General features: G+C 37.1%; 1 protein-coding gene across 1 annotated transcript; it reads left to right on the forward strand.

The window, feature by feature from the left end:
• The first annotated feature begins 31740 nt into the window (after window positions 1-31740).
• LOC131041666 (pentatricopeptide repeat-containing protein At4g21880, mitochondrial) lies at window positions 31741-275616 on the forward strand. The gene is made up of 16 exons (XM_057974816.2): window positions 31741-32044; window positions 32124-32813; window positions 52336-52515; window positions 69540-69604; window positions 109419-109526; window positions 141090-141203; window positions 179115-179210; window positions 179882-179980; window positions 198394-198513; window positions 227870-227974; window positions 251279-251440; window positions 251661-251788; window positions 251927-251996; window positions 252177-252394; window positions 274929-275116; window positions 275346-275616. The coding sequence occupies exons 1-15, from the start codon at window positions 31954-31956 to the stop codon at window positions 275083-275085; spliced, it is 2403 nt and encodes an 800-aa protein (XP_057830799.2). The 5' UTR covers window positions 31741-31953; the 3' UTR covers window positions 275086-275116; window positions 275346-275616.
• The last annotated feature ends 301100 nt before the right edge of the window (window positions 275617-576716 follow it).

The raw sequence follows: 576716 nt of genomic DNA on the forward strand, positions 1-576716 counted from the left end.
TTTTGGATCAAATTAGTCATTGATCCCTTGTCAATTATCATTCATCAATTTGGTCCCTATATCATCTTTGATCAATTCGTCATCGATCTTTGTCAATCAATGCTAGATCCTTGTCATTTATCCTTTTGATTGTGATCATCATCATATATTTATTACTTCAATTGTGTCATGACCTAATTCATTTCTAGTTCATCTCCTAGGGTTTTAATAATTCTTTAATTATTAAAGTCCTATTAACATTCCTTTAGGTTAAATAAATTGATTTCATTTGTCCTAAGCGTCTCATGTCACAATTAAATTAATTGTTTAATTGGATAATTAAGTCCCTTTTGTGAGAGTAATTAATAAATGTATTTTATTAATTTCTCCCACCTTTTTTTCTCCTAGCATTTTCCCCTAATTTCTCCTCTTTTGTGCTCAATTTTGTCATAATTATGAGCTACTTTTGGGGCTAATTTGTCATAACCTTGCATAGAAATATGTCATGAAATTTGCATAAGAATTTGTCATAGAATTGACATAAAAATTTATCATAATTCTTGACATATAATTTGTCATATCTTGTCCCCCCAATCATGCTAATTTCAAATGAAATTGCCCCTTTCAATTTCTCATTCCAAATTAATATCCTCATTTATTTCTCTATAAATTGAGAACCTTTCTCGTCATTGGAAACCACGCTTCTAGTATCCTTATGTTATTGCTTTTCAATATATCTTTTGCAATCAACTTGCTTTCAATCACTTGCATTTGTAGGTGACATCCACACAATTTGAAGGAGAAAGAAGAACAATGAAGGTCAATGAAGGGAACATCTGCATGTGGTTTGCGTTATTTTGAATGTTTTGTCTTCATTCATTTATTGAATGTGTTAGGACTTAATTTCATTGCATTTTAGGTTTTGTGCTTTCCTAATTTGATGTTTTAATGCTTTACCTAATTTCCTACCTCATAGGTATCACTAGGGAAGTAGCAATGATATCATCCTTGCACTAAATTATCCTCTTGGGTGAGGTACATTTTAGGACAAGGGTCAACCTCATTCCTCAAAGCCTCATCCATAGTCCAGGGAGATATTTTGAAAGCAGTTTTAATAATCTCTTCTTGCACCTAAAATTCCTCGTGGGTGGGACCAATTTTGGGAGAGGGAAAAGCATGATTCGTCAATCATTTATCCTTAGACGACAGACCATTAATGAAAGTGCTAGTGTAATCATCCTCTTGCCTTAAAATATCCTTATGGACAAGAGGATCTTTAGGAGAGGGATGAAGGGACATAAGAAGAACTAAAAAATTATCACATCCATGAAATAACTTCATTGAAAAATCAACTATATAAGAATGCAATTAGACATTCAAAAAGAAAAAAAATCTAAATAATAACAATGAGATGGAAATGATGTGAAGTGCAACCATATAAAAAATATTTATAATAAATGAGTGTATCTAAATCTTAAAAAATTATGCAAAAAAATAGATCTAAAAAAAATCAGAAAATATGCAAGTGTAAAACATGTAAGGTTAACATAAATGAAATGTAGGGATATGGAGTCTACCTTGAGAATGAAAAGTAGGAACTATTTCCAAACACTTTCATTGTGGAACAACCAATTGTGAGCAACTTCAATTCTATAGAAGAGTTAATCTATATGACTGATTGATCCATTTTTACATGTTGATGATTGGATATGATCAAATAGTAGAATACAAGAAACTAGGCAAAATGATGCAAAATTAACAATAATCGACATAACAATTAGATACAAAATTGAAAATCAACTAAGATGTATAGATCTAGAAATGAGATATAGAAAGGAACTTATTTTAAAATATGGGCCCAAAAGTGTCAGACTATGTAGTTAGGTGCCAAAGTCCATATTGGTGTCCTAGTGCAAATAGGTGTCAAATTTGGTCTTAAAAGCCTTCAAACTACCTTCCCTCTAAATTTCAAGTCAAAATGGTAGTACTATGGAGCTAGGCACCATAGTTCAAGACTTTTTGGCTAAAATTTTCTAGTAATCTTTTCGTGTTAGTCTTCTCTCTACAAATCTACAATTGTCTTCTATTGGATATGTAATCTTGTTGGCACAATCGGTTCATCAGTTAATATTGTCATTGATGACTAACACTTACCAGTGAATAATGTCGAGCTCATAGGCAAGGAGGTGTGGTAAACCTCAATGGTTTACTCATGGCTGCAATCAGTATGGAGGATTCAGTGCTTCCCTAATATGCATTATTGACACACTTAAGCAGTGTGTTGGTCAAAGACTAATCGGTTGAAGGATAAATAGAGTAGTTGACCAGTCAATCAAGCATCCAATAGGTATTGAGATCAGTTTCTTAAATTGGGAGTTGAAATGATGATGCGGTCATAGGAGGTGACTTAAATTGCATTTTAGTAGTCTTATGTATGATCGGAACACTCTGGATAGACAAGTGATCAATCTGATTGATGATCAGTGACCGATGGTAAAAGATGAAGAATTGCACCAGTGAACCGGTGATACAAGTTGAAGGATGATATCCATCGAGAATCTCAGAGTAGTGATCAGTAAGTTGGATGTGATGACCAAAGGTGAGTCAGTTAGGATGAGATATCATCAAACAAACTAATAAACTACTAGTGAAGTCTACAACAGTTAACAACCAGTTAAGGCGAGATTTGTGTGGATTTTCGGGTTCGCATTAAAAAGGCAAAACACGACCCAAAATTTGCTAAGATTATGAGTTGCGGTGGCAGATAAGGATGAGTTGTTGGCGAGAATGATGGAGAGAACACAGAGAAAGTGCGAGAAGATTTGAATTTCAAATCTATTGGGTTTTAGGTGTAAACTCATTTAGGAAACAACATATATGTGTTAGCAAAACATGGTATAAAGGTTTCTGGTGAAAACCAAAAAGTTTGATCGTAAAATTGCTAAGTGAAATTTTGAAGAGAGGTGATCCAACAAGGTGAGAAGAGTGCATAACTATTGAGTGAATAGTAGAGTGGTGAAGAGAGTGTACAGAGCTCAGATAGTGTGAAGAGTAGACAAAGAATGCAGAGCACCAGTAGAGTGCAGAGGAAGTGTAACTGATGGTAAAATCAAAGAGCTTCAATTGGATCTGATTAAGCTAAGAGTAGCTGTTATAGCATATTATTCTCTCTGTTGTTTTCTAATAACTACAATAGTAAAATCCCTTAACCGGGTGGACTTTAACAGGTCCCTTTGTAAAATCCCTTAACTGGGTGACATCTTAATTGATGATCCTAAGTCCTTTAACAAGGCTACCTCTAACAGGGTAAAGGTTCTAACAGGCCTTGAAGAAAATCCCTTAACCAGGTGGCACCTGACAATGTCTTTGTAATCTCCTAACAGGAATGGCTCCTCACCAGGCGTACTCCACAAGAGTGCAGATTTTGTGAGTTTCTACTCACACTGTGGTTTTATCCCATTTGGGTTTCCACGTGATAAACCTTGTTGTTCATGTGTGATTGATTTTATGTGTGCATGCTTCTTATTAATGTTGCCTATGTTGATAAGTGTTAAGTTTGAGTAGAAACTTTGATTAAGGTTAAATCTAGTAAAACCAGTATAGTGTTGATTCACCCCTCCCCTCTCAGCACTGGTGGAGTATAACAAATATACACACATAAAACAAGGAAAATCTTGTGTTCTATAGGATTTTGCCTAGTCAAACCCTAGGAAGAGATTAACCTCCACTACATTTATATTGATTGCAAAAGAGACCTTACCCCTAGTAGGGCAAAGGCTAAATATGAAGTAAAATGTTGAATTGACAAGATTATACCTCAAGATTGTTAATGGTGGTGATGCAATGCTCTTTGGATAATTCCTCCAAGTGTTTATGCAATAACATGATAAATCATAACAAATTTTGTCATGGAAACATACTTGAAGATAGCTTGATGTAGCTTGATGCTCCTTGTACTTAGATCTGCTCTTCAATGAAGGAATTAGGAATTAAAATGGAATTGCTTGATGTAGAAAGATGTTCAAATGAATTAGATATGATGCCTTTATAGGGTTCTCAAGGTATTCCTACTTTTAGGCCAACTTCCAACAGTCATATCATTTTATTGAAGTGAATCACAAATGATAGGAATTGGCACTCTAACAAATTTGATTTTGGGCCCTTTTGGGAGGGACTATGGAAATAGGTGTCCTAGTCAACTAGGACTATGACACTAGGTTCAAGAGTGCACAAGCCCAATACATTGCACCAGGTCACCTCATGAGCATATGGTGACAGTTTGGATAAGATAATGCCAAAATAGGCTAAAAATGACCTAGAAGGAGGCACACTAAAGACATGGCCCAAAAAGGAGTGTGGAATTGTAAGGAGATACAATTTAAAATAATAGACTAAGTATTCCTCCATAATTAAATAAAATTAAATAACTTTATTTAATTCACTTTCATAAATATATTTCTTCTAAAAATAAATAAAATTAATGTTTTATCTATTTTTCTATCATGCGCATTGAATTAAATAATTTATTTGTTTAATTCTATTAACATCTTAATGTACCTTTACTTAACGAGTTTAACTCATACTTGCTTCTAGCCTACTCATTAATTATTCCTTCATGCATCCACTTCACTAAATCAAGCAATTAGTTAACTCCCTAAATTTATCCCTAATGTCCTCTCAACTATTTCTATCTATTTATCTATCCAATAAAATCCCAATCATTGATCAATATCAAATGGTAGCTATAAATCTACCATATTACATCCCATTTGATCATCTATAATCATTATTATCATTCTATACTTGTGATCATTGCACTATCATAAGGTTATTGTGATTGTAGAACAATCCACATTTAAACTGCTTCAAATTCAACAATGGTGCAAAGCAATGTGTTTGTATGAAGGTTTAATTGTTGATTTTATTATTTGTTTTATACATTCATCTTATACTTCATTGAGTGGTTTGATTTATTTTGAATTGGGTTTCATTGAATTTCCAATTTTGATTGTTCATAATTTTTCTAATCCATATTTTTGCATGCTCAGTTTGACCCAAATATTGAATTACTAACATTTTAGTGATAAATTGATGGTTTTGGAGCTACAAGTATAAATATGTACTTTTGTTTATGGGTGTTGTACTTTTTTCAAATACTATTATGTTTTTTCATAACCAAATGATGATTTTGTTAAATTTTATTGTCCCTATGCGTGAGATTTTGCCAAGATCAAGAGCTCAATGAAAAGTACAATAGAGAGACAAAATAGATGAATGAATAAACTATATTCTATCAAGATGAAAATACTGATCAACTGGATCATCAAAAGTTACATACAATGTAGATGAACCTGCATATATAGGCAAGGCTATATGGATATGTGAGCAAACAAACATGACATGTGGCTCAATAAGAAACAAGGGTAGGTAGGAAATAGGTGTGGTAGGTAGGAGAAACAATATAATATTCCACGTGAGGTGGACCACCCACCGAATGTGGAATGGAACAACAAGATAAGACCACAAAAGGTGGAAATTCTCCTACACACACTATCTAAATGTGGCACAAACACCCAAGTGTCTCATACCCAAACTACTATGATATGCATTATCCTAAGTAAACTTAAGTAAGGTGTAATAATATCCAACATGAATAATTAATTACACCAACACTATGTTCTCTGACTATTTGTTTTGTAGGATATAGATTTTAGTTACAATCTTTTGTCAATTTTCTTTCATACATTCTATTAAGTATATATAATTGTTTTAGTAGAGAAATAACTCTCAAAATGATAAAATCTAGTGTTTTCTAGGATTTGTTTTTAGCATAAATCTCACATTTAGAGCAAAACTATGCTTTTGCACAATCTTGTCACATTTTTGTGCAATTCTACCATGCTTTTGCATAGTTATGTTATGTTTTTGTATAGTTTTTTATGCATATATTATGTATAGCTATGCTTTTGTCAAGTCTTGTTGCACTTTTTGTTAGGTATTGGTGTGATTTTTTTTATGTTTATGTACTTCTATTCTCCTTTTACACTATTGATCTCTATTTTTTAAATTTAATGTCTTTATTTTTGACAAACCAAACTTGAAGTGTAGACTACTAATTTAATTTGTGCAATTTGGCATTTGTTGGGAGAATATGAGGTGAAAGGAAAACTACTAACATATCTATTATAGGCTTTATTTCTTTTTATTTCTATATTAACTCACACTTCAATTTATTAAGGGTAAAGAACCTTGTTTACTATGTCTGGTAGGCTTCTAACTGCATACTCTCTCCCCTTGCATCTACTACAAGCTTGGGGATTAAAGGAACATTTTAGCTTACAATTTGTTATTTTTACAAAAGGAGTGCTAGTTTTGTGTGCTCTCCCCTTCTATTTTTATGTAAGCCTAGAAATCACAAATACTAGTATCTTCTTCTTTTTAGTTTCAGTTGGAAGCCTTCTTGGGGATTTCATCACCCCAAGGGTGACCTCAACCACATTTTTTTGATGGGGCATAAAAAGTGGGGAACAAAATTTGCACCTAAAAGTGTGACCAATGTCATATGAGCTAAGTTACAAGACCCTCAATCCATTGAGACCTATTAGATAAGGAGAAAAGGGAAGACCCCCTAACCTCAAGCATTATAAGATGGGCTCACTATTTACAGATCCACTAAACACCTTGTTTTAAGAGACTTTAAGGCCTCCAATCATTTTCATAGTGTGGTGCAAGGTCAATTATCATGCCTAAAGATACCCAACATGTACCATCCTAAATAAGGTCGAAATCCTTTGGTCTAAAGGATTTAAGCATCCCAAGTTAGGGAAAGGGTGAGCCCTTGTGCCATTGGACCCCTACCTACTGGCTCTTAAGAGTATAACATGCATGCACAATTCTACGATATTATTTCCTTGGGCCTACACTATCAAAAACACTTCTACTTGAATAATATAGGTTGTTATCATGCTTAGCATGTCTTTATTGTGAATACGATTGACACAATCTAGCCTTACTATCCTATAAATTATCAAATGACCATTTTTTTATTCTATGATCTCTTTCCAAACAAGAACATAAACATTATAGAAACCCACTTTTGAAAAATTATTGTTCTATAAAAATGAAAAACTAAGGATAACTAAAATTGTATTTGTGCTTCATAAATTTATGTGTCTATTTTAAGAAAGTATGCTTCTGTAGTAAAAAATTATACATATATTTTTAAAAACTATACCTTTTCTTCATTAAATTATACTTTTATCCTGAGACATTTTGGTCTTGAAAAACTATGCCTAATTAACCTAATTTTACATCCATCTTATAGGACCATGTGTTTATACATTAGTAGCTATCAACCATTGATATATTCTACTATGACATTCACACTGTCTTGGTTTTACAGATCTAAACATTAAAATTGGGAAACTTGGCCAACATGACTGATTTAAACAAATTTTGATAGATTTGATCATTATTCTATGCTTTTGTCAAATAATTTTGTACTTTTGTCAAATATTTCTGCACTTTTATCAGTTAAATTGGCAGTTTTGTCACATATTGTTGTGTTTATGTTTTATTCTATTGGGATTTTGATCATTGTCTTTTCAATTTTAAATAGTTGTATTGTGCTTGTGACCAATATGAAAATAATTTGAGATTCAAAACTTTGATGTGTCTAAGACTACAAACCTTTAGAGAATCAAACTTGAAAGAGATCACATCCATCCAACCATTATCCCTCAAACACTCTAAAAATTCATCTCTTGTATTGGAATTAGAGCTAACTAGGCTTTTATGAACTTATCAACCATCCATAAATAGTAAAATATCAATGAACCAAAATTCTTCGCAAGTTATCTAGATCTTATATCGGTTTATCTCTATTTTGTCTTTTTTCTTGGAGGCTTTCCTATCCCAAGTACAAATTCAAATTATCTCAAGATCATTTGTGTATAGATCATCTTAGGAGATTAGGATACTCTTGAGTTGATATAGTTACTACTAACCATTTTATTGGGTACATTAGTATAGTCTAAGTATAACACATCATAATCTTGATTCCCAATATCATAAGATCTAGAGCTTACTTTGACCATTTTGGTTTTACCCAACATCATAACCTATCTATTTAAAGTATCAAAAATAGAAAGTGTTAGTGATTGTTGGAAGAATAAGCTTGTATGGTTGTCATTCATGTCAAACCTAGTTATCCAGATGGATGTTGGTCTAGATACGCTCTCAGTTGTTACATAATTATGTTTTGTGTTGCAATTAATGTTTTTGGTGTTCATTATGTCATCTTGTATTTAGCATGGTTCAAAAAGCTTATGGTGCCCTCCATATATGTTGTTGATTGTGTTGCAGTTTAGTGGATCATATTGTTTTGGTCTACATATGTATTGGAAGATGTGTTGAGACGTTTTGGATCTCACCACATGTGGCGTGTGGAGATCAACATGGAGTTATTTACATCAAAAGAGGTTATGTGGCTAACTGGTTGTTATTTCTACACATTACACTTGGTAACCGCTTTGGAGAATGTGTTAGCATGTGTGGATTGTTGGATCAATCATGGAAGGATATATTGTAATATGTTTTGGTTCCCTAATTTAAGTATTGTAGGTTTGGGTGGCCTATTTTGTGTAATATTGCTTATTCTATTTTGCCCAACCCTTAATTCTAATTTCAATGTTGTATCTAATATTTAAGATGTGTGAATGGATTAATTGTAGTGTGATGAAAAGTGGACTATGTGAGAAGTATATACGAATGATTTGCAAGCAGATTTGAGTTTGTAATTGTGTGAAAGTCACTTTAAGAAGTGCTTTGAAGTTGATATATTTTGTAAGACAGTGTGCTATGATAGTGAAGATTATCGGAGATGTTTGCCATGATGTTGGTCGCTTGATCTAGTTGTTCAAAGATAATTTCATGTTCAAGAGAATCCTTCACAATTTCAATTTAGCTATTTCATTTGTTGTTGACTGATAGTGAGTCCTTCGACAATAATTTGTATCTTGCCCTGAAGAAGTGACCTTCAGTTGAGCAAGTCCTCTTTGTATCTTGTCTAAGGTTGTGCACCTTAGTTCTGCAAGTCCTTCAGGTGTTGGTGCTCCATGGCAGTAAGCCTAAAACATTTCTAATTATTTTTATTTGTATTGTGAGTTAGATTCTCACCGTGGTTTTTCCCTATTTGGGTTTTCCATGTAAATATGGTGTTCATGTGAAAATGATTGATGCTCATGTGTTATTGCGAAGTAAGTTAATATTATTTATTAATAATCTATTTTGAAGTTCTATACCGATTCACCCCCGCCCCCCCCTTAGTACTATCGGGTGTTCAACTATTGGTATCAAAGCGTTGATTCCTCTTTGGAAATCTTAACCGCTTGAGGTAGATCTAGAAATGGTGCAAGAACTTCATGTTAAATAACCAATGTTTGATGAAATAAACTTTACTTGTTGGAAGGAAAGAATAGAATCTTACTTGGAATCATTGCATAATAGAATGTAGGAGATTATTCAAACAAGTTATCAACGACCTCAGAATGGACTATCGACTCTGAATGAAATTAAGGCTCGAGAGACAAATGAAAAAGCTAGAACAATACGTAGCAGTTGTCTAAGTGATGAAATATTTGGCAAGGTTAAAATATTAAAGGAAACTACATAAATCGGAACAATTTATGCTATGCATATGAAGGTGATTCGAAGACCCAACAAGCAAGACTTATGAACCTGAAGAAAAAATTTGCAAGTTTCAGAATGGTTGATGAAGAAAGTGTTGAGAGCTACATACACAAAGTAAACAATACCACAGAGGCTATCTGATTTGTTGGTGTAGTGCTAGATGAAAGTGATGTCATCAAAAAGATCATGTTTACATTTACCAAACCCTACATACCAAAGAAGTATGTTGTTGAAAAATGTCATGAATTGAATATCTACTCAATTGATCAGCTTATCAGAATATTATTTGCCTGTGAAATTGGAGAGATGGAAGATATAAAATCCTATTGGAGAGAAGTTGCATTTAATGTTTCAAGGATATGAGGAGATGAACCAAAACAAGTGAGAACTTGGATGAGATTGAAACAAACTTTGTAAGAAGACTGAAAAGAGGAACTAGAAAGTACAAAGGTAAGTTGCCCTTTAAATGCTTTAATTATGGAAGAATTGCTTATTATACTTCTAAATATATATATATAAGGAAGACTACAAAAAATCTAATGATGATGAAAAAAAAACTAGATATAGAAGAAATAATTTTAAGAATAGAACATATGATAGAGATAAAGGGAAGAAGAGTTTTTTCTCTATGGAGTCATATTCATGTGAAGAAGAAGATGTTGAAGACTTGAATGAAGAATCTTTATTCCTAGATAGGTGTAAAAGATTGGAAGAGAAGACTGCAATGCATGCTAAAGTTGAACCAAGATCATGGATCATTGATTCGGGATGCTCAAATCACATGATTAGAGACAAAGACAAGTTTATCAATCTCAATAAATATGATGGTGGAATAATAAAATTTGTAGGAGAGGAAGTTGCACTAATTTGTTGAATAGGAAGTATTTCGATTAATGGTAAGCATAAAACTATCGATGCTTATTATGTAGAAGGTTTGATACATATCTTGTTGAGTATTAGTTATATGTGCAATAGAGGTTATGAAGTTGTGTTCACAAATACCAGATGTATGATCAACAAAGGAAAAACTGAAAAGTTGGTAGCAAAAGAAATTGGAACAAGTGAAAATGTTTATTGCATAAAAGACAGAAGTGGAAACAAATGTTATCTGAGTTAGAGCAATGAATGATGGTTATGGCATAAGAGGATGGAACATGTTAACTTTGATAACATGATGAAGATTAGTAACTCTAAGGCATTGATAGATTTACCAAAGATTATCAAGCCCATTGACGCTATGTGTAGAAAATGTCACTTAGGGAAGTAGACAAAGAGAAATTTCAAGAACAAGGAGTATTCTACATCATATCCATTAGAGATGATTCATATGGATATTTTTGGTCCTTAAAGGACAAGAAAAGTTAATGGAGAAAGGTATTTTATGTTACTTATTGATAATTATTCTAGGATGACATGAGTTACATTTTTTAGAGAAAATCTGCATCTTTTGAAAGATTAAAAGTTTTCAAGTCAATGGTATAAAATCGAGTTGATGCTAGAATCAAGCGTTTGTGATATAATAGAAGTAGAAAATTTACTTCAAATGAATTTGGCAATTTTTGTGAGTAATATGGTATATTAGGAGACATCTTTTTGACCCAAGAACTCCTCAACAAAATGGTGTGGTGGAAAGGAGTAATAGGATTGTTATTGAGATGGATAGAACTATGATGAAGGATGCTAACTTGGCTAAAGCGTATTGGAAAGAAGTTGTGCATAATGTTGTTTACATAGTTAATATGGTTCAAATAAGAGTAAATCATACTAAGATACCTTATGAGTTGTGGAATGGAAGACCTCCTATTGAAAAAATGTTTTAGAATCTTTGGCAGTATGTGTTATATTAGAATATATAAGAATGACCTTGAAAAGTTTGATACCAGAGCAGATGAAAAAATATTCTTGGCATATGTTATGAATAGCAAGGCTTATTGATGTTACAATAAGAGACTAAACAAGATAATGGAGAGTACAAATGTGAAAGTATTTGAGGTATGAGATTAGACTGCCCCTAAAACTGTTCAAGAGATTGAAATTGAGATCATTCCCGTTGTTGTAGAGGAAAAGGCAGATCCAAAAGGTGTTGGGAAAATGGTGTCTCAACCTTGCATTTACATAAGGTTACTATGTATAGTAACTTTTTATTTCAGCACAAAATGGTGCAAAATTCTCCCTGAAGCTTATGGTTGGCTAGATAAGCATCCCGGTAAATTTACATCGCAAGATCATAGCTAGCTTTGAAGATATTATTTTTTTTGTTTTGGAGGGGTCCAATGAAAGGTTTAAATTTGATTTTTATGACTTTAGATGCCCCAAAATGCCCTGAAAAGTGGGCATAAATGACTTATCTTTTTATGAGGCAATAAAGCACTTCACAAGCTTTTTGACGCTTCAAACGTTTCATCAATCGAACACACGGTTCACAAGCTATGGCCTTTGGAAGTTTGTACTCCTGAAATAGGAAATATAATTTGTATCATACACAAAAATGAGCTATAAAAGGGAGGGACACATGTTGACGTGTGTTGTAACATGCCATAGGGAATATAGAAGGGAGATAGGGTTAGCTACACCTTATTGGATGGTTTTAGCTCATAGTTTTGTAATACTGTTTGACGGTTTCTTGTATTGTATCTCTTATATATGAGGTACGTAAGATAAATGTTGTGTGTAAGAGTCTTATGGCTATTGAGTTACCTTTGAATCTCTGATTAGTGGTACTCCTACAAAAATATTGCTCTGCAAGTATATTATAATTTGTTTTGATTGCTGAATAATATATTGGGCAGCTTTTGGAGTGTGGGGTTTTTCTTCGAAGAGGGTTTTCCCCACGCAAATCACTGTGTTATGGTTTGCATGTTATTATATATATTTCTGTTTTATGTAATTATTGTGACGATCTGTAAAAAAATTTACATTACCCTCCTCTCAAGGTTAGTGTAGGAAGTTGTTCCACTACTTAACTTCCTTATAAGTGGTACCAAAGCTTGATCACCTTTGGTTTCAGTTGTGGGTTGTTGGGTTTTTTGAACTAATCCAGCTTTGAGTGGGAGCTTGTGCAGAAGACACTTTTTGATCTTGTTGCAGGAATTTTTAGATGACAAGTTTGTTAGGGAAAATAAAAGTGGAGAAATTTAATGGTACAAATTTTGAGATGTGGAAGCTCAAGATGGAAGATCGGCTAATAGATCAAGAAGCCAAGGGTCTGATCAGACTGTGCCTAGCAGACTCTGTTTTGATCAATGTCCACGAAGAAAACACTGCAAAGAAACTATGGGATAAGCTTGGTGAAATGTATCAAGCAAAATCTTTATTAAATTAGATTTTCCAAAGGAAGAAATTGTATTCCTTGAAGATGGAAGAGGGTGGATGAGTTGCAAACCACCTGGAAGCATTTAATATGTTGGTGGCTCAATTAGTATTTGTCGGTATTAAGGTGAACGAAGAGGAAAAATAACAGATCTTGCTTTGTTCTTTGTCTGATTCATGGGATTCTCTTGTTATGGCTATCGATACTACTTTTATTATTTTGAAGTCTGAAGATGTGGTGGGTGCCCTACTTGGTGAAGAGATGTGAAGGAAGGTATCTCATAGTTCGAAGGAATCCCTAACTGTTCGTGGAAGACCTAAGGAGAAAGGCAAGAAGAATGAGAAGAGAGATAAGTCCAAATCAAAAGAGAGATAGAAATATCCTGGAAAATCCAAAGTCATTTGTTGGAATTGTGGTAAACCAGGTCACATCCGTAAGGACTGCAAAGAAGAAAAGAATATGAAAAAGAAGAAGAATGATTCTGATTCTGATTTTGAGTTCGAGAATGAAGATGGTGATGCATTCATTGCAGCTTTGGTGACTCATGCAGGTAATGATGCCTGGTTAATTGAATCAGGTGCATCTTTTCATATGACTGCCAATAGAGATTGGTTTTCTGAATATGAAGAATTTAATGGAGGTAAGGTGTACTTGGGTGATGATTCACATTTAAAATTTGTTGGTTGAGGTAAAGTTAGAATCAAGTTTTCTGATGGTAGAATAAAAAGGATTAATGGTGTGCTGCATATCCTAGGTTTAAAATGAAATCTATTATCTATGAGCAAACTGATAGATGTGGGTGTGTAGGTAGTCTTTTCTGAAGCAGGATGTAAGATGATTAAGGGTGCTATGGTATTTTCTAGAGGTGTCAGGTTCCACACTTTGTATAAGATAGACGCATACACTGTTGAGTGTAATAGCACTTCTATAAAAAGTAAATCTATGGAAGATTTTAGGGTTTCACCTTCAATAGATAGAAATAGCTTTTGGGTACCTAAGGGTGCTCTTTCTTCGGAAGCAAAGTTACCTCCAGTTAGGACTATATTATGGCACCAGAGGCTTGGCCACATTGGAGAAAAGGGTCTAAGGACCTTGAAAAATAAAAACCTTGTTGAAGGTTTGAATGATTGTAATCTTGACTTTGATTTTTGTGAGCATTAAATTTATGGAAAAAAAAACTGAGTTTAGTTTTACTCGAGTTCTCATAAAACTTGTGTTTTGGATCTTATTCATTCTGATGTGTTTGGTCCTGTAGATGTTCCTTCAATTGGAAAATCCACATATTAGGTTTCATTTATTGATGATTTTACTAGGACATGGGTATATTTTCTAAAGAGTAAATCTGAAGTTTTCAGTCGATTTAAAGAATTTAAAGCAATGGTTGAGTTGCAGACTAGAAAGAGAATTAGAATTTTGAGGACTAATAATGGCGGTGAATTTTGCTCTAATAATTTTGATAGATTCTGTAAAGACCATGGCATTAAGAGATAGAAGAGAACTCTGTATTCTCCACAAAAGAATGGAGTTATAGAAATAATGAACATGACACTGATGGATAAGGCTAGGAGTATGCTAAGTGGTGTTGATCTAGAACAAAAGTTTTGGGCTAAAGTTGTTGCCACTACTTGCTACTTGATTAAGAGGTCTCCTACATCAGCCCTTGTTGATAAAATGCCTATGGAAGCACGGTCGGGTCACAAAAATTCATTGAGACATCTTAGAGTTTTGGTTGTGAGGCATATGTACATGTGCCAAAGGAGAAGTAGATAAATTTGGATAACAAGGCTATGAAATGTATCTTCATCGGGTACAATTATGGTGTGAAAGGATACAAGCTTTGGGACCCTGTTGCACAAAAGGTAATTCATAGTAGAAGTGTTATTTTTTGAGAAATTAAGTCTCCTTTTGTTACATTGCAGCAATAATAGACTAAAAAGAAAGATGTGATTCAATTTCCTTCTACACTTGCAAAATTTGAATCAAGACCCCTAAATAGGCAAGAAGTTGAGGAGAGCTCGTCTAGCTCTGAATCTTCAGAAGAGGAGGAAGAACCTCCAACTCAACTTGTTCGAAGGTCTACAAAATATAGACAACCACCTAAAAGGTATTCACATAATGATTGGAGATGTATTTTTGCTTTGAATACTAAAGATGAATCGAAATTTGTAGAAGAGGAATTAGGTATGAATGATGCAAAATCATGGAAGATTTCTATGGAAGAAGAAATGATAGCTTTGAAAAAGAATGATACATGGGATCTTGTACCATTAACTGAAGGATAGAAGCGTGTTGGTTGCAAATGAGTGTTCAAGAAAAATATTGGTTCAGATGGAAGCATTGAGAAGTATAAAGCAAGGTTGGTTGCAAAAGGCTACTCTCGGGTTGAGGGTGTTGATTATGGTGAGATATTTTCTCTTGTTGCCAAAATGACATCCATTAGATTTTTGCTTTCTATTATTGTTGCTTATGCTTTAGAAGTTGAGCAGATGGATGTCAAAACTGCTTTCCTTCATGGTGATTTAGGAGGATATTTATATGGCACAACTGGAGCACTATGTGGTGAAAGGTAAAAGTAATTTGGTCTGTAAATTAAAGAAATCCCTATATGGCCTCAAATAGAGTCCTAGGATGTGGTACCAGAAATTTAATACATATGTGTTGAGTTTGGGATTTGAGAGTTCTAAATCAGATCACTGTGTTTATTATAAAACTGATGGTGATCATTTCCTATGCGTTGCATTGTATATTGATTATATGTTATTCATTGGTAAAGGGAAAGGTATGATTTCATAACTAAAGTCTCAGCTCACTGCTAAATTTGAAATGAAAGATCTTGGTGCAACGAAACAGATTATTGGGATGGAAATTAGAAGAGATAGAGTAAATAGAAAGCTATGGCTAGGGCAGAGTAACTATGTGAATTCAATGTTACGGAGGTTTAACATGCAGGGTTGTAGACCATTGTGTGTTCCTTTTACAGTTGGAACAAAATTACCTGCTACAGATTGTCCTACATCCCCATCAGAGATGGAAGACATGATCAGAGTGCATTACCAAAGTGTAGTTGGAAGTTTAATGTATGTTATGGTCTGTACTAGACCAAACATTGCCCAAGTAGTGGGAGTTTTGTCCAGATATATGTCTAATATTGGTAGAGTTCATTGGGATGCAGTCAAAAGAGTCTTCAGATATTTGAAGGGTACCTCAGATTAATCTTTGTGTTATCATGGTAATCTAGTTTGAGACGTGATTTCCCTTGATATTCATGGTTATGTGGATTCAAACTGGGTAGGTGATATTGATAGCAGAAGATCCACCAGTGCTTATGTGTTTACTTTATTTGGTGGTGCAATTAGTTGGATTAGTAAGCGACAGGTTGTGGTTGCTTTGTCCACTACTGAAGTAGAGTATATGGCAACTACTCATGCTTGTAAAGAAGCCATTTGGCTTAAGAGACTGTGTTTAGATATTGGAATAAAACAAGGAGCCGTGATAGTTTATTGTGATAGTCAGAGTGCGATATGCCTAGCTAAGAACCCAAAATTTCATGCCCGAACCAAGCACATTAATGTTCAGTATCATTTCGTCAAAAATATGGTCGAAGTTGGTAGGGTGAAGTTGGTTAAGGTAGAAACCTTGATGAATGTTGCAGATTCTTTAACTAAGGTTGTAAGCATAGAGAAGTTCAGATGGTGTTCAGAGTCTATGGGCCTCATGGCCCCTAGCAATTGATTCATTGTATTGATACTCCCTTTGCTCTTGCAAGGTGTTCGACAAGTGGGAGATTTGTTGTGAAATAGTGTCTCAACCTTGCATTTACATAAGGTTACAATTTATAGTAAGTTTTCATTTCAGCACAAAATGGTGTGAAATTCTCCCCAAAGCTTCCGGTTGGCTAGATAAGCATTCTGGTAAAGCTACGTCGCAAGATCACAACTAGTTTTGAAGATATTAAATTTTCCGTTTTGGAGGGGTCCAATGAAAGGTTTAAATTTGATTTTCAGGACTTTAGATGCCCCAAATGCCCTAAAATGTGGGCATAAACAATATATTTGTTTATGAGGAAATAAAGAACTTCGCAATCTTTCCAATGCTTCAAACGTTTCATCAATCGGACACACAGTTCACAAGTTATGGCCTTCAAAAGTTTGTACTCCTGAAATAGGAAATATAATTTGTATCAAACACATAAATGAATTGTAAAAGGGAGGGACACGTGTTGATGTGTGTTGTAACACATCATAGGGCATCTAGAAGTGAGATAAGATCGGCTACTCCTTATTGGATGGTTTTAGCCCGTGGTTCTGTAATATTGTTTGACGGTTTCTTGTATTGTATCTCCTATATATGAGGTGTGTGAGATAGAGGTTGTGTGTAAGAGTCTTATGGCTACTGAGTTACCTCTAAATCTCTGATTAGTGTTACTCCTATGAAGAGCTTGCTTTGCAAGTATATTATAATCTGTTTTGATTGCTTAATAATATATTAGGCGACTTTTGGAGTGTGGGGTTTTTCTCCCGAAAGGGTTTTCCCCACATAAATCATTGTGTCATGGTTTGAATATTATTATATTAGTTTCTATTTTCTGTAGTTGTTGTGACGATCTGTAAAAAAATTTGCATTATCCTCCTCTCAAGGTTAGTGTAGGAAATTGTTCCACTACTTAACTTCCTTACAAAATGAAATGATGAGGAAAAATCAGATGAAACTGAAGAAGATAAAGAAGAATTGAAGCAAGTAATCAAGACCCCAAATATGTGCAGAGGAATCATTTAGAAGATTAGATAATCAAAGACAAGAGTAAAGGAGTTTGGACAAGAAGAAGTGATAGAGATAAATGAGAAAACTAATTGTTGTTTTATTTCACTCATTGAACCTAAATCATATGAAGAAGTAAGCAAAGAATAAAATCGGGTTAAAGCAATGGAAGAAGAATTGAATCAAATACAAGAGAATTAGACTTGGAAGCTAGTTCCTAGATGATGGACAGATGGAAAAATTATGATAGGAACTAAGTGGGTGTTCTAGAACAAATTTAATGAATAAGGACAAGTCACAAGGAGCAAGGCAAGATTGTTATGTAAAGACTATTCTCAAGTAGAAGGTATTGATTATGAGGAAAAAAATTCTCCAATTGCTAGGATGAAAGTTGTGTACTTTATTTTGTACACCCATGTTTTGAAAAGGTTGTCTCGCGCCATGTATTGGCACGACGCACGTTCCTAGCGCCTTTTTCTTGGCCTTGTTGATTAAGTCGCACACTCCTGATGCATGGCATTTTGTTTTGCAAAACCGAAGGGGTCGGAACCACAAATTTTCAAGGAGGATGTTGTGATGCGTGGTAGCTCCCCAAGAATTCTTGAGGTTGCAGTTTGAAGAGCCCAACCCTCTTTCCCTCCTGTTGCCACATGTCTTCCATAGCAATGGCCCAAAAGGTTTTGTGTTTTTAGTTGCAAGTGAACTATCAAGGGATATTTTTTTATCCAAATAACTAAACAATAGATATAGTTTTGATAGAATCCTAGAGTGGTTTCATTTGTAGGATTTTGGATGTTGCCACAAATGCGAAGGAAGTGCCAGCGGTGTCTTTTGAGGATGCTTTTTTATTTTCCCAGCTCTAGGTTGTTAGGTCCTGGTCTATAAGAATAGTGATTTTTGTCTTGCAAAGGGTTCAAAACTTTTATTTGAAAAAGATATAGACAAGTATTCTAAATAGGAATTTGGGATTAAATCTGTGTTTGCATTTTTGAAGAAAAGATAATCGAACTGTGCCTGCATCCTTTATGATTACTGTTGTTCGCTATGCATTGATAGTTTTTTGTGCATCCTTGAAATTTTGACATAACTTTAGAAATATATGCTTAATACTTTGCCGATTAAACTATGTTTTTTCACTTGTTATCTGGTGGATGCATGGTGTATATTGCTTTATGTTAAAAGGGTTTTATTATATCTTGATCAATGTTCTAGGCATGTAGATTGTTGAATGGGCCTCGGAATGACATGTATGTGAAGTTTTGTGTGCTCCTTAGTGCATTAAAATCAATTCAGTGCATCGCTTTAAAATAGTTTTTTACTTATATGTTTTTTCCTTCCCTTTTTCTCCCCCTCAATGAACAAAGAGCCGACTTCTAAAATCCTAGAGGTCACTCAGTGAAAACGCGCAGGTCCCCCATCCCTAAGTTTCCCATAAGGTTGTTTTCCTAAAAGCAATTTTAGTGATCAACAGTTCTTTTTCTGGCACGCCCAATGGGATCCATATTTGCTTGTTTTGAAAAGGTGTATGAGTCATATACCAGTTAATAGGAGCCAAACTGCATCAAATACAATTTTATTGTTACCACCCCTAGTAGCAGTCCAAACAGTATCAAGAGTTGGAGTGCAATTCCCAGTCTAGGCAGCCCTCATACTGATGGCAGCCCAGCCTCAGAGAAATTTCGTCACTTGGAATAGTGGGAGCCCCCTTATCCCACCCGTCCCTCCTGCTCAGTGGGATGTTATCCCTACCTCCTCATTAAAATCATTGCTGAAATTCACCGAAGACTATTGTAAAACCTCTGAGGAACACTTACAAGATGTAGTTGACGTATGCACTATGCATAATGCCACACAACAAAATGTGGCATTAAATTGCTCACAACTTTTTTTAAAGGAAAAGCCCAAGATTGGTATAGATCCCTCATGCCAAATTCAATAGGAGGCTGAGACCAGCTGGGAGATTGTTTCTTTGAACGATTTAATGAAAAGGGAGATAAATAATCTCTGGTGCAACAACCGATAATGATAAAAAGGGCCCCCTAGGAGGCTGTAACCGATTTCAATTCTAGATTCCATAAGACATGGCAAAGAATACCCATATCTGCTCGACCTCCTGTAGATATGGCCTTTGTGTTCTACCTAAAGGCTTTCAACTCTGACATATCTATTATGATCCAATCTTTGGGAGGTAACACTCTTCTGGATGCTTATGAGTTGACGGTCTGAGCAGAGAACAACCTAAACGATATTGGGAATCTTCTCCCAAGACCACCCATACTGGTTTTTCCAGGGTTGACAAGCCAAGCGCCTGCACCATCATCCCCAAGCACATCCACCCCTCAATCTATGAATGTTTACCCAAATTCTCAGCAAGCAAGCCCTTTTGCTCCTTACACTCTAGCTGCTAAGGTAAATGATATGAAAAATTTGCTCAGAACCTTTTCAAATGAAATTATAAACTTTAAGAGGCAACAAGCGGTGCCTGCTAGACCTCCTTTTCAAAAATACTAAGGAGGGAGGACCCCTTATCAGCAAAATCAATATCAAGGTGGTGCGAAAGCTAACAAGGTCAACCAAATAACTACCTTGTACCCGTGCCCACCCCTTTGCAAACTATACCTCCCAATCACAACAAATAATTGGTTTGGCCAGAGTAACTTAGTTGATGACACCAATTTGTGGTGCTTCCCGAGTAATGACGCCCATATGCCACAAAATTGTCCAAGATGAAACTTGCAACAAAAAGTGGCTGAGCAAAGGAGCAAAGGAATAAGCCCTGATGCTGGCGTATATGCTTCTCTAGGGATGGATAACGCTACACTTATGGCCCAAATGCAGAGCATGTCCATGGAACAAGATGCCAAGATCGTTCCAAATCACGCTCTCTTTTCATGGATGGAGGAAGAGGAGACTGTTCTTACAAATGATGCTTCTACATCATCTACCAAGATGCCTCAAGTGCAGTTTGATTATAACCTTCGATCTAAGCGTTGGTTTCCAAGAGAGCCTATGATACAACAACTGAAAGCAAGTATAGAGAAGCCGATGGAACAACCCATTATGATTTCCAGTTCTCAAAAAGCTAAATATTTTATACCTTACAAGGCTAGGGATTCAAAAGTCCCCATTCCTAAAATTCTTGACATAGTAGAACAATTGAAGAAAGCTCTCGTGAATGTATCCTTATGGGAGATCCTCACCATTCTAGAACAAAAAGACCATTTATGGGAGGTGCTTGGTGAAGCAGAAAAGTTTTCAACCACTCCAACAATAGATGTATCACGCGCAAAAAGAAACGGACCTAAGTCAGGGGACCAGTCATGAGCATCGGTAGTACTTACCAATGAAAGCCTCAAAGCTACTACTATTATGAAGGAAGGTAAGTTGAAACCAAATCCTTTCTTTTTGACTCTTATCGTAGGGGATAAGTTACTCCACAAATCCATGATTGATTCTAGTGCTGGCACCATTGTTATGCCCAAGTAAATAGCGGAGGTTCTGAATTTGAAATATGAGCCCGTGAATAGGGGAGTCATGTAGTTAAATGGTAATAGAGTCCAGATTGTGGGTATAATAAAAAGTCTTCCGCTCACCTTATTCGCTTGTCCTAGTATCACAATAACCCAAGAGGTAGAAGTCATTGATATTTCCCCTATGTTTCAACCTTTGTTTGTCCCAAAATTTCACTGCAAAAGTCGGGGGATATCTCTCTTTAGATTGGTCTCATCTTATCCTCAGAAGTAAGCATAGGGCTAAGTTTTTAATATTTTCTAAACCTCCTCATTAAAAACACATAGCTAATAAAGCTATGATTTATTTTGAACCTACCCATACATCTATTTTGGGAGACAAAATAAGATATGTAGAATTATTAGAAGATGAAGAAATAACCAGAGACTGATCCTCAGACCAAGAGGTTTTCCTAAATGAATTCATGGATGCAAACCCCTATTGGAATTATCACACCATTGGAATTCGAGTGTACATGATCTTTGATTAAGACCAAATGATTCCTAAAGTGTTGAAAGATTTGCAAGATAGGGAAAAGCAAAAGGAAGACTTGGCCTCTAAGCTTTGAACCTTACACTTTGATGGGGCAAGATGCAAAACCAGATCTAGAGCAGGCATTTGCCTCACTTCCCCTTCCAGAGAGTAGACCCTAAGGTCTTTCTGTTTCCAATTCACCTATTCTAACAATGAAGTAGAGTACGAGGGTTTAGTTAATGGTTTGAGTCTTGCAAAATGCCTAGGAGTCAAATAGTTGAGAGTCTTGGGGGATTCAGAATTAGTGATTCACCAAGTCTGGGGAATATCAGCTGCAAAACATGTTAGCATGCGTTCATACTGCCATAGAGTTTGGGACTTGATTGAGAGCTTTGAGGCTTTTATCATTTAGAGAATACCTTAGAAGAAAAATGATGTTGTTGATCGTATGGCCACAATAGGATCCCAGTTTGACCCCACTTCAGAATTGTTAGAGAATAAGTATTTAGATCGAGTGATTATCGGACCCGTTGTACCAGAGAAAGACGTACATTGGAAAGTCTTTGAAATTGATGAACATATAGACCATGTTCATCCAATCGTCTGAGAAATTTGCTAATCAATTACAACCCAAGCTTGTCGAGGCATACGACAACCAGGTGATCCAACAGAAGACAAATAAACTCCCAAAAGGTTTGATTACACTAGAAAAAAATTTAATTGTGAAGATTCCATAAATGACAAAAGGAAATTTACAACAGATATAGGGGATTACACCGAACTTCAAGTCGGAGATAGTCATAAGCTCAAGATGTCCCTCAACATGATAGAGATAGGCTAGTTCATTTTTGTGACGAATAAATGGGTGTAATTGCATGGTCATATGACGAGCTCAAAGGATATAACCTGAAGATAATCCAACATATAATTGAACTAATTGAAGGGGAAAAACTTGTCTGGCAGAAGGTTAATCCAAATATTGAATCCTTGATGTCACAGGAGCTGCAAAAATTGATAGACTATTGGATCATCTATCCGATTAAGCATAGAACCTAGGTTTCTAACGTGGTACCGGTTAAAAAAAAAGAATGGATACAATCACCTCTATGTGGATTTTCGAGACCTGAATAGAGCATCCTTGAAGGACCATTATCCTTTGCCTCCAATGGAGTAGACCCTACATACAATAGTTGGGTTTGAGATGTTCTCTATGCTTGATGGCTTCTCTAGATATAACCAAATCCTTCTCAAATTGGAGGACCAACATAAAACCACGTTCACCACCAAATGAGGGATGTTCGCCTATCAAAAGATGTCATTCAGATTGTCTAATGTCGGTGCTACCTTACAAAGAGCCATGGATATTGCCTTTCGGGAGTTGATTAACAAGATTATTCTTATTTACCTGGATGACTTAACAGTGTTTTTGAAACATAAAGAAGATCATTTTGATTAATTAAAGATAGTTTTCCAGAAATGCCTAGAGTTCAGTGTCTCTTTGAACCCCAAGAAATGTATATTTAGAGTGCCTCAAGGGAAGTTATTGGGGCACGTAGTGTCTAAAGAGAGAGTTTCAATTGGTCTAGACCGCGTAAAAGCTATCACAGAGCTTCCCTTGTCGGTAAACAAGAAAGGTGTCCAATCCTTCCTAGGAAAGATCAATTTTGTCAGTCGATTCATTTATGATTTCACTCGAATGGTAAGACCTGTCACTCTTATGCTAAAAAAGGATCCGCATTTCAAATGGACTCTGGAGGCCAAAGAAGATTTCAAAAAGATTAAAGAGGCCATCTCATATGCTCCTGTCTTAACTAACCTAGATGTCCAGAGATTTCTTAACGTACGTTTATGCCAGTAATTTCAGTATTGTTGTCATGTTAACTCAGAAAGATGTAGAACCTAAAGGTGAACACCCAATTGCCTTTTATTCAAAAACGCTAAAGGAGTACGAAGTCAAGTACAACTTTGTTGAAAAATAAGCATTCACCATAGTAAAAGGCCTAAAGATGTTCAGGCATTTCATTACCTATAAAAGACAATTGTCTACGTGGCTCACCCCGCGGTCCGTGAATACATAATGGAAGGAGAAATCACAAAGAAGAAAGCTAATTGTATTACCAAGATTCTTGAATATGACATTGATGTCAAACCTACCAAGGTAATTTGAGGGAAGGGTCTTTGTGAATACATAGCTCAGGAGCCTGAGACTCTGGAGGTGACATAGGATGAAATAGTGTTGACTCATGCAGACATAGACGAGAGGAGTAGGATCATTGACTGGAAGCACTTCATGCAAACTGAAGGTTTCCCTCCAGACCTTCCCCCTGAAAAGAAAAGATTTTATAGACTATAAAACAACAGATACCGATTGCTCAAAGGAGTCTTATTCAAGAGAAATTTTGATAGAGTTCTACTCTGTTGTGTAGACAAGCAACAGGCTAAGAGGATTCTGCATTAATTCCATAGTGGCTCTGTGGGAGATCACTTCTCTACTCTGGCGACCACCATTAAAATCACTAGCGCAGGGTACTACTAGCCTTCATTATTTAAGGACGTGCATGATCTTATTTGGAAATGCAAGGAGTGCCAGTTCTATGTGGGAAAATGTAGAAATGTAGCTATGTCACTCAAGCCTATAGTAGTGGACGAGCCTTTTGCTCAATGGTGGTTATATTTCATAGGAATGATCAACCCACTGTCCTCAACTGGCCATAAATGGATCCTTACTGCAACAAATTATTTCACATGCTGGACGGAGGCAATTCCACTAAAGAATGCAACTGAAGCTTAGATATTGAGTTCCCTAGAGGAATTGGTTTCAAGGTTTGATTCATCAAAGACTATAATATCAATTAATGCTAGAGCATTTACAGGTTCCAGGGTCACCCAGTTCGCCCTCAACCATGAAATTTATCTAAAAACTTCCTCAAACTATTACCCACAAGGAAATGATTTGGCCGAGTCTACCAATAAAAATTTGATTTGTCTCATTACAAGAATTAGGGCAGAATATAAAAGAGAATGGTACTTCCATTTGAAGAGCACACTCTAGGCGGATCGAGTGACTCCCAGATAGGCGCTAAAGAATTCTCTATATGAGCTCGTGTATGGAAAGGAGGTGTATTTCCCAGTCTCGTTAGAGATTCCAGCCTTGTAGCTTCTGAAATCCCTAGAGTTAAAGGAAAATGAACCCATGGAGGTGAGATTGGCAGAACTACTGGAGTTACAAGAAGAAAGGGAAACGAATTTTGAGTCTCTCCAAAATTGCCAACAAATTGTCAAAACGTGGTTCGACAAGGAGAGCTCAGAGCTTGGTTTTCAGTGCAGAGATCTTGTCTAGAGATACAATGAATGTGGTGCTAAGCCAAGACAACACACAAAGTTTGATACTTCGTGGGAGGGCCCATTCTGCATTTTTGAATGTAAGGGATTTAATGCTTTTGTGCTGGAAAACTCACAAGGTGAACTATTGGAGATCCTAGTCAATGGGATCCATCTTAAACTCTTCAATTAAGACTTAGTTGCTTAGTTTTGTGTAAATATTGTAAATAGTTTGTTCCTTATTTTTCAGAGGCGTTTTTGCCCTAAGTCTAGAATTCTTTGACCCCTTAGAATTTTAAGTGAAAACTTTGAGCCAAGCAGAAACAAGTAAGAATAACAAGCACAACTTTCAGAAACAGAAGAGCCATAGTTCACGAAAGAAAAATATCATAATCTATTATGTACTATTGCCTTTACATAATTACAAGAAAAAGAGGCTCTTAGTCTATTTTTTAGTATTTTACGGAAAGAAAAAGAGATAATAGCAGACAACAACTTTTCTCGGTCGTCGTCATCCTCTTCCTCGTACTCTTTTGTTTTAGTTTCATCCTCAATCAAGTAGTCAAATTTGGAATCAGATAGAAGTGCAACTGTTACCAGCTGGGGAGGCTCGTCGAGAGTCGTAATTCTCAGTAATATGTAGTCCCAAAAGTCAGTATACCAAGTAGTTCTTGTCGAGGGTACAAGGAGGTGTAAGCGAAGCAGGAAATTAGCTACACATTTGACACAATAGTGGTGTTGAGATAGGGTCATAGTTTTGAAGCCAGAGACAATGGGTTCCATTGAACCCTTTTGTTGAGATCAATGAAGCGCCTCAAATCTGAGACCATGGGAAGTCTCACAAGAAACATAATGAAGTGGATCACTTCATCCAACCTGCCTAAGTATGTTTCAAGGAAGATTGCCTCAGTAAGATGGGTGGTGAGTTTCCCATCTATGCCAATGTCTAACAAGGAATCTACAAAGCACGAGAATATGTCCATGTTGACGCGATATCTATCTTTTGCGCCAACAAATTCTTCCCCTAAGACCCACTTTATAGCAGCAATGAATACATGATTAACCCTCCCAGTCATGCATTGAAGGCATCTGTCTGAGATATTTCCTGGAAAATCTACTTGCGACCTATTGTTAACTAGCCTAACGGGAGTGTCCATCCTCCTAGTATGTTGCAGATCAAGCCAAATGTTAAGACAATGATGAGTATGTGTCATGGTCATATTTATAGACATGACAGGACTTCAAGCCATAAAAGGAAAGCCACGGTTTCATAAATGAGTGCAAGTTGAGACCTCACATGAATTCATTTCGCAACGAGTAAAGATATGAAGTCGGATCATAATCGAGTTGTTTCAGGTTTTAGGAGAGTGTGCAAGGTACAAGAATGCACCACACGTCTCGCCGTATGTACTTTTCAAAATCAAGGTAAATCATCACTAGCTTTTGGCTTCTGTTGACATAGCTGGCCATATTAATTGCAATAAATAAAGGGGCACATGTTCCAAGATAACTGTTTGAATGTTTGAAATGGCGATGTAAGTTGGAGAGTGGCTTCTCAGTACAATCGAGGTGGTAGTTAATACGGTGTCCCACAAAATTAATTCTGCATGAAAGGCATAGGTGGCACATGTACGAAGCAAAACACATAATTAACATGTTGTTTGAGCACAAAAATCGAGGCATGGAGCCTGTTAGAGAAGAAAAGCTTTTAAGGGTAGCATGCAACATTTTGTTCTCCAAAGAATTATATCCCAACTCTAGAGAGAGTTTAAAAAGCAGAAAGCAAAAGAAAATTGGCTTGTAGAAATGGATGTTCCAACTGAGACGTCGGGTTCCTTAGAGCTTGAATCTTGGGTTGATGCTTTTGGGGATTTCTCCTATGCTTCTCACCCCATGCCTCCAAAACCCGATTACCCAAGAACTTTGCCAAAGACAAAAGGTATGGCCAAAAATCCTACTCTGGTTTCAGACAAATATGAAGAGGTTATTGATCCCAAATTACATAAGTATCCCAAGGGTCTTCGAGAAGCCGCCTATGCTAGGATGCTCAACCACAAAGGAGATTGGAAGTCCACATCGGTCAAGCTCTGGAATTGTGGTCTTTCACATTATGTCATCCTGATGGTCCCTCATTGCCCTGAATTCATTGAGACATGCTTGTGATATTTCAGTCTAGACCTCCCTACTATTCAGGGAACTTCGTCACTGATGCCCAGATCCTGATCAAGTGGTTGTATACCACTTTCAAGGAGGAATTGTTGGTCGTAGAGGTAAATGATCATAAGTAGCTAGTTAGAAAGGCTAATAGTTTTATAAGTCACCATCGAGCAGCAACGCAGGGCACGTCCACTTTAAGCTCACTCAAATCCTTGATATTGCATGTCAAATAATGTTTTGAACATTTTGTAAGTCTCAACTTACCCTCTCCTTTTCCCCATGATGGTTCAGTTTTGAAGGTTGAGCAGATCTTGAACTTGATTGAGCAACGACAACAAGAGCAGACTTTCCTCCAAGATCTAAGTGTTCCTACTGCTGCCATCGAGGTCAAAGAATTGTTGCATCCTTTGGCTTGGCTCTATACTCTGCTTGGATTGGTTAATAATGAGTTAGGCAATCATGAGATTATTTGCCTTGATCAGAGTTATCAAATCCTCAAATCTCAAGAACAACTCTCGGAGAATGATTGGGTCCCTTTACAATAGTTCCTCAACCGACTTTACCCTACATATGCATAAATCTGGTTTGAAACCATAATTTTTGGGTATCGACACCTTGCAAACAAGATTATCCTAGAAGTCGCCAAAAAAGTTGTGTAATTTATTTTGTCCACGTCGTGTTTTGAAAAGGTTGGCTTGCACCCACCACGTGTTGGCATGATGCATGTTCCTAGTGGCCCTTTCTTTGCCTTGTTGATTAAGTTGTGCACTCCTAATGCATGGACTTTTGTTTTTTGGTGTTTTGTTTTGTAAAATTGAAGGGGTTGGGCCCACAAATTTTCAAGGAGGACATCGCAATGCATGGCAGCTCCCTGGGAAGTCCTGAGGTCGTAGTTTGCAAAGCCCAACCCTCTTTCCCTCCTATTGCCACGTGTCTTCCATAGCAGTGGCCCAAAAGGTTTCATGTTTTTAGTTGCAAGTGAACCGCAGAGGGATCCTTTTTTATCCGAATAACCGAACAACAGATGCAATTTCGCTAGAAGGCGAGAAAGGTTTCATTTGCAGGTTTTTGGATGTTGCCACAAATGTGGAGGAAGTGCCATCAATGTCTTTTGAGGATGCTTTTCTATTTTCCCAGCTTTGGGTTGTTAGGTCCTAGTCAATAAGAATAGCGATTTTTGTCTTGCAAAGGGTTCAAAACTTTTATTTGAAAAAAGATATAGACAAGTATTCTAAATAAGATTTTAGCCTTTAATTTGTGTTTGTATTTCTAAAAGAATAGATAATCAAATTTTACCTGCAACCTCTATGATTATTGTTGTTCAGTGTGCATTGATAGTTTTCTATGCATCTTTGAAATTTCAACATAACTTTAGAAATATATGTTGAATACTATGCCGATTAAACTATGTTTTTGCACTTGTTATTTGGTGGATGCATGGTGTATATTGCTTTATGTTAAAAGGATTTTTTATTATATCTTGATCAATGTTATAGGCATGTAGATTGTTGAATGGGCCTCAGAATGACATGTATGTGAAGTTCTATGTGCTCCTTAGTGCATTAAAATCAATTCAGCACATTGCTTTAAAATTGGTTTTTACTTTTATGTTTTTTCCTTCCCCTTTTATTCCCCTGAATGAACAAAGAGTCGACTTCTAAAATCCCAGAGGTCACTCAGTGAAAACGTGCAGGTCCCCCATCACTGAGTTTCCCATAAGGGCTGTATTCCTGAAACCAATTTTAGTGATCAACTTAAGCTATTAGATATGCATTGATCATGTGTATAATACTGTATTTGTAGTTCATTATGCCCAATGGATATACACTAATCATATGTACAATACCGTACCTATAGTTCATTCTACCCAATGGATAGACACTGATCATGTTTCTTGTGTTGCATATCACTAAAATCAATGAGGATACTTTTTCATTTTAATCTTTTATTTTTAGTTTTCAATTTTAGAATTAGGATTACATGTTCTCAAGGTTTTCAGAGCTCATTAGTTAGGGACATAGCTACACCCATTCAAATTATACACTTTCAGATTGTTCAAAGATTTGAGAACATATCTATTGTTGTGCTTAAAGACAATGAATCAGGATCAATAAGTATTGATGTAAGGTTTACCCACCTAGTTTTAATAGAGTTTGAAGTGTACAGGGCAATGGTTAATACTAGGAGTTAATCAAGAGGTTATGGGTGTTTGTAATTGAGGAAATTGTAGCTGTTTCATATGTTGTATTGTATTTGTAGTTCATTTTGCCCAATGGATAGGCACTGGTCATGTTTCTTGTGATATCAACTTCCGCACATCACTAAAATCAAACAAAATACTTTTTCATGTTAATCTTTATTTGAGTTTTCACTTTTAGAATAAGGATTGCCTGTTCTCAAGGTTTTCAATGCTCATTAGTTAGGGAGATAGCTACACCCATTCAAATTATACATGCTCTGATTATCCAAAGATTTGAGAACATATCCATTGTAGTGCTTCAACACAATGAATTAGGATCAATAAGTATTTCTGTAAGGTCTACCCACCTAGGTTTAACAGAGCGTGAAATGTAGAGACTTTGACTAGCTCCTTATCCCTAGTCACTATCCTGTCAATTGGCCTCTAATCCAAGTCCTTATAGATTGAAGTTGGCTACTCATAGAGGATACTTGGGTACATCAGTTGGAAAAACCAACGGTTTCATCAATTGATTTATTTGTATTACCTCTAGGGCATTTAACCTCCTCAACAAGGGTTTAAAAGAGTTTTTACAATGGTTTTGACATTTGATAGGGTTTTGGAAGCTTAAACACCGAATAAGGGTTCTACTCACTCCTGCTAATATCACCATAAAAATAATGAGCATGACAACTTTTACCATAAATAATCTTGACAAATGGGAAATTTGACATTGATACACTATAAATCTTGAGCTTAGAGTGTCTCTTACTATCATTAAAAGGTTCTCATATGGTCACGAAAGGTTTCTACATAGAGACAACAATACCCTGCCCTCTCTGATGTCCTTTTCACTTGCATACCTTAATATGATTATGCATAGCCAAGATCATTAATACAATTTTGCATGGCCAAGATCAAACTTATTTCTAGGAACTCGATAAACATTTCTATACATCTTGACTTATGATAAACATGATCATACCTTAAAACCATTGTAACAACCTTCATAAGCATTGGAAGAGAAAACCACAACGTATAGATACTTGGCAATCATTTCTCCCTTATTTTCTAAACTGAAATCACACAAGACAATGCAATCCTTACTTGTAGGGCTTCATTAAGACTTGCAAGTAGTTTTGGCAATCATGAAGGGCTGCAACCGATCGAGAAGATTTTCAGACGAACATGAGTCTAATAAGAAAAAAAAGCCTTTTTATAAACACTTTGATAATAATAATATATTTGAAGACCTTTTTACATGCTCAAAATCCCTCTAAAAGGTAAACAATATTATTTAAAGACTGTATTGTGAACAAATAAGAGACTGACCTCATATAAGACTCTCAAACCAACATAAACAACTTGCTTAAGGACTATTTGAATCAAAGGAGTGAAATAGTCCAACAATTCTATGCTAACTGGGATTTGAACCTTGATGGTGGTTTCACCAAGCAAGTGTTTTAACCGCTATTCTACATGGGTCACCCCCAAACTACTCTACTTTTCACACTAACTCTTTGTTCTTTCTCAAGATTTTCTTTTTTCTAGGCATCAACGCTAATGCGATTGATATGTTATTTAAAGAAGGTTGAAAATATAGATAATCATCGTTGGCCTAAAATGGTGGTGAAGGAAACAACAGATTGGAGGAAGAAAATCTAGATGAAGCAGAACAACAATTGGATGAACAAGTGGGGCATTAATTTACAGAAGTGTCCTAACACCAATGGTGAAATAAAAAAGTTTGTGATTTTAAAAATTTGAATTGCCACATGGACAAAGTAGATTGGATGGAAAAAATCATACTACATCAAAGAGTTTGACCCAACTAAGGACCATGGTCAGAAAACATATTTAGGGGCAGCTATCAAAGGGAAAGCGAGGCTGCTAGTTGCTCAATTGACAACGAGATCACATCATCTTAGGTGTGAGACCGGTAGGTGGAAGATAACCAAGGAAACGTGGGAAGAAAGAGCTTGCATATTCTGCAATAGGGGGGTGGTGGAAATAGAACGACACTTCATCATGGAGTGCACGACTTATAAGGATATTTGTACTTAATATGAAGACGGTTTGAAGGTTGACAACATGCATCAGTTATTTGAAGAAGATAGGATTAACCAGACGATCAGCCTCATAATCAAAATTAGGAGCAAAAGATCCTACATCAAAAAAAATCTGAAGAAACTATTGATGATGATCTCGGTCCATAGACTATTTAATCTCGTGTACATCATCAAAATCTTAAAATCTTTTTTCTTTCTAGATTTCAAAGTATTCCAAATGTGTTTGAAACTTACCACTTATCCATCTCCAAAGGTGCCGTCCTCTCCATATTCCACACGTGTTTGAAACTTGCCATTTATACACACTCATTAAAATGCTCGCTTCTCCCAAATATTGAAAGCAGGACAATCTCATTAATCTGGAAGTCCTCAATATATGTTTGAATCTCCACTGCAGAGTAGCCAACGAATGATAAATTAAAGTTCCACTGCATTGCAACCTGTAAACGATAAATGGAGGAACAAATGTTGCTGAGCAGGATATCATGTGAAGGAGGGAAAATTAAATGAGAGCTGTGTTGCCCCGTTTGCTTCTCGTTAGGAGGGCGTCCCTCTCACTACCCAAGCATTTCGCTGTCGTCTTCTCCTACTCCACAGGTATCCATTTTCAAATATCTGATTTTATTTTCGTACTTATTTTAAGCCTGTTTTGATCACTCTCTCGCGATTTTTATAGTGAGCAATGCCGTGGAGGGGCAAGAAGAATCTATTGCTTCAGAACAAGTTTCCCAAGATTCTGCTTTGGACAGTCTTCTGAACATACCATGGTTTCCTTTACCAATCAAACATTTACCAGAGGATTATCACAAAACATACTCCCCCCCCTACAGAATACCATCGGACACCACATCATCTCGGCGCAAGGAGCTTTCGAGGGAGAGGAAGAAGAAAAGGGTCATAAAAACTATGCAGAAATACCGGTTTGGGGAACTGATAAAGACTTATGGAAAGATGATAGGTGGAGAGGTTAACCTTGACATACTGGGAGAACTGGGCAGGGAAAGCGGTTTGAGAGAATACAATGCCATGATAGAAGTTTGTGTCAACAAGGCCAAAGAGACCGCAGACGAAAAGGGTTCATTGAAGCAACTAAATACAGCCTCTACGGTCTTTGAGAGGATAAGGGAACAGGGGATGCAACCAGACAAATTCAGCTACAGACCCCTATTTGCTTATGTTGCAAATAAGGGGATGGCGGAAGAGTTTTATTGCCTTGTTCAGCAGATGGAAGAGGACGGTGTGAATATTTCGGATATTGGTTACTTTGAAATGGTGTTGTGGATTAAGGATGGAAATAAAGATGAGGTTGTGGGTCTTTGCGATCAAGTTTTGCGTTCTGAGAGTGATAAGGGATCTGCTTTGGCTGGTAGGTACTTAACTGAAATGATAAGCTCATTTTGTTTCCGTTTAGTTTATTGTACCCATTTAGTTTTCTTTTCCTTTTCTAGGCATATTGGTTATTTTCAAATAAAGGACAGTTACATTCGTTTTTTTAACTTCCTCTGCAATCCTAAAATTCATTTCACGTTTCAGAAATAGCCACAAGGTTCTGAAGCACGAACTTTCTGGGTAAGCCCTTCCTACTTGACCAAGCCTGGCAGCTTCTGGTCAAAACATGAACTGTAATTCAACCTTGTGTTGCTACCTAAACATTGTTTTCAAGTCTAACTCATAGTTAGTCCGAGTACTTAGAAAATCATGATGAACATATGGATAACTGGAGCAAATGGCAAAGAAGGTAAAGGTTATACGTCAGGTCCTGGTCTAGCTAGCACAACAACCTGGCATATGATACTCCCTCGTGGGAACGGGAGGAATTTTTCATTTGACTTCATATATATATATATTTGAAATTTTATTCCCTTGGCTTTTGGCCTTGTGACCAAGCTTAGGAATAAACTGGGCTTTGCCGAGCCACTTAGATCAAGAGTATTAATGCAAATCCATTGGACAAGGATGTTGGCACTAATGCTGTTAATGATAGCGAAGTAGATCATGTTGCAAGCTTTGATTTTGAATATTTTTATATTTTCCTATGAAAACCAGAGGTCCTCTGGTCTAGACCACAGAAACAATATAGTTGACACCAATCACTAAATGATATGCTATAATATAGTATATTGTTTAAAAGACTTGATGAGTTATTTGCAGGTTCCCAAGCCAAAAGTGCTTAGTGAATTACTTGTCAGGACTCAGAATTTAATGGTGCTCTGAGTTGAGACTTGTTGGACCAACTTTTTTCTGCAATATTCTTCACTAAGATAGTTCTCAAATTGTCCAATGTTCGGAAGACAAGCTTCAAAGCCAAGGAAGGTCTGTTTGAATGTTTGGTTATGCCCTTCAGCTTGATCAATGCTCCTAGGACATTCATGTGTATGATGATTGGCATCATTCGGTTGTTAACTACTTGATTTGTTGTCTATCTTGATGACATTATCATTTTAGACAAAAAATGGAAAGAACATATGCCCTATATTCAACAAATGCTCAATTCTTTGTGGCAACACAAGTTGTATGCAACAAAGAGAATCACTCTTTTCCATTAAGGGGATACAATATTTTGTGAATTGGCTAGGATCAATGTCATTCATGATTGGTCTACACAAAAGGGCATCATAAAACATCATAACTTCTCGGGGATGGAAAATATCTATAGGAAATTTGTACTTGGTTATGATCACTTAGAAGTATGGACTTGATTATAAAGGCATTGCCGCTCTTGATTGACAAAGGTCACTTGTCTGTAAGGGCATGAGCGACTTCAAGTTGAAATCGATAGACTTGACCAACCTAACAGGAGAGGACTTTCCCACGGACAATAGGAGAGGACTCCACCATGGACAAGCTCCTCTCACCCCATGGCCTCTTGACATTTTCATGAGTGCCTAAATTGTTTCCTATGTTGTTATAGGGAAATGATTAAATAAAGGTTGAGCAGTTCATTGTTGCTCATACCTTGCCCTCCTTTAGTTGTCTAGGTTCCTAAAGGGACTGTTGTCTGTTGAGTGCGTGAAGCTCAGTGGCTGCTGCAACATTCTTCAATTTCATAGCTAGTGAGTATCCCACACATGACCAATACCTTATGCCATGATGCAGGCATGTAAGTAATGCGACATATTGTAAAGAGGTCATATTGCACACAAATTACAAGCAGTTGCAGTTCTTGTAGATGCAGAACAAACTTTAGCAAGAGCAGCAACATGGATGTTCTTCATATTTTTAGTAATTCCAATTGAACAACAAACACAAGAAGGGAAGTGCCATCTAACAGCAGTAGACCTGAAAGATCCCCAGCCAATTTTGATGCAAATTTTCTGAATTTTAATGCTGCTGTTTTGAGGTTCTAGGATAGTTTTCAAGTGGTTTTGATGTGTTTTAAGATGCCAATGATAGAACAACTCTTGGAATGGAATTATACACCAGATATATAATCCTTTGGAATTCAATTTGTGGAAATATAAAGTTTTTATTTTTATTTTCTGAATTCTGATTTCTAAAACAGATGGGTAGCAACTTTCTAGAATTAATTTGAAACAAGACAAGATTGCATACTAGGAGTCCAACGCTCAACCAGGGTAGTATTATTGAAATTCTCAAATAGATCACAGTACATGAGCGTCCAGGGAAGTTCAATGACTAAACAAGTTTATTGGCATCAACCATAATTAAATAAAACAAATGTACTGAAACTGCTAAGAATTGTGCCTGGCCTGCAAGCAAAATTATTGAAATAACCAAGTTTTCCTCAATGAATCACTGATCTGGTCCACATATGCCTCCCGCAGCCTGAAGTAATTATCAGATTCATGCTGATAGGTGTGGACAATGGAGATAGGAGCAAATTCAAACCCTTTCTTGTGTTGTATGGCTGTTCAAGATAATATGGGGTCTGTAGGATGGTACGGCCTGCTATGGGAGGGTACGGCTGCTGCAAATGAAGGTATGGCTGCCTTCTAAGTCTCCAAACCCTCTCCAATCTGCAATTAATCCTCTGAAACTGCCTTAACAAGTCTGAATTGAAGCACAATTAGGAAGTCTAAATGAATCCCTCCATTCTATGAACTGAGGTATCATCCAAATCCACCTGTCTTCAAAGAGTTTTCGTTCCTTAAAGTTGGTATGCTGCTGAAATAAATTGCAGAGCACAATTCCCAAAAATATGATTGTAAAAATGATCGAAAGATAATCAAATGGCTGCCTCCAATGTTCCTTTATTGCCTCAAACCCTAATTGTGGCTTCAAGGGTTTATTTTATTTTATTAAGTTGCTAACTAAATAAATTTTATTAAATAAAATACTTCCCTGGCAAATTTGCCCAACTTGAGGGTCTAATTCTTCATTGACTTTGCCCACCTTTTAAAACATCATTATGCCTATGGGTGCGTGCCTTGGGGTGCTTTTTAAAATGTTTTAAATCAACTTTGCACTTTTACATTATAAAGTCACTTTAATTAATCTTTTCTATTTTTTAGAAAAAGTGACTTTATATTAAAATAACATTATATTCTCAATTAATAACACTTCCTAGCACCCAAGTGTCAAGTATAGGACCCTACATGTCAGCCTTGTCAACTCTTATTCATTGAATTCACCCGCGGAGATGGATAACAGGTGAATCACATCTTCTAAGTGATTGCCTAGGAAAATGGGGACATTATAGTCCTCCCTTCTTGGGATTGCTTGCCCTCAAGGAATACATCACTATACCACCAGGATCCCACACTAACCATAGGTAGAATACTGTATGTTTCCGCTGCTCTATCCTGATATAAATGCTATATAGCCTCAATACTTGAAGCAACTCATCATGATCTTGAAGTGTCAATGCATCATCGAAACCAATTACCGGATCCCAAACCAAAATATTAAACCTGTTGAATGAGATGAAGTAGAAATATCTCAGCCAAACACCATGAAACAACCACCCATGGGGGTGGACCAACAAGAAAATGTGAGACTGAACTCACACAATCCAATAAACCAACACAATTGGCCACCTAGCATCACTGTTGTAACTCAGATCAGCAATCTGGATGATATCATAGGTGTCATCATACCAATGCAAACCATGGAGACCCATCTCATACTCCATGTCCATCCAATAAACATACTTCCATACACTCCCAAGTAACCGAATAGTTGATGTAAACCATGGAAATTCAAGAAGTGCAACATAATTCCAACTAGGACAACCACTATCCCATGTAGAATCTATGAAAAATAAATCACCAATCAACAAGTAGATCGCTGCAATATTATAAGAAATCGGTGACATAACCAAAGATGAGTTATGGATGTTTTCAATGCTCAAATAACTCTTGAGTGGCTGGTCCCCTAGGAGTTTTATCAATAAAATCATCATTACCATCAAGTAAACGATCAACATCTGAATCTTCTGAATTTTCTGAATTAACCAATCTTTGCTCATCATCATGTAAAGAGTGGTGAATGTCACGAATGTGTTGAAGATGGAGCGTGGCTTGACAGGTCAATAACTTGGTTTGCTTTGCCCTTTCTAACCAACCATCATTCAACTTTTGAGACTGCTTTATATCAGCTGCTCCAAAATGTTTAAAATCAGTCCCATAATGAGATGCATCATAAATTTTACCATGCCCAATACTTGCATTTTGTATGCCAATCATAGTAGCGTCTACATCACTCATTTCCCTATGATTAGAGGTTGCAGTGTCATGGGAAATTAAGGATTTACCACTGCTGTTAAACATCAGAAGATTAGAGCTGATTTCTTCATTTTTTGTCCATGTTTTTTAAAAGCCTCCATGTTAAGGCAAGCAAGCATACTGTTAGCTGCTCTGTTCTTTGGTTCACTCATTAGTGCCTTAAGCACAATATGTTTACCCATATGAGTAAACTCCAACTCCATCTTGTTGAAATCTTGGACATACCTCCCAAGAGACTTTGACCATTGCATGCCAAGTACCACATCCGTCCCTCCTCCAATACCAACAACATAGTAATCATCTGTGAAAGAATAATTATCTAATGCAATAGATGATTGTGTTACCCCCCTTGTGCAACTCTTCTTGGAACCATCCGCTAGCATGACATGGAATCCATCAAACTCCTCTACCTCTAGCCCCTTATTGACTACAAAACTTTCATTGATGAAATTACGAGTAACACCACTATCAACCATGCATAACACTTGTTGTTCCTTGACAATTCCTTCCAACACGAAAGGCTAATACCTAGGAACATTGAAAAGAGTAGCAATAGTGCCATAAGCAACATTATGTATATTAGCAACTTCCTCATTGTTGCCCTCATAATCTGTATCTTGAACAAGATCATCATCCACATTTGAATGAACCTCAATGAGATGTGCCTTGCCTTTCCCAAGGCATCTGTGTCTAGGCTCCCAAGGCTCCTTACACGAGAAGCATAGCTTCTTCCTTCTCAACTCATTACGAGTCTCTTGATCCATCCTGGGAGGAGGTGGTGCACTTTGGTGCTGTGTGGAAGACCTCTGAAAAGGCTGGGAACCATCAGAAGATTTTTTATTCTTCTGATGAGAAGTGGGTGGTGGTGTAGTCTCAAGGTCCAGGGTAGTTTGAATCAAGGAAACAATAATCGTTTGGGGAATTAATCGGCAAAACAAAAGTATAAGATTTTTTCAAAAAATCGGGAAAAAATTCGGATATACAAAAAAACAAAAAAACGTAAAAAATTGCAGAAAAACAATCAAAAACTACTTTTTAAATATATTTTAGGGTATTTCCATAGCATAGAGATATTGTAGGCAAATAAAATAGACACTTGAACACATGAATTGCAGGAAATAGATTTTCGTTGTTTATATTCATATCACTGATTACGTTGCACAAAATATACTACACCATAAATAATATCTAGATGGTGATAGATGTCAAAATGTCAATTACAATATAGTTTGTGACTTTGAACAAAGTCAACCTGTATACTAAGTACAAAATTCCAAAATCTCAAATGTAGGCAATGACATGCGAGAGGGCAAGAGGCCCTGATGATGAAGCTCCTGGGTAAGAGCCTGTCCTAATTCCTTCAACCCATTCAGGATGAAAGTTGGCTTGCCTCATGATATCAAAATCTTCAGACACAAGCGGACGATCATCAACAACATAATCATCATCAGCATCATCAGCAGCAATCAACTCGCACTCTGGATATATCTCATCGAGGTCAATTGGCAAGCATTCCTCAATAGTTCCTGATTTTGCCCATGTAGAAATTAGTGTTTCCCTTACAAATGAAAAACCAATGAATAGTGAATACAATTCAAAAAATTGCAACTATATATTAATATTCTCACCTTGAGCTTTCCTTATCTTCAAGCGGAGGTTGTGATGAACAAATACCAAGTCATTCAGTCGTTGTTGTGATAGGCGGTTGCGTTTCTTGGAATGTATGTGTTCAAACACACTCCAATTACGCTCACAAGCTGATGAGCTACATGGTTGGCTCAAAATACGCACCACCATCCACCTTAAATTTGGTATTTCATCTCTAAAAGAAGCCCACCATGCAGCTGAAAAACACATTATATGGAGATGATATTGTAAGACTAAGAATATTTTATAATCTTAACAAACTTAATGGTTGGCAAAATAAAGAGATTGTCAAAAGTTTATAGAGTCTACCTGGTTGAATTGTCTTTCTGCTTTGTATAGCAGCCCTAGAAGAGAGAAAGCCCTTAGCATGCTTGTACATTTCCAGCTCTATCGTAGCCGCATCAAATTTTTCCAAGTCAGGAAACATTTTTTCCATGCACTTGAAGAAGCCTTGTTTGATCTCAGCATCAATTTCCAGAAAGTCAGTCTTATAGAATAACAGAGGATTGAGAAAGTATCCCGCAACATGGAGAGGAGTGTGCATTTGTCCATCCCATCTCCTATCAATTTTGTCCCACAACGGCATATACCTATCCCTGTTATTTTCCAGCTTACTCCTTATCACCTCCTTGGCCCTATCCATGGCCTCATATACATATCCCATGGGGGGTTTATCCCCATCCACTAGTCTCAAGACTTTTACTAAAGGCTTTGAAAATTCTACTATCTGTTCAATAGATTCCCAAAATGTGGTAGAATACATATACTCTGCCACTGCTATGCCATTTGCTTGAGTTGTGAAACCAGACTCCATCCACTTAGCTGAAACAAACATTCGCCTCAAATTACCTTTTTGTTCACATAATGTTTGTAATGCAAGGAAATATGTTGCAAATCTTGTCACTCCCGGTCGAACTAGCTCCTTGCCTCCTGTGAAAGAGTGCATTATAGCCAAAACCTTTGTGTGATTATAAACAAATTTGGTAACCTTGTGAGCTTTCTGAAATGCCGCCTTAACCCATTCAATTTTTCCAATGTCCTCTAGGGTTAGATCAAGGCAATGTGCTGCACATGGTGTAAAACACATGGAAGGATATTTATCTGTCAGAAGTCTCCTTGCAGCAACACAAGCAACAACATTGTCTGTGATAAATTGAACCACATTTTGTGGCCCTACATCCGTAACTACCACGTCATACATCTCAAACAATGCATTTGTGGATTTCATCATATTAGATGCATCCACAGATTTCAAAAAAACAGTGCCAATCTCACAAGAGACAAGGAAGTTAATGAGAGTTCGGTTCCTTCTATCTGTCCAACCATCTGACATGATGCTGCAACCAGTTCTAGCCCACTGCAATCGATGTTGTTTAACAACATCTTGAACATCCTCTACTGCATCTTTCAGCATACCAACCCTCAATGATTCACAAGATGGGGCTTGAAACCCAGGACCTACAGCTGCAATAGCATCTACCATGGGTTGCCAATATGGATTTCTGGAAGCATGGAATGCTGTGTGAGAGGAGTACCAATAATTAGCAATTGCCTTCTTTGCTTGTTCAGTGACAGTTTTCCTCCATCCTGTACTCTCCAAAGTGGTTTGTGATCCTGGTGTAGTACGAGGTTGGAAGAAAGCATTAGTGTTTCCTCCACCCGTGTTTGGTCCACCCGCTATAGAATTATTTGTCGACCCAGATTCCCTGAAACTCCCATCTTCACCATCCTCACCCAAATCGTGCATCCTAGGATTTGTAGAAGTAGAACCTAGTTCAACTCCAATTCTTGCCTTTTTGGCCTTATTCTCAGCAATCCCTTCAAGAGATTGCTTTGCTTGATATGAGACATCTGCAGGGCATTTTTTGCATATCTCAGTGTTATTTCCTCTTTCTTTTGATAAATGCCATTTGAAACGATAAATTCCACCACTGATCTCATCTTGACACCAATTGCACTTGACCTTCGTGCTACCAGGAATTGCTGTGCAATGTGTCCATGCAAAGACTTTTTAGCGTGGCATTGTGATCAAGAATCAGTTCTGCAAAAGCATTACACTTAGTTTTTAAATTTTGAGGGATCTAGGGTTGGGTTTGTGTATATTAACGTTGGACATTCATCATGAAAACTGAACATTTATATTAAAATTTTCATTTTTTTTTGTATATTAAATGTTAATAACTTCAAAGAAAATGACATTATGAATCTATGATAGGCTGTATATATTAAATGAAAATGACATTTTCATATATTAAAAGCTAAGAATATTGAACAAAAAATGAATTTAATGTTACTGTAAATGAAAATGAAATACAAATTTTACTAATAATTAACAGTAACACACAATCAGATTACATATTTAACAGTAAATACTAAACAAAAATTAGTAAATATTTAACTGTTTAATTAAAAAAAAATCTAAAATTACTAATAATTGTATTTATGCTTATTTACATTTTATTGATAATATTTACAAACATTATTATTAGTAATATCTACATATATAATATTTATTGTCATAATATTTAATATGACTGTAAATAATTCATATGACTGTAAATATTTACATTTTAGCAATTACTAATAATTACAGTCATATTAATTATTTAATATGACTAAATATTATCAGTAAAATGTAAATATTAAGTATTACTAATTTTACTGATAATATTTACAGTCATTACTAAAAATCTAAAAATATTAATTATGATTGTAATTATTTAATATGACTGTCATTTTAAGCTTATTTAATATGATTGTAAATATTATGACTGTAAATATTTACATTTTAGCAATTACTAATATTTATTGTTAACAGTAAATATTTATTATTAACAGTAAATATTTACAGTCATCAAATATTTATGTTTATTTACACAGTAAATAAGCATAAATATTTAATATGACTGTAAATATTTACTGTTAATAATAAATATTAAAATTTGTATTTATTAATAGTAAATATAAATATAAACATAAAATTTTAACAGTAATATCTGACTGTAATTTTAACAGTAAATTACTATATGACTGTAACTTTCATCATACATATCCACTATATTATCTGACTGTAAATTTATAACAGTCAGATAATCTAGTTGATATGTATGATGAAGATCATGCAATGAACAAATAAAAAATAAAAGATACTCGCATAACACAGTATATAAATATTTACAGTATTTAAATATTTATGCTTAATGACTCTTAAAACATAATATAAAAATAAAATTTTAAAATTGCAAAAGATATGGAAAATACCTGAAGGAAGAATGAGAAGGAAACAAGGAAAGCCACTGCCGTGAAATCCCATAGTCACCCACCCGTGAAATCCCGCAGACACCCACACAGACATCCGTGAAATCCCGTAGACACCAACGCAGACACCCGTGAAATCTCGCACCCCTTGAAATCTCGCGCGATATGGCATGAAACCCTACCACGTCGCGCAGTTATAAAACATTTTTTTCGTTTATTTTGCGCCTTTTTTTGCGAGTTTAGGGTTTTTCGTGGGTTCGCGATTTTAATCTGATTAATCGCGTGATTAATCCGCGATTTTAATTGAATAAATCGTTGAAAATCGTGTTGAAAAAGTCAACGATTTTTTCCGCGATTTTTTGGAATAAATCGGCAGTTTTGCCGATCCCCGATTAATCGGGTATAATCGCGTTTTTTTCGCGATTGCTGTTTCTATGGTTTGAATAGCCTCATGAAGGATCCTAGACTTAAGAGCCTCGACCAATCCCCGTAACCTGTCATGTAGACCCTCAATAAATAACATCACCACATGTCTATTCGGCGTCTCAGGAACCATAATAGCAATACGTTGAAACTCATTAATGTAAGTTTCAACATGTCCAGTCTGTCGCAGCAGTGCAAGATCTTTGTGATATAGTTCAACATCCTTACGGTTGAATCTAGCAATCAACCACTCAGTGAACTTAGTGTAAGAATGTATAAGTCCATGGTTTTGGGTGACCAAACCATGTTGCCACTAGTCATAGGCCACGCCCTCCAAATGTAATACTGCGAACTGTATGGCCTCATCCTCAGACATCGACTTAAGTGATAGGTAAATATCTAGTTTGTGCACCCAAGCTCATGCACTGATCTTCCCATTGCCGTCAAAGGAAGATAAAGTAATCTTACTAGTAGCTCACTTGAGAACACTATTCTGTTGTTGTTGAGGCCACCTATCAGTATGGTTCCTCATATTGTCCCTGCACTGCATATAGTACAGGTGTAAAGGAAAGGCATCTCTAACATGCTCTGGGAGACGAGACCACTCATCACTGGCTACCATAACCATATCTTGAAACTCAATGCCCTCCTGTGGGATTGTTGGTGGTGGCTCATCCCTTGGAGGAAAATGAGGCTGCATAGGCCTATCAGCTGTTTGGGCATGAGCCTTGTCATGCCTAGGAGAAATAGACACATTGCCTAATGATGAAGGTGGCTTGGTACTGCTACGACTCCTAGCTACAGAAATAGTCCTACCATGACTGCCAAGCCTATCCCTGTGACGAGTCAAGTCTAACTTGTCCAGTGTATCCTGAAGTTTGTCTAGTGCTTGCACGATCCTAGGCTGAGTATTAGCCAAAGTTTTCATCACTTCATCTGGATCAGGAGGGTTCTGTCTCTCATCATGTCAAGGACTCCTATTATCCTTAGGTCTATCACCCATGTCAAAGTCCAAATGTCCCTATGTTCTTTTGTGTGTATAATATCTATAAGGTCCTGTTCGTCCAGGATGCATAGAAATGATCAGAGGACCCTTAGGCTGGCAGGATCATAGCTCTGATAGCATTGAAAGATCCCCAACCAATTTTGATGCAAATTTTCTGAATTTTAATGTTGCTGGTTTGAGGTTTTAGGATAGTTTTCAAGTGGTTTTGATGCGTTTTAGGATGCCAATGATAGAACAACCCTTGGAATGGAATTATACACCAGATATATAATACTTTGGAATTCAATTTGCGGAAATATAAAGTTCTGGTTTTTATTTTCTGAATTCTGATTTTTAAAACAGCAAGGTAGCAACTTTCTAGAATTAATTTGAAACAAGACAAGATTGCATACTAGGTGTCCAATGCTCAACTTGGGTAGTATTATTGAAATTCTCAAATAGATTACAGTACATGAGTGTCCAGGGAAGTTCAATGACTCCAAACAAGCTTATTGGCATCAATCATAATTAAATAAAACAAATATACTGAAATTGCTAAAAATTGTGCCTGGCCTGTCGGCAAGATTTTTGAAATAACCAAGTTTTCCTCAATGAATCTCTGATTTGGTCCACATATGCCTCTTGTAGCCTGAAGTAATTATCAGATTCATGCTGATAGGTGTGGACAATGGAGATAGGAGCAAATTCAAACCCTTTCCTGTGTTGTACGACTATTCTAGACAATATGGGGTCTGTAGGATGGTACGACCTGCTATGGGAGGGTACAACTGTTGCAAATGAAGGTATGGCGGCCTTCTAAAGTCTCCAAACCCTCTCCAATTTGCAATTAATCCTCTGAAACTGCTGTAACAAGTCTGAATTGAAGCACAATTAGGAATCCTAAATGAATTCCTACATTCTGTGAACTAGGGTATCGTCCAAATCCACCTGTCTTCAAGGAGTTTTCGTTCCTCAAAGTTGTTATGCTGCTGAAATAAATTGCAGAGCATAGTTCCCAAAAAGCTGATTGTAAAAATGATTGAAAGATAATCAAATGGCTGCCTCCAATGTTCTTTTATTGCCTCAAACCCTAATTGTGGCTTTTCGGGTTTCTTTTATTTTATTAAGTTGCAACTTAATAAATTTTATTAAATAAAATACTTCCCTAGCAAATTCACCCAACTTGAGGGTCTAATTCTTCATTGACTTTGCCCACCTTTTAAAACATCATTATTCTTAGGGGTGTGTGCCATGGGGTGCTTTTTAAAATGTTTTGATTCAACTTTGCACTTTTACATTATAAAGTCACTTTAATTAGTCTTTTCTATTTTTAGAAAAAGTGACTTTATATTAAAATAGCATTATATTCTCAATTAATAACACTTCCTAGTGCCCAAGTGTCAAGTATAGGACCCCACATGCCAGCACTGTCAACTCTTATTCACAAAATTCACTTGCGGAGATGGATAACAGGTGAATCACATCTTCTAAGTGATTGCCTAGGAAAATGGGGACATTACTAGACCCACAATCCAACCTCATCTCTAGGTGCTTAATGCACGTGGACATGAGACTAGAACTACGCCTTGTACAAATCTATCAAGCATTTTGTAGTGGTGATTAAATTCTAGATTTTGCTATGTGTAGGACATATTCATGCATACCTAGGACACTTGTGTGTACTGCACGAGGGATAGTTTTAGAAGTTGAGATTAGAGTCTCACTTCAGCAAGATAATAGGGCATTATAGAGTTGGAAAGGCACTTGTGATTTTGAAGAAATATTTCTTTAGGCCATAACTTAGATTAGATATTCGAAAATACATAAAGTCAAGTATTCGTAGTACTAATTGTGGCAATGATTGTTTGTAATAGTCGTAGGTTCTTGAAGGAGGCAATTCTTGTGCCATGGGAAAATAGTATCTCAGCTCTAGAACAACTCAATTGTACTTTGAAATTGTATGGGTTCCCTTTGGATTACCATCCACCACCATATCTAATAGGGACACAGGATTATTGAGCTATTTTTGGAAATCACTTTGGTCATTATTGAGCTTTTTTTGCAAATCAATTTGGTCAGAATTACAAATATATAAATGCTTATTTTTGTAACCTCCAAAAGGATGCCAAATATACTTGCACTAATGAATGCCAAAGATGCTAGACCAAGTCTAGATTCGAACAACTCTTGAAATGAGTGGTTAGAACCTTCAAATCTCTTGTTACAACAAACTAACCACATAAATCTTCACTTGAATAGCAATACCCTAAGTTGGCTAGATAAGAATGATCTGAATAAGAAATGAGGCACACACGGACACGAGAACACACATCTAGACCTGCACTAGCACGTACCCTTGCACACATGTGCACTTGTACCTATGCAGAAACATGTGCTTGCACACTTGTACACATATATACATCATCTATTGACATTTGACTCATATTAGGAAGGATTCAAACATGGAACTCTATCTCCATCCATGTTTTCTTTCACATTTGCAAGTTGTACAAAGTTTAATTGCTTGGACAATTAGCCTTGCATTCTACATCATTATTTTAACATAAAGGCTTTCTTCAATCATTTATTTTGGATATGGGATATTGGGCAATGAGGCCACTTGTTGATGTGTGTTTTGTGACACCCTACAACATAAAATAAAGTATTGAATATTCTATCCTCTCTTGAACAAAATCTTCCCAAATGCTGAGCTAAGTGATCACTTGAGATGAATCCAAGGTTTATACTGTCAGGTCTTGACGTGTGGATAGACTCAATGTTGATGTGATTGCTGGTAATCCAAGGGGACTTACATAATTGCTCTAGGAGATGATCACTTCAAAACAAGGAAGATGGCCTATGAGTCTGATTTCAAAGATTATGTTTTCGAATAATTTGCAATGCAGTTCTTTACTTACTACTACTAATGACTTATATAAAAAACGTGAAAAAGGAATAGGGCTTGAGAATCCTAATCTAATCCTAGAATGCAAGAGACGATAAATGACTTAGTGAAACTCAACCATGCTTTGTTTTGCCATGCAATGAACTACTAGGCAAAGTTGGTGCGATCTTCTAAGGAAAGCAAACGATGTTCAAATTATTACTAACTATCATCAACACGATTAAAGGTATGGATATCTTTGAGTGAGTAGCAATCGAAGTTAAGCTTATTTTAAGAGTTAAGGCCAACCACGCACTACAACTTATAATCAACAAATTTTAAATGGTATGAACATACGAGTTTCACAATGAATCATCCACAAAAACTTTCATTCAACTAAAACAACTTAAACAAATCTAAATTTACTTGAGAAGATAGAAAACCATGCAAATACTCCAAGATAGCATATAAAATCACCAAGCTTCAATGTCTTATATCAATTTGGGCAGCATTATAGCAGCAATTCTCCAAAGTCTCCTATGAGGTACAAATGAAATGAGCTAGCTTATATAGAGCTCTTATTACAAATTAAGGGCCCAAATTGATCTAGAATCAATGGCCAAGATTAAACCACCTGAACCCTAATTAGGGTTTACAAAAAATCAATAAATGCTATGCAATGAAAATGGAATATTCTCCTCATGACAAACCACGAGGGGCAAGAGCCAATGAGAAAATTAGATGACACCTTAATCATCAAACAACCTATCTTCTAGAATCTGATTCCCCTTATCTCTTTCCTTGATACCATATCCAATGAATCTAGTCATGATCAATTCAAGCTCTTCCATGGCAACACTTGGCAAGGCATCAAGTGTGAATCTTATGATGAGGATCAAATTTCGATCTAAGCTTGTATATGCCTAGTTGGTAAAATTGCAACTCCGTATTAGTTGTCTCGGTTGCTTGAGCTGTATGACATATTTCTGACATCTTGCCAACTGAGATAGGAAAGGATACACTGGGTCTATGCTTCTCCTTTTGAATGAAATCAAATTTGGATAATTGCCTTACCACCTCAAGTAACACCATCTTATCCATTGGGTATCTTGGAAGCTTCTATGGATGGTATGTGCACCCTTGGATCCTTTTGTATGTGAAAGTCGGAAACTAGATGAACCATGAACCATACTTTTCTATTAGCACCATAGCTTCCTTTGATAAACTCGTGTGTTCCTCCTTGTAGACGAGTGAGATACATTGAGAATATGTCGTTTACTCTTCTGTGGTGCTCCTTCTCATGCAGTTGCAAGTGGGGATAGCAATCATACACCTTAAGTTGACCTCTCTTATTTCCCACTTTACCTTTACATATCAACCTCTTATACCTTATGTTTCTGTCCAACATATATATCACATAAGAACTCATGTAGAATGTTCTTGTCCTTTCTAGGTTCCTCAATTGTACATCTAGGCTGTTGCTAATTAGCTTAGCCCAATTTATCATCTTCAAACCTAGAGAAATCTCTTCTACATAGTAGAACATCCACGTTTTAAACACTGCTCCTTGTGGATTCCCCATGATTCTATTAAGCATGAACACCATATCACTGTTTTCATCCTTGAAATCAGTGCACATGAGTTTCTTTGGTAGCTTACTTTGTGGTCTCTTTGGTCCGCTCATCCAGTCCTAAGTAACAAAACCCATACCTCTTCTAGGTGCCTTTTCAAATAATGCCATTGATTCTTGCCTTGTTCTATTCAACATCCCATCATAATGAGGAATATCAAATGTTTCTTTAATTGATTCTTTTGAGAGGAATGCAAGAACTACTCCGTTAGGTGCTACTATCGTCCTAGTTTGGGGATCATAATACCTTGCACATTCGGCCATCAACTTGTTGCATTGAATTGTTGGTGGGAAACCAACGGCTTGGTAGATTCCATTCTTAACCATGTTGCTTGCCAATATGGATGGCATTTGATCTCGAGTGCCGAACATTCTTCTTTTGAGCTTGTCTAGATCCAATTGTTCTAAGTTGGTATCTCCAAATTTCCTCCATCTTGATGAATCTAAGACTTCGGGAGGAAACCTCTAAGCATGGTCTTCATTTGAACTTTCCTTGCACTACCTCCGTTCCTTGCTCACGGCATGTTACTGTATGAAGCTTGAAGTCAAAACTTGGTTTGAAAAATGAATAATGATGTAATGTCCCCTTTTCTAGGTGACATGAGATGAGCAGGGGTTGACCTACCATTTGAGTTCCCGTAGGTCAATGACATGGTTAGGGGACTCATTCTGAGGGTCATGGAGCTTTGCAGGGGCTCTGTGAGCCATTTTGGACCTTCAGACGACAGTTCCTATTTTTTAGGGAGAACTGACAGTTGATTGAATGAACCACCTGGGGGACCAAGGAGTAGAGCAGGATCCTTTTGAGCAGTTACAGGTGTTTGGAGAGAGGTTCCTACTTTTTAGGGCGATTCCCTACTTTTTAGGAGATTGTGGTAGTTTCCATATTTGAGGTTCCACGGGACCATACCATGGTTTCAGTTTCAGGAAGATTGGGTGTGTTTCCTAGTTTCTAGGAGTATCCCTAGATTTTAGGGATGGGACTGCCAGTTGGCCCATCTTGTCCGGCATCAGTCACAGACAGGTGACGAAGTCAGATTCATGTTTGGTTGGTTATTTTGGGCTATTATTGGATCTATTAAAATATTTCCTAAGTTAGCGATTAAATAAATTAAAATAAGGCTATGTATATAGCCATTTCGGAGTAATAAGGGGTTTTTGTCTTCATCTGGTTTGATATACCTATGTGTTATAGCTCATTGGAAAGGTCTTGAACTTTGCTACATGATTCTCACCTCCCGGAGTCTTTTTGGATGCTTGAAGCTATTTATTCACAATAAAGTGATATTTTTCTATAGTTTGACGCCATAATTGGGAAAGTGTCACTTTAATTATAAAGCGCGAGCTTTATTATTCTTTAGGGTTCGACTTGCAAAGGGAAAGGAGTTATAAGGAGATGAAAACCTAATTGATAGCATCTTTGATCATTTTGAAACTTGCGAATTTGGGAATTGCTCTGGAAGAGTGATTTTGGTCTGGGACGTAAACCCCAGGTCTGAACTTGCTGGGACGTAGCCCTCAGCAGGAGTTGACAGTGGATTTATCCAGGATTGCACAGAGATTGTCAGAGGTAGAAGACACATCTTCTTGGCTTGAAGATTCAGCGTGCATATTGGGGGTTTCAACAAGGCGGCTGGTCTATTTCAGCTGGCATGTGATTTGCAGCAGCTTCCAAGCCTCCTTTGCAACCACGCCTTGTTTGTATATTGGCTTGAAGGGTTGTATTCAGCTTATTTGGTCTTCCTTGTTCGTTGCCAGTAATATTCCTCCATCTGGCATCAATCGAAATTGAGAACAACTCCAAATAAATGTATGGATTCTTGTTGAATACAAAACTAGGTTATTTGCCTGGTATGATTTGCAGTATTTTCAGATTGCTTAAGTGTTCTTACATATGAACATTGTTAACTGTTTTAGTTCATAGTTGTTGCTATTTATCAATTACTTTACTTATAACATCAAAACCCAAAAAGAAACAATCCCTTTCTGCAACTTCTGTCTATTCTATAAGATCACCGGAAAATTACAAAAATATAGTATGTTTAATTAAGAATTTACAGCAGCAACAGCAAAAGGATCCATTTGGGATCTTTCAAATGACTAAAAATGTTTCCAAGATACCAATTCCAGAATTATTTACGTTCTGATTTCTGCTTAGAAATCTTGAATTTAAATCCTAAAATCAGAATTGAATGCTTAAAATGATAATTTTAGGAATAGAATCTTGAATTTAAATCCTAAAATCAGAATTGAATGCTTAAAATGATAATTTTAGGAATAGAATCTTGAATTTTGCAATATTTGAATATGAAACTCACAAATTAAGCCAAAATTTGGCATCTTTTACTTGATAAGATCTGATTTCAAATCTGAATGCTGAATGTGTACCTCAAAATTCGATTGCTCTTCCTTGACAAAAAATGATTTAGGCTTTGATCTTCAATCAGCCTTCTCTAATTCTCTCCAACAATTTGATTTTTGCTTTCAACTTCGCCTTTAATGCTGGAAATATCTGATTTAAATTTCAATTTTACCCTTGCTGGCTGATTGCAATTTTGGGAAGACCTCCTTAATGCGAATTTGTTTTGATATGAATAGCGCAGTTCCTTTGTTTTATAGAGATTGCAACATAAGTCTCAATCCTTCCTCTTCCTCTTAAGCCAACTTTGGCTTAACATATTTTTTGTTTTGCAAACAAAATTCTCATTCTTTGCTTGATTGTCAAGTCGGCTAGCTTTCTTTCCTTCATGCGATATTTTGCAATTAAATAATCATTAATCAATGCCAAGCGCTCAGTTTTAAATTGCAAATGAAGGGTGGAAATTTGATACTTAGAAGGAAGATTTCGTTTTTTTTTTTAAATTCAATCTTAAAATCATCCTTCAATCTCCAAATTTGAGGAGTGGAAAAATGCATATGACAAGGAAAGAGTGGAAATTCACTATGCATGAGGAAGGTTTGCTCTTGAAAATTTCATCAAAAATTAGAGTGGAAATTTGCACCCTACAAGGAAGTGTGGAAAAGCACAAGGAAGAAGGAAGATTTCCTCTTCTCAAACTCAATGCTTGATTTAGAAGGACGAGTGGAAATCTGATCTCAACAAGGAAGATTCCATTTTTTGTTGCCTTAAAATTTTGCTTTCTTCTTTCCATCGCTCAACTTAGAGAAGGGTGGAAATTCGCCACGTAGAAGGAAGAGTGGAAAATTGACATGTAGAAGGAAGATTTGATTTCCTTGTTTTGTTGACCTCCTTTATTCCATTTTGACTTGCATTTTTCATCATTTGCTTGAAGAGTGGAAAATCATAAGGTAGAAGGAAGATTTTAATTTCCTTGTTTTTCAACCTTCTTTGTTCCAATTCACTAGCAAATTTTCGCCTAGAGTGGAAAATCGACCCCTAGAAGGAAGATTTTCACCTTCATTGCCCTTTTCTTCTTGATAATTCGCTCTATTTGCAAGGGGTGGAAAAATGACTAGCACAAGGAAGGAGTGGAAATTCGCACCCCACAAGGAAGTTTTTTTTTTTTACTTCCATGAAATTTTGCCTTGTAAATTTCCTTTAGAGTGGAAAATCGATCTTCACAAGGAAGATTTCCAACTTCTCTTTCACTTAGCACTCAATTTAGGTAGAAGGAAATTTCCAATTTTTAATTGTCTTGAAACAAACTCCATTGCTTAACACTAGGTTTCATCCACTCTCCAAAGGGTGAAAAAATGACCCTAAGAAGGAAATTCCAATTTTCACTCACCTTGACCTCTTTCCTGACAACCTTGCAACATAACAAATTTTTACAACTTTAGAACAAATCCACAAAATTGACAACATTTGACAAAATTGTCAATATTGTGCATTCGCTTCTACCTTTCAATTGTAAGGACCCTTCATCTAAGCTAGCTCAAAGTGAAAATTTCTGAAAGTGAATTGCTTCCGCAGATCAAAATTTACTGCTAAACTAACAAAACCCTAAAAAAGCAACTAGGCACCTAAGCGAAAATTGGGGGTCCCCATTTGCAATGGGGTGATGTGTGAAAAGGTCACAACACCATCATTGTATTTCATTATTCTAGTATGGTGGTTTTCTTCAATAGTTTAGTTTGGATATGGAATAGTGGATCAATAAAATAAAAAAATATATAAATGATTTTTAATAAATTCAAATTTATAATTGTTAATACCTTTAATACAACTTAGGTTGATCAAGCTATAACCTTTAATAGTTCAAGTTACGCCTATAACAAATATAGTATCCAAATGCATGTTTCACATTGTGAAAACATCCTATGTTGCATCACATTTCTTTGATTGGAGTTTTGACCTTAATTTTTGCAGTATGTGGTATAGGGTGTATCTGATGAAGTTTTTTGGTTCTTTTGCAGATGGTTTCCTATTGGCTTTGTCAGAAAATGATTGGACAGAGGAGGCTCTAGGACTATTAGAAAAGGTAGAAATAACCCAAGTTTCTGCTCTAGTGTGTTTGATAAGCATTTTTAAATGGTTAGGGAGGGCCAGATTGCAAGAGAGGGCAGAAAAATACATTCATGCATTGAAAACCAAAGGTAAACATTTTTCATTTACTCTTGATTTGTATACATATATAATTTGGGTCATATTATTGTGTATATGTTCATCCAAGTTGCATCTTTTACTAGACATGAATGATTATATTTTCAAAGTGAAGATGTCCTTAGTTTTCTGCAAATATTTTAGTGGATAACTAAGTTCTAGCTGCCTTAGTAAAATCAGAAAAATCATTGGTTTGCAATTTGTATGGTGGCTAACATGACATAATACCAAATAGAGAATGTACTATTAGATGCACTACAGCATAAGATTAAACATTTTTATTAATTTCTATCTCCATTTGTGTTTGGAGTGTAAATAATGATGAGACTTTATAAGAATTAGATAAATATGTGATGGATAAATCTAGGTTATTATTTGGCAGTTGCTTTGGAAAAAACTAAGAAATAAAAGATCTGTCTCAAATGTGTTATACTTTGAAGTTTTGTTGATGTGAAAATTCATGGAAAAAACATGCAAAGAGTAAAGTGAAATGTTGATATCAAACTTAAAGCAAGTCTTTTATGACATGATACTTTCTGATGACTTTTTCAAGACTTATTTGAGAATTTTGAAGCAACCTCACCAGTGTTACCTGTAATGTCCCCTACTGAGACTCAACCTAATCTGCCCTAAAATTCTTCAAAATGCTTGGAAATGGAAATTGTTATATCAGTATCCTGATGTAGGGCCTGCAACCAGGTTAGTATCACAAGATAAATAAACATATAAACCAATATTGAACAAATAGAATTCAGATTTACTATTGTAACATCCAAGATGTACGTATGAATTCCCTTTAAAGTTCTATCGAACCGACCCATCATCATTACGAAGCACCAGTTGGGAGACCATACAACGCGCTTCGAGCTGTTCCACCCAGCCCAGGAGCACAGAATGACAACCTCCATTCTCGTCTCCCAGCTCCACTTGGGGTGTGTGCTTGGCTTCCTAGCTGCTTGCAATCCTTTGTGTCATATTCCCATGTAGACAGCAGGCAATGATTAGAAACATTAAACAATACATGTACATAAATATATATATATATATATATATATATATATATATTCAATACATAAATTATTTTTACCACTTAAAATACATTTTATCTTAAATAGTAATGAAAGGATGCGTCCATTCCCAAGCCACCTCCGGAATAGACAGCATGTTTCAAAGGGAATCGCGTGGTTTCAAAGAGGTATAAAACCGCACCCCAAGGAAACACAAGAGAGGGAGTGACAAGGAGAGAAGGACAAGGAGAAGCATCCAACAGGTAACTTCGTTACTCAGTAGTAATATTTATTTCAGTTTTCATAATTTATGATGCCTAGACAACCATGAGGATTGCCCGGGGAATGCATCAGTTAGCAGACGATGTAAAAGGGCTAGATGCTGGTTCTTCCCAGCGATGAAGAACCAGCGCCTAGTAAGCATTCCTTCCCATCACCAGTAGGCTGGTACGTCCCCAGGCCAATCCGCTTAAATGTCGAAATGTTGAAGTATGTTTTGTGCCAGTTGTATTAAATCTGTTTTCATTCCTCAGATAACAGTAATTAATATAATTTAACTAGTGACCCAGATTAATTGCTAAATCGGTTCCATGCCTAAAAATGTCTTACCAAATGAACTAAGCACATCTATAATGTACAAAAGGGTAAAATGAACTTAATCTTCACGCTAGATAGGTAACCTGCAATATCAGGTTTAGAATGCTGCATTAAAATACACTTTAGTGATAGATAAAAGAATAAAAATAATTCATTCATTCTCAGACACAACTAATATGTAGAGAAAAGGAATACTAATTAATGATAGTCATGTTTTTGCAACTAGGCACAAATATAATGAATTAGTCCCTACAAATTTATATATAATGGATAAATGTTAACCAAGTAATATAGTCATGAATCTATGTTTTATGTATGCATTTGTTATCTTCCTGATATTCTCTGTTTGTTAGTACATTCAAGATAATCAGTGCAAGCTAGGGGGTATGCTGGGCCCATCCTCAGGTGGCCCTATTAGCCTTAAGAGACAGGATGGGTTTGGATGGGTAGCCCAGCCAACCTGGAAAATCCTCAAAATCTAGAATGGGTCGTGTATGTATTTTGTGCTGCAATAATTATGCCACCGATCTAATATTACTGCTGACATAAAATAAAATATCTAAATGTTGCAGGAAACCGTAATTTCCTTTTGTGGCCCTAAATCCAACCTTCGGTGGATAGATCAGGCCCTAATTATCAGAAAGGCAAGGCAGGTACAACAAAGGTTCATTACACTTTGTGTGTACCATGTCTCCCCTCCAAAACGAGATGGCCAATTGGATGTGACTTTAAAGGAATCTACATCATCATTAATTATTCATATATCTATTAGAAGCAATAGATTATCTGCAAACATTCCTACTTCCTATCCAATGGAAGACAAATAACAAACTAACCGAATCAGAATGTCATGCATAATGCATTGCACCAGTGACCTGAATCAGTTATAAGTCTGCAGTCTAGTTTATTGATTATGAAACTCCAAGTTTCTTCCTTTGATTGAATGCCTATTCTCACTTCTTCGATCATTATCATGTTGTATACATCAGGCATATATTGAACATATATTCATACATACCACAGATGGATAAGAGTACTATTTTCTGCAATAAATAATGATTTTTGATTCTGATCTGATTGCTAGTGTATAGTGTATTGATCTGCTCTCACTAATGCTATTCACTGCCTTTTCTCATGCCTCTGAATTACTGTTGTAATGCTTAATGACTGTAGAATTCGATCTGATTCCTTATATCAGATTTATCCTTCCACATGTCTCCCTTTTTTTCCCTTTTTCTTCTTGCGGCTCCCTCCATATATACCTCTTAATCATTTATGAAGTAAGGCATCCCTTTTACACAACTGCCTCTTCATAAATAAACACAACCTTTCATGAGTTGTGGCCCCTCACGATCGCTGCCTTTTTTTTCAACATTAATTTTTTATTATTTCAACTAATCGTTGGTTCTTTGTTATGCTAATATGATAATAATAATCGGTGTTATATTAACAGTAATCACTGCTTTAGTCATTGGTAATGATCAGTGATCGCTTTGAACAAAGATAATTACATTGTTGTCTAATAATCCGGTTGCTGCTCATTGGTTCTGATTTATGATAGCTATTCTAGGAAAAATTTTGAAGTCTTGAGGCAAGACAATTTTTCTTATTGATATCTCCATCATGGTGGGGACATGACATTATCAATTTCACTAGCTGCATGTTTCCAATTGCCTAGAAAGTCTGTCCTGGACTTGCTGATTTTGTAGAAAGGAAATAAAGAAGAATTATATTAATGGCACAAATGAGCATGATTAGGTCAAAGGAATCGGAACATAGCGGTTAACCTAAAAACCTACAACAGGTAACCTGGAAACAAGCAAAAGTAAAAATAGATGTGCTAAGGGAGGACCTGGAAAGCAATGGAAGTAGATGAAGACCACCCAGGTAGGGAACTTTTTTATTAGGTGTGTATTTTTGAATGTGTTAGAGGAGCCAACAATGTTAACATTAATCGCTATAGAAGTACAAATGTAGAGTTTGAGAATGCTCATTAGGGAAAGTCTAGGGCTAAGGGGGTTGGGCTTGATAATCTTGGGAGGCAATCGATTCTGCATAGAATATCCCTAGCACTGTAGGCCAAAGAACTATTTGTTCGAGAAAAGAAACTAAGAATGTGAGTTTTCCCTTCAGATTTGTGCAATGAGAGATGAGTGTTAGAGGGTCCTTGATGTCAAGAAGAGGTAGAGCAATAACTATTAAAACGAGCAACATGGTGTGAAGGAGTCTTAATTGTAGTAGATTGCAAGGTTGAATGATGCCTCGTACATTTGTCTCTATCAGTATGTGAATCAATAGTATTTAGAGGGTGTTTGAGTACTGAATTATTTTCACTAGTCTAGGTTCATGTTAGTTCACTAGGCCAGAATAATTACTGTTATAACAAAAGCTTGCACCCTTGCTGAGCTATCAACTCAGCAACCTTGTGAAACATGGAAACAACCTCGAAGTGTAAGTGTGGGACCTTGCGCAAAGGGGTTGAATCTCCGGAGAAGGCCGACTTCCTTCTCAATCCAAGGTGCAGGTGTTGAGTCAACTCAACACTTTAAAACTAACTCCTAAGCCTACCTTAACAACTTGTAGAGGTAAAGGAAAGAGAGAATGCTTGAAATGAAAGGAGGTGATGCACCAAGAAGAGATTGTTTCTCTCCCTACCGAAAATGGCACAAGCAATCAATTGAAATACCCAAGAGATGCACAAACTTCAGTTGTATGAGTGACCCAAACGCATGTATGGAGGTTAGAATTTGCTAAGGGTCAAGAGGGGAGAAGGATTCCCTTAAGTCACACTCAGAAAAACAAGTTAACACAACATATATAGAGAGAAGAAAACCACAAACATACACTTATAATGGAGGTAAGAACACATACACAACATGCATAAGTTGAAGTAAGGCAAGAATGGCAGTTTCAATTCATTCAAAGGCCAAAGGCCAAACTTACAGTTGCAGAAATGCAAAAATAATTACAAGTCTTCAAGAGAAGAGAAGAGCATAGGAAAGCTCAAGGCAGCAGGGAGAGAACTCTTTACAATGAGGCTTAGCAACCTTTATATAGAAAAATGGTTACAAGGGTGATCATGACCCCTGCATGTCAGTCTGGAAGTGCAGGGAAGTGCATGCACTTGACTTGTACATGCAAGCAACCTAGCCATATCCACAAAGGACAGTTCTGAGAAGGTGGATTGAATAACCTTTCAAAGTCAGGCATGACATAAGTCACCAAGCATGGCCTCGTACCTCCCTTGATGGAAATCTTGCCAAAAACATTAAATGCACCCCTGTGGCTCCACAAAAAAAGTGCATAAGTCACCAAAACTGTCAGAGCATTTAAAGCCTTGAGTGTCGATCACGCTATCTGGAAGTGTTGCAAGCCAGAAGCAAGATTGGAAGACTTCGGAGATCGGAGTCACCATAGTTGGGGAACTTCGGGGACCGGAGTTACCGTAGTTGGGGAACCTCGGGGACCGGAGTCACCGTAGTTGGGGAACTTGGGAACCTGGGGGTTCCGGAGTTCCGGGCTGGAAGGACAAGGAACTTGGGAACCTGGGGTTTCGGAGTTCCGGGGTTGAGGAACTAGGAACTTCGGAACTTGGGGGTTCCAGAGTTAAGGAACTAGGAACTTCGGAACCTGGGGGTTTCAGGGTAGAAGAAGAGGTGGCAAAGGGAAGGAACTTCGGAACCTCAAGGTTCCAGAATTCCGGAGGAGGAGAACAAAAGAAAAGCTAAGGGAAGGGAGGGAACTTCGGAACCTTGGAGTTCCGGAGTAGGAAAGAAAGCGGTTAAGGCAAAGAAACTCAGAACCTCGGGGTTCTGGAGTTCCGGAGAAGAGAAAGAGAGGGCCAAGGAATTTCTGACAAGGCAACACTTCAAACCATGATTTCACTGCTTTTCTCCTTGATCAACTGGGCAGCGCTGGTCCATGGAACATATCTCTGATCGGTTCTCACTCATGGACCAAGGGTGTCATAAATTGACAACAATTACCATCCATATTTTATTTATTCACTTTATTTAAGCACACTTAGGTAGTGTTGTGACCATTTCACACATCGCCCCATCAAAATGGGGACCCCTTCTCTTTTCTGGGTCTTGCTTTCTCTTTGTTTAGCTCTTCTTTGCTCGTTTGGTGTTTTGAGTGAGTTAGTGATGGCCTAGGTTAGGTAGGTTAGGGTTTCCTTCGTAGAGCTTGCCTAGGGTTTCTTTTAGGGCCAAATTTGACCTAAGCTTGGGGAAGTCATTTGTTCTATGCCTAGAACCTTGATGTACTTTTAGCAGGATTTGGCCTTAGAAAGTTGGAGGATGTATACTTTGCAAGGAAGTCTTGAGGAGTTTGAGTCAAGATGAGTCAAGGTTGTGAGTTGTTAGACCAGAGTCTTGTCTTCTGTAGAGTCTGAGTTGATATGATGAAGCAAGTGATCGAAGTCTAGGCACGAAAAACGAATGCTAGCATGGGCAAGCTTGGAAGGATGTAATTATAAGGAATTGGCTTGAAACTTTGAGAAAAAGTTAAGGATGTGAGCTCAAAGAAGAATTTCGCTCCCGACCCTTCCAAAGGGTCCAAAGCGAATTCTACTAAGAACCTCCCTTGGTCCTAACTTGGGATATAGCTTTTGCTCCCAGGCTTCAATTGAATGAAGAATGATTGATCCTTGCCATTGGAATGAGTTGCAACCATATTGGATAAGGAATTTGAGCCAAAAGGAGCAAATTCGCTCTTGACCCTTCCAAAGGGTCCAAAGCGAATTTCCTCATACCTTCTTTCTTAGTCCTAATTTGCATCACAAACCTTGCTCCCATGGCATCTTTGAAGGGGATAAATACACTTAAAACGAGAAGGGATGAATAAATTGAGTCTAAACATCAATTTCGCTCCAGACCCTTCCAAAGGGTCCAGAGCGAAATCCTTAGAAAAGACCTAATTTGTCATCAAAAGCATTGAATTGACATCACCTTGAAGGCAAATGGACTTGATTAAGATGAAGGAAGGACCCAAAAACCAAGTCTAAGAGCAAAGTTGAGGGGAAAATGAGAAAATTGAGCCTAAAACCTCAATTTCGCTCTGGACCCTTCCAAAGGGTCCACAGCAAATTTCCTTGTATCTCCCTTCCTGGTCCTAATTTGCATAAAAAGCCTCGTCCTTATAAAGTTATGAGGAGAGCATTGATGTCTGCAACAATGAGAAGTGATGAAAAGTAAGGAATTTGAGAGCAAATTTCGCTCCTGACCCATCCAAAGGGTCCAGAGTGAAATTCATCCAAGCTTCTAACCCTCTCAAAGGATCCAAAGCGAATTCCCTAAAGGACCTAATTCTTCACCAAAGTCATTGAATGGTTGGGCAAATTTGCAAGATTATGGAAGGAAAAGGATCAAGGATCAAGTTTAAGACAAACCCAAGTGAAAAAGGATGTGAATTGAGCCTAGAAGAGCAATTTCGCTCCTGACCCTTCGAAAGGGTCCAAAGCGAAATTCATACAAGCTCCTGACCCTCTCAAGGGGTCCAGAGTGAAATCCTTAGCTAGACTCTCAATTTCACCTAGTGCACTAAGACAACCTTGTTTTGATGGTAAATTGACTTGATCATGGTAAGAGGAGGTTTGATAAGACAAGTTTGAGGTGATTTAAGAGAAAAGGAAGTGTAAAATGAGCCTAAGGAAGAATTTCACTCCTGACCCTTTCAAAGGTACCAAAGCGAAATTTCTTAAACCTCTCTTTATTCCTTGTTTTAAGACCAAGATCTTTGTTCCTATGAAGTTGTGGAGAGAGGGTTGATATATAGTTGCCTTGAAGGTAATTTGGAGCAAAGGAAATGATAGAATTGAGACTAAATCACAAATTTCGCTCCCAACCCTTCCAAAGCGTCCAGAGCGAAATCCTCAAGACTCCCTATTTCCACCTTGTTTCGAGCTAGGATGGAGACTAGTTGCATAATCATGATGGAAGGAGGTTTGAAAGGTTAAGTTCAAGGCTGAGAAATGATGAAAGTGTGAGGTAAATTGAGCAAAATAGCTATTTCGCTCCTGATCCTTGGAGAGGATCCATAGCGAATTTTATTATAGGGCCTGTCCTTGGAGAGGATCCAAAGCGAATTTTCATAAAATCCTCCCTTTTGCTTCGAATTTGGACTAGTTTTATGCCTTGGAGCCTTAGCTAGGATGTTATGATGCCTTGGAAGCAATAGAGGGGTGAAAAGGTGAAGGATTTAGGTCTAAAAGAGCAAAATCGCTCCTGACCCTTCCAAAGGGTCCAAAGCGAAATCTTTGAGATAGCCTAATTTCTTGCCAAAACACTTTGAAATAGACATCACTTTGAGGGTAGATGAGCTTGATTGAGATGGAGGGAGGACCCAAAAGCCAAGACTAGGAGCAAAGCTCAAGGAAATAATGAAAGGTTGAGTGAAAATAGCTAATTTGCTCCTGACCCTTCCAAAGGGTCTAGAGCGAAATTTCCCAATAGGGCCTGTCCCTCCAAGGATACACAAACAAGTTTGCCCATAGTTGCCTTTGAACATTAAGATTTGCAAGGAGATCTTCAAGATGTCTTCCTAGCTAGCTTCAAGGGTAGATCAACATGGATGAAGGTGATGTAAAGTGTTTGATGCTTGTCCAAGCTTCATACCCCTAGTTCGCTCTTGTCCCTTTCAAAGGTACAAGAGCGAATTTCTTCAAAACACTTTATTCCTCACCCAAATTGCTCATCAAGCCTTATTTTGAGCAACTAAGGAAGCAAATTCGCCTAATTCAAGCACTTATTAAATTTAAAACTTCAAAAAATCTACCCTTTGGCACCAAAGTAATTTTAAAATTTTAGAACAAAGTCGGCCAGCTTGGAGAGGGAATTATAATTTTTTTTTTATATAAGCAAGGTCGGCCTTTATGGAAGAAAGGTGAAAGCGCCTATAAAGGAAAGTGGAGTTTAAATTATTAATCATTCAATCAAACATTCTTCCTTAGCGAATTTAAAGAGCAGACTTGGAGAAGCGAATTCCAGCAGATAGTAGGCGAATTTCAAGACTTAAGAAGGCTGGTCAAGGTGAATCTATCAGTCTTCAAACCTGGATTTAATTCTCCAAAGTGCGAATTCAAGGAGCAATGAATAAAATTCAGATTTAAGAAGGTGAATTAAGGGAATACCGATCCTTCTAGAGCCATTTTCCTTTGATTCTACGAAGTCAGGGCGAATCAAATAGCCCGATAAATAACCAAGTTCGATGGATGGAAACAAATAAAAGTTCCCTCCCAAACTCGATTCTATACGTAACATGCCAAAAATATTCGAGATACCTCTTGTTAGCCATCATAGTTGTTCTCGGTCGGGCTATTCTACTACTATCCCACCCATCCCGGGGTAGGGGTAGCCCCCCTACTATGTCGAAGGGCGCGTAGTCAATTAATCAGCCCTTGACAAGAACAAGGAGATTCTCACATATTTAGATTGCAGGTCTGAATCATTAAGGAGGCTATCTTGTGAAAGTATCACTTGGAAAGAAGGCGAATCCAACAGCAATATACCCTTTTACCCATCTTTTTCAGGTTGATAACTAAAAAATCGAGATTAAGGTATGTGCAATCTGATTTATTTGAAGGAGTTCTAATGAAGATCTGATTCAGCTCAATATCAATTATTTTTGAGACGTTAGGTCTTCTTATTTAGATAGATTTGTAATTTCAATTTGTAAATTTCAATGCTTATTCATTTAAGTTCAAATTGAAGTTCAATTGTTCTTTTTAAGGTCTTCAATCGCCTATCTTTGTGACTATACCCAAAACCTAACTTAAACCCTTTTTATAGGTAACAAATGGCGGCCTCCAAGGCAAGTGGATCCTCTACCCAACAAGCCCTCATTAAAGAAGATCAAAGCAGTGACGACTTGGAGACGAGGATCGTATCCAAATGGAGCAATATTGGAGACACCAATTTAGGAAACTTCAACGTGAAGAAGTTTCGAGAAGCACCCTACATCGGCAAGCCATCACCCATAGCCAAGAAGATAATTGAGAGGGGGATCATCAAGGCTGCAGGCTTCCCTCCCGCAGTCAGATGTCATGAGCTAATGATCGAATGTGCCAGGCACTATGATTCGCATTCAAGGACAATTCTAGCCAAAGATGGGCCATCCTCACCTATCTCTCAGAAGGAGCTATAAGTGAATCTTTTCATCTTTCAGAGCAGAGGGATATGATTTACAAGAGCCTAGAAGGAACGAAGTCTATCTACGAAGATGATCCTGATACTTGTCTAAATTTCATCAATAAGAATTGGTTGCTCAAGAGTAGGCTCCGCCTAAATAAAATACCCAATACACCTCACATAATTGATTTCCAAGAAGAATTCAGAGACTTGATAACCACGCTTAATCAAATTGTGGGTGCCTCTCAAGCCTTCTTTTTCGACAGGTGGATGTTCTTCTTTATACAAGTGATCGTTCAAGGAAAGGGAATGTTCCATTGGGCCAGGATTATCAGTAACAACCTAGATGTGCAGTTGAGGAGGCTAGTCCCTACTAAGTCATTCCACATGAGTTCATATGTTATATATTCTTTAGCTAGATGTTTTGAGTATGTAGGGCTACCACATAGAGGAGTTGTTGGGAGAGGGCTCGAAGAGCTAAGAGTATGTGTGATTCTTATGCTCAATTGCATCATCTACCTAAGAATTACTACAAGCTAGTCAATGATACTTTCACAATGCATATCACGAGGACACTACAAGAAGGAATTCACCAAAGATTGTCTCCAGAAGCACAAGAGCTCGTGAAGAAACATGGTGCGTGGTTCATTCAATTTCCTAAATTTACCTACGTCTGAATCCATGGATGTCCTTCACCTCCTTATATGTTGCCAAGGTATCCTACGGATAGGGTAGTACTACGTGAAGTAACTAGACAGCTGGCAGCTTGTGCTAAGGCATCAAGACATAAGCATGGTAATGGTATCCCTATACCTATTTCACTTGGAAATTCAATTGAAGCGTGTCCTAATTCTGAAGCAGCTTAAGATGTAGAAAGGAGCTATCTCTCTACTCATTCACATCTTTTGCCTCGAGATAAATTTTTGATCCTAATGGTCATATGGAAGAAACAGTTGGGAAGAAGTACAAGCATGTATTTCAAGTAGAGGACTTCTGGATGAATGTTCAGGATGATGTAGAGATAAAAAGAAAGAGGCACTCTCGATTACCCTTGGATCTTATTAGAAGATGCAAAGTTTATAGAGTAGCAGATCAAGCACAAGACAGTGGCAGATATCTTCAATCTTCCTATGAGAAAGAAGACAAAGAAATGAAGATTGATTGGGATGAGCAAGAGGTCGTAGACTTGAGAGCATTGATGGATCCAGTCTTGAGTTGTACTCGCATATGGGTGGATGTCCAGCATCAAAAGTTGAAGGAACAAAACACAGCTATGACATTCAGCTTAGAAACAAGAATGGAAGAAGGAGAGGCGAGTGCGAGTGAGAACACTTCTCATTCTAAGGGGTCAAAGAGAAAGGAGGGACTTGAAAAGAGAGAATCATTCAAGAAGAAACAAAGAGTAAATCCTGATCATCCCTCGAGTGCTTCTTCTAGACATGAAAAAGAGATAAGTCAAGTTGAGGATCAAAGAGAGAAGGTCTATGAGATAGATGAGTCCATGGAGTCCACGATATAGAATGATAAACAAGACAAAAGAAGGACACCTCAACACTCATCAAGTCAGTCTCTTCCTCTCCAAGTTGATGTTAATGAGCAACGAGGAGAAAGAAATGATGATGAAGCGACATCTCCTTTTAGAGGCGAGAGGCCATTGCTTGAGGAAGTGCAAGTAAGAGAAGGAAACTCTTCCATTCCAGATTGGCTTAGAGAAAGACTTACGAGGGTAGTTGTGGCTGAGGATGAGGAGCAAGTATTTGATTTGGAAAGCCTTCTAGGCAATTCTCAAGAGGATATTGAAAAGACGAAAGCTACAAAGATGTCTAAGGTAATGAGAGATGATACAGGATCCATAAAGATACAAATAGCTACACCAACAATAGACAAGTACGATGATGAGATCATGGCATAAGAATATGATTTAGAGACATTTGATCTTGGCCCACTTACCTTCGAGCAAGCCATGGAAGATGCGACTGATTCAGTGAGGGCAATCAATGATAAACTAAAAGAAGAAATAGAAAAGAATAAAAGGTTGGAAAAGGAGATTAATGCTTGGAGGAATTATTTTAGCCATCTTAATGAGCCATTAAGGCGACAGGATCCAATAGTCTCACCCTTGCAGGCACTCCCTCTTGAGTCAATAAATCAGGTAAAAAAGATGAAGAACTCAACCCGACTCATGGATACATGGATTGATAGATCCTACATGGTAGCCAAGAAATTTATAGGAAGAATGATGAAAACAGTCCACAGGGCCATCCAAGTCCTTGAGATCATTCATAATCTAGTGGTAACTGTCGATGCATTCACTCACACTAGAGATATTACCATCCCAGTATTGCAAGTGGTAAGGAGGACATCAAGACAGGTTTTAGCACAAGAAAAGATAATTGATGGAGGAACCCATAATCTCCTACAATGGTCAACTTTGCTCCAAATGAAGGAAGTTCTATTCAAGGACATCAATAGTAGGTGCAGCCGAGTTGAGGACACTATTAGGATAAGGTGTTTGATGTACTGTGTGCAATCCCTGATAGAAGGATAGAGATTGAAACAAATGTGGACATCCAAGAATTGGAGGACAAGATCAAGGTCATATTTTGTAGAGAAGATAGCATAATCACGAAGAGCAGCAAGATCATATGTATACTACTATGTTCCTGATTGAGAAAACAAAAGAGTTGGAGCACGGATGGGAGATGACTCTTCTTGCGGCCTTTGATGAGGTCCTTCACTTGGAAGAGCGAATTAAGAACATGCCTGAGATTCCCATTGCAGAGATTGAGGGGATTACGTCCAGACTCATTGAATATGCCAGAAAGGAATGGGGAAAAGGGAACAAAATTCTAGATGAAAAGTTGTTATGAAATGATGTTATCCCCATTGGATGATGCTTTCTCGTTATTTGTGCCAATTTCTATTGGCTATGTTATGATAATGCTTATCTAAATAGGGTTATTCCTGTAACAAACCCTAATTAGGGTTTAGGTGTCAAAATCTCAACCCTTGATCTTCTTTAATCTGGGCCATTCATTGTATTCGAGAATGCTATATCAGCTCTCACTCATTTCATTTTGGAAGGTTAAGAAGAAGAAGAAGAATAAGTTTATTAGCAGCAGAGAAGAAGAGTAGTTACTCATAGAGAAGACAAATTTGGTGAAGAGAGAAAGTTGAACAATTGTTGTTATATTTTGCTATGAGATCAATGAAATATTGAAGTTATGGTGTTTTATTGCAATCTTTGTGGCTTCTAACATGGTTGTTTATCTTCTTGAATCACTCTTATTGAAGATAGCATTTAGATGTTAGAGTTAGATTGAATGATAAAGGCTGTGCCTGATCTTTTAGTGAAGCTCATAGTCCAAAACACTAGCCTCTTATTGATTGTAAGTGTGCCCTGTGTGGTCAACTGGAGATATTGAAATTGTTTAGGGTTCAATCATTACTTGAATACTGATATGTATCTTATTGATAGTATCTATGTTCATTAATGATTCGAAAATCTTTAAATTCCCTTAGAAGATCGCGTCGATTCTAGTAGAGTTGTTGTTCTATGGCAATACTGAGATTGGTAGAGTTTCACTAAGATTGCCCTCCATTTAGTCATTCATAGGCGTAGTTTAGCATAGCCCTCTCTAATCGCTTATCTTTTGTCCTTTTTTTGAAACCTTGGTTAGTATTAGGAAAATCCAGTTCCTCATTGGTTAAGTAGTTGCAAGAACCAACTTTCATAGAAAGTACGTATGGCCCCTTGATGAAACAACAAACACAACAAACACTGGTGCTTATCCACACGTAGAGAACCTACATATTAGAACCTTGGAGTTGCCTCGATTGATCCTTAGGCGAAATCTTTAGCATTCGGGGAAGCTTTGTTCTAGAGAGCATAAGATACCTTTGGGTATTTTATTCTATGTTTGATCGTGTATAAAAGACACATCAACAGTTAGTTGTGTCAATCAGTTACATCCTTTGATTTATGCCCTTGATTGACACTTATCTAGTCTAAGTTGATTTACACTCCATCTATCATGCTACTTAGGGTGAGTTAACTTGCCTCCTAATTGGGAGCAATTAGGAGTTAAGCTCTTACCTCCTGGGCATGTCATGTCCTTGGTTCAATGATGCAAGAGGTTTATATATTTGTTCAGTCTTTGTAATTATGTTTCAATATTTATTGTAGAAATTCCTTATTCATTTTTTGGTTTTGTTATTAGCTCATAGACATTAGGTCCTAGGTATAATTATTGTTTATGACAGAATTCTAACATAGTAATACAGTCATGATGTAATGCTCGGGCCCCCAATATAAATTTTTTGCTTTTTCTGATTTTTTGGTGTTTTTCTGATATTTTGAACAAAGTCAAAGAGAACTGTAAACTGGAAAATGAAATTGGTTATTCCAAACCCTTAACTTTACAAACAACCTTCTTGATTAGATCTGAATCAGTGATTTGACTGTCCAAGGTACAGTTTACATGCTGTGATCAGACCTGAGGATGCAATTAAGCTCCAAAATGCAGCGATTTGTTGTGGATCTGCCATGATCAAACTTCACTATTTCCTGTAGTCTTTCCCTTGGGGTCGGTGACAACAATTCAACCTCCTTGTATTCTATGGTGCTGGTAAAAATCCTTGGCTGTTGTTGGGGCTTCATAGTATGTATCTTTACCTTCAATTTCAAGTGCCGGCAGGTCTGCGCTTAAACCTAAATAATAATGCAAAAACCTGTGATTAGATTTGGGGATGCAGCAAACCCTAGATCTGTTAAATGCTGCGATTAGCCTCACTGTGCTGGGATCTGCTAGTGTAAACTCATGATTAGGGTTGAACCCCTTTTATGATTGTTGTGACCTATTTATTTGTTGTCTGCAGCCAGTCCACAAGCTATTTTGGGTGGCTGAGTGGCTGATACAGCAGAAGGTGATGTTGGTACACCCAATGTAGTCTGGAATATGTGGATCTGCCACAAATAACCAATATATGATCACCTCCCAATGATGATCTTGTCCTAATTTAGGTAAAATATTGTGAAAACACTCCTAGTGGATGATGAGTGCTGCAGATGATCAATGGCTCACCAAGCTTGGAACTAGCAATGGCATCCTTAGTATTGGCCAGCAAATCAATTGCCCGACCGGAAACTTATCACGAAGACTCCAAAATTAGCTCCAATTCAGCCCCCGTGTGAAGATGCCCTTGAAGAAAATGAGGGTTTTCATCCCCAATTCCAACAATGAAGTCCAAGAGGGTTTTCATCCTCCCAAACCTCTGAACAGCCAAGGGTTTTCTTCCTCGATTGTGGATTTGAACACAAATGCCCCGAAGTGAAGAATGCCAAATGAAGCCAAGCACCACCTTTTCAGACCTTATCAAAATGGGTCCTTGGATTAAAATTTGCCTCTAAAGCATTTAAAATACTTTTTTATTTTTATTTTTAATATTTATAATTAAGTGACAAAAAACATTTTAAAAATTAATTATTATAATATTATTATGTTACCTCTTAAATACAAATTTACTGGGCCTAACTTTAAATAATATATTATTAGTTCTTTAGCTCTGGAAAGGGGACATGATACATGATGTGATAGGGCCAGTCCTTTTGGTAGCATTTAGATACAAGCTTTAGGCATATTTGGTGAGTAGTGGAGCTGTTTTTGAGCTCACTATTGTGTCTATAACAACTAAATTAGCTAGTATGCACTTTTTTTTTGTTTAAATCCAACAACTTGAAGCTAGCTAACTAGAGGGAGGGTTGGCTTTACATTTTTGCAAGAATATATTGCAAGGAGCAAATTGCTAAAAAATGGACCACTTGTTTCTGTCCAAAAGTGTGATATCCCTAGGGTTGAATGACTGATTTAACCAGCTTCAGGTCACTGAAGTATTGTTAAAACTAACATCATAATCAATCAGCTAAGAACAACAGCACTCCAGTACACTTCAATGAGTCAACAATATGTATAAGCAAATACTGCAGACACAAAATAAGTCCAGTGATAGAACAGTTTGCAGAAAACAGACTGATCGTCAAAAATTGCTGAAGTAAGGATAAAAGCTGAGTTTGATATTTTCTTACAACTTGCTGTTGTCTCGAACCTTGGATAGAAAGGGCACCAATAATGGTCCAGCTGATTGGGTGAGGTCAATTTGGGTATATACTGCTAATACTTTGTTGAAACCCTAACCTTTCACATCTACCCAGCGAGCAGGTCCTCAGTTGCATGGAAAAGTTTATGATCACTAGACTTTTGCCTTCCCAGATCTATAGATTGCCTTCACATCAATGTCTCCTTGTGGGCTGGAGGTGTAAAACCCTCAAACATGTGCTATTGGTGATGCCTGGTTTATCTCGGCGGAATACCTTATTACAGTTATCTGTTGCTTCAGGTTTGATTTGGGGATGAACGATGATTCTGGGCATTGGTATAGGAATGTTGCTGGCTCTCAGATCTGATCCAATGATGAACAACAATTCTGGGCGTTGGCGAAGGCTTGCTGCTGGCTTATAGATCTGAAATTGATGTGTAAACCATAATAATACTCTGTAGATGCTCTGGTAATGGTCACTTGCGACTAAAAATAAGGGGCAGCTCCTTGGAATGGAAGTTTTCCTTCACTTAGGATGCTGGTAGGCCTGTGATCAACTTCAACTAGTCACACATTACCTGATTGTATACTCCTTGGCACCTTGCAATCAAATCTCATAATAATAACGTAACGTGGCATCATGAATGAATGAATGCAATTCTGTTTTCAAGAACATCAACAATAAACATATTCAGAACTTGTTCATGAATCCCCTGGTTCAAATGCAATGAAATGTGGAACAACATACAGCAGCAACTTCACTATAATATTTCAGTATGATATGTTTGAATGAATGCATATGAAATGTTTGACAAAATCTCAGAACATTAGACAAAATTTTTATAGCAAGCAGAGTAGCATATGAGATATTATTCATTGTGGTATTCACTATGGATAGTGCAGGAAAAAGCTTGAATGAGTTCTTTATGAGATGTTTTTTAATAATTTGTTATATTCAGAATGATTATTCAAGAGAAATAAATGTGAAGAATCCCTGACATGGCACTGAACTAAGTGACTATATAGAGATGGTAAAGTCTCAATCCTAGAGGCAAAAGATTCACATCTTTGTAGAAATAGAGGCATCATTAAAAATCAAGTTAGCAGTAGGATGGCTTAATTCGTATTGCAGAAAACTGCCTTTCAATTCAATTAATAGCATATTCCTATTGCTTAAATGTTAAGCAGGTACTGAACAAGATAGTTTGTCAGATTTCATGTGCGAGTATGCCCTAAGCCTGATGGATATGGAGGTAAGAAATCATAGCACACTGAAAGTTACATCCTGCAAAAATAGGTCTTTGCCTTTGTATGGGTAGTGACAGCAAATCTACGCAGATCACTACATGCTTTAATTGCAGAGTGTATAATTGTTGATTTGTATTTGTATTTTACTCTTAAACCAGTCTTCAAACTTTGTGTTTCTAATCAGAGAAGGATACTTTCTCCACGTAGAAATTAGTTGTCAACTTCGGGGATGTCAATAGCAGCTGTATTGATTTAATTTTTTTTTACTAGAAAAAATGATGGAGATAATGCATCTCTTATCCATGGAATAAAGTAAAATTTGACCTATTAATTTGCCAAAAAGCAATTTGATCAGCTTGAAATATCATAGAGTACACTTTGGTTCATGCATAGTACTGCATACTGTTTTAAACTGAGAAAGAAAAAATACTATCAGGAACCAAACAGCCCATCCATCTTGGCCCATTGGTGTTTAGGTACAATAGTACCTACCTAGCATTTTATATTAACATAAACATAAAAGTTGAAAGCTGGGGGCTGCCTATTATATAATGGCCGCCTAGGCCTACAACTCTATACTTCAACTCTTCTCCTTGCTTGTAGGGGGAACAACAGTCTCAACCTATGCTCCATGGAGTCTCGAAATAGGGGGAGGAGGGGATTGTAATGACCCTTATAAGATTTGCTTTATCTCCACAGTCTAATGGGATGATGATGCTTAGGATTCTTAGGGTTCTGATTAGAAATATCTAATGGAATTATCTTATGTAATATCCAAATCGAGAAGGGCTTAATTTGTGAGATTTACATGAATATGGAATGAAATAATAGAACCTTCTTAACTGATATGAAATTCAATATGCAATGGATCTGCAAAATGTGCTAAGTTCATTTGAATTCTGATGGTATTATTGTCTATAAGAATACGGGATCAACATTTTAGTTGGTAAGATTTCTGTCCCTGACTTATTTCCTTGTGATCATGCGATTTGAACTGGTTATGAATCTGGTTGGAATTACAATTTCTGTTACCCCTCCTATTATGGCTTTGTGTTTGTCCACCCCTTACGCTGTCTCTGCTATGATCCCTCTTCGTGTATGCGTCCTTTACCTTGCATTCAGGTGGTTTCTCTCCCACCTCTTACTTGGTTGACTATTGGCTCGTGTGAGCACTGCAGTTATGAAGAAATATATATAACAAATATTCTGTGATGATCCCTGAATGGACGATGTGTTGTATATAAATATCTTCTTAAAGGGATGGAAGGTTATGTCTTTCCCATCGGTCATCTTCCTTCCAAGGGTGGCGTCTTTTATTTAAATGTGTTTACCTTTGATTTAACCATCTGAATGTCATTAACTCAATAAAATCATTTCCATGTGCTTATGTCTCTTTACCAATACCATGCGGTTATAGATTAATAAAGATCGCTGTTTTCTCTAAGGTTGAGATCACAGTTTTAACCAATAATGAGGTCAATGCCTTAATTGATAATAAGACCGTTCCTCATCTATATGCCTTGATCACTGTGCATGTACCATTCTTTGCATTTACGTAGGGTCAGACTGGTGCTTGGTTTGATTTGCCTTTCAGAAAATTGTTAAGTCTTGTTCCAAGACAATTTTCTCTAATTGACAAAGTTGCGTTTTAGGGGTGTCAAGGTGGGAACATGACAGTCCACCCTTCCCAAGATTGCTTGTCCTCAAGAAATGTAGGTTTCTATGAACTGAATTATGAAGGTTCCAGACTGATGTTTGGGGATTTGTATTCCTTTAATTTGTTTGGGCCAACATTTTGCATAATGCCCTGGATATCTTTCTACATTAAAGCAAGGGTGATCTTAACATATTTTATGATTAGGATTAGAAGCATGACACACATCTATGACCTTAAATGCATCTTGTATCTTTCTAGTTATTCATATATCGAGTATGAATCAAACACAGAGCATACACATGAAAACGCAAAGTATACACATGAATATATGAAGACACGGAGTATACACAATTACTTAAAATATGCATATGAATATATGCAAGCACGGAGTATACAACAAATACACGTTGCAAACCTTGTTTGAAATCCTGCAATAGGTTAGGAAACCAGTGGAACTAATAATATAAATCTCTACAGAAAGATAATTAAACATAAATTAACTTAATTAGGGTCTAGTCCAACTCTCTATAGGAGCTCAATCATAAGAAAGTGGGAGTAAGGGTAATGATGAGGTGTCCAAGAGACCCTCTACCCTAGGCTCAAGAGCGGAGTGAAAGCTAGAGCCCTCTTGGCCTCATGGGACCATTGGTCAAACTACCATGAGGTGGGCTACCTAGTGAGGTATCCTATCACCGTTCACGTTCATCACTTCCATCCTTATCCCCTTGTTAATAATCAATTATGATAGAGTTTGGAAAAATACAATTGGGTGTTTTGAATGTCCTTCCCCTCTAGGTCCAAGAGCGGTGGACTCCGTCTTACACCCCCTTGGCCTCATGGGACCATTGGTCAACTACTATGAGGTGGTCTACCTTGAGGAGGACCTCATCATCATTCTCCCTCTTTGTACTTCCTTATATTACTATGATGGCAGTTTGCTCACTAAATTCATTATGGATTACTTATACATTCATAGTTGTGTAATTTAAGACAAGGTTTCTCTCTTCCTTTCTTACTCATTGCTGTTGGAGCTAGTTAGGTGTATGTGTTTATGATCACTAAATTTGTTCTTCCACAAAACTCCATTTGTTTGTTGTTTCGTCCTCTTTTGGTTGAAGGAATTTAAGATTTCCTCCATTGTATCTTGTTTTTTTTTGCAGAGATTTTCCCCTTCCTTGATAGGTTTGCATTTACTATATTTCACAGGATGACAATAAAGATGCTTTGATACCACTTGTAATGTCCCTTATAAGATTTGTCCTATCTCCACAATCTAATCGGACGATAATACTTAGGATTCATAGGGTTTTGGTTAGAAATGTCTAATGGAATTATCTTATGTAATATCCAAATCGAGCAGGGCTTAATTTGTGAGATTTACATGAATATGGAATGAAATAACCTTCTTAACTAATATGAAATTCAATATGCAATGGAATTTCAAAATGTGCTAAGTTCATTTGAATTCTGATGGTATTATTGTCTATAAGAATACAGGTTCAGCATTTTAGTTGGTAAGATTTCTGTCCCTGACTTATTTCCTTATGATCATGCGATTTGAACTGGTTATGAATCTGGTCAGAATTACAATTTCTGTTACCCCTCCTGTTATGGCTTTGTGTTTGTCGACCCCTTACGCTGTCTCTGCTATGATCTCTCTTCGTGTATGCGTCCTTTACCTTGCAATCAGGTGGTTTCTCTCCCACCTCTTACTTGGTTGACTATTGGCTCGTGTGAGCACTGTAGTTATGAAGAAATATATAGAACAAACATTCCGTGATGATCCCTGAATGGACGATGTGTTGTATATAAATATCTTCCTAATGGGATGGAAGGTTATGTCTTTCCCGTCGGTCATCTTCCTTCCAAGGGTAGTGTCTTTTAGTTAAATGTTTTTACCTTTGATTTAACCATCTGAATGTCATTAACTCAAAAAATTCATCTCCCTGTACTTATGTCTCTTTACCAATATCATGCGGTTATAGATTAATAAAGATCGCTGTTTTCTCTAAGGTTGAGATCAGAGTTTTAACCAATAATGAGGTCGATGCCTTAATTGATAATAAGAACGTTCCTCATCGATATGCCTTGATCACTGTGCATGTACCATTCTTTGCATTTATGTAGTGTCAGACTGGTGGTTGGTTTGATTTGTCTTTCAGAAAATTGTGAAGTCTTGTTCCAAGACAATTTTCTCTAATTGACAAAGGTGCGTTTTAGGGGTGTCAGGGTGGGGACATGACAGGGGTGGTGATTTGTCGCAAGAATAGGGAGATCAAGGGTCTAGATTTGGGAATGGTAGGGGAATGGTGGTGCAAATATATAGTACTTAAAAAAAATAGCTATTAAAAATGTATAAGGAATAACAAATGAAACCTTGAAGTTTGAAATACTCAAACATATTGCCTTGAACAATGAAAATGCTGAATATCAATATATTTATATTATATTCCAAATAATAATTCTATTCAAGATTCAAATACAATTTGCCAATAGTCCAATGGCTCTTATCATCATTCATCATCAAAGTTCACTCCAAACTGTTTATTATTCAATTTGCTGGACTCCTAAAGGTTAAGCTTTTCCAAACCAATCCCAACCAACCCTATTTGTGTTGCATTATCAACAATTTGTGTTAGCTCCTTTGGTTTTACATTCTATTGGGTTGCTGGACTCTCCTTGTGCATAATGTGTGTTATGGGCTAAGTTATCGAGTATGCCCTTAAGGCCTTTTGCACTCGTGCAAGGTACGTATGGTATAGGTTTACCTGGGGGTACACATGGGTATGACTAGGGTATGTACTGGGCATACACAGGCATACCCAAAGGCGCTGAACACCAAATAGTAACAAAAAAGACATTATTTGACTTTTTTTTTGGCATGCAAAAACCCTATAATGCCCCTAAAAGCATCATTTCGTCCAAGACAATGATCATTTTGCTTTCTTCACTCTCTCTTTTCTCTTTTTTTGGGGGCATGGCCATCATTGCATTTTTCTCACATCTAACACCTTGTGCAGTTTATCATTGCTGCCCCTCAAACCCATTAGGGTCTCCAATCCCAAACTGTTAAATTTAGATAAGATTAGATAGACAAAGATTCACACACAATTACACAATTGATACCCTAGGAAAATCTTCCTCTTGAAGGTGAAAAACCCAGCAATGAATATGTCTTTATTATCTCAATTATGCTAAGAGACTTTACAAAGATTTTGCTTCACACTTGAAGCTACATATATATGTGGATGGCAACAAATCACTATAGAGAATATACGATCTGCTTATACAATTGATCTTCCTTAGTTGATTCTCAAACTGCTGTACATAGTCTTCTATCTGCTGTAGATGACCTTGATTAAGATACACAATTCTCACGATCTGCTGGAGCATAATTCGCTGAAGAGGAAATGCGAGTCTGCTGAAGATTCAATCTGCTTGTGATGAGTGAATTTGAATTGCTAAAGGAGATGGAGTGCTTCGAGCTAAATACCCCACCACGTTAAGATCAAGCAACACGACTTATGCCAAAAGTCAGCTTCTTACCAACCAACACGCCGCATTTAATAGACATCGGTTATGTTATAATTAACCTGACTTTTCACAAAAGATGGCGGGATTACATTAAGTTATAGTATTAAATGCAAAATCGGCAAGAGTGTATAAGTTTTAAATCGATACACATATAAATCGATCTAATAAAATGGCTAACGCTAATTAGACATTTAGTTTTGCACTGTTGGCTTAGAGAAGAATATTGATCGATGCTATAAACATCAACACTCCCGCCTAGCTAGGGAGGAATTCTTCTCGATATATGAGTCACGTAGTGACATCCACCATGGCTACTCCTAGAGGGTAGGTCCATCATGGCTACTCCCATGTATGGAAATGCAAGTGAACACAAGTGCCCATCACGGAGTCACTCAACGTGATGTTGTCATGTCATCATTACATTCACCATGGCTACTCACAGAGGGTGAATAAACACAAGTGCCAAGTCATGGAGTCTCTCACATGACATCCACCATACCTACTCGTAGAGGGTGGATCCACCATACCTACTCGCAGAAGGTGGAACAAGAGCTTACACCTGAAACTTCTCTCACAAAGAAGAATGCATTAACAAGGGCTTGCACCTCAAACTTCTCTCACAGAGAAGAATGCATTAACAAGGGCTTGCACCTCAAACTTCTCTCTCACAAAGAAGAATGCATTATAATACATATCAAGTAATCACCGAGACTCCCTCTCAGCAAGGGCTTCATTCTCCATAACTCCAAGCTTGTCTCGAAAATGCACAAACTTCACTTTGGCAAGAGGCTTGGTGAGAATGTCAGCCGTCTGCTCCTTAGTACAAATATATCTCAACTAAACAACATTCCTTTGTACCATATCTCTGATATAGTGGTACTAAATCTCAACATACTTTGTTCTGTCATGGAACACTGGATTGACTGAAAGCTTCACACAGCTTTGGTTATCACAATGAATGGTAGTAGGCTCCAATGATTGTCCAAACAATCATGCAAGGAGCTTTCGAAGCCACATTGCTTTGCGAGTTGCCACACATGCTACAATGTATTCTGCCTCTGCAGTGCTTAGTGCCATTGAAGACTGCTTCCTGTTACACCAGGAAATCATAGTAGATCCCAGACTGAAGCAATCCCAGACTAAAGCAACAACCAGAGGTGCTCTTCCAATCAGTAACACTCCCTGCCCAATCAGAATCCTAATAGCCTTCTAAATTCAGGGCCACACTGGAAGAGTATTTCAAGCCATATCCAATTGTGCCACGCAAGTATCTCAAGATATGCTTGGCTGCAACTAGATGTATTTGTCTCGGTTCACGCATGAATTGACTCAGTGCACTCACTGCATAACAAATATTTGGTCTAGTGTTGACAAGATACATCAAGGATCCAATCAACTGTCTCTACATAGTAGGATCCACAAGATCTGAACTAGTTGCAGCTTCCCTCAATTTCTTCAAGTTAGTTTCCATCGGCGTGGACATAGATTTGCAATCTATCATTACAAATCTCTTCAAGATATCAATGGTGTATTTCCCTTGACTTGGGATAATCTCATTGGGCCTTTGCCATACTTCCAAGCCTAGAAAGAAGTGCATGAGTCCTAAGTCCTTCATCTCGAATTTTGAAGTCAACTCCTTGCATTTATGGATGAGATGATCTTCCTCGGTGACAAATAGGTCATCAACATAAAGTACCAAGATCAACATTTCACCATTGAATACCTTGAAGTAGAGATTCAGATCAACATCATTCTTGCAGAAACTCAAGCCCACTAAGCATCTGTCAATTCTCTCATACCAAGCACGAGGTACCTGCTTAAGAACATATAAAACATGAGACTCTTTCCCATGAATCACGAACCCCTCAGGTTGCTCAATGTAGACCTCTTCCTCAATCACACCATTGAGAAAAGCTGTCTTCACATCCATCTGATGTAACTTCCATCCCTTAGCTGCTGCAATGGCAATGATGGTCTTGATGGAAGTGTAGCGAGCAACTTGAGCAAATGTTTCTTCATAGTCTATTCCCTCTTTCTGAGAGAAACCATGAGCCACAAATCTAGCCTTGTACTTTTCAGTGCTTCCATCAATTGCATGCTTAATCTTGTACAGCTACTTGGAAGATACAACTGCCTTCCCCTCAGGTCTAGGAACAATATCCCACACATCATTCTTGATAATGGATTGATACTTTTCATCTATTGCATCTTTCCATACTTGCTGTTTTGAAGCTTCATCAACACTGGAAGGTTCAGTTTCAATAAGATTACACATCAATGCAACATAGCTAGAGAATCTGTGTGGTCTTTTACTTTCTCTGAATGTGCCTCTAGGAGCTGCAAATTGTTTTGCCTTCTGCATAGTGTTTCTTGCCCAAAGAGGTCTCTTTCGAGTCACAACAATATCTCTAGGTCCATCAGTAGGATCCAAAGGTTCAATTGGATCATCATTCATTTCAGGTTCTGTAGACTCCCTCTGAATCTCAGGAGCATGATCAATATCCATGTCTTGAGGAGTCTCATGATTTTCATCATGTATCTCCATGCAAGAACCCTTTGATTTTCTGAATGCAACATCTTCCTCAAATGTGACATCCTTGCTTACTTCTATTTGCTTCTGACCAGGAATGTAAATACGATAGGCTTTGGAGGTTTCACTGTAGCCCACAAATATCCCTCTCTTGCCAGAGGGTTCCAACTTGGCCTTTTTGTCCTTGGGAATATGAACATACATAGAACAACAAAAGATTCTCAGGTGACTGATATCGATAGCAGGCTTAGTCCCTGAAAAGGCTTCTTTAGTAGTCACATTTTGCAGTATTTGGTGAGGACATCTGTTCTGAACATATACTGGTGTTCTTGAGGCTTCTACCCATAGATAAGTTTGAAGGTGTTGATCATGAATCATAGCTTTTGCAACTTCAACAATGGGTCTGTTCTTTCTTTTTGCAACCCCATTTTGTTGAGGGTTGTAAGGGACACAAAACTCCCTCTTAATCCCTGCCTCAATACAGAAATCACGAAAGCTACCTAAGGTGTACTCACCTCCATTATCAGACCATAAAACTTTAATTCTCTTTCCAGATAAATTTTCTACTTGAGCTTTAAACTCTTTAAACCTACCTAGGACTTCATCAGACTCTTTAGACCTTAATAAATAAATCCAAGTCTTCCTAGAGTAGTCATCTATGAAAGTTACATAATTACAAAAATCCACTTAGGGATGGAATTGACATTGGACCACATAAATCTAAATGTACAAGATCTAGAATTTCTTTAGAGCTACTTCCACCACTATGGAAAGGACTCTTAATATTTTTACCCATAGCACAACCTTTACAAGTACCATCATGTACATGATTAAGTTTAGGAATACCTTTTACCATCTTCTCCAGTGATGGAAGGGCCCTAAAATGAAGATGCCCAAGTCTTCTGTGCCAAAGTTCGCTGGAACTGGAAAAAATCATGAAGAGCTAGACTGGAAGAGTGGAGAGATTATACAAACTCTCATGTCGATTTCCTATCACATGAGCATTCTTGATGCTGGAGTTCTTTGGTAATGCTAGAACTCTTCCTTCAAAAAGTGCAATTTGATAGCCCTTATCTTCTAAGGCTGAAATAGACACAAGGTTTCTCTTGATGCCTGGCACAAACAAAACATCACTTAGGTGTAGTGAGACTCCAAATTCTAGGTTTAGAGATGTAGCACCAAATCCTCTTACTGAATAGCGTGCATCATCTCTAATGATCACTTGAAGATTAGACTCCTCCACCAAATCTGAAAGGTGCTCTCGATAGTCGGTGATGTGTCTAGAGGCTCCACTATCAATCAACCAGGTATCACTGTCCGCAGGAACATTGCTCGATAATGCTGATATGAAAAGAAAACCATTTGAGTTATCTTCTGCCTCCTTCTGAGATGAAACTTCATTGATGTTTGCCCCTTGATGCTTTGGTTTTGTCAAACAATCCCTTGCATAGTGACCAAACTTGTCGCATCTAAAGCACTGGATGCGGGAGAGATCATTCTTCTTTTTCTTAGAATTAGGTACGAAATCTGATTACTGATCTTTGTTCGTTTTGAAGTTGCCCTTCTTCCAATTCTTTCCTTTCTTGGTAGATTGAGCGACAAGAACATGAATATCTTCATTTTGAGAACATTTGACAATTCCCCTAGCCGCCAATCTTAATTCTTCTTGAATGCAATCCGCATGAAGTCGATCAAACTTAGGTAATTTGGATCTCCCACTTATGCTTTGGATAAATGGCTCCCATGAATGAGGAAGGCCATTCAAAGCTAGCATGACAAGGTGTAAGAACCTCAAAAGGCCCTCAACTCTGACAACTGAGGTTTAGTTGAACTTGTTGCGTTTTAAGTTTGTTCTTTGCTAATATTCGAACAAGAAGTATAATTTTGACTATTACAAGCTCAAAAAGCAACTATGAGAAATTGATAGCAATCAATTATAATTCGATAGTAAACTAACCAAACCCTTATTACATTCATTCAACATTCATTTGTCCTCAATACATAAACAACAATGCTAAAGAGGAAGTTGATAAATACCAAAAAATTCTGAAACCTCTTATTTCCTTCTTGCTGGCCATACACAGTCCATTATGACAGCACGCTGTAATTTATTCCAGACTGGCCTGAACAGCTTGCATGATAGCTCGATGGGAAAGTCAAGGCTAGGCGCACCTTCTACCTATTTTTAGTATTTTTTTGCAACCCTCCAGCATGCAGATCGCAGGCTCCTTAAGGTGAATGGCGCAACTCCCAAGCAACCGTACAAGTCTCCACAGTCACCCAATAATATCCTCTTTTTTCTGCCTTGTTCCCATCTCACTGCTGCAATCAAATCAATGAAGATTGACGATGACTCTCTGATTAATTAGCACAAACTTGGTCCCTGAATGAAACCAACTGAATAAGCAAGATCAACTGATATTTCACAGCCTCTGATGCTGATGTACGAGAATCCCACGTTTTTTCTGCACCGATACCTCTGATCACTGCAGAAGAAGCTTTTGTTGAAACCCTTGGCCAAAAACTCATCTCAGAGCTCAAATCCAAAATATCAAAACTCAGCATAATGAAAAGAAGACCTAAAATCTTCTTTTATCTTCTCCTCTTAGGGTTTGGTGCGATTTCCAAGAAAGGTGCGATTTGGCATTAAATGATGTTTTTAACTTTTATTATTTATTTTTGACTATTGAAGTATAAAAAATAAATCACTTCCAATTTAATATAAAAATTGGCCCCATCGGATGAGAAATAGACCCTCACTGAAGTTATAACTTAAAGTGACTTTTAAAACATTAAGTTCGCCATATTTAATTAAAGTAATTAAATATTAATATCTCTCTAAGTATCCATCAGAATTGCCTGCCGTCAGAACTGGAGACTGCCAAACCATACTATGCCCCTGCCCAACCCACTGGCTATAAATAGCAGGACTGCTAAAAATAGAAAGTATCTCAAATGGAGTCCTGGAGACCTCAAACGAAAGCCAATCCTGGAGTGCTCACTCTGAAGATGAAGAATCAAACTCTGGAGGACCCTCTAACCAACCTCATCAGCCTACGAGGGTCAATGATAGGCTAATCTACTTAGCTAACAGATGTCAACTAGAAGGGGACATCACACAAGGTCTTTATCTATCACTTGATCTCCAATTGGGCTTAGTTGATCCCTCAATTCTGAAATTTTCATGAAGAATGATATAATTGATTCTCCTTTTGCCATCTTTAATTGGTGGAGTTGTTGCCTCAAGGCAAGAGCCCTACTTTTGTTGTTAATCTCATATAAACCTTCCAAGGTCTTGAACATATCTCTCGCAGTTGTCATCTTGGAGATGAGAGGCACCAAGTGATCCCTCACACAATCAATTAATATCTTCTTTGCTTTGATGGCATTTTTCTTAAATTGAAGTTTCTCCTCATGATCTGCAGGTTTGGATAAATCCTTTTCCTCCACAAATTGAAGAAGATCATTTTCTTCAAGAGCAATGAGCACTCTAAACTCCCATGAGGTGAAGTTAGATGCACCTTCAAGTCTATCCTTGACTTGTATTCGAATTATTTTGGGCTGGACCCAAACATGTAACATGGAGGCAAATAAATATAACCTTGGGCCGGACCCAGACATGTAACGTAGAAGCAATTAAATGTAACTTTGGGCTGGACCCAAACATGTAACGTGAAGGCAATAAATGTAAATAAATCAATTAACTAAATGCAAGCCGACTTGAGGGTTTGATGCCAAAAGGTTGGATATAAATCTAACAACAAATGAAGTCATTACAAATTTTTTATCAAGCAAATATTATCTGCTCTCCAAACAGCGATCTCTCCTCCACCTATGCGAACTTGTCCTATCCTTTTGTGCGAATTCATCAAGGTTGTTTGTGTGGCGAAGTTGTCAAGATCTCCATGCAAACTTGATAAGGACTTCTCTTGTGCGAATCTGATCTTAGACATCTGCTGCTGATCCTCCTAGTCATCTACTGTTGATAAGGGCTGCAATCTTCATTGATATATTGGACAACAATCTGAGATAAGTTTATTGCCTTGCAATTGGCTTGCAATTGCCTAGATTTGAGATAATACATATTGTATTTTGAGGCTGGGTTTTTCACCTCCAAGAGGGAGGTTTCCCCGAGGTATTGGTGTCTCATGTCTTGTGTTTTCATTGTTGTTACTGTTTATTCACAGTTTGTTATAATCTGATTGCTTAAAATTAACATCTGATTGCTTAAAATTAACATGGTATCAAAGCTTTAGGTTCATTCTAAATAATCAGATTATTAGTTGTCCTTCACTTTCAGTTTACTGTTTTAGTTTTGCAAGATGGTTACAGGTTTGAAAGTAGAGGACAGACTTGAAGGTGCCCTCAATTTTACATCATGGAAGGTTCGTGTCCTCCTTGCCCTTGAAGAATTAGAGCTGTTACAGTTTGTGGAAGACAAAGATCTGATTGAACCTTCGGATCCGGAAGAGCTAAAGCAATTCAAGAAGAATGCTCTCAAGACAAAGAAGTTCCTTATTGATTCCGTGAAGGATCATCTTGTTCCAGTTATCTCCAAATTGAAGACAGCCCGAGAGATGTTTAAACATCTAGAAGAGATATATGAGATCAACAACATCAGCTAGACACTCACATTGAGACAGCAACTTCTTGAAGTCAAAATGAGCAAAGGAGATTCAGTCATGTCCTTCTTCATGAAAATTTCAGAATTGAAGGACCAACTCAGTGCCATTGGAAACGAAGTTGTGGACAAAGATATTGTCATGATTACTTTGAATGGTCTTCCTGACTCTTGGGATCCATTCATTCAAAGCATAAGTGGAAGAGCTGAATTCCCTTCCTTCGATCGCCTTTGGTCAGATTGCATTCAAGAAGAGTCACGCCTTGTTGCCAGAGGAATGCATAAAGGCACTCATGGAGGAGATCAACATGTGCTTGCATCTCAACATGTTAAAAGGAAGGGAGGTGGCATTGCAAAAATTACCACACCGGCCTACCCCTTTCTAGTACTCTTACATGTCCCTGTACTTGTACCAGCAACTTATGTTACATGCAATGATAAGCAAGATCCAATGTACAAATATAAGCTTCTTATAGGTGAGTTTGTTCCTCTTAAGAAATAAGTGAAACTATAAGTAGACCTGTTCCTGTCATTAGTAGAAGAACTAGAAAATTGGGATAGTGGACGAATGGCTAGTGTGTTTGTCATAGAATTAGGTCCATGCATAGCCCACCACAAATTGGATCCACTTATATGCCATAGTCTCCCTATCTACCTTGGCCTCTTTTGGATATTCCCTTAGAGTGACAAATATTGTCTACTTAGTCCTCATGAACCTTGCATTCACCTTAGTATCTTGTATAGGGGTAACTCTTTTAGGCCTATGCACATACCATGTCAAGTTCAATACATAGGCTATGTGCAAGGGAGTGTTGAGCTTCTCCCGTTGGTGATGAATGATTGGCTGAATATGCTCATTGTAGAACTACAATGTTGGGCCTTTCTCTTGTACAATGGCCTTCATTCAGACAAGCATATTGTCCATGTACTCATACACCTCCCCAAGGCTAGGTGCATTAGTGTCCACATATCTTTGACTTTAAAGACTAGAGTGGCAACAATGTATCTTGAATTAGCCTTAAAAGTGTCTCTTCACCACCTCCCTCACCCTCCTCCCTGTTGTGATGTTTTAACACATTGCCCCATCACAAATGGGCACCCCTCTTTTTGCTCTTAGTTTTAGGTTTTGTTAGGTTAGTTTGTTGAGTCTGATCCTTCGAGTGATTGAGTTTCAGGTTGATAAGATCATGTAGAGGCTTGAGAGTTGTCTATTTACATCTCTTTGACATAAATCAAGTGCGGATTTTGCTTGGACAGGGTATTGTCCCTTGGACCGATTACCTTTAGTTTGATTTGAAAGGATAACATAGGGCATTTCATTGCTCCCCCTATTGCTTGGAATGCATCTTTTGGACAATTTGTCCCTAGACCAAGGAAATCAGCGAAAAGGAGGCTCTAGTGTTCAAACAACTTCTACTCCTTGAGAGTTTTTGAAAGACAAACTTTCCTTGGCCAAGACCGATTACATCTCAGCCCATCCCTTGTCCTTGCAAAAGTGCGGCTTAAGCCTTAAATCCGTCCCTACCTAAGTCAGATCAGCGACTTAAGGAATTGGACTTGTCCCTACTCAAGGTAAAAGTGCGACATAAGCACATCAGTCCGTCCCTACCTAAGTCATATCAGCGACTTAAGCATTTCAAGATGTCCCTACCTAGGTCAGATCAGCAACTTAAGGATGCAAATCAGTGACTTAAGCCTTAAAAGCATCCCTACCTCTCATAGATCAGCGATTTAAGGATTCAAGGCGTCCTTACATCAATCAAATCGGCGACTTAAGGTTTCAAAGTGCTCTTGGTCAAGAAAGATGCAATGTTAAAGAATTCAGTCCGTTCCTTGACAAGGCAAATGTGCGACATAAGGAATCGAAGCTGTCCCTTGTCCAAGAAAATCGGTGACATAAGGATGAAGATGTCCTTTGATCAACCAAATCAGCAACTTAAGATTTGAAGATGCCCTTACCTCATGGAAATCAGTGACTTATGACATCAGCCCGTCCCTTGGCAATAGAAAAGTGTGACATAAGGATTTGGGACCTCCTTTGGCAAAGACAAGACATGTCTTAGACAATGCCACCTCCCATGACATGTGATTTGATGAAAATGACTTGCAAAAATTATTTTTGATTTTAGCGCTCCTTTGATTGGACCCTTGCAAACCAATGCGAATCAGGCCTAGGACACAAAATCAGATTTAAAATCAGATGTTTTTATGATCAGAAAATTCATTTCCAGATTTAGAGAAGGTAGTAGGAAGCATGATTAAGTACTTTTCGCAATGTTTTGATCCAAGTTATGTTTGTTTCCATGTAGTATCCCTTGCTAACTCTGATCCAAATTTGTTGATTAGAGGCTCAAGGAATATCGTCAAACACTTTGCACACAATGTCTGATTTTGCTGATTAGGACTTCGGTTTATCTTGCTATACGTTTGTATGCTGCAAAAGATGTTTTTTGAATGCTTCCAATGAAGCAAGATGAATTATCAATGTAATAGAAATGATGTGCTAACTGTTCTTGACCTTTCACATGCATATAAGCTAAGTCACCAGGTTTGGCCGAATTTTATCCTTGAAGTTCGAAATTCGCCGAACTTAAAAAAAAAAAAAAAAAAATTCGTTAAAATTCGCCGAACTTTAAAAAAATTTTTTTTTTAAAAAAAAATAAAAATAAATTTATGGCCTTCTTCTTCTGTTAATATTTTTTAAACACATCTTCTTTTCTTTGATTAAAACCCATTAACCCGTTTTTTCTTCAGGATATTTATGTCTGTTAGAACCCTCAATTAGGATGAAAAAAAAAATGCTAAAGATGATAATTGATTACCCAATCAGTGAGGTATTCCAGTATTTGGTGATTCTGTTATTCTCATAAGATGAGATAAAGATGTTACTTACAATAAACCTTATTAGCAATTCATATGGAACCATCCCCCATATGAAAGATTGGTTGTTTTATAGAATATATCTGGCATATTTATACATATGGCGAACTTAATTCGAATTTTATACATTTCGAATTTTTCCCTCATCGAACTTCATTCGAATTTCAAAGTTGTCGAACTTCGAATTCGAATTCGAACCTGGTGACTTAGCATATAAGTGACTGGAATTAACTTGTACAGCTTGTTGACATATTGTCAAACACTTACCATGCATCCTAAGATAGTCACCATGTACCCACAGCAACTAGGCATTAATGCAAACACTTGGCATGCAAACTTAGTTTCAATCCTTCTTATTCAAACTGAAATACTGATATGTAATGGACTGATTACAAGTTCTGAGAAATCAGATTACAATGCTCAAATTATTGACTGATCCTCATTGCATAGCCTCTCCTAACATGGCAAAGGACTGTCCTAATAGCTGCGACTAGCATCAAACTGAAAAGATTGCATAAGATATGAATTTATCATATTTAGAACCTAATAACAAGAGCTGTAAGGATTTGCTGGTGAAGATTCTACGCTCAGAAATGCATAAAAGCAGATTATTGCCCACTTGCTCATGAAATCAAACCCTTGTAAATCCTTATGATAAACTCCACTAAAATACCTTAGTACTGTAGCATTTACTGTAGCGCAACACCATTCGCGCCACTGTAGCAGCTGGCACATATTTTGATATGTAAATGATTAACTCTTTAATATTTTGATCTTCAATGAAACCCTTATAAATTTCTAAACTTTTTCACCAATAAAGCACAAACGCGACCTCTAAATAAAGCCAACAGTATTTGCACAATCGAAGAGAGGCTATGTTCTCCAAGATTGAATTTACAAAGAAACCCTAAGTTTCTTCTTCAAAGCCAAAGCTTCTTAGAAAAGACAAATGTTGAAATGACTCGAGAATGAATGAAATGAAATCCAAATCCCCTTTTATAATGTTTAATTTGCATTTGTCTTCATCTCCTTTAATTTACTTTAATTTCATTTCTTTTTTCCCTCCTTTTGGTGCACAACATTAAAATATAAAGTATACTTTATTAAACACTTATATCTCCCCTTTAAATAACACTTTATCACTTATTATAAAGTATACTTTTAAAACATTTAAATCTCCCTTTTAAATAAAGTCCACTTAATTTATCAATGTTATGCAGTTAATAATTAATTATTATTAAAGTAACTTTAATAATACTTAAATAATAATTATAACATTATTGTTAATGTAGATTATATTTGTTTGTAGATAAAATAGAGGTATCTTTTAATTTTATTATCTCACAAATGATGATCTCACTAACCTATGAATCTTGCAGGTTGCTGCAAGTATAAACGGAGATAGTATGCTCACAAAGTATGTTGATTTCCTAAGTTTTGATAATGCTTCAAGTGTTGCCGATTATATCACAAATATCGCTGTGTGAAGAAAGAAATCGATCTTCAAGGCTTGCACTAATAGATTGCGGTACTACCTTCATCGATCTGTTTGTGAATTATATATATCTAAATGGGGAGGCACATTGATGGATATAACACGTGGAGACATATCTCTCCACCGATATGTCTATCCATTTAATATAAACAAATAACGATTCTTAATCGGTGGCATTAACAAACCGTTTGTTATTATAAACAAATACTGATTCATAATCGGTGGCATTAACAAACCGTTTGACATTACAAACAAATACCAAACCGTTTGTTATTATAAACAAATACCGATTCATAATCGGTGGCATTAACAAATCGTTTGACATTACAAACAAATACCGATTCATAATCGGTGGTTAACTATTGAGTTAACACAACCGATTCACAATCGATATGTTAAACTGAAGAATCAGTTAATCGATATACATTATCGATTTCTGGTGAATCGAAAAAGATAGTCGATACTCTCTATCGACAGGGTATGTATCATGCATGATCACAGATTTACACTTGAAAGATGACGATCGATATATGATCAGCCATTAGATCATTTAATCAGATTTAATTTATTCATGAAGAGAATATGTATGTATATTGGTATACATATATGAATTATTCTAATGATGTAAGTCTCATTCATGATCATATTTATCTGACCGAAGCTATCATCTTTAACACTCCCTCTTAGCTAGGGAGGATAAAAACTATCCAAGAGTATAACACAATAGATCCATTAATTGTGAAGGAAGATATGGTATAACCAAGAATATCAAGTCACATGATATTTATCATATCTCACAAATATCCATATTTATGGTATGTGCACTTGACATCACGTCTCATGATGTCTACCATAATGAATATCAGATCATGGCATATCCACAGATATTAAGACTCATAATATCCACCATGATGATCTCTTGTAGAGTTATTATGGTTTATTTAATGACATCAAGCCTCATGATATCTACCATAATGTCTAAGAGATATTAACTATCATGATATGTCCACGGATATCAAGTCACATGATATCCATCATGATAGTGAAATTGATCATTGTAAAGTCGTCACCTTACAATATCAATTAGATACAAGTGTTCATTATTGAAAAGTCGTCACCTTTCAACAATGTCCACAGGGGGCCCTTGAAGTCATGGAGTCACACACATGACGATAAAAGAGTTACACATTAAACATCTTTAAATATTAGTACAAAAAATAATAATTAGAGACTCAATCTCAAATTTAATTTACATTTTCAACCATACCAAGTTTATCTCAAAAGTGTTCAACCTTTATCTTGGAGAGTGGCTTGGTGAGGATGTCTGCTGTTTGATCACTTGTACTAATATACTCCAACTGAATCACATTCCTTTCTACCATGTTTCTAACATAGTGATAAGGAATCTCAATGTGTTTTGATCTGTCATGAAACATTGGATTCATTGAAAGCTTGATGCAACTTTGGTTGTCACAATGGATGACGGTAGGATTCAAGGGCTGTCCAAACAGTCCTACAAGCAATTTCCTAAGCCACACTGCTTCTCTTGATCCCATGGAGGCTGCAATGTACTCAACTTCTGTAGAACTCTGTGCAACTGAGGATTGTTTTCTACTGATCCATGAGATCATTGCTGATCCTAAACTGAAGCAACATCTTGATGTGCTCTTTCTGTCAACCACACTTCCAGCCCAATCTGATTCAGTGTATCCATGTAGATCTAGGTCTACATGTTTGTATCTAAGACCATATCCAATTGAGCCTCGAAGGTATCTCAGAATGTGTTTTGCTGCAACAAGATGTATCTCCTTTGGTTCACACATAAACTGGCTAAGTGCATTTACTGCATAACAAATATCAGGTCTAGTGTTGACCAAATACATCAAGGATCCAATCATCTATCTGTAGAGAGTGGGATCTGCAAATTCTGAGTCTATTGTTGCTTCCTTCACTTTGTGCAAGTTTCTTTCCATAGGTGTAGACATGGGTTTACACTCCATCATTCCAAACCTGTTCAGAATGTCAATAGTATACTCTCCTTGATTCAGAGTGATGCCATCTGCCTGCTGCCAAACTTCTAATCCAAGGAAGTAATGTAGGATACCCAAATCCTTCATATCAAATTCTAAAGCTAAGTCTTTTTTACACTGGGTAATTAGGTGATCTTCTCCTGTGATTAACAGGTCATCAACATATAAAATAAGAATTAACATATCACCATCAATTACCTTAAAGTAGAGGTTTGGATCTGCATCATTCTTGGAAAACCCTAATCCCAAGAGGTAGTGATCAATCCATTCATACCAGGCTCTAGGGGCCTGTTTGAGTCCATACAAAGCCTTCTTCAATCTGCAAACATGTGATTCAGCCTTATGTATAACAAATCCTTTAGGTTGCTCTAGATAGACTTCCTCCTCAATCGTGCCATTTAGGAGTGCAGTCTTCACATCCATTTGATGGATCTTCTATTCCTTTGATGCTGCAATAGCAATTACGGCTCTAACTGAAGTGTATCGCGCAACAGGGGCAAAGTTCTCTTCATAATCAATTCCTTCTTTTTCAGAGAAACCTCTAGCAACAAACCGGGCTTTGTGTTTCTCAATGCTACCATCTGCAACATGTTTGATCTTGAAGAGCCATTTTGATGATACAACAAATTTTTCTTTAGGCCTTGGTACGATGTCCCTGACATCATTTTTTACAATGGATTGATACTCTTCTGACATAGAATCTTTCCACACTTGATGATTGAGAGCTTTTTTTACACAGGATGGTTTTGAATTTATGATCTCACTCATCAAGGCAACATAACTAGAGAATCTGTGAGGTCTCTTGCTTTCCTTGAAGGTTCCCTTTGGTGCTGTATAATTCTTGGCTTCCTGAATCATCTTCCTAGCCCAAAGTGGTCTCTTTCGGTTTGCATTATTGGGTTCATTTAAGGGAGCAATTTGATCTTCACTGTCAAGTTTTTCAGGAGTCTCCCTCTGAATCTCAGGAGCATGATCCTCTTCCATATTGTCAGGAGGATCTTGATCTTCTATCTCAAGAGAGCTTTTGGATTTCCTGAAGGCAATGTCTTCCTCAAAGATGACATCTCTGCTAAGTTCAATTAATCTTTGGCCAGATATGTATATCCTATAGGCATTAGATGTTTCACTATAGCCTACAAACATTCCTTTTTTGCCTGAGGGTTCTAACTTAGACCTCTTTTCTTTAGGTATATGTAAGTAGACCGGACAACCAAAGATTCTTAGATGACTTATATCAGGTTTGATGCCAGTGAATGCTTCTTCAGGTGTTTTGTTATCTAGAAGTGAATGAGGGCATCTATTTTGGATGTAGATAGCTGCTCTAGAGGCTTCAGCCCAAAACGAAGTTTCTATGTTTTGATCATACATCATAGCTCTAGCGGCTTCTACTATGTTCCTATTCTTTCTTTCTGCCACCCCATTTTGTTGGGGATTATAAGGTATAGTAAACTCCCTCCTAATCCCACTATTTACACAAAACTCCTTAAAAAAGTCTGAAGTATATTCCCCCCCATTGTCTGTCCTTAATGTTTTGATTTTCTTCCCTGACATGTTTTCTACAAGAGCTTTGAATTCCTTGAACCTCATAAGGATTTCTTCAGTTTCTTTACATTTAAGAAAATATATCCAAGTTTTCCTAGAGAAGTCATCTACAAATATTACATAGTACAAGAATCCTCCTATAGAGGTTACAGACATGGGTCCACATAAATCAGAATGAATTTGTTGTAATACATTTTTAGATTTGCTATCACTATTGTGGAAAGTTCCTTTTGTATTCTTTCCTAGGGCACAACCCTTGCAAGTTCCTTCATGATTTTGATTTAGCTTAGGCAAACCAATCACCATTTTCTCTATGGAGGGTAGAGCACGAAAATGGAGATGCCCTAATCTTTTGTGCCAAATCTCGTTTGAATTTGAAGTCTCATGAATTAGGGTTTGAGTGGAAGTAGTGCATAGTTTGTAAAGGCATCCATGTCTAACTCCTATAGTATGAACCTTCTTGACTATGGAGTTCTTTGGCCATGCTAGAACTTTGCCTTCCATAAAGGTTATCTTATACCCTTTGTCTTCAAGTGCAGAAATGGAGACTAGATTTCTTTTTATCCCTGGCACAAATAATACTTTTGTGAGCTGAAGGGATATGCCTGATTTTAGATTTATGGTATAGGTTCCAATCCCTTTGACTTGGTAGTTAGAATCGTCCCCAATGGTTACTTCCTCATCAACATTCTCCACCATAGTGTCTAGGTGTTCTATGAATCCGGTGATATGACGCGAGGCTCCACTATCAATTACCCAGGTGTTGAGGCTGGTTGATACTTGGCTTGATAAGTCTGAATAAAAGACAAACTTCTCGGGTTCATACTCCATGCTAGCCTTTTCAACTTCAACAATGGAGGCTTGTTGTTTTGGCCTATGCGGATACTTCATGGCATAGTGTCCATACTTATCACATCTGAAACACTGCACTTGAGACATGTCCCTCCTCTTTTTGGAAGAGCCTTTTCTATTTGGTGCCCATGTCCTTCTTCCTCTTGAAGTTCCTCTTCTTCCCTTTCTTGTGAGAGTGTGAGTTCAACACATGAATATCTTCATTGATGGTATTTTGGTCAATCCCCCTGGTGATCAATCTGGATTCTTCTTGAATGCAATCCGTCTTCAACTGATCGAACTTGGGGAGCTTTGAACGTGCACTTATTCCTTGAATAAATGATTTCCATGATGTTGGGAGTCCATTTCGAGCCATCAACGTTAACTCCTTGTTGTCAATTAGATGACCAATTGTGGAAAGTTGGTCCCTCAATTCAGTGATCCTCATAAAATATGATGTGACATTTTCTCCCTTATTCATCTTCACGTGATGGAGTTGTCTTTTCAATGTGAGAGCTCTGCTGGTATTGTTTATTTCATACATGTCTTCAAGTGATTTGAACATGCAATATGTTGTGTCATACTTTGAAATAATTGGAACTATATGGTCTCTAACTGCATCCACGATCACTTTCATGGCTTTTCCATTGTTCTTGTTCCATTGAATTTTCTCAACATCATCATTTGGTTCAGGTATGTTTCCCTTTATAAATGAATCTAGTTCATTCTCCTTCAAGGTAAGCATGATCCTAAACTTCCATGATACAAAGTTGGATGCTCCTTCAAGACGATCTTCGAATCTGACTTCGCTTGCCATTATGAAGAAAGGAATGTGATTTTTTCTATGAGCAAAATCATAGTCTAGATTAATCTACTATCTCAAATCTAATCGGATCTTCCTTGACCTTGCTCTGATACCATGTTAATGTAGATTAGATTTCTTTGTAGATAAAATAGAGGTATCTTTTAATTTTATTATCTCACAAATGATGATCTCACTAACCTATGAATCTTGCAGGTTGCTGAAAGTATAAAGGGAGATAGTATGTTCACAAAGTATGTTGATTTCCTAAGTTTTGATAATGCTTCAAGTGCTGCTGATTATTCACAAATATCGCTATGTGAAGAATGAGATCGATCTTCAAGGCTTGCACTAATAGATTGCGGTACTACCTTCATCGATCTGTTTGTGAATTACATATATCTAAATGGGGAGGCACATGATGGATGTAACATGTGGAGACATGTCTCTCCACTGATATGTCTCTCCATTTAATATGAACAAATACCGATTCATAATCGGTGGCATTAACAAACCGTTTGTTATTATAAACAAATACCGATTCATAATTAGTGGCATTAACAAACAGTTTGACATTACAAACAAATATTGATTCATAATTGGTGGTTAACTATTCAGTTAACACAACCGATTCACAATTGGTATGTTAAACTGAAGAATCAGTTAATCGATATACATTATCGATTAAGGTAAATCGATACACATTATCGATTTTTGGTGAATCGAAGAAGATAGTCGATACTCTCTATCGACAGGGTATGGATCATGCATGATCACAGATTTATACTTGAAAGATGACGATCGATATATGATCAGCCATTAGATCATTTAATCAGATTTAATTTATTCATGAAGAGAATATGTATGTATATTAATATACATAGTAATAATAAACTCAATGATTATTACTATGTATATTGGTATACATATATGAATTATTCTAATGATGTAAGTCTCATTCATGATCATATTTATCTGACCAAAGCTATCATCTTTAACAATTATAACTTCATCATTAATCATTATTTCTCAATTCCGCTTGAACTTGGGAGTTAACAATTGTATCCACTGTGCATCCAACTGCGTTTCTAAAAATAGTAAGGGTCCCTCTCCAACAACCACTGACTTACTATAAATAGTAAGTCCCTCGAAATGGAACCAAAAACCTCTGAATAGCCTAGCCTCAAAATATACCAACAATTTGGAGAGGAAAACACTGCCATTTGCCACCTGAAGAGCTCCATAACGCCCAAACTAGACCCTCTAATCCACCATACTAGCCTACGAGGGTCAAATGATAGACTAATCCTTCGAATTTTGATGCTCACGAATAAGGGGACATTACATTCCAGGTTTGATTTAAATAGGAGGAACATGCAAAGCGAGTCTTGAAGATCAACTCCAAGATGAAGGCTTATCAGCTCACATACAACCTCAAGATTTCACCACATAAGCAAAGCCAAGAGCCCAAGGGAGACTTGCACTTCAAGTCTCAAGCTGGTACAAGGCAGCCGATGAGATTGCCAAGCACAAGGCCCACAAGGCCCTACAATACAAAGGGGCAGGTCAAACTTCACAATCAGGATGCAGACGCATAAAGGAGTGCAACGTGATGAAGGCCATCACAACTGCCAAATAACAAAAGGATTCAAGATTAACATAAGGATGACAACGAAGGCAAAGAACATGATCAACATGATGATACGCTAGTACACATCAATTGCAATAGATGATAGGACATACATAGAAGGCTAGGATACAAGGAAGCTAAGGAAAGGATTTCACAAAAGGAGTAAGATCAATGCATTCAAGGCAAGATCAAGATCAACATCATGAAAAAGAAAAACACTTGTGATGAGTTACAAATATCAAGCTAATTGAGGTGGCGCCTAGTCATCACTTATCCAATCACATCATTTCATGCCAAGGCATCCAAATTCATTGTACCCGTCTCATCCATCAAAGGAGATAACTACTAGATGGGTGCAAAGTTCGATGTAGCTACCATCACCATCTATTGGTCGAATATTCAAGGAAGGACATGTGTCCCATCAAATGTAAATTTATCATTGGTCAAGCATTAAATGCTTTGCAATGGGTATAACAAACTCTAATTAGGGTTTCTATCTTTCGATCTTAGCCATTGATTGTGAATCAATCTGAGCCATGAAATTGTCATGAGAGCACTATAGAAGGCTCCACTCTTTCATTTGTAAAGGTTAATAGATAATAGATAGTATTTCAAGAGTAGAAAATAACAGATAGCAAGTAGTTAGAGTAGAGTAGGAAGAGAAGGCAAAGATTGTTGCCAAGACATTGTTGTGAGAAACATGTAAACTTCATTGAAGATATGGTGAAATTCATATGTTGATTCAACAATATGCATGGTCTCTACTTCTCATTTGTTTTAATGCTGGTTAATTGAATGAAAGATTTTGTGTATGTTCAATGGTGAAATTTGTACATTCATACTACTAACACCTTGCTGATTGTAAAGTGTCTTGCATAGTCAACTGGATCTATCTTAGCCAAGCTTAACTTCAATTTTCGCTCCTTCATTGACATGCATCAATTTGATGGTGTATATGCTTGTGGTGGTGATTTGAAAATCATAAAGCTATCCTTAGAAGATCGTACTAGCCTTGTGGAGGTGTTCAATGCATGACAAAGCAAAGCTTAGTTGAGTTTCACCAAAGATTGTGCATTGCTTTTACATTCTTAGGAGTAGATTAGATCTCTCTCAAATCCTATCCTTTTTCCTTTTTTTTTCAAATCAAGTTAATTTCCACGTTCCAGCGATATTCAAAGCATTCAAGCATTCAACGTAAGTCCACCTTGTGATTCCCACAATATCACATCATATACACCTGAGTCTATCCAAGAGCACGTCAAGACCTGACATACGAGAACCTTGGAGTCGTCCCACTTGATCATGCAGCTTAGCATTTGGGAGTCTTTGTTCTAGAGAGGATAGAATACTTGGTATTTTATTCTGTGTTGCATAGTGCGTAAAAACACCCTCAACACTCCCCTACTTAAAAGTAGAATTGGGCCATCAATTCCGCTTTGTAGTCGTGATCATTAGTAGCAACCTCTCTTGCAACTCAAGCATCCTATCCAAGAGAATTAAATACAATGCATATCTAGTCTCTACATGTTTCAAAAACTCCTTGGCAAAGGTCTTTAGAGTGCATGTGAAGTGTGGTGGTTTCATGTAAACATTTGCACATCTCTAGCATCATTGACTACCTCTTTGATCCAATTGATTGTTCCCATGTCCTTGAGTGCATCATTCATGGCATGCGCACAACAAGAGTCCACAAAATATGTTGTAGGCTGCCTCAATTAATTTCCCTATAGATTTGTGCACATGTTTCATCAATCACTACTTGCAAGACATTCTTTGGCCCAACCTACTGTAGCATTGTAAATTGTATCCTTATACAATTTTGTCCTCAGCTAGCCCTCACCTTGGTGTTTTGGCCTCTAGTGCTCAATGCTTGCTTTGATGCTGCTCATACCGAGAGACATTTGCATTTTCAGCACATGATCTAGCCTTTGTCCAATTTTAAGTCTTGATTGACAGGACCAAGACGCCCTAGGCCTGGCCCTGGCTCAAGACCAAGGCGGTTACCTTAACCGCCTTGGTCCTCCCAATCAGGATCCAAAATAGGACCTTACAATGGTCACTTCATGTGGGTGGCAAATTTGGCTCCGTGTTGGCCTTCTCCGAAAACTTAAATATTTAATAAACGGTCATGTATAAAAGGAAGCCTACCCCCCCTTCGTTTGGTAACTATAACTAAGAGAACTAGGAAATCATAAGTGAGCTCTCAATTGCACTGAAGCAAAATCAATTCAAGTCTATGTGAGCAAGCATTCAAGTATCCATCAAGAATTGAAGGAGGTCAAGTCAAGTTCAAGCATCCGTGGTCAAACCTTCTATTAAGACATTCTACATGGCATCCTAAACCTTTGCATGAGGATTCAAGCAAATTTCATCAAGGTATCAAGTTCAAGCATTTTTAGATCAGATCTAGTCTTTCCCTCAAAAAGAAAGCATTCTACTTCAATTCAATTCCATTTCAATTTCAAGGTTAATTCCTAAACCGGGTTTTGACCTAATGCAAACCCCCATCAACCAAACCTATTTCCTTCTTTCTATGTGTAGGGAATTGTCTCAGGAGTTGTGAGTGAGGAATCCGATAGAGTAGATGACGACAATTTTGACTAAGATTTTGAAGGTGCGAAAAGTAGAAGGCCAAGACTGGCTCCTCTCGGTTCCGGAAACTGTCGACATTCTGACAGTGGATTCTGTGTGTCATCATGATCTGGAAAACATCAAGTTTGTCTACCTCCAATATTCAGATGGCTAGGGTGACATGCACCCTTGGGTCCCGACAATTCTGCCTAAACTTTCTGTCACAAGTTTTGATTTATTTTTGGCATATATGATGGTCTACCTCTTGTTATTTTTGCTATAACCTCCGTAGAGTAAGGAGAGCAAGCCACATGGAATGGAATGCCATTGGCAAAGAAGAAATTGCCAATGGAATTGCCTGCCTCATCCTTATTTTGCACATTGACTAATTTTGCTTTGCAACATCAATACTAGTCATTGTACGTTTCTCCTTAGGTTCTATTTCCTCTAAACTAGGTGGAAAAGCATAATGAATTTGTGAATCTTGATAAGTCTTAGTATAGTAGGAGTAGGATGGTGACCTGTCAAATATAGAGTGGCAAGTACAAGTGTTTGGTCATCACGACAATCCCACAATCTATTTATTTTAACTCTATTTTAAAGTAACAATTACTTACATATGTTTGCACCTTTGCCTTGGACATGAAGGAGGTGTGCATTAATTGTTGTGATGTTGCCTTGAAATTCAAGTTTACAAAAATTTCATCTTCACATCCTAGTGCCTGTTGTTACCCTAAAATTTTCTTCTAATTTGGTTGCAAATTGTTGCAAACGTGACTTATCAACGAGACTCTTGACAAATTCTTCTAATAGCTTGGAAGGGAAATTAAAAGCAAAATTGTCAATCGAACTAGTTACTCATGTTTCATCCCGATTTGTAGTAAGAGTCTTAAAGTCAACCCCCAAAGGCTCTACCTCATGTTGACCCCTTTCATCACTCATGTAGAAGTTTCTGATTCAGAAAACAAGATCCCTTTTGTGATCTCTTCACTATCCAAATACCTTATAGCCCCTGCAGGGTCCTCCTTATTATTCCATATTTTGTTTTCAATTTCATTATTAGATATGTGTAAGACTAATTGCTGGGCCTTATTTTCCCGTCCAGAATTGGCATTAGGCAAGGAAACCAATTTGGGACTGTAATCATTATTTAGATTTGCACTATCCTCAATATTGTCCCATCCTTCATTATCATTGGCTTTAGCACCCTTCTATAGACCTTTGTCTAAGACCAACACGTGGGCACCTTTTTGCCCATATTTGGAATTAGGCAAAGATAGCATATCAGTACTGCATTCCATGTTATGCTCAAAGCTGGTTTTTTTTGTCTTTGGCAGATTATTTGAAATCTTCTATTTTCTAAGATCTATATCTTTAGCCTCAAACTCATGAGCAATATTCAACATTCATAACCTTGGAGGAAGCAATATTGATCATGTTGTGAGGGTTTTTTTCAACAGCCTTAAATGATTCATAACATACATTTTCATGGTCAATTTTACCTCGGGCTCCTCTATAGATGATGTCTCTACATCCCTTGCAAAATCCTCCATTTTGTTGTGATCTTTTTGTTCTTCTCATTTTTTTGTGTCTAACACTATCTCTTGGGCATTTTTTTATGCCCAAAGTTAGTGTTAGGCACAAATGACAAATTATTATCAAGCTCTGTATGGGGGCTTTTATCCCTAGGGAGTAAATGATTATCATCTCCCAACTTAGTGGCTATTGTTTCATTTTTTTGATTCCCCAATATTTCCAATATAGGTTACAGTCTTAGGGTTTAAAGTAAAGGTTTTCGTCTAGGTTGCCGGTGTTAATACATGATAGCTTCGGTAAGATAAATGATTGAATGAGAGATAAATGAAGTCTCTCATTCAATCATTTATCATATCGATAATTATGATGGAAACCTTCAAGCAATTAATTCTTCTTTGATAGCCATTCTACATTTGCATATAAATAACCTATTCAGTTCGATCAAATCCTTAACATTGATAATCATACTATATCATTTGTTTATGTTCATCGATTACTAAATCATGTTCATGCATTCCAATTTGTATAGATTAACATAATTGATAATAATAAATGATTAATCAAACACCGATTAATAGCGGGTTATATGTGCTCCGATAAATATCGTGTGGCATGATAAAGTTTACCGATAGTTAACGGTTGTTAAGTATACGCCGATAGTTATTGGCTGTTAAGTCTAAGCACATGCCGATAGTTATTGGCTGTTAGGATTATGCAAACACCGATAGTCATTGGGTTTTAAAGTATTTACATACCGGTTGACATTAGTAATGAACATGCATTGTTTGGTATTAACAAAGAGGCACCATCAAGTAATGTCTTGATCGGTCATGACCGATCAAGGCATTGCTTGATCGTACCCCACTTGTTATATACATATATTGAATGGCATTTGTGAGATAGGACATAGAAAATAACAAATGCTCTTGTCACCTGCCACAAATAAGGAGATAGTCAGATTCATATATTAATTCAGTAATACATAGAACAAGATCATTTAAATAGAATATAACTTGCATATTGAATGTAAATTGAACATCATTTACAGCCGGTTCGGGTTCGAAGAACTGGTACGTCGGTATGGCAAAATTTTGAAAAGGGGTTTGGGTTCGTTAGTACAAAATCATGTAAATTATATATATATGCAGCTTATAAGCATGAATTAAGATTAGCATGTCACATAGCATCATATAAACAACAAAACCAACATAAACTTGTAATCATAGCATCATGATCATACCATAACAGCATCATATACATCAAGTTTAATATCAAAATGATAAAATATTCAAGTATCATTGTTTCAACTTTCAACAATTTAAAGTTTGATCATCAAATGGATTCTCTAATTCGTCATCTTCATTCTCCTCCTCCTCATCATTGACATTGACATTAGATGAATCAATGCCAATGCCAATGACACTTGCACTTGCACTTTAAGTTTGCTCGCTATTTGAGTCATCAAATGCAACAAGCTGAGAAGTGAATTTATCCAAATCAGTTTGTTTTGGCTCCATATCCCACATCTTCGTTTCCGCTTGATTGTGTGAAATGAGCCAAGTTAATGTTTTAGAACTCACTTTTAGGGTCATTTTAATTTTTTATGTGATGGAATTCAAAAAAAATGAAATTTTGCAAAAAAAAAATCTATTTTTGGGCTGTCAGACCCCTAGGTTTGACTTGGGTCCTCTTGGGTTCGACCTGGGTCCTCCTGGGTTCGCCCTGGTTCGAACCAAGCCTATGAACCACGAACCCTGTCCGAACCACAGGCGAACCAGACCTGAACTCCGAACCAGGACCGTACCGGACCAGTACCAGGGGTTTAGGGGGGCCGAACCCGGTAACTCAGGTTTTTCGTTAATTCTTCCCGTGTTAACAAAAGCATCTTTATTGTTAGCAAAATCTAGCTTAAAACTACTAGGGTTTCCTTCATTTTCATCTTGTGTATCATTTTGCCTAATTTTCTTGACTTAGAATCATTGACAAACTTTTCAACCTCCTCTGTGTTACTCGGAACTCCTATGAGTGGGGATTGTTAAGTTCTCTCAAAATTCTGTGATCAAAATACAAGAGATGGAGATATGATCTGAAAGTTGTATTTAATCTGCTATAGCGTGTTTTGAAGATGCACAACATTATTAATTTCGGTGTGTCCATCCTCCTCAATGTAAGCATGCTATATAAGTGGATGAGGGGTTACGTAGTGAAGACATATGTCTTCCCATGTGGGAAGACACATCTCTTCCCTACGTACTTCTCACCACAGTATATAAACTAGTCACCATTTACTTACCCGATCGGAAGGAGTGCGACTTGTTTGAGAATCGCTTTACCACCCGATACCATGAACGGTGTAAAATTTAATATATATATATATCAGAAGCATGAAATAATACGACCGACGTTACAAAATTTAACACTCCCTCTTAACTAGGGAGGACACATTTCATGTTAGAGAAAACATCACAATTCATCCATTGATTGTGAAGAGAGGAGATATCACACCATAGTGATATTCAAAGATATGGTTCAACAATGAATATCAAGTCTCATGATACTCACCATAACTCATAGTTATCAAGTAAGGTATGTGCACTGGCATCAAGTCACATGATGCCTACCATACTGATAATGATTTCATGGCATGTCCACGAATATTATGTTCATAATATTCACCATGAAGATCTCTATCATAATTATGGTTTATTTAATGATAACAACCAATAGATATCTACCATAATGTCTTAGAGATATATATACTACCATGACATGTCCACAGATATGAAGTCACATGATATCCATCAAGATAGTTAAATTGATAATTGTAAAATCATCACCTTACAATATCAATTTTAAACAAGTGTTCATTATTGAAAAGTCGTCACGCTTCAATAACGTTCACAGAAGGCCCATGCAGTCATGGAGTCACACACATGACAAATAAAAGAGTTTACACACTAAACATCTTTAAATATATTAGTATATCAGAATAAATGAGACTCTATCTCAAAAATAAATAACATTTTCAACGATACCAAGTTTATCTCTAAAGTGTTCAATCTTGATCTTGGAGAGAGGCTTGGTAAGAATGTCTGCAATCTGATCACCTGTACCAATATAATTCAGTCGGATCACATTCCTTTCCACCATATCTCGAACATAGTGATAAGGAATCTCAATGTGTTAAGACCTGTCATGAAATACTGGATTCATTGAAAGCTTGATGCAATTCTGATTGTCACAATAGATGACAATAGGATTTAAGGGCTGACCAAACAGTCCTACAAGCAGTTTCCGAAGCCATACTGCTTCTCTTGCTCCCATGGAGGCTGCAATGTATTCAGCTTCTATAGAACTCTGAGCAACTGAAGACTGTTTTCTACATATCCATGAGATCATTCCTGATCCTAAACTGAAGCAACATCCTGATGTGCTTTTTCTGTCAACTACGCTTCCAGCCCAATCAGAATCAGTGAATCCATGTAGGTCAAGGTCTACATGTTTATACTTCAGACCAAAACCAATAGTTCCTCGAAGATATCTCAGAATATGTTTTGTAGCAACAAGATGTATTTCCCTAGGTTCACACATGAACTGACTTAGTGCATTAACAACATAACATATATCAGGTCTTGTGTTTACCAAATACATCAGAGATCCAATAATCTGTCTGTAGAGGGTAGGATCTGCAAACTCTGATTCTGCAGCTGCTTCCTTTAGTTTGTGCAGATTTGTCTCCATAGGTGTGGTCATGGATGTACAATCCATCATTCCAAATCTCTTGAGTATATCAATGGTGTATTTTCCTTGATTAAGGATTATACCATCTGCCTGCTGCCAAACTTCCAATCCAAGGAAGTAGTGAAAAATTCCTAAATCTTTCATATCAAACTCAGAGGCTAATTCTTTCTTACATCGAGAAATACAATTATCCTCTCCTCTGATTAGTAGATCATCAACATAAAGAATAAGAATTAATAATTCACCATTGATTATCTTGTAGTAGAGATTTGGATTTGCTTCATTCTTGGAAAACCCTAATTCCAAGAGATAGTGATCAATTCTTTCATACCATGCTCTGGGGGCCTGTTTCAGTCCATATAGAGCTTTCTTTAATCTGCAAACATGTGATTCAGCCTTATGAATCACAAAACCTTCAGGTTGCTCCAAATAAACATCTTCTTCAATCTTACCATTCAGAAAAGCAGTCTTAACATCCATTTGATGGACTTTCCATCCTTTAGATGCTGCAATAGACAAAATTGCTCAGACAAAAGTGTATCTGGCAACAGGAGCAAATGTCTCTTCATAGTCAATACCTTCTTTCTGTGAGAAACCTCTAGCAACAAACCTTGCTTTGTGCTTCTCAATGCTGCAATCTGCTGCATGTTTGATTTTGAAGAGCCATTTAGAAGATACCACGGTTTTGTCTTTAGGCCTAGGCATAATATCCAAACATCATTTTTCAGAATTGACTGATACACTTCTGACATGGCATCTTTCCAAACTTGATGCTTGAGCGCATCTCCAACATAGGATGGTTCTGCATCAATGATCTCACTGTTGATGTGTTTTTTATGCACATGCGAACACAGAATAAAATACCAAGGTATCTTATCCTCTCTTGAACAAAGTCTCTCATATGCTATGCTTCGCGATCAAATGAGACAACTCTAAGGTTACGAAATGTCAGGTCTTGACTTGTGGATAAGTTTAGTGGTTTGATGTGATAATGCTGGAATCACAAGGGTACTTACGTTGTACATGAAGGCTCAATCTTATGATGGATCAGGATAAGTATGCCGATAACTTAGGATTTGGCAATGAAGCTCCGGACTTGATTCTTACTAAAAAATGAGCAAAAGGAATAGGGTTCAGGAAATCTATTCTAAACCTAGGAATGTAGGAAATGATGAATGGATCTAGTGGAATCAAACCAGGCAAGGTCTAACAATCAGGTATTAACACAAGCTTAGTGTAATCGTCTAAGGTATACTTAAAGATTTTCAGGCTATCACCATCAAACGTTGACACCATCCAAGTTGATGCTTGTCAAAGGACGAGTAATAGTTGAAGTTAACCTTACTTAAAATTCCAGTTGACCACACAAGGCGAACTTACCAGTGGCAAGAGGCTAGTGGTATAAATTAAGGATTCCAAGTTGATGCTTGTCAAAGGACGAGTAATAGTTGAAGTTAAGCTTACTTAAAATTCCAGTTGACCACACAAGGCGAACTTACCAGCGGCAAGAGGCTAGTGGTATAAATTAAGGATTCCACACGAATAAATTCAACAAATCTTCCACTCAATCTAACATACATGAAAATAAATTATAATCTAACTTCTAATCTAACTTGGAGGAATTGAGAACCATGAATGCAAATACAACACTTGAAGAGCAAAATCACCAACAATTGAACAATGATTAGGATTCAAATAGCTGCAGCATATACCAACTATTCTACAAAAACTCTCCCTTACAAATCAAAGACAAGGAGGCATATATAGAGTCTCTTACAAGTTGGATGGCCAAGATTGATCCAAGAACAACGGCCGAGATTACAAGATAAAACCCTAATTAGGGTTTGTACAACCACCATTACATTGGCCAATAAGAAACGAGGGTAGGTAAGATAAATAATATTTGATGTAGCGCCATGTGTCACCTATTCCCTCCTTGAATGAATGTTGACTTGGTACCCTTTGATTGAACGAGTGGTGACTAGGATGCCACCACAACTTGCCTTATACACTTAACCAATTTGTCTTGTCTATTCTTTATCTTCACAATGTTTGGAATCCCTTATGATACTTTACATTCCATCCTTATGTTAAGGAATTCGATGAATTGTTCCCTCCTTATGTTCGGAAAATTTCCCAATCTTGGAATCCTGAAATATTTCCTTCCTTGACGCACTTTGATATTGAAATTCCTTGATGTAGTTCTGGATTTCTTGATGTAAAATCCTTTGTGTTCATTTCTTGAATTTGCTTTCCTTCATTTGTTCACCATCAAGGTGAAGTCTTCTTCATGATTGATCTAGTCCTCATCTTCACCTTCTGGAATCTCTATCCGGAAATCCCCATCCAATCTTTGAAGTATTGATCTTCCTTATCCTCATTGCGTGCATCTTCCTTCACTTCAAGCCTTGATCATCGTACATCCTTTCCTCGCAACAGTCCTGCAAAACGAATAAGCATTGATTCAAACACTAGTATGATAAACTTAACTTCAACCTTGGTGGGAAATTCATCCGCATATGGACTGATCATTCCTCAAAACCATCCGCATTATCCTTGTCCATTCTTCACTTGGTGGAAATTTGATGTCTATCTGGTCAACTTCCTTCCTTTGTAATTCTGCCCTGCAGTGGAAATCCGACCCTCATCTAGACTCTTGTCCTTGAAAATCTTGTGTTGACTGGATCACCATTCCATGGAATGGAAATCCGAGCACCATTAGGACTTTGTTCCTGACATTTGTCCCAACATGTGATAGGTAATCTTAGAAAATTGTAACACCAATTCTGGAAAATATGAAGGTCCGGATTAAAGTTTGAAAGATTTCCCTTATGAAAAACCGATTTTCAGACTTAGGATAAGTCTGATCATAATTGCTAAGTCTGAAGACACCCATGTAAACTCAGAAAATCAAGTATTTGGAGCCCAAAAATGAATGTCCATGTCTGGAAATATCACTTGGAGGTCTGAAAACATTCAGAAAGTGACTGATTTTTCATACCAAAGTTGTAATAAAAGTCTGATTTTCTGAGGACAAAGTCTGAATACGCCCTCCAATGTCTGAAAATACTCAGAAAATGGTGTATTGAAGTATGATTTTATGGTTCTTAAGTCTGAATACACCCTCTGAAAGTCTGAAAATGGCTCCAAAAAGTCTGAAGACACTCTGAAAATGATGAATATCAATGGCTGGAAGTGGTCACAGCCATGTCACATGCTTGCCTTTGAATTATTTTGACCTTCTAAACTTAGAAATGGTCACATCTGAGGACGACTACTTTGCTGAAAATGAGGTTTCAGTCTGAAGACAACCTGGTATACTAAGAAAAATGTCAAAAATGGTGCCCAAAAGTATACCACAATTCTGAAAATGCTTGGAAAAGGGTGTGGAAAAGTCTGATTTTTAGTTCTTAAAGTTTGAAGACACCCTTCCAAGGTCCAACAATGGCTGCCCAATGTCTTAAGACAACCTACAACTTCAATAAATCAGTCATTTAAACTTGTCGCAGTCGTAGGAAATACCTGTAGTTGATGGATTTCACCTTCCGAAAGTGAAGTTTGTCAAATCTGGGCACAAACAAAGGGGCTGGTAAAAAAATATCTAAGTCTGAAGACAAATCTGAAAATGGAGTTTCAGACTTGGATCAACAATGGAAGCTCCACCAAATGCCCAAAAAACTCATAAGAAATGACGCCCAAGTAAAATTTTCTAAGTTGGCAAGTGGCTGGAAATGAAAATCAGTCTGAAGACAACTTGCAACTATGGAGTTTCAGACTTTAACAACAATGGCAGCCCTTGAAAATGCATTGAAAACTCCTCCAAACAGCCCTTAACCAAAATCGCCTTAGTGTGGATGAGTTGGGCAATGAAGAGTAATTCTGAAAATGTGTTCCCAGCGAACAATGGAGGTCAAATCACTCTTAGCAATGGCGCCCAACAAGGTCTCAAAATAATGGCAGCCACCAAGCATGAAGAAAATCACCCGAAACAACGACACAAAGCATTCCCAAATAAAAACCAAAATTTTCCTTGCTATGGCGCCATTTCAAAATTCTGAAAATGTCTTCAATGGCAGCTCGGATCTGCAACAATGGAGGTTGGAATAACCAAGGTGGAAAAAATGGAGGAGGAAAGAATCCTCAACCCAACACTTCACTTCAACACTTTGCCAAAATTTGCCAATAAGGGAGAAAAATCACCTTTCATGGAGACACCTAGCAGATTGAATAATAAAATAATGTTGGAGACTCCTCTCATATACTTGCTTCAGCCCAAAATGAGGTTTCTATATTTTGGTCAAACAACATAGCCCTAGCAGCTTCTACTATAGTCCTATTCTTTCTTTCAGCCACCCCATTTTGTTGTGGGTTATAAGGTATAGTTAACTCCCTCTTAATCCCAGCATTTATACAATAATCTTTAAACATATCAGAAGTGTATTCCCCCCTGTTGTCTATTCTTAAGGTTATGGTTTTCTTACCTGTCACATTTTTTGCAAGAGCTTTGAATTCCTTAAATTTAGAAAGGATTTCTTCAAACTCTTTGTACCTCAGAAAATATATCCAGGTCTTCCTAGAATAATCATCTACAAATATTACATAATATAAAAATCCCCCTAATGAGGGTACAGACATGGGTCCACATAAATCAGAATGAACTAATTCTAATACATTTTTGGATTTACTATTGCTAGAATTAAAAGACCTTTTAGTATTCTTTCCCAAGGCACACCCTTTGCAAGCTCCTTCAGATTTTTGACTTAGCTTGGGTAAGCTGATCACCATCTTCTCTATCTTAGGTAGGGCATGGAAATGAAGGTGCCCTAATCTTCTGTGCCAAAGTTCATTCGAATCTGGAGTCTCATAAATCAAGACTAGAGGTGGAGTGGTGCAAAGTCTGTAGAGGCTCCCTTGTCTTACTCCAATGGTGTGGGCTTTCTTGATGGTGGAGTTCTTTGGCCAAGCAAGTACCTTTCCTTCCATAAAGGTTAATCTGTAACCCTTATCTTCAAGTGCAGAAACTGAGACAAGGTTTCTCTTTATACTATGTACAAATAGAACTCTAGTCAGCTGTAGGGATATGCCTGACTTTAGGTTGATATTGTAGGTTCCTATCCCCATATCTGGATAATTTGAGTCATCACCAATTGTCACTTGTTCATTTGAACTTTCCACAAGTGTATCTAGGTGCTCACGAAATCCAGTGATGTGTCGAGATGCTTCGCTGTCAATCACCCATGTGTTGAAATTGGAGGTGACTTGACTAGAGAGGGTCGAGTAGAAGACTAGCTTCTCGGATTTCTCCCTTTCTTAATTTCTGCCATTGAAGCTTGTTGTTTGATCCTGTCTGGACACTTCATTGCATAGTGCCCATATTGGTCACATCTGAAACATTGTACTTCAGAAATATCTCTCTTCTTCTTTGAAGAACTCTTCCCATTTGAGTTGTTGTCCCTCTTTCTCTTAAAGTTCTTCTTCTTTCCTTTCTTGTGGGAATTAGAGTTTAGAACTTGAATGTCTTCATTACCATTGTTTTGTTTTATTTGTCTTGTGACAAGCCGAGATTCCTCTTGAATGTAATCGGTTTTCAATCTATCAAACTTGGGAAATTTAGAACGAGCACTGATTTCTTGAATGAATGATTCCCATGAGGTAGGAAGTCCATTTAGGGCCATCATAGCAAGTTCTTTGTTGTCTACTAGATGTCCAATAGTGGATTGTTGATCCCTAAGCTCAGTGATCCTCAAGAAATAGGATGTAACTGTTTCTCCTTTATTCATCTTTATATGGTGTAGTTGATTCTTTAGGGTGAGAGCGCTGCTAGTGTTGTTGATTTCATAAATGTCAGCTAGTGCTTTGAACATCTGAAAGGCCGTCTCATATTTAGAAATAACTGGTACAATGTGGTCTCTTATTGAATCCACAATTATCTTAAGGGCCTTCTCACTATCCTTGCTCCACTGAATTTTCTCTGTATCATCAGAGGGTTTAGGAATTTCACTTTTGACATGGGAGTCAATTTTATTTTCTTTCAAAACAAGCATGATCTTGAATTTCCAAGATACAAAATTTGATGCTCCATCTAATCTATCTTCAAACCTAACTCCGGTTGCCATTAGATTTATGGGAATGTGATCTTAGTAAGAGCTTGGTGAAAGTTTATGAGATCGTTACAAAATTTTAATATAATCTTCCTTAACTTGGCTCTGATACCATGTTGAGACATGGACCGGCTAGGACTCGAACCTAGGACCTTCCATTAGCTGCTGGAGTGCTCTACCACTGAGCTACTGGCCCCTCTTGGACCAGTCCATTGTCAGTCCAGGTGTGGCTTAACACCAACACCCCCCCTTAAGCTACACCTCTCGTGTGCTTGGGGCTCCTAGCCTGGACCTAGCTCTGATACCATGTTCAGTTCTTTCAAAATTTTGTGATCAAAATAGAAGAGATGGAGATATGATCTGAAAGTTGTATTTTATCTGGTATAGCGTGTTTTGAAGATGCACAACACTTATTAATTTCGGTGTGTCCATCCTCCTGAATGTAAACATGCTATATAAGTGGATGAGGGGTTACATAGTGAAGAGATATGTCTTCCCACGTGGGAAGACACATCTCTTCCCTACGTACCTCTCACCACAGTATATAAACTAGTCACCATTTACTTACCTGATTGGAAGGAGTGCGACTTGTTTGAGAATCGCTTTACCACTCGATACCATGAACGGTGTAAAAATAAATAAATATATATATATATCGGAAACATGAAATAGTACGACCGACGTTACAAAATTTAATAGAAATTGCAGGGTTACCAAGGTCATACTCAGCAACAGGGGTTTTATATGATTTTCCATCTTCTCTACAGTATCATCATGAGCTAAAGAATTGTTAACTTGACTATGGTTTATAGTGGAGGTTTTTAACATACATTCCTCTGCGCTAGACAAAGCAACATTTCTGTTAGCAGACTAGGTTATTTCCACTAGGGCTTTCCTTGACCTCCACATGACTATTCTTATAGTTAACTGAAACATTATGTCTATGGTTAGAACCAGTGAAATTCTCAGCACCTACTCTCTCACATATGATTTTACAATTTAGCACTATGAAAGGACTGATGTTAATGCATCATCAAGATAAGTTGTATGCAATGTATATCACTGCTTTGGAATGGATGCATTGAGGTACCTATGGAAGCATGCTAATGGAGAAAATTATATTTCTTGAGAATGATTCTTTTTCTTTTTTCGTCTGCTTCTGTTATTGAGATAGCATGCTTGGATGTAATGACCTACAGGTAACATATATGTTTGATAAGAAAAAGTGAAGTCTTCTGATGCAAAGCAACAATTACAGTCCTATCGAGTAGTGTTGTGATGCATTATGTGTTTGTGATGGGAATCTAAATATTGAAAATGAATATTTACAAGGAACTTTTCATAACATGTATTAATAATGTGAACATAGTCCATTTAAAAAAATGTAAGTTTGTGCAACATCTTAAGCTAGGGTGATCTTTTGGGATTGGCCTACATTCATAACAATTAAATGTGATGTATGGTTTTGTCACTTTCCTGTCTAATTCTCCATAAGGTCATGTCAAGAATTTAAATTTTTGTCCACTAAAAATATTGTTACAACTTAACTAGTTGTTGGAGGATTTCCTTAGTAATTTACCTTTTTTGTTTAAAAGAGGGGAAAACACTTTTGACCTGGAGCCATGAACTAGTGAGGTCACAAATGGGGGACATCGTCCCCAACATACACTCAACAATAACAGCCCAACGGGGTCTGAACCTTGGTGGCTACCATCACATTTACAATACTAGCTCCTTAGTAACTTGTTTATAATAATTAATTTATATTTATTTTCAGAATACTGCGTTGAAATGTAATGAGAGATTTACTAGCAATATTAAGGTTTATGTCAAATCCATACAATCTATTTGGGTTTTTGAATGGGAGTTGTTTTTACTTTTTACATTTTGTAATTTGTCAATGTGCCAAATCACTTTTACTTAGAAAAAAAGAAAAAAAAAAACTATGGTAAGTTTCCCTCTTTTTATCCATTCATTGGCTTGACTTTTGACTAAGATGCCATGACTGACCCACTACTTGTACCTGAGATTGACTGGTGAGGAACAAAATGCCCAGACTTTGATTTGTTAGGTTACTTTGCTGTTTTAAAACTGTCCATTTTCAGAATGTCTTCTGGGGCTTTGAATTTTGGGTTGTTATGAAACCCTATTAAGTTGCCATTTAATTACATTGTAACTAATTGACATATTGCTTTGAATTTCCTATTGATGCCAATGGATTTTTTTTTCATTGTAGGGGTAATGGGTCTTGTCTTATTTAAGGTGACTAGCCTTATAGTAACTGGATATTCTCATGTATTGGCCCTTTCAATGTGTAGCTTGAGGAGATTATTTTGATTTTCAAGGGTATGCATGAACATCTTGGAGTACAACCATCCTCATCATCTTACAACAAGCTTATTGAGCATTACTGTGGGACTTTTAAGGTATGTTTATGGTCTTATTTTTTAATCTAGTTTCTGTCTTGAGGTTTTATAATTGAAGGGAAACTAGCTAAATCTCCCATTAGCTATGAGTAACAATTGATATATGAGAGGAATCTCATAATATTATTAGTGCCAATCACCTATACATTATTGAAATGTGCAATTCGTTTGAAGCATTCTGGGTAAAATTACATCTTCTTTTTTAGAATGAATCCATCAATTTATATGTATAGTTTTATCTTAATGAATTATTGCATAGTTTTGAATTTATCAAATGAAAAATACATGAATCTTGATTCAAGCGAATGAGAAAGGGAATGGGTTACAATGAATTTATAGAGTAAGATATCTTTGTTTAGAAGAGGAACAAGACAATAGTGTGGGTATACTAATGCAGAATTGAGTGATATGACATTTTTAGGTATTGAATATAAAGATTTCATATGTTATATGATTAATGATTTTGAACATATCTATGAAAGATCTTTTAATTTTTTAATGAAATGGGTGACCATAACATGTATCCAAATGACATTCTCTTTGATGTTCCTTTTTAGATCATCTAGGTAGAAGTTTGTTGGTGATTGTTTCTAGTACTATCCTTAAGAAATCGGAAATCCTTTATGAAGTTGTTTGAACTTCCAAACATTAGTTTCTAGTACTATCCTTAAAAAATACTCGATGAAGTTGTTTGAACTTCCAAACATTAGTTAGAGAGACTAATCCTAGCAGAATGTCAAGATTTTGGAATTTACACCTACCTTGAAAGATAGTGATGAGCAAGAGACACCTCTAGTTAACCATCTTGGGTATGATGATGACAATGCTGATGAAATAAATCTTACTTTCTTTTTACATTGTCAACTACACAAATCCAATATATATTGGCTTTTTCAAAGCCCTTTTTTCATGCTATTGCTTATCCAAACATGGACATGGACCATGTCATGTCCCCATCTTTTTGATGCAATTCCCACATTGCATTTGTTGAATAAAGAGACTTAAAAATTAATAAGGGAAAAAGTAACTTTATAAGCCTAAGTTTATTGTTTTAATAAAGGCTTATGTTTTAATAAAGTGACCCCTTTAATGTCAATGCCACCCCTTTGCTCAAATCACTTAAATGACATGGCATGGTGGGACCCTTGTCTTACTTTAAAAGCCTTTAAGCCTTTCAGCTACGTAGACCCAAAAGATGCCAAGGAAGATGCTTTTTTAGTTGGATATTCCATTTAGGGTTACACCACTCCTTGGAAAAGGTTATTAGACTTTTTGGAGGAGGGAATTGGCATTATGTTATTATTTTATTTTCTGATTTTCTCAGCTTTGCATTAGCAGCAGAAATTGCAGGTGTTTGGAGGATGTAAACCCTTAGATCTGCATTGGTAGTGGAGGTGTACCCACTAATTTGCCCACGTGGGACAAGGATGTGCCTTGTCTAGACCCAATGGGGGTCAATTTAGCAACAAAACCAGCCCAACAATCACCATTAGGTATGATATATCAGTTCTGAGTAGTTTGTCTTGAAATTAATTACAGCAAGTGTGGGTTTCGTAATTGCAGCCGTACCACTCTAGGCAATGTCGTACCATTCTAGAAGGCTGTGCATCAATTTAAAATTAAATGGAGGGTTCTAACTCCATTTCTTGTGCTTGATCTCATTGTTGGCATTAGAAAGGGTAGTGTGGAAGAAATCACAGTCAACTGACTAGATTTGTGATCAGGGTGAGCAAAACAGTGGGAAAAGAAGGTCAAAATTGTATAATTTTGCCTGGCAAAGGTTGGATTTCCAGCTGGTAATTGGGTTCTTGCCCAATTTGTTATTGGTAATTCATCTTATGGCAGAATAAGTAGATTGGATCCACTGATCTGCTCCTACACCATCCTTTTCAGCTTGTATCTATTTTCTGGATAGCAAACCAGCCTCAAACCCTAGCACTGGATCCTTGGTATGTTTTCTGCTTGTACATGTGAATGTTATTTCACTTCTAGATGATTGTAATCTGCTGTCATATAAAAAATCAGAAGCTGATCTCTTGGTTACATTTCATTTTTATGTTGTTTCTTGTCATATGTTGCAAACCCCATCACCAAAAAACAACACAAAAGAAACGAACTCTTCGGCATCTTTTGTCTAGTCTCTAAGAACACCAAAAAGGCTCCAAAATATAGTTTATTAAATTAAAATTTAAACAGGGCAGCAAAAGACCTATTTAGGGATCTTTCAGTGGTATTAGAGTTGAAGATCCTGCCAGCCTGGGGGTCATCAGAATAATTCTATGCAGCGGGGCAGATTTGGCACCTACAGATATTACACACGCAGGAGACCTAGAGTGGATTTAAATTTTGTCACAGAACCACCCTTTGAGACTAATATGGGTGATACACTTGAAGGACAGTGGAGCCCACCAAGACAGGAGAGACAAATTCCACTCAATCCTGATGAGATTATGAGGAGCTTGGCTGAAACACAACCAAGAATTGTTGAAGCAATCAACAGGTTACAGGGCACACTTGACAGAATGGATTTGGGAAATAATAGGGGAAGCCACAGGATCCGTAGCAGGACAGTATCAGCTGCAGGAAGTAGGGGCAGTAGTAGAAGTCCATCTTCCCCGAGTAATGCATCCATCTCAACACGGAGGGACAGGACCCATACTAGGACAGCGGATAGGCCTACGCTCCCACAGTTCATCCCTAGAGATGTACCACTGTTGGCTGAGCCTCATAATGGAATCACCTTCCAAGACATTGTCATGGCAGCCAGTGATGAGTGGGCACTTTTGCCGCAGCATGCTAGGGATGCCTTTCCCTTACATCAGTATTGTATGCAGCGCAGGATGCTAACTGAGGTCAGAATGACAGGTGGCCCTGACAACAATGGAATAATGATTCGAAGAGAGCTATTGGTAAGCTCTCTATGTCCACATTTGATGGTGTTGGTTCTACCAGTGCACGAGCTTGGGTCCACAAATTGGACATCTATTTATCCCTGAAGCCCATGATTGAGGATGAGGCTATACAGTTTGCTGTTTTACACTTGGAGGGAGTTGCATATGACTGGTGGCACCATGGTTTGGTTACGCAAAACCATACCCTTATTCACTCTTATACTAAGTTCACCGAGAGATTGATTGCCAGGTTTGACAGGAAGGATATAGAACTGTATTATAGGGACTTAGCTCTACTTAGGCAGTTAGGACATGTGGAAACTTATATTAATGAGTTTCAGCGGATAGCAGTGATGGTTCCTGAGATGCCTGATAGGAGAGTGGTTATGTTGTTTTTTGAGGGTCTACATGAGAGACTCAGGGGACTAGTTAAGGCTTTAAGGCCTGGGACAGTACAGGAGGCCATTCAGCTTACCTTAGATCTTGACACTCCTCCTCCCCCATCCACTTTCCAGCAAAACAAAAACTTCACCAGGAACTCTAAACCTTTCTGTGATAACCCCTAAGGTATCACATAATGTAAAAGTATTTACATAATGCCAATATATTTATAGATTAATTAAATAAGTTCCAAATAAACAAATGATTAAACTAATAAAATATATTTAAACATATAAATAATGTCAATCAAATATTTAATATATTTGAATATGACAAAAGAGAATTATTTAATATTTAATAAATCTTTTACCAAATAAAATAAAATAATAATAATAATAAGCAAAGCAAATAATAATAAATACACAAACAAGTTAAAACATTTAATGCCCCCCCCCCCCCCCCCGATTACCTCCGCACAAGAGGTGCGACGGTAATCACAGCCTAAGCTGTGATCACCGTCGCACCCCTCCATGCGGAAGGGCACCGTGAAGGGGTACAACCCCTCATGGGATGCTAATAAATACGGGGAAAGGAGAAGGCAAGGGGAGTAGCAACCGGCGTGGGAAGGAAGGAGACATTGGCTGCGCACAAACAGGTACGTGTAATGTGTTTCACGTAATGTTAATAAATGTTAATATCTAAATAACATTAATAATATGAGGGTCAGCATGCTATACAATTTGTTTTATTTTAATAATGAATATAAGTAATATGTGAATATCAAGAACGTAGGTAATTAGCATGTTAATATTATTTACTTCGTTAATGAATGCAATATATAGTTTAACACATTAGGGAATGAACATATTTGATTAATGAAATTAATAACAATATGTGATAGTTAGGCATATTTAAATATATGTTAACAAATACATATTAAGGAATGGTTAAGAATATGTGTTAATAATGTGAATTAAGAAATGGAAATAATAATTAAGTTGTCAAATGCAATATAAATATGATTAAATAATGAAGGCCATAGGGGGGGGACTCCCTTAAGCCTAATGGAGGGATACGCGAATCACTGGTTGGCAGTATATATATATATATATATATATATATATATATATATATATACTGATGATCTATATGCATATATGAATGGCTTGGTTGACAAGTTCATCCAAGAAGAGACGAATCTGGTCGGTCCCCTCTAATGGACTTGGGTGATGAGGAACATCACCCAAGGCAAGGAATTGACTTATGGTTTGCCTTGGATGGCTTGGGTGTAAGAAATTACACTCAAGACAAGGATCGAATTAACCTTCGATTTCCTAGATGCCTTGGGTGTAATAAATTACACCCAAGACAGGAATCAAATTAAAACCTTGGTTCCCGGATGACTTGGATGTAAGAAAAGTCAGGAATCGAATTCACCTTCGTTTTCCTGGATGGCTTGGGACCAAGAGTGGTTCCAAGAAGGCGAGCCTCACAGCCGCCTAAGGACATACTTTGTATGGCATCGTATCCTTTTTATAGATAAGAATTGTGATTAATGTTAATTAAGTAATCTTAAAATTAAATTGCAAGATGATGTAGTGACAAATTAGTGTATATGTTGTATTCTAACGATTTGTTTTGTAGGACAGTGATTCCTAACTTGTAGGGACATTACACTTTCCAAAAGACTTCTTAGTTTCAGCAAGGCAATACTTCTGCCCCAAAATTTGATTCGGAGTCTAGGAATGAGTTGAGAAGGAAGAAACTATGTTTTACTTGCAAGGAGCCTTGGGAACCTGGTCACCGATGCAGTGGAAAGGGAAAGGTCCATCTTATTGAGGTCCATTTAGATGGTGATGAGGACCATGTTGCTGATTCAGATCCAGATAATGAGTATGATGATTAGAAGACACCTCAGATTGAGTTAGATGTTCAAGAGGGTACTGATATGGTTGATGTTGTTGTGGCTACGCTTTCAAGATATCCTAAGTTTGATGCTTTCAGACTTAAGGGTACTATTCAGGGGCAGTGTGTTGTGTGTCTAGTTGATACTGGTGCTACACACAACTTCATCAGTGAAGAGTTGATTGACAGGTATGGTATTACCCCAAAGGAGTTTTCTAGTTTTGGAGTGAAGGTAGCGGATGGAGCTATCTTAGGTTTGCACTAAGAGAGTGCCACAGTTGCGGATACAGATGAAGGACTACACCCTGATTGATGACTTCCGTGTCTTACGGTTGGAGGACTATGATGTAGTTTTGGGTACACAGTTGCTGCAGGGTATTGGTAGGTACATTATTGATCATCGTAAGATGCAACTTGAGTTCATGAAGGGTGGTAAGAAGACCATTCTGAGGGCATGTTTAGATGGAGGTCCTAAGGTGGTTTCTTCTCATAGAATGGAAACTATCTTCAGACACCAGGATATTATTTGGGCTACTCAATGCTTTGTATCATCTAGGAAGTTACCAGTGAAGGATGAGAGGACTTTTCACATTGATATTCAAACTATCTTAGATGAGCATGTTGAGGTGTTTGGAGACATTCCATCTGGTGTACCCCCCAATAGAGGTTTTGAGCATGTCATTGAGCTTGAGGATGTGTTGACGTGTATTTTGTACACAATCATACACAGAATAAAATACCGGCAGGCATCTTATCCTCTCTTGAGAAAATAGTCTCTAACTGCTGAAGATCTGCAAAAAGGATCAGTTAGATGGACTCCAAGGTTCTTTTAGTGGGGTCTCCACGTGTGGACAAGCTTTTTAGTAGTATGATGTGATTTGCTGTTTCCTCCAAGGCGTCTTACGTATTCAAAGCTCGAAGATTTTACTAGTCTAAAAGGAACTTTCAAAAAAAATGGAAAAAGGACAGGGTTTAAGGAAGTCTAATCTAGCCTAACCCTATGAACGACTTAGCATGAATGAGATTTGGCAAGACTCAACTAACTTCAATTTTGCCATAAGATAACAACTCAATTGAAATTAGTGCGATCTTCTAAGGTAATAATGGTATTCAATGCATCAAAGACCAAGGACACTACTACGAAGGTACATATCCTAGATGCGAAAATGCTTGAAGGTTAAGGACTCAAAATGTTTTCCAGTCGACCACGCAAGGCGTTCCTACAATCAGCAAGAAGCTAGTGGTTTGGATTGCGAATCCTACCAAATATCCAATCTCACACTTAGCCTTTCGAATTAACAAACTACTTCGATTGAGCGTGATTCAAGTACATCCAACAACCATGAAGATAACTTAAGAAATTTGCAACAAAACACCATAACTTCAATATTTTATTGATTTCCAAGTCATCATATACAACAATTGCTTGAATTTCTCTCTTCAAGACTCAATCTTGCTACAAAATAAAAATTGCTTACAACTCTAATCTCTCTATTTCACTCTTAACTCTATTACAAATGAAATGAAAAATGGGGGTATAAATAGCATCCCCAGTTACAATGAAAGGTCCAGATTGAAAGTAAATCAATGGACAAGATCATGACACCTAAACCCTAATTAGGGTTTGTTACAAATGACCTCCTTTTTACTGAACAATATTAAATACATAGCCAAATATTAAATTTGGCACAAAAATCTAGGAGGTATCAACCAATGAGAAATAAGATGTCATGTCATCTGTAACAACCTTTCATCTAGAATCTTATTCCCTTTCCAATTCTCTTTCTTAGCATATGCAATGAATTTTGTCACGATTCCTTCGATTTCTGTGCTTGGAATCTCGGGAAGATTCTTGATACTCTCTTCTAAGTGGATAACCTGATCAAATGCATCTAGAAGAGCTGTGTCCCAAGTAGGTTCAAGTTCCTTTGTTCTATCAATCAGGAGCATGGTAGTATACATCTGATCATACTGCTCATCTGTAACATCTGCGTCCTTGCGAAAGATGATCTTGATTCTATCTTCAAATTCTTGTAAATCCACATCTGTCTCGACCTCGATCCTTCTGCCAAGAATGGTACGAAGTACCTCAAATACTCTGTCCTGGATCGGATTGATCACCTCCTCAACTTGGCCACATCTAACACTGATGTCCTCAAAAAGAACACTCTTTATATGGAGTAAGGTTGACCACTGAAACAAACTGTGAGAATCACCTTCTAAGATCCTCTCTTGTGCTAAAATTCTTCTGGATGTATGTCTTATAACTTTCAAGACAGGGATGACAACGTCCTTGGTATGGGCAAATGCAGCTACTGTTGCCATCAATCTGTGAATAATCTCAAGAACTTGGATAGCCTGATGGGTGATCTTCGACATCCTTGTAACAAACTCAATGGCCACCGTGTGAGATCTATCCATCCAACTACATGTACGCTGGACCATATTCCTGAATCTTTCTGCTTCATTGATTGATTGAAGGGGCAATGCCTGCAATGGTGATCTAATTGGGTCCTGACGTCCCAAAGGTTCATTGATGTGACTGAAATATGTCCTCCATGCACCGACCTCTTTCTCAAGCTTTCTATTCTTTTCTACTTCTTCTCTAAACTTGTCCTTCAATGCCTCAAATGTGTCGGTGGCATCATCTAAAGTCTGCTCTGCTGTGGATGGTCCTAACTCAATAGTCTGTATATGATAGTCCTCTGCTAGGATCTCACCCTCATATTTGTCTGCTGCCGGTGTAGCTATCTGCAGTTTTCTTGATCCAGTCTCATCTCGAATCATCTTGGACATCTTTGTAGCCTTCTTTTTCTCTGTTGTCATATGTGAGCGTCCAACAAGGCTCTCTAAATCAATTGCACTGTCCTCGTCCTCAATTACGATCACCTTAGTCAATCTTTCCTTCAACCAATCTGGGATATTTGATCTTGTCTCTTGAACTTGAATCTCTTTATGTACCATTTCTTCTTGTCTGGGAGGAGATGTTACTTCATTATCATTATCTAAATCATAGTCTTGGAGAGATCCATCGGATGAAACATGCTGTGCCTGTTCTTCTTCCTGTCTGTCATTCTGTACCATTGATTCCATGGATTCTTCCACTCGAACTGTTCTATCCCCTGGCCTGGAAGAAGTACCTGGTGTTTGATCTTTGTTAGCACCTTGCTTTTTCTTGGAAGGCTCTTTCTTTTCTGATCTTTCCTTTCTCTTCGAACCTCTCGAATGGAGATTGCCCTCACTGGCACATCGAAGGTTACCTTCACCTGAATTCCTAGGATTAGGATTGCCTTCACTAACACTGGCTCCACCTTCGGCTGGCTTTTCTTCCAAAGTAAAAGACATGGCTATGCCTTGTTCTCTCAACTTCTGATGCTGAACGTCTACCCATCTGCGAGTACAAGACAAGACTGGTGCCATCAAATCATCTAAATCCACGGCCTCGGGCTCATTCCAATTCAAACTTATTGTTTTGCTTTCTCTATCATATGAAGATTGGATGTGCCTGCCGTTGTCCTGAGCTTGGTCGGCTACTCTGTAAATCTTACATTTCCTGATGAAATCCAAAGGCAATCTAGAATGTATCTTTCGTTTTACTTCGAGATCATCTAGGAGATTCATCATAAAATCTTCAATCTGGTACTCATGTCTAAATCTTCTACCGACCGTCTCCTCTAAATGTCCATGGGGATCAAAACTATTCCTCCAAGCAAAAGATGAAAAAGGATACAAGGCTAACTCCTTCTCTGCGTCATCCATGGCTAAGACATTAGGACATACCTCAACTGAATTACCCAAAATAATAGGTACCTGAACTCCATTCTGATGTCTGTGTCTGAATGCCTTCACATATGCTGCCAACTGCCTTGTTACTTCAAGTAACACAATTCTGTCTGTCGGGTACCTCGGCAACATGTATGGAGGTAAAGGACATCCATACACTCTAATGTAAGTGAACTTGGGAAACTGAATGAACCAAGCACCGTACCTCTTGATGAATTCCTGGGCATCCTGAGATAATCTGTTGTGGATCCCTCCTTGCAACGTCCTTGTGATGTTCATCGTGAAAGTATCATTGATTAACTTGTAGTTCTTCCCTGGTGGATGATGCAAGTAGGTATAAGATTCACAAACTCTGACCTCGCCGGGTCCTCTTCCAATCACTCCTCTGTGAGGTAGTCCTGCGTACTCAACGCTCCTGATTAAGGCATAGATGACGTATGAACTCATGTGGAAGGACTTAGTAGCCCTGAGTCTTCTCAACTGTACGTCTAAGCAATGGCTAATTATCCTAGCCCAATGTATTGTACCCTTTCCTTGAACAATCACCTGGATGAAGTAAAACATCCATTTCTCAAAATAGAAGGCATGAGGTGCTCCTGTAACTCTGTTGAGCATGGTGATCAAATCTCTGTACTCCTCTTGGAAATCAATCCTGTGTGGTGTGTTCGGTACTTTGCTCAGACGGGGACGACTCTTGAGTAGCCAGTTCTTGTTGATTATGCTTAGGCAAGCATCTGGATCATCATCGTACACTGATATGGCTCCTTCAATGCTCTTGTATATCATGTCCCTGTGCTCTGGAAGATGGAAGGCTTCACTTATAGCTTCCTCTGAAAGGTACGCCAAAGTGTTTCCTTCGTTGGACACAATTGTCCTGGACTGTGGATTGTAATGACGGGCACACTCGATCATCAACTCGTGGCACTGAATGGCTGGAGGAAAACCGGCCGCCTTAATGATGCCACTCTCTATTATTCTCCGGGCGACAGGTGATGGCTTGCCGATGTAAGGGACCTCTCGGAACTTCTTCGTGCTAAAGTTCCCCAAGTTGGTATCTCCAATGTTGCTCCACTTGGACACGATCTTGGTCTCCACTTCTTCAGTCTTCTGATCTTCTTTCATGAGAGCCGAGCGACTGGTGGATGCTCCCGCCTTTGGGGTCGCCATACCTACACAACAATTCATTATAAGAAATAGATTTTTGCAATAAATAACGTAAATAAGAGAGATAAATTTTAGGAAACCTCATGATAAGTCTCTAGAGTCATCATTTCCTAAAATAGAACGATTGAGCCAAGAGAAATTCAAGATTCAAAATTTCAAAATTTGAAATATGATGACGAATGAATAAAACAATAACAATTAAATCGCCATACCTCGATAGAGAGCTAACTCTAGAATGCAAAAACAAAATTTGCCTAGGCAAAATTGAGGTATAAAGATAATCTTCAATATGATCCCCTCAAAATTGACTTCGCCACCTCTGGATAGAATGTGATCTTCACTTATCGCCTTGGACGTGGTCTCAAATGGATCTTCAAATTCGCACTAACAAACCTCCAAGTCCTTAGCAAATTTCCCTTTGGCGTGGTCTTAGATGGATCTTCAAATTTGCATCACCTTTTGATTGCTTACGCCACCTTGGATGGAATTTGCACCTCTCCAAACACACTTCGCATTCCACGCAAGATGATACTAGCGCCACCTTTGGTTTGAAATCGCACTACCTTTGGATGAATGAAACTCGCACTACATTCGCCTCTTCTCAATTCGCATGAAGGAAGGTAAAATAATGATGTAGAAAATGATAATTCTACCCCCCTTATATAGCGCATTCATTCTTCACCCCTTAGGCCGACTTAATAAAAATAAAACCATTTTAAACGATTTTTAAATGATTTGCAATAACATGACAAGGCCGACCTCCATATATGAGCGCTCCAATTGATTTTTTATTAATTAATTAATTAATTATTTAATGCCTTGCATTTTTTTTATTTTGAGAATTTCGATTTTAAATAAAGGCAAAATAATTAATAAATGTCTAACGCCATATTAAATGCCAATTTAAATAAGATTTTCAATTTTTAAATCGATTTAGCATTTAAGGAAATTCGAATTGTTTAATTTGGTGCCAAAAGAATATGAATATAAAGGGACGTACCTCATCGCTCTGGTCCCTTGGAGAGGGACAGGAGCGATCCATGATTTTGGTCTAGATTCTTGCGTTTTCAACGTTTAACTCCTTTACTTCCACGTCCCAAATTGATCATCTGGTGGTCCTTTCGAATTTGAATGCCTTTCTTGTGCGAGCAAATGCATCTCATGATCATTATCGCCCTGGTCCCTTGGAGAGGGACAGGAGCGATCTCCATGTCTTCATGTTCATCTTGTATCTTTGACCTTCGAAATATCAATGTTTGTGTTCTTTTGCGCTTATTCCCATTTGCTTTTATTATGTGTCTGGATGCATTAAAGGGACCATCGCCCTTGTCCCTTGGAGAGGGACAGGAGCGATCCATTATTTCTCCTTGATCTTGGCGATTTTTAAACTTCGATCTCCTTTGCAATGTCCTTCAAACGTCGTCCTTCGCACTTCCTAACCTCGCTTCGCCTTGATCTTTGAAGGAACGTGAGTGTTTTGGTAGTATCGCCTTGGTCCTTGTCCAAAGGACAGGAGCGATGTGGGGCCTTTACACCATTTGGCGATGTTTGGACGTTCAAAACTCTTGTTTATCACCTTGTTGTCATACCATGGACCCTCCAGAACATTGTAATATATTGTCCTTACGTGAATTTTGTATGAAATGATCAATACATCTAATATCGCTCTGGTCCCTTCCTGAGGGACAGGAGCGAAGTTCATCATTATGTGCTTGTTCTTGTTTGTACCAACTTGCAATCAACTTCATTGCGTGGAATGACGTCCTTTCGACCTTCTTGGTTGCTCGAAACTTGTTTGCCTTTTGAAATCTATGCCATTATGTAGATATCGCTCTGGTCCCTTCCTGAGGGACAGGAGCGATCTGGGTCTTTAGAGCGCAAATCCTTCCATGTGATGACCTTTACAACCTTGCGCTTGATGGAAAAGCCTTGAAATGTCTTCGCCACCCTTCGTCTTGACTTGGATCGGTCTTGAACCTTGGAGGGACGACCTTGAACTCGCGTAGAGAGTATTATCATCATCATCGCCCTGGTCCCTTGGAGAGGGACAGGAGCGATCCTTCCCTTGTGGCCACTATCTCACTTTGCCTGGTTCCAAGTTTATATTCAACGGACTCGTCCTTCTTCCCTCTATTCGTTCATGCCTTGACATCATTTGTAACTTTGCAAGAAAAGCAATTATATCAAAAATCGCTCTGGTCCCTTCCTGAGGGACAGGAGCGAACTAGGCATTTAGCACTGGTATGGACGTCCAAAAAATCTTCAAATTATATTCAATGCGTTCATCTCATGTTTTCCCTTGTTTTTGAACGTAAACTTGCCTTGACCCTTGTCTGGATTTTGCAAAATGGAGGAAATCGCTCTGGTCCCTGGGAGAGGGACGAGAGCTACAAGGTACCTCGCCCTGGTCCCTTGGAGAGGGACAGGAGCGATTTAGTCAATATAGGTCATTTTCCTTCGTTTTTGCATCTCAAATTATATTCATTTGGCAAAGCATCTTCCCTTGGACGTCCTCCAATTGCTAAGTCATTAAAATCTTGCAAGGACGAGGCGAAATTTGATTCGTAGCTCCGGTCCTTCACTGAGGGACAGGAGCGATTTTCCTTCTGGAGGCCTTTCTGTGCTCATGAAAATCTTCAATTTATATTCAATGGAAAGATCTCGTCGTTCTTCATCACTTCAAACGTAAAATTTGTCTGGACTCTGCAAGGATGATGAGATATTTGAAATTGAGCTCCCGTCCTTCACTGAGGGACAGGAGCGATTTTGCTCCTACAGGCCAAAATAACAAGATTTTTCACACTTTAACACTTCACGAGGTGAAAACAAATCAATTCCAATGCCCAGGATCAAAATTCAAAAAAGTCAAAATTTGGTCAAAATATTCAATCAGACAAAAATTCATATTGACGATCAACACTTAGACAAGTTTAAGTTCTGCATGAACATTCCAATTGAAAATTAGACCAATTTGGCGAATTCATTGCATTCAAAATTTGCATTCTAGAAAAGAAGCTCAAAAGCTCTCAAAAATGACTGGATTTTGGCTTGAAAAGGCAAAATTTAAAACCCTAAGGCTTGGCCCTAAATCCAGACGACCAACTAACTGACAAAACCCTAAAAACAAAAGCGAAAACGAGCGAAAAACAAGCAAAAAGAGGGGGTCCCCATTTGGTATGGGGCGATGTGTGAAATGGTCACAACAGGATGCTAAACCAGTTATGACCACACCGTATAGGTATCCCAAGGCTTATAAGGATGAGATTGAGAAGACCATCAGGGAACTTCTGGATATGGGGTTTATTAGACCCAGTTCTAGTCCATTTGCTTCTTCAGTTGTTCTTGTGAAGAAGAAAGATGGCACTCTGAGAATGTGCATTGACTACCATGCATTGAACAAGAAGACCATTAAAAACAGATACCCCATTCCTTGTATTACAGAGTTGTTAGATGAGTTACATGGGGCAGTGTACTTCTCGAAGATAGATCTTCGTTCAGGGTACCATCACATTAAGGTGAGAGAGTCAGACATTTAGAAGACTGCTTTCAGATGCCACTATGGTCATTACGAGTTCTTGGTGATGCCATTCGGCCTCACTAATGCTCCTGCCACTTTTCAGTCTTGTATGAACCATCCGTTCAACAGGCAGCTACGTAAGTTTGTTTTGGTGTTCTTTGAGGACATCTTGATTTACAGCAGTCTTGGGAAGAACACTTGTTACATCTTGAGGAGGTCTTGAGTATCATGGAATCACATCCACTGTATGCCAAATTGTCAAAGTGTGATTTTGGGTTATTTGAAATCTTATATTTGGGTCATGTGATTGGTGTAGATGGGGTTAAGGTGCACCAAGAGAAGATACAGGCCATTGTTGATTGGCCACCACCCAAGAACATATCTGAGTTACGTGGTTTCCTTGGTCTGTGTGCATACTACAAGAGATTTGTCAAAGGTTATTCACAGCTTGCAGCACCATTGACAAATCTTACAAGGAAAGGGGCTTTTGGTTGGTCTCCGGAAGCACAGGTGGTATTTGATAGGCTTAAGCAGGTGATGAGCTCGTCTCGTTTTAGCATTACCTGATTTCACTCAGCCCTTTGTAGTGGAATGTGATGCTTTGGGTGAAGGTTTGGGAGTTATATTGATGCAGGATGATCACCCCATTGTTTATGAGAGTAGGAAATTGAAACTCAATGAGAAACTTTATTCTACTTATGACAAGGAAATGCTTGCAATTATGCATGCATTGACTAAATTCAGACAATATCTAGTTGGCTGCAAATTTGTGGTGAGAACTGATCACAATAGTCTGAAATATTTCTTGGAGCAAAAGGATCTCAGTGAAAGGCAGCAAAAATGGGTTTCTAAGATCCAAGCGTATAATTTTGACATAGAAGGGAAGAATAATGTTGCTGCTGATGCATTATCTAGGAGACCTTCATCTGCTGTCCTATGTTCCTTATGTGAAGTCTCAGCTGATTGGAAATCTCAGCTGTTGGTAGAGTATTCCAAGAATCAGTTTGCATGTGGGGTCATGGATGGGATTATTCAGGATGAGAGATATTCGGTTGTTGATGATATCATTTACCATAAAGGAAGGATTTATTTAGTACCTAAATCCACACTTAAAAATCAGATTATGCATGCATTTCATGATTCTCCAACAGCAGGACATCAGGGATATGGAAAAACTTACAGACAAATCAGGGAGAGATTCTCATGGAATGGTCTTAAGAGTGATATTCTACAGCATGTACGTGAGTGTCTTACTTGCCAGCAAAATAAAATTGAAAACACATACCCTGCTGGTCTGCTGCAACCACTTCCCATCCCGGATCAAAAGTGGACTGGAATATCTATGGATTTCATTACTGGACTTCCCAAGGTCCAAGGGAAAGATTGCATTTATGTTGCGGTGGACAGATTGACTAAATATGCCTATTTCTTTCCCATAGGATCAGATTACACAACATCACAGGTTGCTGATTTGTTTTTCAGAGAGATCTTCCGATTACATGGTCTTCCGAAGACCATTGTGAGTGACTGTGACAGTAGGTTCATGAGTGCCTTTTGGTAAGAGTTGTTCAAACTCGTTGGTACGGAATTGACTCTCAGTACTAGTTACCACCCTCAGACGGATGGGCAAACAAAGATTGTCAACAAATGGATAGAGGGGTATCTACGTAACTATGTTTTTGGACAGCAACGTGCATGGGTTCGTTGTTTGTGTTTGGGGGAGTTCTGCTATAATACTGCATACCACATGTCCATTGAGATGATTCCATTTCATGCACTGTATGGTTATGATGCCATGACGTTCACTGACTTAGCTTTGGCCGATAATAGAGTGCCTTTGGCTTGGGATTAGTTACAGGAGAATCAAGATATATTAAAATCTCTCAAGAACAATATTCAACAAGCTCAGAATCAACAAAAAATGTAGGCAGGCAGGCATTGGGTTGAGAGATCTTTTGAGATTGGAGATATGGTCTTTTTATGTCTTCAACCTTATAGGCAAAGCTTGGTTAATACTTCCGGTTAGGCTTATAGGGCTTATCATGCTTATCATACCTATTTGTAAAAGATATAAGGTTATTATAATGGTAGCGCACATATTAATTTTAGAGTCTATTAATATTTCGATAATACCTAAGAACATGCAAATCAATAAATTAAACTATTATACCATTCACATTCCAAGTAGGGTTTGTTCTCCCTTCTCTCATATTATAAATAAATATTTATTTATTTAGTTAATTCATTAGCTTTTTCCTCTATGACATGTGCAACTTATCTCTTAATCCTCCTCTACCTACCCCCTTCATTATTTTATTATTTCTTCTACCTACCCTTTAATCCTAATGGTTGGGTCGTACGAGCCCTTCGACGGGATATGTTGAGAATGATAAAATGTCCCCTTAGCATTAGCATCTAAGATTCAAATGCAAAGGCAGTGGAGTCATTGCCTTCTAGCAACAAGATAGAGGTCGAGTTGGAGCCACAAACACAACCTTCAAAGATGAGCAAGGTGCTGCAAAAGAGTGCAAGGATTAGAAGTGAAGTGAGGAGTTTCCATGGTTTGGAAAAAAACACAGCCTCCAAAAGCATCCATAAAGGAAGATGGATACTTAAAGAATAATCAGGTGGAAGCAATAATCAATATTGGTTTTCCTAAATATTGATTTGAAGATGGATACTTAAAAGGTGGAAGCAATAATTAGTTGGCCTACACCTAAAACAACAAGTGAAGTGAGGAGTTTCCATGGTTTCGCACAGTTTTACAGGAAGTTCATCAAAGGGTTCAGTGAGATATGTGCACCTATGCTTGGATCAATGAGTGAATAAAGGACTATTAAAAGGTCCAAAAGTGTGTTTTAAGGTTATTTGTAGTTTGATTGTCTCTAGTGTTAACTTTTTTTCTCAGTTTTGGCCAATGTGCTTTTGTAAGCCTAAAATTGCACCATTTTAGCAAAATTGGATAAAACTCCTTGCAAGGCCTCATTAGGATTTTAGAAATGTTGGTTTGATGTTAGGGAACCATCCTAGGGGGTTTAGAGTGTGTAGATATGCACAAGTTGAAAAAATGCACTGTGAAGCAAAAGTTGTCATGTTTGCTTGACAACTTTTTGCAACAAAGTGAGCAATTTTTGGAAAATGCTCAAATAGGTGCTTAGAGCACCGATGGGTGGTTGGTTGTGAATGAGTAGGCATATATAAAGCCTTTCAAATCATTGTAAGGTGGTTGGAAGATCCAGACAATCAAATAAAGGACTATTAAAAGGTCCAAAATTGTGTTTTAAGGTTATTTGTAGTTTGATTGTCTCTAGTGTTAACTTTTTTTCTCAGTTTTGGCCAATGTGCCTTTGTAAGCCTAAAATGGCACCATTTTAGCAAAATTGGATAAAACTCCTTGCAAGGCCTCATTAGGATTTTAGAAACGTTGGTTTGATGTTAGGGAACCATCCTAGGGGGTTTAGAGTGTGTAGATATGTACAAGTTGAAAAAATGCACTGTGAAGCAAAAGTTGTCATGTTTGCTTGACAACATTTTGCAACAAAGTGAGCAATTTTTGAAAAATGCTCAAATCGAAGAACTCAATAGATAGCAATGATTCAGATGAGATCAACCACTCTTTACTTCGCCACTAGTAGACAACTACATAAAACAAGTGCTATCTTCAAAGGATGTGTTTGAAAGATTCCAAACCGTCGATGAACACCATCAAAGAACAATGTTCATCCAACAATTCAGGTTAAGCATACACATAAAAATAGCTCAGTCCAACCTTGCACTATTGATAGAAATCATCTACCAACAAAAGGTATGAGCATTCGATCTTCACCTTAAAACATTACAATCAACTTTGTTCATCTAACTCCTTGGAAAATAAATAGGCTGAAGTCTAGAGACACAACTTGCTGCCATAAAGCTGAGTTCGTGATACTTAACTAGATGTAACCTTGGACAAGGAGGTCAGAAGATCGATTTCAGCTTTAGAGGGAGCTTGACATTTCAGCTTCAGAGGAGGCCCTACATTTCAGCTTCAGAGGAAGCCACATCTTTTGGTTAATGCATTTTTCTCTGTGATGGAGAAATTTGAGGTGAAAGCCCTTGTTAATGAGTTCTTCTCTGTGAGAGTGAAGTTCGAGGTGCAATCCCTTGTTAATGAGTTATTCTCTGTGAGGGAGAAGTTCGAGGTGCAATCCCTTGTTAATGCATTCTTCTTTACGAGAGAATTTTGAAGTGAAAGCCGTTGTTCTGCCCTCTTCGAGTAGGCATGGTAGTAATGCACTCTTCTCTGGGAGAAGTTTGAGGTGAAATCCCTCTTCCACCCTCTGCGAGTAGGCATGATGGATGTCATGGAAGAAATTCCATGATTTAGCACTTGTGTTTGTTCACCCTCTGGGAGTAGCTATGGTGAATGTCATGATGACGACATCACGTCGAGGAGTTCGTGATGGGCACTTGTGTTCATTTCCATTCATGGGAGTAGCCATTGTGGACCCACCCTCTGGGAGTAGCCATGGTGATTGTGTTCATTTGTAATTCCATTCATGGGAGTAGCCATGATAGATCCACCCTTTGGTAGAAGCCATGGCGGTTGTGTTCATTTGCATTTCCACTCATGGGAGTAGCCAGGATGGACCCACCCTCTAGGAGTAGCCATGGTGGTTGTGTTCATTTGTATTTCTATTCATGGGAGTAGCCATGGTGGTTGTCACTGTGTGACTTGGATATTGAGATGGACCCCTCCCTAGCTAAGAGGGAGTGTTGATGTGTAGCTAGGTCGGATCCCTGTAAGGCCAACCTAGCACACCTAATGGCTAGTTGGCCTGTCAGGCTTAGCCGTGTTGATAATTCACTTGTCATATTTACCCTTGTTTGTGTCGGCCCTATTCGGGCAATTTATGTAACTTGTAATTATGTAATAGGTCAAGACCTATATATGTGTAACTTGTAAATCATTATGCAATTTATGATTCTTGCCGCCAAAAGATACAAGGCCGACTAGAGGTTTTGTGGAATCGTTGTCAAAAAAAGTTAATAATCCTTCATGTAGAGAACTGGTATTAACTATTATTGCTTTTTTGAGTTATGAATTCATTTTAGCTTAGTAGAAGCTACAATAAGGGACAAATGCAATAAAATATTTCTGCTAGCATCATATTGTTAAATAAATATCGCTATTCTCTCTTGTTTTTATCGATTTGTGAATGGAATGAATTATGTTCAATTCATCTATGCTATGAATTAAATTTTTTTTTAAACAACAATTCCACTAGAGGCCTCAAATTATTGTATAAATTATCAAGCACTTGAAGGAGGAATATTTTAGTGGTATCAGAGCCCAGTGATCCTGCCAGCCTGTGAGGGTTTCAGTTGCATGTTTGATTAATTCATTGCATGACAATTTAATATTACCTAGAATTGTTTCTATGAACCCTCGTGAGATTGGACCACATAGATATTATACCAGGCGCAGAGTAGAACAACAGGTAGAAACATTAGGAAAACAAGAACCCTTGTTTGAACCGGGCAATATGGCAGAATCACCGGAAGGGGGTGGAAATAGACAACCCAACATACAAGAGGTACTAGCTCAAATGGCTCAGCAACAACAATAGATGAAGTCACAACAACAACTTCTTATTAGACTGGTAATTTGAGGGTCCAGCCGTAGGCACAATGTCATGATGGTGAAAGAAGTGAGGTTGGGCATGAAAATTAAGGTAGAGCAGCCTCTTATGCTGTTAGGACAGTAAATACAAGGTCTGATCGGCCACTCAGTCCCACCTTTTTACCAAGAAGAGATGAAGAGGAAGGTTTTGTTGTGACATTTTCACACATCGCCCCATTGCAAATGTTGAACCCCTACTTTTTAGGCTCTCTCAGTCTTTTGGCTTTTATTTGTTTGGTCTCTTCCCGGCACTCTCGTCGGTCTCCTCATTTTGCTAGTGTTTGGGGGTCAATTTGATCAAGTCTGCAACTCGTTTGAGCAATTTTGGCCAAGTCTAGAGCATGTTTTGCCCGTTTTAGACTTTTGTCCTTCAAACCTAGATTTTAGGGCTTTCTTTTAGGGTTTTTGAAAAACTGAACGTTGCATTGGAATCAAGACCCTTCAAGGAATTTGCCCATGAAATTTGAGCGAATTGTGAGGAACTTTCTATTTTTAGAAAATTCCTATTTTTAGGGATTTCATTGCCTCCCGGATTGGTCTAATTTTTTCGAAAAATCAAACTTACTATAATTAGTAGTTTCTATTTTTAGTAAGTTTCTATTTTTACTAAGTGCTTTCCTGACCTGTTTTTTCCCTAACCATAACATTTTGAAAAACTTACTATTTGGGAAAGTCTATTTTTGGTAGGTTCTTCACATGCACACACTGAAGACTGAACATTCTTGAAGAATCGTCTAAATCCGGAAAGTTGGAAAAAGTAGGCTACCGATAAAAAATGGCTAAGTATGGAACTCCCATTCTTGAAGTGGAAAGCAAGGAAAATACTCAGAGTCTGGCAAAAATCTCTTCAATTCCAACGATGGTGTTTTAATCTAGCACTTGATCAAAATTACTAATTCTGGATGAAAAATCAGGCAAGAATCCTTGGCAAGGTAGAATGGCACTCCAAAGTGAGGGCGCCAAGTCAAGATTTTGGAGGAATTGTTCTCCAAGACAGGTTTTCCTTCACCAAATGGTTTGAGCACTCGAGAGGGAGCATGGGCGCTAAAGAGGGGTGGTGGAGGAATTTTCCTCTACCCCCATTTTCATTGACCATGCCCAAATAGTGTCCAAGGAGAATGGAGGGTGCTAAAACAAGGGTGTGGAGGAATTTTCCTCCACACCATGAATTCCTTGACCCTAGCTAATTTGCGCCCAAGGAGATACTCATGTGCCAAAATCAAGGTGCCATGGAAAAACATGAAAACAAAAAATTCCTCCTCTGCAGCAAAATGGCGCTCACGTTAGGTGATGGGCGCCAAAACCAAGATACCATGGAAAAGTGTGAAATTTCAAAATTCCTCCACCTTAGTGATTCAGTGCCCAGGTCAAGAGTAGGGTGCCAAACGAAGGAGGTCATGGATAAAGTGTTCAAGGATAAAATTCCTTCTTCATGCCTAAACAATGCCCATGAAGAATGAGGAGTTCTAGGTGGAGGAAGGAATGGAAAATGTGTTCAAAGGGAAGAATTCCTCCATTGCAATATTTTGGCACCCAAGGTTAAGGAAAAGTCGCCAAAGAGAGAAATTCCTCCATCAAGGTGAAATGGCGCCTAGGTCAAGGAAGGAGCGCTAATCCCAAGGCAACAAGGAAAAACCAAAAAGATAAAAATTCCACCACTGCAGTGAAATAGCGCCCAAGTCCTAGGTAGGGTGCCAAATAGGGGGGTCAAGGAAAATCCACGAACATTCAAAATTCCTTTATCATGCTTAATTAGTGCCCAAGGAGAGGTTATGGCGCCAAAATGAGGGTGCCTTGGAAAGGATGAAAACTTGGAAATTCTTGCAGGATAGGCAATTAGTGCCCATGTCAAGCATGGGGTGCCAAACAAAGATGAGCATGAAAAAGTAAAGTTTCCTTCACATGATGAAGTTTGCACCCAAGTTTGAGAAAAAATTCAAGGTAAGGAAATTGAAGGTCAAGGATGAATTGGAAGGAAAATTCACCCGGGAATTTTTTTTTAAAATTCTCTTTCAGGGATGAAAATTCACCCAAATTTCAAGGCGATGACAAAATTGGCCAAGGGAGATAATTTTCCCTCTCATGGACCCCAAAACTCAAATTTTGGAAATTCCTTCCTTCAGGATAGAATTCCAAGAAAAGTGAAAAATTGGCTGTGTTGGAAATTCCTTCCTTCAGGACAAAATTCCAGGCTAAGTGATAGAAATTCCTTCATTCACGATAGAATTCTTGGAAAAGGTGAGAATTTGGCTATGTGTTGGAAATTCCCTCCTTCAGGATGAAATTTTCAAGGCAAAGAGGAAATTCAGGGTCAAGGATGAACTGAACACAAAAAAATCCCCTTAGGAGAAATTTTGAAAATTCCATTTTTGGGCATCAAAACTCATCCAAATTTCAAAAAAAATTTCAGATCTAGATTCGTGAGAGGATTTTCTCTCTCCTGGACCTTGGAACCCTAATCTAGAAAAATCCCTAAAAAGGTTGTGCAAAATTGGTAGAAAAGCTTCCTTGGATCAAGGAAAAGTCAAAATTTCATGAAGATTCTTCATGAATAAAATTTTCTCTCCTGAAGTTTCCTCTCTCTAGGGGTTTCTCGCCAAGGGGCAGCCGGGTCAATGTATGGTGAATTAATGGAGCATCTCTTTGCATGCAGCTGCCACATTTATGACATTATGATACATTCTTTTGCATGCAACCGCTACACTTAGGAGAAATGGGCATTTATTGCACAATGGGCGATCTCTTGTATGAGGGTGCATTCATTGCATAGTGAGTACTTTTTGAATGTAATGGTTAATTAATGCTTTATGGCTGCCATTTTTGGCAGAATTGTAATTAATTGTATATGGGCATAATGGGCATTTATTGTTGATTCCCACCTTGTTGCATCATGTGTGGGGAATCTTTCAGGGAAAACCCTAATTAGGGTTTTGCATGTAATCTTGGCCCGAGGCCTATATAAAGGGGTGACCCCCTCATTTGTAAAGGAGGGATATTTGCATGAAATTGTTGCGATAAGTTTTTGAGATAATATTGGTGAAACATTGTTCTCTGATGGTGTCCACTTAAGTTATTTTTTCAAAACTTGCATGGTTTCACCTTCCTCACTTAGAGTAGAATTTTATTTTCTTAGTTGTTAGATAAAGTGCTTTTATTTCAATGAAGAATGTAATGGTGTTTGATGAATTTCCATGGTTCATACTTTTGGCATTTTGTTGATTATAAGATGTAGTGCAAAGTTAGCCTGAACCCCCAAATTTATGCTAAAGTTCGATTGTGAATAGCCGTTTGGATTGTGCCGTGTTGGGTATTCAAATGCATTTTCTCAATGTGAAAATCCTTCAACATCCTTAGAAGATTGCATCGGTTATTGCGGAGTTGTAGTTAATCTTGGCGATGCAGAGCTTGGTTTATTTGGAATTTGTCCACCAGAGCACTATCCATTGATATCGCTGCCCTTAGGAGTAGATCTAGATCCTCTTACCCTTTCCCCTTTATTTTCAGTTCATTTCAGTTTAGTTTGTTTGAAGCAGAAGCATCACAAAATCTGAAGTTCCAACCACATCAAAGAGGTGAAAGAATGATCCAAACCTAAGTCCCCTTGGATTACTAGCAATCACATCGGCCAATTGAGTCATATCCATCGCATATAGGAACCTTGGAGTCAATTGTTTGAACTTTCGGCAATCTTAGTTAACAATCACACTTTGATCAAGAGAGAGTAAGTTGACCATTGGTAACTTTATTCTGTGTTCGACGCTGTCATAAAAAACACATCAACAAGTCCTGAGGAAGAGAATGAAGAAACACATGCCATGGATGATGTCATGGCTGCTAATGATGATTATATGGCACTCCCAGAACAAGTCAAAGGACCAATTAAGCTGAATTAGTTTATAAATCAACGTAAAGATAAGGCTACTTTCATAATGGAAAGGCGAGACAAAGGACCTAGAAGGCAAGCTAGACAAGGAACTCAACTTGTGGAGTATAAGGATGCATTGAATAAGGTTTCTTTACCTACTTTTGATAGAAGCGGAAAGACCAGTGCTAGATCATGGGTGCACAAATTAGATATCTTCTTATCAGTGAGACCCACAGAGGAGGATAAGGCTATACAGTTTGTCACTATGCATTTGGAGGGAGTAACTTATGACTGGAGGCACCATGGATTAGTGTCACAAGATCATGCCATGATACACTTATGAAGAATCTGTTAATAAGCTGGTTGCCCGCTTTGACCAGAAAAATGTAGAGGTCTATTATAGGGATTTGGCTCAGCTTAAACAAGCTGGACATGTGGAATCATATATTAATGAATTCCAAAAGATTTCTGTCATGGTTCCAAATATGTCATAAAAGAGAGTCACTATGCTGTTTGTAGAAGGTTTGAGTGACATTAAGGGGATTGGTCAAGGGACGTAAGCCTAACACCTTGCATGATGCCATTGTGTTGGCTCTTGACCTTGAGACTACACCTTCTTCTCAGCCACAAAAGAAAGGTTTCAGCCCATGGAAATCGAATAAAAAGGGTTTTAATCAGTAGAATAGCATACCACCAAAAAATGATCAAGAGTCTAAGAATGAACTAAGAAGGAAGAAGTTATGCTTCAATTGTAAGGAACCCTGGGAGCCTGGACACCGTTGCCTTGGGAAAGGCAAAGTTCATTTGATTGAGGTTATGTTTGATGACGACGAACAAGACGAACAAGAGTCTTGTGTTGGAGGTGATAGTGATCATGAGGATCAACAATCGTAGGTAGAATTGGAGGATACTTCAACCAAAAAAATTCTGCACAACACTATTGCCACGTTATCTGGAGTTCCCAGAAGTTGCCCATTTTGGTTGAGAGGTGTTCTTAAGGGGCAATAGATGGTTTGTCTAGTGGATAGTGGAGCCATGCATAATTTTATAGATGAAGGACTAGTGGTGAAGTGTGGGCTATAGGTGGAAGAATTCTCAAGATTTATTGTCATTGTTGTTGATGGATTTACATTGAGTTGCACCAGAGTGATTCCCCAACTGAGGATTCAGATTGGAGATTACACCTTAACAGATGATTTCTATGTGCATATAGATGTCGTCTTGGGGCTCCAGTGGTTAGAGTCACTTGGGCGGTATGTTCAAGACTTCAACCAAATGCAGCTTGAATTTATGGTTGATGGCATGAAGATGATGCTTAAGGCCATGTCAGATGGCGGTCCTTAAATGATTTAGCAAGGAGGATGGAGGCCCTATTCAGGCATGGTGATGTGGATTGGTCAGGTTAGTGTTTTGTGTTTTCTAAACCAACCTACCACAGTGAGTTGCGGTATCAAGTTGATATCTAGACAGTATTGGATAAGCATAGTGCAGTGTTTGGAGATCTTCCCCCAAGTTGTCCTCCTAATCGTGAGTTTGAACATGTAATAGAGCTCAAGGGGGGTGCTATGCCAGTCACTATTATGCCCTATCAACACCCACGCCACTTTAAGGAAGAGATTGAGAAAATAATCAAGGAGTTGCTAAGTATGGGACACATCCGACCCAGTTCTAGTCCCTTTGCTTCGTCAGTTGTTTTGGTGAAGAAGGATGGCACTATGTGTATGTGCATAGACTACAAAGTGCTGAACAAGAAAACCATTAAAGATAGATATCCCATTCCTAGGATGGACGAGCTTCTTGATGAGTTGCATGGGGTTGTGTATTTCTCTAAGATTGATCTTCGTTCAGGCTATCACTAGATACGTGTTTGGGAAGAAGACATACATAAGACTGCATTCCAGTGTCACTACGAACACTTTGAGTTTCTTGTCATGCCATTCAAACTCATGAATGTGCTTGCAACATTCCAGTCTTGTATGAATCACACCTTCTGTGAGGAGTTGTGGAAATTTGTTTTGGTCTTCTTGGCGACATACTAATATATAGAAAGACATGGAGTGACCGATTGTAGCATTTGAATACATTGTTGAGTATCATGGAGGCTTAGTTGCTATGTGTGAAGGCTTTGAAATGTGAATTTGGGATGACGAAGATACTTTATCTTGGACATGTGATTGGAGTTGACGGTGTGAAAGTACACCGGGAGAAGATATAGGCTATTCTGGATTGGCTGCCATCGAAGAATATACCAAAATTGAGGGGCTTCTTGGGTCTATGTTGTTGCTACAGGAGATTTATGAGAGGCTTCTCATAGTTAGTGTCTCCTTCGATAGACTTGACTAAGAAGGGAGCATTTCATATGCTCGATAAGGCACAGGTGACATTTGACAAGCTCAAGGAGGTCATGAGATCATGTCTAGTGTTGGCATTACTAGATTACACTTAGCCGTTTGTTTTGGAGTGTGATGCATCAAGATAGGGAATTGGTGTAGTCTTGATGCAGAATAGACCTCTGATTGCATTTGAGAGGAGGAAATTGAGGGATACAAAAAAATTGTACTCCACTTATGATAAGGAGATGCTAGCCATCATGCATGCGCTAGCTAAATTTAGACAATATCTAGTGGGAACCAAATTTGTGGTCAAGACTAATCACAATAGTCTCAAGTATTTTCTGGAACATAAAGATTTAAATGAACGACAACAAAAGTGGGTGAGCAAGATTCAAGCTAACGACTTCAATGTGGACTATGTTAAAGTAAAAAAGAATATTGTTGGTGACGCTCTTTCTAGGAAACTTCCCCTCTGCTCTATCATTGAGATTTCAGCTCATTGGAAATCTCAATTGTTGACATAATATTTAAAGAATACTTTTGCCTGTGATTTGATTGATGGATGGGTACAAGATGACAAGTATTCTATAGTTGATGATATGATTTATTATAAGAATAGGTACATCTTGTACCATGATTTTAATTGAAGGTCAAGATTATGAGGGTGATGCATGATATACCTCTTGTAGGACATCTAGGATTCTTCAAAACATGTTGTTTGATACTAGAGTGGTTTACCTGGGTGGGTCTAAAAGACGATGTGTTGCACGTTATAGTGTGTTTGACTTGTCAATAGAACAAGTCAAAGCATACCTTTCTTGAAGGCCTACTTCATCCATCACCGATACCTGAACAAAAGTGGGAAGGAATATCCATGGATTTCAATACAGGACTTCCACGTGTTCAGGGAAGAGATTGCATATTTGTAGTAGTTGACAGATTAACAAAATATGCACATTTCTTTGCTATTCCTATAGGTTATTCAACACATCAAGTTGCAGACTTGTTCTTTAGAGAGGTTTTCAGATTGCATGGGCTCCTTGAGACCATTGTTAGTGATTAGGACAGCCGGTTTCTTAGCATGTTTTGGCAGGAGCTATTCCAATTGGCAGGTATAGAATTAACTCCGAGCACAAGCTGCCATCCTCAAATGGATGGACAAACAAAAATTGCAAATAAATGGATTGAGGGCTATGTTCGAAATTATGTTTCATGATAGCAATGTGCTTGGATTAGATGGCTTCACTTAGGTGAGTATTGTTATAATACCAACTTTCATATGTCGATTGGCATGTCTCCATTCGGGGCCATATATGGGTATGATGTACTATCATTCATGGATTTGGCCTTCAATGATAGCAAAGACCCTTGGCCAAAGGAAACAATGCAAAACTATCAGGATATCCTTAAGACATTGAAGGATAATATTCAGCACGCTCAGAATCAATAAAAAATACATGCAGATAGACATCGTGTTGAGAGATTTTTTGAGGTTGGGTACTTAGTCTTCCTGCACGTATTACCATATAGGCAATCTGCATTGAAGAAGAGTGGTGTGGAAATACTTAAGCTGCGTTTCTATGGGCCTTACAGGGTACTGAGAAGAATTGTAGACGTTGCATATGAACTGGAGCTTCCAGAAGGCAGTAAAATTTACGTGTTCCACGTTTCTTGCCTCAAAAAGGCATTGGGTCAGCATATAGTTTCATCTCCAGAACTTCCACCCCTTGATGAAGAAGGAAATTTGGTATTGGTTCTTGATAGCATTGTTGTTATGTGTGAGAGAAGATTTAGAAATAGGGTGATCCGTGAAAATCTTGTCAGATGGAGTGATTTACTAGTTGAGGATGCAACTTGGGAAGGTGAACAGATTCTTGAGCATCCCAATTTGCGATGCTAGAGGACCAACAATCTTGGGAAGGAAGAACTGTAATGCCCCTTTCCGCTTGATGATTAATTAGGAGAGAATTTTCTAGCCTTTCTTATTTCTGGAGGTTAGAAAATAAAATAAATAATAGAGGAATAAGATGAAAATTAAATATAAGGAGCAAAAAGCTATAGTTGCAGTTATTTGGTATTTAATTATTCACATGCAATTATGAAAAGGGGGGCAATTTAATTGAAGACTTCATCCTTTCCTAGGCGGACTTAGTATGGTGGGCAATTTAATCAATAGTTGGCAATTAATATTTTTTTTTGCCTAAATTGTTCTATCAAATAATTATATGGAATCGATAGCTTTTTGATGAAGGCTCTTTAAAAAATATCGATTGGTATCATGAAGGCTTCATAAGAAATTCAATGAGTCTTTCTCATTTATTCACGGCTATTCACTTTGGTTATCATGTGTCTCTGCATGTCGCTTCTATGAGCTTAGGACAAAACCCTTGAAGTCTGTTGAACACACAAATACACTAAGAAGGGGGGGGGGTGTTGAATCGGTGTATACTTTAATACTTCTAAAACCTCTTTTCAGTACTCACAAGTAATTAATCATATAATGTAGAGGAACATGAAGATCAGTAAACAAGTAATTAACCATATAATGTAGAGGAACATGAAGATCAGTAATGCAGCACACAACACTGGGATATACGTGGAAAATCCAAGATGGGAAAAAACCACGTTGAGAAAATGCTGTTTGGAGCTACTGTCCAAATCCAGCCTCACAAATGTATTAACTGATTACAATTAATTTGAAGGCACCAACCTTCAGGAGACACCAATCCCCCAAATTTTATGGACACGAATCTAAAGGAGCACCAACCCCTACAACAGTCCAAAGGAGCACCAACCTCTACAATGTATGGACACCAATCTAAAGGAGGATCAACCCCCTTACAATCACTTGATTTGAAGGCACCAACCTTCAGGAGACACCAATCCGCTACACTAACATATAATACTACAATCTTGATGTAATACAATGAATAAATATGAACCTCTGTAGTTCTGCTTGGCCTCTTCAGAAGTTTGGTTCACACTCTTTCAGCTCTGCAACTCACTCTCTTCTCAGTCCAACATCCACACTAACTATGCCAATTTACATCCTGTTTGTATGCTTTGTTTTCGCCTCTATAAGGTCGGCCAAGACATAGCTCATCATAGATCAAACAAAAAGTATTTTGTATCATTATCATACAACATGATTTGTACAACTTTCTATGCTGCATTAGGATCGTTTATTCAGTCGGTTTGCACTTTGTTCTAATCATCTCAGCATAGAGAATCTACCCCATTTTGTAATTGTCCAAATGCATTCAATATATAGCTGTTTAAGACAATTTGTGCAAGTTCCCAGAACGCTCTATTATCACGCCAAAACAAGTTCTTCCCAATCTTTAAATTTGGACTGTTGATCCTGATGATTTGATCAAAAAGTATTTGGTTGTTATTGTCATCGTTGTGGTTCCACGCACCACATCACATTACTCTCAACACAATCTCCCTGGGTCTTTACCTATCTCACTTTGTTAGGGACACGTGGCTATGGGCCGCAACATTGCGACATGACATCAACGTGCATCATCAAAACTTGCGAGGCAGTGCTTTCTTCACTTCTTTGAACATGTGGCGGCTGATCGCTTCATCGCAAGCCTTTCCCGGTGACATCACTTCTCCATGTGATATTGTGCTCTCTTCTATCCTTCTAGCTCTGTGGACCCCAGCACAACACGTGGTAGTCTCTCACCACATTGCAGGCTAACGCTCCACTGTTAGCTCCAAATCACAAGGATGTGGCTCAACTATTGCTGTGACAGTTTACAGTGGATCGCAACATCGTAGCCTCCTTTGGCAGTCAACCTAAACCGCTGCGATCATGCGCCTGGCAGTTCATCGCAGCATCGCAACCTTAGTCGGCGATCTATCCTGACCGTTGCGATCTTGCGCCTTCCACTTCATGTGAACTCCCACGGTTCCATTGCAACCTTCACCTGACGGTGTGTCTTGACCGCTGCGATCTTGTGCCTAACACTTCTTAACACCTCTATGTGCGTTCCAAGCTAAGGGAAAAAAGCATATGTGCCATTGCACAGTTAACTAGTACTCATCGGTCTACATAGATACTCGATATTGCCGCTGTACTACCAATGCGGGATAAATAGTCAAAACCATTACATGCATAGTCTGTTTCTTCTACACACAATCTGTCTGCTCTGCCCGAAGGTCTCAAAAACATCTCTGTCATGTTGACCCTTCTCAGTACTCATCCCTTCGTCTGTACATATTCTTTTGATATCATGTTTTCCTTCTCTGTCCAAATGCAACCTCCATTCTTTCTTCAACCTGCTATTAGACTCTTTGACATAAACACGAACATGGGTCTCATACACATCGACTCTATCAACTTAGACTGCATCATCTCTGTCAAGATGCACTTCATCTCTGTGATACATCTTTTCTATCAACAAGGCAATATGTTGACATCAATGACAATCCAATACCAACAAAGTCACTTGTTTTGGATGCAACCCCAGGGCAAAACAGAGGCAACTCCAATCTCCAAATCTTGCCGAATCAAGTCTTTCATTCCAGCGCCTAAGGTGGTGATACCATCTGCACACAAAGACTTTGAATTTTCAGTTGTAAGCTGAGGGTTTAGGGAAGGCGTGGCCTGCACCAAACATAGTTTTTGGCTCTTTTCCATATTCTGAACCAACCCAGGCATCTGGGAAAAGGGCGGTTTACATTGAATTGTATCGCTGCCTGTATTGTTCATCATTCCAGCCTGCGTGGAGTCCCAGGCAGTACATTTTAGCATTGCTGTTATTGCTTTTGTGGAATCGCTGTCAAATAAGTTAATAATCCTTCATGTAGAGCACGGGTATGAACTATTATTGCTTTTCTGAGTTATCAATTTTTGTTAGCTGATTAGAAGCTGCAATAAGGGACAAATACAATATAAATATTTCTGCTATATTGTTAAATAAATACAGATATTCCCTCTTGTTTTTGTTGACTTGTGAATGGAATGCATTATGTTCAATTCGTTTATGTTTTGAATCAAAAATTTGTTTAAACAACAATTCCATGGGAGACCCAAATTATTGTATAAATTATCCAACACTTGAAGGAGGGAATCAGTTTAGGCTTGGATTTCTTGACCTCATGGACAAATTCAATCACATCTCCTGAAGTCATGGAATTTGATCCCTTCAGCTCTTCCTTATCTTAATCATTAAAAACATCTTATTTGTGAATTTTGAAGCTTCAAGGATAAATTTGATTAGTGCAACTTTCACTCAACATAACGTCCAAGTCGTGGATTCCACCAAGGCATAGACAGAATGAAGACAATAAGCAAAAATCATGGGTTTCACCTACTTATGGATAGATTTGCACTTCACCTCTCATCCATTTTGAGCATTAAGGGCATTAAGTCGTGGATTTTGGAGGTTCAAGGATAAACTTGTTAGTGCAACTCTTACTTGATTTTGACCCTCAAGACCTACATCGCATCTCGTGTTGCATTTGCTTTTCTTTTATACTCTGTGTTTGCAGTGGACAATGCAGTTGTCTTCTAGTGCTTAAATGACCAAGTGACTAGCTGTGATCCCTGCTGGTACTTGAAACCAGAAGTAGTCTTCTATGTATCCACAGTACATAAAAAATATGTTTTTCGTTTTGCAACAAGTAATATATAAAAAACATTTTCTTTGTAAAGACATATACAAATGTAGACTTTAAATGGCAATTAGAAAAATTCTTCCTGATACTAAGCCAATATAATAGAAAATATAGATGCTTGATTGGCCTTACATAAGGTGAAAATGTGTAAAATTAATAAATGTTGGCCTGAAGACTTGATCCTTTTTTAATTAGCTATCAACTCCATAATATATCATTAACCGACTTTGCATGCTTCAATGTTTGCTATGGACTCCCCTGTATTGTATTCCTTTTAGTATTTTTCTATTCCCTTATAATTTTTGGTCAAGTTTTAATCTTAAAAGGTGCACATTAACAATAAGTCTACAGGATTTATACATGTAATTTTACTTTTTCATTTTATTTCCTCATAGTATGACTATGACATTTCATCTGTTTATATCTTGGTGCAGGTTCACATGGCTGTTGATTTAATTGAGGAAATGTGTAAAGCAGGTCTAAATGTTTCTGCAGAGACTTTCCATCCAATCTTGCATGCGTGTGAAAGGACAAATGAACTTGAACTGGTAATAAGATTGCATTATGAGTGCCTGCATAATGTTAAAACCAGTAGTTCTTATTGACAGGCAAATAACAGTCTGGAAAAGTAGAAACCGATGGTCAGCTTTTTCCTGCAGATGCATCTTGATCATCACCTATTAAAAGTCTACACTTTAGTTTTCTCGTTATTGAGAAAAGATGTTACAAAAGGGGATAGAAAAAATGTATGCACAAAATGCAGTATGAAATTTTTCATCTAACCCACACTCACACTTTATACACAGGCGCTTCAGCAGCTTTCATTGTTAGCAAAATTCATTAAAAATCTGATTAATTTATATAATGTAGGCTTGCCATATTTGGCCTAGGATCATGCATCTTCTCTATTGATATTATTAGGGTTAAATTCAATTTCTAAGGCATTCATGAATCCCAATTAGCATATTATTGTAGTGTTTTATATTTGGCTAAGATTTTTGCTTTTATTGAAACCAATGCATTTTAAATGAAAAAGAATGGTTTTCATTTGTGTAAGACTGCAGTTTTCATTTGTGTAAGACTGCCTCTGCTTCCAAGCAAATATTGGCATAGCTTTCACTTTAAAAAATTGGATCTGCTGTAGGAAAATGCATATCTGCACCAGATTTTACCAAATGTCAAGGAGTTTGGAGTAATGGAAGAATTTGTGTCAATATGGAGTGAGGAAAAGCACTATCCGATTGTGTTCTGATAATGAGAGGATTTGATCAACCAATTGATTTTATCAGAATATTTCTTTCAGATGTTGGATCTATCATGAACATAGTCATCTTGCCGGTATGTGTTCAACCTCAGTGATCAAAGGGCTGGACCAAGAGCAATCACAAGAACTTGTGGTCCATCACAACTTTTCATGCACCTACATTGGGATAACATTTGTAACAGCCAACCAAATGAGAATATATTGTCAACGACATAAAGATACAATATAAGTCATTTTCAAGTTACTTTTCTGCATCTCTAGCAAAACAGGAAGTTGAAAACATGGAAGATGACAGAAACATGAAGACAATAGCTCTTACCAAGCAAAGCGTACAACTGAAAGAAAAAACCAAATCAAAAGCTTAGCAATGTGCGACACTTCAGCTTGTGACACGTAGATTTTCAACACCCAAAAGCAAAAATAATTGTTTACCGCTATGGTGTCAGTTTAGATTAAAGACATGAATAGAATACAGCAAGTATATGCACAGTTTAACAGATAACATTCAGAGAATAATCACAGAACATGTAAGCATAACTAGAATTCACAATATCTGGCTGAATTATATATCTTTATTTCATCGGGTAAAACTGGATACAACAATCAGGATCACAATCATCATAATCACGTCCTTGTTCCCAGTACAACATAGTATATATATTACCTGGCGGTTGGCAGAGATACCAACCGTCGCCAACTGCCAACCAACTCCTATGGGAACGTTACCCGGCCATGTACTAACTAAACACAACAAGTTTTATTCTTATGTCGGCGAATTACTGGCAACAATAATTCACAAACAAGTAGAAGTCCCTGCAGATATAATCCTAAAACTCAGCTTGTAAGGGAGCTGAACAACAAAATGAACCCAAAGAAAAAGTGAAAATCATCCACCTAAAACATGGAATTAGAATAGGAACCAAATCTATCAAGAACAGTCACAATGCTCTTATAAATCTGGACATCAAGTATCAAATCAGTGGATAAACATTCGGGGGAAAAATCCTCAAGCCCAATGCAAATCTGAATAGAACAAATACCAAATTGAGATGAGCTTTAGAACATGATTTTGTAGCTGTGATTCTTTGTAGTTTAGTTACTCTCATGGAATATAAGAGGTGTAGGTATACCCAACAAACACCAGTACCTGCACAATAGCAAAAATAGGGAATAGACATGGTCCTTCCATGAGAAGACATGAGACCAAATTCCAAGCAAAATATACGCTATCAATGTGTAATGTCCCTACTATTTAGAGATCATTAACCTGCAAAACAGATTGTTAGAACATAACAAACATATATATATATATATATATATATATATATATATATTAGTAATCTAAATTGCAATTCTAACTTTAATGCTTGATTAACATAATCATAATTTTCATCTAATAAAAAAAGGATACAATGCCATACGAAAGTATGTCCTTAGGCGATCGTGAGGCTCGCCTTCTTGGAACCCCTTGGTCCCAAGCCCTCCAGGAAATCGAAGATGAGTTCGAATCCTGTCTTGGGTGTAACCTCTTACACCCAAGTCCTCCAAGGAAGACCCTTGTCTATTCCTTGCCTTGGGTGATGCCTTCATCATCCAAGTCCTTAGAGCGGATCGGCCCGACCTTGAGTCCTGTCTTGGGTATAACCTCTTATACCCAAGCCAGCCAAGGAAGTCCCTTGCCTTTCCTTGTCTTGGGTGATGCCTCCATCATCCAAGTCCTCAAGGGGAATTGACCAGATCTTTCTCTTCTTGGTTGAGTTTTAGTCAACCAAGCCATACATTTGCATAATAGTTTCAGTTCATAAACTATCCCTTGTGTTAACATGAATTCTTAATGTATTCTTACTTAACTTAGATATATATAATTTTCCATCTTTTACATGTGCATTACATTTCTTAAAATACCTTGTATTCATAATCTTTCTTAATATGCAAGCTTATGTATACAACAATTAACAAATTATATCTTTTACCTATTTTTAGTGATTAGTGAATATTATACATTAATATATGTATGAATATTCACTAGACTACAATTAACATCATCTCTTAATGAACCTTACCCATTACCCATTTCTTATTAACTAATATTAAATAATATTAATGAACCTTACAATTAACATAACCTAATGTTATTAGTAATAATAATATTTCAAATACTATACTTATATTATTTAATGTAAGTAGGAATTCTATTTCTTACCTTTCTTCCGCAGGCTGCTCCCCCCTTACCTTTCCTCTGCAGTCCGCTCTCCCTTACCCTTCCTCCACAGTCCCCTCTCCTCCTTTCTCCTGCCCTCCTTCCTTCCCCTTTAAACCCCATGAAGGGATGTGCCCCTCCACGGTCCCCTTCTGCATGAAGGGGTGTGAGGGTAACCGTCGCATCCCTTTGTGCGGGGGTGATCGTTGGGGGGGGGGGGGAGAAACTATTATATTTTAAATATTCGATCTTTTTGAATATACTAACTGTTATATATTTAAATATTGTCATTGTAAATATTAAATAATACTTTCTTAATATATATTAAATATATTTTCTTTATTATTTTTTTATATTGACATTTAATAATATATTTAATAATATTTATCTTTATTATTTTATATATTAAATACATTAATATTTTAATCATTTATTTACAATATTTAATGATTTATTTCTTCTTTAGGATATTAATAATTTTTAGATAATTTGTATCAAGTGATATCATGGGGGTTATCACACAATGAATTCGGGGCAGCAAGCAGATAAAAATTTGTCACCATATCTGTGTTTAATTTTTATGGAACTCATCATTGTTATGTGCCTTTCTCGGAATTAATTTAATTGGGAGAACCCATAGCATATTTCTTCTTTTCTCTTAGGCTAAGGGATTAATTTAGGGAAATTAAAAAATATTTTAAGTTGAGCATAGTAACTTTATTTTAAAAAAGACAACTTAAATATTATTATAATATTATTTTTATTCAAAAGTATTTTTAAATAGTTTTGGATAAAGTTGTAGGAGGGATAAGGAAATTCAAATTATGCGGCTCAAAAATAATTTATGAAAGGAGGGTGAATTGATCAAAGGGTGCATCCATTGCTATCATAGTCAAATCTTTTTCTGGAGCTTGAGCAGTTGTGTTCATTTTCTCATTCGAGGATAAAAACCTTTAGAGGAAAAGCACTATCAGATTGTGTTCAATTGAAATTGGAGGATGAAACTCCTAATATCCAAGTGGGGTGATATCATCTAGGGTTAACATTGGTGCTAAATATTGCAAGTTTAATTCTAGAGAAAATTTGCATGTTTGGAGTATTTTATTTGTACTGAGGAATTGCCACAAGTTTCAAATTTGTTTGTTGAGGGAAATTTGTCAAATATTGACAAATTTGTTGTTGTCTTGCTATTATGCAGCAGTCAAACCAGTTTTGTTGTGGCTGTAATATCTTTGCTGTGTCCATTCTTGTTGCTGCCACCGTTGTACCGTGCTTGCCAGCTCTGAACAGATTAAGATCAAACATTTATATAGTCCAATTTCTGCCCAATCCATCACCATTTTATTTGCCCAACATTCGTACAGTAGTATGACACTTGCAAGTGGATATCTTGGTTATTAAAATATTCTAAAATTATTGTATGAGGGTTTGTTAATTTAAATATTGAAAAAAATGTTTATAATTGTTGTCCGATTTGTTCCATTAGTAGGGGAGAGGGGCTAGTAGTCATGTGGGCTAACATCATGAGAATGTAGCAGTTGCCTGGAATATCATAGGACTTCCTTTTTTTTTGAAATGTGGACTGGGCTCTTATCTATGTATTACTAAGGTTTGGAGGTGTGATTCATCACACAACTTGCCAAATCAGCATGTCTAATGAGAAGTGTCCAAAATTTGATCTTTTAAAGATTCAACTGAAACTTAATCATGACATCCCAAGAGTTTAAACAAAAAAAATTATGTGTTGTTTGCAGAATATTATATTTTTATTTAAAATATAAGTTATATGCAACCTAAATGGACCAAATATTTATTGGTAACCATAAATCTTTGTTATCTTGAACTTCTTTATCCAACACAAATGGACCAATAGTTAAAACACAAAAAACTATTTGTTGTTATAAAAACAACACATTATTATTGAAGTGCAACTTATACAAACATATGAACCAATAGTTGAACACTACAACTATTTGACAATCCTTCATATTTCATGTTAAATTGCAAGGTATTTATTGTGCTCACCTTGTATATTTGTGATAGGACAAATTATTAATATGAAATACTTCAATGTATATACATTGCTACCCCAATAGCTGTGCACATAAGAATAATATTTTTTCACTATGACAAGGCTACTTGTTTAAATGTGAGCCTTATTTCATTAAATGAGCACCTTATTTAATAAATGACACTTGTAATGGATAGTTATAATATTTTATTTGAAACAAAGAATTAGTTATTTCACTTGTTAATGAATGCATTTATGCGTTTTTTAATATAACATTTATAAGTTTTCACGTGTTCAAGTACAGGTCCATATTTACCAACATTTGGTTGATTTTGATTTACATGTGGACTATTTATTATTTTATATACATTTGACAATATTTATAAATCTAAGCGTGGTATTTCCTTCAGCTACAATTTGCGTTTACACGTATGTGATCGATGTATACTTGTGTATGTGATCAAATTAGCTTCTATTTGGTCTTTAAGGTTTATTTAATAAAGGGTGCATGGAACAAGTTTTTAATCCTTAAAAATCTTTAAATTTGTTGGGGTTTTCACTTTGCTGAGTCTTTAGCTAATTTTGAGTCTGAGTTTGAGTCATGCCTTCCGAGTTTGAGTCTCATAACTTTGCCTAGAATACATCATTTCTTACAAGAAAATTAGGGAGATGATTTCCTGGGAAGAGCTTAAGGGAGATGTCCTCAAACGTATCAAAGAATGTATTACATGCCAACAAAAGAAAACTGAGAAGATGTTTCTAGTAGTTTTGTTGCACCCATTATTGCTTCTTAGTAAAAAATGTTAGAGCATCTTAATGGACTTCACTGACGACCTTCCAAGGGTTCAGGGTAAGGATTGTATATTTGTAGTTGACAGATTCATTAAATATGTTCATTTCTTTGTTACATCTTATGAGTTTAAGGCACTTCAAGCGGCTAGTTTCTTTTTTAAAGAGTTGTCCAGGTTTCATGGATTGCCTAAGAACATAGTGAGCAATAGAGATAATAGGTTCCTTGGTCTATATTTGTAGAAGCTTTTTTTCTAGGGAGAACTTAGTTGACATCTGGCACTAGTTATCATCCCCTAAAAGATGGGAAAACAGAGATTGTTAATAAGTGAGTTGAGGAGTATTAGGAATGATGTACTAGGGTAGCAAACAACATAGATCAAATGGCTGCATTGTGGAACATTGTTACAATTCACATCATCTATCCATTGATATGACTCCATTTAGAGATTTATATGGATATGATGCACTATTTTGTTGGTTTGGTTATGATGGATGGTAGATTGTTACAAACAAGGGGCTTGGTTAAACAAGGCCAAGAAATTTTGGAGTCACTAAAGAAAAATCACCAGGGAGCACAAAATCAACCAAAGATGTATACAGGTTGACATTGCACTAAGAGGACTTTTGAGGTTGGAGATATGATTTTCTTGAGGTTGCAGCCTTGTAGGCAATCTTCTCTCAAGAGAAGTGGAGTTGAGAAGATGGGAACCTCACTTGTATGTATTACTATAAGTAATGACACATAATGACTAGAAAGATATTCAATATTAACCAAGTAGCTAAAGTCTCCTGAAATAAGAGTTAGAAACGATTTATCCGATAAGGATAAAATCGACAAATAAGAAAAGCAGATAAAAACTAAAAGAATAAAGAATACTCCTAAAGTGTCTTCTAACAACTTAAGTTACCACTAAAACTAAATATTACAATATGATTTTGATATTATGGGCCTTACAAGATATTGCAAGGGATTGGGTATGTTTCTTATCAGTGTAAGTTGCTAGAACACAACATGATTCACAATGTATTTCATGTTATGTGACTCAAAAAGACACTTTGTTAACACGCTTCTCCAACAAAGTTGCTTTCTTTGGATGATGAAGATAAGTTTAGGTACCACAAGTCATTATGGACACTAAGGTAAGGAAATTGAGGAACAGGGTTATAACATAATATTTGGTGCATTGGAAGAGTTTCCTAGGTGAAGATGCTACATGGGAAGCTGCAAAGATACTTGAGAATCCAAGTCTACTATTGCTTGTGGGCAAGCAATTCTATGAACGATGGATTACCATGTTCCCTTTTCAAAACTAAATCAATTGGGAGAACACATAGTCTATTTTTTCATTCCCATAGGCTAAAGGATAAACTTAGGGAAATGATTAATAATAATATTTTAAGTTGGGTCTAGTTATTTTATTTTTAAAAGAACTACTTTAATGTTATTATTTTATTTAAAATGTTCTTTTTGAGAGAGTTTTAGGAGAAAAAACGAAATTCAAATTAAGGGGCCCAGAAGAAATTTTTAAGAGGAGGGTGAAATGATCAAAATAAGTATCCAATGTTTTTGTAATCAAACCTCTTTTGGAGCTTGAGCTCTTGTGTTTACCTTCTCATTCGATGATGAAAACCCTTGGTGTGTGGGAACTTGGAGAACAAAAACACTTTTCATTTCCAATTGGGATTGATGGACAAACCCCTCTTATCCAAATTAGGTGATTCCATCAAGGGATCACATTGTTGTTAAATATTGAAATATTAATTTCAGTTTTAGGCAAAAGGGATTGTTGACAAGTTTCAAAATTGTTTGCTGAGAGAAATTTGTCAAATATCAGTGGATTTGTTGTCATGGTGTTGTCACGTAGCAAGCAAACCAATTTTGGTGTCATTGTACCATTCTTGTCTCCATTGTTGCAATTGCTGCCACTGTACTGTTCTTGCAGTTTTCACACAACTTCACATCCAACAGTAGTAGTCTTATTTATGCCCCATTTGTCACCATTTTATCTGCCTAGCATCTGTATAACAGTACGACATCTGTGAGTAGATATTTTGGGCATTAAAATATTTTGAAATTATTGTATTAGGGTTTGCTGATTTGAATGCTTAAAAATTGTTTATAGTTGTTGTCTTATTCAGTATATCAACCATTGTAATCTTTTTCCAGTAGCTGTAAAAAGCAGATTTCATCATATAAGTTAATATTGTTGCCATTTTATATTCTTGTTTTTGCCCGATTGTTTAAAGGAAAGGAATGAAAAAAATCTCATAGTTGATAAAATATTGAAAGGGGATAGTGTTGTGACCATTTCACACATTGCCCCATTAGAATGGGGACCCCCTCTTTTTGCCTTGGGTTTTGTTTTCTCTTTGCTTGTTTTTCTCTCTGCTTTTAGGGTTTTGAGTGAGTGAGTGGTCTGCCTGGGTTGGCTAGATTAGGGCTAAACTTTGGAAGCTTGTTTTAGGGTTTCTTTCAAGCTAAGTCTAGGCTTGTTTGGGGAGGTTGTTAGTCGTCTGCCTGAAGCCTCAAGATTGCCAGAATGAAGCATGCCTTTCAGGAGAGTCAAGTTGGTTAGATCAAGAAGCAGGGAGAATAGGTCTCAGGTCAAGATAGGTCTAGATTGAGGGTTTTCTTGTCAGAGTCCTGCTCGTTTCCCTGTCTGAGTCAGTTGAGCAGAGTCAGTGAAGAAAAGGAGTAGGTTTGATCAAGTTTGATGGAGGATGAAGCAAATTAAGGTAAGACTTGGCCTGAAAGGGAAATTTCGCCCCTGACCCTTCCAGATGGTCCAGGGCGAAAATCATTGTAAAGCTCTTTTTCTCCTCATTTTTGACTAAGTGATACTTTCTAAGGCATGTTTGGAGGTGAATTGATATGTTTTGCCCAGAGATGGAATTAATGGATTTTTGAAGAGCAAGATGATGCCTAAAAGAGGATTTTCACTCCTGACCCTTCCAGAGGGTCCAGAGTGAATTTCATCCTAAAAACTCTTTCTTGCCTTAGATGGAATTGCAAACTTGTTCCTAGCTTGGAAAAGAACCTAACTTTGCCTTGTGAAGTAGTTTGAAACATGAAAAATGAGCAATTTGGCCTGGAATGGAGATTTCGCTCTTGACCCTTCCAGAGGGTCCAGAGCGAAAATCTTCTCAAAGCTTATTTCTTCCTAACTTTGGCTAAGTTCTGATGTGCAGGGTCTCTTGGAATGAAGATTGGGCGATATTTGATACCTTTGAAGATTTGGAAGCATTAAGAAATGAAGAATTCTGGCCAAGAAGGGTAATTTCGCTCCTGACCCTTCCAGAGGGTCCAGGGCGAAAATTTTCAAATCCTTATATTTTTCTTGCAAAAATCTAATCAAGCCTGGCATAGATGAAAGAGGAGTAGTGTCTTTTTCTTGAGAGGTGAAATCAACTTGAAATAATGATTGAATTGAGCCTAAATTGAGGAATTCGCTCCTGACCCTTCCAAAGGGTCCAGGGCGAAAATCTCTATAGGATACAATTCTTGCTTGGTTTGGTTGAATTGAAGTGTCAAAGGCATGATGAAAGGAAGAATGAGCATGTTGGAACCCTTGGGCATGTTTGGAAGTGATGAAAATGAAGGATTTTAGCCAAGAAAGGTGAATTTCGCTCCTGACCCTTCCAAAGGGTCTAGAGTGAAATTCCTTGCAAGCCTATTCTTTTAACCTTGTTTTGGCTTAAGACCTTATCCATTGGGTGAAGGATGTTGTTTAGTTACCTCTTGAGGTGATTTTGAGTTGGAAAAAGGAAGAATCAAGCCCAAATCATGATTTTCGCTCCTGACCCTTCCAAAGGGTCCAGAGCGAAAATCCTCCTAGACCTCATTTCCTTCCCTACTTGACCAAATTGTGATGCCCAAAGCATGTTGAAAAGAGGAATGGACATGATCTTGCTTTGAGAAGTGTTTGATAGCATTGAGGGATGGAGATTTTAGCCAAGAAAGGCAATTTTGCTCCTGACCCTTCCAAAGGGTCTAGAGCGAAATTCCTTGTAAACCCAATTTTAACCTTCTTGGACATGAAAACCTTGTTCCTAGGGCAATAAAAGATGAAATCCCACTAAGCAAAGAAGTTTTAAGGTGAAAAAATGAAGATTTTTGGTCAAGATTGCAAAAATCGCTCCTAACCCTTCCAGAGGGTCCAGAGCGAATTTTCTCAAAATCACCTTTTGCTATCAAATTTTGTTAAGCCAAGTATGGGATAAGGTCAAACACTGAAAGAATTGCCCCTAGGAGTGAATTGAGATTGCAAGAAATCATCAAAAAGTGAAGGAATTGAGCCAAATGGTGAATTTCGCTCCTGACCCTTCCAGAGGGTCCAGAGCGAAATTCCTAAAAGCACCTATTTCCTTGCAAGGTCAAAGCAACTTTTTAAGTTTTTAATGGCTTGGATGGGTGTGAGGAAGAGTGTTTTACATTTTGAAGATAATTGAAATTGTCAAGAAGAAGCAATCAAGCCTATAACATGATTTTCGCTCCTGACCCTTCCAGAGGGTCCAGGGCGAAAATCCTAAAACCTATCTTTTCTTCCAAAGATTGGACTAGACCAAGCTTAGACATGGGTGTGAGAAGACATTTGAATTGCCTTGAAGTGGAATTGGATTGCTAAGAATGCAAATTTTGAAGCCAAGAGGGAAATTCGTTCCTGACCCTTCCAGAGGGTCCAGGGCGAAATTTGCAAATCCTCCTATTTTCCTTGCAGTCCATGATTGGATTTTGGTGTTCAGGACTCAAAGAGAAGTAAGACGTGATGTTCTGTCACTTGGAAATGATTTGAAAGATGAAAGGATGAAGGAATTGCCCTAAAACCTAGAAATCGCTCCTGACCCTTCCAAAGGGTCCAGAGTGAAAAATCCAAAACCAGTGCATTCCTTTCAAGTTTGTGCTAAGACAAGGCTAAACCAAGCTAGAAAAGGCCTTTGAGACCACTTGTGAGTAGGTGTTTGTTTCAAAATTTGATGATTCTAGGTCAGAGAAGGAAAATCGCTCCTGACCCTTCCAAAGGGTCCAGGGCGAAAATCCTTCAAACACCTATTTTGCCTTGCAATAACAAACCAAGCATGTGTGAAGTGAATGAAGAGGATCATTGCCTAACCTTGTGAGGTGGATTGGAGTTAAAATGATGGAGGAGTAAGCCTAAGCAAGAAAAATCGCTCCTGACCCTTCCAGAGGGTCTAGGGCGAAAAACACTAAAGACACCTTTTCCTCCAAAATTCAAGTGAAACTAAGCTTGAACTACAGTAAAAGATGCCATTTGAAATGCCTTGGTGAGGTTTTGGACTTACAAAAATGAGAATTTTGAGCTCAGGAGAGAATTTCGCTCCTGACCCTTCCAAAGGGTCCAGAGCGAAATTCCCAAAAGGTGGCATTTCCTTCAAAACATTGATGAGCTAAACCAGTGATGGAGATAAATGAACCCTGGAGATTGCCTTGGAGAGGGTCAACGATCAAATTAAGGTGAATTTTGACCAAATAAGCAAAAATCACTCCTGACCCTTCCAAAGGGTCCAGGGCGAAATTTACATTTTCACCTAATTACTCATGAGAAATGATTAAAAATTGAAATGCAAGACCTTGATTAGGCCAAAACAAACATAAGCTTGCCTTCCGGGAGATTTTGGAGTGAAGGGAATGAGGTATTCAAGTCTTAAATTGAAAAATCGCTCTTGACCCTTCCAAAGGGTCCAGGGCGAAATCATCAAAAAACCTATCATTCAACCTTGATTGATTAAGTCTAAGGCAAATTGCAAAATTGTGAAGACAAAGTCATGGAAATTTGCAAAAATGTAGGTTGAGAAAATTTCAATTCGATCAAGTGAACAAGCTTGGATGGGTTCAAACAGGTCTTGAAGTGAACCTAGACCTTCATCACTGTTGAATATTTCAAAGCCTAAGGAGAAAGGAAGCTCCATTAAGCCTCAATCAAACCTCCATATTCCCAAATTTTCACCAAATTTGCTAAAATTAAGACATTTGGGGAGGTTAAATTAAGTTCGCATAATTTGAGGCCTTTGTAATTGAATTGATTAATTTTCCAGCCTTAAAATAAATCTAAAAATCCACCCTTAAAGCTTTGAAATTAATTCAAAAATGAAAAAATTAAGTTGAGCGCTCAATATTTGTTATTTTGCCTTTATTTGCCAAGTCGGCCATCCTTCAAAAAGGGGGTTTTATTTCATTTTATTTCCTTTTTGTCAAGTCGGCCTCAACAAGAATTAGGGTGAGCGCCCTATATAAGGAAGGAGTATTGTTTCAAAATTCAAATCATTCATTCATTCCTTCTTATGCAAATTTGAGGAGCACATTAGAGGAGCGAAATCTAGCAGATTGGAGGCAAATTTCTTACTAAATTGGAAGCTAAATTCCAGAATTTGCTAAGCCTTTGGAGGCTAGTGAAGGCGAAGTTCTTTTGAAGGCTAATTGAGGTGTAGTTCATCCAAAAGAAGGCCAGAAATTCAATTTTTTTTGTCCAGCAAAATCTGATCTTCTTTCTTCCATTTTCCAAGGTTCATAGTTAAGCATTCAAGGAGAAGGTATGAAGAATCCTTTTGAAGTTTCTATTCAAGACTTATTTTGATTTCATAGCAATCCTTTGAAAATCTAAGTCTTGTGCAATCTGATTTTCATTCATAATTCTTGAGTTATCATGTCATTTTCAAATTAATGTCTTGAACTATTCCCTTGAAAGGTCTTAAGTTCTATGCTTTAAGGTATGATACTTAAAGACTAATTTTAAATGTTTGTGTAGGCATCAAATGACGACCCCCAAAGCCGGAGGATCTACTAGTCGGCAGGCTCTCATCAAGGAAGATCAGAGGAGCGACGAATTGGAGACCAGGATCGTGTCCAAGTAGAATAATGTCAGAGACACCAACTTAGGAAACTTCAATGTGAAGAAGTTTCGAAAGGTCCCCTATATTGGCAAGCCATCACCTGTTGCAAGGAGGATAATCGAGAGTGGCATCATCAAGGCGGCAGGTTTCCCTCCCGTAGTCAAGTGTCATGAGTTGATGATCGAGTGTGCCCGCCACTATGACTCACTATCAAGGACGATCGTAACCAAAGATGGAAACATCTTAGCCTACCTTTCAGAGGAAGCTATAAACGAAGCTCTTCATCTTCCGGACGATAAAGACATGATTTACAAAAGCTTAGAAGGAGCAACGTCAATCTATGAAGATGATCCTGAGTCTTGTTTGAACTTCATCAATAAGAATTGGTTGCTCAAAAGTCGGCCTCGCCTGAACAAGATTCCCAATACACCACATAGGATTGACTTCCAGGAGGAATACAGAGACTTGATAACTTTGCTCAATCGAGTTACAGGTGCTTCTCAAGCCTTCTTCTTCGAAAAGTGGATGTTCTTCTTCATACAAGTGATAGTCCAAGGAAAGGGAATGCTTCATTGGGCCAGAATCATTAGCAATTGTCTGGACGTGCAGTTGAGAAGGCTAAGATCCACCAAATCATTCCACATGAGCTCATATGTTATATATGCCTTGATTAGGAGTTTTGAGTATGCAGGGCTACCTCACAGAGGAGTGATTGGAAGAGGACCCGGAGAAATAAGAGTTTGTGATTCTTATGTTCATTTGCATCATCCGCCTAGAAGTGACTACAAGTTAGTCAATGACACCTTCAAGATGAACATTACCAGGATATTGCAAGGAGGAATTCACAATCGACTGTTTCTGGATGCATAGGAGCTTGTGAAGAAGTACGGTGCATGGTTTATCCAGTTTCAAAAGTTCACATACATCAGAGTTCATGGGTGTCCTTCACCTCCCTACATGTTGCCAAGATATCCAACAAACAGGATAGTGCTACTTGAGGTGACTAGACAGTTGGCAGCTTATGCGAAGGCATCTAGACACAAGCATGGAAATGGGATTCCCGTGCTCATCATACTAGGGAATTCAGTTGAGGTGTGTCCTAATCCTCAAGCCGCGGAAGATGCAGAGAAGGAATTATCTTTATACTCATTCGCATCCTTTGCCTCGCGAGAGAATTTTGATCCTCATGGTTATATGGAGGAGACAGTCGGTAGGAAGCACAAGCATGAGTTTCAGGTGGAGGACTTTTGGATGAATCTCCCAGGTGATTTAGAGGTTAAAAGAAAGATGCATTCCAGGCTACCCTTAGATCTCATCAAGAAATGCAAAGTTTATAGAGTAGCCGATCAAGCCCAGGATAATGGTAGATACCTCCAGTCGTCCTATGAGAAAGAGGACAAAGAAGTGAAGATAGATTGGAATGAGCCCGAGGTTTTAGACTTGAGAGCTTTGATGGCTCCCGTTTTATCCTACACTCGCAGATGGGTGGATGTACAACATCAAAAGTTGAAGGAGTAGAATGTATCAATGACATTTACTTTGGAGGCAAGACCAGAAGAAGGAGAAGCAAGTGTGAGTGAGAATACTTCTCATTCCAAAGGCTCAAAGAGGAAAGAAGGACCTGAGAAGAAAGAACCTTCCAAGAAGAATCAGAAAACAAACCTTGATCACCCACCAAGCACATCTTCTAGGCATGAAAAGGAGGCGAGTCAAGGGGAAGATCAGAGGCAGATATATATGAAGTTGACGAGTCTATGGAATCCATGGTACAGAATGATAAACAAGAAAAAGGACAGACACCTCAGCATTCATCAAGTCAATCTCCCCAAGTTGATGCTAATGAGCAACACGAAGAAAAGAATGATGATGAAGCAACATCTCCTTTCTGGGTAGATAGGCCACTACCTAAAGAAATGCAAGTGAGGGAAACAAGATTTGCTATTCCCGATTGGTTGAAAGAAAGACTGACAAAGGTAGTTGTGGTTGAAGAGGAAGAAGATGTGTTTGACTTGGAAAGCCCTATAGGAAATTCTCATGAGGTAATGGAGAAGAAAAAGGCCACAAAGATGTCTAAGGTAATTAGAGATGAGACAGGATCCAGGAAAGTGCAGGTAGCTACACCAGTAGTGGACAAATATGAGGATGAGATTCTTGCAGAAGAGTATGACTTAGAAACATTTGAGCTTGGTCCACTTACCTCTGAGCAAGCGATGGAAGAAGCAACTGATTCATTTGAAGCACTTAAAGACAAACTTAAAGAAAAAATGGAAAAGAATAAAAAGCTTGAAAGGGAGGTCAGTGCTTGGAGGAACTATTTTAGTCACCTTAATCAGCCCTTTAGACGTCAGGATCCAGCAGTATCTCCTTTACAAGCACTCCCTCTTGAATCAGTAGGTGAGGCAGAAAGGGTGAAGAGCTTGGTTCAACTTATAAGTTCTTGGATTGATAGATCCCACACGGTAGCCGTTGAATTTACAACAAGAATGATGAAGACAGTTCATTGAGCTATCCAGGTCCTTGAGATTATCCATAATCTAATGATAACTGTAGCTGCATTCGCTCACACTAGAGATGTTATCATTCCTGTCTTACAAGTGATAAGACAAACACCAAGACGGATTCTGGAACAAGAAAAGATAATGGATGGAGGAACCCATAACCTCCTATAGTGGTCAGCTCTGCTCTAGATGAAAGAGGTCCTTTTTGAAGACATCAACACCAGATGCAGTCGAGTTGAAGGTATCATTCATCCAATTCAAGATAAGGTGTTTGAGGTGTTGTGTACCATTCTTGACAGGCGGATCAAGATCGAGACAGATGTGGACATCCAAGAGTTGGAGGATAGAATCAAGGTCATCTTTTGCAAAGAGGAGAACATCATCACAGATAGGCAACGAGATCAGATGTACACTACTATGTTCCTGATTGAGAAGACCAAAGAACTTGAACCTGGATGGGAGACAACTCTTCTCACTGCATTTGATCAAGTCCTTCACTTAGAAGAACGAATGAAGAATCTTCCTGAGATTCCCATTGCTGAGATTGAGGGAATTGTGTCCAGATTCATTGAATACGCTAAGAAAGAGCATAGGAAAGGGAACAAAATTCTAGATGAAAAGTTGTTATAGGATGATGTGGCAACTTAATTCCTATTGGTCTATATCTCCTCGGTTTTTGTGCCAATTCTTTATTGGCTATGGATTAGTGATGTTTATCTAAATGGGGACTTTTTTGTAACAAACCCTAATTAGGGTTTAGGTGTCAAAATCTCAGCCGTTGATCTTCTTTTGATCCAGGCCATTCATTGTATTTGAGGATGCTATATATACCCTCACTCATTTTCATTTCAAAAAAGAGAGAAAAGTTAGAGAAGAGAGAGAGCTTAAAGAGAAGAAAGTTAGAAAGTTATTGTTGTAGCAAGATTGAGTAGTGAAGAAAGAATTTTGAACAATTGTTGTCCATTTGGCTATGAGATCAATAAAATATTGAAGTTATGGTGTTTTATTGCAATACTTGTGGCTATCTTCATGATTGTTTATTTTCTTGAATCACTCTCAGTTGAAATAGCATTTAGATTTTAAGTTTGAAAGACGAAGTGTTGTGCTTGATCTTTGATAAGATTCATATTCCAAACCACTAGCTTCTTACTGATTGTAAGGACGCCTTGTGTGGTCAACTGGAAACCTTGAGATTGATTAAGAATCCAATCATTCTTGGAAGTATTGATATGTATCTCTATGATAGTATCTATATCCTTGATGATTTGAAAAACTATTGAATCCCCTTAGAAGATCGCATCAATTTCAGTAAAGTTGTAATTTCTTGGCGAAACTGAAATTGGTAGAATCTTATCAAGTCTGGTCTTCATTGAGTCATTCTTAGGAACAGTTCAAGTATTCCTTCTTTAAAACCCTTATCTTTTGATATTTTTTGAAAATCTGTTTGTGTTAGGGAAATCCTGTTCCTGCATTTGGAAAGAAACACGGACAAGCTTTGTCTGAAAGTACGTAAGGCCCCTTGAAGAAACAGCATTTACAACGACCACTGGTGCTTATCCACACGTAGAGATCCTACAACAAAGAACCTTGAAGTCATCCCGATTGATCCTTTTCGCAACATCTTCAGCATTCAGAGACTTTAATCAAGAGAGGATAAGGTACCTTTAGGTATTTTATTATGTGTTTGGTCGTGTACAAAATACACATCAATAGATAGTAGAGTCAAGGTATGCACAACAATCTATGAACAATTTTGGTTTATATACATTATTTTAATTCACAATTTTTTTAAGCTGAGTTTTTGTATTGCTAATATATTAATCCCTGTAGATGCTAACAATCCTATACTTCTAGAATAGATGTTTGTTTGGATGGAATACTGTGATATCCTCATATTGTCAAATAATAATAATAATTATTATCTAATATACTTATGCATCAATTATTTTAGTATTATATAATCAGATTCATAAACATAATAAACAGATTATTAGTCACATTCACATTAACATTACATATTCATTAAATATTACATAATATTAATATTCTTATTTACACAGTAATTATAAGGCAGAAATAATGTTAATAAGACAGAGATGATGTATGATAAAATATTAATAAACAATGATTTAGATTTGGGAGTAAACACATAGTGGCAGACCAGATCTGATGCAATGTCAGATCTGTCTGCCTTTACATCAATTACATAGATCATACATGAATTTAAAGACAGCGATCTGCTAACAAATTTGACAAAAGATAAGAAAACAAAGGAACTAGAAACTTGTGTCAAATAAAGAACACTCAGGTTGAAGCCACGCATTACAGATCAATCAGTTAATATGCTTTAGTAAACGATATTCATGATGACCAATGAACATTACTAAAATATTGACAATGATTACCATATTTATGCAGCAGTTATTTGTTATTAAGAGGCAAAACCTGGTGCAAGGAAAGAGTGTGATCTTGAAGATTAATATTAACAACTCCCAACATATGCGATTTGGTTATAGCTAGCTTTCTAAAAGGGGCGATTTAGAAGTAGTACCATTAACAAGTAGGAAGGTATGTCTTTTCAAATTAAGTGTCTATTCAAAAGAATGTGATCTTTCGATGTTTTATATATAAGAAAAAGAAAGGAATTCAATAAGGGGGGATACAAAATATGCATCCGCAGACTTCAGATCGATCTAGGGCAAATCTGGAATCACATTTCATTATGGAAAATCTGCATTAATATTGGCATTTGACATTCTTTACAGCAGTCTATCTCTGAACATAATTGTGGTATGCGTTATGGTTTATAAGTATAATTTAAATAAGAAGAATGATAAATAAATATAATTGCCCATTATATGGAGTAATAATAAATATAGATATATGTTATTTTATATAAATATATGTAGACATGAACATACATACATACATACATACATATATATATCATAACATATACATTTATAATACATGGAAGACTATTATAATGACCTAGCCTTAAACCTTTCATTAATGCTTTTAGGAAGGATAGGTTGGTTTGTGTAGGGAGAGGCGGAGTAATTCCATCCCAAAATAGGTGAGCCCCAAAAGGTGGTATTGACGGGTGCTCATGAAACCCTTGGGCCTATTTGTGGAGAGGGTTTCCAAGCACCCTATGGCAGTAAACCCCCATCCTCCATTAAGGTTTGGAAAGAAGTAAGGATAAGGTCTGAATATAATAATTATTGATTGTATAATGTACAATTAATTGTCTCTATCATAATAATCTGAATTAAGGCATAATAGTGCATAATAATGTATAATGTTGCATGTGAAACAGGCAGTTCCTACTAGGGGACATTACAAATACTCTAATGTTCACAATGTCATATTTGTTAGATACTTAATAAGGGTTAAAGAAGACTTTTAGAGAAGAAAGGGAGTAACTTATTCAACCATTGAAGAAAAGTGCTCTTACAATATTAAAAATGGACATCAATCTGGTGGATTTGGATTTCATTCTATATATGCAGTAATAGATGAAAAGATGACCAATAGTAGCTGGAAAAATATATAAAATATACATTATGACCAATTGATCACATCCAAAAAGTAAGTCTCTCACTGTAGTGAACATCCTGATTGGAGGATTATTAATTTAGGAGCATCCTAGGGGTTGATCATTCTTGCATTGTTTGATATACCTGACTTATCTAGTGAAGAGGCAAGTGACATGCGCCACTTCATCAAATATTGTTTATCTTACCTAACCTCATCTCTCATTGGTTCAAATTCAATATAGGACGTGTGCATAAAAAATGTAATATTCTCATTGGTCGAAGGGAAGTTAGTTGTAGCCACCCTAAGTAGGGCTTCATCATGTGATCTTGGCCATTGATTTGAGAATCAATCCTAGCCCTTCATTGTAATTGGGGATGTCTATATAAGTTAGTGAGTGAGTAGGAGATTGCAAGTATTAGCAGTTAGACCAGAGTAGGAGGAGAAGGCAGAAATTGTTGCCAAGGCATGTAAACAAACACACCTTTCATTGAATCTATGGTGAATAGTTGTGTTTCTTGTACATATTTCATGGTTTCTTGTTATATCCTCAAATTAGATGAAATTCATTGATTATGGAGTAATGTGTGGATGTTGATAATTCCTTTGATTTCTAATTGCAGTGCATAGTTAGCCTGAACCTCAAATTGTGCTAAGCTCGATTATGGATCTATGTTCAAGTTGCGGCACATTTGCGTATTTGAATGAATGTTCATGATATGAAAACCTTTCAATTCATTGGGAAATCACACTAGTTTTGTGGAGTTGTTCCTAGCATGGCGAAGCAAAACTTGGTTTAAGGAATGTTTTCATCCAGTAGGTTGGTGCCTATAATACATTAAGGGTATTGGTGTCTCTAGTAGGTTGGTGCCTACACAATCTATGTAATTGATTCATTATTTGTGAGGCTGGATTTGGGCAATACATCCAAGCAACTATTCTCATTGTGATTTTTCCCTTCCCGGGTTTCCATGTATATTTGGTGTTCTTTGTGTGAATGTGTGTGGATTTCCATGTTTTATTTGTTACATCATTGGGATACTTAATTTGATTTGAAGTTTGAGTTGATAAATTATTTGTTGAAATTAATGTTGAGCATTAAGTGAAAATTAGATATATTGATTCATCCCCCCTCCTCTTGGTATATTGTGTGCCTTTCAATATGTTCATATCTCTGATACATATTTTCTCTTATTCATCCTTATTTGTTCATTTCTATATTTATTTGTATGTCGTATGCTACAGTTTTTATTTCATTCATATATGCTACAATAGGCTAAAGACTTTATCTAGAGATGTGTCTCTTCTTAACCACTTGTCCATGTAGTACCACTTTATCCCTCTTTGTACCACACTTAAGTGAATCTTAATCCTTCTTGGTAGTATTGGTCTATTGGTCTTGGTGAATCTTGGTGTTTGCTTTGAAGTATATATGTTGCCAAGATTCTCCCAAGCCTAAAACATTATCTCATCATCAAAACAAGTCACTCATGCTTTGCATAAGATTTTGATCTTGTTTCATCAACATATTTGTTTTTGAGGTCACCACTTAGCTTGACTACTCCTTAATCAAGGATATGATTGAGAGTATAGGGACTTGACCACCCCATTTTCAATTTGCTAGTCTTCTTGAATTTGCTATCACATAATAATATCTTGTCACTTGATATTTTTTTAGGACATCTTGAATTAGACTAAAATACTGAGTTTTCTATTCTCTCTTGAACAAAGAAACCTCATATGCTAAATGATGTGATCAAATGAGACAACTCCAAGGTTTACAATGCAAACAATCGACTTTAAGTTCTCGATAGACTTAGTGTTGATCTGATATGCTAGTAATCACAAAGGGACTTACGCTTATGAACACAACTGGAATGTGGAATTGACAAACTTTGAAAATAAAGGACAAAAGGAAAAGGGTTTAGGAAACTAAGCTAATTTTAAGAATGTAAGAAATGATTGCTTACTCGATGAAACCAAACCAAGCTTTTCTTCGCCATGAGGAAACAACTGCACAAAGATGGTGCAATCTCCCAAGGATAAGCGAACGATTTTCATATCACTTATGCACACCAACAACATTAACAATGAGCATAGCGTAATTGAAGTTAAGATTTTAGATAAGTTCAGTCTAACCACGCACTGCAACTTGCAATCAACAAATTCCAAGTGGTATGAAAATTAGGCTTCACCATTCATCAACAATAAGATCTTCCATTCATCTAACACATCTAAAACTATGAGAAGTAGAGACCATGCAACATGTTGAAATAACACACAAAATCCACCATATTTTCAATGAAAGTAGCATGTTTATTCCATCAAGCCTTGGCAGCCATCTCCTTTCTCCTACTCTATTGCTAACTCTAACTACTACTAACTCTCTATTGATCAACTGTTAACTATTAACCTTTACAAATGAGAGGTTTGATCCTTATATAGAGGTCTCATTACAATTCAATGGCTTACATTGATTCAAGTTTAACAACCAAGATTACATGATAAAACCTTAATTAGGGTTAATTATAACTGACTTCCTTCTAGGCAATGAGAAAATTACATTCCTTGGACACTTGTCTATCTTTAAATTTGAACTAATGAGAAATGAGGTTATGTGCAATGAATAATATTTGTAGTGTCATGTGTCACTTGCTCCTTCACACAGGCCAAGTCTGAACACAGGCCAAGTCCAAACATTATGTGCAGGAATAGGCTCGAGGAAATTGTATGGGGCTAGGCAATATGAGAAGGAGAAGAGAAGTTGGAGGAAGCTGTACGAGAGTTGAGGTGAGTTGTACAGACGAGGGAAGGGAAGCATGTACATAAGCAACATCAAAATGTTGTATGAAGGGAAATCGTATGAGTTGAAGTTGTATGCCACAGATGTCCATAGGGTAACTTGCAATTAGTACAAAGAATGGCCGTACGGGATGGGCGAGGAATCATCAAGACAGTACGGTGGAAAAGTGTCAAGACCATACAAGAACATTACATTGCATGAGGAGCAGATTGGAAGGTCTTACGACAAGAAGAAAATAAAACCGTACAAGGGAGGAAGTTGTATGGACGACGATGAGTTGAGACTAGACCCTATGCTGGAGGGATCGAGCAACTTTCCAAACCTGCCAACTTGTACAAAGGGATACAAAAGTTTGAATCGATAGAAGTGTCAAACACTGCATGTAAGGAAGTCATACGGGAGAAGGTTATTGTACGGAGGGGTGACACCGTACGTAAGGAAAAGCTTTCAGCGGTACAACAACACCAACATGTCGTACGGATAGGAATATACCAAGCCATACGTGGAACCGAATGTGCTATGCCTACATCCTACTAAACTGTACGGAAGGCAGGAGGGTGGGAGAACCCGTACAAGATGAGTGGGTGGCTATACGTGAGCACCATCAACTTGTACATGAACATACTGTTGGTGTCTATTTTATCATCTACCAAACATTAGGATAGGATACCCGAAGGTATTCTATCCTCTCTTGAAAAATCACTACTGATTCCAAGGTCTATATGTGCAAACAAGCGACTTTAGTGGAATAGCTTCTTGGGTAGTGTATGCTGAAAATTTCAAGGGGGACTTACGTTTGACAAGTATCTTGAAATGCTGGACTTAGATGGATTTAGCAATTTTAGGCTCTTCTTTTCTTTTTTAGGATTTTCTGGGATTTAGACTTTCAAAAGAAAAGGAGAAAAGGATAGGGTTAAGAAGGCTAATCTAATCCTATGAACTATAGAGACGGTATCAATTGGGTGCTCTCGAGAAACCAAACTTCGCTTCGCCACACTAGGGACAACTACACAAAGCTGGTGCAATCTTCGATGGATAGTGGTTATGATTAAGATGTTGGGATGCACAGAGAATGGGCTCAGACTAACTTTACACGGTGGGATGGAAATCATCCATACACCAAAAGTATGAGCGGAGATACACCATTGATTGACACTTATCAAAATCCTTCATTCAAATTAGCAATAATGAAAGCAAATCTATATTAATTTTAACTAAGTGTTGAGGAATTTTGAAACCATTCAAATCATTCAAACAATAGGGATTACAAAGCAGCGCACATGCAATATATTATCTGAAAATGACCTTTCGCAACAATACATCAAAAAAACCTGACTCTCTCCAAATGAGAGGAGGTAGCCTTATATAATTTTTCAAAAATAAATAAACAACCGAGATCAAACAGTGATCAGGGGCTCAGATTGCAAGTTACAAACCCTAATTAGGGTTTCCTAAAACTCTACCAGTTGGAATGAGTAAGAAGAGGACATGTAGCATAGCTGCTAATTTCATTGAGGAGAATGTCCAGTTTCCTCTTTGGTAGATTCAACGTATCTGGACACGATTAGCCTAACTTCTTCCAGAGTGACACTTGGCAAGCTGCTAATCTGGAGATTGATGATGTCCACATCATCAGTACACGTGGCGAGGATGCTCTCCCACTCTACTGCTTGAGCCAGAAAATTCTCATCGATGAAGAGAAAGTTCGCAATCTTTGACAGATCACCCTTGTCAACCATTCCTGAGTCCCTAAAGAAGTTGGACTGGATCCTGACCCTCAGGTTTTCTGCCTGCAGGTGCTTCTCCCTTATACTCTCCTTTTTCCAGATTTCAGATGCTACATGGAACATCTTACTCAAAATTTCTCTAATGCTCTCCTCTGTCTCACAACACTTAGCCTTGGATCTTTTCAAAACCTCGATCCGAGTGACTAGTGCATAATACCAGGTACTGAAATCGTACCTGTCCCCAGCCTGTATGACGCCTGTATCCACTAAACTTCTCTTTGACAAGCCTCGGATTATTCTTAGATGTGGAAGTATCTCATCCTGAATCTCACCGATATCTTCTCAATTTATGGCCAAGTCCTGGATACGGCTGATCAATGAAGTAGCAGATTCATGAGCATACACCAGATTTTCGACCATTGTATCAGCTCGCATTGAAACATTTGAAATCCATTCCTTGGCTTGTGCGAATGTACCCTTCATGTCCTCATGTTCCTTCATTGATTCCCATTGAAGAGGCTGTGGAGGGGTGATGGGGATCTCGCGGTTGAGTGGCCTGGTAAGGTGAAGAACATATTTCTTCCACTGCTGGTTTTCTTCTTCAACCTTCCTCCTCTGTTCTTTTTCTTGGGCTAAACTAGTCTTGAGGGCGTCACAAGAATCATTGAAGTACTGGACCTCTTGATCCTGGGTAGGCTTACCTAGTTCTATGGTAGTGATCTTGTAATCATTAGGGGTAATGTTGCCTCTAGTTTTCCCTTCCTTGGGTACCGCTATTTGGACTGTCCTGAAGCCTGCATTGTCTCTCTGGATCAAGGAAAAATTCCTAGCTGGCTTGGGTGGTTTGATCATGACTGGCTGATTCACCTTCTCCAGAAAGGCTGCAGTGATTTCTTCGGAATGGGCTGCCTTGGGGACCTTTGCCCTTATCTTCTCTCTTAGCCAATCAGGGACGGTCGATTGCTCAATGGCATTCTGATCAAACATGTCATTTGCCTTCTCTGGTTCAGTATTTATATCATCCAAAAAGACTAATGATGGATTAGGCGTTTCAACTTCTACAGCTGCATCCTGCCTTCTACTTGAATTTTGGACAAATGTTTCCACTACTTCTTCGACTGAAGGAGAAGGCACTCTTGCTCCCTCATCAGCCATATACACCTCCATTCCTTGCTCTTCGACGACATTCTAATCAGGTATGGCGGATGCGGCACTTAGAATGGACTGACCTCCACTAGACTCTCGTCTTTCTCCTATGATCTTCTTCCCAACGGCCTTCCCCGGCTTCCAACTAGTTCTTTCCTCTTTCGGGATCTGACACTTTCTGGATTCCGAGCGTTGCTTGCAGAGGCACACGGGTTGGAAGGTAGGGAGTCATCTACTCCCATCAAATCATAGGTAAAAGTGACACCTTTAGCCTTTAATGGTTTCATCCTTTCTGAGGTCCACCATTTGGAATACTCAACCACCGTCCTCATGAGGTCCGCTAGATCTGACTTCTCCCCTTCTGTCCAATCTATCAAGGCCAATGGTTCATCCTTCACCTTATCGAAACCTGGTTGCTGAAGCTCAAGGCTGTCCTTCACCTAGTCAGCTACTTTGAATACTTCTGTCGCCCTTACCATGCTTAAAGGAATCCTTGACCAGAATCTTTTCCTGATCTTGAAGCTATCGGCTGCGTTAGCCCAATAATCTTCCAGATCTATTCTATGTTCAAAGGCCATCCCTTCGACTCTTCTTATGTTGTGGAACGGGTCGAAATTCTTTCTTGCCTTGTACTGGTAGAAGGGATACCAAGCCAATTCCTTCTCAGTCGTTGCAGCAGCCTGTGATGATGGACATGTCTCCAGCCCATTCCCAATTGTGAGAGAAGAGGTCCTTGCCTTTTTCTGCCTATGTCTCTGAATTGCCATATACCCTTCTAATTGTTTTACAACTTCGAGCAACACCACTCAATTGGTAGGGTAGGCGGGGAGTTTGTAAGGAGATCCTGTGAATCCTTGAATCCTGATATAAGTGAATTTCGGGTACTGAATATACTAGTATCCAAACCTACTGATGAAGTCCATGAATTCTCGAGAGTCTCTAGTGCATTCCACCCTGAAGTGTCCGAGTGATGTACATGAGAAAGGTATCATTTACTCTCTTGAAATGAAATTTCTCCTCCATGTGAAGCTGAGGATAGCAGTCATAGACTAGAAATTGGTTTTCTTTGTTCCCTACTTCCCCTCTGTAGGTGAGGCCCCTGTATCTGTAAGTCCTTGCTAAAGAGTAGAATAGGTATGAACTCATGAAGAAGGTTTTATTTGCTTCAAGGTTCCTCAGCTGGGTATCTAGATTGTCACTTATCATCTGAGCCCCAGTTTATCATTTTTACCCCATTTATTATTTTGTTGATGAAATAATACATCCAGGGCTCGAATGGAGCACCCTGAGGGTTTCCCATTATTCTGTTCAGCAGCACGATCATATCCTCGATGTCCTCTTTGAAGTATGCCCGTACTAGGCTCTTCCTTTGAAGTTTGGAGGCTCCCTTCCTTGGCTTGTCCAGCTAGGAATGATTAACGATGGCATCGTACTCCTCTAAGTGATTCTGATACATGCCATCAGCCTCGTCCTTAGTGACATATATTGTGTTATGATATTCTGGGATTCGGAAAGCCTCCTTGATGGCCTCCTCGCTGACATTCGCCAACACTCTTCCATCTGGTGCGACAATGTCCTTGCTGTGGGGGTTGTAGTGCCGTGCACACTCAACTACTTACTCAGTGCACTGCATGGTGGGGAGAAACCCTGCAGCATGTACAATGCCATTCCTCATCATCTTCCGTGCCGTGGTGGTGGGCACAAGGTTGTCTAGACCAAACATGTGTTTCTTAAACTCCCTCAGATTGATGTGTACAAGGTTGGTGTCGCCAATATTCTTCCATTTTGAGGTCATCCTTGACTCAGGAGGGGCATCTTTGTCCACCTAGAACTTCATAGTGTTTAGGACCTGCAAATGAAAAATGAAATTTTTAAGTTAGAAAATATTTTGCAAAATTTCGAAAAAATAACGGGGCTGTGAAATGGCTAAGTGTTGGAAAATTTTCCATTTTCATTCTCATACTTAGCCATAAAAAATGAATTTTCACCTCAAAAACTGTCCATCTTAAGGCTGGTTGTGGTTACCACCAAGTGTTAAAACATTCAAAAATTTTCATACTTAACCAAAAAAGAGATTTTCTTTCCCAAAATTTCGAAATTTTTTTTCTCAAATTCTGGAAAATATTCAGAAAAAAATCCATAAATCTGCATCATGAACTGGTTTCACCTTCGAATGGGTAGAAGTAGGACTGGAAATTCTCTCAAGAACACTCAGAAAATTCAGTCAAGATTAAATAATCCTTCCTCATACTGGTTGCCTTTCTCCAAAAATCTGTGAAACTTTGGTCACAAAGCTTATTCAACTTTCAGAAATGTCAAAAACTTTCTCCAGATGATCTTCGAACTGAAATAATTTACTAAGCTTTCCTTGGTAACTTCGAACTTGTTGGTGTAGAAATGAAGTTTGAAGTGAAGTATTTGTAAATAAAGTTAACTCTTCAATTGGGAACCCTTAAAATCTTCAACTCATACTTCTAATTTCATCTTCACTCTATTTGGAAAGTGTTGTCATGTTTCCAAGTTTGAAGAAAATATCTTCCAAAGTTTCCAATTTGGTTTATAAGTTGAAGTATTTACTAATCTTCCAATATTCTCTTTTGAAAACTTTCTGTTTTGGATTCAGGTTCGAAAATATCTACTAATCCTCAAACATTCCATTTGAAAACTTTCCATTTTGGTCTTAGGCTCGAAATCCTTACCAATCTTCCAATATTCCCCCCTTTTTAAAAAAAAACTTTCTATTTTGGTCTTTTTTAGTTCGAAATCCTTATGGATTTTCATGACATCACTCCAAACTTGTTGACTTTGTTTGACTCCAAGGCCTAAGGCGGAGTTTTGAAGCTCTCTTTCTGGCGGACTTCCTTCATGTTTGGCAAACTTTTGGGAGATCACCATCATCTTGCTTAGATAGGTCGGAGTTTCATGTCTTCTCCTCAAAGCATGGCGGAGTTTTGAGATCACCCTCAAAGCATGGCGGAGTTTTGATGGTACCTCTACTATCTTCTTTACCAATTTGGGCGAACTTCTATGGGCTCTCTTCATGGATGGCGGACTTTTGGTGGGTCTCTCCTAGGGCGGACTTTTTGAACATTTCCTAGGGCGGAGTTCCATGAAGGCTCCTACATAGGGCGGAGTTTGGAGGCTTCTCCATATAACATGTATGGCGGACTTTAGCGACACCTCCTAGGGCAGACTTTTGGTGAGTCCTCCAACATGGGCGGACTTTGATAGATCCTCTACCTTCTTCATGGCGGACTTTCAAGACATCTCCATCATTTTTGCTAGGGACACCAAGGGCTACTAAGGCATGGCGGAGTTTTGGTGGGTATCTCCAAGGCATGGCAGAGTTTAGACAAGGCTTCCATCACTTGAAGACCTTGGGCAGACTTTTGATGGGTCTCCACATGGTTATGGCGGAGTTTGAGACCTTACCGCATGGGCCTCCCAACCTAACCCACACATGGCGGAGTTTGGAGACCTCTATGGTGGAGTTTAGACAAGGCCCCCACAACTTGAAGACCTTGGGCGAACTTTTGATAGGTCTCCACATAGCCTATGGCGGAGTTTAGATTGTTGGCCTTCATGGCGATAGGATAGGGCGGAGTTTGAGGGGTCCTCCTTCATGACCTCCCACACATGGTGGACTTTTGAAGACAAGGCATAGGGCGGGCTTTGGTGGCATCTCCCCATACTATCCTATGGCGGAGTTTGAAGGGGTCCTTCTTCATGGCGGACCTTGAAGTGTTGGCCACCAAGGGTGCTAGGGTAGGGCGGAGTTTTACTAGGTTCCCACATGGCGAAGTTTGGAGAGTCCCAAGACATGGCAGACTTTTGATGGCATCTCCAACATGCACCCCACACGCACATGGCATACTTTAGAAGGGTCTTCTCTTCATGGCCTCCTACATCATGACATCATTTGAACCTGCAACCATACTTTAAAAACCTTCGTTAGCCAGACTTAGAAGAATTTCTTAGAAAATTTCAAAATTTCACAACTTAATCAAATTTAACCGGATTAACTTGAAATTTGAAATCCATGCCTAGGTGGATCATCTGAGGCATCACACCCCCTAAAATGTAGAGATTTGGCTCTTTGGGTCAAGACTTGGAATTTTCGGATCCCGGTCCAGGCAAGTCAGTGGCAGTAGTGCAAACCCTAAGTCCCCATTCCGAAAAAGTGAAAAAGTAGACTTTCTAAAAATAGAAAGAAAACTTTCTAAAAATAGCCATACCGGGGCTTGGGCCAGAAATGCCAAAAACGAAACTTCCTAAAAAATAGGAAAAAACAAAAAAAAAACTTTCTAAAAATAGAAAGTTGTCCAAATTCATCCGGATCGATTGCAATCTTTGTCCTTTGGCCTCTCTAAGTGCTTTGAAGGTGTCTTGACTCCAAAATCACTGGGTTTGCAAAAACTAACTTCCAATCTTAGGACCTGAAATGTTCGAAATCTAAGTCACCAGGTTCGGCTGAATTTCATCCTTGAAGTTCGAAATTCACTGAACATTAAAACATGCAATAAAAATCGTTGAAATTCGTTGAAGTTCAATTGGCCAAAATTTGTTTAAAATTCGCAGGAAACAGGCAGAGGTGTTTTTTTGCTGTTGGCAAATAACCAGTTCACTATTGCCGTCGGGAGGTACGAGGTTTGCGAGTCAATGGTCGACGCAATGCTTGCCGCTAGTAGGGTTTTAGACGGCCGCATCGAGAGAAAGAGGATATAGGTATAATGTTAAAATTAAAGAAACTTCATAAAGTTGCCCGATAAATGTGAACCTTTATTAAACATTTAATAATATTAAACATCTAATATAAGTTGTTGCGGATGTAATGGTGTTGCCAGATAAAATGTTAAATAATATTAAAATTTAATATAAATGTTAACTAATAATGTTGTTAATATATTAACGTTAAGTATAAAAGTTATCAGATTTAACATTTAATATATTAAAAATTAAATATTTTAAAATATTTAATTCAAATTTTTAATTATTCATATATAAAATTTGATAAATTTAAATTAAAATATATAAATTAAATATTGTTTATTTTTATATTTTTAAAAACTCAAATTTATATAAAGAGAATTTAATGACGTTTTTTTTCGAATTTCATTCGCGGTGAATTTTTGACAAAAGAACATCTTTGCAATCATGAAAGCATATGTTTCCAATGGTTTATATTTTATAAATATGTCATCTTTTTGTAATGATTTCAAATCTATTTATCAATGTTAAACTATTTAGGCAATTTTATAGATATATTACATATATTTATTAAAAAATTTAAAAAACTACATATGGGGAATTTAATTCAAATTTCCTTATCAAACTTCATTCGAATTTCAAAGCTGTCGAACTTTGAATTCGAATTCGAACCTGGTGACTTAGTTCGAAACTGAGTAAGGCTTTGGCAAAATTGGAGCGAAAGGTCACAGGATACTAACAAAAATCCTAGAAAGCATGAAAAAGAGAGGGTCCCCATTTGCAATGGGGCGATGTGTGAAAAAGGTCACAACATTTGGCGACTCCACGAGAGGAATGTTCCTGAATATTCCTAGGATAAAACCCATTCTGAACATCTAGAATCAAAATTAATTATAGCTAACTTACCTGCCGGCTCGGAAGGGCATTCAAAAAGGAAAGAGGAATCCTAAATTGTATCAAGATCTTTCATCCTTCAATTATAAGTGTGTGCAAATGTTTTCATTCCCGTCTCTTAAGATCATCGTGACTCTTTGGTTCCATCATGGCAAGTTGCATAATTTTTAAGTACTTTGTCTTAACTCCAAAAGCATCCTTGGATAGAGCCTCGCTACCAGCGAGCGTCCATAGCCCCGACGAGGTTATCTCTATAATCTCACAGAGATTGCTCTACTTCCGGCGATTTATACTTTGTTTTGAGGGATACACCTATAGAAATTTCCGCACACCCAAAAGCCAAGTATTTTGATTTTCTTTCTTTTCTTTCTTTATTGTTTCTTGATAATCCTTTTCTTTTCTTTTCACATATTTCCACACTTTGGCTTGTAAGCAACGAAGCTTACCATGGGCTTGAGCATTATAGTGGCGCTGAAGTAAGACTTTCGACGATTTTTCTTATGTTTTCTTGCCATAACTTCACTGTGGGAGACCAAAATGACTCAGAGGATTCTTTTAAGTGTGTAAGGTATAATGACTGAAAGACTCAGTGTCAAGATACAATAGATGATTCCCTTTCTAGTCAAATGCTCATCCTAACCTTGAGATACTTTAGAAACAATTAATCTAAAATTCAAAAGTTTTTCACGAATATTTATGAAAGGAATACCCCAAACACAACTTAGCAGGGTCAGACCAGTGTGTGCGTGTTAAGCAACATCACCTTCTTGCCAATGGGAATCCTCTTTTATTGCTAAACTAAAGCACGTGGGAGCAAGCGAAAGCAAAACAACTAAGCTAACAAAAGCAAACTAAACTAAGGAGACGAGAACGAAAGCAAACTACTCTAAGAAAAGAAAACCACACCTAAACTAAAACACACAACCAAAGCAAAACTACTCTAACTATGTACAACAAATTCCACCATGGAACTCAAGGCATGAAGTAATGTTTCAGGAACTGCCCGTTAACGGGCAAAGGAATGTCATCACCTGTCAAGGTCTTTAACCTGAAAGCGTTCTCTCCTAGTATCATGGCAATTTGGTATGGTCCTTTCCATAAGCAATTGAACTTGTCGTGATCTCCCTTTCGTTCATGGGGTTTATCCCAATACAGGACCAAATCCGAGATTCTGAAGGCCTTCGTGGTGGCTCATCTATCAAACCATCTTTTGACTATCCCTTGGTATTTGGAAAACTTCTCCAGGGCTTGATCTCTTTGTTCCTCTAGAAAAAGTAGTTGGGAGAGATGAATTTGGACTCTCTCTTCTGGATCCAAAAATTCTTGCATGAACTTCAGTGTTGGGATTCTCAACTGAATAGGGAAGACTGGGTCTTATCCGTAGACCAGATGGTATGGGGAAGTGCCCAAGGACTTCTTAGCTCTTGTTCTATCTGCCCATAGGGAAAACCTCATCTGTGTATGCCAATCTTTTGGGTTCTTATCAAGCAGCCTCTTGATCACACCAAGCAGATTTTTGTTGGTTGATTTTGCCAACCCGTTGCCCTGGGGGTAATAGTTGGAAGAGAATTTCAAAGTGATGCCATAGTCGAAATGCCTAGTTAGAAAACTTTACAGAAGTGAAGGCGGAGCCATTATCGCATACGAGAGCATGAGGACATCCAAACCTAGTGATAATGTTCTCTTCAAGGAACTTGATTACTATATCTGTTGTGCAGTTCTTGAATGCCTGGGCTTCAGACCACCGGGTGCAATAATCGGTTGCTGTCAAAATGTATTTGTGTTGTGTTGAAGATAGTGGATTTATTGGTCCAATAAAATCCAACCCCCACATGGCGAATGGTTTTACCTTCGTGATTGGTTGCAATGGCATTGCAGGGTTCTTCTCTCTGATGGCGACAACCTGACAAATGTGACATGTCCTTACATGTTCATAGGCATCCTTAAAAACAGTAGGCCAATAATATCATGCCCTTAGGATTTGAAAAGCAGTGGCTTGACTCCCTCCGTGGCTTGTTCCAAACTTAGAGTGGAAATGTTCCATTATTCTTTTGGCTTCATCATATCCGACACATCGAAGGTATATACCTTCATGATTCTTTCTGTAGAGTACTGAGCCTTGGAGCATGTAACGTTGGCACTTGAGTCTGAAGGCCCGTTTTTGTGCCGAATTCATGGAGGCGGGGTATTTGTGATCTGTTAAATACGACATGATATTGTAGTACCATTCCTTTTGAGAGACATCAGTCGAAACATATGTTTGTTGTATTAGTCCGGGCCCTTCAACAGCCATAGTTTGTGTTAGAGGTTGCCCTCGGACTAATTTCATTGGTTGTAATTCCACATCATACTCTTGGATGGTGGCGACCCACTTTCCTCGCCTCTCTCCTAGCTCGTTCTGCATCAGGAGCGTCTTCACAGCAACATCAAGCACGATGGCGAAGATCTTACTCCTTATAATATAATGCCTGAATTTCTTAATAGCTTTTACTAGGGCATAAGCCTGCTTTTCAATACTTGGATATCTTAACTATGCATCCTTGAGGGGTGAGCTCATAAAAGCTATAGGATGTTCTTCCTTTTCTTCTGTCCGCTGTGTGAGTATTGCGGCGCATGAATGCTCGGATGCAAAAGAATACAGGTAGAATGGTTTAGTGTAGTCTGGACTGACCAAAACCGGAGCACCGGCTATGACCAGCTTGATTTCTTCAAATGCTTTCTTTGATGACAGTGTCCATTCCATTTTTGCACCCTTTTTCAACATTTCATTTAAAGGCTTTACTATCTCGGCAAAATTGGTGATAAATTTTCTAGCAAAATTAATCTTTTTGAAGAAAGGCCTTAGCTCCTTTTGGCTAGATGGCAAATTGATCCTTGAAATAGCATCAATACGCTCAAGATTGATTAATATACCCTTTTCTGTAATCAGGTGTCCTAATAGCTTGCCTTCGGTGACCCCAAATATGCATTTCTTTGGATTTAAGGAAATCCCATACCTTTGGCACCTTTGGAATATTTTCCTTAGGTCTTTAACGTGACTCTCTCTTTCTTTTGAGAACACAATAAGGTCATCCATGTAGATGATTATACTCCTTCCAATCAGCTCTCTGAAGCGATATCCATAGCCCTCTGGAATGTGGCTCCGATGTTGATCAACCCGAAAGGCATCCTTTTGTAGGCAAATGTCCCCCACTTTGTGGTGAATGTAGTTTTCAATCTGTCTTCGTATTCCACGAGTACTTGATTGTAACCTGAGTATCCATCCAGAAAGGACATCATCTGTGAACCATTCACAATTTGCAACACCTCGTCGAGGGATGGTAGGGGGTAATTATCTTTCTCAGAGGCTTTATTCAAATTCCGGAAATCGACACAAAGTCTGATTTCCCCACTCTTCTTCCTGACTGGGACCAAGTTGGGGACCCACGTTGAATGGCGTACTGGGAATATGATTCCTGCTCTTAACAACTTTTTAACTTCTTGGTGTATGAGAGGTTCCAGTAATGGGTTGACTAACAAAAACCCTAGAAAGCATGAAAAAGAGAGGGTCCCCATTTGCAATGGGGCGATGTGTGAAAAAGGTCACAACACATACCCGTACGGACACAAATACGAGTGGAAGGTGGTCCATACATCGAAGCGATCAAGCCGTATAGAACCGTACGTGAGGAGCATCAAATCCTGTGAAGAGTGCATCTTGATTTGGCCGTACATAGTGACAAGCCTAGGTCGTATGGGTCAGCCATTGAACCCTACAAGCACATAGGTGTGCAGGCCATGCATGGCGAAGAACAAACCGTACTTGTTATGTTTCATACCATACATAATTTGTATCAAATCACACGTGATGCATATGAGGCCGTACTTGAGGTGAAGGGAGTTGTATGTGGTCAGAAGCATGTGGCAGGAGCGAAATCTCTATTTTTTGGCTTCATCAACAATGTTTCCAGTGTCTAAAAAAATCACGAAAATCATGCATTGCCCCTTGACCCCGCTGGGGCTGCTGTCCGCAAACCCTCGCAAGGGGCGTTGCCCCCAAACCCCCATTTGATTTGGTAGGTACACTACAAGTTGGGGTTGTCTAGTACAATTCATTGTCTACACTCTTATCATTAGTCTTTCCAGATATTACTTGATGTTTACTTGTCTGGAAGACGACTTTTTCTTTCAGGGGGGATGATGTAGTTGGCATAAAATGCCTATGGTTATATTTGATAATATTTTTTATCTTCCAAAGTATTAATTATTTGTATTAAGTGGGTTGTGACTCTTGGGTAGTTATGTGCTGGTTGGTTGACGGTTGTGTACCTCTTGGCAAATGTTGGATTCTTTAAATATATTGTGTATCGCCAAGGAAGATAGTACCGTATAGTCGGGTGAATTGTAATCCTTGGCCGACCATCTATGGTCTTTTTCTCTGTAATAATTGCATGTGCGAATAAAGATATATCTTACTGCCATGTTTGGTATGCATTATCATTTGTATTATTATTTCATGTACTTGTTAATTTCTGTTTACTTCTGGTAGTCTAAGAAACAACACTGTAGGGAGTAAACAATCGTGTCATCCATTTTTATTTATCGTTTTTTGAATGTAGTTATACGTGGCTAGAAGTCTTTTTGCATTGTGCTCTTCTAATTCTATCATTGTCTCCTTTTGAGTAATTCTTCTCTATTCAACTAATGTGTGACTACAAGTTTCAATTTTAACAATAGATATTGCATTTGTACTATTGCATCTAGTGCATAGACTAATTAGAGTGCGTAGTTAGTCTTTTATTAACTAATTGTTAATGCCCATAGAATGATTGGTATTTTGAGGTCCTAACGTGTTAAATTACTTTGCAAACTTTATTTAGCATGCACCCTAAGAATTTGTTAAATGCTTGACAAAACCTATGTCTTGCTGGTAATAATGAGTACTTTAATTATATGCTACTAGAAAATGCTTGAGTAATACTTTGACAATGTCATTTATGAATTGTTTGCGTCAATCACTAGTAATACTTAAGGGCTATCCAAATCTTGTGATGATGTTTACATAATTAAATTTTGTAATAGGTATTGGACTGCAACCCTTGGTTGGAATACTCTTTGCCCATTTTTTGAGGTATTCATTCATTGTCATAATAAACCTATCACAGGATTTCTTCTACGGCTTGATAGTCTAGTAAAATCTATGGCCCTTTTCTTGAATGACATTATTACCTATGTTGGTTGCAAGGGTATGCCATAACTAGTCATTGGTTTAGCTACGCTTTGACAAACATCACAACTTCTGATCTCTACGAGTGTGTCTCTAAAGATTGTGGGCCACCATAATCCTACTAGTAGCACTTTCCTAGTAGTTCCATCTTCTAGGTTATGTCAACTTGCTATACCTTCATGAGCTTCTCTTAATATGTATTTCTCTCTTTTGTTTTGTGTGCTTTTGTAATGTCCCCATTTTAGGGTTCCCTTGCATTGTAGTTGACTTTGACTTTCTCTGTTTTTATCAAGTCGCTCTGTTGGCTTTGTTTTTTATTCTTCTTCATCGGAATCACTCGTGTGATCAATTTTTTATTTCAATGCTTCTCAACAATTTTTGCAATTTGTTGCATTAATGGCTTATTTTTAATTATTTTACTCAAAGTTGTGAAAAATTGATTAAGTATTTTATTTGCACCTTAGTGTCATAGCTCGTTGAAATTGGGGCAAAAGACTTTAAATCTTAGACACATCAAACTAGGACCTTGTATGTAATTTTTATTTTATTTTAATGAAAAGGACTTTTTTGGAGCTAAAATGGAGTTTCAATCAAAAAGTGAATTTTAAATTGTACTTTTGGGAATTTTTGAGGTAAAAAGTATAAGAAGGCATTTGAGGGGCTCATTTGGACTTATGCAGATTATTGTTTTTTCTCTTTGGCTAAACCCTTGGGGTTTTGGGATTGGAACTTGGTTTAATTTAGCCTTCTCGAGGAAAACCTTTTTGAGGGAGATTGGCTAGGATGGTCAGAGATCCTCCCTAGTCGATTGCAGTGTGGTCCATTTATAGTTGCAGCTGTTGTGAATAGAAGATTGAGGTAGATGTTTGGTATTGAAGTTTGTGCAGCATTGTTGAGATTTTCAAAAATAGGGAGAGTTTGGTTTGAACAAACTTTCTAGGATGTTAATTTGACAGCAACATCTGTTGAAGTGACGTTGAATCTGAAACTTTGTTATTATATTAATCAAACTCAAAAAGAAAGAAGAAATTTTAGTCAATGTTAGCCATAACACTAAAAGAGTCGACTCCATCTTGAATCTTGATATACAAGCTCGACATAAAGAAGCCCTTCAGCATAAATTTAACAATTAACTCAATTTTTCATTATTCCGCTATGCAATCTCTGGTCTTTTTTCTGTTAACTTTTGGCCCTATGAACTGACAAATAATCGTAGCTTTGCCAAAGAGGCCAATATCGGTGCATGCTTCTTTGGATAGATTTATAGGTTGTATATGGGGATCCGCATAAGGAATATAGTCATCAGAAGTCTGACTCTGCTGTGACTGGTTTAATTTATTTTGTCTGTGCTCTGCGAATGTGCACTACCTATTTTTGCTCACCTTTTTTTCTAGAACTCGTGTTTTCTTATTTTATAAATACTATATTATATATTAACTTTATTACTTATTAATATTAACTTTGTTTTATTACAGAGTTAATACATATTATTATTACTATTATATATTAACATATCAACTTTATATATATATATATATATATATGTTACTAACAAACCCAAAACAAACCCACAATTTTTCTTTGGGTCAAATCTGCAAACCAAATTGGCGAACCCAAACCTGAACCAGCACCAAGACCAGTAACTTAGTAGTTGGTTGGATAACCTTGTGGCTCCATTCTCAACTCTAGCTCCGGTTCATGCTTTGGCTTTGATTTCCACTTAGGGTTTGACGATGAAATTGTATCGATGCGTTTTCTTCACATAGCCTTCTTTATTCTTATTGTTCAATTGGTCTTAGAGTTTGTCCAATCTCTTGATCAGTCCCTTGACCATGGTGTTGTCTCTTCTTGTTCGGGTCTAAGGGCATTAAGTTCATCAGTCTATAGTGTAGTCATCTATGGGTATTGATTGGTGATGGTTCATTTTTAGTTTGCCCTGACTTCATATAGGCAACAAGGCCAATTTTTACTCCTTTATCTAGTAAGACTAGTAATTGCAATAATGAACATTAAGTATAACTCATACTAGATTGAGCAATAGATTTTTAACAATAGAATCTTTATATAATTTGAGTTCTTTATAAATGGCTAGACTAGGGATCAGACACTTACCTTGTCTAGGAGAGTGGAATAGAAAGAGGTGCCAATGGTTGTTGGTAAAGTCCAAGTCGTTATGAACTGCTACATCTAAACACTAACAACTACCCATAGCTGACAAGTGAACTAACAAGATAGTTGGCTCTAACAAAACATAACAAATTAAGCTATACAAATCACACTGCAGAGATTTATTTCTAAGAAAGAAAAAGCTGGTCTTTTAAGTTAATTTAATTATGATTTTGAATTTTTCTTAATCAATTGTTTTATCAATATAACTCGTTATCACATTATACTAGCTATAGCGTTGGAGAAATTAGGTTTCCAAATTGAATAGTTATTTGTAAACAAAAAACTCTAGATAAACTCTAGAACTTTGATTTCCCAAAGATTCGTTTGTAGTTTTTACCTTGAAGGTTGTCTTTCATCAAAACTGCTATAACTAAGAAACTGTATTAATGTGTTATATCTGTATGTGGTGATGTCTATAGAAGTTCTGTGTTATGTATTAGGAAAGATTGGTTTCTTTGTGAAATTTCTATATCAACCTTTTCCAGTACTCAAAGGCTAGTGTGTATCATCTGTTGTTTGAGAAGAAAACTCTTTTCCAATGCGTTTTGGAAATAAAAATCTTACGTAAATAAGTTATTTGCCTTCTATCTCCATATGATAAAAGTTTTCTTTATATCTTGAATGACACTAAGACTTGTCCTCTTGTGTGAATAAAGGTGCCCCTTACATATGCAGTGATGCGCAACTATGGTTTGCAACCAACTGGGGAGACTGTCAAATATGTTGTCAATTCTTTTTTGAAGATGAAGAACGTAAGTTCCATTTGCAAAATATATACATGAATATGCTTTTTACTTTCCGAAAGAAATTTTGTCTCATTGTACTCTGTGTGATAAGTGTGGAAAGGAAGGAGAACATGACCCTGTGGTTATTTTCTGATTATAATATTATGCAGAATCTTGTCAGCAGCTGTATTTAATAGTTCTAGAAGCCACAAGTTATTAAGCAGAAAGTAGCCTTGTTAGTGGCGTCAGGGTAATTCTAATGGTATAACTGTATTGCATCGTATTTTGTTTAATAACTTAGGGTAGTGATTCACCTTATTTTTGGAATACATTTAATGTCTTCATCAAATGGCTGGAGACTCGTTTCTTATTGTAGCTTTTACACTATTGGATGAAAGCTGCATTTTACCATTTTGTCTGTTTATCTTAAGACAAATGAAACAGATCCTGTAAACAGTGTTTTATTATTGTAACAAAGTTCTGTTAAAGAAAGTCACTGGCAATATGTTGATAGTTGTCATCTTGTTTTCCAACTTTATGTGAATCTGCATTGAGCCTTCTTTAATGAAACTAAGGTTTAGCCTAGTTTTGCAGTCACACGTACCATCTACCTTTATTCCTTTTACTGTAATTCTTGGTCGATATACTACATACTGACCATATTTCACTTCAATTTCTTTATTTGTTTACAACTGCAGTTTAAGGCTGTTTACAATCTGTTGGAAGAAATGAGAGAGCTCAAAATACGGCCGACAGTCCATCTCTATAATTCGATAATGGCGGCATATTTTCGAGAGGTTTTACATTAGTGCTCTTGCTATTTCCCGTATACTGAATTCTCAACTCTATGCTGTTTTATAGGTCTCAAATACATTATCAATGATTGCATTTAATCAAATATGTATGCAGGAGTTCATTTCTAAATTTTTCTGTCTTGTAGATCAATGGTCCTAAGTTATATTTTTCAGAATATGATACACAAGATTGATCTTAAAGGTATTTTGTTCTTGTAAGCCATTGGATATGTGGTTCTATGGTAGAGTTTACAAGGCGCCTATAAGTAGAGTGAAATTGCGAAGAAGTTCACGGTTCAGAATCTTATTTCAAAGAGTCAATAGCTGCACTAAAGTACCCATCATATTCAACATGAATTTCCAAATCATAGGTTTTGTGAGATTCCATCTGTATAGGCTAAGATATTTATTATTACCACAGTCCATCAAGTTGGATATGTATATGTCAGGTCTAGGAATGGAATGCGAAAACAATTGACAAATAGATGCATGGGAATTAGACAATTGAAAAGTATTCAAGGAAAGCTTATTCAATTCAATCAAAATGTACATAGTTAACAATATGAAAATGACTGTTTAGTTCAATTTCTAGATGATTGTTCAACCTCTAGTATACTTAAAAATACAAAAATATAAAATATAATCCTACTAGGATTTTGTACATTATCTTCACATCTCACCTTTTTTCTTAGGGCAGTTGTAAACCCCCTGTTTCTCTTGCGCATTGTGTATTTTGTTCATGACACCTCATTTTCTTGATACAAATCTCCAATGTCTTGTGAAAGGTTTTGTTTGAGTGGTAGTTTGTTCCCTTCGTAATTTTCAAGAACTGAGATATGGACTCGGTAAAGACCTTAGTTTGTTTTCTCAAGTTGAGTCAACTTTCCCTAATGCTATATTCCATTTGGAGAGAATGCCACACTCCTTTGCTCTGAAAATCTCCTCTTTCTATTTAGAATGATGAATTTTATGAAAGAAGGTTGTTCAAGTTTTGCATGTGAAAATTGGAGAATCCAGGTTCTTTGTGCCCATGAGCAGTCCAAATGTGTGCCATTTACAAACTTAAACTGTGCTGATGCATGCATTGAATGACCTAACCTTTTGTCAAGTTCAGAACATGTGAACCACTTGTTGTCCACAATTTCGACACATATAAATCTGCTCTTGAGGGTAGAAGAAGTGCATAAAAATGAAGAAATATGATGATCTTGCTTGATGCATAGTTATCAAAAACCAAATCAAGTGTGAAATCTCAGGTGTTTGGGTGTGAGATAAACATTCCTTGCTGAGATGTTGCAATGATGAGTGGAATATGGTGCAATGATAAATTGTTAATTGATAATGTGAGCATTCTTCAAATACCATGCTTTAACATTTATGTTTCTTCAAGTATTATGCTTGAAAAACTCAAATCTGAATCTTTATGTTCCCCCCATAAGATGAGAGTGGGAGAGACTACAAAGCCCTCTGATAGAGAGAGCAACACATATGAACTTATATAGAGATGCACAACTCAATGATGCCTTCTTGGGTTTTCATCAGAAGTCTCCATAGACACCCTTTTGGGTTTTCAACTTACAAGTCAAGTGCATAAGTATAACAACAAAAGGCAATACTTACAGTGTCAAATAGTTTGTATTGAGTTGCATATTTGGCGGTTTCAATGTGTTCATTATCAATATCCCAATCAGAATAGGAAATCATAGGTGCATAAATTCATTGCTCCTGTTAACACCATAGAGATTGAGTGCAACTGTAATGGCCCCAAAATTAATTAAATAAATAAATATCTTTTATTTATTTATTTATCCCAATTTCCAATATTAATAAATAAGGGATAAATAATAATTAAAATATCAAATAAACTAATAAATAATTTATTATTTAGTGATTATATGGGAGGCTCATCTTGGATAACTAATTCCCTATATGACACTAAAGTTTTTATCTTGGTGGGGCCGCTTTAAGCCGTGAAGTTTGATATTACCTTGGCAACTATAGAGGCATTAAAAAATAATCGGTTCCAATTATCTGCTGAACTTTATCAGCTAGAAAAAATAATTGTGTGAGCCAATAAGAAGTTTTTGTTGATGGGACTTTAGCACAAGTTCAAATATTTCTTTCCTGAGCCAAATATTTCATTCCCAACTTTGGGAAAATTGGGAAATTGGTTTAATCGGCCAATGAGAGAGTCGGGCCATATTTCGGCGTCCTTGCGTGAGTGGAAGATTGGAGTCGAGTTGCAGTGGAAGCGTATTAAACAGCGGATTTCACCAGAATTTTGGCATTGATTTTGGATCGCAGAGTTGAGGTATAAGGGAGTCGAATGCAGAGGAAGATGGCATTTTTTTATTATTCACGATACTTTCTTCATTATTTATGAAGCTTTCCCGGTAGCAGCGAATATGAGCTACATTCAGCTCAGGACGAAATCCCTGGTAGCTTGTTGGTGATTTACACGGAGTTTGGATCACCTAACTGGTCGGATTCACCTCAGGATCCGAAGTTGCACACCATTGTTCAGTGTTGAAGTGATTCATTAGGGATTCTAAGCTCATTGTGTCTGCCTACGTTTTGGTTTTTTCCCCTCTGGTGGCACCTCATTCATGGCGTGATTTCTCAGACAACATACAGCTAGAGGTTCGACTGTTTGGGAAATTACTTGGGATGACAGTGTCTGATGAGAAGTCTACCCTCCTGTGATCCCTACAGCCAAGAAGAGCAGCACATCAAACCTTGATAAGGCAATAGAACACTGGTCACTTATTTTGCCTGAGATGGCAGATTTGGAGATCATACTGTCACAGCAAGGAGTCGCACATTCCAGGTGCAAGAATTGTTTATAAAAATCTCTGCCATTAAATACTGTTTCTACTACTTTGTATATTGTGCTGGTAATGAGTCATTATGAACTAGGAACATACCTTTGTATGGGAGTTCTATTACAGTTATGTATTTGACATTGGGTTGGATATTGCCTTACAAGTTGTCTGATATAGAAAGTAAATCTGAATGTTAGCAATTGAAATCTGGAAGTGATCTGCCAAGTGTATGACAAAATTGCTCTCAGAAATTCAGGTTATAGTCTGAAATTCTGAACATTTCATCCAAGTGTTGGCCCAAATGTCTACTGATGAACTTGTTGTCTTATGTGGAAATTCAGTACAGCATGCAAAATATTTGACGCAATGCTTTGTAGAGATCCGTGAAAAGTTTTGGATGTTTAAATCAGACCTGTAAATGAATGTACTCAGACCTGATATGAAGTAATGACACAGTCTTTCATTGACATAAGATGTTATTTATGCTTGTGCAATATTGTACTTTCACCTTGTATGCTTCTATCAACATTTGGCATCAAAATATAATCACTCAACCCATAAATCAGAGCTCAGAAAACAAAATCAGACTATGCACACAAACTGTTTGACAAAATACCTATGATACCAAATGGAATATTTAGGGACAGATTCGGAAGGGGATCTTTCAGCAATTCTACAATTTTATTAGTAGGTTGTCACTCAACATCTATAATGCTAATCTCATCATTAACTTGATTGACAACACCATCTGCATCATGAGTAGACAAGCTCAACAAGCTTTCGTATCAATGCTCAACAATATTTGTAAGTTAGAATTCATTATCAATCGGAGCAACATCATCTGCATTAAGAGTAGATGAGCCATCATCTAAAATAGTGGGTTGGTGTTGGACTCTCCTTTAGGATTTTGACAGAAGGCAAGCTTCAATTTGCCATTTGGAATGATCTACCAATTTGAAGTACATCTCCCCTATTGATTTGATAGGAAAATCGTCGACATACTGGTGTTTTGCAGAATGTGTGCTGATCACATAATAGACAAGGATGTAGATCAAAAGAATCATTGAGGTATTTCCTTGTCATCCACAATGACATGTTTGGATTTGATGGATTTTAGTGCAAGTTGATTTTATTGACATGTCAACTTGTCAATTTTGCATGGTTGACCAATAGGTGAAGTCTCTACTTGATTATTATTCTGAATATCTTTGGACACAAATTTGATAGGTTTTGAATATTTTGGTACATGAAAATTCCCAACACTTGTATACCTTACACAAATACGATGTTTCTTGGGTTTTAATGTCTTCAAGACTTGCATAGTAGGTGGAGGTTCAACAATGGGAGGACTGAAATGTATTGTATCATTGATGGAATTTGACAACATTGTTTTTGATTGAGAACCAACAACATTGGTTTATGATAGAGGAGGGGGCTAGCCACTTTTCTTTAAGGATTTTCTTTCTTTTTTTATATTCTAAGGTGTACTTCTTAAATAAGGAACATCAACATTTTCCTTCTTCACAACACTGTTTTGTGACATAGGAGGGGCTTAACAGTTCTCTTCAAGGACTTATTTTTCTTTACCAACCTTTCGAGTTGAATTGCTTGCAAAAGGGACATCATTGTTCAATGCATCTTTCTTATGTTGAGGCTTTTGGTGTTTGATCTTGTAAAGGTTTTTGCAACCTATTGACTTCTTTCCACTTGTCTTGGTTGGTAAATTGTATAAACAAAGGCTTGTATTGATGCCCACATTTTGATACTATGTTTGTTTCTTTTTTGATTCTAACATTAATTTGCAAAGATAATGTGCCTTCGGTGTGTAATGTGGACATGATTATTACACACCTAGGATAAATCGACCGATAATGCTCGAAGACAAAACAATTCACAATGCCTTATGACTTTCGTTGTCAAATGGAGATGGATTGGTTCCTTGTACTCCAATATGTTTCTTTTTCTATATTGCTAGATCGATATACCAAACCTTTCGATATGTTTTGTCTTCCAATATATGTATTAGTAGTAGTACATGGAAGAAATTTATTCGTTTGATATACCAATCGGTATGTGAAAGGGATGTTAAAGCATGTGAATGCAATGAGGTATGTGGCACATATGAAGCATGTGAACGCAATGAGGTACACAACACATATGAAGCATGGCAAAATGGCTAACATTTGGGGAATAAAATTCCACAATAGAGGCTGAAGGTTTTTTATGACAATCCACCTATGATAAGAGAGGGCTAGAATTTCATCAGTCATAGCCTCGGGCGATCATTTGAGGGCCCTGAATGTACATTTACCAATGGACCAATATTGTTTCTCGATGATTGCCGTCTGCGACTTATCATCATTAAAGAAAATGATAAGCAAACCTTTTCGAATCATTCTACATAATGAAAAATGAAACCCTAATTTTTATACCCAAATATTTTTTAGCCATTCATCAAAATATTTACGGCCAAGCAGTTAGCAATGTCTACGATTGCAAGAAAAACAATGTCCTTTAATCTAGATTTTTCATTATTTAGGGCATCAATCATTTCCGAATTGGGGGTGATAGAAAGGCTAGACAAAGAAAGTTTATTTTGCTTATCTCTTCCTCCCATGTCGCCGTTACCTTCAAACAAAGAAGAAACCCTAGCTTCGAATTTTGCCAAATCAAGCACAGAGAATGGAGAACTAACAAGAGCATCTTTAAACAACTTAACACTAGTTGAGGTGGCGATCTCTGAATAAATGACATGATCATCCAAATTAAATGCACCATCGTTCGGATCCTCATCCATCTTGACGCATTAAACACTCAAGGCACACAAACTGAAAAGTTAGGGCACAAGCACAAAGCAACATTAACACCACGGAAGAATCAAGCAGGGGAGGCAACTTACCTGTGTGGAGGAGGCCCTACGTCCTCTTGCGTGTTCTGGCTTGAAAGACCCCTCCACAAAGGCTTGAACCCTAGGAACATGTGCATAATTGGAGAGTGCTTGTCCAACCAAAGTATTTTTTACTTTAAAAAACTATAATTGATTTTTATTTAGAAAACAAATTATAATGAGGTGATTTAAGGAAAAATATGAAGTGAATGTTTATAAAATCTGATCTTCTATGCACAAGGAAGTTCATCTCTGTTGTTTATGAGCAAATATTGTGTATAATGTTGATAGATATTCTAGTTATATTAATTATGATTGGGGATTTGTCAAGTTGACATCCTATAATTTTTTCTGATCAAACCAATTTCCAATTTTTTTTTTCATCTCCAACAAAGACGTTCTTACTTATTCAATATATATACATACACATACATATACATATACATATACATATACATATACATATACATATTGTTAGGGGTAAATAACTTATGTTAGTAAGAATGATAGTTATAATTGTGTTTATGGTTATGTTGCGTCGCCGAGAGGTTTCTGTGGGGTAGTTGGGAGTTGGTGACGGTTGGCAACTTGACCAACCGTCGGGTCTATATATTGTTTGGTTGGAACCTTGGTAGGGGAGTTTATGTATGGATATATTTTGGATAATTCAATAAAGATATAACTCTTCCGGTCTAGTTGTTTATCATTACTACTTATGCTGTGGTATGTGAATGTTCTGTTACATGAATAACTGGTACGTGTGGAAAACACTGTGTTAATTGTGAGTGTTACCAACCTTACATTAAGGACTAAACATTTTGGCGCTGTTGCCTGAACGAACCTGGAGATAACTATGGCGGCAGGCGGAAGGAATTAATGGGCCAGCCATTCAACCAGCAATTAATTGTTGTGGACAGCGACACGCACGAAGAGAGTACCGCGGAAGAGGCATGAGAGGATCAAGTTGACGACAGACTTGGTAGAGTTGTGGGACGTGTCGGTCACACAATACGTGCAGAGAGAGGCTCGGGAGAGAGCCGTCTCGGAAGGAATGGTACGTGGTGAACTCACTGTCAGCACTCCTGTCTTTGACTTGCTCGGAAGTATTCCAAGGTTACTCGCCAGAAATTTGATTACACTTCAAGACCGAAGGGAGGAAACTGCACGAGAACTCCGTCGGCAACAAGGACTCCTAAGGTACGAGGAGTGGAGTCGTAGGGAGGAAGAGGAGAGAGAGGCTAATCGACGCCGTACCTCTGGCACTTGATGCCCCTACGACCAAACAAGGACAAACGTACCATTGCCACCGAAGGAGTCGACGAGGGAATGGTATGAAGATCTCTCCGCATAAAAGAACAGGCCGAAAGGAGATGGCGGCTAAGGGAGGTTGCTGACTCAAAGAGCCCAGAGAAACACAACAGAAGTCAGAGTGTGAGTCGGAGTCGTAGTCGGGAGAGACAAAGGCCGTGTACGTGGAAGGAGTTGGCCGAGGTCGCTAGGAAACCGCCACTTCCAGACGTAGCGAAGGAAGATCTCGCCGACCAGGCCCCACACTCGACGTCAAGTGAAGAGGACTCCGTAGTCGAGTCGCCGAGCAACCCGTCGGAATATTTTGAACAAGGAGAGGAGGCAGTACGAGACCTTCACGAAGAGATCGCCACTATTTCTGAAGCAACATTATCTGGCATCAGGAATTTGTCCTTGTCAGAGGGCATCAAAATAGGAGGGTCAGATCCAGAAACCCCGGGAAGGAGGGACTATAGGAGCGAGGGTGACCAAAGCCCTCCAGAGAAGGGCCCAACCAGACCAAGAGCGTACGGTACCTCCCGCATACATAATACCTTTCCGGCATATAGTCACTTCCAAGCGCTACATATAACCCTCCACGCAAGAACAATGGCACACACTCTGGAGAAACAAAAGCTTCCAAAATTCATGGGCGATGGGTCGGAGGACCCTGTACGATATTGTAAGACATGCATGACCATTTGGGAGGCAAATGGTCAGGACGACCAAGATTATTGGTTGAAGGCATTCCCAGCCACTCTACGAGGAATAGCCATTGACTAGTATACGGACTTGGATGCCCAGTATAAAATGTCCTGGAACAGACTGAAGAAGGCTTTCGAAGAGGAGTTCAAACTCCTACAGAACGACAATGAAATTGTGGCAGAGATTTACGATACGAAGTAGGGAAAAAGTGAAAGCGTGCGGGCATATAGTAGAAGGCTGAGGGAATTGCTCAATAAAATGCAGAACTAGCCGGCTGATGGCCTCAAGAAGAGATGGTTTGTTGAAGGATTGGTACCATCCCTCAGACGGAAGATGAAGGTGGTCCCCCCGCCCTCGTATGATGAAGCATACAATTGTGTGATGGATATTGAAAGCGAAAATAAGACATCTCGAGGGAAGCGCCGGGTGAGCGATGGTGATAGTACGGATGAAGACAGTGATGGGGAGTCCAAAACCGTGCAAGCACTCCGAAGGGATATGATGAGAATAATGAAAGAACTAAAGGCTGACAAAGAAGGTGGCAAGGAAGGAAAGGAGCTATGGTGCACCGACTGCAAGACGAAAGGACACACTAAGGGGAGTTGTCCCCACAAAGCCTTCTGTGACATCTGCCAAGTAATGGGACATTCCATTAAGGAATGCCCGTACAACTTGAAAACATGGAGCACACAAGTGCTCTACACCCAACCTGACCAAGTCACACCGCTAGCGACAACTTCGAAGCCAGCAACAAACTTTGACGCCTCTCCTGGAGGGCACAAAAACAATCAGCGGGGTAACAACAGGTCCAATAATAACACGTCAAGGAGTGAATTCAATATGACGCGAAGGGAGGACCCATGATTCAATTCAGAAAGTGCAACGAATGGGGTCACTTTGCGTGGGAATGTCAAAACGGGGGTGACGCAGGAAGTTTGCTGTGCAAATGGTGCGGTCCAGGGAATCATGAGGACATAGACTGTCCAAGGCAAAAAGGGGTGATTATGTTGGAGGTGTAAGGACCGAGGGAAGGCGTATTGGCAATCACAAGATTGCAAAACAAAAAAGCCATGTATCCTGTCCCTCGCACGAAGAAGGAAAGACTCTAGGAAGCCAGGGCAAATATCAAGCGGGCGATGGCAGAAGAGCGGAGGGGCTCGCACCTGGCTGCCAGTACACCACTCCGGTCAGGACTGGAGAAAACTATCATTAAGCAGATGTTACAGACCACAATACCCGTACGGGTATCCGAGCTTCTATAGACCATGCCACAGTTGAGGATGGCTCTGATGAATGCAGTTGGTGACACCACCGTCAGCCAGGAACACCGGATGATGACAAAACCACATAGTACGGCTCTGGTGAAGGAACTTGGTACGGACGCCATGGACACTATGCTACTCACGGTAAGCATTGGACGAAAACCTGTTGTGCTGGAGATGGACATAATGGGACAAAAGCTCACAAACACCATTGTGGATGGTGGGTCCGGAGTCAACGTACTACCGGAGGAAGCATGGAGAAGCCTTGGCAAGCCTACTCTCTGGCCACCAACATTCCATCTCATCGGTGCAGATCAACACGGTATCAAACCTCTCGGTACTCTCATGGCACAAAAGGTAGTGATCGGGACACAACAATTCATTTTGGATTTCGTAGTCATCGCACTGGAAAGAAAAGCGTACGACGCCCTCTTGGGAAGGGGGTGGCTGATCATGGCTAGAGCCAATCATAACTGGAAGAAGAATACACTCTCAATCGAGAGTGAAGGCCATAAGTATGTGATTGACCCGAGGAATCAGTTCGTCAGTGAAGAGCTTGCGTCGTCTGACTCTGACTCGGAGAACTCAAATAGATGGGAGTGGGGTTCCGAAGGAGATAGAGGAGGGAGGGAACCCAACAAAGAAGGAGTATTGGAACTGGATGGATGCTCCGAGGATGGAACTAGTTCGCTGGCCGGGCTCTTCCATTGGCAGATGGAGGACTACGAGGTCTTCCACCCGGAGTGCCACATGTTGCATGTATGTGTGATGAATGCTTGCTGGTTCAACTCTTGAACCTGCTGTAATTTGTAGATCTTCTTTGTAATTTTTAATTATTAAGATGGTCTTTCAGAAATAGAAAGAAGTTGCAGAAGAGGGTTTCTTTAATTTGCAACACATATTGAATAATACATGAATTTAATCAACTGAAACAATGAATTGGAGAATTTAGAAGCATACCTGTAGGTCCTTAGCCAATTTATTGAAAAGAAAGAATAAATCAGCAACTTACAAAGTTCTGATTTTTATTCTGGAACAACTCAGATCTGCTCTTATTTAAATATGAGGACACCCAAACAGTGAAAGATGGTGCCAATAAATGAGCAAGCTGTGTGTTTGGGAAAAGAAGCCTCCAAACCACAGAAGAATCAACAACAAAACAGTAAATAGGAAAACCCTACAACAAATCTGCCTTGTGAGAAGCCAAATCTGCCCCAATTCAATTCAATTTGGCTTTTGAATAAAGCCAACCAAGCTGCAACAATTCGATTGATCTTTCACAATCTCAAAGCTACTGAATTCTGAAGAATGCACGCTCTCCAAAACTGGTCCAAATGCTAGCCGCCATAGCCAAGTGTTCAGGAGAAAATGTCAAATGCTCAATATCAAGAATGAGGTTTAATTTCCATCTTGGCTGCCTAGATACCCAAAAGGTGCGATTTTTGGCAATTAGGGATTTAAAAATAATAACTTGCTTTTAGGGTTCCCAACTTAACTCTAAAAGCCACGCCTAGCTTAGGAGATGATAAATCTTCGCTTAAATAAATTTAAGTGATGCACTTTATGATTTTATATTAATATTTCATTAAAATATTAATTGCCTGTGGAACCACTAAAAAATTCATATCTCTCTCATTATTGCTCGGAAACTGAATCTGTCGGAAGCTAGGGTCAGAGTTTGCCATGCCAATGAAAATAGGACCATGTCTACTTTTAGCAATTTTTCCCTAAAAAATAGGAAATCCTCATAAAGTGTCAGAAACTGATGAAACGAAGACTAGAACTGAACTCAACACTGAACTAGAACAAATAGACAAACCACTCCTCAAGATACTGCATTACTGACCCCTTTATCCATACTCTGTTAGCCTACAAGGGTCCAAAAATAAGCTAACTCCTCAATCCCAAGTCCTTGACTAGGATGGGGACATTACAATATGCGAGATTGGGGAATCGAGTGGCACGATGGACAAACATTCATTTCTGCCAGAGTACAGTAGATACCAGGAGGAAAGGGGAGTGGAAAAACTTAATCTAGGCAAGGATGAGGACCTGCAGGTAATACTCGTAGGAGATGACTGGAGCCTCGTACTGAAGGTGATGACTTTCAGGATATTTTTGGAATACAAGGACGTCTTTGCCTTGACATACAAGGACTTGAAGGGGGTACCGTCGGAACTGTGCGTACATCGCATAACCCTTGTACTAGGAGCCCAACTGATACAGAGGAGACTGTACAGGATGAACAAAAACTACGCAGCCAAAGTAAACGAGGAAATCAACAAAATGTTGGAAGTAGGGATCATATTCAAAGTGGAAACTAGTGATTGGGTTTCCGCAATAGTCATCTCTCTTAAGAAGGAAGCTAATCAGATAAGGATATGCGTAGACTTCAGGTACCTAAACACAGTAACCATCAAAGAACCATTCTCAATTCCATTCACTGAGAACATCTTGGAGGAAGTAGCCGGGCACAAGATATACACATTCCTAAATGGGTTCTCGAGATACAACTAGATAAGTATTGCGGAAGAAGCAAACTGAAGACCACATTCATGGTGGAGGAAGGGGTGTACACCTATAATCGCATGCCCTTCAGACTATGTAATGCACCTGCAACCTTCCAGAGAATAATTCTACACATCTTTGACAAAATGTCCGTAGGAAACTTTAGGGCATTCCTGGATGATTGGTCGATTTTTAGTGACCAGGACACACATTTGAAGGCTCTCAGAGAATGTATGGAGAGGTGTCGAAAGGCTAGGCTAGCTCTGAACCCAAGGAAATGCAGGTTTATGGTACCACAAGGGACGCTTCTTGGCCACATTGTTTGTAAGGAAGGTTTGAAAACACACCCGGATAAGATAGCAGTGATTGTCAACATGGAGAGCCCAACGAATGTGACAGGGGTGAAATCATTTTTGGGCCACGTCGGCTACTACCGGAGATTCATCAAAGGCTTTGCACAAGTCTCTTGGCCCCTAGATAAGTTGACAAGGAAGGGAGAGTCGTTTGTGTGGGGTACAGAGCAGGAAGAAACCTTCAAGGAATTGAAAGATCGGCTGGTGAGTGCACCAATACTCGTATACCTAGATTGGAATAAGGAGTTTCATGTACACGTCGATGCCTCCAACTTTGCAATTGGTGCTACCCTCGCACAGGTAGGGACACAAGGGATGGACCATTCCGTGTTCTTCGCCAGCCGATTCCTGTCAAGGGCTGAACGGAACTACAACACAATAGAGCGGGAGGCACTAGGGATGGTGTATGTTGTACAAAAGTTCTGGCACTACCTGTTGGCTATGCCGTTCGCATTTTATGTGGACCATTAGGCACTAATGTACTTGGTAAATAAACCAATCATCCAAGGTAGGGTAAGTAGATGGCTACTAGTCCTGCAAGAGTTTACCTTCACCATTATTGTACGACCAGGAAAGTCCCATGTAATAGCTGACCAACTATCAAGGATTAGATCAGGGGAACCAGTCGAAGGGGTAAGCAAGGACTTTACAGATGCACATTTATTCCAGATTGATATACTACCATCCTGGTACGAAAAGATTGGCCGGTACCTCTCTACCTCCACATTCCCAAGGGAGATACCGCCAGGGGAACGAAGGAAGCTGGCACTGAAGAGTAAGACCTTCCAACTAATCAATGGGCTGCTATACAAAATGGGTCCCGACCCAATCTTGAGGAGATGTGTTATGGAGGAGGAAATTCCCGGTGTGTTGAAGGAAGCACACGACGGGTTAGCAGGCGGACATATGGGACCAGATGCGACGGCCAGGAAAGTACTTTTGGCTGGCCTATGGTGGCCAACTCTACACACTGACGCCCGAGAGTGGGTGATTGGGTGTGATGCTTGCCAGCGTGCGGGAAAACCACTGAAGAGGGATTTCATGCCCCTCTTTCCTTCGCAGCCGCAGGAGTTATTCGAACGTTGGGGTCTGGATTTTGTGGGACCGTTGAAGCTGAGTAGCATGCATAGGTGCAAATATATTGTAGTAGCTACGGAATACCTCACCAAGTGGGCAAAAGCGAGGGCCTTGCCGGATAACACGGCTCTGAGTACAACACGGTTCTTGTATGAACAGATCGTCACAAGGTACGGGATACCCCTTCAAATCACGAGTGACAGAGGAGTGCATTTTGTTAATCAAGTAATTCGTATCATGACCGTAGAATTCAAAATCTTTCACAATCTCTCTAGTCCGTACTACCCCCGAGCTAATGGGGAGGCAGAAGCGACCAACAAGGTGTTGGTGTCAATAAGTTACAAATCATGTGGAGTGGAGTAGGAAGACTGGGAGGAAAGGCTACCAGCCGTACTATGGGCTTACCGCACAACGTACAAAGTCACTACGGGGCATACCCCGTTCCAGCTCATGTATGGGCAGGAGGTAGTGGTACCATGCGAGTACACCGTACCTAGCTTGCGGGTGGCGGTGGATAATAGACTTGGCGATGAAGAGTGCTTGAGTGCAAGGCTTGGCAGCCTGATAAAACTGGATGAACGAAGAATAATGGCACAATGGGCAACGGAGGTGGCGCAACGTCGATGAAAGTGTTGGCATGACCAGCACCTACGACAGGTCAACTTCCGGCTGGGGTAGTTAGTTTTGAAGTATAACGGCCGGAACGAACTTCTACCAGGGAAATTTAAAGTCCGATGGCTCGGACCCTATAAGATCAGAGAGGTCGGGAAAAACGGGGCGGTGAAGCTCTCAACTTTGGACAACAATCCAATCAGGGACCCAGTGAATGGTTCCAAGCTGAAAATCTACAAAGAACGGAACAAACTTGCAATTGAGATTAACATGCTGGGATACGCTACCAAAGGGCACTGGACCATTGGCCAGAGCAAGGATGTCGAAGAAGACCCAGTGGTAAAAGGAGAACCCTACCAAAGAGATGAATATTGGGCGAAGCCTTTGGCGGCCATGGAAGAACGGCTTGTACCGAAAGGGGTGGAAGGTGTGGCGGTTCCCAGGATCCACAAGCACCTCACAAATGCGTATTTTGGGGACCCAGCTATGTGGGTGCGGGTTTTGGGACATTGGAAGAAGCGGGCTCCATACAAAGGACTTTGGGAAGGGTACGTAGCATATGATATTGATGAAGAAGCGGAAGCCCGGAGGAGAGCAGAAAATGCAAATAAAGAGAAGGAACTAGTAGATCTGGAGGAGCTTGACTTAGAGGTATATGTGGCAACCCTAGGTCCCTGTTTAAAAATGGTGCCCTCCAGCCAGGCGAAGCAGAAGCCGACCCAATTCATTGTATCGGGTGATCCCTAACCCCACGGGACCACCAGAGTTTGACGGAGAGAAAGTAAAATGGTACCAACAGTACGGGGGTCGCTACGTTGACGACTGATATAAGGGGGTGGGACCCGCTCCATTACTTGACAAGATATGGGACCTGGAGTACGTAGGGACATGTTGTGCACAAGAATGTTATAGGAAACTTCCACACATTTGTATGTGGTTGCACAATTCGGAGATAAAAATGAAGACTCAGAACGATCCCTCAGAACTTTCTCAAATAAACCTACAAATGAATCTACTAGGAGATAAAAATGAATCCATGACTTTCTCAAACTGGAACACATGACATTCTACATGTACCATCATGCCATCAACCTGTTCCTAGATGCTGTACGCCTGCAAGTACCACCAGAAATGTGGGGAACCTTCGAACCGCGCGGATGGGTGGAACCAAATAAACCTACCATGTACTACTATACCCACCTGGACACACTAGGTGACACCGCGCAGCCGACCAAAAAGAGAAGAAAAATGGACACATCCATAGAGGTCGAAGATGTCAGCAACGCAGAGGATTCGAAGGAGGAAGTGGAAGAGACTGAGGAGCAGGATAGTGGTGACAAGGGGTTCCATATGGCAGGACACACAGCTGCAGAGGATGAAGGGGAAGCAAAGTCGCAGCAGCAGGAAGAGGAGGAAGAGGAGGATCAACATGGAGGGTTACGGGCACAATGGAAGAGTACGAGGGTAAAGTTCACACCTCCGAAATTATCCTCGGCACACTTGGTACCGCAGAGAGCGCTTATGGTGGCCAGCCCCGTGGGAGACGTACGATTAGTAGGGGTGCTGTTCTGAAAAATCAACGAAGGGGAACCACCAGCATAGCGGCGGGTATCATTACCACAAATCAGCTTGGCTATACTTGCAACAAAAGCCACAGAGGGTACCAGTACGGTAGACCAAACAGTGGCAAGAGAGGCCATACCAGGAAAAGACATAACGACAGAGCAAGGAATTGGTACGATAGACTCAGGTTTTGGTACGATAGACATTGGTACAACATCAAGTACTGGTACGGTTCCAACAGGTACTGGTACGATACCAACATGTACGGGTACGATACCAACATGTACTGGTACAGTTCTAACAGGTACTGGTACGGTTCCAACAAGTACTGCTACAGTCCCAATAGGTACTGGTACACCTTCAATAGGGGCTGGTACGACTTCAACAACTACCAGTACGGCTTCAGTAGGTACTGGTACAGTCCCAACAGGTATTGGTACGACTCCAACAGTGAAGGAGGAGGCAGGGAATATATCGATGGCTGGGGATATCCTGGAGGCATTGGCAGCACTGGAGACACTCACAGATGAAGATATAGATGCCTTGCTAGACAGATGGCTGGGGCAGTTCGCACTCACTCCCCACCTTCCCCCTTCCCCTGCACCACACAACATGGCCATGGGGGCGCACCTGACACCAGATAGAACTATTACTATCACAGACCAGGACGTGGGGATGTCTGTTGATCGAGAGCATCAGGCCCTAGGAAGTGGCGGGCAAGACCAAAAGAGAAGCTATGATGGGGAAAGCGGGCAAAAGGATCACTGGCAGGGCTCCAACTCACTCCACCAAATCCGAGTGATCCAGCAGGCTCACTCCAGCGATTCCTTGGAGAGCTACATGGGCTCTCTGATGTTGCATGGGGAATGGCACAGTTGACTGGGCAGATGGAGACCGACAACTCTGTTGATGCTACGCAACTGTGTCACTTCATGACTACGGGGTGTGCAGATGAGTTTGCACGCCACTTCGAGCAGCAAGGGTGGCTAGACCGTAGTACACCAGAAATGGTTTAGGAATGGACTCATAGGCACCTGGTGGGAGGTAGGGGCACTTTGGGCACCACCTTCCGCAGCATGGAGGGGTCCTTCTGGGATGTGTACTTGCGGATGCGGCGGCACCAGATAGAGCAGGAGGCCCAGTGGCTGTATATAACAAAATTGGAGAAGGAAGGGGAGAAGCATGCACAATTGGCTGCAGTGGAAAGGAACCTACAAAATGAGTTGGAAATGAAGATGACCAGCTATGAGGCCCGTTGTAGCACGCAGAAGGAGGTGCAAGTACTGGCAGCCAAGGTGGAAGAGCTCACCTCACAGATAGAGAAAATAGATAAGAAACTGTTGGAAGCCGCCCACATGGTAAAGAAGGCACGGGAACAGTAGCTGCTGGTAGAAAAGAACCCAAGACTTCACACCGGACAACAACCTTCTTCTTCGGCCACTACAGGGACACCTCCTCCCTCTTCTCGGTCCTAGTTTATGTTTTGTATTTCAGTTCTTATTGTCTTAGTCGTCTGGAAGACGACTACTTTTTTGGGGGGGCTAATGTTAGGGGTAAATAACTTATGTTAGTAAGAATGATAGTTATAATTGTGTTTATGTTGTGTTTATGGTTATGTTGCGTCCCCGAGAGGTTCCCGTCGGGTAGTTGGGAGTTAGTGACGGTTGGCAACTTGGCCAACCGTTGGGTCTATATATTGTTTGGTTGGAACCTCGGCAGGGGATATTATGTATGGATATATTTTGGATAATTCAATAAATATATAACTCTTTTGGTCTAGTTGTTTATCATTACTACTTATGCTGTGGTATGTGAATGTTCTGTTACATGAATAGCTGGTACGTGTGGAAAACACTGTCTTAACTGTGAGTGTTACCAACCTTACATTAAGGACTAAACACATATACATATATATACGCATACATACATACATATATACATACATACTTACACACACACATATATATACATACATACATACATACATATATACATATAGATATACAAATGTATACATATATACATATATATGTATATGTATATGTATACATATATACATATATATGTATATGTATATGTATGTATGTGTATATATGTGTATATATGTATATGTATATGTATATGTGTATATATGTATATGTATACATACATTCATATATGTATGTGTGTATATATGTGTATATATGTATATGTATATATATATATGTGTGTATATATGTATATATATGTATATGTATATGTATGTATGTGTGTGTGTGTGTGTATACTCTGGTTTTTTTTTTTGAAATTTGAGACATAAAATGATTATTCTTGCCAATGGAATTGCATAATGGTATGCTCGAGCTTAGGACAACATTTTCAAATTCATTGCATATAGTTACGGAAACTATTCTTGGTCACATCTATATTGTTACTTTAAAGATTGAAGAAAAATAAATAATTAAATAACAAAGGCAAGAGGTAACTTGACCAGCAAGTTGGTTAACAATGGATTGATCCAAGTAGCTTCATTTCTAGTCACTTTTTGATCCTTAGGGTTGATAAGAGTATGTGCTCAACAGTATGAGCTGAGTTGATAATAACATTCTGCAAAAAATTGCATGAGTTGTTTTTTGCTCTGTTGGTGATTAAATTGCGAATTTTCTACAGAAATTTGCCCCAAGTTTTTTTGATTAATAAATCTAGAGTAGTTTTGTCTTGTGAGTATTCACAAGTCGGGCAATCTTTTTTGAGATTTTAATCTAAGCATAGAATATATATTTTTCTTTTTGGGGCTAGCAGTGAAAATGGAATCCCCAGACTTTGACATGTATAATCTAGGAATACAAAATATGCTCAATTTAAAATAAGATGATAAAACTAAAGGATGCAAACAGATGTGTTTATTAGTCACTCTTAATCCATGGATTTGGCTGAAAACTTGCCATATGGATTCCTTGTTTGTATATTTTTTCAGTCAAATCGTGTCAAACGCATATCTATGAGATTCCCTTCCATAGATAGCTGCCTTTCAAAATAGCTTGAATTGAAGTGTCCCCTAACGAGATATATGTTGTGTAAAAAGAAAAACATTTTCATCTGTCAAATATTAAGTTTCTGGTATTCCTATCTTTTCGTACAATAATTAAGAAGGTTAATGTATATGTAGATATTCGCTTTGTTTCTGCACTTTTAATTGATGCTTATGAACAGAGCTGGCTTTAGTTTTTCCATTGGCCCTGAAAGATTTGTTTTTAAAATAGGGCATGTTACCCTTTTAATACAGATTATTTATTTTTGATCGTTTTCTTTGAAGGCTTGGAGGGTTACATAAACTGACAATAGAAAGATATTTTTGCAGAATAATGACTCTCAGGCAATGGCTATTCTCAAAGAAATGGAGGATGCAGATTTGAAACCAGATGCAGAGACATATTCATGCTTAATATATCACTCTAAAAGTTTAAAGACAAGTGAAAAGGTATCCTTCATATTGCTTGTTTTGAGGACATTATGTGCATGTATATTACAGATTTGTGTAGGAGAGTAATTATTTTTGATACACACTCCTCCATCCATCTTATTCTGAACTACATTGTCACTATTATAGGAGATATGTTGACATTTCTTTTATAATATAATTATGTTGACTGATTTTGTTTTTCAAAACTATTGTCTCTCTAATCAATTGAACTTTCACTTCCTCTGAAAGATAATTATAATTTTAATACCATCTAATAAGTGAGTACATGGATTTTAGCTTCTAACTTACAGAACAAGGGCTTGAAATCCAAAGTCTGGTTACATTGGCAATCCATTATCCTTGTCTCATAGAGTGAATCGTAGACTGCAGACTGTGTATTGTATTGGTCAGCCCTGCTTCCATTGCAATTTTGCCTGAAATCTGATGGTTGTATCTCGTGTAACCTTAAGTACTGTTTTTCGCTTTGTTTATATATTGTTCCCAAATAAAGATTAGGTTATTGGCTATTCATAGCTTACTAGTATATTCCAAGGAGATAAATGGCCACCAAATTGTTGGGAAGATTGATAAGTAAAGCAGGAGGTATTAGTTGAAGCACTTTCAGTCACTTTTGTAGTTTAAACAGTATCACTTGAGCAATGTTTTGATATAATCCTTCTGGGGGAAGCAAATATTAGAGAGGCAAGATAATTAAAAAAAATTCTTTAGGCATTGTTAAAAGATTCAAACTCAACAAATAAACACCTAACAATTGAAGTTCCAAAAATTGTTTTTAGTGTTTTATCCTTTGTTGAATAAGATTAGCAGAATTACTAAAATGGGCTGTGAGATATCCTTTCCCAGCAAGTGCTTAGGGGTGCCTCTATTTATAGGTAAATGGAAAAAGCCCTTTGGAATGAACTGATTGACAAGCCTCAACCCAAGTTGGCATCCTGAAGATGTTGATCCAAAATGGGTCAATCTCAGGTTGATTTACATGAATTTGGACTAAGACACACTTGAGACACCTGAAATAAGACCAAGAACTCACCTTCAAGAGATGTAGATTTGATTAGAAGACTGAGTATGATGTAGCAGATAGAGATCGGTTTGGAATAAAGACTTAATGGAGCTTCTAATGGTTGTTTTGATACTTTGGACCATAGATGACACACTCGCCGAAAACTCGGCGAGTGACCAAAACTCGCCGAGTTTTTGGACCTGGCGAGTAGTAATGACTTCTACTCACTAGGAAAACTCGCTGAGTTTTTGGCAAAAACTCGCCAAGTTTTTTGAGAGTTTTTGCCAAAAACTCGCCCGCGTTCCCTTGTCAACCGAAAACGACATAAAATGCATTCATTTTTTGTTTTTCAATATGGTTTTGGGCTGAGAAGGGGGAAACTCATTTGGAAGGGCTTGCAAGGTGATTTGGAGTGATTATTAAGTGATTCCAAGTGGATTTGAAGGGAAAATCAGATTCCAGGTAAGTTTTTTATTTTTTTTCTATGCTTTTTTAAAACAATTTGTTTATTTTTTGTTGCATTTAGATTGATTACAAATGATTCCTAGGTAGTCTAAATCATTTCTAAATTATTTGCACAAGATTTAACACAAGTTTTGTTGAATTTTCACAATTTTTTTGAAGAATCTAGTTTTCAAAAAAAATTTCAAACCCTACTTTAAAAAAAAAAAAACTTCAAATGATGTCTAAATTTATTTAAACTAATGTAGATAGTTTGCTTAGTGCTAAATTGTTTAACTAAAATGTTAATTTTTTTTTTCACTTTGTATGTGTAGGTTAAGTAAGCATTAATCATGGCAAGGGAGCAATGGCCACTAGATCCATACCCATCTGGATATATAGGCACCCTTCCTAGAGATGCTAGAGATGGGGCATGGAGGTATGCCTATGAGGGACCCGATTCTGGGTCAATTATATGCATAAACTGTGAGAGAATACTTCATGGAGGCATCAACCGCCTCAAATATCACCTTGCAGGAATAGATAGGCATGATGCTAGAGCATGCCCTGGGACCAGTGAAGAAATAAAAAGACAAATGAATGCCCTACTTGCAGCTGGGGAAGAGAAGAAATTGCAAAGGGAGAGGGAAAAGCTAGCCATGAGATTAGCCATAGCTGAATCTCAAGGTGTTTCTATTGACCTTGAAGAGGAAGAAGAAGCACTTGAGGGCATAGTGGGCTCTCGACGTGGCCCACGTATCCGCAAACCCACCATCACCTCGGCCATTGCTTCTGCTTCCTCTAGTAGAGTATCTGGCATTGTTCCACTTCCATCATAACGATCAGGGTCGATAGGTGATTATTTTGTGCCCAGGAACACACCTGGAGCACAACCATCGTTAGAGGCCAGTGGATGGAATAAGGAGGTACATGAGAAAACTGACATTGCAGTTGCTGATTTTTGGTACTTCAGGAACATTGCATTCAATGTGGCGGAGAATGCTTATTGGCTGAATTTGGTGACCGCAATGACAGTTTCAGGAAAGGGGTACAAGGCCCCTTCTCGCAAGGATTTGAGTGGGAGGTTAGTAAATTACTACATAGTCCACTTGATTTCATTTTTAATTATTTTTTAGATTTCTTGTTTATTAAATCAAAATTGTGTACTAATACCTAATTTCAATTTGCACTTACAGGTTGCTCACAAATGCAGTTGCTAGGGCAAGAGAAGTGGTGGAGGATCAAAAAATTGAATGGGCAAATTATGGCTGCACCATTCTTTTTGATGGGTGGACAGATGCCAAGAACCACACCATCATCAATTTTTTGGTCGCTTGCAAGGACAATGTAGTGTTCTTGAAATCTGTTGATGCCTCCGACAAGGTGAAAAATGTAGAAACATCGGCTGGAATGTTGGAGCATGTCATCATGGAGGTGGGGGTAGAGAATGTGGTGCAAATCATCACAGATAATGCAGTAGCATATGTGTCTGCAGGTAGAATCCTTTTGAATTATCACCTTTAGGCATTAGCAATATTCTCATTTGTTGTGGGCTTTGTTTTACTTGGTTGCATATTTCTTAAGAATAAATTCTTCTTTTGTAGGAAGAATCCTCCAAGAGAGGCACCCCACTCTTTTTTGGACACCTTGTGCAGCACATGTCCTTGACCTTCTTTTGGAGGACATAGGAAAACTTGAGTGGGTGACTCCAGTTGTGGAAGATGCAAGGAGGATCACCAAATATATTTACAATCACCTTTGGGTCCTAAATTTGATGAGACAACACACGCAAGGGAAAGATTTGGTGAGAGCTAGTGTCACAAGGTTTGCAACGATTTTCTTGACGTTGCAAAGCATTCTTGCTGCATTGACTTCTTTGAAACAAATGTTTGTGAGTGGAGAATGGCTTAACTCATCTTATTCAAAGAAGTCTGAAGGAGAGGCTGTCGCATGCATAGTCTTCGACAACCAATTTGCACAAAGGGCTGCAGAGATTGTGAAGGTTGTTACTAACTTACTTCAAAACTTTAACTTTTAAATTTTAGTTATTCTTGATTCAGTCTCTCATTACTAATTTGTAACTTTATTATTTAAATTTTGATCTTTTTGTAATTTGTATTTTTCATTTGTAGGTGTGAGAGCCCTTGGTTCGAGTTCTTCGCTTGGTGGATGGGGATAAAACCCCAATGGGATATCTTTATGAGGCCATGGATAGGGCCAAGGAGTCTATCAAAAATTACTACAAGGGGGATAGGCTCAAATTTGATCCCATTTGGGAAATTGTTGATAAGAGGTGGAACAATCAGCTCCACCAACCCATTCATGCAGTAGGGTACTTCCTCAACCCTCGTTTTAGGTTCGGGGGTTTTTACTCAGATTCGAATGGAGAAGTCATGGAGGGCCTCAATACATGCATTGAGAGGATGGTACTTGATGTTGAGGAGAGAGACCTCATTGTGAGTGAGCTCCAAAATTATGAGGGAGGAAGGGGTAAGCTATTCTCTTCAGAGCTGGCTAGGAGAGGAAGAACCACTCAAACCCTAGGTATAACATTTGCCATTTGGATTTTGGGATCTAAAGACTAAAATGATTGATAAATTATGTTTTCTCTTTTCTCTTTGCTTTCTAACTTTTCCATTTTATTTATTTTGAACATGCTTGGTGGCAAAATTGGGGTGGAAACACCCATCTCAAAAAGTTTGACCTCATAGTCTTATGTCAACCTTGCAGTTTATCCAATTGTGAGCGCAATTGGAGCTTGTTTGAAGCAATCCACAGAAAGAAGAGGAGCAAGTTAACGCAGAAATGGCTCAATGACCTTGTCTACGTGCAATATAATCTTCGATTGCGCGTAAAGAAGGTAGAGGAAATAGAAGGTGGTCCAATTGACTTGGATGATATAGATCCTTACAGTGATTGGACATCACAAGAGCAGCCTCCATTGTTTTCCAACACTGACATCACTGATTTGGAGAGGCAGGCTATGGAGGAGGGGGGTGGATTTCGTTTCAGGCTGGATGACATTGAGGAGGATGAGGATGAGGATGAGGATTCATTGCCAGTGCTAGAGGCAGGTGGAGACGTAGCTTCACCCAGGATGGAGGATGAGTCTCAATCAACCATACCGAGTGAGGAGGCACATTCATGCCCAGTCCCACAGCAGACTTATACGACTAGACAGTCTAGACCCTCTAGTTCTACCTCTCCCCATGTTTTTGCTAGAGCTGGGAAGAGGAAGTTGTAATTGTAATTTGTAATGATGTATTTACTTTTGTTTTTACAAAAACTATTTAGTAATTTACTATTTTGTTTCCAGGCTTCCAGCCATCAGCATTCCTCATGAGGATGCGATTTTGTACACACTTTGCATTTAAATATATCTAGAATCAGCTTGTTTCTTTTGTGTTATCATTTATTGATTCATTGGATGCATCTTCTCATTAAATTTTGCAAAAAAAATGCATTTTTTTCTAAGTTTAAGCGTGTTTTTAAGTTGCCGAGTTTTTTGTCGAGTTTTTCTGAGTTTTTCTCGAGTTTTCGTCGAGTTTTTTTCCCAAGGGCTTGGCGAGTCGAGCCGAGTCGCGAGTAGTTCAACTATGCTTATGATTTCTTTGTTGCTTCCAACTTGTGAAAAGTCATATGAGGTATGTTAAGTGGCTGCTGAAATCATAATTTAGGAAAATTGACATAGGTAGATGTGGAAGCTGTTGAATGCTGTAATGTCTTTTTTTGGTCCATTCCAACATCGTTGGAAAACTCCAATTTTCTTGGATAGTACCAACATTATTGGGTAAGTGTTTTGACAATGGCAGAGAGTTCATACTGCCAAGATAATGGTAGCGCTTCACTCTTCTTGGAGAAGTTTGTTGACTTGGGAGAGTGCTAATTTTCATACAAATGGATATTGTATGCATTAAAGATATTGGTGGTGGTCAGAATTCACATATCTGGGATATTTTATTATTTTCCGTAGCATTGGTGATTGTATGGAAAATAATTAAATATTTAAGTTGTTGTGAAGTGGAAATTTAGAAGAGAACTTCTATTAACTATTTAGAAATAGTTTGTAGATGGAGACATAAAAGTAACTTTGTTTTTGGCCAAAAGTAAAATTGAATTAAAAGGAGAAGCCAAGTTTAGAAATGTCTTTAGTTGTGCAAATTGCTTGTCTAGCACAAAATGAGAAAGACATCTGGTACGTTGATAGTGGTTGTTCCAAGCATATGACTGGCGACAAGAGCAAATTTTTGACTCTTAGAAGAATGAATGGAGGTAAAGTCAGATTTGGAGGTAACTCTTCAACAAGAGTTGCTAGTATAGGTACTCGTCTTAAATGATGGAGAAATTAAAGTTGAAAATGTTATGTATGTTAAAAGGTTTAAAACACAACCTGCTGAGTGTCTGTCAGTTATGTGATCAAGGATATGATATTTTTTAATTCAAATTGTTGTGTCTTAAGTAAAAGTGGAAAGCTTATTGCTAATGCTATTATAGCAGCAAATAATCTTTACATTCTTGATGACACTAATGGTTAGAAATGTTGTTTAAGTCAGCTTAATGAAACTTGACTGTGGTATAGAAGACTTGGGCATATGAAATTTGATAATCTGATTCAAATCAGCAAGAAAGATGTCGTTAGTGACATGCCAAGGCTTGGAAAACCAGCAGATATTGTTTGCAAGGTTTGTTAGATGTGTAAGCAAACTAGAACAAGTTTTAAATCTAAAATCTTATCCAACACTAAACCACTTGAGTTAGTTCATATTGACTTATGTGGACCTACTAGGATAGCAAGTTTACAAGGTGAAAAATATTTTATGCTTTTGATAGATGATTTTTCACGCATGACTTGGGTGACTTTTTTGGAAGAGAAACCTGAAGCTCTTGAGAAATTTAAAGCATTTGAAGCTTTAGTTGAAACTGAAAAAAATTTGAAAAATCAAGTGTTTATGTTCTGATAATGGTGGTGAATTTACTTCTAACGAGTTTGTTAGTTTTTGTGAGAAAAATGGAATTAAGAGATAGGTTTTAGCACCTAGAACACCTCAACAAAATAGTGTTGTTGAGAGGAAAAATAGAACATTTAAAGAAATGGCTCAAAGAATGATGAATGAGGCCAAAATTAGTGATGTTTTTTGGAAAGAGGTTGTTCATACAACAGTTTATATTCAGAACAGAGGTTTGTTGAGAGCAAAGCATAACAAGACTCCTTGTGAGCTATGGAAAGGTAAGCCATCTACAATTAAGTATTTCAGAATTTTTGGTAGCCGTCGTTTTATAAAAAGAGATGATGACAATCTAGGTAAATTTGATCCTAGATCTGATGAAGACATCTTTTTGGGCCACTCTTCTAAAAGTAAAGCCTACAAATGCTTTAATAAAAGATTGCATAAAATTGTAGAAAGTGTTAATGTTAAAATCCATGAGATTACTAACACTTGTAATGAGGATGGAAATGGTGGAAATAATGCTCAAAAGGAGGAAGCAAAAGGTGCTGCCCAACCTTCTTTTAACATACAAGCTGGAACATCAAGTAATAATGTTCGAAACAACTCTAAAAATGTTCAATCAGAGGTAACCAGCACATCTCATTCTTCTAGTTTGTAGTTTGGGACAGTAGATATACATTCTGAAAATGAATCAAAAAATGATCATGGTAAGGCTACTTTTAAGACTCCTTTTGAGTTTGTGCAAAAATATCATCCTGTTGATCAAATGTTACCTGAAAATAGAACTAGAGCTACTAGAAGGAACTAGAGCTGAAAAAGGCATTGTATGACGTTAAACAAGCTCCCTGTGCACGGTATGATAGGTTGGATAAGTACTTGCAACAACAAGGTTTTAGAAAAGGAGTGGTAGATAGCAATTCTTATGTGAAAGAAGGAGGTAAACATATGCTGATTGTAGTGGTTTACATAGATGATCTAATCTTTTTGAGTGATTGTGTAGGTATGTGCAAAGAATTTGTAGCTAATATGAAGAAAGAGTTCAAAATGTCTATGCTAGGAGAGTTGTCTTTCTTTTTGGGATTGCAAATACATCAAACTGAAAGAGGTATCTTTATTTCCCAATATAAGAGAGATGCTGAAAACGTTCAAAATGGAAGATTGCCATCCTGTTAGTACACCTAAAGACCTGACATTATGCAGGCAGTTGGATATGTTGCAAGGTTCTAGGCTACACCTAAAGACACTCATGTGCAAGCAGTAAAGAGAATCTTTAAATATCTTAAGGGTACAATGAATTTTGGTTTATGGTATCCTAAATGTTTAGATTTTATACTAACCGCCTCTACTGATGTAGATTGGGGTGGTTTAGTAGTGTTGTGACCTTTTCACACATCGCCCCATTGCTAACGGGGACCCCCTTTTTTCTTGCTTTCTGCATTGTTAGGTTAGAGTTTTGGCTGCTTAGTGGGTAATTTTACGTTTCCCGTGCCCGAGTCTCGAATTTTTGATCATGCCTAGTGTCGTCTAGGGTTTTTGAAGTTATAGGATCAAGTTGCAAACATTGATATTTTAATGATCCTAAATTTTGTCTAAGTGTTGACCCTTTTGAGCATTAACGTGTTTTTAAACACGCGCATTAGTGATTTTAAAGTGCCAAGGTATTCCCAGACCTTTTGGAGTTGTTTTCTCGCTCCTAAGGTATTATTTAAATTGATTTCGCACTTTATCCCAATAATTTCGTAGCGTTTCGCTCAATTTTTTGGAAAATTTGCCTAAGTCCAGTCTAATTTTGAAGTTTCTATGTGATTTTGAGTGGTGAAAATGTCAAATTCCTAAGGGAAATCCATATTCCAAGGGTTAGAAGGTCAAATTCCATGCTAGAGGTGCTTTTCCCCTCATATTCCAGACTACCCACCCTTTTCCCCCACTTAAAATCCACACTACACATGGGTTTCCCCTAAAATCCATAGTGGCTATGATTTTCCACCACTGTTTATCCATACCTGGGTCGATTTTCCCCTGGATTTTTCCAGACTGCCATCGATTTTCCACCAGGAGTGCGGACTGGAGTGCAGACTATAGTGCAGACAAGTTGAGGATGATTCCATGCCTGGGTCGATTTTCCACTAGGATGTTTTATGACAAGTTAGTGTGGATTTTTGTGCAGACTCTCAGTCCAGACTTAAGTCGATTTTCCACTGAGAGTATTTTAATGAGTTTTGAGTCCGGATTTTCATCCCGACTGAGGTCGATTTTCCACCAAGGAGTACTTTTTGCAAGTAAAGTGAATTTGGAGTGTGGATTTTGTGTCCAGATTGCCATCGATTTTCCCCTAGAGTGTGTTATGTGCATTTTGATGAAATTTGGGCATGGATTTTAATCCAAGCTAGGATCGACTTTCCCTTGTGGGGAAATTTTTGACATTTTAATGATTTTTAAAAGGATTTTTTAATCCCAACTTAAGTAGATTTTCCCTTGGAGGCTCAATTTGGACTTAAATCAAAATATTTAATAAGTGTGCCCCATTTTAATTGTTTTTAAATGATGATTAACGATTATTTAAAATTTTAAAAGCAAAAATTAAATAACTTGCAATAAATATTTAATATTTTAAACCTTCTAGAAGCAAGTTAGTTTTTATCAAACAAGTATATATACAAGTGTTTTATCCCACATTGCTTGTGTGGTGAAAGTGAGAGGTAAAAACAAGTACAAGAGAGGAGTTTCCAACATTATTTTATTATTAAATTTGCTAGGTGTCTCCATGAAAGGCGATTTTTCTCCCTCATTGGCGAATTTTGGCAAAGTGCTGAAGTGAAGTGTTGGGTTGAGGATTCTTTCTTCCTCCATTTCTTCCAGCTTGGCTATTCATTCCCTTGCTGCCATTAAAGACCATTTCCAGATTTTCGATTTTCCTAAGTTTGGCGATTTTTCCAAACTTGGCGATTTTTGGTGAAGGTGGCGATTTTTGTGTTTGGAAAATTTGGCGATATTTTCCTCCATTTTTGGTTGCTGTTCCAACCTCCATTGGTTCAGATCTGAGTTGCCATCGAAGACATTTTCAGAATTTTGGAATGGCACCATAGTTGGGAAAATTTCGATTTTTATTTGGGAGTGCTTTGTGCCATTGTTTGGGGTGATTTTCTTCATGCTTGGTGGCTGCCATCATTCCCAACTCGCTGATTTGTTTTAGATCTGAGGTTTGCTTCAGATTTGACCTCCATTGTTGGCTGCACATTAATTTTCAGACTTCAATTTTCATTGCCTAGCCAATTCTAACTTAGGCGATTTGCATTTGGAGGTGTTTTGTGGAGTTTTTTAGTGCATTTTCAGACCATTTTATTGCTGTTGCAGGTCTGAAAACTCCATTATAGGCAGCTGTCTTAAGGAATTTTCATTTCCAGCCACCTAACCACTTTGGCGATTTTGCTTGGAGCTGATTCCTTAGCTATTTTCCATCGTTTTGAGGGATTTTTAACTATTTTGGAAGGTGCTGGTAAGTCTGAAGTAATTAATTTTCAGACTTGTCCTCGGAAATTTATTTTTTACCAGCCACACTTACATTCCTGAATATGATTGTTTCCATCATCAAAACTGATTTTTATCAAGTTATGCACATTTTTGAAGATTACAACATGTTTTAAAAGTCTGATTTTCAGGTTGTCTTCAGATTTTGACCTCCATTGTTGATTGCGGAAGGTGTCCTTAGACATACTTTGTGTGAAAACACAACCTTTCACACCTTTACTTAGTCACCATTGATCCGGTATACTCCTTTGCATTTTAGCTTGCATATTTTCTAAGCATAAGGAGGTATTAATGAATTTTATAGAGGGTTTCCATGCCCTAGCATTGTCATAGTTTGAATCTAATTGTCAAAACCTACAAAGAGTATGAATTATTTTCCTGACTTCATGCTCTAATTAGCTAAAATCTTTAGAAAGTCAGGAATTTTATTAAGAGCATTATTTATTTTCTAGAGTCTAACTTCAAGCTTCGTACAGGTATGATGTCGAAGTCCGGATTTAAGGAAAGGAAGGAACTATTGAAGATGCTGGAGACTGGATTCTATCCAGAGATCAAGATTTCATCCAGATGGAAGGAGATCACAGATACAGACATGCATTTCGTAGACTTCGACCAGATGCAACAACGGATGTTCGGAGTTGGAGATCAAGTTCCTTCCCCAGCATATGCGAACATTATGAAGAGTGGTATTTTTCATGCCGCTGGATTTCCACAGTCAATACAGTGCAGTGAGCTTATGTTGGAGTGTGCACAGTGTTATGATCCGCTCACGCGAATGATCAAGACTCCTAAGGGCGTTGTCATTGCCTACCTTGCTAAGGATGCTATTGCTGAGGTGTTCAGAATTCCACGCGGAACAGACATGAAGGATAGACCAAGGATGAATATGAAGAAAGATACGCGAAGAAGATGGTTGTATGCAAGAATTTGATAAACAAAGAGTGGATGATTGAGCCTAGGTGTCATCATTCCAAGGCTCCCAAGACACTCATGTGCGTAGACTTCAAGGAGGAGTATAGCGATTTAATATTCCTACTCAACAAAGTGATGGGGATGCTGCAGGGAGCAATATTCGATGGATGGATGTTCTACTTCATCCAGGATTGTCTTAGAGGAACATTAGTAAATTGGTCTAAGATTATAAGTGACAATCTGGACTTTCAATTGAGGAATGTTGAGCAATCCAAGTCATTCGCCATGACTCCTTACCTAGTATACGTGCTTGCACGGTTCGTTTCATAGAGAGGATTGATATGCAAAGGTGAAGTCGGGAATGGGCAAGGACAATTTAGGAGTCATGAATGCTACCCTCAGCTGAGCATGTATAAAATTGAAGACTCTAAGAGAGTGAATGATGCATTCACTATGTACATCACATAGATGCTGCAAGGCAGAATCCACAGAAGATTGTCCATGGAGGCAACAGAGTTAATAGAAAAATATGGATCATGGTATATTCAGTTTCCCACTTTCGCGTACCTTAGGATTCATGGGTTTCAATCCGAACCCTATAGACTTCCTAGGTATCCGATTGACAGAATGCTCTTGTTGGAAGTGGTGAGACGACTTCTAAAGTTCGATGTCATTCAAAGAGAGAAGCATAGGACAGGCATGACGTTCCCTATTTCAGTTGGGAAGACGTCAAAGGTTTGCCAGTCTGCCATAGCCGCTCGCACTGTGAGTGAGGAGCTTGCTTTCTATCGATTTGCTACATACAAGAAAAGAGAAAGATTTGATCCAGACAAGAAAGTTAGAAGGATCAGGGGAGAGAAGTTCATCCACAAAGTAGACATAGAGGATTATTGGGCTAACTTGATGGACGAGCAAGCAGTGAAGAGAAGAATGTGGTCCAAAATGTTAGTGGATTTTATGAGGAAGTGTGGACTTTTCCTCATTCCTGATCAAGTGTTAGATAACAAAGATCATACGCACCAACAGTATGAGAGTGAAATGAAGAAGACAATCCGTTTGCCTAATTGGTCAGAGTCAGAAGGGATTGGCCTGAATATATTGATGAGAGAGGTCTTGAGTTTCTCCCGTGCATGGGTAGATATACAGATGAATAAGTTAGTTGATATGGGTGTTCCCTTCACTTACGAAAGGATGAAGCCGAAAGAGTCTACTTCCGAGGATGATCAGAGGACTATCAGTGATGTCAGGATTCATGTAGACGAAGAGAGTCAAGCTCCCAAGAGAAGGAAGAACACGCCAGGAGAAGTCAAGGCCAAAGGGAAGAAGATTGAGGAGGTGAAGAAGAAATATAAGATTATCATTCCTCCAGCTATCATTCCTTCACCACCTCTCAGTGTCTGATCAATCAAAGTGATTGAAGTAATAGAGTAGAACAAGGAGACTCGACAGTGTTCCAACACAGTGATACTACCATGGAATCCTCAGGAGTTACATGCCACAACAACGTCTGCACCTCCTAATGAGAATGATGATCAATCGAGATCCCCTACTGTCCTTTTGGAAGTTAGTTTGGGAAATGAGGTATATGATTGGACCATGAATAATCCTGATGATGATGATGATGATGATGTTATCTTGGCATTGAGAGGACTTGATCGAGAAATATGTCTCGATGATGGTACGAAGATGGCTGCTATTCCTGATTGGTTGATGAGAAGTATGGAGAAAAGTAAACAAATGATAGAGGTACAACCTATTGACGACATTGATGACTACCTAGCTAGGAGTGCTAAGGAGAAAGAGGCCAAGAGAGTGGTGATTTTTTCGCACAGATGACAGAAAGAGCACAAGTGGTGGTGCTTTCTTTCTTGGTAGTTGTCTTGTTTCCTGGCTAAGAAAAAAGGAGGCTTCTATTTCTCTGTCTATAGTTGAAGCAGAGTACATTGTAGCTGTATCTTGTTGTACATAGGTTATTGGGATGAAACACACTTTGCAGGACTTCATGGTTGAGTATGCTGATCCTATTTCTATTTTCTGCGATAATACAAGTGCTAGCAATATTTCAAAAAATCCATTTTTGCATCCTCAAACTAAACATATTCCAATTAGGTATCATTTTTTGAGAGAGCAGGTTGATAAGTAGGTTGTTAAGTTAGAATATGTGTCTTCAAAAGAACAGGTTGTTGATGAATTTACTAAGCCGCTTCGAAAAGAAATGTTCGAATTTCTCAGGCAAAAGCTTGGAGTGATTTTACTTCACCACTGATTCATAGGTTGGACTTAGGGGGAGTTTTTTTTTTCACGATACACTTCATACCCTGGATCAGGTGTACCGTTTCGTTTCTTCATTGATGTCAAAGGGAAATAAGTCAACCAGGGGGAGTTCTTTTCGTTTCTTGGTTCAGTTTGCTGCAAAGATTTTGGGTTGCCATCAATGTCAAAAAGGGAGAGTTTGTTAACTGTTTTTGTCATTGATGTCAATGTTGGTCTTCTCTTATGGATTTAAGGTGAAGGTGTTTCTAGTTTGCCAGATGTTTCTAAGTTTCTCAATTGAGATGAATGTTCAGTGTGTTTTTTACTTGCTGAAGGTGTTTTGAGGCTTAAGTGTTTTATACACTTCAGTATAAAACAATGATCTTACTTTTGTAATTTTCTCAAAAATCCGGAAATTGTTCTTACTGAGCTGGTGCTCTACTTATAGGTTGGTGACTCTTTGTTTTGAGTTGATGCTCTGTATGTGAGTTGCAGCTCACTGTTGTGCTTGGGTTGGTGCCCATATGAATTTATGAAAGCTATTGTTGCTGTGGTTTTTTACCTGAAAGGGTTTTCCACGAGATAAACCTTGTGTTTTGGCTGAGTTCAGTGGGTTTGTTTTAATTTGTACTAAAAGTATCAAAATATTGATTCACCCTCCCCCCCCCCCCCTAGTATTGTTGTTTTGGTTTACAGCCCTTTCCCATTCCCAATCAGAAATGGGATTGCATCTCCATTGATTTCAAATTTGGGATGCCTAAGGTACAGGGTAAGAATTGCATATTTGTTGTAGTGGATAGGTTTTGCACATTTCTTTGCTGTGTCTGCAACATACACAACAATGCAAGTAGCTAATTTGTTCTTTAGGGAGATTTTCAAACTTCATGGGTTGCCTAGGAGCATAGTCCGCGACAAGGACAAAGTTTTTGAGCCTCTTCTGGCAGTAACTTTTTAGATTAACTGGTCTTGAGCTCACTCCCAATACTTGTTACTATCCATAGATAGATGGGCAGATGGAGGTAGTGAACAAATGGATTGAAGGGTATCTTATGAACTATATTTTAGGGTAGTAGAGAGCATGAGTGAACTGGTTGCACCTCGGAGAGTATTGCTATAATTCTACCTATCATATGTCAATTTGAATGTCACCATGCATTGCATTGTATGGGTATGAAGCACCTAATTTTGTTGATTTTCTCTTTGGGGATAGTAGAGTACCTAAGGCAAGTTATTTGCTTCACAAGACTGAAGATATTATGATATTATTGAAGGAAAACTTGTAATAGGCACAAAATCATCAACTAATCAACATTGTATAATGCATAGTTTTGAGGTGTGTGACATGGTTTACTTGAGGGTTCAAACACACAAATTGTGCACTCTCAAGAAGAGTGGGTTAGAGAAGCTTAAGTTTGGTCTGATGGTGCTTTTAGAGTCTCCAAAAGTATTGGAGAAGTTGCTTATGAGCTAGACTTGCTAGTGAGTAGCAGAGTGCACAATGGGTTTCATGTGTCTAGGCTAAAAGAGGCACTCAGGTTTAATGTTGTTCCTTCATCAAAGTTGCCACCATTAGATGATGAGGTGAACCTCATCTTGATTCCAAAAGCCATTATTGACTACAAGTAGTGTACTCTATGGAAGAGGATCATCAAATAATACTTGGTCAATTGAAATTTTTTTTCGATAGAGGATGCATGTAGTTGCCAATTTATGCCAAGTTGTTTATAAATAAATATTGTTAACCAAAATGTTAATTGTGTAAGTATTAGTCGGGTATGTTATGTAATGGTTTTTAATTGTTGCCGACGAGTAGTTGTGTTTGGCATTTGCTTGCAGTTGGTAATCTTAACCAACTGCAGCATACTATTTATGTACTAATTTTGTTGTTTCAAGAACCGATTCCTTATTGTACACATTGCATATTGAAATGAATGGTCTATCTTTCTGGAACTGTATTGTACTTGGCATTGTCATATGTTCCAAGTTTTGTAAGTGATATTTTTGTTTATTCTGTATGTTAAATAATATTACCCTACAAGAGTAAACATTTTGCGCTGTTGCTGATATGTTGTCGGGGAATTTTGTGATATCGTAATTAGAATGTTAAGTTTGTTAAGGGTTTGTGGTTATCTTACGGTTGCCGGCAGTTGGCACCGAGCAACCTGTATCGACACCCATATATATGTACTTGGGTTTCTATTTCAGTGTGTGGATATTGCTTAAGGAAACCTTGCTTTGAATGTACTAGCATTTTGGAATCAATGAATACAGACATACGAGCTCTTCTCACTTGCATCTTTGTGTACTGTTACATTTCTGTGTACTGTTATGCACTAAATGCACACACACTCCTCGGGGAAAAAACATCAGGCGTCATTGGCAAGTTAAACTTGGGAATGACGGGAGCATACTACATGACACGACGATAATGGGACAACCATTGAGCGAGGGGACAAGTACTAATCCTGAGGAAGAGCCGGAGGAGTTGTTCGAAGGAGAGAGGGCACTAACAAGGGACTTCACTTGCATCTTACAAGCATCAATTGAAACCTATGTACGAAGGGAAGCCACGGTGGAGGACGTCCCTTAGGGTGCCGTGTGGAGGGCCCTTGGCGTAACTCCAACGGTGAACCGGTTGATGAATAACTTGCCTAGCTTGTTGGCACAAGCATTTCTTGCCCTACAAACTCGCCGAGAGGAAACCTACCGTGAGAATCGTCGGCAACAAATTTTACAACAATTCGAAGAGAGGAGTCGACTGGAGGCGGAGGAACGTGACGAAGGCCGCCGAAGAACCTTACACTCAACGAAACGTAGGAATTGATGCCCGTGACACTGAACAAAGATAGAAATCTTGTAACGAAGGGACAGGAGGAAGACGGGCACGAGGCAGCAACGAGGGCACTAAGGTTGGAGCAACAAGCCGAATGAAGGAGACGGCTGAAGAAAATTTCCGAGTAAGGAAGTGGAAGGAATGGTAATGATGGCTCCACTGGCGAGGGCCAAGTTTCTGTATTGATAGAAACCACTAGGAGGTGGTTGGGGGACCTTTCCCTCACATTGGAGGAGATTGGTGACGGGAGTACGGTAGAGCCGTACACGCCATTTAGAGGTGACGAGACCAAGAGAAAAGGAGATCGAGACCGAGACCGAGAACAAAGAAGTGGGAGATACTGGTGCGGATGAAGGTGTCGAGAGGACACAAGGGCACGGTAGTAGAAGCAATCTGTTCGGTTCAAGATCATGAAACCATGGTAGTCAAAGCAACTTGGTGGGACCCAACTTACCAAGTTCCGGCGAACCAATTTCTAGAGGGCCAATTTCTGGAGGGTTGAGTTCTGGAGGGCAGACTGGGCCACAACCAATGAGCATAATGATGAACAGGCAAAAATTGCCTAAATTCACTAGAGACGGGAAGGAAGGTCCTCTACGACACTGTCGTACATGTGAGACAATTTGGTCGGCCAATGGAGTGAGCGAGAAAGCTAAATGGGTGGTGCAATTCCCCGCTACCCTACGCGGGGTAGCCATTGACGGGTACTTCGATACAAACAAAACGAAGGTAGGTACTTGGGACGAGTTACAGAAAGCCTTCGAGACAGAGTTTCGACTCCTTCGTGACGACAATGAAATCGTCGCCGAAATCTTATGCACAAAGCAGGGGAAGAACAAGACAGTACGAACATACAACCGGCGAGTTAAAGAATTGCTTGGAAAGATGGATAATCAACCCGCTGATGGATTGAAAAAGTGGTGGTTCGTGGAAGGACTGAGATCCTCCCTCAGAAAGAAGATGAAGATTGTCCCTCCTACCTTGTACGAGGACGCATACAATAGAGCCATGCACGTCGAGAGCGAAGGCAAGGCCTCGAAGAAGAAGAATGATAAATCATCGGGTGATGATGGTTCCTTTGAGAGTAGCAGTGATGAGGACTCAAGCAAGAAAGTTCACACTCTACAAAAGGACATGCATAGAATGATGAGAGAATTCAAAGCACTGAAGGGGAGCAACAATAAGAACAAAGAGGTCTTGATCGCAAGAGTTTGAAGGTGTGGTGATGTATGGCCATTGAGGTACCATCAAGCATGAGCATCCTTCTTAGACTTGTCAGGAAGAGCAGAAATACTTTGACCATTGGAGGCTACAAAATCAGCAAACTCACTTGGCATTAAATCCTCCATTTTAGAATCGGGGAAGAGTCTAGTAAGTGCTGTCCTACACCCTTCACTAACTTCTGAATCTCTATATGGTGGTACCTTGGATGGCTTAGCAAGTATTTCATCACTATAAAATTTGCGAGTCAATGCAAATACAAGAAGATGTAGTGGGGTGGTCATTTTGATTGAACCTGTTTGAAGAAAGTTTCTTTGGGATCTTGCTCTTTTGGATTGAAGATGACTTTCATTTTCTTAATCATTGAGGCAATGCCATCGTATACCTCTCCCAAACATGGGTGGTTCATGTTAGTATAACGGATCATACTCATGATGGGCTCAGTCAAACTCAAAAGATATTCCACTCGTTCCCACCAAGTGTCATCTAGGATCATGTGCTTTACATTTGTTGCCCTTTCAATATTGGATTGCCTCCATAGGGACCAACTTTGACTAATTACCATGCTAGCAAGTAGCTCCCACACCTTCAAAAGTCGCCTTAAGACGATTGTGTTGGATGCAAATCGAGTCTCAACAACCTATTAAAAAATAAAAAATAAAAATTAAAATACAAAGAAGACATGATCAAATTTAAAAAATAAGTTAGTGATTACAAAAGTGAATTGTAAATTTTAAAAATTGAAGTGTTTCAATTACCTTTAGAAACTCCAATTGTGAAAATGATCTGAAAATGCCATGTGACGTTATGTTTTGTGATGAACATTTGGATCTCTTTAGCCTTGTTGGTTCCCAAAACCACAGATTGGAAAACCAAAAGACTTGCCAAATCCTCAAGTAGTCCAACCAGCCTTGGCCAACGAACAGGGATAGTAAAGGACTAGATCCCTCTGCACTTTAGGCTCCATTGAACCTAGGTGGGTGTGCCTCTTCCTCTCAAGCACAAAAGAGGTTATTTATAGTGGATTTAAACCTTTTAGCAAGTTTACACAACTGGCAAATTATTGTTTTGCAACTATGCTTTATTATGTACTTTAACTGAATGCTTTGAAAAGAAGTGATTGTGATTGTATATTGAAAATGAGATTGCTTTCAGGACTTAAATGAAATCTGCATAGATGAGTTCATATAGGATTTGGGAAGAACGTTTCTCTACCAAGGACCTTGAATGCATACAGATCAAAACCTTACAAGATCAATAACAGACCAGTGCCTCTAGCCAGGGATATATATGACACTCTATGGACAAATTATCTTATCAACTCAAGAGACAATTTCTCATCAACTATGAACGTTCAGTATGCGTTACACAAACAATATGAACTCAATCTTTCACTTAATGCAACGGCATGTGATTCACATCATAGCAAATCTATAAACAGATTTATCAAGAGGACAAAGATAATCATCAACACAAAAGTGTACACAATATTTGGAAAAAGAAACAGCGAACCTTGTATATTAATCTTCAAGAAATAATTGCATACATAAGCTGCACTTGCAGATACTCCATTACAGATTGCTTGCACGAAATGATACTTCTTCTTCCTATAGACTTCCCTAATACAAAATGACATTCAATCCTTACAGCAGTATGTTCTTCTCATGATTCCTCCTTTTACATATAAGAATGACTCCCTATAAGTACATAAATCAAAAGGCATATATGAAAGGACACACCCTTTCATACATAGAAGGGAGTTACAGACAATTCCATTCCAAATGACACACCCTTTGGTTTAATAAATAATTTACAAATTAAAACCCTACAAATACTAAATGATGCTTCAATAATGTGTGCTTTATTCTCCGCCTTGATAAAATTCCTGAGCAAGTATTCATTATCTTCTCATTACTTTCTGGACACAAGATAAGCCAATCAAATTCCTTGATTTGAAAATAAAACGTATTCCACTTTAGATTTTAGTTTGAAAATACTTGTTTAAAATAATTCATTAAAACCGAAGTATTTCCCTTTAAAAATATTTTGCAAACATAGCATCCGTTCATATAAAATAATACCTTACCCTAAAATATATATTCAAGGAACTTTATTCAAGATAAATACACATAAAATTTATCTTTAATGCACTTTCAAATAATAACGTAAAGCAGAGAATATATTTCCCTTTTATGAAATTCACGAGTTAATGTTCCGGCCATACGATAAGAACCTATTTTCCCCTTGTAGTATGAGTTATACATTTAATTCTGATTTTTTATTTTGCACCCTGCCACGTGTTTGCTTCTGGTTCGATCGCGGATCACCTTGGGCAATACCCGGTTTTATCATCTCATCACCGCCGGACCCACCTCAACTTTAACTCTTCCTTGTTGTTGAACCGCGATGGATATTCATTATGCATCTCTGCATAGCGGATCAGCGACAACTGTTAGATCTTTTCCAACCTGCTCGCACGTTATCTCCTCCGAACTGCTTCCTTAGCTGGCCGCACCACTTGGTCGCCATGTCGTGGCGAATAAACATCGCACTTCTTCCGATCGCGGTATAGCGACCACCTTCAGATTGACTTGGTTGACCGTCCAATCTTCCTTATCTGCTCGACCTTTAACCTTGCCTGAGCGGCTCTCTCTTCTCTTTATCCATCCGTGCCGCATGTCACTATTTGGTTCGCTCGCGGATCCACCTACCCACCACTTAGACCTGGGTTCTTCTACGCTCCGCCACGTGGCATATCCTGATTGGCTCCGGAGTCCCTGCCCTGCCACCTTGGCATGGCCTCACTAATCGTTGGAATGAAGCTCTGCCTTGTCTCCAAGTCACGATGGATATTCATCGAGCGGTTTCCCATTGTGGTGTAGCGACAACTGTTGGATCTTTTCGCCGGATCATCAGATCTACCTGACTTGCTCGATCCTTAGCGTCCATCCTCGCTAGTTTGTCGTAAAACTCTGGTTGCCTCGAGATGCGCGTCCGCATGCGTGGGGTCCACTGAGTTCAGCCTTCTTCATGCCAAAAGCCATTTGTCTTTCAACAATTATCATACGGGCCGCTTTGGATTTAAGTGTTAAAAGAGCCTATTCCACAAACAATGTGGGATAAAGGCTTTCCCTCTTCTGACGCAGCTCCATGTTCTTCAGTTATGCTCTTGCAAAACGATTTACTAACATCCGATTGAAAAGCTCTGAATTTAGATTTGCCTTTAGAAAACATATCAAATAATCTCATATGAATCCGGAATTCGAAACGTAGGTTTAGATAGACATGAAATACAAAGGAATAGTTAATTGACCTAAAGTGTTGAGATGAAAAAGAATTATGGTTCGAAAAGGTATACCTGGCTTGATTCCAAAATTTGTGAAACATATACATAGCTCGAGCTGACCTCTGGATGGATGCATCAGACCTAGTCTCTGCAAATTAGAATTGAACGAACTTACTTGATTATAGATGTTACATATGATTGAGCTTAGAAATCTGCTTTTTGGCATAAATCTGGAACTCTAAAATTTGAAAATTTTAGGGTTCCAACAGTGGCTCTTTCTGGGATTGTATGCTCCATGTGAGCATAGCGAGATCTCAGTTATCTCTAGAAAAGCAAACCATTAGATAGCACCCCTTCTGTAGGTTCTCCTCTGAATAAAATTGGGTGGCCCGAGGCCCCCCAAAAAATGACAATATTCCCTTTCCTCTGTCAAATATCTGATTTTGCTCTTGTAATGACATGCACCTCCTGAAGATGTCATTACTCTTACTTGCCTTACTATCTGTACATTTTATTGTATCCATTTTATCATAGCATTTGTCACATAAATATCCCGGAAATATCACTTGGTTTGAATATAAATGATTGCATTAATATCCGTTTTCTTTATGATTTTTAATCCTGTACTTATACTGCCTTTTAACTTTACATTTCTTTGGAAGCCTTAATATTTTATCACATACCTCCTCTTTTGAAAAAGTCAAATCACAGTTATTATATGTAATCTTTACCTGAGTGTGATCATAATTCTGAATACTCCTTTGACTGTAAGACTGCATAATATTCCTTGGGTGAAAAATAGTTGATAAATATTTATCATAACCTATTTAGATATTTATCTCTCAGATCATAATATACAAATTGAGCTCCCCCATATTTTCATAATTACCTTTTGTGCCACATTGTATTTTTTCAATTATCATTACATCCCCATGTTCCCTACACATTTTATTTTCTCTGTATATCAACTTTGGGCATATATCATTTTTAGGAATACTTTGCAGGAGTACCTTATCCTCTTTAATCATATTACCACATATTATTTTTTTATCTCCCATAATTTTATTACATAGTGGTCCTGAAAATTTTTGATCATCTTTGGGAATACTTTTTTCTTTCTTTTTAGATAAGGTTTCCAAACATATATCACTTTCATAAAAGTCATATAAAAATATTTCATTCTTTTCTCTGTATGTAACATCTTTTTCCAATGTTGTGTTATATGATTTTTCTGAAAAACTATTCAAGGGTATATTTTCTTTATATCTTTCAAATAATGGGCTTGAAAACATATAAGATGTATGCATATTTTTCTGCAAACCCTCTTCTGGTTCATAACACAAAAGATTATAATACTGCATACCTTTATTGAAAGTATTCTCTTGATAATTGCTATCTGTCTCATTGATAGGAACAATATCTTCATAATTGCTATTTGCTGAAGTTTCTTCATGTCTGTATACTGAATGTAAATCCATTTTGCCTTCACTTCCTGGATAGTCAATAATTTCACAGGAGGGACTAAAAAATGATTCACAAAAAATCATTTCCTCACATTCATGTGGAGTTTCATGATACTGAGGATTTAAAAAATTTTCAAAAGGATTTTCAAGGACACATTTCCTATTACACTCCCCACTGTGTATGTATTTCCTTAATGTATTATTTTTTTGGGAATCATCATTTTCTTCATCAAATAGACCCTGAATGTGCCCTAATCCATTAGTTTGTTTATTCTGAAAAAAAATTGGATCATTCTTCTGAACATATCTTTCATATTCTTTATCTAACAAATACGAAATTTCTTCTGGACCGAGGAATGTTTTCTCTTTATTATTTATGTCTGTACCTACACATATGGATTCTTCCCTACTTAAATCCATAATTTCTTCTTTATCATCAGATTCTTCCTCTAACATGTTTTCATATAAAATCTCAAGTAGAAGCCTTACCTGAGGATCATGATAAATCCCCAACTCATGCATTTTTCTTGAAAACGGGGACTTGATGTTTGAAGGTATTTTTGTGTATATATTGAACGTCGTCATAAATAATTGTGCTGTAGATTCATCTTCCTGTTTTTTTATGTCAAGAAATTTATCCAAAGGAGACATACAAACTTCTGCTTCTATTATGTATTGTTGGTCCTGTTGGGGCTTCAAATTTACAAGTAATTTCAAGCACCCTACTATTGAAAATGGTGGTCACTTCATGGAAATGACACATAATGGATGATTAATGATTTGGACACCTAGAGTAAAGGAGGATATGAATAAATTAATTCCAATGGACCCCATGAAAGACTAGTGTTTTTGGTCTATAGAAAAGATGATATGAACAGAGAATTAAAATGAATGAAAAATGAAAATATAAGAAATACCCATTTCAGAAAATCAAGTTTCCAAGCTCCAGTAAAAATATTAGATCTGTATAATGTGTTTTTGGCTGTAGACCATACAAAAGACAGTAGAAGGCTGAAAAGCCTGTTATTTCGACCTGCATGAAAGAAGATGTCGACTTGGAATGAAAATGTATGCAAATGTCAAATCTGATGAAGACCCATTTTAGAAATGGATGTTTCCTACCACCACAAAAAATTTCAGATTGGTATCTAAAGTTTAAGGCTGTCGACCAAACGAAAACCCGAAGGATAGCTTAAAGCAAGGTTATTGACCAACTAGTTTGCATATTAATTTCAAAGGGTTTTGTTAATTTTAATGTAAAATGGTGACTTTTCACCCCAAAAGGGGTATGGTGCCCATTCAACCACATATATAAGTGGTTAAAAAATGTAGATATGAGGGAGAGAAAGAAGAGGAAATAGAAGAGAAATATGATATAAACTTTGGATTATACTATATTATTTTTGAACCATCAATTCAATTAGTTGTTTTCCTTCGCATATGTGCTGTGGATTATCTTATTTTCTGTAGGCAGTTGTTTGTGATATTATCTAAAGGAGATAAGGTTATTCGTATTCTTACAGTGAAGTCTATGTTCCTATGTTATAAATTTGGATTAAAAAGATCTACTCGTGGATTGTAATTGTTCCTTGTAGTTCTTCCTTGAATGGTCCCTTAAGGTTAGGGTTAAATTCATTCAGGCGGTTTATGATATAAACATTTAGCAGATCTCATAAGAAACAGTAACTTACAAATTTACCAAAGGCGGTAGGTTTAAAAACTGTCTCACAAATCATATATTAAGTCCTAGGGAAATATAAGACTCTGTAGCTCAAATAACAAGAAAGACACTGGTCATTCATAAACAAATACTTTTTACCATATCAATTACCTTTACTTTAAAGCAATAGGAATAGTTGAGTAGGATGTATATAGAATCAATTAGCAATAGTGTATACATATAAATTTCGAGTACAAATATCTAATAGCTTTCACAACAACAATTTTTGAACTCATCTAAAGGCCAACTAACCTAGGAACCTATGCCATTCTGAGATAGGGAAGAATTTAGATCAAGATACTCAATCTGCTATAAAAAGCATTAGTCATTGAAAGCCACTAGTGAATAGGTATACCCGCCTAGGTCTTGCAGAGCCTAAAGTGAGAGAGTTATTAACCAAATAGGTTCACTCTATAAGTTGGCCAAGTCAAATTGGATGGTTTGATCAATAGGAGTTGGCAATTCCTTAGAACCCATCCAATCTGCTGATTTGAAATCCAACAGATTGGCGACTCTGCTGGGGAAGAATAATTAAGACTCTGCTATGGGAGAGAACTCAAAAGAAAGAAATAATTTATGTCCTCTATGAAAGAGGTGGCGACTCTGTAAAAAAGGAAAATTAAATGAAAAAGATCAGTAGCATTCAATATGTTTCAATATCCATATTTTTATGGAGAAGCATCTTCAGAAAAATATGCACAGTGGCAACCACAGCCACAAAGAGGCAGGAATATTCCAAGAAGTTTTAAGCCATTGGATTTCGGTAACATCCTTGAGTATCCATATACATTTCCCTGTGAGTTGAAGATCTGTATGCCGAGGTTCCATGGAGATGAAAGGGAATCACCAATTGGGCATCTAAAATCATTTTATTTTTTTATTGAGACCTTCAAAATCTACTCAGAAGAAACGATCATGAAATGGTTTGTGCTAACATTGGAGGATGTTGCGGAGCAGTCGTTCAGCTTGTTACCCCCACAAAGTATCTCATCATGGGAAGAACTTGAGTGGTGGTTCATGGAAGAATCGTATGGTGTAATCAAGGACAACACTTCAGTCACTAGCCCTTCAATTGGTTCTCCATACCAAAATCAGATTCAATCGGATTATGATTGTGGCTTGCACAAAATGATACTTCTTCTTCCTATAGACTTCCCTAATACAAATGACATTCAATCCTTACAGCAGTATGTTGTTCTCATGATTGCTCCTTTTACATATAAGAATGACTCCCTATAAGTACATAAATCAAAAGGCATATATGAAAGGACACACCCTTTCATACATAGAAGGGAGTTACAGACAATTGCATTCCAAAGGACACACCCTTTGGTTTAACAAATAATTTACAAATTAAAACCCTACAAATACTAAATGATGCTTCAATAATGTGAGCTTTATTCTCCACCTTGATAAAATTCCTCAGCAAATATTCATTATCTTCTCATTACTTTCTGCACACAAGATAAGCCAATCAGATTCCTTGATTTGAAAATAAAAAGTATTCCACTTTAGATTTTAGTTTGAAAATACTTGTTTAAAATAATTCATCAAAACCAAAGTATTTCCCTTTAAAAATATTTTGCAAACATAGCATCCGTTCATATAAAATAATACCTTACCCTAAAATATATATTCAAGGCACTTTATTCAGGATAAATACACATAAAATTTATCTTTAATGCACTTTCAAATAATAACGTAAAGCAAAGAATATACTTCCCTTTTATGAAATTCATGAGTTAATATTCCGACCATACGATAAGAACGTATTTTCCCCTTGTAGTCTGAGTTATACATTTAATTCTGATTTTTTATTCTGCACCCCACCATGTGTTTGCTTCTGGTTCGATCGTGGATCACCTTGGGCAATACGCGGTTTTACCATCTCAGCTCCGTCGGACCCACCTCAACTTTAACTTTTCCTTATCGCTGATCTGCGGTGGATATTCATCGTGCATCTCTTCATAGCGGATCAGCGACAGTCGTTAGATCTTTTCCAACCTGCTTGCACGTTATCTCCTTCGAATTGCTTCCTTAGTGTGCCCCACCACTCGGTCACCATGTCGCGGTGAATAAACATCGCACATCTTCCGATCGCGGTATAGTAACCACCGTCGGATCGACTCAGTCGACCGTCCGATCTTCCTTATCTGCTCGGCCTTTAACCTTGCTTGAGCGGCTCTCTCTTCTCTTTATCCATTTGTGCCGCGTGTTACTCTTTGGTTCGCCTGCGGATCCACCTACCCACCACTTGGACCTGGGTTCTTCTTTTGTGCTCGGCCACGTGGCACAACCTGATTGGCTCCGAAGTCCCTACCCTGCCACCTTAGCATGGTCTCACTAATCGTCAGAATGAAGCTCTGCCTTGTCGCCAAGTCGCGATGGATATTCATTGAGCGGTTTCCCATCGCGGTGTAGCGACAACCGTTAGATCTTTTCGCTCGACTGTCAGATCTGCCTGACTTGCTTGATCTTTAGCTTCCATCCTCGCCAGTCTGTCGCAAAACTCTGGGTGCCTCGAGATGCGCATCCGCATGCGTGGGGTCCACTGGGTTCAGCCTTCTTCACGCCAAAAGCCATTTGTCTTTCGACAGTTATCATACGGGCCGCTTTGGATTTAAGTGTTCAAAGAGCCTATCCCACAAACAATGTGGGATAAAGGCTTTCCCTCTTTTGACGCAGCTCCATGTTCTTCAGTTATGCTCCTGCAAAACGATTTACTTACATCCAACTGAAAAGCTTTGAATTTAGATTCGCCTTTAGAAAACATATCAAATAATCTCATATGAATCTGAAATTCGAAACGTAGGTCTTGAGATAGACATGAAATGCAAAGGAATAGTTAATTTGACCTGAAGTGTTGAGATGGAAAAGAATTATGGTTTGAAAAGGTATACCTGGCTTGATTTTGGAATTTGTGAAACATATACACAACTCGAGCTGACCTCTTGATGGATGCATCAGACCTGGTCTCTGCAAATTAGAATTGAACAATTATAGATGTTACACATGATTGAGCATAGAAATCTGCTTTTTGGCATAAATCTGGAACTCTAAAATTTGAAAATTTTAGGGCTCCAACAAGCCTCATCATAGAGTTGTTTGATCCAATGTATTTTCTTACCCAACATTTGTAGCATGTTGTTGGGAGATTGGACAACACAAGGTATCCAAAATATATGTTCAAACCGCGTCTCAATCAACATACCTGCAACTCTACAATTCTTTGCATTGTCCGTTATTACTTGGACAACATTTTGAGGTCCCACATCCTGAATGCATTGTATAAGGATGTTAGCAATAAATTGTGCATCCTTCACCCGTCCCTCACAATCCACATCTTTCAAAAACATTGCCCCTTTAGGGCACACTGCAATTACATTAATTAATGGCCCATTTTTGGTATCCTTCCATCCATTAGAAATGATGGACACCCTTGTTTGTTTCCATGAATTTCTAATGGGAGCCAATGCATATTCTATGCTTTTTACCTCCTTTTCTAGTAAGGTGCTATGCACTTTCTCATAACTTGGCCTTGTGTACCCTTGTGGAGCCTCATTTACTTTTCTCAACATATCCTGCCAATATGGTCATCGTACCACATTAAATGACAAACCGTTTGCATATAGAGATCTTGCAATGGATTGATCTGCAATCTCTCTAGCATCATTCTTAAATGCTCTCTCTAATGGTCCTTTGGTTCTCTTCACAATAACAGGTTCTTCATCAATTCTGCCCAAGAATGGGTGACTCTCTACCATGATATCATGAAAATTACTATGAGATTGAGAAGTAGGGGCCCTCTTTGATCTAGTTCCTCTTTCTCTCAATAATGGATGGTTTGAGGCACGAGCAATTCTTGCATCTGCTTCCCCTTTCTCTCTAATAAATCCTACTATATGTTGAGGTGGTAATCCATTACCATCCTTTGCTGGACATGGTTTGATTCCTTGTTGGGGAATGGCACAAAAATGGGCTTTGACATGGCTGTAGAAGCTAGCATATTTCACATTACAAAAATTGCATATCCAATTAAATGTTCCACTTCCTTTTGCTTGGTCGTTTATTTTTACATATTTCCACAAATGTCAATTTGGGTTGGTTTTGAAGTTCCGTTGAGGAATAGAGCTAGCAGTCATTGCCATTATGCTATCTACAACAAGTTAAAAAATGATAATTAAAAATTAATATTAAACAATAAATTATAAATGTTAAATATTTAATAATTTCATTTTCACTTTTAATTAAATTTAAATATTTAACATTTATTATTATATAAATATAAATCATTAAATAATAAAATTATATTTCAAAATTAAATTCCAACTTCCTAAACAAACAAATAAACCTAAACCATAAATGATAAAAATCTAAACTTATTATAATAAACAAATAAAATAAACAAACAAATAAAAAAATAAATATAAATTCTAAAACTGTAGTTTGGAACAAAATTTGAGAACAAAACAAATTAATTCGAAATTAAATCCTACCTACGACTTGCCGTGGCCCGTGTCCCGTGACCCATTGCTTAACCTGCTTGTGTTGTCGCTCTGCTTGCTTTGCGCTCAAGAACTTGTGTCGTGCTCTTTTGTGCTGCGTATTTTTCTTCCTTGTGTGCTCCTCCTACGTCGTTTCTTGCCTGCTTCTCCTGCATTGTGCTCTTTCCTAGGTTGTGCGTGCTTCTCCTTGCATTCTTTTCCGCCGCACAAGAGAATTAGAAACCAAATAAAATTGTTTTGATTTTAGTCTTAGGGTTTACATAGTGTATTAGACCTGTTTTCATTCCAAAAAGTGAAAAAAAAACCCTCAAAATCCGCGTCAATGTTGATTCGTTAAAAAAATGTGATGGAATTGCCACGTCATTCCAGATCCGTCTGGATTCGTGGTTGAAAATGTGGATGCGTTTCAAGGGGTAAATGCAGGAACCCTGTCCGATTCCATAGGGATTGCAGCATGATTTAAATTTTGAAACGTTCCATACTTGGACGAATCGGTAACTTAGGATTTTGATCCAAAATCTGTTTAATTGTATATGATTTGACATTTCATGATTACCAACTTCATCCAAAATTGAATGATGTCAGGTTTTGTTTGGGCTTTTAAATGCACTCCAGTTTGATTTGCTACAGACCAATTATTTTTCCTACTTCAAAAAACATAATCTTCTAAAAAATAAATGTGTTCTCAACTTTATGGACTTTTGTGTCTTAGTATAGTTTAATGAAAAACTCATGAATTTCTGTGCATTACATATAATTTTTTAGTTATTTTTAAGAGGTATGTGGTTTAATTAAATTTCAAAGTTCTAATTTTTCTTTTCAGAACTATTTTTATTTTTAAAATCCCAAACTTCCATACCCTTAAACCTTTGATTTATACTCGTAACAATGATTTTCTCCTTCAAATAGTTTGAAATTACCATGTTATCTTTCTGAGTAACATTTGTGAATAACTAATGTCTATAAAAATTAACTTATGTTTCTTACATTTTCATTCCCTTGACTTATCTGTTAAGCCATGGGATCTGATAAATAATTATTGAATTTCACAGATAATGTTGAATGCATTTGCATGTATGAATATTCATAAGAACGGTTATATTTAACATGTTTAATGTTAGGGATACTTTGTCTGAAGGGTATTTATATCTGCTTTCTACCTATTTCTGGTACGTCTTTGCAATTTTGTAATTGTCTCAAGCAAGTAATAAACTAACAGTTTGTTTTCTTTTTTCTCTGCAGCATTTAAAAAAAATGAAAAGATTGAACATTCCACCATCAAAACATGTGTACATGGCACTTATCAACGTCTATGTGAACCATGACAAAATTTCTAAGGCAAAAGAGGTACCGATTTCATAGTCATCACATGTTTGAATTTTGATTTGCGTTGCAAAATACTTTCAGTATTGCATAGAGACACTAACAGCCATCAATGGACCTAGATTTTACATTTATATACGAGTGAAATAATATTGTAAGAAATCTGTTAATATTCAAAATAATTTCTTGAGGCTGCAATGATTTATGTTGAGGTGTGATTGGGGAGTAAGTTAATCTACTATGCTATCTATATCACGTGCAATTAAAATGGTAGAAAATAGTAAAGACATATTCAGATTGAATTAATATGTTGGTACTAGCGAATTGTAGCTTAAATCCAAGTTGGTAGACATGCATGGACTTTCATCGTATACTTATCCTGTTGTTTTGAAAAAGCACAATGTTTATTTTCCTTACAAAGTATTTGATTGGTTCCTAATAGAAAATCAGAAACTTTGAATATCTCAAACTAGATCATATGTAATTAGCAGGAATAATTTTTTATAATGATATTGTAGATAGTATAAAATGCAACAGAAATGTGTCTTCATAAGCAGTGGAAGGAGTAATTTTGTAGCTGCATGTTAGGTAGTTCCACAATTGGTGCATTGCATATATATGCCTCTTTACAAGCACATTTTATCAATTTGTGCCTTAAATGAAAGACTTACAAGTTGCTGTCATGCATTACAAGAGTGATTATATAAACATCTTCAAATATTGGAAAGCTATGAAAATTTCTTATTTTCATTCGATTAGAAGGCTAGGCGACTTCAAAATGGTTTCTACTTTGGCTGGATGAGTTCTTAGGCCCCCCACCTTCTACAACCGTGTCATACATAGACTAGTTATTGATGGACAAAGGGTAAAATTCCACATGTTTCACCAAAAAAATTCACTATTCCACATGGTCATTTTGTCTAACAGTTTCAGACTTATGTGAACGATAAGTTTTCTTTTTGCAGGTTTGTATATGTTTCATTTCTTAATGATAGTGCAGAATATATGAGAAATGAAATCTAAAAACAATACATTCATTTGAAATTGAAACATATAATGAACAAACTGCAGTTACAGTGACATTTCAGTCATACATCAACTACAGAAAATTACAGAATTAGATAATTATGTTCTGACCTCTTTTTGAGATATCTGTTGACCTTTCGTTTACATGAATAGGTAGCACTTGATAACAGAAGTTATGGTAGAATCAACTTGGCCTATGCTGGAGCTGTGTACAATCTTTATTTTTCATACGCGAGCATAAACAATGTTCACATGTCACTCAGCTCATCAAAATACCTTGTCCAATATGCACAGAAAGCACAGGAAACCTCAATCGCTAATTACAGTCATAGTCAGCTCTGCTACAAATGGCATGAAAATCTTGGATAAATTGTTTGCCAAAAATCTGTATTTACTCCCTGAAAATACTCCCTGAAAATACTGCAGATAATGATAGCTATTGGTCAGGAAATGACCACGTCCCAGTGGGAATGCCTCGATTCCTTTCACGGCACCACCTGGAGGTAATCGCCCAACCTTTATGACTTCACACACCCCACAATAAGCACATATATTCTGTCATCCAGCTTTCCAGCTGTTCAATCAGCCACCAATACATTCACCTATGGTCAATAAAGCACCCATGACCTGTCAAGTGATTTAATCATGTGGAAATTAGAAAGTTAATCACCCAATATAAACCCTCAAACTTTGATCTAATCTTCTGCAATAAACCAGCTCGAGCCCCTCAATCTTCACGCCATGCTTGGTAAGCCACAGCCAGTATAAGAGAATGTCATGTGAAATCTATGCCACAATAGCATATTAATTCCACACCAATATTGCCAATAAGGAGTCAACCTGCGGATGGATGATTTATGCATAATATGAACTCTCTTTTACCTCAAGCCAAGCACATATAAATTCCCTGATAAATGTGAATAACTGTCAGTGGCAAAAAAGTCCTTTATTGCCAGGCGGAAAAATATGGAGGCATTGTGGGGTGAGAGTTATGCTACGGTTTGCAAGGCTGGCTTGCGTTGCCTGCCGACAGGCAGAGCCTCCCTCCTAAATCATGGTGGCAGTTTAGGGCGTGGCGGCATAAGTGCTTTCAGGAGGTCTTGGCTCCAACTTGCCAAAGATAGCGATGTATCTCGTGCTGGGTGTGGGGTTTCGGGAAAATCCGACATTTGGGACACTGCTCGGGACGCGGGTTTAAAGATTACCAAGCTTATGACTGGCAACATCCCCAGTGGCTGGGATAGGGTAGGTAAATGCAACTCGGGTAAGACTATCCCCCACTGGCTTCCGATTGTAGATAGTCCCACTATTCATTTGGGAGCAGAAATTGTGGAAGAAGTAATGGGTAATGAAAAATATTTTTCTGAAATGGGTCTTATTGGGAGATTCAGGGGCTTCTGGCCCGGTTTGCCAGATCTCCACAAATGGATTACTTCACACTGGAAACCCATCCTTGATGGGAACATCCATATATAGCCAGGGGCCTGGGGCTTCTTTGTGATGGTTTTTGACAGTGTTGCAGATCGAAATCGGATCCTTGTTGAGAACAAATGGTGCTGGGAAGATAAATATTTACTACTGCTGAAACCGTGGCACCCGTCCTTTAACCCTACAACATAATCCTTTGACTGTGTTCCTTTGTGGGTTAGACTCCCATATTTGCCTCTACAGTTCTGGTTTGAATCTTGCTTTGAGAACATTGGTGATTCCTTGGGTAAATTCTTGGGAGTGGATGTGGGTATTCATCACACTTCCTTTGCCCGCATCCTGGTTGAGATGGATTTGAGAAAGGGACTTCTAGTGGATCTTAATCTGAAACTTGGTGAAGGTAACTGGCTGCAAGTTATTGATTACGAGGGCATCCCTTTCAGATGCCGACAATGCTTCCCGACGGGTCATCTTGCTGCTAGTTGTGAGATGGAAAAATCAACCAAGTAGGGCACCTGGGTGGTGGAATGAGATAGTAACAATGTCTCCCCGCAAGAGGCAGATTGTGCCACACCTTTGGGAGCTGATACCCCCCCTCTTCTGTCTGAATCTGAGCCTGGGGTTTTGACCAAACCCAGTGTAGATGCTGGATGTACGAGTGTCACAACTGAAGAGGTCAGCAGTGTTAGGATTTCGTCATGCCCAAAATCAGATTGTGACGGGAAGAAGGAGAATGAGCAACGGGCTCTTGTGAGTCGGCAGGAGACTAGTTCGGATGCATCCAAGAAGGCGACACAAGGGGCGAGGATTCCGGAGGAGGGCTGGAGAGAGATGAAAAATAAAAAAGACAAAAGAGGCATGGAGAATATCCCTCCTAATATCCCTCCCTGTTCTAATGTTAAGGGCAGATTAAAATTGCAGTGTAATGATAGACCTATTCATGGGTCGTACACATATCATGGGGAGGGGGTTCCCTTGTTGGTAACCCCTACTGGTTCGGGCCAGGTAAAACCCGATACTGAATAAAATGAGAAACATTTACCGATCGAAAAAAAAGAAAAAAAAGAAATTCCTTTATCGCCCAGCCATGATTCATATGAATATATGATTTATTTCAAATGGCTTAATTCCTTATTCTTATCACACAACTCTGCCAACTTGATTCTAGCACCCAAATGCAATTTTTATCCTTTAATTCTGAAAATTGGCTTAGGAATAAGACATCACAATTTTAATAACCAATAAAGCTCAATTTGAATTCTGAAGTGAACCCACCAATGGATGGAGTTAGGGCTGTCAAAAAGATTCTCAAGAACATAACAAGTCAAGGATGCCAAAATCACTTTCCTTCATCTGCTATTAAAGCCTGAGCAGAATCCTCTAGAAGAATATGATTTAACCTTCTATGAAGCTTCTAGAAGAAATACTTTATTTAATAAAGTGACTTTATAAGATTATTGTATTTCTTTATAATCTCCCTCCTTAGCCTATGGGAATAAAAATAGGGTTGGGAACTTTGCTAGATGATCACTTGGAAAATCGGGACATTACAGAAAGTCACACTAATTCTTGTTGAGAAACGTTGTATTCTTTTTCAAAACTTGCAAAATCTGTCTCAAATAGATTAGATGCTCATCATAAGTTTACATGATTGTTGTGCTAAAAACGAATCAATCATCTTGTACTTAAATGACACAAGCATTGTTGTACTTTATTTATCAACCACATGAAAGTTCAAGAGCATTACACAAACCAAAAGGAAGCAGAAGACATTCATACATAAATGACAAATCGCCTTGTTTTGATTGTTGTTTTTCATAAATCCTCATACTTTATTCTCTCTTGATGATACCCAGATTTGAAATTCAACCTTTGAAATACCTAAAGTATTGTTGTTCATTGAACAAGTCATGAATCCTCATAAGAGAGCACTTGCTCTTGATGGCTATCTTACTCAAGATCCTATAATTAAGATAGTTTGGTAATGTCCCCTTCTCAGGCCTAGTTAGCAATTGAAAACATTAGCTTATTCCTGAATTCTGGTAGGCTATTCAGTGGTGTCAAAGGGGTCTCCAATGTTTTTGGAGAGATTGGTTTTGACTTTTCTTGGCATTTGATGGCAGTTTTGAGCTCAATTGGTATCCAAAATTGCAATGACACTTTCGGAAGTGTTTTTGGCCTCTTGGGTTGTTCTCCATGCTTCTTGGAGAGCATGCCTATTTTTAGTACATTCCCGTTTTAGCATTCAACATTATTCATCAGCTTTGGTTACCTCATGATGTGATTAGTTTTGGTTTCTGGTGCCTTGGCGGTGCTTTTTGCAATTTGATTAGGAATATTTAAAATATGTACTAAGTTCTAATGTTAATGTTTTATTATTTTATTTAAGTGTTATATTTTGTAAAGTAATGTTATGTCCCCTCAAGCGGATGCCTAGGGAAGGGGAACTTGATCATAAGTTGATTTTAAATTCTCAAAAAGGGAATTAGAAGGAAAATGAACTATTTTGAATTTAAAATTGCTCTTTTCCCCCTCAACTCTATAGAAGGAGGTCAAGGGCTCTTATTGTGTAGAAGAGTACACACAAAATGATGCTGTCGGATTGAATTGGAGAGAATTCTTCCAAGGGTTGATTGAGGACGATAACCCTCATCGGATCATTGGTTTTAGTCTGAGAGATGGTCCCTCGCTGGATAGAGTGATTTCACAGAGGAATCACCTTTGTTTTCATAGTTTTTGCAGTTTGGGGTTTCTTAAAAACGGAGATTTCCAAGGTTTTTTGATATAGATCCTTTGGGGTTTGTTTGAAGATTGTTTCCTGTGAATTTTTGGTGAACGATTTTTGGTATTTTTAAATTGGGTTGTGCAGGCCATAGCACTTACATGAACTTGGGTTGTACCACATGTGTGAATCAGATAGTGCTGAAACCAGTTTGAAAAGCAAAAGGGCTGTTTTGATTGGTTATTTCTTTGTTGGGCGACTGCATATTAGGTGTTTTTGGTGACTTCTGGTCAGGGATTAATTTGTTAAATGGGCTGGTTTGCCATGGTGTGAGGTTTTAGGGTTGGATTGTTTAGCCTTTAAAGAGGCATGCTGCTGGCCACTATCATTGACAACATATTGCAGGGTGGATAATTATATTTTGGTGAAGTTATGAATTTGATTAATTTCCTAAATCGTCTGTACGCTTTACCCTAGCTGTACCATTGGAGGACATTGCTGGTTTGCTATGGCATGAGGTTTCAGGATTGGGTCGCTTGGGTTCGACGATAGTTTCCAGCCCCCAAAGAGGTGTCTAGCTGGCCATTATTATTGACAAATTGCAGAATGGGAAATTATATTTTGGTGAAGTTATGAATTTCAAGGCAAAATCACTGCTGCTTGCCCAACGCCATTTTGCTGTCATGATAGAAAAAGTCTTTCAGAATTCCCGAGCTTCCTTTGTTTGTGAATTGGAGGTTAATTGGTTGTCTTCTGGAAAGATGTGGTGCCAACTAATGTCTTGGGAAGGTGATTTACAATTTTATACATGTTTGGCGATTGATGTTGAGGGTTATTTGTGCTGTTTGGGACTACAATAGTCTGTTATTAGCCCTGTCAATATTCTAATCTGTTAACCAGTCCACTAGCAGTTGATACCTTGCATTTTATCTCCTCTGGGTGTTAGTGGGTGTTTCCTATGCCACTTTTATAGTTGGGAGGCAACCTTTTGTGGATTGGTGAGTTCGATTGTCAATGCAGTCATACCCTGCATTCAGCCACAGCAGACCTGCAGTTATGTTCCATCTAGTTTGAAACATAATTAATTGGGCCAGGTGAGTCGTAGGTGTCATCTAGTTAGAAAGAATTAGAAATTAAATTGACTTGTGAACAAGAATTAAAAAGAGTATCAACTTTTTCTTCTATATTTGAATCTTGGTATGAAATAGTTTGATTGGTTCAGCTTTATCATTGGCTTCATTGCTAACCAAACCTAACTCTCTTCACCACTGAAGGCGTACTTGCCAATTGAAACATGCAGTGAGTTTTTTAAACATTTACTTGCCAGGATACTCGCTGAGTATCTGGCAAAAACTTGGCAATATTTTGGTGAGCTTTTGCCAGATAATTGGAGAGTCCATAGCAAAAATGTTCCCCTACAGCCCCTGAATTCTTGGGTTTTTCTCAGATCTAACACCTTGTGTAGCTTGCCTAGGTTTTGGGGGAAAATTTAAGTTGTTCTAAAAGCTTATTAAGAGCTTTTTAAGGGGAATTAAATATTTGAATTTTTAAAAGTGCCCTAATTCCCTCCAATCTCTATAAATTGGGTTTTGGCTCCCATTTCTTTATAGAGAGTTTGCACACTTACAAAGATGTTAGAATGAGCTTTGCAGTTCTTCCTAGAGTTGTTGAGGATGAAAAAGCTCTTTTTACTTTTCTAGATTGGGCGGTGAAAGATCCATCCTAGCTGGCTCAGTATTTTTATTCATGAGATACTCTTGGTTTGCAATTTTTTTAGTGATTTTGGTTTCAAATATGAAAATATATATGGTGTTCTGATCTGGGTTTTTGGGTTTGTTTGTGTGATGTGGATTCATATTTATTGTTAGTCAGTGTTGGTGAGATTTTGGATGGTTTTGCAGAGTTTACGATTCTGGTCGTACACCTCCATGATAGTTGGTTGACCCTCCTTTTTGATCACACCTTCTAGGGCATCCATCATATGTTTTGGCTATCTTTTGTAATTTTTTTGGGTGCTGGGTGAACAGGTTGGACATTTTGTGTGAAGGTCATCAGCCAAGTATAATTTTCTAGAAGAGATCACCCCTGTTGTGCTGGCTGCCCATATTGAATATCCCATGTGTGGCATTCAAGGAGTCCTCTCTGGTTTTTAGGAGTGTATATTTGCATTTTAATTTCAGGCGATCAAGTGCAAAGGCAGATTTGTTGTTGGTGCAAGGAGTTTGGAATCTTCACTAGTCATTCCAATGCTTTGTTAATGCCCAGCTAGCTTCAGCAGGTTCATTTGGGAACTTCTGAGCATATATCAGACCTTATTGGTGTGGTTTCTAGGTATTAAGAAGCTGTCATGCAAATCTGAGCAGCTTGGAGGCTCACTTTATTGTTAGAGTTGCTCCCACTTTGCTATTGCTGCCGGAAAGCCTATCTTTATCAACGAAAGGCATGTAGTAATGCATATAATGACTCTCATAAAATCTGCAGTTGTAACAGACCTACAAATGATTTCATTTAACCGCCTAACTGAGATATTTCATTGATCAATGACTGAAATTAGTTGATATTGATGTTTGTTATTGCTATTTCAATTTGGGTTTATGTTAATGTTGTTTTTTCAAGCTATGTATTGTGCTATGAATGAATAAAGAAATCAGATAAATCTTATTTGCAAGCATTTTGAGTTGTTTTGGTGATTTATTTTGTGTGGCAAAAAACTAGTCTCAAAAAACAAAAAAAATTAGGGGTATCCATTATAGTTGTATCAGAGCTGGTGATCTTGCGAGCTTGTTGTTTCGAGCTAACCCTTGTTGCAAGTTCAACAATTGTTAACAGTTTCAGTGCCTTCATATCTCTTTGTATGTCAGTGATTAGCACCTGCATATCCATTTCACTGCCATTTTCAGTTTGACATTGGCTAGAACAGAGTTGAAAAGATGTCTACAACTGAAAAGTTTGTGTTTGAGTTGGTGGAAGATCTCTTTAATCTAATGAAGGACCTAGACATTAAAAGGGAGTATCTAAAGGTAGTGACAAGACCCAAACATATGAAGTCAAATATGCAAGAAGATGAGCAAAAGAATTTGCATCAGAGAATTCAGGAGGATCCTGAAACTGCAATAAATGAACAAATTAGCAAAAATGATCTTAGAAGAGAAGAAATTTGTTTCCTATGCAAGGAACTTTGGGAAAGTGATCACCAATGCAAGGACAAAGTAGGAATGTTGAAGGAGGAGGTAGTGGTTTCCACTACTCAAGAGATAGTTGAAAAGAAGATGGAACAAGAAGATTCAAGTGATGCATGCGCAAGTGAATAAGAGTGCATGAGTCTTCATGATAATGCAGAGCTTGGTGGGTATGCTGATTGGGAGTTTTTTAAATCACCAACTATGGATAAGATACGAGAAGATAAAGGTTTGAATGTATTTGATGTTGAGGATAAAATTCTTAATAAAAAAGAATGTCATAATGCCCTTCCTGAGTTTTCAACTAAAAATAATACTAAGATGGAGAGTATTGAAATTGCAAAATCAACAATTAGTGATGAGTACATCGATCATTTTGATGATGAAAGATCAGAATATAGTTGGGAAATACCCAAGAAAGATGTGAACCCAATTGATTTTCAGACCACAAATGTTGAAAGAAGTGTAGTTGATGAGAGGGCTGATTGTAGTTTGTGATCAATGCATGATGCAGATCAGCATATATTGAAGAAATCAGCCATCCACGGTGAATTAATTGAGCCTTCAATTCCAAATCAAAATCAAATATTCATAAGACCACGGGATCCAGGTTTCTTGCTATCAAAAGTCATGATGAACATGTTAATGAAGATTCTTTGCTCAAGCATAGAGCTGTCCCATCTTCATCTCAGAAAACATGCAAGGTAAAAGTTTGAGTTGAAGCTATTTTTGAAAAGCATGCCACTGAAAACAAATCAGAAAATTTGTTGTTTGGTGCTGATTGGAAACAGGGATCTAAAGAACTACAAAATTTGAATAATTAAGTATTGGATTCCCAAGAGAAGATTGTGAAAGCTTCATCCAGATCTGATAGCACAAACAGTTTCAGTTAAGAACTCCAATAGAAGGCTCATATTGAAGAGAGACAAAAAGGAATTCGGGATAGAGTCACTCTTCCTAGTTTGCAAACTATCAAAAAAGAAATGGAATCAACAAAATCAAATTACTTGCAATTGTTGCTGATAGGGATCATGCTCTTAAGTTTGCAAAAGGGACTTCGGATGCATGCCAAGAGAAGGAGAATGAGGTTGATGAGCTTTGCTATGATCTCAGCTTGTCTCACTACTCTCTTTACCAAACTGAAATCAATCATCAATTGCCTCCATAATCAAGGAGCAAGTGATAAATGCACGATTTATGGAGTTCAAGCAACTAGTTGAGGGCATTGATGAGCTTCAACAGGATTCTCATTTGCAGTCAAGTTGTCCACAAAATCATGAAGATGAATTCAACCAGGATGCATATCCACATAATGGCTTCAACACTACAAGTACCATGGAGGCTCAAAATGTTGCTTGCATTGGGAGAGAGGTTTGAGAGTGTTCGATCTTGGAGCTAAAAAATAGTTTTCATCATAATAGTAAGTTTCAAAATTTGAACCAGAATGCCATTGAACTGAACTTTGCATTTTTAGGTATTCCACAAAATTATGTGATGGAAAACTACTTCGAAGGCAATGGCAACCTATCTCTGCCAATGGAAAACTATCACACCCAAATGGTGACTGGAACTTTGACCAGTGCCAATAATGTTTTAAAGTGTCAGGAATTAAAAGAGCAACTATCTGCTCGCTTATTTTAAGGACAAAAAATAACATATGCATCGACAATCAGGAAACTAGAAAGAAAATATTCAAATGATTATCTTATTTCTGCATTATGTAGAAAGATAATTAGATTTATTTGATTGCAATCTCTATTCAGACCAGTCCGGCCTGATCCTTTGCATGCCGTTCCTTCGTCACTTTCTCCAGGAATTAAAGGCACAAACTTCTCTTGTGTTTTTGTTTTGCTAGGCATCTCTATGTTTTCAACCCAATCAGTCTTGTTTTTTACCGAGTTGTCTCCTTTGTCTTCCCACTCGATTTGTCTCCCTCTCTTCCCTTCTGCCCACTTCTTGCTAGGCGTTGTCCTTTTGCCACTTCTTTTCTGAAATCAATGTTACTTTCCACCTTTCCCACATCAAACAAGCACCCGCTTGCATCTTTTAATCCGTCCCCTTCTAATCTTCCTTCTTGTCATCCCTATGCAACCATTGCACACATGTCATGTTTTTCCTGCCCACACCATTTCCAAAACGTCCATAACTGCCATAAAACAAAATCTTGCAAAAGGAACCGATTGGAGATGAGGGATCCAAGATCTCCTTGCAACAAACATGCCCAAAAAGATTTCTTCCAACCTAGGCAACCTATCCAAAAGAGATAGGTGAAAAAGAATCTGACGCTAGATAACTCAGCAAGCCTGAAAGATGCCGTTCAGGACTGTGCTCAAATCTGATTGGTTTGTTGCAAACTTGAATCTTTGACAGCGAAAATTTGTTTGAAGTTTTTTGACAATTTTGAGGTTTTATACTTTTTTGGTGTTTTATGCTTGAGATTTGGAAACCAAAATGAAATATAATTGCAATGCAGGTTAGAACTAATACCAAAATAGGAATTTAGAGATGACTGATTTATTGACAGCAAATTATCAAACATCTAAAAGCAGATATAGAAATATCAGAAGCCAGAATTGGCCTACCACTAGTCCAATGCTTGCTTGAAGGGCTGCTTTATTAGCTGAAATGAGTCCAGATGCTGCTACAGGAGCTACCAATGTGTACTAACTACTCCAAAGAGTTTTATTCCTCTAACTAATAATTACTATAAACAAATCTAGCACAAATAGATCAATCTGATGCTATTTCCTTCAGGTCCCCAAGAGACTTCACCAAATTTGGTCAATTTTCCCCACTGATTTGCTCATATCTCTCTCCAATGACCTCAAATCCCTGAAAGAATGATTTCAATATTTATTCCTACTGCTGACAATGATATTTGCACAAAAAATCCAAAGGTAAACCCTCCAATTTATTTTCTATGATTTCTCAGGCATGATAAATGATACGGCTGGCCTAGGGAGCAGTACGGTTGGCATAAATGCTCTTTTCCTTGCTGCAATAACTGATCTAAATGCTCAGATCTCTCCTTCCCTGTCAAACTTGCAATTCTGATCCACATAACTGAATGAATCGACCCTCAAATTGGTCTGAAACTTATCTTTTTGAGTGCTGAAGTGAAATTATTGGTTGGGGTATCGTCCAACCTGCCTGAACCAAGGGTTTTCGTCCTTAATTTGGGCCTCCAAGCTGCTGTATCCGCAATGGCAGACTGTTGCAGAGAAATTTGAAATAAAATAATCACCAACGAATGCCAAAGAATTCCACGTACAAGTCGTTATGTCTCCCAATTGCCCTAATTCGAACCCTAATAGCATCTTTTGAGATCCCATTGGAATTTTTAATTCCTCCAAGGGTACGTACAACATGAGGGGTCCATTAGTCATTAAAGTGGGGCCACATTTTAATAATTTGATGCTTAGGAATATGTGCCATGGGGTATTATTCATAAAGTGTTATTAAAACACCTTTAAGTATTACACATTACAAGTACCAAAGTCATAAAATGACTAAGTACCAAAGTATTACAAGTACCTTTAAGTATTACACATGGCTGCCTATGCATTTAATCTGAAGTGGTATGTGCAAAGGTTTGACAGAGTTACACCTATAGAGGATCCTGAGGTGAAAGAAGGATTTGTGAATGAATTGACAAAAGTATGCTCCTACAGAGGCTAGTCGAATTCGTACTCAATGGACAAAATTTGCCACTCTATGGTGATATTCAGAGCCAACAAAGATAGATCTAGAGATTATGTCATGAGAGGACCCCAAGTTGTGGTGGACTATGCATGGGCCTAAATCTTTGACAATTACTCTAGCCATTCGTTTGCTGTCCTAGGTTTCTAGTTCTTTTGTTGCTGAGAGGAATTGGCCTTTTTACAACTTTATCCTCTCCATTAAGAGTAACGGGCTTACTTCTAGGAGGGTAATGTGGCGTTACATAGTGCGTTGCTTCTCATTGACCGCAACACATCTACCTACAAGGAGAGTCCAACAACTAGATGGGATGTAGAGCCAAAAGCACCATCATAGATTGATTATGATGCTACACAAATGGGGCTGATTGGTATTGGCATAGATGAGTTTGAACATGTGGGGTCCAATAGTTCAAATGATGAGAACATTGAGGAGTTTGGCGAGGAGCTTGGGGATGATTAGACTCTACTTGTAGAGTTTAGATTTCTAGTATTTACTATTTAGTATTTTGTTTTTGAAGTTTGAAGTTTGAACATTGTTGAATCTTGACAACTTGATCAATTGATTGTAATTTTGATGAACATAGGATTGTGATTAATATTATTATGAAATGAATTTTTTTGAAAATTCTCGTTCCAATGTCTATATTTGACATTTTGGCATTTGTCATTTGAATACTAGGCTCTACTTATTATGTTATACATCTTTATCTTTTTAAAACTAATTTTTCAAGTACTATATGTATTATGTCAGTGCTGCTGCCTCGTCGGCCCCTTGCTGCTGACCCCTGCCGCCCCCCTACCATTTCCAAACTTAGGATCCAAGTACCCCCTGTCCTTGAAAAGCGTCCCCCTATCCCTCCGTCTCCACGTCCCCAAACTTCGTGGAACTTTGCTAAAAATGCATAGATCCACTCAAACAATCCATCAAGTCATACATCCTTGGAATTGGAATCTATATCTGATAGTAATCTTCTAAATGGCTTTTGTAACTAAGAAATTTTGTAAGCGGTAGGATGTTTAGTTCTCTTAAGTATTAGTTTATCCACCATGTTAGTAGCCCCAATATTATTAGTACTATCACTATCTATAATAAGTTTGCAACACTTACCTTTAGCATTGCACTTTGGTTTGAATAAAGCTCTTTTTTGTACCGATTCTTGACTCTCCTTCGGTGGCTTCAACAACACTCTTGTGAACAGCTAAGACTCTCTTGTATCAGGTTCCTCATTGTGACGAGAAGGTGTTCCCACACTTTCTTGGTCTGCTTGCACAATCTGATTGCTTCTTTCAGGCCTTGTACACTCTTCTTGTAGGAACGCAGGACACTCGCAACTTTTATGACTAGCATACTAGTTGTACTTAAAACACTTACTAGAGAAACCTCTTCCTCTTCCTTGATGACCACCTCTTCCAGATGGTTTGTTTACTGCTACGGTGTCAAATTAGATCATAGAGTAAACAAAATGGAAGTACACAAATATTATTCATGAAGTAATTCACAGAACATAAACATAATTCACAATATGGCCAAAATGATATATCTTTATTCCATTAGGCAAAATGAATGTACAATAATCAATACTGCTGGGTTCCCTTACAACATAGCACAAATACTACTTGGTGGTTGGCGGAGATACCAATCGTCGCCAATTACAAACTAACCCCTATAGGAACCCCACATGGCCAATTAACTTAACAAAACAAGTTTTATTCTTATATCGGTGAATTACCGCCAACATCAGCCCCCCCAAAAAGAACTCTTCCAAAAAACAAAACAAAATGAGGCTTATTCGACTAGATACTACTGAGGATGAGGAGGATGAGGAGGATGAGAAGACGTCCCTGGAGTAGTGGACGATGCCAAGAATTGCTGGTGAAGGTGTTGAAGCTGCTCCGTATGGAGCTGTAGGTCACCCTCGACAACCAGTTGGTGCTCTCGAGTTGTCTTCACCATGTACACTGCCTCCATTAAGTCTTTGTCTTTCTGCTCCACTTGTCTTGTAAGAACAACCACCCTATCCTCCATTTCCTTCACCTTGGCGCTGTGCTCAGCCACAAGGGTCTTCTGGAGTGCCATTGCCTCCTCCAGTTCAGCTCGTAGTTCCTTCTCAATGGCTGCAAGCTCTATTCGTTTGTCCAATTCCTTTTGGATGAGTGCCACCTCTGACTTGACAGCTTCTTGCTCTGCCTAGGCCCTACGCATCTGGAAAAAGATTTCTCGGAAGGAACTCTCCATGCCTTGAAGCGTGGGCCCAAGTACTCCAAGTCTTTGCATGATGTGTGTCTGGCGCCAAGTCTCCACCATCTCCTGAGTTTCGGCTGTTGACTAGCCATGTTGAGTGAAGTGTCGCACAAACTCCTCCTAGCACCCAATCCTCCTGAAATCAGGAGCTTCTCTGCCTCTAGTACTGCACCTATGCAACTCTGCAATCCCCCATGCAATGTCTGTAAACTTATCCAACTCTGCCAGGGACCTCCGAATGGACCCCACAGGATCTTGTGGGTTTGGTCTGGACACCTGTATGCTGGACTCTGTGCCAATCATCCCTACCTCTCCCAGATGGGTGCTCCCGTCCTCAATTTTGATAATTGTATTTGTGTTTTCTCTTTGACTTTCCTCCTTGCTAGGAGGCTACCTGACTTCTCCAGCAACTTCATCTTCTATCTAGCCATCGTACGTGGTGAAGGGGGTGGAGGTGCATGTGGCGCTACAACAAATATGCCTAGCCAACTATCTAAGGAAGCGTCCATGTCCTTCCTTTGTCTCTTGCCCTCCTTAACGACAACCTCCTTTTCGGGAGTAGGGACATCTCGTACCACTCTATTGGTTGGATCCAGTACCACTCTTCCAACCATGGAGGTATCCTGGCATACTACTTCCTTGGCTATAGGGGTATCCTGGCGTATCGCTGCCTCGGCTATAGGGATTTCCTGACGTACAACTCATTCGGCCGTAGAGATACTGGCATATCACTCCTTCAGTCGTAGGAGTGTCTTGGCATACCACTTCCCTTATCACAAGTGCAACTTTCTGCAGAAATGACACCACATGGTGTCGTACTTGTCGTGTGTGTATGGACCCTTCAGGTACCTCTGAAATAACATGCCTATGGGAGTGGCTTCTCCCAAAGTCGTAGCTACTCTGAGTGACTCCGGGGGTACCAAGTGAGTCGAAGAAGGTAACTTGGCTGCTACAAATTGTACCCTTGCTGTAATTCTTTCCGTTGTTGGGGTGGGTGTTACTTCTTTTTGTGGTGGCCGTACTTCCTCCTTGGCTTCCAACCGCTCCTCTTCTTCTCCTCTCATGTGTGGCCCTTCCACCTCCTCTACCTCTACCTCCTCAGAGTCGACGCTATGGGGTGCCACTCTCGAACCCTCATCCCCACTTCTACTCTCCATCTCTTCTTCTTCCACATCTGCCTCGTCTAAACTCTTCTCTTCTTCCATGCTGGGTTCATTGTTCTGTTTTCTTTTCTTCTTGGCAGGCTGGCCACCTTCACTCCCAGGTGTGTCCCAATGAACCCAGTAGTACATTGGTGGTTTGTTTGGCTCAATCCTACTTAGAGGCTGAAGCTTACCCCATTTTTCAGATGGTACCTACGTATGCACTACTTCCAGGAAGAAACCGATGGCATGGTGGCACATATAAAATGTTTTGTGCTCCAGTGACAAGAAATCTTGAATCCGGTCCAAGAGTAGTTGAGACCAGTTATAAACCTTACTGTTGCGGATGCCATTCATGAGCTCTATCATCCAAACAACAATGTCAGATGCTCGGCTTGCTCTAGTGAGCCTACTTTTGACTAGGTCCATCAAATACCGCCAGTCAAGATTGGCGATGAAGGTACATTTCAACCCCTTGCCGTTACTGCTACTCCATAGGCTCTTCCATCCCGCTGGTGTCAAGTCACTGCAATAGACCAGCTTCAGCAAAATTTCCTTCCTTTCCTTCTTTAGTTTGCTTGCCAACTTTGTGGCTGATTCCCCTCTGTTTGGAATGTCGAGCACCTGCCAAAAGTCATGCGTTTTGAATGATACTGTGACTGCACAACCCTGGTATTGCACAATGGACCTCTAGCACGGGAATTATACCTTGCTACAAGGGTTCAGAGAATTGGCTCAAATTCTTTTATGTTGAACAGGACCATTTGAATGGCATGGTCGACTTCAGCTTTCCTGAGTGAATTCTTCAACTCGTGGTCTGGTGGAGTCTCATTCTACCAATTACGACATTCACTCCCTGTTATGCTTTCAAATGGCAGGGTGTCCATGATTACCTTCTCCTTCTCATCACGCTCGCGTTGCACTTTTGGTCGTATTTTAATCTTTTTGCTGCTACTCTTCTCCACCATTTTGGTTGCCCGCCTGTCACATGGGTGACCCATATTCTATCTCCAACAACGACACCAAAATTTTTACCGCTACGGTGTCAAATTAGATTACAGAGTAAACAAAATGGACGTACACAGATATTATTCATGAAGTAATTCATAGAGCATAAACAAAATTCACAATATGGCCAGAATGATATATCTTTATTGCATCAAGCAAAATGGATGTACAATAATCAATACCGTCGGGTTCCCTTACGACATAGCGTAAATAGTACTCGATGGTTAGCGGAGATACCAACCGTCACCAACTGCCAATTAAACCCTACGGGAACCCCACATGGCCAATTAACTTAACAAGTTTTATTCTTATGTCGGACAATTACCGCCAACATGGTCTTCCTCTGTTTTGATAACCTCCTCTTTCAAAATTGATTGGTCTAGTGGAACTACTAGTCCCGTCATCTTGATGATACTGCTGGCCTCGACTAGCACGCTGTCCTCTCCCTCTATAGCCTCTTCCTCAACCTTTTTCTTGCTGATTCTGCTTCCTCATAAGCTTCTCTTCTACTTTGAAAGCAAATTGATAGGCTTCCTCAAGTGATATAGGGGACACTTAACTCAATTCTTCTTGCCAATTGAGCCTTTAGTTTGGCAACCGTTCTATCCCAAGAAGATACCTTTTCCTTTTTTTTTCGCGTTTCTGACTGAACATAATCCCATGACATAGCAGTGTGGCCTTTGAGCCTTGTATAGAAAAACTTGACTCCTCTCATTTGTGCTACTCCATACCCAATGTACTTGTCAAGATCATTGATCCATTCAATGAGTTCCTCTCTATTGAAGTGTCCTGAATAGGTAGGAACCTCTATCTTTAGTTTGGTCCCAACACCCAAGACTACTTTTATCAATCTTTCTTCAACTCCTTCTGGTTTTGGTTGAACATCATCAATAGCTTGGGGTTCCTCTTCTTCCTCAACTACATTAACATCGTCGGCTACTACTCCTCTCCTTTATGCTAAGTTGAACGATAAGTGTAAAGAAGGTGAAATTTTAACGCATAAGAATCAAAATCTTCCTAGTAGAGTGTGTATTTCCACTCTTCTATTTTAACGAAGCCTTGAGTGTAATTTTGAGAAGGGAAACCTACCTCCTTCCTAGTGCATGGTAATTTTCCGCTCAATCTTTTTGATGAATTTTCAAGACGAAATCTTCCTTGTGCACCTCAAAATTCTGCACCTTCCTTCTAGGTTGCGTTTTCTACTCTCCTCTTTTGAGTGCTTGAAAGCTGATTACAGATCTTAATGAATGCAAACCTTCCTACTATATGCCGATTTTCCACTCCTTCCTAGTCGTGTTCGAATTTCCACCTTTTATTTGCAAGTTAAAACCTGAGCGCTTCATGTTAATCAACAATTATTCAAAATGCAAAATCGCATGGGGGAGAAGGAAATCAGTGCTAAAACGTGAAGAATTAGACTTGAAAGATCCTAAGATCAGGCCCTAATTTACAGTCCTTCAACTCAGAGCAGAGCAAAAATAATTTGATCTAAGTGTGAATTGAACTGTGTTGTGGATAAAGTGCTTTGACACTTATTTATATGTCTCCTTGATAGTTTTCCTCAGCCAACTTGAGAATTGCAAAGGGAAATGTATAATTGAATGCCTAAAGACCAACCTTAATTATGTCCTTGAACACACACCAAGATGTGCTCAGCCTTGTTCTTAAACATTTCAAAATCCACCTAAGGTGAAAAAGACCTAAGTCTGCCATTCTGAAGAAGAAGATTTAATTTCTTTTAAAGGCAAAAATCAAATCCTGCAATGATTCCAGCCAACCTATTGGGAATTCAATTAATTCATTTTTAAATGATCAAATGTGCAAGTTGGCATGATCGTTTGGGATTAGAATTCAAGGGTAAGGGATGGTATAAAACAAGTATCAAATTCATTTATTCAGGTATCACTTCAATTCAATTCAAGGCAAATAACATAAGAGCAGATCTAAGCGAATTCAAGGAGCAGATTGCAGAGGTTAATTACAACATATTACAGACCTGAGACAAATTCATTTGCAATCATTTGGGGTGGATTTAATCAGAAAATTAGACCTGATTTATGGCAAATTTTCCAGCTAAGGCACCCTGATTTGACCGAGTTTTATTCATGGTTTAATCAGATTTCAAGTTAGAAAACTCATTTCTAGACTAGAAAAGGTTTTTGTAAGTGAATATGGTGAAATATTATTTCTGGTGTTTCGATTCATATTATGTTTCCTTTTCAGGTTTGATGCAAGGTGACATGATAAATTAACCATAAGAAGAAGCTCAAGGATGATGGTCAAGTCATACAAGAAGGTGGCAAGGATGGATTACTACACAAGAATTGCTCTACAAGCATCAAGGTCTTGAACATGAGGAAATGCACTTCATTTCATCAGGATCCATGAATTCAAGGATGCAACATCAAAGGGATCAAAATCACGAGGAAGAACTCAAAGCATTACAACCTCTACAAGGATTGATCTTCAATGCTCAAGACTGAGGGCTAGGAAGTAGGAGACTTGAAGGGAAAATCTCATAAGATTACAAGGATTCAAAGCATTACAATATCAAGGTCAAGATAGAGACTGTTTCAAGCATGAAGAAGATTGCACAGGGGGGAAGTCAACACATACATCTCATATCAAGGCTAACATTCCAACATCAAAAGGGATCAGCATCAATCTCTTCAAAGTGATAAAGGAAAGGTGCTTCATTATATCAAGATTCTAAGCATAGCAATGAGAATTGGACAACCTTGAATTTCCTTCAGAAATCCAAGAATAGTTGTTAGCATAAGGAGATGATCTTGGTTGAGCAAGCAATTACATCTTGGCAATGAATTCAAGCTAGTATGCTATAAAGGAGATCAAATTTGAGTGGACCATGAACAAATGGGCTTTATACCAAGCATTGGTATATTAAAGTCAAAGTCAAACACAATCAAGGTGAAAGGCTATATAAGGAGGTGGATTCCCAAATGTCAAGGTGATATGAAATGCAAATATGATCAAGCTAGATAGTTTTAGAAGGGTTAATTAAAATAAGAAAGACATGTTAAGATGATACAATTTGGGAATATGATCTATCCCAATTACCACCACAATTAGTCAAAAGGGCTAAGTAATGTTGAGTATCGAGAGATATGCCTCAATCACAAGCATGTTGCGATGATCTACATGAAGAGCGATGAGGTGGAATCTAGTCATCATCAACTCACTCAAACTCTTTTGAGTCAGCACGTCTAGATGCATTGAACCTGACTCATTCAAAGAAGGATCAAGTGACAGATGACAGTGCATTGAAGTTTGTCCAACATGCCTAACCTCATCATTCGTTGGTTAGACACTCAAAGAAGGACATTTGTCCAATTTATTGTAATCATTTCATTGGCCAAAGCAAAGTTTGTTTTAACAACCCTAATTAGGGTTTTATTGTAAACTCTTTGCCATTGATTTGAGAATCAATCTGAGCCTTTGAATTGTAAAGTGAGCTCTATATAAGGCTCAACTCTCTCATTTGTAAAGGTTAATAGACAATAGATAATAGTTAGTAAGGAGATAGTAGAAGAAGATAGATGTAGAGTAGACTAGGAGAAAACTTGAAATTGTTGCCAAGTTATGTTGAAATCAATTCAATACTTTCATTGACGTTATCGTGGATGTATGTGTTGTGTTTTTACATTTTGCATGGTTCTTTGTTACTTCTCAAGTTGAGATAAAGTTAATTGATTATGATGGAGAAGTTTGATGATATTTGATGAATCCTTCGATTCATACCATTGACACCTTGTTGATAGCAAGTTGAAGTGTATGGTTAGTCTGAACCTAATTATTATTGTGGCTAAGTTCGATGTGAATACTTCATTTGGCACCAGTATTGGGTATTTGAATGGATTGTTTACAATATGAAGATCTTTCACTACCTTAGGAGATCATACTCTTTCTATGGTGTTGTGAGCTACCTCAAGTTAAGTAGAAAGTAATTTCATGAAGGATTTGTCTATCGAAGTATCATTCATTATTATCATTGTCCTTAGGAATTAGGAGTTAGCATAGATTCTCTAAACCCTTTCCCCTTTTGTCCCTTTTTTCATTTGAGTTTGAATTAGTGTAGGAGATAAAGATAAATTTATTAATGTCCAACAAGTGACCACAAATGGGTCAATGGGACTAAAGAGTACAAACAAGGGGGGCAGCGACCAATAGGGACACCAAACGGTGACCTAAGAAAAGCACAAACAACAAAGACAACCACAACAAGCAAGGAGGCGAGAGGGGCGAGCAGGGAACCCCAAACCACCAAGCCAACACTAAGAAGCCAGAGCAACAAAGAAAACCCTCAAGACCGAAGGGATGTCGTAGGATGATGCCGCTAGGTATTTCGAGTCTGACTCGAAGAAGGGGACCATTGTGTGTAACCTCTACAGGGCCTCACGGACTTGGATTGACTAAGAGAGGTAGCTAACTGTCTTTTGGTATTGCGCGTGGGGAGAGGCTGGGAGAAGGAGGTAATGAGATGGCAAGAATGAGGGCGTGAGGGGTGCAGCAACGAATGATCGCAAAGTCTAACGGCCTCCTACAGGTAGAGAGCAAGTCATCTCTAATCCGTGAACCGAAAAAACGTGGAGAGAGACTGGGTCCCTTTGAAAAGCCAATAGAACCTCCGTCTGACCTCATAGTAAATAGGGCAGCGAAAGATAAAGTGTTCTTCCATCTGAATCTCGTAGAGGTTGCAAAGCTGGCAAATTCTGTCAATTCTGTCCAACAGGTGATTAGTCTCAAACCAAAGCTGATGGGAGCCCACTCTGAAACAACGAAGGGGGATCCAAAGGGAATGAGACCAGTGATGAGAAAAATGTAAGGACGAACAATGAACTCGTCGTACATCTCAAGAAAGTGCTCTGCATAGAATGCCATTTTAGGCCAAAGGCCCTCATGGGGGTTGGCCCAAGTGATATGAATGAACTGCTTGTAGATGTCGGTTTTGATACACTTGTTCAGGTCCTTCCTAGAAGGGAGGAGATGGTGAGGGGCATCAAGAGAGTATTGGAAAGGGGGGAGACGATCAATCTCAATCCTGATAGAGACAAGGAGGGTCGAAGCTCCAATGAACCAACTGCGAACCCGACAAGTTATGGTCCAACTCGAGGGGGAGGGGGGAGTGGCGAGGGAAGAGAGTGCGCCAAAAGGTCTTAGGGGAGCGGAAGAGGGAGGTTTGAAGGGCACTTCTAAAGTGGGAGATGAAGAGGCATTTCTTGTGGCGGCGGAGGTGGCGGTAGGAAGTTTTCAGCCTGGTGTAGGGTGGTGATGGGTGAAAGCAGAGTGGAGGAGCTGATGGAGGGCCTTACAATCCTCGTCATACCAACGGTTCATAGGACAAGAGTGCTTCGCCTTGGAAGGGGGACCAGAGGGGATGGTGGAATGAGGGAAGGACAAAAAGGCGGCCTCCCAAATAACAGCAGAAAGACAGGAAAACTTGGTGGTGACACACTCCAGAGGGAAGAAGAGGGAGTCAGGAGGGAAGAAGCATCGCATGATTGATACATTTGATGTTCATGTTCCAGTTTTAGTTCATAAACGTAAGTCCCTTTGGATTACCAGCAATCACATCTATACACTGAGTCTATCCACATATCAAGTCAAGACTTGACTATGGGAACCTTGGAGTCGTCTCGTTGAATCACATAGTTTAGCATCTGAGAAGTCTTTGTTCAAGAAGGATAGAATGCTTAGTATTTAATTCTGTGTTGCATAGTGTCATAAAAAACACATCAACACCAAGTATATCACATTGACTCACGGAGTACTCGACAAAAACTTGACAGAAAATCACGGAACACTCAGCAGCAGTAAGTTGTGAGTTTACTTTGAAAAAACTCAGCACAAAATAAATCTGGGGAGTTGTGGACTGACTTGTCAACTTAACAAGCTGGAAATCAATAATGTTATTATTACTCTTCATTGATAAACTTGTTGCATCAAATTCATTCTGGGTCAAACAAACAATTTTACAATACGATCTTTTAAAACTTTCCCTGGTTCTTTAATGGAACCTTTTAAAAAGTTATAATTACCTGTTGTTTGCTCGTAGGAGAGGAACACACATTCATTCTTTTTGGGTTTTTGAAAAACTGCTTGACTGTAAATGTGTCAACAATTAATAATAACTTGTTTTTGCCAATGGAATTATATGCAATGCCAATCTAAGCAATTCAGTGAACCACATTCAGTAGTTATTGAACCACAATATTTTTATCCTCTACATTGCATTCAGAACCTCATTGGGTAGTTATTGAACCACAATATTTTTATCCTCTACAACATGTATGTTGCAAAGTTTATTTTATGAATTCAACAAATAATGTATGTTATCATGGATATTACACCCACTTATATGGTCTTCATGTGCATTTATATACATGCACACAAAGATTTGTAAATTACATATCTGTATATTCATGCATGTATATAAAAGAAGGATGGAGATTCAGCCATCTTTCCTTCAACAGAAATTTGTCATAGTTACATATGCACTTGCAAAAATGTTAGCATGTCCTCATCTTGATCCAAACATTCAAGTGTTTCTGAAATCAATAACTAAATGACTGTATTGTAGGAATTACTTGCCAGTTATTCTAATATTAATAAGGTTCATATTAGTGTCTAGACAAATCAATCTTGAAAAATCCTTTGCTTCTAGAGTACATCATTTTTGAAAACAACCTATAAATATTCTAAATAGGAATCTAAAATGATTATATAATATCTAATAAGGTATTTTCCTGGGTGTACTTTTGAGTCATATCAGCCTACTTAGGTCATCTGTGGACATTGGTAGAATTTTTCTTGCTATCTGTTACTTTTCTTTTCTGATAACATAATGTTTTTGTTGGATCAGATTGTTAAGGATCAAAGAGACGAGGATTACTCAATAGAGATCACAAGCACCCTGATAACAGCACTTGCTTCAAATGGAAGAGTTTCAGAAGCATTTGAAATATATGAGGAAATAAAGAAAGTAGGTCAAGTCCCAGAGCCAAAAGCGATTAGGATTCTAATTGTGAGTACAAAGTTCTCATTTCCTAAGTGTCAACATTTTTCTCATAAACATATGCAGGAAGAGAATTATAAGCAAAAATGAAGTTCAGAGTGATATGCATATCCTTAAAGATAAAATAGATGGTGGATTGAGAAGGATGCTAGTAGATCAAAGTTTCTAAGGAATCATATACACGTAGATTACATTTTAGATAGATACTGATTGGTTGACTTGACTACAGGAACACCTTGGAATGCAAAGTAAATTTTCTGAAATGTTTCGGTTGCTTAATGAGTACAGAGATAAACAGGACTGGTATTCTGTTTGCAGTAAGATAGTTCTTTGCTGTATTGAACACAGACAAATTAGGTGCCAAAATTGACCAAGAGTTCCTTTCTCTGATTTTATTTTTTCTAAAGCAAATATGAGAATTGCGGGTATTCATATTTTTTAGCTATTCCTAGCTAGCCCTTATTTACTATTAATACAATTTTTATCTTGAATCAGCCATGCCATTGATGTCCTCCAGCAACTAAAAGTGAGGGAAAAGTCTTCTGTGGACATTGTTTGTAACGAGGTTGTTCTGTTTTGAAGCTACTTTCTTTCCAAGATTGAATCACGTTTACACAAAATGAAGCTTGTTTTGGTTGTTTCAGTAGGATCTAAGCTTGTTTTGGTTGTTTCAGTAGGATCTAAGCTTGTTTCATTTCTATTCTTCAGTACTTACTAACCCCTAACAAAACTTCTCATGGCACAGATCTTTTCCCTTGTCTGTGATTCGAACACTGCAAAATTAGAGGATTGCTTGGCTTTATTGGAAGCCATGAGAAAAGAGATTTTTGTTCAACCATCACGAACAGCACTAGATTTCCTTCTCAGTGCTTGTGTCAGCAGGAAGGACTCATACACTGCAAAATTGATTCTCAAAGAGTACACGAATGAGGGTTTTCCATTCAATGTAGTTACACTATTGAGGTATAATCTCTTTATATCTTTTCATTTCATATTTTCTAAATGCTTCTGTACAAGAGACATAAAAGATCAAATTGTACTGTATGCTGTGCATTTGGACTGGATATTAGGGTTATGTGTTTTATGTATATTTCTTCATGTATTGGTGAATGATTTTGTGCACCTTAGCTGTAAGTATCTATTAGTTGATTTAAATTTTGTTTGAATTAGTCCCTTAATCTTGTGGCAAGGCAAACATTTGATTTGTTTCTAACTGAAGAATGCCAGTTCCATAAGCTGTCAAATTTGGAGTTTATAATTTATGCAGGCATTGAGCTATAATCCATATTATTCTAGATTAATGTCAAGATTTGTTACTTAAGCATGTGTGATATTTGTATGCCTGCGATATAGTCTCTTTCCAACCAAAGAATACCTGGTTCATAAGCTATCAAATTTGGAGTTTATACTCTATGCAAGCATTTAAAGACATCCTAATCTAAAAAATTTCTTTTCTTAGATTGATTTTGAGAGTTGTTACGTGGGGATGTCATGCTAATATGTTTATTCTAAATATTGGACTAGTGATATAAGGTCTCTTGCTTTATATATCAAATACTTGTTAGATAAAATTGCCTCTATTGGCTTTATCTTTTCACATGAGGGAACCTGAATCATCAACCCAATACATTGTTCAGGTTTCATGGTAGATCCCAAGAACAAGATTAGCACAATAAGCCACTTCTTGGCCAAGGGGCAAGAAAACATTCCTCACGACTATTAAAATTCTTAAGATATCCTAATCTTTGCTTTTAACATTCTGAAGCATCATTGTTTAGAACTCCATTTATTTTTTCAGATGCTCAGAAGGATTTTGAAGTCCCTTGATCTTTGCTATTGGATAGACTTTAGCAGATATTTGTTACAGATGTGTGCTTTGTTGTCATTGATGTCAAACAGTGTGGTTCGAATAGGTTTTGGTGGTCCGGACATTTGCTGATCTGGATACAGTGTTGAAGTATTTGCAGTTATGTTTTGGACCGGAGGTCGATATGATTGGTTCTATGGTTTGGACATGGACAGGTTGTGTTGGTAGTTGATCCAATTGATATCAACTTGTTTTTTATGGCGAGGACAGTTGGAAGCTTAATCTTTATGGTCTGTTATTACTTGTTTTGGTTTGGACGTTTGCAATTATGAGATGATATGATCAGTACATGTGTTGGGATATGCTATTGGTGTTAGATATATATTTCTTGGTCCAATGATTGCGTGCGAAGTATTTTTTTAGTCAAGGGTTGCTTGTTTAGGTTTGGCTTATGCTCTATGGGTTTTATATTTTGGTTTGATAGTATATCATGAGTCGGATTTGTGCATACCCGTTACAATCTTCTTTTGGGTCGACTTGGTGAGGATGTTTTATTTTGGCTTGGTATATATGTGATGATTTGTTAAAAAGAATATGTGTGGAAAGTGTGTGAGGCATGGATGCGGAATGCAGCAGTAAGTATATGCGACTTGATGTAAGGTTGTCGATGTGTTTCTATATCAAAGGTGACAATTGATAGCAAAGCAGAGATCCAAAGACTTTGTGGTACAGATGTTTTGCTAAGGTCAGCGATTGTGGTACAACAGAGATTGTAATCAGCATTTTGAGATGCCTTAGTTCAGACAGTTCTTTTTCTATATGTTGTAATTTTGTATCTTGCCCTATTGCAGTTAGCTTCAGGTTTGCAAGTCCTCTTTTGTATCTTGCCCTGTTGCAGTTAGCCCTCTTTTGTATCTTGCCCCAAGAGCAGTTAGCCTTGGTCTACAAGTCCAAGGTAGTGAGCTCTCTCTTTTGCAAAGCATTTCTAAATAGTGGATTGATTCTGTGAGTTGGCACACATCGTGATTTTTCCTAGTTTGGGTTTTCCATGTATAAATCTTGGTGTTCTTATGTGAATGTTTTATGATATCTTTATTTATCTCCTCTTGATGTGCATATCTGGAATGAATTGGTTAATGCGAGATTGAAGTCCGAAATTTTAGTTTATGTTGATTCAACCCCACTCTCAGCATCTGGCGTATGTTCAACAATTGGTATCAGAGAAAGGTTCCTCTTGAGTAAGGTTAATCGCTTGAGGTAGATCCGGAGTCTTGAACACTATGTTTGAAGAAGAGCTGAATGATATGGATGCTTTAGATCAAGGTGATTGGGATGATGTTGAAGGAGTTGTTGATATGGAAGGAGAACGAAGATATGCATTGCTGATTTGGATGAGTGTAGAGACAAGTATAAGAAGGTGGTTGAGAATATTACTTTCTTAAGGGTTTTATTGGACAAGGAAAGAAGGCTCTTGATGAATATGAAACAAACTTGATGAGAAAACAAAAGAGTGTTCGAAGTTAGAAGAAAAAGTAGCAAATCTGAAAAAGGAACTCAAAGATGCTAAATATCAAATGAGTAATGGCTTAAGTCTAAAAGGTGGAAAAGAGATACTAGAATCTATCTTGTAGTTTTAGAATAATGGAGAGTTTGGTGAATGCTCTAAGATCAATGAAGAAAAGGGCAAAGGAATGAAGAATGCTATTGATGATAAGAAGAACTTCATGCCTAACCGAAGTTTCAGAATCTTTGTGATGAACCAGAGACCTCCTTTTGTTTCTTCTAGGTATTTATCTTTTAAAGGAAATTGTTTTTCATGCAATGTAGTTGGACACAAAGAAAGAAAATGTAGAACTCAGTTAAGGAATTGTTCTTTCAATGGAAATTGTCATTATGGCAACAAGTTTGGACACAAGGCTAGTGAATGTAGAAGCAAAAAGAATATGAAGAGAAGTGTTAGATCTTTCAATGGATGTTGATATGTTTGCAATGGATATGGGCACAAAGTTGTTGAATGTAGGATTAAGAATTTTAGAATAAATATGAATGGGAGTACGATGCAGAATGGTTCGGTATGCTACAATTGTGATGTTGTTGGGCATATTGCAAACTTTTTTAAAGGAAGGAATGCTAATTCGGAGAATGAGGTGGACTCTAAAGGAAAAGGAAAGACATTGTGGGTAAAGAAATCAGAAGAGAAATCTGAAGGTAACTCTGAAGGTGGTCTGACATTTGCTATGGATGCAATTCCTTCTTCTGGTAATTAACTCGGATAGCATGATCTGAGGGGGAGCTTCAATAAAAACATCTTTCGACCCCCCTTGGTTTGATGTTGGATATTCTCTCAGCATGGCAGATGTGGTGATTTTTCAGAGGTTTTGAGCGTATCTTGTGGTTTGGAGGTAATTCTTGGATGTTTAGCAAACTGGTAGCAGCTTTTTGAAAAACCTAATTCGTGAATATTTATTTCAGCAATTACAATCATTTGTGCACTTGCGATTTGGGAAGCAAAGCAGAGCGAAGGAGCAAGCTCAAGCGAATGTGTGAGAAAGGATTGCAGAGCAGTGATTTGGCAAAATGCCGAAAATTGCAAGTATCAATGATGAACCCAGACTTGTGTGTGAGTTGAAACCGTTCATTCCGTCGGATGTAGATGAGGTTGGAGCTTTTTCTGGAATTAATGATCATATTATTCATAAGGAGAATGTTTGTCAATATATTCATGTTGGTCTAGAAGAATATGATCATGAGAAGATTAGGGTTTTCAAGCATAATTATTTGATTGATAGTTCACAAAGGTGGAAGAGTGAATTTAGTAGTCTAGGGCACAAGGGTTTTAGACACTAGGAATTATTTTCTGATGATTGACAATGAAGAAGTTATTAGAATTGTTCTCAGTAGAATTAATGGAGAATTTATTTGGCTTGACAAATCGTACTTGATTTCAAAGGAAGTGCTACAAATTGTGACAAGGTTATGCGCAATCGGAGAAGTGCCAATGTTAAAATCTGTAAAGAATGTTGAAGTGAATTGTTTGACTAGAGTGATTTTGGATGGAAGAGCTTTGAGAATTGATTCTATCAGAGATTTGGACATCGGGTATGCAACAATGGGGATATCTTACAAAGTCCATTATAGGAACAAGGAAGGTTCTTGTGTGTCCACCGAAGTATATGTGGCTTACAAAATGATGAAGGAGAATGCAAAGTATGACCTTTGTGAAGTTTTGCGGTGGCAGTTGTTTGAAAATATCAAGATGACAAAGAGTGAGTTGTATCCATTTCAATATGGTTCTTTGATTGTTTGTTTAGTTTCTATTTTCTGAATGCTTTGCCTAATGTTGAAAATGTTGCTTGGAGAAGTGATGTGTCTATTGGATGTAAGATTAAAGGTTAGGTAGATGGATTGGATGATGGTTTGGAAATGTGCAAGAATTTTGTAATGACCCGTGTTTGCCACATACGAGTAAACGATTAAACGCAGAAAGTAAATGCACAGAACATAATTGAAATATATTAAAGAACCAGTTTCTGTATTAATTCAATAGTCCATGTACATCAAGTTCTTATAACATCACACCCAGATACGACTATGATGATGCCACTACGAAGGGAAGGTATGCAATATATAATACCCGAAGGGGTGCGACCAACTGTCGCGTCCAACTGCCCTTCGGGACGACTAACTGACTGCTGTAACTCATAATTACCGACGACAACATAACATAATACGACAACATGACATAATGATTATTCCTGGCAACATCATCCCCCCAAGAAAAGAAGTCGTCTCCGGACGACTTAATACAAAATAGAGATGATGTTCATACATTAAACAGAATCAAGGTATAGAACTACAGGAACTGCTAACGCCAGTCGAGCTCGGAACTCATACACCTACTGCGTCTTCGCTTGAAAACCCTTTTCTGCTACCAACCGATGCTCAAGTGCAGATTTCACCATTAGTGCTTCTGCAAGGAGGTCTTTTTTATCCTTGACATCACAGTCCTTCTGTGCCTAAACCAAACTTGTCTGCAAAACATGCTTTTCAGTCTCAGCCTCCACCAACTGCTACTCAAATGATACTGTCTCCCTAGCCAATTTGTCCTCGATAGCCACCCGCGCTGCCCTCTCGGCATCCAACTCTTGGGTACGCTGAGCTAAGTCTCATGCTACTACAGCCTCCAACCTGGTGGTCAGCTCCTCCTGAGCCCTCTGTGCATCCACCAAGGCAACCTCATGTCCAACCGAGACATACTCCGAGTTCCTCAAAGCGTACCATTCATGCCTGGAAGTGGCCACAACCTTCTGGCACAAAGGCTAGGAGATGCCTCAAATCCTCCATCACACTCCCCAAAGGTTGATAATCTGTCTCCCTCTACGGCTTATGGCTTCCCCGCCAATGCTTAGCTTCAGGCTTCTTTCTCACAGTACGGAACAATGCCAACACTTACCTTGACTTCTCTAATGCCTTCGCCCAACTCAAAAGTGTATTGTAGCTCAAAAATAAACTGGGGGTCTGGGGTCAGTGCCCCCAGTGGGGTTGAGGGGCAGCGCCCCTCACGGGGTCGGGGCTCACATCATTTTTGTGATATTTTAAGATGCCAAAAACCTTCTTCTCCACTCTAATTTTTCAGTGTCCTAGCTCCAGACTCCATCGAATGATTTTAAATCTGGTCCTCGTTTTTTTTTTCATGTGCCATCACCACCGTTTATCCCTATTGTGCCGTGGTATTTTCCCTGTCACCCTCTTTTAAGCCGTCGTCGTCGTGTCCTGAGCCCGTACAAAGGTTATCTGTCAGACGATGGAGTGAACCTGTACGGTGGCTGAGCCGTACGGCGACTGGGGTCACCCTAAGCTTGGTGTCGTACGGTGATTGGTCTTGTTGTGACGTTTTAACACATCGCCCCATTGCAAATGGGGACCCCCTACTTTTTAGGCCCTCTTGGTCTTTTGGCTTGCTTTTTTTGGGGTCTTTTCGTAGCAGTCTCGTCAGTCTCATTGCTTTGCAGGTGTTCGAGGGTCATTTGGGTTTAATCTGCTTTTCGTTTGAGCGAGTTTGGTGAAGTCTAGGGCCTGTTTTGTCCCTTTTTAGGGTTTTTGCCTTTTGTCCTAGATCTTAGGGGTTTCTGTTAGAGCTTTGGAAAAATTGAACATACAATTGGAATTAGGACCCCTCAAGGAACCTCCCAGTAAATTTGAGCTAGAATAGTGCAACTTTCTATTTTTAGAAAGTCCCTATTTTTTAGGGATTTTACTGAGTCCTAGAATGTCGTCATTTTGCCAAAAATCAAACCTACGATTTTTAGTAATTTCTATTTTTAGTAAATGCTTTTCTGACCTATTTTGCCCAAACCTTGACATTTTGAAACACTTACTATTTGGGAAAATCTTTTTTTGGCAGGATCTTCACAAGAAAACACTGAAAGCTGAATATCTCTTGAGACGTTGAAGACTGAACGTTCCTGAAGACCATTTCTAAATCCGGAAGAGTCAGAAGGCAGACAAGTTGGATCAAAAAATGGTTAAGTTTGGAACTCCTATTCCAGAAGAGGAAAGCATGCAAAATCATTCAAGTCCAGAAATTCACATCAATCCACCAATGTCATCTTGATCCGAAAATGGCTTGAAATTTGGCTGTCTGAAAACTTGAAAGATCTTCCAAAATCTAGAATTTGCATTACGATTCCTATGGTGGCTGCCTTTTGTTGAGCTCGAGCAACTAACCAATCTTGAGGTATGGTCTAGGCTGATGCTATGGTTAAATTTGCACTCTTTTGTTTAATGTTTTCAGCTGGCTCATCGCATATTTGTAGCTGCTCTGTTACAGGAGGAGTTGAAGAAGTGTCAAGTCCTTTGCTTGTAGCTGAATTCTCTCCTACTTCGCTGAACAACTGTCTGGTATTTTCATGTGATGGTTGTTCTCGAGTCCTTTTAGGCTCGCGGGTCTCATCTGCCCTTTGCTCTCCTTCAACAATGGAGTCATCCTTGGCAGAACTATGCAGTTGTAATTCATGGCGACTCCCCTGGGTGGGTTCATGCACCTCAACCCCTTGAGTAGATGGAATTTCTCCTTCCTCCACTTGATTCTCAGGTTCGGCAGCCTCAATGACCATCACCTCTGTATTTAGCATGTTGGATGGAGGAGGATCATCAGCTCCAAATGCGTCAACATCGCTCTGGGAAGGCGGAGCAGGTATATAATCTAGTTCTAGTACATCATCAGATGAACTAGGGTCTTTTGATGATGAAGTGACCTCCGGTCTCCTAATAGGGATCTTCTCCCGTCTTGTTCTTTTAGATGTCCGAGTCCCTCTGCTGGCTTTAGCCTTCTTCCTTTTTTCGGGCTTTTCAACCTCTTCCTTTGGTGCACTCGAGGTTCCCTCATCTTCAGAGGATTGAGAATCAAGGCTACCCATCATTTAGTAGGTGAATTGGACTCCCTCATGAATCAGCCGCTCAATTTGCTGGTGTAATCACTGATCAGTGTACCTTCCTGGGGCTGCCATGACTGTCTCAAAATCAGTGATTGGATCTTGTGACCAATCGATGTCTAGCAAGAGATGTCTTACTGCCTCAAATTCTCGGACCTATAAGCAATTTCCTGAATCTGTTAACTGATCTAGGACCCAACAGTATTCATAGAGTCGCATTTGCTGCACACTTAGCCTTGAATATTCGCGCTGTCGAACCTCGTAGTCATCAGAGCAATTCTTCCAATAATCTTCAACTGACTCCTTTGCTCTGTATTGCCTACTATAGGCTCTCTTTGCCAGATTGTCGTGATCAAAGCGTTTCCTTGGGAAATGTTCATGTAGGTCATAAGAGGCTAGCTCTGCAAGGGATTCTTTTGCATGGGTGGGATTCTTCAGATGGACATCAAGCTTACCTATAAGCATAGGGAAGATGAATCCAGACTACCTCTTGTCTCTGAGTAAACTGTTCATCGGACGTGCTTGCCTTGCGACTTCCAGAAGAACTATTTTGTCGGTTGGGTATCGTGGAAGTCGGAAAGGAGCGCCTTCAAAGCCGACTATTCGGATGTAGGAGAATCTTGGGAACTGGATGAACCAGGCACCGTACCTCTGTATCAGACTGGTAGCCTGCTTTGAAAGCCTTATGTGTAGACCTCCTTGCATCAGCTTGACCAGGCGCATTGTGAAGGCGTCATTGACACGCTCATACTGGCTAACTGCATAGGCAGGGCTATTCTTTTCCCTTTGAGCTCTGTCTTGATAATGTAATTGTGGGTGGTAATCATATACCTTCACCTGATTGGGCCCATTCCCAATTTCACCTTTCATGATTAAACCTGGTAGAGGTTGGTTTCTGGCGAACATATAGATTAGATAGGATGTCATGGTAAAGTACTTTTTCGCCTCAAGTTCGATCAACTGGGTATGGATGTTGTCACTTATGATCTGGGCCCAGTCAAACTTGGATTTCCCAGCGAAGACCTGTTTTGTGAAGTAAAACATCCACTCTTCAAAGTAGTTAGATTCGGGGAGTCCCATAACCCTGCTGAGCAATGTGACCATATCTCCATGCTCATTGTGAAAGTCGCTTCTGGGGGTCTTTTTCCCAATTCTGATGCTTGTAGGTCTTCTCTCCTTGTACCATTCCTTATTTATCAATGTTCTGCACTTGACAGGGTTCATATCATACGCCACTTGCGCTTCATCTATAGTTGTTGCTATGGGGTTGTTCGGGAAGGGGATGTCAAACGCGTCGCCAATTGCTTCAGGAGTGAAGTCGGCGAGGACCATATTCTCAAGGACTACCAATGTGGTGTTTGGTTGGTAATGTCGGGCCGCCTCCACTACCAGCTCATAATTTTGCACTGACGGGGGAAATCTTGTTGCCTGGGTGATGCCACTCTCCATCATCCGCCTAGGCCTACCATAGGCATTAGGGGAGAATACTCTGTTTCTGAAATCTTGAATATCAATGTGGCCCAGGTTAGTATCACCTATATTTTCCCATACACTCTGAACCTTTGATTCCCTCAGTCCTCCTCTCTGATACTGATATTTCATCTTTTCGACTCTGCGAGGGATGTCTGACTTGGATGCTTGGGACGTTTCGGCTGCACCAAGTGTCTTTGAGGACTCTACCGCAGATTTAGGCATCTATCCTGCACAGCCGGATGCGGATTACGAGACGATATGAAGGAAACAAAGCGAGCTAGATAAAAGGGATACGTTAGCACACAAGGATTAATTTGAAAGCCGAATTTGAAGAAAGCATGATACTTCAGCTAAAGAGCTTGATTGATTTAGACATGAACGTTGCTAAGCTCTTTGATTACACAATTATTTATTCGGCTGCGGTTTAAGGACTTGGGCGATTTCGACTGCTAAATTTACACTTACATTTTAAGACCAATTTTCAAAATGGACGAGGTTTAAATATTCCAAATGCGTTTTCTGGTTAACTCCTGGGAACAGACTCTGATTTCAATTGCTTTGCCTGACGCCTTATAAACGGGAAAAGATGCGGTTTAAAGATTTAATCATTTGATCAATTTTTACAAACACATCTATCAAATTTTTCATATATTTTAAACGATTTTAAGTGAGACAAAGCAAACTTACCTGGCGAAATGAATGTCGTGAATCCGCAAAACCTGGCTTGCAAGAATGATTTCCTTTGGATTTTGAAAAATGTCTGTCTTATGCCCTATGCTTTGAAAAGACAAATTCACAACTTGCAAATTTGGAATGGGAGAGTTCTGCGATTTCAAATTTTAATGGTTAACTCCCAATTCCAAATTTCGCGCCTAAGTTTGGAGAGAAAAAATGCAGTTTAGAAACTTGGACTTAGCAATTTTTACCTTGATTGGGATTTTGACTCCTGCGTGATTTTTGCCTTAGGTGCTTTGAAATGGGTTTATAGCATTTTGAGAACTTCTTATAGGGTGATTCCGGAGGTTTGAAGAGCTTTTGCTAACTTTTAACTTTTAACTTTCACGCCATTTCTGGCGATTTTCGGAGAATGGGGAGGGTTTCCAAACCTTGGTGAAAATTGCGATCTCCTTTTGGGGTGCAACTTTGGCGATTTTAACTTAAACGTTGTTTTCAAAAGCATTGCGATTTTCCTAGGTCACGAATTTCGGGGTTTCTAGGCACTTTGTAAACTTTCATTTTCTATCACTTCTCCTCCACTACGGGACTTTCGACATTTTGGAGCATCCTTCTAAAACCATGTGAAAATTGCGATTTTAACTTAGATAGCGAATTTCGGGAAAATAGGACATTCTGCAAGTTTTCAAACTTTTTACAACTTATCCAAAAATCGCGATTTTGAAAACTTCGGCGATTTGGAATATTTTGCAAGTTTGCTAAAGTTTGCGATTTACCTTTGTAATGCAAACTTCGAGGTTTTTGAACGTTTTTCAAGCTTTTAACTTTCTTTCACTTATCCCTCTTGGTCTCGATTTTCGGGATTCTGTGTTGCTTTTCAAACTTCCAAAAAATCACGATTTTAAGTTGCTTTCTAAAACTCTCCACCTTTGAAACTTACCCTCACAATGCACTTTTTGGTGATTTGATTACCTTTTCAAACTTTCTAACTTTTGCACCTTTACCTTAGAATGCAATTTTCGGCATTTTATGTGCTTTTGCAAACTTTGGTGATTTTGGGTTGCCCTTCCCACTTTGGCGATTTGGCACCTTTTGCAAACTTTAAACTTTTCGCACTTTTCCCTTAGAATTAAAACTTCGGCATTTTGGGGAGGTTTGAAAAGTTCGGCGTTTTAAGAGTGTTTGCAAATTTCGGCGTTTGGAGGCCTTTTGCAAGCTTTTAACTTTTCGCACTTTTCCTCCATAATGTGAACTTCAGCATTTTGGGGTGGTTTCAAAACTTCAAACTCTTTGCATTTTATCCAATACTGGCGATTTTCGGGATTTTCACCCATTTTGCAAACTCTTAGAAACTCATGTAATTTTCCCCCCTTAGTGCGAATTTCGGAACGTTAAGAGGTTTTGTCAACTTTTGACACTTTGCATTTTTTATCTCCTCTATATCCTTTGGCGAAAATCGGCACTTTGGGTCTTTATGCGACCTTCAGACACTTTATCTTTTACTTGGGGAATTTTTCAAGCTTCTACTATTCCTTGCCTATCTCAGGCGATTTTAAAAGTTTAAATGATCTCTTGGAATTTTAATGCCCAAAGGTTCAAACCTTGCGAATTCACAGGCTTCCGCTCATGACATCATCATCTCCTGGACAGATTACGGGCATGCTCAAAAAAGGACGTGAGACCCCCGCGTAGAACTCAACGAGGTGAAGGTGAAAAGACCAAAAACGAAGAGGGGGACCCTGTCGGCGAGAGGGAGCGTGTGCAACGCACAATAGTGAGTTATCCCAGTAGACGGTCTCAACAAGTGCCACTCGGACTCTCCCTAGAGCGGCAGTATTGGTAAGGTCTGGCACCAGAGATTATGGTTCTTCCACACATGGCCGCAACATTTGTAGCCTTACCAGAGCCTCAGGTGGTCGATGACAGGAGTAGAGGCTGAGGCCCGTGGCGGGAAGGTTGGTAGGGAGGCTGTACCAGTAGAGCATACTGGAGGGAGTGGTACACCTTCTTAGATGGATATGAGTGCGTGGCTGAGTCGGTACAAAATGACACCAGTAGCACCAGTTGGAGTAGCGGTCCTCTCCCCACAACGTGAGCCGAGCCCTCACAAGATTGTGGACTTGGTTGGCGACAGTTCATCGGAGACTTCACGGATGGTACAGAGAGACCACTCACCCATTCATGAGTTGGTGCCGAGTCCCAGGCAGGAGGAAATGATCCAGAGCCCCCCTCATGATGAGCCACTATAGAGCCCTCACAGGGATGCCCAAGAGCATGGTGTCCTAGCATCTCAGAGAGTGGAGGGTGATAGGGAATTGGAGCAGTTTCTTGCGGATATGGCTTTTGGAGCCCGACGGATGGTAGCCTTTGCGAGGTCTCAAGGAGATGCCTGGACAGATGAAGAGTTGGAGCAGCTACTGGGGTTTATGAAGGCCAAGTGCACGACACACTTTGTGCAATGTTTTGAGTTTGGTGGATGGCCTACTACGGAGACCTTGCAAATGTTGGAGGATTGGGGCCTCCATGAGTAGGTTGGCGAGACCAGCAAACAGTCATTGTTGCCGAGGATAGAGCAGGTTTTTTAGAGAGACCTACTATGAGTTGCAGAGGACGCAATATATTGCTGAGAGTACAGAGACCCAGTGCCAGGAGGCTGTGTTGGCACGGGAAGAGTTGGCTGCTCGACTCCAATAGATGGAGGAGTCGCACAGAGAGCAATTGGCTCAGGAGAAGGCCTCATGGAATGCAGAACGGGTTACCTTGAACACAGTGTTAGCCGAGGAAAGGTTGGCGAGGGATGCCTTGGGGGCACAGTTGGAGGAAGCCCGCGAGGACAGGGCTATGTTGGAGAGCTGCCTGGGTAGTGCCTTAGAGATGGTGGAGTAGAAGGATAAAGAGGTCCTGGAGGCGGGGATGATGGTGAAAACAGTGATGGAGCACAAGATGGTTGCAGAGCGAGACCTCAAGATGCGGACTGAGAAGGTCTATGAGTTACGGGCTCACTTGACAGCCGCACCCCGGGCATCGACACCCTCCTCACCAGTGACGCTTCCTCCACCCCATTCTCAGTTCTGCATTCTATGTTGTTAATCATCCCATTTTGTTTTTCAGTCATCAAGAGACGACCTTGTTTTTTGGTGGGGATGATGTTGGAGGTAATATTGTACAGGAATAAACAGTAATTAATTAGGTAGTACTTTACTTTGTTAGTAATGATGGTAGTTACGAGTGCGACGGTTGTCCCTCAAATCCCCTCGGTACCTTTATATACCATTGAAGGTAACTTGTAAAAGAACATGATTATGAATGGAAATAGTATCTTTTTTGTTTCCTTATTATCATCTGGTATCTATGGCATTATTATTTCTCGTAAGCTCTGTCTGTATGTTTTAAACTGTTCACCTAGAGGGTAAACAACTTCAACACACTCCGCGACCAGCAACAAGAATACTTAGAAATCCACACAAATCTTCACCACATTGAGTCCAATCTGCTCCTCCGGATGAGAAACAGTCATACAGTCAACTAGGCAGTATCTCTCAAGCACGAAAATGAGGCACTAGGAGGTATGCATTTCTTGAAGTAAGAGTCTGACAGCATTTTGACAACATTTTGTTATCAAAGCAATAATGGATACCAAAATGAAAGCCCAAGGTTCTTATTTATAACTTTTGCCCAGCCAAATTCAAATGCAAATGTACACCAAATATGCCCAAATCAAATGTCTTTTCATTGCACCCGCATTAGCGTTGCACTTCATTGCATTTACCAAGCATGTGGCGTCCAAAATGAAAGTCCCCTTCCTCTAGACAAGTTCGAGCTTTTCCATGGTCCACAATTTGCAATATAAAATACATAATAACTTAAAACACTTTTTCAACCTTGGTGCCTGACTTAGGGGAATTAATAAAATCTTTTGAATAAAATATGCTTTCCCCTTACCTAAGTCAACCATCAAATAATTTGAAAATTAACCTTAGAATGGAGTATTAATATTTAAATAAATCATCTTAAAATCAAAGACTGATCAAATCCAAATGAGCTAGAAACTGAGTGCTGAAAACTGTCAAGCTGAACTTGGTTGGGCCTCTGCACTGAGCCGTTAAAAATAGCATTGCTTGAAATGACACTTACTAAAAATAGTATGTCTTGAAAATAACTCCAAAAAGTTTGCTCTTCGAACTCTAAGAACAAGCTTAGAAAATCCCAAAAAACCTCAGAACCCCAACAGTTTCCACCAACTTACTAAAATAGTAAGTTCAAAATTCTTCTCAGAACTGAATGCATGTCATATCTCTGCGAAGCATTCAAAAAACCTAGAAGGAATCCACTATCAGAATCGTAGAATTCCAACTAGTCAGGCATCAAACAGCTCACACAGACCTCCTCAAAAGTGGGAAACCCTAATTTCTGCTTCCAGTTAGCCTACGGGTCTCCAGAATAGGCTAATGGCCCACTGAACTTCTCCTCACTGAGTAGGGGACATTACAGTCTGCCCTCCCCAAGATTGCTTGTCCGCAAGCAATCACAAGCCTAGATGCTATAGAATCTCTTCACTCTCCCAACTAGCATCTCCTGCAAGTAAGTTCTTCCACTTCACCAAGTACTCCCTGATTGTCCTTCTCAAGGAGTCTTCTCTGAAATCAATAATCTCTTCTAGAATCAGCACCAATTGCCCTTCCTCATCCAAAGGAGGCAATTTTGAAGAGACCACAACATTGTGTCCAAGCGCCTTCTTGAGGTGTGACACGTGGAAGACGTTGTGCACCTTGCTACTCGCTGGTAGCTCCAATTCATAAGCCACTGCACCAACTTTCCAAATGACCCTGAATGGTCCATAGAAACATGGCTTGAGTTTCTCTACTCCACTCTTCTTGAGAGTAGATTGTCTGAAAGGCTGAAGTCTAAGATAGACCATGTCTCCAACCTCAAATGAACACTCTACATGTTGTTGATCAGCGTACAACTTCTGCTAGTTCTGTGCAATCTGAAGGTTGTTCTTCAAGGCTTTCAAAATATCCTGACACTGTTGCACCATGTCTCCAGCTTGAGGGACTTTGCTATCACCAAACATCAAATCAACAAAGTTGGGAGCCTCGTAACCATACAATGCCATAAAAAGAGACATCCTGATGGACGTGATATGAGGAGTCGTAATAATATTCCCATAAATGTAACCATTTCAACCATGCTTTCTGCTGCTCCGAGACATAGTTCCTGAGATAGTCTTCCAACTATTGTTCACAATTTCCATTTGCCCATTAGTCTGTGGATGATACCGTGTGCTTGGAGTAAGCACCGTGCCACACAATCTGAAGACTTACTGCCAAAAAGTGCTTAGGAACTTGTCCCTATCACTTACAATGTTCTTAGGCAGCCCATGCAGTCTAAACACCTCATGAAAAAACACATCAGCAACATGAGCTGGTAATGGCAAAAAATGAGCAAACTTATAATCTATCCACCACCATGTAAATGCAATCCTTGTCATTAGCTCTGGGCAACCCATTGATGAAATCCATTGAGATACTTTCCCATTTTTTATTGGGAATAGGTAGTGGTTACAACAAACCAGTAGGTTTAGTATGCTCATCCTTGTTCATTTGACAAATGTGGCACTCCTTGATGTACCTCAAGACATCATTCTTCAACCCTTTCCAAGAAAATCTATCTCAGATCTGCCTGTATGTCTTGAAAAAACCTTGATGACCGGCAAGGGGAATGTCATGAAAGGTCTGCAAAGTCTTCCCTTTCAACTTAGATTCAGGCAATAGAAGGATCCTTCCCTTATACATAATCAGCCCATCCACCAATTTGTACTTTTCATCATGAAAAGTACCCTCAATGATGCCGGTTGCAAATTAATTTTTAGCATAATCAGCAAGCAACTAGTCCCTCCAATCAGCAGTAAGCTCACAAAATGAGCTCAAATGGGGTCTTCGAACTCTGAGAATGAGCTCAGAAAACCCAAGAGGAACGAGCTCCTCTAGATGAGAAACAATCATGCATTCAGCTAGGCGCTATCTCTCAAGCACGAAACTAAGGCACTAGTAGGTATGCATTCCTCGAAGTAAGAGTCTGACAGCATTTTGACAACATTTCATTATCAAAGCAATAATGGATACCAAAATGAGAGCCCAAGGTTCTTATTTATAACTTTTGCCTAGCCAAATTCAAATGCAAATGCACACCAAATACGCCCAAATCAAATGTCATTTCATTACACCCACATTAGCGTTGCACTTCATTGCATTTACGAAGCATGTGGCGTCCAAAATGAAAGTCCCCTTCCTCTAGACAAATTCGAACTTTTCCATGGTCCACAATTTGCAATATAAAAAACATAATAACTTAAAACACTTTTTCAACCTTGGCCCTTGACTTAGGGGAATTAATGAAATCTTTTGAATAAAATATGCTTTCCCCTTACCTAAGTCGACCATCAAATGATTTAAATATTAACCTTAGAATGGAGTATTAATATTTAAATAAATCATCTTAAAATCAAAGACTGATCAGAACCAAATGAGCCGGAAATTGAGTGCAGAAAACTGTCAAGTTGAACTGGGATGGGGCTCTGCACTAAGGTGCTAAAAATAGCATTGCCTGAAATGACACTTACTAAAAGTAATAAGTCCTGAAAACAACTCCAATAAGTTTGCTCTTCAAACTCTAAGAACGAGCTTAGAAAACCAAAAAAAACCTCAAAACCCCAATAGTTGCCACCAACTTACTAAAAATAGTAAGTTCAAAATTCTTCTCAGAACTGAATGCATGTCATACCTCTGAGAAGCTTTCAGAAAACCCAGAAGGAATCCACAATCAGAATCGTAGAATTCCAACTAGTCAAGCATCAAACAGCTCACACAAACCTCCTCAAAATTGGGAAACCCTAATTTCTACTTCCAGTTAGCCTACGGGTCTCCAAAATAGGCTAATGGCCCACTGAACTTCTCCTCACTGAGAAGGGGACATTACATTTGACTAAGTCTTACATAATAAAAATTTTATGGACAAATAATGAAAGCAAAGATCAATACCATGAAGAATTCTTCTGTTAACAGCAAGTCGATATGATGAGTGGCTATCAATAAACACACAAGTCATCAGTTCACTAATTAATCATCAAATAAGCTAGGGAAGGCACCGATTATAACTATAAAGATGCGATTATCTTAAGAAATCAATTAAGAGTACAAGAACCTAACCAAAGAGTGCAATTAATAATCATTATGAAGAGAAGCGATCACCAAGGGACATAAAGACATGTCTCATTCATTGCAAGTCTTCACTCAAAAAAGTTGATATAAGAATAAGAACTATCCCACTACAAGCATCATCATGGATTATTTCTTTTGTTTATTCATCCTTTAATGATCTGCTCTGTTTAGAGTGACTGCCCATTCCAGGATTGCAAAGATTAAAGAATTCATATCAGACACAGCATCCATCATTGATATTAAGTTATAACCATGAGAATATTAGACACAACATCAGCAAATATATCACTCCAAAGCAACCGACACTTAATACATTGCATGTAGCTAATTTAATATCAGAAACGGCATTCCATATTGCTTCAGGCGATAGTATAATCAGAAATTACAGATTATTATCATCCATATTCAAGCATTGAGATCGCCATAGGCGACTTCATCTCTTTACATATTGCATGAGCAAATTGTCATAATTGCAACAGTAGGTTATCAATCTGGTCAACGATTGGAATGTATATTATTGAGCGTATGTCATATTGAATATCAGAGACAGCCACTGTTCAATTGCCATAATCATATCAAGGAGGCCAGCATCATTATTATTACTATCATAAGATCAACTTTACACACTTGATCTTACCATTGTGCATTAAGCTCATCTTGTATGCATTTAATTGATCGAATTGGAGATGGCAGTGATAGTGTCTTATATATTACGTCCTTTGCATAACATAAACATTATGAGTGGTATCATAGAGTAACATCCTTTGTGTTATTTGAGATTTTGAGGAAAGAAGTCTCTTGCAATTGATTGATTTAGTTAATTGTTCCCTAATTCATAAAGAATGGCAAAAGGGGACATTACAAACTGAATCTCAATCCATTAAAGTATCATGCTACCTTCTCCATATCTTCTTCACTATGGCCTGATCTAATCACCAGGTTGTAAAACTCTTCCGTGTACTCTTTCACCAACGTCTTCTTTTGCTTGAGATTTTGTAACCTTTTGAAAAGATTAGTTTGGTAATCACTTGGAAGGAACTTAGCCTTCAGTTTGGCAACCATTCTAATATTTCTTTCTGAACATAATCCCACCACATAGCAGGTACAAGCAAACTTAACTCTTCTCTCTTCTGCGAGTCCTTCGTACTCAAAGTCCTTGTCAAGACCATTGATCCAATCAATGAGTTCCTCTCCATTGAGGCTTCTTGAATAGGTGGGAACCTCTATCTTTGGTTTGGTGCCAACACCCAAGACTTCTTTTATCAATCTTTCTTCAACTCCTTCCGGTTCTGCTTGAACACCATCAATAGCTTGGGGTTCCTCTTCTTCCTCAACATCACTAGCATCATGAGGGACTACTCCTCTCCTTTGTGTCTGCTCCATAGCATCCATTTTTCCCAATAGATTCTGCAACAACTCTAGAATCCCTTCTTCATGACCTCTTCAACCACCTCCTTGGCCTCCTTGGGCACCTCCTCTATGCATTCTTCTTGGTGGCATTCTAATCAAACCCCACACTCCCAAAATCTTACAGCTCTGATGCCAAAATGATGGCAACCTATCTCTCCCAGTGGCAGACTGTCACACCCAAATGGTGATAGGAACTTGGACTGGTGTTAATAACATTTCAAAGCGACAGGAATTTAACAGAGCAACTAACTGCTCGCATATATTATGGATAGAAAATAACATATGCATCAACAATCAGCAAATCAAAAAGAAAACACTTGAATGGTTATCTTATTTCTGCATTATGTAGGAAGATAATTACATTCATTTGATTGTAATCTTTATTCAGACCAATCCTTTGTGTGTCATTCCTTCCTCACTATTTCCAAGAATTGATGGTACAAACCACTCTTGTGTTTCTGTTTTGCTGGGGGTCTCTGTCTTTGCAACCTGACCGGTCTTTGTTTATCTGGTCTCCCCGATCCTTCTCCCCTTTTTGGCGTTTAGCTATTCCCCCCTTGATTGGTCTCCCTCCCTGCCCACGTTTTCTAAACAGTTTCTCCCTTTTCTTCCGCCATTGCACACACCATTTTCCCCAATTCCCATAACTTCTGCCAACTGGAACTTGCAACATGGAACCGCTTGGAGATGAGGGATCTCAAATCCTCCATCAAACATGCCCAAAAAGATTCCCTCAAATGTAGGCGACATGACAAATGAGGTAAGAGAAGCAGAAGCTGACTCCAAACAACTCAGCAAACCAAAAATTGAAAGAACACTAACCTAACAAGGAAAACAAAAAGAGGGATGAATGCTCCTGCATCAGCTTTCCAAATGAGATCTTTCATGAATTTGTGTGTTATCAATCTTTGTCAAACCTTGTACTACTTCCTCTTCTGTGACCAAAAATTGATTCTTCAGTTCTTGCAATTCTCTAGGGCTTTTATCTAAATCTGCAAAGTAACTTGCTCATCACACAATACGGGCTCATGTGTCTCTTCTTCAATTTTTGAATAATCTTCATTGGATTGATCTGAAATCTGATTAAATGTAGTTGTTCTGAAATTTTCAGCAAGCTCAACTCTGCCATTCATGGCTGCAAATCCATCAATATAGTCATTCTAGGACTTTCTCATTCATGCCTTTTCAGATGAGACATTTTCCTCTTCAAAAGAAAGTTCTAAATGTTCATCCCTCTTAAAGTTGCCTCTTTTTTAGATATTTCTGCTGTGAACTCTTCTTCTTTCTCATGCTCCACTGTCACAAATTCTTCCTCATCCTTATTTGTCAAATAAGATTTCATTTTCTTCACATGATTGACAACAATTTCAGCTAAAACATTTGCCACCGAAAAGGACTCTTGATCATTCTTCCTCATATTAGCCAGTAAGACTGATAAGAGTGGATGGGGTACGCCATCACTCTCATTGACAACAAAAGACAGTTTTTTGGCATGGCTATTATAATATTCTGTGCATGAACATCTCTGACAGCAGCAAAGAAATAGTTGAAAATGTTACTCCTGAAACCCTGTACTGCTAATGACTATGACTCCCCGCTGCTCTGGATTGGCTACTGCTAATTAGGAATTTGCTGTTATAAGTAGTGACAAGTACTGTTGTTTATTTGCATTCTGCTCTTCACATTCTACTGTTATGAGAAGATCAAGGGCAAATTTTCTGATGATGTTCTTCTGGATTTGATGCCTTATTTAAGCAGAAATTGTATTCTATGTGTTAGTACCTCTGCTGCCAATTATTACCTTCATATTGTGCTTTCTCTTGTTTAAATCTGCTATTTTAAGGAAAGATCTCCTTGCGTGAGTGCAGTTCTATACATAACTGATCTATTCCATTTGAAAAGCATTTGTTTATAAAGAGATACTTCTATTAGTAGGTTTTGGTTAGGTGTTCCCATGACAATAGGAATACTAAATTTTGCATAAAAAATGTTCTTGGTATATATATTAATGCATCTCTAAGTGGAAATATGCCTTTAAAACGTCAAGTGCTGATTGCTTTTATAGTGGAGCACACTTCATAATGGAAATCAATCCTTATTGTAATGCAAGAAAGAGGAGCACACGAGATCTTCTTAAAGGACAATTCACGATTCAAGACCTTGTTGTAATGTATAATGCAATCATCTGGTTTGTTTCCTGTGAATCCCAGTTTTCTTGTGATTCTGAACATGACATGGCTTGAGGTTTGTGGCTTGGCTCCATCTCTCATAAAAGTTTCCCCCCTTTTTGAATCTCTCAACCACATATTTTCAAATTTGAAAGAGCTTTTTAATCTTTTTGTAGCTGGTCACATAGAAATTGTGATTGCCTCATGATTCAAGAGTTATATTTTTGACAAACCTTGAACTATAATGCGAGGTGGTCTATTGGCTTGTGATGAGTATTCTTAAACTTTCTTTGCAATGTATCCTTCTATTTTTCTAAATTTTCCTTGTGAAATTTGCACTTAGAAGATCTGGATCAGTCATACCTGTGTTGCTCATTTCTTGAATCTTTCACTCTCCATTTTTTCCTCTTGGCGTTTTATTGTGCTGATGTTCCTCATTAGGTTGAAAAGGTTGCTAGGATAGAGTACAGTCCAACTTTTCATATCTTGGAGATACAATATTCTTTGCTTTCCCTATGGGTCTATGTAGAACCTTCACAATTAAGAATTGCTGACCTGAAATGAAAGATATGCAGGATACTAAGAATTATGGGAAATTCTTACTTATGTTGTGGATCAAGGCAAAAACAGGTTTTGAAGGGGCCCCGAAACCCTTTACAAAATGATTCTAAGAGGTATAGAATCAGAAAGCAACATCCAAAACAAAACAGGCTGCAAGGATAGGCATAAAAAGCAGCAGCCAAAGAGACAGCAAAAGCCCAGCCGGGCACAAAAAGACAACAGAAAGATCAAACCCAGACACAGAAAGAACCAGCAACAGAAAACAACCCAATTACATTAGGCTTCTGAGGGTCTCAGCGACCTCAGCCTCAAGGGCATTCATGGTGTCAGCAGCAGCCTTCATAGCTTTATGATCCAAATTCTGAAAGGCCGCCTTTTTCTACATGTTCCAAATTCTTACTTATGTTTGTTAGGACAGTGAGTTGCTATTAACTCAAACGTGTTTTGCTTGCTTCCCCATGGTCCTGTAAACTCGGCTTTTTTATATTTTCAGATCTTGTAGTTTCGTGCAGAAGCATTTTGAATATTTTGTTCTCTTTGACTTTTCTTTGAAGGTGGTCTTTTAAGGGCAACAATGCACTATATATTTCATGTGAGAATGTGCACTATTGCATTGGATGTAGGTCAGTTAGGTTCATACCTTCATTTTAATCATTAATGCCATTTCTTTGGTGCCCTAAATTATCTTTGTTTAGAGTGTGAGGAGCCTTCATACTGGATCTTTATTTGGGGTGGATCATAGAACAGCTTTCGCTGCTTCTTCATTCTGAATTGCTTGCTGATCCTAGAAGGATGAAATAGGTTTAGATGTGGCATATACGGGTTTAACATATCCATTGTTCTGTAGATTTGAATTTCAACCTTCCTATTTTGAAATAATGACAAACCTGCTTTGAGACGGGACTAGGCACGTGATGACTCTACGATTCATCTCTATTCTGATGTGTTATTACTTAAAACCAGAGTAGCTGGATATGCCCCCGCCCCTCCCCAGCTGCATGTATCCCCATTCCCGATATAGATACGGATACGATATGGCATGGATACACAATGAATACCGTACCCATGCATGCCCAAAAAACCCAGATTTTATAGCTGTGCAGATACTATGTGATTTGATTTTTTTAAAAGCTGATATGAATCTTCTTAAACTTAATTAGAAAAAACAAAAACTCAAATTTTTTATTTTTTATTTTGGTATAAACAAGACCTGCACCAAATGAGGAAGACAAATGAAACATTTTTCTATTTCAATGAATGCAACTCTACCACTTTTTTGGCATTATAATTTTTACAGATTAAAAAAATTAATAAATATAATTGTTTATAATTTTTTATTTCTATGATGATGTTTAAATGTTAGAGATTTTTTAAAAATTAAAATTTATTAATATATATTTAATTGTTTATTCTTTACTAAGTTATTAATATTTAAATTTTAATATTATTTTAATTTATATTTACCTGTTTTATTGTAGTTTTAAATTTTTAATTAAGGTTTAAAAATTATATATGAAAATTAACTTTTATTTTGTAAATTAAGATTATTATTATTTATTTAGTTCTTTGTTTTTTTTTAATTCTTAAAATTTAAATTCGTTTAGATATATATTTTTGACTTATATGTAAATTTTACTTTATTTTGTTCTTGAAACAAACTTAAAACATTATCTTGCTCTTGACTTGGTCCTAACGATGTTATGTGATTGAAATAATACTAACTGTTAACCTGTTATGTGTGGTCCGCAGAATGTTTCAGGTTTTCCTTGCCTCAGGTGATCAAGCAGATGCTGCAGTAATATTGAAAATAATGTCTCGGAAAGATAGGAAAGACCAGCATGTTAAGTACCTAATCAAAATGTATTGTAAACATTATCAATGTCGTAAAATTGACCTGTGTGTCTAACCGATAGCACAAGTGCAAGCTATCCTTTCAGGTAGTCAATATTTAATGGCATTGGAATTTTCCAGGGTTAGGCTTTTTTGTTGGTAAGTGCATGTTACAATTTATCAAGCTATTGTAGAGAGAAGAAAGGGGGGCTCATGTGCATATTATATGGCATGCAGTTTCGCCTCTTTAAATAGCACGCAGCAGTTATATTATCTATTCTCTTAGATTGTTAAAGTAATGCCTTGATCTACTGTGCATCTTTTCAAAATCTTCAGGAACCCCAAGTCTCTGACCAAGCCTTTTCTGGATTGTTGTGACCTCGTTGATGGGTGAACTTAATGCCAAGTTGTTCTGGCCAATCTGTCTGGAGTGAAAACACTCAGAGAGTTTCGAACAGAGCGAAACTGAAGATACACCTTGTTAGAGCAGAGAACTAAGCAGCCAACGTTCAACATCCATTCATTCTTGTCCTTTGGAGGAATTAAACCCCCAACCTCTTCGAACATGATGCAAGAGCATTATAAACAATCAAAGCTAATTTGCCAATTTCTCTCTCTCTCTCTCTCTCTCTCTCTCTCGTGCAGCCTAAAAGCAGGAATTAAGCTTAAGAGTACCACATAGCATCATAAAACACCATAAACTCAAATGTGATAAAATATTATAAAATATTCATTTTTCAAATTTCAAGTATATTAAAATACTAATATCAAGTTCAACAATTAGTTTTTAGCATCAAATGTATTTTCTAAATCATCAATATTATCATTATCATCGACATGAGATAATGCAGGAACATTTGAAGAACCACAAGAAGTGCCATGCTACTTGCATTAAATGTGTGTTTTCTTTGAGCTCCTCAAGTGCACCATGTTGGAAAGTGGTAGAAACCAAGTTAGTATGTTCTAGCTCCATATTTGACAACTTCATGCTCCCTTCCTTGTTATCATGTTTGTGTGAAATGAGGCACAAATTGGATTGCACATACATCAAATGTTTTGTTTTTTCTAACACAATCTATTGCGTTTGGAGTGGATGATAAAGTATGTGCTCCAATTCTTTATAATGGCTAATTGACACTCACAAATGCATATAGAAATGCAACCAATTTAGATTTGATCTTCAACTCTTTGTTGAATGACAATCAAGAATAAAAGTTCAACCTTTTAAAATGGTATTTGTTGTTTGTAATAAAAATGAATTAAAATGAGCTTGTTTTGGTGTTAGAAATGCTTTTGATAACACTTTTATGGTTAAGAAATTGCTTTAGGGTAACCAAGTGAAAGCCAAAGGAGGAGAATTTTTTTTAAAAAGTACAAAACAAATTGATGGGTTTGGTTGGGTCTTGATGGATCCTCCTTAGGTTCACCCAAATTCATCCCAAATGAACCCACCTCCCCAACAATTACTACTAACCATGTTTAGTTCAAAGTATACTTGGATTTGGGGGGGTCCCCTAGTGGATCCAGTAGCATAGCAATTAAGTCATCCTATTGTAGGGAGTTAGCTTACTGTTATATTGCAAAACTAATATCATTTTCATGAATATTAAGACTCAAGTTATAATGGCAAGCATAGAAAGGGCCATTATTAAAATATTGTAAAGATCATGTTAATTTAGGATTGAGCAAGATTGCAATCGGTTTGTTCTTTTAAATGATTAAAAGGAGTAAATGAGCAAGAAAATAGTGAGGAATGAGAATAATGTCTGAAAATTACTACAAGAATGATTTTGTACTTAATTTACTTTTAAAAGCACTTGTGTTCAAAATATTGTTTTTATGTCTAATTCTTGGAAATCCTTGTGGTTACGAAATGGAGTCTTGAAGCTAGCATGTTCCACAATACGTATGGTGGTTTTCATATAAAGGCTCCAAGTTGGTTGGTTGCTCTATCTATAGGTCAAAAGAAAGGCATTATACTTAGTCTCAATTAAAGTGATTGCAGATTTGTTTAATAATGTAGACTAGTCTCAAAAACATTTATGCTATTCGACTTGTGTGATTTGCAAACAAGTATAAATTGAAAAACATGTCTTTCTATTTTGAATATATTTCAAAACTCTTTCAAGTAATGCAAATAGGAAAATTATACAACCCCTGGATAGTTGCAAAGAGTTTCTTAAACAAGAAGACACATTGAATGTTGAACTCTTCATTTAAAAGTGCTAACTACATGAATAACATCGTGTGTGTGTGTGTGTCCTGCTTGAATTACACACGCACACACACACACACACACATAGTCTAGATCATCAAATGTATGTATTCATGATATCAAACATGTCAAACATGTGTATAAAATAGATCATCAAATGTCTAACTAGATGGCTTGGCACCTTGGTCATCATGACGGCTCCTAGTGGAGTGATCCTCTGAGTGACTATCTTGCTTTGAAGGATGTACCAATCCCTGTAGAAAAAGCGATATATATATACACGTTAAAAAATATATACATTAAATGTATAAATTCTAATCATTTAAAAGAATGTATGTATGTGTATAAATTTAAAACTCATATGTCCATTGGTGGTCGTATCATCAATTGAGTCCCACCAACATACACGATCAAACCTCAAGGCGGGAGTAACAAGAGGCATCTCCACCTACAAAAATTATATATATTTACATGATTGAATTTGAATTTAATTAAAACTTATTTAAATTATAAATTGGAAATTTGCAGCTCATGAGCATGATGTTAAATAAAATTTACTTGTGTAAAAGGTGACACACGATAATACTCGGACTCTCTAGCCATGATCGTGTCCACTAAAATATCAAGATGTTGCTTGGTCTCGTCTAGGCTAAAATATACATTTGAATCATGAGTGATCGTCACGTGTCCCAATAATGATGAATGCAAGGGACTATGCAACCGAGTGGCATCGACGACGACTCTAAACATGTCAACATTTAATCCATGTAACCTATTGTTGTCATGTTAAAGTCAACATCATCTAGGCCAAGATCAACCATATGATATGCTGCACTCACCGAAGGATTTGTACCATGTGTCTCACCCTCCACAGTAATAGAATGGTCTTTAGGTGGATCCTAATGTGCACTACTGTTGGGGCCACTTGGGTGATAATAATGATGGATCCTAATTTAACAGACTTTATCTTTTTAAGCTTACTAAAATCATCAATTTTTTTCTTTTAGAATGAAACATACATATATATGTGTGTATGTGTGCGCGCGTGGGTGTGTGTCCTGCTTGAATTAAATATGTTTTGATATCAATAAAAGTGGGGTTTGATAAGGCTTGAACCCTTCTATAATGAAAGCCACCAACAAGAAAATTGAACAAGTACCATGAGGCGTTTCTGTGTGTGTATGTGAAGGCTTGACCCTTGTATAATGGAAACCACTGTGTGTGTGTGTGTGTGTGTGTGTGTGTGTGTGAAGGCTTGACCCTTGTATAATGGAAACCACCAACAAGAAAATTGAACAAGTACCATGAGATGTGGGGTAAGCTAATCAATCCAACAAAATGAATTGGAATGATAAACAATTGCAACCAAGTTGTTTATTGATGTGTGTGTGTCCTGCTTGAATTACATATGATATCAATAAAAGTGGGGTTTGATAAGGCTTGACCCTTGTATAATGGAAACTACCAAGAAGAAAATTGAACAAGTACCATGAGATGTGGGGTGAGCTAACCAACCCAACAAAATGAATTAGAATGATAAACAATTGCAACCAAGTTGTTTATTGATGTGTGTGTCTCGCTAGAAATTACATATGTTTTGATATCAATAAAAGTGGGGTTTGATAAGGCTTGACCCTCGTATAATGGAAACCACCAACAAGAAAATTGAACAAGTACCATGAGATGTGGGGTAAGCTAACCAACCCAACAAAATGAATTAGAATGATAAACAATTGCAACCAAGTTGTTTATTGATGTGGTTTTTATGACACCTCAAACACAAAATAAAATATTGCTATTATATTCTCTTGAACAAAGAAATCTTGAATGCTAAAGGTTATGATCAATCAAGAAGACCCCAAGGTTTGCAATGCAAATGGTCAACTTTGGACTCTAGATAGGCTCAAGTTGTATTTGTGATAATGTTGGTTCATGCAAAAGGACTTACACGGTACTTAAATTTCAACCAATTCATTCCCTCGCTCTTTTAAGTACTTCTACGAATGCTCTTTGAAAATAAAATGCAAAAGGGAGGCAAGGTTTAGGGACCCAGTCTAATGCTAGCAATGTAAGAAACTGTCAATGACTTGGTGAAACCAAATCGAACTTTTGTTTGTCAATAGGAACAATCGCAAATGTGATGTAATTTTCTAAGGAGATATGAATGATTTTCAAATTGCCCACACACATTAACACCAAAGATAATTCAAATCAATGAAAATAAAAGCAATTGAAGTTAAGCATTAGCAGAGGTTAGTCTAACCATGCACTGCAACTTGCAATCAATAAGCAACAAATGGTATGAACAAGTAGGTTTTACCATAAATCATCAACAATGCCTTCCATTCAACCAAGTACTTGATGCAAAAGAATTCTTAATTCAAATTTGAGAAATACGAAACTATGCTAACATCCCAACTAACATAGACTCACTAAACTTCAATGAGTTTTGTATTTATTTTGGTAGTATCTCGACAACAATTTCACATAAGTCTCTTATGCCACAAATGAAATGAGCAAGCAAAGGAAGGGCTTAGATTGATTTGAAATCAATGACCAAGATTAAGACAACTAAATCCTAATTAAGGTCGGTTATAACCAACTACCTAATCACCAAACTTTATTAAAATTGAGCCAATGTGAAATGAACACTTTCTTGGGCACAAAATGCGAGGAATGAGAACAATAGAAAAATTCCATGTCACCTAAGATTGCAACAAATTATCATCTAGGAGAATGTTCCCCTTTTCTCTCTCCTTGAGAGCAAATACAATCGAAACATTATCATCTCAAGCTCCTCCATAGACAAGCTTGGCATGACATCTAGCTTGAACTCAATGACCTCCAAACCCTCAACACATGTAGCAAAGACCTTCTACCATTCTAGCACTTGCTTTTGAAAATTCCCCATGAAAGTCGTGAATGAAGCAACATTGTTCAAATGAGTTGTTGAAATAGAACTTGTAGTTGGAAACAATTTACTTCTGTTTTTATCATGCAAGTTATCAACAATCATATCATCACCATCAAGTATTTCATGCCCATATAACTCCCTAATCGACATAAGGATTTGATCTTGAATTCCCTTAATCATTTCTTCTAATCTAATATTGTCATCCTTCATCCTCTCAAGAGCTTCCCTCTTGGTTAATAATGCAAAACACACCAACGCCCCAAATCGTACATTTTCTTTGCCTCCATCACTCCAGATACCAAAGCTTGTTTAGGAATCTCCTTCAACACATGCAAATAGGGAATTGTCATGTCTTGGACACCTTGGAAATCCTCCCACAATTCCATTGCGTTGTGAATTCTACATAGGAATGATGTAACTCTCTCGTATGTTTTTACAAATTCTCTAGTAAAAATATTTGCTTGATCAAAGACACCTTCAATCCATTCCTTAGTTGTTCGAGCTATCACCCTTATCTCTTCAACGCTCTCAATTGATTCCCTTGGAAATATTGCAAGGGTTAAAAATGCTTCATCCTCTTGTTGGAGTGACTTCACCAAATGTAGCATGTAGTCTATCAATTGTATGTTTTCTATCTTTAGTTCATTCTTTGCTATTTCCTTCTTCAAATACTCTTCCATGTTAAACACAAAACCTTGCAAATCTTCAACTCCCTGATGTTGGGTGATTGGCCCCAAGTCAATTGTATCAATAACACAATCCTTCAAAGTGATCTCCTCCCTTGGCTTATTAACCCTTGGAGTTGCAATTTTCTCTAGGCAAGAGCTAGAACTCTCTCTGATGATCTTGAAATATTTCTTTGGTTTCTTCTTCTTCACAATCCAACCCATCTGACCTAGGAAAGCCTGCAAGTCATCATTTGTATCAACCTCTACTATTAGTTTCTTCTTCATTCGTTCTTTTAACCATTTGAGCATTGTAGGTTATTTCAATGCCTTCATCCAAATCCTTTTGCTCATGAGTTCCTTTCAAGGCCGATATCATTCCTTCATTGAACTCTTCATCTTGAAATCCCACATTTGATCCTACTATTATTTCGTCAGTAGGATTGGTAGGCTATGGCATAGGTTAATCATCGAGAGGGGCTTCATGATGTAGTAGGTGGGGTTCAAGTTCACAACCATGTAAGCATATCAATACGAAGTAGGCATATTTCACAACAAGGGGTTCATAATCCTCCCTTAGCCCAAACAACCAATCACATTAGATAATGCAACCCTGCATAAATTAATCTCTAATCCATATATTTATTCATATCACTTTAAACTTTTCACCAAACTCCACATTCAACCATTTAACAAAATCAAGATTCTTCCCAAAATGGATTAATGCCTCTACAAGGCTACAATGCACCAATGATAGTCAAGAGTCTACAATATTCAAAATAACCATGGGGACACCTTGGAACAATTGAGTGTACTTCAGACAAACCATAAATGACACCTAAGAAGTTTGGTTTCTCAATCTACTAGATGTTGCGCATAGACATGCTTAACTCCCAGTTGCCCTCACAGATGACATTTCTGACTATAAGTTTTGATCCAAAATAGATATCCATAAGACAAATAAGTTTTTAGATACCCTTTGGGGATTAAAAAAAAAATGTAAAATGATGATACAATTGCTTTGGAACATGTGCCTCAAAATAGGATTGTTACAGTACAGCTTAGGCCTAAAAAGTGCAATATAAAGGAATTTTTGGGCATAATTTTCAATACATGGCTCATATCAGGAACTTAAACCCATTTTTAGATACCCATTTAAAATTTATGCAACATATCTGAAAATTTCATAGTGTTTCTTTGGAACATAACCCTTAAAAATGGATTGCTACGCTGGAAAAACCTAGTTTCTGAACTAGGTAACTGGGAAGATTTGACCATTAGAAAACTTATACGACCTTTTCTTTTGATCTGGAAAGAATGGAAATTTTATGTAATTCAATTATCTTTCCAACCATATAAGATTTATACCCTCATCATGTCCATAGAGGCCATACTGAACAAAAGAGCAACAAATTTTTGGGAAAAAAAAAGAGAAAAATGAGGTTTCTTATTCATTTCATCTTCCAACAATCCTCACCATCTTCCCCAACAATTAACAATGTGCAAATGACTCACAAGGGACCTATTTATAACTTTCTACACCCTTTCTAACTTCTCCAACACCCCTTTACAACTTTGTCTTTTTAGCTTCCCATTTCGCACTTTTACAATAACCCTTTTTTTGTCAATCATGACAAGTTTTACAAAACTTGCTAAAAGGACCTTAAGAAAGACTCTTATGGCTTGAAACCATTACAAATATGTTTGAAGAGACCAAATAGACCCTAATGCAATGATAGAATTGTTAGACAGTTCAAATAACCGGAGGACAACTGAGAGGGGGGGGGGTGAATTAGTTGTCTCAGATTACCGGAACCTTAAGCAATTAAAACTTTAATATTGGAACCCAAAAGATCAATACCAGAATGCATAAACCAAATACTGAAGTAGTAGATAAACCAATTAAGCATATACAATAATTAGAGAATAAATACCATCCACATGACACCAAGATTTGTACGTGGAAAACCTGGTAAAGCGAAAAACCACGGTGGGAATCCTACGCACAATCAAATAATACTTTTGTAGTAAGTATGTGAATTACAAATGAGGGGCCTACACTTGCAGGAAGGCCAACAGCCTAGAGCACATTGCTCATTACAAAAGGAGTCTCACTGGCTACATAGAAATCCAAACTACAATCCAGAAGAAGGAATGACTGTAAAGGTAGCATCTCTTATGCCTAAGTATAGTTCCAGTTAAGCTCAATACCGAAGGACTAAATCCTCTTACATAAAACCAACTCTATCACCAATGATCAACCAAATCCTTTCCCTGAATGATAATTACATTATTCTCACATTACATATCCATATCCTTTTTTGATATGATCTACAATGAGATCTTACATATTTATATACAAACCCTCGACCACAAACAATAAGGTTGGCCACCAGACAATAAAATAATTACATAATTACAAAACATGTCAGTTGGAGACCAAAGAAATAATATCCTCCTTTAAGACATCTCAGAAACGCATTGAGAAGTCCAATCCACATGTTACATTATGTCGGTCCATAACCTAGATCAATCGGGATCCAATTTAGGTCCATACACGCTAAGGCAATGACCCCAATAAACCAAGTCTCGAACATGATCACCATCAGCATCCCGAATCTCCACCAGAAGCCGCACCAACACCACTTATGCATAACATCAAAGATATTCATCAAAGCTCTGTCAGCGTAACCCTCACCAGAACAACAAACCAAGCTATAGGATAGCATCCGATCACCATATCAAAACCAACCGAATGAACATGAATCTGAGTAGCATGAATAAGCCAATTCCATAACCCAAACATACCAGAGCATACCAAATCATCATGATCTAACTCAACCAAAAACCAAACAACCTACCAGGACTAGAAGGGTGTCGGTAAAGCAACCCAAACGGCTAGTGTTGACATCAATGCAACACATAATCAATTCCTCCAAATGGACAACAATCTCCCCCTTTGGCATTGATGGCAACAATAGATGTGAAAAACATCCAAGTGCCAAGAAATGCTAAACAAATCTCCCACAAAAGAATATAGCAATGAAGTTAAGAAACATACTCCCCCTAATGTATATATCCCTTAAGTTTTTCACATGAATATCTCTCCCCCTTTGACATCAATGCCAGAAATCTGACAAAAATATCAAAGCAAAAATCAAAAACCATTGAATCACAAGGCTAACTACTCCCCTTGAGCAGTAGCATCCCCACATCAATGCTATTCATTCCGGATTGAATAATATCTCTGATATGTATACTGGACTGATGCCAAAAACATCAAACAATTCTCTGCCAAAGGGGCATAAACCCATAATCTGTCTCTAAGGTACTCAAATGATTCTTTAGGTAAAGGTTTAGTGAAAATATATGCAATTTGCTCTTTAGTGTTCACATAAACCAGTCTAACCTCATTCTCTTCCACCTTCTCCTTAAAAAAGTTATACTTGATATATATATATATGCTTTTTCTTAGAGTGAAATACCAGATTCTTTGACATGACAATAGTAGCAAAGTTATCACAATGAATAACAAACGGTCCAATGCAATGCACTTTAATGCCCTTCAATATTTGTTTCATCCATAAAACTTGTGTACAGTTAGTAGCAGTAGCAACATACTCATATTCAACAGTAGACAAAGAGGTGCATGATTTTTTCTTGTTGATCCATGAAACCAACTTCTTTCCAAGAAAGAAAGCTCCACCGAAAGTGCTTTTCCAGTCATCAACATCACTTGCCCAATCTGCATCTATATATGCACATAAAGTAAAGTCATCATCTTTAGGGTACCATAAACCATATTCAGGAGTACCTTGCAAGTATCTAAAAATTATTTTCACAACACTTTCATGATTTTCTCTAGGATCACTTTGATATCTTGATGCAATACAAACAACATTCATTATGTCAGGCCTAGTCTGAGTCAAATATAGAAGACCTCCAATCATAAATTTGTATCTTGTAGGATTTACCGGTGTAGATATATCTTTCCTTGTCAATTTCTCACTAGTAACCATAGGAGTACTTACCGGTTTAGAGTCTTCCATACCAAATTTTTTCAATAATTCCCTAGCATACTTAGTTTGATAGATGAAAATACCTTTATCAATCTGAGTAATCTGCAAACGTGAGAAAAAATTCATTTCCCCAATCATAGACATTTAAAATTCTTTCTCCATATTTTTAGAAAATTTCATGCACAACTTATCTTCACCTCAAAAAATGATGTCATCAACAAAGACTTCAATAAATAGTATATCATCATTAGTGACTTTATAATATAGATTATTGTTAGCATTACCTTTAGTGAAACCAAGCTTCAAAAGATATTTATCTAACCTTGCATACCAAGCTCTAGGTGCTTGTTTCAATCCATATAAAACTTTCCTTAACCTGCAAACCATGTCTTTATCATCTGAAAGTGAAAAACCATCAAGTTGCTCAATATAAACTTCCTCATCAAGATCCCCATTCAAAAAGGCACACTTAACATACATCTGATAAACCTTGTAGTTTTTATGTGTAGCATAGGCGAGAAATAATCTTACAGCTTCAATCCTAGCTACTGGTGCAAAAGTTTCACCGTAATCAATTCATTCCTTCTGAGAATATCCTTTACAAACCAATCTAACTTTATTCCTTACAACTTGTCCATCTTCATTCAATTTATTCCTAAAAACCCATTTAGTTCCAATAACATTCTTATTTTTAGGCCGAGGAACTAAAGTCCGTGTGTTATTCTTCTCAATCTGATCTAATTCTTCTTCCATAGCTTTCATCCAACATTTATCTTTATATGCTTCAATTACTAATACCGGTTCAACTTGAGAAATTAAACATACCTCATTGGATGCCAATATCCTTCTTGTCATCACTCCATTGTTCGTATCCCCAATGATCTGATCTTCTGAATGATTCAACCTCACATACCTAGGAGTCTTCTGATTTTTTGTTCCTCTTTCCCATTCTTCAGTTACTGTTGAATTTTTTGATACTACCGGAGTAACTGGCTCAACGTTTTTTTCCCGGTAAAGGTGCTACTAGTTCAGCTATATTCATTTCCACTGTTGTTTCTTGCTCATAAACTCTTATTTGACTTCTATTAAGCTCATCCACCTTGACATTAGTGCTCTCCACAATTCTCTGCAATCTCTTGTTATAACATCTATATGCTTTGCTTTCATTAGAATAACCAATAAATATTTTTTCATCACATCTAGGATCAAATTTGCCAAAGATATCACCTCTTCTAATATAACATTTACTACCAAAGATTCTAAAATACTTAACTGTAGGTGTATTGCCAAACCATAATTCATAAGGTGTCTTACTGGTTTCTCCTTCGATATGTGTTGTTGAATGTATAGACTGTTGTGCTCACTGCTTCTCCCTAGTAGATATGAGGTAGATTAGTTTCCATCATCATTGTTCTAGCAGCATTGAAGATATTAATGTTCTTCCTTTCCACAACTCGATTATGTTGAGGTGTTCGGGGAGCAGAAAATTGTCTCCTTATACCATGCCTCTCACAAAAGTTATTAAACTCACCGGAAGTGAATTCTCCACCATGATCAGACCTTGAACATTTAATCTTCAATCTTGTCTCAATCTCAACTTTAGCTTTAAATATTTTAAACTTTTCAAAAGCCTCAGATTTCTCCCTTAGTAAAGTAACCCACATCATTCTAGAATAATCATCAATGATTAGCATAAAATATCTATCACCTTGAAAAATTTTAACTCTAGCAAGGCCACACAAATCGGTATGAATAAAATCAAGAATATCATTAGATTTATCTTGTATACTCTTAAAAGAGATTCTGACCTGTTTTCCCATTTGGCATTCCCTACATACCGGATTATAGTGCATCACAATCTTAGGTATATCTCTAACTACCTTAGTTGAACTGATCTTTACAATGCAATCAAAATTCACATGACATAGCCTTTTATGCCATAGCCAACTCTCACCAATTTGTGCAATCAAACATGTCTTCTCATCAAAATTCAAATAAAATATATTACCTTTTGTCTGAGTACCAATTGCAATCTCCAATCCAAATCTATTAATGATTTTTCATTTTCCATCCTTGAACTGTAATTGAAATCCCTTATCCACCAATTGTCCTACACTCGAAAGATTATGCCTTAAACCTTCAAGATAATAAACATTATTAGTATTGTGCTTACCATCTAATCATATAGTTCCTTTTCCTTTGATCATTCATGCTTTGTCATCTCCAAATCTAACTAGACTGCCATCAAATTCTTGCAAAGATAGAAACTTACTTTTGTCTCCAGTCATATGATGTGAACATCCACTGTCAATTACCCATTCATCCTTATCTTTAGTTTTAGTAGCAAGTGCCTTCTCTTCAGTCTTCCAGTGCTTGAACATCTTCCTTGATAGCCAACAACACCCATTCCTTCCCATTGTCAGAACCAATAGCAGATTCAGGTGTCAGTTCATCATCAGAATCAGTCACACCTTCCTGATCCGCTATGTAGCATTATTTATCTATGTTTTTCATATACTTATACTTGTTCTGATATCCAGGGTTAGGCTTAAAATATCTTCTAGCTCTCTCTTCAAATCTTGAATTCCTTTCAAGATATCTAGATGCAAAATGACCTATCTTATTCCATGCAAAACATTTAAAAGGTGTTTTTTCTTCGTACTTACTTCGTACAGGTCCTTTAGGTACTCTTCTAGCAAATAGGGCTTCAAGTTTCTCAAATTCTTCATCTTCTCTCTTCATATCATCTAATTCATTTGCATATAAAGCTTTCCAATCTTGCTTACCGATCAATGATGTAGATGCACGAAAAGAAGGTTTAGACTTCATAGTTCCAGAAGGGCCAAATTCTTCAAGCTCAAAAGAAGATAGTTTCCCAACCAAGGTATCTCTATTGACATAAGTATTAGCCATTATTCTTAATTCATTAATTGCAGTAGCCTTCATCTTGTAAGCTGGTGGCAAAGCTCTCAAAACTTAAGAAACAATTTCATCTTCACTCAGACATCCACCACAACATTGAATTCCCATAACAATTTCATTTACCCTTTCCATGAATGCAGTAATCCTTTCATCTTCTTCCATCTTTAGGTTTCCATATCTCACCCAGTAACCATCAAGTTTAGCAATCTTAATAGTAGGGTCAGCTTCATTAAGAGTCTCCAACTTTTCCCATATAGCCTCTGCTATTGATTTGTCAGTTAATCCCAATATTTACTAATTAGAGAGTGCATACAAGAGGGCTTCTCTTTCTCTATAGTCATTCTCAAGTTCCTTATCCAGGTTTGCTCAAGGAGGATTACCAGATGTCGGATTATAGGGTGTAACACCATTCTCTGTGATCTCCCAAATTTCCTTACCGAGACATCTCATATGAGTCTCCATATAAATCTTCCATACTCTGTAATTTCTTCCATCAAGCCTAGGAATTTCTCTTTGAAAGATAGCAGTAGATGAACCAGATGAATTTGAATTGTTAGTCACCATAGGATCTTCCTCAAGCAGTTAAGCTTCTACACAGAGGACTAGAGCTCTGATACCAATTGTTAGACAGTTCAAATAACCGAAATACAACTGAGAGGGGGGGGGGGTGAATCAGTTGTCTCAGATTATCAAAACCTTAAGCAATTAAAACTTTAATACCAGAACCCAAAAGATCAATACCAGAATGCATAAACCAAATACTGAAATAGCAAATAAACCAATTAAGCATAAACAATAATCAAAGAATAAATACCATCCACATGACACCAAGATTTGTACGTGGAAAACCTGATAAAGGGAAAAACCATGGTGGGAATCCTATGCATAGTCAGATAATACTTCTGCAGTAATTATGTGAATTACAAATGAGGGGCCTGCACTTGCAGGAAGGCCAACAACCTAGAGCACACTGCTCATCACAAAAAGAGTCTCAATGACTAGAAAGAAATCCATACTACAATTCAGAAGAAGGAATGAACTGCAAAGATAGCATCTCCTATGCCTGAGTATAGTTTTGGTTAAGCTCAATATCGGAGGACTAAATCATCTTACATAAACCCAACTCGATCACCAATGATTGACCTAATCCTCTGCCTGAATGAAAATTACATTATTCACACATTACATATCCATATCCTTTTTTTATATGATCTAAAATGAGATCTTACATCATATATATACAAACCCTCAACCACAAACAATAAGATCGGCCACCAGACAATAAAACAATTACATAATTACAAAACATGTCATCCTGAGACCAAACAAATAATATCCAACCCATAAGACATCCCAAAAACACATCGAGAAGTCCAATCTACACGTTACATTATGTTGGTCCATAACCTAGATAAACCAGGACCCAATTTAGGTCCATACATGGTAAGGCAATGATCCGAATCAACCAAGTCTCAAACATGATCACCATCAACATCCCAAATCTCCACGAGAAGTCGCACCAACACCACTTATGCATAACATCAAATATCTTCATCAAAGCTCTACCGGTGGAAACCCTACCCGAACAACAAACCAAGCTATAGGATAGCATCCGATCACCAGATCAAAACTAACTGACTGAACATGAATCCGAGTAGCATGAATAAGCCAATTCCATAACCCAAACATACTAGAGCTTATTGGATCATCATGATCCAACCCAACTAGAAACCAAACAACCTACCGAGACCAGAAGGGTGTCGGTAAAGCAACCAAAATAGCTAGTGTTGACATCAATGAAAAAACATCAATGCAACACATAATCAATTCCTCCAAATGGTTAACAAGAATTCCATTGGACACATATTGACAACATTTTGTCTCCTCATGACAATATTGACAATTTTCTAACAACTTTGCATAATGAACCCAAAAGGGTTTCCAATTACATTGATTGACTACAAATCATTACAAAAGGGTTCATAAAACCTTATTTGACACAAAATAAAACATAATTTGAAAATTTGCCTCATGGAGGCATCAATAGTCTTGGGTGCCTCTGCACCATTTCATCACCACGAGAAGAATTAACATCTTGACCCCTTTGTTGATTAGCCTTCACAGATTCTCTTATACTTCTCCTATCTTGTGAACTTGGAGTTAATCCATCCTTCGCCTATGGTTTGCCTTTTTCAATAGATGTTGCATTCATATCTACAAAAAGATCAACCTCTCACACCAAAGAAGTACTAGCCATTGAATGGCTTGTCCTTGACTTGTGTCTTTTATGTTGGGGTTCCTTACTTGGTGCTTCTTTCCTTTTCAACCCTCTAAGTTGTGAGCCCTCGGAAATGTCCTTCTCTTCCTCAAGACCTTTATCCTTTAGAATGCTCATATCTTCATTGTTGCTCTCATCTTGTGACTCCTCTGTTGTTTCATCTTTGAAAGATGAAGACTCCACAATTCCCATTAATTCATAAGTTAAAAGAGCATTCCTCTCTCTCAATTTGTTTACCTGTTGACTCACACATCTCTTTGTGTTGTCTATCCTAGCTATTGCATCAAGGTGTGTGACCTCCTGAGCAACCCAATGTATTGTGAGAAGAGGCCTAGTATTCTCCTTGTTGAAATATTTATGAACATGCCTACCATCATCCTCAAGTTGATTTGAGACGTGAATCAATCAGCCAATTCTAATGATATCTAATGGTAATGTTGCACACATTTTCCTTATCTCAAAATTATCAACTTCCTTATCCTAGCCTTCAAGATGCATTTGGTGTCTAAACTTCCTTCCACCTGCTACCCTAACATGATGATATGGATCAAATTTCTCCCTTAGGGTGTCAATCTTAAGGTTATAATTTTGAAATTCCTTTTCCAACTTTTTGGTAGCTTGCAATGATGAGCACATCTCAAGTGATTTTCTAATCATGATAGAAAAGTCCACCCTAACCCTCTTTTTCTACTTTTGAATATTTTTCATATTCAATTAATTGTCTTGAAACCTCTAACACCATCTTATCTATAGGATACCTTGGGAGGTGATAGGAATATAATGAAAATCCTTACACCCGAATGTAAGCAAACTTTTGAAAATTGATGTACCACGAACCATACTTCTTCACCAAGTTCATAGAATCCTTTGATATCATCTTGTGAGTCCCTCCTTGTAATGTTCTAACAATGTGCATAGTGAAGGAATCATTGACCCTTTTGAAGTGAAAAATATTATGCAAGTGGAGTTGGGGGTAACAATCATATACTTTATTTGACCTTGTCCATTCCCCATTGAGCCTCTACATGTCAATCCCTTGTACTTGCAATACCTTGCTAGTAGGTAAAAAATATATGAACACATGTAGAAATCTCGTGAACACTCCACCTATCTCAGTTGCTCATCAATATTTTCACTAATCAACCTAGCCTAGTTAATTATGTTTACTCCTTTATATACTTCTTCAATATAGTACCACATCCACAATTCGTAGGGAAAATCTTGAGAGGATCCCATGATCCGATTCAACATTATGACAAGATCACTATATCCATCCTTGAAATTAGATTTCAAAAGCTTCTTTGGTAGCCTTGAAGTGATTCCTTGGATCCTTCATCCAAATATTGTTAATAATCTCAGCACATGACCTAGGGTCGTTGTTATACATTGCTAATGCATCCTCCTTGGTTTAGTAGGCCATAGATCTGTAGGTAGGAAGATTGGGCCTAGTTCAAATTGATTAAGGGACCAAACAAACAAAAGTCACTCAATTACCAGTGATCAATTGTATCAAATTCAAATTTGATTTCTTCCATACTTCACAAGTGACAACTAGTTCGAGGCTCCATTTAGTATCTTCATGGATCACTTCATTACCTTCACGTGCAAGATCACATCCTTCATTACAAGCTTGTACACAAGCTTCTAAAGCGTCCCACTTAGCCACTGCACGAGGTGCATTTCCTCAAGGGTGCCTCAAAGTCCCTCCACCAAACTGTTACATGGAATCATCCCCAAAGATCTCGATCAGAGCAGGCATATGCTATACATGGATACCTCTTGAAGCTACAAGCATAGAACATTTCTATTTGGAGCCACTATTTTCCTTTGTATAGAATTGTAGTGTTTGGTACACTCCTAAATTAACTCACTAGATTGCACTGAAGGCGAAAAACCAGATGCTTGAGCTATATCATTCCTTATCATCTTATTTTCCATCTTCGAAGAACTATGATTTTCAAGTCCAAATACTCAATCCTAGAAATCTTCCACATCGATGTATCCCAAGTTGGTGTCACTAATATTTCACCATTTTGAAGTGATCTTTAATTCTATGAGGACTCGCTTGAAATCATTCTTCATTTGTACTTTCCTTGAGTTACCTCGGGTCCTTGCTCCTGACATTAACCTGAAAAATAAACAAGTTACAAAAATCAAAGGATGCAAGGGATAGGGACGACAAAGGCACTAAGTAGAATAAAATGAACTTATTAAAATGATAATCCATCCGATAATGATGCATTTACTCTTCTTAAATGCCCAATTTAATGATTTCAAACTTAATTCATACTTAAAAAATGATAATGGAAGCAAAATAAACTAGGTCAATATATATATATATATATAACTTGCTCTAATCAATCCACCCTTGATTGATTTCAACTTTTTTTAGGTCTGATTTAGCAAAGTGATGATGAAGGTGGCCTACTTGCTTACAACCAAGGGAAGTTTGTGCCTAATTTACGCAAAAACTCCTAGATATGGCTGGAAGAGATCTTACCTAGTGTTGATTAAGGTGATTAGCAAGGGTTTGCTAAAGTTTGCACCCAACTAAGACACATTCACAACCACTTGAGGAAGAATTTAGATGAACCCACCCCCCAAATTGCATGAAAGGAGGCAGAAATAGGTGCACCTAAGATTAAACCTCAAATTCACTTCAATGTTGATGAAAATAAAAAAATTGCTCATGAAAAAATGATCTCAAACCTACTCCTAATCTCTTTGCCTTGATTCTTTTGAATTGATGTTCTAATGGCAATGAATGACCCTTCTTATATAGGCATTTAAAAGGCTCACACCTCTTGATGAATAGTTTGACTTGTTTATATGAAAGGCATTTTATTCATCACCTTTACACTTACCCTAACTAACTTGATGCTACCTTTAAATTCTTTTATTCCTTGAGTGCACTAGGATGGGTGTCTTGTATGGTGGTTTCAAGGGGTTTGCATGAATAATATGTTTTAGCCAACCTTGTTCTTCATGCTTATATTTTCAAGTTTAAACTAGCTTGTGCTAAGTCAGCCTTGCACTTTTTAGTTTGATTTTAATTCATATGTTTGAGAAGGAGATTGTACTTATGTCGGTTCTATACATGTTACCTATCCCTTCCAATCAACCTACCCTCACATATTGGAAAACTTGGGTGCTTGTTCTAAAAATGCTACAAGTTAAATGGCATGTTTGAGGAACAATTCAACATTTGTAATGAAAGTATTATTTTTTGCAATGCATAAATATTACTTGTTTTTTTGTTTGACATTTTTCAATCATATCCCAATGGTGGACTTAGAAGGGTGAACAATATTCTTTCAATATTGTGCGAGATTTGATCTAAAACCATTGGCAGGTTTATATGGGTTGTCAACAATTTTTTTCCATTTACCATTTCTGTCATACGATTTGAAAAAGGAGGGATAATTATTGGAAGAGATAGAGGGGTCATTAACAATTTTACTAAGTGAACTTGGACATTTTCCATCAATTGCGACATCTCAACAACATTCAATCAAACTTTGGCAGATTCAGTAGTGTCATCAACAATTCATTGAAATTGCAACCTTAATGTAAAATTTGAAGAGTAAAAACCATGGCAGATTTGATGGGGTCATTTGCATAAATTCATATGTGCCCAAGGAGGATTAATCCCTTAGTCAAATTTCTAGCCTCCTTTCCCATCCTAGGTCTTGCATATTGTAGAATTGAAATTTAAGACCTTAAGCACAATGTATGTAGTTCTCGATGGAACTACAAACAAACTTACCATTCATTTGACCATTTGCAACATTTGATAATATTTGCAACACCTTGACAATTTGAACAAGATTGACATCTTTATGCAACTTTTGTAATTTTGACACTTTTTGTCAATTTTAACACTTGCAAGATCTTACATTTTTTTGACAACTCTCAACCTTGAAATTCACTAACAAGCTCAAGGTGCAGGTTTGGTGACCTAGCAACCCCCTAGGGATGAAATATGCAATTGGAGCTCAAAATTACTGTTGGACTAGCTAAAACCCTGGAAAACAACTAGACATCTAGGCAAAAATAAGGGGACCCCATTTGCAATGGGGCGATGTGTGAAAATGTCACAACATCTAGTGACTCCACTGGGGAAAGGTTCCTAAGCATTTCATGAATAAAACTCATTCCAAACTGATGCAGGAGCATCCTTGATTCATAACAATCTTGCATCAACCAAAAACATTTTCCTTTATGTTTTGTTTTTTGTTTGCAGTTTCAGTTTTCCTTTCTGTGTATCTCGGTTTTGGCTCATCAGATCCTGTGGAGTTGGATTCTACTTAAAGACTTGATCATCTTTCTTGCTTCCAGACCACATCGCATTTGGATCAGTTTCCTTGACATTTTCTTGTTACCGGTTGCCTGTACCTATTTTTGGTGATCTACCAGAACCCCTTCTGAAGCTTGTGGAGCCTTGGGCATTGATTCCAATGTTCCTTGGTGTGTGGAAGACCTTTTCCCATGATCTACGTTTCATCCTTTGGATTTTCTGGAGGAATCTCTTGGCGGAGGCCGACCTTGTTATTTTACATGTTAGGTCTTGTTCTTCGGGTTTTGATCCCTTTTGGGCCAACTGGATCCTTTGGATAGATATATATAATTGTAATTGTGCATTGAAATGTAATCAAGCAGAGAATCAAGTAGCTAGACTGTGTGTAGAAGATAGATCTCAATATTCAAGGTCTCAATTGTGACCTATTATGTATGTTCTACCAGGCCTATGAGCCGGTATGTTGTCGCCCGATTGTTACAAGTTGGATGTAATCAATTTTCATGCAATAAAACAATTTGTTCTGCATTTCCCCATCATATCTTTGTGTTTCCATTGTGTTTAATCTTGTTGACCGGTCCGGATTGATCTCTTTGAGTTCCCTTCTCACTGGTGACTGCTTCACAAACCTAGAATCTTAAAGTAATTTCCCCTAACCTATCAAGAGATTAGGAAGCATATTCAAAAGGGAAGAAAAATATTAACTTGTATCAAAATACTCAAGTTATTGATTAGCTATAAGTGTGCAAGTGTATTCATTTCTTCTCAAAAGATTATTAAACCATTAGAATCCATTGTGGTTAGCTACATGATTAGTCCAAACTCCAAAATCATCCTGGATAGAGCCTTGCTGCTAGCAAGCATCCATATCCATGGCGAGGTTATCACTATTGATGCAGTCAAGGTAGGAAGATCCAATGAAGGACATCCCATCCTTGCAGCCTAAACACAAACACCATGCAAGATATACTGGTAACCAGTAACACAACACAGATAAAGAAGAAAGAGAAACCGGTAACACCACAAAATACATAACTAGTAAACAATATGATCAATTCTTATAGCAATTTGAAGAAATACATATGCCACATGATGTATCGTAGTCCAGGATACAAACAATGTTTACAACACAAATATAAGATCCGTAGATCATCTACACATCAAATCGGCTTTTGGAAACAGTCTGTCAGTTCAACCCTAATCCGGACCTTAGCCCTTCTGACTTCAGTCCTACCAGACCAGAATCTCGCCGGTTCTACATCTTCGCTCGATCTCGAACTTTTGTCTTCTATCTCCATCTTTTGTCCTCTCAAATGATTTGGAAAACTTCTATTTATACCATTTACAAATAATAATAACTCAATCAAGTTGGCCCAAAGACCAACCAGTTCATAATGAAATGTGCTAACGGTAACATGTTGGCTTGAATCACTAAGAACATCGCAAAAATGCATAAAACATCACGTGGTCTTCCGAGAACATATGAAAAGGCACAAGAAAATATAACTCAACAATCTGCAAGTCTCGGAAATCAACCGCAACCCGAAATCATCATCGCTCAACACTCTACAAGACTAACCAGTAAGAACACATCAACTGGGCCAATACCAAAATCTATATCTCATTGGAATTAAATCCAAATGCCATCATTATCGAACACGATAAAGACAACAAACTCAAGGGAATAAATCCAAATCCACAATGCTAAACTCTCAAACATGAAGAAATGCCACGATCTCCAAGAAATTCCACTACTAACTGGTCAAACTGGTAAGAACTACATCGATGCTCCTGCATCAGACTCTCGGGTTTAATTGAAAAGTGAGTCCCATCACTTGGTTTGGTTCAGTGATGGGTCAGTAGGTATTTGCAACTGCCTCAAGAATTTGGCAATCTGACTTTAGGTTTCAGTCGCCTCTCCTCGATGATCTACTGGTCCAACCTGCAGCGTACCTCAATCGACGATCTGTTCAAAGTCTCCACCCATTAACTGCCTCAAGCTCAAGCTCTAGGTTTGGCGGTCTACCTGAAAAACCTTTCTTTGCCTCACATTTGATGATCTGAAAAAGTCCACAAGTTGCCTCAGCTTCCTTTCCAACTAACCGATGCATAACCGGGTCTTCCTCCAACAACAGGTTCACAAACCAACTTTGATACCATTTGATGCAGTCAAGGTAGGGAGATCCAATGAAGGACATCCTATCCTTGTAGACTAAACACAAACACCATGCAAGATATACTGGTAACCAATAACACAACACAGATAAAGAAGAAAGAGAAACCAGTAACACCACAAAATACATAACCGGTAAACAATATGATCAATTCTTATAACAGTTTGAAGTATTACATACGCCACATGTTGGATCACAGTCTAGGATAAAAACAATGTTTACAACACAAATATAAGATCCGCAGATCATGTACACATCAAATCAGCCTCTGGAAATAGTTTGTCGGTTCAACCCTTATTCGGACCTCAGCCTTTCTAGCTTCAGTCCTACTAGACCACAATCTCGCCAGTTCTACATCTTCGCTCAATCTTGAACTTATGTCTTCTATCTCCATCTTCTATCCTCTCAAATGATTCACAAAACTTCTATTTATACCATTCACAAATAATAATAACTCGATCAAATTGGCCCAAAAACCAACCGGTTCATAATGAAACGTGCTAACGATAACATGTTGGCTCAAATAACTAAGAACATCACAAAAATGCATAAAACATCACACGGTCTTCTAGAAACATCAGTAAAGGCACAAGAAACATAACTCAATGATCTGCAAGTCTCAGAAATCAACCACAACTCGAAATCATCTTCGCTCAACACTCTGTAAGACTTACCGGTAAGAACACATCAATTGGGCGAATATTGGAATCCATATCTCACCAAAATTAAATCCAAATGCCATGAATCTTGAACACGATAAAGACAATGAACTCAAGGGAATAAATCCAAATCCACAATGCTAAACTCTCAAACATGAAGAAATGCTACGATCTCCAAGCAATTCCATTGCTAACTGCTCATACCGGTAAGAACTACAACGATGCTCCTGCATCAACTATAATCTCACAAATATTTATCAATTGTCAGTTGAGCATCCATAGCCCCTATGAAGTTACTCACATATCCCCAAAGCCAAATACTTTGGTATTTCATTTCACTTCATTCTTTCTTCTTTCATTTTTTTCTCTTTCTCATTTTCACATGTTCTCCACACTTTGGCTTGTAAGAAATGAAACTCACTTAGGCTTGAGAATTACAGTGGTGTTGAAGTAGGATTTAAGCTTTTTCACTACCCACGACTTCACCTAAGAAACCACAATGACTTGGAGTAATTGATTAAATGTGTAAAAATATAGTGATTTCAGTTTCAAGACACAATAGGCGATTTCCTTTTGAATCAAGTACAAATCCTAATAAAATGATAAAAATAAAGAAGAAAAATCTCAAATTCTAAAAAAGTTCACAAGTATTCATTCAAGAAATGAACTAGACATAACTAGCTAAACATTTATGTGTGTCTTAACCACATTATTTTTCTCACAATGAGATTTCTTAAAACTAAAACTAAACAAACCAAAAGACTTAAAGCAACCTAAGCTAAAGAAAGTCAATTACTAGATTCAGCTGACCCTAGGAAAACCAAAACTGAAACTAAAACCAAAAGGAAACTTAATCTAAGACTGACCCAATTATTGTAAGACAAGACTGAAAAAGAAACATATTCTAACTATGTACAATATAGGTTCCACAAGGAAACCTACGGTTCGAAATAATACTTGAGGATTGACAGGTGTATACACATAAAATTGGCTATAAGAAATTAAATAAATATTTTATATTTATTTAATGATTATTCTTCTATTACATAATTAATTTGAAAAGATTAATTTATTTAATTCATTAGTATTTAATGTTCTTTTGTTAATTAATTGAGCTGAAATATTTAATTAATTCATTCATTATCCCCTTTCTTCTAAGCCAAATAATTCAATATTTAATATTTAATTATCATCCCTTATAATATTTGTGCACTATTCACTATCCTATAGTTCCATTATTAAATAATTTCATAATTATTTAATTGCCACTTTCAAACTCACCCTTCATCTCCACCTTTGCCAACTCATCCATCATGTGGATAATTTAAATCAATAAAATCAAATAAAAATAAATCATTTATGAGCGAGTTATCTCCAAATCCCATATTCATGAATAAAATGTGTAAATGCACATAATCTTTGAAACCTCCCTATATTTGCTCGAACACTCCTATATTCTTGGAGGAGGTTTTGTCCACCTAACCCTAGTCCATCTCCACTTGTCCCCCATCCCTAAATATTCTCCAACCAATCCTAGATTCACTCAGTCAAGGTGAGATGAGTGACACTTGTCTTCTCCTTCCCCCTTTCTCTCAACCTTCAGCCTCTTGCTTATAGCCACCCAAAATGAAATATTTAATCATGACTATTGATCTCTACCACCTAATGTTATGCACTCAAAAAACTATAAATAGAGGAGTTCTAGTGCATTTTGAGTCCAATGTCCAATACTCTAAGCTAACTAGGAGTCTTAATCTTTACATCCATGAATTCATTTGTCTAAGAATTTTAGAGTTTTTGAGCAAATTAGCATAAATCATTTTTATAGCATTTTAACATATTATCACATAGCTTTTGCATATCATATCAAAATCAACTATTAGTTATCTATTAGTCCATTCCACACTTGCCATCTTGGAAGCTACCAGTGCTTGTCTGAGAGCAACATCAATCTGCAACCAAGAACAATGGGGTTAGGACACAATGAGACATAATCCATGAAGGTATAATTTATTTATTTTACTTTATTTCATATTGATTTATTGGTTGAAGCTTGAGTTCCTATAGCTTTTATTTTTCATGATGGACTAACAAATTGCGGGTCAATTTTTGAGGTGAAAACTTAAGTCGACACATTTTTGGTGCCCACCGTGGGGCTGAGGCCTTGCACATCTCCTTCTAATATCCTATCTAATTCTCGTATTAACCGAATTAACACATTTGTAGGCTATTTTATTGCCTGTGTGCAATTTGGAAGCGCATTTACTCAATAGGTTAGTGCTTATATTGCATAGGTTAACACATTTATTATGCAGGCTAGCGCTTCTGTTTGTGAAATCACGCATATACTTTGCAGGACAATGCCTTTATGACTCAAGTTAACGCTTATTTTTTGCATGGCAACACTTTTATAATATCGGATAGCACATTTACTATTTTAGTGCTTTCATTCTGCTTATCTGCAAATTTTAAAATTTTACAATCTGTCAGCTAACAAATCTTTGCAAGTTCAACTATCCAAGACTCAATTTTTGCAAACTACTGATTTGTGTGCATGCAGGGTTTTATTTTGAGAAATTTTTATGCATTTTCTCACTTAGTCTAACTAGGAGTTCTTTTGGAAAGTAAAAGATCATACATCTTTCATCTAGCTTAAGTAAGGGGTTAATGAACAACATGGAAACTTCAATTGTGTATTTTCGGTAAGGTAGTTGTACATAGATGATTTAAAGGTTAAAAAGAATCATTGCCTACCATGTTTGCTTAAAAGTAGTAGGTGAGTATGCTCTCACCCTAATATGGTGATCAGAAATCTTGACCTGTTTTTATCTTATGTGTTACCTTTAGAGGGCCTACCTTCCTGAGCTGCCTTGAGGGGTCAGTGAGAGGGGAATGACCCAAGTGGAAACGGGCTAATACTGAGTCCTTCCAATCCACTTTAAATAAATCATGTATATGATGAAAGTCATAGGCAACATGTGTTGATTAGTTCATACCGACACTATGTTTCCTCATAAACCCTATAGAGCGCAATCTCTATAGGTTGGGAACCTTTTGTATTTACAAAGTGTAATAAGTGTCGCATGCATGGCCACATGACCAGAATCCCTTACTAAAAACCATCTTTTCTAGTTGCCAAATCTTTCTAATTGTTGGCGCGGGAGGTTGGACCTCTGAAGCGGCATACACACATATGATTCCTAGTAGAGATATGTAGTTTTCCATGGGGATTTTTCATTGAAATTGGTTCTTAGCTGCCCCAGAGAAGTGAGTACTGAAGGTGGAGCTAGTGGGGTCAAGCACCTAGATATCCACTTTGAATAGTGTAGCCTCGGGGGAAACCCCATGTGAGATTCAACAATTATTGTCTCAGCCTACCATAGGACTTGTACTTGTTTGTGCACTTTTATTTTCCAGACATTGTGTATTTGTGTCTGCAAAATGCTCTCAAAATGGTCAAAAACTTGAAAAATCATCATCTTGAAATGAGTAAAAAATATGATAACTTGCCAAAAAACTGATAATTTCAATCAAACCAGTGAGAATCACACTTTTGCAGCATAGAGCAGTGCTTTTCCAAATTAGGATATCACTTTTACTCAACAGTACAACACATTTGAATCATAGGATCACACATTTGTTAAATGGGACAATGCTTTTACAACATAAATGACACATTTACACGCTAGGTTCACGCTTTTACAGCTATAGAGAAACGCTTTTACTATCATAGTACAACACATTTATTGCACAAGACAACACTCCTATTCAATAGGATAGCGCATGTGTTTTAGTGCATCTATAACAACGATAAATCCCCCATATCAGAGCAAAATTTCAACATCACTTTCAGATAACCTTTTCGAGGAGATTCATTTTTCAATTGTCACAGATTTTCAAACTAGTCAAACAATCAAGTTTATCAATCAAATCGGTCATTTCCAAAGGTTTTGAAAAGTGTAAAGTGGAAAATTGAACTCTAGTGATTTCACACCTAAGAGAGAGAAAGGAAATCACTAGGATGATTTTCACTTGGGAGATACTTTACATTAAAAAGAGGGGTTGAATTCATTAGATCCAAACCCTAGAGTGAATAAGAATCTAAATACTAAGTGAATGGCAAGGGTGCAATGCAATTTACCCTCTTTTGTAACTAGAAGAGTTGACTTGTTGACTATGCAAAAAATGAAGACAAAATGGGTGAAATAAGAAGCTACCAATCTGGGATTGTGCTATAACTTTGGATCTGAGGTATTTAGATTGATACAGATCTGCCCTGCAAATTTGGAGAAAATTCACCAGGACCAAGTTGAAGTTGCACTTGGTCCTCCGAAAAATCCACGAGTCAAAAAAGGTTTTTCTGCCTTTGAAAATGAAGCTTAAATTTGCAATTACAGTTGCGCACCTGCAACCTACACACAGAAGAGAAGGGAAGAAGGGTTGTAGATAGGGATTTTCCTTAGTCAAACCCTAGTTGAGGAATCAACCTTAAAAGAAAGTAATTGCAAATGCTTAAATGTAAATAATGGAAATGTATACCTGGTAGATCTGCAATTTGTTGATGATGGTTACTTTGCTTCTTGAATGTAATCACAAGTGTTGCATGAAATGGCATGTAACATGACAAAACCTTAACACACACACACATGCATGCGACTGAATTTTTTAATGCTGCTCCAATGGATGGATGAAGAAGACACGTGAACAAGAAGAAGACTTGATGAATGTTTGATGATGATAATGGAGACCTTCCACTTGTTGACCTAATTTTTTCTTATCTTCGCTTACTATTGCATCATTTTACGCTTATGCAATTGAGATAACTAGATCCCCTTTTATACTTGCCTAAGAGAATTAATTTTTATCTCACCGAAGGTTGACATAGGGGAGATTGAATCCCGAAGAAAAAATTAGGGTCAAGGGTCAGATGGACCCATTTTGGGGCCACACAAAAATGGAGGACAAGGGCGCCACACCCCTGTCCTAAGGAGGACCAAGGTGCCACACCCTTGTCCTAAGGAGGAACAAGGTGCCACGCCCTAGTCCTTTCCATTTTCGGGGCCTAAAGCAAGGTCTAAACAATTTATAAAGTGTGAAAATGAGGCCTAGTTCCATGGTGGAGGCATAGATGGATCCCGATCAAGCATGGGAGATGGTATCGCCAAGGTAAGGGGCCTGAAACATGGTCAAAATTGCAAGGGGTGCAATTTTATGATGCTTCATTTAGCCCCCACTTTAGCAGGAGTATGGCTTACACCAATATTGTCGGTAAAGTAGAAGAAAGAGAGATGAAGATGAGAGATGCAGAGCAATATCACAAGGAGTATAGGAAATCACTAATCTTGAGGAACAAAGCCCCCAATCTTAGGATCTTAAATCATTCAAACATATGCAAGAGCATGCAAAACAAAAAGAACAAGACAAACAAAAAAAGATAAATTACAAGAGACACACAACAAAAACAAAAACACAAGACCACCAATCCAATAGCTGAAGAGACCTCGATACTCAAATGTCTCAAACAACTAATTGAAACATAAAGACAAATGCTATCACATAAACACCAATAATCACATAAAAGATCAAAGCTGATATCATCTATGAAGCCATAAATAGTAAAACTATGAGTTCATGAGAGGAATAAAAGAGATAACATGAATACACACTATGGTGATTCATGAGAAGAAAGAAAAACAAAAGGAACCATGGACATCTCGCCCCTAGAATTAGGTGATCCATGGAGAAAAAAGGAAATGGAAAACTAGCCCCTAGATTTTGTCTAGGTGATCCATGTAAGGGAGAAGAGTGAGAACACCATTAGTTCCACTCAACCTCATGTGTGTGTGTGCAAGTGAGGTTCGAAGCATCTCATAGGAGTCTATGCCTGAGTATGCTATATCCTATATAAGATGTATAGTACAAATGTCAAGAAAGTGGTGACATCTCGCTCTAAGAGGCTATCCTCTGGTTTCGAGAATGACCCACTGTATAAGAGAAAAGTGACGACATCTCATTCTGAGAATGGCCCACTATATAAGAGAAAAAGTGGCGACATCTCATTCTAAGAATGACTCATTGTATAAGAGAAAAAGTGGTGACATCTCATTCTAAGAATGACCCACTGTATAAGAGAAAAGTGGCAACATCTCATTCTAAGAATGACCCACTATATAAGAGATACAATGCGCGAGAGAAATATAATACAAAAGGAGCAGTGTGGGTGCCCCCCCCTTAAGATGTCAACATAGTTTAATGTTGATAGCTTAAGGAAAGTAGAACAATGATACCCACCTTCGACACCAAGTAGATATCCATCATGCAACAATGTCATAAATCCAGGCAAGAGAGGGAATATTATTTAAGAAAGGATAAGATAGTTAAAAAGAGATATATTGTTGTAAGTGTAAAGGAGATCCTTGGAGAAAAAGAGATCTTTGTTCAAAATACATCTACCCCCAAGAGGAGTTGTTTTAGACAAATATAACATCTTCTAGAATAAAGCAAAGAAGAGAGAAAGAATTCAATCCTTCCTCCTATTGCTAAGTGAAAGGGATTCTTGATGAAGGATGACTCACTTTTATCTCAATGGATATGGGTGAATTTATTATAGATGTACATTACCAAGTGTAAAAGAGATTGTAGTCAAGGACTTACACCTTTTGTATAAGAGAGAACCCTTGAGTGAACAACAACAATTCCACACAAGGAATGACATCAAGTAATAAAACTCACACCATCCACAACATATGAAAGAGTGTATCCTTAGATAAAGAGAGAAGGGGAGAGATCATTTCTCCCCAAGTGTAGGAAAATGAGAATAATTACACAACTTATAGAGAGAGACTACTCATAAGAGACGTACTGTTTCAAGCAATGAATACATCCTAACCAAGGAATAGACATGCGCTTGCATGAAGGATAACTCCATTCAAGAACATACATCAAGTTATGAATAACACAATAGAAGAGGTAATTTTCAAAGAGAGAGAAAGAAGAAGATTCACAAAAGTTCTCTGAGGAGAGATTGTTCATAATAGACGTACTGTTTCAAGAAAGGAGAAGATCCTACTAACGGAACAGACATGCGCACACATAAAGGAAAACTCCATGCAAGAAAGGACATCAAGTTTATAAATAATGTACTCCATAAAGAAAATAGTGAAACCTTAGAAAGAAGGAAAGGAATATTCTTGCCCCCCAAGCATAGAGGCAAGAATAAATAGACTATTATGTTGCTCACTAAGTATGACTGCACCTGAAATTGTACCACCATGAATGACAAGGAGCCCCCAATAGGTAGACTAACTATGTCACATAGTAAGGAGCAACATAATAGGAAATAATGTACCCATAAATAAAATAGTGAAACCTTAGAAAGAAGGAAAGGAATATTCTTGGCACCCAAGCATAGAGGCAAGAATAAATAGACTATAATGTTGCTCACTAAGTATGACTGCACCTGAAATTGTACCACCATGAATGGCAAGGAGCCCCCAATAGGTAGGCTAACTATGTCACATAGTAAGGAGTAACATAATAGGAAATTGAATGTTATTTTAAATGATAATGATGAATATGCCATTCATTTTCAGATGTTATTTTTAACATGCCTGAATCAATGTAATGTTGTATTTGTGTTTTCAAAGCTTGGCAATGAAAGAATTGAATTTGATAAGAAATGTAATTTTCAGATCTAAGATAATAAAGAGCAACTTTTACAAAATACAAGTTCAATGTAAATCATGTAAGATGTCGGATTCACCAAAATGTAGAGTGGAAAATTGAACCATGGTGATTCCCCACCTAGGAGGGAGAAAGGAAATCACTAGGATGATTTTCACTTGGGAGATACTTTACATTCAAAAGAGGGGTTGAATTAATTTTAGATCCAAAACCTAGAGTGAATAAGGATCTGAATAATAAGTGAATTGCAAGGGTGCAATGCAATTTACCCTCTTTTGTAACTAGAAGAGTTGACTTGTTGACTAGGCAGAAAATGAAGGCAAAATGGGTGAAATAGGAGCTACCAATTCGGGATCACATTGTAACTTCGGATCTGAGGTATTTAGATTGATACAGATCTTCTCTACAAATTTGGAGAAAATTTGTTTGGACCGAGTTGAAGTTGCACCTGGTCCTCCGAAAAATTCGTGAGTCGAAAAGGGTTTTTCCGCCTCTGAAAAATGAAGCTAACATCTAAAATTATAGTTGTGCACTTGCAACCTACACACATAAGAGAAGGGAAGAAGGGTTGTGGATAGGGGTTTTCCTTAGTCAAACCCCAATTGAGGAATCAACCTTGAAAGAAAGTAATTGCAAATGCTTAAATGTAAATAATGGAAATGTATACCTTGTAGATCTGCAATTTGTTGATGATGGTTACTTTGCTTCTTGAATGCAATCACAAGTGTTGCATGAAATAACATGTAACATGACAAAACCTTAACACACACACACATGCTTGAAAATTAATGTTGTAATGCTACTCCAATGGATGGATGAAGAAGACACATGAAGAAGAAGAAGACTTGATGAATGCTTGAAGACTTCAATGCTTGATGATGATAATGGAAACCATCCACTTGTTTACCTAATTTTCACTTATTCTTGCATCATTTTTTGCTTATGCAAATGAGAGAACTAGATCCCCTTTTATACTTGCCTAAGAGGATTAATTTTCATCCCATCGCAGGCTGACATAGGGGAGATTGAATCTCAAAGAACAAATTAGGGTCAAGAGTCAGGTGGACCCATTTTGGGGCCACGCAAAAAGGGAGGACAAGGGCGCCACACCCTTGTCCTAAGGAGGACCAGGGTGCCATGTCCCTATCCTGAGGATGACCAGGGCACCAGGTCCTGGACCTGCCCATTTTTAGGGCCTGAAATAAGGTCTAAACAAGTTATAAAGTGTGAAAATGAGGCCCAGTTCCATGGTGGAGGCATGGATGGGTCCCGATCAAGTGTGGGAGATGATATTGCTAAGGTAAGGGGCCTAAAACATGGTCAAAATTGCAAGGGGTGCAATTTTATGATGCTACAATAAGCATAAACATTCAACAAGTTATTGATTCAACCATCTCAAGTGCAAAATCGTCATCATCATCACTTTGTTATCAGGATACATCAAATCCTTTATCACGAAAAATAGATCATATCAATCAAATAGGTAATTTCCAAAGGTTTTCATAAGCATAAACATTCAACAAGTTACCGATTCAACCATCTCAAGTGCAAAATTGTCATCATCATCAGTTTCTTATCAGGATACATCAAATCCTTTATCACGAAACTAGATCATATCAACCTTTGTTCATTATCTTGGATATATCGTTCCTATTTGGACCTAGGTTATATCAAAATCAAAACTGCACTCACTTTGGAATCAAACAAATTGAAAATCATTATATGCTTATATTATTTTTCGATGTCGCCTCAAGAAAAGGAAACCTAGTTATAAGGCAATCTTGAAGAAGAGAAGGTTTCTATACATAAACCACAAAATTTTGTTAAAACATCACACATTCCTACATCGTTTTTGTAACTATCAATGTGGTTACAAAACAAAGTTTGATGAAGAGACCTTACAAGCACGTGCTTTTCAAAAAAGAGACACCTTATCTCAAAGCACTAATAGGGGTGGTAAAATCAACTTAGCTTATCTTCCTAAACTAGTGATCACCTATTGAGTTACATTTAGAAAATCAAAACTTGGGAAGTTTCAAATCAATCATATGCCAGTTTGGACCAGAGCTCAACACGAGCAATTGAGAAGACAACAAAAACAAATGGAAGAAGAAAATTCAATGTTTCAACCATTTGGATACACATATGTTGATGAAGAAGCAGTCAATGACACCATTAGAGACCTTGAACAAGATTCTAGATTTTGACAAACTATTGGAAAAACAAAAATAGAAGTATATCCTAATGTTGGCAAATTCAGGAACAAAATTACCACAAGGTTTTAACCTGGAAAGTTTGAAACAAGATGCGGAAACAAGTCATAATCAAAATACTGATGACCCCAATGACGATGACGTAAACCAAGTAAACCATGAAGAAACAAGAAGATATAGAGAAGAAACAAGAGGAGATAGAACTAGAAGAGACCACAATGATACAAGGAACCAATATGAAACAAGAAGGGAGCTAAGTGATAGAATAAATTATGAGGATGCAAGGAGAATCCGAGTTTATAATCCTCTATTAACTCTCACTCAACAAATACAAACTTTGCAACAACAAATACATGATATGCAGAATGGAACAAGTTCCAAAAAATATTCATTGGAGGACATATTTGCATATCCTTTTGACAAGAATTTAAACATGATACCATTCCCACAACATTGTGAAATCCTGAAATACGATAAATATGATGGGAAATTTGATCCTCAAGATCATATTAGGGAATTTTGCACTATGAGTATGGAGTTTGCACATAATGAGACTTACCTAATGCGTTTATTTCCTAGAAGTTTAAGTAGGCAATCAATGGAATGGTTCTCAAGATTGCCATCTGGGATTAAATCTTTTGAAGAACTTGTGAATAGATTCATCTCACAATACTCCTACAACATAAGAAATGAGATAACAATGCTAGACCTATGCAATATAAAGAAAAAAGAATGCTGAACCTTTCATGGGTTTTCTACAATGATGGAGACACTTGTTTAATAGGTATCCAAGAGATGTACCAGATCAAGAGAAAATGGACATATTCATTGACAGTCTTACCAGTGAAATGAGTTATAAACTCAAAATACATTGTCCTCCCAATTTTGGAAAAATGATTGAAAATGGTTTGAAAATAGAGGATGTTATGGTCAAGAAGGGAGAATTAAAACTTCCTCTAACTACAAAAACAACAACAATGGCAATAATAGCAACAATGATAGACCAAAATTCTGGATGAAAAACAAAAATGTTGCCAATGAGGGAGTATCTCATAACAATGATGCTAAACCACAACAACTCATTTTCAATCTCTCTAGTCGAACACCAGTGAACAATCAAGAGAATACTAAACCAAATTCCTTTTATTCCAACCCCTGCAGAAAATTTACAAACATTTGGGAACCATTGGAATTGACTCTAAAAATGTTTCTTGCAAATGAGTTAATCACATTACCAGAAGCAAGAGATTACAAGCTTAAGGTCAAGCCAAGTTGGTGGAATGACAATCATTTTTGTGTGATTTTCATAGAAACAAAGGACACCAAATGAATTATTGTCAAATACTGAAACATCTCATTCAGAACTTGATTGACAATGAGGTTATCAGAGTGGATGGTCATAAAATGAATGAATCACACTTGGCATTCAAGAATCCACTCCCCAATTATGAAAAGGTGGACCATCCAATCCATCAGATGACAAGGGAAAAGACAAGGTAAACTATACCTACACATATGATAATGTAGTGAATGTCATCACTATTAAAGACAAAGCACCTACAGAACCAGTGAACGCAATTACTCAAAGTAAGGAAAAGGTAGCATTTCCGAGAGTAAGAAACAATACAATATCCACTTCAAAAAAATACAACTTAGTGGACCAATTACAAAATATACCCATACAAATATCAATCTTAGAGATCCTTAATATCTCACCAATGCATAAGGAGATATTGGAAAAGGCTCTAGTGGAAACAACAATCTCTAAGGACTTGGATGTTGATCAATTTCAAAACATGGTGGGACATCTCATAGCCCCTCATTGCTTATCATTCATAGAAAATGATGACGTATCATTGCAACATCCTCATAACACCCCCCTACATATTGAAGTCACTATTCATACAACTCACCTCAAACGTGTTCTTATAGATGGAGTTGGCTTAAAAATTTGTGCATTGTTTAATAAAAGATTTGGGATATTCAGAAAATACAGTAAATCCTAAGAAGAAAATAACAATCAAGGCCTATGACGAAGAATAACATTCTTGTAGAGTAATAGTGGTTTTATTACTTAAAATAGGACCAGTTGAGAGAGATACAATTTGTCAAGTCTTGGACTTGAATTTATTTTACAAAATTCTTCTAGGTAGACCATGGATTCCCAACATGCAAGCAGTTCCCTCGACATATCATCAATGTATCAAATTTCCTCATAATTGACAATAAATAACCATATCGATACTAGTTAGTATTGTAACAATTTGAAACCATCTCAAGATGCAAGGGTTCCTCATAACAGAGAAGTATTATCTCTTGTTAAAGCATCTCAAGAGACATCATTTGCATCCCTCTTGAAATTTTTGAGAAAAATCTAAAATTGAATGATGCAGGAATGGGAAATTATTCTTTGAAAACTTTGCCACTTTCTCCAAAGTCATATGGAAAACCTACAAGTGTAAAAACTCAAATCCAACAAAAGCCTATTGAAATATTCGAGGGGAGATTTCTATGAGCTGGAACATTGTCTAAGGAAATTGAAGAAAAGCACATCCTTGATTGGTTATACAAAGACGAAGAAGAAATCAGAGCAGAAGCTTTAGATATAACTATCCCCACAAAATAGTATGGCAAGGGATTCAAAATCATGCAGAGAATGGGATACCAAGGAAAAGCCCCTATTGGCAAGCATCAAGAAGGAATCACAAAGCCAATCACACCTCACTCTCAATATGTTAAAGATAAATATGGACTTGGATATGACTATCATACTCAACCTATACAAAAGCGAGATCATCATCAAAATCCTTAATGGAGAAGAAAAGTAACACCTAAAGAAGAACCATGGCAAGAAGTGATACATCAAGAAGATGAAAAGACAAATAGAGAACAAAAGCATGAAGAATATGAGAAACAAAAAGAGGAACATGTTATTCAAAGAGAGGAGGCTTCCCATAAATAAATGCATCATGTGCAAGCCAAAACATAACCTGATCAAGTCAGTACATAATCAACAATGGAAGAAAATAGAGAACAAAGAGGAGAAGAACACGAGCAACAACAAGAACCTGTCATTTAAAGGGAGGAGTTTGTTTATGAACAAATCCAAAGAGTGCAAGAAAGCAAAGAACCTGAATCAGAAAAGGTAATAAAACTTGTATCAATTATCAGTGAGCTCTTCTCGCCATACAATATTTTTGTCAGATACAGTGATGTTGTCCTAGAAGGTGATTCTAAAATTGATTCACATGATTATGAAGGGTGTCTAGATCAATTACCTAATTTATCAAGTGGTGAAATTGAAGACAAGAATGCTACTCCAAACAATAACACGTCTTCCAAGAATAAAAAAGAAGAACTTGAAGGAAGACAAGAAGAAATCAGAATCCAAAGAATAGAAGCATATCCTAGAAAGCGAGAGGGGAAAAATAAAAGAAGACAAGAAGTCTCAATTCAAAAGATAGAAATGATCACTACTCAACAGTCAGAAGAACCAAAGAGCATGAGATATCCATCAATCTCTAATTTTCAAGAACCAAGAATTGGTAAAACTATGGAATAATTAATAGCAAGCCAAATAGGAGAAACAATCAGTCCAGAGGAAGCAGAATATGAAAGAAGGCAAGAAATGGCAAGATAAGAAGTAGAATTTCCTCAAATATGTCAAATACAAGCAAGTAATGAAACTAATTCAAATGATGAGATATTGTCTGAAAAGTTGTGTTATCCAAAAGATACACAAGCTGATATGATCCATTCATTTGAGGAGCAAACATCAACAAAAAGACCACTTGAGGGTGAATCACAATTTACTCATTCTAACTTTGCTAGAGCTAATCAGAGAGCAATCAAGAGAGTATATCCTAAAGAGAGTGAAATCCTTAACTCTACTAATATACCCAATTTTTTTGACAATTATGTTATGACAATTGAAAACACAAAAATTGATCAAGATTATGACTTACCCTTAATTCAGCCAGAATTAAATGACTGGGAAAATGACAAAACCCCTGAACTGGATGACTTTCCAAATGACCATGCCATATCCATATATCTTAACGTTGTTGAACCTATAATACTAAAGAAATATTCCATCAATGGATCAAATAACACTTCATGTCGTCGGGAGGGTGCCAAATCTTCCAATCACAAAAGTGAAATAATAAAACAAAAAGGAAGGTATAATGCGGAAAGTCATTTTATGAAAACATTAGATCAATCAAAAGACAAAATAAAGGACGTATCTGATGGTGAAAACCTCCTTGAGGCGCCAGAAGATGGAAGATTTGACACTTTACTAGAATATTTTCAAGAGTGATCAACTATTCTGATAGAACCCCCAGAGGTAGTTAATATTGGATCTCCCGAGAGTCCTAACATTCTTCATCCTATGACATCTTTATCAAAACAAGAAAGGCAGGACTTTATTGAGTTCTTCAAGAAGAGGCAAATCAACTTTGCCTGGTCATACGCTAATATGCCATGACTTGATCCAGATCTTATTATGCACCATCTCAATGTCGCTCCAGGAGCCAAACTAGTTAAACAGAAACTTAGAAAGATGCATCCCCATATTGCTCTTCTTGTTAAAGCAGAATTGAAGAAACTACTAGATGTAGGGTTTATAAGAACAGTTGCATATCCAGAATGGGTGTAAACTATTGTGCCTATATCAAAGCCAAACAAAAGTATCATAGTATGTACAGATTTCAGGGACTTGAATAAGGCATGCCCAAAGGATGACTTTCCATTACCCTAATTGATATCATTGTAGATTTATCAGTAGGAAATGAAATGTTCTCCTTAATGGATGGTTTTTTGGGGTACAATCAAATCAAGATAGCTTCAAAAGATCAAGAGAAAACAACTTTCATGTGCCCTTGGGGTACTTTCTGTTGGAATGTCATGCCATTTGGGCTTAAGAATGTAGGAGCTACATATCAATGAGTTATGACAACCATTTTTCATGATATGATGCATACTTTCATGGAGGATTATGTGGGTGACATATTGGCAAAATCACATATAAGAGAAGAGCACCTCAAAATATTAAACAAGACCTTTGATAGACTAGAACAATACAAATTGAGGCTGAATCCAAAGAAGTGTGCTTTTGGAGTAACATCAAGAAAACTCCTAGGTTATATCATATGATCTTGTGGAATAGAAGTGGATCCAGAGAAAGTAAAAGCTATCATGGAGATGGAACCCCCAAAGAATATTAGCCAATTGCATTCTCTACAAGGGAGATTGCAATCAATTAGGAGGCTCATAGCTCAGTTAGATGACACATGTCATCCTTTTACTCATTTGTTGCATAAGAATGTTCCATTCAGATGGGATGATAAATGTGAGGAAGCATTCATGCAAATCAAACAATATTTGGTAAATCCACCAGTGCTAGCAACACAAATCAAAGGAAAACCATTGTTGCTATGCATCTCAGCAACAGATATATCATTAGGAGATCTTCTGGCACAACATGACACCAAAGGAAAGGAAAGAGCAATTTATTATATCAGTGGGACCTTGGTTGGATATGAGTTGAGCTAAACAACAGTGGAAAAGACATGTCTAGTAGTGGTATTCACAACTCACAAATTGCGATATTATATGCTTACCCACTTTGTTAAGCTAATTGGAAATATTGATCCATTGAAGTACTTACTTAGCAAGGCATCATTAATTGGTTGATTGGCTAAATGATTCATTGTATTAAGTGAGTTTGGCATTGAGTATGTTGATCAGAAAGCTATAAAAAGATAAGTAATTGCATATCAACTAGCTAAAGCACCACTACGTGATGATGCACCTTTACACATTGAGTTTATTGATGCAGATATTCTTACAGTTAGTACAAAGTTTTGGGAGTTGTATTTTGATGGCTCCTACACACATCATAGATTAGATGCATAGGTCTTGTTCATAATGCCTCAAGGTCACACAATTCCAAAATCATATGGACTGCAGTTTCCAAGTACAAACAATACTACATAGTATGAAGCGCTAGTCACTGGCATCAAAATAGTTATTGAATGGAATATCAAGGAGTTACATTTCTATGGTGATTCACAACTAATAATCAATCATATTGTAGGATTTTGCCAAGATCAAGGGAACAATGAAAAGCATAAAAGAGACAATAGAATGACAAGAACAAACTGTATTCTCATCAATATGCAAAATGATCAACTGGATTAACCAATACAATGAATAGAGGTCTGCTTATATAGGCAAGGCCATATGGATGTATGAGCACACAAATATGACATGTGGCTCAATGAGAAACAAGGGTAGGTAAGAAATACTAGGGGTAGGTAGGAGAAATAATTTAATATTCCACAAGAGGTGGATGACCCACCGAATGTGGAGTGTAACAACAAAATAAGACCACAAAAGGTGGAATTTCTCCTACAAGCTCTATCCCTATGTGCACACTTCCCTAAGTATCTCAAATCCAAACTACGAAGAGATGCATTATCCTAAGTTAACTTAAGTAAGTGTAATAATATCCAAAATGAATATGTATTTACACCAACACCCCCCCTTAAGTGCAACTTAGGGGAGTGAAGACTCAAGTGAACAATGCAAGATGGGTCCCGGCTACTAGGCCATGATAGGTACCCATGTACAATATGCAAATGCAAGCAAAACTATGCAATGCAATCACAAACAGAGAAAGGGAGAAAACCCAGTGGGAAAAAACTCCCCCCCAAAAGAGAGATGAATGTACAAAAGACTCTCAAAGAAGAAGGACAAAACCTCAAAGAGGAAAAAGTCCCCCCCATAAGAGAGGAAGGAGAAGTCAGCTGACCCCCCCTAATGACACATCCCGCACCCCCAAGAGAGCTCGCAACTACTCGAACTTACTCTCGGTGAAAGGTTTGGTGAATATGTCAGCAACCTGCTCTGCTATAGGACAATATTGCAAATCAATGACCTACTCCTGGATGAGCTCTCAGATATAGTGCATATGAATCTCGATGTGCTTGGTCCGCTGGTGCTGGACCGGGTTCTTCGAGATCGCAATAGCACTCTGATTGTCGCAATGTAGAACTGTCGGCCATGGAGTGGTGAATCCAAACTCTGTGAGAATCTGCTGGAGCCAAATGGTCTCAGTCGCTGCATTAACAGCGCCTCGATACTCAGCCTCAGTCGAAGAGAGAGCAATAGCATGTTGCTTCTTGCTCTGCCAACAAATGGGGCCCGAACCAAGGTGAAAACTATAACCAGAAGTAGACTTATGATCAACTAGATCGCCAGCCCAATCGGAGTCTGTGTAACCAACCAAGCGAAGTCCTGTGCCTGCGGCATAATGAATCCCATAGTGATGTGTACCGTGGATTTAATGAAGGATGCGTTTGGCGGCTTTCCAATGAAGCTCATGTGGTTCCTGCATGAAGTGGGAAACCATGCCAACTGCAAATGAAATATCAGGGCATGTATGAGTCAAGTAGATGAGACTACCCACAAGCTAACGATACAAAGTGGCATCAACTAGTGGAGAAGAACACTGAGCCTCAAGCTTGACTCCTAAAAGAAAAGGAGTCAGGGCAGGCTTACAATCAGCCATATGAAAGCATGCAAGTAGATTAAGAGCATACTTGGGCTGCGATAGTGTAATCCCAGAAGGTGACTGTGAAATATCTATCCCGAGAAAGTAGTGCAAAAGACCCAAGTCAGTCATAGCAAATCTGTCATGCAAAGCAGATTTGACCCTGCTAATGATGGATGAAGTACTCCCTGTAATGATCAAGTCATCAACATAGAGCACACGTATCAAATGAGAGTCATCTTGTTGCAAAATGTAGACATTCGGATCGGAATGACACCTAGTGAACCCTACGGAGAGAAGAAAGGAATCCATCTTGGCGTACCAAGCCCTGGGTGCCTGTTTAAGGCCATAGAGAGATTTCCTTAGTCTACAAACCAAGGAAGTATCTTGGATGAAACCCTGTGGCTGCTCCATATAAATCTCCTCATCAAGATCACCATGAAGAAAAGCACTCTTCACATCCATCTGATGTACAACCCAACCATGAGTTGTAGCAATAGCAAGTGTCAAATGAATGGAGTTCATCTTGGCTATGGGTGCAAAGGTCTCAGTATAGTCAACACCTGCAACCTGAGAAAAACCTTTCGCAACAAGTCGAGCCTTATACTTATCCACACTACCATCCGCTGCAAACTTGGTCCGATAGATCCACTTACATCGAACCATCTTTCTCCCCTTAGGGAGATGGACTAAATCTCATGTGTTGTTCCTCATCAAGGAACTATACTCTTCCTCCATAGCTTAGTCCCATTCAGGAACCCCTGATGCTTCCCTAAATGTCTATGGATCAGAAGCGGTAGCAATGAATGCATGTGGAAGATCCTGATGTTGTGAGCGAGTTCTCCGTGTATCTAAAGGATCCCCAACAAGAGAACCCGCGGACTCAAGTGTCTTTCAAGCCCAACAAGGTCTAGGTGGAGGTGGAGAATGAGGCTCCTCAACTGCAAGTGGACCCTGCGGAGGTGTAACCCTGTGAGTCGGAGTTGAGGGAGTCTCATCATCTGAATCACTAACATCACTATCAATAATGGAGGAGGTAGAGAGGCTAAGCTAGGAGAGCTTTCCTCAAAGTGAACACTACTCTCAATGAATACCTCATGTGTCTCTGGATCCATCAATCTGTATGCCTTAACACCCTTAGGATATCCAAGAAATATGCAAGGCCGACTCTGAGGTTCCAATGCCTTGCGTTTCTGTGGAGGAATGCGAGCCCATGCTGGACACCCAAAGACTTTGAAATGTCTCACAATCAGTTTCCTACTAGCCCAAGCTTCAAAAGGAGTAACACCTTGCAAAGCTTTGTGAGGAACCTGATTCTGGATGTGTGTGGCACAACTGATAGCCTCTGCCCAAAAGGCAGGATTAAGAGAATGTGCATGTATCATACAACTAGCCATTTCTTTGAGAGTTCTATTCTTGCATTCTGCAACCTCGTTCTACTGTGGAGTGTATGCAACAGAATGCTGAAGATCAATCCCCTCAAATGTACAAAAATCCTCAAGTCTTTTGTTCACATATTCCCTTCCATTATCTGTGCAAAGAATCTTGACCACTTTCCCTGATTGCTTCTCCACATGAGTCTTGAAGTCCTGAAATCTATCAAATACTTCACTCTTATGAATGAGAAAGTAGACCCACGTGAAGCGGGAGTAGTCATCAATGAAGGTAAGAACATAGCGGGCCTTACTAAATGAAGGTGCTGGAAATGGACCTGCTACATCGCTATGAACAAGTTGAAGAACTTCCAAAGCTCTCCAAGTTTTCCCCTTATCAAACTTCTCTTTGGGATGCTTGCCCATGGAACAACCTGAACATACACCCTCTGAAAAATTGATTCGAGGTAGACCTATGACCATGTCTTTAGTGTTGAGCTGCTGAAGATAGCAGTAGTTGAGGTGACCAAATCGCTCATGCCATAGCTTACTTTCTGAATTTGAATGAGTAAGCAAGGCCCTAGAAGGTGAACTTGTCATGAAGTGGGAGAATGAATAAAGCCTTGAGTTGTCATTGACTTGTCCCACTGCTACCAAGGCATCATCATCAAGTTCCTTTACCACAACTGAATCTGGTGTAAACTCAACCTTTTTCCCATTCCCATAGTGAGTGATTTGGTAGATGGAGAGAAGGTTGGTAGACAAGTTAGGAACATAGAGAACATTTTCAAATGTTCCATCATCCATGTCAATTGAACCTTTCCCTTCAACCTCTACTTGTGTGTCATCACCTATGTAAATGTGAGGTACCTTAGATGGCTCCAATGAAGAAAACTGCTCCTTTGTAGAACCCATGTGATATGAGGCACTCGAGTCAAGTATCCATTGCTGTGAAGAACCTCTTGTAGCCACAAATGCTTGCCCTTTTCCCTTAGACTGTGAGGAAGAGGAAGGAGATGAATCCTTCTTTGTGTAAGCGGATGACAAGTTGATGTTGTTTTTCTTGAGAAGATTGGTTAACTCATCAACTTGCTTTGTGTGGCATCGATGCTCATCATGACCATACTTCTTGCAATATGCACAAGTTGGTTTATCCTTCTTTGGTGGTGTCCCCTTCTTGGAAGAGGATGAAAAATTGCCTTGTGATGGAGAGGATGATTGCCCTTTTTCCTGGTGTGGCTTAGACTTAGATTGCTTCTTCTTCTTGTTGGAATCTTTGCCTTGACTTCCTTGATTCCCTTGATTAGCCACCAAAGCCTTGGACTTTGAAGACTTGAGAAACCCCATGTTCAACAACTTAGATTGTTCCAATATTAACTTTTCTATGAAAGCATCAAATGAAGGCATAACATAGGAACTCCCCACTGTCAAACGATGAGTTTGGAAGCTAGACATAGATGCTACATATTCTGGTGCAAGCTTGTCCAACAAGTTGAAGATCAACTGAGCATCCTTTTTGTCAATTCCACAATCCTTAAGCTTTGCTCTTAGCTCATTTGCTTTGGTGACATAATCTTGGATTGTATCAAAACTCTTGGGATCCAAGTTGGTGAGCTCATTGTCAATTTGATAGCCTCTGATTTCATCAACTTGTCCATACAATTTCTGAAACATATCCCAAGCCTCTTTGATTGTTTTACACTTCTCAATGTGAAAAATGAGGTCATCTGATACATACTTGCATAAGGTTCCAAGAGCCATGCAATTCTTTGTGAGCCATTCTAATTGAGAAATTGGATCAGCCTTAGGATCAGGTGGTGCTATTATTGTTCCATCTATGTAGTGTGTGAGACCCTTTTCCATTAATTTACTCCATACTTTAATTTTCCATGATGCATAATTATGTGGAGTTAAAGGTGGAAATTTATTAGGACTCATTGCAACAAAAATGGAAAGAGCACAAAGAGAGGCACAATCACACAAGACACCCCCCCAAATTCACTCAATCAAAGAACCCCCCCCAAATGTGATGATTTGGCACTTTATAAGTAGTGCGTATACAATGGGCCACTTGCAAAAAAATGGCAAAGTGGACTTCTGATTTACAATTTTACAATTGCCTCAAGAAGGCCAAAATAGACTCAAACTGATAATGCAAGAGATCTAACTAAGATCCAAGCAATTTACAATTACCTAATAGGCCAAATAAGACCAATATCTGAAAGTACAATTTCCACTCAAAATCTCTGAAATCTGATCATAGATTATGAAAGTAGAAGAAAAAATAAGCACTTTAAAAAAAAACGGCACCTGAAAAGGAGGTCGTATGAGCTCAAACGAGGCCTTTGAAGTTGCAGAATTGAGGATTGGACAAGTACAACTGAGAGAATCCAAAAATTCAAAAAAAACCTGTACACCAAAATTAGAAAATAACCACACCACTGCGAAGATCACAAAATTTTAGCCCATTTCAAAAATAATTGCACCAAAAAAGGAGCAAAAATGAGCAAGATATGGCCTTTCAAAGTTGGACTGCAAAACTGAAAAGCCCAATGGAGAGGGGTTATAAAATTTTCAAAAAATGCTGATGTGGCGCTGATGTCAGCAATTCACTGTGTTAAATTTGACGGTCATATGACCGTCGCAAAAAATTCGCCTCCTTGCTAACTAGGCGTCCGTACTGTACGGATTGCTGACTAGGCAGGTGACTGTGCAGATGACTGAGTTGCCGTACTGTACGGACGGTTGACTGGGCGGTCTGCGTCAGCTCTGCGTGGTAGATGACGTGGCAGATGACTGTGCATACGGGTTTGTCCGCGGGCTAGTGGCTGCTTGCCACGTGGCAGATGCGGGTCACCGATTTAAAACTGCCAGCGGAAGGAGGCGCTGCCGGAGATGGGAGAGATCGGCAGGCCCAGTGCCGAGGGGGCCGACAGCGGCCGATGGGAGTGGTGGCTGCGTGCAGAGTGAAGCGGCCGACGACGACGACGTGGACCTGCACGGCGGCGACGACGGGTGACGTGTACACGACGCGGGTCACGGTTCCGACAGCAGGTATGTCCTGCAACCTGCGGCACACGCACTGCGGGTACGAGGGGGTCTGCGGACCCCCAAACACAAAAAAACTTTTTTTTTTTTTTTTTCTGAAAATATGATTTTTTTTTTTTTTTTGAGAAATTTTTTTTTAAAATATCAAAATCCATACGATAATAGCCAAAAATGGGAAAAAAAAATTTCTCACCAAAATAGGTCGACTTTATAGTCAAAATTTATGGAAACAGCCTCCTGGATTCAACGGTGATGTCCAAATCATTGTATGACGCCCCCCAAAAAATGAAGATCCCCAAATCCGAAAATAGAAGCCTTCCACGATGTCTCCAAAAACCGATCAATGAAGCCCCAATAGCTCTGATACCATGTAGGATTTTGCCAAGATCAAGGGCACAATGAAAAGCATAAAAGAGACAATAGAATGACAAGAACAAACTGTATTCTCATCAATATGCAAAATGATCAACTGGATTAACCAAATACAATGAATAGAGGCCTGCTTATATAGGCAAGGCCATATGGATGTATGAGCACACAAATATGACATGTGGCTCAATGAGAACCAAGGGTACGTAAGAAATACTAGGGGCAGGTAGGAGAAATAATATAATATTCCACAAGAGGTGGATGACCCACCAAATGTGGAGTGTAACAGCAAAATAAGACCACAAAAGGTGGAATTTCTCCTGCAAGCTCTATCGCTATGTGCACACTTCCCTAAGTGTCTCAAATCCAAACTACGAAGAGATGCATTATCCTAAGTTAACTTAAGTAAGTGTAATAATATCCAAAATGAATATGTATTTACACCAACACAGATAAATGATGAATATCAAACCAAATATGATAAAATGATGCCATACAAGAAGATGGTTGAATATTTCATAGAGAACTTTATTGAAATCACATTTACTCAAATCCCAAGGAGTGAGAATAAATCTATTGATGCTATGACAACAATAGAATCTCTCTGGCAAACTTAGGAAAATCAAGTGTTACGAGTTCCTGGTGGAAGAAATATTTTATCCTACAATTGATTCCCCAAATACCCAAATCATCTGCAAAATATCTAGAACCGATGCCTCTCTATATGACTAAACTTATTTGTACCTAAAAGAGAATATTCTTCCCCAAAACTTATCCCGCAATCAGAAGCAAAACTTTATCTGACAATCAGCTCCTTATACTATTATCATTGATACCCTATATAGTCGAGGTTTGGATAGCACTCTCTTAAGGTGTCTCGAACATGAAGAATCTGAGAAGGTTCTAAACTAAGTCCATGAAGGTATTTGTGGCACACACTCAAGTGGTCTTACGTTGGCTAAGAAAATTATTCGATTGGGTTATTATTGGCCCATTATGGAAAGGGATTCCTTCACATATGCTAAAAAGTGTAAACAATGTCAGATTCACGAGAATCTTATTCATGCACTAGCACAAGAACTGCATCCTCTAGCAAGATCATGGCCATTCTCTCAATGGGGGCTAGATCTAGTGGGAAAGATAAATCCTTCATCTTCTAATGGACACAAATTCATTTTGACTGTGACTGAGTACTTCACTAAATGGATTAAATTATTGTACTTAAAAATAGTGACAGGAAAACAGATCACATCATTTATCTTGAACTACATAATCTGTCGCTATGGTATTCCTATGATCATTATCACTGATAATGGAAGACCTTTTAAAAATCAAGATGTGATAGAACTATGTGAGTGATTCTAGGTCCAACATAGGTTCTCAACACCATATTATCCACAAGGAAATGGTCAAGCCGAGGCATCAAATAAAATAATCCTGAAGATTTTGAAGAAGACAATCAATGAATTTGTTAGAGACTGGCATGTTCAGCTAAATCCTGCTCTATGGGCATACCAAAGTAGCATTTGTACACCAACAGGGGCAACTCCATATTGCCTTGTGTATGGATCAGAAGCAATATTACCAGTAGAAGTAGAGATACCTTCTCTACGGGTGTCCTTGAAAGGTCTTATCCTAGAGGAAGAACATTGAGTCTCTAGGCTTTAAGAACTTGAACTGATTTAGGAACATTGCCAAAATACTTCAGATCACTTAAAAGCATACCAATAGAGGATGGTGGAAGCTACAATCACAGATTTAAGCCACAAATTTTTTCAAATTAGAGATCTAGTCCTAAGAGAAAATCCACGCAACCAGCAAGATCGAGAAAACAAAGGAAAATTTGAGCCAAACTCGTTGGGTCCCTTTGTCATGGTAGTAGCATATGGTTTAGGAGCATACAGATTATCTAGACCAAAAGGCGATTGGTTCAATGAGCCTATCAATACAATGCATCTGAAGAAATTCTATGCTTAAAAGTATCAACAAAAAATACCAAAAAACAATGAAAAAGCTGAAAAAGTCTAAAAATCATAAAAGTGGCAAAATCCCTAAAAAGCATAAAGAGAAAAATACTAAAATAGTGAAAATGGTGTAAAACGATGAAAACAGTCAAAAAAAAAAAATCAAATATATGGAAAAATGCAATAAATTTAGATGGTGAAAACCTGGTAAACAGGTGCTATCTGAAAGTGGGTTCTTCCATCTATGAGATCGCATTTATCATCTATCCATCCTAGCATATCCATTTCATCTATCGCATCCATTGCTTTGAACCATTAGCAAGAAATTTGCAGGGTATCAACAATTATCAATCTTTGACATACTTAGCATAGTCAATGTCTTGGATTTTATCAGAGTCAATCATATCTGCATCGCATCTCATGATGGTTTGGATTATCCTTTATATGTCAATCATAAATTTTGTTTCCACTGGGCGCAAAATCCTAAAACCTTTGCTGAGTGCATCTTTAAAAGTTTCAAAAAATCCAAAAACATTCAAAAACTTACAAAAACCAAAAACACATAGAGTTTTGAAATAGACAATGAGCAACAAGGCAACAAAGATCAAGACATTTGTAACAACTGAATTGTGAAACTCAGAATACAAAGATTCAACCAACAAGTAATGAAGGATTATCAATGATCATTCATCAATATGATTATATCAGTTAATGGCTATAAGAACATATTTGTGACATGCATGATTCAATGTTTATACCTTGATTTTTGCTAATCATGTACCTTATGCAACTCGATGATGTCCATGAATAGAGGAGATATGACGAGGCATGATTATTTTCTGTGTTTTCTATCTATGGTTTATCTCTTAGTAATGTATGTACTCATCTAAGGATATGATTGACAAAATATCATGGAGGACGTACTGAGTCATGCATGAAAGGGGATAATCCTTGTCTTTTTTGCAAGAAATACTTAGGTTAACTTGGCTCATCATATCAAGTTGCTTGTATTAACTTTCTATATCAAAATCCATGTAAGAAGTACTTTGGTCAGCTTGAATCATTATGTCAAGTTTCTTGTATTTTCTTACAACAATTTAAAAGCTCAATGATGAAATCAAGCACTATTACAAGAAAGCATGTGAGGAATGACAGTATCATTTAAGTTAGATCATTTTAGATTAGTGTCATTTGCATTTACATTATAAGCACACATTGTAATGTCCCTTTCTGCCTAGCTCCATAATATATACCATTGCTAACCTATTTTATTCCCATAGGCTAAGGCATAGAATAATAAAGTGAATAAATTAATAATTAATAAAGGGTGGTCTTTAAATTTTAAGTTTATAGGATATTCCTAATTAATTATAACTAGGGGACCACTTCATTAATAAGCCAGGTGGCTAAGCTTTTTGGGTGATTTAATTATTATATGCCTAAGTCAAGACTTTAATGAAAAGGGAAACTTATTTATCTTGAGTAGCTTATTATCATCTCTTTGTATTTAATTACCCATCAACAAATTGGAGCGCCTACTATAAGATATGGTGAGAAATATCAAATATTAAAATGGTTTGCATCGCCTTGATGTGAGAAAGACTTTATAAGGGAAATCAATATTGGAGGCTCAATTATTCACGACTTCATTTTTTTATTTCTCTTTCTACTCTGAGCATTAATCCTTGAAGAAAATCAACTAGATGAAACCCCTAGAGGTTGGATGTTTTGGACGACACCTAAGGACACTTGTTGATGGATTCATTGCCAGTTGGGTGAAATCGCAGCACTCTTATTGCAGCCTCAGATACACCAGAACTCGTAGACGATTTGTCATTTAGCTGGGTGATCATTTGGAAATCTGAATTTGTAATGTCCCCTTTATCGACTAGAATGGGTATGCAGGGAATATCACTCGAATCTCTCTTCCGAAAATATGAGCTCTATCACCCATAGGGCTAGATCGATAATGCTATCTCTGATTTATAATGGAAACCTGCAGGCAATGTTATGATATCTGATTTATTAATGATATGATGCACCGGCAGAGTATTCTCTTAGAAGTTACTAGTTCTGTGACTAGTTATCAATGAACACTTGCGTTTTAATGGGTGATGTATCTACTTTACAATCTGGACTAAGTGATTCCTTGGATGTCGTCCCTGATATATGTTGTTGTGCATCAGTAAAGCATTTCATCCTATTTCATTCAAGATCAATGATCAAAATAAAGATTCAGTATATTTGGACAAACAAAAACAATTTGCACTGATCATATTAAGTTGCATTCAATTATTTAGGTTAATTTCATCTTTCAATCATTAGGTTTGCATGTTATCATAATCATCACATCGTTCATCATTCATCATTAATTAGTTGCATTCATTTTAATTGCATTAGAATTGCATTAGTTTGAATAGAGTGCAATTTGCATTGATCATATTATTTTAGTTGCATTAGGTTCATTTATCATTATCATTTTCACATCTAGTTATCATTAGTTCCTTTAGATTCATTTATCCATTAGGTTCATTTAATTGCATTTTTGTATTTAGATTCATTAACCATATTATTGCACCATTATTATTAATATCTCATCATCTAATCATCATAGGAATTTACAATATCATCTATAAACATCATATTGTATCCAAATCATCAAATTAAAATCAAATGCATCATTAGTATCATTTCATCACCATATGCATTTACATCATGGAATAGAAATAAACATCCATTGCATAAATCACCATTTGGTGCAAGAGCACCTAGTTTTGAGTGCAATTTCTTTATTTTGGTGTGTTATCCCTTAGTTTGGTTTTGGATGGTGAATAAGAGTCTTCTCATAGGTCCTCATATGTTTGTGATATACTTTGGTAGGTTGGATGTCTATAGGATCATGCATTTGCTCAATTTTGGCTTGTAAGCCTAAAATGGCATAATCATGCATTTTGATGTAAAATGTCTTGACAAGAATTGTTTGGCATTGGGACATGTTATGGTAGTGGTTTTTAGTCATCCTAGATGGTTTGAAAAAGGAAACAAAGCATGTAATGCAAAAATGCACTTTTTGGCAAAAGTTGTCAAAGTTGCTTGACAATATTTTGCAACGTTGAGCAACTTTTTGCAACTTTGAGCAAAGGGTTAGTTAGGAAAAGGATGGAGAGTTAGTTAGGAAAAAAATGGCATATCAATTCCCTGATCATGAATGTAATGAGGTTGGTGAACGCCTGAAGGAGATCTTAATACAATTTGAAGACCATTTTCAAGTTTTTACCTTGTGTTTTCTAAGAATTAGAACAACAGTTTGTACTTCATGGATTGATTGTATTTCTTTTCTTTGATAATTTTTTTGTACATTTTCTTGTAGTTCTTAGGAAACATTTTGGATAGTTTTGTTGCAGGTTTGAATTGAGTTGTTGAATTTGTAAGCTCTCGGCCTGAGCAAGGGTTTGAGATGCCCAAACATGGTTCCATCTTGAAGTCCTTTGAGTTATTCTCTATAACCCTTGGGAATCGAGCCATGAAACCTTTTTACAATGTACATAGTCTTTTTTTTCATTTGGAGGTCATTGAAAGGCCATTGAGCATCATTTCCTAGGCGAGCTCAGTCATAGCCCAGTTAGGAAATGAATGAAATTATGCAAATGCTTGCAGGAATGAGTAGGTTTGGAGTTGAAGAGTGTTTGGCATGAGAAAGTTGGGTGTGGAAGAGAATATGTAAGAGTTTGAAGGTGTGGCAGATCAGGGAAGACACCAAACCCCTGAAAGAAGACCAAAAAGAGCCTAAAACCCCTTAAAACAAGCCATTCTTGGGTTTCATACCTGTACAGTCAGACTAAGTTTTCTCATTTCATGAATCTTGAAGTTCTTACAAAAGGGTACTCAGATCACCAATTATTTTGTTTGGGTCTTTGGGAGAATTGTGAACAAATCCACAAAAATCGGTTATGTAGGGCTAATTGGGGCTCTAGGGCTACTAGGCCTAGAAAATAGGGAAAGGAAAGAGAGATGGAGAAATGGGTCAAAACCAAACTCAAAAATAGTTGATTGGCCTTTGAAAACCTCATAGACACCTACTACAACCCCTGCAAGCATTTGTTAGGAGTTTGATAGTGTAAGGTTGGATTTACCCTTGTGAATCTCAACCATGCCTGAGCAACCAGCGAGCACATATTGATTGGGAGCACTCCTAGAGAGTTTAGATGTCTAATGTGATTGATAGACCAAATAATAATGAAGTTAACCCACTAAGACAACACTTGACTTCCTTTTAATAAAGGATTGACTCTCTTGAGTATCCCTCCCTATCACCATTATAAGCATTTTTATATAAATCTTTGCATTTAGTCATTTAAGTTAAGCATCATAGATTGATATCATCATATCATAGAGGCATATAGATCATTATAACGTCATAAAACATAAAGGAAATAAAAGATCACCATAGCATCATCCATGTAATCAATGCATATAGGTCATCATCATCATAGTAGCATGCATAATAAATCATGAATCAAAGCATCATATAAAGTCCATGTGTACATATCATCATAAAAATAAAAAAAGTACAAGTATAAAATGATATCACAAAGAAATAATCAATAAAATACGTCCCATGATACAAATCAAGTCTCAAAAGATATAAATCAAGGGTGTCCAGTGCCACTGTCGCCCGAATCTGTCTGTCTCTATGGAGGTGGCCTAGAAGACCCACTAGATGGTCCTACTCTTGGATCCCTGTCTCTATCCCTCTGAGGAGGCTCCATAACCCCACCACTGCTGATATCCATCCTCCTTGGTAATTGGGTAGTCGCATAAATTCCTTCTCTCTAGCTCTCTGAGACCAGATCCTCATATAATTTTTGTCATTGTGTAGTCTCCTTTCTAGCCTAGAATAATGCTCTAATAGTATCGACTAAGAGTGCACCATAACCAACCTCCTATATATGATCAAGTATACCCTATGCATCTAAGTATCTCCTCAATTCTGTATCTCTCTCATGGGTGAGAGCATGTACTTGCACTCTCAGCTAATCAATTTTCTCTCTAAGATCATCCAGAATCACGTCTTGTTGAGGTGCATCCTGCATAGCCTCGTCACCACCAACCTCTCCTACCTCTCCACTAGATGGAGTTTGATCCTATTTGGATCTCATGATCCATTGACGAATCAGTGGCACATGGTCCTTTGAGTCCTCCTCCCCCTCAGCCAATCCTCTTTGCATTGTTATGACCCTATGATCTGGACGAATCTGACCATAATCGATCCTCCCTTGACCTATGTCCGATCCACCACCTCTACCCAATCCAAGAGAGGGTAGTCCCCTCATTGATCCAATCCTTCCACTACCTCTACCTATATCCCTCCCGGTATCCCTCCAACCAAACCAACCTGCATATCTACCTACCATAGGAAGTGGTCCCCCTATCCTACCAATCCAACCAATCTATCCAAAAGGTCCTCCATGGACTGTAGCCTTGCCTCCTCTCCTTTCTCACATCCCTCTATGACCATCATCTCCTCCTACCTCTTGTGCATCTCTAAGCTCTCGCATCTGTCTCCATCTCTTGATGATGGGATCATCTGAGTCAGACTCCTCACCTCCTGAGCTGGGAGCAAGATCATCAGGATCAGTAATATGTGGCACATGAGGATGCTCTAACAAGTATATGGCATAATCATCAGTGACACTTGCATCTATAACATTTCATCTCAAATCCATGGCTACATGATGAACAACCAAAAACTCAACATGAGCAGCATCAAAAGACAGAGAAGCACCCCAATCTCATTTATCAGAGTATCTCCTCGCATACATAGTGACTCCCCATGGCATAGGTTGTGTCATCCCAAACTATCTGTGAATTCGACCAAAAATTTGTCACTCAATAATGTGTCATCTAACCATGGCTTGTAGTCTACATATGGCCTCCAAATAACGCTATCCATCGAATCAAGAACCCAACACCAATACTCAAGCTTACCCAGCTTACGCTGAGTAAGGATGCCTTTGTACAAATAAGAGTAAGGCTAAACATCTTCTCTGACCTTGTCATGAATTGGCCATGTCAAAACAATGTGCTCCCAACACCAGATCTAGAGGAGTGTGCGCTCAGTAGACAAGCTAGCCTCGCCATCATACACGACCTGGTGTAAATCATGTTAAAGATGCATGAGAATGGAAATACCCCAAGCATATCGAGTACGGTGATCCATCATACTCTGAATAAAGTCGCCCCATCTGACAAAAAACCCTCATGATCTCCTATCCGGGTAGATGAATCCACCAATCAAACCTATGAGTATAACTGGGAGAGTCTCATAATGCATAATCATATCCTCCCATCTGATCTCCATGCCATCAATGCTCTCATCTCCAAAAATTTCCTTGCAAGCCTCAATGCCTCCTAAATCTTGGTAGTCATACTAGACGAGCTCGCTAGTAATAGGGATATGTAAGATCCTATACACATCCTCAAGCGTAACCCTAATCTCACCAGTGGGTAGGTGACACGTGTTATGCTCATTGTGCCATCTCTCAGCCAACATTGTCAAAAGACCCCTATTATGTATGATATTAGGCATATATAGGGGATGACGCAAACCACATGCGTTAATGTGTCTAACAACATCCTAATTCAACTCCGGCACCAAGTGGCGCATGGCCGGGAATTTCTCCTTGTTAGGCCCAATATGGAAAGCTAATGTACTAAGAGGGGAGGGGTGAATCAGTACTTCAAATCTTTTTATCAACAATATCTTTACTGTTATGCATAAACCAAAAACTGCTGCAACATAACATAAAGCTAAAACAAATAGATAACAATCATACATGATTCACTCCATAACACATATATTTTGGTTATGCAAAAACTCTTGGTTAGAGAGAAAAACTGCGGTGGGGATGGCACCCACAACTTCACTACTACAATAATAAAGAGTGCTCGGTTAGAGCTACATGTTTAGCTATTTATGACAGTTTACCCTGTTAGGAGTATCAAGATCTTTAGATCTACCTTGCTAAAGGATTTTACAACACTTATTCTAAATGTTGCACCTGGTTAAAGGCTTTACAATTTATAGACTTTGTTAGAGTCTTTTACCCTGTTAAAGGTTTCTCTTACAACTTCAAAATATTACAATAAAATATTTGAAAATATCTGCAACTTTACATCTAAAATGTTATAGCAGATTCTATGTGCTCAAAGTGAGATTACCTTGCTTATAGCATACCTCGGTAACCCATAAAGTAACTCGGTAAACCCTTCTGTTTACTCTATTTTTTGACTGCTCTCTGAAATCCTTCTCGTTGACCTCTATGTCTCTGTAACAGTCATAACACTTAGTGCTTTCTTCATACACCTCTATATCTCTTCTTTGTCTATTTATTATCTGATCTCAATCCATGCTGTATAAATAGATCTCTTATGTTGGTGTTCTGGTTCATTGCTTCGATCTTAGAAACATGATTTATTGAATGAATAACCATACAAAATATTTCATTGGATAGATGACCTGAAAATCATACACAATCCTTAAGTACAATTTCCAATGTGATAACGGTTCTTTGTTCCTCGATCTTGTAAAAAATTTCCACATGTGTGTCTAGGTTCAATGAATCTGGTAAAACATTTCACTTGGTGTATATCAACTCAGTGTATCATTATTGCTGCTCGGTAGACATACAGTGTTACTTGGTAGACAGCTCGGTGTATATTGGGCTCTATGAATACTTTCTTCTATAACCGACTGTTCTGTGCTTACCGACTGAATGTTTTGGTAGAGGTAACCAACTAGAGTATATAGAATGACTTTGGATATAAAACTAATGGCAACTTAATAAGTAGTAACAATCTCCCCTTTTGACATTAGTTGAGATGTTTGACAAAACTACTTTCAAAGTCATAGCTCAAAAATCTATATACTTGCAAAATTTGACTAAACAAACAGTATATACATTAGTCAATGAAATAGTATATTTAGATATACTCCCCTTATCTATATACTATACAAAACTCTGATTTTGTATGCTCGGTGATCAATATTCAGTGATAACTGCTCAGTTCACTACTCTTTTGTCAAAATTAACTGTGCATATGAATACTCTGTTCTACTCGGTATACTCCCCCTGTATACTACACTCTGCCCTTGATACTTTGATGCTATACTCACTCGGCCTTTTTGACAAACATCAAAACTTAGTTACCATTCGATGGTGGCAACTGGTCAAAAATGGATTTGTACTTTGTCTTGGCATCGGTGAGAGCGGCAGAGAGGGCATCCTTGACACTGTCCATGAGTGAATTCTGAGCTGTAATGTCAGCTAACAGTGAAATTAATCCATCTAAGGTGCTTCCCTCTTGCTGAGTGGATAGGGAAGTAGCTTTATTGATTTGTTCTTGGACAGATGAAAGATGAGGAATGAATAATGTTTGAAGTGTCATTATGTCCATCCTTATCTTGTGCTCTTCATTCCTTAGTTCCAATTGTTGAGCCATGAGTTGTTGTAGCTTGGTATAAAAATTCTAAATAGACTGTGGCTCAGTGGTCAACTTATTAGAGAGATCGGTGATCTCTTTCTCAATTACTTCTGTTTTATTTTTTATGTCCTTAATGAATAAAGAAAATGTATAGAGTTTCTGAAATAAATAAAGAATGTGCTTGAGTTGAGGGGACAACTCAACAATAAATTTGACAAGTTTAACTTTGCCAATAGCAATAGCTTTCTGTACCTCTTCAATCATTTTAGCAGTGCGCTCCTTGTCCTTTAACTTGCTCAAATATTCAAATGCATCTACTCCAGATGTCTCTATCTTGGTTAGGAGTTCATCCAGTTGAATGTGGATGGTGACATCTTTTGTCACTGTTGCTTCAGGTAGCATATCGGTTAAGAGTGCTTTCACCTTCTGAAGTACTTTATTTTTCTTTTGAATAGCCATTTGCTTCTCTTGTTTCGATTTGGCTTTGCATAGTTCACCGAATTCAATGAGTGCTTGCCCTTTTAATTTGGATATATCAACATTGAGCAACACTATTGGTTTTGACAAATCTAATTTGAAACTATGCTTTTTCATCTTCTTTTCTTTACCTTTCACTGCTTGAACTAAAACAATGGCTTGTGAGGCTTGTTGACCCTCGGTAGGTTGCTCGGTAGAGGCAACACTTTTATCAATTTCTTGAACTTTTGATGTAGCCTTTGTTGTGTTAGTCAGTGCTTTTGTACTTGGGGTCTTATATGTAACATTTTCAGTGCTAGAAGGGGCTTGAGATGTCTGTCCTTTGGTGGCCTGAGAAGCAGTTTCTCCTTCTATAGACTTGTGACCTTCTGTTGCTTGTTCAGTATCTTGAGGGGCCTCGGTTGAAATAGACTGAGTGACCAAAGGATAGGGCTGAACTTGCTCCAAAACTGACTCACTAGATACCAGTTTGGCATATGCATTCCCTTCTATCATTTCCTGTTCCGGTGCCTTGGTGTCCATGATATCCTCATCAATTTGTATAGTGTCAGTAGGGTCTTGCTTGGTGATATTAGGATCTTCCTTGGTAACATCAACTATTTCAACTTCAGCTTGCTCACCAGCATTCTTGATTCAAAATATTTCCTGCCATTTTTCCTTGGTCTCATTCTCTACATCCAAGTAAAGGCCATTCATCAATTTCAAGGCTCTTTGCTTGACTAGGAATTTTGTGTGGCAGTTTTTCAGATGTTCGGTGATCTCATCTATCGACATGTCTGGGAAAAGATGTACCAGACTTCTTTCTCTCATTTGTTTCTCTAAGTCCATGGCATACTTCCACCTATTGTCAATATGCAAATATAATTCATTTGGAAGAGATTTAGATAATTCCAATGGGGCCAATCAAAATTTCAGTAGTGTGCAGATGACAACTTCTTCTATTTGTCTCTTTTCATCATCAGATCTAGATTCATATTTAACATATCTGAATGCTCCAAATCCACCATATTGCTTCAAATTAGCACAAAAAATTTCAACACTATGTACATTTACCTTTTTACTCTTGACAATCTGAAATTTGCTTGCATCTTCAGATTCAGTGTCACTAGACTCTTTAGCCAAAATGAGTCTCCGAGTAGATTTCTTGTAAGTTTTTTTTACCTTTGGTGCGGCAACATTCTTTGGTTTCTTACTCGGTGACGTTGCAGATGATCTTGTGTTTGGTCGCTTTGCTGGAGGAGTTGGTGATACTTTTGATGTATCCTGTTTCTTTCTTTTCAAAACTTTCCCTTTAGGCAATTCGGTGCTCAGTGTTATAGCTGCCTCTTGGGCTTCAGATTCCTCTTCGGTGATGGCTATAGTTCCCTTGACAGGTGTGGAGGAAGAACCTTCTCCAAATTTCTCCGATAATACCTTGATCATATTTGTTGCCTTCCTTGTAGCCTTGGGTACTACAATGCTCATTTTTACTTTTTCCTTCACTTCTTCATATGTTCCATACCTCAGCTCGGTAGCATGCCTTGGTAATGTAAGAAAAGCATCTATTTGATTTTGTGTGATGTCAAAATCAATCTAATAACCCATAGGTGGTAAATATTGGGTTCTCGGTTCCATAGGATTAACATAGCAGTAATCGGTGTCCACTTCAAAACATATGTCATCCTTGTATTTCTCTACTAACTGGGGTGGGATCCGATACCTGTTATGCATCCTTTCCTGAAACTTGCTAAAGTAATCATCCATAATATCATTAAAATTATCACCTAGCTTCTTGATGAAGTCAATGATTTGATGGGTGATTGGTCGGTGTAGCTCCCAAACTACATTACTAACTGATGGAAAGAATTTATCAAAATAGAAAAACATGCATACTAGAAGTGATCCAAACTTCAGAGTGTTAGCCGAGTTGTTCTTCTTTGACTTCCTTATGGTGTTTAGATTCTCAAATAGGTTTTTCAGCAATACTTCACAAAGATCAATTTTCATTCCTTTCTTCACAATTTTATAGGCTAAGTTGACTGTTGTACAGGGTACACTGTTTTCCCTTGCCGATTGGAAGAAACAATAACCTATTACTCTAATGGCAAACTTTAGCTTTGCATCTATTACATTGTTCAATTTTAGTCCTTTGCAATCTAATTCAACTTCGGTTAAATTGATCAATTCCTTCTGTGATATCATTTTTTGAGCTCGGGCATGATCAAAGATAGGGTAACCGGTGATCAAATGAATGATTTCCTTGGTGATTTTGAATGGTTGCTCCGCTAACCACATGAAATCATCATGAACTCTTCTTAGAACAAACTTGACCCATTGGGGTTTGAATACACAGGGATAGGTTAGGGCTTCGGTCAATCCCTTGATTTTGATGTGTTCATATTTGCTATCCAATTTCCCATCAGTACACAATTCATCATATGTGTCCTTGATTTCAACATGACCTAGTTCCTCAACATGACACTTAGTGGAGAATCTTACATCCTCGACTAATAAAACTCTATCCGGAATGAGTGAAAATGTAGTTTTATCATCCGGTTCAGAAGCTACTTTGGGAGTTAAAGAGTATTTCAGTGAGGGATTTTTGATGTTCTCAACAACAATGGGATTCTGGATCTTAGGTGCCATTGCAGATTTCGGATAAACACTTAACAAAAGATTCCTAGGGTTTGAAAACTTTCAAACGGCAGATGCTTTCTACTTAGCAAATAATAACAACTTGATATGATCGGTAAACTATCTTGATAATGCATTGTGATTGATGTAAATACCTTGAAATTTGCTCGGGAGGTGGTTTAATCGCCTTTGAATCACTTTGCTCTGCTTTCTTGAAAACTTGGTGAGTGAAAAATGACTGTGCAATAGCTTTAAGTACACAATATACCTCATTGGGCTTCATGTAGTTAGGTCAAAAGACATTAAATGCACTCGGTACCACTTCCTTTCTATGCTTTTACCGAGTAGCCAATCTTCCTGTATTCACCGACTACATAGACTTCCAAAAGACTTGATAAAATTTCAAATTTTCTAACGCATCTTTAACTATGTAGATTTTGAATTAAGTGCATGATAAAATAGGAACTGTTAAGATTTAACCTTTGAGATAATGCAATCCCTTCATACCTTTACCGATTAATTTGGAATAGGTGCACCTAACTCGATAGGTAAGGTGCTTTCTTCATTTGACACAATTTCCTTCTTTTTCCAAATCATCTGTAATTTGCCTTTTATTTCTTCAGTATCTCCTCTAGGTTGTTCTCTGCAATCTCTAGCCAAGTGTCCAATTTTGTGACAATGAAAACATGCCATACCAGGATTTCTCCATGATCTTCAGTTGTTCATTCCAAACCTTATAAAGAAGTTGGCACTTATATGTCCATATCTTCCACAACATTCACACCATATCCTTGTATTGTAATCCCATGGTACTGCAGAATACTGTCGGTAAGGATCTGTGTGAGTTCGGTAACCTCTAGCATTTTCTCGATGTGCAAACCACATATAGTTCTTTTGCTTAAGCCAACACTTCTCGGTACTATGTCCATATCTATTGCAGTTTTTACAAAACCCTTTGAATTTTGCCTTCTAATAATTGTTAACAGTCTTTGTCCTACATTGATTAGATGTGTGACCATATTTATTGCAATTGTAACAATAGCTATTAGACTTAGTGACATTCGGTTGCTTACCTTTTCTGATTTGGCACAAGTTAGCAGTATGACCTTGATTTCCACAGTAGTTGCAAATAGGTTTCTTTCCTTTGATATTCTTCTTATTTCCAGCTTGCTTTGATGATTCTCCTCTTTCTGTAGTGTGGATTCCCTTCTCGGTAGAGTCTTTTCCTTTGTAACCGAGTCCTACATCTTTGTTGGGTCTTCTTGTATTCAGTTGCTCATCCAACATCTTTGATGCTTCATAACTCTTTTTTAGTGTTTCCTTGGATTTCTTTTATGTTTCAAGTTCATCGATCAACCTTGATCATTCAAGTTTCAATACTTGATTCTAATTATCCTTCATACTTTCTTCATGATGTGCATAACCCAATTGATCTAACAGATTACTTTGTATTCCAATTATCCTAGTAATTTTATCATTCTTTTCAGATACTAATGCTTCAAGCTGTTGTTTTTCTCTTTCTAGATCTCTTACTTTATCTTCAACTATCCTCAATGCATCAAGATTCTCAGTCATCTATGTGCTGAAATGTTCATGTCCTCTTTTCATTGCTTTTAGTTGATCAGTTAGTGCTTTGTTCTTCTCTTTCAGTTGTCCAATCATCTCTTCAGTCTCTTCAGATATACTATTCTCAGATGATGTTTCAATTTGTTCCACTAGCTCTTGAGAGTCATGTAAATCATCAGATAATCTTCTTCTCACTTTCAATGATTTTTGCATTTGTCTTTGCATGTCTGCAATCACTTGATTAGCATGATCCAACTCTTCTTGCAAATACACAATTCTCCGAGATTGTTTATAGCCTTCCATTGATAAGATCTTTTTCCTTAGGCTGTTAAACCTTTTTCCAAGATTCAAGCTTTGATGCCAATTGTTAGGCCCAATATGGAAATATAATGTACTAAGAGGGGAAGGGTGAATCAGTACTTCAAATCTTTTTATCAACAATATCTTTACTGTTATGCATAAACCAAAAACTGCTGCAACATAACATAAAGCTAAAACAAATAGATAACAATCATACATGATTCACTCCATAACACATATATTTTGGTTATGCAGAAACTCTTGGTTAGAGAGAAAAATTGTGGTGGGGATGGCACCCACAACTTCACTACTGCAATAATAAAGAGTGCTCAGTTAGAGCTACATGTTTAGCTATTTCTAAAGCTTACCCTGTTAGGAGTATCAAGATCTTTAGATCTACCTTGCTAAAGGATTTTACAACACTTATTCTAAATGCTGCACCTGGTTAAAGGATTTACAATTTATAGAATTTGTTAAAGTCTTTTACCCTATTAAAGGTTTCTCTTACAACTTCAAAATATTATAGTAAAATCTTTACAAATATCTGCAACTTTACATCTAAAATGTTATAGCAGATTCTATGTGCTCAAAGTGAGATTACCTTGCTTATAGCATACCTCGGTAACCCATAAAGTAACTCATTAAACCCTTCTGTTTACTCCATTCTTTGACTGTTCTTTGAAATCCTTCTCGGTGACCTCTGTATCTCTGTAACAGTCATAACACTCAGTGCTTTCTTCATACACCTTTATATCTCTTCTTTATCTATTTATTATCTGATCTCAATCCATGTTGTATAAATAGATCTCTTATGTCGGTGTTCTGGTTCATTGCTTCGATCTTACAAACATGATTTATCGAATGAATAACCATACAAAATATTTCATTAGATAGATGACCTAAAAATCATACACAATCCTTAAGTACAATTTCCAATGTGATAACGGTTCTTTGTTCCTCGATCTTGTAACATGTTTCCACATGTGTGTCTAGGTTCAATGAATTTGGTAAAACGTTTCACTCAGTGTATATCAACTCGGTGTATCATTATTGCTGCTCGGTAGACATACAGTGTTACTCGGTAGACAGCTCAGTGTATACTGGGCTCTGTGAATACTTTCTTCTATAACCGACTGTTCTATGCTTACCGACTGAATGTTTCGGTAGAGGTAACCAACTAGAGTATATAGAATGACTTTGGATATAAAACTAATGGCAACTTAAGAAGTAGTAACACTCCTGACACTGGAGAACATTGAGTTTCTCTCATTTAAACAATAGTATTTGATCTCTATCAATCATCTATCCTATCAATCAAACATTTCAAGCCAATCTTATCTCTCAAACAATTCATGATATCAATCAAATGATCAACATATCAATGTCTTCATCAGAGACTAAATAGGTCTCTTCGAGCTCCTATCAAATTAATAAAACCATCAATCATGGTTTCAACAAACAGCTATCCTATCGATCAAAACATATATCAAGCAATCAAATTTGTTATCAATTAGCAATCTATCTATCAAATCAAACATCAATCTATCCAATCAAAAAAATTAAAACATCAAATCAAAGGAAATCACAGTGGATTCAAACATTCAATCAATCAAAGCTAAATTTAATACAAAAGTGTTGTGCATTATAGCATATGCGTGATCAAAATATGCACATGCATAAAATAGGGTATATGTGCTAACATAAATCACAAATGCATGACCAAAACCCATGAAAGTGCGAACTCAGGAAAATGCAAAATCCAAACAGGCATATGCGCGACCCTAGCAAACAAAAGCCCAATAGCAAGAAAAAGTGGTAACCAAAATGTCAGATGTGTGAACGTATAGGGTGAATGCATAAATTGAATGAAGGCACTAACCTAAATCACAAAAGAGCTAACCTAACAAATGCAAGCATGAAACAAATGTGGGAAAATCGGAAATTTTTCAAACAACCCTAAATCATGCATAAAACTCAAAAATTCATAGGGAAATAAAAAACTAAGCTCAGGATAGGTCACTCACCTATGGACCATACTTGGTAGTGCACTGGTACCGTCATACTTGCTCAAATCTATGATGCTCGTATGGGATCACCATCTTGCCAGTTTACCACTCCAAGACAACTCCTTTCTTTTTTTCTCCAAAAGATGACAAATTGCAAATGACGATAAAATGGACCCATGGTTAATTTTATTATTACCTTTTTGATTTTTTGAAGGGTTAATTAATTTTTCAAAGTGGGGCAACTTTGTTTATTTTTCAAAAGTGAATTTAATTCAAGGGCCTATTTTTAATCAAATCTTTTCAATCAATTATCATGAGATTAATCTCTCAATCAATTTTTTCATAACTTCACGATCAATCTCCCGAGGGGGGCACACAATCAGGATTTTCATCATCGTTAGGGGCATCATCGAGACTTGATTTAATCTTTGAAACAGTGTTGTTTCAACATCATTTCAAAGAGGGCCAAAATGTATACACATAAAATTAGCTATGAGCAATTTTATATTTATTTAATGATTATTTTTCTATTAAATAATTAATTTGAAAAGATTAATTTATTTAATTCATTAGTATTTAATATTCTTCTATTAATTAATTGAGTTGAAACATTTAATTAATTAATTCATTACCCCGTTTCTTCTAAGCCAAATAATTAAATATTTAATACTTAATTATCATCCCTTATAATATTTGTGCACTATTCACTATCCTATAGTTCCATTATTAAATAATTTCATAATTATTTAATTACCGCTTTCTAACTCACCCTTCATCTCCATGTTTGCCAACTCATCCATCATGTGGATAATTTAAATCAATAAAATCAAATAAAAATAAATCATTTATGAACCACTTATCTCCAACTCCCATATTCATGAATAAAATGTGTACGTGCACATAATCTTTGAAACCTCCCTATATTTGCTCCAACACTCCTATATTCTTGGAGGAGGTTTTGTCCACCTAACCCTAGTCCATCTCCACTTGTCCCCCCTAAATATTCTCCAACCAATCTTGGATTCACTCATTCTTCCCCTCAGTCAAGGTGAGATGAGTGACACTTGTCTTCTCCTTTCCCCCTTTCTCTCAACCTTCAGCCTCTTGCTCATAGCCATCCAAAAAGAAAGATTTAATCATGATCGCTGATCTCTACCACATAAGCTTATGCACTCAAAAATCTAAAAATAGAGGAGTTCTAGTGCATTTTGAGTCCAATGTCCAATAGTCTAAGTTAACTAGGAGTCTTAATCTTTGCATCTGTGAGTTCATTTATGTAAGCATTTTAGAGTTTTTGAGAAAATTAGCATAAATCATTTTCATAGCATTTTAGCATATTATTGTTGGAATCTAAGGACACTGAGAGGGGGCAGGGGTGAATCAGTGTTCTACCTGAATGATCAATTTTAACCTTATTAAAACATGCATATACTAATCGGTATATCGATACATTTAGAATTGAAATAAGTAAAGAAACCAATAAGCCAATCACATAAATGAATACCATAACACACAAAATTATATGTGGAAAACCTCACAAAGGAAAAAAACACAATGGGATTTGTGACCCACAATATCAATTCACTAGCCATATGAAGAGATATTACAAAATATAGGGGTCTGCACTTGCAGGAAGGCTTACAGCCTAGAGCACACTACTCAATCACAAAAGGAGCGTCACTGACTACATACAAATCCATACTACAATCCAGAGAAATGAGTGAACTGCTAAGATAACATCTTTTTATGCCTGAATACTATTTCAGTTAAGCTTTGTTTGTTCCGGTCTGAAACCCTAAACCCTTTACCAGAATACCCCTTTACATAAATATCCTCACATACATGATCTATCTGATATATTTCACATCTCCTTCATTATTTCCTTCCTAATACATATTCACATGATATGATATATCAAAATGATCTAACCTACTGACTTATATACCCTTACAATTCATCATGCCTTATGTCGGCTTACAAAGATAATTACAATATCAATATACATGTCGGCTAGATAACATAAATACATGAGTATCAAATATAATTTCCGATGCTAGATCCAAAAGATGTCGGTCTCCAATACTGATAACCTTATTCTAAACCATGTCAGCCTACACTGCCGGCAACCTGAGAATTCCTTCCATCCTGTTGGTGTCAGTGTCTGTGCCGGTACCAGTGAAGTGTCTATGAAGTGCCTATCAGTACACAACTGAACCAAAACATGAAGCTGAAACAAGAGACCATGTTTCCATCAATAAAAACATAGTGAGACCAATCAATTGAGTGTCAATTGCCAACTGTTAATGCATGATAGCCTTGGTAAGATAAATGATTGAATGAGAGATAAATGAAGTCTCTTATTCAAACATTTATTATCATGAGGGGGCACGATCAAGTGATGTTTTGATCAGCCATGTCCAAAGCAAATGGTCGGTCAAGGCATCGCTTGACCATACCCAACCCACTACATATACCAAATGAAATGTGCGAGAATAGACATTGAAATAAAAATGCTCCTCCTCTCCTGCAACATAAAAGAAGACAATCAGATTTATACAATAATTTAGTGATAGTTAATACATAGAACAAGATAAATTTTAATTCTGATCCACAAAATTAACATGGTATTAGAGACATGTTTCCTTCTATAAAGCCTAACCGCCTGAAGGAAGATCCGATTAAGATCAGATTGATATCTCCTTGAAAGTCTCGAATATGGCCACATTGCAAGAACTTGTCCTCTCAAACTTAAACTACAAGTGTCCCTTGCTGAAGTCAGAAATTCAGACGTATGTTCAGAAAAATATGTTCTCTAGAAGAAACTCAAGATACCTTGTGATTGAGAGGGAGCTTACTAATCAAGATTGAGTAGGTAAAAATTGTAAATATTGATTATTATTATTAATACTAATAATTATTTTATGGGCCCTGTGTAAATCATAAGGAAGTGACGACTTCCAAATGATTTCTACTTGTATTTTTGAGGTTATTGGAAGGTGACGATCTTACAATAACTCAAGATTGTGGATATAATTGCCGACTGAGGCAATCCACATAAAAGCTTGTGGATAGAATTGCCGACAGAGGCAATCCACACAAGAGCTCATGGATAGAATTGTCGACTTAGGCAATCCACATAAGAGCTTGTGCATAGAATCACCGATTGAGGCAATCCACGTAAGAGCTTGTGGATAGAATTGCCAACTAAGGCAATCCACACAAGAGCCCATGGATAGAATCGTTGACTAAGGCAATCCACGTAAGAGCTCATGGATAGAATCGCTGACTGAGGCAATCCATGTGAGAGCTCATGGATAGAATCACCAACTGAGGCAATCCACACAAGAGCTTGTGGATAGAATCGTCGACTGAGGCAATCCACACAAGAGCTTATGGATAGAATCGTCGATAGAGGAAATCCACACAAGAGTTTGTGAATAGAATCGCTGACAGAGGCAATTCACATCTTGAAACTATGGTCCCAAGATAAGCATCATACGATTTATGAATATTTCTCCCAATACCTTTTACATTTATCTTACCTAGATAAGAGGGAGTGTTAATGCATGATAGCCTCGGTAAGATAAATGATTGAATGATAGATAAATGAAGTCTCTTATTCAAACATTTATTATTGTGAGGGGGCACGATCAAGTGATGCCTTGATCAGCCATGTCCAAAAGACATGGCCGATCAAGGCATCGCTTGACCGTACCCAACCCACTACATATACCAAATGAAATGTGCGAGAATGGACATTGAAATAAAAATGCTCCTCCTCTCCTGCAACATAAAAGAAGACAATCAGATTTATACAACAATTCAGTGATAGATAATACATAGAACAAGATAAATTTTAATTCTGATCCACAAAATTAACACAACAATCTCCCCCTTTGGCATTGATGGAAACACTCATGTGAAAAAATGGTCATGGTTTCATCTGTCAGTTTTATCTTGAGCTTGCTCCCCCTGAGCTGAATATCCATCAATACAAAATACTCCATACTTCCATAGTTTTCCATCTATACTCCCCCTAATGTATAGAACTCCCTTTTTTTTCACATCTATATCACTCCCCTTTTGACATCAATGCCATAAAAAAATCCAAAAAGAGATCCAAAATCCAAAACCAGGACAAAGAATGAAAGATACTGTATAATGAATATCCCAAAAATACCTTACTAGAGCTTAATATATTTGAAAATATCCAGATATGCCTTCTCCAATAGCTCAAGATAAGTATCCCAACCAAATTTGAAAGTGTCAGAAATAGATACAAGTCCATTTAGCATATGGGAAAATGACTCTTTCTCATTTAACTATGCTGGCGTGGGCTTACCAATCATATCTATACATTCCTTCTTATGTACACTAAGTGAATCCAACCGGGGACTCACCAAACCTCTAATACTTATGGTTCTTCTTATGATTTTGTCTTTCTCCTTCTCAAGAGCAAAAACTTGGGCTTCCAAAACTAAAATCTGACCATCAATGGATGTAGTCAATGAATTTAATCCATTAAAAGAATTTGCTATACTTGCAATTTTATCCTAAGATTCCTTAATCTTCTTTTCCAAATTAAATATAAGAACATCTATGTTACAACATACTCTATAAATATTTGTACACTTCTTTAAAGAATTATCTATCAATTTCAACTTTTCATTAATTTCCTTCCTTTCAAACTCAATCATTTGATCAAATATAGCTCTTTTTGCTTGTGTGAACCTCTCTAGTGCTTGTTGGTTTGAAATCTGCTGCAAGGATTGGAAATCCTTTGAAATGTGTTATGTGATTGTCTTAAGCTTGTCAGATGGGCTCACTTCTCTGTCAAACTTCCACTCTGGGACTAGTCTATGCAAAACAATGATACACTGATCAATAATCCCTTTATCCATATATCCCTCCATCATTTTCTGTGTAGCCATCATAATGAGTTTAATAGAACTCATCTCGGTTATACTTTTCTTTTCAACTTGTGAGGTGTGAATTGACAACAATGATCCCTACTGGATTCCTCTTTCTTCTCCTCTGATGATTTGACCTTTGCAGCTTCCTCACTTACACCGGTGGCTTCGCCACTTGGTGCTATCTTAGTAACTATATTCGGTTCCTCCCTAGGAATTGTATTCTTATCCTATACATTTGTATCTAGAGGATTGTTGTCCTCGACATTAGTATCGTGTACATTATCAACCTTTACACTTTCTATATTTGTCGATATCTCAACATTTTTCTGTACATTTGTATCTATCGGGGGCTTAATTTCCACTATCTTAATGTTTTTCAAAATTGAGGGTGAAGTACCCATAATACCCTTTCCTTTTCCTTCAACCAGGATGTCTACAGTATCTGTTTTTTATTCTAGTGAAGTATAAAAACCATGGTTTTCTTCAAAGAACTTAACCCATGCCTTGTGGTTCTCCTTGATTATTTCATTTACCCTTCCTAACATAAGATTGATTATTTTATGTTTGTTGTTAAAGATTTTTCTATCTTCAACCTCAAGTGTTCTATTCATCTCCTCTGGAGCAATAGAAACACAAATAGATAATATCTCTTGAATCTTTATATGCTTGTCCTCTTGCATTGTTGATAGCCTCCTAGCATCTAACATATCATACAATTATGCCGATATTTGGTTTTCAATTTTTATCAAGGATTTATTATAAATATCCAAATATAACAAAATTACTTCCTCTATTTCTCTTTGTTCATCATCATCTAAATGTTCATAATAAAGTTGTACATTCTTTAACATGTCATCTTTAGTTATTTCATCTACTAACTTTGCACAAGTATTTGGTGGAATGATAGTTACATTACCAGATTCAATTGTCAAATCAATGTCATCCATCTTCTTCCTTCTTCCAGTACCGTATGGAGCTGAAGGTGTTTCTTTTGGTGCTTTCTTCTGTGTCGGTAACTTGAATGTAACTTTCTTAACTGGTTGCTTCTTGGCTTCTACCTTAGTTTCCTTGGTTTTCTTCCTTAATACCCTTTTAGATGCCAAGGGTGTGTCATCTTCAGATGCAAATTTTGTTGTAACAGGATCAATGAACATTTTTGGTTCTTTTCTCTTCCTATCTTTCTTCGGGATAACATCAATCAATGCTTTAATGTCCTATGAGACCTTCTCAACAAATTTGCTTGCCTTTCCTTCCTTCTTCTCTCTCTTCTTTCGGTTGAACGCAGTTTCAACCTCTTGTGTCTTCTGCTTTGCAGTACCAAAGGTTTTGATAGTTTCATCTACCGGTGCATCAATTAACATCTTTTATAGGCAGCTAAAATCTATGCATCGACTTCATAGCCCATTTCCTCAATCCAAATCTTCCGGGGTTTGACCGCTTCCATGAGTGTTTCATCTTTCTTAACCATGAAGCATATGTCAGTTGAGTATTTCTCAATAATGTGCTTAGAGACCCTCTCTCTAGATTTCATATCTTTTTGAAATGCCTTAAAATATCCCCAAACTTTATCATCTCTCTGATTACCCAATGAAGAAATTGATTGTTTCAGTTGCCTCCCTATCGAGATGTCAAATTCCCATTGTCTCTTCCCAAAACCGAGAGTCTCAGTTATGAGAAATAGCATTAAACAAACAATTAAGTTTCCATACCAGAAAGTTCCTTTCTTTTCACCTTTAATCTTTCCTAGGTTTATCAACAGTTCATCCAACATCCAACCACATCAATCCAATTTCTCATTCCCCCTCATCATCTTATAAGCTGCGAAAATGCAGGAGCTGGAAATAGAATTTAGTCAGTTTGGTTGTGTTACCTTATACCCAATAATCATGCTACCGAATCTGATGTTTGTGTTGGTGATAGTGTTGATTCTCATAGATCGTTTGTCTAATGTTGTGTCGATGATTTTGTTGACATGATCATCAGAAACCTTTTTATCCAGACGCTACCCAACCTATGGTAAACCAATGAGTGCCCTAATGGCCTCCTTTTTAATCTTGTATGGTCTATCCAACTAGATAAACTCTCCATGTACTATGCTCAAAACATACCTAACAATTTTATCTTCGAATTCTGGAATGTCCAGAATGCCGGTAAACCCTAAGTATTTAATGTGCTTATAGTTTGGCTTGATCTTTCTAGAATCTCCCATTAGCTCGCTCATGTACATTCTCTTGACATCGGATGTTCCCAAATCCTGAATGTGATAGTGTATGTATGCTCTAACATCTTCGCCATACACAACTCCTTCTAGAATAGGGGAAAATGCTCCAACAGAGTTGTCTAGGGTAGCAACATGCAGATATCACTTTAAAGTCATCTTGGGACGGTCCTTGACGTCAACAAAAATCAGGTTTGCAACAAAGATAGGCACATATGATGATCTCGCTTCTATGATTGAAGATAAATACCTATGAATCGCTACCAGTGAAACCATAAAAAACTTCTTCTAGTCACTGGTGAAATCACTCAAGAAGATATATGATCGTACTAAATCACCTTTGATCACTCTTAATGTAAGGTGATCAGAAATGAAGTGGATTCAACCTTTTATCCTCCAAGAAAAACCCTAATCCATCATTGATATAAATGACTTCCGGTGAAAGATACCGGATCTTTGTTGAACATCTCCATGCCAGATAAGAATCTCCAATGTCTAGAACATCTTCCAGAACCTCTTTCTAGGTCATATGCAACATCTTCCTGAATTTTGCCTACCCCTAAGGCATCTGCCTCAGTTACCAGGTGAGCTTCCTACCGCTACAGGAGCAACCTCCTCTATTGGATAAGTAACTGGTGCATTCCCATCTGCAGATTGTTCTTCAGTCTTCCTGAACCATCTCCAGGTATGATCTTGCCATATTTCATTAACCTTCTCTTTCTCTTTCTCATTTGATTCTCTATTACCAACCGGTGGATTTATGCTTCTACAGAATTTAGCAATATGTCCAACCTCATTACATGCATAACATGTAACATTGTTCTTTTGAATTGCTTTGCTAAAATTGGTATAATTGCTTGACCTGCATTGATTAACCATATGTCCAAATTTTCCACATGCATAACATTTTACATTCATTCTGCAATCTTTTGTTTTATGGTCATTCTTATTGCATTTAAAACATTGTCCGGGAGCAGAATTATTGTGCTGATTTGCTCTATTTCTACATTGCCTAGCCATGTGACCAAATTTATTACAAACAAATCATCTACCATTAAATTTATAAGCATTGAACTGCCTTACCGATGCCTTATGGTTTTGATCTTCATTTGTTGTACCAGAACTTTTACCTTGTTCAAATCCAAGTCCACTTGAATCTCCATTCTGTCTTTCTCTCTTCAATAATTCATCTAGATGTGCTCAACTAATCTTGTATTTTTGTTTATACTCACTTGCAATAGTTAGATAATCTCTCAGAATTATCATTTGTCTCTCAATCTCTTGTTCATTACTCTGGGATTGTACTAAATCAGTTCTCAACATATCATTTTCATGAAGCAACCTACCACATTCTTCAAATATGTTCTTCAAGGATGTAGCAAGATTCTCTTTCTTTTTCTTCTGGTCTTCAATCTCCTTAGACATTCTCATAGTTATAGCTTGCATTTCATTCCTCATGATCATGTTCTCTTGAATCAACTTCTGACATTGTTCCTTAAGTGCATCTTTCTCTTCATCATCCTGATTTTGCAAAAGTTCATTCCTCCTAGCCTGAACAGATGACAACCTTTCTTGAAGGACAAGAATGAATTCTTGAGCATAATTTAATTTATTTTGTAACTTCAAGTTCTTTATCCTTTCAGCATCATAATCTTCAAGTGCTACGTCAAGTTTCTTTTCCAAACTCATATCCATGGATTATGGATTCAGGATCTCCCTCAAGTTGTTAAACTTCCTCTGAGGCCCAAAGCTCTGATACCAATTGTTCGAATCCAAGAATGCTAAGAGGGGGGGGGGGGGGGTTGAATTAGTGTTCTACTAGAATGATCAATTTTAACCTTATTAAAACATGCATATACTAACCGGTATACTGGTACATATAGAATTGAAAGAAGTAAAGCAACCAAAAACCCAATCACATAAAGGAATACTATAACACACAGAATTATACATGGAAAACCTCAAAGAGGAAAAACCACAATGGGATTTGTGACCTACAATATCAATTTAGTGGCCATATGAAGAGATATTACAAAATATAGGGGCCTGCACTTGCAGGAAGGCTTACAACCTAGAGCACACTACTCAATCACAAAAGGAGCCTCACTGACTACATACAAATCCAGACGACAATCTAGAGAAATGAGTCAATTGCTAAGAAAAAATCTTTCTATGCCTGAATACAATTCTGATTAAGCTTTGTATGTTCCAGTTTGAAACCCTAAACCTTTACCGGAATACCCCTTTACATAAATATCCTCACATACATGATCTCTCTAATATATTTCACATCTCCTTCATTATTTCCTTCCCAATACATATTCACATGATATGATATATCAAAATGATCTAACCTACTGACTTATATGCCCTTTACAATTCATCATGCCTTATGTCAGCTTACAAAGATAATTACAATATCAATATACATGTCGGTTAGATAACATAAATACATGAATATAAAAAACAATTTTTGATGTCGGATCCAAAAGATCGATCTCCAATACCGATAACCTTATTCTAAACCATGTCAGCCTACATTGCCAGTAACCTAAGAATTCATTCCATCCTACCGGAGTTGGTGTCGGTGTCAATGAAGTGTCTGTGAAGTGTCAGTCGATACACAACTGAACCAAAACATGAATCTGAAACAAGATACCATGTTGCCATCAATGACAACATAGTGAAACCAATCAATTGAGTGTCAATTGCTAGCAATTATCACATAGATTTTGCATATCATATCAAAATCAACTATTAGTTATCTATCATTCCATTCAACACTTGCCATCTTGGAAGCTGCCAGTGCTTGTCTGAGAGCAACATCAATTTGCAACCAAGAACAATGGGGTTAGGACACAATGAGACATAACCCATGAAGGTATAATTTATTTTATTTACTTTATTTCATGTTGTTTGATTGGTTGAAGCTTGAGTTCTTGTAGCTTTTATTTTTCATGGTGGACTAACAAGTTGCGGGTCAATTTTTGAGGTGAAAATTTAAGTCAACACAACAGGTAATGGAACATCTTCTCCAGTTAAAGTCTTCAATTTGAACACATTATCTCCCAAGATCTTAGATATCTAATAAGGACCCTTCCAAAGTTTATCGAACTTATCATGTCCACCCTTCTTTTCGTGAGCTTTGTGCCAACACAAAACTAGATCAGAAATCTTGAAAGACTTCACTTTCACTTGTTTGTCGAACCAACATTTTTTCAACTCTTCGGTGTTTAGAAAAGTTGTCGAAAGTAGTGTTTCTTTTTTTCTGTAGGTTCATGAATTGTGTAAGTTGTGTTTGGACACTATCTTCACCTTATAGGTTTTCTTGCATGAATTGCAAGGTTAGGATTTTCAATTGCACTAGGAAGACTGGATCTTGTCCATACACCAAGTGATAAGGAGAAGTTCCTAGAGAACTCTTAGTTCAAGTTATATCTACACAAAGAGAAAATTTCAACTTTGTCAATCCTTTAGATTTCTATCTAGCAATTTCTTGATGACACTTAGCAAATTCTTGTTCATGGATTCAACCAAACCATTACCCTAGGGATAATAATTTGATGAGAACTTCAAGGTTATTACATAGTCAAAGGCCCAATTTAAAAATTTTAAAGACAAAAATGCAAGACCATTATCATAAACTAAATAATAGGGACAACCAAACTTGGTGATAATATTCTCCTATAAAAATTTGATTACAAAGTTAGTAGTAGAACATTTCAAGGCTTGAGCCTCAGACCACCTAGTGCAGTAATTACTACTGATTATAATATGCTTGTGTTGTACAACGGAGGGCGGGTTGATCATAGAAATAAAGTCTAGTCCCCACTTGGCAAAAGGTCTTACTTCAATCACGAGAGTGGAATAGTAGGGTTCTTCTCTCAGAAGGAAACTACTTGGAAAATATGACATGTTTCCACATGTTCATGTGCATTGGGAAGCAAAGTAGGAAAATAATAACTTGCCCTCAAAATTTGGTGTGTAGTAGCTAGACTTGCACCGTGACTGGTCCCAAACTTATTGTGAAAGTGTTCCATGATTCTTTTCACTTCTTCCTTCCCAACACATCTTAAATAGATACCCTCATGATTCCTTCGGTATAGCATTGATCCTTAGAGAATCAAATTTTGACTTTTCATCATAACTACTCTCTTTTGAACTAGATTCAAACAAGAAGGGAATTTGATTAGGTAGATAACACACAATATCTTCGTACCACTCATATGTGGTTACATCTTGGAGCTCATAGAGTTGTTGAATTAATCCTATCCCATCAACTGCAATTGTCTATGTTAATGCTTGTCCTTGAAATATCTTCAAAGGTTGGATATCTATGTTATACTCTTGGATAGTGGTGACACACTTTCCTCTTCTCTCACCTAACTTGAACTTGGGTGGACCCACAATAGTGTGTTACACTTTTTAGCCAACTTTGACACTAAAATAATCATTTTGAGAAAAAACTTCATATTTCGGAAACCTATTACTACCAAATCATAAGGAGTTTGTAGATGATGTGAACTAGTGATTTGTGACATTTTGTGTGTAGATTCTAAATATTTAAAAAAAAAAAAAAATTGGAATCAATTTGTATCCACTATTCTATCTCCCTCAAAAACTAGTTTTTTACAATTTAAAGACTGATACTCATTTGGTATGGCATAACATTTTTCTAAAATATATATGAATGTGATTCTTTCAAATTTAGTTTTGTAACATCCATATCTAATGTTTCCAATTGGTTTCATAACATTATCTTCATATTTTATTAAGTTTTGAAGTCATGTTAACTATAATTTTGACATATGTTCATTTGGTAGCTCGTAACTTGTGTATGTATCAATTTTTTATTTTTATTTTTGATTGGAAAGAGGACTTCAATACCTATTACATAGATATTTTCAAAAAAAAAAATTCACGTGTTTACTATTTTTCCATAAGCGTTGAACATAGAAGTTGATGTTTGGTGTGAAACCTATGTTTAGTTAATCTAAAAAAAAATCATAATAAACACAATATATATTAAAATAATAATCATTGGAAATATTTCTTCGAGTACTACTATCATGCATTTGGGTTTGTCAATATTGATCCATTTGAGCCCTCAATTTGAGCTTCGAAGGCCAAAAATTTGCATAAACCAAGAGAATTTGGGGGGGATACCTCTAGCAAGGAGGTTCGATAGAACATATATTCTATCAAAAGGGGTCTGATAAAACCCCCTAGGGTTCGATTTAATCCATGTTCTATCGAAACCCCTTAGCCCAAATTTTTTTGTAATGACCATTTTCCAATTGAACATGACCTATTTTAATTGTCGATGTTCAATAGAAACCCCTGTCAGCCAATTTTAATTTTTTTTTGGCTATGAACGATTTCATATAAATATAGATGTTTTTTTTTCATTTTTTACATAACAAACTTGAAGGATAATTCACATTTTTCACAAAGAAGGCATTTTGAAGTTAATTTTGTTGGTGTGGAATTTTCAAAGAGCATTTTTTCAAAAGAAAGAGATGGGAAAAAAAAGGAAAAGGGTAAATAAGACTACACGAAAGTATTCAGCTCAAATAGAATGAAGACGTAGTGAACAAGAATTGGCAAGATATCATAGGAAGAAAATAGGTATGTATCTTTACAAATTATAACTCATCAACCCACTTAAATTAATGAAATTATAAAATATAATAGAAATACAAGGTGATTAAAAATAAAAATATTCTCTCTCTCCCTTTCAGTCTTCTTAGGTGATTATTAAATATTTTTAGTATCTCTCTCTCTCTATTACTCTCCTAATCTATTTAGGACTGTCTCTCTCACACACACACACATTAAAGGTGATTAAGTATTTTTAGTCACTCCCCTTAAGACTCTCTCTCCCACTCTCTCTAGATCCTTTTAGTCTTCTTAGGTGATTAAATATTTTTAGGATCTCTCTCTCTCTCTCTCTCTCTCTCTCTCTCTCTCTCTCTCTCTCTCTCTCTCTCTCCTTTTAGTCTTCTTAAAGGTGATTAAATATTTTTAGGATCTCTCTCTTTGTTTTCAATCTAGGTGATTATTAAGGACTTTTATGATCTTTCTCTCTCTTACTCTCCTACTCTCTTTATAGGTCTTTTTAGTCTCTCTCCTTAAGAGACTCTCTCTCTCTCTCTCTCTCTCTCTCTCTCTCTCTTCAATCTAGGTGATTATTAAGGATTTTTATGATCTTTCTCTCTCTTACTCTCCTATCTTTATAGTTATTTTTAGTCTCTCCCCTTAAGACTCTCTCTCTCTCTCTCTCTCTCTCTCTCTCCCTTTTAGACAAGTCTTATGTGATTAAATATTTTTAGTATCTCTCTCTCTTACTCTCATACTCTCTTTAGTTCTTTCTAGTATAGATCCCCATAAGATGCTCTCTCCCTTTAGTCTTCTTAGGTGATTTAAAAGTGTTGTGCCCCTCCCTGATTCATCTTGTCTTTTGTACATCAAGGGATTATATTAATCTAGCTTAGTCTACTTTATGATGATTTGATGGTATCATTCTATGTACTAACTCTATTCCATGATTGTAATAGATGATGATGGATCTATATTTGATGGTTTATATGTGTTCATTATTCATGATGGATCATATTTCTTATGAGATATTGATGACATTATGATTACGCTAACCCTACTATATGATTATGATGATTGAGTTGATGAAATGATGTTGTGATTGTCTTCTAGTGTCTTCATGCTTAGAGACGATGTCATATCACTCAATGCGAGAACGATATGATGTCCCAATTCCCTATCACTTGCTTGACCATTTATGATGTATATGTATTGTTTATATGTTGTACATTGTGTTTAGTAGTGGAAGTAGGATTGCAAGTACCAGACATCAACTCCACCTGGTCTCACAGGTCTGAGCGTGTCTTTATCCCAATGGCAAGTTGTTGGATATGGCATGTGTTTACCTCACACACTCTAGGCTTAAGTTGTCACCTTGTCGGTTGAGTCATGTTAGTTTTGTCTTGTAGCACATCACACTTGTTAGGACCCTTGCCATGTGGTCTTATGAGTATGATTGTTTAATTAAGTTAATATTTAATTTTTTTTCATAGTTTATTAAGTGGTTAGATTAAGATAATAATATTATTTGATGATTTATTATTTATTTATTGATGTAGCCAGTGAAAACATAATCAATATAACAAAGGATAATAAGAAATTAACATGTCAGGATCAAATGTTCTTCATTATTCTTTCCTGCGAACTCCAACCATTCTGCCACTACAATGAAAAAATTCCCTATTTTAAACAACCATAAAAAAATTCCTTTCTAGACAGATTTTTACAAAATCTGAAATTTGCCTTTTATGGAAATTTTCAAATCTATCCCAAAAATCATGAAATCTTCTGTAAATCTAAAAAACATTCCTATAGCACAAATTGCCAACTTTCTAATCCCATAAAGATTACAAGTTCAAATTTAACTAGAAAACCAACTTTCCAAATACCCAAAAAAGAAAGTAAAAGCCAATTTTGAGGCCTTAGATGAAGGAATCCGACCTTGAAAATTTGAATTTTTGGAGGAAAATCCAATAAAATCCTCAAGATACACTTCCACGTAAAATTTCAGCCCAATCGGACAACTAAGTCAAAAGTTATGACCCCGCAAAGTCCCTGCATCATTCTCCTCTCGTTGAAAAGAACGCAGCTCCTGCAAGTGGGTGTCCTCAAATTGCTGCCGCTAACCTCGATCCAACTGCTGCAATTCTTACTCTATAATCCATGTGTGGTGATAATACATCCCACTGTACCAAGTATCTATGGTATTCTCCTTGCCGAGTGTGAATAGTCTTCTTATCGAGAATCTTTGCAATCTTCTCCCTTTTCTTACTGGGAAGTGTCTGCTGCCAATCTACTTCCTCCTCACCGCCATCATCATGAATTCCATCATGAAATTTGTATAGATAGGAAATATTAAATACAAAAGAGATATCAAGATCAGGTGGTAAATCGACCCGATAGCATTGTCATTGATCTTCTTGAGAACCCTGCAAGGACCAAATTTCTTATATTTTAACTTGTGGTATGTGTCTGTAGGAAACCTCTCTTTCCATAGATAAAACATCACTAAATCACCTTCCTTAAAGACTTGATGTCATCAACCAACATCTATTATATATTTGTACTTCGCATTACTTTCCTGCAACTTCTTTCTCACCTCTTCCTGCAATTGGTGAAGGTGTTCTGCAAATGCTACTGCATCATCACTGATTCTTTCTCCCAGGGGCAACTGCACCAAATCTATAACACCCTTAGAATTCCTACCATAAACAATTTGAAATGGGTATTTACTTGTAGATCTATTCAATGATATATTGTAAGCAAATTTTGGTTGGGGCAATGCCAAATCCCACTGCTTGGGCTTCTCTCCAACAATGCACCTTAATAGGTTTCCCAAACTATGGTTGACTACCTCTGTTTTCCCATTGGTTTGAGGGTGATAGGCACTGCTAAACTGCAACTTATTCCCCATCTTATTCCATAAAGTTCTCCAAAAATGACTTAAGAACTTTGTATCTCTATCAGAGACAATGGTTTTTGGCACACCATGCAACCTAACAACTTCTAAAAAAATAATTCGGCCACCTGTGTGGCATCACTAGTTCTCTTACAAGCAATAAAATGAACCATTTTATTGAATATGTCAACAACCACAAAAATAGAATCATTACCTCGTTGTATATTTGGCAATCCCAAAACAAAGTCCATGCTCAAATTTGTCCATGGTTCTAGAGGTATGAGTAGTGGCATGTACAACCCTATATTTTGTGAGTGTCCTTTAGAAACTTGATAGATCCTACACCTTGCCACATATCTGATTACATCTCATTTCATCTTTGGCCAATAGTATTTATCTTCGATTAAGGCTATTGTCTTATCCTTGCCGAAATGTCCAACCAAACCATTGCTATGAAATTCCCTGATGATATTTTCCCTCATTGAACCATCTGGAATGCATAATATTTTCCCTTTGAAGAGATAGCCATCTTGCATAAAGTATTCACCTTGAATATGAGACATATTTATAGCTATTGGGTTCTTCAATTGTTCCACAATCTCCTAGAAGTCATTGTCAGACTCATACAAATCTTTGATTGCATCAAAACCAACTACCTCATTCTCCATTATTGTCAGAAGTACAATGTGTCTGCTCAATGCATCTGCAACTTGGTTTTGCCTTCCTGATTTGTGTTTCAAAACAAATGTATAGCCTTGTAAGAAGGAAACCCATTTCACATATCTACTACACAACTTCTTTTGTGTGTTCAGATATTTTAATGCAATGTGATCTATGAACAAGACAAATTCCTTTGGCACTAAATAATGCCTCCAATGTCGCAAGGCTTGCATAAGTGCATAAAACTCTAGATCATATGTAGAATAGTTATTCCTTACCTCATTCAACTTTTCACTAAAAAGGCTATTGGTTTACTTGCTTGGCTAAGAATGGCTCCAATACCTACATGTGAGGCATCGCAATCAACTTCAAACACCTTTTCAAAGTTTGATAATGCTAATATGGGAGCTTTAGTTACCTTCTTCTTTAGAAACTTGAAACTTTCTTCAGCCTCATTGGTCCACATGAATTCCTTTCCTTTGGTACAATCTGTTATGGGTGCAGCAATACTGCTAAAATTTTGAATAAACTTTTGATAAAATGTGGCCAAACCATGAAAACTTCTTACCTATGTTATGCTCTTAGGACTAGGTCATTCCAGAATTTCTCTAACCTTCTCTGAATCCATCCTGATACCTTTTGTAGAAACAACTTATCCCATAAATACCAGACTCTCTTGCCTAAAACTACACTTTTTCAGGTTTGCATAAAGTTTCTCTTTCCTCAACACATCCAATATGATCTGCAAATGCTCCAAGTGCCCCTCTTTGCTCTTACTGAAAATTAAAATGTCATCAAAATAAACTACAACCAACTTACCAATGTAAGGTCGAAGCACTGTATTCATCAGTCACATGAAGTTACTGGGTGCATTAGACAACCTGAATGGCATCACCATCCACTCATATAATCCATCCCTAGTCTTGAAAGCAGTCTTCCATTCATCCCCTTCTTGGATCCGAATTTGGTGATACCCACTTCTCAAATCAATTTTACTGAAATACTTTGCCCCTGCAAGAACATCCATCATGTCATCCAAGCAAGGTATAGGGAACCGGTATTTGATGGTACTTCTATTGATTGTTGAGCTATATGTGCACATCCTCCATGTACCATCTTTCTTTAGTGTTAATAATGTTGGTACAACACATGGACTCGTGCTTTCTCGCACAACACCTTTCTTCATAAGCTCCATCACCTTCTTGTTGAGTTCTTAATGTTGTGTAGCGCCCATCCTATATGTTGTCTAATTAGGTAAAGATGTTCCCAAAATTAAATCAATATGATGTTAAATATCTCACTTTGGTGGAAGACCATTAGGTAGCTCATCTAGTATAACATCACTATACTCTGCTAGTACCTTTGCTACTTCAATAGGTATTGGTATCCCTCCTCCTTCCTCCTTTTGTACCATTAATGCATAACAAAATCTCATCATCTTCATCTCCTTAACAAGCTCTCTTTCAGATAACATATTCTTAGCTTCCCCTACATCCTTAAGGGGTAATAAGATGACTTTCTATCCATCCTTCCAAAACGTATATGTATTCCTTTCCCCATCATGCATGAATTTTCTGTCATATTACAAGGCCTCCCAAATAATACATGACATGCATCCATTGGGATGACATCACACCAAACCTCATCTTTGTAAGTTTTGCCTATAGAAAACTTGATCAGGCAACTCTTATCAACAATAACTTCATTCTCCTTCTTAAACCATGCAATACGGTAAGGGTAAGGATGTTTCTCACACTATAAATTCAACTTATCTACCATCTCCCTGGAAACCATAATCTCACAACTGTAATACCCAAAAAATGGTCATCTAAACCATGGGCCCCTAATCTCGACAACATCACCAAGGTCCTAACCAAAGGCAATTAAATCAATCTTGAGCACATTATTAATTCTCAAATCATCAAATATCACATGGTAAATCAATTACTCAATATTAATTAAATATTTATTTAATTAATTGAATCATTCCAAGAATATCATTTTGATCAATTATCCTATTTTAATTTATTAAATATCCTTGCATATTTAATTAATTAATAAATTTTCCATTTAATCATGCAAAAGGAATTAATTTATTACAAAAGAGGAATTAATTACAAAGCAAGAGTTGAATTGAAATTAAACAAAAAAGAATTGAATTGAGAGAGAAATCAAACTTGAGATATTATTTCTTTTACTAAATTTAGAACTTGAAATCTGAAAAGCAATTTTATTGAATTATTGAATTATTCTCTAAAATTGGAACTCAAAGCTTTTCAGAAAAAGAAGTTCAGTTGCATTGAAAAGACCTTTTTCTTGAATAAATCAAATATATGCATGTAATTATCTATTTTATCACAAGTGCATGGAATTAATTTAATATTATTTCTAATGCAACTTGAACTTCTTATTTGAATGCATTTCAATTAAACTATAATTGGAATCTATCTCAAGGTTAACTGAATCTGATTTCTCAATTATTTTCAATTAATCCTAAATTGAGCTTTTTCATCATCTCTCTTGTGATTCTCTATAAATTCAACCGTCAACTCTCATTCCAATTTACCCCAGAGATTTTTGAGAACACACTTGAAGATTATTATCACGCTAATTTCACTCTGGAGTCATTGAAGATCATTGTGCGTTTTAGATTATTTGCATCCATATTTAGTTTTACTCATTATTGCTTGCATCCATTATTTCTTGAATTATTCATCCATCTTTCATCCATATAGCTTAATATCATATAGATTAAATCCTTCGTCTTGGTGTAGTCTAGTCACTGGTATCGCTTATAAAAATCAAAGAGCAATCTTATACTCGCATCTTTTAGAAGGAAATTAGTCTCTTTGTTAGGGTTTATTACTTATTGATTATTGATTTACTAACCATACATGTAATGACTTAATTGAAGTGTTGTGCTTGCAGCTACAGACCTTTTTCAACACACACATCTCTAGCGCCCACCGTGGAGCCGAAGAATACATTTTTCGGCCTCCAAGACTGACTGCTTATTTTTTTGTTATTTTATAGATTTCAGATTTTTTGGATTCTCGTCCGTACATCTCGTACGACATTTCCCACAAGCTGAAATGACAAACTGCAGGTGTCGTACGAACTGGAATCCCATCTCGTACGAGCTGGAATCCTGTATTGTACGAGTTTTTATATTGTTGCACGACTCTGTATTTTCTAGTAAAAAAATAAAAAAAGGCAAATTTCATGATTTTTATTGATTATTCTAACAACTGACCCTGATTGTTTATGTATTTATCTTAGAATTTTTCATAGCCTAATTAGTTTTTGCAAAACGCTTGTCGCACAAAGACAATATGACTACTGATTCGTTGTCTTTGTAGGTTGCCTGAGGAGAATCGACTAAACATCGTGTATTCTTTAAATTCATTTTTAGGCACCTAACTTGCTATTTGGTTAAAGAACAAATCTGTTTTTCATGTTTTTAGAAGATTCTGAGAGGTAGGAAAGTATGCTCTTGTCTTTTTCTAGACAATCAGAAATCTAGACCCTTGAGGCTTTTTCTTTGTTTGAGATTTGTACATCTTTAGCAGGCCTGCCCTCTCAAGGGGTTGAAAAAATGTTAAAGCCATTATGGCCAGTGTGAGGGGAATAATCTAAGTGGGAACGACTAAATGCCAAGTACTCCAACCCACTATAAAATAAACGTGATTTGATGAAAATCAAGTCAACGAAAGTGCTCGGGAATAGCTCTCCTTCGTACCTTCGGGTATATTAAACCTTGGTTTTCAAGGCTAGGAGACCTCTTAATTGAATTTATACCTCGACACGCCAAACAGATCCCTTACTGGTTCCAATTAAAATTAGAAGCTTCTCGGTTCACCTCCGAAAGGGAGACAATCTTTGTGCAAGAGAGATAGTAACTCTCCCAAGATACTTGTCATTTCGTGCCCCCATTAGCGTTTGGAGTTGGATAATATGGCATTGAGAATTCATTGCATGAGACTCAACGGCCATATTCTAATTAGCTATTGGGTGTGTACCTGAGTCTACAAGAAAAGGTTTTATTTCCTCACCAAATTCCTTAGGGTTTGCATGCTGTGATTGGAGTCACTATTCATAATACATGTTTTCTGTGTTTTCATCCTTGAAATAAAAATCGAAATACCAAAATTGGAGAAGACAAGAAACAAATCAGTGATTAGAAACTTTGTCTATGTCAGAACTAGTCCATCCTAAGTTGAAACTTTGTCCATGTCAGAACTAGTCCATCCTAAGTCGAAACTCTGTCCGTGTCAGAACTAGTCCATCCTAAGTTGAAACTTTGTCTATGTCAGAACTAGTCCATCCTAAGTCGAAACTTTGTCTGTGTTAGAACTAGTCCATCCTAATTCGAAACTCTATCAAAAATAGTTTATCTTAGTCAAAAACTCGGTCAAAATTCTGTCCAAAACTAGTATATCCTGGTCAAAAATCAGTCCATCTCAGAATTGGTCATACTTAGTTGTTATACTCAGCAATAAAAAAAACTCATAATTTTAGTTTCTGCCCAGTAAACAGTCATACGAAACTGATTATTCATCATCCTACATCACATTCTATGTCGTACAAGTCTTCTGATTTTTTGTCTTGTGCCAGATCCTGTGTCGTACGAGTCATTTCATCTATTGTCTGGCTTTGTATCCTATGTCGTACGAAATAGAACTGCCCTAAGTCTTTTGTCGTCCTATGTATACCCCTCTATCATACGGTACAAGGCAGCAACTCGTACAAAACTAAACTATTGTCATCCTATATCTACTAAATTATCATCCGGTTCAGAAAATCCTGTCTTACGAGTCTCTGGTTTTGTCAGAACAGAACAATCAAACTTGCCTAAAAATAGTCTACAATGAACATAATAGTGGTTATCATTTTCCTGAGCATAAATAGATCAAGATAGTGTACCTCTGCCATTTGCGTTACATGATTTGGTCGATCATCTTTTAGCTAGTTCAATCAACTACCTATCAAACTTAAGTCACTGAGATAACGTCTTACACAGGATAGATCATTCCTAAAACCAGACCGAATCTTACACTACTCTTAGAATCAACTTGGATAGACGTCTTATACAGGATACATCTTTCCAAAAACTAGACTAAAATCTCAGTTGTTTCTCTCAAACAATACATTAATCGAACAAACTAGCTCTGAAATTGATCTTGACCTCTGCATCACAAACAACTTTAGGTCACACTAATCCATAAAATTTCCTATTCAAACCAGGAATTCTTGTAAGAAAGAGGCCAAAGGCAAAGGACTACTCTTTTCATACAATGATAATCCATTTTATGAAGAGGACCTGCTCACTGACAAACCTTCGTCATCAGGAGTACTAGTTTTTGATAAATTTGAATCTCCCACTATACATGAGACAAAATACAATAACAAAGACAACCTTAATATTCATGAGACTGATACTGATTCCTCATCAAGTGAAACTGAAGAAGATACCAAACCTCCAGAAAAATAAATTTTTGATTGTCAAAAGGATAAAGACTTTAGAAAAATGATGAAAGCTATCATGACTTGAGAGAAGGAAGACTATTTCTTAGAACTAACAAAACAAGGTGCCAAACTTCCTACTGGATATGATGTTCAAACACTCGTTACTAAAAAGGAAGAATCACTTATACTCATGGTACACAAACAATTACAAGCCTTACAAATGGAGGTCACAAAATAGAAGAATAAGGACAAGTCCCCAAAACAATATTCTGTGGAAACAATATGCCCCTTTCCATTTGACAAGAATCTATACATGCCTCCATTTCCTTCACGAGTGGAGATCCCAAAGTTTGACAATTATGATGGTACCTCAAATCCTCAAGATCATGTCAAAGAGTTTTGTGCAGCCTGTATGGAGTTCATGCACGATCAAACATACCTCATGCGCCTTTTCCCAAGGAGCTTAGGGGGTCAAGCAATGGAATGGTTCTCAAGTCTACCCAAAGAAATAAAAACATTTGAAGAACTAATCCAACTATTGTTACAACAATACTCATCCAACATTCGACATCCTGCAACTATGATCGATCTTTGCAATACTAAATATAAAATAGGGGAACCTCTTCTTACTTTCCTCCAACGCTGGAGAAAGATGTTCTCTAGGTATCCCCGACCTATCCCAGACTCTGAGAAAATGGATATATTTGTCAATAACTTGGTCCCCAAACTAAAATATAGCATACAAATGCAAGTACACCCATCATTTAACAAAATGGTAGATAATACCATTCGAATGGAAGATGTGCTCATAAAGAAGGGGGATATCACGCCTTGGAAAGAAACACAACCAGGATCTAGCTCTAAAGAGAAGAACAAGTATTGGAAATTTAGCAAAGACGACAACAAGAACATGATACTGATCCATAACCTAGATAGGAACCAGACCTATTTTGGGTCCACAACACCAAAGCAATGTCTTCAAGAAGTTGAAGCATGATCAAAGAACATCTTCAACATCCTGAAATCCATGTAGCAGCCGCACCAACACCACTTATGCATCATGTCAAAGATTCTCAATAAAAGCTTTGTCGGTTAAACTTTAAACCAATGTTGGTATGGGTTTATAAGAGTGTATGATAGCATCTGATCACCAAGTCAATACCAACTGACCAAAATATGCTCTAGGAACATGTAACACATAAAATCAAACATGCTCCATTGATCCAAACATGTCAGAAGTGTCCAACAGATAGTCTCTTCAGTAACACTAGATCTTCTACTGGTAACCAACCATAACAGCTAATGTTGACATCAATGACAAAATATCAATGCAACACATAATCAATTCATCCATAATGCCAACAATCTCCCCCTTTGGCATTGATGGTAACACTAGATATGAAAAACATCTAAGTACCAAAAAAATGCCAAACAAGTATCCCCCTGTGCAAGACAACCAACAATCTCCTGATTATCAATAACTCTCCCCCTATGAATGATATCTCTGTAAGGTTTTGAATTTTTTTTTCACATCACTATCTCTCCCCCTTTGACATCAATGCCATAAATCTGACACAAATATCAAAGCAAGAATGTAAACCTCTGAATCTCAAAGCTGATTACTCCCACTGAGTATTAGCACCACTCATCAGTGCTAGAATGAATAGTATCTCTGATAATGCATGTCGGACTGATGACAAACTGCATTAATAAAGTCTCTGCCAGAGAGGCAGAAACCCCTAACCCGTCTCTCAAATACTCAAATGATTCCTTAGACAGTGGTTTAGTGAATATATCTACAATTTGTTCTTTAGTGTTCACATAAACTAATTTGACTTCCTTTCCTTCTACCTTGTCCTTTAGAAATTTATACTTTATTGATATATGCTTAGTCTTAGAGTGAAATACCAGATTCTTAGACATGTCAATAGCTACAGAGTTATCATAGTAGATAACTACTGGTTCACTACAATTTACTCTGATATCCTTCAACATTAGCTTCATCCACAAGACTTGAGTACAATTAGTTGTTGCTACAACACACTCAACTTCTATAGTAGATAAAGAAATGCATGACTATTTTTTGTTGATCCATGAAACCAGATTCTTTCCAAGAAAGAAAGATCCACTAGAAGTGTTCTTCCTGACATCAGTATCTCCTGCCCAATTTGAGTCGGTATATGCACATAAAGTGAAATCATCATTTCTAGAATACCATAAGCCATATCATGTTGTTCCTTGCAAATACTGGAATATCCTCTTTACTGCACATTCATTATTTTCTGTAGGATTACTTTGATATCTTGAAACAATACTTACTGCATTCATAGTATTTGTTCTACTATGAATTAAATATAGCAAGTCACCGATCATAGACTTATACCTTGTCGGATTTACCAGTGTAGAAGTATCCTTGATAGATAATTTCTCACTTGTCACCATAGGAGTACTTACCAGTTTGGAATTATCCATACCAAACTTCTTCAACAATTCCCTTAGATACTTAGTTTGACAGATAAAGATGCCTTTGTCATTTTAAGTAATATGCAAACCTAAGAAAAATTTCATCTCACCAATCATGGACATTTCAAATTCATTCTTCATGTTGTTAGCAAATTCCATGCACAATTTATCTTCTCCTCCAAAAATGATATCATCAACAAATACTTCAATAAACATAATATCATCATCAGTGATATTATAATATAAATTACTATCAACACTTCCTTTAGTAAAACCAAGCTTCAAAAGATATTTATCCAACCTTGCATACCAAGCTCTAGGAGCTTGTTTCAATCCATATAAAGCTTTCTTCAATCTACAAACCATATCCTTATCATCTATCAGTGAAAATCCATCAGGTTTCTCAATGTATACTTCTTCCTCAAGTTCACCATTCAAAAATGCACATTTAACATCCATTTGATAAACCTTATAGTTCTTATAAGTTGTATAGGCAAGAAATAGTTTAACAACTTCAATTCTAGCTACAGGTGCAAATGTCTCACCATAATCAATTCCTTCCATTTGAGAATATCCTTTATAAACCAATCTAGCCTTGTTTCTTACAAATTGACCATCCTCATTCATTTTATTCCTAAAAACCCATTTAGTTCCAATAGCATTCTTCTTTTTAGGTCGGGGAATTAAATTCCAAGTCTCATTCTTCTCTATTTGATCCAATTCATCTTCCATAGCCTTTAACCAATGTTTATCCTTACAAGCTTCAATAATAGATGCCAGTTCAATTAGAGAAATAAGACATACCTCTTCATTTGTCAGTCTTCTTCTTGTCATAACTCCCTTGTTTCTATCTCCAATTATTTTATCTTCAGAATGATTTAATCTTACATACCTTGGTGTTTTCTGAACTTCAGTTTCACTGTGCGATCATCAGTCATAGTTGAATTTTTTTATTGTGTCAATGTAACTATCTTAGTTTCTTGTACCAGTTGAGGTATTGCCAATTTAGTTATGATCATTTCCACTATCGATTCCCCATCATATGATATAGATTGATTTCCATATTTCTTATCCACTTTCACATTAGCGCTCTCCACAATTTTCTGCAATCTTTTGTTATAACATCTATATGCTTTGCTTTGAATTGAATAACCAAGAAAAATCCATTCATCACATCTAGGATCAAACTTTACAATTAAATCATCTCTTTTGATATAGCATTTACTTCCAAAAATTCTAAAATATTTAATAGTAGGTGTATGTCCAAACCATAATTCATAAGAGGTCTTACTGGTTTCACCTTTAATATGAACTATGTTGAATGTGTAGATTGTTGTACTCACTGCTTCTCTCCAGTAGATGTGAGTTAATTTGTATTCCATCATCATAGATCTTGCTACATCCAAAATGGTTATGTTCTTTATTTCCACTACTCCATTCTGCTAAGGAGTTCGAGGTGCAGATAACTGTCTCCTAATTCAATTTGTCTCATAATAACTATTAAATTCATGAGAAGTGAACTCACCACCTTAATCTGATCTTAGACATTTAATTTTCAATCCAATTTCTGTTTCAACCTTTGCTTTAAAGATCTTGAATTTCTCAAAGGCTTTAGACTTCTCCCTAAGAAAAGTCACCCACATCATCCTAGAATAGTCATCAATAATCAACATGAAATAATATATCACCTTGAAAGCTTCTAGTCCTTGTTGGACTGCATAAATTAGTGTGAATCAAATCAAGAACATCATTAAATTTATCTTGTATGCTCTTAAAAAAAGTTCTAACTTTCTTTCCCAATTGACATTCCTTACATACCGGATTATGAGACTTCATAATCTTAGGTATATATCTAACTACCTTAGTTGAACTGATCTTAACAATACAATCAAAATTAACATGACACAACCTCTTATGCCATAACCAACTCTCATCAATATGAGAAATCAAACATGTCTTATTACTAGTGTTCAAGTCAAAGATGTTACCTCCAGTCTAAATACTGGTTGCAATCTCCAAACCAGCCTTGTTAATGATTTTGCATTTTCTATCTATAATGCATTGACAAAAGGTGAAGATACTTTTGTGCCTCATAATAGGGAAACCTCTCCAAATGAAGATCTAGAAGTGCTGATGAAAAACTTAGAAAAGAGATTGAAGATTACAAATAGCGGCATGGATGGCTACAAGATAGAACCGATACTTTCATTAGTTTCTCTCCCTCCATCACCAAAATAGTTGGGCAAGCCATCAGAGGCTATGAGAACACAAAATTCAGCTCTGAATACCATGTATGATGGTCTCTTTGTACAGTCCTCTACCTCCCTAGCAGATGAAATAGAAGAGGATGTTGTTCTTAACTGGCTCTTTTAGGGAGATAGTCAAAATGAGGAGGTACAACATTGTGAAATTTCTTCAAACCAATATGGTCCTGGCTACAAAATGATTTAGCGCATGGGATATCTAGGTACTGGTCCTCTGGGCAAACAAAAATAGGATATTACTGAACCAATTCAGCTGCAAACAAAATCCACAAATTATAAGGTTGGACTAGGATACAATCCAAAAAAGACATCAGACCAAAAACATATTTCTAAGTCTAAGTGGCAGAAAAGGATATCACCTTCAACATTACATGAAGCAAACACTCAACAAACAAAAGCAGAGTGTAGAAAAGAGAAAGAGGAATCAATAGTCAAGAAAGAAGAAATAGTCAGTGCTCAAGATTCGATGGTATCAGCTACAATAATACAAGAAGTTGAGGTCCTTGAGGATATAAGAGATGAAGTAGTAAGAATCAGAGAATTGTTAACACCACTAAAAGTTCCAATCACATATACTGGCAGGCAGCAAGTAGATGATTCAGAGACAAACTCAAATGAGTATTAATGGGGTCCTGACCACCTCTCAAACACATGCACTATAGAAACTCCAGAAGAGTCTAGCGGTGTCATAGATGATACTCAAGAGCTGATGCACATAAAACTAGAGAAGGAAATATAGGAAATTAGACAAAAGAGACAAGCAAATTATGAACAAGGACTGAAAGAAGGAAGAATACCAGAAAGCTTCTCATCTATGTGCCCCTATGCTAAAATAGAACAAATCAGGTATAGCACTACACAAGAAGAGTTGGAAGCTACAAAACAAGAACTAGTTATCAGTCCAGAAGAAGCTGAATGGAGTAGACGACAACAAATCACAGAAACATCAAGATCATGTCAACAGGTGTGTCAGATACAAATGACAAATGAACCACAACATGAAGGAACTTGAAGTATTAAAGATGTTGGTGTTGATACCATACATACACTTACTAAATCACTTGAAGAAGACTCTGATGACAGTCTTATTCAGGACAATATCTACTCAGCCTCAAATTTTGGATCATTTGATACAAATAATGAAAATATGTTTACTAATCTTATCATTGTTAAACCACAATATGATGTCCATTCTGGCGTAGTGAACGATGTTATAAGTATGTCTATTGGGTTAGATCAACTAAATATTAACGTGAACTTTAATAATCATGATTTGAATCTTCCTAGTTTCGAGACACTTACGCAAGGTATCCTTCTGGAACTCGACTTTTCAATCCGCCGATGTGATAACAATACCATGAACACTCTTGAACCTATCCAAAATTTATCCTTAGTACATCCTGAATTAATTGATTGTACTTTACAAAACCAACCCATGAATATACCTACTTTTGCCAATGACTATATGTTAGCCTATTATCTCAATGCACTCGAACATATGGACTCTTCCACCAGTGAACAGAGTGAAAATATGACTGAAGAGGATATCAAGTATCTTAGTCGCAAAAACAAGAAAAATAAAAATAAAAGATCTAATGGCGAAAACCACATTGTGGCGGTATCAGAATCTAAAAAAAAAAAGAAAATAAAGGACATACCTAAAGGTGAAAACCTCTCTAAGGCGTCTGAAGGTGAGATACTTGATATACTACCAAGTCATTTCCAGGAAAGGTCCTCCATATTGATCGAGCCAACTCAGCCAGTGAACATTGGGAGTCAAGAGACACCACACATCATTCATGTCGCTCAATCATTATCAGCAAAAGATTTGAAGGATTTCACTCAGCTATTCTCAGAAAAGAAAATAAAATTTGCATGGACGTACTCCGATATGCTAGGCTTGGATCCTGATCTTATCATGCACCATCTTTCAATCACACTAGGAGTAAAACTAGTTAAGCAAAAACTCCGTAAGATGCACCCGCATGTAGCACTATTAGTCAAGGTTGAACTAGAAAAACTTCTCAAAGCTAGATTCATTAGAGCTATAGATTATGCCAAATGGATTTCAAACATAGTACCTGTGTCCAAGGCAGACAAATCTATCAGAGTTTTCACAGACTTCAGAGATCTTAACAAAGCATGTTCGAAGGACGACTTTCCATTACCAAACATTGACATGATCGTCGATATGACTGTCGGATATGAGATGTACTCACTAATGGATGGATTTTCCTGCTACAACCAAATCAAAATAGCTCCTAGAGATCAAGAAAAGACAACATTCACCTGTGCATGGGGAACCTTTTGCTGGAACGTCATGCCATTTGGGCTAAAGAACACAGGAGCAACCTATCAAAGAGTAGTTACTACCATTTTTCATGATATGATGCATAAGAATATGGAAGATTATGTTGATGACACCTTAGTGAAGACTATGAAGAGATCAACACATATTCAAGAGTTAGGTCCTATACTAGACAGAATGGAAAAGTTCAAACTCTGGTTAAATCCAAAGAAGTGTGCATTCGGAATAACATCTGGTAAACTACTTGGCTACATCATTTCAAAGAAGGGAATTGAGGTTGATCCTGAGAAGGTTCAAGCCATAATGGAAATTTTGCCTCCAAAGAACATCAGTCAAATGAGAAGTCTACAGGGACGTCTCCAATCCATTAGAAGATTCATTTCTCAGCTAGCAGACAAAGCTCAACCTTTCACAAAGGTATTGAGAAAAGGAGTAATATACAACTGGGATCAGTAGTGTGAACAACATCAAATTAAATCAAAGAGTACATGTCGAATGCACTGATATTGATGCCACCGATTCAGGGTAAACCACTAATCTTATATATATCAGCAACTGATTCATCACTGGGGGTAATTTTGGCACAACAAGATGACAATAAAAAGGAATGAGCTATTTATTACACTATAATAGAAAAAGCATGCTTAGCGTTAGTCTTTGCATCACAAAAACTGAGACACTACATGTTAGCACATTCAGTCAAGCTAGTGGCCAAAATTGATCCACTCAAATATCTTCTCAATAAAGCAACACTTACAAGAAGATTGGCGAAATGGGTCATGATCCTTACAGAGTTTGACATTGAATATGTGGAATGCAAAGCCATAAAAGGATAGGTAATTGTTGATCAACTTGTTGAAGCTCTGATTGAGGACACTCAACCACTGCATATAGAGTTTTCAGATGAATCAATAATGCACCTTACTCAACAACACTAGAAGATGTTCTTTGATGGGTCCTTTACCCAAAATGGTTCTGGTGATGACATATTATTTTTTACTCCTCAGAAGTATTCAATCCCAAAGTCTTATAAGATTCTATTCCCCTACACAAACAACATTGCAGAATATGAAGCTTTGGTAAATGGAATGAAGCTAGCCATTGAATGGAAGGTTGATGAATTACATATCTATGGGGATTCTCAGCTAGTCATCAATCAGATCAACGATACATATCAAAATTGAGATGAGAAACTGATGCCTTACAAGAGGATGGTGGACAATCTCAAGAAGTACTTTGCTTTTGTATCATTCTAGTAGATTCCTAGATCCACAAATAGAGCAATAGATGCTATGGCCACCTTGGCATCCATACCTGAGTTACACGAGTCCAATGTTTGCTTTGATTTCCTCATGGAAGAGTTATATTACCCCGCCTATGATTCTCCTAAGACCCAAATAGTCAGTTCTATTATTGGACATGACTCATCCCAATACAACCACATCTACTCCTATCTACGTGACCAAATTATCCCTGAAAATCTTACCCAAAATGAGAAAAGAAACTTAACCCGAAATGCTTCACGGTATGTTATCATTGCTAATGATCTATTTAAAAGAGGTTTGGATGGTACATTTCTTAGGTGTCTAGAAACTAAAGAATCTAAACATGCGTTATCAGAAGTTCATGAAAGTATTTGTAGATCTCATTCGAATGGTCTTACTTTAGCTCGGAAACTATTACGGGTTGGCTACTACTGGCCATACATGGAGAAAGATGCTATCAAATTTGCTAAGACCTATGAAAAATGTCAGCTACACAGGAACCTCATACATACCCTAGCAAGGGACCTCATACCATTCATTACACACTGGCCTTTTTCAGCAATGGGCCTTTGATCTCATTGGTCAGATATATCCTTCTTCATCTAACGGACATAAATTCATCATAACGGCCACAAAGTATTTCACCAAATGGGTAGAAGCAGTTCCGCTCATCAAAGAAATTGGTAAACAAGTTGCCTTGTTCATCTTAAATTATATCATTTGCAAGTATGGGATACCTTCGTCCATCGTGACTAATAATGGAGGACAGTTTAAGAATAAAGATCTAGATGAGCTTTGTGAGAAATTCAAAATAAAACAACATTGGTCATTAGTATATTACCCTCAAGGTAATGGACAAGCCAAGGCATCTAACAAAAACATACTGACTATCTTGCACAGAATAGTGAACAAATCTGGGAAGGATTGGCATATGCAGCTCAATTCTGCACTATGGGCTTACAGAACAAGTATCAGAACACCTACTGGGGCTACACCTTTCTCTTTGGTATATGGGTCCAAAGCAGTATAACCTATTGAAGTAGAAATAACATCTCTAAGAGTTTCTTTGCAAGGTCTTGTTACTGATGAAGATCATAGAATATCTAGATTGTAAGAACTCAAATTGCTGGATGAGCGTCGACAAGTGGTGTTTGATCATCTCAGAGTATATCAGAAGAGAATGTCCAGAGGATATAACAAGAAAGTTAGACAAAGAGAATTTCAGGTTGGTGACCTATTTCTGAGAGAAAATCCTAAAAATCAACAGTTTCGAGACAACAAAGAGAAGTTTGAACCCAACTGGCTGGGTCCCTACATTGTTACTGCAGTATTCGGCTCTGGTGCCTATCAACTCTCAAACTCGGAAGGAGAATAGCTCTGTGAACTGATTAACACCATCCACTTGAATAAATTCTTCACTTAACATTCTCTGTGCCATCAACATGTATAGTTGAAAAAAGTCCTGAAGAAATCCTAAAAATTGAAAAAATCAAAAAAAAAAAAAAAAAATCAAAAAAAAAAAAAAAATCAAAAAAAGAATAAGAAAAAAAAAATATAAAGAGAGAAAATGCCCTAGTGAAAACCTGGTAAACAAGCACCTTGGTAAAAAAAAAAAAAGAATCTCTGCCAAGCAGGTGAAAACCTGGCAAACAGGTGCCTCTTGTACTCAAGTGCTCCATCTATCAACACAACGTTGGCATTTCCCGCTTTCATGCATCTTTGCTTTTGCTTGTACATATTTTTTAATGGCTTTTGTGACATCTTGGTTTGTTAGAACCCTCATGACTTGAAACTGATCAACATCCTAGTCTTAGGTTACTCGACAAAGCAATTCACATGTCCTAAGCAGTATCAACCAAGTCATCTTTCCGTCAGTGAAACCTGGTCGTCCACTCCGAGTCAGTTACTTGTCTCCTAACTACCAAAGAGTTTTTATCACTGAGTAAACAAGCAAACAACATAACGAAAAACAATCACTAAACAGTTTGAGCTATGAATGAAAATTTTATTTGTGTGTTGTCTTTTATATTGGTTTTGAATTATTATCCCTCTGAGTAACTCGAGGAAGTCTATTGTGACTAAGAGGAGCAAGGGTTGGGGGCATAATATTTTCTTTGATTTCTGCTTGTAGGAGTGATCCCAATGATTTAGAAACATATAAATTAGTTGGGTGTCTGTGATAAGAGCCTTCACAACAAGGTGAAATCGCCTCACATACCTCGACTCCGCTTATTTGTATGCTACAGCGAGGTCCATATCATTTCTTTGTTTGTTTTAAGGGAATTTCTTTATGATGCAATTCGGGTCCTTGCGAAATTTGTCCAAGGATATGAACGAAAAAAGGGTCATTGCGGACAAGATAATTAATATTGCACATTGAAAAAGAAAGGAACTCTAACCTGCTTGTTGTGTTCGTTATGCTCAGTGATGAATCTTAAGTATTTTAAATCCAGTGACTAGGTTTAGGTTGCATTTTGCATATCATTCTACATTTTTGTGAATTTAGAGTGATTTCGGTGTGATAATAATGATCTCTTTATTTTATGAGAGCTGAGAGTATCATCTTTTCTTATGCTAAGTGGTCTCTTATTCATCATTTCTCCAACCAAGTTCTTGTGTTTTGAGATGTTAGCTACATACATAAATATTTAATATAGATTCATACATTTCATTATTCACTCATCTGCATTCATCTTGTTGCATAGAAAATGAAATATTGCATTATTCATTACTCATTACACATTCATCTATTTGCATATGAAAAGAAACAAAAATAGACATCCATTATCATTTGCATTACATACTGAAAAAAAGAAGAAATGCATACATATACAATAAAGCATATAGAACAACATCTCATAAATGAATCAACAAAGTACGATGAAGTCAAATCAGATCTCGTATATATATATATATATATATATATATATATATATATATATATATATATATATATATATATATATATATATCATATCAAGTCTAAGAGTACAAAATGATGTCGAATGACATATACAAACTCCCATCGGAGCAAGAATCGTATAGGCTACAAAAAAATGGGTGTGTCTACAAAAAAAATATCCAAGCTACAAAAATAATATCTAGCTCTAGGCCTCTCCCTCATCGCCTGGTGGAGGAGGAGGAGCCTGATGACCGAGGTCCTGTCAAGGTTCCTGAGCTCCCTCTGAACGTGCCATATACTATGAATAGGGGATCACTTGCTGTGCTACTGGAACTGCCATGCTATATGCCGCAACATAGTAGGCTACCCTGCTATTCTGATGCAAAACCTCCTGCTGCAGGGTGTCTCACTCTGCTCTCATCATCGCGACCTGATGATCGCGCTCTTCTCTCAGCTCTGTAAGATGATGATCTCTCTTAGCCCTCACCTCTACAAGCTTCTGGTCTCGCTCTGGCAGCTGAGTTTGAGCCACTATCAGTTGTGACTGCAACTCTGTAAGACGTGCTCTCATCGACCGCCCTGCATCTATCCCCTTCTCTCTCTCAGGCTCTCCACCCCCAACTCCACCTTCAGTACCACCTTGCGCGTCCCTCCGTTGTCGGATCTATCTTGGAGCTGCTCGCTCCTCCTCAGCTCCACCCAATCTCACTCCTACTCTCCCCAAGGATCCGCCCTCACCTCTTTGTTGTCCACCCTTAGCTGGAAACCTGCTGCTACTAGCACCAGGATCACCACCTGTCTACCTCGGAGCCTCAACTCTCTATCCCTGTCCTTGTCTTTGGCCCTGCCTCTGACCCTATACCTATGCGGGAGCTTCATCCTCAATATCCTCTATACGAGGCGCCTATTCACCTAGATTTGTAAACCTAGGAAATGGATGTTGCTGGAACCACTCTCTGTACTTGGGCAATACCCTTGCATCCACTAAACACCTTGCTCTTCATTTGGTTCGTGATCAATCAAGTTCAGAATTGGCATCTCCTAGACATCACATATTCTTTGAACCAACGCGCTGCTCACACATTAATTCAAAGAGGGAAAATGCAATACCCTAAAAATGGTCATCTAAACCATGGGCCCCTAATCTCAATAACATCACCAAGGTCCTAAGCATATTTTTAATTCTCAAATCATCAAATATTACATGCCAAATCAATTACTCAATATTAATTAAATATTTATTTAATTAATTGAATCATTCCAAGAATATCATTTTGATCAATTATCCTATTTTAATTTATTAAATATCCTTGCATATTTAATTAATTAATAAATTTTCCATTTAATCATGCAAAAGGAATTAATTTATTACAAAAGAGGAATTAATCACAAAGCAAGAGTTGAATTGAAATTAAACAAAAAAGAATTGAATTGAGAGAGAAATCAAACTTGAGATATTATTTCTTTTTCTAAATTTAGAACTTGAAATCAGAAAAGCAATTTAATTGAATTATTGAATTATTCTCTAAAATTAAAACTCAAACTTTTCAGAAAAAGAAGTTCAGTTGCATTGAAAATACCTTTTTTCTTGAATAAATCAAATATGCATGGAATTATCTATTTTATCACAAGTGCATGGAATTAATTTAATATTATTTCCAATGCGACTTGAACTTCTTATTTGAATGCATTTCAATTAAACTATAATTGGAATCTATCTCAAGTTTAACTGAATCTGATTTCTCAATTATTTTCAATTAATCCTAAATTGAGCTTTTTCATCATCTCTCTTGTGATTCTCTATAAATTCAACCTTCAACTCTCATTCCAATTTACCCCAGAGATTTTTGAGAACAAGCTTGAAGATTATTATCACACTAATTTCACTCTGGAGTCATTGATGATCATTGTGTTTTTTAGATTATTTGCATCCATATTTAGTTTTACTCATTATTGCTTGCATCCATTATTGCTTGAATTATTCATTCATCTTGCATCCATATAGCTTAATATCATATAGATTAAATCCTTCGTCTTGGTGTAGTCTAGTCACTGGTATTGCTTATAAAAATATGAGAGCATTCTTATACTTGCATCTTTTAGAAGGCAATTAGTCGCTTTGTCATGGTTTATTACTTATTGATTATTGATTTACTAACCATACATGTAATGACTTAATTGAAGTGTTGTGCTTGCAGCTATAGACCCTTTTTCACACACACAACAACTACCACTATCAATAATAACTTGACATACCTTTCCCCCTAAGGTGCATCAAGTTCAAAGCCATGAGTCATCAGAGCTTTGAATCTGTGTTTTCTCCTTCTTTGGGATTATTATAGTTCTCCTTATCATGAGGTTTTCTCCTACATCTGGGATAACTTCTAATTCTGCTCCATCATTTTCAGCTTTAGCTAAAATCACCCTGGACGGTCCTCCTTGATTTATATCTTGCATGTTAAAATTTGAGCACTCAAATGCTCTGTGGCCTTCTTCCCCACACCTAAAACAAGTGAATGGTCTTCTTTGACTTTCCCATCCTCTACCACCACCATAACCTCTTCCTCTTTGAAACCCTCACCCTCATTGTAGATTGGAGGACTCTGGATGGGTATCATCTTGCTTCTCTACTCCTTGGGATGAATCTCCCCTACCATAATTTGAACTCACACATGAAGGAGATGATGTACCCCTTCTTCCTCCTCTATTCCTCTAAAAATACTGTCTGTTTTGTTTTTCTTCTGCTTTTAGAGCCAGCTGATAGGCCTCTTCCATACTGTTGATCCAATGCATTCTTAATTAATATTGAATTAAAAAATTCAATCCATTTACATACCTAGAAGCCATTTGTTCATCAGATTCTTGATGCTCAACCTGAATGGACAACTGGTAAAATTCATCTGTGTAATCTTGTACAATAGATAAATTTTGCTTCAGATATTGAAATCTACGAAACAGAGTTTGTGCATAGTCTAAGGGCAAAAACTTTCCTCTTAATTTCTTCTCCATCTTACTCCAGGTTTTGATCTTCTCTTTTCTTTTCCTCGTTCGCTCCTTTTGTAGATGATCCCCCCATATCATTGCATGACCCTTTAACTTAGTGCATGCAAACTTAACTTTTTTTTCCTCTGTCATAGACTTCCATTCAAAACATTTCTCCATCTCATTCAACCAATCAATCAGCTCCTCTGGTTTAAGACTACTGGCATATTCTAAAACTTCAACTTTAATTCCTTCATTATGTAAGGAAGTTAAGTAGCGGAAACAACTTCCTACACTAACCTTGAGAGGAGGGTAATGCAAAACTTTTTCAGATCATTACAACAGTTACAGAAAACAGAAATAGATATAATAGCATTCATACCACAACACAATGATTTACGTGGGGAAAACCCTTTCGGGAGAAAAAACCCCACCCTCCAAAAGCAGCTCAATATTTTATTCAGCAATCAAAAACAGATTACAAAATACTTGCAGAGCAAGCTCTTCGTAGGAGTAGCACTAATCAGAGATTCAGAGGCAACTCAATAGCCATAAGACTCTTACACACAACCTCTATCTCACACACCTCATAAATAGGAGATACAATACAAGAAACCGTCAAACGGTATTACAAAACCATGGGCTAAAACCACCCAATAAGGTGTAGCCGACCTTATCTCCCTTCTATGACATGTTAAAGCACACATCAACATGTGTCGCTCCCTTTTACAGCTCATTTATGTATTCGATACAAATTATTTTTCCTATTTCAGGAGTACAAACTTCCGGAGGCCATAACTTGAGAACCGAGTGTCCGATTGACGAACCGTTTGAAGCGCCGGAAAGCTCGCGAAGTGCTCTATCACCTCGTAACCAGCTTCGCCGGTTACGGCAACTTTTCAGGGCGTTTCGGAGCCTCTAAAGTCCCCAAAATTAAGTTTAAACATTTTATTGCACCCCTCCAAGACGAAAACTTTAATATCTTCAAAACTAGCCGTGACCTTGCGACGCAACTTTACCGGAATGCTTATCTAGCCAACCAGAAGCTTCAGGGAGAGTTTCGCACCATTTCGTGCTCAAATAAAAACTTACTATAAATAGTAACCTCGCATAAATGCAAGGTTGAGACACCATTTTTCCCAACAAATCTCCCACTTGTCGAACACCTTGCATGAGCGGAAGGGAATGTCAACACAATGAATCAATTGCTAGGGGCCATAAGGCCCATAGACTCTGAACACCATCTAAACTTCTCTGTGCTCACAGCCTTAGTTAAAGAATCTGCAACATTCATCAAAGTGTCCACCTTAACCAGCTTCACCCTACCATCTTCGACCATATCTCTAACAAAATGATACTGAACATCAATATGTTTGGTCCGGGCATGAAATGTCGGGTTCTTAGCTAGGCTAATTGCACTCTGACTGTCACAGTAAACTGTCACTGTACCTTGTTTTATTCCAATATCTGAACACAGTCTCTTAAGCCAAATGGCCTCTTTACAAGCATGAGTAGCTGCCATATACTCTGCTTCAGTAGTGGATAAAGCAACCACAGCCTGTCGCTTACTCATCCAACTAATTGCACCACCAAACAAAGTAAACACATAAGCACTGGTGGATCTTCTGCTATCAATATCACCTGCCCAATCTGAATCCACATAACCATGGATATCAAGGAAAGTCATGTCTCCAACTGAATTACCATGATAACACAAAGAATACTCTGAAGTACCCTTCAAATATCTGAAGACTCTTTTGACTGCATCCCAATGAACTCTACCAGGATTAGACATATATCTAGAAAGTACTCCCACTGCTTGGGCAATGTCTGGTCTAGTACAAACCATAGCATACATCAAGCTTCCAACCGCACTCTGGTAAGGCACTCTGCTCATGTCTTCCATCTCCAATGGGGATGTAGGACAATCTGAAATAGATAGTTTCATTCCAACTGTAAAAGGAACACTCAATGGTCTACAATTCTGCATGTTGAACCTCTGTAACACTGAATTCACATACTTACTCTGGCCTAGCCATAGCTTTCTGTTCACTCTATCTCTTCTAATTTCCATCCCAAGAATGTGCTTTGCTGCACCAAGATCTTTCATTTCAAATTTAGCAGCGAGCTGAGACTTCAGTTCTGAAATCATACCTTTCCCTTTACCAATGAATAACATATCATCAACATACAATGCAATGAATAAGAAATGATCGCCATAAGATTTATAATAAACACAGTGATCTGATTTAGAACGTTCAAATCCCAAACTCAACACATATGTATCAAATTTCTGGTACCACATTCTAGGACTTTGTTTGAGGCCATACAAAGATTTCTTCAATTTACAGACCAAATTTCTTTTGCCTTTCACCACATAGTGCTCTGGCTGTGTCATATAAATATCTTCCTCCAAATCACCATGAAGGAAAGCAGTTTTCACATCCATTTGCTCAACCTCTAAATCATAAGCAGTAGCAATAGAAAGCAAAAATCTAATGGACGTCATTTTTGCAACAGGAGAAAATATCTCACTGTAATCAACACCCTCAACCTGAGAGTAGCCTTTTGCAACTAACCTTGCTTTATACTTTTCAATGCTTCCATCTGAACCAATCTTTTTCTTGAACACCCATTTACAACCAACAGGTTTTCGTCCTTCAGGCAATGGTACAAGATCCCATGTATCATTCTTTTTCAAAGCTGCCATTTCTTCCTCCATAGCAATCTTCCAGGATTCTGCATCATTCATACCTAATGCCTCTTCTACAGATTTCGGTTCATCCACACTAGTATTCAGAGCAAAAATACATCTCCAATCATCAGGTGAATACCTTTCAGGTGGTTGTCTATGTCTTGTAGACCTTCGAACAAGCTGAGTTGGAGGTTCTTCCTCTTCTTCTGAAGATTCAGAGCTAGACGAGCTCTCCTCAAATTCTTGCCTATCTAGGGGTCTCGATTCAACTCTTTCAGGTGTAGAAGGAAGTTGAATCACATCTTCCTTTTTAGTCTGTTCTGGCTACAGTGTAACAGAAGGAGACTTAATTTCTCTAAAAATAACACTTCTACTGTGAATTACCTTTTGTGCAACAGGGTCCCAAAGCTTGTATCCTTTCACACCATAACTATACCCGATGAAGATACATTTCACAGCCTTGTTCTCCAACTTTGTTCGCTTCTCCTTTGGCACATGTGCATATGCCTCACAACCAAAAACTCTAAGATGTCTCAATGAAGGCTTGTGACCTGACCATGCTTCCATAGGCATTTTATCAACAAGAGCTGATGTAGGAGACCTGTTAATCAGGTAGCAAGCAGTGGCAACAGCTTCAGCCCAAAACTTTTGTTCGAGACCAGCACCACTCAACATACTCCTAGCCTTCTCCATCAGTGTCCTGTTCATTCTTTCTGCAACTCCATTCTGCTGTGGAGAATACGGAGTTGTCTTCTGCCTGTTAATTCCACAGTCTTTACAGAATCTATCAAAATCATTAGAGCAAAACTCACCGCCATTATCAGTTCTCAAACATTTTATTTTCTTTCCAGTCTGCAACTCAACCATTGCTTTAAATTCTTTAAAACGACTAAAAACTTCAGATTTACTCTTTAGAAAATAAACCCATGTCCTTCTACTAAAATCATCAATAAATGAAACATAATATGTGGATTTTCCAATCGAAGAGACATCTACTGGACCAAACACATCAGAATGGATAAGATCCAAAACACCACAAGTTTTATGAGAACTCGAGTAAAACTGAACGCGGTTTTGTTTTCCATAAATGCAATGCTCACAGAAATCAAAGTCAAGATTACAATCATTCAAACCTTCAACAAGATTTTTATTTTTCAAGGTCCTTAGACCCTTTTCTCCAATGTGGCCAAGTCTCTGGTGCCATAACATAGTCTTCTCTGTAGGTAACTTTGCTTCAGACGAAAGAGCACCCTTAGGTACCCAAAAACCATTTCCATCTGCTGAAGGTGAAACCTTCAAATCTTCTAGTGAAGTATCCGCAAATTTGCTTTTTACAGAAGTGCTATTACATTCAACAGTGTATGCTTCAAGTTTATACAAAGTGCCAAACCTGACACCTCTAGCAACTACCATAGCACCCTTAATCATCTTACATCCTGCTTCAGAAAAGACTACCTACACACCTGCATCTATCAGTTTGCTCACAGATAACAGGTTTCGTTTTAATCCAGGGATATGCAACACACCATTAATCCTTTTTATTCTACCATCAGAAAACCTGATTCTAACTTTACCTCGACCAACAATGTCTAGATGTGAATCATCACCCAAGTACACCTTACCTCCATTAAATCCTTCATATTCAGAAAACCAATCTCTATTGGAAGTCATATGAAAAGATGCACCTGAGTCAATTAGCCAGGCATCATTACCTGCATGAGTCGCCAAAGCCGCAATAAAGGCATCACCATCTTCCTTGTCGGACTCAGAATCAGAATCGAACTTTTTCTTTTTCTTCTTCTTTTCTTCTTTGCAGTCCTTACGGATGTGACCCGGTTTACTGCAATTCCAGCAAATGACTTTGGACTTTCCAGGAGATTTTGATCTCCCTTTGGATTTGGACTTGCCGCGCTTCTCATTCTTCTTGCCTTTCTCCTTAGGTCTTCCACGAACGGTTAGGGCTTCCTTTGAACTGATGGATACCTTCCTTCGCATCTCTTCACCGAGTAGGGCACCCACCACGTCTTCAGATTTCAAAACAACAGAAGTACTACCGATAGCCATAACAAGAGAATCCCACGAATCAGGCAAAGAACAAAGCAAGATCTGACATTTCTCCTCCTCATCCATCTTAACACCGACGGATACTAATTGAGCCACAATCATATTGAATGCTTCTAGGTGGTCTGCAATTCGTCCACCCTCTTCCATCTTCAAGGAATACAATTTCTTTCTTAAGAAAATTTGATTTAATAAAGATTTCACTTGATACATCTCACCAAGCTTAGTCCATAGCTTCTTTGCAGAGTTTTCTTCATGAACATTGATTAGAACAGAGTCTGCCAGGCACAGTCTGATTAGACCCTTGGCTTTTCGGTCCATAACATCATACTGAGCTGTCGCAGTAGGATCTGAGGGCCTTTGGACATTCGCATCAACAGCATCCCAAAGATCTTGATCTATTAGCAGATCTTCCATCTTCAGCGTCCACATCTCAAAATTACTTCCGTTAAATTTCTCCACCTCTATTCTCCCTGACGAACTCGCCATCTGAATATTCCTGCAACAAGATCAAAAAGTGTCTTCTGCACAAGCTCCCACTCAAATCTGGATTAGTTCAAAAAACCCAACTGCCCACAATTGAAACCAAAGGTGATCAGGCTCTGATACCACTTGTAAGGAAGTTAAGTAGCGGAAACAACTTCCTACACTAACCTTGAGAGGAGGGTAATGCAAAACTTTTTCAGATCATTACAACAGTTACAGAAAACAGAAATAGATATAATAGCATTCATACCACAACACAATGATTTACGTGGGGAAAACCCTTTCGGGAGAAAAAACCCCACCCTCCAAAAGCAGCTCAATATTTTATTCAGCAATCAAAAACAGATTACAAAATACTTGCAGAGCAAGCTCTTCGCAGGAGTAGCACTAATCAGAGATTCAGAGGCAACTCAATAGCCATAAGACTCTTACACACAACCTCTATCTCACACACCTCATAAATAGGAGATACAATACAAGAAACCGTCAAACGGTATTACAAAACCATGGGCTAAAACCACCCAATAAGGTGTAGCTGACCTTATCTCCCTTCTATGACATGTTAAAGCACACATCAACATGTGTCGCTCCCTTTTACAGCTCATTTATGTATTCGATACAAATTATTTTTCCTATTTCAGGAGTACAAACTTCCGGAGGCCATAACTTGAGAACCGAGTGTCCGATTGACGAACCGTTTGAAGCGCCGGAAAGCTCGCGAAGTGCTCTATCACCTCGTAACCAGCTTTGCCGGTTATGGCAACTTTTCAGGGCGTTTCAGAGCCTCTAAAGTCCCCAAAATTAAGTTTAAACATTTTATTGCACCCCTCCAAGACGAAAACTTTAATATCTTCAAAACTAGCCGTGACCTTGCGACGCAACTTTACCGGAATGCTTATCTAGCCAACCAGAAGCTTCAGGGAGAGTTTCGCACCATTTCGTGCTCAAATAAAAACTTACTATAAATAGTAACCTCGCATAAATGCAAGGTTGAGACACCATTTTTCCCAACACATTATTCCCTTATAATTCCCTAAGCATTCTCTCTTCAAAATTTCCATGATTTACTGGCTCTCTTTCAAGCTCTTCAGACTGATCTGTATCTCCTTGATCTGAACCTTCATCAGAATTATCTCCCCTTTGCCCTAGTATCTGATTTTCCATTATAATCATGAGCTCTACAACCTTCCTTTGAAGGTTTTGCATGTCTCTATGCATCTGAGAAATAACTCTTCCTCTTCCTCTCCCAACCATCTTCCTACTCTGATACCAGATGATGTAGCCAGTTAAATCATAATCAATATAACAAAGGATAATCAGAAACTAACACAAGTCTGGATCAAATTTTCTTCATTATTCTTTCCTGCAAACTCCAACCATTCAACCATTACAATGAAAAAAGTCCCTATTTTAAACAACCACAAAAAATTTTCTTTTTGGGCAAATTTTTACAAAATTCAAAATTTGTCTTTTATGGAAATTTTCAAATCTATCCCAAAAATCATGAAATCTTCTGGAAATCTAAAAACCATCCCTACAACACAAATTGCCAACTTTCTAATCCCATAAATATTATGAGTTCAAATTTAACTAAAAAACCAACTTTCTAAAAACCCAAAAAAGAAAGTAAAAGCCAATTTTGAGGCCTTAGATGAAGGAATCCGGCCCCACCTATTTGAATTTTTTGAGAGCAATCCAATCAACTCCTCAAGATACACGTCCACGTAAAATTTCAGCCCAATCGGACAACCGAGTCAAAAGTTATGACCCCACGAAGTCCCTGCATCATTTATTAGGTTCTAATGTTTATCTTATTTTACTTTAGTTTATTCTATTTATTTAATTTAAATGGTTTTGATGATTTAGTGTTTAATTGATTATTTAATTTATTGTTGAGATTTTATAATTATTTGATTTATTGGTTTATTTGATCTATCATTTATTTATTGGTTAATGATTATTTATTTATTAATTAATTGATTTATATGATTTAATGTTTAATTGATTTATATCAATTAATTATTGTTTTATTATTTATTGATTTATTAATTATTTAATGATTATGATTTATTGTTGATATGACTTTATTAGCTTCTATTTATACAAGCTTTTTGTTTATTTTAATTTCTAGTGGGATCTAATTATTAGTATCCCATTCATAATTATATTACTACCTTAATATTATTTGCATAACCGGATATAATATAAGTTAACTACCCTCTTTCTTGATTGGTTGATTTCATAGAGATAAGTAAATAATATTTACCTCGGTATTGTCCATCGTAGGTATAATATATAGTTTATTGGAATTTTATGATTGACTGGTTGATTTCTATGGTTTGGAGTTTAATTTTCTATTTAATTGGGTTTTCTATGTGTTGTTGTGGTTGGACATTTCTGCAATTTTTGGTTGAATTTTTTGAATCTTGTTTGGATCTCGGTTTGAATTGCTAGAAGTGGAGATTGAAGATTGTTGATTGGAGTTGTTGGATTTTGATTGCTCTTCATCCGTTGTTTCTTCCTTTGGTTGCAATTTCCAGGTTCCAGCTTGCTTCTCTTTGTAATTTAATTTGAAAAGATTGTCTGCTATGTGCATGTGGAAAGATTGATTTTTGGAATGGATATTTATGATTATAAGATTTCAATTTGATTTGGGAAAGAATTTATAAATGAAGGTTTATGTATTTGAAGTATTGTTAAATCTAGAATTTTGGGAGTTGTTGGGGATGTATATTTAGCACATTTCATTCCCAAGTCTGTATTTCCTTGCCTTTGTGATTTAGATTGAGTTTTATAAGCTTTCTAAATGCTTTTTGTATTTTCTTATAATTTTTTGCATCTCCTTTAGATTCTATGATTTTTCTGCAATTGGTGTGAATGTGAGTTGTCGGGAGTTGCTTCCAAGAACTCTTGAGGATTTATTTTCCTTCATTGTCTTTTCTGTAAGTGGCATGAGTGTTTTTTGAGCATTATACTCCCCTTTGAAAAGGTTATTTGTATCCCTTTTGTCTTAATTGCATCTCCCTGAGTTTTGTCTAAGGTTTGGTGAAGTTCTGGGCACATTTGAGTGCATTTATGACAGGGGATTTATGTCAATTGTTCTTTGTGTCTTCATAATGTTTTGTTCTTATTTTTTCTTGATGTTATTTCACCCTCTTGTACCTTCTGGTAGTGTCCCTTGGCCACATGTGAGTTCTTACACATTTTTGGGCAAGTTTGATACCTTTTTTACCCCTTTTTCTTTCATTTTTGGTTCAAAAATCGAAAATGCTAATCTTAAGACCTAGAACGCCATTCCTAAGACCCAAAATGCTAGAATCATGACCCAAAACACCAATCTGGCTTCCAGGAACACTAATTTGAGTTATGGGAGCACTGAACTACTGTGGGGTGCAGGGATTTGTCATTTTCATCACTATGATTGGGAAGTCTGATTTTAAGGATTCACCAGAGGTATTTTATGATTGCATTGAGTTCCTTAGAGGTGTTATGAAATAATATTGATCTATTTGTATTGGTTTTATGCTCTAGTAAGAGTATTTGTGTCTTACTGTCAAGGATATTGGTCTTATGTTGGTTTGCTCTAGCAAGAGGAAAACATGCCTCGTTGTTGAGGAATGTTTATGAGAGCTCCAGTGGGATGATATTGCTTCACTGTTGAGGATTATAATTTATTTTTTATTATTCTTTCATCTCATGTTTATTCTTTGGTTCATTATTGCATTGTTTTGGTGGAGGTTCTTTCTTGGTCTTTGGGTGTATGTTTCACCTTATACTTCAGATTGTATCAGTAATGTTGTGACTGTGTTTATGTCATTTGTGAGCCTTCATGATGTTGTTGTTGCGTTATTTTGATATTTTTTCCACCCTAAGGTCTTGGAATATGGATAGGGGGAGTAAGCTTTCATGTGATGATTGGGGTCAAGTGAGATAGCTTTCTTAGAACCTATACTGTCGGGGCACATTGGAAGTTTCCTTGATATAAACAAGTGATAACATTAACAATTAATTGATTGGGTTGGGATTCACTTAATAATATAATAATTGGTTTGAGGCCATTGGTATGGTAAGATAATCTCCCTTGTTCTCACATAGGTTGAGATGGCTCCACATGTCTATCAGGGATTGGTTCCACCTTTCTATGTGAGAGTAGCTTGTATGTATATCAGGAGTATGGATTACTCTTCTATGTGAGGATAGCATGTGTGACTAATATGGGTGTGAATTTACCTTCTTTATGAGGATAGCATGTGATGACACTCTACTCCTACATATGACCATGGTCCTTATATCTTGATTTGTGTTACGCCTCTAGGAGAGTTTTATTGATTTATATTTAGCCTTGTGAAGTGACTTGATTATCTTACTCTTGTTGTTTACCCTTGTGATGTCATGTTGAGTCCCTTGGTTTTTAAGTGTCAGCCTAGGTCTTGAGTGACAGTCGGAACCCCATTTCATCTCCTAGCACGAGGGGTGGTTACTAATTGGTTCCACATGGTTGAGTGGTTTGAAATTGATTGCTTCTTCCATATGGATGTTCTTCTTTTGATGCTTGCATGCGTGGACATGGATTTATATTATCTCATCATGTGGATGGATCTTGGAGCATAATCTATGTAATTGGAATTGATATCATGTGGTTTGTAACTTAAGAAATATGTAATTGTAAATAAGACTATGTAGTTAGTATCTTGGGAACATGTAAAATAGGACTTGTAACAAATTGAATTCAGAATGAGATGTATTGGATGAGATTGTTGTAAATGGATATTCATTGTGTATGTAATTCTAGATTAAAAAATAATTAGTGATTGAGTGATATGATTGGAATATCTTATGTTTATCTTGTGAATGGTAGAAAATATGTTAACGATCATGTATGACTTAATTTGAAAGATGTTAATATTTAATGTTAGTTATCCTTGAGATATGGAAATGAAGGAGTAGTTATATATTTGTATGGACTCAATGACTCTTCATTATGTAGATGACCTATGGATCTCATTTCAAGGTATTAGAGATAAAATTGTATCATGATTACTTATAAATGTGGAATAGCAATATGTACTTATGCAACTTGTATTAATACTAGGAATTAGGATGTGATATAGCAAAAATACTATGTTCTTGTTCCATGTACTCTTATATATTAGGACTTGATTATGTAGAAAACATGATCTTGTAATATAAGATGAAGCATTAAAATTCGGTTCATGTTGTAGAAATGTCCATTATGTTGGGAATGAGATTCTATGTTGATTTATTAAATAAAATGATTAGATTATGTTTATACTTGTAGTATCGTATGACCCTTGTATATGTTTGGTAGCAAGGAATCCTATTTGGAAGTAAATAAGTGCTTGTTGTTATAGCCTTGCATATATATATGGATAGTAACCTTGATGAGACGTGTGATGGTTATTCTTAAGGAAATAATCTAGTTCCATATGTAGGAGGAGGATAAATGCATTTAGATTTATGATGTGATAAGTGATCAATGTATAAAGATGGGAAATAGGAACATTTGATTTGGTACTTTAAAATAAACTTAGTTAGTTAATGGGGATATGATAATATGCTTTGAAATCCTATAAACTCTTGATAGGAAAATTATTGAGTAGATCTTAAATGGAATGAAAGTTATTGATGTCATGATATGGATGTGTTATTTATATGTTGTTAGCAAGTAGTGGCATTAAGATACCCCAGGGAAAGAATGAAAAGATAGATGTACATTTGAGATGATAATGGTTATGATGTTATTTCCGCTTGCGTTATATGTTGTAATTAGTTATGGTTATGTTTATAATGTTTTATGCATTCTTGTGAAGTTAATCTAAGAAATTAGTTATGATAGTTCTCTATGTGATGCTTAGTAGATGTTTAAAAAAATTATCTCCATTTGCTAGTTAGTTTAGTTACTTTCTCTAGGGTATTTTGGCGGGCATTACAAAAAGTATGTTTAGTCTCTCTCTCTCTAGATCCTTTTAGTCTTAGGTTATTAAATATATTTACTCTCTCTCTCTCTCCCCTTAATCACCTTAGTACTTTTAATCTCTCTCTCTCTCTCTAGTCTTATTAAAGGTGATTAAGTATTTTTAGTCACTCCCATTAAGACTATCATATCCCTCCTTTATCACTTTTGATTTGATACAATTGCTATTATATATTTGTGTGGTTGGGCTATTGAATATGGTTCAATAATTATTATAAAAGGTTAAATAATGAACCCGAATACACACTTGGAGAATATAATAATTTCTCATTTTCAAATAGGCACATGTTGTAGGAGAAATTAGCAGCTTCTAGAGGAATCTTCATTCTTTAATTTCCTTCCATGTAACTTCCCCCACTAAGTTATTAATCAATTTGCATGGAGCCAATATTGGAAAAAGAATCTCATTTTCAATTAATTTTCCTAGATAGTGAAATTGAGGGTTTTTTTCTATATAATGTATGCAAGCTTTCCAAAAAGGAGTTCATGTTTTTTCATTGTGAAGAAATTTCTCTCAAGTTTTTCATTTGATAGAAGTAGGATTTCTTTTGTAGTTTCAATATTTTGGTAGGATTGTTAAGTTGGTTCTTGAGGATTTTCATCAAGCTGAAAGGAAGATCTAGAAAGGATAGCTAGAAGGTTGGAGAGGATTCAACATCAAGCTTCAACGATCCAGGTTATCCTCTCTCTACATTTTCTTATATAATCAGAAGAAAATCCATTTCTTTTATTTGAGAAATGCATAGATAAAAGTTTCTTCCAATTAATAACAATAAGTATTTCTTTTTAATTAATCTGTTTTTTTTATTAGAGGAAAAAAAAAAAAGAGAAAGAAAACAAAAACTCAAATCCTTTCTTTTGCTTTCTTGTAAATCTAGATAAAGATCTTTTCAAAGAAAATTTCTCCCTTGAATATTTATTTTGTGGCTTGTTGTACTCTAAGCAAAATTTATTATTGTTCCAATCTTTTGCTGAAGATCTTTCTTGTGATCCCTTTTTTTAATGCCCATGTGAAGATTATATGAGAAGAGTAGATTTGTGAACATAATTTCCTTTCCATGTCAATGAATTTTTACTCTCCTTGTGAATACATTTTCTTATCTCTTGTAAATATAATTGTTTCGTTTATTTTATTTTCTTCTTCTGTGAACAGACTCATCAAATTATTTCTCTGTAAAAAAATCTTACCATATTACTTCTCTGTGAATAAGGGATAATTTTACCATTTTATTTCTCTCCGAACAATACCCTTCCTTTGAGAGTATGAAATTGTTCATCCAAAAAAAATCTTTATGTAATTTTACTTTTACTATCTATTCTGGTTTTCTAAATCTTATGTCTCCTGTGACTATATAATTGTTGCCTGTGATTATTTGTTCATTAAAATATCTCTATAAAAACTAATTTGACATCAGTATTTATTTATTTATTTAAGTCTCTTGTGCAATTGATTTTATATTTCCAAGTCTCTCTATGAAAGCTATTTTGTTATCTATGATAATTTAATTCATTCAAATCTCCCTTGAAAAAAAATTAAATTTGTTATCTATATTGTTTATTTATTAAAGTCTATCAATGAATATTAATAAAAATCAGATTATATATATGAATATGTTTATAATATCATGCATATTGAAATATGTTATAAATTTTAATTGGGAGTTATTGGTTGATGTAAATTTTCCTTTTAAAAAAAAGAAAGAATGGGCATGCTGTTTCCATATAAAAGAATCCTTTTATATTCGAAATACTTTTTACGTGGGAAGTGGGGGATGGGAGGAGGGGAGGGAGTGGGCCCACTTCCCACTCATTTTCTAATTACATCGCCATGTGGTTTAATAAAGGTAATTGTTGTTTATTTTCGTGTTTCAATATTCGCTTTCACATTTACATTTACAACTATGAAATTTGTTATGCCTGCATTTGTATTTAATAATTTTGAAATTGTTTTGTCATTATAAGGTTAAAGTAAACAATATAGTTATGGCTATAAGTGGTACCATAAGTGAATACAAAGAAAAATAATAATAAATTTAATTATTAATACATAAACTAAGTGGGTTATTATTACATGTTAATTATGGTATTTATTTTTTTGCATTAGTAAATTATCAATGTTAATTGGAATTAACATTAGTAAATTATTTTTACATGTTAATTATATAGTATTTATTTTTATGCATTAGTAAATTATAAATCTTAATTGGAATTATCATTAGTAAATTATCTTTACAAGCTAATTATATGGTTATTGTTTTTATGCATTGGTAAATTATCAAAGTTAATTGAAATTAATTGATTGTAATTTTAACATTTTTTTTTCAAAACAAAACTTTGATTTGTATAGGTAGTTGAACTTGAATATAAATTGTATTGATTATTATAATATTTGATTTGCTAACACGAAGTGTAATTCTTGATAGAGGCAACTTTTTAGTTGGTTGCTAGACAATGTACACCTTTTATACATTTAATCGCTCTCATACAATTACACATTAGAGTCATTATTACCTCACTAGTTGTGTTATTACATTTTACGAGAACTAGATGATAACTCTCTCTTTTGAATATTGACCACCTAGTAGTATTAAGTTGTTGCGTTTAAGTAAATCTCTTTCCTTTATATGTAGAATTAAATTCATGAGTTATTTTCTTTCAATTATTTAATTCTTGCAAAATAGTCTCAACTTTAAATTACTCTAGAGTGATGTTTATTTTAATCTTCCAAAGTATAATAGTAGGACCTCTTTAAAAAAAACTAAACAAGAGGAGTTGGAAACAAAAAACTTAGCAATGTTAGGTATATACGGTGCCTCTGGATCACGCTTACGAGTAAGGTCATCATGTTGAACTACTGCAACTAACGCCTAATAAAGTTGCATCAATGACATATGTGGCATCGTCTCTATAAATCATCGAGGAGTAATAAGGGACACTTGGAAGTTAAAATCCAAGGGGTGGGCAATCCCCCTTGGATCGACAACCTAATAAGACAATCTTTAAAGGAATTTACATCCGCTAGATAAACTTTAGTAAACCCCTTAGAGTTGATTGAGTGAGATGCCTTTAAAGCTTGGCTTAATCTTGAAGGATGTTTTTGACGATTGATAATTGGGTCAAGGGTGACACTTATGATAGGTATTAGTACCTAGTTGTTTTAGGCCACAAATAATAGGCCACCTTGAGCCTTTTCTTAAAAGCTATCATCGTGGGTAGCAACCACAGAGAAACTATCTGGGACATTGACCCTAGAAAGGGTTGCGTAGCCACAAAATAGTTTACATTAAACCATAGATTAGGAATAGAACTACATACTGTACACCTTGATCTCATGCCAAAGCAGGCATGTAGGCAATCTAGGGACAGAGTTGTCCCTAGTACTCAGGTGTTCGGGGATGGGGTCTAGGATTTGGTAAGAAGAAGGATTGCGAAGACTCCTAATTGAAAGATAAGTGTAATAAAAGAAAAAATAATTCAACATATACTTGGAGGGAATCCCATATGGATTCGCTTGACTTCCCGAGGCTTTAGGCCAAATTCCAAGGCAAAATTCAAGCTTGCAATATATTATTTTACTACTCCTAAGGATGGCGACCTCAGTGCACACCTATTAAAGGAGTGTAGTTCTTACTGAGTGACTCAGGACCCAGATGGTCTCGATGAGTCTAAGTCTCTGGCCAGAGCACCTCCTATCCCAAGTTGGATAGATGCCTACCTTATTTGGGTATATGCCTATCACGTATTGGATAGATGAAACCTCCTATCCTGTATGGATAGATGCCTAACCCATATAGTTAGATGTTCATCCCATATGGATGAATGCCTAATCCAATTGGATAGATGCCCAAAGTATATGATTAAATCAAACACAAATGATTAAATAAATAAATAAATAAAATGTCAAAAATTCTTGGGTTATTACATGTGGTATCGGAGCGAAGGTTCGAATCTAGGCCTTGTGCTCACTTAAACTTACACAACTAAGGGAGTTTCTTGTAATGGTAGAGATTAAACTATAAAATCAAAGAACTAACTATATAATTTAAATTTTAGGTAAAACCCTAGATGGCTAGAGGAAGAGGAAGGGGAAATGGAAGATGTGCTACCACTAGGAGACAAAGGGAACCTAACCATGAGGAAAACCATGAAGGGAATCAACAAAACCAAGGGAATAATGAAGATGGGGTTGAGGCTATAATCAACCTGCTAACTGAACAAAGGGATAAGATCAACTTCTTGGAGCAATCAATGCAGGAACTTAGGGAAAGGCAGAATGACATCGAAAATAGAAGTGGAATTGAAAATGGGAACCCTGGTAACAATCAAGGGAATGTGATGGACAATAGAAGAGAAGATAACATGTTGGAACTCTCTAAGGATTTGAAGAAAATCACCCCCCCTAAGTTCGATGGGAAGAAAATTGCTGAAAATTGGTTAAATGATATGGAAAAGTACTTTGAACTAAGGGATTTTAGCGAAACAACTAAGGCCTTATGGGGTTCCTATCAACTCATAGGGAAGGCAGCTAGTTGGTGGACCAACACAAAGGAACAAAATGGGTATAGCAGGGATACAATCACATGGGATCAATTTGTTCACCATTTCCGTAAAAGGTGGTTACCACAATTGTTCTTTGATGAGAAGGCAACAGAGTTCCATAATCTACGACAAGGGTCCCTATTAGTCCAGCAATATTGGGATAAGTTTTCTAAATTGCTTAAGTACGTACCTATGTACTAGAAGGACGAAGAAGGTCAAACAAGGAAGTTCATTTTGGGACTGAATACTAACATACGTGAAGAGATTGACATGCATGGACCCAAAAACATGAATGAAGTACTTGAAAAGTCCCTAAGACGGGAGAGAAAGATTCAAGTCCTAACAACAACAAGGTAGAACTATAATGGGAACCACTCATTTAAAAGGAAGTAGGAATTCAAGGGGAACACTAACTTCAACAAAATTCAAAGGAATAATTCTTCTGAAAGAAGACCACCCCCTAATCAATATCAGAGGAATGGAAATAATAATAGGGGGAATAATAACATGGGCAATTATAACAGGAATGACCAGCACAATAGGATAACTTATCCACCCAGGGCCAATGAAACAAGGAACGATCCTCCTAGGAATCAAGGCAGGAGGGGACCTCTAGGTGGGTGTTCTATGTGTGGGGGAAACCATTTTTCTAGAGAGTGCCCCAAAAGGCAAGGTCAAATTAGGGCTAATGAACCACAACAAGGGACTCAAAAAAGGATTCATGCAGCAGCTAGAAACCGAAGAAGAAGATTCCAGAATGTTCCTGTCGAAACTACAGGTCCAGGAAATGAGGGGAATAATGATAGATCCATTCAGAATCTTGGAGAGGCACCAATACTAATTGCGCAACAGAGAGGTTGATCAATGCAAAGTACAGTGGAATCAATACGATGAAAAGAATGCCACACGGGAAGATACTAGGAAAATGCAGTAGTTGTTTCCTTTTTTTTTAGACTAATCATGAACTATAGACTCTTTTATGGATACATTGAATAAGTGCATCAGAACGATGCACAATTTAAGGGGGAAGGATGTCATAATCCTCCTTTATCACTTTTGATTTGATACTATTACTATTATATCTTTTTGTCGTTGAGCTATTGAATATGGTTGAATGATTATTATAAAATGTTAAATAGGGGACCCACATACACACTTGGAGAATATAATTTAAATAGGCATTATTTAATTTCTCATTTTCAAATAGGAACATGTTGTAGGAGAAATTAGAAGCTTCTAGAGGAATCTTCATTCTTTAATTTCCTTGCATGTAACTTCCCCCCCTAAGTTATTAATCAATTTTGCATGGAACCAATATTGAAAAAAGAATCTCATTTTCAATTAATTTCCCTAGATAGTGGAATTGAGGGTTTTTTTCTATATAATGTATGCAAGCTTTCGAAAAAGGAGTTCATGGTTTTTATTGTGAAGAAATTGCTCTCAAGTTTTTCATTTGATAGAAGTAGGATTTCTTTTGTAGTTCCAATCTTTTGGTAGGATTCTTAAGTTGGTTCTTGAGGATTTTCATCAAGTTGCAAGGAAGATCTAGAAAGGATAGCTAGAAGGTTGGAGAGGATTTAGCATAAAGCTTCAACGATCCAGGTTCTCCTATCTCTACATTTTCTTATACGAGTAAAAATTTGTATTTTTCAAAAAAAAATAGTTTTTATCCATCTGTTAATTCTTCATTTATAAAAAAATTTTGCTCATCTTAATTTGTTAGGAGGAATAATGAGAATGAAATCCATTTCTTTTATTTGAGAAATGCATAGATAAAAGTTTCTTCCAATTAATGAAACTGAGGATTTCTTTTTAATTAATCTGTAATAATGAGAAGGAAATCTATTTCTTTTTTTTGAGAAATGCATATATAAAAGTTTCTTCCAATTAATGAAACTAAGGATTTCTTTTTAATTAATCTATTTTTTTTATTAGAGGGAAAAAAAAGAGAAAGAAAACAAAAACTCAAATCCTTGCTTTTGCTTTCTTGTAAATCTAGATAAAGATCTTTTCAAAGAAAATTTCTCCCTTGAATATTGATTTTGTGGCTTGTTGTACTCTGAGCAAAATTTATTATTGTTCCAATCTTCCTATGAAGATTATCTGAGAAGAGTACATTTGTGAACATAATTTCCTTTCCATGTCAATGAATTTTTACTCTCCTTGTGAATACATTTTCCTATCTCTTGCAAATATAATTGTTCTATTTATTTTATTTTCTTCTTCTGCGAACAAACTCATCAGATTATTTCTCTGTAAAAAAATATTACCATATTACTTCTCTATGAATAATGCTTTTCTCATTGTTGAACTAGGGATAATTTTACCATATTATCATTGTTTATTTATTTATTTATTTAAGTCTCTTGTGCAATTGATTTTATATTTACAAGTCTCTCTATGAAAATTATTTTGTTATCTATGATTATTTTATTCATTTAAATCTTCATGTGAAAACTAAATAGACATTTGATTATTTATTTATCTACAATCTATGAAAAATTAAATTTGTTATCTATATTGTTTATTTATTAAAGTCTATCAATGATTATTAATAAAAATCAGAATATATAGATATAGGAATATGTTAACAATATCATGCATATTGAAATACGTTATAAATTTTAATTGGGAGTTATTTGTTGATATAAATGTTCCTTTTTTTTTAAAAGAAAGAAAGGGCATGTTGTTTCCATTTAAAATAATCCTTTTATATTGGAAAGCCTTTTTATGGGGGGGGTGGGCCCACTCCCCACTCATTTTCTAATCACATCACCATGCAGTTTAATAAAGGTAATGTCGTTTATTTTGGTGTTTGAATATTCGCTTTGACATTTACATTTATAACTATGAAATTCCTTTTGCCTGCATTTGCATTTAATAGTTTTGAAATTGTTTTGCCATTATAAATTCGATTTTCATATTGATATAATTTTAATAATATAATTTGATTTACAAGGTTAAAGTAAACAATATAGTTATGGTTATAAGTGGTACTATAAGTTAATAGAAAGAAAAATAATAATAATAAATTTAATTAGTAATACATAAACTAAGTGTGTTATTTTTACATGTTAATTATGGTATTTATTTTTATGTACTAGTAAATTATCAATGTTAATTGGAATTAACATTAGTAAATTATTTTTACATGTTAATTATATGGTATTTATTTTTATGCATTAGTAAATTATGAATGTTAATCGAAATTATCATTAGTAAATTATCTTTACAAGCTAATTATATGGTAATTGTTTTTATGCATTAGTAAATTATCAAAGTTAATTGGAATTAATAGATTGTAATTTTAACTTTGATTTGTATAAGTAGTTGAACTTGAATATAAATTGTATTGATTATTATAATATTCAATTTGCTAACACTGTTGGCCATTTGGTGGAATTGATTATGTGTTGCATTGATGTTTTGTCATTGATGTCAACACTAAGTATTTGGATGCTTTACCGACACCCTTCTGGTCCTAGTAGGTTGAGTGGTTTCTAGTCGATTTGGATCTGACATGATCCGGTAGGCTTCGGTATAGTTTGGTGATGGAATTGGATTGTTCATGATACTCATGCTCATATTTGGTCAATTAGTTTTGGTCTAGTGATAGGATGATATCATGTTCGAGACTTGGCGGATGGAGATCGTGTTAGGATAACCAGTGAACAACTGAGAGGGGGGTGAATCAGTTGTTAACATATTATATCAATTAATCCACTTAATAACCTTTAACTAGATTAAGTATCATTAAAGCAAAAACAGATACCTGTAAGAAATAAAACTTAACAATGAAACAGATAATCAACACAATGCAACCATACCACATAAAACCATGATTTGTACATGGAAAACCCGGAAAGGGAAAAACCACTGTGGGAAGCCTACCCACAGTCAGATGATACTTTTGCAAAAAGTATGTGATACAATGAGGGGCATGCACATGCAGGAAGGCACACTACCTAAAGCGTACTACTCATTACAAAAGAGTCTCACTGACTACAGAGAGGTTATAACCACCTCAAAATAAATGGACAAAAATCTAGAGTAATGAACTGTCAGAGATAGCATCTACCATGCCTGCTACAGTCCCGGTTAAGCTCAATACCGGAGGCCTTTAACCTCTTCCTTAATCTCAATTCGATCACCTATGATCGACCAAATCTCCTTTGCATATGATATTGCATTTCAAGACCATGACACTTATTCTCCATGATCTAAAATGAGATCTTACATCATTTTATACCAACCTTAAGGCCTAAACCAATTAGGTCGGCCAAATAAAAGATATTACAATAAGATCATTACATAAATCCATATTACAATGATATGCCATAACGGCTTAAGACCAAAATAACAATAACCAATCCATAGAACATCCTGAAACATCTCGGTAACATGTAGAGTACACGTTAACATGATACCGATCCATAACCTAGATAGGAACCGAATCTATTCTGGGTCCACCACACCAAAGCAATGTCTTCAAGAAGTTGAAGCACGATCAAAGAACATCTTCAACATCCTGAAATCTATGTAGAAGCCACACCAACACCACTTATGCATCATGTCAAAGATTCTCAGTAAAAGCTTTGTCGGTTAAACCTTAAACCAATGTCGGTATGGGTTTATAAAAGTGTATGATAGCATCTGATCACCAAGTCAATACCAACTGACCAAAACATGCTCCAGGAACATGTAACACATAAAATCAAACATACTCCATTGATCCAAACATGTTGGAAGTGTCCAACAGATAGTCTCTTCTACCAGTAACACTAGATCTTCTACCAGTAACCAACCATAACAGCTAATGTTGACATCAATGACAAAATATCAATGCAACACATAATCAATTCATCCATAATGCCAACAATCTCCCCCTTTCGCATTGATGGTAATACTAGAGATGAAAAATATCTAAGTACCAAAAAAATGCCAAACAAGTATCCCCCTGTGGAAGACAACCAACAATCTCCTGAATATCAATAACTCTCCCCCTGTGAATGATATCTCTGTAAAGTTCTGAATTTTTTTTTCACATCACTATCTCTCCCCCTTTGACATCAATGCCATAAATCTGACACAAATATCAAAGCAAGAATGTAAACCTCTAAATCTCAAAGCTGATTACTCCCCCTGAGTATTAGCACCACTCATCAGTGCCAGAATGAATAGTATCTCTGATAATGCATGTCGGACTGATGACAAACTGCATCAATAAAGTCTTTGCCAGAGGGGCAGAAACCCCTAACCCGTCTCTCAAATACTCAAATGATTCCTTAGATAGTGGTTTAGTGAATATATCTACAATTTGTTCTTTAGTGTTCACATAAACCAATTTGACTTCCTTTCCTTCTACCTTGTCCTTCAGAAATTTATGCTTTATTGATATATGCTTAGTCTTAGAGTGAAATACCGGATTCTTAGACATGTCAATAGCTACAGAGTTATCATAGTAGATAACTACTGGTTCACTACAATTTACTTTGATATTCTTCAACATTAGCTTCATCCACAAGACTTGAGTACAATTAGTTGTTGCTGCAACACACTCAACTTCTGTAGTAGATAAAGAAATGCATGACTATTTTTTGTTGATCCATGAAACTAGTTTCTTTCCAAGAAAGAAAGATCCACCAGAAGTGTTCTTCCTGACATCAGTATCTCCTGCCCAATCTGAGTCGGTATATGCACATAAAGTGAAATCATCATTTCTAGAATACCATAAGCCATATTTTGTTGTTCCTTGCAAATACTGGAATATCCTCTTTACTGCACATTCATTATTTTCTATAGGATTACTTTGATATCTTGAAACAATACTTACTGCATTCATAATATTTGGTCTAGTGTGAGTTAAATATAGCAAGCCACCAATCATAGACTTATACCTTGTCAGATTTACCAGTGTAGAAGTATCCTTGATAGATAATTTCTCACTTGTCACCATAGGAGTACTTACCAGTTTGGAATTATCCATACCAAACTTCTTCAACAATTCCCTTAGATACTTAGTTTGACAAATAAATAGCCTTTGTCATTTTAAGTAATATGCAAACCTAAGAAAAATTTCATCTCACCAATCATGGACATTTCAAATTCATTCTTCATCTTGTTAGCAAATTTCATGCACAATTTATGTTATCCTCCAAAAATGATATCATCAACAAATACTTCAATAAACATAATATCATCATCAATGATCTTATAATATAAATTACAATCAACACTTCCTTTAGTAAAACCAAGCTTCAAAAGATATTTATCCAACCTTGCATACCAAGCTCTAGGAGCTTGTTTCAATCCATATAAAGCTTTCTTCAATCTACAAACCATATCCTTATCATCTATCAGCGAAAATCCATCAAGTTTCTCAATGTATACTTCTTCCTCAAGTTCACCATTCAAAAATGCATATTTAACATCCATTTGATAAACCTTATAGTTCTTATAAGCTGCATAGGCAAGAAATAGTCTAACAACTTCAATTCTAGCTACAGGTGCAAACGTCTCACCATAATCAATTCCTTCCATTTGAGAATATCCTTTACAAACCAATCTAGCCTTGTTTCTTACAAATTGACTGTCCTCATTCAGTTTATTCTTAAAAACCCATTTAGTTCCAATAGCATTCTTATTTTTAGGCTGGGGAATTAAAGTCCAAGTCTCATTCTTCTCTATCTGGTCCAATTCATCTTCTGTAGCCTTTAACCAATGTTTATCCTTACAAGCTTCAATAATAGATGTCGGTTCAACTAGAGAAATAAGACATACCTCTTCATTTGTCAGTCTTCTTCTTGTCATAACTCCCTTGTTTCTATCTCCAATTATTTGATCTTTAGAATGATTTAATCTTACATACTTTAGTGTTTTCTGAACTTTAGGTTCACTGTTGTGATCATCAGTCACAGTTGAATTTTTTTATTGTGTCAATGTAACTATCTTAGTTTCCTATACCAATTGAGGTATTGCCAATTTAGTTATGATCATTTCCACTACCAATTCCCCGTCATATGATATAGATTGATTTCTGTATTTCTTATCCACTTTCACATTAGCACTCTCCACAATTTTCTGCAATCTTTTGTTATAACATCTATATGCTTTGCTTTGAATTGAATAACCAAGAAATATCCATTCATCACATCTAGGATCAAACTTTACATTTGAATCATCTCTTTTGATATAGCATTTACTTCCAAAATTTCTGAAATATTTAATAGTAGGTGTATGTCCAAACCATAATTCATAAGAGGTCTTACCGGTTTCACCTTTGATATGAACTATGTTGAATGTGTAGACTGTTGTACTCATTGCTTCTCTCCAGTAGATGTGAGTTAATTTGGATTCCATCATCATAGATCTTGCTACATCCAAAATGGTTATGTTCTTTATTTCCACTACTCCATTCTGCTAAGGAGTTTGAGGTGCAGATAACTGTTTCCTAATTCCATTTGTCTCATAATAACTATTAAATTCATGAGAAGTGAACTCACCACCTTAATCTGATCTTAGACATTTGATTTTCAATCCAATTTCTGTTTCAACCTTTTCTTTAAAGATCTTGAATTTCTCAAAGGCTTTAGACTTCTCCCTAAGAAAAGTCACCCACATCATCCTAGAATAGTCATCAATAATCAACATGAAATAATCTATCACCTTGAAAGATTCTAGTCCTTGCTGGACCACATAAATCAGTGTGAATCAAATCAAGAACATCATTATATTTATCTTGTATGCTCTTAAAAGAAGTTCTAACTTTCTTTCCCAATTGACATTCCTTACATACCAGATTATGAGACTTCATAATCTTAGGTATATCTCTAACTGCCTTAGTTGAACTGGTCTTAACAATACAATCAAAATTAACATGACACAACCTCTTATGTCATAACCAACCCTACCCACCAGAACCCTAGGCGCAAAACTAGGTAGACCACTATTGAGAGGGACACCAAAATGAAAGAGAGTCGGATTGGACAGGAAAACAATGACCTGAGGGAAGTGGCCAAGGTGATGATGCTCTTGGTACAGAATGCTAAGGAAACTATGAAGAGTTTTTAATTATCTCATAATGTTGGGCTTGGGGTCAATTTCTTACTGGCCTCTTGTTGTCCTTTTCTTTGCTGTTGGTTTTTTTGCTAGTCTTTTGCAGCTATCTTGTTTTGTTTCCTTCTTGAATATCTTTTGAATGTAATCGGGTTTCGGGTCCCTTAAAACCTGTTTTTACTTAATCAAAAACATGACACAACCTCTTATGCCATAACCAACTCTCATCAATATGAGAAATCAAACATGTATTATTACCAGTGTTCAAGTGAAAGATGTTACCTCTAGTCTGAATATTGGTTGCAATCTCCAAACCAGCCTTGTTAATGATTTTGCATTTTCTATCTTTAAACTGAAGTTGGAAACCATTAACCACTAATTGACCAACACTCAAAAGATTATGCTTTAAACCTTCTACATAATAGACATTATCAGTATTATGCTTGCCATCTAGAGAAATAATACCTCTACCTTTGATCATACATGCTTTGTCATCTCCAAATCTGACTTGACTGCCATTGTATTCTTGCAGGGAGAGAAATTTTCTTTTATCTCCAATCATATGATGTGAGCATCCACTATCAATTACCCATTCATCCTCATCTTCAACTTTTGCTGCCAGGGCCTTTTCTTCTTTCATGATAGCCGGTTCCGGTTCATCTTCCTTTAAAGCATAGAACACCCATTCCTTTCCATTTCTGGATCCACTAGCAGAGTCTTCTATTAGTTCATCCCCACAGTCATCACTTACTCCTTCCTCGTCCGCTATGTAGCACTGTTTACTTTTCTTGAATCTATATCTATTCTAGTTAGGCTTAAATAATTTCTTACCTCTTTCCTCAAATCTTGCATTCCTTTCAGGACATCTTGATGCAAAATGACCAATCTTATTACATGCAAAACATTTAAAAGGTTTTTTTCCTTCATACTTACTTCTTGCCAGTCCTTTAGGTACTCATCTAGCAAATAAGGCTTCAAGTTGCTCAAAGTATCCATCTTCTTTCCTCATATCTTCCAATTCTTTTGCATATAGGGCTTTCCAATCACTTTTGTCGGTAGATGATGATGCATGAAAAGCAGGTTCAGATTTTACAACTCCAGAAGATCCAAATTCTTCAAGCTCAAAAGCAGATAATTTCCCAATCAGAATGTCTCTGTGAAGTGTTTTCTATTGTTCTCAACTCATTAATTGTAGTTGCTTTCATCTTGTAAGCCGGTGGAAGGGCTCTCAAGACTTTGGAAACTATTTCATCTTCACTCAGAAATCCTCCACAACATTGAATTCCCATAACAATTTCATTTACTCTTTCCATAAACACGACAATTCTTTCATAATCTTCCATCTTCAAGTTTTCATATCTTACTCGGTAACCATCAAGTTTAGCAATTTTGACAGTAGGATCAACTTCATTCAGATTTTACAATTTATCCCACGTAACCTTTGTCGATTATTTATCAATCAATCCAATGATTTGTTGATCAGTAAGTGCACACAAGAGGGCTTCTCTAGCTCTGCAATCATTTTCAATATTCTTGTCCAAGTCTATAGGAGCAGGATTGCCAGATGTCAATCATAAGGTGTGTATCCTTTCTTAGTGATCTCCCAAATATCCTTTCCAAGGCATCTAAGATGAGTCTCCATTCAAATTTTCCATATCCCATAATTTGTTCCATCAATCTTAGGGATTTCTCTTTTGAAAATATTTACTAGTGGATTTGAAGTGTTAGCTGCCATAGGATCTACCTCAAGCGGTTAAGCTTCTGCAAAAGAGGACCAAAGCTCTGATACCAATTGTTAGGATAACCGGTAAACAACTAAGAGAGGGGGGTTGAATCAGTTGTTAACAAATTATATCAATTAATCCACTTAATAACCTTTAACCATATTAAGTACCAGTAAAGAAGAAACAGATATCGGTAAGCAATAAAACTTAACAATGAAACAGATAATCAACACAATGCAACCATACCACATAACACCATGATTTGTACATGGAAAACTCAGAAAGGGAAAAAACATGGTGGGAAGCCTACCCACAGTCAGATGATAATTTTGCAGAAAGTATGTGATACAATGAGGGGCCTCCACATGCATGAAGGCACACTGCCTAGAGCATACTGCTCATTACAAAAGAGTGTCATTGAATATAGAGAGGTTATAACCACCCCAAGATAAATGTACAACAATCCAGAGTAATGAATTGCTAGAGATAGCATCTACCATGCCTAATTATAGTCCCAGTTAAGCTCAATACTAGAGGCCTTTAACATCTTCCTTAATCCCAATTCGATCACCTATGATCGACCAAATCTACTTCGGATATGATATTACATTTCAAGACCACAAAACTTATTCCCCATGATCTACAATGATATCTTACATAATTTTATACCAACCTTAAGGCCTAAACCAATTAGGTCAGCAACCTAAAAGATATTACAATAAGATCATTACATAAATCCATATTACAATGATATGCCATGTCGACTTAAGACCAAATTAACAATAACCAATCCATAGAAGAGACTGAAACATCCTGGTAATGTGTAGAGTACACATTAACATGATACCGGTCCATAACCTAGATCAGCACCGGACCTATTCTGGGTTCACCACGCTAAATAAATGTCTTCAAGAAGTTTAAGCATGATCAAAGAACATCTTCAACATCCTGAAACCCATGTAGAAGTTGCACCAACGCCACTTATGCATCTTGTCAAAGATTCTCAGTGAAAGCTCTGCCAGTTAAACCATAAACCAATGCCGGTATGGGTTTATAAGAGTGTATGATAGCATCCAATCACCAAGTCAATACCAACTGACCAAAACATGCTCCAGGGACATGTAACACATGAAATCAAACATACTCCATTGATCCAAACATGCCAAAAGTGTCCAACAAATAGTCTCTTTTGTCAGTAACACTAGATCTTCTACCAGTAACCAAAACCTGTCTGTCAGTAACCAAAATCTGTGTTTTGATAACCAACCATAACAGCTAGTATTGACATCAATGACAACACATCAATGCAACACATAATCAATTCATCCATAATACCAACAAATCATTGTTGTAGTGTGTGGACCTATATTGGGTCCCAGTTGATCTAGGTTATGGATCGACTTTAATGTAACGTGTGGATTGGACCTCTTGATGTATTTTTGGGATGTCTTATGTGTTGGATTTTATTTGGTTGGTCTAAGGCCAACATGGTTTGTAATTATGTAATTGATTTATAATCTGGTGGCCGACCTAACTGTTTATGGTCGAGGGTTTGTATATATAGATGTAAGATCTCATTGTAGATCATCATGGTTATGGTTAGAGATCATGGTCAAGGAATGTAATGTGCAAATAATGTAATATCATTCTGGCAGAGGATTTGGTTGATCATTGGAGATCAATTTGGGTTTATGTAAGAGGATTTAGTCCTCCGATATTGAGCTTAACCGAAACTGTACTCAGGCATAGGAGATGCTATGTTTTGCAGTTCAACACTTCTTCGGATTGTAGTTTGGATTTCTCTGTAGTTAGTGAGACTCTTTTTGTCATGAGCAGTGCGCTCTAAGCTGTTGGTCTTCCTGCAAGTGCAGGCCCCTCAATTGTAATTCACATACTTACTACAGAAGTATTACCTGACTCTGGGTAGGCTTCCCACCATGGTTTTTCCCTTTACCAGGTTTTCCACATATAAATCTTGGTGTTATGTGGATGGCTTTTATTCTGTGATTATTATTTATACTTAATTGGTTTAACTACTATTATGGTATGAATGTTTTGGGTTCCGATATTAAAGTTTAAACTAATAATGATTCTGGTCTTCTGTGACAACTGATTCACCCCCCCCCCCCCCTCTCATTTGTCTTTTGGTTATTTGAATTGTCTAACAATTGGTATTAGAGATTTGGTCCTCTCTGCAGAAAGCTTAACCACTTGAGGAAGATCCTATGGAGACTAACAGTTCAAGTTCATCTAGTTCTTCTGGAGCTATCTTTCGGAGGGATATTCTGAGGCTTAATGGAACAAACTACATAGTATGGAAGATTTGGATGGAGCCTCATTTGAGATGTCTTGGCAAGGAGATTTGGGAGATCACATAGAATGGTGTTACACCCTATAATCCAGGATCTGGCAATCCTACTCCTGCAAACCTGGACAAGGAGATTGAGAATGATTGTAGAGCAAGAGAAGCCCTCTTGTGTGCACTTTTAGATCAATAAATAATAGGACTAACCGACAAATCATTTGGAAAGGCTATATGGGATAAGTTGGAGACTCTTAATGAAGGTGACCCTACAATGAAGATTGCTAAACTTGATGGTTACTAGGTGAGATATGAAAACCTGAAGATGGAAGAAGATGAAAGGATTATTGCATTCATGGAAAGGGTAAATGAGATTGTTATGGGAATTCAATGTTGTTGTGGAACTCTGAGAAAAGATGAAATTGTTTCTAAAGTCCTAAGAGCCCTACCACCGACTTACAAAATGAAGGCTACTGCTATTAATGAGTTAAGAACATTGGCTAATACATTTGTCAACAGAGATACCTTGGTTGGGAAACTATCTGCTTTTGAGCTTGAAGAATTTGGACCTTCTAAAGTTGTGAAGACTGAACCTTCTTTTCATGCATCTGCATCTACAACTGGCAAGCAAGACTGGAAAGCTTTGTATGCAAAGGAATTAGAAGATATGAAGAGAGAAGATGATGAGTTTGAGCAACTTGAAGCACTATTTTCTAGAAGAGTACCTAAAGGATCAGTAGGAAGTAAGTATGAAGGAAAATCACCTTTTAAATGTTTTGCATGTAATAAGATTGGTCATTTTGCATCTAGATGTCCTAAAAGAAATTCAAGATTTGAAGAAAGAGTTAGAAGATCATTTAAGCCTAACCATGTATATCAGAACAAGTATAAGTTCAAGAAAAATAGAGACAAATCATGCTACATAGCGGATGAGGAAGGCATTACTGATTTTGATGATGAACTAACATAAGACTCTGCTAGTGGTTACGGTAATGGGAAGGAGTGGGTGATCCTAGTTATCAAGAAAGATGATCCGAAACTGGAAGAGAATGCACTTGCTGCTAAAATTGAAGACAAGGATGAATGGGTAATTCACAGTGGTTATTCACATCATATGACTGGAGATAAAGGGCAGTTTCTATCTTTGCAAGAATTTGATGGCAGTCTAGTTAGATTTGGAGACAACAAAGCATGTATGATCAAAGGAAAAGGAACTATATCATTGGATGGTAATAACAATACTGACAATTTTTATTATGTTGAAGGTTTAAGACATAATCTTTTGAGTGTAGGATAATTGGTAGATAAGGGATTTCAATTACAATTCAAGGATGTAAAATGCAAAATCATTAACAGATCTGGTTTGGAGATTGCAACCGATACACAGACAAAAAGTAATATATTTCATTTGAACTCCGGTGAGAAGACATGTTTGATTACACAAATTGATGAGAGTTGGCTATGGCATAAAAGGTTGTGTCATGTGAATTTTGATTGCATTGTGAAGATCAGTTCAACTAAGGTAATTAGGGATATACCTAAGATTATGAAGCCCTATAATCCGGTATGTAAAGAATGTCAAATGGGTAAACAGGTCAGAACCTCTTTTAGGAGTATACAAGATAAATAAAATGATATTCTTGATATTATTCATACTGATTTGTGTGGCATTGCTAGAGTTAAAAGTTTTCAAGGTGATAGATATTTCATGATAATCATTGATGATTATTCTAGAATGATGTGGGTTACTTTTCTAAAAGAAAAAATCTGAAGCATTTGAAAAGTTTAAAATCTTTAAGGCTAAAGTGGCAACTAAGACAGGATTGAAGATTAAATGTTTGAGATAAGATCATCATGGAGAATTCACATCCAGTGAGTTTAATAACTTTTGTTTGAAGAATGGTATAAGAAGACAATTTTTTGCTCCCTGGACACCTCAATAGAATGGAGTTGTGGAAAGGAAGAACAAAACTATCTTGGATGTTGCTAGAACAGTGATGATGGAAGCTAGTCTACCTTATATCTACTAGAGAGAAGTAGTGAGCATAGCGGTTTATACATTCAAAATAGTACATATCAAAGGAGAAACCGATAAGATGCCTTATGAATTATGGTTTGGCAATACACCTACAGTTAAGTATTTCAAAATTTCTGGTAGTAAATGTTATATCAGGAGAGATGATATCATTGAGAAATTTGATCCTATATGTGATGAAGGCACATTTCTTGGTTACTCTAATGAAACCAAAGCATATAGATGTTATAACAAGAGATTGTGGAGAATTGTGGAGAGTGATAATGTCAAAGTAGATGAGATGAACAAAACTCAAATCAGAGTTTATGAGAAGGAATCGGCAGTGGAAATGATTATATCTGAACCGGTAGCACCTTTACTAGAGCAGAGTATTGAACCAGTTACTCTGACAGTATTAGAGAATTCTATAGTAACTGAAGAACAGGGAAGAGGAACCAAAAGTCAGAGGACTCCTAGGTATGTGAGATTGAATCATTCAGAAGATCAGATCATTGGGGATAAGAGCAATGGAGTGATGACAAGAAGAAGACTGGCAACTAATGAGGTATGTTTAATTTCATAAGTTGAACCGGTATCAGTAATTGAGGCATATAAAGATGAATATTGGTTGAAAGCTATGGAAGAAGAATTAGATCAGATTGAGAAAAATAACACATGGACCTTGGTTCCCCGACCTAAAAATAAAAATGAAATTGGAACTAAATGGGTTTTTAGGAATAAATTGAATGAGGATGGTCAAGTTATAAGGAATAAGGCTAGATTGGTTTGTAAAGCATATTCTCAGAAGGAAGGAATTGATTATGGAGAGACTTTTGCACCTGTTGCTAGGATTGAAGTTGTAAGATTATTTCTTGCCTATGTTGCTTATAAAAACTACAAGGTTTATCAAATGGATGTTAAATGTGCATTTTTGAATGGGGATCTTGATGAGGAAGTTTATATTGAGCAACCTAGTGGTTTTTCACTATCAGATGACACAAATATGGTTTGCATGTTAAGGAAAGCTTTATATGGATTGAAACAAGCACCTAGAGCTTGGTATGCTAGGTTGGATAAATATCTTTTGAAGCTTGTTTTACTAAAGGCAGTGCTGACAATAATTTATTTTATAAGATCACTGATGATGATATACTAATTATTGAAGTATTTATTGATGACATTTATTTTGGAGGTGAAGATAAGTTATGCATAGAATTTTCTAAAAATATGGAGAAAGAATTTGAGATGTCGATGATTGGTGAGAGGAATTTTTTCTTAGGTTTGCAGATTACTCAGACTGACAAAGGTATTTTTATCTCTCAAACTAAATATGCTAAGGAATTGTTGAAGAAATTTGGTATGGGAGATTCTAAACCAATAAATATTCCTATGTTTACAAGTGAGAAATTGACAAGAAAGGATGTTTCTGCGCCAATAAATCCTACAAGATAAAAGTCTATGATTGGAAGTCTGCTTTATTTGACTCAGACTAGGTCTGACATTATGAATGGTGTTTGTAGTGTTTCAATATTTCAGAGTGATCCTAGACAAAATCATGAGATTGCGGTGAAAAGGATTTTTAGATACTTGCAAGGTACAACAGAGTATGGCTTGTGGTACCCTAAGGATGATAAATTTACTTTATTTGCATATACAGATGTTGATTGGGTTGCAGATGTTGATGACTGGAAAAGTACTTCTGGTGGAGATTTCTTTCTTGGAAAGAAGTTGGTTTCATGGATCAACAAGAAACAGTCATGTACTTCTTTATCTACTATTGAAGCTAAGTATGTTGATGTTGCTACTAATTGTACATAAGTTTTATGGATGAAGCAAATGTTGAAAGATATAAAGATGGATTATGATGTGTCGGTAGTTATTCACTGTGATAACTTTGTTGCTATTGATATATCAAAGAATCTGGTATTTCATTCTTAAAAAAAGCACATATCTATCAAGTATAACTTTTTGAAGGAAAAGGTGGAAGAAAATGAAGTTAGACTAGTTTATGTGAACACTAAAGAGAGGATTGCATATATTTTCACTAAAACTTTGCCCAAGGAATCATTTGAGTACCTGAGAGACAGATTTGGAGTTTCTGCCCCTCTGGTAGAGACTTGATTGATGCGGTTTGGTATCAATCTAGCATGCATTATCAGAGATACTATTCATTCTGGCACTAATGTGGGATGCTACTGCTCAAGGGGAGTAGTCAGCTTTGTGATTCAGTGGTTTATAATTTTGCTTTGATATTTTTGTCATATTTCTAGCATTGATGTCAAAGGGGGAGAGATATTGATGTGAAAAAGACAAAGAAAGAAAAATAAAAAGTCATTGGGGGAGAGATATGAATAAGAAACGTAAAAGGGAGAGATATTGGCATTCAAAGCTGTATGTGGGAGATTGTTGGTTGTCTTCCACTGGGGGAGACTTGTTTGGAACTTCTTGGTACTTAGATGTTTTTCACATCTAGTGTTGCCATCAATGTCAAAGGGGGATATTGTTGGCCATTTGGTGGAATTGATTATGTGTTGCATTGATGTTTTATCATTGATGCCAACACTAGTTGTTTGGATGCTTTACCGACACCCTTCTAGTCCCAGTAGGTTGAGTGGTTTCTGGTTTATTTGGATTCGGCATGATCTGGTAGGCTTCAATATAGTTTGGTGATGGAATTGGCTTGTTCATGATACTCATGCTCATATTTTGTCAGTTAGCTTTGTTCTGGTGATTGGATGGTATCCTGTTTGCTTAGAAGCTTAGTTTCTGGTTCCGACAATGGTTTCACTGACTGAGATTTTGATGGAGATCTTTGATGAATTGCATAAGTGGTGTTGGTGTAGCTTTTGGTGGAGTTTCAGGATGTTGTTGGTGATCATGTTCGAGACTTGGCAGATGGAGATCATTGTTGTAGTGTGTGGACCTATACTGGATCCCGGTTGATCTAGGTTATGGACCGACTTTAATGTAACGTGTGGATTGGACCTCTCAATTTATTTCCAGGATGTCTTATGTGTTGGATATTATTTGTTTGGTCTAAGGCCGACATGGTTTGTAATTACGTAATTGATTTATTATCTGGTGGCCAAACTAATTGTTTATGGTTGAGGCTTTGTATATATAGATGTAAGATCTCATTGTAGATCATCATGGTTATGGTTAGAGGTCATGGTCAAGGAATTTAATGTGCGAATAATGTAATATCATTCTGGTAGAGGATTTGGTCGATCATTGGAGATCGAATTGGGTTTATGTAAGAGGATTTAGTCTTTCGATATTGAGCTTATCCAGAACTGTACTCAGGAATAGGAGATGCTATCTTTTACAGTTCAACACTTCCCTGGATTGTAGTCTGGATTTCTATGTAGTCAGTGAGGCTCCTTTTGTGATGAGCAGTGCGCTCTAGGATGTTGGCCTTCCTACAAGAGCAAGCCCCTCAATTGTAATCTGCATACTTACTACAGAAGTATTATCTAACTATGGGTAGGCTTCCCACTGTGGTTTTTCCCTTTACCAGGTTTTCCACGTATAAATCTTGGTGTTATGTGGATGGCTTTTATTCTATGATTATTATTTATACTTAATTGGTTGAACTGATATTTCAGTATTAATGTTTTGGGTTCTGGTATTAAAGTTTAAACTGCTAATGGTTTTGGTAATCTGTGACAACCGATTCACCCCCCCCCCTCTCAGTTGTCTTCTGATTATTTGAACTGTCTAACAAACACGAAGTATAATTCTTGATGGAGGCAACTTTTTATTTGGTTGCTAGACAATGTACACCTTTTATACATTTAATCTCTCTCATACAATTACACATTAGAGCCATTATTACCTCACTAGTTGTGTTATTACATTTTACGAGAACTAGATGATAACTCTCTCTTTTGAATATTGACCACCTAGTAGTATTAAGTTGTTACGTTTAAGTAAATCTCTTTCCTTTATATGTAGAATTAAATTCATGAGTTATTTTCTTTCAATTATTTAATTCTTGCAAAATAGTCTCAACTTTAAATTGCTCTAGAGTGATGTTTATTTTAATTTCCCAGAGTATAATAGTTGGACCTCTTTAAAAAAAACTAAACAAGAGGAGTTGGAAATTAAAAACTTAGCAGTGTTTGGTATATACAGTGCCTCTGGGTCACTCTTATAGGTGATGGCGTCATGTTGAACTACTACACCTAACGCCTAATAAAGTTGCATCAACAATGTCTGTGGCATCATCCCTATAAATCATCGGGGAGTAATAAGGGACACTCGAAAGTTAAAATCCAAGGGGTGGGCAATCCCCCTTGGATCGACAACCTAATAAGATAATCTTTAAATGAATTTACATCTACTAGATAAACTTTAGTAAACCCCTTAGAGTTGATTGAGTGAGATGCCTTTAAAGCTTGGCTTAATCTTGAAGGATGTTTGACGATTGATAATTAGGTCAAGGGTGATGCTTATGATAGGTAATAGGACCTAGTTGTTTTAGGCCACAAGAAATAGGCCACCTTGAGCCTTTTCTTAAAAGCTACCATCGTAGGTAGCAACCACAGACAAACTGTCTGAGACATTGACCCTAGAAAGGGTTGCGTACCCACAAAATAGTTTACATTAAACCATATATTAGAAACAAAACTACATAATATACGCCTTGATCACATAACGAAATGGGTATGTAGGCAGTCTAGGGACAAAGTTATCCCTAGTACTCAGGTGCTTGGGGATGGGGTCTAGGATTTGGTAAGAAGAAGGATTGTGAAGACTCATAATTGAAAGATAAGTGTAATAGAAGAAAAAGTAATTCAACGCATACTCGAAGGGAATCCCGTATGGATTCTCTTGACTTCCCGATGATTTAGGCCAAATTCCAAGGAGGAATTCAAGCTTACAATATATTATTTTACTACTCCTAAGGACGACGACCTCGGTGCAAACCTATTAAAGGAGTGTAGTTTTTAGTGAGTGACTCAGGACCCGGATGGTCTCGATGAGTCTAAGCCTCTGGCTAGTGCACTTCCTATCCCAAATTGGATAGATGCCTACCTTGTTTGGGTAGATGCCTATCCCATATTGAATAGATGAAACCTCATGTCCCATATGGATAGATTCCTAACCCATATGGTTAGATGCTCATCCCAGATGGATGAATGCCTAATCCAATTGGATAGATGCCCAGAGTATGCGTTTGAATCAAGCACAAATATATTAAATAAATAAATTGTCAAAAATGCTTGGGTTATGTAGAGTGGGTTATTACCAAAACTCTCTCTCTCTTCCCTCTCTCTCTCTATATTCTTTTAGTCTTCTTAGGTGATTAAATATCTCTCTCTCCTTTTAGTCTTCTGAAAGGTGATTAAATATTTTTACGATCTTTCTCTCTCCCTCCCCTTTTTCTCAAGTCTTATGTGATTAAAGATTTTTTAGGATCTCTCTCTCTTATTCTCATACTCTCTTTAGTTCTTTCTAGTATAGATCCCCCTAAGACTCTCTCTATCTCTCCCCCCCTTTAGTCTTCTTAGGTGATTAAAACAATGTTTACTCTCTCTCTCTCTCTCTCTCTCTCTCTCTCTCTCTCTCTCTCTCTCTCTCCTTAATCACTTTAGTACTTTTAATCTCTCCCCTTAAGACTCTCTCTCTCTCTAGTTCTTTCTAGTATAGATCCCCTTAAGACTCTCTATCTCTCTCTCCCTTTAGTTTTCTTAGGTGATTTAAAAGTATGTTTACTCTCTCTCTCTCTCTCTCTCTCTCTCTCTCTCTCTCTCTCTCTCTCTCTCTCTCTCTCTCTCTCTCCTTTAGTTTTCTTAGGCGATTTAAAAGTATGTTTAGTCACTCTCTCCCTCTCTCTAGATCCTTCTAGTCTTCTCAAGTGATTAAATATGTTTATTCTCTTTGCCCCCTTAATCACCTTAGTGTTGGCAATTGACACTCTTCCGGCTTAGCTGTGTTGTCATTGATGGAAACACACACCATTTTGGGTTGGTCACTTAACTGGTACTCACCAGTATTCATTGTTTGGTAACCGACATTCAGTCATTCGGCACACAAGCAACCGATACCGGTAGGAAAGGGAAACCGACAATCTAGGAACCAGTATATGAGGCTGAACAGGAGATTGATCCGACGGGTCTACTCGGAAATGATCAAAGGAATTGGTCTTGAAGTTTAATGAATTTATTTTTTCTTAGGTCAACATGAAAATAAATTTTAATATATCTGTAAGCCAACATAAGGCATTTATGTTTGTGTTTGGGAAGGGTATTTAAGTTAGTTTGGCTAGGTTATTTTGGTGTTGTATAAGGATGTATAAGAAGGTAATGGAATATAGTAATCTACTGTTGTATGAGAAATCTTGATCGATAGAATGTGAATGTAATATTATGTAGTCGGTCTTGGATTTTGGTTTAGAGGTGAAGCAAGATACCAATAAGGAAGGACACAGTGTAAACCGGTACAGACTGTGCTTTAACTGGAACTCATCCAACATAGCAGATGCACTCTTAGAGTTCAAGATTTTTTTTGTAACTCCATATGTGGTGTTTGTAGTCAATGAGGCTCCTTTTGTGATGACAAGTGTGATCTAGGTTGTTAGCCTTCCTACATGTGTAAGCCCCTATTGTAATATTTATTCATCTAGCCAATGGATAGATATTGTAGGTGTCCAATATCACTTTGGTTTTTCCTCTTTTAGGTGTTCCACATATAAATCTTTGTGTTATGGTGTATGCTCTTGTGGTTGCTTCTTTTCTATTTGTTGTTATATTCTTTCATATTTATCGATTACTGAATTGCATTGTTAATAAGGTTAAAATTGATTATATTGGTAGAACACTGATTCACTGCCCCCTCTCAGTGTTCTTGGATTCCAAAAATTGGTATCAGAGCTTGGTGCCTTGGAGTAAGTCTAACAGCTTGAAGAAGATCCTAAATCTAGAATCCATGAAGATGAGTCTATAGAAACAACTTGAAGTATCACTTGAGGACTATGATGCTAAAACGATGAATAAATTGAAGTTGCAAGATAAATTAAACTTTGCAAAGGAATTCATTCTTACCCTATAGGAGAGGTTGTCATATGTTCAAGCTAAAAGGAAGGAAATTTTGCAAAATCTAGATGATGAAGAGAAGGATGCCCTTAAGGAACAATGTCAGAAACTGAGTCAGGAGAATGGTGTGATGAAGAATGAAATGCAAGACATGAATATGAGGATTTCCAAGGAGATTGAAGACCAGAAGAAGAATGAAGAAAATCCTAGCAGATCTGAGAAATGCATTAGGTTGGGGCATGAGAATGATGTATTGAGGACTAAGTTGGTACAATCACATAACAATGAACAAGAGATGGAAAGAATGATGCCAATCCTAAGAAGTGATCTGGATGTTGCAAATGAATACAAATAAAAGTACAAGGTCAGTTTTGCAAGGCTTGATAAATTATTGAAGGATTAAAGAGACACTAGAGGTCTTGGATTTGAGCATGGAGAAAGCTCCGGTACTGCAAATCAGGGAAATCCACCAGACAGCCAGAATCATAAATCACCGGTAAGGAAACCCAATGCACATAAATTTAATGGTAGATGTTTTGTTTGTAATAAGTTTTTTCATAAAGAAAGTCAATAGAAAAATAGAGAAAATCATAATAACAATGCAGTTTCCAGTCAATGTTCAAAATGTAATAAGTATGGTCATAGGACAAAATATTTCAAAATGAATGTCAGATGTCATGAATGTGGAAAGTTTGGTCATATGGCTAATCAATGTAAGTCGAAGAATGGTCAAGGAATCAACAAGGCAATTCATAGAAATAATGTCACTTGCTATGCATGCAACAAAATAGGACATATTTCCAAATATTACAGAAGAAAGAACAATCCGGTAGGAAATGATGAGAAATGAAAACAAAAGGTTGAAGACATCCAGAATGAGCATGAGAGGAAATGGGTTAGGAAATCTGAAGATCAATTGGCAGAGACAATCAACCCAGTTACTCAACCAGCAGAGTAGAATGTTCCTGCACCAACAAGAAACTTATTTGGTAACTAAGGCATTAGCCTTAGGGGGAGGCAAATTATTGATAGATCTTGCATTTCCCTTGGTAGAGGTCTGAAATCCTGCTTCAGTTCTTGGTAAAGATGGTCTAGAGATTCACTGGTACTGAGATAATGGATTTTGAATTCGGTATGATATGTCGACATGCATTAATGTCAATGAGGAATTAGGGTTTTTGTAGAATAAAAGGAAAATATTGGTTCATTTTTTATCACACTACATTCAGAGCGAAACAGAGTGAGTTCAAGGCAATTTAAGGCGATCAAAATAATTTCAAGAAAATTCCAGTGCATTGTCAATTGGATTTTCAAGATCTTTCACTCATGAAGGTTGTGAGGTATTTTATCATTTTTTCGAGCTATCCTTGTTTGCAATGGCTTCTGGATCATCTTTCGATCTGGAAAGTTTGGATACCCCTATTGTTGTCGACATCAAGGACCGTCCATGCCCTATTTTCAAGCAATGCCCTCAGATTGCGAAGGTCAATGATTCAGTTGGTGCATTTTCTAGGGTTCTTGAAGGAGTTTTGTATGTCAAAGATGTTTGTGCATACATTCACTGTACTTTGGAGGATTTGGGTTTTGTTGAGATCAAGAACATGTATATTGGAACTTTTGTGAACAAGGATGGGTCGATGAAATCAGAATTTCAAATTCTAAAGGATCGGGGTTTTACCGACATTTTGGAGATGCCAAAATTTGAGGACAAATTGATCTGGTATGCAATAAGTCAAGTCCATGGTGAATTTATATGGCTAGACCAGCCCACAAGATCACCAAGGAGGTTATTTGTATGATCACTAGTTTACCCCAGACTGGTCCAACCCTTGGAAGGAAGAAGATATCTAACAATGAGGTGGAAAAGTTAACTAGTGCAACATCTAACAACTGGTCCATGAGAATCAGTACTATCAAAGATAAAGTAGTTCAATTTGCAAGCATGATCATCGGTTACAAGGTAACCCAATCAAATCGATTGAACTCTATTTCCAATTCATGATTTTTTTATGCTCTCAAAATGATTAAGGAGAATGAAAATCTAGATCTATGTCAATGGATGTGTGATGAGTTGATAATAAAATTAGGGAAGATTAAGGGTGAGAAGAAGGGTACTTTCGAGTATGAAAACCTTGTTGTATGTTTAATGCTTTTCTTTCTAAATGAGTTACCTAGAACCGGTAAGACTCAATGGGCATTTGATAGACTGGTAGCAAAACAAATCAAAGATGCTATAAGGAATATGGGACAAGAAAATGATAGGGACTCCATTCTTTGGGGTTATTTTAAATCATTCTAAAAGGCAATGAAGAAGAGAGAAAGAGTTCCAAAACATATTGTAGATAATTACTCAACTGAAATTTGTTTTATGGTGAAAAAGGTTGAAACACTGATGGAGGCAGTACAACCTAGGAAGATCTAGATAACTAAAATGGGCTCTAAGGTAGATGCTAAGATCTTGGAATTGTATTCCAAGACTCTTATTTATGCCCCAGTAGATGAAGCAGAGAAAGCCTTTGGGACTACTAAGCAAAAAGAAACTGAAGTTGAAATTGGATTTAGTAAGAAGAAAAGGGAAGGAAATATCAAGAAGGATGGGTAAGTTGTGCATAAGATGTCCACTGAGATAAAGCAGATTATTGGACTAGTTGGCAGCTGCAACCGGCAAGGATATAGTAAAGAGGAAGAAACCGAAGACTTATATTTCCCATGTTACATCCGGTTCTGACACTGATGTTGTGCCCTCATAGATTCCTAAAAATTTTATCAGGATACCAAGGAAGAAGGCTGAGGAAGTAAAGAAGCGGAAAGTGAAGGTTACCTCTCCGACAACACCAAAGAAAATCTTGAAGGAGAGGAAGCCCACAGAGAAGAGGAAATTGGTTAAGGAGTCTACTTCTACTCCTGGCAAGAAGAAGAAATCAAATGTAGATATTGCTCTCGAATCTTATAAGAGTATTGAAGTCATTTCTCCTCTTTCAGTTGTTGAGTTGATTGATTAAATCACTAAACACAAAATTTTGAGTAATATACAATATTACTATGTATATATGGATGATAAGGAGAAAATGGAGATAGAGGAATTAGTTTTGATATACTTAATTAGATATATATAAGAAGGCACTCTTAGAGATTGAAAAACAGATACTGACATACTTGTATAGTAAACTAGATGCTAGAAGGTTATCTGCGGTTGAAGAGGATAGACATATAAAGGTACAGGAATTATTAACTATGTGTGGTGCTATAACTGATGAAGAGATGCATCGGTGTTTAGAATTTTCTAATAAATCAATTTTCCAAAGCAAACACTGGCATGTGAGTCTCATGGTAGGCAGAGTGAATGAGATAGTTAAGGAGACACATGAGGCTTGGTAAAATTCTTTGTAGATAAACTGAATTCTTTACATGATTGGAAGTCTCTCAAATGTATAACACTCTAGATATCTCAATATATGATAAGGGGAAAGGTATATTGGGAATGGATACACCGGTTTTGGATCAAAAACTAACTGAGGATATTCCTCTGGTAGAACCACTTGTACCTAATATAGAGATACCAGTAGATAACATTGATATTGTACAGGATAAGAAGGATACACCATAACAGATCATTCCAGATATAGAGATAATTGATGTGGAATCAGAAAATAAGCAGGTTGAGGATATTAAACCTCTGGCACCAAATGTACATACTGAAGAGGTTAAGGTTGAAAAGATTACTGCACCAAGTGGCGAAGCCACCAGTGCAAGTCTTGAGGCTGAATCTTCACGGAAGATTTTGGATAGTCAGTCATTGTTGGCACTTGACTCATCGGGTCAAGTTGATTGCACAAAAATAATATTGAGCAACTGAGAATTTTTGAGTTGATGCATGTTGCCGCTCAAAAGTTAAGGAAGGAAGGGATTGAAGACAAGCAGGTTATTGAGCAGACCATTCCGGTTTTGCAATAGCTTGCACCAGAATATAAGGTAGATCAAATTAGTATTCCATCCAGTAAACTAAAGGTTTGACTGAGCATATTTCCAAAAAGTTTAAAACTCTTCAACAGGTATCAAACCAATAGTTGATTGAGCGGTATAATGCAGCCCAGAAAGTCACTTGTGACAACATGATTTCATTTGAAAAGGCCAGGCTGACAGATGAAAAATCAAAGATTGATGTGGCTCTAAATGAGTGTAGCTATATATATATATATATATATATAGGTCTTGTACTAACACCGACAAACTAACAACAAACCTTGAGGTGAAATTGAAGGTGGAAAAGGCCCAGTTAGATATTTTGGCTCACAGTTTTGATGGTACTCAGACACTGACCAATACCATTAATGGTCAGATTTTGATTACAGAGTTTGAGATTTCTAGATTAGAGAAGGAAATAGATAGGCTAATCCAGCGTGAAGATAATTAAGAGGTTTGGTGAGTCCCTAGTTGAACACTTTGTTACTTCACAAGAGGGAAATCATAGAGTTAATGAATAAACCTACTCTGACAGACCTATCATAAGAAGAGCTTCATGCATAGTCTTAATGGTTTTGTATCCATTTTGAGCACATTGAAGATAGATTGGGATGCATATTTAAGATTTTTGAAGAATGCTTACGTAGATATTTTCAAGTATATCTAGATCCAGTAATCACATTTTGGTTTGTACAGAATTTCGTTTCTTTCATTCATTTGCCCCATCTTTGGCATTGTTTTCAAAGGGGGAGAGGTTGATGTGAAAAATGTCTAGGGACATGAGAAGTAATGTATAGCTCAGGGGGAGCAATCTTCCAATAGTTTTTGAGATAAGTTTTGGAGTTTTTGGTAGGGAATCAAAACAACACTTTAGCAATTCATTTTTCACATGAGTGTTGCCATCAATGCCAAAGGGGGAGATTGTTGGAAATTGACACTCATCCAACTTAGTTGTGTTGTCATTGATGGCAAAACACACCATTTTGGGTTGGTCACTTAACCGGTGCTCACCAGTATTTATTATTTGGCAACCGACATTCAAACATTCGACACACAAGGAACCGACACTGGTAGGAAAGGGAAATCAGCAATCTAGGAACCGGTATATGAGGCCCACACAGGAGATTGATCCGGTAGGTCTACTCGGCAACGATCAAAGGCATCAGTCTTGAAGTTTAATAAATTTATTTTTGCTTAGGCCGACATGTAAATAAATTATAATATCTTTGTAAGCTGACATAAGGCATTTGTGTTTGTGTTTAGGAAGGGTATTTAAGTCAGTTTGGTTAGGTTATTTTAGTGATGTATAAGGATGCATAAGAAGGTAATGAAATATATTAATGTAATGTTGTATGAGTAATCTTGATCGACATAATGCGAATGTAATATTTTGTAGTCGGTCTTGGATTTTGATTTAGAGGTTTGGGAAGCAAAGCAAGATACTGGTAAGGAATGACATAGTGTAAACCGGTACAGACTGTGCTTTAACCAAAACTCATCCAACATAGCAGATGTACTCTTAGAGTTTAGAATTTTGTTTGTAACTCCATATGTGGTGTTTGTAGTCAGTGAGGCTCCTTTTGTGATGAGAATTGTGCTCTAGGTTGTTGGCCTTCATGCATGTGCAAACCCCTATTGTAATATTTATTCATCTATCCAGTGGATAGATATTGTGGGTCTCCAATCCCACCATGGTTTTTCCTTTGTGAGGTTTTCCACATATAAATATATGTGTTATGGTGTATTCTCTTGTGGTTGCTTCATTTCTATTTTCTGTTATATTCTTTCATGTTTACCGGTTACTGAATTGCATTGTTAATAAGGTTAAAATTGATTATACCGGTAGAACATGATTCAACCCCCCCCCCCCCCCTTCTCAGTGTTCTTATATTCCAACACTTAGTACTTTTAATCTCTCCCCTTAAGACTCTCTCTCTTTCTCTCCTTTTAGTTTTATTAAAGGTGATTAAGTATTTTTAGTCACTCCCCTTAAGACTCTCTTTCTCCCCCTCTCTCTCTAGATCATTTTAGTCTTCTCGGGTGATTAAATATCTCTCTCCTTAAGACTCTCTCTCTCTCTCTCTCTCTCTCTCTCTCTCTCTCTCTAGTAATGTCTTATGTGATTAAAGATATTTAGGATCACTCTCTCTCTCTCTTACTCTCCTACTCTCTTTAGTTATTTCTATTATAGATCCCCTTAAGAATCTCTCTCTCTCCCTTTAGTCTTCTCTGGTGATTTAAAAGTATCTTTAGTAGATCTATCTTTCTAGATCCTTTTAGTCTTCATAGGTGATTAAATATGTGTACTCTCTCTCTCCTCTCTCTCTCTCTCTCCCCCTCCCCTAAGTCTTCTTAGGTGATTTATACAATTTTAAATTATTTTTTTTCATAAAATTTATTTGGTATACATAGATAGCACTCAACAAGTACAAGCTCAAGTTGAAAAAGTTGGAGAAGGGTCATCCCAAGCTCAAAAAAGTATGCATCTTTACCTCTCTCTCTCTCTCTCTCTCTCTCTCTCTCTCTCTCTCTCTCTCTCTCTCTCTCCCCCCCCCCCCTTTTAGTCTTATTAGGTGAATATGTATTTTTAGTCTTCTTGGTCTAGGTGATTAAGTCTTTTTAGTATGTCCCCCTAAGAAGCTCTCTCTCTCTCTCTCTCTCTCTCTCTCTCTCTCTCTCTCTCTCTCTCTCTCTCTCTCTCTCTCTCTCTCTCTCTCTCTCTCTCTCAGTAGTCAAATTTCAATACAATTCTAAATTGTTCTTTTTTGTAAATTTTATTTAGTTTGTAGCTAGCACTCTACAAGCACAAGCTCAATTAGAATCTCAAGTTGTAGAATTTGGAGAAGGGTCAACCCAAGCTCAAGCAAGTATGCATATTTACTTCTCAAGATCTCTTTCTAGATCTCTCTCTCTCTCTCTCCATCTATGCCCTTTAGTCATTATAATTAAATTTATACTATCTAAGATTAAATTTTTTTGTTATTTTTTGTTTTGTGTGTAGCTTGTGCTCAATATGAAGAAGATCAAGCAATTGTTGGACAAGGGAAATCCCAAGTTCAAGAAATGGATGTTGAAGATGGGTCAATATTGCTTCTAGCTCAATATGTAAAGAGAAAAAATAATCATAGAAACTTAGATCATTCAATTGAAATGGATGTGGATAAATAGAGATATTATGTTGAACAACCTACACATACTAAGAGGACACTGAATAAAAATTCAAAGAAAATAATTTCTCAGTTTGAAAATCTTGATACACTTGAAAAAGCCCAACTATTATCAATTCAAATTCTTAATAACGAGTTAAAAGAGCCAATAAAATTATTAGGTGTAGATACAATATTGAAAAGGGGGAAATTTTCTATCCTACAAAAAGATATTGTTGAAAATGTTAAGGATGGTTTGGGTGCAATTGAGAAACAATCTAGCTATGTGGATATGGCCATTTCAAGAAGAGTGATATTGACATCTATTTTAAATAAAACATGTCCCAAAAAAGACAAATCTCCTCACTTTTATCTGAGATTGGATATAGTAGGAAGGAAATATCACATTATATGAAAAGGAGAATGAATTTGGATGATAGTACATTGGAAGGCGATTGGGAAATACTATGTAGAGTTCTTCATTCTAACAATATTGAAGATAGAGTTAGGAACTTGATCACTATATTTTGGAATGATCATTCTTGTCCTTTATCAAATAGTAGAGATGTTATCAAACATAGGATTGGGCCTAATTAATATGTGATAAATACAAAAAATTGGTTGGACACCACACAACATGAAATGTATTTTTCATTTTGTAATTCAAATCCAAACATAAAGATTGGACAAACAATGCCTAAAAGAATAAAGTCATATTATGTGAAGATAAACAAATCTTTTGAAACTTGTTGTTGTCATTATCATATTGAATTTGATCTATACTATCAAGTGTTTCAAAAGATGATAGAAGAAAGTGATAGTTTTCAAAATTCTCCCCCCAAACAGCCAAGTCAATTCATAGCATCGATTTTATGTGACAAATCAGATGATGATGCAATAAGTCAAATAGATTGAATAAACAAAAATTGTGAAACTTGTGGTAGTTTGGCTAAATTCCCTTTGAGAAATGAAGATACTAACATGAGAAGGATGGTAAAATGTAAGAGTTACAAGTACATAAAATCTGAAACAAAATTTTCGAAAGAATCCACAAGGTTGGAATATGTAGAAGAGGAGATACATGTTGGAACCTTTATGGAGATTTTTTTGTAAATTGATTCAACCCTATATACATCATTATTTTTTTGAGTGGAAAGCACAACAATTCCAAATACTAAGAGATACTTTCTCACTTGGAACAATTTTATCAGTTGTTGAATTTGCAGAAAATTACTTTTGTTCATAAAAAACGAATTCAATCAGAATATTACTTTTTAGAGCAAATCACTATTATGGTCTAGGTGCATTATCGACATGCACAATTAGATGTGGATGGTTTTGAAAGTCAATTTCAAGAATGGGTCATTAAGAAAGAATATCACTTTAATATTAGTGATGATAAAGAGCATGACACACATTTTGTGGAACATTGCTTTTGAAAAAATAGATATTTAGAAAATAGAGACATAAATTTTGAAAAGCATTTTATTTGGTCAAATGGATGTGTGGCACAATTCAAATCATCAAGGTCATTTGATACACTATAGATATCATCAAAACCAAAAGATGCCACATGTTTAGAGTTTCTTCAAAAGTGGACATGGAAAGGGTAAGCATGATGGTGCAGGATTTTGCATCAAATGTTCTTTAAGAAAATATCAAACGAATTTTTAGGGATGTCATATAAAAGATGCACATGATGTAGTTGAATGGTGCAAGATGCACTTTGAACCAAATGAGACTAGTGCATCATCGAGATTTGATCAAGTTGTACCATACAGAGTGTTCTAGGAGATATCAAGTATGTATGATCTTTCAAAATTTGATTTTATTTCAAGTTTTTAAATTATTTTAAAATTTAAATACTTAATATTGAATTGAACATTTATATGTAAATTATTTTTTTATGTTTTGAAGATGTGGATAGAAGATCAATGCATGTATGCAAGAGGGTAGAGAAAGAAATATCCTTGCATCCTGTCATGAGTACGGATAGTCTCATGAGGTCACTGTAAACTAGAGATTACTCATGCTTTTGTTTTGACTGCATTTCCGAAAACTTTGATGAATGCAACAACCGGGAACATGGACATATCAATGCATGGAAATTGGTGGCACTAGATGTTTCTAATACAAATGATGGAGATGAGGACAAAAGCTTCAATGACATTTCATCGATTTCTACCGATTATGGCCATATTTTAGGATTGATAAAAATTGGTACGTATAAATTTACACGTTTAAATTTAATTTCATGATATAGGAGTTAGATATATATATATATACATATATATATATATATATATACATATATATATATCTACATGTATATATATATATATGTATATATACATGTATATATATATACATACATATATATATATATACATGTATATATACATATATATATATATACATGTATATATATATATATACATGTATATATATATATATGTATGTATGTATATATATACATGTATGTATGTATATATATACATGTATGTATGTATATATATACATGTATATATATGAATATATACATGTATATATATGTATATATACATGTATATATATGTATATATACATGTATATATATATGTATATCTACATATATACATATTAATACACACACGCGCGCGCATATATATATATATATGTATATATATATATATATATGTATATATATATATATATGTATATATATATATATATATATGTGTGTGTATATATATATATATATATATATATATATGTATATCAAACTATTTAAAGTAAATTGACCAAGAAATTTATTGCAAGACATGTTTCTATAGTCATAGCAGAGCCTGAAAATGTAGAAGGTGTTAGTTACTATTCATTACGTTGCACAGAGGAGAGGAAGAAGCTAACAAAACAAGAAACAAGCAATGGAATGTTGTTTCCCAAAGGTTCAGTGCACTTTATGTTAAATTTATTTTTAAAATAATTTAATATAGTAGCTTACATTCATGAGAGCTAGAATTCATTGTTTAAAATCTAATTTTTTATAAATTATTATATAAATTCTTTAACAAGTTTGGAATGTTGTTTCCTATGTGCAATTTCAGTTGTTGTGCAAGGAACATATTTGAAGCAAATTAAAATACTTAAACATGGGATTCACTTTATTGATTATCAATGTGAAAACAAGGTCTATCAATATAGCCACCTTGTAATTGCTAGCACCCTATCTCTTCATCTAGTCATAGGACGTGGCATTCGTAAGTGGAGATTAGATATTGATGATCATGATAGAATATTACATGTTATCCAAGAGTGGGCTGAACCACTTGCCATTTATAAATGTCTTAAGGGGATGTAGTTAGGACATGGCTCAAGGGAATGATTTAAATTCTTATGTTGTATGTGATATTGTTTAAAGTTTTATTAAATTTTCATTGTTGTTAAATGGAACTTGAGTAAGGGGATGTCATTACCTATAAATGATTTTTAAATGTCTTAAGGGGATGTTTAATTAGGACATGGCTTCTTAAGGGGATGATTTAAATTCTTATACATGATATTGTTAAAAATGAAGATTTATGAAAATTTCATTATGCAATAAATTAATATATTGTTCATCTATTTCAAAATTATAATCAAGTACATCTTAACTAAAATATTATTTTTAAATGGACCTTAAGGGGATGTAATTATCTGAACATGGCTTAAGGGGATGATTTAAATTCTTATGCACATGTACATGATATTGTTTAAAGTTTTATGAAATTTACATTGTTTTTAAATGGACCAAGTACTTGGGGATGTCATTACCTAGACATGATTTTTAAATGTCTTAAGGGGATGATTTGAATTATTACGCATAAAATTGTTAAAAATGAAGTTTTATGAAATTTTCATTGTCTAGTTTAATTAGTAAGTTGCTCATCTATTTTAAAATTATATCAAATCTAGATTTTAACTATTCAAAGAATTATTTTAAAATGGACCTTAAGGGGATGTGATTAGGACATGTCTTAAGGGGATGATTTAAATTCTTATGTGATATTGTTTAAATTTTTATGTAATATTATCAAATTTATATATAATCATCATTAAATATGTGTGTGTGTACGCGCGCGCGTGCATACATACATACATATGCATATATGTACATGTATATATGTGTATGTATATATGTGTATGTATATATGTATGTATATACATACATATATGCACATATACACATACATACATACATACATATATATACATACATACATACATACATACATTCATACATACATATATATATGTATGTATGTATGTATGTATGTATATATATGTATGTATATACACACACATAATATATACATATAAAGTCTAGATCATCAAATGTATGTATATATAATATCAAACAACATGTCAATCCTATGTATAAAATAGATTATCAAATGTCTAACTAGATGGCCTAGCACCCTGGTCATCATGACGGCTCCTAGTGGAGTGATTCTCTGAGTGACTATCATGCTCTGAAGGATGTACCAATCTCTATAGATAAAGTGATATATATACACATGTTAAAAAATATATACATTAAATACATTAATTATAATCATTTAAAAGAATGTATGTATGTGTATAAATTTAGAACTCACATGTCCATTGGTGGTCACATCATCAACTGAGTCTCACTGACGTACATGATCAGACATCAAGGTAGGAGTAACAAGAGGCATCTCCATCTACAAAAAATTTATATATTTACATGATTGAATTTGAATTTAGTTAAAACTTATTTAAATTATAAATTGGAAATTTGTAGCTCATGAGCATGATGTTAAATAAAATTTACTTGTGTAAAAGGTGACACATGATAATACTCAAACTCTCTAGCCATGATCGTGTCCACTAAAATATCAAGATTTTACTTGGTCTCATCTAGGCTCAAATATACATTTGAATCATGAGTGGCCGTCACATGTCCCAATAATGATGAATGCAAGGGACTATGCAACCGAGATGACATCGACGACGAATCTGAACATGTCAACATATAATCCATATAACATATCATTGTCATGTTGAAGTCAACATCCTCCAGGCCAAGATCAATTTTATGATGTGTTGCACTCACCGAAGGATTTGTACCATGTGCCTCTCCCTCCACAGTAATAGAATGTCTTTCGGTGGATCCTAATTTGCACTACTATTGGGGCCACCCGGATGATAATAATGATGGATCCTAATTTAAGAGACTTTATCTCTTTAAACTTACTAAAAGCATCAATTTTTTTCTTCTAGAATGAAACATACATGCGTGTGTGTATGTATGTGACTTAATCTCTTTAAAATAACTAAAAATTTTAATTTTTATAATCAAACATAAAATATTGATATAATTCTTTAAACTAAATCTAATGAAACATAAAACATAAAACATTAACATATACATACATGTGTACAATTTCTAACTCTATGTATATATACAAAATGTTAACTTATATATACATGTGTGCATATATGCACATATATATAGATATATATATATTCTAATTCTACATGTATATATATATATATATATAGATATATATATATATATGTATATATATATATGTATATATATATATATGTATATATATATATGCATATGTATACATATATACATATACATATACATATACAGATATGTATATGTATATGTATATGTATATGTACACACACACACACACATGTATGTATGTATATGTATATATGTATATATGTATGTATGTATAGATACATATAGATATATATATATATGTACATATATACATATAAATACATATGTATCTATATATATTTATATGTATATATGTACATATATATATATCTATATGTATCTATACATACATACATACATATATACATATATACACATGTATATAAATATGTATCTATATGTATCTACATATGTATGTATATGTATGTATGTGTGTGTGTGTACATATATATCTATATTTGTGTGTGTATATGTGTGTGTGTGTGTGTGTGTGTACATGTCTGTATGTATATATATACATACATGTATGTATGTATGTATACATACATGTATGTATACATGTATACATATATACATACTATATACATATACATATATACATACATGTATGTATATGTATACATATATACACAGATGTATGTATATATACACACACGTACATATACATATATGTACATGCATATATACATATATATACATGCATATACACATATATACACATATATAGACATGTATATATACATGTAGATCTATACCCATATATACACTTATATATGTATATATATACCCATATATACACCTGAGATTTATAATAAAATGTGATAAGAAACCAAATTTTACATAGGATGTGATAAAAACCCAACCTAGATGGCTCTGGTTTGGAGGTTCACCACGCAATCCTCTTTTTCTCCATGGGCCCAATTCACTGTAAAAAATGATAACTATCATTTTCAACAGTTACTAAATTTTATTTTAAAAAATCCTTAAAAATGGGTTTCAATCGAAACTAGGTTCGATCAAACCCATTTAAATATTAATTTTTTTTAAAAATGTCTTCAATCGAACATTACTTTTCATAATGCTTGCCAATATACCCTAGAGAAATGCACTAAGTAACATGCAAAATAGAGATAACATTTTTTTAAGCATATTCTAATACAACATATCAAACTACCATTACTCAAAAGCATTATTTATCATCTACGAGATTACATAAAATATCATTATTTACATAACATCATAATTATGCAAGCGGAATACAATACAACATCCACCATTCCCTAGGGTATCTCAACGACATTACTTAAACTAATCACTTAATAATTCCTAAACATGATAACATATTTATTTCCATAATCCAAATGCAAGCTAACTTACCATCATTAATTCCTTTCACACAATCACATATGGTTCATTACTTAAACCTAGAATGATTACATCCATCTATGAATACTCAAATCATCCCATGAGGTTCATTTTAAAGCACCAATACCAAATTTACCTAAACCCAACCATTCATTTCTTTTAACATCAAATAACCATTTCAATACCAATACCACATTATTAAACCATAGCAATATGAACTAAATACATCAACACAAGCATAGCACTAAGTACACATCCATAGATTCAATATCCATTATTCTCATTATTAAACATTCTCAAGACAAACATGATACATAATTTTGTTTCCCTAATAACATATAATAGATACATGAATACAATGTCTTTTACAACAATGAGCATAGTTCTCAAATACAATTACATACACACATCAAATGAATCATGTACAATAATCTCTACGAATATCCATCCATAAGCTGAAAAGATCAGAGATTCACATCCACGTAAGACATCCAAGAAAAGCATCCCAATGGAAGAAAGGCACAAACCACCTGACCATGTGGAACCAAAGGAACCACCCCTCGTGCTAGGAGATGATACAAGATCCCACACACACTCTATATCTAAGCTGACACCTAACAATCAAAGAGGAAACAACTCTAACACAAACCAAGGAAAACATATCAAACAACCAAGAAACTTCTAGAAGTGACTCAAAAATAAGACATAAGGAACTAGGATCAGCATTTAGGGAAATAGTATCATCACATGCTACCACATAGGATACACATGCGAGATGCGCTATTATGCATCTCAATAATTTTGCTTCAATCTGGTGGAGATTAGAGGAGGAGAAGATCGGTGTATGCATTCACACCATTACATGGGAACTATTTCTGGAGAGATTTAGGGCACGATTTCTCTCACCCTAGTGGAGGCAGACTCGAGCAGATGAGTTTTACGCCTTGCATTAGTATCGGATGACAGTAGACCAGTATGAGCACACGTTCTATGAGCTCAAACAATACGCCAAAATTGGTAATGATGAGGCTATGCTTGTCCAACATTTCTTGAGATGTTTGAACGACTGTATCAATGGAGGAGTGAGGGTGTTTGAGCCACCTTCAATAGAGATAGCCGTGATGAAAGCCAGATTAGTTGAACTGAACCTTAGTCATGCACTTGGTGGTCAGCTAGGTGTGCAGATAGGGAATGCACCTTCCAGTGGGAATAGAGCTCGGGGAAATCATTCCCAGTCAGCTGCACCATTTAGGACTCCTCAGACACCCGCTAAGGGTGGACAGCAGCAGCAACAACAAAAATCGTCAAAATCGAAACAATTTCAGGGCCCTTCAGGGAAGTCCTTGCAGAGTGAATCTTATACCCCTAGCCAAGGAAGTTTCCAGCATTCTAGTGGGCCAATAGGTAATAGAGGACCATGTAGAGGAGCTTGCTTCTCTTGTGGGTAGTTTGGCCACAGAGTCGTGTAGTGCCCTCAGCGTTTCCACAATACAGTTAGTCAGAGGCCAGCAACATCAGAGCCTATAGTGGGAGATGCAGGGAGATCCCATAGAGTGTTTACAGCGGTGGATGACCACCAAGCCAATCCTCAGGTGTCGCACCATCAACCAGGTAAGGGTCCTATGGGACCCAAATGATGAGACCTCAGCGACTTGGGAGGATGCAGTGAAGATGAGAGAGCTATATTCTTATTTATTTTAGGCTTCCAGGAGTAAGCCTAGTTTTGGGGGGGAGAATATAGTACCCCTACTCATTTGAACTTGTTAGACTCATATTTATTATTGTTTACTTTCAGTGGATACATTACCATGATGTGGTTTTCAGAATTATATGACATTATTTCATGCTTTATCTGGATATGAGATGCATAACTTATTTGCAGTATTTCTGTACTTGTAATGTATTGCATTTTTATGGATTATTGCTATGTACTGACACTTTACTTTATTTATGCAATGTGGAATTATATGTGGTGTGTCTACAAGTGTATTGGATGCAAGGGGATGATTTTCCTTCACTCATTTTGGTGAGACAGGGAACATCGCGATTCTCCTTCATCAGTGTGCATGTTGTGTCTTCTATATAGTATATATGCATGTGTGGTTCGGTGATGCAGGATATTGCAGGTACAAGTATCGGGTAGGTACAGGGTATTGTCTCCACCTGGCTTCACAGGTCTGAGCGTGTCTTATATTTTTCGATGGAAGTGGAGGAGATAGTAGTTGACCCTATTTTATTCAGTTACACTCGTTTGAGTGTCGTCAATTGGTCGTCTTGTCAGTTTGTTCGGCCTTCGTATTTTTGTCATTTTGATATTCTTATGAGTCTTTGCTTTGATTTGCTCAGTTGTGTGTTTAGTGGTTTTAATTAATTAATTAAATTTATGGTATTATCTCATAGTTGAATTGTTTATGCATTGAGGTTATAAATTTAGTTAATTAAAAGAAATTATTAAATTAAGTTGCAAGCAGCATGATAGTAGAAATATATTTTTATTTAAATTTTAGTGGAAAAATAAATTAGATTAATTGTATTTATTATTTCCTAGAATTTTAAATAAATAAAAGAATAAATGAATAAATGAATAAAAGAATTAATTAGAATTAAAGTATTGCTATAATTCTTTATTTAGAAAATTAATTAATTTGCATGAGAAAAGAAAAGAGAGAATAATAATTTTTAATTATTGCATGTTATCTTATCTTTTGTATAAAATTAGAAAATAAAATAAAATTACTTTGATTCTAAATTTAGGTTTTTTGAGAAAAAGCTATTGAACCTAGAATTTTAGTTTAAATAGGGGAATGGGTCTTTATTTTAGGGACACACAGGAAACAGGTCAGGAAATTTAGGTGAAGAAATTTATTGGAAGCTTATTGAAAAGATTAGGGCTCTTCTACAGATTTCTTCCAAGAAAGCTATACCAGGTTGGGTGGCTTCTTTTGATTATTGTTTTAAGAAAATATTTGTGTTTCTTCTATCTTCTGAATGATATGTGTGTCATATCATGTTTGATTAATTCGGTTCTTAGCTAAAGCCCATACCCGATGTTAATTTCTTGTTTAATGGAAAGAAGTTATTTCTGAGTGTTGTGGATTAAATTTTGAGAAAATTGGGAAAATTATGATGGCAGATTTTGCCAAGATTTTTACTGTGTATGGAAATTGCATGTTTTGGGAGAAAATGGGTTTTACCAGATAAAATATTTCTTTGGTTTGGCATTGGATTTGATATTTTGCTATGGTTGTCCTTAGTATATTGGTGCGTTTCTATATTTAGTTGTAAAAAAAAATTATTTCACCCTTTAGTTGCCTAGTTGTGTTGTTTTCCTTTAGGGTTTCTGGCGGGGCATTACACCGTGACCTCGACAGACTCATGAAAGCCCACTCCCCCTAGTCATGCACCAGGCCTTAACAATACAAGCAATCAAACAAAAAGGGCTTCACAAAACATAATTTGATAACCAAGATCTCTATAACATAGAATATCACAATGTACAAAAAGCCAACACCACAACAAGGTATAATACATCTTGCTAAATTTCAACTAAATCAATAATATAGTCCCAGATTATCTCAAGATACTTAGAAAACACAGATTCGACCTCTAGACGAACATAAAATCTAATTGTGAAACCCAGAAAATGTCAAAAACTAACTTAGAAGATGAAATAATCAAAACAACACATAATAGCGCATATGTTTAGCAGAGTAGCGCATTTGTCTAACCCTGTAGCACATTTTATTGATTCTAAAGCACATATACTCATTCCTATAGAACATTTATACAATTTTGCAGCAAATATGTAAAACATAATGGCACATATGTTACATTTTGTAGAGCATTTACTAGATCATATAGCGCATATACTAACAGTTTTAGCACATACACAACATACTCAAAAAACACAAAAAAAGGATTCAAATATGATCTCAAATCTAAAATCCCTTAAACATAATTAAGTTTGGAAACCAAGAAAAGCAATGACACCCATAAAATACCAACTTAAGGGTGTAATCAAATCAAAATAACATAGATCAAATAGGAAGAATTCTCCATTCAAAACTTCACAACAATAACCCAAACTTCACAAAAAAGAAGTCTTTGATAGTCTCTCTCACAGCCCATAGTGAACTCAAAATAAGACAATACTCCATCAAAACCACAACCAAACACATTCCAATTAAATATCTCAGAGAGAAGAACAAGATTTCATCACAGACAAAGATACAGAATCGTATATTCATGGCAACAATCATATCCCTAATTTATTTTTCCCATTTCCAAAGTTAAAGTATAGGATAAAATCTTATACAAGGAAATATTTCATGATCCAGTTATACAAAACTATATTGATGAATTACTTTCCTCAAATTCTTGAGAATACACAGAGAAGACAATCTTTTGAAAATGAAAATACAAAGGAAGAGTCCTCCAACCTAGTAAAATGTCGAATTGAAAATTTGAAGAAGAATTAATCCAACCAAGTTCCGAAGTCATAGAGAATGCATTTCAAGCCAGCCCCTGGGAAATCACGGGAAAGTAAATAAATAGAAATCTAAAAATAAAACTATAGAACATGTTAGCCTCAAAATTAATTAAAAATATATTTCTTACCAACCCTTCCCAAACACCAAGGTAAGAATAATAAAGTATATTTAATTAACTTACCCAATAAACTCATCCAATATAATAATAGGGTAGCTAGAAAGAATATATTAATTAACCCAAGAATACAAATAATCAAATAATACTCATGGGCGCAATTTATACAGAGCCCAATAGTTAAATAAATAAGCCAAGGACTATAAATAAATTAAATCCACAATAATAAATCAAAGGCTATTTATATAATTAAATATTCTAATTAATAATAAAGCCTTTTCTTACTAAATGATAATATTAATTCCAAATTAATAATTAAATAACATGATATAAAATCATTTATCCAATATTTCTCTCTCAATTATTTATTTATTTTATTATTACCAACTTTTATTTTTTTGATAGGTAATTGGTCGAAGCCTGAATAGCTTTTGACTGGAGCTATGAACTAGTGGGGCCACAGTTGGGGGCCTCATCCCCATTACATATCTTTGAATTATTATTATTATTATTATTATTATTATGTTTGATTAGATTGACCCCAAGACCTTCCCCATCCTTTGGAAGGCCAAGAGTCACAACTTAGAATTTCACTTTAGATGTCCCTATTGGGAATTGAACTTGGGTCTCCACAATGAGAACCTAGTATTTTAACCAGTTAAGCTCAACCCATTGGACTTATTATTACCAACTTTATATATTTAGTTTATAATAATAAACTATATAAGTCTATTAATTTAATTTAACATTATTAAACTATATAACTCAATTTATTAATTAATAATAATTAAGTCAAACAATAACCACAATATGCCACACAAGATAACAAAGGGCAACTCAAGAGATCAGTCAACAGTGAACAACAACTCACACAAAGACTGCCAAGGGTAATCAATCTTAAACCTAGAGTGTAGAATGGGTTTTCATGTCATCTTTGATCAACTTTCCATCAAGATAAGACACACTTAGACTTGTGAAGCTAGGTGGAGTCAATGTCTAGTACCTGCAAATCTTGCATCCACAAAGCCACGATACAACATATACAATATATAATATAGGTAAGTGATAGAGAATTGCAATGGCACATCTCGCTCGCAATGAGTGATGTGACATCATCCCTATCGTGAAGACAATAGAAGACACTCACAAACAATCAAGCAATATCATAGTCATCCTCATGATAGATAGGGTTAGTACATAATAAAATAAGATCAAATCAACATTAAGTAAACTAAGCTACAACAAAGAGAGGCACTACATTTTTGTTCAAAAGTATTATTTTAAATACTTCCAAATTAAAGCAATTTTTGCATTGAATTGAAAGGGAATTTTGATAGAACGTGGGTGAAAATAAGATTTGGACAAAAGATTCAAATTCTTTCGTCCAAAAAAGTGTAACCCACTATTGAGGGTTCACCTCATTTTGCATCAAGAGTCTTCACTATAGCATCGAGAACGATGGCATAATCTTTGCTTCTCAAGATATAATGTCTAAACTTTTTGGTGACCTTTACCAAGGAATACACTTGTTTCTCAATGAATATCTCATCTAAGTGTCCTTGAGTGGTTCACTCATGAATGCAATAGGATTTTCATCCCTTTCTTCAATCCTCTAGGTGAGTATAGTTGCACATGTATGGTATAAGGAAAATGAATACAACTAGAACGACTTCATGTAATCTAGACTAACTAGAATGGGAACATCAATGAGTATTTTCTTAATCTCCTCAAAGGCTTTCTTAGTTAGAGCAGTTTGCACTATCTTTGCATCTTTTTAAAGCATCTCATTTAATGGCCAGACAATTTCCGCAAACCCAATAATAAACTTCCTCAAAAAATTTAACTTCCCAAAAAACAATTTTTAACTCCTTTTTACTTGCAAGCAGATTTATTTTGGAGATAGCCTCTACACAATCTAGGTCAATCAATATTCCCTTTTATGAAATGGCATGTCCTAATAACTTTTCTTTAGCGACCCTGAATATGCATTTATTTGGGTTGAGGGAGACTTTGTATCTTCTACACCCTTGGAAAATCCTCCTTAAATCATCCATGTGATCCTCTCTTATTTTAGAAAACACATTGAGTTCATCCATATATATATTATAGTTCACTTCCCAACTAAGTCTCGAAAAGCAATGTTCATTTCCCTCTGAAAGATTGCACCAGCATTGATGAGATTGAATGGAATTCTTCGGATGCAAATGTGCCCCATTTAATTATAAAAGCAGTTTTGAGCATGTCCTCTTGTTCAACTATGATCTGGTTATATCCTGAATACACATCCAAGAATGACATCATTTGGGATCCATTTACAACTTGCAAAACTTCATCTAATGATGGAAAAGGGTAGTTATCCTTTTCTGATGCTCGATTGAGATTGCAAAAGTCAACATGTGGTCTTATCACTCCATTTTTCTTTCTAACCAAGACTAGATTCGCAACCGATATTGAGTGTTGCACTAGAAATATGATTCCTATTTATAATAGCTTCTTCACTTCTTGGTAGATCAATGGTTCCAAAAGTGCATTTACCGGCCTTTGACGTTGTCAAAACAGCTTACTTCTAGGCTTGAGAGGAATTGTATGAGTGATGATGGAGGTATTGTAGGTCTTTAAGTCTTCATCACTCCACGTGATCACTTCAAGAAACACTTTTATATTATTTGGAATAACTTCCCTCTCCTCAAGTATACAAACTTTTTCAATAAAAACATTTTTTACTTCACCATCTGCCCCTATATTTGTTGTGTCACATTGACTTCCTTTGGCCTTTTGATATTTAAGTGCATTCAATCCATTTGGATCAAAGATTATTTCTATCTCAATTATTTCCCTAAGGATAGTTTTGGTATTCAAATTCACAATGCCTTCCGGATGAATCTCATCTTCCTCAACTTCTTCTTCATCAATTACTTGAGCCACAAATATGTATGAGTTTGTCATGAAGTCCAATATATGCGTGTCATCTTCAAACACTTGAAAACTGATGATATTGTTTAGAAAAAATGGAACTAGAGTAAGCTCAACCATGAACTTCCTTAATCCTTCCATAGCAGAGGAACTAGCGGCCTAATCTAATGAATTTGTCACTTGATTGTTTCATCGATATATGATTTTAATGTTAAAAGCATCAAATCTTTTTATGAGTTCCCATACTCAATTGTGATATCGTGTTAATCTTTTATTGTGACAAACATATTTCTTTCTCACTTGTCTCACAACCACTTTGGAATCTCCAAAAACACGTAGGAATTTGGCTCCCTTCCTTATAGAAATCAATAAGCCATGTACTAGTGACTCATACTTGATTACATTATTTATACAAGGGAATTGTAACCTATGAGCTGCCATATATGCTTCTCCAATAAAACTTATCACCGAAAGTCGACTCTAGCACTCTTCTTGGATTTGGACCCATCAAACCTTAATGTCCACACCTAGCTATTTAGAATGTTTGCAACTTGTTATTTTCACTTCCCTTATGGAACTAGATCCTGGTTGGACTTAACCTTCTCAACTTTTTCTTCTTTTTGAATTTCTTTATTGGGGCTTCTCTTAGCATCTCTAAGCACTTTAACATTCTCAAGTCCTAATTCTTCAAGAATTATTTTTGGAACTTGAGCTAAAGCAATTTTTTACATTAGCTATGAGAGCTTGGAGTGGGTAATGTTATGAATCCTACACCAATTAGGTAACAATAAGTCTTGAATGGAAACACAGTTTACCAATTGAATCTATTGTTCTACACTCTTAAGAACAAAATTTTGGAAACTTTAAACATCCCTTCACTTTCATTGGAAGATGAATCTTGATCACTTTCAACAAATTTCTCTATGGATTCTAAAATTTCGTGTACCCTATCATCCTTCACAGAACTTTGTAACATCAACACCTCTTCTACCTTTGGTCTATAAAGACAATGGTCAATTTCCAAAACCAAGATGTCATTATCTTTGTCATATTCCATTATCATCGATTTCAATCTTGGTGTACTATCTATTCTTATGTGGTTTGACATTCCTCTCCATGGTAAGCACATGTGTGAAAATTTAGGGGCTACATACCCATTCAATATCCTCGACCAATCTCATCCCAAAAGCATACCATATCCATTAGGTATATCCACTTATGAAATATCAATGAATTGTTGAATCCTTTGGTCAAATGCCAACTACATGTGGATATTGTTCAACTCTCCAAACACTAGGGCCTCTGTCTTATCCAACTAAGTTACCTTCTTGCTTGTTTTGGTGGGAGTTAATCCAAGTCTTCTACAAATCTCTAGTGACATCACATTTCTAGAAGCTCCCGAATCCACCAAGAAATTGTGTACGAGTTTCCCAAATATCCTAAGAGATAAAAGGAACAAGGTTGGTTCATCTCTTCATTGGTACAAAATGACTGAACTTTCTTTCTTCACAAGTGGCTTTGTCTCTTTTCCCTTCACCTTTCTAGTACCTTCTCTTTTTGTTGGACGTTCACTTTTGACTACGATGTACTCTTTAGTGATGTTTTTCCCACTAGTTGGGTTCTCCTAAGTTGTTTCTTGTGTTGCACTTAAAAATTAAAAAAAATTGATAGGTTCTGATGGACTTTGAGCAACCTTTGGTGAATCAAGATCCTCACTAGAAATGATTTGAACAATATTTATATTAGGAATGGAGTGTGAGACCTTTGTTGTAGTTTGTGTAGGACTAGCAACACTTTCGAGTGATGTTTTCTCCCAAGTTAGTGAAAAATGTTTCCCTATTTTTTGGTACTTTCATCAAATCGAAAAAAGATATACTCAATTTCACCCTTTTCACCTCTTATACCATGAGTTGACCCAACCTCTTCAATCCATTTTAGGAGGTAGATTATTTGTATTCTCCTTATATTGTGTTGATTCCTTTGGATATCCTAAAGTATTTCTCACATTAGTGTGTCAAGGCGTTTGAAAGTTATTTAGAGGAATGGAAGATGTCATTGGCTCATGAGGTCGATAATTTTTTGGTATACTTAAGGAGCCGCAATCCTTGATGTTTTTTAAAATACATGTACTTCCTTCATTCCTTATGCTAGGAAACTATTATTTAATGGGGGGAAAGTATAGCTTTGTTCTTCAACGGGTTCATTTACTTTTGTTAGTGGAAATGTATAGCCTAGCACCTCCAAAGTGCCATTTGTTGATGCATGTGGAAAATTTCCATTTTTCTCATATTTCATAACATTAGTACTCAAGAGGAAACTTGAAATATTCCAAGATCATAGCCTGATCAAATCTCACTGCAGGAACTATTTCATATCTAGACGCTAGAGAGTTCTCTTGTGCTTATGTTTTCTTCATCTCCTTCTAAAAAAATCCAATTGCTACTTGGAACTTACGACATTACAACTTTGAATATTGGTTTGTGTTATGTAGTCTACACCATCCTTACAATGTCACCTCAATGAGGAACACCTTATCATCAGGTCAATTCACAGATGTCGAAGGGTTGTCCAATGGTGAAGAAACACTTCCATTGTTAGGTGTTGTGTTCCACCTCCTCTTTTGAAAACTTTGATTATTACCATGGAACCCTTGATTGTTTCCTTGAAAGCTCTAGTTGCTTCCTTAATTATTTCCTTGGAAACCCTAGTTGTTTCCTTGGTATGCCTAGTAATTTTTTTTATGTCCTTGGTAGTTTCTTTGCATACTCAAATGTGATTATTTTAATTTCTCAAATGTGTAACCTCAATGGACAACTTCTTCACTTTCTCAATCATCGACTTCCTCTCATTTTTGTCTTCGTGTGTCCTTGTAGATGACAATGCATTTTGTAGGTACATTGGTTGTGTTTGGGTGACTTGAAAATGTGGAATTCCTAAATGAAACACTAACTAATTAGATGGCTACACAGTCAGATAAATAGGCTATAGAACTGGATTCATGATTGGTGTATGATTATTCAAAGCTTGGATAATACCATAAATCTGATTTATTTTTGTGGGTGGCCCCATATGAAGTAAGGGTCCAACTACCTTCTAACTCAAGCCTTTACTAATTTCAATAGCTTTAGCATATGCATCTATTAAGTTGGCGAGAGTGGGATAAAATTGCCTAACAAACGTGACATCAAGGTGATCCAAGTTAGAGTAGTAAACTTCTTTGGTCGATGCATCAGTAACAACATAAGGTTCTTGTAACCTCTTGTAAGCCTTATGAAACCAATTGTTAAAGGAACCAAGTGGTTCATGTTCATGTCTCCTACCTCAACAAACTGCCTATATAGTTTGGAAAGTGTGGTAGGGATACTAAATTATTTCATGAATGTTGTTTTCAACAAATCCCATGATTTGATAGATGTTGTAGGAAAATGGATAAATACTTCTTCCCCCAAGGAATAAGGAAAGAGCCTACATGCTACATCTGCATACTCAATCTGCCTATTGTGTAATGCATCTTCAAAAATATTGATATGCTCCTTGATTGTTCATTTCAAATCATTCGCTTGAAACTTGGAACAAAACTTTGTTAGTCCCAACTAGTGCTGAGAGGGGAGGGGTGAATCAACACTTTACCAGTTTTACTCAATTAAAACTTTTAGCTTAAGTTTGCACTAACTTAACATTCATCAATATAAATAATTACTACAAAAGAATATGCATGCATGAAAAGATACATAGTGACACCAAGATTTATCTCATGGAAACCCAAATGGGAGAAAACCACGGTGTGAGTAGGAACTCACAAAAATTGTACTCTTTTGGAGTATGCCCAGTGAGGAGCCATCCCTGTTAGGAGATTACAAAGATACTATTAGGTGTCACCTGGTTAAGGGATTTTGAGTAAGGTCTATGAGTTATTTTACCCTATTAAAGGTAGCCTTGTTAAATGTCTTAGGATCATCAATTAAGATGACACCCGATTAAGGGATTTTTACAATGGGACCTATTAAAGTCCACCCTATTAAGGGATTTTAGTTGCAATGGTTAGAAAGCAATAGAAGGATTATCTGTTGGAGTAGCTACTGATAGCTTGATCAGATCACATTGAAATCATACTATATCTACATCGGTTGTGTCTGCTCAACACAACACCAGTTTCGTGAATATACCTTCGGCTCTGCACTCTGCTGATTTATTGATCCTCAGCTCTGCACTCTGTCGGTCCTCTATCACTTGGTTTTGCACTCTACCCTACTCCCCTTGTGTTCACTTTCACATATCACTTTACACATGAACACCAACCTCATCAAAATGAATTATGTGAATTTATTACCCTTTGGATATGTTGCCAACTTTCCCTCCAAAACATCAGATTCAAAATTCTATTACCACACCATAAATAACTCTCCAGAAATCATTCTCAGAATCTCTATCAAAATAGTTGTTCATGTCAACAAGTTTGTCGATTGACTGAAGAAAAATGTTGGTTTAACTAGATGTTAACTGAACGTTACCAAGTCCATCGGTTATAGACTATGTCAATGTGTCGATCAAAATCTACCTAGCCAATTACCTCCTGTATACCAACCTATTCACTGCTTAGTCGGTTGACCTCTTTTGTGTCAGTCTAATCCTGTATACCGGTCTACTCACTGTTTACCGATTGACCTCTTATGTGTCGGTCTACACACTACTTAGCCTATCTACACATTGCTTAGCTAGTTAACCTTTGTATACCGGTCTACTTACTCCCCATAGATTGTGAAGACTTGGAAGATGATGTTGCCAACAATGACAACCATGTCATTCACTGGTCATACAAAATGCACCAAAATGCCAACAAATTCCCCATTTAGCATTGGTGGCAAATACTACAAAAATGTGCGAACCATATTTCTGACCCCTATAACTCACAATGTACAAGTCTCCAAAACTCCCCCTTTTGCCATCAATGGAAAAGACTATACAAAATAATTTGTCAAAGTAAAGCAAAAAGATCCTTGAAATTTTCTTGAGCTACTTTCAAAGAGGATTCCCATTAAGATTTTATGTGTTTCATGGTGGTGAAGTGTCCATGCATAACTGCATTAAAAACCTCCATATCATCAATTGTCTTGTAGTCAAGTTCACTTATGAGGTGGTCTGCTTCTTTAATATTCATTTGCATGAAGTCAATAATTGGTTCTAGATAGCACTATAGCTCTAACAAACTAAGACCTCATTTTTCCTCTTCTTCTTTCAACCTTTTGATTTCATGATTGAGTCGTTTGACCTTGCCAGTAAAAGTTGATGTTGAACTAGTAAGAGGATCAAAAGAACTTATCAGATCTTGAATTTCTTTTTGAGTCTGACCAACTTCCTGAAGTATATTTTTGACTTCTTATGTTAGGGTGGAGAGGGCAACTTTTCCAACTAATATTTATTCCATCAAATTTTCTCCTCTCTTTGATCCATATTGCCTTACCGCAACCTTCTCTAGATTGGTTGCCTCTAAACTGATTGTTGTAACAAGAGTACTCAACTGATCAATGATCGGGGAAATATCATCAACAACAATGTTAGGAATTAGGTCAGAGAGAATTATCTTGGCAGAATTGAGAATTCTTGCCTTCTTTTTCTTTGCTCTTGATTTATCCTTTTCAGCTTGAATTTTCAATTTTTTTGAGACTTTCATCAATTGCTTGGGAGTCATTTTCTTTATATCAATGACCAATTCTCCCTCTTCTTCCTCATCTATTTCATCTTCCTTTTCTGTAGTCTCATCCTCTGAACTAGCTACAGTGGTGAGTTTTACTTTCTTCTTTTCACTTTCTCTTTCTAAGTCTAACTTCCTCTTTGACGGAGGAGTATCCATCACTACAATCTTATTTTCTACTTTCTTCTCTTCCTCTTTGCCTTCTTTTGTCAGAATAGGATTTGGTGTCAACAAAGTTTTCTGAGTTGTATCTCATAAGAAATGTCTTCAATTGTTACTTCATCTTGATCGGGAAGCTTAGTTTGATCAGCTTCCTTCACTAGTGTAGTGTGAACTGGTTGCTCAACATCTTTGGTCAGATTGGGAATGTCTGACACAACATTTCCTATGATCTTATTAACTAAGAAGACATCAAAACCTTCATTAGAGTCTTTTTATTTACCTTTTCCTTGGTCAAGGGCAGTTGCACCTTGTTCCTATTTTATTTCCTTAGCTATTTCTTCTTTAGCTTCCTTTTGTTGATTCATCATTTTCTTCCACAAGGCAACACCTTCTTTGTGCACTGCTTCAACTTCACCTACTGCCACTCTCCTAGTTTGATTTCTTATCTTGAAATGTTGAATGCATGCTTTAGCCACTAGTGAAGCTTGATCAAGGTCTAAATCATGTTGCACTTCCATGAGTTCTTTTATTCTATGGTCTTTCTCAGTAGCCAGAGTTGTTTTCCATCTCCCTTAAATATGATCTTGCAAATCCGATCGGATTAATCCATATAATTCATTGGGAGTCCTACAAAACTTATGCAAGTTCCAGATCAAAGATTCTTCAATTTTCCTTTTGTCTTCTTCATTACAAAGGGAATATGTTTTCCCAACACCAGACAAGCCTCCAAATTCTTTGATCCCATGGACCAATTCAACTGTTGGCACTTTGTTTCTTCCACTTCTTCTAACCTCTTTAATTTCCACATCTAATTGGGTGTCAATGATATCATCCTCTTTTCCATCCTTTTTGATCTTTGTGTCAACTTTTCCTTCACTCTTCTTCTTTCTGGTATAAGTCACTCCTACGGGTCTATCTTTACTTGGGGAAGATACAGGAGTACCTAAATCCTTTTCTTTTGTATATGTTGCAGGCTTGGTTGCTGCAATTCCCTTGGGTTTTGTCTTTGACACTTTCTTCTTTTCACTTGTTAATTCTTCATCTTTATTAGGGTTGATCCCTGATTGTACACTAGCACCACTGGAGGAAGTGGCACCAGATGCTTCACCTCCATATTTCTTGTCAAGAGTATCAGTCATTCTTTTTACTTTTCTTTTCATGTTTAGCACCTGAAGTTCCTATTATATTTTGGAGCTTGCCTCCTCACAGGTTCCAAATCTCTTTGCCTTTGAGTTTACCAGTTTGGATAATAGCATATTGACATGAATTTTAATAATATCTTTTTCAACCTCATAGCCCATAGGTTGAACCTCTTGATTGATACAACAATCTATCTCTACAAGAAAGCAAATGTTGTCTTTGTATTTCTGCACTATAGTGGTTGGAATTCTTTCCCTCTTGTGCATCCTAATTTGAAATTCCTTAAAGTATCCCCACATTGTTTCACCAAACCTATCTCACAGATCCCTAATCATTTTACCTATCTAAACCATGATAGGTTTTTCTTCAAACCATACTACATTACCCTTACCGGGGAAAAATTTTTGCACATAGAAAAATATACATACCAGTAGTGAGCCATATTTAAAGGATTGCTTCTTCTCCTTCTTAATTCTTTCCATGTTCACCATAAATTGGCTTTTAATCATCTCACAAATATCATAGGTTGCATCCTCCTTGATAATTCGATAGGCAACATGTATGGCACCACTCGACACACTATTCATCTGGCTTGATTGATAAACCCTATGACCTAGCACTGCAGAAGCAAATCTTACTTCAACATCCTCAATATGGGTGATTTTTATTGGTCTACTATCACATCAAGATTTGGTTAATCGGATGACTTCAGTTGATGAAATCGTTCTTAGGGTTAATTCTTCACCGGTTGCACCAAACCCTATAACTGTTCGACCCTATAACTGTTCGAATCACATCCTTTGTGATCTTGATCAGTGCTTGAGTTTCCAACCACAAGAATTGATCATGAACTCTTCTCAGTACATACCTAACCCAGTCATCATGAAACTAATCGAGAAAATCGACAGCATTAGAAAAACCCTTGGTCTTCAGAGGTAGATATTTTTCCTTCAATTGATCATTAACACAGAACCCTTTAAATTCATTCTAAATGAATTTGTCTCCAAGTTCTTCGATCTTGCAGTGAATTTAGGAGTGAATGTCTTCAACCAATAATACACTAGAGGGCATAGATGATAAGGCACCGGTCATGTCAATCTCACCGGCTTTCATCGGATGCATCTTGAACTCGGGTTGGGGTTCTTTGATAGCTTCAACCAACACAGGAGTCGATATCAATACTGCCATGATGACCTTCAAACAAACTTTTCTCAAACGAGGTTTGAATACCTTTTTCTCAGAAATACCATTACCACTATCTCTCTGCTTGAACTTTCCGCACAAATATTACCAAAAAGATATCAATCGCCTTTGATCGCACAAGAGCTCAAGAAAGTTCACAACAAATCAGTATGAATAAAAATGTGCTGACATTTCCGTATTTATCCATTGAGATTTATCGGCATAATGATACAATAGTTGGTTTTGAAACTTACAACTTAAAGTACATGGATTTTCCTTTTACCAATTATTTGTTACCAATACTGATACACAAACAATTAACTCACAAGGCATTTCTCAAACAAGAAATTTAGGCTAACTTTTATGCATCTCAACTATGCAGACAAACATAACTTTATATTGGTAAAGGGGATACAAAAATAATCTTACCATATGTGCTCCCCCTACGCATCAGTATACCTAGTTAGAAGAGGAATTATCATCACTGATGGATGATGACTTGGTTTCAGAATGACCTTCTCCTTCTTTTCTTTCTTCCTTCTTGATCCATGTTTTTTTCATTTCATTTCTCACTTCTTCAATTGTCTTCTTTCCTTTCAGGTCATTTTTCTCTTTCTTCTTTCTAAATCGGTTCTTGTCTTCAGACCGGTTATAGGATAGGTTCCTGCACTCACTGGCTAAGTGACCGATCTTATGGTAATTGAAACATGTCATACCAGTTGTCCTCCATGGTCCTAGATTATTTCTCTGGCCCATTCTCATTCTGCAATTTGCTGCAACATGACCAAAGTTACCACAAGTGGAACAGGTGATGTTGAACTGATTATTCCTTTTATTAGGACTAACCGGTTTGAATGGTGAACTTGATACATTTGACTTGAACCTGCATTCTTCATATTTGTGTCCAGACTTATTACATGTAAAGCAATGTCCATTGAATCTTCTTCTATTTGACATACTACTAGATTGAGATCTACAATCATAAGTAGTCTGGCCATACTTATAAGAATTATGGCAGTAACCATCAAAGGTGAAAATCTTCTTTTGACCAACCGATTTATTTGTACAGTCATTAGTCTTATGACCCAGTTTACCACAATGATTACAAGAAGACTTAGAAAACTTCAGACCTTTCACTTCTCAATGGTTCCTTTTATCATCCTTCATCCTTTTGGATTTAGATGATTCTCTAGTTTCCATGGGACCTGTACCAGAGTAACCAAGACCGATTGTTTCCTTTTTTCTTCTCTGAGCCTTCAACTGTTTATCTATCTTCTCAGAGCTTTCATTGAATTTCCTCAGCTTCTCATTTCTCTCATTTTCAGTTTTCAACTCACTCTTGAGTTGTTCAATCTCTTTTATCATCTTCTCCTTTTCTTTTGTCTTGTCATGCAGATGCTTATATATGTACCCATTCTCCTGAGTGATAATTCGTATTTCTTCATCTTTCTCAATCATGATTGCATCATTTTCTCTTAGGACATCTTTAGCAAGCCTCCTAGCTCTTTCAGCTTTTGACAGAGCTTCTTCTGCCTCCCTTTTTCTTTCATCAACACTTTTGTTGGCTTTCAATATCTCAGTCATTCTCAGGGCATGACCTTCATGTCCTCTTTTGAGATGTGTGATTTATTCATTCGGGTTCTTTTCCATGAGTTCTGAGACTGCTTCTTCTGTTTCTTCAGATCCACTTTGTTCAGAGAGTTGATCTATAATATCCTGACTCTCATTTAGTTGTTGGGCTAGTTCCTTTCTTTTTGCAAGAGATTTTCTCATTCTCTCTTTCAATTGAGCAATGATTTCATTTGCATCATCAATCTACTTCTGATACCAGTATTCTTCCATGATCTTTCTCCTCAAGATGTCAAGCTTCACTTCAGAGAACCAAGGATCTGATACCAATTTTTAGTCCCAACTGGTGCTGAGAGGGGAGGGGTGAATCAACACTTTACCGGTTTTACTCAATTAAAAAATTTAACTTAATTTTGCACTAACTTAACATTTATCAATATAAATAATTATTGTAGAACAATATGCATGCATGAAAAGATACACAGTGGCACTAAGGTTTATCTTGTGGAAACCCAAATGGGAGAAAACCACGCTGTGAGTAGGAACTCACAAAAATTTTACTCTTCTGGAGTACACCCAGTGAGGAGCCATCCCTGTTAGGAGACTACAAAGATACTCTTAGGTGCCACCCGGTTAAGGGATTTTGATTAAGGCCTGTGAGTACCTTTACCCTGTTAAAGGTAGCCTTGTTAAAGGTCTTAAGATCATCAATTAAGATGTCACCCGATTAAGGGATTTTTAAAATGGTACTTGTTAAAGTCCACCCTATTAAGGGATTTTAGTTGCAATGGTTAGAAAGCAACATAAGAATGATCTACTAGAGTGGCTACTAATATCTTGATCGGATCACATAGAAAATCATACTATATCTGCATCAGTTGTGTCTGCTCTGCACAACACCAGTTTCCTGAATATACCTTTGTCTCTACACTCTATCGATTTACTGATCCTCGGCTCTGCACTTTGTTGGTCCTCTATCACTCGGCTCTGCACTTTGCCCTACTCCCCCTGTGTTCACTTTCGCATATCACTTTACACATGAACACCAAACTCATCAAAATGAATTATGTGAGTTTATTACCCTTTGGATCTATCACCAACTTTCCCTCCAAAACATCAGATTCAAAAAAAAATTACTGCACCATAAATCACTCTCCAAAAATCATTCTAGGAATCTCTGTCAAAACAGTCGTTCATGCCGACCAATCCGTCAGTTGATTGGAGAAGACTGTCAATTTAACTGGATGTTAATTAAAAATTACCAATTCTGTCGGTTACAGACTCTATCGGTGTACCAATCAAAATCTACCTAGCCGATTACCTCCTGTATACCAATTTGTTCCCTACTTAGCCGGTTGACCTCTTCTATGCCGGTCTACTCCTATGTGTCGATCTACTCATTGTTTGTCGGTTGACCTCTTTTGTGTCGGTCTACTCACTTCTTATCCTATCTACACATTGCTTAGTTAGTTAACCTCTGTATACCGATATACTTACTGCCGATAGATTGTGAAGACTTGAAAGATGATGTTGCCAACAATGACAACCATATCATTCACGGGTCATACAAAATGCACCAAAATGCCAAAAAACTTGTTTGGATTCTTTGGCATGTCATGATAATTCATAAAAACAAGTGGGGATAGGTTGGTAACCAGCCATGTTGCACCATTGGGAGATCCTTGGGGACCTCCTTGATCCATCATGGGATTTACTGGTTCAACTAGAGTTGTCTGAATGGAAGTTGCTTGGAATGAACTTTGTTGTATTGTAGGTTGTTGGTTTCAAGAACTTAGTTTTCTAAGATCAACAACTCAATTGTTCTATCTATGTTTATAAAACTACAACTCCACAAGGTTTTGTTGTCTAAGAGCTAACCTCAAGACTCTTTTGAACCTATCTAGGGAGAATGAGTTGATTCTATATATCTTGTAGCCCTCCTTCTAGAACCAATTCTATTAATGGGTTTGTATAACACTTCGAACATAGAATAAAATACTAAGTATTCTATCCTCTCTTGAACAAAGAAATCTTGAATGCTAAATTTTGTGATCAATCAAGAAAACCCTAAGGTTTACAATGTGAATGATAAACTTTGGATTCTCGATAGGCTCAGGTTATAAATCTGATAATGATGGTTCATACAAAGGGACTTACACAGTTATTATAATATTTCAATCAATTATGTTCCTAAAAGTTACTAAATATTTGTGCTTGCGCTCTTTTAACTACTTCTATTAATTCTCTTTGAAAAAAAAATTCAAAAGGGAGGTAGGCTTTATGGATCTAGCCTAATGCTAACAATGCAAGAAATTATTAATGACTTAATGAAACCAAATCAAACTTTGCTTCTCCATTAGGAACAACTATGCAAAGGTGATGCAATCTTTTAAGGAGATATGAATGATTTTCAAATTATCCACACACATTAACACCAAAGATAATGTGAGTCAATGAGAATAAAATCAATTGAAGTTAAGCATAAGCAGAGTTCGGTCTAACCATGCACTACGACTTGCAATAAACAAACCACAAATGGTATGAACAAGTAGGTTTCACCATAAATAATCAATAATGCCTTCCATTCAACTAAGTAATTGATTTAAAATAACTCTTAATCTAAATTTAAGAAATAGGAAACAATGCCAACATCCAAAATAATCCATAGGCTCACCAAGCTTCAATGAGTTTTGTATTTACTCTAGCAATATCTCAACAACAATTTCACATGTCTCTAATGTCACAAATGAAATGAGTAAGCCTTATATAGAGATCTTATTATAAATTAAGGGCTCAAATTGATTTTAAATCAATGGCCAAGATTAAGACAACTAAACCCTAATTAAGGTTAGTTACAACCAACTACCTAATCACCAAAATTTATTAAAAACTAACCCATGTAAAATGAACACCTTTCTTGGCACAAAATGCAAGTAATGAGATCAAATAGAAAAATTCCATGCCACTTAAGATTTCAACAAACTATCATCTAGGAGAATGTTCCCCTTATCTCTCTTCGTGAGAGAAAATATGATGAATCTAGACATGACCATCTCAAGCTCTTCCATGGATATTCTTGGCATGACATCTAAACTCAGTGACCTCCAAACCCTTAGCACATGTAGAAAAGACCTTATGCCATTCTGACTCTTGCTTTCAAAAATTCTCCATGAAAGCCATGAATGAAGCAACATTGTTCTAATTAGTTGCTAAAATAGAACCTGTAGCTAGAAAGAAATTATTTCTCACTTTATCTTACAAGTTATCAACACTCATAACATCATCATACTATTTTTCTTGCCCATATGCCTCCCTAATCAACATAAGAATTTGATATTGAATCCTCTTAATCATTTCTTTGAATCTAATACTATCATCTTTCATCCTCTCAAGAGATTCCTTATTGGTTATCAATGCACAATACCAATGGCCAAAATCATACATTGCCTTTAATTCCATCACTGCTCCTTCTACCAAAGCTTGTTTAGGAATATCCTTCAACACAATTAGATAGCGAATTTTCTTGTCTTGAACACCTTGTAAATCCTCCCATAATTTTATTGTGTTGTGAATTCTACATAGAAACGACGCAACTCTCTCATATGTTTGTACATATACTCTGGTAAAAACACTTTCTTTCGCAAAGACACCTTCAATCCATTCCTTAGTTGTTTGAGCTATCACCCTTATCTCTTCAATGCTCTCAACTCATTCCCTTGGAAGTATTACAGGAGAAAAAATGCTTCATCCTCTTGCTAGAGTTGCTTCACCCAATGTTGCATATAGTCCATCAATTCTCTAATTTCTATCCTTAGCTTATTCTTCTTTTTGTTTCCTTCTTCAAATACTCTTCCATGTTAAAAACAAAACCTCACAAATATTTAACTATGTGATGTTGGGTGATATGACCCAGGTCAATCGTATCAATAATATAATCCTCTGGAGTGAACTCCTCTCTTGGCTTATCAACCCTTGGAGTTGCAATTTGCACCATGCGAGACCCATAACTCTCTAATGATCTTGGAATATTTCTTTCATTTCTTCTTCTTGGCGATCTGACCTATCCGACTTAGAAAACATTCCAAGTGATTATATGTATCAACCTCTACTATTGATTTCTTCTTCATTTGTTCTCTTAACAATTTGAGCATTGCGGGTTTTTAAATTTCTTCATCCAAATCTTCTTGCTCATGAGTTGTTTTCAAGGTTGATATCATTCCTTCATTGAAATTTTCATCCTAAAATCTTGCATCTGGCCCTTTCACTACTTCATCAATAGGATTGGTAGGTTGTGGCATAGGCTGGTCAGCAAGATGTGCTTCATCACCATAAGGATAATTAGCCACTTGACCCCATTGTTGAATAGACTCCATAGATTTGTTAATATTTCTCCTATATTGTAAACTTCGAGCTAATACATCCTTATCCTCTGGTTTGGCTTCTGTAATAGATGTTGCATTCATATCTACAAAAATATCAATCTCTCACATGAAAGAAGTACTATTCATCAAATGGTTTGTCTGTGACTCATGTATTTTTTGTTGTGGTTCCTTACTTTGTGCCTCTTTCCTTTTCAACCCTCAAGGTTGTGAGCCCTCATAAATGTCCCTCTCTTCCTCAAGACCTCTATCCTTTGGAATTCTCATATCTTTATTGTTGCTCTCATCTTGTGACTCCTCTATTGTTTCATATTCATAAGATGAAGACTCCATATTTCCCATTAACTCAAGTTAAAGGAACATTCCCCTCTCTCAATTTGCTTACTTGTTGACTCACCCATCTATTTGTGTTGTCACTCACAAGTCCAAATATTTTCATCAACGTGTATGACCTCCTTAGTAGCCTAATCTATTGTGGGAAGAGGCCTAGTCTTCTCCTTACCAAAATATTGTTGAACATGCCCACCATCATCCTCAACTTGATCCAAGACATGAAGCAATCGGCCAAGTCTAATCATATCCAATGATAATATTGAACACATCTTCTTCCTTATCTCAATATCATCAACTACATTATCCCAATGGTCTTCAAGATGCACTTCATGTCTAAACGTCCTTCCACCTACTACCCTAATATGATGATATAGATCAAATTTCTCCCTTAGGGAGTGATTCTTAAGGTTATAGTATTGAAGTTCATCTTCTAACTTCTCAGATGCTTGCAATAATGAGCACATCTCAAGTGATTTCCCAATCATGATAGGATAGTTCCCCCCAACCCTCCTCTTCTTCTTTTTAATCTTGTCATACTCAATCAATTGTCTTTAAACCTCTAACAACACCAAATTATTAGTAGGATACCTTCGAAGGTTATAGGCATATGATAAATATCCTTTCACTTGAATGCAAGTGAACTTTTAAAATTGGATGTACCATGAACCATACTTATTCACCAAGTTCATAGCTTCCTTTGATAGCCTCTTGTGAGTTCCTCCTTGTAATGTTCTAACAATTTGCATAGTGAAGGCATCATTGACCTTTTTGAAGTGAGCAAAAATATGCAAGTGGAGTTGGAGGTAACAATTATACACTTTCATTTGACCTTGTCCATTCCTCTCTAGGCTTCTACATGTCAATCCCCTATACCCACAATACCTTGCTAGTAGGTAAACAACATGTGTACTCATGTAGAAAGTTCATGAACACTCCACCTCCCTTAATTTCTCAACAATATTGTTTCTAATCAACCTAGACCAATATATTATCTTTTGTCCTTTATTTACTTCTTCAGCATAGTACCACATCTACAATTCATAGGCAAAATCTCTCTAGGGGATCCCATGATCCAATTCAACATTATGATAAGATCGCTATATCCATCCTTGAAATAAAACTTCAAAACATTCTTTGGTAACCTAGAAGGATGATTCCTTGGATCCTTTATCCAATCATTGTTAATAATCTTGGCACATGAATTAGGTTTGTTGTTGTATGTTGCTAATGCATCCTCCTTGGTTTTGTAGGTCATAGAGTTGTAGGTAGGAAGGTCAAATGCCTCCACAATTATGACCTTAGTGAGATAAGTTAGAACCTTGCCATTTAGAGCTACTATTTGCCTTTTCTCTAAATTGTAATGCTTGGCACACTCCACAATTCATTCACTACATTGCACCATAGGGGGAAACTTGCTACTTAAATTATGCCATTTCTTGTCATCTTCTTCGCATATTTGATCCTTGAAATATTTCACATCAATGTGCCCCAAGTTGGTGTCATTAATATTTCTCCATTTTGAAGTGATATTTCATTCTATGAGAACTCCCTTGAAATCGTTCTTCATTTGTACTTGCCTCGAGTTACCTCTAGTCCTTGCTCTTGACATTTACCTTAAAAATAAACAATTTACTAAAACGAAAGGATGCAAGGGATAGGGATGAAAAAGGCACTAAGTAAAATAGAATGAATCGATTGAAGCTATAATGATGCCTTTACTCTTCTAAAATTCTCAATTTAATGATTTCAAACTTAATTCATACTTGAAAAATAATAATGTAAGCAAAAAACCCAAGTCAAGATATATGTAAAACTTTCTCTAATCAATCCACCCTTAATTGATTTTAACCTTTGTTTTAGGTCTGATTTAGAAAAATGATGATGAAGGTAGCCTACTTGCTTGCAACTAAGGGAATTTCACACCTAATTGAAGCAGAAAACTCCTAGCTATGGCTGGAAGAGATCTTATATATTTATGATTAAAGCGATTAACAAGGGTTTGCTAAAGTTTGCACCCAGCTAAGATAAATTCACAATCACTTGAGGTCGAATTTAGATGAAAAATCCTCCCCAAATCGCATGCAAGGAGGCACAAATAGGTGCGCCTAACACCAAACCTCAAATCGCTTCAATGTTGATGAAAATAAAAAAAATTCTCATGAAAAAATGATCAGATTTGTTCACTCTACCTTGATTATTTTGAATCAATTCTCTAATGGCAATGAATGACCCTTCTTATATAGACATTTAAAGGGATCGCACCTCTTGATGAATAGGCCAACTTGCTTATGTGAAAAACATTTTATTTATCACCTTTACACTTACCATGGTCGACTTGATGCTATCTTTAACTTCCTTTATTCTCTTAGCACACTAGGATGGGTGTCTTGTATACTGAGTTCAAGGGGTTTGCATGCATAAAGTGGTTTAGCTGACATTGTTCTTCTTGCTTATATTTTCAAGTCTAAACTGTCTTACACCCTATATGTTTTAGTTTGATTTTAATTCATATGTTTGAGAAGGGGATTATGCTTAGGTCAGTCCTATACATTTTACTTATGCCTTCCAACTGACCTACCCTCACATATTGGCTGACTTGGGTACTTGTTATACAAATGCTACAAGTTGAATGGTGGATTTGAAAAGCAATTTAACATTTTCAATGCTAGTATGAACTTTTGCAACACATGAACCTTACATGTTTTTTGTTTGTCATTTCTTAATCATCTCCCAATGGCGGAGCAGACTTAGAAGGATGAACAACATTGTTTCAAAGTTGTGTGAGATTTTCTCTAAAAACATTGGCAGGTAAATAAGGGTTATCAATAAAAAATTTCTTCTTACCATTTTTATCATGCGATTTGAAATAGGGGGATAATCATTGGTGGAGATAGAGGGGTCAGTAACAATGTTACTAAGTGAACTTGAACATTTTTCATCAAATGCAATATGGTTGGTTGCGTCCAAAAGAGAAGAAAGTATGGATTGAATGCATAGAGGGAGAGTGTGCTAAGGAGAATATGTAAGCTAATTAAAATGCATAATTAAGTGGGCATTGGCTGCCTAAAGAAACAATGGCAGTTTCATAATGTACAATACAAAAGATATGGCAGCAATAGAAGTGAATGGTGGCTCCAAATTTAAAGAAGATTTGAGCTTTAAATGATAGAGGGAGACCATATAGAAGGGCACAAGCTATGAAAGAAAAATATTGGTTCTACTGTGGAAATAAAGATAAGTGACTTTCATATTAAGAAATGTGTGGGAAAAGGAGGACAAGCCTAAAGCGTGGAAGAAGACAGAGTGGAGTTGTGTGGTAATGTGAACGTGATGTGATCAGGAAGAAGAAAGTGAACAAGATACAATAGAGTAGATAGCTATTAAGAGTGCCAAAGAGAGAACAAAGTATGAGAACCAATACATGAAGATTTGAGAAGCCAATGAAGGTTGCATTTGTTAATATGGTTTTGCATTTGTAAATATATTTTTGTAAATTAATTAAATACATTATTTGTTGCAATCTTGTCATTATTATGGATTCAAAATTAGGGCAAGTTATTGTCTTTATGTAAATTTGTGAGCTATAGTAGGAAAGAAGAGTCATCCTGCATCAATTAGTATCAACGCAATTGGTTGTGAGAGTGTAGAGTCTACACCAGAACCCATGGGTGAAGTTGAAGTGGTTAGGTTGTTTGAGAGGCTAGAGAAGATTCTGTTGGAAATTGTTGTCATTGATGTCATCCTACAACTTGTGTGGTGTTATTGATGATACGTCTGAAATGATGGTTGTCAAAGTATGTAGAGATTCTTGGCAGATGGATGATGGTTACAAATGCTCTCTATCGTGAATGTCCACCTTCTTGGTATCCAATGTCCATACTCAATATGATATTTTGGTGTTGATAATGTGCTTGTTGGAAAAGATGGTATAATGATGATTATATCATATTAAGATGAGGATCAAACTCTTTGAGATGCGGAATCTTAAGGATTAGATGCATTTAGATGAGGAACATTGGGATGAGGATTAGAAGCATAACGATGATGTCATATTAAAATGTGATTACGAAGTATTAAGATGAGGATTAGAAGAATAAAAAAAAAGTGGATGTGATTGTGATGATCTTGTGTATGCTATAGGATGATGCTTTATGATGTTTCCAAGATATTCTGGTCTTTGGAAGACTAATGGAATAAGTAATTGCACGAATGTAATTTGAAGATGATTTGGAAGAGTCCTCCACATTCATCTCCATTTGATAACATGGTCTTGTAGATATCAACATAATATGTATGCATGTGGACATTGCACTCCTATCTTTTCAGGTCCTTGGTGTTGTAGTTGATGTTGTTGGTAATTGTAGTTTGTCAGTAGTCTAGTTGTCTATCAAGATTGATCTAAAATTACTTTGCATTTCTTTGCATTGATTTTTATATTGTTGTAAGCTTGAAGAAAAGTCTTGTAATGTTTTGTTTGTGTCAAATCAAATTTCAAGTGTTGAAGTATTTTGTAAAAGCTTATAATGATGTTTTATTCATGACTGAGGTATTTGGCCTTCCAGAATGAAGTGTTATGTGTCTATTTGTGTTGTGCCAACATGTTGTGATGTGACAGTAAGAAACAAGTAGTTGGGAATGTTGTTGGGTGATCAAGGAATGTCCTTATGTGCTCTAAATGATGTTGGATGATCTATTTGGTGCCGCATTGTGACTAATGTTTGTTGTTCAAGGTAATTGCTCTAGTTTGGCTGATAGAATTTTTTTCTCTTAATTGTGGTGTATCCTTCGATGTCTCTACTAGCATTCAAGATTGTGATAAATTGTATTTGGGTCCTTCTTTGGTTCATGAGGATCCACATTGAGCTAATTTATTTGGAAGATATATTTTTGCATCGACTAGTTGTGTTACATGGTCTTTCTACACATTATCTTGTTTCCAACTTTGGAGGATGTGTGTACTAGAGAGTGTGATATTTGGGATGACTTTGAAAGCTGTAATGTGATTCTTTAGGTCATCTCTATCTCCTGGATTGGATTGGTTTCACTGCAACTATGTTTGGTCATCGCCTTGATAAGACTTATGCTTGTCTCCTATTCTAGTTAACATAATCGATATTTTGTGATGAAGAGGATGATCTATATAGAAGATAAAATTAGTGTGAATGTAGCATGTGTGTGATTATTAGAGTGATTACATAATCATATCAATTATAGAATATGTTATGCATAGTTGAGGCAAAGAAATTATGGTGAATGTTTTTTAAGTTGGTTGGTTGAGACAATGATTCAAGGATAGCTTCATGCTTGGATATTGTTGGAGGCAGTATGTTGAAGACTTGTTTATATTGATTTATATATTCATGTCCCTTTCTCATAAATAGTCTCTCTTGCAATTTCTTTCTATCTTGGCTTGAGGCAGTGAGTCTCAACTTGTAAGGCCCTTGTATTTTCCCCTGGGGTAGTGTATGATCAACCTCTACTATATCCATTAAAATTTGGTACACTATATCCTACATACAACCCATTTGAGGTGTTCAATGGATTAATTTTATGTCCTAAGTGAAGATTCATTTAATTATCGACAAGGGACATTTCTTCAAAGATAGCACTGACACTATATAAGATTCCTAAGTTTCCTAGCATTGCATGGAAAGAAAAAATTCAACTATTGAAACTATAAATAATGCTTAATAATAAATTATCTATTATGATAGTTGCTGCTAGTGAGTCTAAAAGTGACACAACAGTGGTTGTAGGTCAAATACAGCTAACAACTAGAAGTTGGTTGCAACCTGACTCTTGACTATTAAAACATTAATGAACTTGAAATAAAAACTAAAAAGGAACTTAATTATTACACTCAAGAAACTAATTAATAGAAAGAAAGGGAGGCTCACATTACCTCAAGTGGCTCTTGCTTGAGGAATGTAGTCTTCATGAGAAATTGCAATAGATTGAACTAAACAGTTCAATAATCACTCTATCATTCTTGATTCATACCTAGAACATTCAGACAATTATTACACTCAAGATCTCATGAAGAACACAACTAAAATATTTGCATCTTGTATTTAACTAAAAGTGGAAAAGTACATGGATTAATCTAACAACCAAAAAAAAGATCCTGGTTCAAATGACAGTTCCACTATTTAAAACATTCAAAACAATTACATCATTAACTGCTTACAACTAACTCTAACCAAATGTTGCTTCTCCATAATATTGAGGTGACTTATTCTATTAAAAAAAAAAAAAAGAAGATTAACAGTACAGGAGTCTGCTTCAAAAAGACTCTTTTATTACGTAGTGATATGGAACTGAGAATATGGTTATTGCATTAATTTCAAGAGTAATGATACATAAGCCCACAATGCTTTCTCTTTTCAAATTTTCAATAGAAATATAGATTCAATAGGGACTCTTCTTCAACCATGACTCCTCTTCAACCATGGTTCTTCCTTGCATTGGCAACAGTCCACTTCCTTTAGTTGTGGGTGACACAAACACGTGTCAACTACAACTAGCTCACACCTCCTAGTATATGTTAGTTTCAACGATTGAAGCAATCCACATATACCAACATCCATAACATATAACAACATTTCATTCATCAAAACACAATGCATATCCATATTAGTGTACCACACACACATGCACGCTTGTGCACACACACACGCACACACATATTATATTTAATAATAATATGGGTTATAAGGATGATAAAAACATATAACAAGTCTAATAATGACATGATAAAAGTGCATCAAAGTAGTAGATAGGAGTAAAAATATATAAACATAGGACATTAACTAAGCTCATCACATCCCCCAACTTTACCCTTTACTTGACCTCAAGCAAACCATTCCCTAAGATTAAGACCTAAAACATCTAGTCTATAATCTATGGTCTAAGTTACTCTAAGAGTTTGATTTGAGTAGAAGCCTCTATTATTAGCAAATTTATTCTAGTACTCTCATTCTTTCTCTACATTAATAGTTTTATTTCCTATCCAATGTGGCACTAGTTAAAGAAGGAGTGGAAGATGGAACTTGAATGGAAATCACAAAATCCTTTTGGCTTTTATATATCTCATGTATCTCTTAGCTCTGAGCTCCAGGGCAATGAAGTTGTACAAATAATGAGGTTCTCTCTGTCTTAGTTCTTGGGGTAATTTCATCCATCTATGTTGAATATTACTCAATGTCTTATCCTTTACTATCCCATGCATAAATACCCTTAACTTCTAATAATCCTATCTTCTGAGGTCGTAAATATTTACTACCACCTTTGATCTATTAACCATTTTGAACCATTCCACTGCTATTTCATTTGGCTCCTCACACTCAACTCTTATCTTTAATGGGTGTGTATTTTTCACTTTCTTGGTATTGCTAATAGAGTTCACCTTGCTCTTGCACATTTCTAAGATAGGATGTGAGTTCCTTAAGTTGTAAATCTCTCACATATTATAAAGGATTGAATGTGGCATCATCGATAACAACCAAGTTATGTAGATACAATTCATACATCTAGTCCTATGCATCTAAGTCAACAATGGAATACGCAATTAAAAATGACCTTGGTGTGATAAGAGAAATTAGAAAATTGTTTAACAACTAACTAATTTGAAAATCGAGAAATTTTTCCTACAAATAAAGTACATATAAATAGGCAGGAGGGTGGCAGCCTGGTTGGCTAAATCAGCCATTTGTGCCAAATTAATAGTCAATTTCTTGACTTCTACAACTTTCTCTTCCAATTATGCTTCATGACTTTTTTTGAGCAATTGTTTTTCCTTTTCCCATTACAATTTGTATCATTCAAATTTTAATTGGTGCTTCCATAAGGCATATTCCAAGGTGAATGTAGTCAATGGTATAGGTATGGCCTTACGAGGAACATGAGGTTGTTGTTTCCTCTGTAACTCTATAATAGCCATGTTGGCTAAGTTTTGCAACCCAACTCCTTCTTGTTGTTGTGTAGTCAATTGTATTTCTAGTTCTTGCACTCTACCCTTTAATAGAATTTCTCTTTCCTTATACTCTGCCAATTGATGCTCTAAATTTTTAATTTTCTATAGAGCTTCATATATCTCTAATTTTTCCTTTCCTTCAAGACAATATACTCAAGACTAATAAAAATACCGTGCCCTAATTCTTCTTCACTATGCTCATAAAATTCATCCATGGGGGGGATAATCCTTTTCTCTACAAGGCTAGATGGTCTTGCTGGTATTTTCCTAGGGTCAAAAGGATCTTCATCCTCCATTTCTTGGTCAAAACCATTTTTACCAAGTTACCCTTGATCTTTTTCCTTCTCAATCTTTGTTTCATGCTCTTTTGCATTTGTACTCTCATCCCATCCACTTCTAAACATGTTTCCCCTCTCATAATCTGTATCTTTGACATGGACAGTCTCTTGTATTAGGGTCTCCTATTGTAATGAGGATTCCTTTTTACTAAGATGAAAGGATTGCCTTTATGAATCTTTCTTCTTTAGAATCCCCTTATTCTTCTACTTTTATTTTCTAGAATATCTTGTAGATCTAGAAGTCTCACATTCTCCTTCTAACTCCTTCCTTTGTATTTTTCTTGTGAACTTGTTTTGAGATTCTTAAATAGCCTTTTTCTTTTTGTTCAAAGGTAGGAGAAAAGATAGATTATTCCTCTTTTCTACAAAATATTTTGAAGATGAAGTGATAAACTTTTCATAGGTTGCAAGTGCATCCAGTGATGTTGTGAGTGAAGCTTCCAATTGACTATCACTAGAATTTTCTTGTTCTAAGTTGCATTCTCCATGCAAACTAGGGTTTGGATAAGGTAAGGAAGAAGAATCTAAATTATCCTTCAAAAAAATTTAGGTTTCCCTTACAAGGGTTTCAATTCTTTCCTCAAATGATTATTCCTCCTCAATTCTTAGAGTACCTTCCCCTTCATCTATCTTTGGCTCTAGAACATTTCTTAATACCCTACAGTGGACATTATCCCATTTTTTGAATTCTTCCCAAGTGACACTGGAAGATTGCAAGGATAAACTTCTCTTTATTAACAAAGCAACTAGACAATGATGAGACAAATGCATAGGCTTCATTTTCTTCCTATACTCTACTACCATGGTAGTCAACATATAATTCAAATAGTTGGGCACATTAACTAACTTGTTAGATCTCAAATGACACGATAGCTTGAAATGGATAGTATATAACATTAAATGTCTCCCATAATAGGTGAAATACCTAATAATATGTACAACAACAGTTTGCTAAAGTGGTGGAAGAGACAATCGAGTAGTACCTTGACTGGTTGAGCTAAAGATCTCATTTGGATAAGAAAATTCTCCTCTTATTGTCCTAGGATCTGGGGATGTTGAAAATTCCTCCCTATTTTTGGTAGACCACTGGCCTCAACTATAGAAAATTCAAATGCCTTCACCCTCAATCCTCTGATGGTGCTTCATTGTTCCAAAAGGTAGTTCTAAAGTCCTTCATCATCTCATCATCATACTCAATTAGCCGTAAGCAATAATTTATCCATCCTGACCTTTGAAATAATGGAAGAGCATCTGCATCACTGAGAAATAGTGTATGATTCATGGGTTCCCATCTAATTGGATTACCACCCATTTTTTTCTTCTTCTTATTGCATTCTCTAGCTTGCTTTGGTGGCATGAAATTGGCCTCAGACAGCCTATACTGTTCTATTCACTACTCAAAATCTCAAATATTGTTTCTTAGATTCTTAAATTTCTATATACTCCTGCACCATTACCAAAAAATTCACAACCCTTACAATTTTTCTTGTTAACTTATATGAACAACTAGGGTAACTACATTTGATTGTAAATTGATTGGTTTCTGAATTCCAGGATTTTAGCTATGACGATAAATTTATATTGTGAATATTACTAGTCATTCAAAAAAAAATTGAAGTTCATAAATTGTGCATGAATAATAAGTCACATAACTTACCCCCTAATAAGTAATAATGACAAAAAAACACTTTTCGGGATGAAATGTAATGATGACAACTTACACTAGCACTCCCCCAACTTAAATAATAATTTATTCTCCAATTCAAACAAGGGAGGTAAATATAAGGAAAAGAATAATATATATAAGATTCATACATTGAGATAAAGACAATATGTAAATCAAGAATGTAATTATTGCAAATATGTCATAAATTCTATTTATGGAAGATCATACATGATGTATCTTTGCAAAAATTTGAAGCACTTCTACTTGAGAAAGAAAAGATGTGGAATTTATATGTATAGCATGTGAAAAGATTTGAAGTGATGGTGATTTGATAGCTATGGCATCATTTAACATGTTGAATTAATTTGGAGAAGGGTGGATGGTAAAGTGAATGTGCAAGAAAGACGGTGAGCAAGTGCATATGTGGATATAGATGAGCAATTGCATGTGAAACTTATTGGATACATGAAACTAAAGAAAGCATAAAATGTTGAAGAAGAAGTGCAGTACAAAATTTGATCAATTTGTTAGGTCCTACTGAAAATAATATGCCAGGTCCCAACTACAAGCTCATGTGTCACTTTTTAAAACATAAAAAAGAATGGGAATGCAAATTGTGCAGTGTTTGCATGTGGTTTAAGGTTTCTTATATGCAAAGGTAGTGGTTGCAAGTGAACTGAATGGTTCGACTATAGAAGGTAAGGGATCCTCCACTATTATTAATGATTGTGGCCCAATTTTAACGGGTGATATGGATGGAGTGGAAGGTGAGGAAAAATAAAGTGGAATGGATGAAGATGGTGAGGTGATATGAAGAATGTTTTCTCTTAGCCTCATTTAGTTTTTCACTAAAAAATGCAACAGACCTCCCTTCTTGGCTTAGGACTAAACCTACTACTTGACCACTAGCATCACATTCTATAGTAAATACTTTATTAAAATCAAGAAGAATAAGGATAAGTTTTTGAGATACCCTTCTTTTCAAATATTCAAAACCTTCATTTGCTTCATTGGTCCACAGGAACTTACCCTTTTTGTCTCCTTTGATTGTGTCTATGATTGGTGCACAAATGTGACTGAAGTTTCTTATTAACTTTGGGTAGAAGCTTGAAAGGCCATGAAAACTCCTCACATCCCCCACTGATTTAGGGGTTGGCCAATTGAGAATGGCCTCAACTTTTGATGGATCCATTTTCAAACTACCCCTTGATATGACAAACCCCAGATAGACCAACTCCTCCTTCATGAATTCACACTTTTCCAAGTTAATCATCAATTTCTCTTCATGCAACCTCCTTAGGACCCTATCAAGATGATCCAAATTATCCTCCTTGGACCTACTAAACACAAGAACATCATCCAAATAAACCAAAAAAAATTGCCAATAAATTGTTTTAATACCTCATTCATCAACCTCATAAAGGTACTGGGTGCATTGGATAGACCAAAGGGAATCACCATCCACTCATAAAGGCCTTCATTAGTCTTCCATTCATCCCCTTCTCTAATCCTAAGCTGATGATACCCACTCTTTGAGTCAATTTTTAAAAAATAGATGGCTCCTCCTAGACAATCCATGAGATCCTCCATTCTTGGCATAGGAAACCTATATCTGATGGTTATCCTATTTATGGCTCTTGAATTAGTGCATAGCCTCCATTTACCATCCTTCTTGGGATCCAACATGATAGAGATCGCACAAGGTCTTATACTCTCCCTAACTAGGCCCTTATCCAGTAACTCTTGAACTTGTCTTGTTATTTCTTCATTTTGGGCAAGAGTCATCTTGTAAGAGGCCTTATTAGGCAATGTGGCACTTGGAATCGAGTCTATATGATGATTGATATCTCGGATTGGAGGTAGGGAACTAGGGAACTCATCCACCACAATACCCTTATACTTCTCCAACAAGGTTTGGACTTCACTAAGAATGGCTTCTCCCTTATTTGTAGACAAAATTGAGACCCACTTTAGCTAACAATCAGGGAAAACCCTTGACCCTCCTCCTCATTTTAAGGTCTTCAAAAACTCCTTCTCCCCTACTACCATTACACTAGACCCAATTTTCCTATATGAACCTTCATCCGGTAGGGGATTCAAGGTGAATGATACTCCATCTTTGTATATTGTATGTGTTTTTCTGACTATCATGATGTTCTTTTCGATCATATTTCCAAGGTCATCCTATAAGTAGGTGGCAAGTATCCATGGGAATAATATCACAAAGGATTTTATCCTTGTATACCCCAATATAAAACTCTACCCAAGATAGTTCATTGACAAGAACCTGTTGACCTTTGTTTAACAATGATACCCTACATGGTGTGGGATGAGGGGTTCTTTTCAGATTTAGTTTCTCAACCATCTCTAAGGACACTAAGTTATCATTAGATCCTGAAACTAAAATTACCTTGCATACCTTCCTATGTGATTTGCATGAGGTCTAGAACAAAGGCTTGCTTTGGGGTGGCTCCTTAGTTCTTGGTACCTTGAGAAGTGTCTTTCTCATCATCAAATTTTCTCCAAACTCAGGCTCAGCAAGCCTGGAAGGTTAGTTCAAGCTTTGACCATCTTCTTCCTGTACCAATTGGTTTCTACTTTCCCCACCATGGGAGCTTAAAGCTTTCTTCTCTGGGCACTTGAAGGTTGGGTATCCAAATTGGTTACAATTATAGCACCTACTAGAGACGGTGTTGGAACCCCTTCCTGGTCCATTAAATCATCCTCTACCATTGGGTCTTCTACCTTTGAAGTTCCCTCTACCACTGGTCTCATTGTTTTTCTCTTGGTGACTACTAGCCTCACCTTGTTGCCTTTTAAACTGCCCCCTTTCTCCAAAGTTACCCCTGCCCCTAAAACTCCTCCCTCTTCCTCTTCCTTGTTGTTCTTACTTTCTTTTCAACTTCTCCTCTTCCTTACTTGCCACTTGGAAACATTCCTCTGCTATCTTAGGGATAACTAGGCTCAATTCATCATGAATGTTGAGCCATAGGCCATTCAAATATATGGTTACCTTCTCCTTTTCATTCTCCACATGACTAGACCACATACTGAGCTTATGGAATTCCTCAGTATAGGTTGCCACGTCCATGTCTCTTTGCTTTAAATTATGCAAATTTTTGAACACTTATACTTCATAATCTGTCGGTAGGAATTGTGCCTTCAACTTGCTCACCATCTGGTCCCATGAATTTATCATGGAATTATTTTTATTTACCCTCTCTCCTTTCGTGTAATTCCACCATGTCAAGGAAAATCCCTTCAACTTGGTCTTGGCAAACTTGACCTTCTTGTCCTTCATTATCTCTTTGTACTCAAAGCAGTTGTTTAGAGCATCCACCCACTCTATCAATTCTTTAGCATCCATCTTTCCCCCATACATAGGCAAGTCCATCTTCACATCAAAGGTCTCTCCCTCACATTCTTCAAAGCATTCAAAATCCTTCTCTCTTTAGGAGCCATCTCTTCTTGAGGTCTCTCAGGAGGGTTTCCATCTTCACCCTCTTCCTCTTCTTCGGGGTCACTCTCTTCTTCACTTCCCCTATTCTTCCTCTCTCTGGCCTTTAATTCTTCTACCTCTTCTCTTAGGGCTTCCAATTCCCTAGCCACTACAGACCCACCTTTTGGAGGCATTTCGCTCTCACAAGACCACCTACTCTCCTTCACACACCAATCCCTTTCTTTCAGCAATCAAAACATGGATTTGATACCACTATGATGCAAAGGACCCAAGTTTGGTTATAATGTCACAACTCATTAACAAAACAAGGTTGCAAGATATCAAGGCATACCTCTTGCTTCAACCTACTGGTCCATTCACTGGGCATCTCAACCCTTAACTCGGTTTGCACAAAATTTAACACAGCTTCACAAAATGATTAGGAATCCTTGGGGAAGGATTACAAAGTGATTGGAGGAACCAAAAAAAATCTCCAGATGCAGTGGTTCAACCCCGAAATGCTTCCTTATATGGTTTTCCTTGGAAAAGCTCATACATCCTACTAGGCCTACTCAGGAGGTTTTTGGACAATAACTTACAAACCACTGACCACATATGCGAAATGAAAACCTTTTCAAATACCCATTGGTGAGTATGACAACATATGTGAAACTCCTTTGCGGTTGCTTCAGACCATTTGAGTCAAAATTAGGATTGTTACTGTTTTCGGCCTCTAATTAGCCCTCTTTTCCAAAGCACCTACCCTAGAGACTTGTCCCACTTCTCTACCAATGGTTCACACGTGTAGGTTTGAACTCCAAAACAAGGATTTCATAGGTTTTGGCACTACTTTTCATTGTTTTGACCCCATACTCCAAACCCTTCACCTTACCTATGCTTCCTCGACCTAACACATGGAGATGTTAGGCGTTCAGGGCTTCAAAATTGCCTCAAAACTTTGTCTCTACAAAAATGGAAGAAAACCCATCTGAAGGACTCCTAACTCTACCATTCCACCAATTTTGGTGATCTAATCATAGTGGAATGGCGAGATTTCTACATTTCTTTGGTAAAACCTTGAAACTAGGGTTTCAGAACAATTTTTAGAAAAAGTGCTCACATAATGCTTAATACTCAATGAAATATCACAAATTTGGTATCAAAGGAAAGGTGATTCATACAAATTCAAGATGCAATTGGTTTCAAGTCATCATTTGATCGTACAAGAAAGTACCAATCGTTTTTGCAACACTGTCATAGAAAATTATAGAGAATAAGCTTCAAGTTTTATTAATTTCTCCTTCTCTTCAGTACATTCAACATCAACAACCTTGCCTCGACCCAAAAGAGGCTATTTAAACACCATTCAGACCTTTCCCAACGGTCCCCAACTGATGTTTGAATGAATGACCATTTGGAATCAAATGTTGCATTAGAAAGTTGCAAAAGTTGTCAATGCAACTTTTCCAACTTTTACAATTTTTTCTCTACTAACCAAACTGACCCAAATCTTGGTGCCAACCCACAATACATGTCAAGATAGACCATATGAAACTAATTATATCATTTCCACTCACTTTGGACACATTTTGACTATCTTTGACCCAATCGGGACCTTATGGGTTTATATGACTTAAATGGCATCAATTGCCTTACAATTTGGTTTGAAGTGTTTACAAATGGTCCTTAGGACCTTATTAGATCATAAAATACACAACACAAAGAACCAAACACAAAACACAAAACACAAAGAAAAGCCTTGAAGAGACATCAAGTTGACAAGGTGCTCCTACACCAGTGTGATAAGTTAGAACCTTGCCATTTAGAGCCACTATTTGTCTTTGTCCTAAATTGTAGTGCTTGGCACACTCCACAATTAACTCACTACATTGCACCACAAGGGGAAAACCAATTGCTTGAGTTATGTCATTCCTTGTCATCTTCTTCACATCTTTGAAGAATTATGATTTCCAAGTCCAAACACCTGATCCCTGATATCTTTCACATCGATGTGCCCCAAGTTGGTGTCGTTAATCTTTCTCTATTTTGAAGTGATCTTTGATTCTATGAAGACTCCCTTGAAATCATTCTTCATTTGTATTTCCTTGAGTTACCTCTAATCCTTGCTCTTGACATTTACCTAAAAAATAAACAATTTAAGTTAAAAATGAAAGGATGAAAGGGATAGAGACAAAAAAGACACTAAGTAGAATAGAATGAACTTAAAGAAATAGTAATCTAGCCTACAATGATTTATTTACTCTTCTTAAATGCCCAATTTAATGATTTCAAACTTAATTCATACTTTAAAAAATGATAATGTAAAAAAAAAAGAACATATCAAGATATATGTAAAACTTTCTCTAATCATTCCACCCTTGACTGATTTCAGCCTTTAGTCAGGTCTGATTTAGAAAAGTGATGATGAAGGTAGCCTACTTGCTTGCAACCAAAGGAAATTTGCACCTAATTGAGGCAAAATTTCACATTAGGTGCAAATTTCACTCTTAGGTGTGTCTGGAAGAAATCTTAGCTAGTGTTGATCAAGGTGTTTAGCAAGGGTTTGTTGAAGTTTGTACCCACTTGAGGCAGAATTTAGATGAAAAATTCTCCCAAAATCGCATGCTCCTTAGGAGGCACAAATAGGTGCGCCTAAGGTCAAACCTCAAATTTGCTTCAATGTTGATGAAAATCACAAAATTGATAAAAAAATGATCTCAGATCTGCTCCTAATCGCTCTGCCTTGACTGTCATTTAAGGGTTGCACCTCTTGATGAACAGGTCGACTTTATTATATGAAAACATTTTATTCATCACCTTTACACTTACCCTAGTCGACTTGCTTTATTCCTTTAGCGCATTAGCGCACTAGGATGAGTTTCTTGTACGGCGAGCTCAAGGAGCTTGCATGTAGAAAGTGTTTTAGCTGACATTGTTCTTTTTGCTTATATTTTTGAGTCTAAACCACCTTGCACTAAGTCGGCCCTACACATTTTAGTTTTATTTTAATTCATATGTTTGAGAAGGGGATTATGATTAGGTCAGTCCTATACATTTTACTTATGCCTTCCAGCTGACCTACCCTCACATATTCGCTAACTTGGGTACCTTTTATACAAACGCTACAAGTTGAATGGTGGATTTGAGGAACAATTTCAATGCAAGTGTGAACTTTTGCAACTTATGAACCTTACATATTTTTTGTTTGTCACTTTTTTATTATCTCTTAATGGCGGACTAAGAAGGATGAACAACATTGTTTCAAAGTTGTGTGAGATTTGTTCTAAAAACATTCACGGGTTTATAAGGGTTATCAACAATTTTTTCTTCTTACCATTTTTGTCATGCGATTTGAAATAGGGGGGATAATCATTGGCGGAGATAGAGGGGTTAGTAACAATTTTACTAAGCGAACTTGAACATTTTACATCAAATGCAACATTTCAACAACTTTTGATCAAACTTTGGCAGATTCAATAGGGTCATCAATAATTCATTGAAATTACAACCTCAATGCAAAATTTGAAGAGGAAAAGCCATGATAGATTTGAGGGGGTCATTTGCATAAATTCATACGTGCCTAAGGGGGGTCAACCCCTTAGTCAAATTTCTAGCCTCCTTTCCCATCCTAGGTTTTGTGTGGACTTGAAATTTAAGACCTTAAGCACTATGCTTGTAGTTCCTAATGGAACTATTACGATAATAGATAGTTTCTATTTATTGTTAATGGTTATCTACTATTATATTCTATAAATACTTAGTTAGCTGTTAGCTAGAATAGAATGTTTCTATTCTTCATGATCGTTTCCTAAGGAAACATCATCTTTCTTCTTGTATATAAAGATCTATTGATCTTTGTTAATATGAAGCAAATATTTTACCAATTACTTCGTAATATGGTATCAGAGAAGGATTAAATTTTTTGGAGCAATCTTATAATTCTAAAAAAAAAATTATTGAAGATTGCTTTCAAAAAATTTCTGAGTATTTTCTTGTGGATGTCTAAAAACTCGATTTTTTCACATTTTTTTTTCATTTTTCACACCCTCGTTTCTTGTGTTTGTGGCTGCATTATTTAGCGTTCGTGGCTTTCTGTTCTACGGGTTTAGGCTCGCATTTTTCTAAAAATCACATTTTTATCTTCGGCTCCCAGAGTCACGCGATTTTAGATTTATCTATGCGAATTTTGTTTCATTTCTGTGCCAGACTTCTGCATTTTTTAGCATCATTTTCCAGCTCGCAACGGCAGGAGGCATATGTATTTTTCGCGACCTGTGATTTCTATGCCATTTCTCTACAACCTGCAACTTGGTCAAACTCGCATTTTCAAACTTTTGGCTAGGGTTTTGACCCTCCAGATTCAGTCGAAAAAAATTTCTGAGCACAGATTCGTGGTGGGTTTTTTGAGAGCTCAATTGGGCTATCGTCTGTTTTTTCTCAGTGCCTTGATTTTTCATGCCTTGATTTTTGAGCCAGCAGATCCAGATTTCGACAACATATTCTTTCTAGGTGCCTCTTCATTTTTTTGGGGTCCTCCGACATTTTACCTCGAAGTATGTGCCTTCTCAGTTTTTCATGTTTTCACATAAATTTGTGCCATGGCATCTCTGACGAATATTCTGCTCAAGGGAAATCAGAAGTTCAATGGTCAGAACTATAGCACTTGGAAGCAGCAAATGCTAACCATCTTTGAATATTGCAGCGGCGATCAAGTGGTTCTGGGTACTACTCAACGTCTGACTACAATTGGTCCTGATTAGGTTTCATATGACCAACATAATTGGGAGGCAGTGATGCTTCTCAAATTATCTGCAGCTAATGATCAACTCCCTCAGATTCCATCCCGCAAAACAGTTGTCGAGATATGGGCACATCTCAAAACCCTACATGAGACTTCGATAAAACCAGGGCCTTCTTTCTCAAGAACTCTCTGTTTTCTATTGTCATGGATGAGCGAAAATCGCTCCAGGATCAATTGAATAGGATTCAAGAAATCCGTGATCACTTGCTTGCCATTGGACGCAAGATGGAGGAAGAGGACATTGTGGTAATCACCCTTAAAAGTTTACCCAAGTCCTACACACATTTTATCGAAACTCTCAACATCACTTCTACTGGTGTTGATCTGAAGTTCACAGATCTCTGCACACTTATGCTTCGACAAGATCGGTGGACACAACAGTTCGGTAGCAGTTCCAGCTCCACCTCCATAGAACAAGCCTTTGCTACTAAATATTTTCACAAGGATAAGGGCAAGTCTCATTCTCAACAGTCTTCTCAGCAGAAACCTCTGCTCCTACATCAAAAGGCTCCAAGAAAAAGAACATTCAATGTAACTACTGCCACAAGTATGGTCACATGAAGGTTGAATGTCAGAAGCGCTTAGTTGCCCAAGCTAAGCAATATAGTTCACAGCCCAAAGCAAACAGTGTAGAGCACACTGAGCAGACAAAATCTACCTTTTACGTCTTCATGGCTAAAAGACCCGCAGATCATGTCAAATCATCTTCCTGGTATATTGATTCAGGTTCCTCTTGTCATTTCACCCACCGTCGAGATTGGTTCACTGACTACTAGCCTTATTCAAATTCTATAATATTTGGTGGCAGGGAAGAATACACAGTTGTCGGCAAAGGCAACATTCAGATTCAGTCTGTTGGGAGGAATCTCATTTTCCTCGATGTCTTCCATATTCTAGGGATGGAACTCAATCTACTCTCAGTCAGTCAAATGTTGCAACACTCTCCACAGTTGGATGTCACCTTCAGTTCACATCAGTGCACCATCACTGATCGGGAGACTCAATCAGTTGTTGCAATTGGTCTTGAGGATCATGGTCTTTTCAGATTTGCAAATTCTGGTGTTTCTCAAGACCTAGCTATTTCTGCTCGGAAGTCTTCTCTCAGTACACTTTGGCATCAGCGATATGGGCACTTAAATGTGCGTTATCTTTCTCAACTTTCTCGGGATGCACTTGTCCTCGGATTTACAGAGATTCAGACTTAGGAGCTTGGAGTTTGTGCTGGATACCAAGCTGGGAAGCAACATCGCACACCATTCAAAAGTGGCGATTCATGGCGAGCATCTCAGTTACTTCATCTTGTTCATGTTGATATCTGTGGCCCTATGGCTACTCCTTTTGTTCTTGGGTCCAGGTATTTTCTGTTGTTTGCTGATGATTTTAGTAGAAAAATATGGGTCTATTTTCTTGCAAAGAAATCAGAAGCGTTTACTGTATTTCAGAAGTTTAAACCTCTAGTTGAAAAATAGTCTAGGAAATATATTATTGCTCTTAGATCAGATAATGGGGGAACTTTGTTCTAATGAATTCTCTAGCTTATGTGATATTCATGGAATTAAGTGCCAGTTAATCACACCCTAATAGAACAGTGTAGTTGAATGTTGGAACAGAACAATCACTGAAATGGCTAGATCCATGCTCAACCACGGACATGTTCCAAAACAGTTTTGGGCAGAAGCAGTTAACACTGCAGTCTACCTTTTGAACCGGTCACCCACTGTGGTGGTCAAAGGAAAGACTTTGGAAGAGGCCTAGTCAGGTCGCAAGCCCAAAATCAGTCATCTGAAGGTTTTCGGCTCTCTTGCTTATGTTTGGATCCCTAATGCTTCATGCCCCAAGTTGGATGCCAAGAGCCAGAAACCTATGCTTACTGGATATAGTAGTCTTCACAAAGCCTACCTCTTGATCGATATTGAAACATCTCATCTACTGTATAGTCGTGATGTAGTTTTTGATGAGCAACGAGGACCCTTCATGCATGTCTCTAATGTTCCTGAATCAGCAAACCAGCCTATGAAGGCTCGTGATTTGAGAGTTAGACTTCCATTAGGTCCACCTGATGGGAGGGCTCCTGCAGCTTTAGTAGCTCCAGTTATCCCAGTGATTCCTATACATACACCTCCGACTTCTCCTACAGGATCACCCAGATTTGCAGATGCTTCACCTGATTTTGATTTGGATTCTTCTGATGAGGAACCTGATCATAGAGCATCTCCTGATGCTAATATTGGTCATTCTCCTCTCCAGCCTAAATGGTGGGCCAAGACACTTTTTAATCTTCGGGATGATGAACTCATCGATGGGATAACTGCTCGAAAAAAGAGCAAACCTGTAGGGACAGTTAATTTTTCTCTCATGGCCAACATTCATAGTGTGTTTGATCCTCAGACATACTCCAAGGCCAAAGGTGTTCCAGAGTGGGAATAGGCTATGCAATCTGAACACCAAAGCCTGTTGAAGAATCACACCTGGGAACTTTCTAATCTTCCACCAGGGAAGAAACCCATTGGTTGCAAATGGGTCTATAAAATCAAATACAAGTCTGATAGTACTTTGGATAAGTACAAAGCTCACTTAGTTGCAAAGGGCTTTTCTCAACATCAGGGCATTGATTATGAAGAGACCTTTTCTCCTACAGCCAAGATGAGCACTATCAGATTAGTCCTATCCATGGCAGCACAGTTTGGCCGGAAGGTCCATCAGATGGATGTCAAGAGTGCTTTCATGAATGGTAACCTACAAGAAGAGGTCTACATGATGAAGCCTCCAGGTTTCAAGGTTGCAGGTAAAGAACACCAGGTTCTCAGGCTGGTAAAAGCTCTCTATGGCTTGAAGCAGGCCCCTAGGGCATGGTACATGAAAATTGATAAGTACCTCAGTGATCAAAGCTTAAAGAGGATTTCTTCAGACTCAAACTTGTACATCAAAACTACTGACAGTGATATCATCCTTCTGGTCATTTATGTGGATGATTTTATCATCACCGACAGTTCAGCATCTTTGATTCAGGGAATTAAACAGAGTTTATGCTAGTCTTTTGACATGACTGACCTTGGGCTCATGCATTATTGCCTAGATGTTGAGGTTTGGCAACAACCTTCTGGTATATTCTTTTCTCAGTCTAAATATGTTAGGGCTCTGTTAGAGAAGTTTCGTATGCAGGATTGCAAGACTGCATCTACACCTATGGAGAAAGGTCTGAAGTTATTAGCCCAGCCTGATTCTCCTCTCGTTGATGATACTACATACATGCAACTAGTAGGTAGTCTCATCTACCTCTCTGCTACTAGACCAGATATGAGCTTCGTAGTCAGCTACATTTCATGCTTTATGACAGCTCCCAAGGCTGATAATTGGATAGCCACAAAGTGTGTGCTTCGTTATGTGAAGGGAACTACTGATTATGGAATTCTCTACTCTCGGAGTTCTAATCCTAGACTTCATGGATTCATAGATTCAGATTGGGCCGACTCTGTTGACGATAAAAAGTCAACTTTTGGATATGTGTTTAGTTTGAGATCCGATGTCATCACATGAACCAGTAAGAAGCAACAGGTTATTTCTCTCTACTCTATAGAGGCCGAATATAGAGGGGCGGTTAAGGCAGGTTGTGAAGCTATCTAGCTTCGTCAGATGCTTGGGGATATGCAGATGTCACCAGCAAGACCAACCACCTTGTTTGTTGATAACGATGGCGTTATCAAGTTAGCATGGAATCCATTCTTCCATGAACAAACCAAGCATGTAGATGTTCATTGCAGAGGAGCTGGTTGAAGACAGGATCATAGACTTGCAGTATGTTCCTATAGCGGATCAGATTGCAGACATTTTCACCAAGCCACTTGGTCCAGATAAGTTTGTCAAATTCAGAGGATAGCTTGGTGTAGTGGATAGATTAACCATTAAGGGAGGGTATTACGATAATAGATAGTTTCTATTTATTATTAATGGTTATCTGCTGTTATATTTTGTAAATACTTAGTTAGTTGTTAGCTAGAATAGAATGTTTCTATTCTTCACGATCATTTCCTAAGGAAACATCGTCTTTCTTCTTGTATATAAAGATCTACTGATCTCTGTTAATATGAAGCAAATATTTTACCAGTTACTTTGTAATAGGAACTACAAGAAAACTTACTATTTCTTTCACCATTTGCAACATTCGACAAGTTTTGCAATATTTGATAAGATTTGCAACACCTTGACAAAATTGACAAGATTGACATCTTTAAAGCAACTTTTGCAATTTTGACACTCTTTTGTCAATTTTGACAACATTTGCAAGATCTTACATTTTTTGACAACTCTCAACTCCAAAATTCACTGACAAGCTCAAGGTACAGGTTTGGTGACCTACCAACCACCTAAGGGAAAAATATGCAATTGGAGCTCAAAATTACTTTCAAACTAAGTAAAACCCTTGAAAACAACTAGACACCTAGGCAAAAAGAAGGGGACCCCATTTGCAATGGGGCAATGTGTGAAAAGGTCACAACATTTGTTAGGACCCGAAGGCAACTGAGAGTGGGGGGTGAATCAGTTGTCTATTAATTTCAACCCACAAATAACTTAACCAAACTTAATGCGTAATACCGATAAACCAAACTTTATGTCGGTTAACAGTTTAACAGTTAATTGCAATACCGATAAAGTTTAATGCATGAAACAGAAAGACAAATAACAACCACAACACATAGCACAGATATTTGTACGTGGAAACCCTGTGAGGGGAAAAACCACGGTGGGAAACCTTACCCACAATCAGATGATACTACTGCAGATAGTATGTGTGTACAATATGGGGTCTGCACATGCAGAAAGGCCAACTGCCTAGAGCTCACTGCTCAATCACAAAATGGGAGTCACGCTGACTACAATTGGATGATTAAATCCAATGATAATGTACTACACAAAATAGCATCTGCATATGTTGGATTTAGTACTGGTTAAGCTCAGATTGCCTTCTCCATAACCTTCCTTGAATCTTCAAATGATATTTGTGTGTATAGCTCTTCTTATATTCTCATATACCTTATTACAATCATTTTCCACTTCTTCTACATAATCTCACAAATGAGATCTTACATATATACCAAAACCTAAGACCAAATGTGTAGGTTGGCTAACAAGGAATATTACAATTAAATCAATTACAAATGAATCAATATGTGATGCATCATGTCGGCTTAATGTATTTACAATAATAACAAATCATCTCCATAACATGTCGTGTTGATCTGGAATAGATAACGCCTGTCGGTCCATAATCTAGACCTATTTGCCGGTAACAACAAATTTGCAAACCCAATTAGACCAATAACCAAATCACCAAAACCAAGTGTCCAAACAATGTCTTCGACATAACCAAGTAATCTCCAAGTCATCCTTAGTGTCGGTGAACAATATAAACTACCGGTGAACCAGATACCGATGACTGTGCATAAGTCACTGAACATGCCGGTGAACATAACCAAAGATCTCCAAGTGCTGATAGGTGTTGATAAGTGTTGACATCAATGACAAAACCAGTGCAATGCATCCAAAATACCAACAACATTATCAAGTGTAACAAAAAAAAATTGTATTTGATGTTTATTGGAGGGTGCAAATAACAAGGTTAAATTAGATCAAAATTGATTAGTAATTTTTGAAGTGACTACAATTTGTCAATTGGTGAATATAATGAAATTGTTAGGGGCTCACATTGCTAGGAATTTAAGATTGAATAATTTGAATTTACCCGTTTTGGATTTGGTCAATATAATGAAATGGTTAGGGGCTCACATTGCAAGGAATTTAAGATTAATCAATTTAGTGGATATTAACTATTCACCCTAATATTTATGAAGTATTTATATCATATTATTTTTCTTTATTATATTATATGTTTTTAGGGGAATCTCATAGAATTTTGGAGATGTTTCAATTAATTTGCAAAATTCCCTAGTATGATTGAAAATTTACCCTATATGAGGACCAATTTTTCATTGTCCTCATACCTCCACACTATCATTGGATCCATAATTGCCTTAAAATCGTTACTTGTGTTTTTAGATTGTAGTTCTAATTGTTAAACATATGCATGCACCATTTTACAATTAGGAAAGATTTGCCACATATTTCTTCCACGATTTTACAATTTAACAAGTTTCATAAGATTTAAGTGCATATAAATAAAATAAAATTTGAGTTATTTTTTTACACATTTTATTCTACTCTTGAATTATGTTTGTGGACTTATTTGTTTGGTTTTTGTATGCCTCATGCTTTCTTCTTACATAGAAAGCTATTTTTAGGGAGCCAAAAAAACTTAATTATAGGCATGAGCGAGTCACTAAGAGGCAAGTGATAATTTATTGTTCTATGAATTTAACGTTGCTCATATTTATTTATCCATTTGGTTATATTGCTATAACTGATATTAAGTAGCAATACATCTAGGGCCTAGGCATCTATGATTCTTTTTGTTGATTTTATCTATTTAGAATCATTGTTACAGATAAGATTGAAACTGGTATTGTTGAGCCTTTGATAGTGACCTTAAACATAACACTCTTTACAATTTCCAGCTTATGAGAGATGTCAAATAGTTACCAAGTTCCTTGAAGTGGTAAAGGGTGATCATCAAAATACAGAAACATGCTATTATATTTTAGCAATGTGTGTGGTCAAATATGTTGACCTACAACGTTAAGATTTGCACCATTTATTGATGAACAAGGTGATGCCTCTTATAAAGTTGTGAACAAATTCATGACAATGCCAAATGCGATTTATAGATAAGTATTATGCAATAGCAATACCAATAGTTATAAATCTACCTCAAAATGTGATTAGAAAATGGGCATCTTGCATGGAAGGGGGATTGAAAAGACAAATAATAATGGGGTGTGAGTGGCATATGTCAAGGAATTTTGAAATTAATTGGGTGTTAAAAGCATTAATACATTAAATTTATTGAAGATAAAAATAAAGATGAACCTTTCATAGAATGTATGAGTGAAAAAAGTTGTATTATGGTAAGCATTAGAAATTGTAATTAAAAAGACACCATAAAAAAATAGGCTAGTAAATTTTATGACAAGTAAATCATAGATGGAGAGAAAATCAGTGATGAGATGGAAAATATAGGATCTTCAAGTTAAGCATTCCTTAAAATATGATGAGTATATTCAAAAATAGGTGAATCCTACTACATGTAGAGGTGTAATAGAAGCTTAATTTGGGAGATGGTAGAAGTAATAGATCAAAGAAAAATGGTATGAATAATCTATATATTGTATAGGGATTCCTAACTTTCTCAACACAAATTGGTTAATTAATACTGGGTGGAATTGCTCAAGTTGCCTTGCTAAGATGGAAAATCGTTACATGAAAAATAAAATAATAAAATTGTATTGTATTATTTTTAGATGAAGTTATAATAGTAAATATACTTTTTGGGTATGTATGCATGTGTATATTGTATAAAATCATGTTCACAAGTCACATCTACTCTTTTCTCATAAAACGAAGGAGAATGCAACATCTTAGAGTCCATTTGAAATAGTTAAGAAATCTTTGAACAAAATTGGAGGCATAGATGATTATATATTTACCAAAAAATGGTGTATGCAAAGAGAGATGGAAGCTTTAGTAATGCAATGCCATAGGAATGGTCTTTGTGTAAAACTATAAACATCTTGTTTGTGCTACATGATTTCCATTCATTGTACAACCCACATAAAAAATTAAAATTTAAAATTGTGAGTAAATTTTTTTTAAACTTGTCAAAAATTAAGATATAGTTCACAAGATGAACTATCAGAAGTTGTTTGTTGTGAATCCTCAATATTTAAATAAATTCTAATAATTTGATTTAAATAAATAGAAATTTCATTGAAATTTAAAATTGAATGCACAGTGTATTAAAGCAATTATAAACAGATCTAAACTTATAGAGCAATCAACCTATTTGGTGACATCAATGTTAGAAATATTTTAAACTCAAGTTGAGCCCCTTCCAAGATGGGTCAATAAGAAAATAAGAAAGTTTTGAACAACATTAAGTTAAAGAAAAATATTGCATTATTTAATTTTAGAATATTTCAAACTTGTTAATATATGTCAAGTCATGATATGAGGGTTGGTGGAGGATGAGAGTTCTTAATGCATTAGGATTTTAGAAATTAAAGATCATTTCCTTAAGTATTTTATGAGGTATAGTTTCCCAAGGAAAGTTGTCAAGTCTTAATTGTTATCTATTAGTGGTCAATTATCTCTATCGCCTAAGAAATTTGTCAGTTTTAATCTATTTTAGTCTTTAGAGAATTTGTCATAACATTTTGGTATCTAACAAACTTTTCCTAACCTTATTGGAAGCCAATAAATTTTTCAAAACCTCTGAATTCATATTGTGAAGCATCTCATCCAAAGTTATATTTGAGACTAGGTTGGTCTTTATTAAGGTTACAAGTTTGTTTCAGCCTCTAGAGAAGTTTTGTAACCTCGTCAGAAGCTACAGAGGTTTCTCGAACCAAGCTCATTTTTGAAATGTTGTACATTTTTTATGGAACGTCACAAGGATCTTGGAATGAATTGAATATTAGGAAGTTGTTTTATTCATCCTTTAGGTTCAAGTAAAATTGTTTTTGGAGAATGTCAAAATTTTCAAAACAATTTTATCAGTCGAAGAGTTTTACATAACCTTGCTGAGCACTACCAAAGTTCAGCAAACCATCAAACCATCTTGGGCTTGAAGAATGTTGAAGAATAGGCATGTGGACGAAATAATCGACTATTTTGAAAAATGGTGACGGTTTAAGATGTCAGAAAATAAATGATTTGGTGCTAGAGCACCCAGATGAATCAGCAATCAACACCACCCAAAAATATTTTCAAATTTACAATTTTGGTTTGTTTTGGTCTATGTTGGGCTTCTCTCATCTTTGTAGGAGGTTTGCCCTCACTGTCACCCTAGTGCCTAAACCTCTTATGAGATAGTGGTAGTTGCAACTGTCCTGGTGTACATGCATGCAACATGTGGAAACATAGAGAGGGCACAAGAACTGTTGACAAAATGCATCAAAGAAATGTGGTTATATGAATTGCAATCATCACAGAAAATATAGGAAACGCATTTGTTGGCAGACTTCAGATACTTTAAAACAAATGCAAGTTATAGGTTTCTTCCCAAAGGCAACCATTCAGCTTACTTTAGATGGAATATTGTGCACGAGGGTTAATGAAAGGCCATTCATCGATGAAAAAATTGGGAAGTCAGTGAGTCATAAAGATAAAGACAATTTTAGTAAAATTAGCAAAGAAAGAAAGTCATATGGGGTCGATGATATGGTAGTTTTGAAAGGCAACGATTGCGCTCAAAGTAGAAAAGAATGAATGGAAGTAGAAAACGATGGGCAGTGGGTAAAGGGTGATAAAAGGAGAAGAAGAGTACATTTTGGTAGAAGTAGAAGCAGCTAAGAGGAAACAGTTGTGTTGAAGGATTAAGCAAGGTTGGTTGCATACAAAGAGAGAAGCAAAGTATGGATTGAATGCGCAGAGGGAGAGTGTGCTAAGGAGGATATGCAAGCTAATTAAAATGCATAATTAAGTGGGCATTGGCTACATGATGAAACATTGGCAGTTTCATAATGTACAATACAAAAGATATGACAGCAATAGAAGTGAATGGTGGCTCCAAATTTAAAGAAGATTTGAGTTTTAATTGGTAAAGGAAGATCATATAGAAGGGCGCTTGCATTTGGGTAAGGTGTAATGTGTAATGTTGATAGTAGTTTATATTACATTTGAGAGTCTCTACATATGATGTGAATGTATGGTATATGTCATAATTTGTCAAAGTTCGGGTATTGGTGAAATCCACTTGCCCTAGCAAAGGCAGCTTGTCTTTTTCTGATTTCTATGGTTGAACTACAAAAATAAAATAAAAAATTTAGAAAACAAAACTTCCAAGGAATGTATATACATATCTTGTTGGTGTACATGATCATCAAACTAAAATAATTTTTAAAGATCACTTTTGCATAATTTTTTTAAAATATATTTCTATAGAATTGATTAACTTGTTTTTAAATTCAAATATATGAAAAAAAATTAATCAATAACTAAATAAATAGTAATATATAAGAAGATTTAAAGAAAATATTATATTAAAGAAAACAAGATTTAAAGAATTAATAATTATAAAGAAAGAATTTTTGTTATATATCTATTTAGAGACAATAGTCTTGAATTGAAGTAAATTTAATTCATATGGAATTGTCCAGATTGGAGTATAAAGTTAGGTAGTTTAAAGAAGAGATTATATTCTTTAAAATTACTAATGAAAAGAGAAGGATTGAAAAAGAGATGACATAAATGTATATGAATATGGGAATATTTTGATCAAGAATGTTGATCTAACCAATATCTATTTGAACCATAACCCTAATTATTACATTATATTATATTATAAAAAATTATATTAATATTAATAATAATATTATAATAAATTCGTATTATATTATAACTCATATTTTTATTATTATATTATTATTATTAGTTTCACTATTAAATTATTCTTGTTATATTATAATTATATTATAAAAAATGTCATTGTTATTGGGAAAGACGAGTAGAATAGAATAAAATGTAGCAAGTGACGTGAGTTTGAAGAGTTGAGCACCCTGCCACTATTTTATTTTATATTGATTTCATAGTGTTATGTTATCAAGGATTTTTGTGAAATATTTTTTCTTATTTATAAAACTTTGCATAGATATGAGGTGACGTCACAGCCAAGAAGAGACATATTTATAAACAAGAAAGCTCTCAAAGGAGACCCACTATTCTATCAAGCTTTTATATAAGAGCTTTGTCAATTGAGAAATACACATTTTAAAAGCTATTTGAATTTTAAAGTATGATTCAAACTATTCACATGGTTACACTTGGGTTCTATTTTAGTTGAGTTTTTATAATTTATAATTTAAGATCTACAAAGTTAGAGCAATAAGTAGAGAGGGGTTAAAGTTATGCACTCATGTTTAGCTACAAAATTGACACGTGATTGTATTATTATATTTTATTTGTTTGAAATTTATTTTTTTAATATTTAATAAGTATAAAAGGATTAAAATTTAGTATCTGCTTAAAGTAGATAGGGGAAAAAGTTTATGAGAATACTGGCTGGAGTTAAAATAAAAATAAAATTTGGATGGTACATGTTTCAGAAAAATAAATTAAATCTTAGAATTTATATATTTTATGAGTTTGATTTGATAATACAATTTAAGTAATAAATTTAATTGGAAATAGATATGTTGAAATTGAAAATATACAGATTAGAATTTTATATATTTAAAATTAGTATAATTTTTTTTAATAACTTATATAATATGGAATCTATCATTTTATTCTTAAAAGTTTCTAACAAGTTTTCATAAATAGAAAATCAAGTTTATGTCTAATTTGTAATTTGTATCAAAAGATAATGTGACAACAATTATTCAAATAAATCTATACCTTGCATATTTGAAAATTTATACTACTTTAAACAATTTTTTAATGATACTACTTTAAACAATTTTGTAGTAGTGAATTCTGTAAGTAAAAATGTATAGTACTTTAAACAATTTTGTAGTACTAAATTTTTGAAGTAAATTATTTTTGCACCATCTCACAACATATATAATTGTGGTATTTACTCCAATCTATCATTTCATTTCTATTCATTAAATCAACCTAGAACTAATTTTTTTTAAGTGACTAACAAATAAGAGAAATAGAAAAACAACAAACCTTTCAGACATTCATTATTAAATCAAAGACATCTTTCTCTTTATTTTTCTTTCTCTCCCTCCCCTCTCCAGGTCATCACCTCTCTCTCTCCCCTGTATAGGATTTAGATAATAGGTTGTAGGATATAAGGTTTAAGGTATAGGGTACAAGATTGATGGTACAAAGTTTAGGGGACATAGGGTTGAGGGTAATGTTCGTATTGATACTTCCCTCTATCTCTCCATCTCTCTCTCTCTCTCTCTCTCTCTCTCTCTCTCTCTCTCTCTCACACACACACACACACACACACACCTCCCTAGGTCTCTCCCTCCCTCTCTGTCTCCCCCTTACTTACACTCATATATATCTTCCTCCCCTACTCTCTCTCTCTCTCTCTCTCTCTCTCTCTCTCTCTCTCTCTCTCTCTCTCTCTCTCTCCATTGTCTAGGTCATCACCTCTCCCTCCTAGCCTCTCTCTCTCCCTCTCTCCCCTTTCTAGGTTTCTCTCTCCTTCCCTCTCCACCTCTATACCACTCCATCCATGTCTCATTAGGCACCTCTCTCTATGCCCCTCTATGTATCTCTCCCATCTAGGTATTTAACCTCTCTCTTTCCCTCTAGGTATCTCACCTCTCTATCTATCCCCTCTCTAGTTCTCTCCCTTCCTCTCCACCTCTCTCTCTCCATCACCCCTTACCCATCTCCCTTTATGAACTCTCTCCTTTGCTTCTCTCTCCCCTCACCTCTTTATCTCGCATGAACTCTATACCTATTACTCTCCCTCTCTTATATCTCTTTCTCCTCTCTATCCCCTCTCTATGTCTCTCCTATACTCTCTCCCTCTCTCTCTCACCTTGCCTCCTTATCTCCATATCTATCCTTCCCTCCCTCCATCTCTCTTCTCCTCCTATTGTTTCTCTCCACTCTCACTTTGTTCTCTTAATGACCACCTCTTCCTCCTAACCTCTCTCTCCATACCTATTTTTCTCCTTCCCTCCATCTTTACCTCTCTACCTCTCCCTCTTTGTCTCATTACCCACCTCTCTCTCCCCCTCTATCTCCCTCACCTCTATCTTTCCACCCTAGGTCTTTCACCTCTCTCTTCCTAGGCTCTAGATCTCTCACCTCTATACCTCTCTCCTCTCTAATTATTTCCCCTCCACCTCATTACCTCTCTTTCTCTCTTTGTGAACTTATCTATCTTATTTTCTTCTCGTTATCCGTCACCTATCTACCTCTTCCCTCCTTCTAGTGCAAGTGCTAGTAAAAAATATTTTGACTCACATTACTATATCTAGACATGCACTTCTCTCATGTGATTCTTCACGATTCCTTATTTTTTATTTAATATTATTATAATTTCACAATCAATATATTCAATTCAAAACTCTGCACACAGCCAAAATTTCATCTAACCAACCAAAAGTTGACAAATCATAATAAATCTTTTTCTTTAAGCTCCAAAAATGGAAGTTGAGGGTGGTAGATTTTGAGGGATCTATACCATTATTTAATGTTTATAAAGGGACTATATGTTGTACAAAACATTTTCTAGAAATAGTTTTCCACAAAACTTGAGTCTAAATTTGATGAAATGGTTCACATAAAAAGAAATTTGAGGTCGCACCAGATGTGGAGTAACAAGTTACAGAGTCCATGAACACTTATATTTGCTTCTGACATTCCCATTTTGTTTCTTATTGTTATCCAACAAACTTTTGTCTAAAATTTCATTAAGATTGATGTCTCTGGCAGACTAAATGGTGTGTATAAAGGACCAAGGAATCAAAATAAGTGAGTAAAGAGAGCTACAAAGATAGCAAAGAAAGAAGTCTGAGAAACAATGGGGATCGAGCATCATCAACTGATAGCCAAAAATTCAAAACCATAATGTCTCACAGTCAGAAAAACACAGGATCAACTCCATTCTTAGAACTGACCATCTTTTGAGATCATACTCGGGAGGCAAACACATATAAATTCAAAAAACAAAGGAATGAATCCAGAGAAACCCTATTGCTTCGTTGCTCTTCTTGAAAGCATTGAAAGTGATAGTTAAACAGGGCCTACTGTAGAAAGGCAGCGACACAATATTCATCATGCTCCCTTGATCAATCTTCGTTGCATCCCAGGTCCAGATTTCTTCGTCTGTAGTTTTGGAATGACTCTGGTTGAGCCTGATGATGAACATCTCTGGTTGAGCACTCGATTCTTGAGTTCGAGGCAAGATTTTTGCAGCATTAAAATTGAAAATATTAGCTGCAAATTTAAAATTGTTTTCTTGCATGAGGTGAACAAACAAGATCTGATTTGATTCTAAGGATTTGATTCAATTGGAAGATTTTATCTCATTGATGACTACTCAAAATCGGCGATAAGATTTTTTTTCCGGCGTGAACGCTTTCCGGCATTACAGCGTGAGACAATTTGCCAGTAGTGAGGTACCCCCACCCATAATAGTCTATCAGCTAATAAAGATATGTGAATTTCATATTAAGAAATGTGTGGGAAAAGGAGGACAATTCTAAATCATGGAAGAAGACTGAGTGGAGTTGTGTGGTAATGTGAAGGTGATGTGAGTGTTGGGACTCGAAATTATGCTAAATTTGGTGACTCAATGAAGCTTTTTTTTATGGATTTCTCGTCGCGGCTTTGTTTTATGGTAAGGCAAGCGCATTATTGTAATTCATTTTGAACTTGAACCTTTGAATCTTTTTGGATCAAGGTTCAAGGTTCAAATATTTCTCTTGCGTGAGTCGTGGCTTTGTATTATTTTTTAATAGGCAAGTGAGAATGTGTTATGTCTGTTTTGAACCATTTGCAAATCGGTTCGAGGTTCACGGTTCAAAATGTCCCTTTCTTTTTATCCAAGGTCTTTGCTCGTTGCCTTTTTCCACTTAAATGGAAGGGTTTGTGCATCATCAAGAGGGGCCCCTTTTAAATTCTAGGCCTGGGCGGGTTCTGATAAATTTTAATTTTGCCTAAGTCTTGTGTCTTTTCCTATGTATCTGTCGAGCTTCCTAAAGATCGAGCAGGTTCCTGTTGATCTCGCAGTTGTCGCTATACCACAACCCAAAAGTGTTTGATGGTTATTCACCACAACATGGCAACTAAGTGGTGGGACCCGTGAGAAAGGTGTGGAGTGTAGTGAGTCCAAGAAGATCGGAAGTCAAGTTTTTAGACTATCCCGATGACCCGATGGAAAAGGATAAGGCGAACCTTTTATCCCACATTGGCCGCATGGAGGAGCATTTCAGTATTTATGTGTAAGGCTGCATATATCCTAAGTGTCAAAGCTAATAGGGTTTTGGCAAGTGGTAGCTCAGAAGTGGTGGGCCCCTTGCACGCATCTAAAGCGCCCAAAATTTTGCAGTGAAAGGGAAAGTTAAACAGCGAGCAGGTTGAATGCAAATCCATGACCATCGCTATACCGCCATGCAAAGGTGATCGACTATTAATGGCTGCGACTTGGTGACTGATGAGGTGGCAGACAAGTGGCGGATACATGGTAACACCATGGCATAGGATGTAGTTGCTCATAAGGGCTAAGGGTCGAGCAAATCAAGAAAGATCAATGGTGATCAAGATGGATCCAAGGGTTGTCGCTATGTCGCGACGTAAAAATGCTCACTAGATATCGCCTGCGACTTGGCGACAAACCACTAGCGGTGAACCATGGCCGACAGTTAATGCAAGCGGTTAAGGCAGGTGGTTCATTCCAGCAGTTAGCGGGGGTCGTGCTCAGGCGGATCTCAGGAGCAAATCATGAGGTACCGTGTGGTGACACATAGCAGGTCTAGTGGTGATGCGGTAGAATAGATGGCAGATGAATGTCGAGCAAATCGTGGTTTCGATGGATCTCAAAGAGGACTCACCGAAGGTATCAGTTTCATCAAAATAAAGGTGTCGAGGAAACTCAGGTGTCGATGAGACGTGAAAACAGTTCACCGAATGCTCGGATCCATCGACAAGGGCACATCAAATAAATATCAACCGGTTCCATCAAAAAGTGAAGGCATCGATGAAAATGCGGTTTTGATGAGATAAAAAAATGGATAGCCGAAGAGGAAGTTTGGCCAAAAGGATGATGTCGAACAAACCAAAGGAAGTGGTGGGCCCAGTGGTGATGACTGGGCAGTCCAGGTGTGTCAGGTGATGAACCAGAGGTTGACAAGTGGCAGGCCTGACTGGACAGGTGGAGTCCAAGTAGATCCCAGAGCGAATCCCGAGATGCCAAGTGGTGACACCATGGCATAGGTGAAAGCCATTCAGAGAGGCTAAAGTCTGAGCGGGTTAAGAGGATCTAACGGTCGGGTGAGTTGATCCAACAATTGTCGTCATGTCGTGATCCGAAAGTGATCGCCAAATATCCCATGTGACTTGGTGACAAAGCACGTGCGCTAAAAGGAAAGCGGCTCAGGTATTAAGGATCGAGGAGCTTGAGGGAAGATCTACGATCATCTCTATACTGCCATGTGAAGAAGCTCGATTGTTATCACTTCCAACATGGCAATTGACCAGGTGGCAGTTGAGGTGGCAATCCAAGCAGGCTCGGGGTGAATCTAGATGTGCCACGTAGCGGTAATATAAGAAGAGTTAGGGCGGGCCCAGGTCCAGTGGCAAGTCCAAGGTGGCGGGTAGATGGATGCAAAGGCAAGTCCGGATGTGCCACGTGTCAGGCCCATCAAAAGAGAAAGTGATAGAGGGAGTCTCTCAGATGAGATAAGGGTCAGGCAAGTCAAGGCAGATCGACGGTGATCCGAGGGAGATCAACGGCTGTCGTTATACCGCAACCCAAAGTTGCTCAATGGCTAATAGTCGCAACTTGGCGACTAAGTGGTGGGACCCGTAGGAAGAACAGTTTGGAGGAAGTAAAGAACAAGCAAGTTCAAAGAAGATCTATGGTTGTCGCCATACCGCAAGATGGAGGTGCTCAAATGTTAATGGTCACAACTTGGCGACTTATGAAGTGGCAAAATAGGTGGAGTCCAGAGGGACTCACGAGTGAACCAGGTGGTGACATGTGGCTGAGATTTGCAAGGGTTAATATTTGCCCGGATATGGATTTGTTAAATATTGGTGGATGGCTCTCGATCCGAGGAATCTGATTTTGCAGTCAAGTGCAACCCACAACAAGTATTTTTGGGACAATGACCTCGGCATCTCTGGGTTTATTCTTCAGTCAAAAAGATTGGATTTTCTACAGGCCAAGTGTGGTAGCGGTTAAGTTTTTAACAACCAGAGACCAGGTGATGGGGTTTGTTTCTAAGCGGATTACTCAGGGAAGTTAAGAGGCGTGTTAGTTTCCCATGATCGGATGGTTGTCGCTATACTGCAACAGAAATACATCTGAACTTTAAAGGCCGCGACTTGGCGACTAAAGGAAAAGTGCTCAAAGCGAAGGCCTCTTGATCCGTTGGCACCAAAGAATTTTAAATATTCAAAAGAAATATCGGCAGAGCTATGCAAGTTGCATCTGACATTGCTTCAAGATGAAAATGGGTTGGTGAGAGGTATCCAGGAGATCTGCAGGGAGATATACGAAGCACATAATGGTGTGTCGCTCTGTGTTTTCTTAGATAAGAACTTATCAATGCTCTGGCACAAGATGATCCGCTGGTATTATGAAGTTGCCGGTTGTTGCAACCAATTTTGGGTAATAGGAACCTACCCTTTTGGCCATTTTCCAAATGAATGCTCAGTGAATTAATGAAGCACGCATCCCAGAAAGAATGTTAGATTTCTCCCTCAACTGAAATGGCACAGAAATATAACCTTTACAATAAATGACTGTTAGGGTAAGATTTTTCTTCTAGGTGGTTCAAAGCCTGTTGCATCCTGATTTCTATAAAAGGATACCAAGGCTACTTAGAAAAGGGACACAAATTTGTGTAGCTAAATTCTGGAAAAATTAATCCAGGCCTTTGTCTTAGCAATTTCTGAGTCAAATATGAAGTACTTGTAACCTTCTGACAAAGGAATGAAATATAGAGTCCAGATAATTAAAATCCAAATTTGCATTGTCTCTATGTCACTGTGCTGGTGTTTATTTCATTTAAGTAATCAAGGATTGCTCATAATGATTTGTTAGGCATCTCATGAAGTTGTTCTGAGTCTATTTCTTAAGGAGAAAAATATAAAATACTTTGAACAAAGTCATTGATATCAATACTCCTGGTGTGGATTGGATGTTGAAGTCTGATGCAGATTAGGACTCTGTGTATGCCGGGCATATTTAGAGTTGATAGATCAGGAACTTGTGATTTGTGTACTAGTTTCTTTTGTCAGGTTGCAATCTATTGTAGATGACTCTGTTGCCCGGATAAGGCACTAGTTTATCTTTTGTTTTTTGTTGCATTTTGTGATCCTCTTTTAAAAAGTCAAATCATTTTTCCATTTAGGTTAGTTGTACTGGTCAATAAGGGAAGTTTGCAATAATTTACACTCGTTTTCTGCAAACCTTTTACTATTTTTGTGAGAAAATAGTCTTTCAAAAGGTTCACCTACCCAAGCTTTTATAAACTTAAACTGTAGGAGGTTTCCTAATTCTAGAACCTCATATTGTTGTCTTTATTTCAAACTTTTGTTGTTCTCTTCCATTGCAGCACAGAGGCAGTAATTTTCACTTTTAAAGAGAAGAAACAGAAGTTTTGAAAATGGAGAACAACAGTGAGCAGGAAAAAGAAAGTGAACAAGCTACAAGAGAGAAAATAGCCATTACGAATAACATAGAGAGATCAAAGTATGAGGACCAGTACATGAACAATTGAGAGGCCACTGAAGGCAGCATTTGTAAATATGGTTTTGCAAATTAATTAAATAAATTATTTGTTGCAATTTTGCAATTACTTTGGATTCAAAATTGGGGAAAGGCATTGTCTTTTTGTAAATTTATGATCTATAGTAGGCAAGAGAAGTCATCTTTCATCAATTAGTATCAAATCAATTGGTTGTGAAAGTGTAGAGTCTACACCAGGACCTGTGGGTGAAGTTGAAGTGGTTAAGTTGTCTGAGAGGCTCAAGAAGATTGTATTGGAAATTGTTGTCATTGATGTCAACCTTAAGCTTGTGTGGTGTTATTGATGATATGTCGGAAATGATGATTGTCAAAGTATGTGGAGATTGTTGTCAGATGGATGATGATTGCAAATTCTCTATGTTGTGGATGTCCACCTTCTTGGTGTCGAATGTCCACACTAGTATGATATGTTGGTTGATAATGTGCTTGTTGGAAAAGATGGTATAATGATTATTATATCATATTAAGATGAAGATCAGATGCTTTGAGATGAGGATTTGATGCATTAAGATGAGGAATATTGAGATGAGGATTAGAAGCATAATGATAATATCATTTTCAAATGTGATTATGAGCTATTAAGATGAGGATTAGAAGCATTGAAATAAAGTGGATATGATTGTGATAATCTTGTGTATGCTATAGGTTGATTCTTTTTTATGTTTCCAGGATATTTTGGTCTTTGGAAGACTGATGGAATAAGTGCACAAATGTATGTTGAAGATAATTTGGAAGAGTTCTCCACCTCTCCATTTGATGACATGGTCTTGAAAATTTCAACATAATATGTATGCTCTGTGGACATTGCACTCCTATCTTTTCAAGTCCTTGATGTTGTAGTTGATGTGGTTAGTAATCGTAGTTTGTTGGTAGTCTAGTTGTCTATCAGGATTGGTCTAAAAAATGCTCTGCATTTTTTCGCATTTCTTTTTCTATTGTTGTCGCTTGAAATAAATTCTTGTAATTTTTTTGTTGTGTCTTAGATCAATTGTCAAGTGTTGTAGTGTTTTGTAAGAGTTGATAATGATGTTTTATTCATGACTAAGATATTTTGCCTTCTGGAATGAAGTGGTATGTGTCTATTTGTGTTGCACCAACATGTTGTGATGTGATAGTAAGAAAACAATATTTGGGAATGTTGTTGGATGTTCAAGAAATGTTCTTATGTGCTCTCCATGATGTTGGATGATCTATTTGGTGTCGCATTGTGACGAATGTTTGTTGTTCAAGGTAATTGCTTTAGTTTGGCTGACAGAATTAGTTCTCTTGCTTGTGGTGTATCCTTGAGTGTCTCTGCTAGCATTCAAGATTTTGATTGCAAAAGAGATGAAAAAATATTAAATACTTTAAAATTACAAATGAAAAGAGAAAGATTGCAAAAGAGATGACATAGATGTGCATGAATATGAAAATATTTTGATCAAAAATGTTAACCTAGCCAATATCTATTTGAACCATAACCCTAATTATTACATTACATTATATTATAAAAAATGGTATTAATATTATATTTATATTAATTTTTGTTATTTTATAAAATATTTATAATTTTATAATTTGTATTATATTATAACTTGTGTTCTAATTATTATATTATAATTATTCTTTTCACTCTTAAATTATTCTTGTTATATTATCAAAAATGTCATTGTTATTGGGAAAGACGAGTAGAATAGAATAAAATGTAGCAAGTGACGTGAGTTTGAAGAGTTGAGAACCCTGCCACTATTTTATGTTGATTTCATAGTGTTATGTTATCAAGGATTTTTGTGAAATATTTTTCTTATTTATAAAACTTTGCATAGATATGGGGTGACGTCACAGCCAAGAAGAGACATATTTATAAACAAGAAAGCATAAACTGGGATATCTTTACGAGGCGGCATAGGTGATGTGTCTTCCTCGTCTGAAGTATTTATATTCACTGTATCAAATTCCCACTCATGCGAGTCAGTCTCCGAATCACTCTCTAACATCCTATTACTATATCGGTCTGGGGTATCCTTTGTATTGAAGAGTGTATTTGTCACGGGTGTATGCACTTTTATAGGTGGGATTCTCGGTGCTGCCGGAAGGTTTATAGGAGTTGTTGTTGTTGTTGGTGCTGCTAGTAGGATAATCGGTGTCATTGAATCTGCTACTGGGAGTATCAGTGTTGTTGGTGCTACTGTTGTTTCTGATGGAATTATCAGTGATGTTGATGTTGTTGATGGTACCGATGCTGCTGATGGAGTTATGGGGTTTGTTGATGGTGTTACTATTGTTGCTACTGGTGGTTTTATCAGTCTTGTTGGTGCAGTTGGTGCTACTAGTACTGTTGATATTGTTGATGGTGTTATTGGTTCTGTTGATGCTGCTAGTGAGATTATGGTTGTTGCTGATGTAGGATTATCAGTGTCGCAGGTAGGATTATCAATGTTGTTGATATTGTGGATATTGTTGATAGGTTTGTGGGTGTTGCTAGTGTTATTATTGGTGCTGCTAATGTAATGGATCAAAGGAAAAGGATGGAAATATTTGATAAGATTGGGATCAAGTCTAGTTTTAGGAATGACACCTCATGTATAAGACAAAGATGATCAAATGTCTAGTTTCAGGAACAATATATCTTGTATAAGACTTGATCAAAATGTCTAGTTTCAGGAAAGACACATCCTGTATAAGACATGATGTAATGGATCAAAGGAAAAGGATGGAAAGAATTGATAAGATTGGGATCAAGTCTGGTTTCAGGAATGACACCTCCTATATAAGACAAAGATTATCAAAGCATCTGGTTTCAGGAAAGATACATCCTGTATAAGACTTGATCAAAACGTCTGGTTTCAGGAAAGATACATCTTGTATAAGACATGATATAATGGATCAGATGAAAAGGATGGATAGAAGTGATAAGATTGGGATCAATTCAGGTTTTAGGAATGGCACCTCCTGTATAAGACAAAGATGATTAAAGCGTCGGTTTTAGGAAAGATACATCCTGTATAAGACTTGATCAAAATGTCTGGTTTCAGGAAAGATACATCCTATATAAGACATGATAGATGAGAGTTTGGAAGAATGATGAAGATATGAAAGTGAAGAAAGATTCCCTGATGATATGACAGATGTGCATGTGATGGATGCAAGATGAATGTGACTAGATGATGATGATGATGATGAGATGTTTATTGAAAATGAGATGTATGATATGAGTTGTTTATTGAAAATGAGATGTATGATATGAGATGTTTATTGAAAATGAGATGTATGATATGGGATGTAACAATGTCATACTGATAAAGATAAGGCTAACTAGAACAAAATCTAGCAGTCATACTGATCTATGTCATTGTGTTGTTTGTTCGATGATTGATAAAAATGTTTCATTACAAAGAGTGAGTACCCCGTATAAGACCGATCTGTCTAGTTTCGAGTGTACCTATCCTTGTATAAGACATGTTGATGTTGATAGATTTCGATTGATGAATTGATTAACAAGACATGTGATTAGTTTGATCACAGACTTTGAGAGTCTTGTTGTTGTTGAATTGATGGATGAGCCATGAGTTCATGCTTTGATTTTCACTTTTTATTTGATTTTGTCATTTTTTTTTATTTTTTTTTTTTTGGATATTTTTAGTTTTTGGATATTTCGATTTTTGGAGCTTTTTTGATTAGAAGAAAGATGTGTTTGGTTTCCCCAATGTATAGAAAGATAAGGAATGGATGAATGAACTATTGAGGAGGATTCCCTTGATTATTACGGTCCTAGTGAAAGTAGTCTCTTCCTCTTCCACCATCATGATGGCTATGTTGCGCAGATGTTTGTCATATTTGTGTTGTATCAAAGTTAGAGGGTAGTTTGGCACCCTCCTGAGCAAGTCTTAATAAATGAGCATTTGCATTGTTTCTAAGGATATCATCGAAGAGCCTGTGGAATTTGGGGTTGTGTTGTGCTCTTTCTATAGCTTCGTGAGTTGGAGTTCTAGGATCTTCATCATTTGTGCCTCCTCCAATGACCTCATGGAAATCATTGAGGTTTTCTTCCTCCTCTTCAATCTCTAGTTGTCTAGTTTTTGATCTGGTGTGAGCCATTTTGTTTGAAAGTTTTGAGGTTTTGGTGATGTATGAGGGATGGTGATAAACTATTTTGATGAGAGATAAGTGTTGTGTGAAATGTTTAGAAGATGGATCTCTAACACTGAAGGTTGGATGTTTAACCAAGTTCTTTGTGAATTGCTTTTGTGTTTTCAACAATTTTGATGTGACAAGGTATAGCAAGGTTTGAGATGTGTTACAAACCAAGCTACCTAGTAATGAGTGGATGCACTCATAGACTAGTTTTAACCTGTGTAGAAAATACCTCTTAGGATGATTGATCCTAGATGTAGAGACACTCTAAAAGTGATGTGTTGTTTTGATTTAAGCAATATCTAAACAGAACTTAGGACAAGACCTTTTTATGTTTTGAGAGTTGAATGGATTGATGATGTATGAAGGTGAAAGTGGATAGAATATAGACCTCAATAAAAACTGTGTTACAAAGGGGACTTCTTCTTCTTCCTCTTCTCGCTCAGGGGTTGGTGGTTCTTCTCGAGCTATGTTATAAGTAATACAAATGTTTGGAAAGAAATCAAGGTTGATTTTGCCTCCTTTATTTTTGTGATAACTCAAGGCTCTATACTGAGTAAAAGCTCTATTTTTCAAAGGCTCTTTATCGAACTCGTTGGATTTGCCTTGAAGATATAGGCGCATATGATGCAAGAAGGCTATGTGTGAGATAAAAATTTGTCTATTTGAGATAGAAAAAATTCCTTCTTTTGACAAAAGCCTTTGAACTCAATGGTCTTTTCGTCAAGTTGATATGTTGATGAAGATTCCTTTTTCTCAGGATTTGAATGATGGTCATATAATTTGATATCTTGTTTGCACTTTGTTTGATGTTTGTTTGTTGATAAAATGTTTTAATGGAAAATGGTGTTGGATGAATACTTGGTTTAAATTTGTTTTGGATTTCTTTGACAAGAAAACAGAGCAAGCACACAAACACAATAATTTTGCCTCAAAAGGCACAAATAGGTGTGGGTCTAAAACAACCCAATCTTTGAACTTTTTGACCCCTTTTAAAAAAATTTTGTATGTTTTTCCAAAACCCTGAAGCTGGCTCAAATTTTTACTGGTCTGACACAAAACAAAGACACTTCAAACACACTTTATCCCTAAGCTCAAATGGCCAGTTGCGATAATTTCAGCCCACATCTTGATATTTCTTCAACTTTGGTACTACATACCTTATGAATCTCATCGTGGCAGGTAAGGATGTGATATACTAAGTCTTGCACGAGCATAACAGATAGATGATCCCTATGATGGGGGAGTCACCACTTTTATCAAGCTACAAGTAGCCTTTCAAAAAGCCCTTTTTTCTACTCAAGGAAATATGTATGGTGAGTATCTTGGGAGCAAAACCATCTATGCTCTTGCACTGAACTTCTCACAAATATTCTCAATCAATAGAACGGGTGGTTTTCTATAATAAAAGGTGTTTAGTAATGTTCGATGTTTTTGGACATAAGTTCATTTTGCAGTGAATCACTTAAGGGCCTTGTAACTTGTGGTGGGGCCCATATATCCTTTTGGCAAGTTACACTGTAGGAACAACTATACCCAAGGCTATAGCTTTCCCTCTTGCCTGATTTCTATAATAGCTCAGGATTTACCACGCGAGGTAGTTCCCAAGAGTGATGTGTCTCTTGGCAAGCCTCTCTTGAAAAGATAAAACGTTGAGTGTTACTAACACTTTTCTCTTGCACCTAGGACCACGAAAGCCAAGGGAGAGGATAGTATGTGTTAGAAGTAGGACCACTCTACAAACTTTTTGCACAAGTGTGCCAATCACTGAAAACACTTGTTCTTTTTAACCGATTTATAGCAATGTGATCTAAAGTTATTTGGAGATGTTGCTCCAACAAAACATGGTGTTCTTTTTAACTTTTTAAGGCAAAATGTTGTGTAATCTATGAAATTGAAATCCTAGTCAACCAAAATGAAGAACGTTTGCTATGAAGTAAAGTCAATTTTGAAACAAAAATTTGACAAACTGGGGGTTCTTTTTGACTTGAAAAATGATAATTGATTGTGATTTTTAGCGTGGTGCAAGAAATAAAAGTTTGTTTGTCTTGTTTTAAACCCAAAAATGAAAATGGTTCCTAACTTGCAAGAAAAAGAAATTTGTTGGGTTTAAGTTTTGTGGTTCTTTTACTTTGCCAAGTGAGGTTCTTTTTAAAGCCCAAACTAAAATTCAATTCATTTTAGGACCCAAAATAAAATGAAGTTAATTTTTAAGCGAAAAGAGAAAGTGAATTCATTTTAATCTAACTTTAAAGACAAAGTTTAGTAAAAATGAAAACAACTTCCTAATCTAACTCTTCAAAATCCTACAATGGAGTTAGTCAAAAACCTACATAAGAACCAAATAGTTAGTAAAACAGAATTTTTGGTGGGCTTCTACAAGCCTAAATGTTTTTAATTTTTTGGTTACAATAAAAAATTTACAACTCTTTGTTACAATAGCGCTACTCTGTTTGAAAATAAACACGTTATTTAACACAAAAGCTCTATATTACAGACATAAGCGCTAAAATAAAGACAACTACGCTAAACTATGGACAAAGGTGCTAAAAGGCTCTGTCGAACAAAATAAAATTTTGTCAAATAGAGAGTGCAAAAGCACTAAAACTAGGTACAATAGTGCTATTTGAAGAGCAATAGCACTATAATAAGGACAATAGTGTTAATTGGAAGACAATAGTGCTATTTTGGTGAACAATAGCGCTAAATCACCAACTTTCGAAGGCGCTAAAGCATGTTCAATAGCGTTAAAGCGCAATCTATGTGTCAATTAAAATAGTCAAAAATGTTAGTAGCTATCAAAAATCTGATCGAAAGGTTGCATGTTCGATTCATGTCGGGTTCACCAAATGATGCTCTAAAAAAGGATTAGAATAGTGATGGAAACACAACAACACAAGAAACAAGTTCAAACGTCTAGTGTTAGCAACAAAATATTACCCTAAGCAAGCATATCAAGAGAGATATTAAACATGAAATGGAAAGCATGCAAATATAAAAGAGATAAACTACACTCCTCCAAATGCTAACCAAGATGTTCATAGTTGCTCCTCCCTTGTTCCTCTCCTCTCCATGTTCCACATGAGTGTAGCTCTCAGCTTTGCACTACTATGGAAGTCTTATGGAGATTCAAGATTGAAGATGATTATGAAAATATGCAAATGCAAGCAAGCTAGGAATGAGAGAAAATGAGTTAATTAAGCTATTTATCAATTTTTAACCAAAAGACAATGTAGATTGTGATTTTACTCTAAAATGCTCTCTCAAATTCACTATAACTTAGATGCATACAAGATTTTTGGATTATGGCTAGATGTTCTTAGATGCTTGAGGATTTGAAAATGAGGAATGTGAGCTCTATTTATAGGTAAAATAGGCAAATGGATGGTTGAGATTGAGTAATCTCAACAAGGGCCAAGATTGAAAGGTTTATGATCCATGTGAGGGTTTTCAATCCAATCCAAGGATGACAAATGTCATCATGAGATAGGTTGAGAGGAGAGGGAAGAAGCATTAAATGCTTGACATGACTTGAAGGTTAACTTAGGAGGTAAGGTTAGTGTTGAGTTGAATGAATAAAACCATTATCCAATAAATAATGCCTTTATCCAATGGATAAACTATTGTGCAAGAGTTAGTGGGGATAAACATGGTCAAAGCAATAAATGCTTTAAGAGACCCATGAGTCAAATGGAGGTTGAGTTAGAGGTAAAGTCTCTAACCATGTGGAAAAGTGGAATTAACCATAAATGGTTATGTAAGAGCCATTAATGGTCATGTAAGAATCATTAGTGATTTGGAAGACTTTTAGGGGTTAACTTGTTGAACACATAAAGCATTAAATATTTTTCAAAGACTTTGGAGGCTTTGAGAAGTGACTCCAAGTTGTTTAGAAATGTGACAATATTTAGGAAATGGGATTAGGCTAATTAGGAATGGTTAGAAGAATTTAGAAAGTGGTTAGAAGATTCTAGAAGTGGATTTAGGATTGCAAGTGGGTTTGGTGAGTGAGGGAAAATAGTAGTTTATTTAAAATAAAGTTAATTTATTTCAATTGTGGTTGCAACTTGCATTTGTAGGAGAATGCAAGTGGGGGGGGGGAGGGTAGTTTAGGGATTTAAATAAATGTTTTAATTATTTATTTAAAAGAGGAAAGGGGTGTTGAATTAAATAAATATGATTTATTTATTTAATTGATTTTGAGTGTGGCTAAGTGATTGAATTAAAATAAATTGAATAATTTATTTAATTAATAGAAGAGTTTGAGGATGAATTAATTAAATATTAATTTAATTAACTGATTATTGATGGTTAAATAATCAAATAAATAGTAAATATTCATTTAATTAAGTGGACAAATTTATGTGACTACAGAAACTAAACTAAGTTAGCTTCAAAATAAAGAACCCCAAGCATGTCTCATGCTCCTCTATCTCTAAGGATCTTCAAGATTCAAGGTGGCTCTCACTTGGAAGAGCACTTGATCTTTTAGATGTCGACCTAAAGAACGAGATTGAAGGATATGCCAAGATCAAAATGACTGCAACTAAGATCCTAGCTAGATGATCAAATGATATGAAAAGATGAAATGCAAGATGGAATGCAAGATATGAGACTAAGATTTATTCCAAATTGAAAGCTTATATGTGCTAGTTAAACTAACATGGAGATTGCTATGAAATTGATATACAATGGCTATGAATTAATCTAGCATTAAAATGGGATTAGCGTGATACTATCAACATGATGAAAGATAAATTAGCATGCAACGTAGATGATCTAAGGGCTTGAAGATGACAAATTGAGCTCCTTGATAACCTACAAAATGACTATAAGTTTGATGCACAAGATGATGGATTTTAAGATTGAAGAAATGGGCTCTATTTATAGAGAAAATAGAGAAATGGATGGCCAAGATTGAGCAATCTTAACAAGCGCTAGGATTGAAAGTTATCAATCCATGAGGGGATTCAATCCAATCCCAAGTTGACAAATGTCACCTTGAGATGGCTTGAGAGGATTCTAAGAAAGAATTAGATGCTAAGTAAGCATTAGGGATAACCTCAAGATATGACATCATTGGATAATGTCATTATCCAAGGGAGCATGCTATTCTCCAAGAGGTAAACTCTTGTCCAAAGTTGAGGGATGGGGAAAGGGACAACAATCATGGGCTAGGATGATGTCTTGTAAGAGGCATTAAATGTTTTTTGAAGACTTTGGAGGTTAACTTGTTAAAAGCTAGATAATATTACAAGTTTGGAAGACTCAACAAGTTAACTTGTTGAAGAAAGTAATGTCTTCAACACATTTTGAAGACTTTCCCCAAATTTGGAGAAGTGACTCCCCCAAATTTAGGGATGTGATATGATTAGAGGAATTCAAGGGATTCTAGAAGAATATTAGCATGCTAATGGAAAATGTAGGAGAATGCAAGTGTAGAGAAATAGGTATTTTCAGATAAAATAAAAGATTTATTTTAGCCAAAAGGGGTACAACTTGCATTTGTAGGATTTTGCAAGAGGGGGGACTAATCACAAATAAATAATGATTTATTTAAATGCGAAGGGATTTTAATCAAATGTAAATTCAATTAAAAAGGGGGAAATGGGGTTTTAATTGAATAAATAAGATTTATTCAATTAAATGGATAAAGGGTACTTAATCAAACCTTAATTTAGTTAATAAGTTAGGCTAGAAGAAAGGGATTTTAATCAAATCTTTAATTTGATTAATAGGCTGATTGGAAGAATAAGGATATTAATTAAACCTTAGACTAATTAATAAGCAAATAAATGATGATTAAATGAATAAAATTCATTTAATTAGTTGTGCAAGTTTTAGGTGTCTACAGTTGGATATAAGGTTTAGGGTATAGGGTACAAGATTGATGGTACATAGTTTAGGGGACATAGGGTTTAGGGTAATGGTCGTATTGATACTTCCCTCTATCTCTCCATCTTCCTCTCTCTCTCTCCTCTCTCACCTCTCCCTCACCTCCCTAAGTATCTCCCTCCCTCTCTATCTCCCCCTTCCTTACCCTCATATATGTCTTCCTCCCCTACTCTCTTAGACTCTCTCTCTCTCTATTCCCTCTCTCCATTGTCTAGCTCACCACCTCTCCCTCCTAGCCTTTCTCTCTCTCCCTCCCTTTCTCCCCTTTCTAGGTTTCTCCCTCCTTCCCTCTCCACCTCTATACTACTCCATCCATGTCTCATTAGGAACCTCTCTCTATGTTCCTCTATGTATATCTCCCCTCTCTCTCCCATCTAGGTATTTAACCTCTCTATTTCCCTCTAGGTATCTCACCTCTCTATCTATCCCCTCTCTATTTACCTCCCTCACTCTCCACCTCTCTCTCTCTCCATAACCCCTTACCCATCTCCCTTTATGAACTCTCTCCTTTGCTTCTCTCTCCCCTCACCTCTTTATCTCCCATGAACTCTAGACCTATTAATCTCCCTCTCTTTTCTCTCTTTCTCCTCTCTCTCCCCTCTCTATGTCTCTCATATACTCTCTCCCTCTCTCTCTCACCTTGCCTCCTCATCTCCATATCTATCCTTCCCTCCCTCCATCTCTCTTTGTTCTCTTAATGACTACCTCTTCCTCCTAACCTCTCTCTCCATACCTATTTTTCTCCTTCCCTCCATCTTTACCTCTCTACCTCTCCCTCTTTCTCTCATTACCCACCTATGTCTCCCCCTCTATCTCACTCACCTCTATCTTTCCACCCTAGGTCTTTCACCTCTCTCTTCCTAGTCTCTAGATCTCTCACCTCTATACCTCTCTCCTATCTAATTATTTCTTCTCCACCTCCTTACCCCTCTTTCTCTCTTTGTGAACTTATCTCTCTTATTTTATTCTCATTGTCCCTCACCTATCTACATCTTCCCTCCTTCTAGTGCAATCACTAGTAAAAAATGTTTTGACTAACATTACTATATCTAGACATGCACTTCTCTCATGTAGTTCTTGAAATTCCTTATTTTTTATTTATTAATATTTATAATTTCACAATTAATATATTCAATTCAAAACTCTGCACAGCCAAAATTTCATCTAACCAACCAAAAGTTGACAAATCATAATAAATCTTTTTCTTTAAGCTCCAAAAATGGAAGTTGAGGGTGGTAGATTTTGAGGGATCTATACCATTATTTAATGTTTTATAAGGGACTAGGTTTGTTGTATGAAACATTTTCTAGAAATAGTTTTTCTCAAAACCTGAGTCTAAATTTGATGAAATGGTTCACAGAACAAAGAAATTTGAGGTCACACCAGAAGTGGAGTAACAAGTTACGGAGTCCACGAACACTTATATTTTATTCTTACATTCCCATTTTGTTTCTTATTGTTATCCAACAAACTTTTGTCTGAAATTTCATTACGAATGACGTCTTTGGCTGACTAAATGGTGTGTATAAAGGACCAAGGAGTCAAAATAAGTGAGTACAAAGAGTAACAAAGATAGCAAAGAAATAAGTATGAGAAACAATGGGGAGAGCATCATCAACTGAGAGCCAAAAATTCAAAACCACAATGTCTCATAGTTAGAAAAACACAGGATCAACTCCATTCTTAGAACTGTCCATGTTTTCAGATCATACTTGGGAGACAAACACATATAAATTCAAACATCAAAGGAATCAATCCAAAGAAACCCTATTGTTGTGAAAGAGCAAAAAAGTGCAATTTGTATCGTTTCTCTTCTTGAAAGCATTGAAAGTGATAGTTAAACAGGGCCTACTATAGAAAGGCAGTGGCACAATATTCATCATGCTCCCTTGATCAATCTTCGTTGCAGCCCAAGTCTAGATTTCTTCACCTATAGTTTTGGAATTACTTTGGTTGAGCCTGATGATGAACATCTCTGCTTGAGCACTCAATTCTTGAGTTCAAGGCAAGACTTTTGTAGCATTTAAATTGAAAATATTGGTTGCAAATTTATAATTATTTTCTGCATGAGGTGAAGAAACAAGATCCAATCAGAAGATCTGATTTGATTCTACAGATTTTATTTAATTAAAAGATATGATCTCATTGATGACTACTCAAAGTTGAGAATCAGATTTTTTTTTGGCGTGAAGGCTTCCCGGCATGACAGTGTGAGACAATTTGCTGATAGCGGGGTACCCCCCACCCAGAATAGCCTATCAGCTAATAAAGATAAGTGAATTTAATATTAAGAAATGTGTGGGAAAAGGAGGACAATTCTAAAGCGTGGAAGAAGACAAAGTGGAGTTGTGTGGTAATGTGAAGGTGATGTGAGCAGGAAGAAGAAAGTGAACACGCAACAAGAGAGCAAATAGCCATTAAGAATGCCATAGGGAGAACAAAGTATGGGGACCAATACATGAACAATTGAGAGGCCATTGAAGGCAGCATTTGTAAATATGGTTTTGCAAATTAATTAAATAAATTAGTTGTTGCAATCTTGCAATTACTTTGGATTCAAAATTGGGGAAAGGCATTGTCTTTCTGTAAATTTGTGAATTGTAGTAGGCAAGAGAAGCCATCTTGCATCAATTAGTATCAAAGTAGTTGGTTGTGAGAGTGTAGAGTCTACACCAGGACATATGGGTGAAGTTGAAGTGGTTAAGTTATCTGAGAGGCTCAAGAATATTCTATTGAAAATTGTTGTCATTGATGTGAACCTAAATCTTGTGTGGTGTTATTGATGATATGTCTGAAATGATTATTTTCAAAGTATGTGGAGCTTGTTGTCAGATGGATGATAATTGCAAATTCTCTATGTTGTGGATGTCCACCTTCTTGGTGTCTGATGTCCACACTAGTATGACATGTTGGTTGATATTGTGTTTCTTGGAAAAGATGTTATAATTATGATTATATCATATTAAGATGAAGATCAGATTCTTTGAGATGAGGAATATTAAGATGAGGATTCAATGCATTAAGATAAGGAATATTGAGATGATGATTAGAAGCATAATGATGATATCATTTTCAAATGCGATTATAAAGTATTAAGATGAGGATTAGAAGCATTGAAATAAAGTGGATATGATTGTGATGACCTTGTGTATGCTATAGGATGATTCTTTATGATGTTTCTAGGATATTTCTTTGGAAGACTGATGGAATAAGTGTAGGAATGTATGATGAAGATCATTTGGAAGAGTGCTCCACCTCTCCATTTGATGACATGGTCTCAAGCAAATTTCAACATAATATGTATGCTCTATGGACATTACACTTGTGATGTGATAGTAAGAAATAAGTATTTGAGAATGTTGTTGGATGTTCAAGAAATATCCTTATGTGCTCTCCATGATGTTGGATGATCTATTTGGTGTCGCATTGTGACTAATGTCTGTTGTTCAAGGTAATTGCTCTGGTTTAGCTGACAGAATTAGTTATATTTCTTGTGGTGTATCCTTGGGTTTCTTCGCTAGGGTGTCTCTTATAGCATTCAAGATTGTGATAAGTTGTATTTGGGTTCTTCTTTGGGTCATGGAGATCCACATTGAACTAATTCATTTGGAAGATACTTTTTTGGGTCGACTAGCTATGTGCTGCATGGCCTTTCTACATGTTACCTTGTTTCCAACTTTAGAGGATGTATTTGCTAGAGACTATGATATTTGGGATGGACTGGAAATTTGTAATATGATATTTTAGCTCCTCTTTATCTCCTAGATTTGATTGGTTTCACCGCAACTATGTTTGGTGGCCAACTTGATAGGACTTATGGTTGTCCCCTTATTTAGTTGACTGATGAAGATGATGATCTATAAAGAAGATCAAATCAGTGTGAATGTGGCATGAGTGTGATGATTAGAGTGCTTACATTATCATATCAATTGTAGAGTATGTGATGCAAATTTGAGGCAAATAAAGTGTGTGGTGAATGTTTTTTAAGTTGGTTGGTTGAGACAATGATTCAAGAGTAGCTTCATGCTTGGAGATTGTTGGAGGCAGAATGTTGAATACTTGTTCATATCGATTCATATGTTCATTTACATTTCTTATAAATAGTGTGTCTCTCACAAGTTCTTTGTTTCTTAGCCTGAGGCAGTGAGTCTCATCTTGTAAGTCCCTTGTATTTTTCCCTGGGGTAGTGCATGACCAGTCCCCATTATATCCATTAAGTTGGTATACTGTATCATGCATATAGCTTGGTTGAGGTGTTCAATGGGGTAATTTTATGTCCTAAGTGAAGATTCATTTAATTATCAACAAGAGACATTTCTTCAAAGATGGCACTAGCACTATATGTACATCATAGGATTCCTAAGTTTCCTATCATTGCATGAAAAGAACAAATTCAACTAGTGAAACCATAAACAATGCTTAACAATAAATTAGCTATTATGACAACTGCTACTAGTGACTCTAAAAGTGACACAACAGTGGTTGCAGGTCTAATACAGCTAACAACTAGAAGTTGGTTGCAACCTAACCCTTAACTATGACAATATTAATGAACTTGAAATAACAACTAAAAAGGAAATTAATAATTACACTCAAGAAACTAATTAATAGAAAGAAAGGGAGGCTCACATTACCTCAAGTGGCTCTTGCTTGAGGAATGTAGTCTTCATGAGAAATTGCAATAGATTGAACTAAACAGTTCAATAATCACTCTATCATTCTTGATTCATACCTAGAACATGCAGACAATGATTACACTCAAGATCTCATGAAGAACACAACTACAGTATTTGCATCTTGTATTTAACTAAAAGTGGAAAAGTACATGGATTAATGTAACAACCAAAAAAAAAAGATCCCGACTAGAATGACAATTCCACTATTTAAAACATTCAAAGTAACTACATCATTAACTTCTTACAACTAACTCTAACTATGTGTCACTTCTCCATAACACTGAGCTGACTTGTTCTAAAAGGAGAAACAGAAACAAAATATTACTACTACAGGAGTATGTTTCAAAAAAGACTCTTTTATTAGGTAGTGATACGGAACTAAGAATATAGTTACTACATTAATTTCAAGATTAATGATACATAACCCCGCAATGATTTATAAATATAGAGTCAATTGGGCCTCTTCTTACACCATGACTCCTCTTTAACCATGGTTCTTCCTTGCACACTACTGCTTCCTTGTACTGGCAACAGTCTAGTTCCTTTGGCTGTGAATGACTCAAAGACACGTCAACTACAACTAGCCATGCCTCCTAGTATATGTTAGTTTCAACAATTAAAGCAATCCACATATACCAACATTCATAACATATAACAACATTTCATTCATCAAAACACATTGCATATCCATATTAGTGTACCACACATATATATTACAGTTAATAGTAATATTGGTTATAAGGATGATAAAAATATATAACAATTATAATAATGACATGATAAAAGTGTATCAAAGTAGCAGATAGTAGACAAAAAAATAAATAAACATAGGACATTAACTGAGCTCATCACATCCCCCAACTTTACCCTTTGCATGACCTCAAGCAAACCGTTCCCTGAGATTAAGATCTCAATACTCTAGTCTATAATCTATGGTATAAGTTACTTTGAGAGTCGAGTTTGAGTAGAAGCCTCTGTTATCGGCAAATTTGTTCCAGCACTCTCATTCTTTCTCTGCATTAATACTCTAATTTGCTATCTAGTGTGGCATGAGGTAAAGAAGGAATGGAGGATGGAACTTGAGTGGCAACCAGGCAATCCCTTTGTCTTCTATAGCTCTGATGTATTTCTTAGCTCTTAGCTCTAAGTTAATAAAGTTGTAAAAATAACGGGGTTCTCATTTCTAAGTTCCTAGGGTAATTCCATCCATCTATGATGAATATGCCTCAATGTTTTGTCCTTCACTGTCTCATGCATAAATGCCCTGAACTTCTAATAATCTTATCTTTTGAAGTAGTAAATGTTATCTACCACCTCTGATATATTAACCATTTTGAATCATTCCACTACTATTTCATTTGGCTCCTCACACTCAACTGTTATCTTTAATGGGTATGTATTTTCCCTTTCATGATATTGTTGATAGAGTTCCCCTTGCTCTTCAACATTCCTAACATAAGATGTGAGTTCCTTCAGCTATAAATCTTCCGCATAGTACAAAGGATTCAATGTGGCATTGTAGGGAACAACTAGATTATGCAGATACAATTCACACATTTGGTCCTATGCATCTAAGTCAACTTTGGAATATGCAATTAAAAATGACCTTGGTGTGACAAGAGAAATTGGCAAATTGTTTAACAACTGACTAATTTGAAAATGGAGATTTTTTTCTTACAAATAAAGTGCATATAACTAGGTAGGATGGTGGTAGCCTGATTGGCTAAGTCAACCATTTATGCCAAATTAAAAGTCAATTTCTTGACCTCTACAACTTTCTCTTAAAATTCTACTTCATGCCTTTCTTTGAGCAAAATTTTCCCTTTTCCCACTACAATTTGTATCATTCAAATTTTAATTGTTGCTTCCACAAGGCATATCCCAAGGTGAATGTAGTTGATGGGTGTAGGTATAGCCTTACAAGGAATAGGAGGTTTTTATTTCCTCTATAACTATATAATAACCATGTTAGCTAAATTTTGCAACCCATTTACTTCCTATTGTTGTGTAGTTAATTGTATTTCTAGGTCTTGCACTTTGCCCTTTAATACAATTTCTCTTTCCTTATGTTCTACCAATTGTTGCTTAAAATTGAAATTTTCTCTAGAGTTGCTTGTACCTCTGCTTTTTCCTTTTCTTCAAGACAATACTCAAGACTAATAAAAATATCAGGCCCTAATTCTTCTTCACTATGCTCATGAAATTCATCCATGGGGGATCAATCCTTTCCTCTACAAGACTAGATGGTCTTGTTGGTATTTTCCTAGGGTCAAAATGATCTTCATCCTCCATTTCTTGGTCAAAACCATGTTTACCAAGTTACCCATGTTCTTTTTCCTTCTCAATCTCTATTTCATGCTCTTCTGCATCTATACTCTCATCCCTTCCACTTCTGAACATATTAAATCCCTCTCAAAATTTGTATCTTTGACATGGATAGTTTATTGTATTGGGTGTCCTATTGTAATGAGGATTTATTTTTACTAAGATGAAAGCAATGCCTCTATGAATCTTACTTCTCTAGAATCCCCTTATTCTTCTACTCATGTTTTTGAATTGTCTTGTAGGTCTAGAAGTCTCACGTTCTCCTTTTAACTCCTCCCTTTCTATTTTTCTTATGGACTTGTTCTGAGATTACTCAATAGCCTTCTATATTTTTTTAATTCATTTATCAACTGATATTTCAACTCTTAATCCATTTTTTTCAGAGGCGGTAGAAAATACATATTCTTTCCTCTTTTCTATAAAAGATATTGAAGCTGAAATGGTAAACTTTTTGGAGGTTGTAGGTGCATCCAATGATCCAATGAGTGAAGCCACTGATTGACTATCATTGGCATCTTGTCCTAAGTTGAATTCTCCATGAAATCTAAGGTTCTATTAAGGTGAGGAAGAAGCATCTAAATTATCCTTCAAAAATTTTGAGGTTTCCCTTGCAAGGGTTTCAATTCTTTCCTCCTCAAATGACTCTTCCTTCTTGATTCTCACAGTACCTTCCCCTTCATCTATCCTTGGCTCTGGAACATTTCTTAATACCCTACAATGAACATTATTCCATTTCTTGAATTCTTCCCAAGTGGCATTGGGAAATTGCAAGGATAAACTTCTCTTAATTAACAAAGCAACTAGACAATGATGAGACAAAGTTGTAGGCTTCCTTTTCTTCCTATACTCTATTGCCACAGTAGTCAACATATAAATCAAATCGTTGGGCACATTAAGTAATTTTTTATGTCTCAAATGACTCAATATATTGAAAGCGATAGTATGTAGCATGGAATGTCTTGCATCACAGGTGAAATACTTGATAACATGTATAACAACAGTTCGCCAAAGTGGTGGAAGAGACAGTCGAGTAGTACACCAATTGGTTGAGCTGAAGATCTCATTTGGATAAGAAAATTCTCCTCTTGTTCTCCTAGGATCTGGAGATGTTGAAAACTCCTCCCTATTCTTGGTATATCGTTGGCCTCATCTATAGAAATTTTAAATACCTTCACCCTTAGTCCTCTGACAGTTCCTTCATTGTTCCAAAAGGTAGTTGCAAATTCCTTTGTCATCTCATCATCATACTCGGTTAGTTGCAAGCAATAATGTATCCATCCTAACCTTTCAAAGAATGAAAGAGCATCTGCATCATTGAGCAATACTGTATGATTTTTGGTTTCTCATCTAATTGGATTACCACCCATTTTTTTTCTTCTTCTTACATTCTTGAGCCTAGTTTTGGTGGCATGAAATTGGCCTCAAATAGTCAATATTGTTCTATTCCCTACTCAAAATCTCAAATATCATTGCTCAAATTCTTTAATTTCTATCTACTCTTACACCATTACCATAAATTTCATAACCCTTACAATTATGCTTGTTAACCTATATGAACAACTAGGGTAATTGCATTTGATCATAAATTGACTGTTTTCCTAATTCCAAGATTTTAGCTAAGACAACAAATTTACATTGTGAATATTACTAGTCACTCAAAACACTTTTGAAGTTCGTAAATTGTGCATGCATAGGAAGTCACATCACCTACCCCCTAATAAGTAATAATGACAACAAAACACTTTTCAAGATGAAAATATAATGATGACAACTTACACCAGCCTTTCCGAGAACTTAAATAATAATTTATTTGAATATATATATATATAGAAGAATGGTACACTGAGATAAATATAATATGTGAATCAAGAATGTAATTATTGCAAATATGTCATAAATGTTATTTATGAAATATCATACATGATGTATCGTTGCAAAATTTTGAAGCACTTCTACTTGAAAAAGAAGAGCTGTGGAATTTAAATGTATAGCGTGCAGAAAGATTTGAAGTGACAGTGTTTTGATAGCTATGACATCATCTTACATGGTAAATTGATGTGGAGAAGGGTGGATGGGAAAATGAATGTGCAATAATGATGGTGAACAAGTACATGTGAATATAGATGAGCAATTGAAAGGGAAACTTTTTGGCTGCATATAATTAAAGAAAGCATAAGTTGTTGAACAAGAAGTGCAGTAGAAAATTTGATCAATTTGTTAGGTCCCACTTAAAAGAATGCACTGGGTCCCAACTACAAGTTCATGTGTCACTTTTTAAAATAAAAAAAGAATGGGAATGCAAATTGTGTAGTGTGTGTATGTGTTTTGAGGTTTCATTTGTGCATAAGTAGTGGTTGTGGGTGAACCGAATGGTTCAACTGCAAAAGGTAAGGGATCCTCCACTATTATTGATGACTGTGGCCCAAGTTCAGTGGATGATATGGATGGAGTGGAAGGTGAAAAAAAATAAAGTGGAGTGGATGAAGATGGTGAGGCGAATTGGGCATAAAGTGCTTGCAAAAGTTTCTCCTTAGCTATTGGCTTCTTGTACAATTTTAATCTATATCCATTCACCATGAGCTTAAACCTTACAAGATCTATTGTAGTGAGTTGAACAACACCATTGGGAGAAACTTGCTAAACTCATATGGTCTCATCCAATTTGTTTGAAGTTTAACTTTATTATCTTTATACCTGGAGTCATATAGTAAAGCCCAATCTCTTCCTTAAACCTGTTCAAGAGACCAAATTTGAGATCATTCCTATTGTTGTAGAATAATAGACAACTCTAAAAGGAAGAAATGAAGAGAAACCAAATGAAGCAAAAGAAAAATCGGAGCAAACAATCAAAACCCTAAAATATGTGCAGAGGAATCATTAAGAAGATCAGATAATCAAAAACAAGAATAAAGGAATTCAGACAAAAAGAAGCATTCCAGAGGTAAATGAGAAAACAAATTGTTGTTTTCTTTCACTTGTTGAACCTAAATCATATGAAGAATCAAGAAAAGAATAAATTTGGGTTAAAGCAACATTTGGAAGAAGAACTAAATCAGATACAGAAGAATAAGACTTGGGAACTAGTACCTAGACCGGTGGATAAAAATGTGATAAGAACTAAGTGGGTGTTCTAGAATAAATTAAACGAACAAAGACAACTCATAAGAAACAAGGCAAGATTGGTATGTAGAGGATAATCTCAAGTAGAAGGTATTGATTTTGAAGAACCTTTTGTCCCAGTTGCTAGGATGGAAGCTAGTAGAATGTTTCTTGCATTTTTTGCCTATAAGATCTTTATAGTATATCAAATGGATGTTAAGTCAACATTTTTTAATGGAGAAATGAAAGAAGAAGTATACATTGAACAACTAGATGGATTCAAACTACTAGATGATCTTAACATGGCTTGCAAATTAAAGAAGGCATTGTATGGACTCAAACAAGAACCTAGAGCATGGTATGCAAGACTAGACAGATATTTGTTATAGCAAAATTTCAGGAAAGGTACTATAAATAGCAATCTTTATTTCAAGGTTGAAGGCATCAAGTTGTTTATTGATGTTGTTTATGTTGATGATATTATCTTTGGAGGAAGTGATGGTTTGTGTAAAGAATTTGCAGATGAGATGCAGAAAGAGTTTGAGATGTCTATGTTTGGAGAGATGTCATTTTTTCTTGGTCTTCAAGTTACTCAATTAAATGATTGAATCTTTATTTCTCAAGCTAACTATGTTAGAGAGATGTTAAATAAGTTAAGTATGGATAATTGTAAACATGTTATGACCCCTTTGGCTATTGGATGCAAGTTAGGCAAAGATGATACATCTCTGGATTATCAGAAAAAGTACAGATCTATGATTGGAGGACGGTTATATCTTACTGCTTCTAGACCAAATATTATTTAAGTTGTATGTTTTATTGCAAGATTTCAAGCTAGTTCAAAGCAAACACTTAAGGATATCAAAGTATTGTATGATGAAGCTATTTCTATTATGTGTGACAATACTAGTGCTATAAACATTTCAAAGAATCTGATTATGCATTCAAGAACTAAACATATTTCAATCTATTATTTTTTTATTAAGAGAGAAGGTTGAAAAGAAAGAAGTCGGACTAGAATAAATTTTTACATCAGATCAGATAGTAGACATTTTTACTAAGGCTTTGGTAAAGGATACTTTTGAATATCTCAAGCAGAAGTTAGGGGTTATTTCTTCTCCCTTTTCTAAATAGATGCATTTTCAGTGGTGCATCTTACCAAGGGGAGACTTAGCACTCATCCTTGCCTCTTCGATTAATATTGTTGTTTCTCTCAGGGGGAACAGTGGTGTGAGTTAATTAGTATGGTTTTCAACGCCCTTTGTAATTATTGTCAAAGGGGGAGAGAGAGTTGTTGTGAGATAGGAGAGAGAATTGTTATGAGATTAGAGAGAGTTTTTGTGAGGTTATCAGTTTTTCATTAGTGTTATTATTTTGGTGTTGCCATCAATGACAAAAGGGGAGATTGTTGGAGTTTGTTGATAACATGAGCTTGTATGGTTGTCATTAATATCAAACCTGATTATGTGGACGGGTGTTGGTCCAAATATGCTTTGTCAAACCTGGTTATCTAAATGGATGTTGGTATGGATATGATTTTTTAGATGGTTATCTAGATGGATGTTGGTCTGGATATGCTTTTGGTGTTCATTGTGTCATCTTGTATTTAGGGTGGTTCGGAATGCTTTTGATGCCTTGCGGATTTGTTGCTAATTGTATTGTGGTTTAATGGATCATATTATTTTGGTCTAGATATGTGTTGAAATATGTGTTGAGATGTTAATTTGGTCTCACCTTGGTGTGTGGAGATCTACATGGAGTATTTTGCATTGGAAGTGGTTGTTGTTGGTATTTTGATGATGTTTAGTTGTGATTGTCATTGATGGACACACACTTATTTGTTATATGAGTTATTCTCAACCGGTACTATGTGTTGTATTGTTCAAACTGGTATTATATGCCATTGAATGCATAGTCTTTGTTTGTTGAAGACTATCGATGTTTGCAGAAGGTGCTTACCGATCAAAGCATGACTGAGGACTTCAAGTGGTACGAGGATCCCAAGTGGCAACCAACCTTTTTAGGATCGGAACACTATGGTCTAGTTTACCAGTCTTTGTTTGTAAAACCGGTAATCGGTATACTGTGTTTTGTTAACCAGCAAACTTGTAAAGTGTGATGAGTTATCATCCACCGACACCATTGGGGTGATTCTTTGTCATGTTACAAATTGTGTCTAGATACACTGTACCTACGAAATTATAGTCTAATCTCATTGGACCGACATGAAATTAGATTTCTATATGAGGACATCATGTCTAGGGTTTTGGATGTATGAGTGTGAAGTGTTGCGTAAGAAAATCAGGTCTTTGTAAGAAGGTATATTGCGATAGAGATTGAACATGCGAAGGATAGAAGACTGAAGTAATGTTGCAATGCATTAACAGAGAGTTATCAAGGATCTAACTAAGCATTTTGTGCTACTTTGTAGATCACTTAATTGTTGATTACTAATCTCTTCGACAAGTTAGAAACCCTTAACCAGGTAGGCTCAGTTAAGCCTATTCTAAATCCTCTAACAAGGTACTTCACAGTTGTGGATCTGAAATCCTTTAACAAGGTAGTCTTTAACAGGACTTATCTCCTAACAAAGATCAAGATTCCTAATAGGATTTGTTCTGGTGAAGAACATTGTAAGGCATTAACCAGTCTGGTTGCTATTCTGCAGATAGTAGACTTGTGAGTTTTACTCACCGTGGTTTTTCCCATTTGGGTTTCCACGTCAAAATATCTTATGTTATGGTGATTGTGTTGTTGTGGGTGAATGCTTTATTTGTTATTTCCCTTGTTTGTGTATTAACCGGTTTACTGTTTAAAGGGCTATACCGGTCTACAGTAAAATTGCTTAAGTATTTGGTAAAGTTTTTGGGTATACTAATTCACCACCCCCCCTCTTAGTATTCATCAATTGGTATCAAAGCCAACCTTTCTTTAAGTCTAACCACTTGAAAGGAGATATTGGGGAATATAACATGAGGGAACTCACTCACCATCTAGTTGAATTTGAGAAAGCCTATGATGAACTCAAGGTCAAGTATAAACCCTCTTTAGCCAAGAGAAGAGAAATTGCCAAGCAGATGTTGGAAATTACTGAAAAATAGCTATTCTGATAAAGCAGACATGGATGCCCTAGTTGAAGAAGTGGAGAAACTAAATGGGTCCAAAACTAATCTAAGGAGGGAGCTGGAAAGACTGACCATTAGGATAAGTCAGAAACTAGAAAACCAAAGAAAAGCTAAGGATCTAGTGAAGGACAAGGAGCATGAGATCTTTAAGTTGAGACAAGAAATTGGTACCGTTACCACTTATCTGCAAGAGGGTAAGGAAGAGAAAGATGAAATGCAAGAAGAACTCAATGCAACCTTTTCTTAGAATGAAATGCTAATGAAGACCAATGAAGCTCTTTCCAAAGGACTTGTTGAGACAAAGGAGATACTTGCAAAGTTTAACCGGAGTACTGCAAAGTTGGACCAAAAGTTGGAATCAATGAAGTCATCAAAGGATACCACTGTACTTGGTTTCTCTACATGTGAGGAAGGTGAATCATCTAGAACCAATATTGATCCATCAAAAGAGCAACCGATATATGAGAAAAGAAACAAAACCAAAGGTAAGACAAAGTTCAAACCTGTATGCTTTAACTGTCATAAGGAAGGACATACTACCAATGTATGTAGGAGCAAGACTTATAATAATTTCCCTTACATGCAAAATAATGTGTATGACCACAAGGCTAGAACTGGTAGATTTAATGGTCATTGTTATACATGCAACAAGTTTGGGTATAGATCTTTTGACTACACATTGGTTATGAACAACCTTGGAGGTTATGCACCTAGATCTAAAGGAGTTGTCCAAGAACCTCTTATGAACCGGAACCTAACCGGTATAGAACCTATGACCACAGGTCAAATGGTTATGGAGCTACAAATAGTTGGAGAGCAACCTGTGTGATCTGTTGTGGTAGCGGTCACACTACTGTAACATGTAGGAGAAAGAATGGAAAGGTGAACACCGGACCATGGAGAGCACCAGGTATGGTATGATATCATTGTAATAAACCGGGACATCTTGCCAGAGCATGTAGACTGGGACATAATCCATCGAAAGACAAACCAGTCGACCCAAAAGGTAAAGGAAAGGTCGATGTTGAAACCGTTCAGGCCGATATGGATAAAATTTGGAAAATGAAATCTGAAGAGAAGCCACAAGATGTACCAGTTTCCGCACCTAGTGTGGAGACCCCTGAATCATAAAATTGAGCTTTGAAAAGCTTAAGGGGGAACATATTGGTAACAATATTTTGAACCCCTGGAGTATATCGGTAAAGTGCTTTTATCAGTATTGGTTACCTATTGTGAGATTTTGCCAAGATCAAGGGCACAATGAAAAGTATAAAAGAGAGACAAAAGAATAACAAGAACAAATTGTATTCTCATCAATATGCAAATGATCAACTGGATTAACCAATACAATGAATATAGGCCTGCTTATATAGGCAAGGCCATATGGATGTAAGAGCACACAATCATGACATGTGGCTCAATGAGAAACAAGGGTAGGTAAGAAATACTAGGGGTACGTAGGAGAAATAATATAATATTCCACAAGAGGTGGATGACCCACCGAATGTGGAGTGTAACAGCAAAATAAGACCACAAAAGGTGGAATTTCTCCTACAAGATATATCCCTATGTGCACACTTCCCTAAGTGTCTCAAATCCAAACTACGAAGAGATGCATTATCCTAAGTTAACTTAAGTAAAGTGTAATAATATCCATGATGAATATTTATTTACACCAACACCCCCCCTTAAGTGCAACTTAGGGGAATGAAGACTCAAGTCAAAAATGCAAGATGGGTCCCAGCTACTAGGCCATGATAGGTACCCATGTACAAAATGCAAATGCAAGAAAAACTATGCAATGAAATCTCTCACAAACGGAGAAAGGGAGAAAACCCAGTGGGAAAAAAATCCCCCCCACAAAAGAGAGATGAATGTACAAAACACTCTCAAAGAAGAAGGACAAAACCTCAAAGAGGAAAAAGTCCCCCCCATAAGAGAGGAAGGAGAAGTCAGCTGACCCCCCCTAATGACTCATCTCGCACCCCCAAGAGAGCTTGCAACTGTTGGAAATTACTCTCGGTGAAAGGTTTGGTGAATATGTCTACAACCTACTCCATTATAGGACAATATTGGAAATCAATGACCTATTCCTGAATCAGCTCCCGAATGTAGTGCATATGGATCTCGATGTGTTTGGTCTACTGGTGTTGGACTGGGTTCTTTAAGATTGCAATAGCACTCTGATTGTCGCAATGTAGAACTGTCAGCCATGGAGTGGTGAACCCAAACTCTGTGAGAATCTGTTGAAGCCAAATGGTCTTAGTCGTTTTGTTAACAACTCCTCAATAATCAGCCTCAGTCAAAGAGAGAGCAATAGCATGCTTCTTCTTGCTCTGCCAACAAATGGGGCCTGAACCAAGGTGAAAACAGTAACCTAAAGTAGACTTACGATCATCAAGATCGCCAGCCCAATCTGAGTCTATGTAACCAACCAAGTGAAGTCATGTGCCTGCTACATAGTGAATCCCATAGTGATGTGTACCCTGGATGTAATGAAGGATGTGTTTGGTGGCTTTCCAATGGAGCTCATGTGGTTCTTGCATGAAGCAGGAAACCATGCCAACCGCAAATTAAATATCAGAGCATGTATGAGTCAAGTAGATGAGACTGCCCACAAGCTAACTATACAATGTGGCATCAACTGGTGGAGAAGAACACTGAGCCTCAAGCTTGACTCTTGAAAGAAAGGGAGTCGGTGCGGGCTTACAATCAGCCATATGAAAGCATGCAAGTAAATCAAGAGCATACTTGGGCTGCAATAGTGTAATCCTGGAAGGTGACTATGAAATCTCTATCCCAAGAAAGTAGTGTAAAAGACCCAAGTCAGTCATAGCAAACCTGTCATGCAAAGCAGATTTGACCCTGCTAATGATGGATGTGGTGCTCCCTGTAATGATCAAATCATCAACATAGAGCACAAGTATCAAGTGAGAGTCATCCTGTCACAAAATGTAGACATTCGGATTGGAATGACACCTGGTGACCCCTACTGAGAGAAGAAAGGAATCTATCTTGACGTACCAAGCCCTGGGAGCGTGCTTAAGGCCATAGAGAGATTTCCTTAGTCTGCAAACCAAGGAAGTATCCTGGATGAAACCCTGTGGCTACTCCATATAAATCTCCTCATCAAGATCCCCATGAAGAAAAGCACTCTTCACATCCATCTGATGTACAGCCCAACCATGAGCTGCAGCAATAGCAAGTGTCAAGCGAATGGAGTTCATCTTGGCTATGGGAGAAAAGGTCCTAGTATAGTCAACACCTAGAACTTGAGAGAAACCTTTTGCAACAAGTCAAGCCTTATACTTATCCACACTACCATTCATTGCAAATTTGGTTCGATAGATCCACTTACATTGAATCATCTTTCTCTCCTTAGGGAGATGGACTAAATCCCATGTGTTTTTCCTCATCAAGGAACTATACTCTTCCTCCATAGCTTGGTCCCACTCAGGAACCCCTGATGCTTCCCAAAATATCTGTGGATAGGAAGCGATAGCAATGAATGCATGTGGAAGATCATGATGTTGTGATCGAGTTCTCCATGTATCTGAAGGATCCCCAACAAGAGATCTCACGGACTCAAGTGTCTATCGAGCCGAACGTGATCTAGGTGGAGGTGGAGAACAAGGCTCCTCAACTGCAAGTGGACCCTACAGAGGTGCAACCCTATGAGTCAGAGTTGAAGGAGTCTCATCATCTGAATAACTAGCATCACTATCCACAATGGAGGAGGTGGAGGAGGTAGAGAGGCTAAGCTAGGATATTTTTACTAAAAGTGAACACTCCTCTCAATAAACACCTCATGTGTCTCAGGATCCATCAATCTATATTCCTTAACACCCTCAGGATATCCAACAAACATGCAAGGCTGACTCTGAGGTTCCAATGCCTTGCATTTCTACATAGGTATGCGAGCCCATGTTGGACACCCAAAGACTCTGAAATGTCTCACAATCAGTTTCCTACCAGCCCAAGCCTCAAAAGGAGTAATATCTTGCAAAGATTTATGAGGAACCCAATTCTAGATGTGTGTGGCACAACTGATAGCCTCTTCCCAAAAGGCGGTATCAAGAGAACGTGCATGTATCATACATCTAGCCATTTCTTTGAGAGTTCTATTCTTGCATTTTGCAACTCCATTCTGCTATGGAGTGTATGCAATGGAATGTTGAAGATCAATCCCCTCAAATGTACAGAAATCCTCAAGTCTCTTGTTCACATATTCCCTTCCATTATCTGTACAAAGAATCTTGACCACTTTCCCAGATTGCTTCTCCACACGAGTCTTGGAGTCCTCAAATCTGTCAAATACTTCACTCTTATGAATGAGAAAGTAGACCCAAGTGAAGTGGGAGTATTCATCAATGAAGGTGAGGACATAGCGGGCCTTGCTAAATGAAGGTGCTGGAAATGGACCTGCTACATCATTGTGAACAAGTTGAAGAACTTCCAAAGCTCTCCAAGCTTTCCCCTTATCAAACTTCTCCTCGGGATGCTTTCCTATGGAACAACTTGAACATACACCCTCTGAAAAACTAATTCGAGGTAGACTTCTGACCATGTCTTTCATGTTGAGCTACTGAAGATAGAGGTAGTTGAGGTGACCAAACCACTCATGCCATAGATTACTTTCTAAATTTGAATGAGTAAGAAAGGCCCTAGAAGGAGAACTTGGCACAAAGTAGGAGAATGAATAAATCCTTGAGTTGTCATTGACTTGTCCCACTGTTGCCAAGGCATCATTATCAAGTTCCTTTACCACAACTAAATCAGGTATAAACTCAACCTTTTCTCCATTTCCATAGTGAGTGATTTGGTAGATAGAGAGAAGGTTGGTAAACAAGTTAGGAACATAAAGAACATTCTCAAATGTTCCATTATCCATGTCAACTGAACCTTTCCCTTTAACCTCTACTTGTGTATCATCACCTATGTAAATGTGAAGTACCTTAGATGGCTCCAATGAAGAAAACTGCTCCTTTGTAGAACCCATGTGATAAGAGGCACTCAAGTCAAGTATCCACTATTGTGAAGAACCTGTTGTAGCCACAAATGTTTTCCCTTTTCCCTTAGACTGTGAGGAAGAGGAAGGAGATGAATCCTTCTTTGTGTAGGCAGATGGCAAGTTGATGTTGTTTTTCTTAAGAAGATTTGTTAACTCATCAACTTGCTTGGTGTGGCATCGATGCTCATCATGACCATACTTCTTGCAATATGCACAAGTTGGTTTATCCTTCTTAAGTGGTGTCCCCTTCTTGGAAGAGGATGAAAAATTGCCTTGTGATGGAGAGGATGATTGCCCCTTTTCCTGGTGTGGCTTTGACTTAGACTGCTTCTTCTTCTTGTTGGAATCTTTGCCTTAACCTCCTTGATTCCCTTGATTAGCCACCAAAGCCTTGGACTTTGAAGACTTGAGAAGACCCATGTTCAACAACTAAGATTGTTCCAATATCAAAATTTCTGTGAAAGCAATAAATGAAGGCATAACGTAGGAACTCCCCATTATCAAACGATGAGTTTGGAAGCTAGACACAAATGCTGCATATTCTAGTGCAAGCTTGTCCAACAAGTTGATTATCAACTGAGCATCCTTTTTGTCAATTCCACAATCCTTAAGCTTTTCTCTTAGCTCATTTGCTTTGGTGACATAATCTTGGATTGTATCAAAACTCTTGGGATCCAAGTTGGTGAGCTCATTGTCAATCTTGTAACCTCTGATTTTATCAACTTGATCAAACAATTTCTGAAATATATCCCAAGCATCTTTGATTGTAGTACACTTCTCAATATGCAAGATGAGGCCATCTGATACATACTTATGCAAAGTTCCAAGAGCCATGCAATTCTTAGTGAGCCATTCTAACTGAGCATTAGGATTAGCCTTAGGATCAGGTGGTGCTTCTATTTTTCCATCGATGTAATGCGTGAGACCCTTTTCCATTAATCTGCTCCATATTTTAATTTTCCGTGATGCATAATTATGTGGAGTTAAAGGTGGAAATTTTTGAGGACTCATTGCAACAAAAATGAAAGAGCACAAGGAAAGAGAGGCACAATCACACAAGACACCCCCCAAAAGTGATGATTTCAATTTTACAACTACCTCAATAAGGCCAAAAGAGACTGAAACTAATAATGCAAGAGATCTAAACTAAGATCCAAGCAATTTACAAGTACCAAATTGTTGGCATATGATGAACCAACATGTTGATATGATGATAATGTATGTTTTTATTGATGTCAATAAGTGTAAGTGAACTGGTATGCAGATTGGAAGAAGACGGTGAACCGGTATGAAGATATGTAGTGAACCGGTGTCGGGGTTTCACTAAGTGTGACTACTGGTTAGTAGTCTCAGCTCTAGGGTTTTCGGTTTGGCAATCCAACTTCTACGATGCAACCGAAGACATCCTATGATGAGTTAGCTAAGAGATAAGAATGAGATCGAGGTGCCACATCCATTTTGTGCGCGTGAAAGATTTCCTTAAGGATCTTGCATGTGAAGATCGATTGCATTAAATGTCTACCTCAGGAATGATCATTCTTCTTAGCGGTATGAGAAGAGAGTGTGATGGGTTACTGATTCCCCTATGCGGTGAAGAATGAACGATACAGATTGTCTTGTGATCTGTTTAAGATTGTATTTCTCTATGCAAAGTGTTTGGATGGTCAGGATTGGACCGCTTGTATTGTAAACCTAAATGCTTAGGGTTTAGGGTTTATGCTACCGACCTAATTGTCGCCTATAAGGTCAATGATGTTTGTTATTGTTTGTTGTTGGCAAATGTTGTGTGTGTATCTAAGTGATGAGATACTTGCTAGACCAATAAGAGGAAAACTGTAGAGTGTGATTGCAAAAGGGAGGAAATGAAAAGGATCTGCCTTGGCATGTAGTGTTGTTATCAGATCAGAGTTTTACCTATTGTCTTCTAACCATTTCAACAGTTGGAAAATCCCTTTACCAGATAGCTTTGACAGGCTTACTATAAATCCTCTAACCAGGTGACTCAAGTTTATTGAGTTCTTTAAATCCTCTAGCAAGGTAACCTTTAATAGGGTTTCAACCTTTAACAGGGTATATAGCTATCCCTTAACCAAGTGATCTTTAACAGGATCGGTTCCAAACAGAACCTTATTGTAAAGTCTTTAACCGGACTAGGCTCCTAACAGAGCAAGCTTCAAAAGAGTTCAAAACAAGCTTGTGGGTATTCATCCCCACCGTGGTTTTTTCCATTTGGGTTTCCACGTGAAAAATAGGAAGAAAAAAAACTTTAGAATTTTTTTTTTTTTTTTTTAGATCCGAAAATTTTTGTAATGTACCACCCAAATTTGACAAAAAATTCCTCCACCCCCAAAAGTCGATTTTCACCGAAACCTGTCAAGTTTATACTCGATTTTTATGGAAATAGCCTCTCGGATGCAATGGTGAGGTCAAAAATTCTCTAAGATGCCTCCAAAAAATGCTTGTCCCTCAGATCCAAAAATAGAATCCTTCCAAAATGTCTCCAAAAACCAATCAATGAAGCCCCAATGGCTCTGATACCATGTGAGATTTTGCCAAGATCAAGGGCATAATGAAAAGTATAAAAGAGAGACAAAAGAATGACAAGAACAAATTGTATTCTCATCAATATGCAAATGATCAACTGGATTAACCAATACAATGAATATAGGCCTGCTTATATAGGCAAGGCCATATGGATGTACGAGCACACAATCATGACATGTGGCTCAATGAGAAACAAGGGTAGGTAAGAAATACTAGGGGTAGGTAGGAGAAATAATATAATATTCCACAAGAGGTGGATGACCCACCGAATGTGGAGTGTAACAACAAAATAAGACCACAAAAGGTGGAATTTCTCCTACAAGCTATATCCCTATGTGCACACTTCCCTAAGTGTCTCAAATCCAAACTACGAAGAGATGCATTATCCTAAGTTAACTTAAGTAAAGTGTAATAATATCCATGATGAATATTTATTTACACCAACACCTGTCAACCAACAGAAGAAATGAAGTGGTAAAAGGAAAAATTAGGGTGTGTACCCTAACGATGATGCACTTATTATGGTAGGTAGGAGCATGTATAAAGGAGACTCTTGTAGTCATTTTTATTTACCTATTTTCGAAGAAGCATTTTTCTAACTTGAGCAGAGCAACAAAAGCGATCAATCTTGCATTTGAGGAAATCCATAAATAAATCTTGTGCAAGACCCAGCAAACATTTCAAGTTATCCAGAGTGGAGGTCAGAGTGGTAAAGCAAGCTCTTGGAGAAGTGTGTTGTGCTCGACATCAGTGAACCCTAGTTTGGAGTGAAAAGGTATTTTTTGTCGAATCACTCTTATCATTCGGAATTATTTAGACATGGCTTCTACATCCAAAGTCTCTTCTAGTTCTTCCACACCTGAGGAGTCATCTGAATCTTTTAGTAAGAAGGTGAAATACAATGCCCTATCTCAAATTCCCACCGGAGTCATTGTCGAAGGGGATGCTTCTAGTTATATTTATTGTAGACTGGAAGACCTAGGGTCTCTAGTGATTCACTCCCAGTTGAGTTTTTTCTGTGGAAAAGATAAGAAGATAAAACCAGAATACAGCATGATCGAGAAGAAGAAATTCCACAATGCAGTATATTTTCTCAAGGAATTCACAGAAGATCATATAAGAATTATTCTCAGTAGGGTTCATGGTGACAAGATGTATCTTGAGCGAACCCATGATATCACACTGAAGGCAATCCATGTTGTGACAGGCTTCTGCAATATTGGAAAAGTCCTTGTTCTTCATAAGATCATAAAAACCAAAGTGACAGAGCTCACCGGTTCTATGAGTGACAAGAGGGAAATGACTGTCAACACCACTGAAGATGACTTGGTGAAGTATGTGTGCATGGTGATCGGGTATAGAGTATTCTATGCTAGCAAAATGAATTATGTTCCTACAGTTGTGGTGCATGTCACTTATCGAATGATTAAGGAAGATGCAGAGTACGACTTGTGTACCTGCATGGAAAAACAACTCATGGAGAATTTGAGATCCATCAAAGAGGACAAGACACTTAGGTTCAAGTTCAGTCAAGTACTTGTTGGGTTGTTTTTCTACTTTCAAGGGTATTTTCCAGGAGTTGGTGATGTTCAATGATCAAGTGACCTACCGATTACTAGACAAATCAAGGAGAGTCTGCAAGCAGTGGGATCTACTTATCCAGAGACTCTGAACAGGTATTTTGATGAGTTCAGATTGAAGATGAACCAGAGAACAAGGATATCAGGTGACCTAGTTAAGAAGTATGAAGATGATATATGTTTCACTATCAAAGTGGATCATTGCATAATGGAAGCGGTTGAGCCAAGAGAAGATGAAGTTGAGCCTATGGGGTTTGAAGTGGTGAACGATATACTCATTGGGTATGCCTCTACCCTACTTGCTTCACCGCTTGATCCAAAGAAGAGGAGGACCGGCACCTACTCCGAGAAAGTTAATCCTCCTGGAGTACCAAAGCATAAGAAGAGGAAAATTGTGCCATCACCATCGGCACTGGTTACATCTATTGTCAGACCAAAAATGACCAAGAGGTCACCAACCAAGAAGAAATTGGAGGCTATTCTGCCAAAGGTATTTGAGAGGAAGAGAAAAACTAATAATGAAACACAGGATTCAGTAGACAGTGAATCAGAAGATGAAATAAAGAAGGTGAGGCAATCAAGTAAGAAGACCAAGCCAACTAGTAATGTACCTACAACCTCTGCACCGGTAAATTTACACGTTCCTTCTTACAAGCCTATGACACATTTTCAAAGGATTATAAAGAACATTAGAAGGAAAATTCTTGATGATCTTAGCAATACTGAAAAGCAGGAGGTAGAACAAGAACTCATTAAGTATTTATGTGATAATGATCGGTCTCCAATTGATATTAAACCCATTGTTTCTAATTCTTTGTATAATTCTTTGGATAATAAATGGTGCATTGTCATTGAAAAGGAGCAAACAATTAGAGAGAAAATTTTTGCTCAATATTTTCCAAATGCTTCCAATTTGAATTATATGAGCTTCTTGATCGATACAAAGGCATCTTTTTCATGAGAAAGAGAAGACTTCAGTTACTTGGATGTAAAATCTATGAAGTAGAAAAAGACACTCATTTGCAGGCTAATGCAGCTATCAAGATGCAGAAGGTATCCGAAGCAAATCAACAGGCTGAGCAAGAGCTTGACCTATCAAAATCAAAACCGGATGAAACCTTCAATGATAAGGGAGAAAGAATAACTAAGAAAAATGATCCTATTGATGTGGATGCATTAGATTTTGAAGGTACTAAACCGGAGTTAGTTGAGAAGGAGAAACCAAATAAAGAGAAAGTAGATAAGGAGAAAGTCGATAAGGAGATAGCTGAAAAAGAGAGAGAAAAGAAATAAAATGTGGAGAAAGAGAAAGTAGATAGAGGGAAATTAGAGAAAGAGAAAGCGAAAAAAGAGAAAGATGAGAAAGAAAAAGCGGAGAAAGAGAAAGCAGAGAAAGAGAAAGTTGAGAAAGAAAAAGTGGAGAAATAGAAAGCAGAAAAAGAGAAAGCAGAGAAGGAGAAAATGGATAAGGAAAAAGAGGAGAAGGAGAAAGCAGAGAAGGAGAAAGTGAAGAAGGAGAAAGTAGAGAAAGAGAAAGAGGAGAAAGAAAAAATGAAGAAGGAGAAAGTGGAGAAGGAGAAGGCAGAGAAGGAGAAACTGGAGAAGGAGAAAGAGGAAAAAGAAAAGGCCGACAAGGAGGCTAAGGAGAAAGAAGAGCAGGAGAAGAAGAGACAAGAGGAGATCAAAGCAAAGGAAGGTGGATAGACTTCAGAACCTCCCAAGGCAATAGAAGTTCAAGCCAAACAGGTTGATCCCACCAATCAAAGTGAATTGACTCTTGCTTATCTCACCAAATCGGTAGATGAAAATGAGCTCCTAAGAAGTATTCAACTTTCTCAAGAAAGATTGGAGGAACTAAGAAGGAAGAAAGAAAAATATGTTACTCAACTTGTTGTTGATAGTCTTTCAACCTTAGTCTCCAATACTGATCTTTCTGGTACCGAGTCTTCACTGGCCCAGTTGAAACTTCTATGCACAATAGTGGGTGATCAAGTGTGATCATTGGAAGATGTTGCCCAGGCTACTACAGAGAAAACACATAAAAAGGCACTAAAAGTTGCATTGGTGAAGAAATTTAATGAATACATAGCCAAGTTGATCCATCAGAGAGATGATATCAATCTGGCAATGGTTGAAGGACATAAACTTTTGAGAAAAATCTGTCAGCCCGATCTATTCTGTGATGATGCTCTGAAGAAGAAGGGTCAACTCCAATCGGAGTTAAAGCAGTATATAGACAACTTAAAAGTGCCATATGATTCCTTCATAGTGTATGGGTAGACTATACAAACTCACCGGCAACAGATTGACAAGATTGATTCAGAGATCTGCAAGCGGTCTCAAGATCTGCAAAAACTTCAGTTGCTTTTGTTGCCTAAGTTGTAGATTCTTCAGAAGTGCTTTTTGAACATGGACGCCATCATTGTCACTCAAGAATTGAGCACTATTGATGCCATGGAGGAATTAGCATTCTAGATGAAGACTCAAAGTGAAATTGTTGCCTCACTCCTAGACACATGGTCTACAGACATGAAGGAATTTCTAAAAAACTTTAAATTCGTTTTTGAAAAGTTTTACTCATTATTGTCATAAATATATACTCTGTTTTCATGTTATGCAATATGATTTTGGCATGTTTGCATTACTTTGTCATTATTGGCAAAGGGGGAGTGATATTGATTTGAAAATTTTATGGGGAGTGGTATGGAAGTAGTACATGTTGTTAATTTTGGCAAAGGGAGTAGTGTATATGCTTAGGGGGAGTAATTTGATTATGGCATCATTTTTGTTTTGTAAGCACTTAGATGTCAAATTTTCCTAAGTGTTGCCATCAATGCCAAAGGGGGAGATTGTTGGTATTTTGATGATGTTTAGTTGTGATTGTTATTGATGGACACACACTTATTTGTTATATGAGTTATTCTCAAACGTAACTATGTGGTGTATTGTTCAAACCGGTATTATATGCCATTGAATGCATAGTCTTTGTTTGTTGAAGACTATCGGTGTTTGCAAAAGGTGCTTACCAGTCAAAGCATGACTGAGGACTTCAAGTGGTACAAGGACATCAAGAGGTATGAGGACCCCAAGCAGCAGCCAATATTTTTAGGATCGAAACATTATGTTCTAGTTTACCAGTCTTTGTTTGTAAAACCGATAATCAGTATACTATGTTTTGTTAACCGGCAAACTTGTAAAGTGTGATGAGTTATCATCCACCAACACTGTTGCGGTGATTTTGTGTTGTGTTACAAATTGTGTCTAGATGCACTGTACCTAGTAAATTGTAGTCTAATCTCATTGGACCGACATGAAATCAGATTCCTATATGAGGACATCATGTCTAGGGTTTTGGATGTATGAGTGTGAAGTGTTGTGTAAGAAGATTAGGTCTTTACAAGAAGGTATCTTGTGATAGAGATTGAATGTGCGAAGGACAGAAGACTGAAGTAATGCTACAACGCATTAATAGAGAGCTATCAAGGATCTAACTAAGCATTTTGTGCTACTTTGTAGATCACTTACTTGTTGATTACTAATCTCTTTGACAAGTTAGAAACCCTTAACCGGGTAGGCTCAGTTAAGCCTGTTCTAAATCCTCTAACAAGGTGGTTCACAGTTGTGGATCTAAAATCCTTTAACAGGGTAGTCTTTAACAAGACTTATCTCCTAATAGAGATCAAGATTCTAACAGGATTTGTTCTGGTGAAGAACATTGTAAGGCCTTAACCGGTCTGGTTCCTATTCTGTAGATAGTAGACTTGTGAGTTTTACTCACCGTGGTTTTTCCCATTTGGGTTTCCACATCAAAATATCTTGTGTTATGGTGATTGTGTTATTGTGGGTGAATGCTTTATTTGTTATTTGGCTTGTTTGTGTATTAATCGGTTTACTATTTAAAGGGCTATATCGGTCTGCAGTAAAATTGCTTAAGTGTTTGGTAAAGGTTTTCGGTATACTAATTCACCCCCCCCCCCCCCCACTCTTAGTATTCATCAGTTGTGTGGCCGACTAGTTGATTATGTACCTTGGAGTATGTATTAGCATGTGCGGATTGTTGGATAAATCGTGGAAGGACGTATTGTGATATTTTTTGATTTCCTGTTTGTCCAAGAGTGGACCAATCTAAGTATTTTAGGTTCGAATGGATTATTTTATGTAATTTTGCTTATTCTATTTTGGTTGACCCTTAATTAGGATTTCAATGTTGTATCTCATATTTAAGATGTGCGGATAAATGAATTGTGTGTGGATAAGAAGTGAATTGTGTGAAAAGTGTATGTGAATGGTTACAAGCAAATTTGAGTTTGTGGTGACATGAAAGTCGGTTTGAGAAGAGCTTTGAAGGTGATAATAAATATTTTTTTGCGCTAATAAATAATTTTTTTGTGTTAAATTTTTATTTTTTTGAAAAATTATATTCCCCACGAGTTGGGGTTTTTTTGTTAGCGTGGGTAATGTGGGAGGGGTCTCATTGTTGCACACCCCATAAGGTGTGCACAGTCACTATGCACCCCATATGGTGTGTGCATTACTACATACCCCATATGGTGTGTGAAATGTTACACACACCACATGGCATGTACAGTACTACACCCACCTTAATGGTGCATGCAAGCTCCACCACCATATGGTGGGTCTATAGAATTTTTTTTTTAAATATATATATGTGTGTAGACACTTAAAATTGTCTCCTTACTAATATTGCTAATTATTCTTCTATATTAATTAAATAATTTTAATTATGTAATTAATCTAATTTTATTCTTCTATGCTAATATTCATATTTTTCATCATAAATTAATTATTCAACTTCTATCTCAATTATTTAATCAATTGACCATTTCCCTTTAAAATTAATTAAATAATTTTATTATTTAATTAATTGTGATTATTTACTTTATTTATATGATCTTTATCGTTTAATTAAATCTAATTTTTATTTTCTCATAATTAAATAATTTCTTTTAATTATTTAATTATCTAATTATGTCCTCCAAATTAAATAAATTTCTTAAATTTATTTAATCTAATTTCCTTTCATTTCAAATAAATCAAATTTTCCCAAATCCAAATTTCATTTAATTCCACATTAATTCTAATTTCATTTCATTTGACATTTTCAAAAATCCAAATTCAAATCAAATGACATTTCATTCTAATTTCCTACATCACATGTCAAATTCCTAAGTGCCACTGACATCTAGTCAACTCTCAATCAACTTTTTTCTATCAATCACCTTTTTCTAATTAGTCAATCAATTTTGTCAACTAATCAATCAAATCAGTCTTCTAATCAATCAAGTCAATTAACTATTCAATCAAATTCCCTAACTAATCAATCAAATCTATTTGACTTTTAATCAAATCAATTAACTCCTCAATCAATCTAGTTGATCTCTCAATCAAATCCAGTCAAGATGAGCAATTCTCTCCCACCAACTTCTCACATAAAATCTCAATCGTTGATCGATTCAGTTCTCAAATGAATCTCAACCATCCAAACAATCCTTCCAAAATATATAAATTCAACATCAATTTCTCTTTTTCAGCAACCACTATCTTTGAATTCTCGTGTCATCATCCAACAGGTTTCCATAGTGCAACTCTGAGAGTTGACATCATGCAAGGGGCAGAAGAACAATAAGAGTCTTAGCACCTGTGATCAACAATGGAGTTCATTTGTTTATTTGATTTGATTTGTTGATTTCAGTAGTATACTCTTATTGGTTTGCATTTTAGAATTTTGAAATAAGGCTAGGTTTTGGTGTATAATTGGCATAATCTATTACGCTCATGTCCTATGATTTTGCAGACAATGTGCATTTAAATAAACGTATTAGGGTGAATATTCCTCTTATGCATAAAACAAAACACACTAAAAAGTATACACATGTGCATATACATACAACAATACATGTTCGCATATATATCATTATGTGCATATACTCCTCTATCTATGATTTACATGTAAAGAAATGAAAGAATGCCTGACGAATAAATATATAAATATATTTACACACACACATCTCTATGTGTTTAGGTTATCTGTAAGGCCTAATTATGCAACCAAATATGTATTTTCAGGTTCATACATTCTCATGTCTATGTTCACTAAATTGTATATACATACAACTGTATTAATGCATATAAGGTTCATCCTTATCAAAAAAAAATGAAATAAACTTAGCCTGTGTTAGATTTCTAACATTCCATTTCACAATTTATCTAATAGCAAAAATAGCATTTTTTTTTTATCGCAGAAAATACTAAACACTATCCTTATCCACTTTAAGCCTTACTACCATTTAATCTGTTAGAAATAAAAGGTCATACTACATTTATTAAGATCATTCAAATGCTACCCTTCTTAATTCTTCAAACATAACGTCATTACCTAAAAGGAAGAGTTCTTTTTTTATGTAAAGATTCAAAAAAAAAAAGTTCTAGCACATCCTCTCTGCATTGTACCCAGATTGCAAGCAACAACCTTAGCATTTAAATCAAAGAAAATACAAGACTATTTTCAGATTTCACTAAATAAGGAAATTACTCTAAAAAATATATTTTCATTTCAAAATAATTTTCACTGTTGTACACATAGCTTATAATGTAGCTCTATCAAATAAGAATTAACTAAGAACTATAACATTGAACTGACATTGTTTTCAAAATAAAAGACATGAGGGACCTCTTCCCAAATTAAATCAGAATATATCAATTGTTTCCAACAATTACTTTCAAGGGTGGCAATCCTCCATCCTATCATAAAAAGGTAAACAAACACCTGCATTGGATGTCATTGGGAACCTCACCTGCCAACCATAGGGCTTTAAGTAACCCACCCCCGAGCTAGGGGAGAAGATGTAACTCAGGTTTAACATCACAAAAAACACATAAGCACACACAAAAATTCTTTTATTTCTAGCAAAACAACATACATAGATCCACTTCAGTGATTTAACCATGAAACTCCCAAACCCATAACAAATAGGGAAACCCCAAAGGATTTCCCCAAAAGGGAAAATGGGAGCAACTCCCATGATAAATAAATTCCTCTTTATAAACATATTCTCACGCAAATCTTTCTTCATTCAGGTTTCAAACAAGGAATATGTATATCCCATCCTCTCAAGAAATTTGGCTACTCATACCCTCATTCCAAACACCAAATAAAAATTAGGGTACTCATACCCATATCCAATATCTCATTAAAATTGGGGTACTCATACCCCCACCTAAAGGAGTCCCCCTCCCATTCCATCCAAGCACAACATCCAACAACAAAAGTACACCCAAGAAAACACAATAGCACACAGTCGTAGCCCATTTACACAACACAAAAGAAAATTTAATACAAAAGCATATGATACAATAAGCAGGGTTACATTAAGAAAATCAAGGTGAAGACACATACTTGGTAATTCCTTCATAGCTAGTTTCTTCCCCTTCAAGCCTCCTTCTTCTTCCTATCTTCACCTCCAGTCCCCTTTCTTTTCTTTTCCCAAAACTTTGAATACCAAAAAGTTCTTTCCTTTTCTCCCCCATTCCATAAATATAATAGAAGAAGAGTACCTTCAAGAAAATAGGAAGTGACACTTGTCACCCCTGATTCCCATCCATCTCAAGATGACAAAGATTGAGGAGGTGTCACTTCTCTCTTTCCCCATATTCCACCGAATTCCCTAATTACTCCCTAAAACTCCAACCATGGGATAAGATATGATTCTCTCCCACCTCTTGGGAGAGAGGGGAGGTTAGGATGGAACCTTATCCATCCCAACAACCTTAAACCCGTAGGTGGCCAAAAATCAAAATTAAAAAGACCCAAAAATCATAAAAATTAAAAGATAACCCTCTCAAAACACTCCTAACCTAATGACCTAGGGGCCTTACGCCATTACAAAGGGGTGATTTAGTGACCAAGAAGGGCTCATAAGTGGGTGTTCAATTTGCACAATAACTCACATTCACCACAAGAAAAAATTGTATCCCACATTTACGAAATAAACATGTTTACAACATATAACATATAGGTCCTAACCCTTCCACACAGGTTGAAACTAGTTTAACTAGGATATTCATACTAAGGGTTGGACCTTGTCCACAAATTCTAATTGGCAATTCATGCATACTTAGAAGAATGTGTTAGTACAATGTGATAAATCAATACACCGGTATCTAAAGCATATGCATGACTTATAACCAAACCATAACATCAAACATAATTAACTTCTTAATATCATCAAGTCCATTTATTCATTTGAGAGCAATGATAAAGAGCACATTAAACATAACACGATTCCATAGTCCATCATATGATAATGCAAAAACTAGGAGTCTCCATGAGTAACATAGAATAAAGAAGTTCACCATATGAGCACATAAAGTGGGGAGCGTAGCACCAAAGGTATCCATCTATATCCCAAATGTCTAAAACATAACATAAATTAGTCCATCATAATATCCATAACATAAAAACAATAGACCATAACACAATGTGTAGCATGACATCCTTATGAAATACTATAACTATGATGTACTAGGAAAGGGACCTGACATAGAGAAGCCAAGCCAAGTCTATAATGAGTAGAGAAAAATAACCACTTTTTTTTGTATGTAAGATCAACATAAATATGTGTTTTGTTTTTTTATGAATTTTTATTAGTAGTAGTTACTATTTTTTCGAAGGATTATAACACCAATAGACTTTTTTTTTGGTATTCGAGAAGATTTGAACTGGACACCATCTAGATGCCTACAACATGGATGTTTCCATTAAACCAAGTGTCTTTCAACAACCAATAGATAGTTGAAGTAATAAGATGTTATGTTTGAATATTAGAATAACAACTTTCATTCCTACCAATAAATCTCATTAAATTATTTGTGTTTCAACAATTCTTCTTGCTTGGTTTAGAATGTTCCAAAATTTGACAATTACTAGTTTCATGTAGGTGTTTAGAGTGGTCATGAGGTTTTATTTTTATTTTTTTGTGGTTTGATTTTGGCTTGGTTTTGTTTTTTTCATAGTATTAAAAAACATAATTAAAAATTTATTGAATTTTGAACATTCATTTATTTCTAATTTTTAATTAGCTAAGTGAATTAAAGAAAGTTTGCTCAATATACATTGCATGCTTCTCATACTTTGAACATTTCATTTCCATGCTACCAATTTGATTTAAATCAATTATATCTCTCCAAGCATTTTAAATATATTTATCCAAAGATAGGTATGGTAGTTGAATGACATAATTAAAATCTATTAAACAAATGTTATTACATATGATAAATGTATTTATCATGATGCTCTACTATATTACATTGCATCCTACATTAATGTTTTTATTTATGGTAAAATAAATTGACTTAATTCATTTATTTACAACATATATAACTTGTTGATTTAATTTAGGCATTCAAATCACATTTTAGTTATAATTATTGTATATGGTGAAAATGGATAGCAATAAACAACAATATTGAAAGACTAAAATGGATTCAACCACCAAACCCTAGCCTAACAATGAACAAAGATCCACCATAACATATGAAGATAACCTAAGACAATGCAAAATAACTCAAAAATCACAAAGATTATACCATCACATGTCCACTAGGGTTTTGATCTCCATTCTTCCTATCTCCATTGATCTTGTTTGATATGCTTGCTCTCAGATTTTTGTATGCACAAGAGCTCAACAAAGAACGGAATGTGGTTGCAAGTAGGATCGTAGTGTAGCCAAGTACTCCAAAATTAGTCATTAGTCATTAGGGTTTGATAATGAAGAAAGCATCTCCTTAAATAGAAGACACAATAGAAATGGAGGGTTAAGATTGAGAGGTGTAAAAAGAGAGGTCGGCTAGGATTAGAGGGTAGGTATAAGAAATACCAAAATAATGAAAGAGGTAGGTAGTGTAGGAAATAAGAGATGAATGACATGTGTCATGTGTAGAAAAAGATAATGAATTAATTAAATAAATAAAGATTTATTTAATTAATAGAAGAAGTAGGGCAATTAAATAAATAAAATATTTATTTAATTTAGGAAAGGGATAATTTAAATAAATAAATGTATTTATTTAAATGAGAAATAAGGCTAGAAGAGGATAAATGAATTAATTAAATAAATAAAGATTTATTTAATTAATAGAAGAATTAGGCTTAGATAATTAAATAAATAAAATATTTATTTAATTAGACATGACAATTTTGGGTGTCTACATTTTGCCCCTCTTTGAGGCAATGCGGCTTGTCGCGTTGTTTCAAAGAAGATAAGATGAACTGATACAGAGTTGCCCCAGGATGGGAATGATATGCCCCCTCGAGAGATTGGATGAAAAAGTCTGGAAAGATTGCAGACAATCTCTCGATAAGAAAGATGGGATAGAATGGACTGACTAGATAAAGTGACAAAGTCACGGGATGAGGAAGACTGACTCGGGAAATGAGGGCGAGGGCTAGGGTAGGCTATAAGATAGACCACGGGCAAAAGACATCCTCATTGTCATTCACACCCTTACGAGATCACAGTGCAGAGCGAGAAAAGAGCAGCAGCAGTCAGCAGCGATGGCATTCGTTCATAGATTCGACCGTGTCCGCCGATTCCAGCGACCAGCCGATGCAGGAGAGCCGGTAAGTACCCGAAAACCTCCTCGTACTTTCACGCATTTCAAGTTTTGTCATAAATGCATGTTTAGGAGCAATAAATGCGCTAGAAATAGGGTAGTTTAAAAGTGTAAAAACGCGCAACCGCATCTGTGTCAGCGCCAGGCGCGTCTGTGTCCAACAGGCGCGTCTGTGTCGGGTCCAGGCGCGTCTGTGCTTGGAACCGCGTTTGTGTTGAATGCGGACGCGTTTGTGAAATGTAGTAGCGTCTGTGCTTTTGAATAGCGTTTATGTCCTGCAGGGACGTCTGTGTTCCCTGGTCGCGTTTGTGTCTGGCATAGGCACGTTTGTGTTTAGAAAGCGCGTCTGTGTTGCAGAGGCGCGTTTATGCAGTCTATAAGCGCATTTATGAGTTAAAAGCGCGTGTGTGTTGAAGAAGTGCGTTTGTGTGTTTAAATGCATGGTTTTAGTCCTTTAGGTCAAATCGGCAATTCTGTGATGAACATACGCTGTCGATTGGATAAGCTGCTGAGAGGATACACTCAAGCAAGTCCTCTAGGAAGATTAGGATAGATCAAGGCACTTTGTGATGAACAGGGAGCACCAGGATATGCAGCACTTTGTGATGAACAGGGAGTGCGAATGTGAGTGACACTTTGTGATGAACAGGGAATGTCACACTCGTAGTACTTTGTGATGAACAGTGAGCACTACTAGGATAGATAGCAACACTTTGTGATGAACAGTGAGTGTCACTAGGGTAGATAGCCATATGCATTTGGGTAGCGAGTAGCATTTTGTGATAAACAGTGAATGCCACGATAACTGACAAGATTGATTTGCTTGACTGCAGGAGTATTTGCCGATGTTGGAGTCACGGGAGAGATTCCCGTCGACACAGAGACTGCGACCAGAGTTGTCTATCCAGGACATGATTTCCATTGAGGAGATGGGTCTCACATATATGCTCTATGTGCCCGAGTTTCGGGCAAACATGGGGTTGCTGACTGCACTGGCCGAGAGATGGCACTCAGAGACATGCACGTTTCACCTGCCGATGGGTGAGATGACCGTGACACTGGAGGATGTATACAGGATATTACATGTTCCCATTGATGGAGAGTTGATCCCCTACGACCGTGACGGTGACAGGGAGGCCTTGAGACAGGTCTTTCAGGATCCTGAGTTGGAGATGCGAGCAGGCCATGTAGCCTGGGACACCATGACTGCCACAGGATTAGCATTGCCGGCAGTTGTTGGGGGAGTTATCAGTGGATACCTGTGTCCAGACAGGGCCACACGAGGATTGGCAGTGGGCTGGGGAGGGGCCTTGGAGACGCTGATGGCAGAGCACACTAGGTATGCGTGGGGGCCATGTGTCCTAGCACATTTGTATTATGAGCTGCATCAGTTTGTATACCATGGATCAGTGGGTTTGGGCTGCGGTGTGACTCTCTTGCAGGTGTGGGCCTATGAGCACCTTCCCATCACACGGCCTATTCATTTCAGAGGCAGAGGACAGGGACAGAGTTTTGTTCATTTGTATGCCATGATTACATCCCAGCCTCGAATTGGGAGATTGGAGCACTGGAGGAGAGTCATTGATGACATTGATATGGTGATCTGGAGGCCGTACCTGGGGTGTGAGGAGTGGGGGGACGATGCATTGGAGCTGCCCTACACCTTCCGGAGCAGGTACCTGATTGGGCGGACGCCCTATATATTAGAGAGACAGCTGGTGGACCGGGTATGCAGGCAGTATGGCCGGATTCAGAGGATGCCGCGAGGCTCGGGCATGTATGCCCGTACAGTCAGAGATCAGGTGCAGTTTGGCCCACTGCTATCTTATGATCAGGCAGTGATGCAGCTAGCGGAGATGATGCCGATGCCATGGGACATGTGGCCAGAGGTAGATGATGCAGGGATGGACGCAGAGTACTCTGCGTACTGGGCAGAGCATCCATTTCCGAGGTTGACAGATCCGGCAGAGCCAGTGGATGGAGAGGGTGGAGGAGATGATGATGAGGGAGGAGGGGATGCAGGTAGGGGCCAGCGGAGGCGGAGGGGAGTGGTGGGAGAGAGACGGGTAGCACCTCGGAGGGAGGGAGGTCAGGAGAGAGCAGCTCCAGTGGTGAGAGGACGGGGTGGACTGCCCCTACAGGTGCCAGCAGCACAGGGTCCCAGAGAGGGACAGAGACAGGTGCAGCCAGAGGGACAAAGACAGGTACAGCCACAGGTACCTATACAGGCACAGGGACAGGTGCAGGCAGAGGCACAGGGACAGGCACCTGTAGAGGAGGAGCCACAGGCAGGGACGGAGAGCGGAGACTCCGAGGAGGATGAGGTGGTGAGGCTGCGGGAGATCTGCCAGGGCCAGGCAGATGAGATTGAGGATTTGGTTCGAGAGAGGAACCACCTCAGGATCAGGGTCCGAGATACAGAGCGGGAGAGGGATCAGGCCATCCAGAGATATACCGAGGCCGAGACAGCTCTGAGGGCAGGTAGGCGGGCAGCAGAGGATGCAGGGGCAGGCTACGCCTATGTTTTGCGAGCGGGAGAGGAGATCGCCTACTGGAGGGATCTATATTATGCAGCCGTGCCAGCAGAGCAGCGGGCTAGGAGCTTCCAGAGGTCGTTGCGCACAGCGACGGCTACGGGAGGGAGCCGCAGGAGACAGGCATCCAGCGGTGGGGTTATGGGGCCTCCACCACCACCAGAGGGACAGGGGGATCCAGGGGCAGGGCCATCTACAGCTCAGACTCCGTCGAGGCGAGGTGGCTCCGAGGGAGGGAGTTCCTCATAGCTATAGTGGGCTCCCATTGTATCAGTAGATGTATCATTGTTATATTGTAGATACCTGCGGGTGATTCTTTTGTAGCCATATGATTCTTTTGACATCATTGTATTATGACACATTTGATTATATATGAGATGATTCATTTTTTGCGGCAGCTATATGCATGTGTACCTTATGTGATGAGATGTGTTATGATATGGATGCTTATATGATGCAATGCCATATATTTTTGTTCTTTTATGTTGTATATGTGATGCCTGATGCAAATGTGAATGTATGTAATGCAAGTGAATATGATAATGCAAATGATTATTTACATAATGAAAATGTGAGATGTGCTAACATGTGTTGTATGCAGGATGTGATGCAATGATAATATCTATATGTATGAAATGCTTATATGTGGTGATGCAGGTGCAACTATATGAAATGCAAATGTTTTTGGTGTGTCATTATACTCAGTCATGTGATAGCGGGCTACGCGGACTCGAGAAGGACAATGAAAGTCAATCAAGAAAGGGGGATGGAAGACAGAAGATATGAACGTGAAAGAGCTTCTTGTGCGTTATCATCATTGAGCTTTATTATGGCAGAATAGGTTATGACAATCGAGGCATATGTTCGACCCAGAAAGTCATTGTACCTGTTTGCATGGAGATAAGACAGTCACAAACAAGGAATGCCCCAGTTCACACTAGACTCACAGTGTCCTCATATCCTTGGACAAGTCATAGCATTACTAAAAGACAATCCACAGACAGCAAATGCAAATAAGTGACGATACCCCATCCTCGCCTTTCTAGTCAAAGACATCCTGGAGATAGAATCTCTAGTCAAAGACATCCCGGAAAAGCTAAAAGACATGTCACCAAAAAGATAAAACCAAAAGAAAACCAAGACTCGACACCAACATCCACTGTAGTCCTCAAGTTTGTGTCTCTTGTCACTTGTTTAAGTCAAATCTTGATTATGGTCACAATGTTCACTTTCACAAAAAGGATAGATAGCACTGAACCATATGTTGTCTGAGTCTGTTAAAAGATTTGATTTTGTTGAAGCCCATTGTTGCTGCTGTGTCTCCTTGGAAACTGACTGAATCCATGAAACTGATACCTTATTGTGGAGAAGATGAAACTGTATTGCGGATCTGCAATGCAAAATGTTGCTTTATTGTGAATTGTGCGCGGATAGACCTTATTGTGCGCGGATAGACCGAAGAGAGCTGAAAGAAACTGTACTCCTCGAAACATGTGATGTTCTCAGTTCCACACCCATTACTAGACGTAGGAATTGGCCGTAGTCACAGATAGGATCTGATTTATTATGGATGGAAAGAGAGTGAAAAGGGAGGGTTTATTATGAATGGCTAACCAATCTTGGGTAGATCAATAACAAGCCATGATGGGAATGGGTAAGTTTATTGTGAGTGAACTGGTCGTGAGTGTGTGCGAAGTGAAAGAATGAAAGGGAATCCTGAAAGAGGGAGGAGCAAAGTCCCTACGCATGGCGCTGGTGACCCAGTTTTCACCATGGTACTTGCCCAGGGCGCCACCGAAGTGGTTTTCACCGTTGGACGAAATTATTTCTCTTTACTTTTTTGGATTTTGCAATTTTTTTGTTGTCACAAGGCGCCTGTTTGCCAGGTTTTCACCAAGTAACGGTTTTTTTGTTTTTATAATTTTTTTTTGTATTTTTGAATTCTTTTTGATTTTTTTTTTTGTATTTTGCATTAGGATACTCAAAAAGAGCTTATGTGTAGAACCTGCGAAGGTGCATGCTGTTGATAGGATCCTCCAAAGATTCCCCTTCTGTAGTTGAGAGTTGATATGCCCCAGATCCATATACTGCTGTAATGATGTAAGGACCAAGCCAGTTGGGTTCAAATTTGCCCTTCTTTTCTCTATCTTGCTGATTCTTGGGGTTCTCTCTGAGGACTAAGTCACCTGCCTCAAATGTGCGAGGCTTGACCTTGTGATTGTAACTGCGACTCATTCGTTGTTGGTAAGCCTTGAGATGATTAAAAGCAGTGTGTCGTCGTTCCTCCAGCAGTTCTAGTTCTTGTAAGCGAGAGACCCTGTAGTCTTCATCGTTGATTATGTTTCTCAAGGAGACCCGTAAAGAAGGTAACTCGACCTCAATAGGCAAGATGGCTTCAGCACCATAGACAAGTGAGTAAGGTGTAGCTCCTGTAGGTGTGCGGACACTGGTACGATAGGCCCAAAGTGCGGGATTGAGTTGGACATGCCAGTTACGGCCAGCGTCGTCGACTGTCTTTTTAAGTATTTTGAGAATTGTTTTGTTAGACGCCTCAGCTTGGCCATTACCTTGGGGGTAATATGGTGTGGAGAAACGATGAGAGATATGGAAGCGCTCACAGAGTTCACGAACATCCTGATTCTTGAAAGGACGCCCGTTGTCAGTGATAATGGAAGTAGGAATCCCGTATCGGCAAATGATGTAGTTCAGGATGAAAGTAGCGATTTGTTTCCCAGTAATTTGCGTGAGAGGCACGGCTTCAATCCACTTTGTGAAATACTCTGTGGCTGTGATAATGAATTTATGTCCGTTGGAAGAAGGAGGGTGAATCTTGCCTATGAGATCGAGTCCCCACTGACAAAAGGGCCAAGGAGATGCAAGTGGCTGTAGTTCTTGTGCTGGTGCGTGTATGAGGTCTCCATGAATTTGACACTGCTTACACTTCTTGACAAACTGATATGCATCTTTTTCTATGGTAGGCCAGTAGTATCCAGTCCTGATGAGTTTCTTGGCCAAGGTTGGACCACTAGTATGCGGACCACATATCCCTTCGTGTACTTCTCGTAACGCAATCTGAGCTTCGTCACTCTCTAAACATCTAAGGAGGGTGCCATCTAGACCTCGTCGGTATAGGATATCAGCTAGGATAACGTATCGGGAGGATTGGCGGATGAAAGTGCGGCGTTGGTTGTTCGATAAATCGGGAGGTAAGATGTTGTCGCGAAGGTATGTGAATATGGAACCATATAACTGGGATTCAGGACCAACAACACATATCATTTCCGTAGGAGTGATCTCATATGACGGAATCAGCAAGTTGTCAACCAGGAACTCATAACAGGTCTCATTTTGCGGTAGGTCAATGAGTGAAGCAATTGTAGCCATGGCATCAGCAGCGCGATTCTGTTCTCTTGGTATCTGCTCAAACTCTATCTTTGCAAAGTGTTGTTTCAGATCATCTACCAGTTGTTTGTAAGGCATTAGCTTTTCATCTTTTGTTTGATAATCATCAGTTGCTTGACGGATGACAAGTTGAGAATCGCCAAAAACACGAAGTTCCTGGATCTTCCACTGAACTGCAATTCTTAACCCCGTTGTTAATGCCTCGTATTCCGCTATATTGTTGGTGCAAGGAAATGATAAGCGGTATGACTTTGGTATAGAATCGCCTTGGGGAGTTATAAAGAGTATACCCGCTCCTGCCCCGTGCTGTGTGTATGAGCCATCAAAGTATAGTTGCCATGGCTTTGCAGGTGATATTGTTAGAATGGACTCATCTGGAAATTCTAACTGTAGAGGAACATCATCTATCATGGGAGCATCTGCCAGTTGATCTGCGATGGCTTGTCCTTTGATTGTTTTTCTGTCCACGTATTCAATGTCGAATTCACTCAAAATCATTACCCACTTGGCCAGTCGCCCAGTAAGTGTAGCTTTGTTGAGCAGATATTTTAGTGGATCAATTCTGGCAATCAACTTGGTCTTGTGAGTGAGCATATAATGTCGTAATTTTTGTGAAGCGAAGACCACAGCGAGACATGCACGCTCAATTGGTGTGTAGTTGAGCTCATATCCCACCAATGTGCGACTGATATAGTAGACTGCTTTTTCCTTGCCGTCAGGTATTTGCTGTGCTAGTAGTGCCCCCAGTGCTATTGGAGTAGCTGATATGTAAAGTAGCAATGGTTGATTCGGGATTGGTGGCATCAAAACTGGCGGGTTCAAAAGATAGTCTTTAAGTGCCTGAAAAGCCTGTTGACAGTTCTCGTCCCATTTGAACTTAATGTTTTTGTGTAGCAGGTGCTGGAAAGGATTACACTTATCTGCAAGTTGTGCTATGAATCTTCGTATGGACTGGAGTCTCCCTTGTAAAGACCGAAGTTGACTGATATTCTTGGGTGGCGGCATGTCCAAGATAGCCTTGACTTTTGCTGGATCCGCTTCTATTCCTCTTTTAGACACAATGAATCCTAGGAGCTTCCCGGAGGTTACTCCAAAGACACATTTCTTTGGGTTTAATCTTACCTTGTATTTTTCCAGCCTATCAAAAGCAACTGAAAGTATGTCCAAGTGTGTATTTCTGTCTATTGATTTAACCAAAAGGTCGTCGACATAATCTTCCACCTTTACATGCATGAGATCATGGAAGATAGTAGTCATGGCTCGTTGATACGTGGCACCTGCATTTTTCAGCCCAAAGGGCATGACATTCCAGCAGAAGGTTCCCCATGGACAAGTGAATGATGTTTTATGTTGATCTTCAGGTGCAATCCTGATCTGATTATATCCAGAGAATCCGTCCATTAAAGATAACATCTCATGGCCTGCTGTGAGATCAACAATTAAATCAATGTTTGGTAATGGGAAATCGTCCTTCGGACAAGCCTTGTTGATATCCCTGAAGTCTGTACATATTCGGATACTGCGATCTGGTTTGCTAACAGGTACTAAGTTGGAAATCCATTCAGGATAATCAATTGGGCGTATGAATCCGACATCTAGTAATTTCTCCAGCTCTGCCTTGACTAGCAATGCCACCTGTGGATGCATTTTTCTCAATTTCTGTTTTACTGGTTTTGCCTCCGGTTTGACTGTTAAATGATGCATTACTAAGTCGGGGTCTAGTCCAGGCATATCAGCATAAGACCATGCGAAGTTGACTTGTCGTTCCTTAAAGAAGCTTATGAACCTTGCTTTCTCGGCCTCTGTCAATGATTGAGCCAAAAATATGTTGTGTGGAACCTCTGCTGTACCAATGTTTGTCTTTATAGTCTCCTCTACCAACATGGATGATTTTTCCTCGTATGATGCTGGGAGAATGTCAAGCCTTCCATCTTCGGGCGCCTCAGAGAGGTTTTCACCCTCAGATACGTCCTTTCTTTTTACTTTTTTAGAGTCAGAGAGCGCCACAGTGTGGTTTTCGCCGTAAGACCCTTGTTTTGTCTTTATTTTCACATTTTTGCGACTAGAAGGCCCGACACCCTCACCAAAGTATGCCATGTTATTTAGCTCTATGGCGTATCCTGCTTTATGGTCTCCAAGAGGAAGATCATCGCGAATGCCAAGATAATCAACAATAGCCTCATCATTTTGAAATGTATCAATCTGTGGTGGTCCATCCTGATCCCAGTCAATGAGTTGGGGGTGAACGAGGGGAAGGTCTTTAGTGTTTTTAGAATCCGCAAGGCTAATAGTGAAGATGTGGTTATATTCAGGTATGTCAAGATAGTCATCGAGGTCGTCAATGGCACTCTCCTCATCAGTGTCGATCGTGAGTGAGTCCAAATTATCATCACTAGTAGCACCCTCAGGGACAGGTGTCCTCATCCTATGTGATCCTGACCTAGGGCCCTGAAACGAAGCTTGTGCAGGATCCTTATGGGTCGGTTCTTGACCAACTCTGAATTTCTTGTAAAACTCCTCCTCCTCTGTAGGTTCATCTGGCTCTCTAAATGTCTCATTAAGTTCATAATCGCTGGAGGATTTGTCTGAACCCCATTCCCACTCATTGGAGTCTGTGGAATAATTATCCTCTTGTTGAACTTCAGCCACTTTGACTCGCCATATCTGTTTTGTTCTCTTGTGTTGAATCTTGGGATTTAGAAAACCAAGCCCCTTAGAGCGTTCCCTTCTTGTAGTTAGCTCAGGTTGTAGAGGCTCCATGACACCTTCTTTGCGTAGTCCGAGAGGACTTTTTCCATCATACCCGAATCTCTGCAGAATTTTGAAACCTTTACCATAGTTTTCACAGGGCATTATAATTTGATCATGTGTATCATCTTCAGCGTCCTTATATAGCATTTTATATAAACTTTCTTCCTCTAGTTCGCCCCATTTTTGAAAGACGGTAGGATCCCATTTGAGGAGCATGATGGAGATTTGCTTATTTGGATGTGGTCTCCCATACTCCTTGGGGGAGTTCATGACTTGTCGTAAGAACATTGTTTGATTCAGAGTGTATTCTCCCATGCCTTTGTCTTGAAACCTGGCTCTAAGTTCACCTTGTTTGGATGTCGAGGGCTTTAATGACTCAGGATCAATATATGCTGAAGAAGGAGTAGCCTCACGATTGCTGGGAATGATAATCTCAGTATGTGATCTCAAGTTATTGCAATATATGAATGGATTTGGATCACCATTGACCGTTACCTCGACTCCATTATGAGGAAATTTTATGCACTGATGGTATGTTGATGGGACCGCTCTCATTTCATGAATCCATGGACGTCCTAGCAATATGTTATACGTGAGGTCTAGATCCAGGACTTGACAAATCACGTCCTTTGTTACTGGCCCTATTCTGAGTGGTAAGATGACCGTGCCCTTGGATGAGCGCTCTTCATCATCATAAGCCTTAATAGTGATTTGGTTTGTAGCATTCACAGCTTTGTCAGAATATCCCAATTGTCTGATGGTGCTCAATGTACAAATATTAAGACCTGCTCCTCCATCTATCAGGACTCGTTTTATTCGGTGTTTATGTATGAAGGCTTCAATATGTAGAGGTGCATTGTGAGGCTGACTTATGGAGGCGTCATCGGCTTCTGTGAATGTGAGGGAGTGTGGGACGGATAGGTATCCCACCATGGCTTGAAACTGATCCACGTTTAGATCCGTAGGGACAGCAGTATCTCTCAAGGTTTTGTCAAGGACAGCTTTATGTGCAGGAGATATACGTAAGAGCTCAAGAATAGAGATGAGTGCGGGTGTTTTCCCTAATTGCTCTACAAGATCGTACTCAGGCTTAGTTGACGGAAGATTGGTATTCTTAGAAGAGGTTCCTGGCAATGTGATCTTACCTCGACGGGTTGTAACATGACATTCAGAGGTAGCTTCGGATGAAGATCCCACACCTTTTAGGACAATTTTAGGTCGCTGAGGAGGATTCTCAGGATTTTTATTTTTGATAGTAATGGTAGAAATATGATTGTCCATTGAGATGTGATTAATAGTGGAATCATAATTGTAAGATGTTCTAGTGTAATTGGCTTGATCATCTGTGACTTTGCCTTTTCCCTTGTCATGTTTTGGGAATGGTTCCTTAAACACCTCATGCTCTTGGTTAGATGAATGTCCCTCAATCTCAATATCTCCTCTGTCAATGAGATCTTGTACAATGTTTTTCAATCGATGGCAATTACTTGTCTTGTGACCCTTGCTCTTATGAAATTCACAATATTCATCATCATTCCACCAATTCGGTTTTACCTTTGGTTCATATGGAGGAAAATCTGGGACCGTGATCACTTTGTTTGCTACAAGCTTTTTGAATACTGATTCAAGTGGTTCTCCCAATGGAGTGTACTTCCTTCGTGGTTTAGCAGCCGTTTGATTGTTCACTTGATTGTTGGTAGAATTTGATCCAGAAAAGATGAACTTTGGTCTCACTGTGTTAGCATCAACAACACCATCATTAACTGTGTTCTTGTTCTTGTTCCAAAACTTTGGTTTGTCCTTTCCTTTGAAGTCCTCTTTGTTTTCTTTGAATAGTTTGATAACTCCTTGTTCAATTAAGACTCTTTCTGTTGCTAGGCCCTTTTCAATGACATCCTTGAATGTAGACAAACAAGCTTTTCTGAGATCATAACCAATAGCCTTGTTAACATTTTGTGTGAACATTTCCACCATTTGTTTTTGCGGGATTTCACAAGAGCATCTGCTAGCTAAGTTTCTCCATCTTTGCAAAAATGACGCAAAAGATTCTCCTTCTTTTTGTTTCGTATTGCACAAGGTAGTAACTGAGACATCTGTTTCAATGTTGTAAGAGAAATGTTGAATGAATGCCTCTGCCAAGTCGCCCCATGACTTAATACCGGGAGGTAATTGAGAAAACCATTCCATCGCTTGATCTCCTAAGCTCTGTGGGAACAACCTCATTAAGTATGTTTCTTCTGCCGCTACCTCAATGCAAGTTGTGAAGAATTGTCTTATGTGTGCCTTGGGATCTCCTCTCCCTCTATATTTGTCAAATTTCGGTGTTGCAAAGTGCGGAGGAAACGGAGGCATTGGAATGCTCTTATCAAAGGGATAAGGGCATATATCTCTCATAGTATATGTGGGTTTTGATGTGCCCATGTCTTCCACTTTCTTTTATAGATCTCTAATTTGTTGCTCCAAATTATTTTTGGGAGGAGATGGATTTCTTGTAGCATATCCCATGTTTGAAACACCCATTTGAGGAGGAGCTTGTTGCATGTATGGATGATACTGATCGTAGACATGTCCATATGGAGGTCGATATTGTTGCGACATGTATGGAGCACTTGGCATAATTTCTTGTTGAGGAACCCCATATCTATTTTGTGTATATAAACCATATTCAATGGGCCTTTCATTTTCCATTGTGTTGCCCCCAATTTTGGCATGAGGTCTCCTTGTGTCAAAATTTTGAGGAAGTCCTTGAGTATCCATTTGTCTTGGTTGACCCATATCTTGAGCATGTGTTTGAACATAAGGCCTCCATGATGGTCTTTGAGTGTAAGTATCATGCATTTGAGCTTGTGTATGTGGGATTGCTGGTTTCTGAAGCAAAACTGATGGTGACTCCGGCATCATATTGTTTGGTCCTCCACTATTTGGTTGAGTTTGTTGTGAAGGTCTACTTTCCATAAGTTGAGATAAGTCAAAATCATGTGGTATCTTAGCTCCACTTTGTGCCATCATGTTTAGAAAGTATTGACGATCTCTCCTCATTATCTCTTCAACCAATCTATTGAATTGAGGATCCATTATAGATTCTTGTATGTCTGCTGATAGTATTGAAGAATTGTCCACATTATCATTGTGTGTAGCGTTGTGTATAGCGTTTGCGCTTTCCATATTTGGATTGTGTCTATAAACATTCATGTCTGGTAATGTAGTGTGCTCAGGATTGTAGAAGACATCATTGTCATACTCATAAGAACTCATGTTTACGGGCCCTTGAGCTTCTTTAGCTTTTCTCCTAGATTTTTGAAGACGGGTTTCAACCATGAACTAGGTGTTAGACCAATATGTGAGAGACTTAGACGAAAATGACAAGGGTATGTAAGACCAAGAGTTGTATGGAATGTAAATGAATCTGAAGTTTACTTGCAATGTCCAAAGTGTAAGACCAAATATGTATGTTGTAGAGTAGGTGTGACTTCCAAAGAGAGGATAGTTTCTCTTGATGAGGTAAGCTGACCTTGACTCTAAGTAAGACCAAATGAGACCCAAAGGTAAGAAACCTTGATGAGGGACCACTTAGCAAAGTGTTGTTGTATGTAGTGTGTTGACAAAGTATAGTGAGGACAAGCAAGTGACTTTTTGACTCAAGTTTAGACAAGTATGAATGTAAAATGAGGTATGAAGCAATGATGGACTGTGTAAGACCTTAGAACAGGCTGAATGCTAGATGAACCTGAAGAGATAACCTAGGAAGCTCAAGTGTGCCGAAACTGATTTCTTTGTTTGCTTGACTGTTAAACTTTTTTAAATCCTGACACAGACGCCTCTGTATACTTCACAGACGCGGTTTTAAGACACAGACGCTATTCTGTTTGACACAAACGTGATTCTAAGATTTCCTGTTGATGTTTGCTAAGACTGACAGATTTTTTTGCAATTGTGGACACAGACGCGCCTGTATACTTCACAGACGCGATTTCAAGACACAGACGTGTCTCTGTTCGACACAGACGCTGATAAAAACACAGACGCTATTCTGTACTTCACAGACGCGTTTATCAGACACAGACGCGGTTTTAACAGACACAGACGCGTTTCTGTAACCTTAGTGCAATCTTTCCTATCTGTGAATTTGTTTTGTTGTGACCAAATCTGATTTTTCGACTGTTTTTCGTGACAAGAGGACACAGTGTTGATGACCCAATGTTTGCAGACTGTTTAGACTCCAAAAAGTATGTTGTTTGATGTAAAAAGTTTTTGCATACACTTGAAGACACAAAAGACACAATGTTTTGCTGTTTTGTCTTGATTGTTTGAGTGTTTATCATAAGTCAAGCACAATTCTTATGGCTGGCCAGGACAATAATTGTTGATCCCACATGGGGTTTTACCCCCGAGGCTACGCTATTCAGAGCGGATACTTAGATGCTTGACCTCACTGGCTCCACCCTCGGCACTCACTTCTCGGGTCAGCCAAGCATCAGTCCCCATGAAAACTCCCCATGGCGAACTTTGTATCTCTACTAAGAACCGTATGTGTGTGGGCCGCTACCAGAGGTCCGACCTCCTGCCTCAACAACTAGAAGGATTTGGGCATCTAAAACAATGAGGTACTAGTAAGGGCATCCGCTCGTGTGGCCATACATGCGGCACTTTCAGCTCTGTAAATACAGAAGGCTCCCAGCCGGTAGGGGTTACGCCCTACAAATGATCAAATAAATTTGATCAAACGGGTTTATGGGGAGACATAGTGTCGGTATGAACTAATCAGCACACGTTATTCATAGTTTTCACCATGAATACATTTGATTATAGTGGCTTGGAAGAAGATGGCTTTTCTTTTGCTACCACTTGGGTCGTTCTCTTCTCACTAGTAGTCCTAATGACCACACGGGAAGACAGGCCCTCTAAAGAGTAAACAAAAAGAGCCTATTGCTCAAAACACAAAAGACAATGATTCAATTTTAGTGCACCAATTGAAGTGTTTGCTAAGCTATGAAGACAAGGCACACAAATAAAATTACAAAACCCTAGCTAAGGCCCTGCAACAAAATTGTTAGTAGTTTGGGTTGTTTCAAATGATAACCCCTTCCTGCAAGCACACAAGTTAGGTAAATTTTAAGAAAACCCAAAAAGACTTTGTGAAAAGGGGCCTTCAACAAAAACGTATTTGCCTCCAAAGCAAGCTGCACAAACCAGGTTAGCTAGATCTGCAAAGGTTAGCCAAAAATAAACCAGATCTGAAACCCTAAGTACAAAATCCGAAAAGCCGAATCGAAAAACTTAAAAAAAAATTTGCAAAACAGAATGCACAGACGCTGTTATACCAGACACAGACGCGTCTGTCCGACACAGACGCGGTTCCGTGATTCGCAGACGCGATTTAATAACACAGACGCCTCTATATTCTGCAGACGCGATCAGATGGTTCACAGACGCGATTCGGGATCACAGACGCGACTTTCGGAAACCTGCAAAAATATAAAATGACAGAAACACAGACGCGATCCAAGATATCACAGACGCCTCTGAAATACAAAAACGCGATCCGAACACTCGCAAACGCGGAAAAAACCTAAAATGTCGTCGAAATCGTCCGATCTGCAACTTCAAAAATGCAAAATCTGCAACAAAATGTTAAATGCAAAGGGACAAGAGTCCCACCGGGCGTGCCAAAATGTATATGGTGAAAATGGATAGCAATAAACAACAATATTGAAAGACTAAAATGGATTCAACCACCAAACCCTAGCCTAACAATGAACAAAGATCCACCATAACATATGAAGATAACCTAAGACAATGCAAAATAACTCAAAAATCACAAAGATTATACCATCACATGTCCACTAGGGTTTTGATCTCCATTCTTCCTATCTCCATTGATCTTGTTTGATATGCTTGCTCTCAGATTTTTGTATGCACAAGAGCTCAACAAAGAACGGAATGTGGTTGCAAGTAGGATCGTAGTGTAGCCAAGTACTCCAAAATTAGTCATTAGTCATTAGGGTTTGATAATGAAGAAAGCATCTCCTTAAATAGAAGACACAATAGAAATGGAGGGTTAAGATTGAGAGGTGTAAAAAGAGAGGTCGGCTAGGATTAGAGGGTAGGTATAAGAAATACCAAAATAATGAAAGAGGTAGGTAGTGTAGGAAATAAGAGATGAATGACATGTGTCATGTGTAGAAAAAGATAATGAATTAATTAAATAAATAAAGATTTATTTAATTAATAGAAGAAGTAGGGCAATTAAATAAATAAAATATTTATTTAATTTAGGAAAGGGATAATTTAAATAAATAAATGTATTTATTTAAATGAGAAATAAGGCTAGAAGAGGATAAATGAATTAATTAAATAAATAAAGATTTATTTAATTAATAGAAGAATTAGGCTTAGATAATTAAATAAATAAAATATTTATTTAATTAGACATGACAATTTTGGGTGTCTACAATTATATAACATCATTTATAAAAAAATACGACTTGTAAGAATAAATATTTGTAACATTATTTATTTCAGTGACAAACCAATCACATCACATAATTAAAAAATACTATTACAATTCTATAGTTGAAAATTATTTTTCTAATTTAATAATTTAAAAATAATTATTTCTCTTTTCCTATTCTAGGAGGAACAATCATTGTGAAATTAGATTTTTTTCCATTTTTGCGTCTTGAATTTATTACATTTATTTCATTCTTTTAATGTAAACAATAAATGTGGTTGTATTGATAAAACAGAATACATCACTAGTTCCATATGAAAAGACATAAAAATAAGAAAAACTATTAAAATTAAGAGAAATCTTATCTCATCTAATACCAATTAAATATTTATTTTTTATTTTCCAAATAATAATTGAAGAGGCTACACGTTTCAAATCTAATATCAAAAAATTTGAAAAAACTGCAATAGCTGGTTATCTTTGATTTATATGGAAAAAATAGATCAAATTTGAAATAAAAATTATACATTACTTAACTATAATTTTAGGGAAAAACTGTACAAAATTTAAATAAATAGTAACTATTGGTGAGGCAAAAAAAAATGAAATTGTCTTGGCATAAGCATTATATCAAGGCAACTTAAATTTATTTTTCAAATGAAAGCTTGAGTAATTCATAGTTTGGTATTTGTCTACACCATGAACATTTATCGCAAGACTTTTTTAAGATATAACATTTCTTCTTAGCCATCATTCCTAAAAGTTGATTAGTTGGAAGAGATCAACCTTATCAAAAGCAGTTATATTTTTTATAACATGCTTAGTGTTGGAAAGGTGTGGAGTGGATTTTCTTCTCTAAGTAGAACATTCTCTTCATCAAAATTGATTTTGTTCATGTTTAATTTCATCTCTATTAGCATATAGATTTCATATTATTTTTTACTATATTGGATCTATGTTGAATATTCTTATTGAAGCCTTTCTTTCTATTGGACAATTCTTAATGTTATATGATCAAAATTATGAACTTTAATTTTAGTGAATTTTAATATTGTTACACAATTTTATAAAAGAACAATTTTCTTGGTCAATACGATATATATATATATATATATATATATATATATATATATATATATATATATATATATATATATATATATATATATATATATATATAACATAGAAAAACAAAAAACAAAAAAATTACGATACTGGGAGCCCAACTCACCCAGACCTTGCAGGATAAAATAATGATGACATACTGGCAAAAAAGGAGGTCAAAATAAAGACATTCCCACAATGAAAATGAGGCTGCAACGGACAGCAATACCAACTGGAACAACATCCAAGAGCTCGATTGTCTTCTCTGGAGGAAAAGGATACAAACAACTCATCAACTTATCATCCAAAAGTGCAAAACCCTGGAACATTACCCTCATTTTTTTCATTTGTCAAGTAAAATAACACAAACAGAGAGAGCACTACATGGATGAAATTGTGAAAACAAAGTTGATATTTGCCCTCTTTTTCCTTTGATAAACCATCAGGGTTGCTAACATATTCAAATGTCCATGGCCCTTTTGGGGTGGTAGTCCCATAGTATATCTTGCCATCAAAGTTCCTAAAGTTGTCAATGAAACAGGCAAGAAGGCAAGAGATGCCAAAAAAAAAAAAAAAAAACAACAACAACAAGGCATTTTGTCATGAAATGGCTAATCATATCACGTTGGCCATCATTGGAGAAAATGGGGATGAAGACTTGAAAGGCCAAGAGATTTCCTATTGGAAGGAGGTTTACAAGATGTGAAGTACTTGCAAATGTTTGGGTCAGAAACTTCTCAATCGTGCTCTTCCTCCCCTGCTTCCTTCTCCCCTATTTCAAAAGACCCATTTTTCCTACGCCTAATTGGGTTTCCATATCTTCTCTTGATGAGGTGCATTGATGGTTACTCTAATTGATGTAACCATTGGAGATTGGCAAGCACAGGAGATGCAAATTGTTGCATCCGGTATAAATGATTTGCAAAATAAAATATCGTTAGTATCAAAAATCATTTCAAAGTTTCATTGGCAATGATCCCCATTGCCGAGGGGATGCATAGGGAAGAAGCTTGTGCATGTGTCATGATGTCATCTTCCTGATCATAGCCCATATTGGCTAGGCAGTTAGCCATTTTATTGCCTTCCCTATAGCGATAGTTAATCTCATGGCTATCGATAAAAAACTCGACGGCTGGAGGGCAAGAGCGATGGTGAAGGTTTTCGGTTGAGCGTGCTAGGGCTTGGCCCTAGCCGTATCTTCTTTCCTCTTCATGTGCATGTCTTTTCCTATGTGGGTTTCTCTATGGGTGTGGTGTGGCTGGGGTTTGTTTGGTGAGGGTTTTGTGTAGTGGAGTGTTGTGTGGGGTCTTCGTGCTTGGGGTTTGTGCAGGGTGTGGTGGTTTTCGCAGTAGTTTTTGGCTGTTTGTTGAGGGTGGGATGCTAATGTTTTTGTCTCTAGTGATTGCTGATGTGGGGAGGCGTAATGGCCCTTCTTCGAATCTGCATGCAATTTTGTCAACTTTTTTTTATGTTGGTGAGGGGTCCAAGCTTAAGAAAGTTAATGGTTGTCTGTCGCGAAGCCAGTGTTGGTTATCCCTCCTGAATCTATTATGGAGGACATTGACTATTGGAGTAATCATGCCTTGATTTGCAAATTCTTTGGGATTCGCATTTCTATGTCTACATTGGAAGCCCGGATTTGGTGGACTTGACAGGTTGAGGGGGATATGGAAATCATGTTAGTGGCCAATAGCTACTTTATGGTAGTTTTTTTTAGTATGGAGATAGGGATCGAGTTTTTAAGGGAGGGCCCTATTTTTATAATTGGGTTGGCTTGTTTATGAAACCATGGCATATGGGTTTTAATTCAGCTAAAGATCTGCCCTCACAAGTTCCATTTTGGGTTTGTCTCCCAAGACTACGGTTAGAATTTTGGAGAGAGGATATCTTACGCCGAATTGTTGAGTTAATTGGGAAGCCAGTTGCAGTTTCTCAACAAATGCTAGATAAAAAGGTAATTTCATTTGCTCGTATTTGTATTGAGGTGGATTTACATAACCCTTTGTCAGATTCTTTAGAGATTTGTTTAGGATCTGCTTCCTAGGTTCAGGAACTGGACTACAAGTCTCTTTCTTTCAGATGTAGAGTTTGTCATGAATATGGACATCTTTAGTGCCGATTCCCCCACATTAATAGACCTTCTACTGGTAATACTTCCTCTAGGCCCCTGCATGCGAAGAGTGATAAGGGAGATAAGGGTAAAGCTCCTATTTCGAAAGGGGGTTCTGTAGGGGATGGTTTTGTGTCAATTAAACCTCGCACTAAAGGCAAAGGGAAAAAGAGGTCTCTTAAGGACATACAAAGTGAGGAGGATTTTAATCACTTTGAGGTTTTGTCATTAGAGGAAGGAATTTTAATGGATGTATCTTTTGAAGCAATGGGTTCAGGAATGCTTGTGGGGGTGGATTGCGAGGTCCCAGTATCTCAAGATCCCTAGACCCCCCAAGAAATTTCTTCTAGTTAGAAGGGGCATGACTTGGATGACTCTGGTCTTTTGCAGGATGATGTTGTTTTGGTAGATTTGGCCAAAAAGGTTTTGAAATCTGGTAAGGCTAGGGGATCTTCTCAAGTTCTAGGTTTACTCCAGCAGCCTCATAAGAAAATTTCTTTGGTAAGCTCTAAAGGGGGATGCAAAACAAATTAGGAGAAGCTTCAATTAGCTGGGGATTTGTTAGTGGAGTTTGGGTTGGTGAAAACTATAAATTTCTTCTTTTCACATTCCCTTAAATGATTATTCTTTCTTGGAATATGTGAGGGTTGATAGCCCCTCCAGTCAAAAAGCTATTCGAGAGTTGGTGAGTGTTCATTCTCTAGATATTTTTTGTATTCAAGAGACTAAGCTTCTCGTTGATCTTATGCTTCAACAGGCTTTGGATATATGGTGTTATGGTCATTGTCAGTGTCAGTGTATTGGTTCCTTGGGCTCCTCAAGTGGTTTGGCTCTCTTTTGGGACCCGATTAATATTGTTCCTCTTTAGTGGCTTTCTAGGTAGTCTTCTCATTCATTGGCCACCTCTTGTTTGGAATCCGGTGAGATCATTTTGGTTACAAACATCTATGCTCCCATTGATATCTAGGGTAAAGCCTGACTTTGGTCACATCTAAGGTATCTTAGGTCTTCTACTACTTTTCTCTCTTGGGTTCTAGTTGGTGACTTTAACTATGTCCTGAACCTAGCTGAGAAGAGGGGTGGATTGCCTAGATTAGGCCCTTCTTTTGCTCTATTTCAACATAATGTGGATTTTCTTGGTCTTGTTGATGTGAATCCATCTAATGGGGTCTTCACTTGGTCTAATAAATGGTGTGGTGAGGATGTTATTTCAAAAAGATTGGATAGATTTTTGGTCTCATGTTATTGGGTAGGAGATAGGGTTCTTTCTAGTTCAGAGATCCTAGATTGGCGAGGATCCGATCATTGGCCAATTAAGTTTTCAATTGGTTATGTTAATGGTCATAAGAATCCTCCCTTTAAGTTTCAACTCATGTGGCTTTGGGATGATTCTATTCATGATCTCATGGCTCAGTGGTGGCGTGATGGGGGCCCTACCTTTGGTATGATTATGTATACTTTTGTCAAAATGTTGCAATTTGTGAAATTCCAACTTAGAAAATGGAATAGGCTATCTTTCGGTAACCTTTCTCCAAGGAAAAGAAGGGCTCAAGAGCACTTAGATGATATTACTCGCTAGATTTAGGACTTTGGTTTCACTGAGGTGTTGGGTTGTGTTGAGTCTCAGACGTTGAAGGATTTGGAGGAATGGGAGCTCCGTAAGGAGATCTTTTGGAAGAAGAAAGTTCGGATTGATTGGCTTCAAGAAGGGGCCCATAAATCAGCTTTTCTCCATAAGTTTGTTTAGGCTCGTTGATAGAGAAGTTTTATTTCTTCTTTGGTTAATTTGGATGGCATTCAACTAACCTCTCTTCATGTGATGTCTCATGAGGCTACTCGGTTTTATTCTACTCTTTTCTCTAATGATATGCCCCCTGCTCTTGAGGAGGAGAACCATATTCTATCTTGCATCCCATCTTTAGATACTCATTTGATAAATGAGTATCTCAATCATCTGGTGACCATGTCTGAGATTGAAGAAATTGTTTTTGGGATGGGTAAAGACAAAGCTCTTGGCCCAGATAGTTTTCCAGTTGAATTTTTTCAAGAGTTTTGGGATATTGTCAAGTTGGATTTGCTCATGATTGTTCAAGAATCCCATAGTAGCAAGCAGATGCTTAAGGCCTTGAATTCTACCTTCTCGATTCTTATCCCCAAGAAGGAGGGGCTACTCAACTAGGTTTTTTTAGACCCATAGATCTATGAAATTTTGTGTATAAGATTATCACTAAACTGATTGCAGAAAGACTCAAAATATGGCTTCCTTCATTGATCTCAGATGAACACGGGGTTTTTGTGGTTGGCAAACAAATTTTGGACGGGGTTGTTATTGCTTTTGAAGCCATTAATTCCATCGTTGTTTCCATGGAGAGATCTATGTTTATCAAATTGGACATGGCTAAAACTTGTGATAGGGTTAAGTGGAGTTTTTTGCGTAAGGTTCTCCTAGCCTTTGGCTTCAACTTGGAGTGGTTCAGCTGGGTATTGAGTTCTATAACCTCTACTTCTTTCTTTATTCTTGTCAATGACCAACCTTCATAGTTATTTGGAGATTTTAGAAATCTCTGACAAGGGGATCCTATTTCTCTTTATTTGTTTATCATTATGGTTGAGGGCCTGGGATGCTTCATTAAGTCTCAGGTTTCTCTGGGTTTGATCTAGGGGTGGACTTGGAGCACTAGATTTCCTAAGCTCTCACATCTTCAATTTGTGGATGATATGGCTCTTATTGGGGTAGCCCATATTTAGGAGGCTGAATATTTTAGGAAGCTATTGGATGTCTATTTAGCTGTATCAGGGTAGTGGGTGAATGACCATAAGTCTTCAATCTATTTTTTCAATACCCTTGAAACTATCTAGAGGAGAATTGTCAACATTCTGGGGTTCTAAATTGTCTCTCTTCTTTTCATTTATCTGAGTATTCCTCTTGTTGTTGGCTAGCAACTTAGACCTTTTTCGAAAGACCTATTGGATAAGCTATGTCAAAAAGTTAATCATTGGACTCATAGGTGGCTTTCTATTGTTGCTCATGTTACTCTCATTCAATTTGTGATTCAGGCTCTTCCTATTTACAGAGGCTTTGTTCAGGATACTCTAATGTATTTCCTTAAGGAATTTAATGCCTTGTCTCATCAATTCCTTTGGAATGGTCACTTGCAATCTTCTAAGTGGAGTTTGGTTCACTAAGAGTCTTTTTGTCAGCCTAAATCTGAGGGTGGCCTTGGCCTTCATTCAGTGGTTTTGTATAGTCAATTTCTTACAACAAAGTTATACTGGAGATGGTGCACCAATCAACAATAGTTGTGGGATCGTATCCTTACTCATAAGTATTTAGGTACCATTCATGGTTGGAATGTTCCCCACTACTAGTTGGAGGGGAAAGACTCTATGATATGGCATACTTTGAAAATTGGAGCACAACTTATTAAAGATGGGCTCTTTCGGATTTCTTACAAGGGTCTAAAAGCTTTGTTTTGGTTATATTTGTGGGATGGTAATCCCCCCATTCTTTCTATGTATCATCATTTACAACCTCTTTCTAATAGCCTCGTACCTATTGGGTGGACTTCGGTAGGTCGTTATAATACTATTCAGAATTTTACCCTTGTTGTTAGTTAAATATGGAAGGGTCCAAGTGAGTGGCCACCTGGGGGCTCTAAGGATTCTTGGCATGAGCTGGCACATATTCTTGCTTCCCAAAATTGTAATTCCTTGGAGGGACCAGATATTTTACCTTGGGGTAGTGAGTCATCAGAGAAGTATTCATTTATTGCAGGCTATGTGAAGTTTGTCTATCAAATTTATGAGGGGGGGAGAAGTATCTTGGTGGAAACAAGTATGAAATAGATTCGCTTGGTCTAAATTTAAATTTTTCCTATGGTTGGTGGTTCAGAACCATGGTCTTACTTGGAACAACTTGTGTAAGCGGGGCTTTTGTGGGCCTTCTATGTGTATTCTTTTCTATAAAAGAGAGAAAACTATCTCCCACCTTTTCTTTCAGTGTTCATTCTCTTGGAGGATTTGGCACTCCTCGTAGGATTATTGGAACCATTCTTGCTGGCATGTTTCCTCTCTGGTTGAGTTTTGGGACCATTGGGGTCACGCTCCTGCTTTCACTCTTTTTCTTCAAGCTATCTAGTCCTTAGGACCCACTTTTATTATTTGGCACATCCGGTTGGACAGGAATCGACGAATTTTTTAGAATGCCAAGTTAGTTGTACGTGTGGTGGAAAATTTTGCATTCTATTCGGGAGATTGTTTCGACAAAGTGTGACCTTGCTGGGGGAGTGGCTCCTAGGGAGATTGATATATGCAATCACTTTAATTTTTCTCTTCCTTATCTGGGAGTGCAGCCAACTCGTCAACTTATGAGGAATAGATGTTGTCATCTCTTCCTCCTCCTGGTGTTTTGAACATTAATACAGATTGGTCTTCTAGGGGTAATCTTGGCAATGTTGGTATCGGTGGAGTGGGGCATGATAGTTCTGGGCAAGTCCAATTTATGTTTTCTATCTACAAAGGTTTTTATGCTAATAACTATATGGAGGCTCTTTCTATTATGGTCGCAGTGATGCGTGGTTCTCTTTGTTGGCAACAGATTGTTGTGGAATCTGACTCCCAAGTGGTGGTGACTTTGTTGAATCAATAGGACTTGGATGGTGTTAGTTGACAGTTACAGATGATTATTCGACGGATTCTTTTATTTTGTAATTCTTTTGATTTAGTCAATTTCGGTCATATCCCCAGAGAATGGAATGGGGTGGCCAATTGTCTTGATAAATAGGCTTTTGTCTTTATGGAGGGTTTGTCTATTGAGGATAGGGGACAACTTTCTCTGGAGTTGTCTTATATCTTGGATCAACTGCTGGATTGGGATATGTCATTGTAGTTTTATCTTTGTTGGGCGATTTGCCTTCTTTTGATGTATTTCTCTTTCTGTTTTGAATAAATTTTTACCCCTCTTTATTGTAAATCTCATGGCTATCAAAAGAGTCCATCACGTTCTAGGCCTTAATAAAACATAGTGCAATTTCTACTTTAGAGACCATCTAATCCTGCATGCATTCACCAATATAAGAGTAATGGTGGAAAGTAGGGTTTCACATATTCAACTATGTAAACTGGGAAACCCATTTATTTTTGCATAAAATAATTATAATTTGATTGATTCATATCTCCTCTTCAAGTATGAAATAGATTGATTGAATATTAGAATTCACCACCCCTTTTATTTAGGAAAATTAAGGGTTGAATGAATATTATTGAATTTAAATGTTAGATCTAGGGTAAATGATGGAAGATTGACATAAAATAACATGAACAAAAAGCTACAAATGTGGTATGCAAACATGGAGCTAGATTTGAGAAGAAAGAACAAAGAGGTACCTGTGTCAGAAAATTTGGCTCGAGAGTACAAGGCTAGGATGCTTGGGGTGACCCAGTCCTCAAGCTATCAGATGCAAACAAACAAAAAACTTTCAAAATTAGAATGTCACTCAAAATTTGTTTCCAAAAGTTCATCAAAAATTAGTGGAACCAAGATGCCTAGGGCAACCTGATCCTCTACTTTCCACTCTAGTAAAAGTTGGATCTAATCATCATCATATTCTTTGTCAAATTCTTCATTTGTAGATTTTGGATCTATCACCTGCACACAGAAAGAGGGGAAATGGTTTTGTTGATAGGTGTTTTCCTAGGTCAAACCCCAGGTTTAGAATTAACCCTTGAATTGAAATTCATTGAAATTGAACTTGTAATGGAATTGACTAAATTAAAAAGCTTACCTTTTGAGGGTAATGCCAGATCTAAATTGAAATGCTTGAATTGGAACCTAATACCTTGATGAATCTTGCCTTGAAGTTTTCATGCAAACATTATTGATATCATGTATAATGTCTTCATATTGTCTTGATCATGGATGCCATCATGAATTCTTGAAATTTGAACTTGACCTCTCCTTCACTACCTTGATGATGCCTGATTGCTTGCTCACTTGAATTTACTTGATAAGGATTTAATTTTCAAATTGAAAGATCTATGATTGAGAGATGATCAAATGAGGGGATTAGGCTTGCTTTTATACCTAACCAAACCAAATGTGTTTGAAATTTTCAAGTAGGCCAACATGAAGAAATTTTTCTCGCCTCTAAAATATGACCATTGTGGAGTCCAAATTTGGGCCCTTTTGGGGAGCACGATGGTGCCCAGGGCATCCTATTCCAAGGACCATGACATCCAGGGCATCTTGATCCTACCAATCAAGACAACAATTCAAACAAGGTCCCACAAAGGTGTTGAAGTGATGATTTGGGGTTTATGTGTACAGAATCAGAGCAAGGTTAGAGCACAAAAGACCGAAATGTATAAGTGAGGCCTAGGTGAGGACAAAATTGTATAGGGGTACAATTTACAATGCTACAATAAGATAATCTTCTTCAATTTGCATGTGTCCAATGCCCAAGTTCCTAGCCAATTTTAGTCCATAGATTAAGGCTTGTGTTTCAGCTATATTATTTGTGCCTACTGATAGACAACTTTCCAAATCTCTAATAATATTCCTTATGTTATCTCTAATCACACATCCTCCTCTCAACTTCCCAGGTTTCCCCAGGAGGCTCCACCAAAGTTTAGTTTAAATATTTCTTGCATTGGAGGTTTCCATGCAATTTTCTTTCTATCTCCTTTTTGTTTATTCTATTGAAATAAACTACCTAAAAAGGGAAAAGCAATAGGTTTCCGATCCTTCAGTGCAAAGGGATCCCAATCAGCGAATTTTGACTCCAACTTCTTTAATTTTAGAACATGAGCATTAGTGACTTCTAAAATTGACCTTTCAATTTTATTAATTGTATGACTAACCTCTGAGATCTCCTTTCTGAATACCCTTTGATTCCTCTCCCACCAAATATTTCATATGATAATTGGTGGAGCTATCCTCCAAATGCATGTAAAAATAAGATTTGTGAAGGAGAGGTCAGCTAGAGAAAATATCCCAAAGAGTGATTGGTAGAGGAGCATACCCGTTTAATTTTTTTAACATCAAAAGGGATAAAATTTATTAAACATGACAGTTATTGTTATGTCCCCATCCAAATTTTAAATACAAGATAAGACTTCATTAAGAATAAGGATGCTAACCTGAGAAAGCTCCTTGCATTATATTTATGATGAAGATAACTTACAATTCATTACGCAACAATGAAGCATTGTATACATGAAGGATATTTGTAGATCTAAAATCAAAAGACCATTGTATCTAGATTATAAAAAGGTCCAAGTTACCCCAATTCCATTCACAGTGATTAAAGTAATTAGGAGTATTATATCAAACACATGCAGCCACTAAGTGATTACAGAAGAACAACAATTTATATAGAGAAACAAATTTGTTTAATTAAATTGTTGACTAAGGCAATGTTGTGAAATTTATAAAGGCCATTTTGATGACTCGTTAGCACTGATCACACAAATATAAATAAGTCTTGTTGACATGCATTTTGTGGCCATGCACAACACAAAATAAATTTTTCCAACGATCACTCTATCCTCTCTTGATCAAAGTTCAATTGTATGCTAAGATTGCGACAAGTTCAAACAATTGACTCCAAGGTTATGACTATGCAATGGACGTTAACTTAGTTGGCTTGATGTGAAATGCAGGTAATCTAAGGGGACTTACACACACTTAAAGAATATTTTAGCAAGTTTATAACTTCAAGGATATTCTTGAATGATTTGGCAATGAATGGTTCAATTTTTAGGACTTTTTCAATTGAAATATGCAGAAAATTAAAATGAGGAGGGATTTAGGAAAGCTATTCTAAAATTAAGAACTCAGTGGATAGAAATGTTTGGGATCGGATCAACCACACTTCACCACGTTGAGACAACTACATGAAATGAGTGCAATCTTCAAAGGTTGTGTTCCAAAGATTTCAAATTATTAACGAATACCATCAGAGAACAATATTCATTCAATAACTTAGCTTAGATACACACATAAAATAGCTTACTCCAACCTTGCATTGTTAATAACAATCAGCTATTAATAAAAGGTATGATAAAAAGATCTTCTCCTTAACACAATGCAAACAACCTCATTCACCTAAATACTTGAAAGAAATATACTCTAAGTGAGGAAAGCAAGTCCATGCAAGCTATGAAATAGGGCAAATATACACCATCAAATAACAATGTATTACACTTTACTACTCCAATAGCTTATCACAACAATATCTCCTCCCTTTACAAATGAGAGGATCACCCCTTTATATAGGCCTCCAGCCTTGATTACATGCAAACCCTAATTACCAAAAGATTCCACACACATGATGCAATAAGGTGGGAATAAACATTAAATGCTTGTCATTCTCACCTACAAAAAAAATTTGCTTGCCAAAAATGGTGTCCACTATGCATTAAATGCACTATTATCTATCAAGTTCGCCCATAATGTCATAAATGCTCCAACATGCAAGAATTGCCCATAATGCCATAAATGCTTCATCATCTCCTAAATACATCAGTTACATGCAAAAGATGCTCCACTACTTCAGCATGCATTGACTCAGCAGCCATTTGGTCAAATATTCCCGCCATGAATGTGTCACTATGTCATGCATTCAAAAGATTCTCATCCAAAAATGGATGACCGTTATCTCGTTCATTAATAGCAAATGCGATGAATATGGCGATGACAGCCTCCAATACTCCTACGGAGACACTTGGCAATTCTCCATTTAAAATTCCAGTAACGAAATTTCCTCTTCACACTTGGAGAAAAACTTCTCCCAATCCACCACCTCCTCCTGAATCTTCCACATCATGCTGGAGAAAAAGAAAACATTTTCCAGATGTGCCTTGGAAATGATTCCATAGAGAAATATTCATGTAATCGGTCCCTCGGGCAGTCAACAGTTAATTCCTCCTCAGTCAATCTTCTAGCAAATAATGCCTAAACTGCATTAAGCACTTTTCCTTGTACTTTCCTAAATAGGTCCTTCCAAGACGCAGACTCCTTGTTGAATCTCTCAAAAGATCCCTTTCCAGTGAAGACGGCATAAAACCACCGCAAGAAGTCATAAACATCATTCTCTTAGACAACTTTCCTGTCAATAAACGTCTACCTAGGAATTTTTATTAATGCTCTAAGTCGCGGAATAGTCAGGTTTAGGTAAATATGCACATCCTCCCATGAACCATCCGCAATCTATAGCCTATTCAGGATAGAAAGGATTCTAAAATGACAATGAGCCAAGTCATCAATAAACTTTCCAACTGAACTGAAAATATCTTCTACCAACTCCTTATAGCATTGTGCTTTTTTCCTGACTTCTTCAGCGTCATTAATAGAATCCTTAGGAAAATAGGAGGGCAGTACAAAGAATGGATCTTCCTCTTTGAGTGGGTGCTTAAACCCCACACATATTCACATAAGACCTCATTTTCACTTTTCAGCCTCTTAAACTTTTCTTTCATCCTCTTCATTTTCTCCTTCATTGCTAAGGAAGATTCTTCAAAATATTCCACCCCCTGTGTCATGGAAGCACGCCACAAATTGCCTTCTCTGATCACATATTCACCGGGCATGATCTCACTTCTATCTTTATCCACTTTGGGCTCAATCAAATGTAATGTTTTGGATCCTAACTCGTCCCTTGTGATTTTTGAAAACTTCATGGCTGCCTTCTTCTCTGTTGGTTTGTCCATTCTATCCAGAAGTCTCTCCGATTCTTGTGTTGAATCCATTTCTTTTTCGAGCTCTCTTCCCCCTTTCCTTCAGCCAATCTAGAGCGGCCCATGATTGATCTTGAAATTCCATATTTATCTGTCCCTGTGAAACTTCCTCCAAGCCTTCCAGAATTATCTCTATGAAACCATCTTACTCCTACTCTTCTGGATTGGGAGGAAGTTCGTACCTTTGAATTTATGGTTGAACCAGTCTGTGAGAATCATTGATGTTGAGCATATATTGTGCTTGTGCATTATCAAGAACATAATCTTGAGCTTGTCTCCTTGGGACCTCCTGTGAAAACATTTCAACTTCTTGCACACTGGAGGAACTATCTAGTGATTATGCTTCATCAACCCTTGGCCTTTTCTACTGAGGCTCTTCTAGCTGGGTTTCCTGTTAGACCTCGGGTTGGGCTTCTTTCCTCTTCCTTGCTCTTGACTTCTTAGGAATATTTTTCTCTTTACTTTTCCCGGCTCATTCCTGCTGTATTTCTCTTTCTTCAACTTGGGCATGCGATGACCCCTATGTGGCTTCACTATGGGAATCCATATTTCCTATCAATTGGTAACTCAAGTGAACATTTCCTTCCCTTAGCATCCTAATGTGTCGATCAATCCAATGCTTTGTGAATTTCAAAATTGGTCTAGCCAAAACATCCAAATCATCAATTTTTGGTTTCAACCAATCTGGGGCCTAAATAGGCCTATCCTTCAACTTTTCAAATTCTGGTTGAACCACATCCTGATCCTTTTTATCTTGATCTGGCACTTGAATAATTTCACCAATTCTAATCATGCCAAGGGGAAATTTGGAAAACCTTCTTTTCCTAATTTCAAGATCATCCTTGGCATTAGCCCAAAAGTCCTCCAAGTGAAATCTGTGTTTGAATTTCATTCCATTGACCATCCTGATTTTATTATACGGATCAAAGTATGATTTGGTTGTATGGAATGTCAAGTGATAAAATGACAATTTTTCTATAGACTTTTCAACCGCTGCCAAAGTCGGACACATTTCCACATAGTCGCCTATGACAATAAGGAATTCAATGGACAACTTCCTCTTCTTCTTCTTAATCTTGTCATAGGCAACCAACTGCCTGGTGAGCTCCAACAACACCATTTTGTTTGTTGGATATATTGGTAGTTTGTGCAGCTAAAAGGAAAACCCTTGGACCTGAATGTAGGTAAACTTCAAAAATTGAATGTACTAGGCTCCAAATTTTTGTATCAACATGATGGCCTCTGGTGACAACCTTGTGCGGAGTTCATCCTATAATAATCTGGTTAAGTACATTGTGAAGGTGTCGCTTACTAACTTGAAAGAATTAATGTTGTACAGATGCAACAGGGGATGACACTCATGGACTTTTAACTATCTTGGTCCACATCCCACGGGTCCTTTTCCTAGCAAGCCATTGAAATTACCCATCCTTGGCAATGAATAAATTACATATTATTTATGTAAAAAGATTTGGTTTGCTTCTTCAAATTAATCAGTTTCTCATGCAAGTAATGGCTAATCAACCTTTCCCAATCCACTATCCCGTTGGCATTCATAGCTTCACTTATGAAGAAGAGCATCTAAGTTTCAAATGTGAAGGCATGCGAACATCCTATAATCATACTCAGTATCATCACGAGGTTTGCATACTCTTGATTTAAGTCAAAACTGGTGATCTATTTGGGGATTTTTGTAATATGTAGCTTTGGCTTCAACATCCAAGTTTTGTTAATAATCTTGGGACATCTTTCAACATGAGCCTCGTATATTGTTTATGCCCTACCCTTGGTTTTGTAAGTCATGGAATGAAATGTTGGGATTCCAAACATTTCTCTAATTATCTCTACGGTCAGGTTGGCTAGAAGCTTGTTGTCTGATGTTAAAATTGCTTGTATTTTAGGATTATAATGTTTTGCCCACTCTAAAATTAGTTCTGGACATTGGGCGGTTCGAGGGAAACTGTCGGCCGAGATGATTCCGCTCTTAACAAATTTGACAACAGTGGGTGATGGAGCATGTCCAGCTATTCCAAAAATCTTGTTTCGAAAAGCTCCTAGCTATAAATTTCCCAAGTTGTATCGCTAATTTCCTTCCACTTAGAAATAATATTGAACTCTGGAAGGAATCGTTTCATCTCATTCTTAATCTGTGCTTGTCGAGAAGTAGTCGTAACCTTGTTGGATTCCACCATTTTTACAAAACAAAATAAATTATTAAAACCATCATAAGGAATTAAATAAAATGTTGGACAAGAAATTTCAATGTGTAAATTCCAAATTTGGAATAAAATAGAACCTCTGCAAACAAGAACTTCTGGGAAATAAATAAATTCTTCGCTCCTGACTTTTCTCAGCTTCTCTTTGACTTCAAATTTCTCCAAAAACCTACGTGAGAAATGAATTGTGATTCATTATTTAAATAGAATTTCCCCACCAAGTTGCTAAGTTAGTGAGAGGTTAAACTTAGCAACTGCATTCAAAATGCATCATACTTTACTTGACAACTCATCATGCAAACGGATCTTGCTATTAACGTTGAGTTCAAAATGGAAATTTCCATAATTCCTTAAGTCTTGTGTCATAAATTTGGAATATTCCCTTTTGCATGTTGCCAACTTGTTGATTGTCAAAATCTTTCTATTTCAAATTCAGGAGGATATTATGAAAGATTTTCTTCCTTTCCACTTAGAATTTTGACAAATTTATCCACTTGGAAAGAAATCCTATTCGTTAGGAAATTTGTAGAGATAAAATTCCTAGAGAGAGAATTTTATCTGGGAAGAATTTTTTTGCGGTTTTGAGTTCATCTTGTTCAGAGGGATTTTCTATCAATTTGTCACTTTCGTTGTTTTTTAGGAATTATTTCCATTTTGAGCTCCAGAATTCAAGAGAGAGAAAGAGAGAAAATTATCTTCCTTGGCCAATTTTTTTTTGTCTTGAACTCTCTTTCTCATGCTCTGTGAAGTGTACCTGTACCTGCAACCACAATACACTCAATAAATCATTACAAGCAATGGTTAGTGAATTAAAACAATGAAAGACAAAACCATAGCTAATCGACTTATTGCCTCCTAATAAATGCGAGTATGAATTTTGCTCTCAGATCTTATTATGCAAATTCCAGTGACTTGACTACACTTAGATAGAGGATTTGAATGATTAAAATGCATGATCTAGCAATAATAGCATGATTAAGCTACATGAATGATTAATCTAGCATGATTAAGCTAGGATTTAAGCTAAAATTGAGCATGATAACATTGCTAAAACTGATAAACTATAAGCTAGATGCCTATAATAACAATGCATAAGATGAGAATGAGATGGGATCAAATGATATGAAAGAATGATATGAAATTAGGACATGAAATTGGGACCCTTTGAGCTCCAAAATGAGGTCTATTTATAGGATTTCCAAGGCTAAGGGTGATGTGGCAAGAATCAACGGTCAAGATTGATCTGAAGATACCAATGGTTAAATTGGAGGAGGATGGCAAAGGGGGTTGGATTAAAGGGAACATCTATCATCTCTATGGTGACAAGTGTCAAGAGGCTTCTAGAAGGAATTAGATGAAAGGGAACACTTAGTGACAAGTGTCACAAAGGCTCTAGAAGATGTTGGATGAAAGGGGACATGTTGGTGGTAGGTAGAATGGGTTAAGTTTAGGAATGGTTAGGTTTAGGAGTGGTAGAAGTTAGGAGAATTTGAATTTAAAAATTCAAATAATATGAAAAGGATAATTAATCTCAACAACTCATAATTGATTTGTTTTAATTAATTAGGGGATTTAGAAGAAATGATTTTGGATGAGGGAATTAATTAATTTGAATTAATTAATTAAAGGGGTGAAATGAACCTATTAAATAAATCCTTAGATTTATTAATAAGTAGATGAATGAGAGATTTAATCAAATTGCTTAGTGAATTTAATTAAATTGAGAAGGAGGATTAATTAAATAATTTCTTATTTAATTAATTATCTTCAGACCATTTCTAGGTGTATACATTTTGCCCCTCTTTGAAACGAGGTGTGATGACGCGTTGATTCAAAGAATAATATCATTTTGATGATGGTATTGATTTGATAGGATGCCCCAGCTCTTGATTGGTAAATTTTGGTATGATGATGCCCCCTCAGGAGATCAATTGAGATAATTGATCTTTTGAGTTTTGCGAGATTGATATCCCAATAGATTTCATTTGATTTCTGCAACTGTAGTTTAATGAAAATGCGAGTTCTTTGATTAGCTTGATTGCTTAGATTGGTAAGATTGAAAAATCTTGATTGATTAGATTCAGTCTGGTTTCAAGAAGGATTCATCTTGTATAAGACAATGATGATCAAAGTGTCTTGTTTCGGGAAGGATTCATCTTGTATAAGACATGATCAGAACATCTCGTTTCAGGAAGGATACATCCTATATAAGACAGGAATCAGAATCAAATCGTCTGGTTTCAGGAAGGATTCATCCTATATAAGACGTGATAGAATTGATTAGGTTTGATTGATTGATTTGATTTGATAACGCTGATAGATAAAGAACTGACAGTTTGTTGATATCAAGATTGTAGAAATGTTTGGATATGCTGATTGTTGATTCTATTGAGAGAAATAGCATAAGATTTGGGCTAGGTTGACAATATCATGAGAGAAATGAGTCATTATTCTGATTGTGTATACACTTGTGATGATACTTGATGATTCCTGTGATAGATTTAACCTTGGATAAAAGGAGCTTGTAAGATCCCATGCAAGAATGAAATGCAAGCTAAAATGCAAATGAAATGCAATGGAATGCAAACCAGTCACTGGATTATTTTGCGTTTTTGTCATCATTGAGCTTTTTGAAATGTGGGAAGCGAGTGCAAACATCGATGGTATAATTAAACCATGATGACCTGAGCACGTCTTTCCTAGATTTTGATATAGCAAGTTAACGCAAGCATGGAGGTATAATTGAACCGAGATAACCTGAGTGTTTCTTGCGTAAAACAGGCAATATTAATCATTTCAATACGCAAATCAGAAATGTCTTCAATGATACTTCGATGATCATGTCCCAAGACAAATTTGCACATATTAATGATTAATTTTCAGATAGCAGACAAGAAAAACATCATGTTTCTTCCTTGTTCCTTTAGTCAAAGACATCCTAGAGTCACTCAGAAATCATGATAGCGAAAAGCAATATAGAAAAGTTGAACAATCATGTTACAATCATTATCCAAAAAGATATTATACACTGAAAAGTGTGTGATGTGCTTAGATTGATTCTGTGATATCTTGATAGTTGGTAGTTTAATCTTGTGTTCAACGTTGGATGTGTCTCATTTTTTGCTTGATAAGAGTTGTCTAACTGTTTGTTCTACTTGTTTGATTAAGCTTAAAATGATCGAGATATTTGCCCACAGCTAAGTGCAGGATTTTGCCCCAAGCCTAGAAACAAAGTCGTTATGATATATCCAATGATCCAAACCATGGCAAGAAAGCAGTTGCGATGTCTGCATATTTACAAAGGCTTATGATGGATAGTGCTTGATGGAAGAATGAATGAATGCAAGCGAAACGAATGCATGAATTAATAGATGAAAGAGCTAGCTGACAGATAGCGCTTATTTGCCAGGTTTTCACCATCTGTTTTTATTGCACTTTTTCTGATATTTGATTTTTTTTTCTTTTCTTTTTCTTTTTCACTTTTTAGGATTTTTCTGCTTTTTCACTTTTTTTTCTTTTTTTTTTCTGCTTTTTCACTGTTTTTTATTTTTCTAATTTTTCACTGTTTTTTATTTTTTCGATTTTTCATTGTTTTTTATTTTTTTATTTTTCACTATTTTTTATTTTTCTAATTTTTCAAACATAGAATTTCTTCAAGTGCATGCTATTGATCGGTTCCTTGAGCTAATCTTCATCCTGTGTTGATAGCTAATAAGCTCCTGATCCAAATATTGTTGTGATCACAAACGACCCTAACCAGTTTGGTTCAAGTTTTCTTTTCTTTTCTCGATCTGCCTGATTGTGTGGATTTTCCTTTAGCACTAGTTCTTCCACTTGAAAGATTCATGGTTTGACCTTATGATTATAGCTCCGGCACATTCTTTATTGATATACCTTTAGATGATCAAAGGCATTTTGTCTTTGTTCATGGATTAGTTCTAAATCTTGCAGTCTAGATACTCTTTGTTCTTCATCTGGGATGAGACCTTTTAGTGATACACGTAGAGAAGGTATCTCTACTTCGATTGGCAATATGGCTTATGATCCATATACAAGAGAGAAAGGTGTGGCACCTATTGGTGTGTGGATACTGGTATGGTAGGCGCATAGAGCAGGGTTCAGTTGAATATGCCAATTTTTCCCAACATCATTCACTATTTTTTTGAGAATTTTCAGAATAGTTTTATTAGATGCTTCTGCCTGCCCATTTCCCTATGGATAATATGGTGTGGAGAATCTGTGCTGGATTTTGAACTTCTCACATAGCTCTTGTACATCCTAATTCTTGAATGGTCGCCCATTATCAGTGATAATGGTCATTGGTATTCCATAGCGACAGATGATGTAATTCAAGATGAATGCAGCAATTTGTTTTCCTATGATGTTTATGAGAGGTACTGCTTCAATCCATTTTGTAAAATATTTTGTAGCTACAAGAATGAATTTGTGTCCATTAGATGAGGAAGGATTTATCTTTCCTACCAGATCAAGTCTCCATTGACAAAAAGGCCAAGATGTTGTTAAAGCATGAAGTTCTTGTGCTGGTGCATGGATATAGTTCCCATGGATTTGGCATTGTTTGCATGTTCTTGCTATCTTAAAAGAATCTTGTTCCATAGTCTGCCAATAGTAGCCCAAGCGTATGAGTTTTTTCAAAAGGGTAAGACCACTTGAATGAGTGCCACAAATGTCATTATGGACTTCATGTAAAGCCTTCTCAGATTCTTCTTGTTCAAGACATCGTATGAGAGTACCATCTAGACCTCATTTAAATAGGATATCTGCGACGAGAGTAAAATGAGAGGATTGGCGAATAAAGTTTCTCTTTTGGTTTTTTGATAAGTCAGGAGGTAAGATATTGTCTTTCAGGTATGTGTAAGTTTGACCATAGCAGGAGGAATCATGTCCAATAAGTTGACAGATGGTTTGGGAATCAGGACAATTAAAGGCAGGATGAAACAACTCTTCAACCAGGAATTCATAACGTTGTTCATTTTCCTGTGTCTATAATAGAGAAGCAAGTGTAGCCATGGCGTCTGCTGCTTTGTTATCATTTCTTGGAATCTGTTCAAAAGTTATTTCTACAAAGTACTTCTTGATATCATCCACCATCTTTTTGTAAGGCATGAATTTGTCATCTTTTGTTTGATAGTCATCATTAATTTGATTAATGACGAGCTGAGAGTCTCCAAAGAATTGAAGTTGTTTAATATTCCATTCTACAACCATTTTGATACATGTTACCAATGCTTCATACTCTGCTATATTGTTTGTACACGGAAAGCTTAATTTGTATGCTTTTGGGATTGTATGTCCTTGTGGCGTGATGAATAGAATTCATGCTCCTGATCCATGGTGTGTTTCATTATTGATGCTTGCTCCCGGACTGATATTCGGGTGATGTATTGTAAGATATGGATCAAACCCTGGAACATCTATATATGAACAGGTAAAATTGACTTGCCATCTTTTGAATGGTTTCAAGTATTTTTGCCTTGCTAGTTCTGATAGAGAGATTGTTGGATGTAGATCAGTTGTGCCAATGTTAACTACCTCTATTAGTGCTATTATGATAGATAACTTCTCTTGATAATATTCAGGTAAGGTGTCAAATTTCCCATCTTTCAGCATCTTGAGGAGGTTTTCACTATTAGATGCGTCCTTTGTTTTTACTTTTTCTCGGGTCTAATGTTCCCAGTAAATGGTTTTCAGCATTATACCTGATATTGTTTTCTTGATTTTTCAATTTTGCGACTAGGAGATTTGACATCCATTTGACCTGAAGATACGTGAGCGGAATCCCTGGTGAAAGTTGTCATGAGTTTGATTTCATCAAGATATAAGGATATGGCATGGTCATTCGGTAAGGTATCAATGGTGGCATGTCCTTCATTTTCCCAGTCCATAGGTTCAGGATAGCTTAAGGATAAAGGATCTTCAAGTTGAATAGTTTGAAAGATATTAGGGGTCATGATAGAGATGTCAATATGTATTTCCATGTCTAGAATGATACTCTCATCGAAATGACCTCGAATAAGAAAATCCTGATCGTCCTCGGTTAAGTCCATGTCAGTCGAATGTGATTTTGATTCAAGTAGGCTAGTTCCTAACATTTGTTTTGTATATGTGTGAACTACATTGACTATTATATCTACTTCTTGCCTTTCAATTTGAAGTTGCTCTTGTTTATTTTTCCATGATAGAAAATATTCTCTAGTTCCTTGATCTTTTAGTGGCATTTGTTCTTCCATGTTTGACCAAATTGATGCAAATGATTGTTCCTTGGATTGTGTGCTTGAAACTGCTACCTCTGTGTTATGTGGGACAATGACCTCTTGGGTTGATTTCAGATTACTACAACACTGCACTGGATTTGAGTCTGTTGATATTGTGATTTCCTGCCCATTGTAGGGCAATTTCAGGCAGTGATGACATTTTGATGTAATAGCTTGTATATCCTGTATCCATGGTCCTCCCAAGAGTATATTGTATGGTAGGTCCAAGTCTAGAACTTGGCATGCTATGTCTTTTTGTAAAGGTCCCATTCTGAGGGGTAATACCACAATTCCTTTAGAGTAATGTTCTTCTTCACCATATGTTTTAATTTTGATCTTTTTCAGGGGATCAGCTGCATCTTCTGAATAGCCTAGAGCACGAACAAGATTCATAGAGCAAATGTTCAAGCCAACTCCCCCATCTATTAGGACTCGTTTAACAAGCATTCTATGAATGAGGACTTCAATTTGCAAGGAAGCACTATGGGGATTTTGCAATAAATCAATGCTTGGATATGAAGGAGATGAGCTTTGAATAGGATCCTTTGAAATAGGTTTGATGGCCATTAGGGATATCCCTTGGGGAACTTTAGCTTTGGATGCATTATTTGGAAAGGATGCTATGGAAGGTTCTTGCAAGCTTTTAGGAGGTGTAGGAATAGATGCCTTTGGAGCGTCAATTTGCTTATGGATGGATGAATCATCGTTAGACATGGGTGCATGATTTTGATCTTCTTTAGCCAAATCCTTTAGGGATCTCTTTAAGAGGTGCATAAAAGAGCCACCTTTCTTTTGAGATGTATTTAAACCCTTGTGAGGTTTTAACACAGTTGGATTTTGATTTTGAACTTGTTTGATTTCTCTGATATGTTGTCTTGTTATGTCTTCTTCTTGTGTTTTTCTTTGGTATGTCATGTTGATATGATTTTCAGCTATTTCCAATGTTTCAGTGATCTTATGTCTCTGCACTCTTATTAAAATGGGCATTGTGTTTGATATTGTGCTAGGATTTGATTGTCTAAAAGGTTGTTTTGGGTAAGGGATCAATAGTCAATGTAGATATGATAGAATGATAGGACGCGTAAAGATAATTCAAGTGTTTAAAAGTTTGCAAGTTTTTTTGATCTTCGGTTTTTGGAGTGCAATGATGATGATTTGATAAGAAAAAAGTCCAGTAGGAATGATATATCCTACGATGTGGGACAAGGTTATCATGACCAAACATTTCAGTTTCATGATAAAGGATGATTGATCCTGATGAGAAACTATGTTTGAGTGATTAGTTTATCAAAGAGGGTGATAATTTTCTTTGAGATGTTTAGATCTTGAACTTGTTGGGGGTGAGCACTTTTGAAAATCTTGGGGTGTTTATCTTCTAGAGTCTGATTTTAAAGGGTGATAACATGACCAAGCAAACCAAGAAGACAATCTAAGCACGTATTAACAGATAACAGGTGTTTATGCTTACTGCAAATTGATCAGGCAGAAATTATAAGTCTGAAATAGGCATGCAGGACACAGCTCCGAACTGACAGATGCAGAGTTTCATACGACATAAGATTTAGCTTAGGACGACACAAGATACAGAGTAATACGACAAAACAAAGTTTTTCATGTAAAAAGCAGAGGCTCGTACGACATACTTTTCTTAACCATACGATAAAACAAATGGCTCGTACGACACAGGATAGCAGATAGTACGACAAATGATTTTATGCAAGTTAACTCATCTGACAGATATTATGACTCGTGCGATAGAGAATTACAACTTGTACAATAGGTTGTAGATAATGGTAAAAAGTGTTTGTTTTGTTGATTTTGATCTTTGAATTCTGATGATGTTTTGCTGATGTTTTCCAGTTTTTAGGTGTCTGATTTTCTAATTTAGGGATGAATACATAGCAAACACATGATCTGATAAATGACTCCAATCAAGCTAAACGCTAAGGAAGTTGGTTGAGAATGAAAACCTTTGCTTGTTGACTTAGGTACACACCCAATAGCTAATCAGAATACGGTCGATGAGTCTCACGCAATGGATTCTCAATGCCATATTATCTGAATCCAAATGCTAATGGGGGCACGATATGGCAAGTGTCTTGGGAGAGTTACTATCTCTCTTGCACAAAGATTATCACCCTTTCGGAGGTGAATCGGGTAGCTTCTATTTTAACCGGCACTAGTAAGGGATCCGTTCAGCGTGTTAGGGTATAAACTCAATTAAGAGGTCTCCCAGCCTTGAAAACCAAGGTTTGATATACCCGAAGGTACAGAGGAGAGCTATTCTCAAGCACTGTCGTTGCTTTGATTTTCATCAAAAACACATTTATTTTATAGTGGGTTGGATTACTTGGCATTAGCCATTCCCACTTAGGTCATTCCCCTCTCACCAACCTTAAGGGCTAAGAGTTAATAAGTCCTCGGGAGGGCAGGCCTGCTAAAGAAATGCACTAATGAAAGCAAAAGATGAGTCTAGCTTCCTGATCACCTAAGAAAGGTGAGAGCATACTTGCTTATCATCACAAGCACATAAGACATAGTTGTTCATTTCTTTAAGCCCAAATTGAAGTGTGCCTAAAAATCTTAAAGAATACACAAAGTTTTTGTTGAATCCTTAGGCAACCTGCAAAATAGATCCATTAGTAGTCATGATTGTGTTTTGAATTTGTTTTTGACAAGCATATCTTTGACAAGCGTCCTATAGAAAGAGTTAGGCTACCAAAAATCTCACAAACAGAACAAGATTAGCATTAGTGATCCGAACTATGAAATTTTTAGAAAAAACTAAATGAAATTTTATCCTAACTTCAAATAGGCATAACTTTCTGCTCGGGACTCAAAATTACGATCCGTTTAACTCATTGGAAAGGTCTCCAAGAGTTGTAGATGAGATTTTGAATGAGCATGTCTAGCCAAGCCCTTTCACCACTTTCAAGGGCTAAAAATGACCAGAAGGCCTTCAACAATGCAAATTACCAACATATAGACAAACTCAAAAATTCTAGCCTGCAATTTGTCAAAAAATCACAGAACCAGAGACTTGTACGACATGATTTATCAGTTAGTACGATACAAATTTAGATTTCGCACAGGAATAAAAGCAGACTCATATGACATAAGATTTTGAAGCCAAAAATTTGTATGAAATAGAATTAGCTCTACGACAATGAAAATCAACTCGTACGACATGAATTTATACCTGATACGACAAGGAAAATGGGCTCGTACGAGTCAGGATGAAGTGTCATCCTAGGCTAAAAGGTAGTTTGTAAGAGTTGGAAAATCAACTCGTACGACATTCTAATTCTGATCTAGCAGAGATGAAGTTTGCTAAAGATTAAGAGGCCGAAAATGATGATTTCTGCCCCACGATGGGTGCCAAAATGTCGTGCTCTATGAAGTGTACCTGTACCTGCAACCACAATGCACTCAATAAATCATTACAAGCAATAGTTAGTGAATTAAAACAATGAAAGACAAAACCATAGCTAATCGACTTATTGCCTCCTAGTAAATGCGAGTATGAATTTTGCTCTCAGATCTTATTATGCAAATTCCAGTGACCTGAGTACACTTAGATAGAGGATTTGAATGATTAAAATGCATGATCTAGCAATAATAGCATGATTAAGCTACATGAATGATTAATCTAGCATGATTAAGCTAGGATTTAAGCTAAAATTAAGCATGATAACATTGCTAAAACTGATAAACTATAAGCTAGATGCCTATAATAACAATGCATAAGATGAGAATGAGATGGGATCAAATGATATGAAAGAATGATATGAAATTAGGACATGAAATTGGGACCCTTTGAGCTCCAAAATGAGGTCTATTTATAGGATTTCCAAGGCTAGGGGTGATGTGGCAAGAATCAACGGTCAAGGTTGATCTGAAGATATCAATGGTTAAATTGGAGGAGGATGGCAAAGGGGGTTGGATTAAAGGGAACATCTATCATCTCTATGGTGACAAGTGTCAAGAGGCTTCTAGAAGGAATTAGATGAAATAGAACACTTAGTGACAAGTGTCACAAAGGCTCTAGAAGATGTTGGATGAAAGGGGACGTGGTGGTAGGTAGAATGGGTTAGGTTTAGGAATGGTTAGGTTTAGGAGTGGTAGAAGTTAGGAGAATTTGAATTTAAAAATTCAAATAATATGAAAAGGATAATTAATCTCAACAACTCATAATTGATTTGTTTTAATTAATTAGGGGATCTAGAAGAAATGATTTTGGATGAGGGAATTAATTAATTTGAATTAATTAATTAAAGGGGTGAAATGAACCTATTAAATAAATCCTTAGATTTATTAATAAGTAGATGAATGAGAGATTTAATCAAATTGCTTAGTGAATTTAATTAAATTGGGAAGGAGGATTAATTAAATAATTGCTTATTTAATTAATTATCTTCAAACCTTTTTTAGGTGTATACACTCTTCACTTGAATTGGAATATTGAGTTCTTGCATTATTTCTCCCTTTCCAAGAATTCCAATTCAATTTATCCTTGGGAGCCATTTTCATGTCATACAGGAATTTTTCCTAAGGAAGAAAATTCCTCCTTGAGGCCCATTTGGTGCTCTACTACCTATCTTGGGTGAATTTTTGTTGTTGTGGAGGAATGTTTAATGCATCAAGTAATTCCTCCTTGACCCCTGTCTAACATTTTGCCTTCAAATTGGGCATTAAATTCACATGTTGTAGGAAAATGATATTTGGGAGGAAATTCCTCCATCACCTTGTTTTAGCACTCCCACACTTACCTTGAGTGTGAAAACCACCTTGAGGAGGATTTTAAACTTTGCATGGAATCCATCCTATACCTAAGTTTGGTGCTATCCTCTTGGTCTTGAGCACCATTTTGATGTTATGGAGAAAAATTGGAGGAGAGAATTCCTCCAAGACCCCATATTGCATTCTCTACATCTACCTGGGCACTAGAACCATATATTGCACGATTTTTTGCTTAAAGGGAAAATTCCTCCACCACTCCATTTTTGTACACATCATCATGTCTTGGGCAGAATTCCTTGCATGTGGAGGATTCTTTGGAAAACATGAAAATTCCTTCATGAAGCCACTTTAGCGTTCTAACCAAGACTTGGAAGTTAGAATCATAGCATGCAAGAATTTTGGGCTTGGCAGGAAAACTCCTCCACAACCCCAATCTAGCGCTCTACTCCCATCCATGGTCGCCAAAACCATGGTGTGAGGGATTTTGAATTGGAAATGGAAATTCCTCCTTGTGCTCAATCTGGCACCCATTCCTCATTTGGATTATATTTTGCCAAGGCAAATGATCATTTTTGGTTCTTCACCAAACTTAGCCAATTTTTGCTCTTTTCTAGATTGGGAAGCCATTTTTGGATTTGAAGTGGAATTTTCTCTACCATAGAAGATTTTCAATGCTTGTCCATTTCAAGAAAGAACTTCATACTTAGCCATTTCTGACCAACTGTCTGCTTTTTCAACTTTCCAGATTTAGTCAAATATTTTCAAGAACGCTTTGCCTTTAATGTCGGGAGCACTACCTATAATGAACATGGCAGAAATAGACTTACTAAAAATAGTAAGTACTTCAAAACATAAAAATTAGGGCAAACCAAGACATGACGACACTTACTAAAAATAGAAACTTACTAAAAAATAACAACTGCTAAAAATAGCCAAATAAAGACAGTCCAAGACATAGTGAAACTTACTAAAAATAGTAAGTGCTCAGAATTCGCCCAAATTTCATTAGTAGCTTCCTTGAAGGGTCATGGTTTCATTGCAACATTCAATTTTTCAAAACCCTACGGAAATGACCTCAAACCCAAGTCTGAAGGGAAAAACTCTAAAATAAGCAAAACGGGTTCTAGGCTTAGCCAAATCTGCTCAAACGACTTGCATATTTGATCAAAATTCATCCAAAACACTTGCAGACTGGCGAGACTAAAGGGATTATTGCGAAAAGACCCAAAGAACCAAAACCAAAAGACCATGAGGACCTAAACAGTAGGGGTCCTATTGGTGTATGTTTTATCATATACCAAACATTAGAATAAAATATCCAAGGATACTCCATCCTCTCCTGAACAAAATCACTACTTGTGTCAAGATTGCGAGAAAGACCACAAGGTGAATCCAAGGTCTATATGTGTGAATGGGTGACTTTATGTGGATAGTTCCTTGCATATTGTGTGCTAAAATACAAGGGGGACTTATGCTTGACAAAGATGTCATTCACAAACTAGGACTTAATCAAATTTAACAATAACTGCTCTCTTTTTTTTGTTTTTGGATTTCTAGATTTTAGACTTCTTCAATAAAAGGATAAAAAGGATAAGGGTTTCAGAAGCTCTATGCTACTTCTAATCTATTCCTATGAACTCAAGAGATGACAAAAACTGGATGAAACCAATAACGACACTTTGTTTCGCCATACTTGAACAACTACGCAGAGTAGCTACAATATTCTAGGGTTGTGTTCAAGATTTTCATACTTATGAATAATACCAACAATTGAAAAATATTACTCAAAGTGGAAGTTAAGTATCCACATCAAAAGATTAGGCTAACTTTACACATTGAACTAAAATCATCCAGCCAAACAAAGTATGAGAAAAAGTTCACCAATCTAAACTATCAATCCTTCATTCATCTAACAACTTGAAAGCAAATTACTTAAAGAAAATCTACTCTGCGTATTGAATCAAATATGCTACCATACAACCACTTCATAACAATAAGATTTCCAAATAATACTGATAATGAACTTTTTATTATTCAAGTAGCTCTATGCAACAATTTCATAAATCTCTCCACACTGAATAAAATGAGAGAATGAGTTTATATAAAAATTATGAAAACAAATGAAAGGTCGAGATCAATCTAAGATCAATGGTCAAGATTAAGACAACATAACCCTAATTAGGGTTTCCCAAAATAAAAATAATACCCAATGCATGTAAGACAAGTGGCACAAGTTAATATCTTTTAGCATTGCACCCCCTTTTCATGTTGAGAGGCAGAATGTTCAATGAACTTGGACACAATCTAACCAACCTCCTCCATTGTGACATATGGCAGTACACTGACCCTAAATTCCAATCTTTCCAAATCATCTACACATACAACAAAAGTAATTTCCCAATCTAATTCATGCTCTGGGAAAGCATCTTTGATGGACAAGAGGTTTGATGCCTTAGCCAATTTCTGCTTTAGGACGGGTCCAGTGGTGAAGATCTCTTGTGTCTTGGTCTTTAGATTTTCTAACTTTGTATCCTTCTCTAAGAGAGTTTCCTTTTGAAGTACCTCTGCAGCTGCAAAGTAAACCTTGTCTTGAATATTTTTATCTACTCCTCAGCTTTGTCAGCATCTGCCTTCACTTTCTACAAGACTTCAATACGTGCAACAAATGACCATTGCCAACTGCTGAAATCATATGTTGCCCCTACTCCAATTATATTCCCATCTATCAACTCTTGTTTTGGAACTCCTTTTAATGTTCTAAGGTATGGGATAATTTTGTCTTGGATGTCTTGAAGGTCAACCGATGTTTCGTCCATTCTTGCAATCCTAGAGAGTAAAGAGGAGGTTTGTCCATATGTTAATGCTAGCCTTTCGACAAATGTGGTTGCCTCTTTACTTGTACTTTCCATCCATGCCTTGGTCTCTTTGGTTGTCACTGCTCTTTCCTCAGAACTTCTGACTATTTCCTTTGAATTCAAGAGTGGAGGAGCTTCTGGATTTTCTTGATCAAGCAGCTTAGTCAAATACTGAATATAATCCCTTAGGCGCTCAACTTCTATCTTATATTCCTTCTTCTTTTCTACTTCCTTGTCCATTATTTCCTTCATGGAAGCAACTAAATTATCTAAGTCTTCAGCATCTTGCTTCTTGGTAGTTGGTCCTAAACTGATTGTAGTGACTTTGTATTCATGGGGACCAATATCTCCCTTTGCCCTGTCTACTTTTGGCACAACAACTTGCACTGTCCTACGGCTGACTTCATCTCTTTGGATGGTGGAAAACCTTCTGGTTGGCTTCTTTGTGGCAACCTATTCTAATCTAGCCAATAATATCATCCTCTTCTTGAACTTCTATTTCTTGTGTCTTTACTTTCAATCTTTCCTTCAACCAATTAGGAATAGTGAGCTGCTCAATGCCTTCCACTTCCTGATTGTCTTCTTCACATGTGATAACTCGAAGGGTGAAAATCATTCCTTCTTGAAATTCACCTTCCTCAACATCCATTTCATTGTTTGACTCCAATACTTTTGTGTCGGTAGGAGATGAAGGCTATTCATCTTCTTGATGGATTAACTCTGTGTTTTCTTCATGAACTGGTGAAGGAATTTCCATCTTTGCCAATGACTCATCAATGGCCAATATGTCATTTATGTTTGTTGATATGGCAGAACGAGATGGTTCTAGTCTTTGTTTCTGTTGAGCAGAGTAGATCCTTCATTCACAATTGTTGTCCCTTTCTTTTTAGCATTTTCAATTGGCCTGACACTTTGAGATGCTTCTGCATTTGAAGAACATTCTTCTACTTCACCCATCAGGTCATAAGTCAAAGTCAGATTTCTTTTTCTTAGCCTATGGATTTGTTGATCAACCCACCACCTAGAATATTTCATAACTGGTTGCATTATGGTGGCCAAGTTTGCATTCTCTAGTTCTGACCATTTGATAGGAGAAAGAGGTGTATGCTCATCAAAGCTAGGTTGAGTATATTCTGCATTATCTTACAGTTGATCTGGCACAAGAAAAGGTTCAGTCGTTATGATCAAGCTTACTGGTAGTATGGACCATAGTCTTTTCCATATGTCAAACTCATCAATAGCATTTGCCCAAAAAACTTCTAAGTTGACTCTATGGATGTATCTCTCTCCATTCACTGATCCAATATTGTTGTGAGGATCATAATTAGCTTTGGATCGGTAGAATGTAAAGGGATACCACTGCATTTCTATCTTGGTACTTTCAACTGCCTATGTTGTCAAACAAGACTCCTCCATATTTCCCATAAAGAATGGAAAGGATATAGTTGTCTTATGCCTTATTCTTTTGAAGCTTTGATATTTTTCTAGTTGTCTAAGAATTTCAAGTAGGACCATCCTATTAGTTGGATAGATCTGAAGTCGGTAAGGAAGACCATCAAACCCTTGAACTCTTATGTATGTAAATTTTGGAAATTGGATAAACTAGGATCCATACTTGTTGATTAAACTTTTGGCTTTTGGAGATAACCTTTGGTGAGTTCCTCCTTGTAATGTCCTTGTGATATACATTAGGAATACATTATTCACTCACTTGAAATGGCTCTTCTCCTTAAGTTGCAGTTTCAGGTAAGAGTCATAAGACTTGAATTCATTTTCTTCATTGCCAACTACGCCTTTGCAGATCAATCTGGAATATCTAAAAAATTTGGCCAATGAATAGATATTGTAGGAGCTCATGTAGAATGACTTGGTCTTCTCCAAATTTATTAATTATTCATGAAGATTGTTCTTGATTATGTGGGACCAATTGAACATCTTGACTCCCGAGGTAATTTCATCAATGAAATAGTACATCCATGTCTTGAATGGCTCTCCTTGAGGGCTTCCCATTACCATATTTAGTAGTAAGATGATATCACTATATTCCTCTTTGAAGTATGGGTGAAACAGATTATTTGGCACTTTCCCTTGGGGTCTTTTCTTTTCCAACCATCACTTGTTAATATTTGTCGCACAGAGTTCAGAATGGTTATCATAGATCCTCTTAGTATCCTCTTTGGTCTTGTATGAGGTTTTATTGTATTTTGGTATTCCAAATGTCTCTTGAATGGCTAACTCTGAAAGATTAGCTAAAACCCTTCCATCAGATGCAATGATCTTTGTTGATTGTGTGTTGTAGTGAATAGCACACTCAACTATCAGCTCAGTACATTCTTTAGCTGGTGGAAATCCAGCTACCTAGAGGATGCCATTTCTCATTATTCGGCAAGCAATGGGTGTCAGTAGGTATCCATCATGACCGTACATTCTCTTTTTGAATTCTTCTAAATCCACATGTCCAAGGTCAATGTCTATGACATTCCTCCATTTAGATTTGATCTTGGATTCTGGTTGTACTCCTTTACCGGCAAACTTCATTGGTGCTTTTTTGGAAGGTGCTCCTTTGGTGGTCATTAACATGCATAACACATGAAAGTTCAATATTATTTTCAAGACAACTTGCTGATTTTAATTCAGATTTTAGACCTTTTTTCTTGAAAATTCCACTTTCAGCTTGTCGAAAAGCTAAATTTCTGCAAAAAAGAAAACTGAAAGTGAAGAATTTGGTCTAGAGATTGATGAATTTTGAGAGAAATAAGATAGAATAATAGAAGAATTCAGTCAAACTCAGATTTTGGGTATTAGAATGTGATTGAAATTCACCTTCAATTATGATTATTATGTCTTAAAATCAGAAGAAAAAAAAAGCACTTTGTTCTTGTGTTTCAACACTTCGAAAATTTTACTCCTTCAAAATTCCTCTTCAAAAATCAATTTTCACAAAAATCTAAGAGAGAAAAATTCTTCTCAACTTCTCTCCAAATTTCCAACCTGAATAATGAATTTTGAAAGTGACTGGTTGAAAAATATATAGAGTTAAGAATTTTAATTTTAGAAGCTGCATGTTTTTTTTTTGTTTTTTTTTTTTGTTTTTTTATTATTTTTTGTTTTTTTTATGTTTTAATCTTTCCAAAATGGAAAGTTTTATTTCTCTCTCAAAATTCCATCCTCAGCTAAAAAAGCCAAGAACCTTCTAGAACTTTCTCTCAAAATGAATTTTCTTGAATTTTTGAAAATCTTTCTAAGTGTTGAAATTATTTTCCTTTTGAAAATAATTTTTGGAAAATAATTTAAAATATTTATGTGTCAAAATTTATTTTCCAACCTATTCATTGATTGACCCTTGATTTCATGGCAAAATTGATCTACATGTTTTATCTTCAAATCTTGGGCAAATTTTCATCTGGCTTAGGCATCTTCACATATTCCATGTATGCCCAGGTTGAATGTTGAAGGTCTATGTCTTATCTTCCTTGTGTTTGATCAAATTTTGTTTTCATGTCCAAAATTTGTAATTTCTTCTTCGAAGTGTGCTTCCAAATTATTTGGACAATTCTCTTCTTATGCCTTTCATGTTTCCTTGGTCTTTTCCATGTCTTGGCAAACCTTTTTTTATCTTCTCCTTAGCCTAGGTGGACTTGGATATCAATGGATATTGCCTTTCAGTAGAGTTGGAGGAAGTCTTGTCAACTTTGTTTTGGCTTTGCTTTATTTCTTTGCTTTTCACCTTTAACTTGTCTACCTTGCGAACTTCAAGTTCTGTTGGATCCTACTTTATTGCATATCGGATTAAGTGTTTGTTTGCCAACATTTTCTTGTGCATGGGCGGACTTTGGAGACTTTAAGCCATGTCTTTGTGCTTTCTTTTTTGGCGGACTTTATAGCTTACAAGCTAATGCTGGCTTGACTCCCCTTGTGCCATCTTTCAATTTTCTTTAATCATTCATGTCTAGGCAAACTTGAAGATATGATTTTCTTTATTCCAACCATGTCTTGCTTTCTTCATGGCGGACTTGGATAGTCTCATGCCAATATCTAACTTTGTATGCTTTATTCCTTGTTTGTTTTTCCTTTGCTTTATTTGCTTTAATCTCCTCCTTGTAAGTAGACTTCATCTTGCATATTCCTTGCACTTGGATGTGCTTTATCCTTTATCTCTTTAAGGGTGAACTTTGCTTGGTCTTAGCCATATTCTCATCTTGCTAGGGCAGAGTTTGAAGGTGTATTGACATGTCAAGAAGAGGGCGGAGTTCACATGTTCTTGAAAATGTGTTTGGAGGCTGATTGCTTTATTCCATCATGTATTTGCCAAAACCTTTTTATCTCATGGGTGGACTTTAAGGAAGTCTAGCCATCTTAGCAATGTTTGTCATGCTTTTCCAAGACTAGACAAGGTGAACATTGGAGTTTGTTGGATGTTCTTTAGGAGGGCAAAGTTGGAATTTAACTTTCCATCTTTGTTTGGCTTTTAAATTGTTTTGATTTGATCTCTTGCAACCTACTTGGGCAGATTTTTCCTTCCATCTGCCATCTTTCATGTGCCTAAGTGGAGTTTGCATCACTTTGGACAAGTTTCATCATAGCTGGGCGGAGTTTGTAGAAGTTTGGACATGCTTTATATGTCATGTCTTAGGCGGACTTTGGAAGAAGCTTGGACATGCTTCCAAGTTGATCAAGCCATCTTCATTTAGGAAGGCGGAGTTTGAGCTTGATGTGCCATGTTGCTTTATGCCATACTTTTTAAGTGCCTTGGTGGACTTGGAAGACTATTGGACAAGTCTCTTATTCATGGTTGTCTTGCTTTTCCAAGGGTGGACTTGGATAGACTTGTGCCAACTTTGTCTACTTGAATATTATTGTGTTTCTTCCTTAACTATTAGGAGGGGTTAGCTTAACCCTTGCCATGCTACCCAACTAAAGGTAGGAGTTTGCTAATTGTTTCCCAACCTCTTTCCTTAGCTAGGCAGACTTTGAGGTTCCTTTGCCATGTTCTCTTTACCTTCAAGGCGGAGTTGAATAGTCTCATGCCAAGGCGGACTTGGAATGTTCTTGGCCATGTTTCTCTTTACTTGATTGAACCTCTTACTCCATGCCTTCCAATTTGAGCAATTTTTTCATTTGGACGGCCATGTGCCTACTTCCATTATCACCTTTATATTTGATCAACCATGTTCATGCCATGTTTATCTAGAAAAAAACCCTAATTAGGTTTTTCACCTTGCTTTTGTACTTGAAGAAATCATTTTTTAATTTTGAAGACATGGGCACTGATCATATGGCTTGAGGAATGATCTTCTGGAACAAAAAACCTAATTAGGGTGTTTACCCTGCTTTTTACACTTAGAGGCAAGATTTCTCAATTCTGACAACATGGGCACTGATGATATGACCTAAGGAACAAAACCCTAATTCTACTTTCAAAAGAGCAAAAAACAAGCCAAAAAAAGTTGCTTCCCAAATTGGGCCCAAAGTGCCAAAAACAAAACTTTCTATTTTTAGAAGAAAAAAAAACAAAAAGCAAAAATTCCTAAAAATAGGAATTTCTCAAAAATGACCCAAAGCAATTGAAATCCTCGTCCTTCAGACCTTCTAAACACTTTGACAATGCTCAAACACTGATCTAACCATAAATCCTCTACTTGGCTCAGGATGACTTTAGAAACTCTGACTCAAAACTCTCAAAGAAAATAGATTTCTGAAACTGCAGAGCAAGGACAAAATCCTAAAAAGCAAAAACAAGGGGGTCCCCATCTGTGATGGGTCGATGTGTGAAATAGGTCACAACAGGTCCCCATTTGGAATGGGGTGATGTGTGAGTAGGTCACAACCAGTCTTTAGAACAAGCCAACAACGCAAAATGAATTAAGAATTCTAATTAAATATTATAAGGATAATCGAATTAATTGACCAATGTTCAATTTATTAAACAACAATCAGTGATTACAAAGGAGTGCGACCTATGCTAAACAGTGATCATACTTGTTAATATAGAAACTAAGAAATAAGATAATAAAGGATTTATAAGCAAAATACAAAAGGAGCAATTAAGACAAGTATTGTTTTATCATCAAAGGTTGAGAAGAGGTGACTAATAGTGATGATGCTATTTGTCATAAAGAGTGATTACGTTACATGAAAGGACACCATTAATTAGTGAAGCATGATTATCAAAATAAACAATCATTATAATTATTGGCAATTGACACTCTATTGGTTGGTTTCATTATGTTGTTATTGATGGAAACATAATTTTGGGTTCCGGCTTCATATGGTGTACCGGAAGGCACTTCACAGACTCTACACCAGCACCGGCACCGGTATGATAGAAGATTTCTTTAGTCACCAGCAATGCAGGCCGACATGGTATAGTAAAGGATATCGGTATTGGAGGCTGACACATCTTGGATCTGGCATCAACAACTTGGTTTAATGCTTATTCATTTATGTTATATGGCCGACATATAATATGATATTTTATATATCCTTGTAAGCTGACATAAGGCATAAATTGGTATAGGGTATATAGGGGAGATTGATTAGATCACTTTTGATATGGATGGATGAGGTTATGGATGTAATGTAATGCGAAATATATCAAAGAGACTATATATATGAGGAATTCATTGTAAGGGTTACGTCGGTACTGAGGTTTAGGGTTTTAACCGGAACAAACAAAGCTTAAACTGGAACTGTATTCTGGCATAAGAGATGCTATACTAAGCAGTTCACACTTCTCCGAATTGTTGTCTGGATTGTTATGTAGTCAGTGGGACTCCTTTTGTGATGAGCAGTGTGATATAGGTTGTAAGTCTTCCTACAAGTGCAGGCCCATCATATATTGTAATATCTCTTCATATGGTGAGTGAATAAATATTGTGGGCCATAAATCCCATCGTGGTTTTTCCTCATTGAGGTTTTCCACGTATAAATCTATGCTATGGTTCTCATTTATGTGTTTGGCTTATTGGTTGAATTACTTCTTTCAATTTTGTTTATACCGGTATACCGGTTGGTGTATGAATGTTTTGTTAAGGCTAAAATCTTCTATTCTGGTATAACACTAATTCACCCCCCCCCCTCTCAGTGTTATTGGTTTCCAACAATTGGTATCAGATCCTTGTGCCTCGGAGGAAGTTTACCAGCTTGAGGAAGATCTTGAAACCAGAATCA

Source organism: Cryptomeria japonica, chromosome 4, assembly GCF_030272615.1.
Source record: "Cryptomeria japonica chromosome 4, Sugi_1.0, whole genome shotgun sequence".
In the NCBI taxonomy this organism is placed as follows: Eukaryota; Viridiplantae; Streptophyta; class Pinopsida; order Cupressales; family Cupressaceae; genus Cryptomeria; species Cryptomeria japonica.

What these genes read in the sequence shown, in the direction of transcription:
- LOC131041666 (XM_057974816.2), top strand. Translation starts at nt 31,954, where the DNA reads ATGAGAGCTGTGTTGCCCCGTTTGCTTCTCGTTAGGAGGGCGTCCCTC. An exon ending in TCATGCATTGAAAACCAAAG is followed by an intron (nt 52,516 to 69,539) that starts GTAAACATTTTT and finishes AATGTTAAGCAG; the next exon opens with GTACTGAACAAGATAGTTTG. An exon ending in AAATTTCTAAGGCAAAAGAG is followed by an intron (nt 227,975 to 251,278) that starts GTACCGATTTCA and finishes TTGTTGGATCAG; the next exon opens with ATTGTTAAGGATCAAAGAGA.